At 43.3% G+C, this 413,627-nt stretch overlaps 6 protein-coding genes and 1 long non-coding RNA gene across 22 annotated transcripts in view; 3 read left to right on the forward strand and 4 right to left on the reverse strand.

The window, feature by feature from the left end:
• The first annotated feature begins 39,303 nt into the window (after nt 1-39,303).
• Nucleotides 39,304-48,244, forward strand: CREG1 (cellular repressor of E1A stimulated genes 1). The gene is made up of 4 exons (XM_027613585.2): nt 39,304-39,706; nt 43,244-43,363; nt 44,620-44,807; nt 46,955-48,244. The coding sequence occupies exons 1-4, from the start codon at nt 39,353-39,355 to the stop codon at nt 46,956-46,958; spliced, it is 666 nt and encodes a 221-aa protein (XP_027469386.1). The 5' UTR covers nt 39,304-39,352; the 3' UTR covers nt 46,959-48,244.
• Nucleotides 48,245-61,731: 13,487 nt separating this feature from the next.
• On the forward strand, nt 61,732-133,482 carry CD247 (CD247 molecule). Of its 2 annotated transcripts, none has more exons than XM_027614234.1 (8): nt 61,732-61,903; nt 126,041-126,144; nt 127,095-127,151; nt 127,647-127,727; nt 129,037-129,072; nt 129,870-129,926; nt 130,911-130,952; nt 132,170-133,482. In XM_027614234.1, the coding sequence occupies exons 1-8, from the start codon at nt 61,795-61,797 to the stop codon at nt 132,233-132,235; spliced, it is 552 nt and encodes a 183-aa protein (XP_027470035.1). In that variant the 5' UTR covers nt 61,732-61,794; the 3' UTR covers nt 132,236-133,482. The 2 variants fall into 2 exon arrangements, with proteins under 2 accessions (XP_027470035.1, XP_027470036.1); XM_027614235.1 differs by having other exon boundaries at nt 129,040-129,072.
• LOC113933743 (eukaryotic translation initiation factor 4E-binding protein 1-like) lies at nt 78,588-79,368 on the reverse strand. Its single transcript, XM_035722603.1, has one exon. It carries the CDS (start codon nt 79,366-79,368, stop codon nt 79,012-79,014), a length of 357 nt encoding a protein of 118 aa, XP_035578496.1. The 3' UTR covers nt 78,588-79,011.
• Nucleotides 116,650-133,422, reverse strand: LOC113933741. 6 transcript variants are annotated; one of them, XR_003523447.1, is made up of 8 exons: nt 133,223-133,422; nt 129,989-130,118; nt 124,550-124,609; nt 123,796-123,868; nt 120,865-120,959; nt 120,689-120,744; nt 120,060-120,192; nt 116,650-116,952 (listed from the first exon to the last, which is right to left on the reverse strand). XR_003523447.1 is itself a non-coding variant. In XM_027614229.1 (7 exons), the coding sequence occupies exons 1-7, from the start codon at nt 133,385-133,387 to the stop codon at nt 116,820-116,822; spliced, it is 750 nt and encodes a 249-aa protein (XP_027470030.1). In that variant the 5' UTR covers nt 133,388-133,422; the 3' UTR covers nt 116,650-116,819. The 6 variants fall into 6 exon arrangements, 5 of the variants coding, with proteins under 5 accessions (XP_027470030.1, XP_027470033.1, XP_027470034.1 ...); XM_027614229.1 differs by lacking the exon at nt 120,865-120,959; XM_027614230.2 differs by lacking the exons at nt 116,650-116,952; nt 120,865-120,959 and adding an exon at nt 119,136-119,349.
• Nucleotides 133,483-147,577: 14,095 nt separating the features above from the next.
• On the reverse strand, nt 147,578-310,087 carry POU2F1 (POU class 2 homeobox 1). Of its 10 annotated transcripts, none has more exons than XM_027610567.2 (19): nt 309,997-310,087; nt 286,607-286,632; nt 233,227-233,327; nt 231,364-231,579; nt 215,873-215,938; nt 189,489-189,589; nt 185,445-185,498; nt 183,474-183,593; nt 180,983-181,171; nt 179,188-179,314; nt 177,998-178,092; nt 171,911-172,084; nt 166,810-166,951; nt 165,716-165,861; nt 164,318-164,497; nt 162,380-162,485; nt 151,260-151,602; nt 150,505-150,593; nt 147,578-148,158 (listed from the first exon to the last, which is right to left on the reverse strand). In XM_027610567.2, the coding sequence occupies exons 5-19, from the start codon at nt 215,928-215,930 to the stop codon at nt 147,848-147,850; spliced, it is 2,235 nt and encodes a 744-aa protein (XP_027466368.1). In that variant the 5' UTR covers nt 215,931-215,938; nt 231,364-231,579; nt 233,227-233,327; nt 286,607-286,632; nt 309,997-310,087; the 3' UTR covers nt 147,578-147,847. The 10 variants fall into 10 exon arrangements, with proteins under 10 accessions (XP_027466368.1, XP_027466369.1, XP_027466367.1 ...); XM_027610568.2 differs by lacking the exons at nt 231,364-231,579; nt 309,997-310,087 and adding exons at nt 234,913-235,052; nt 288,472-288,660; XM_027610566.2 differs by lacking the exon at nt 231,364-231,579.
• A 48,906-nt stretch (nt 310,088-358,993) lies between these two features.
• LOC113933624 lies at nt 358,994-364,039 on the forward strand. The gene is made up of 3 exons (XR_003523407.1): nt 358,994-359,306; nt 360,081-360,364; nt 363,568-364,039. It is a non-coding gene; the product is annotated as an uncharacterized LOC113933624 (long non-coding RNA).
• Nucleotides 364,040-395,347: 31,308 nt separating this feature from the next.
• STYXL2 (serine/threonine/tyrosine interacting like 2) overlaps nt 395,348-413,627 on the reverse strand; it is a 30,356-nt gene continuing 12,076 nt past the window's right edge. The window contains exons 3-6 of the mRNA XM_027612333.2: nt 409,375-409,469; nt 405,755-405,986; nt 404,038-404,255; nt 395,348-398,489 (exon numbers count right to left, since the gene is read on the reverse strand). Of these exons, the coding sequence (XP_027468134.2) occupies nt 395,809-398,489; nt 404,038-404,255; nt 405,755-405,986; nt 409,375-409,469 (3,226 nt within the window). The 3' untranslated portion in view covers nt 395,348-395,808. The remainder of the gene's footprint in view (nt 398,490-404,037; nt 404,256-405,754; nt 405,987-409,374; nt 409,470-413,627) is intronic.

Consider the following 413,627-nt stretch of genomic DNA (forward strand, 5'->3'; position numbering starts at 1 on the left):
ACCGACTGAGCCACCCAGGAGTCCCAAAGTAGGAAGTTTTCTGCACACTACATGCTCATTTTTCAACCCCAGCAAAGTGCACATTTGCAAAAATTTACTAAAAACCTGTGTCCCCACCTGTTAGTTTCTCTTTTCCTCTTGGGGTATCCATTTGTTAGGACAGAAACCTGGGAGTCATTCTTGATTCTTCCTTCATCTTTACCAACCAGGTGCTGCCATTCCAGCTCTGAAACACCCTACCATCGGTCCCCCCGCCGACCACCAAGGGCGTCTAGATAAGATGTCCTGGTTCGTCTCCGCGTATCTCCCAATTGTTGTGCTTGCACTCAGCCTGACCCACCATCTCCCCCCACAGTTCCCACTCTACAGACAGCAGTCTTTCTCCAACGTGGACCTCGCACCCTTTCCTGACAAGGCCCTGCTGACCTCAGTCAGTGGCCTCTTCTCAACAGAGAACACCCAATCCTCCACACTCCAGGCGTCCTGAACTGCTTCCAAGTCTCTGAAAGAGCTCTGTTCTCTGCTTGAAACAGTTTCTTCCTTTGCCCAAAGTGAACTCTGATCCATCCCTCAGTTCTGGGTTAGGCTTGCCCCAGGGAGAGGGTCCTGACCGTGCTGCCCCTCCCCCACTCCCCGACCTCCCCCGGCCCCCAGGGACACGCTTCCCACTCGTACCTCCTGCCTGGACTCTTCTTGTCTTTACAAGGGTTGCTTTCTAATTGCCTGTTTACTTTCTTTATCCTCTTGCAGAACTTGAAGCTTAATGAAGGCACATTCCATTCTGCCTTGGTCAGAATTCTATGATCAATGCCGGGTTCAACTTTGGTGAGTAAATACAGGTTGGATGAATGAGTGGACACTGACTCCATGCAAAAGAAGTAGATAATCCACACTGTGATCCACTTCTTGAACATCCACCTAAAAATGTGATAAGAACATGAAGAGGAGTAACATAGAGGGTAGCACAGAGGTTTATAAAGACCAGCATTGAAACCAGACTTCCTGGGTCCTACTGTGTGACCTTGATCAAGTTACTTAACCATCTCACCCCTCTGTTTCTCCTTCTGTAAAGTAATAGAATTTACCACATAGAGCTGTAAGGATTAAGTGAGTTAATACATGTGAAAGGCTTAAAATAGTTGCCAGTGAATAGTGAGATGAGTGGTGGTTGGTTCTTGACATAGCAGTAATGGGAGCAGGATCTGTACTGTGTCATGAAGGAATGATTATGACCAGGGGCAGGTTCCTTCCCAACATGAGTCCATCCATGTCCATCTCCCAATTCCAAGCTATCCGCTTACGATTTCCACCCACTTCTTATAAAGTTCTCTGCTTGGCTGCAGCCTTACCTTGGAGGACAGATGCATCTTTGTCACATTTCTCCTTGTTCGTACTTTATTCAACAGTTCTTGAATATTCTATGTTCAGATTCAGTTCTGCATTTTTTTGCTTGCACGTGCCAAAAAACAGGGGGCGGGGGGAGGAAGGGGCTTCATATCTCAATTGTGAAGAAATTTCACTATCTTGAGCGGTGTTTTTTCATTTTGGAAACTAGTTTTAAGTTACCCTCATTTAAATAATGCCATACATTTCATGCATAGGAACTATGGGGTTTTTCTGGAATAGTCAAGCATTTGACCTATTTTTCTGAATGTAACCACTTATCAACTTGTTTACTTGCCTCATCTCATCGGATAACCTCACAACTGTTAAGTGCCAAAGGCTTTCCTGCGATTTTACAGTTTTGGAGTATGTCATTATTACATTTCCTTTACTCGTGTCTCTTCATTCACTTTTTCTGCTTCCCCACCTGTGATAGTACTTGAGACTTTCTTTTAAAAGATCTTATTTTTAAGCAATCTCTACACCCAACGTGGGGCTCAAACTCACAACCCTGAGGTCAAGAGTCGCATGCTCTGAGGGAGCCAGCCAAGTGCCCCGTATTTGAGACTTCTAAAGATTTTTTTCATCTTGGTGGACCCAATACCATTCGGCCCTGGGGAGGCCCACACCGGGTCCCGACCTTATAAGAGTGTCATTTATCTGAGAAGGCAGTAAACAGTAGACCCTTGAACATTTGAATCATACTTTGAACTAAATACTAAATATCCTGAAGCAGTGTTAACCTTGGCTGCTGCTGGGTCCCGAGGAAAGCCTGGGGGCAAGAGAAGAGGAAGCTGGCCTAGGCGAGCTTGGTGGAGATGGGGATGTTGGGGGCTCTGGGTGGAAGAACCACGTGAGCAAAGAAGGGCTCCAGGAGCCTGAGGGCGGCGGAGGGGGACATGAGGGATCGTCAGATTCCAGCTTGGACAGTGCACAGCTTTGCAAGCGTCTGCTGCACCAGGGCACACATTAGCCCTTTGAGTAGGCATTACGTTAAATCCACCCTGGGCTCGTTATAGGGGGCTTTATCAACTCTGGGAGTGCTTTATGCTTGGTATTTGCTTCTGAAAAATAAGTGATTATTGACCTTGAGCAGAATTGCTTCTGTTTTGTCGTTTCTTTTTGCACTATGATGGGCATTTTAGGCAACGACAAAGAGAAAGACATGGGGTGAGTAGGGAAAGAGAGAGAGAGACAGGACGACCACGCACCTGCAGCGACTGAGGGCAGAGGGGCCACTCCAAGGACTGGGGACCCCAGGCCCCTAGCACATGTGTGCTTCCTAAAGGGCGAAGCTACTTCACCGTTCTCTTTCCTCATTTGAGGTTGAGTCTCATCAGTCACCGGAGGACGTAGGAAGGAACTCCTAATGGAAATGACCATAAATCTCAAATGAAAATGGGGTGGGCACTAAATCCGATCTCACACAGCTTAGCTGGCAATGGGCAAAGGAGCCAACAGCCCCTGATGGGAGTCACACAGGGAGATGAATGCATCTCTGCTGCCCAAAGGGGGATGGTGTGGGTGGCAGTGATCGGGAGCAGGGTGGGGGTGGGGTGGAGAAGGAATTTGCATCTTGTGGCTTAATCAGATCTGAAACCTAACATCCTGTTTTCTGTAGGTTGGGCCCAGCAGTAGCTGAAAGCCTCCTCTGACCATGGCCAGCCTCAGGAAGTGAGTGTCAACAGCCTTGCAGATGGGAACCCAACTCCCGAGTGACCATGCCTGCCAATTGTCCCCCCTGCACCCTGACCAGGCCCCCTGCCCTCCCTCTACCACAATTCTAGAACTCCAGACCTCACCCCTCCTCTTCGGAGACTTATCAACAGGAAGTTAAGTCAGCTGGAACACTCTGTTCCCTTGACATTTTTGTTTTAATTCTGCAGCTGTGTTTAAGGCTTCATGAATTCTCTCTCTGGCTCTGTCTCTTGGGTCTGCCTGTTTGTCTGCTTGGTGCTTTTTCTCTGACACCCATGCACCAAGTCATGGTTACCATAAGGCTGGTGGACCGGAATGGGACAGGATTGATAAGAAGGAAGTGGGGTGGTAAGAAAGCACTTTAGGGACCGTAATAGTAGCAGTTGATGAGCTGAGGAAGGTGACTATTTGCTCAGGGATCATTACTCAGGAGAAACTGTAAATGCTGAGGAGGAATTCCTAAATCATTAACAATGTGCCCTGCCCATATCTCCTTCCTCACCCCCTCATGGTGCTTATGTCTCCCTCAGATCACCATGTGGGCATGTCTTCTTTCCTCAACATTCTAGAGTGTCTACTTGGCAGATGCCTTACTCACACTTATTCTCACTCAGGAAGCTTCTCTCCCTTCTTTTATTGCTAGGCAGCTTATCACTTAAGAAACCACAACACAGCTTACACATGCACCTTGATCCCACTTGGTTCTCTTAATCTCTGGTAGCTGCAATTCACTGGTCCTTCCTTGCTGAATGTCTAAATTATGTTCACAGAACACTGTTCTAAGACTCATCAGGCATTCTTTTCTTTTTTTTTCTGTCCGGTTTTCTTTGCCTTCTACTGCCTCTCATTCAAGTCTAGAGAGAAAAGAGCAAGGAAGGTGGTTATCGGTGATTATTCTTTCTCCAGGTTCTGCCTCAACAGACCCAAGAAGAGTGTCCCCCATCCATGATTGTAGCTGGCCCATTAAACACGCATGTAAACTCCCAGGGTTTTATTTATTTATTTATTTATTTATTTATTTATTTTTTTATTTTTTTAAAGATTTTATTTGCTTACTTGACAAAGAGAGAGAGAGAGAGAGAACACAAGTTGGGGGAGGAGCAGAGGGAGAGGGAGAGGGAGAAGCAGACTCGCCAATGAGCAGGGAGCCGGATGAGATTCCGTAATGGGGCTGGATCCCAGGACCCTGGGATCATGACCTAAGCCGAAGGTAGATGCTTAACCGACTGAGCCACCCAGGCACCCCTGCCAGGGTTGGTTTTAAAGGAGTACCTGAGGCAAATGATTTACAGTCATATAGACTGGGGATGCTTTGTCAATCATTAAAACTTAACATAGCTCATAAGACAGGTATGGTCCCTTATGTCTCTGGAAACCACATCTAGAGAATCCATACACAGATCTGTTGTCAGTTCTGCATTTCTATACACTAACAATGAACAATCCAAGAAGGAAATTAAGACAACAGTCCCATTTACAATGGCATAAAAAAAATACTTAGGAGTAAACTTAACCAAGGAAGTGGTAGACCTATACACTGAAAACTACAGAACATTGCTAAAAGAAACTAAAGAAGACACAAATAAATGGAAAGACATTATGTGTATGTCCATTGGAAGATTTAATATTGCTAATATGTCCATACTACCCAAAGCTACCTACAGATTCAATACACTTCCTTTTAAAATCCCAATGGCATTTTTTTCAGAAATGGAAAAAAAATCCTACAATTCATATGGAATCTCAAATTGCCTGAATTGCCAAAAAAAAAAAAAAAATCTTGAAAAACAAGAACAAAGTTGGAGGCTCACACTTCCTGCCTTCAAAACATGTAACAGGGGCGCCTGGGTGGCCAGTCAGTTAAGCGTCTGCCTTCGGCTCAGGTCATGATCCCAGGGTGTTGAGATCAAACCTCACGTCGGGCTGGCTCCCTGCTCCACGGAAAGCCTGCTTCTCCCTCTCCCACTCCCCCTGCTTGTATTCCCTCTCTCGCTGTGTCTCTCTCTGTCAAATAAATAAATAAAAAATCTTAAAATAAAAAAAGTAATTTTTAAAAACAGGAAAAGAGGGGCGCCTGGGTGAACAGTCATTTAAGTGTCCCACTCTTGATTTCGGCTCAGGTGGTGATCTCAGGGTCGTGAGATCGAGCCTTCCATTGGGCTCCGTGCTGAGTGTGGAGTCTGCTTAGGATTGTCTCTCTCCCCCTCCCTCCACCCCTCCCTGCTCTCTCTCTCTCTCTCTGTCACAAATAAATACATAAATTTCTTTAATAAATAAAAATAGGAAAAGAAAGAAAAAAAACTTTGAAGTGTTTGGAATTGCCAAGAGAGACCTAAATGATGGTGTAATTTAAGATAATTTTAAGGTCTAAAAACACCTAAGTTCCTGACTCTGACAGCAAGTCTCTTCTGAGGAAAATGCTGCCTTGAATGTTCTATAGTCCCGGGGTCAGGGAAAGTGTTCGAGTTCTACCCCAGACTTCCATCCTGCTTTTTCCCTTTTGCAAAATGCATCAGCCCTGTTTACCCAGCTGTTTGCCCCAGTAGCAATTAAAGAACCCATTCTTTTTTCTATTTTGTTTTTCTTCTGAAAACATTCATGGCAAATTCCTGATCATCACCAGTTCAATACACCAAGCCAAATGAAGATGTCATGTACAAAATAATGAGCATGCGGCCAGCAAAGAAGAAATGATTTGTTGTCCAGGACCTCCTTCTGGGACAGTGAGGGGTTGGGGGGGCCTTGGGGGTTGGGTGGCAGAGTTCTCTAAATAGTGCCGGACATACAGTAAGAAGACTTGGGCTCTAAGTCTAGCTATTTCCCTGACTAGTTAGGTATCCGGGGGCAAATCATGTGACCCCGTCTCTTGTTATCAGTTCCACATTTGAGAATCGGGGGTGGCGAGCCTGCAGGCTGTCGCGTGGATTAAGATCGTGTGCACACAGCGGTTGGTGCAGCTTCTGTTGCTCAATACGGGGTGATTCTAATTAAGAGGAGGAGGAAGAAGCAACATGGCCAAGTTTCTTCTTTTTTTCATCTTCTACCTTTGTAATAGTACTCTTCTCTCTTCCTGTCCTCCCAGTGCCTTGAGGGTCCCCAGACTCCTGCCGTAGTCAGGACCACCCCCCCACCCCGTACCTCTCAAGTGCTCCATGGGATCGCTGAGATCCAGAGTCAGCGGTGTGACCAGTGCCCCCCAGATGCCCTCTGCCACGTGCAGAGAGCACTGAGGTGCTGCGGAGCTGACACTGGGATTAATGACGGAGACCCAAAGCAGATTTGAAGTGTTTGGAATTTCCAAGAGAGACCTAAGTGATGTGTAATTTAAGATAATTTTAAGGTCTGAAAACACCTAAGTTCCTGACTCTGACAGCAAGTCTCTTCTGAGGAAAATGCTGCCTTGAATGTTCTTGAAAAATCAAAAGCAGATTTTTCCAGACTGCTGAATGAGGTCAGCAGAAGCAAACCAGAGGATACATAAAAGCGTGCACTCTAGGGAGGGAAAAGCAAAGTCCTGGACGGCTGGGATGGTGGAGGAGAATGGGGTTGGTTTTGGACATGCTAAGGACCTTGGACCTCGGTGGGAGAAGGGGCAACCCCGGGAGAGGCTGCTTTGCAGGGGTCAGAATTGCATTTTGGGATGAGGATTCTGGCCACAGATGGAATCGGAGGCAATATGTTTGCAGACAGCGCAACAAATCAGGGCATCCTGGCCACGTCAGCTGAGACATGATAAAGACCTAACCTGGAACGGAGGGGAGGGTTTGAAAGACTTTACAAATGTCTTAGTGATTAGCTAGGACTGCCATGCAGGGGTAAGCTGGAGTTGCTGAGAATAACTAAAACTTTCAGAGGAGGATTGCCAGATTTATGGAACAAAAACACAGGGCAGAGGTCCAGATGATTCTGAATTTCAGATCATCAACAAATAATTTTTTAGTATCAATGTGCAATGTGCAATAGTTCATCTAACGTTCAAATTGTACCGGGGGGTCCTGGATTTTCTCTGGTAACTCGATTTCAGAATCATTTCCATGAAATGCAAGTCTGATTTGCTTAAACCACTGTTATCTTAATTCGATTTCCCAGGTAGATAATCCTCCTGGAAAGAGACTGCCCTTGTTAGTTAGAAAGAGTGTTTGGGGGGCGCCTGGGTGGCTCAGTCGGTTAAGTGTCTGACTTTGGCTCAGGTCATGATCCCACGATCCTGGGATCGAGTCCCTCATGGAGTCCGCCCCCATCGAGCCCCCCCATAAGGCTCCATACTCAGCGGGGAGTCTGCTTCTCCCTCTCTCTCTAACCTCCACCCCCGCTCATGCTCTCTCTCTATCTCAAATAAATAAAATCTTTTAAAACAAAACAAACAAGGGGCGCCTGGGTGGCTCAGTCGTTGGGCGTCTGCCTTCGGCTCAGGTCGTGATCCCAGGGTCCTAGGATCGAGCCCCGCATCGGGCTCCCTTCTTGGTGGGAAGCCTGCTTCTCCCTCCCCCACTGCCCCCTGCTTGTGTTCCCTCTCTCGCTGTGTCTCTCTCTGCCAAATAAATAAATAAAATCTTAAAAACAAAACAAACAAAAAACATGTTTGGGTCAACTGAGCGACCCTAGTTTTTTTTCCTTTTCAGCTGGAGAATGAGCCTAGTGAAGAGCGCTTTTCCAGCACCATCTTTATTTTAGCAGCATGGCCCACCTGTGCCATCATTTGCTCAGTGTATTTTTAGATCTATGTTAAATTTGCTCAATTTTAAATCAGTGTTGTCCTAAGTAATCGTATCCACGAAATCCTCACTTTAGTGTGCTATTTTTTTCTGTTCTAATTAAACACATGACAATAAAATAAATTTTTTTTTAATCCTCATACTACAGAAAATTTGCATACACACTTTGGGAAATTCTTGTAGAGTAGGGAGAGCTGGGAGGGGGCTGGGCTGGTCCGATTCAGACCGTATGGACCCGGAGCCTCAGTCACTATCCAGACGAGGAGGAAGATGTCCCGGTGTGCTTGCAGACCCGCCCTAGACTGTCTAAATTAGGAGAAGACGGACAAGCCCCTGATAAGAAATGGGCAAGTGGGACTGCAGCTCACCATCCAGGGTTCTCCTGGCCCCACTGCTCAAGAAGAGCCACGTGAGGACAGGTGAGCACCAAGAACTTGGCTTCAAATTAGTTGGGTTGAGGCATGAACTCCCCGGGGGAGCAATCCCTCTCCCCAGGGACTGTAAACTGATATCCCAGAAGACTGGCTGTGGAATTTGGACATAGATTCCGATCTACCTGCATGCACAATGTCTAATTGTTCCTGATTTGTTCCGAAAGCTTCTCCTGATACTTGGTAGCAGCTCAGGTCAGTGGCAGTCCCTGGGCTGTCCAACAGAGAGGTTTGCCCAGGTTTCTTGGTGGAGACTGGAGCCATTGGAATTGGGGCGCCCTGAACTCAAACCAACCGGCCATTCTTGCCCAGGCACCTCTGACCCCAAATGTCATGCCAAGAGCCCAGCGGCTCTGCTCATGATTTCAGCACCTCAGCCAAATAATGGCCGTCATTGTTGTGTTTCCCAAATGCCACAAGGCTCTCTTCTCTCCAGGTTTCACTGATCCACGCTGATTGTAAAAAGACCCCTGGATTGTGTCAGCAGTCCTCTGAGCTCTCTCTCTGGTTATCAAAGTCCAGACCCCTTGGTGTGGGCTGATGGATGCCTGGTGTGCTTTCCCAAGGGGGGCTAGTGAGACAAAAGACAGTAGGGGTGGGGGGGAGGTGGGTTAGAGTAGACGTGAGGCTGCTGAAACAAACAGACCAAAATACAATAACTTACACTAAGTTATTTCTCTCTCACGTCAATTTCAGGTGAGTAGTTCAGAGGTGGGACACTCCAAAATGGCTTCCTCAGCTCCTGCCATCACATTCCGTATCCCTGCCATCAGGAAGGAGGAGGGCACAGGCTGTTGTTTTAAGGGGCTGGCCTGGAGGAGTGCACATATCACTTCTACTTATATTTCACATTGGCCCAAACGTAATTTACCTGGACAACTGTAGCTGCAAGGGAAACTGGGAAATGTAGTCTTTAGCTGAGTTGCCAGTGTGCAGTAAGAACTTCTATTGCTGTAGAAAAAGAGAATAGACTGGGCAGAACAGATAACCACTACCGACCGCAACAACTCTGGGAAGCTCTTGCATGAATTGAGAGGCCATTTATGTTTTAAGAAGTCTGGATTTAGAGTCGGATTATCTGGCCTAGAGCCACATCTCTGCCTCTCAGAGTTGGCAAGTTTTGCAACGTCTCTGGATCTCAGTTTCCCCCTCTGTACAATTAGGTAATGATAACTAGTCTGCCCACCTCACTGGGATGTTGGGAGGCTCAAACACACGAATGTCTCTGAGAACCTAGAGTAGGGGACACGGTCACCTGAAAAGCCGAACACTACTTACTGCCCTGGGATACCCCGAGGTGGCTTTTTGTTGTTGCTTTTAAGTTGTGAGCACTTGGTGCTGGCTGTCCTGCTTGGTTTAGGGTGAAAACAGCCGAAACCACGTATCTGAAATTTCCTGGAATTGCATTTCCCCTCACAGGGGGATACTACTCTATGTCCTATGGCATGTCACCTCATCCGATTAGCCTGGCCTCGCTCTGGCCACGCACCTCTCCCCAGGCTTCTGGGCTCCTATCTTCGTCTTGAGGGACAGTAGTTGGCAACCTGCCCCGCTGGTTCTTTCTGAGCTCTGATCACATGTGGCCGATGAAGGCCCAGGAAGTTACTTCTTGCAGAGTGGATCTGGGTGGAGAGCCCCTGAACAGGACTGGGGCGGGGGAGGAAACCAATGAGCGGCCCCCAGCTTTGCCACTCTGAGCGGTTCCCCCTACCCCACGGGCAGCAAACCACAGAAAGCAGCCTTGGCATGTTTTTGCAGCCCTCACTGAGCTTGTATGATGGTCTACAATGTGTGTTAGCGATAGCAGAATCTATCTTATTGATTGGTCTCTGAGCCCCTGAAGGAAGGAAGGAAGGATGGGAGGAAGGAAATGTTTCTCAGCATCTTTTATGTCACAGGCACATAAACAACTTGCCAGCTTTGGTCCCTCACCCAACCTCACTGCCAGGGGGGCTTATGACTCCTTGTTGATAGAGGAGGGGTCGGAGGTTGGACTACCTTTGTCAGGACTACACAGCATTAGTAGAGGAGTCGAGATTTGAACCCAAGGCCTATGACAACAAGTCTGGCTCTCTTTCTATAATGCCATAATTATTTTTATTACAGTTGAGTGTGAAAGGGTAGCAATCACCTGGTCAGTCCTTGGATCCTCCTCTGGGCACTACTAGCATGATTTCATATCTACCACAAGGACCCAAAAGAGTCAGAATAAATGGCATTTTTGGGGCACCTGGGTGGCTCAGTTGTTAAGCGTTCTGCCTTCAGCTCAGGTCGTGGTCCCGGGGTCCTGGGATCGAGCCCCGCATTGGGCTCCCTGCTCCGCGGGAAGCCTGCTTCTCCCTCTCCCACTCCCCCTGCTTGTGTTCCTTCTCTCTCTGTCAAATAAATAAATAAAATCTTTAAAAAAATGGCATTTTCACCATTTCATCTCTGACAGTGCACAACACAGTATTTGACATGTGAAACAGGTCATTATAGTATTTATTGGACATACTTAAGTTGTTGGGTTGATATTTTTAAAAGAATCATCACTGCATTCCAAGAGTTGAAGGTAAAAGCACCTTGCAAAGCCTTCATGGGACTAGGGTCTTTGTGTAGATACAACAAGCAAGTGAAATCAAGGAAAGGGGTTTTCCGGACACAACTGTTCATGCCCAGATTCTTGGCAGGCCCTGAGCAGGAGTTCACCAATGGTCCACTATGTCTGGTATCTGAGTCACACTCTTGAATCCGTGGCAAAAGCAGATGGCAACTTCTGGCAGGCATCCTCCAGAGCAGAGAATTTCCCATGATGTTTGTGCATGGCAGCCATCCATCCTGGATTTTCTGGCATGGTCCTGTTTTATGTCTTTTGTTCAGAAGTCCTGAGAAAGGCACGTGCCCAGTGGGGTAGTAATGAGTCCTGCTCTTGAATTTGGAAAATATGGTTACAGCGGGCACGTGGAAGGTGCCTTTTATTGCTTCCTGCTATAGATCAAAAGTAGAGGGGTTGGACTGCCCAGGACAGCCTGCTTTACCCAGGCAAAGGGAGGGACCCCAGGGCTCATGAGTCATTCTGTTATTCTGTTGAGGTCAGGAAGCTGGGGGCAGCTTCCCCTAGAGAAAGCCAACTGGGGCTGGAGCAGGGTTGCATCCTGAGGATTGGGTCCTGGAAAGGCTACAGAAAGTTGTAACAGGAAAGAAAAGAAGCAGAGGCAGAAACTGCTCTTTGGATCTCATTGCACAAAGGAAGGAGGTAACCCAAGGGCTCCTTGTGACACAGGAAGAAGCACATTTGGGGAAGTGAGAGCTCTTTCTGCAGATCCCTCACATTAGAGGCCAACCATGGGTGGCCCCAGAGCAAGCATGAGGTTCTTTCGTGGTTCTGGCTCTTTCCACTCCCGGGTGGGGTCACCGCTGGGTAAGGGTACCTCTCACAAGCACTGTCAAACCAAGCCAAGAGCCTATTTGGTTTCTAGGATCAGTCCATTAAGATCGCCCCCCCTCCCCTCCCCCCCCCGCCAGTCCCCATTCCTCCCACCCTCAGCCCCCAGCCTGTTTGGTGGCTCCCTGAGGGTTAAGCTTTGTGCTGGGACTCAGGAGACCTGGGGTCTTATCTAGATTCACTCATCAGCTCTGAAACCTCGGGTGCATCACTTTTCCCCTCTGACCCCTGTTTTCTTGCCAGTCAAATGAGAAGCAGCAAAGACTGACAGAGCTGTAGAGTGCTTACCACTCACTTACTAGACTGGTTGCTTCTCTCTGAGGTGACTCAGCCAGCTGACTCTACATGGGGAAAGCTTGAAAGCGTTAGCTTTCTTCCAAATCTTTTCGATTCTACACCATTCATTCATTTGTTCACTTAAACATGTATTGAGCACCACTGTATGTCAGCACTGCTAAGTACCACCTCATGTTAGCTTCTCATTACTGAGTCCCTCTAATGTGTCATGTGCTGTCTTGCCCACTTTAGATAGATCCTCCATCCCATTTAATCCCCACCCCCACAGCTCTAGGAGATGATACTTCCCTTTTTAGGCTAAGAAGAGTTGAAGCAACTTGCTCCATATATCTTTGATTCTAGGTCAGACCCCAGAAGTGGTGTTTTAATACACTAATTCTGTGGCTGCAGACACATGACACACAGTTAGTTGGTTTCTGATCTGAAGGAGGTTCCAGCCAGCAGCCCTGTGGTAGAAGGCCAGCCCTGGACATTAGAACATGTCCCACCCATTCCAGAAAATCTGGTGACCCTAGAACACACAGCCAACTCCTTTTCTCTCACTGCTCCCAGCCCCAATTTCCCAGACCCAGGGTCCCACAAGACTGTAAACTGTAGAAACAGCGCCCTCGTGCGTCAGAAAAACAACATACATTTGAACTACGAAGCCCTTTAGTTTTTACATTTTTTTTTTTCTTTTTCTTTCTTTCCTTCTGTGTCTTCGAAACATTCTGGGGAGAAATGATGACAAATCGCTAAAGCTGCAGAACTTGACCCAGAGGCAAATGACTACTAAGTGCTAGGACCAGCAGGAGAGCCCAAAGGGAAGTGATCTTGGAATACTCCCTTGCTGAGTAACTTGATGTCCCGTGCTAGCCTGGAAAATCGAAACTTCTGTTGTTCCAATCTGAGAATGATCCTTACTTCTTTACATGTTCCCTTTCTTTCTGTATACTTGCTTTTCCATTTCTTTTCTCTTTTTCTTGTTTTCCATTCATTTACTTTTTTCCCCTTCCCCTCTGCACTCTCCCTAACTACTCTTAGAAACAGCTATATTTCCCTATAAATCATAGCATTTTTGTCTTTCCCTTTTACGTTATTCAAAAAAAATGGTCTCTTCCTTTTTGAATGTGTGTTTTGGTGGAGAGGGTATGCAACGAGGGAAACACTGATATAACAGAGAAAATCAGACTTGGAGCGAAAAGGTCTGTATTTGCCTCCATCTACCCATCACTTTCTGCTCTTTCCACAGAGGATTAGCAGTCACTTATTAAAACACATGCCATACAAATGACACAATGTATAAGTTGGGAGGTAGGATGTAGGAGAACATGTAATAATATAAAAGGTCAGGGTGAGAGCGGCACAAAGTAATGCATATTTTTGCTCAAAGTGGGTCACAAGATATTTCATTGTGGAATCTCTCAGAAACCAAGGCAAGGAGGAACAAGTAATTAGTAATTGGATTTATCATATTCATTAGGTGAAAACAAACAATTATTCTTTGGAAGCACTGTGCTTTCTGATGTTGGCTTGGGACAAATTCTCCCCATGGGTTCTCAGGAGGGTAAGGCTGCTGCCCTGCCTTAGCTACAGTAACACATTTCCTCTAGTTGTTTCTCTTTTTTTTTCTTTCTTTCAAGATTTTATTTATTTGACAGAGAGAGTGAGAGAGCACAAGCAGGGCGAGCAGCAGAACGAGAGGCAGAAGCAGGCTCCCGGCTGAGAAAGAAGCCTGATGCAGGGCTCGATCTCAGGACCCTGGGATCATGACCTGAGCAGAAGGCAGACGCTTAACCATCTGAGCCACCCAGGCACCCCTCCTCTAGTTGTTTCTTACAATGTTCAAAGTAAGGCTGATAGTGTAACTCCAGCAAATAGTTCAGTAAAAACAAAACCAAACAGGGTGGGGGGGGGGCACACAATATAATCCAGGCAAGCAATTCTCTGCTACTCTGATACATTTCAAGGATAAAATTCAGAATAGCTACAAGAATGATTGGACTGCATTTTCTTTTTTTTTTTTTAAAGATTTTATTTATTTATTTGACAGAGAGACACAGCGAGAGCAGGAACACAAGCAGGGGGAGTGGGAGAGGGAGAAGCCGACTTCCCGCTGAGCAGGGAGCCGGATGCGGGACTTGATCCCAGGACCCTGGGATCATGACCTGAGCTGAAGGCAGACGCCCAACGACTGAGCCACCCAGGCGCCCTGGACTGCATTTTCTTAGGAAATCTACCACCACCCATCTTATTTCTCCTGACTGGGATTTTATAAAACTGAACAAGACAGAATGTGAGTTTGTAATCCCTCAAAAGAATCTGTGTTATTGATAAAAAGAAGATTGTTGTGTTTTTAATAACTAAAAGGGAGAAGAGAATTTAGGATTGCATCCAGACACACACAACTGACAGAACATCTGGCTTATTTTATGTTTTTTGGCTTGCTGGGCTGGGAAAAGAAATTTCTTTTTCATTCAAAAGTAAATATGTTATATATATATATATATATATATATATATATATATATATATATATACAGAGATATTATATAGATGTGTAATATCTAAACTAGATTATTGCCAGTACCTCCCACACTGCCCGTGTGATTTCTTCTCGGCCTCCCGCCTCCTCACGAGAGGTCATGTTATCCTAAATTTTGTGTTTTAAATTCCTTTGGCTTTTTAAAGATTTATTTATTTATTTATTTGAGAGAGAGGGAGAGAAAACACAGCAGGGGGAAGGACAGAGGGAGAGAGAGAAGCAGACACCCCACTGAGCAGGGATCCCAAATCAGGGCTCGATCCAGGATGATCCCAGGACCCTGGAATCATGACCTGAGCTGAAGGCAGACGCTTAACCAACTGAGCCACCCAGGTGCCCCTATTATTTCTCTTATTCTTAATTGAGCTAACAGGTAACAGTTCAAAAGAATAATACTAAGAATTCATTTGCTTCTGCATGTTAATATATATGCATATAACATATATACATGCTGATGCATACTTGCAGATAAGTGAAGTAAGCGAGGGAGGGAGGAATGAGGATTATTTGCATACTCTTCCCTGTACAATCCGGCAATCACAATCCTTGGTATTCACCCAAAGGAGATGAAGACTTATGTCCACACATAAACCTGCACACAGACGTTTATAGCAGCTTTATTGATGATTGCCAAAACTTGGAAGTAGTCAAAATGTTCTTCAGTGGGTAAATGAACAAATCAACAGTGGCCCATCCACATAATGGAATATTGTCCAGTGCTAAAAATGAATGAGTTATAAAGCCTTGAAAAGACATTGGAGGAACTTTAAATGCAAATTACTAAGTGAAAGAAGCCCGTCTAAAAAAAAGCTACGTACTGTACGACCCAAACTACATGATATTGTGAGAAAGACAAGACCGTAGAGACGGTAGAGAGATGAGTGGTTGCCAGGGGTTGGGGGGTGGGGACAAGGGAGGAATGAGAGCAGGTGGAGCCCAGAGGATTCTGAGGTAGTGGAAATACTCTGTATAGTACCATAAGGATGGAGAACATGTCATTATACATCTGTCCAAACCCACAGCACGTCCAACACCAAGAGTGAACCCTAACGTTAACTATGGACTTTAGGGGATTACGACGTGTTAGGATAGTTCGTCGGTTGTAACAAATGTGGCACTCTGGTGGGGGATGTTGAGATGGGAGAGGCTCTGCTGTGTGGGGTGGGGGGTATATGGGAAATCTCTGTTCCCCTCAGTTTTGCTGTGAACTTAAAACTGCTCTAAAAAAAGTTTGGTTTTTTTTTTTGTTTTTTTTTTTTGAAAGGCAGACTGCCACACGCAGCACCTCATTTGGATGTGTCTGGAGTCTTGGAAGCGTGACTACCCTACATTCTCCTACAAAGGGGCCTTGAGAGCTTGTTTGGAGGTTCTAGCAGGGGACAATGGCTACTTGTATACCCTTGACCGAAGAATGATCCTCCTCTATTGGGGAAAGTCATCCTATTCGACCAGGCATGCAGCTCTAGGAGGGATGCACATGGAGCAGGGAGGGAGGAAGGGGGCACCCGCCCAGCCAGCCAGATCAGCCTAACCAACCCTGGTGACCAATGCAGTGACAGATGTCACAGTCAGATCACCCTCACATCCAACACAGTGGATCATTAGGAGACTGGGAGCAGCCACAACAATAAAGAGTTAAAATTTCCATTTCAGTTTTCAGACCTGAACCAGTTTTAAGACCTCGAACCCATTCAATGAGGAGAGGCTGACACCCTCGGAAGATGGCTTTGTAACACCATGGCAAGTGTAAATGGTAATGATGCCCCCAGTAGTCCCCCCTCCCGCCCCCCCACCACCGCCGCCAAAAGTAAGAGCTATTTAGTTGGGTAACTTTGCACCGAGAAAAGGGCAGTACCAAATATTTTAGGGACACAGGGTCCAAGTTTTGATATGATACCTGGAAACCTAAAGCATTACTTTGTCCCTTTGTTATAGTAGGGGCAGGTGGGGGCCAGGTAATCAGTCATCCTGGCCTCAGTCCAGCTCATAGCTGCTCCCTTGGGGTCCACGGGCTCTCCCAGGGGACATTTTCCCTGTCTCCAGATGTATAATTTGAAATGGACAAACTTGAGGGTCGGCAGAAACCCTGTAGTGGCCTGCATAGTGAGGTATCATAGTGGGGAAGGCCCCATGCAATGCCCTGGATGCGTTCCCTTACTCCATCCAAGATACTAGGGGCAAATAGTGGTGATGCACGCCATCTTTAAAAACATCAGCGATGTGGGGTGGTTGTCCCCAACATGTCTCCGTTTAATTGATCACTCTGGCCTGACATGGGCCCTGAGGATGACAGTGGGCTGTGGCAAGGTGTACCAAGTCATATCCTCAACTATGGCTGTTGCGTCATATGCTCTCTTTGCTAGAGTGAATGACACTCATCTGCACATGATATGTGGCCATTGGTTTAGATGTGCATCCCTTTCTAGCCCTGTCAGAAAGAGGAATCTGAAACTGTTCTTATTCATGTGGGAGTCAAAAGCATACATTCTTGCTCCTCTAGAACCTTCCCTCCTTCTCTAATAATGGAGTAGAGGGACCTGGACTTTTGGGCCATGCGACATGGTCAGCACATTGGTCCATCTTATTGCTCTCATTGTGTTATTCAGACTCTATGACCAAACAACGGCTAATGCATTGGGAGAATTGTTCAGACCTATGAGTCGTACTTTCTGAGGCTAGCCCAGTGTGGGGGTGGGGAGCGGTTATGGCCTGGTGGTGGTGGAAAGACTCCCCACCTGTTTTTGCTGGCATGGGTGGAGTCAGTTTTTTCTATGGTATTTGGTTGGAGTCAAGTGATTACTGTCTAAAAGTTTCTGCCATTCTAGAATGATCTATTCATGGTCTTTGGCTAAAGAGAACAGACTTTTTGGGGGGCTTTTCTTCCCCATCTATGCCCATTTGTGCTTCCAGGTTGCCAGTTCCTTTAGCTGCCAGTCTGGTACATATGAGACAGAAGAAAATCGAGAACCCACCACTGTGTCCTTCCTCAGGTCCCATGGCCTCTAGCGGGACAGCCACCTTTTCTCCACCTTACAGAGTCTTAGGTTTTTTTAAATGTATATATAATTTCCAGAGTTTTCATTTGTACTTAATGGGAGGAATAGGGAAAAGGAATATTCCACCTGCTGGAAAGTGGAAGTCCAGAAGCGTTTGACCCACAGAAATGAGACCTCCCACCACATAACATTGGACCAAGGGATCCACTTTACAGCAGGGGAGATGTGGAAGTGGGCCCATGACCCTGGTATTCACTGGTTCTTCACAGAACAGAACGTGCAGAAAATGCCATCCTGAGAGAGCCATGGAATGCCCTCTCGAAGGCACAGCTGAGGTGCTGGGCTGGGGTTGTTACCAGGTGAGGACGAGTGTCATCCTCCTGGACAGAGTGTGCATTCCCTCTCATCAGTCATTATACGGTACAGTGTCCCCAGCAAACATGGGGTAAAAATAAGGGAGGTCCTACCTATCATTGCTCCGGGTGGCCCACTTTGGAAATGTGTGCGTCCTGCTCCATAATGCTGGGCTCTGCAGGTCTAGAGGTCTTGGCTCCCGGAGGGGAAATGTGTCCACCCCATCACCTTGGGGTTCTCATGCTGAGAGACCAGGAGGAAGAGCCCTGATCATTAGAAGGAGGGGAATCTGCTATCACACTGCGGATAGAGAAGAACTCCTCATCGTCAACCACTCCATGGAGGGGTGGGGTGAAAGCAGAGTCACTAATTTGGAGAGTGGATATTTGATTTCTTCACTCTCTTGACTTCCATTACCCTGTAGGGTTGGCCCAGTTTCTGTTGTCCTAACTCATCTTGACACCCAGTCTTACCACTGTGGCCCAAAGAGTCTGTGTGATGCAGTCTCTAGGCCCCCACACCTCTGGAGATGTTGCCTGTGATGGCAGTATACTTCCCTTCTGCTGCCTCAGCCATCGAGGCCTTTTGTGGTCAAGCTCTCCTGTCTGCAGAAAGCAGGCTGGGGGGCGTAGGGTGGAGTTGCTAGGAAGATTTACCACCCCTCATTCCTCATTTCTGCCCTGGAGGGCTTTCTCTATGTCTCTCCGTCTTCTTAAAAGATAACAGACACTTGTCCCAGATTGGGCATGGAAGCTCTGGGCAATTTTGTCTCTAGTCCAAGGGACTGGTTGGCCAGGGAACACATTTAGTTTTAATTTTCACTCCCCAGTGCAGCATTTACCAGTTTCCAAATTGGCTCAACTTGGCCAGTTTCAAGCTGCTGCAACATCACTAAACTCAGAGATGGAGGAGATATGCTGTATTAGCTCTTGAGAGCTGGTACAAGCTGGCTCCAGAGCACCCCCAACCTGTTCCTACCTTCAGACTTCTTTCTGGAAACTGTCTCGTTTCTCCCAATTTACTCCCCCCAGAGTTTATCAACAGATCTGGCTTGAGAAGTAAGCTTGGCACAAAGAATGGATGAAAGAAGTATGCTTGGCACAAAGGATGGATGAAAGAAGTATGCTTGGCACAAAGGACGGATGAATGGATGAAAGAATGAATGAAATCATTGCTGCTTGCTCTACTATTCTTGTGTGCCCAGCACGAGGCAAATAGGACTCACTGGGGAAAAACGAGCTGGTTTGAAAGGCTCTCTGCACATAGAAAGGGCACCACACTTGAAGTCAGAAAGTCATAGGTTTAGGACCTGGCTCTGTCACGTAGTATCTATTTCACTGAGGCCAAGACCCTTCATGGCTCTGAACTTCATTTGGATCATCTGCAAAATGAGGCTGAAAACACCCTGCTTATCACACAGGGCTGTTGTGAGGATGGAACGAGATAATGTACAGTAAGAACTCTAAAGTGCCATTTGATTGGTATCCCTGCACAGCAGAATCAGGAATTTAAAAACACCTATGAGTCGGTTGGTAAGAAGATTCATCAGAAAGTAAAGCTTAGTAAACGTAGCTAGAAATGCAGGGTAGTGAGGCTAGGCATGGGGTCAGACAGATGTGGGTTTGAAAACAGTCTCGACCACTTATTTGCTCTGTGACCTGAGGAAATCTCATCAAAAAGGGGGATATAATAATACCTACTTGGTAGGGTTGTTACAGGAATTAGAATTAGTACATCAGTCAAAATAGGCTAATTATGCTCAGTAGCAAAGAGCGTTCCAGTCTCTGGGAGTTCCAACGACAAAGGTTGATTGTTATTTCCCACTAGTAATACATGTTCACTGTGTTCCCTGGTGGGGGAGGGTCTGCTCTGCATGGTTTCAGGCTGGGTGGGGGGGAATACTGTCAGCTGCCTCAGCAGAGGGAGAGAGGGCCTTCCACCAGCACGGAAGTGACATCATTTCTACTTAGATCTTATATGCTATTGGCCAGAAGTGGGCATGTGGCCCCACTAACCCCAAGCTGGTTGGGGTCTACAGTCCTCCTTGAAACACGGCCTGAAACATTGAGAGACAATGTCCACAATGATGTTGGCATGGAATGCTCACCCAAAGATTCCTTGTCTCCCCTCCCTAGAAATTGAGGAATAAGATGAATTCAACTAACGGGCTTGAAATTTATTTGATCAACACACACTGAGTAACTACTTAAAGCTTCCCTTTGCAGTTTTATAAGTGTAGGAGACAGAGGAAAAAAAAAAAACTACTAGTTTAAAAATGGGCCCCAGAGTCACTTTAGAAAAAGAAGTGTATTTTATTCAACAAAAATGCCCAGAAAACCATTTTGTTGTGGAAAAATAGCCCCCAAGCAGTGTGGCCGGGCTACAACATCAAGCTAAATTACTGTACATATTAAAGAGACAAGAATTTATAGTTTCTTGAAGTAGACTGGGATGCTTTCTAGAAAAGAGATTCAAATATTCAATTTAAAACCATCTGCTGTGGTACACAGCAGTCTAGCTCCACCCTCAAACCTTCAACAAAACCGTGCCACACTCTGGGTAAGTAGTGTTCATTGAGGGTGGGGGGTGGATTAAGAAAAACCCTTTGTCCAGTTAATTCAGGACAAAAAGAAGAGAAAGCTTCTGGAGATATCAAGAGTTTAGCAGAAAACTATTATGAGAAACAACCCTCCCCCCCTCCCCAAGAATCCTCAGTTATTCTGCGGAGAAATGCAATGAATTCCCCAACCCAGTATATGAGATATTTTGATTTAAATATTAAAGGGAAAAGTGGTCCTACTAAGCCAAAGAAGATGGGGGTTCTCCAGGCTGCTGCTAATAGATATTTAAGAATAGGGGCGCCTGGGGGGCTCAGTCAGTTAAGCATCTGCCTTCGGCTCGGATCATGATCCCAGGGTCCTGGGATCAAGCCCCGCATCAGGCTCCTTGCTCAGCAGAGAGCCGGCTTCTCCCTCTCCCACTTCCCCTGCTGTGTTACCTTTCTCACTCTGTCAGATAAATAAATAAATAAAACCTTAAAAATAAATAAATAAATAAACAAACAAACAAATAAATAAATAAATAAAAAGAGAAGAGTAGAGGCCTCCAGGGGTGCTAGGTGTCTTTAAGAATGTCATGAGTCAACATTGAAAAAGTCATAGTTGAAGGAGATTTCTTCGAGAAATGTCAGCCTCTTATTAAGAAAGACCCAGCACGTAAAGTAGTGAAACGAGTCCCCTGCAGTCTCTCTAAGTTGGAGCAGGTTGGGCATGTTTCCAGTTGGGCCCTCAGCTCTCTTGGGAATTCTTCAATAACCCACGGCCCCTTCAGGACTTCGGAGCCGGCGAGGTGAAAGGGCATTTCTTTACCTCTACACGTCATGTAATTGCCTCCTGTCAAACAAAAAATTAAGTTTCTTGAAATCCAAGTGGAACTTGGGGGCATGAAAAGATTTGGTGTGATGCAGGTGGGTGGGATGGCTTGTTTGTAGAACCCAGAACTCGGTTCTGTGAAGAGGGTACCGGGAAATACAGACTTGAGGAACTCTTCCTGAGGTATTTTTGTTGGTGGTGCTGGTGATGTTTTGAGAGGGGACTCACTTGAAATTGTTGTTAACATTTCAATTTTTAAAAATGTTTGCCTGAGTTTACACATGAAGTACTGAGAGAATTTACTGAGAGTTAAAGCAGGTTGGTTGTTGGTGGAAGACTCACCCCATAGACACCCTCTAGGGGGAAATGGCTACCTTTGCCTCCCCATCAGAACTTCAAGGCCTGGCCAGAGATTCAACCTCCTTAAGCACTTTTCTTTTTACTTTCAATAAGGAGTCATTTAGATTTCTTATTTCTTCTAAATAATCCTTAAAAAAAAAAAAAAACCCAACTTAAGTTATTGTCAATGGCTAAAGGAAAATTTTCTTCTACTCACACTTCTTTTTTTTAATAATTTTTTATTGTTATGTTAATCACCATACATTACATCATTAGTTTTTGATGTAGTGTTCCATGATTCATTGTTTGTGCATAACACCCAGTGCTCCATGCAGAACGTGCCCTCTTTAATACCCATCACCAGACTAACCCATCCCCCCACGCCCCTCCCCTCTAGAACCCTCAGTTTGTTTCCCAGAGTCCATAGTCTCTCATGGTTCGTCTCCCCCTCTGCCTTACTCCCCTTCATTCTTCTCCTAGCTTCTTCTTCTTTTTTTTTTTCTTAACATATATTGCATTATTTGTTTCAGAAGTACAGATCCGTGATTCATCAGTCTTGTACAATTCACAGTGCTCACCATAGCACATACCCTCCCCAATGTCTATCACCCAGCCACCCCATCCCTCCCACCCCCCACCACTCCAGCAACCCTCAGTTTGTTTCCTGAGATTAAGAATTCCTCATATCAGTGAGGTCATATGATACATGTCTTTCTCTGATTGACTTATTTCACTCAGCATAACACCCTCCAGTTCCATCCACGTCGTTGCAAATGGCAAGATCTCATTCCTTTTGATAGCTGCATAGTATTCCATTGTGTATATATACCACATCTTCTTTATCCATTCATCTGTCGATGGACATCTTGGCTCTTTCCACAGTTTGGCGATTGTGGACATTGCTGCTATAAACATTGGGGTGCACGTACCCCTTCGGATCCCTACATTTGTATCTTTGGGGTAAATACCCAGTAGTGCAATTGCTGGATTGTTTGGTAGCTCTAATTTCAACTGTTTGAGGAACCTCCATACCGTTTTCCAGAGTGGTTGCACCAGCTTGCATTCCCACCCACAGTGTAGGAGGGTTCCCCTTTCTCCACATCCCCGCCAACATCTGTCGTTTCCTGACTTGTTAATTTTAGCCATTCTGACGGGTGTGAGGTGGTATCTCATTGAGGTTTTGATTTGGATTTCCCTGATGCCGAGCGATGTTGAGCACTTTTTCATGTGTCTGTTGGCCATTTGGATGTCTTCTTTGGAAAAATGTCTGTTCATGTCTTCTGCCCATTTCTGGATTGGATTATTTGTTCTTTGGGTGTTCAGTTTGATAAGTTCTTTATAGATTTTGGATACTAGCCCTTTATCTGATATGTCATTTGCAAATATTTTCTCCCATTCTGTCGGTTGTCTTTTGGTTTTGTGGACTATTTCTTTTGCTGTGCAAAAGCTTTTTATCTTGATGAAGTCCCAATAGTTCATTTTTGCCCTGGTTTCCCTTGCCTTTGGCGATGTTTCTAGGAAGAAGTTGCTGTGGCTGAGGTCGAAGAGGTTGCCGCCTGTGTTCTCCTTTAGGATTTTGATGGACTCCTGTCTCACGTTTAGGTCTTTCAACCATTTGGAGTCTGTTTTTGTGTGTGGTGTAAGGAAATGGTCCAGTTTCATTCTTCTGCATGTGGCTGTCCAATTTTCCCAACACCGTTTGTTGAAGAGACTGTCTTTTTGCCATTGGACATTCTTTCCTGCTTTGTCAAAATTAGTTGACAATAGAGTTGAGGGTCCATTTCTGGGCTCTCTATTCTGTTCCATTGATCTATGTGTCTGTTTTTGTGCCAGTACCATACTGTGTTGATGATGACAGCTTTGTAATGGAGCTGGAAGTCCGAAATTGTGATGCTGCCAGCTTTGCTTTTCTTTTTCAATATTCCTCTGGCTATTCGGGGTCTCTTCTGGTTCCATACAAATTTTAGGATTATTTGTTCCATTTCTTTGAAAAAAGTGGATGGTATTTTGATGGGGATTGCCTTGAATGTGTAGATTGCTCTAGGTAGCATTGACATCTTCACAATGTTTGTTCTTCCAATCCATGAGCATGGAACGTTTTTCCATTTCTTTGTCTCTTCTTCAATTTCTTTCATGAGTATTTTATAGTTTTCTGAGTACAGATCCTTTGCCTCTTTGGTTAAATTTATTCCTAGGTATCTTATGGTTTTGGGTGCAATTGTAAATGGGATCGACTCCTTGATTTGTCTCTCTTCTGTCTTGTTGTTGGTGTACAGGAATGCCACTGATTTCTGTGCATTGATTTTATATCCTGCTACTTGACTGAATTCCTGTATGAGTTCTAGCAGTTTTGGGGTGGAGTCTTTTGGGTTTTCCACATAAAGTATCATATCATCTGCAAACAGTGAGAGTTTGACTTCCTCTTTGCCGATTTGGACGCCTTTGATTTCTTTTTGTTGTCTGATCGCTGTGGCTAGGACTTCTAATTCTATGTTGAATAGCAGTGGTGAGAGTGGACATCCCTGCCGCGTTCCTGACCTTAGGGGAAAAGCTCTCAGCTTTTCCCCATTGAGAATGATATTCGCTGTAGGTTTTTCATAGATGGCTTTTATGATATTGAGGTATGTACCCTCTATCCCCATACTCTGAAGAGTTTTGATCAAGAAAGGATGCTGTACTTTGTCAAATGCTTTTTCTGCATCTATTGAGAGAGGATCATATGATTCTTGTTCTTTCTTTTGTTAATGTATTGCATCACGTTGATTGATTTGCGGATGTTGAACCAGCCTTGCAGCCCAGGGATAAATCCCACTTGGTCATGGTAAATAATCCTTTTAATGTACTGTTGGATCCTATTGGCTAGTATTTTGGTGAGAATTTTTGCATCCATGTTCATCAAGGATATTGGTCTGTAAGTCTCCTTTTTGATGGGGTCTTTGTCTGGTTTGGGGATCAAGGTAATGCTGGCCTCATAAAATGAGTTTGGAAGTTTTCCTTCCATTTCTATTTTTTGGAACAGTTTCAGGAGAATAGGGTATTAATTCTTCTTTAAATGTCTGATAGAATTCCCCTGGGAAGCCATCTGGCCCCGGGCTTTTGTTTCTTGGGAGATTTTTGATGACTGCTTCAATCTCCTTAGTGGTTATAGGTCTGTTCAGGTTTTCTATTTCTTCCTGGTTCAATTTTGGTAGTTGATACATCTCTAGGAATGCACCCATTTCTTCCAGGTTATCTAATTTGCTGGCATAGAGTTGCTCATAATATGTTCTTGTAATTGTTTGTATTTCTTTGGTGTTGGTTGTGATCTCTCCTCTTTCATTCATGATTTTGTTGATTTGGGTCCTTTCTCTTTTCTTTTTGATAAGTCTGGCCAGGGGTTTATCAATCTGTGAATTCTTTCAAAGAACCAGCTCCTAGTTTCGTTGATCTGTTCTACTGTTCTTTTGGTTTCTAGTTCATTGATTTCTGCTCTGATCCTTATGATTTCTCTTCTCCTGCTGGGTTTAGGCTTTATTTGCTGTTTTTTCTCTAGCTCCTTTAGGTGTAGGGTTAGGTTGTGTATTTGAGACCTTTCTTGTTTCTTGAGAAAGGCTTGTATTGCTATATACTTTCCTCTCAGGACTGCCTTTCTGTATCCCAAAGATTTTGAAGAGTTGTGTTTTCATTTTCATTGGTTTCCATGAATTTTTTTTAATTCTTCTTTAATTTCCTGGTTGACCCATTCATTCTTTATAGGATGCTCTTTAGCCTCCATGTATTTGAGTTCTTTCCGACTTTCCTCTTGTGATTGAGTTCTAGTTTCAAAGCATTGTGGTCTGAAAATATGCAGGGAATAATCCCAATCTTTTGGTACCGGTTGAGACCTGATTTGTGACCTAGGATGTGATCAATTCTGGAGAATGTTCCATGGGCACTAGAGAAGAATGTGTATTCCGTTGCTTTGGGATGGAATGTTCTGAATATGTCTGTAAAGTCCATTTGGTCCAGTGTTTCATTTAAAGTCTTTATTTCCTTGTTGATCTTTTGCTTAGATGATCTGTCCATTTCAGTTAGGGGGCATGTTAAAGTCCCCCACTATTATTGTATTGTTGTCAATGTGTTTCTTTGCTTTTGTTATTAATTGCCTTATATAATTGGCTGCTCCCATGTTAGGGGCATAGATATTTACAATTGTTAGATCTTCCTGTTGGATAGACCCTTTAAGTAGGATATAGTGTCCTTCTTCATCTCTTATTACAGTCTTTGTTTTAAAGTCTAATTTGTCTGATATAAGGATTGCCACCCCAGCTTTCTTTTGGTGTCCATTAGCATGGTAAGTGGTTTTCCACCCCCTCACTTTCAATCTGGGGGTGTCTGTGGGTCTAAAATGAGTCTCTTGCAGACAGCATATCTATGGGTCTTGTTTTTGAATCCAATCTGATAGCCTGTGTCTTTTGATTGGGGCATTTAGCCCATTTACATTCAGGGAAACTATTGAAAGGTATGAATTTAGTGCCATTGTATTGCCTGTAAGGTGACTGTTACTGTATATTGTCTGTGCTCCTTTCTGATCTCTGCTGCTTTTAGGCTCTCTTTTTGCGTAGAGGACTTCTTTCAATATTTCTTGTAGGGCTGGTTTTGTGTTTGCAAATTCCTTTAGTTTATGTTTGTCCTGGAAGCTTTTTATCTCTCCTTCTATTTTCAATGATAGCCTAGCTGGATATAGTATCTTGGCTGCATATTTTTCTCATTTAGTGCTCTGAAGATATCATGCCAGTCCTTTCTGGCCTTCCAGGTCTCTGTGGATAGGTCTGTTGCCAATCTAATGTTTCTACCATTGTAGGTTACAGATCTCTTCTCCCGAGCTGCTTTCAGGATTTTCTTTTTGTCTCTGAGACTCGTAAGTTTTACTATTAGATGTTGGGGTGTTGACCTATTTTTATTGATTTTGAGAGGGGTTCTCTGTGCCTCCTGGATTTTGATGCCTGTTTCCTTCCCCACATTAGGGAAGTTCTCTGCTATAATTTGCTCCAATATACCTTCTGCCCCTCTCTCTCTTCTTCTTCTGGGATCCCAATTATTCTAATGTTGTTTCGTCTTATCGTATCGCTTATCTCTCGAATTCTGCCCTCGTGATCCTGTAGTTGTTTATCTCTCTTTTTCTCAGCTTCTCTATTTTCCATCATTTGGTCTTCTATATCGCTGATTCTTTCTTCTGCCTCATTTATCCTAACAGTTAGTGCCCCCATTTTTGATTGCACCTCATTAATAGCCTTTTTGATTTTGACTTGGTTAGATTTTAGTTCTTTTATTTCTCCAGAAAGGGTTTCTCTAATAACTTCCACACTTTTTTCAAGCCCAGCTAGTATCTTTAAAGTCATGATTCTGAACTCTAGGTCCAACATTGTACTAATGTCAGTATTGAGTAGGTCCTGGCAGACGGTACTACCTCTTGTTCTTTTTGCTGAGGTGATTTTTTTCATCTTGTCATTTTGTCCAGAGGAGAACAGATGAATGAGAGAACAGAATGCTAACAGGTTAACACTGTCTCCAGCAAATATACTCTATACAAATCAGAAAAGACCTGAAACCAGGGGACAAGAAAGGGAGAGAAAGAAGAGAAAAAAAAAAAAAAGGAAAAAGGAAAAGATAAAAACAAAAACAGAACAAAACAAAACAAAAAACAGCATATGGTCAAATATGATCAGGCTAGTGCATAGATCAGTGCCACACACTAGCTTTTGGGCATATTTTGGTCTGTTAGAAGAAAGTGCCTGCTAAAATTTTAAAGGAAGAAAGACTTATATATGTACAAAATAAGGGTTGATACAATGAAGGGATGGCAGATGACTGTAAAGATGAAAATTATAAAAGATTTTATAAAAGGAATTGATAAGATAAGAAGTTGTTTTTAAAAAGAAAGAAGAAGATTTAAAAGGAAAAAGAAAAAAGAAAAAAAAAGGGAGAGAATGTGATCAGGCAGAAGAATAGAACAAAGCCATACACTAGTGATTTAGGGTATATTTTGATCTGTTAGAAGAAATTGTATCTCAAAATTTTAAAGAGAGGACAACTTATATATATATATATATATATATATATATATATATATATATATATGCCAAAAATAAGGGTAACTACTATGAAGGGATAAAAATATGACTCTAAAAATGAAAAATAAAAAATGTTTTTTTAAAAAAGGGATTGATAAGATGTTGTTTGAAAAAGGGAAAAAGAAAAATTAAAAAAAAAAAAACAGTTAAAAAATTAACTTGAAAAACTAATGAATTATGGTAAAAAAGCCATGAATTCTATGTGCAGTATTCCCCTAGCGCTGGAGTTCTCCCGTTCTCCTTGATCGGTAAACTTGGCCTTGGCTTGCTGGCTGTTTGTGCTGATCTTCTGGGGGAAGGGCCTGTTGCCGTGGTTTCCAAAGGTCTTTGCCGGAGGCAGAATTGCCCCGCCCTTGTCGGTCCTGGCTAAGCAAGCGGGCTCGGGTTTGCTCTCAGGAGCTTTTGTTCCCTGCAAGCTCTCGGTACAGCTTTGGAGGACCAGGGTGAAAATGATGGCCTCCCACTCTCTGCCTGGAGGAGCTGAGAACTCGGGGCCCCGCTCCTCAGTGCGCCCCGAGAGAAAAGCAGTCAGTCACTCCTGTGTCCCCGGTCTCCGGCCACACTCCGTGCTCACCCGGCCTGTGATCGAGCGTTTTCTATGTCTGGCACCCGACCCCGTGTGGAGTCTCCAAACCCAGCAGATCCCTGCAGTGCGCTTCCGCGCCGCTCCTCCCGGGGGAGAAAGGAGAGTCTCTCCGGCTCTGCCGCTTGTTGGGTCCCTGCTGGAGAAGCAGTGGCCCGACTGGGCCGCGGATCACAGTTTATGGCCACCCCGAGCTGAGAGCCCGCGCCTCGGCTCCGTCTCTGCAGCCGGCTTCCCCGCTCCGATACCTGGGAGCTCTGCTGCACTCAGGCACCCCCCGGTCTTTCTGTGACCCCGAGGGTCCTGAGACCACACTGTCCCGGGAGGGTTCCACCCCCCCGCTTAGCCACTGGAGCGACGTCCCTCAGCGGAGCCGACTTCTAAAAGTTCTGATTTTGTGCTCCGCGGCTCTAGCACTTGCCAGAAGTGGCTGACGGAGGCCCCCTCCCCCACCGTCTATCCTCCCGAATATCGCCCTGGATTCACTTCTCCGCACGTCCTACCTTCCAGTAAGTGGTCACTTCTCTGTTCAGAGAGTTGTTGCTAATCTCCTCTTCGATCTCCTGTTGAGTTCATAGGTGTTCAGAATGGTTTGATCCCTATTCAGCTGAATTCCTGAGACCAGACGAAATCCAGGTCTCCTACTCCTCCGCCATCTTGCTCTAGAGCACTCACAACACTTCTGATTGCAAGTGTGTGGGGGGTTTTCCCACATCAACCAATTCTCCAACTCTCCAGGCCCCGACTGGGCATCCTGCAATTCAATCCTGACACCAACTCTGCAGAGTTAGTGTAGGCCCCACAAGTTAGGGGCTCCGTCCCATAAGGTTGCCCCCCACTTCAGACACTAATCACAAGTAGTGGGTCTTCCCCAGGATACCCACACTTCTCTCCAATGTGGCTACAAGTCAGTGGTTACCATGACCCTCTCCTCAAGCTCAATAATTTGCTATTGCAGCTCACAGAACTAAAGGAAATACTTAGGTTTACTGGTTTATTATAAAAGATATAGGGATGCCTGGGTGGCTCAGTCAGTTAAGTGTCTGCCTTTGGCTCAGGTCATGATTCCAGGGTCCTGGGATCAAGCCCCACGTTGGGCTCCCTGCTCTGTGGAGAGTCTTTCTCCCTCTCCCTCTGCTCCTCCACCTGTTTGCGCTCTCTCTTTCTCAAATAAATAAATAAAATCTTAAAAAATGATATAATAAAGGATAGAGATGAATAACCAGGTGAAAGGTACATAGAGTGAGGTCCAGGAGGGTCACAAGCACACACACTTCTGTCCCCATGGGGTTTTGGGTGCTTCTAGCTTATGGATGCTTCTACCATCCTGGAAGCTCTCCAAACCCAGTTTAGGGTTTTTACGGAGGTTTCATCACATAGGCCTCATTGATTACATCATTGGCCTTGGGTCATTAACTCCATCTCCTGCCCGACTCCCCTCTCCAGAGGTCAGTGGGTGGAGTCCGGTCTACAATCAAATATTATAACAAAAGATGCCCTCATCACTCAGGAACTTACAAGGGTTTTAGAAGGTCTGTGCCAGGAACTTGGGGCAGAAACCAAATATATATTTCTCATTTATGTCACAGGGGTCAAGAAAGTCTGACAGGGAGAAAATAAAGTGAAGAGGAAAATAATCACAGGCTTCCTACTCAACCCTCGGAGACGCAAGGACCATGGAAACGGCAGAGCGGACTTTCTCCCTGGTCATCCCGGACCTCGGGACGAGAGGCGGGGCCTCTGTCTCCAGCCCAGACAAGGATGTCAGGTCCTCAGGGACAGCAGCTCTGGGAACAGCACCTAACTGAGGCTGTCCCGACACCCCTTCCAATCAGCTACTCTGGTACCTGGGAATGACTTGCAGAAAATGGGTTGTCTGTGGTCTGCACACGAAATGCTAGGCCTTGGATGGGGTCCTTAACCCCTACGGCCCTCAGTTTCCTCCGCTATAAAATGCGGCTGATAAAAAGAAACCCTCAACCGAGAAATCTGGGGGCAGGTGTGTCCCAGAATTCAGTTTTTCAGATCTGAGAATGGTAACAAGGGGCCTCTAAGTGTCTGTATTTTGTATTATACAACGCCTCAGAGCAGGGTCTGCCACAGTCCCCCCTCAGCAAATACCCTGTGAGAGCCCCTGAAGGACTGAGAATGTCCACGGAAGCCCTCTCGCTCCTCGTCCTCCTCAGCGGGTCCTTCCAGACCTCAGCCCCCGACTGCTCCTCCTCACCCCTCCCGATGAAATCCAAATTCTTCCATCCTGGCTGCAGATGAGCAGGAAGAATTCCTCCCCCCTCCAAGACCCACGTTTAACCACCTGTTCCCAGGTGCGAAGGACTGATCCTCCTGCTAACTCCCTGTTACACAGTCCCTCCCTCCTTCCCCAAGGCAGAACACTCCGTTAGGGGCCTCTCAGGCCTGGCGTTCTAGAATAAAGGCTTATGCTTTTGGTGCTCTAGTTGCTTCTCTTCCACAACATTTGGAATTTTATAGTGAAACACAAGCACGTGCATAGGAAGCGGAGTGGACACAAACTAAGAAACCTCCCCCAGGTTAAGGTTTGCTGCCAAATGACTTACAAAAACTTGCTGTTTTCAGAGCTTTTTGGATTTTGGAAATAGGATATGAGCTTTGAGGACCTGTATTGTATATCAACACATGTGGAGATTAAATGAGATAGTCCAGGGAAGTGTTTAGAAGAGTGCTGGGCACATGGAGCTTAGTAAATATTTGCCACGTGGATCATACTGAGAGGGTTATGGAACTAAGGAACTGTCACTATGGGAGCTCAGACCCACAGGTGTGCAGAGTGATCACAGTTTGGAGCAACACCGTGGGAGAAGGCATCCTCTCATCCCTGCACCCTGAGAAACTATGGGGAGAGGGCATGTTCCAGCCACACCTGCACTCCTGCCCCTGGCTGCCCGTTTGCAATAGACGGCCTACGGTCCTCGACAGCTCAGACCAAAGCTCTGAATGCAGACCGTCCATAGGGGGCTCTGCTTTCCCAGTAGTTAAATTATTTATTTTTGCACAAGGCAATAGTAACAGGATCAGCTCCATAGCCTGAAGAGTGTCCAGAATTCTTGGGCTTTTCACGTTAAGGGTGGGAGGACAGATGGACACAAAGATGGATGTTGTGTGTTCCTGTGATAGGCATTAGGATGTGGGTTTTTTTCTTTAAAATTTTTTATTGTTATGTTAATCACCATACATTATATCATTAGTTTTTGATGTAGTGTTCCATGATTCATTGTTTGTGCATAACACACAGTGCTCCATGCAGAATGTGCCCTCTATAATACCCACCACCAGGCTAACCCATCCCCCCACCACCCTCCCCTCTAGAACCCTCGGTTTGTTTTTCAGAGTCCATAGTCTCTCATGGTTTGTCTCCCCCTCCGACTTAATCCCCTTCATTCTTCCCCTCCTGCTATCTTCTTCTTCTTTTTTTTTCTTAACATATATTGCATTATTTGTTTCAGAGGTACAGATCTGTGATTCAACAGTCTTGCACAATTCACAGCGCTCCCCATAGCACATACCCTCCCCAATGTCTATCACCCAGCCACCCCGTCCCTCCCACCCCCCACCACTCCAGCAACCCTCAGTTTGTTTGCTGACATTAAGAATTCCTCATATCAGTGAGGTCATATGATACATGTCTTTCTCTGATTGACTTATTTCACTCAGCATAACACCCTCCAGTTCCATCCACATTGTTGCAAATGGCAAGATCTCATTCCTTTTGATGGCTGCATAATATTCCATTGTGTATATATACCACATCTTCTTTATCCATTCATCTGTCGATGGATATCTTGGCTCTTTCCACAGTTCGGCTATTGTGGACATGGCTGCTATAAACATTGGGGTGAATGTACCCCTTTGGATCCCTACATTTGTATCTTTGGGGTAAATACCCAGTAGTGCAGTTGCTGGATCGTATGGGAGCTCTACTTTCAACTTTTTGAGGAACCTCCATACTATTTTCCAGAGAGGCTGCACCAGCTTGTATTCCCACCAACAGTGTAGGAGGGTACCCCTTTCTCCGCATCCCCGCCAACATCTGTCGTTTCCTGACTTGTTAATTTTAGCCATTCTGACGGGTGTGAGGTGGTATCTCATGGAGGTTTTGATTTGGATTTCCCTGATGCTGAGCGATGTTGAGCACTTTTTCATGTGTCTGTTGGCCATTTGGATGTCTTCTTTGGAAACCTGTCTGTTCATGTCTTCTGCCCATTTCTTGATTGGATCATTTGTTCTTTGGGTGTTGAGTTTGATAAGTTCTTTATAGATTTTGGATACTAGCCCTTTATCTGATATGTCATTTGCAAATATCTTCCCCCATTCTGTCGGTTGTCTTTTGGTTTTGTGGACTGTTTCTTTTGCTGTGCAAAAGCTTTTCATCTTGATGAAATCCCAATAGTTTATTTTTGCCCTTGCTTCCCTTGCCTTTGGTGATGTTTCTAGGAAGAAGTTGCTGCGGCTGAGGTCAAAGAGGTTGCCGCCTGTGTTCTCCTTTAGGATTTTGATGGACTCCTGTCTCACATTTAGGTCTTTCAACCATTTGGAGTCTATTTTTGTGTGTGGTGTAAGGAAATGGTCCAGTTTCATTCTTCTGCATATGGCTGTCCAATTTTCCCAACACCATTTGTTGAAGAGACTGTTCTTTTTCCATTGGACATTCTTTCCTGCTTTGTCAAAATTAGTTGACAATAGAGTTGAAGGTCCATTTCTGGGCTCTCTATTCTGTTCCATTGATCTATGTGTCTGTTTTTGTGCCAGTACCATACTGTCTAAGATGTGATCTTAAATCGTACTCTAAGCTGTACACACTACAGACGTATACCCAGCTAACAATATTTTAAATATTGCCCATGATTTAATCACCCATTTATTCATTCATCCAGCCATCGATGCCTGAGCACCTGCTATAGACCAGGCATTGTCTGTGCCCAGGGGGATTCGGAACTGAACAACACAGATAAGGTCCTTGCTATGGTCTGAATATTTATGTCCCCCCCCCCCCAAATTCACATCTTGGAATCCTAACACCTGAAGTGATGGTGTTAGAAGGCAGGGCATTTGGGAGGTGATTAGGTCAGGATTCGTGCTTTTATAAAAGAGATCCCCAGAGCACCCTTGTCCCTTGCACCACATGAGGATACCATAAGTCTTTGACCCAGAGGAAGGCCCTTACCCGACCATCCTGGCACCCTCATCTTGGACATCCAGGCTCCAGAACTGTGAGCAATAAACTTCTGTTGGTTTTGAGCCACCCAGGCTGCAATATTTTGTTACAGCAGCCGGGACAGACTAAGTTAGTCCTCTTCTCACGGAGTTTCCATTTTTATTTTTTATTATTTATTTATTTATTTATTTATTTTTAAGATTTTATTTATTTATTTGAGAGAGAGAGAATGAGACATAGAGAGCACGAGAGGGAAGAGGGTCAGAGGGAGAAGCAGACTCCCTGCTGAGCAGGGAGCCCGATGTGGGACTCGATCCCGGGACTCCAGGATCATGACCTGAGCCGAAGGCAGTCACTTAACCAACTGAGCCACCCAGGCACCCGGAGTTTCCATTTTTAGCGAAGGGGGTGGACAAACATAATTATTCGCTATGGTGAGTGCTAGGAAGAAAATAAAGCCGGGTCACAGAGCCAGAGTGACTGCAAGTGACTGCTCTGGAAGGGGGGGCCAGGGAGAATCTCTCTTCATGAAGTTATCCTTAAGGGTTGAGGAGGCTGAGAAGGAGCTGGCTCTCGAGGAGCTCAGAGAAGTGAGCTCCTGGAGTTAGGAAGACAGGTGGAAGGGCCCTGAGGAGGCAAGGTCTGAGGTGTTGGGGAATGACGAGGAGACATGTGGCTGGCGTGGGGGGTGAGCAGAGGAGCTGTGCTTTGGGAGGTCTGCAGGGAGCAGCCCAGGTAGGGCTTGCAGGCACGCAAAGGATGACGGACATTCAGTGTAACAACTAGCCAGTGCGGGCTGTGAGGAAAGAAATAATATGCTCTGATTATAATTACTTAAGGAGCATGAGAATTGTGTTGTTGTTGTTGTTGTGTTTTTAAAGTAATCTCTACCACTGTGGGACTCAAACTTCTAACCCTGAGATCAAGAGTCACAAGTTCTGTCGACTGAGCCAGCCAGGTGCCTGAGAATTGTTTTTTTATAGTGTGTTCTGGTCTATGATTTTTCACACATCCTTAATGGCATCTATAAGGCAAAGGCTTTACATTTTCTTTTTTTTTTATTATTTACCTTTTTTTTTGAGAGAGAGAGAGAGAGGGTGCACACACGCATGAGTGGTGGGAGGTAGGGGCAGAGGGACAGGGAGAGAGAGAATATTCAGCAGGCTCCACACTCAGTGCAGAGCCCAACACAGGGCTCGATTTTACCACCCTGAGATCAAGACCTGAGCTGAAATCAAGAGTCAGATGGTTAACCAACTGAGCCACCCAGGCATCTCTATAAGGCGAAGGCTTTAAAGGACTTGTAATTCATTCTAGTTACTGTAGCTGGTGTTCTAGTAGTCGCCCAGTTACTAACAGTACCTTCTGTCACAATTTAACCTCCAAAATCAAATCATCCCTGCCAATCTCAAAACCTGTGATTGTTCAAAATAAAAGACATGACCTAATAAATATAGCTTTTTCTATGGTGCAAATGCCCCTTACATTAAAAATAGAAATATTTATCAAACACTGGTTTAGTAATGATGCGTGCGAAAACCTCAAGTACCTCCTGTATGAGCCACGTAATGTCCTGACAATTCAACTCTGTCTGTCACTACTTAGCTCTCATTTTCCTTCTTCCTTTTGGGAAAAACGATTAATAGCCCCACCTTCCCTACCTTCCCCACACCTCTCCACGCCACTCATCCATTTTCTTGATAAGTGAAGATCTTGCCACCGAGCCTAAGACTCTTGGAGGATGTAGAGAAGCAACACAGGGATTCAGTCCAGTGGTTGCGCTTGAAGACCTTGACCAAAGCCAGCTTCTCGTTCACCTCAAACATCGTCTCTAGCTAGCTAGCTCATGGTTTTCCCTTTTGTCCGATGACAGCTTCACCTATAGAAGTAGCTTCTGTTTGTCCGGTAGACACCCATGCCTGGGTCACGTTAACAATAACACGCTGGAGGAGGTCCTCACCTCCACTCATGACGGCGGGACCTGCATCTCCTCCAAGCCTTCCCATCACCGAGGAGTCTCATAGGGGCTCACAAATGAGCTCACCCTCCGCTGCTGAGGCCACCACTACCCACAGAGGCATGAGGGCCCTTCCTCTGTTGTCGGAGCCCTTAGTCGAACCACTTCTGGGGACGCCGTGGAGCCAGATGCTGCAGATCTGTGCCAGGCGCCGTCAGGGCGGGGGCTCCACAGTGGCCAAACATTAGTGCCACCATAGGCACTTTCAGTGTATGTGGTTGAGGGTATTTTAGTCTCTCCTTCCCCTTTCCGCAATGTTCCATTTCTAGACTAAGGCATGAGACCGGGGGAGGGTACAGAGTGGGGCTAGAGGATGAACGCATGTTGCGGATGCTTTTCTGAGGTCATCCTGGCTGTATTCGTAACTGAACACCACCGTCATGTGACTGCAACAACCCTGTGTGCTTCTCCGGCCCACTCACGTTCTGTGTCAGTCCCCTCCCCTCCAGTGATAGGGTGTCGCTCTGAGAGTCTAGCGAAGTCATAGAAAGACTCTGGCTTCCATCTTGCTGGCTCTCTCTCTTTCTCTCTCTCGCTCAACCACTTGCTTCAAACCGGCTGCTGGGATGTGAGCTGCCCTATGGAGAGGCCATGGGGCAAGGAGTGGGGGGAGGCTTGCAACCAGCAGCCAGCAAGAAACCGAGGCCCTCAATCCAGAACGCACCAGGGACTGCATCCTACCAGTGAGTGAGCTTAGCTGTGGACCTGGTCCCAGCAGAGTGTGGAGGTGACTCCAGTCCCTGGCACCAATATGCCCATCGCCCACCGTTGGTTCTTCACACTCCCTTCATCTTACGACTGCTTTTCCCAACACACAATGTCTTGCCTGCGTACGTTCTACCTCCTCAGTGTAGAACTCTCCCTTTCCTCCTCTCCCCCAACTTTCTCATCGTCTGCCAAGCTTCTATTCATCCTTCAAGTTTCACCTCAAGAATTACCTCTGATATGAAGCCTTCCTGGGCTCCTTCCTCCGTATTCCCTTGGCCCCTGGAGGAGTCATCCACGCAGCACTAGGGTAGGGACCCAGACACATGACCAGGGCAGCACTGTGTGAGAGGGGGAACACGCAGTGGGGGTTCCTGACCAGGGTCAAACCCAGAGAAGAGAACTAATTCCTGGTGGGCCCGTGGGGGATGGAGAGCAGCTCAGCCTGTTCAAATAAAGACAGAAAGTCCAGATGAGACCAGCATGATCTGGATGGTGGATCCAGCTCCTCCTAGCTAAGGGTTTTCCCCAATACTCCCATGAGGAGGGTTTGCTAATTAAGAGATGAAGCACCTGATGTTACTCTCGAGCATCTCCATTTAGTCAACCTCACTTCCTGCTGTTGATTTTAGAAGGCTTTATGTACAAAGAATTCCAACGGATATTATTAATTCAGTCAGGCAGCCATTCAGTAAATATTTATTGAGTGCCTACTCTGTGGGTTGGGAATACAGGGGTGGATAAGATAAACAACATTCCTGCTCCCCTGGAGTTTGGGTTCTAGCAGGGGAGACCATTAAACAAGTAACTATATAAATAAATACAGTTCCTACAGAGTGTGATAATTGCTATGAAAGAAATGAACAGTGTTGCCCACTGGAGAGTAAGTGAAGAAGGCCTCTCAGAAACAGTGGTCAAGGAGACACCTCTGGGGAGTGCACCTGAGTGGAGATCCGGATGACAGTGAGGTAGCCATGCCCATAGTTGAGGAAGAGCATGCAGGGCACAGGGAATAGTGAGTGCAAAGACAGACACCGAGGAGGGGGTTTGTAGACCTCATTCTCAAGCTCAAGTGCATGGAGCCAACTTCCAGGCACCTGTTTTGCAATGGAGCTACACCAGGACCTATTGTTATTTTGTATGCCAGCAACAGGTGGTATAGCAATAAACAAAAGATATTTTTTGTCCTCTTGCAAAAAGCGTCATTGTGAAACTTACTAAAGGCCCATATTTTGCATGTTAATAGATTATAGAGCCAACAGAGGTGTCAGATATCATCTAATCTAACTTCTCATTTCAGGTGAGAAAACTGAGCCCCAACAAGGAGAAATGGAAGTCCTATGGTCCAAGGCTTGACGGTGGCAGGGCTGAGATTAGAACTCCAAATGTGAAATTATGTACACTCTTTCCTTAACAGGTTAAGGCAGTTACTCAAATTATTTGTATTTCTTTTGAAAATTATAAACCTGATTTTCCTCCTCTCAAATTTCTCCCTCTTTAGTTTTCCACCTAGCTTGAAGCTCCTCCAAATTCAGTTGTTAAAAAGGAAACCAACTTCGAATAAGGGTTGCTCACACTCCTCTTACCTGAATGTGAAAGCAAGGAGTGTAACATCCTTTGGCTACCAGAGGGAACTGAAAACACCTATTCAGAGTAAATAGTTTTCTTTCTGTACACAAGTTCTCACCAAGTAGCCTGAGAATCTTCTCGGCTGAATATTGCTGAGTTTGAGACAGAAAGCAGAGGCAGCACTTTGGCTCACACACCTGTTGCCTGCACCTGCTCACATGATTGACCCACAGCAGCTGAGTGAAATTACTTCATCTCTATTGAACTCAGCCACAGAGGGCCAGGTAGCTGCCAGAGCCGGATTTTCAAAGCTGACAAACGCCTGCCCTAGCACCACCACTCAGCATTTATAACAATTAATGTGGGGATATGAGGCTCGGCCAAAAAGAGTAAGATTCTCTTAAAGGAGATGTGACCAGAGCTTACAGGTATAAGAGGGGCATGGGGGGATGGGTTCGCCTGGTGATGGGTATTAAAGAGGGCACGTTCTGCATGCAGCACTGAGTGTTATACGCAAACAATGAATCATGGAACACTACATCAAAAACTAATGATGTGATATATGGTGATTAACATAACATAAAAAAAGAATGTAGGTCAGGTGGTCTGAGGTCATTTACCAATTCCGGTAATATTATAATGAGAAGTTACACCTGAAAGAATGGGTCCGGATGGGAGTGAGGTAGCCATGCCCACAGCTGAGGGAAGAGCATGTGGGGCACAGGGAACAGTGCCCAAAATGCTCCTCCTGGAAGAAGATTCTAAGCAGGAGCGAAAAGAAATGCTATTTACACGGTGTGAGAGGGTCACTAAGGATGAGAAATGTGTGAAACCACGGACTCCTCCGATGACTTAACAGGTCCCAAACTGGTTTCAGTAAGTTCAAATTTGTGCATGGAATACTGAGGGTAGACTAGCAGTCCCTTAGTGTCTCTGGGTAAGAGACTCCTGGCCCAGGAGCAGCTTATAAAGTCTTAAACTTTGGGGCTTCTCTCCTTTACCACCGAGACCCCTGATGCTCTTTGGTGCGGATAGTGAAGCAAACAGAAAAGGGGAGCATATACAGAAATTGCAGCATTTCTTTCACACGCCAACTATCCGTATCCAAAGGTATTTTAAAAAGGTGTGCGTGTGAACACGCCAGTCTTCTCCAAACAGGATGACACAGGCAAGTTTCCTAATTTCTCTAAGCCTCCGTTTTCCCATCTGCCAAACAAAGCAAACTTCACATTTAGGACAATTTCACCGTCCTGAAAGATCTCCACGGGGAAGGGCGCCTGGGGCTCAGCCGGGTAAGCGTCTGATTTCGGCTGAGGTCATGATCTTGGGGTGCTGGGATGGAGCCCGACCCCAGTATCTCCGCTTAGCGGGGAATTGGCTTCTTCCTCTCCCTCTGCTCTTCCCCCATGCACTCTCGCTCTCTCTCTCAAATAAATAAAATATTAAAAATAAATAAATAAAAAAAGCGGCTGGGTGACTGCAGGGAGGTGGATAAACAAGTCGGGCCCCAGTAAGTTGCCCCGCCCCCTCCGCCCCCCGGACTCCGATTGGCCCCCCGAGGGGGCGTGACCAGCCCGCGCCGCGGTGGGCGGGGCCGGGAGCGCCGGGCTAACCCTCGACCCCAGTCGGTAGCGGGGCCGCGGACTCTCTCTGGAGTCACAGTCATGGCCAGCCGATCCCGCGCGTCCGCGCGCGCGCTGCTCGCCTCCCTGCTGGCGCCCGCGCTGGTGGCGCTGCTGGTGGCGCCGGCGCGGGGCCGGGGTGGCCGGGATCACGGGGACTGGGCCGCCGCCGCGCTGGTGCCACCGCTGCCGCCCCGCGAGGACGCGGCGCGCGTGGCCCGCTTCGTGACGCACGTCTGCGACTGGGGCGCACTGGCCACCCTGTCCACTGACCAGGCGGTGCGCGGCTGGGCGTTTGCCGACGTCCTGTCGCTCAGCGACGGGCCCCCGGGCGCGGGCAGCGGCGTGCCCTACTTCTACCTGAGCCCGCTGCAGCAGTCGGTGGGCAACCTGCAGGTGAGCCGGAGGCCGCAGGGCCAGCCTTGGACTGTCGCCGAAATTCTGCCGGGGAAGGAGGGCGGGGCAGCTCGGGGGAAGAATTTGCGCGCGGCCCTGAGCCCTGCCTCTTACCTCCCGCGCTGGCTTTGCAGCATTCCAACTGTTGGGCAACTAAATGCAGGAATTTCTCGCCCACCCGCAGCTGGGGTGAATTCTCTGGCAGCACCTGCGGGGGGGGGGGGGGGGGGCGGGGACGACTTCACACCCGTGAGTCGTCCTGGGGCACACCGTGGCGCTGTTAAAAGTCTTACAGGGCGTACCCTTCCTTCTGAATTAAGAATTTTCCTTTCAGCAGCAAGAGGCTAATACACTACATTGTGAGTGATTAAGGCAGGGTTGAGGCCCCCGGTGCACATTACCTTCCCTGGTTAAGAAGCAGAACTGATGTGAGGTCTATGTGGTCACCCTTTGCCCGGCTTTTGTGGCAGGGCCGGGCTTAGAACCCTCTGGTGGATCCGTGCTGTCCCAAGTGGTGTCACAACTCTACAGCGTGAGGGGGCTAGAGCCATACAGAGTCCGGGAATGGGCTGCGGATGAAGAACTTGAAGCTTAGGTTGAGTGACTTGCCCAAAGCCAGTAGCCCAACTATGGCAGGTCCGTCTGCCTTCAAAATACAGGTCACAGGATGGCGGCACATGACCTGAATATGTCCCACAGACCAGTTTTCTTTGGCCCACACAGAGGTCTGTTTGGTTTTATAATAAATTTGAATTACAGTAGTCTCCCGCCCCCCCACCCCCTTCCGTGGTTTCACTTTGTGGTTTCATCTACCTGAAGTCAACTGTATTTCAGAAGCACATGATTCTCCTTCTGAGATATTGTCAGATAATAGTAGCCTAGCACCAGGTCACAAAGCCTACCCCCCCTTCACCTCGTTCCCTAGGCATTTGATCATCTCTCAGCATTATCATTAGATGAGTGAGTACGGGACAATAAGATATTTTGAGAGAGAGTGAGCATATTCACCTAACTTTTATTACAGTATATTGTTATAATTGTCCTATTTTATTACTAGTTATTGTTGCCAATCTCTTCCTATGACGGATTTATAAATTAAACGTTATCACAAGTGTGTGTGTGTATAGGAAAAGCATAGTCTATATAAGGTTTCAGCCACCCACAGAGGGTCCTGGATTGTATTCCTTGTGGGTGGGGAGGGAGGGGCTAGGGTAGTTACCAACATTCGAAAATTGAGATTTCAATTACAAATCTAAGTTGTTTTTTTTTTTTTTTAGGATTTTCTTTATTTATTTGACAGAGACACAGTGAGAGAGGGAACACAAGCAGGGGGAGTGGAAGAGGGAGAAGCAGGCTTCCCACGGAGCAGGGAGCCCGATGCGGGGCTCGATTCCAGGACACTTGGGATCATGACCTGAGCTGAAGGCAGACACATAACAACTGAGCCACCCAGGCGCCCCACAAATCTAAGTTTTTAGTTTCTTGGAAGATCTGTGCCCCTGGAGACCTGAATTCTCTGAATAAAAAACAGAAACCGCTGCTCTTTTTAAGATACACACACCTCCGTTCACCCCTTCCTTATTCCCAGCCCACCCCATTCTCAGGTATTTGCCCAAAGCAAGCTCATTCTACTCAGTCAGCGATGCTCAACCCTGGCTACAAACACAGTCATCTGGGAAGACTTTTAAAAATACGGTACCTGGGTATTTTATTGAAAACACATTTTATTAAAAAAAAAAAAAAAAAACCAAAAACACACAACTCCCCAATCCCTCCCTGATGCTTCTAATGAGCGAGGGGGATTGAGAACCACTGCTATCCATAATTATATTTAAAGTCTCGCTGATAATGGTCATCTGCTTTGTAGGAAGGAGGAAAACTAAGACTCAGAAGGGACTCCCCTGTGCCGAGCCACTAACGGCTGCCAGGTAGAACTCCAGCCCAGGTCTTTGACCTGTCTAGAGAGACGGAGTAAGGAGCCTCTCCTGGATTTCAGGTTTCTGTGATGGCAGTGAAAAGGTGTGGCCACGGCAGAATTAGTCTGACTTTGATTCCGCCAGTTAACCAGTCAGGTTGGTTTCTACCTCCTCCTTCTGACCTCTGTCTTCCCCCTGTCACCCTACTCGCCATATTTCCAGGAACAAAATACCACACAGCATTGCCCTCTGCCCAAAAACCTTTAACAGCATCTGGCTGCCTAGAGCTGCATAAGATTCACTTGGGATGTTTGTTGAAGTACAAATACCAGGGCTGGGAACGGAGCCCAGAAACCAGCATTTTAACAAGTTCTCCATGCAGGTGGTTCTTGGAAAGCACAGACTCCAGCCTGCAGAGCACAGTCGTGACTCCTTAGCTTGGCGTTGAGCCACCCTCACTCCCCCACCCCCTGCCATCTCTCCCACATCCCCCCCGCCACACACCACAAAACCTCTCTTTCAAGCAGATTGGGTTTCTCATAACTCAAAATCATGTGCCACGTCTCCCTAGTTCTGTTTTTGGAATTCCCATTACCTTTAATACATCATCCCACTTCTGTCCTGATTTTGAATATTTTATAAGGCTCTCTATAGTGTCCATATTACTCCAGGCTATGTTGACATCTCCTTATACTAAACTTCAAATACTCTTCACTGTACCATCCACTTGACAATTAGTTATATACTGTCTTCTGATCTCTTCTGTGTCATCTTGCATTATTTAATGTCTGACTTTTCAACCGGATTATAAAGTCACAGAGAAAGGAGAACCCCTCCCCCCTTTTTGTCTCCTCTGGCCTCTTGTCTAAGAGTGTACAGACAGTGAGTGTTTGTCTAAATGATTTCAAGGAGCTCTCTTTATACTCATTGTTTTGATAGGTCACCATGAGATGGCAGAATTTTCCACACAAGCCACTTGAAGTTTAAAGCACTAAATGCAACATGTGAATTTTGCTGTGATCTCTCAACAGTGCCTTTCATGAAGCTGATTTCTGAATAAGAAGGAAGAATTTTGCTTGCTTCACTTGTTGAGTCTAAGCATTCTTCTCTTATTGCTAAAACAGGAATGAACAACTTCTCCAATTTTGAGATCACAAGACAATTTCTGCTAGCATAAGATAACCAAAAAACATGATTCAGCAACTTTCTTGCTTAAATTGTACGATTAGCTAGGTGAACAACTGTGTATTTTTGCACACTAGTTCCATATTAGAGTCTAACCCTTTAGATCTTTCGGTGAAGGCTCTAGACCAGCCTTGTATTTGGGCAATACTATAATAGTAATTTCTCTGGTGAATATGAAACAGATTAAGAGTTTAAGAAAAAAGAGTGAATCAGTTAATCTTAAATATGGGAACTTAGCCCCTGCTTTTCCAGAGGAAAGGTCAAGATCAAACTCTACTCAACTAGTAATTTTCTCAAGTGGTAGGTGGTATTTTACAATTCATTGTTTCCTGGAAGAACGCTCAGCTCTAGGGACAGTGTGTATGTGACTTATGAGGTTTATTACCTCTCCAGAGACAGTATCTCACGCGTGAGGATCTTTATTTTCTCTCTACAGGAGAATCCACATGCTACGCTGACCATGTCTTTGGCACAGACTAACTTCTGCAGGAAGCAGGGATTTGATCCCCAAAGTCCACTCTGTGCTCACATAATACTGTCAGGAACTGTTACCAAGGTGAGTAGTTAACCAGAACAGAGACAGGTTTTAGAAGAGCATCAGCTCTTAGCAATGAAAGAAAAGATACCTTGTTTTTTTTTTTTTAAGATTTTATTTATTTGGGAGAGAGAGAGCACAAGCAGGGGGAGTGGCAGGCAGAGGGACAGGGAGAAGCAGGTTCCCCTCTGAGCAGAGAGCCTGCTGCGGGACTCGATCCCAGGACCCTGAGATTATGGCCTGAGCCAAAGGCAGACGCTTAACTGACTGAGCCACCCAGGTGCCCCAAGAAGAGATATCTTAAGAATAAAATGAAAATGATTTATGATTGAGATACAGAGTGAGAATACATTCTAATCTGTACTTTCATGAAAACAAAAGGCTTAAATTGGTTGACTTCGTATAGGTGTTTGATAAGATATTTATGCGGAAAATGAACGAGTTTTTGAAGCTGAATAGATGTAACAGCTGCTCAGCTCCTCTGTAAGGAACATCTGTTCAACCAAAACCCTCTGCCGTTGGCCATGTTGTGCACTGCACAGTGTTTCCCCTGTGTGGGCTCCTTGTCTCCATATTTTAACAGTGGCTTAGGGCAGAGAGCAGACCACAGAAGCTGAAAGAGGGGTGCCTGTTACTAAATACCAGACATGAATTTAGACAGTGGGGTGAGCGCTGCAAGGCAGAGGGCAAGGTGTCCGAGCACTGATCCGATGGCCTTGCCAGCGGATGTGCTTCTTGACCTTGTCCATCATGATTACCTCAGACAAGTCTGATTAATGGTCTGGAAGTTCTGTGTGGACGCATCTCTGTGGCTGCATTTCACCAGCAGGAGAAGGGGGGAGGGGCGGCAAATGCTCTTGAGTTCCACTGTGCTTCTTCCCGAGACCTTTATCCTCTGTGGATTTGCATCTCCGTGTTGAACACATGCTTGTTCCGGGATACGTGTGCCGATGTGACACGGCGTGAGCATCCTAGCATGTTATCATATGCCCTGTGCCGGTTACTCTGATAGCTCGGAATGCCTGTCGGGCAATGGAAGTCAGTACTCGGGATGGTTTCCCACGTCCGTATCTGTACCACCAGCATCTGAATTCTCGGATGTTTTCCGCTTTTCTGCATGCTTCCTTCATTTCCTCTTGATTCCTTAAGCTTAAGATCAGGGTTTGTAACTAAATAGACCCTTCAGGATTTGTAGAATGCTAGAACCCCACATCCTTAGCAGGCGAGAACACAGGGTGTGGTTGCTAGGAGTCATTTACGTCACATATGCCCTTCAGGTGAACCAAACGGAAATGGGCTTTGCCAAGCATTCCCTATTTGTCCGGCATCCTGAGATGAAAACCTGGCCGTCCAGCCATAATTGGTTCTTTGCCAAGTTGAACATAACTAACATCTGGGTCCTGGACTACTTTGGTGGACCAAAAATAGTGACACCTGAAGAATATTATAATGTCACATTTCATCAGTAAGTATTTACACATCTTTCTTCTTTCTAATACTGCAACTTTGATTAGCAGTCCTTGATCTTTTAAAGCAAGGGGGGTCTTAACCGTTTCATGTACCATGAACCGACCCTTTTAGCAAGCTGGTAAAGCCTATGACTCTCCTTCAGAATAGTAGTTTTAGGTGTATAAAATACATAGGAAATACAACGGAAACAACTCTATTGAAATACATTTATAAAAAATATTTTTTAAATGTATGGTGTAATAATATGTTGGCTTTTTAATGAACACATTAAATAAGATTTAATAGTGAGTCTATAACATTACTTTCTGAGTAGTGAGCACTGGATATTTTACGGCATTTTCAACAACTCTAACGTGATGTGAGAGTATCTGTGATTTCTTTATTTCTGTTGGTGACAGTCACAGATACGCTATCACCACTTGGGTTTGTTGCACATTCATCATTGAAGGAAATGATAAATTTTAGTTAGAGCTTAATGAAAACGAAAACGTCTATTTTCCATCCAAGTTCACAAGCCCCCGAGCTCTGTCTACAGGCTTGAACTAAGGCGATGCTCTGGGGCCCTGGCTGACCTGTGATGGCCTTTCCCCATGAGAATGAGACTTGGGTGCTTCTAGACCGTGAATGGTCCACATCTGAGTCTGCGCGCGTGGCCCTGTGCCCATCAGCCCCAGTGCTGTGAGTGCTGGGGGTGCTGTAGGGCACCCACCAGGAAGTGGACACTTGGGGTGGGGGGAGGTTGACACCTGAGGGCACCCAGGAGAGAACGAAGAAGAAAATAGCCTGAAGATGGGAAAAGGACAGGAAAGAAGGGTGTGATCAGATCCTTTGAAATTAGGTCAGGGTTCCAATGAAGGGATACAGAAGTCTGGGCTTTTCCCTGGGGACAAGGTCGGTGGCCTAGCTGCCGTCCTCCAGGCCACCTCCAGTGGGAGGTGAGCGTTTGCTGCTGGCTCAGTGCCGTGCCGACTGCCTTACACATTGAATTCTCCCCGCAAGACATGATCATGGGTGATGAGGCTAAGTTAGGCCTGTAGACCGTAGCTCACTTGGGGGCTTATATTCTCAGCCTTTCTGCATTCCACATAGTTCCACACTGAACTATTGAGTTCCCATCACCATTGTAAAGTTCTTCACAGCAAAGCTCAGGTTTTATTTATTTATTCGTTTGTTTAATCCCAAACAGGGCCTAGGACAGCGCATGGCTCAGAGCAGGTGCTTAGTAAATACTGGCTACTTGTCAGGCTGATAATTTGAGACAAAGGTTCTCAGCTTCTTTGTTTGAATGAGGAACCCAGCAGTCATGGTGTTTCTTTTGCTTCTGAGCACACAGGAGAAGAGTGAGGCCAGTGATTCTCTTCTGGACTGACAAAGCCACCTTACTTTATAGGAATACGGAGGCAACAATTACAACATTATGACCTGGCAATGAATTATCCAGGAGGATGGCCAGTAAGATGACAGGCCCACAATGCAAGGTTAAAGTTTACTTTTACAAGATGTGACAATCTCTGAAATACAGTTATTTTTGTATAAATGACATGCCCAAGGGCAATACTTGCTTTAATAACAGAAATGTGCTTGCCTATAAGTGTCCATGTTGAATAAGTGAGTAAACTAGATAAATTTGAGGTTCCCGTTTTATTATGCAGACTCGTGAGCCTTTTCTGCAGCTCAGAGATAAGAGGGAGCATTTCCCTGTCCTTCTGAGAGGAGGACCAAAGTCTAGACCAGGGTGTGACCCCTTCTGAGGCAGGACACCGGAATCCTAGGGAGAGGCAATCTTAAAGCTGACCTTTCAGAACTCATCTGACTATTGTCCATTTCAGACAAATTGCGCTGTTCATCAGCTCTGCGTCCCAGAGGACTCTACCAGAGCGTGTGGGCATCATACTCACAGGGGAGGGGTGCTGGCTAAAATGAAGTCTCCAAGGCCGGACCCTAAACCTGTTGCTACCAGAATTCAGGAATGTGCACAAACTCAGGCAATTCTTCAGTACTCTCAAGTGGCTGAAATTCATTCAAAATCCTAAACTTCTGGATCAGGAGCTGCTTGAATCATTCCCTAGAATGATGACCTTATAAGATTTGTCAACTCCGTTTAATGAAATAATTCTTCTTCCTCTCTTTTCCCCTCTCTAGGTGAAGCAGAATATGGCATCTTTAACACCACCCTGGAGGCTGCTTAGGATGGCTCATGCAGGCCCGAAGGGCTTAATATTTCTCTGTAGAACATTTCCCAGATCGGCTTGTTGGCTTTGCTTGCTTGCTTGTTTACAAAATAGAGTCGCACTATTCCTGGATTTCTTGGAAGATTTGGTTGCTAGAATTTTTTTTCCCTCCAAATTTGAAGCCATTTTCATAGAGGGATATCTTTCATTATGAGCAAGAAGTTTTGCTCCATCTGTTCCAAATAGTTTTCCAGCGGTGCTCCTTGAAGAGGAGCCAGATTTAGATGTAAGAACATGGGTCCTTACCTCCTGGAAGCCACCGTGCTGGGGGAGGGTCTCGGTCCCCGCGCCTGTGCCCGACCTGCCTGAGCTGCCCGAGCCCGGCAGCGGGGCTGGCCTATGTGCCCGCGCACCCGCACATGCATGGTCGTGCCAGACCCTGGTGAGATGCTCATGGCACTTCCTCCGCGTGGTCCGTTCGTGCCTGACGGTCTCGGGTAGTTGTTGATCCAACGTAGGGCAAAACTATTTCTTATAAAGGACTTTTTTTTTTTTTTTCACTTTTCCCAAATCTAAAGTGATGATTACCTGGAACAGAAGAAGTTCATAAACCTTTCCTGAATTTGATTTCCCCATCAAAGTGGACAGAACACTGTATAATCTGTGTCCTGCACTCAAAACACACACCGACATACATGTACACATTATTTTATTTTATGTTTTGCCCCCAAATGGACTTGCAAAACAAAAAAGGATGCAGGGAATTTTGTGTAAGTCGTTTCTGGTGTTCTTTCGTGAGTAAAGTTTACCGGACATAGACCAGCATAAGCCCTGCTCCAAACCCGCTGCCCCCAGCCACTCTCTAGCTTTCTAAATAATGCTGCTCTCAGCAGTGGCCTCAGCTACTCTTAAGTCTTTAATGGCTCCCATGCTGTTACTACCTAAGTTGGGTCATGAGGGAAAAGGTGGCATTAAAAAAAATCGCATTTCTTCAGAAAAGAAGAAAGGTTTCGTTTTACTATCTATATACATGATTTCAGGAGATGGTGGAAGATCCCTCGTAAAGAGGGGTGTCAGGAACCAAGCTGCTGAATCCTTAAATGGCTAAGAAAGGAAGATGAATACGAGTTATGTTTTAAAGTTACAAAATGAACTTACCTAAAATCCAGCAAAGAGCTGCCTTCTAAGAAACACAATTTATATTGAATTTGGTAAAATAGGTTTTCCACTCAAAATAATTAAAAGCATTATTTTCATGAAATGTGTTGGATTTATTTTCTTAAACATAGATGTTAATATTTATTACACTTTCATTGCGCGCTGTCGAAACCCTTTTGCATTTTTATTTTAGCATGCTGTTAAATCAACCACTGGCTGGCTTCCTTTAGGGCCCGGGGTGCCGAGGTACCTTGTGAAAAAATGAGATTGAGGGTGTGTATCTGTTTTTCTCCCTTTACTCACTGATTGTGAGTTTTATCTTCATCATTTGATACCATATCAAAACATATGTATATTCAGGTAGGATCCAGTTATCATTTGGAAAGTCACCTACTTTTTCATAGCAGGTGCTGGGGATTCGTTAACAGTCGAATGAGATTATGTCTCTGTTATGTTCTGGCTGGCCACCAGAGAGCGCCGTAGACCACTTCTTATGGAGATGCTGGTGTCTTGTACGCAGGGCTGCTCAAGTCCCTAAGAATGACACGGTGGGCCAGGTTAGGGGTGGATGGCCTTGATGAGATGACACTGGGGAAAAGGCAGCCCAGGAGGGGCAAGAGGAAAACCAGAGGCCCGGTCTTGTGCTGCTGCTGCTAGGCTTCCACGGATTTACCGCTTCCTCCATGTCATTTCCTTCAGAGCCCCTTGTAGCCCACCTGTAGCAAAAGACGGTCGGAGCCTTAGCGTTTCCCAGATAGGGGATGAGTGTCTGGCTTTGGCACAGAGAACAAGGCAGGCCCTGATCAAGAAAAGAAAATTAAAAATAGAAAGGGAGAGCCTGAAACTACTGAGCCCAGATGGCTGTGTTTGGCAGATATTTAATTGGCTTTGGGTCTGTGCTTAGCAGGTCAAGGCTGTTTGTCTTTACCAGGCCATTGCCAATAATTAGCGTTTTTATTCTGTCTTCTAGTTCAGGTCAGATTCCTTGGAGGCATGGAGTGGGGTGGAGAAAAATCCTTTGTGAAATGAGGCAGGCTTCAATGAAATCAATGCATAAATAACCGGACCTGAGGTTGTTAATGTCACATTTCTCTTCTTAGTGATATTCAGACTGAAGGTCACAAAGTAATGGAAGAGCAGAGCCTGCTTTCCTATCATGGGGCATGTTTTCAGTTTTAGTAATGAAAAAAATTAGCATTCTACTGTTGTGCAAAGCTGGTAGGTCAATATTTTTTAGAGGAATTCCAAACTCACGTCAGAGCCAAATGCTCTAAAATATTCATCTGAGAAGACCATTATAGCTTAAGTCCTTTTGGAATCAAAGGAGGTATAAATCAACCAACAAAACTTTTATCTTTTTCTTAGTTTTTTCCTTAGTATTTATTGTAAGATATGTATCTGTATGGATAATTTTTTAAAGTTTAACAATCCATAATCTCACCAGTCAGCATGGCTGCTAATGTTTTGATGTGTTGGCTTCCAATTTTTGTGCCGGTGAAATTTTTCAATCGAATCAAGATCAGGCTGTATATGGATCGTGTATTACACTTCTTTCACTTAATCGTAGGCTTGTTATGTTCCCAGAAACCACTCTTGAGGATGGCTTAGACTGGCTGCAGAATATTTCATCAGATCCGTCTCCTCCTGCTCCCCAATAATGGGCTGTATTAGCGCTCAGTTGCTAGTGACAGGAAGCCCAGTCAAAGTAGTTTAAGCAAAAAGAGGAGTTCATTGATCTTAAAATATTCCTTTAGAGCTGTCTTCATCTCCTGGCTCCTCTTTCCACTGTGTTGGTTTTAATTGCAGCCAATTTAATCTTTACAGCAAAGCGGGCCCATCTTTCCCGGCGAGAGAGCTATTCCGGAATAATCGCTGTGCCCGGGAACGGGCCGCCCTCATTGGCTGAGCTGGGTCACGTATCCTTCCCTGCGACTGGGGGTTTAGCTCCTCGCCCCTCCGAACCACAGGAGCTAGGAGAACTCTGAAGCAGGGCTTCCGAAAGAAAAGGAAAAGTTAGGCTAACTAAAGGGACACGGGACAGACAAAAGCTAAGGGCTGTTTTCACTTTCTCCAGTTTTTGTACATTTAAGTGACTTCCAATTCCACCCTGCTCTAAGAAAAAGCTCTTTATGCATAGAGCATATTCCATATCTCTGTTTATTTCCTTCAATTCCCAGCAGTGGAATTAGCGAGACAAAAGCTGTCAGTACTTGTTCCAAATTGCTGCTAAGAGTTTACGTCAATTAGTCCTGCAAATAGCATAGGATAGTTCACGCCCAGGGTGCTGAATTTAACAGGTAAAGATAGAATTGTTTTAACTGACAACTCTTAGGTCACTGTTAACATTGAACATTTAAAAAACTCAAATATTAGCTGCTTTTCTTTCCTTTGCTTCAAATATCAATTGGCAACCCATGGGTTGAGTGTTCTCAAAAATAAAAGTTACGATTGTCATAGGACTTAATTTTACAAAATAAGTTCATACACCGTGTTTTATCTCATCCTCGCAACAAGCCCAAGAGGAAGATGGGACACACATTATTTTCCTTCCTTCAGGGAGGGAATTGGAGTCCCCAGATGGTTAGCGTGGGGACGTTCACACTGTCACATGTCAGACTGGGTCCTTTAATCTAGCTCTAAGAATCCAGTGACCCCTCAGCCGCTGGTTCATAGGGGTCCTTTGAAGAATTGTCTTGCCACTCGTATTAAAGGTGTGTGGTAGAGAAATGGCACAGGTCGGGGCGCCTGGGTGGCACGGTCGGTTAAGCGTTGGACTCTTGGTTTCAGCTCAGGTTGTGATCTCAGAGTCGTGACATTGACCTGTGTTGGATTCTGTGTTCAGCACAGAATCTGCTTGAGACTCTTTACCTCTCCCTTTACCCTTCCCCCCACCCCACATGCTCTTTCTCTCTCTGTCTCTCTCTCTCAAATAAATATATCTTAAAAAAAAAAAAGAAAGAAAGAAGAAATGGCAAAGATCACACGTAAAAAAAGTCCAGATCTCTTGGGGCAGGCAATGTCAAGCACAGGAAAGGGTATACGCTCTGAAGCCCAAGGGCTATGTAAGCTCGAATCCCAGCTCAAGCACTTAGCCAAGTGGCCTTAGGCAAGTGCTCTGCTAGAGGTCCCCTCTGTAAGTCTGGTGATAGTAGGCTGGGTGGGGACTACTGGCATTAGTTAATCCCTGTCATGGTGTGGGAGAGCCTGAGGCCACCCATTAGCTGGTCACACTGTGGAGGAGCAGAGAACTAGCCATTTTCTTGGTGATAACCCTGCAAGAAGGTCACACCTGTCATGCGTCAGTCACTGGTCTCCACTGGGCATTGGGGGAGACCCTCCCTCCCCCTGTGCTGGGTGTGTGCCATGTCCAAACGTAGGGGACGTGGGAAGCTCTGGGGTCCTGTGGTGAAACCTGGTGAGAGGTCAGGCCCAGCAGGCTCGCAGCCAGAAGACCCCGGGGACCACAGTTTGACGTGACAGTGGTTAGAGGTCCCTGTGGAGCTGCCTTGAACTGCCCAGGGAAGGTCGCCCAGAGCAGGAAAATCCTGTTCAGCCCTCCCATGCCAGGGCCAGACCCGCTGCCCTGCTGGAGTTCCGGGGCCCTGTTTGTCTATTTTAACTACCTTACCTTTCTCCTAAGCTGGTGACTGTCTTACAGAACTGTAAAGGTCTAGTTTAGGGACCCACCTGTCCCCGCCCTGTAGTCCCCAGAAGTGGGCTCCCTTCAGAGGAGGACATGGGCCTGGATTGGGGTGGGGGTGGGGAGTCCGGCCGGGGCCAGGAGGGGCTGAGAGGGTACTTCCAAGCCATGAGCAGCCTCCATCCCATGCAAGCTCAGTTGGTCCTTCCCCTTTGCAAATGATCAAAATGCAGTCTGCTTGAGGTCAGAGCCACTCCAGTGCCATAGGATGGGGTAGAGCCCTGCAAACCGATGGTAAATTGTGAAGATCTAATTGGCTTTGTTGAATGATTCATGAATCAGGCAGCGTCTCATCCAGCAAGTAGAGGGGAGCTCCCAGGACCTTTACAAAATGGGAAGCTTGTACAGGCTGAAGGGGGCGGAGACAAGAGACAAGGAAAGAGTGGATTACATCATCTTGCTCTGGGGGAGAAAAGGGGCTATGTGGCAGATTACCTCATTGGTGCTGACCAGAAAATTCCAGACTGACCAGTTAAGACTACGTTCCTGGAGAAGGTTGAAACTATAATTAGGTTAGATATTAAGCCTTGGTCTGGTGATGTGGGTTTAGCACAAGTGACTCCATTTTGGGCCTGTGGTTTCTTTTAACACCCTCATAGGGAAGGCTGGACACAAGGCAGTCACGCGGCTGGTCCTAAAGTCAGAATGGTGCAGAGGGTAGATCACAGCAGGCAGGGCTAAAAGGGGAGGGACATGGGCGAGGTAGGAACAATTATCTGTAAATATAATTTCAAGCTAGAAGATAGTATGTGGGGGCCTTTTTTTTTTAAGACAAGAAGAAAGTGCTTTATTTTTTTAATGCTTCGATTATAAATACAAACAAAGACAATCACCTCTTATCTAACAAATATTTACTGAACTTCAAGTGTGTACAAGGTACTGTACTGGGTCTCATGAGACTAGGCAACCCTCAAGAGCTGCTTTTCTGATGGAGGAATCCACAATATTGCTGTTTATTTCTCAGGATGTTTTTTAGTCTCAAATCATACAAAAATCCACCTTGAAGTTCAACCCCTTTATCTTACAGCTAAGGACACCAAGCCTGAGAGAGGTAAAGTAATTTGGTCAAGGCCAAACAGCAAGTTAAGGACAAAGCTGGGACCAGCTCCTCGGTTTCTGCCTTCCCATAGAGGCAGTGCTCGGTGGCCCCACACTGAGGGGAAGACCATTTGGTAGAGTCAGGATGGGATAAGCCACAGTAGAGGTGAGGAACTTGTTAAGAATATCCACTGCTAGCACATAATCATGAACTGGGCTCTCAGATGCCCTGATGTCTCACGTCATTTGCCCATTGCAGATGATGATTCTGTGTTTGCTCAGATGTCCAGGAATGGACTTGGTAGGTGTTCTGTGGCTAAACTCATCAACTCCACCAACCCGGGAACAGGAACCACCCATGTGTAACGCACACGAGGCAGATGCATTGAGTTCTGACCTGGTGCTCAAGAACTTCGAAGATCAAAACAAGGAAACACAGGGAGCCCTGCTCTAAGGTGGGGGGCCTCCCTCGTTCTGGAGGACTTGTCCATATCACCCCACCATCAGCAACTCTCCTTCTCGCTCCCTCTGTCATTCCTAGAAGGACTTTGCACACAGCATCTGCCCTCAAACATTTAACAACCCCCAGGAGTCCTTTCCCTAGGCAACGATGGGGACGGTCACGTCCCCTGAATGATTCTTCTATCTACCTTCTATTCCGGGCACATAACATAGATCATTTTATTCATTCCTCCAACCATCTACTGTTGACCAGCCAGCTAGTCAGTGGGTGGGCTGGAATTGGAACCTGGGGCTGGTGATTCTACAGCTCATGTTCTTCCACTTCTGGGGACTGGCACCCAGAGAACCCAAGCTGTAGTCTTGATTCGGCCGCTTACTGGCCTTGTGACCTTGAGCAAATGACCTCATTTTTCTGAGTCTCAGTTTCCTTCACTATAAAATGGAAACTGTATACCAATATTGACTACCTTACTGAGTCATTGTGAAGATTAAATATGACATATATGTGAAAGTGACCCATGAATGTAGGCATCCCCATGAAAGCAGAAAAAGTTCTGTTTGTAGTGGAGGCTCTTTGTCAACAGCTATATGCAGCCAGTTAGAATTATCTCCTCCCATGATAGCACCTCTTCAATTTGACCCATATCCCAGCTTGTTTCTGCCATCCCTTGCCACCTTTGAAGATCTTTTATATCCTCGTGTGGTCTTCCCATCATTTCTTTCTTTCTTGTGTGTTTGGACATTAGGCATGGTTTTCCTCCCTCATGTCTCATTAAAGAAACTAAATTTTGTAACTTAATTTTCTTCAGGACGAATGATTTGGGGGGTGGAAAAGGGCCCATTAGGTAAAACCCAGGCAAAATTGCAAATTTGCAAGCACGTCTTCAGTGGCCATGAATTTTCAGCATCTGTGATGGTCAAGGCCATTTCAGTTGCAAGGTACAGAATCAAAGTCCTATAGCTCAAGAAAAAGTTACTGGCTTATGAAATGGAAAAGCCTGTGGGCAGGCCTTTAGGTATGGCATGATCCAGGTTGTCAATGAATGCAGTAAGTGTTCTGTTTTTACACATCTCTTGTTTTGCTCTCCTCTGGGTTGGCTTCATTCCCAGGCAAGCTTCCTCCATCTGATAAGAAAGATACCAGGCATACCTAATCCTCACAGAGGAAGAAAGAAGGAGCATCTTCTTCTTTGGGAGACAGCATCATGAGATGGCCCCCAGAATTTCCACACTTTGATGTACATGCCCTGTAGAATCACCTTGATTATGGGAAGGACCCATGAATATGATGAAATATCACTCGATTATGTTATGTTATCGTGGGTGGGCCTAACCTAATCAGGTAAACCCTTTAAAAGCAGAGTTTTCTCCAGCTGGTTGCAGAAGTCAGAGATCTGCTCTGGTTGGCCTAGGAGAAGGCAAACCTCCATGTTGTGAACTGTCTATGGGGCCACATTCAAGTAACTACAGGTGTTCTCTAGGATCTGAAATCATTCTTGGCCAATAATTAGCAAGAAAATTAGGACCTCAGTTCTATATTTGTAAGGGAATAAATTTTTCCAACAACCACTGACTTTAGAACAGGTTCCTGAGCCTCAGATGAGAACTGCCACCCCAGCTAACCTATCTTGATTTCAGCCTCATAGGAACTGGAGCAGAGAATCTAGTCATGCTGTGCCTGGATTTCTGACCAACTTTACTCTGAGATAAGAAATTTGTGCTGTGTTCAGTCACCAAGTTTGTGACAATCTGTTATGCAGCAATCACCCCTCCTCTGAGATGGCAAAGCTTAGGGCCCAGATCTCTTGGCCACTGTGATTTCTCCTGTGGGGGAAAGTGAGAGCACGTGAGTAAGCACTCAGCTTCCCCAGCTGTGTGGGATGCTGCTACAGAGGCTCACTTCTCTCTCCTTCCATCCAGAGCACTGAATCATGAGATACACGACTGGGGGGCAGGAAGAGACTGAGAAAGTGGCAGATAGAACACTCGGAGGGCATTAAAGGGATGTGGATCCTGCTAACTGCATTGTGGACTCCCTCAAGTAGCCCGCCCATGACCACTGGGGATACCTTGCCTGTAGATCCCCCCAACTGGCTCCCAGGCACCACAGTGCTATGCATGCTTCCCTACATACATGGCTCCCTGTGTACGCTCCTGATGGCAGCCGCGAGGGCACGTGTTGGCAGGTGTCCAGTGAGCATGCACAGAAAGCCAACCTGAATCTGTGGACCAGGGAGAGACCAGAAACTTGGGCTTTAGCACCACCCTTGGGAAAGCAAAAGGGATGCTGTCAGCACTTGGCCCGGGGCGTTATAAGATTGAGAGAAGACACACAAGTTTCTGAATTCTGCCACAGAGGGTGCAAGGAGTGAGGAACAGACACATCCATAGAAGGTTTGAGAAAGTCTCAGAATCCCTAGCAGGGCTGATGGAAGATACTTTACCCTATAGGCAGTTAGTAAAGACTGGAGGAGGTCACTGCTACTTCAAATGTGAAGACAGCAACACAAAACTCCAAGGAATGTGAAAACCAATGAAACACGATGCCACCAAAGGATTACACTAATCTTCCAGTAACTGATTCCCAAGATTTGGAGATTTGTGTTTTTCCTAATAAAGAATTCAAAATAGATATTTTAAGGAAGCTACAAGAAAACACAGAAAGCAGGCGCCTGGGTGGCTCAGTCGCTTAAGCGCTTAAGCATGTGCCTTCGGTTCAGGTGATGATCCTGGAGTCCCAAGATCGAGTCCCACAACCAGCTCCCTGCTCAGTGGGGAGTCTGCTTCTGTCCCTCCCTCTGCCTCTTCCCTTCCCCCTGCTCATGCTCTCTTGCTTGCTCACTCTTTCAAATAAATAACTAAATAAAATCTTTTAAAAAAATGAAAACACAGATGATACAGTGAAATCAGGAAAATGATAAATGAACAAAATGAGAAGTTTAACAAAGAGAAATTTAAGAAACAAACAAATTCTGGAGCTGAGGAATACAACGAATGGAAAATACAGTAAAGAACATCAACAGCAAAATAGATCAAGCAGAAAAGAGAATCTGTGTGTTGGAAGACAGGAACTTTGAAATTACCCAGTCAGAGAACAAAGAAAAAAAACAAAAAAGGTGGAGAAAGCCTATGCGATCTATGGAATACCAACAAAAATAAATAAATAAGTAAATAAATAAATAAATAAAATAAAAATAAAAATAAAATTGTGAATTATTGGAGTCCCAGAAGAAGAGAGGGAGAGGGGGGCAGAAAGCTTCCTTAAAGAAATAGTAGCCAAGAACTTTCCAAATCTGGAGAGGGATTTGGATATCCAAGTCTATGAAGCTCATAGGTCACAAAACAAACTCAAAGAAATCTTCTCTGAGACACATTACAATAAAACTGTTAAAAATAAAAGACAGAGAATCTCAAGAACAACAAGAGAAAAGAAGCTTGTAACTTATAGAGGATAAACATAAGTTTATCAGCAGAGACCTCATGGGCAGGGAGAGAGTAGGATGATATATTCAAAATGCTGAGAGAAAAAACTGCCAACCAACAATACTCTATCCAGCAAAGTTAACTTTCAGAAATGAAGGAGAAATAAAGATTTCCCCAAACAAAAGCTAAGGGAGTTCATCACCAGGAGACCTCCCTTACAAGAGATGCTAAAAGGAGTCCTCCAAGTTGAATGAAAGGCTGCTAATTAGTAATGTGAAACATATGAAAATATACAGCACACTAGTTAAGGTAAATGTATAGTCAAATTCGGAATACCCTAATACCGTATTATGGTGCTATGTTAACCACTTAATTCTAGTATAAGAGTTAAAGGACAAGAGTAGTAAAAATAACTATAGCTATAATAATTTTTAATATACAACATAAAAATAGGTAAATTGTGACATCAAAAACATAAAAGGGGAGAGCACAAGGGTAGAGTTTTTGTATATGATTGAAGTTGTTACTAATGTAAATTAGACTGTTATAGCTAAAAGATGTTTTAAGTAAATGTCATGGTAAACACAAAGCCAAAATCTAGAGTAGATTCACAGAAGGTAAGGAGAAGGGAATCAAAGCTTACCACTACAGAAAACCATCAGTTCACAAAAGGAAGGAAGCAAGAGAGAGAGGAAAGAACAAGGAAAAAACACAACAGCCAATAAACAATTAATAAGATGACATTAGTAAGTCCTTACTTATCGATAATTACTCTAAATGTAAATGGATTTAATTCTTCAGTCAGAAAACAGAGTGGCCGGATGAATAAAAAACAAACAAACAAACAAACAAAAAACAAGACCCAACTCTATGCTGCTTATAACAGACTCACTTCAGTTTTAAGGGCATATACAGGCTTAATGTGAAGGGATGGAAAAAGATGTTCCATGTAAGTCAAAACCCAAAGAGAGCCAGGGTAGTTACACTTATATCGGACAAAATAGACTTTATGTCAAAAACTGTAACAAATGCAAAGAAGATCATTATATAATGATCTTCATTATACATACATCCAACAGCAGAGCACCTGACTATATTAAGCAAATACTAACAGATCTGAAGGGAGAAATAGGCAACAAGACAGTAAGAGTAATCGTCAATACCCCACTTTCAACAATGGACAGATCATCCAGACAGAAAATCCATAAGGAAATGTTGGACTTGAACCACACTTTTGACCAAATGATCCTGTCAGACATATGCAGAACAGTCCATCCAGCAGCAGAACACACATTCCTCTCAAGTGCATGCAGAACGTTCTCCGGGATAGATCTTATGATAGGTTACAAAACAAGTCTTAGCAAACTTAAGGTCAAAATCATACCAAGTGTCTTTTCTGACCACAGTGGTATAAAACGAGACATCAAGTAGAAGAAGAAAACTGGAAAATTCACAAATATGTGGAAACTTAACAACATACTCCTGGACTACCAATGGGTCCTAGAAAAAAAATTATCAATGTCTTGGAAGAAACAAAAATGGAAACACAATATAACAAAACTTAAGGGATGCCGCAAAAGCAGTTCTAAGGGGAAAGTTTATAGTAATAAATACCCCACATTAAGAAACGAGAAAGATGTCAATAAACAACCTAATTTTACACTTCAAGAAAGCAGAAGAAGAACAAACTAAGCCCAAAGCAGTTGGAAGAAAATAATAAAGGTCAGAGAAGAAATAAATAGAGACCAGATAAATAAGAAGAAAGACCAATGGAACTGATAGCTATATTTTAACAAAAACACAATGACAAACCTTTAACTAGACCTACCAAGAAAAAAAGAGAGAAGAATCAAATAAATACAATCAGAAATGAGATTGAATCAGTAATCAAAAGTCTCCCAACAAAGAAAAGCCCAGAAGCAAATGTTCTCACTGGGGAATTCTACCAAACGTTTAAAGAATTGTCACCAGTCCTCAAACTCTTCCAAAAAATTGGAGAGGAGGGAACTCTCCCTAACTCATTTTACAAGGCCAGCATTACTCTGACACCAAAGGCAAAAAAAAATGATATTACAAGAAAAGAAAACCATAGGTCAATATCCCTGATAAATATAGACACAAAAATTTTCTTTCTTTTTTTAAGGAAGTTGTTTTAATTCCAGTGTAGTTAACGTACAGTGTTATTTTAGTTTCAGGTGTCACAAAACATTTTCAATAAAAATATTAACAAACCAAATTCAACAGCACTTCAAAGAATAGTGCACAATGATCAAGTGGGGTTTCTCCTTGGCATGCAAGGATGGTTTGACACATGCAAATCCATAAATACGATACACCACATTAATAGAATGAAAGAAAAAGTCATAAAATCATTTCAATAGATGCAGAAAAAGCTTTCAACAAAATGCAGCATTCTTTTTCATGATAAAATCTCCGAATGAATCGGGTATAAAATATAAGAAACACAAACCATGAGAAAAAAATTGATAAATTGGATATCATCAAAATTAAAACATTTTCATTAAAAAATACCATTAAGAAAATGAAAAAGGAAGCCATAGATGATGAGAAATTACTTGCAAGCACAGAATTAATATTGTTTGTTTTAGCATTATTTTTGTTTTGAGATATAATTCACATACCATAAAATTCACCATTTTAATGTGTAATCTCAATGGTATTTGCTATATTCACTGTGTTGTACACTATCACCACCATCTAATGCTAGAATGTTTCTGTCAACCCAAAAAGAAACTTCTTGCCTATATGCAGTTAGTCTGAATTTCCTCTCTTCCCCATCTCCTGGCAACCACTAAGCTACTTTCTGTCTATAATATGTGTTCTTTTGTTTGGCTTCTCTCACTTAACACAATGTTTTCAAGGTCCCTCCATGTTGAAATAGGTAACAATACTTCATCTCTTTTTATGCCTGAATCACATTCCATTTTGGGGATATACAACATTTGTTTACCATTCCTCAGTTGGCTTGTTTCCAATTTAGGGCTATGATGAATAATGTTGCAATGAATATTAAGATACACAACTTTGTGTGGACATCTGTTATCAATTCTCTTGGGTATATGCCTAGAGGTAGAATTGCTGTATCATATGATAACTCTGTTTAACTTTGTGAGGAACTGTCAAACTGTTTTCTTTTTCCTCTTTTTTTTTTTTTTTTTTTTTAAGTAGGCTCTACACCCAGCACGGAGCCCAACATGGGGCTTGAACTCACGACCTTGAGATCAAGACCTGAGCCAATATCAAGAGTCAGATGCTCAACCAACTGAGCCCCCAGGCGCCCCTCAAACTGTTTTCCAAAAGGGCTTCATCATTTTATATTTTCACCAGCAGTGTATGAGGGTTCCAATTTCTCTACATCCTCACCAACACGAATTGTTTATCTTTTTTATTTTAGTCACCCTAGTGGGTGTGATGTAGTATCTCACTATAGTTTTTTTTTTCTTTCTTTTTTCCCTTTACCCATCCCCCCACTCACCTCCTCTCTGGCAACCACCAGTTTGTTCTCTGTATCAAAGACTCCGTTTGTCTCTTTTTCTTTTTGTTTGTTCATTTGTTTTGTTTCTTAAATTCCACATATGAGTGAAATCATCTGGTATTTATCTTTCTCTGTCTGACTTATTTCCCTTAGCATAATACCCTCCAGGTCCATCCATGTTGTTGCAAATGGTAAGATCTCATTTTTTTATGGCTGAGTAATATTCTATTATATACATCTTCTTTATCCATTCACGTATGGATGGACACTTGGGTTGCTCCCATATCTTGGCTATTGTAAATAATGCTGCAGTAAACGTAGGGATGCATATTTCTTTTTGAAATAGCGTTTTAGTTTTCTTTGGGTAAATGCTCAGTAGTGGAATTACTGAATCACACGGTAATTCTATTTATAATTTTTTGAGGGACCTCCATACTGTTTTCCACAGTGGCTGCATCAGTTTACATTCCCACCAACAGTGCACAGGATTACTTTTTCTTCACATCCTTGCCAACACTTGTTTCTTGAGTTTTTAATTTTAGCCATTCTGACAGGTGTTTGGTGATATCTCACTAAGGTTTTAATTTGCAACTTCCTGATGATTAGTGATATTGAGCTTCTTTTCATGTGCTTATGGCCATTAGTATATCTTCTTTGGAGAAATATCTATTTTGATTTTGGCTAATTTTTAGGACAATGGTTTTCTTATTGTTGAGTTGTATTTATGTGTTGGTGTTTTTAGTGGGATGGATTGATTCTTTTACAGAGAACTGTGGTCCTCTTAAGATTATCAAAGACTATATGCTTTTCCATATACCTAGGTCCTTTCTGCATTCTTCAGTAACGTTTTAAAGTTTATTTCATATAGATCTTACACTTCTTATTATGTTTATTTCTAGTTATTTATCTTTTTATTATTGTAAATTACTCCAATGGTTCAATATTGACAACCAAAAAAGGCATTTGAAAAACTATGTGGTTCAAATTCAGGCCAAGTTTTGATCTGCAGCCTCAGATCTACCCCAGCAATTTGCTTTACAGGGAAGGACGCAGATGCCTAGAGATGTTGAGTGACTTTGTCAAGACCACACAGCGCGTAGGTAGCAGGGATAAGCACTAAAGCCCAGATATTCTGTCTCTGTGTTTATTCTGACTCTGGATCCAGAGCTCTGCCATCTTACCAACCTCCATAAAATACGGCAAATGTTCTCACATGCATTGTGAACTCCTATTTGCTTAGGGACTGACTTCACCAATCAAGATAGGAATTAGATAAAAATTTGACAAAAGTTAGGGGAAAAAAGGAGAGTAAAACAATGGTTAAATGAGAGAAAAAGCAAAAATTTAGACACACACACACCTCAAACCCTCAAACCTCCAGAGCTTCCTGCCTATGAACCGAAAGGGGGAGTGTGAGTTTCTTGGCCTGGGTGGCAGGTGTGAGCCTTCTTAAAGGCCCCATAGTCTTCCACTTCCTGAGGAGGCAGCAGCAGAACAAAGCCAGAAGACTCCCTTGCTCTTCTGTGTCCCAGCCATGGCTGCCACAGCCTCGGCATCCTGGCACCATCCTGGGGGAAAGGACAAGATGGCGTGGAAGGTGCTGGTTATGGTGGCCTTGCTGCAGGCACAGCTCCCTGTTACAGGTAAGGCCGGACATCTCGGTGGCAAGGAGCTTCTAGAAACTCTTTGTGCGTGTGTGTGTTGGGTGGGTTGGGGGGGAATGGTGGAGGGCTAGTGAGGAACTGGTGTGTCTTTTGAATCCTGTTCTCCCTAAATCGAGGGGCGGCTGAGCAGGGAGGATCGGGCTCGATGCCGGCATCGGTCCCTCACAGCCGAGCTGGGCATCGAGTCAGAGCCAGCAGTCTGAACACACACCTGCCCCAAGGCCAGGTTTTTCCGGTGATAAAAGGAGAGAGAAAAGTCCACAGCGCGGAAGGATGGGGAGGAAGGAGGCAGAAGAGCCATGGAGGCAGGCCCAGTGTGGAGAAAAGGAGAGGGAGCATTTAACAGACGCTGGATGAGATGAAAAAATGTCAGCCAGGCCATCTTTCTCGTCTCGGCATCTTCTTTTACCCCCTTGCTGGCTCCATCCCTCAGCCCCCTTCCTTCTTCCTTTTCCAACAAAAAACTTCTCTTGTTGGTCAACCAGGGTCACAGCACTTGGATGGGGCAGGGACTAAGCAGTGGGGTCAACGAAGGAGGGAAGGGGTCTTCTTCGGGGTCCATGTCACAACACAGCTCTGTCATGGCTGCCCCCTCACCCCACGGCCCAGGGCGGCCCTGTGACACACCCACCGCAGGCTTAGTGACTCACCCACCACCCCTCACTGCAAGGGGCTCTCCATCTGAGGCCAAAAAGCTAGAGATGCTGACAGACTTAGGGACAGATGAGAGGATGTGACCTGTTAATCACCACCAACCAACCAGCAAGAGAACTTACTCCTCACCTCGTTTGGTTCATGGGAGCTTGGCTTTTCTAGAATTCTTTCACTCCCACCATGTTTTCTAGGCCAGGTAATGAGGAGAACATGTGAAAAGAAGACAAAACAGACTGTCTCGGGGGATTGGGGCCACGGCATTTTTACAAGGAATGGGACCAGCCGTATTTGAGTCTGAAGAAACAGGGAGGGTGGTCACAGGCAAACGACCTTCCCCCACCTCACAGGTTGCTTCAGCGTGGGAGAGCGTTTAGCGACAATGGTGGGAGGGCAGGAGAGGCCCCTGGCGCTTCTGCTCCTGACAGGGAACATGGCACAGCCTCAGCTTGGTGCCTCAGGGGTTCTAAGTAATCGTGGGGTTTTCTGTAAGATTGCAGCTTTCTTCTCAGAAAAGCCTTTGTTGGGTATAAGTCACATGGCGCTGTGGGGTGAGGGCTCCAGAGCAAGCCCCAGGCAGCCCATCCTGTGTGCAGGAGACAAGAGGATCACAGAAGTCTGTGAATTCCCTGATTTCAGGGGTACAGCTGACGGCAACAGCCTCAGACCGTGGGCTTCAGGCCACAGAGATAATTCTGCTGCGCAGAGTTTCCTCACCAGGCCGTTTTTGTTGGCCTTGGGGCCAAGGTAGCAGCAAAGTAGGGTTAGAGGAGAAAAAGAGAAGTTGCTTGGGGGGTGGTGGCGGCCGAGAGCGGCAAACCAAACCCCACCCGGCAGACTAGACGGGGGCCATGCCCATTTCCGCAAATGGCGGCACAGGAGGAAAAAGTTAGATTGGCTGGATTTTTCATCTTTCCATGCCTCTCGCTTTGTGGGGGTGGAGATGGACATTTCAGCTACTCTTAGAGTAGGCTTCTGGGTGAAAGTTCTTCCAAGTGTCTCGCCCAGTTGAGGGGAGCGAGGGGAGACTTGGGCCTTTAGCCCTGAGGGCTGCAAATGGCTCCACGTTGCCTTTACAACTTCGCTGGGCAGAAAGGCTGCTGACAGAATTTGAATTGAGGTCGTCTCTCTTTTCTCGCTCAGTCACCCATCTCCAAACGTTTTTTAAAAATCCACTTTTTAGTAAGATTTTTCCATTTGCCTTTTACGGAAATGCCCAGATCATGAGGATCAAAGCAAATAATGACCTAGTCCGTCTACATGAGGAGGTGCCCCTGGGTGCCCAGGCGGTCACCGGCGTCCGCGGCTGGAAGCGACAAAGGCGGTGTGCTTAACGGCACAGGCACACTGTTGCCTGCAGAGTTGTCAACTGCTCAGTCCTTATAATGCCCTACCCTACGGTGGCCAAGAACGCACCCTGTGGTTGGCGTGGCCATCGTCTCAAGGACATGCAGCTATGACACAAAATCTTGGGGAGTGCAGGCTCCCATGCTCTACTTTTAGGGAGGCAGCTGGATGTGGCGGCAAAAGTCAGGTCAAACACGGAATCCCAGTGCTGCCACTTTCCAAGCTGTGCAACCTTAGACAAGTTGCTTAACCTCTCTGGGCCTTAGTTTTCTCCCCTCTAAAGTAAGGGTAACTTTCCTTGCAGGGCTGTAAAGATGAGAAATGAATGTAATGTGCTTGATACATAGCAGACAGCCAGAACATGGAAGTAGTATTAATTATTACTATTATTACATTATGGTCTGTTTTCTTGTTCTTGATAACTAGCAACAGGAAATGGAAAGCCATGGTTAGAATTCTTAATTTGCTCTCAACTGTGTGGTAAACAGCACTGGCCATTCTCTCCATTGGTCGAAATCCAACTCATCTTCCTTCCGAGTTCTGAGCATACCCATTCTAGCACAGGAACATAGTGGTGATCCGGCAGAGCGGTGGGCCCATTCGTGAGCAAGGATCGAAGCTTTGACAGGCCACAAGATGAGGGTTAGAACGGCCATTTTTATTTTCTAAGACAACTTACTCTGTAGGGGCTGTTCCCCCAAAGGGAGAACATGCTCCAAAATATATAATATAAATAGTTAGGGGGAGGAAATGTGAGACAAAATCCAGCAGGTCGTCCCTGGTCAGGATGGCCACCCGGATTTTGAAGCTGAACGCTTGGTGTGCGTGCCCAGTGACGGGATAGCTAAATGTAAAACTTCCCGAACACCAGATCGTTGCTTAAACCGCTCGGAGCTGGATGTGAGGGGAGCTTCTAAGTGATGCAGAGCAAGAGGACAAGGTTTGCCTCATTGGCATTGTCACCTGTCTCTGCTCATCCAGACGAGTGACTAACATTTTCTCCCTTGGCATTTCTCACACTTGCTGGCTTAGAGACCACAGCCGTGGCTGTGTGGGATGTCCCCCCGTCCTGGGAAGCTCTTGCTTCGGTGAATGACCACTGCTGTGTGTATTTAAGATTCTTTTTCTGTTTGCCTTTGTCTTTACAAAATTAAACTTAATGTTTACTGGATCTACGCTTTTACTTTCCAGAGTCCCCAGACATCGTGTCTCGTGTTTTATTTAGAAGGGTTAAGGCACTAACTCGGGAACTGTTTTGCATTAGAACTGTCCAAACGTGCACTTCGGGAATCCTTTTTCTCCTGAGCCGTCTTTACCTGTGGTCAGTTAATGGATCAAGTAAACAGTAGGGATCGGTCAACATAGACTTCTTCTCTGCTTGGGCCAACGTTAGTTCTTATTAACACTGAGCTGATGGTAGATTTAATCAATTTGAGCAAACATTCAGTCAATTTGGTTAAAAAATCATCACACCAGTCACTTGACACATTAGTTGAAACAAACCGTTTTGTCCTGTGGTACTGAGCCGTTCCTTCCAGCTTAAACAAAATGAGTCTATGTTCCCTGCGGGAGGGGGAGCCTCAGTCTTGCTCGGAGAGGTGTGCGGTGCTTAACCCACTGCTGGGAGCAGAGTCCACACACAATACATGCTTGTTGAATGAATTCAAAAGTGGATGAATGAAAGAAATCTAGATGTTTCCATGTGATTAACTTTAATGGTTTATTGGGTAGAGAATACATTGGCATGGCATTATTTGGACGTTTCTTCTAGAGAACTTAGCGTTTAAATCTAAACCAAACAAAAAAACAGACGTTAAGCTGGTGGAGGGGACAGGGCAGTGTGAGTGAGCAAAATGATTCAAAATGAGTTGTGAGGATGGTTTAAGATAAAATCTGCTGTTATTAAAATTTTTGATATAAAATTTCCGATATTTGTTTGTTTTGGACCTATGAACAAGATAATTTCATATGCTTCAAATAATATTATATCTCAAAAATAAATCGATAGGCGAAAAACGTTCATTTTTCTGACTTGGCTTAAACCCTGGGGAAAGAGCAGAAAATAAACAAGGCTATCAACTGTTGGAGAATGTTGACCAATAAACTTTTAAAAAACTAATTAATGAGAGATACCAGGAGAAAAATAATTTTGTGGATTATGGCAAAAATCACAGTATCCAATTACCTCAAAATATGGAAAGAAGAAAAAAGCAGGTTTCCTAACCAGTGTAGTCTGATTTGGTCTAGGTTGCTAACTAAATGTTCCAAGTAGCTCTTGCTGTTTTTCCCTTTCTTAATTTGAGGTATTTTAATAAAAATATCATAAACTCATTTGAGGAAATTATACATCGTTTAAATCCATAATCTCACAAGCTAGCCCAATAACTTTTCATTTTGACTTCTTTGTGTTCCACTCCAATATTTTTTATAAGTGTATACATATCTTTATGTAGTTGCCATCATAAAAGCATTTCCGTGTGCTGTTTTCTCTTAGTAATCCATCGTGAGCATTTTTTTTAAAGATTTTATTTATTTATTTGACAGAGAGATAGCACAGATAGGCAGAGTGGCAGGCAGAGGGAGAGGGAGAAGCAAGCTTTCCGCTGAGCAGGGAGCCCAATGCGGGGCTCGATCCCAGGGCCCTGGGATCATGACCTGAGCTGAAGGTAGACTCTTAACTGACTGAGCCACTCAGGCACCCCATCATGAGCATTTTTTATGCCTAGCCTTCACGATTTTTTTTTTAAAGATTTTATTTACTCATTTGAGACACAGAGATACAGAGAGAGAGAGAGCATGAGCAGGGGGAGAGGCAGAGGCAGAGGGAGAAGCAGGCTTCCCACCGAGAAGGGAGCCCGATGTGGGGCTCGATCCCAGGACCCTGGGATCATGACCTGAGCCGAAGGCAGACGCTTATCCATCTGAGCCACCCAGGCGCCCCACGATTGTTTTTAATTACTATGTAAATTTCCATAGTTTATGCATTGTATTTTCCTACTCCTTTATTGTTGGACATTTGGGCTGTTTCTAATTTTTGTTATTATAGCTAATCCTGCAAGAAAATCTTTACATTCGTAGCTTTTAAAATTTCTTTTGAATTCCTTCCTTGGGCTAATTTCTCCAGGATTGACAATGAAAGGAATCGGTTAAAGTAGAAGAACATTTCGCAGGATACTTTAGGCTTCTGTTGAAAACAATTGTCAAGGAAAGAGAATTTTTTCCTAACTCTCTGACCGTCTGCAATTGTTTCGGTCTTCTCTAGAGCAGCAACATGGGGAGGGAAAGAGAGGAACATAGAACTGGAAAGATCTGAATTCAAGTGGCAGTTCCTTCCCCAGGCTTTCACTGACGGGAGCTGCCGGCCCTCAGAGCCCGTTCTTCCTCTGTAAGATGGTGGCAGTGATGTCTACCTCCTGCAGAGGATGGTGGAGCAGAAATGCCACCCAGAAGTGCTGCACGCAGAAGGTGCTCGAAAAGCAGTAGCCAATACCGTGGGGGCCTGAGTCTCCCAACCTGCAAAAGAGACAAAACGTCATTTTCCCAACGCGATAGCTGGGAACACTGGTACTGATATCTTCCTTTTCCTTTGTTGCTAAATAGCCATGCAAACTTGGGCACACAGCCCTCTCTGGGCTTTGGTTTCTCATCTGTGAGATGAGAAAGGAGAGAGCTGAACATCCCTTTCACCTACAAAATGAATTGCATGTGTTCTTGAAATTATGAAGTTTTTAAGAACATTTACTTATCAGCCCCCACCTTCTTGGTATTGGCTCACAGAATTAGGAAACTAAACTTCATGATTCCCTGCAGCTCCAAATACTTTTTTTTTTTTTTTTTTAATCTGGACCGCCACCTTGTCACAGTATTTTTAACTCTCTAGCGGGAGCCTCTGTTGTGAAAAATCCAAGGACAAAGTCCAACATTTTCTGGCTTGTCCCTTATGCTTGTCCATTGACTGCAGATTTATCGGGGGCCACCCAAGGACTTTGTTGGTAAGGACTGACTTGAAGAGAAAGCAGATTGCTGTCTAAAGCAGCCAAATTTGCAGTGGGGGAAATGTTAGGAGCGTCCACTGTCCACTTTGCTTGCCTGTTATGATTTGTGCTACGCAGCAACTAATTTTCAGGCTCAAGGGGAAAAAAATAAATAGAAAGCATTAGAACAAGGACAGGCAGGATCCTTGCCCCGTCCAGACCATCGGTCTCTTAATGTAGTCAGACCTTTGTATTTATAAAGTGCCTTCCTACGCCTTCACTTACTTGATCCTCATCACCATCCTATGGCAGGTGGCAGATAAAAGAGTAGGATTCTCTTTTCATAAACAAAGAAAATGAGGCTCAGAAGTTTGATGGCTTGCCTAAGAGTGGAACCAGGCCCCAAACAGTTTCTCTGATCCCTTGTTCAGGCTATGCATTCTCGAACATTCTATGCAGCCCTCTCCCACGTCCTCGCTCGTCAACTTGCAATGTCATGTGCCCTGTAACTAAGCGCTGAGGCAGACTTCTGAAGGTATTGCCTTCAGTAAGCACTTATTCCTATTTCCCTCTCAATTTTTGAAGAAATAGTTATTTTGATGCTGACTATCCTCATGTAATATGGATTTTTCGGCTGAGTTTGAAATATTTGGTTGTTAATATGGAATTACGTTTTTCTCTGGCATGTTACTATAATTCTAAACTCACATTTTCCCACAAATCTGGGAAAATCCATCTTATCCGTTTTACTCTTAATAGATATATCTATTTTGGAGCTTGTCTCGGGAGGGATGGCCACCCGTGTGCAATCAACCCGTTTCCGTGTGTGCCCGGTCTCCGCCACTGCCCTCCCTGTGTATGAAAATCAAATGGGTAAAGCAAAATTACATTAAATCATATTTGAGAGGTTTTGATTCTAAGTAATAGCCTGTAATTGATCTGTCTGATAAAAATATATCTTCATACAAGGTATGAAGTGTGTGTGAGGTTTTCTTTGTACGTGTGAGGTTTTCTAAAGGAACAGAGCCCCATTATACAGAGACTAAGTTGAGATTTTTTTTTTTAATGAAATCCTCAAGGAGTGGGAGGATGGCCTTTGAATGACAAATGTCTGTAATCAGTTTTCAATTATTTTTGTTGGATCTTAGCCTTGAGTCCACTTGCATCTGCTTGATCTGAGCTCAGGAAGGGCAAACCCTTTTGCTGTTGACTGGTGCAAAACAAACCAAGATAAGAAATCCGAAGCAGAGCAAAATATGTGAAGCATTAAAGAACCAAATATGTGACTATCTGTTACCTTCCCAAAGTTGCCTGGGAGGAGTGCTGGGGAAAGGAGCACTCAGGAGCTTCTGTAGGACATGTATAGGGCGCTGGGCTAAGAGTGGGTTGCCTTTGCAAATCTTAGGGTTGGGGAGGACAGCCCAGAATGTAAGCCTCCACCACCGTGTAGGATATGACAAATTGCTCCTTCTCTCTGTTGCTGTAGATTCTAGAAGCTCAGCTGTGCGCTTCTGTGTTTCCCCAGGTCCCCTCCACGGGATACTGTACTGGTTCTAAGACATAATGTGCATGACGGCCCTGAGTTAGAAACTGCCCTTTCATCATGCGGGCTGAGAGGGACGGTGGAGAATTGGAGAGAAGAGGTGTTATAGGGGAAAGAATAGAAAAGACAACCTGGGGGTGGAGGTTGCAACCTGTTGCAATAGGAGGCAGAATCACCAGAGCAAGCTGCTCCAGGGAGAAGGCAGCTGAGCCAAGTGAAGCCACCTGTGCCCAAGCCCGGTCCTACGGGTGATGGCCCAGGGTGGGTGCTGGCAAAAATCCGTGCCCGTGTGTGTTGACCCAAGAGCTCGGGGGCGGGGTGGGGAGAGGAGAAGTGCAGGGGTCTGTGCCCTAGGGTGCATGCTCGGGTGGGAGACGCTATTTGTGTATGTGTCCTGGTGTGTTCCAGTGTGTGTGTGTGTGTGCATGCTTTGGCGCCCAGCGTTCACACACTGCTGCGCCTAGTGCATGCATGTGCTCGTCTGTATGCTGATGGACAGGTCTTGTGTCTGCAGATACGTGTTTTTGTTCGGCAGCAATCAGTGATTTTGTGTGTATGGCATGTACATTTAAGGAGGTCGGCGGCAGCAGGACAGCTCTGAAGAAGGAAGGGCAAACGTTGGTTGAACTCACAGCTAGCCATCTGGGGAGGTGAATGATAGGGCTGAGATGTCACTGAGCACATTCTATGGATTCTGTGCAGAAGGGAGACAAGAAAACTTCTGTTCAAAGTAGAATCTCCAGGATCCTGGAGAGGTGGGGGTGGCCCCTTTATAGACGCAGAATCTCCAGGTCCCCCAACTTCCCTCAGGACTTTCCCATCTCCCAAGTAAGCCTGCTGTCTTTCCTTCATTCTTTCTTCCTCCCAGCTCTCTCTACTGAGAATGCGGACTATCTCACGGCCGCCTGTAGAAATCCTGTCTGCCCCCTTACAATCCAGCCCAGATGTGTGTGGCTCTCCTGGGCCCACTGTTAACATTGTTATCTGCATTAAGGTGACAAAAGAAGGTGGAAAATCTGTTGTTCTTAGAACTCAGAATTAAAAACCCAACACAAATAGTTCCCTACAGTGAGCCTTTCTCATAGTGGAAGCCCAGCACACAAATAGTTTCAGGAACACTTACCCATCAGCAGAAAATGTTGCCAGCTTCCCCAAATTCTCACCAATTCTTTCCACAGTGGCCATCTTATGAATTCTGACGAAAACAGTCAAAATGCATGTGACGCCTTTTCTTTGTTTCTGCCCTGAGAACAGAATGGCAAGCAGTCCAGTAAGGTGGTTTCTAGTGACCTACTTTGGCCATCAAGAGTTGGTTTTGTCAGACTGATAGTTATTTTTATTTTTATTTATTTTTATTTTAAAGATTTTATTTATTTATTTGAGAGACAGAGAGAATGAGAGAGAAAGCACATGAGATGGGGGGAGGGTCAGAGGGAGAAGCAGACTCCCTGCTGAGCAGGGAGCCCGATGCGGGACTCGATCCAGGGACTCCAGGATCATGACCTGAGCCGAAGGCAGTCGCTTAACCAACTGAGCCACCCAGTCGCCCTGATAGTTATTTTTAATATCCAACTATTCAAACCATCTGGGCAGCTTCTGGACATATCAGTGAGTAAATATTAACCAAGCACCTCTCATACACCCCAAGTCAAATAAAAATCCTGCAGACGGTTGGCCAAGCAGCCCGTTGACCAGACCAGTATCTTGAAGATGCATGTTGAGTGATTGAGAGCCTATGAGTAAAAGAAAGCTTCCCTGGTCCTGTAGGTCATGTTCTCAGGTTTTATGAAAAAGTCTTAATTTGCCTACAGGCTTGTTGCTTTATGGTCTGGCCTAATTTTCATCATTTTGTGAGCCTGTGCTAATTTCCATGCTGAGTTTAGTAGCAAAGGCGGTGTGTATCTGGAGCTACCACCCAGGACTGTTTTGAGTTAGGCCAGAGAGCTTCAGAAATTCCCCCTTTGATTTCATCAGATTAGAGAGAAATCTTTGTCTTTTCTCCCACTTAAATATCAACGCTTCAAAGCTCAGACCTATATAAAATACACAAATGCTTTCTGGACAAAATGAATCTTGTCCGTTTTCTTTGGATTTTAGTAGGAACAATAAAGATTGAGCTACAAAAGGTTGGCAAAGAGGATTATTCTTTTTCTTTCTATTAAGTGTAGAGGCTTCAAAAGAACAGCTCAGAAAGTCAAATAATTGTATCGGCTGCAGCTCACCCAACCATCTCCCTGCTGACCTGGTCTGTGAAATCCCCTTTAAAAACTTGGCCAGCTCTCACCTGCCCACGGCAAATGCTGTATTGTTAAATGTCCCCATACATAATTCCACAAGGGAGGCTGCTATAAAGCAAATTCCTTCCGTTTCAACAGAGCACCTTGTCAAGGATAGCTCTTTGGGGTGAGGGGAGGAGTGCCTCTAATTTTCAAAGCTTTGTAATCTCATCTTGGGGAGGGAGCTACTTGAAAACCAGAAATGGGTTGTGAATAAAGTTATAATCACAAACTCCTGCAATCTAAAGGGACCAGCGGGGAGGATGTGGAAGGGGAGATTTAGAGAACAGTTTTTTTATCTTCATGGCTATTTCTTGATTTCATTGGTTTGGAAAAAACACATCCGTTAGCTTCTAGCTACGGCTCTAAACACAAGGTCTCAGACTTGGAGCTGATCTAATCCCTGGTTTGTTTTCAGACCTTAGCTTCCTCAGAAAATTCCTGTCAGCCATTTTGAAGAGCATAAAATGGCTCCTCTGGGCCAAAGGATAAAGAGAGGGTTTGGCTATTTAGGCATTTTTCATTTGGGGGTTGAACATTTTCTAGCAGCATTTAAGCCAGGAGTGATTTCAATTTAAAAAAAGAAGAAGAAATCTAACTTCCATATTGGCTAGTCATCTCAAATGCAGTACAGAGTGAGCACCCAAGGAAGCCAGGACTGTGCTCTAGGGCATCCTCTCTATGGTCCCGGATGCTCCTCCCGCAGGCTTCCTTCAAACCCCCGGTCTTTCTCCATCAAGTCTGACCCTGTGTCATCATCTATCTCTCCTACCACCTCCATTCCCTCTCTTGAAGGTTTAAAAAATCAGAGAGAATACACAAGTCACGTGTAATAGGATTTTGAATTATGCAAGTTCAAAATAATGCAATACAAAAAATTAATGTTTCCATTTGCGTGCGCTATTAAAAATAATGTGACTCTGATTTAATAATCATTCCTACGAGAAATTAATTTTGCAAAGTCGCCGGGAATGCACCTCTCACTTTGCGGAACTCCCTTGTTATCAGAAGTGGCTTGTGGTCGTCCCCTGGTTAGGTCAGGGTGGGAGCCGCGATGCTGCCAGTGAATTTTACCTTCAGCGACTGGAAGAGGACATGGAGTCTCTCTGGGAAGATTTTCTATGATCAAAGTGGGGGTGGCCTGATGTGGCCGAATCACAGGGTATTTGAACTGGGGAGGTTAGATATCTTCAAGATCCACTTCCAGATTTTACCAGGGAGGAATGCTTGCCCAAGAAACCAATAAACCAGTTGAATGTCACATAGGCAGCAAGTGACAGGGTCAGTACTTGAACCAAGGACTTTTGGATTCTTGCTCGGGCTTTGAGTCCTCTGGGCCAGCAGGTTGCCCAGCTGTAAGGAAATGGTGCTTCCTGAGCTGGCCACTTGGGTCTGAGGGGCCTAGAAATAGGCATGGCACGTTGGAATAGCAACCACAAGGGAGCTCAGGTAGCTGGGTGCTGTTAGCTCAGCCTGCCCGTGAGGTCCCGATGATGGATGGCAAACTGGCTGCCTCCGTGAGCCGGAAATATACTTGGGAGAGTGTTGGTTGAATTGTTTACTAATGTAAGGATTTATTTTCTATTTTTCAATTTTATTTTTATTATTTTTAAGATCTTATTTATTTATTTGAGAGAGGGACAGAGATGGTGACAGAGAGAGCACGAGCAGGGAGGAGAGGGAGAAGCAGGCTCCCGCCGAGCAGGGAGCCCGACGCGGGGCTCGACCCCACGACCCTGAGATCATGACCTGAGCCGAAGGCAGACGCTTAACCGACTGAGCTACCCAGGTGCGCCAGGATTTCTTTTCTTATTTAGCCATTTTCATTTGTATAATTTTTCACTTGTTGAATTTGCATAGAATGAACATACATGTTTAATTTTCTTAAAGAGAGACATGCCCAGATTTTCCTTTCAGTTGTTCACCTCCCTAGTGTGGGCAGGAGTGATTCCTAGGACTTGGAAGGATTTCCCTCCCAGGGTTTTCTGTGATGCCATCTCACCTGGGATCCGCAGCCTCCTGCCTGTCACCCCATTCAGGAGGGAAAGGCAAATGCCTTCGTGTGGGTAATCAATGGCATCTCCAGCTTATCTACTGAGATTGTCCAGGACCATGGTGACCACAAGGACAGGGACCCAGTGATCGAAGATTCTGGCAGCCGAACTTGCCTCTGATCGTGATAGGGCATCTGTTAGGTGCATCTAGTTGGGGAGAGAAGATTAAAGCGAAAGAGTAATTCAAGTAAATACTCAAGTAATTTTCCTATTAGTGAAGAGAGTGTGTTTTAACAATATATTTCATTGTTGGAGACATTATCAGCGATAGAGAGAAAATTCAGAGCATAGCCATGCCTTAATTCATCCTGAATGTATTTGAGCAGCACGAGGACATGTCAGATGCCGCATGTGATAAGTCCCAGCTGCTGCGCTCCTAGAACTCACACATTTCAGGGGCTCAGGGCTGGGTCTGACTGGTTTAGTAAAGTGACACGAGCTGCAGGGACAGCTAACCCTTGTGGAGAGGAACTTGCTTCGTGTGTCGTTCACATGTGTTAGGTCATCTAATCTTGTGGCCCTTTTACTGGTGTCCTCGTTTTGTAGGTGGGGAACTGAAGCCGTGGTGTGTGGCTAGCACATACACGGGCTGTGCTTTGGGCCCAGGCAGCCTGCCCCTGCCACGAACCATGTTGCTTCTGGGTGGGGGATAAACCTGACAATTCTCATGAACTTCAGGGCGGGGGGGCGGGACCGGAGGTTTGTTTGCCACGTGGAGAGGGCAGTTGCAAAGGACAGACCTGGTTGGACAGAACACAGTGTCCCCACCCGAGGAAACCAGCAAACTCACCAGTGAGTGCTCTCAGTCCCCCCCCACTGCAATCCCCGGGACCCTCACTCTGCACCCTCGGGGTGGGTCCTGGGGCGGAGAGCCTGCGGCGTCTCCCAAGTTCTCTCTATGATGGCTCAATTTACTTGCTTTGCACACTGATTGCCATTCACCATGATGTGGCTCAGCGAGGAAAGAGAGGCATGTGAACACCCAAGAAAGGCACAGGGGGCTTCGCCATCAGCATCATTAAGGGAAGGATACTCCCAGCCTAAGACATAAACATTCATTTCCAAGCGCGGTGGCTATCAAGCCCCTGCCGAAACGGGTGGCACAGATGCAGATTATGGGGTTGCTGAGCCAGCTCTGTCCCCTCCCCACCTCCGGAAAATGGAATAAGTATGTCAGAAGGGAGGGTGCCTCCCATCTCGGGAGCTCCGGGGTTGCCCTTTAGAAAAACATCGCCAGCACATTCTGCAATCTCGAAATGAATCTGAATGGTAATTCGAGCATCGGGGTTTGTTCTGGATTTTAGACAGTTCTGCCTGCTCCCGGACCTCCTCTTCCCTGCTCCAGCTCTAAGGTGTCAGCGCCACGGCCGCGGGGGTCTCAACTAGCCGAGGGACTTGCTGGTAGTGGGGCGGGGGGCGGGCGGGGTGGGGGAAGCGGCGAGAACAAACAGTTGTGTTTCCAGGTCACAGCTGCCAGGGGGCCTCCGCTGTGAGGCAGGGTGGTCCTGGTTTTGTTCTGAGTCAAGAAATGCTTTGAACCTCTTCTCCTTGGGAAGAGTCCCTAGGAACAGGCCATTTCGCTCTGTAGCTTTCTTCAGTCTATGAGCATTTGAGAAAGTGGGTGAAGGTCCAGCCCTGACTTGCAAGGAAAGGCTATGAGAATGTGTTTTAGTCAAGAATAAGTTTTCATTCTAGTGAGACCTGTTTGTTTACGGCACAGGTTTATAGGCCGGGACTGGGGATGACCTTGATTTTCTCTGCTGTTGCAAGAAGAGTGACTGAGAGTGTGTGTGCACATGTGAGAGAATGAGGGGGTCAGGGGTGGGCAGTTAGGAGTCAGGGAAGGTACAGGAAGATGTAGTAAAAGGATATTCATGAGAGAGAAATATACTCTCATGATTCCTTTCCTCTTTTTGTTAGCAACCATTTCTCATTTTGTTACAATGTGTAACAAGGTCTTCCCTCATATGGGGGGGAACTGTTTCTCAGACTCTCCTCCCTTCTTCTTGGCCTTGCTTAGATCCACCTCTGCTTTGAAGCCTTTGCAGCCCACCCTAGACCGCAGTCACCCTGTCCTTCCTCAGCCTCCCGAGGCACTCACCGTCTGCCTACTCCACGGATGGTGAGGAGCATGGGTTCTGACGTCGCATTGCTGGGCTCAAACTCTACCTTCAGTGATTTTTAGCAGTATGTCTTTGGGACGCCTAAAGGCTCTCTGGATCTGGCACTCGTCATCTCTGTGATGTGGGTAATAATATTTACCTCAGAGGGGTTTTGTGAGGAACAACCCCTGTAATGCATGAAAAGTGCTGGGCTTGGTGCCCAGGACCTAAGTGCTTGATAAACGCCAGCTTATAAGATCATCGCCCTGTGTTATCCTTGATTGCTGACTCATGTCATCATCTGACTCTTGTGTTATTAATTAACTTCTCATGTAGATACGCTTTGCTTTTCCAACGGAAAGATTCTTGAGGCAGGGATTCTGACGTTTGTTCCTCTGTGTTCCCTATATGCCTAAAGTATTTACCATTGGGCTCCCCCAGATGAAACCCAGTGGTTAGGCGGTGGTTAGCAAACTTTTTCTCCAGAGGACCAGATAGTAAACATTTTAGGCTTTACAGGCCATATGGTCTTTTCCGCGACTACTCCACTCTGCTGGTGTAGCACGAAAGCGCCCAGTCTGTAAACCAAGGAGCTTGGTGACGTTCTAAGAAAACTATTTACAAAACATGCAGCCACTCAGTTCTGGCCACAGGCCATACTTCGCCAATCCTTGTTAAGAGCAATGATCAGAAGTCAGATGTTTGGGTGCAAACCTACCTTCACTACTTCTTTTTTTTTTTTTTAAGATTTTATTTATTTATCAGAGTGAGAGAGACAGAGGCAGGCAGAGGGAGAAGCAGGCTCCTTGCTCAGCGAGGAGCCTGATGTTGGACTCGATCCCAGGACGCTGGGATCATGACCTGAGCCGAAGGCAGACATTTAACCGACTGAGCCACCCAGGCGTCCAACCTTCACTACTCCTTATGCCCAGTTTTCCACCTCTGGGGTCGAAAGGAGACCCCATCAAGAAGGGTGTGCCCACCTCTGCATGTGCCCCTCCCCTAGCACCAGGGAGACACCTGAGGTGGCCTCCTTAGGCAGCCACACAACTGAAGTGGGTGGCCGGCTTCAGGGAGCAGCAAGCACAGGTGCCAAGCTAAAAACAAAAATGGCACACGTCTTCAAGGCCGATGCCCTCTGACTGAGGTGAAATGGAAAACCCGGAGTGATTCGGCCGGTCCGAGTAATAAAAGCGATTGTTATTCTTCTCTGGTTTGCTCTGTTCACCGAGAGTTTAGTCATAGAAGTTTCTATTCTCAGGAACTCACAGCAAGCACATCACGAATGATAGTCATTCATTCTCAAAATAATTCTCCTCTGCATAACAAGACTTTACAGGCAAGAAAGGGGAGCAATTATGAGAAACCATGTGTGTCAGAATCACTACAGGTGCTTCGAGATCATCAGAGGAAAGTTCACTATGACCACGTACCGGCCACTTCTCTAATTCACAGCAGAAGCTGGGTTGTAAGGAAAGGGTGACATGTGCTTTTTTAAATTTTTTAATAACCCTTGAAATTGTGTTGATTTTGAAAGTGAAAATCCAGCATCCTGTCAGTTAAGGAAAGACAAAAGCAGACAAAAATTAAAGAGCTTGGCTCAAAGTGGGAAGACTTACTGTAGGACAAGAAAACATAGGGTGATGTCAAGACTTGTCACTTGGACTAAGTCAACCAGAGAAAGACAAGTATCGTCTGATCTCACTGATACGTGGGATTTGAGAAACGGTGAGCAGAGGTTCATAGGGGAAGGGAGGGAAAATGAAACAAGACGAAACCAGAGAGGGAGACAAACCATAAGAGACTCTTAATCTCAGGAGACAAACTGAGGGTTGCTGGAGTGGAGGGGGGGGGTGGGAGGCATGGGGTGGCTGGGTGATGGACACTGGGGAGGCTATGTGCTATGGTGAGCGCTGTGAATTGTGTAAGACTGATGAATCACAGACCTGTACCCCTGAAACAAATAATACATTATATGTTAATAAAAAGGAAAAAAAAAAGACTTCATCACTTGGAAACCAGAAAGCTGTGTCATAAATATTGTCTGCCTGATCATCCTAGCCTTCTTGTTGTAATAGGAGGTACTGTCCTCTCAGAAGCAGTAATCCCCTTTGGGACATGATTAAAATAAGTTGAATTCAATGTTTCATTTCATGCTATACAGATTATCTCTCCAGTGTAGCATAAGAAATAGGAGAATCACCCAAGAGGAACTAACATAGGCAGTGATCATGTGAGAAAATCGGGTACAGAGAATCCACCCGCTCCATGAAGGAGAAGCCTTCTGTGTGTGCGTGATCATCATCATGCAAACGATTAAATCATACTTTGTAGTTTTGTCAAGTGCTTTTATGTAAATTACTTTGTGAAAAATCCACAGTGCTCTTGTGCAAAGACATCTCTCAAGCAGAGCCCCTCCTACTGGTAGAGAAGCTAAAGCTTAAAGAAGGTGATTTGTTCAAGATCAGTTATTGGTAGATTAAGAATCTGAAATCCATTCTTCTGGATCCAAACCCAAGCTCTCCTCCTACGAGTTGCACGTGGGTGGGTGATGTACATACCTGTGGCCCAGATGGGTGGTGTGCAGGGGGGCGAGTAACCTTATAGAGAAGAACACATGCTACTAAAATTTGCACATGAACTTCCATTATTACACATATTTTTCATTTTCTGTTTCTTTTCCTCCTAGAGGTTAAATTTTCCATTTTTTTTTTTCTTGGCCCTAGGGCAAAGGTGGCTTTTATTTCCTCTCTTGGGGAAGAAGGGGGAGGGGAGTTTTCCCACACACACCAACCTAAGGAAGGGGTGGGTGCGCCCCCAGAGGATGGGGCTGGAAGAGCTGAAGGGCTCCTCCACATCCAATCCTGGCCCTGGGTTGCAGGGTGTGCTCATGAGAGTCACTCCCGTTAGGGTGGCAGCTTCTGCATGAATGAAGGCACATGGAGGTATCCGCTGGTGTTCACAAAGAGGAAGGGGGAGAAGGTGCCCTGAGTGAGGGAGCGGAGAGTCAGGATGGCCAACCCCATGCTCAACGCCTGCCCAGGATGAGGACTCGCAAAAGGCCTGACTGGTGTGACTTGTCTCCCGAGAAGGGCCGGGGGCGGGGCCCAGAGGCACTGCTCGATTCAATGGCTGGTCCTTTAAATGTCCATCTCAAACTGTGACTCTTCACCACCGGCCGGCTTATCTTCTGGGCTGTTGCGCAGGTGGTTCTGGCTGGGCTCTGTGGGGGGCTCCTCACTGGTGGGGCTGGTGACTCCGGGAATGGTGGGCAGGTCCCGCGGAGGTGTTTTGGTCACAGGTGAGTTCCGACACTCCATCAAGAACTTCCGGTCATAGATGATCCTGGTACCTCCCGGGGTGGTGCTGAAGAGCGTGCCGCCGGGGGTGGTGCTGTAGTCCCCGAGTGGAAGCTGCACGCCATCGCCGAGGATCACCCGGCGAGTGGCGGGGATGGCCTGGCTTGGGGTCTGGCTACAGCTGCTGCCCCCCGACATGGTCTCCCGCGCGCTGAGCCTGCAGCCGGCAAATTTTCCATTCTTGATTTTAACCCAAAGAAACACTAAGTAAGATGGACCACTCTTGAGTAAGACAAACTGGATAAAACACACAATGCCCACTGACTAGTCTAATAGGATATGGACACCCTTGATCACAGCTAACACCACAGACAAATTCCCAGGAATAAAACAGCTGCTCTTTCTGATATTGAATTAATCTCCAGTGGCATCAAATCCCTTTGGATTGAGTGCTTGCCGCAGGGTTTCTCGACTTCTGCGCTATGACATTTGGGGTCAGATGAGTCTTTGCTGTTGGGGGGGGGGGGCTGTCCTGTGCATGGTAGGATCTTTAACAGAATCCCGGATCTCTACCCACTAGATCCCCATAGCACCTCCAAGTTGTGACAACCCAAAATACCTTCAGACATTGCCAATATCCCAGGGGGCAAAATCTCCCCCTGGTTGAGACCCAGTGACTGAAGTCATAATTTTTATTTGTAATCACGCAGTGATGGGTTAGGCTATGATGGGCAATCCAATCTGACTTCGTTTTGGCCATTAAATTGACCAGCATAGGTGGTTAGCGATTAATCCATTGCTAATCACTTTCCCACCATTAGTTGAAATGATGGCTTCAGGGATGCCCTGTGAGCATGGCTTTTGGAATGGCCATGGGGGACAGCCATAAGGCATGGAAAGTGGTCACTTGACGTTGGGTGTCCACAGTTGGTAAGTGACTCCTTCATCTTCCACCTGCGTTTCCGTCTAGATGGTGGGATCGAGGGAGGTCAGTTTCAGTAGGAAGAGGGAAGAGGAGAGATTTTTGAGGCAACCAGCCCCAAACTGAAATTCTGGCTTTAGCACTACCTAGCTATGTGACTTTAGGCGAGTGATTCTACCTCTCTGAAACTATCTTGTCTTTTATAAAATGAAGATAACTCTACCTACCTTGAAGAGTGGCTGGGAGAATTGGAGATAATGTGTGTAAAGGGCCCAGATTGAGCTAGGCACGTAGGAGCAGTGTAATAAATGTTTTCTGTTATTATAAATTAAAAAAAAAGAAGGCCTGAACAGAAAAGTCCTCAAGGCCCTCTGCACCTGGCCTCACCCCAATGTCCCTGCTCCCCTGAACCTTGGGGGACCTGAACATTCCAAAATGGAGGATTGGGAAGACACGGACTCATGTAGGAAGATGCCAAAGCATCGTTAGCTTAGCAGCTAATCGGTCTTGTGGCGTAACCAACCAAGGTTAGGAGCCACAGAGTGATCAAAGTGTGAACAGATGGGTGGATGAGAAGGCAGCTCTTTGGCAAGGGCTGGAGGAGAGGCTAGAGGACAGGAGGGATGGCAGTGAGCTGCACAGGCCAGGACACCCAAGGCTAAGGGTCTGGGACCTGTCACCCATCTGCAACGGGGTCTCTACTAGGCACCGAGCAGAAAGGGCCGGGGCTTCAGTAGACTATTGGCCAGGACAGTCCTGGGTAAAATGGTGAAGAAGGCTTTTCTGGCACCACCTCTCTTCCCCTTCTGCATCATAGAACCTCTGCTTGGGAAAGGATTTCCTAGGTCCCAATCAATATCTCACTGAGAAAGGAGGTGGCCGTCCTGAAGCCGGGGGCTGAGCCAGCAAGATGCTGCAGGTGAAGTCAGCTCATGGATGGAGGTGGGCACCCCTTAAACTGGGATTTCTGAGTGTGTTGAGAGTTTGTGATTCTAGATCTGCAACCCAGGACTGGCCCTCAGCCCAGTGCTCCTGCTATGCCGGGCTCCCTCACTCCGCCCCCGTGTCTTATTTTAATTCTAAATTCCAAGATAACAGGTATTTAAAGAGATCAGGATTGTTTCCAAAACAAATACCAGCAACACTTACAATCTTCTTGTCCTTATTTATTTCATGCTGCTCCTAAAAGTAGCAATTAACCACTAAGAAGGTTTCCCCTGCCCTAGAAGCCTAAAGAAAATGAGAAATAAGCAAAACATGACCTGGAAATCAGCCATGCCCCTGCTTATTCCTATTTAAAATTGGATGGATTTAATTTTTGCTTTTAGAACCTAAAACACACACACTTGAAAAGAAAATATTTTTCGTAGTTCAATGTTTACAAGGTCAAAGCACACTTACTGTGGAAAGCTTGGGAAATATGGAAAAGGACAAAGAAAAAACAAAAATCATTTTTTACAAATTTGCCACCAAGACTCATTAGTATGTTGGTGACTATCCTTCGAGGTTTGAATACGTGCACTTAGTTTTGTAACTGTGTTTCTCATTGAGCAATACATCATGGCCATCTTTTGCTGCTATTAAATATTTCTCTCCATCAATGTTAGGGTCTACAGAGTGTCACATTTTATTCTGCCACCTCCTATTGTCGGACAGTTGGATGGCTTCCCATTTTGACACATTGTGAGCAGTGCCGCTGTGGACACTCCTGTGCATTTATTGGTGTCCACGGTTGGGGTTATCTTGGCAGTGGAAATGTTAGGTCTTCTCTCACTGCCAATGCCCCTGCTCCCTGGGGCCCACCTCCGGTGCCTTCATGGGCCCAAACTTTACGTGCCCCATCTTCTTCGGGAAGCTTCCTGAATTCCATCTGATGGAGGTCTCGTGTGAGACATGGTACATACCATACCCCTCCTGGTTGCTCCCAAAGCATGGAGCTGATGACCATTTGTGGTCATGATGGTCAAGGCCAAGAATTGTGTCATCCCTCCCAGGCATTTATGATGGTGGCTGAGGACCGCTGTGGACACAGTGCTCTCGTGCAAAGACATCTCTCAGGAAATGCAAAGAGGTCCTTTAGAAACAGTCCCCCATATCTCAACCTTCCAACCAGCTCGGTCCCTGTTTAGACTCTTCTCTTGCCTGAGAGTATCTCCGGTTGTGCTTTCTCTTCCTGCCATGCTGTGTCCACCTCTCAGCCCCACTCAGGAAGCCCTGCGCGTCGCTGGTCTGGTTAATTTCTCTCTTAGCCCAGCACCCCCGAGCTCCAGCTGCCTCCTCCCAGACCCCTTCTTCCTACCCCGCCCTACTCCATGGAGAGAGGCAGACCCTGCCCAGGATGGAGCAGGCTTCGGGATTCTGTGGTGAGCTATTGCTTTTGAGCAGCTTCTTGGCCAAGCAGACCCCCGTGCTGACCACAGGACGAGGGCTCAGGGTGGGGGTTGGGGTGGCGCGCAGGGTTCCCGTGGTCCTGCTGCAGCACATGCAGACCCAGCGAGGCGCAGCGCTCGCAGAGTGGGAGGTGACTTCGAGGCCAACAAGTCCAAGCTCTTTTCCCAACAGAGCTATCACTCAACAGAGCCTTGGGTGGGTGGGAATCCAGATGGTCGGGAACACTTAATGTGATGAACGACTCACTACCTTCCTACTTTCTGCCTTATTCCATAACTCTTGCCATGCAAGACAAAAGCAAAACCCACCATTAGCGCAATCTTATGTTTTAACACCTTCCCTCTAGCAGCTGGGCTGGAATTTACTGAGGGGGAATGAGGACAGAAGTCTCACTTAAACAGGGTTATTTGTTCAACAAATGTTTATTGAGCTCCTGTATGCCAAACATAGAGCTAGGTGCTGAGGATACACCAGGCAGCAAACTCTCCTCCCTCCCATGGGTCCATATCACAACTGTCCCCACTTCAGTCATTGAATGAGCCCTTAGCCAGTGTTGAGATCCAGGCTGGGCACACCCCATCCGTTATTACATCATTCCTCTCAAAAACCTGTGAAGTAAAAGTCCCTGATCTCCCCATTGTACAGATGGAGAGACTTAGGTTCGGAGAGCCCACACAGCTAGGAACTAGCCAACCTGGATCTAACAGGGGACTATCCCACTCCAAGCCTGCAATCCTAACCCCTATGGCGTGGTTGGAAACTTTTTCTCACACTGGACTTTGCAAGTCTCCCTAAAACAGCATGAGAAGTCCACTGAGATCCTTCAGGTGGCCGCCTGGGCCCCAGTCCTTCTCTCCTCCTGTGTCTGACTGGAGGGTACCACACACTATTCAGGGACCCAAGAACCAAGTGGGTGAGAAGGGAGTTCCAGCCCCACTGGGGCAAGCTGTTCACCCTCTCTGACCCTAGACTTCTTTGCTCTAGGATAAGGCCCTGGAATAGGTCTCTAACCCTCCTTCTAGCTCTAGAATCTGATAACTAGAAGATCTGATGTGATCATTGCCTTGTCCCACACATTTGATTTTTTGATGAGACCATCACACTCAACACCCATTGCTTTAATAAACATTTCTCTGTACTTGGCCTCCTAGGGTATACAAAATGCAGGGCAAACCTCCTGTCCTCCGAGGAACACATGATTCATGATCTTATCTGGCCCTTGTAACAATCCAGTGATGTGGGTGATGTAGAGCCACAGTGCAAGATAAAACTAGGGCAACGCAACAGTGAGAACACCACACCACTGAAGAGTGCTTTTCCCAGCTCTACCTCCCACCTGTTTGCTCCTCTGACCCTCACAGCAGACCTGAGAAATGAACAGGTGAGGAAGGTTTTCCCATGTCACAGGTGGGTGAACTGCAGCCCGGTGTGCTGCATGATTTCTCCACTGTATTTCTCTTTCAGCCAATCCAACAGTCTCTAGAATATTCCAAGTACCTGGCCATTGCCCATGTAGAAGGAGAACATCTGATCCTTTTGGAAAAGATGAAACCAAGCCCTAATTTTTTGGCACAGGCTTTGCTGCACGGGTCTCCAGGGATTCTGGCTTGATGACCGGCATACACAAGAAACATATTCAGCAAACGGTTCTTTAGAAAGCATGTTTTACTCAGCACTCCCACCCCTTCCATCCTCCACAAGTTGCCCCTGACCCAGTGATATCTCCCTGCTTGTCCTGCTCCCCTAATAACTCCGGGGAGACTCAGCCCAGCTCACCCTATGATAGCCCTAAAACCACGTCCTCATTTTGCAGCACCTACAGGCTCCCGGAGCTGAGCCCCAGAAAGAATGTCCAGGGTCCCCGAGGCTGTACCTGCAGACACAGATGTCTGTGTCTCCAACAAAAGTAAGAGCACAACAGGTGTTCTAGGTCTGTGGTAGGGTTTACAGATTCTAGGCCGGACCGGGATAAATGCTTAGTAAATACATCCTGGATGAGTTAATGATTCCAGACAAGTAAACCCAGCAGACAGCCATCTATGGAGAAGGCCTCTAGAACAGAGTCTTGGCATTAGGCGGCCAGCTTCCACGTGTGGGCTCTGCCACTACCCAGCTGGGCGACCTTAAGCCTTTCACTTGATGTCTCTGATCCTATTTTCTTCTGCATGCTGTGGAAGGTTTGGACAGAGGTAATGAGTGAGTTTCCTTGCAGCACCAGAATTCGGCTACTCTGGAAAAGGCAGGCAGGAAATAAAGCTACATTCCTGTCATGACCTAGCTTGAGCCTGGCTGCCTTCTGTCCTTCTCCATCAAACTTCTCCCCCATTCCCTGCTGACACCATTATCATCAGACTTACTGCCTTAAGGGAAAATATGGGAAAAAGAATCAGTGGAAGAGAATAAGAAAAGGAGGGAAGAGAATTTGCAAAAAATACAGCAACACGATGAGGAGTCTGAGCTCCGAAGGCAGACCGTCCCATTCAAATCTCTGCTCTGCCGCGCTCTAGCTGTGTGACCTTGGACAGCTTACCTAACCTCTCTAAGCCTTAGCATCTCCATCTGTAAAGTGGGCACAAGAACACCTATCTCGAATTGGTACTGTCATACAACCCACAGTGCCCTTGACCCTGAGAGAGGGCTCAACTAAGTCACAGCTGTTTCGTGTATGCGCAGGCTTGCTCTGTGGGGAGACACGGACAGAAAGGAGAAAAAAACAAAGTATGACCAGGGAGGGTGGAGGAGGAGGTAGGAAATGTTCGTGGGTGACAGTGGAATCATTTTCACCCGCCCAGGAGTGGAACGATATGTATGGACTCCCGAACATCCCCCCAGTGCCTTCCTCTGTACCCCCGGCAGACTCTCGGGCACCCCGGGAATGAAGCCTTCTATAACTGTGGGGCACCCTCCTCCAGGCTGACACCCCCCCTGGGCATCCCACCCACCGGAGGGGTCCCTTTGACATGGATCTGAGTGGTTTCTCACCTCCTACTAGGGGAATCTGTTCAAGAAAGAGCTTTGGGGGAGCAGGGTGTCCCCCACCTGGGGCTAACCCTGGCTGGGGAGGTTGTTTGTGTTTTGAAACTGAAGACAACAGCCTATGCCGTAGAGGAAAATTCCCCTCCTTGCTAGGTATGAGGCTTCACAGACCTCACCAACATGTTGTTTTCTCTCTCTTCTTTTTTTTTTCTCTTTGTGCACACATAAGCTTCTGAATTTTTTAAGCTATTGCTTACTTTTATCTTTTATCTCCGAAAGCAGGGGAAAATGTGGGACCCACAAAAGTCAGTGATGGCCAACTGGGGAATAATAAAAGTCACAGATAGAGGTAAGGTCTCCGCTTTACCTGGTGCTGCAAGGGTCAAACCTTTCCCTCCGCGAGCAGCCTGCTTCAACTCCTAACCTTGCTCACCTGTCTTGTCTGTCCTCTCCCCTGGCAAATGCAGATCGTGAGCTTGGCGGGATACTGACAAGACAGACTTTGTGCCTAACACAGTTGTAATAGCAAACTATAATTTTAATGTCCCCCCGGCCAATGTTTTTATTGTGGTAAAAATGCACATAGAATTTACCACCTTGATCAGGTTCAAGTGTATGCTTCGTGGCATTAAGCACATTTATATTATGCAACCGCCGCCACCATCCTGCTACAGAGCTCTTTTCATCTTGCAAAACTGAAACTCTGGACTCGTGAAACTCCCCCAGCCCCTGACCACCGTTCCACTTTCTGTCTCGATGAATTTAACTCCTCCTGGTACCTCTGCGAGTGGAAATATAAAATACGGGTCCTTTCGTATCTGGCTGATTTCACTTGGCGGAATGTCCTCCGGGATCATCCACGCCGTCGCCTGGGTCACAATTCCTTCCCTTTGTGGCTGAGCCATGTGCCCCTGCGCGGAGTGGGGGGTGAGGGGAGCTGTGTGCTCAGCCATGTCTTCAGTGCTAGCGTGAATCATGCTCTTGGAAACATGGGTGTGCAACGATCTGTTCTCGACTCTGTTCCCGATGCTCCTGGGTGAGTCCCCGGAGGTGGCATTGCCGGATCCCGTGGCGGACTATTTTTAAACCCCCGGGGAAGCCCCATGCTGCGTCCCGGTTTCCCGCCAACAGTGTGCCAGGGCTCCGCTTTCTCCACGTCCTCGCCAGTGCCTGGCCTTGTCTGTTTCTTGATAATAACCCCTGTGATGGAGGGGAAGTGGTCGAGAAATTCTGTTCAAAAGGAGGAAACGACCACCCTAGGATCTCAGAAGTTATAGAGGATAACATACACTATTTTAGATGTGACAAAGGAATTTCACAAAGTAACGATTGGAACACACACATCAGAATATAATAATGGCTCCCGTAAGCCCCTTCAGAGATGTCGAAAGGAGGAAAGGGAGGAGAGGGGGCTATAGGAAGAGTGGGAGGAAAAGCTGAGGGGAAGAGGCTCTGAGGGGGCGTCGGGAATTTTGAGGCCACTGGCCCTCTGATGCTCGCCAACCCTCCCCCTCCCCCCGCAGGTCCGCTGTGTGTGTGTATTTGCTGGAGGGACGTTGATGGCTTCCTACAGTGTATCTCTGCGCTGGGAGGGACACAGAAATGGGCAAGCCACTTTCCTTACCTGGGCCCGGAGGTCCGGCTGACCTGGTAGCTGACCCAGCTCTGCCTCATCCCTGGGCCTGGCTGTCCGAAACCTCCGATAGCTTAGCACAGTTGCAGGGCGAGCTGGGCATTCAGTCTCGTGTTTTGTGCACTTCGAAGGAGCAAGTGCATCCCGATTCTTTCCTTGGGGTGGGGGGGAAGCTGGGGGCCGAGAGGGGCCGCCCTGGGCTTCCAGCAAACAAAGCCGGGCTCCTGCAAGGCTGGGCTTGGGCCCTTTGTAAAGCAACGGGCAGGAACCCCAAGGCCTCCCTCCCGGGGGCCCGTCAGGGCACGTTTCACAGGTCTCAGGAGAGAGGGCCCAAGTCCCTGTCCCGTGTCGCTCTGCGTCTCTGCGGTGTCGTTCCGGCAAACACGGCCTCTGGGGGAACAGCCGCGGTTTGCTTCCCTTCCCTGTGCAGGCTCACACTTCCGTGGAATTCCACAACCGAACCAAATGAACGGAAGGAAAGTGAACAGAGTCGACAGGGCATCTCCCACAAGTAGCAGCAGGAATGTCATCTACTTGCAGGCAGGCAGGGAAGGTGTCATCAACCCTCTTTCCAGGCACAGAAGCCCGTGATAACATGGCAGCCCATTTGATACGTATTTTTCTTAAGATTTTATTTATTTATTTGAGAGAGAGAGAGAGAATGAGAGATAGAGGGCACGAGAAGGAAGAGGGTCAGAGGGAGAAGCAGACTCCCCACCGAGCAGGGAGCCCGATGCGGGACTCGATCCCGGGACTCCAGGACCATGACCTGAGCCGAAGGCAGTCGCTTAACCAACTGAGCCACCCAGGCGCCCTTGATACGTATTTTCAAAGGAGGTGAAGTGGGAGAGCTTTTCTTTTTGTTACTGGCGAGCTCATTTAACATCGTGGATATCTGAAACTGGCTTCCAGGAACACAAGATCCGTCCCTATAAACACAGAGGTATGGGGGGACAATCCTTCTAGGAACTTCCTTCAGGTCTTCCATTTGTATTCCACAGTGACACATGCTTCTTGGGAAAATCCTGCCCTGGGTTTTTATTAGTCTTTGTAGGTTGCCAGGTATTGAAACCTCCCAAATCCATTATGTGCTCCTTGGCCCTGCCTTTCCAGTTGCCTCTCCCCAACGTGGCGGGCGAAGCAGTTGCCCTTGGCCCAAAGACGGCCGTTCCTGCGGGAGACACTCAGGACCCATTGTCTTCTCACCTTCCTGAGTTTTTATTGAGAGCCCCTTGAACTTTAAGAATGTGGCATAAAAACATGCATGCACAGGCAGAGAGGGAAATATTTATTTGCTCCATCAGATAGGGGTTTTCCCCCCTAATTTTAAAGAAAGTTTTAATTTTATGTCATCTTAGCAATAAAATTATTTTTCAGATTTTGTTGGAATATATAATAACGTGGCCATATTTCTGGTTTCCACTTTACAAAGCTTTCTCATCTTCTCCTCTCCTTTGTGCCTAATCCTAAACCCTTTGAAAGAGTGATTGTCACTCCCATCTGGCAGATGGGGAAACTGAGGCTTGGGGAGGCTGAGTGAGTTCCTCAAGGGAACGTGGCTAGAAAGTAATACTGTGGGATACTGTGGGACCAGGACCCCCATCTTCTAACTCCCAGCCCAGTGCTCACTCTAGTCACAAAAACACGCTGCCTTGTCACAAAAAAGACACTCGATACGGCGTTGTTGGGAGAATGGTGGGTCGGACCCTCAGCAGGGAGATCGGGGACCAGTTCGGTCAGTACGGGAAAGTATGGGTATCAGTCTGAGTGAGCGCTGGACAAAGGCACGAGGCTGAGGCTGCCAGTGGGTCCTGGCAGTGCCCCCCCGCCCCCGCGGCCCCGAAGTGCAGGCCCAGGAAAACCCACTTGGAGGAGCGGCTTGGCCATGCCTAGGCCTGACATCCGCAGAGATGTCTGTTTCTACTTTGAACAAAGGTGTAGGCCCTGCATTAGTGGTCCGAGTCTTTCACAGGGTAGGAGGGGGCGAGTCTGTGCTGACCCTCTCGGCAGGCAGCAGGTCCCACAAGCCAGAGAGAGAGGATGTGGTAGCAGAGACTGGCCTCTGTAGCGTGGGAACAGTTGCATGCCCTCGGCGGTGAGGCTGCTGGGCTGCACGCTCTGCCGCGAGTGGAGTGGGGTTCAGGGTGGGGCGGGGCTGGGGGCTGTGGGGGTCCGGGCCCTCGTCCCAGGTCTGCCACTGACCCCTTGCCTTCCACTCCGATTTTTCAGTTTACAAGGTATTTTCACAGCAGTGATCTCTGTTGTTCCCGCCGGCGGCCCCTTGAGCTGGTGCCTCCTTGTCGTGCTCCGACGCTCAGAGAGGGTCAGGGACTTGCCTGTGGGTCCACAGCTCTTCTGCCTCCAAGGCCAGGGCACCTGCCACCTCCCTGAGCTGTCTCTCACCAGCCGCGGTGTCCTGCGTCCCTTCTGAATTTGATTTCTCATATGAAAAATGAGGGGGTTGGTGCAAGAACCAAATCAGTTTCTTGATTTTGCTGTGATGAAAACATGTTTTCTTTCCACTGACTTTTCCACGTTGCTCGTTTCTTTGGCCTGACAATACCTCTTCTCTCGCCGCCTCTTAGGAGAGCAGAGCTCTGAGCTGGAGGGTGTGTCCTTGAAGGGGTCCGAGGGGCAGTGTGGACAGGGAGGGAAGGGGAGGGAGTTTTCTGGAAGGTGGCCAACAACAAATTGCACCCCTCCCCCCCCCTCAGCCCCCAGGTCACTTTTTTTTTGGTTAATGACCTGGTTGTTTGACCTTCTGGCAAGCACCACGGCTTCTTTCCCCATCCCCACCCTATGGCCGTTCTGGTCCAGAGGGAAGCAGAGGGTAAAATCCATATTGTTCTCCATGGGGAATAGTTAAGATGAGCCAAACCCACCTAAAGGGTGTTGGGGACTTGGGGCTGGAGAAGGCCTTGAAAAGAGGGTTTCCCCCGCCCCCGCCCCAGGGTCACCTGCCAAGGAAACCCTGCCTGGCAGGCCGCTCCTTCCCTGTGCCAAGGGCCGGCAGCTGGGGTGCAGGTCCCAGGGGGCCCCGTGGGGATGCGGGAGAGGCAGGTGTGCACACAGATCCCTTCCTTGAGCCTCCAGAGTGCTCGCCTGGACTGCGACTCAGCAGCACCTGCACTGTGGATCATCCTGCTGGCTGTAGGCTGCCACCCTGCAAGGTCAGGTGCGGGGGGCCCACCCTCACAGTGCCGCCAGCCGGGGGTCTGCCCAGGCGAGCGGTGTCCTGGCCCCACCCGGCCCCTGGCTGGCCTCATGTTCCCCTAGCGGCAAAGGCAGGGGCTCCCTGTAGGACCAGCGCTCAGGATGCTCTGGCCAGAGGGCTCCAGACCGCCCCCCACCCACTGGGACCTCCACCAGAGCCACTGGGCCCCTGGAGGTCAAGGAGCAAGGAACAGGGGGCTGTGGGGAGCCAGGAGGCCGGTAGGCTGTCCCCATGACTGAGGTGGAGCCGCAGGACACTCCGTGACCCATGGCAGCTGGGGAGCAAGGGGAGAAAACAGGCAGGGCGTGGTGGGCGGGAGCATCGGTCTGGCCATCGGAGGTAGAGGAATCCGTCTCCCGAAGGCCAGGTTGCTCCCAGAGAAATAAGGAGAAGACAAAAGGGGGCCACTGGCCTCTGTACTGGAGCACAAGGAATGACACCGAGCAGAGCCGCGGCCGCTGGAGGGGGGCGCCCCAGGGTAGCCCCACCTCGGACGTCACAAACTCTGCCCCGATGCATGGCTGCCACTCGGCAGAGCCGGTACCGAAGGTCCTCTGCTCGGGCCCCGCCTCATACATATGGCAGGACCGCGGGCCGCGTGCTGGGGGCACTCTGGGGGGCCTCCACCTGGGGAGCCCCCCTGCTGTCCCTGGAGCCAGCCCAGGGGGCGAACCGTGTCTTGAGTCCCTCGGGAAGAGGCTGAGGCCGAGGTGATTTCGGTGCCGGAGGAGAGACGGGGAACAGCTCTTCTTCTGGGACCTGGTTCACGCCCCGAATTCAGAGCCGAGGGACACTGCTGTCAAGTGCGGTGCAGATGTGACATACTTACATTATCACTGTCACAGTCGCCGTCCTGATGGGGCGCATCATGCCCCGCCCCCAAGCTGGCGTCCAGAAGCCGCTGTTGTGCTGCAGGTGATGGGGGCCTTCGTCCCAGAACAGCTCCTTTACCTACTCACTGTGCGACCTTGGGCAGGTAACTTAACCTCTCGGAGCCCCTGCCTCTTATCTGTACGATGGGGAGACTCTGCCCCATCTCCCTGAGCAGTCTCTGAGGATTAAAGGAGATAAACATCTATAACCAGTGCTGGGAACACATTTCCCTGGTGGGGAAAAACTAGCATGAATGTTTTAAAGGGCACGAGGATACCCAAGGTTGGTGAAAAAGCAGAGTAGGAGCCAGAGGGTGGCCGTTTTTAGGGTCTGAGCACCAAATCCCTGAGAGGGGCTTGATTTTCTCCGCTGGGCACTATAATTTATAAGCTAAAGGTATTAGAAGGTTAGCTGCTCGGTGGGCACAGCTGTGGGGCTCCTGGATCAGATTAGGCGGCTCAGGAAGGGCCCAAACCAGGAGCCGAACAAGGGCTGGCCCAGACCTCTCCCTCCCTCCATTTTAGTTCCTCACCCCCCTTGAAGCAAACTTGGCCTCCATCCCAATGGACTGTGGCAGCATGTTCAGGATAAACTCTCCGCCCTCCATGCCCCCACTCAGGGTGGGGCAGCTCAAGGCTCTCTTCCAAGGGAAGAGACACGAGGCCCTGGGGACATGAGTCCAGAAGGATTTCTGAGAGTCACTGCAGCCCGCCGCAGGGCTCAGAGACCCGGGGCCCAGGCCTTCCTGGCAGCCGGGTTTCCCGCATCATCTGGGGCCAGCCACGTGCTCCTCAAGGTCAGCACCTGGCCCGGCTGCTAGAAGGGTGAGAGATGGGAGAGGGATACAGGCAGAGGGAGGGAAGGGGGTTGTTCTTGAGAGACACTGGGAGAGGAGGAAGGCTCTCTCAACCCCAGCCCCTCCGAGGCGAGATGAGATTCAAAACAAACCCTCCAGGACCGCAGAGTCTGAGCTTGACTATCGTGCGGCCTCTTGGCTGTCAGTGGGCAGGTTCCGCACACCTTCTTTCTTTATCATTAGTGTCTGCAGGAATTCAAACATTCTGTGAGCACTAGGGAGATGAAAGGACCCAAAGGTGAGAAGGACAGGTGCTTTTGACCCCTTCATCCTAGAATGGTGGGGGCCAGGGCTGTCCCTAGCTGGGCAGGGAGGGGGCTGAAGCAGCTGTGGGACTTTCCACCAGACTGAGGGATTCCTGCTGAGAGAGTTTCAGAGGGTGGAGTCTCCTTCAAAGAGTTGTTCAGTAGGTGATGAGCAGGTCCCCAGGAAGTCTTGGTTAGGTGGCAGGGAAGGGAGGGGGCCGGTTGCTTAGGCAGGGATCACACCCAGCCAACGGTACAGACAGGCACCTCTGCAGAAGGCCTGAAACCAACCTCCCCGGAGGCCTGGGGTCCTTCTCAGCTCCAGCCGCACCTGCCCTGGCCCCCGGCAACATGGGCCAGCAGGAATTCCTGACCGTCTCACGGGACTAAATAAAGCGAGGGTCCGGTGATCCCCTCTGCTTTTCCAGGAGACAGTTGGGCCCCATTTGGAACATGGCTCCACCTGGAAATTACATATCAATCAACTCAACAAACTATTTCTTAAGCCTCTGGGGCTCCACACTAGATCGAATCAGTAACTTAGCGCATCTATCTTCAAGAATCTTCTGGCTTCGAAAAGAAATAAGACATCTACCCGAAAGGATCAGAGCAGTAATTCGGAATCGTTCCTTCAACCTCCGCCCCACATGGATGGCACCAAAATGTGTGTTCCCCGTGTGCTTACGAAATTCCACCCTTACCCTACTTCCAAATTTCTCCCCCATCAAGAAAGCTTTCGGGGGCACCTAGGTGGCTCAGATGGTTAAGCGTCTGCCTTCGGCTCAGGTCATGATCTCAGGGTCCTGGGATCGAGCCCCTCATCGGGCTCCCTGCTCCTTGGGGAGCCTGCTTCTCCCTCTGCCTCCCTCTCTCTCTCTCTCTCTCTCTCTCTCTCGCTCTCTCTCTCTGTGTGTGTCTCTCATGAATAAATAAATAAAATTTTAAAAAGAAAAAAAAAGAAAGCTTTTGGGAAGCAAATGAGGGAACAGGATTTTAGCATAGGTATAGCTTTTATTTATTTTAAATTTTTTAATAGAGTAAGTTATTTTCAAGTTTTTGTATTCTATTATGAATAAAAATTTGCTTGCAATACTTCCTATTGGGATGTGCTTGAGAACCGACACACACGACCCTGAGTCTCAGGCGAGATTGTAATTGTGCTCTATGTCAGCCTGACCTGTTGCCTTAAAGGGTCACATGGATCTTACATGTGAAAACAAATTGTTAGAGTCACATGGTGAAAATTCCCCAGGAGGCGTGATAAAAGCCAAGAAATCATAGCCAATTACAAATTAAACGAATTATTTATAACCAAATAATGTCTAAATCAAGACTATAAAAATATTATATTTTTTATAGTAAAAAGGCTATATATTTTATGTGGAATGTGCATGCACCTTCCCGTTTGATTTAAAGTAGGGTGGCTCAAAGAGGTAAAAGGTCTAAAAAGGTCCTATTTAAGCCATCCTTTAAAATAGATCTCTATTTTCTTTAAAATCACCTGAAAGGGTACCCAGAATCGCCCTTGTTTACCTGCCACAGAAACTACAGTCTGGGGTGTAGGAGGCTCTACACTGAACTCTGGGAGCGGGGAGAGATCTCACAGTGGTTCCGTGGCTGGTTGAGCTGGACGAGCCCGCGGGGGAGAGGGGTGATCTCTGGGAGGGGAGGTGGTGCCAGGAGCACATACGGCTGCCATACTTTTCTCTGCATGTTAGACACCAGTGTCCCCTCTTTCTCCAGCTAGATGAGTACTATTCTGTTGACTTTGTACCCCACTTACCAAGCTCTTCCCTTTTTCATGAGTCCACCGGGAACTTTCTGGTCCCTCTCCATTGGGCACGCGTTGAGGAACTCTAGCCTGGTCGGAGGAGAGCAGGACTCAGGGGCAGGACTGTGTTTTAACTGCAGAACTACCCTTTAACCTTCAGATCTGGGTCTGCCCGACTGGGTCCTGGCCTCTGCTGAGACTGGGGTGCCAGACCCAGGGGCAGTGGCCATTGAGTGACAAGGGGATTTTGGATTCTGGGGACCCCTTCAGCATGGAGCTGGATGTTTTGGCTGGGGACATGGGAGATAAAAGAGAAGTAGAAAATGTGGCTCCACAGTCAAGAAGCTCACCCCCAAATGGGAGAGGCAAGACTCAGGGTCAGGAAGCAGTAGAGAACACGGCCGTGATAGTTTGGTGTAGGAAAGGAGATGCTCTGTGCACCTGGAGGGGAAGCAGTGACCTTGGCTGATGGGTGGAGCCTGGATGCACAGGAGGGAGGGGGGCCCCAGGTGGGGCACTGGGGGCAGTCGAGGCACGGGCCGGGCAGATGTGAGAGAGGCCCCACGGACGCAGACCTGGCCAAGCGGGAGAGACGTGGACAGGGAATGTAAGTGGAAAGTTGTGTGACCAGAGTGTGAGGGGCTGAAGCTGCATGGTGAGCGAGGGTTTGCCCTGTGACGCAAAAACAAACCGGAACTCCCAGGCGGTTTGTTTGAAGGTGGGGGACATGGCCACCGTCAGGCTGCAGTGTGCGGTGGCTGGTGCAGGACGTGTCATGTGATGTCATTGCCACCATCTTGTGGTCACAGAAGCATGGTCATGGTAACTAGATCAGCAGGCCTCTGGGGGCCCTTGAGCTAATGCAGACTGATCTTCCTCTGGATTTCTGTTTAGTTTTTAGTCCAGTTAATGCCCCCCTCTGTTTTCAAGTCATGCACATTTAATTTAGAAAATTTTAGGACTATAGAAAAGAGGAAAGACACCAACAAGCCATTCCCACCATCCGTCTCTTCTGAGCAGCTGCTGGGGTCGCCTGTCCCCTCGCAGTCTTTATGCTTATGCGCTGGCCTCTTTACGGGGTTGGGATTAAACTAAGTAACCCAACTGTCCCTGAACCATGTGGGCTTGAATATTTTTAGTGACGGGGTAGTTTAGTGACCAGGATCTTACCACCTTTTTTTCTTTTTTTAAAGATTTTATTTATTTATTTGAGAGAGAGAGAATGAGAGATAGAGAGCATGAGAGGGAAGAGGGTCAGAGGGGGAAGCAGACTCCCCGCCGAGCAGGGAGCCCGATGCGGGACTCGATCCTGGGACTCCAGGATCATGACCCGAGCCGAAGGCAGTCGCCCAACCAACTGAGCCACCCAGGCGCCCCAGGATCTTACCACCTTTTAAAGCATATTATTATCCTTTTCTAAAATAGAGCACTAAAAGTGGGGCTTTTTTTCATTCGTGAAGTAGGATGTGGTTACTCAGAAGGTAGGCAATATTCAAAAATATAAAAACTTAAATCATCCATAACCCTCTTGTCCACAAATCACCTAATCTTTTGTGGTACTTTCTTCTAATATTCTTCCAAAACTGTGTACTTTAAAAACAAAACTGGAGGGGCACCTGGGTGACTCAGTTGGTTAAGCGTCTGCCTTCGGCTCAGGTCATGATCCCAGGGCCCTGGGATCGAGCCCCACATCGGGGGCTCACTCTCAGTGGGGAGTCTGCTTCTCCCTCTCCCACTCCCCCTGCTTGTGTTCCCTCTCTCGCTGTCTCTCTGTCAAATAAATAAATAAAAGCTTTAAAAAGAGAAAACAAAACAAAGCTGGAATCATACGACACACACTTTTGATCATGCTGTCTTCATTTATCCTATGATAGAAGCTTCCCTTTTCTGACAGCTGTGGACATTATACTAACCTAACACTGGTTACTTAGTACAAGTCGGGCCATTTGAAGCATTTCACATACACCAACTCATGTTCCAACAGCCCTTGGCGAGAAGAACTATTTTCTTATTCCCATTTCATAGACAAGATGACTAAGGCACAGAAGGTGCAGTTTGAAGCTAGACATTTGAACCCCAGAGCCTGCGTTGCTATCTACCATACTCCCCAGCCGGTTCTTCGTGAAGCTTCTCCTGATCTCCAGTATACACACGCACTCACACACATGCACACGGGCACACACTCGGCTTTCTTCATGAGACAGGCTTTCAAATCCTGGAAGCATCTCTGAGGCCCGAGTCTTGCCTTTTCCAGGCTTACCAGTCTCATCTCAGCTGTTGCACGTGGCTGGGAGGCCCTTTTCCTTGCTGGCCTTCACTCAGGCAGGCCTGGGTCTTCTGTGTTCCTTTTATGGGGCAGCTAGAAACAAAAGCACAGCTGTGGGGATTCTTGCCCAAGGAAGGTTGCAAGCAGCCTCTCCACCTGTGTGTGCTGGACACCAGATTCCATCAGTGTAGCCAGAAGTGCATTGGCTTTTACGAATAACAGCTGGACCGCAATGAGCAAAGAGTGCTTTTCCCAAGTCCCTTGCTCCCTCACTGCTCCATGGCCTGGCTCGTCCAGCCTTTGGACGCTTTGCCTGGTTCTACAAAGCACAGTCCAGAAGAAGGGAAGGTAAGAGTTTCCGGGGGCCTTTGCGTGGAGAACTTTCATGACATCTTGTTGGGGATCAAAATGGCAGCAGCTTGCCTGCCTGGGTCATTCAGGCGGGAGGGGAGACCCAGAATCGGGCCGTTCTCCAGATGGCTTCCAAGTTTTGCACCTGGTCTTTTAACCAAGAAGTCATCAGCAGGCACAAGAGCCAATCTGGACGAGTCTGAGTGGGTGGGAGCGGCCAGTAAGGAAGACCTGCAGGGGAACTGGTGGAACCACACAGACAGCACATCCACTGGGGGCCTCTCGCTCCCCCGGGTCCAGCTTTGTTTGCCCATCCTCGGCACTGATCACTTCAGGTTGGGGTCAGGGCAGGCTCCAGGTAAGATTGCCAAGGTCACGGGCTTTTATCCTCAATACGTGGCCTGACTGGTCCTCTTTCTCAGGGTCCTGATACAGGAGGGAGAGGAATCTGGTAAACAGTGTCGTATTAAGGCGCTCGTGGTGCTCCCTGCATCACCCTCGCAGGGTGATTTCTATTTTAACAGAGACTTCTTAGATACCCATATGCCTCCGTCTAAAGCTATTTCCAGAGGGGGAGTTCCCTGTTGTCCCTCCACTTCCCACGGGCCAACGGGGTGGCCGACGCTCTTCTCCGTCTCCGCACAATAAGGGCAAAGACTGCAACCGACGGGGCACCTTTTCCACCCATGCCTGCTCGTCCCCACGGGGAGGCGAGGCCAGTGACGGGCGCGCCTCCCAGGGGCTGATGAGAATGAACTACGTGAGCGGATGCCCCTGACGCCCTTTAGAATCCAACCAGAACGCAGTCAGCCCTGAGCACTGGGGGCCCTTGTTGGCCCTGTGAATTTTATTTCTGGCTGGAGAGCCGGTTCCCATGCGCTATGCCATTTTATCCTCGTGACAACCCTGTGAATTCCGTGTTATTGCTCCCATTCCATAGATAAAAGAAGGGGATTGAGAGAGCAAGTGATCGTTCTCCGAGAGGATTGGGTCCTTTGCTCGGCAGGGCAGGGGCGTAGGGAGAGCCTGCAGGGGAGGGACCGGCGGGGCCTGGGGCCCCCGGGGGCGCAGGAGAAGCCCAGGCCGTGCAGCCCACCCTTGGCAGGCTCACCAGAACCCCCGAGAAAGTGTTGGCAGCTTGGGACTGTCGCAGTGACCAGTGAAGCTTCACTTCTAAGCAACTCTGACTTCTGAAGGGGAAACGGGGTGGCTCTTTCCATTTTAAATACGTATAAAAGCAAAGAAAATAATAAAACGAATAGCGCGTACATATTTCAGTATGTATCTCTAAAAGATGGGACTTTTTTTTTTTAACATAACCGCAATGCCATCATCCTACTTACACAATGTATGATGATTCCTTAATATCATCAAACATCTACTCTGTGTTTAAACTTCTCCCACCATCTCCTTTTTTTAAAAACTTTTCCGTTTGTTTGAATTAGGAGCCCACTGGCTTACATGTTGCTTAGTCTCTTTTGTAGTTCGAGTTTCCTCCCCTCCCTCCCACCCCTTTATTTCCTTGAGCTGTACTTGTTGAGGAAGCCAGTTTGTTTGTCCCAGAGAATTTCCCACAATCTGAACTGCCCTGGTTGCATCCCCGTGGTGTCCCGCGCCCTGTTCCTCGGCCTGTGGTACATTTATAAACTGGAAGATTCCAGTCTGATGATGGAGTGAGACTACTTCAAGGCGGTTTGGTGTGTTTTCATCAGGAAGCTCAGGATGTCCCGAGGTCTTTCTTTGGGAGATGCTAGAACCATGGATGATCACTGCCCAGAGTGGCTATTTCAGCAGGGGTTAGCTCTTCTTTCATTTATTTGGTGGGATATTTCCATAAAGACAAACTTCCCTTTGTCAACTATTTGGCGATCCTGATAAATACCCGGGATAAATGCTTGATTCCTTCCCCTTATTTACAATGATTTGCTACTGTTAGATGAAATGACAGATATAATGCTTGTGGTTTGATTCCACATAATCCTGGGAAGGGGGAGGGTAGGCATCTAGAAGAAGAGCTTCGGGCTGATGCCTATTGAGCTGAGAGTAACAGGTGCACAGAGGTTCCTTCTACTATTCTACTTTTACGCATGTTTGGTACAGTTTATAACAAAAAGGAGTTTTTTTTTTTTTTCAGTAAAAAAGTAAGTAATGGTTGAGTTCCCTGGCATCCTCCAAAGGTGAGCAATAAATGTGTTGGCTGGTTTTAGCATCATGACGTCCGCACGTACTTCAACCTACTTAAGTGTTTTGATCCGTTGCAGTTGTCCTCTTAGTGACATTTAACTGATTCTGTCATTGGCTAATGGAACTGTCTTCAAGTTGGCTCCTCTAAGTTCCTTTTGACATCAGTCCAGTGGTCTTTGATCGGGTCCTTGCTTACAATATGACAAGAGTCCTATGTGTGTCGTACGTTTCCCTCACGGACCTGGGACATTTTTCCAAGGTAGGGATGCTGTCTCTCGCTAAGGGTCTTTCTTGTGCCTGGGCGCTGTTACCGAAAAAGATCTCTTTGAGGCTCCAGTTAGACTCTATGGCCAGGAGCAGAATTTTCCTCCCCACACGCCAAGCAAGTGTGCCTCTGTCACCCTCTACTCCTCTACCGCTACCCTCCCACCCCCACCCAAGCAGGTGTCTCAAGACGTTGAGGGCGCTGGGAGGTGGGTGGAGGGGAAAGGAGATTAAAATCTGACTTTAAAGGCTCAGGCAGTAACTTGCTTGAGGCTGGCTCCCCCTCCCCAGCGCAGCTCCACCCCCAGACTCAGAACCAGGGAGAAGGAAAGGAGGGCAGTGAGAATATTCGCTATCTCCATCTATCTATATTTAGGCAGATTTATCTTGCAAGCCAAATCAGAGAGAAACACTCAAGGGGGAGGTAGTGGGGTACCTTGGGTTCGTGTAGCTTTATTTCATTTGCTGGGGGGTGGGGGTAGAGGGGTTTGCACAGTAGGCAGAGCTGCCCCCCCCGCCCGAGACAAGTGTAAGACAAAAAAGGCACAGAAGACCAAAGGCATCAGCTCTGTGAGCACCAGCAAGCCAGAGGAAGAGTGTATTGGTTAGCTTCCAAGGACCCAGCTAGACTCTGTGGGACAGCGTGACGAGGAGGCTGGTGAGGAGGAAAACCACCCAGTAATGGAGCGAGGGGCTGCTACACAAAGCAAGGAGTCCCCCTTCACAGTGGACTGGAAGATCTCTAGTCAGGAATGTTTGGGGAGGGGGTTCCACTGTGGCCACTGGGCACAGGCTCACAGAGAGAGCATGAATTTGCACGTGGCAAAGAAGAGGCCCAGGGCTCACAGTTGGACGCCCCAACTGTGTGAACTTGGTCTGCTCAGTTCCTTCCTTATTTTTTTCTTACCATGGGGATCATAATCACACCTCATCCTCAAGGCTGCTGTGGAGGGTGAGGGAGTCGGTGAGCTGGGAAGGCCCATGAATCACTGGGTGTGAGTACGACTAAGTGAGCCTCACTTCTCTTCCCTGACCCTGTGAGCACGGGGACTCTGCACCCAATTAAGAAACAACCACAGCTGTTTTCAAAACAGCGTCCAGGCTGAAGCAGCCCTCAGATGGACGTTGGATGCTGGAAAGGCCCAGAGGGAGATGGCGAGCATCTTGGGAGAGGGAGAAGCCAAGATGGCCTCTGCACAATGGATGCAGACTTTGGGGACAGCTGGTCATGTCAGGGTCTAGAATCACCCAGAGGCCCTAATAGTGAGGCTGAATATGGATCTACTGCTTTTCAAGGAAAGGTCTTAGACTAGGTCTCTCTAAGACTATACGTGTGTGTGTGTGTGTGTGTGTGTGTGTGTGTGTGTGTGTGTGTGTGTGTGTGTGTGAACTTAGACAAAGCAAACAGTGGCAGCCTGAGGAGTTGATACCTGACATCCTTCCAGGCCCAAGCACACCAACCCAGGTTTCCCCCGCTATCTCAAAAGCTTCCACGAAAACTTTCGTAAGCCAGAAGGGCATAAAGCAAAAAAGCAATTACCATTAATGTGTGCGGAAACATTTTTGGGCATTCCCGGATTCAAAAACTAACCTCTCTTTGGTCTTTCTGATACCTTAGGGTGCATCTTGCTGATGAAAGCACAAGATAAATTGAGATAAAACACAGATACTCACAGACACAGGATGCCCAGGGTGTAGACCAGGCAAAAAGGCTCCCTCTCTGGGACTTGAAGTCACTAGCCCACGGGACCACCAAGCCAGACAAATACGGGGGCTTGATCAGACACGAGATAGGCAGCCACGTGATACATACAGCATTGCCTACAGATGCCTCTGTCCCTTTGAGTTTTATTTCTTTAAAGAAACTGTGATAAGTTAAATAAGCTGCAAAGGGACCCGAGTTTCGTGTTGGCAAAATCCTAACAGAAGTATCATGACACCATCCCTAACATGGCTGTAAGAAAGGGATCTCACCTCTGTTGTCATTGTCCCCTTGAAAAACCCACAACTGTGCCTTCTTAATTTTGCTGCGTTTAAATAGAAAAAGTCACTTTTGCTGGACTTGCTTTCCCCTTGTGCACACACTGTGTGTGTGAGTGTGGACAAACACGTTTAACAATAGATATAATTTGCCAACCTGGCTGCCGCCAAAGACACCGCTTAATTTTTTATTGTGAATGCTTTTCGGAACATCACTGGAAACAGTACCTTCAAGAAAATATAAGTGAATATGCATTTGATCTCAAAATGAGGAAATATTTTCTAAGCATATAAGTAAAAGCAAAATATTTGACTACTTAAATTTCAATTTCTATGCGTCAAAGACACCAGGTGAAAGGTAGATGACAAAGTGGGAAGATACTCACAATACATATGATATGAAAAGGGTGAATATCTCTAGTAACGCGCTTTTAGAAATCACTTCTTAAGAAGGCACATCCAAAAAAATAGTAACCACCACACAATTCATAAAATAAGAAACAGACACGGTGAAGAAAGTGCACACAAAAAATGTTCAACATCACTAGTAATCAGAGACATGCAGATTTTTAAATTAGATCCTGTTTTATGTTTACTGGGTAGGTCATTTTGGTTTTTATTTAATGATAATACACAGCATTGACAAGTACAAATGAATTGGAGTCTCTCAAAAATTGCTGAGTGTAAGCTGGCACTGTCTTCCTGGAAAATAATTCAGCCCTAAGCTGAAAGAGGCTCAAAAATATTTATTCCCTTCGGTTACACATTTCCATGTGTCTTCATTTATTTCTTAAGAAATAATCAGAGGGATAAAAGTATGTTCAAGGATATTCATTGCAACACCATAATACTCAAAAATCAATAAGAACGCATACTTCTCACAATATGGGGGGTTGCGAAGTAATTATACATAACAATACCTAAAAACAGTCAAAAACTAGGTAGTCCTAAGTAAGAAATAAACAACAAAAACCCTACGGATACAGCCCCAGTCTTGAAAAAAAATATTAGAATAAACATCGGAAGAAAATACAGCAAAATGTTAGCAGAGATTACGTTTGAGTGTGGGGGTTGTGGGTAATTTTAACTTTCTTATTCATGCTTTTCTATAATTTCCAATATTTCTATAATTAACATTTTTACTCCTGTAATCAGCAAGGTAATAGAGAATATAAAATTATTTCCTCCAGTTTTGAATTGAGAAATCAAATTCATCCTCATGTTACCTGGTGACCCCCGAAAGAGTGGACTTGGACAGGAAGTAGGACAAGCAAAGCTACATTGTCCACCAGACGTCGGGCGCGTGGCCAAGTCTGGATTTCAGGGGAGCCATAGAGCTGCTGGGGTAACTGTTGGGGTCAACAGCACAGGCAGGTATTTCAAAGTCCCAGGAATGAATGGATGAGGTCACAAAAACAGAGTTTAAGATCAGAAAAGAGATCCAAAGCCTTGGAGGGACACGAGGGTCCCTCCAAGACATCTGGGAGAGACAGAGAGGCATTAATTAGCAGGGGAGACGGGCCCAGGGACCCGTCTTCGGGGCTTAGTGACAGGTCTGCAATGACTGAAGGAACAAGCGAAACGAACCCATGGGACGGATTTCTTCTCAAACCTCACATCATTTGCCTGCACATTTTCCTTTATGTCTCTTCTTTCAGACCCGATTCTCGAAAAAAAAAAAAAAAGGGAGAGGGGGTATGCAATGTTCTTGAGAATAAAATTATGGCTGGATAACAAAACTGTCAGGTGAAAAAATGCTGATTCTGGGGCACCTGGCTGGCTCAGTCCGTACGTAGAACATGGGACATCTGATCTTGGGGTTGCGAGTTTGAGCCCCATGTTGGGTGTAGAGTCTACTTAAATAAATAAATAAATAAATAAAATCTTTAAAAATGCTGATTCAATGTTTGTGACCATTTTAGCGTGTAAGTGTATCCAAATCAACAATAAGCACTTCCATGTACTGGGAGGTAATCAGTACTGGAGGGTGGTGCGGACCTTTCTCCAGTGAATCCCATGATCCAAAGTGCAGTTGGATCTTACAGCTGAAAACCGCATGGGGCTCCAGCCTCCAGGTGAACACATCAGTCCTGGGGGCCTCTGCTTTAGGTCCAGCACGTTAAATGGGCTCAGTCCCACATAGGGGTAAATCTCACTTGCAAAGTTTTCACAAGATTTATTGTGAAACCAGATCAAATTTTTCTGTTTTAGGAACTTCTGTTTTTGAGTGAAGTTTGCTTATATTCCATGCTTGGGAGTGTAGCTTCTTCCTTCCAATGCTTGGAAGGAAAGACAACATTGTATTTCCCTATCCCCTTCACCCACGACCCGTCAGCCAGCTGGAGGACTTCTGTCTAAGGAGTGGCCGGTTCACTGGGAACAGAGGTGTTGGCCCCTGTAGATGTGTTGGTTACAATTTAGCAGAAGGCAGGTCTGACAGTGGCAGTGGGAAGAGAAAAACGAGGTTCCCTAGGCTGAGTTTCCAATCTTGGGAGTAAGGTGGCCAGGGTAGAAAGACAGGTCCCTCCCCAGGACTGGGCCGGGGGATGTGGGCTCAGAGTGTAAGTCGCAGGGCTGAACTGCAGGCAGGCGGCCCATGGAGTCCCGTGGGGCCCCCAGAGGCAGACTTGGAGAAGCCTTCACACTAAACTGATTGATGTCCTCTCCGTGTCTAGGAGGTGTTTTGGCTCCGTGTCAGAGCCCCCATCAGACAGGCCTGTGCTATGAGAGGTTTGAAAAATGGCTCGGATGAAAAAATTGACTCTGTTCAGTAATAAATTATAATGATGCTTTGTATTTATAGAGCATCCTTCAACCGAGGGAGCTCTAAGTTCTTTATGGATATTAACTCACCATTCTCACAATAGAGAAAAGATAATTTTGTCAATTCAATATTTGTGTATCCTTTTTTTTTTCTTTTACTGGGGGAGAACGCTGCTCTTACAGGGGTGTTTTCTTATATTAATTTGGAAGCAATAAATCTTCCTTTCTTTTTTTTTCCACTAGAAATCTCTTATTCAATATCACATAAGAAATTAAAAATGAACAGTGATGTCTAAAACGTGTGTGAATGTGCACTTATATGTCTATGTGGATATAGTATCTATATAAATATTTAATTTTTATGGTCTAAGCCTTCTGCCTCAGTTTTCATGAGCTAGAATTTATTAGCTACTGAACAGTGAGGCTATTATTATTTGCTTTTGCACCTAAATGATTTAAAAGTCAATTATGAATTGGCTACGGGGATTGGAGAACTGTGGCGTGTAATATGGCTCGGCAATTTCGATTTGTTACCAAATGTCTGGAATGAGGAAGTGTCCAGGGTGGGAAATAGCCCACAGACATACCATACAGATATTAAACCAACCAGACAGAGACCCTAGGTCACCGGCGTGTGAGCGAGTCTACTGGCGCTCATCTGAGTGGGCTGGGGGTGGGGGCAGACAGTGCTGGGGGATGGACCGGCAGCCACATAAATCTGAGAACAAAGCAGAACCCCAGGCCTGGCCGGAACAATGAGTGAAAACTAAGCAAGCCCAAGGAGAACGAGTCACAACAAGCAGCCCCCAGCACTGAGGTCTGTGCTCTACACCCCTAGCAACAATTAGAGCAAGCACCAACCTCCTCCAGGGTTCCCCCGGGAGGGAGCGTAAACCTTTACTGCCTTTCCTATTTATCGGCAAAGTGCCGTGTTCTGAGTCACCGAGGCAGAGAAGCAGGCTGGATGCCTGTAATAACCCAATACAACACAATTATTTCTCGAACAGAAAAGTCCCCTCTAGAATTCGAGTCTCTGAACATTCCAAATGGGAGAGGGGAGTTTTCAGGTGCTTAAAACAAAACAAAACAAAACAAAAAAGGTAGAAAATAGCCAGGCACAATTCATGCCCTGGGGCCCTCCACTGGGGACTTTGTGACTCTTTGTTTGTACCAGGGGCCGCTGAAAATCAAATTATTTTGACCTAGGAATTAGCCAGGAGCAAATAGTGAATCTTCATTAACAAGCCTGGAGTCCACAATAAATGTTTAAAACTGAGAGCACACCACAGTAAGCATTCATAATAAATCTTTGGATGCCTCCCGGTTCAGGCCTGGAAGCTAAAAAGAATGAAGTACTTTTGGAACAAGAAACAGGACTTCCAATGCCTTTTTCCATTAACTAGCTAATCAGGGTGCTCCAACCTGTCAGGCTCATGCTCCCTGGTTATCACTCACCTGGCTTCTTAACAGTCCCTTCCTCTGAACACTGAAACTGATGCATGGCGTACATTATATACATTCTCATATACATATACGCATATATATGTACATGGATGATATACCTGTGTACCTATGTGTACATTTACACGTATAAACACACTCTCTTCCTCATATATGAAATTGAATTAGGATTTATTTTCGACATTCGAGTGACTCTTAAAACTGAGGGGGAAAGTTGGGGTTAAAAGGTCAGGGCAGGGAAATAATTATTCTTTAGATTAAGTGTCAATTTCCCCAAAAAACACTAGTGTAAGTTTCCCCAAAAACATTAGTCCCCAATTATAATATTTCCCCCAAAGTGTAAAACATTAGTCCCCAATTATAATAATTTTAAAAACCCCAACCAACGTGGTACAATATAAAGATGGACTCAAATGTAATACACAAAACCACCTGGCCCCAGTAGTCCAAAGACAAACTGATTTTTTTTTCCCCCTAAAGGAGGTCAGAGTTAACCTGGCAGGTGGCCAGACAAGTGTGCAAGGGAGAGGGTGCTTCTCGTTAACTAGTCTGACGTGAGGTACTCCTGAGCATGGGGATTGGTTCCCATCATGAGGTCTGCACTGAGCTGCCAACTCCAAAGCAGCACCAAACCCCCAGTGAAGTGAATTAAGTTTGAGTCTCAGGCTAGGTGATGCCAGAATACATCTAACATGTTGTCAGCAGGCAAAGCCAGAAGAGCAGAGCTCCAGCGAGGAATTTCTATGCAGTAAATATCACTGAAATTCCTCTCAAAGTTGGAGCTGGTGTCAAAGTCCAAAAAGGCAATGTTCCCCGGCAGTTGCTATTTGGGAGTGTGTTTGTGCCGGGCCACGTACCATCTGAGCGCTCATGTGAGCAAAGAAGCAAGCTAGTGAGTTACTACCACCCGGCTGACTGCTCCAAGATGCTTTAACTGTAGCCAGAGAAACACGGGAGGGGGCACGGCCGGTCATCAGTGATCTCCAAATGACGAGACGCTCAGAATTTTCTGGCAGCCTGGGCTAGATAAGTAATTCCTGCTGTGAAATAAATAAAGTCCCTGAAATACTTCAGGGAAACCAGTGCTTTGATGCTCTGGGCAAAGACAGGTGGGGAACCTACCTGCTGCTTTCAGGCTCCCTGCCCTCCGCATGGGGCGCGGCTGGCGGCCCCAGGGAGGTCGCCAGGTGGGGCGGCGGCGCGGGATCTGCCAGAACTCTGAATGTGAGGCTTGTAAACAGGTCTGCGGAAGGGAAGGAAGGAGACAGGAAAGGAAGGAGGAAAAGGGAGGGAGGGCGGAAGAGGATAGAGGGAGCGGGAGACTGAGGCTGGGAGGAGAGAAGACAAAGGCAGGAGACAGTGAAATCAGCAAAAAAGGAGAGAAACAGAAGATGGGGAGAGAGGGAGAGGGATGGAGGAGAGAGGGAAGGAGTAAAGAGAGATGACTGCTGGGAAGCTTAGAGGAACGGGCACCTTTTTTTTTTTTTTTTTTTTTTTTTTTACAGAACACACACTGCAGATAAACAGTGCGGTCTTGAAGCCTTTTTGGTAACTGCACTTCTCTTGCTCTTTCTCTTTGCTTTTTGTACATTAACTTGGCAATTTTTGCTCATTAACTTGACAATTTTTGCCTTTCAAACAGAGACGGCTGAAGTTTCAGGTTAGCCCTGTCACTGTTTCCAGGTGTCTCGGAGCTAGAAAGACCACAGGCAGAATTCTCCCCATTTCCCCACCTTCCTGCACTCATCTGGCTTGTGCGGCTTTCTATTTCAGAAAGGGGGTGGGGGGCTGAGAAAACGAGCTCCAGGTCCTGGGGCCCTCTCCCTGCTTCAGGAGCTGCACCTGAGCCCAAAGCAGGAGGCAGCCTCAGGGAGTTTGCTAAGGGGACAATTTTGGAGCCACTCCTGGGGGATGCGACCCCTAGGGATGCTCAGAACCGAAACCCCATTCCTCCTCCCCAGAAGAAAAACAGGGGTGTTTAGGAACCCAACATACAACTCCCGGCCGGGAGGCATCCTCTGTATTTGGAGCTAAGTGTTTATAAAAAGCCAGCCAGAAATGCAGGCTGGGGAAACCAATCAGCTGCCTTCAATACATCACAAACAGGGATGCAGAAACTGGGGCTCCATGTTGGGCTTCACTGCAATCCCCGGGGTGATTTTGTTCCAGAAGAGTGGCATCTGCTTGGGGGGAGATTATAAGCTTATTATTCCCGTTCGTAATTTAAGCTTATCAAAGGAAGGGAACTTAAAAACAGTTTTATTATCGCCCAAAGAGAAGGCAATTGCTGCCTTCCACGATGGGCACATTCTGGAGAAAAACAGTGTTCAGGCAAACACATGACACTCAAGTCTCTTTTTGAGGCAGTTATTAAACTGTGTCTTGTTAGCCAGAGTCACGATTTCTGGGGTGTTTTGTTGACTCACGGAACAAGGAGGCCATCTCCCGGGTTGTGTGCTTCTTAAGCCAGCGAGCAAAACGTTAAAGACAAAGCTTTTCTTCACCATTTCCCTGACCACCCCCCCGCTTTACAGTTGTAGGACCTAGTATTTCCAGAAAAAGAAAACTTAATTTAGCTGAAATGAATCGCTGGTGTTAATTCAGGCAAAAGGTTGGCATTCTCCTTAGTTTAATAATCTTAGGAAATAAACTGACGTAGATTCAGATCGAATTCCAACGATTCATTTTCCATGAGGTCTGTTTTTTTAAGTTTAAAAGTTCGATTTTGTTAAAAAAAAATGATGACTTTGAATTTGCTGTTCAACTAATAAATTAGCACAAATTTAGTTCCAGTCCCCACTAAATTGGAGGCTGACGTGCAGGATCAAGAGGAAAGAGATGCAAGTTAGAAACCCAGATTCGACATATCCCAGCAGACTCCCTCCATGAAAACGACTTTCATTTTTGTGCGTGTGAATTAGTGCATGTGCGTTACCCTCCCTTTTGCCCTTCTCCTTTGAAAACAAGAAATGATGACTTTTTCAGGTCTCTGCTTCCAGACAGGGAGGGCTTCGGGTATTTGAAGTCAGGTGGGAGGCAGGAGTGAGCACTACTAATTGGATGCATCCTGGCGCGCTACTATAAAGGGCGGCCCATGTCACCGCGGGTTTCCGAGTTCGCTGTCTGTACCTGGCTTGTCTGGGGAGTAAGAAAGGCTCGCTGGCCCGGGTCATAGGTCCTGTCCAGACTGGACTGCAATTCCCTCTACTCGAGTGGACAGTGTGACCTTGATGCTAAATAGCGCCTCCTGCTCAGTGGGCCCACAGCGGAGTTGCACACAAGGGCCTCTTCCTCCGTCCGGTTTGGGACGGGTCCCGGGAACACTGGCCCGTGTGGCCAGAGCAAACCCAAACCCCAGCTTGGTCCTCGCCCTGGGACGTGAGCGGGGACTGTCAGGCCCTGAGTGGGACCAGGAGGCAGATGTGCTCCCATTGGCTTCCTGGGCTCCCCACCAGCTCAGCCCTGCTCGGCTGGCCACGGCGGCTGCATCCCAGGGGGCTTACGCTAAGTGTCCCGCTACCTAGCTCCCGCTGGTGTTTAAGTGAAGAATGCCCAGTAATTTATTTTATTTATTTATTTATGTATTTATTTATTGCCCAGTAATTTAGATGTTCATTGACTTAAATTGTGGCTAAGGATGAAGAGAGGGGTGGTTAAGATAGGCATCAAAAATGGACTTTGACTATTTTCTCTTATTTCAAAATTTTATATTCTTAAATGTATTGGAGGACTTGGACAACAGGGAAAGGCATAAAAAAGGTTTCAATCACCCGCAATTTCCCAAACCAGAGATGAAACCGGTTAACGCTTCTGCTGTATTTCCTTCCAGTCGCTTCTCTATAGGCACGTCGGACTCTGTACCTCTACATCTAGATGTAGAGTTAGACAGGAATGACTACAGGGTGCTGCAGGTGCGACCGTCAGCCCTGCTCTCTGGTGGTCCCGGGGAGACGTCCTAAGGACCAAACTGTGGGGTAACTGAGAGAGCAAGGGGGGGTGACAGGCCCAAGGCTCACCCCCCCATCCTATATCCCCCCTCCCAGAAGGGGGAAGGCCCGGGCTGGGTTTGGAGGCCCCAGGGAGAGAGGTGGCAGCCCAGTCGGCTGTCAGCCCACCTTCGCCCACGTCCCCCAGCACCTCCCAGCTGCAGGGGCGGCAGCCTTTGTGGGGCCTTTGATCCATGCAAACGAAGTACGTCACAGGCGGGTGCTAGGGGGCGTGGGCTGCTGGGCACACCGAGGGTTGCCAAACTGACAAACACACTCCAGGAAAGCCTTCCCACTCTCGCAGGGCTTCTGTCGTTCAGCCAGCAGCCCGCCGTCTCACAAAAGACCTGCAGGGGAGACTCGGAAAAATAGGCAGCCCTTCTCCGGGCTGGCCCCTCAGCTCAGACTCAGAGGAGCTCAGAAACAGCTTGCCCCAGGCTGCAAGACCTGTCAGCAGCCTGGCTGGGTGAGAAAGTGGTCTTGCTCCGGCATCTGCCTGCACACAGGGGCTGATTCCTCAACATCGAAGACAGAAAGCTCTTAGTCTTAAACTTATTTCTTCTTGGCAAACTTTTGGAGGGATTAAGGAGAGAGAGCTGAAAACACAGGGGTGAGGGAGGCAGCCCACTCTGGGCTCAGCCTTACAGTAAGGGTTCGAGTAAAACCTACCAGACTTTATCGTTTATTCATTCATCAAACCCTTATGATTACCTACCTCTTGCTGGCCCAAGCTAGGGATTGGAGAGTCAAAGAAGAATGAAATCTATTCCAGATGTTGTGGAGTTTACTTTTTAATGGGGACAGACCTATCATTGAATAATTAGTGAAACATGTGTCAAGGGCTACAGTGACTGAAAAGTCAGAACTATTGGCATATTAAATAGTACTTATCTTTAAACAGAACATTAATTACATTTTCAAGCAATTATGCTCAGTATGGTTTTCTTCAACCCCCTAGACACCTTATCAGGAAGTTCTTTTAAATTTAAAGCAATGAGTCCAGTCGTTAATGTGAAAAAGGACAAGAAATACACTACCGCCTGGAAACACAGAGAAAGTTCTGTATTTCTTGTACCTTTTTTTTTTTTCAAACAAGGTTAAGAATTTTGGATCCCTTTCCTTAGAGGGACTTCATCCGAACAGGTAACTGAAGGTTGGAGGAAAACATATCGAATGTATTATTTGAAAATGTAACTAATATTCTGTTTAACAGTAAATTTAACCCATGAATAATAGAATAGAAGCAGGTACCCACTGAAGGGAGATCAGTTCTGCCCGAAACAAGCACAGAAGTTTTCCCAAGGGGGGTAACATCTGAGCTGGGCCTTGAACGATGAGTAAAATTTTGCGGAGCTGGAGAGTCCAGTGGAAGGATGAGTGAAGCACAGGTGACCTGGAAGTGGGGGGCCGGCTCTTCCAGGAGGCTGGCCTGCTCTGTGTTCAGGTGTCAGCAGGACGTTGCCCCGCGTGGCAGGGGGCCTGCTCACCTGGGGTCCACCCACGAGAAAATGCCTTCCCACCTTCCTCCCTCCAGGGCTCAGGGCTCAGGAGCGGCAACATCTCCATCTCACACGCTCGCAGACGGACAGGGGGGACGGCAGAGAGCCTGTTTGGGAACCTGACACTTTGTCATGGCTCCTCATTATGAAATCTTAAGTAGTTGTCTTCCTGATGACTAGCTTGAGCACTGATTATAGCTGCAAGGAACCACAGAGATCGTTAAATTAGTGCTCTCATTTTGGAGGCAAGGAAACCAGAGGGAAGTAACTTCCCTAAGGACACACACATGTTGGGTGATAGCATTAGCCAAGGTGCCCAGAAAAATGGGCTCTCAGGCCTCTTCCAACTCATAGGTTCTTTGATGTGTAAGGGGCAAAATTCATTCATTTTACTGCATTGATGACCACTACTCAATCAGTTCACCGGTCAGCGTCTCATTTACCCAAGCAATTCCGTAATTACTGAGTCCGGTGATGCCTACCACTGGGCTTCCCACAGCAGCAGAAACAAAAGAGCTAGAAGCCATGGTCTTTGACCTTGAGCAACCTGCAATCTAGCTGAGTAGGAAAGGACCCGTTAGATGCAATAAAGTGCTCTTCGCACTAAAAATAATTGTTGCAGCCAAAGTTGGTGTGGGCTGGAGCTCTGGTGGAAGGAAGCCAGGGGGGATGGTGATGGTTGAGAAAGGCTTGGAGGGGCTCATCGGAGGGGCAGAGAAAGGCAGCCCCGGGATGGAGCGCCGTGGGCAACATTTGGGAAAACTCAAGCGTGCTCACTTGCAGGCCAGGCTGTGCTGGCGCCCATGCTCCGGCACTTCTCACCTTCCGGGCTTGGTGGCTGATTTTGTCCCTTCTCCATCCAGCATAAACCAGTGAAGGATGTACAGGGGCCAGATGCCGGCTCCATTTTGGCTGCAACATTTCTTTGTTCTTTCCTTCTTCGCTGGTCATTCTGGACTGTTTGGAAATTGGACTTGTTCTCTGTGACTAGCCCTGCGAGGGGGCTCAAGCATGCAGTGGGGTGCCCAGTCACCCCCATCCCATTTACACAGCCCTGAGGAAAAGTCAAGAGTCCCTGAATGACCCAGAGCAGCTTATGGCTCCCAGCCAGGGGCACAGAACACGTCTGAGATGGCGCTGGTGCAGCGGGAGCCGCCCAGCCCAGCCCCCCGGGGCCTGCCCAGGCCAGCATCTCACACCAGCCCACCGCCGTCTCCCAAGACCCAGGTCGCTGCGAGGTCTTCCTGGCGGGCCCCCAGCAAGCTGGTCCACAGCAAACGCCTGGATGTGAAGAAGGCAGGGCAGACGGAGCAAGAGAAATCCCAGGACTGTCCTCCTTAGTGTATTTCACACTCTTAGGTACCGCGTGATGTCCACACGAGATTACACATGGGCGCCAGTAAATGTGGGGGATGAACACAAGATGGATGGGCCATGTGAAAGCCGTCGTTCCCTCAGGGGTCCCTCCGATGAGAGAGGAAGTGTGTGAGTGTTGGTCGGTGGTTCGGTGTCTACCACAGAGTGGTCTCGGGCTGCCCTCCCTCGGAGAGCAGCCTGTGGGGCGGATACATTCGCAGAATCTTCCACAGCCAGCCAACCCAGAGAGCAGGGGTCCCCAAAGCATGGTGTACATGAGAACACGGGGGGAGCGTGTTAAAACACAGATCCCAGAGACTCTGATTCAGCGGCTTCGGGGTGATTCTGACGCAGGCCCCAGACCAAACTGGGGAGCACGGCAGAGGACTCTGCTACAAGCCAAGAGGAGTAAAGCAGCCCTTCTTTGCCCAGGAACTAGCTCAACTGACTTTTCCTGTCTTCCTAAGTCAAAATTCTCTGCATCTGTACTTTTCATAAATACCTTGTCACGGGACCTGGGCAGCTCAAGTCAGAGAAAAGCGGAAAAAGCCAGCATTCACTAACTGCTCGGGCCCGGGCCACCCCAGCGTGGCTCCTCACAGCAGCCGTGGCGCGGGAGACAACAGCGCCCAGCACGCGGGCAGCCCCCGCGAGTATTGACTGTTCTCGAGTGTTCTCGGTGCTCCGCGAGCAGCGGCCTGTCGTGGGGGGGGGGGGGGCGGGGGGCGATCCCATCCCCAGCTCGGCACCTGCTGGGCCGGCCTGCCCCCAAAGCCCGGAAACTGAATGCTCGCGGGGCTCCAAAAGGAAAGCCGCTGTCGATTCTGAGCGTGGCAGCTTGACGACATCTGGAGTCCCCCTGTATGAGAGCAGAGAGACCCCCGGGCTTCCTCGCCGTTCTGAGCCGGGGGAGGCGTGTTGCCGGCAGAGGCCCAGCCCCGGCCGGTTGCCGCGCGTGTCTCGCGCCTTCAGATCAGGCACAAGGGCGGGCACGTGTGAGCATTTGCTGGGTGAGCCCGAGCGGGGCCTTCTCCCAGTCGCCGTCCCCGCCCCCCAGGGGAGACCCCCGCAGCGCTCTCTCCGACGCCTGGGAACCAGCCCCCCGACCCCAGCCCCCACCGCCCGAGAGCTCCCGGGGCCCCGGGCGACTTCTTAGCGCAGAGGGCTGGGGCGGTGCGGTTCGGGGGGAAAGGGACCGCGAGTGGGGGCGGGCGCCTGAGCGTGTGAGCAGCTTAGATGGGAGATCACGGGTGATAACCCAGGCCCTGGATGGCAGCTCAACAGGAAACCTCGAGGAGGAGCGGCTGCGGGCAGGAGGGGCGGGGCTGCTCCCTGTAACCGCACCGAGAGCCTGGGGGGGGGGGGGGGACGCGCCGCGGGGGAGCCCGCCCCGGCCGCGTGCGGAGCAAGGGCCCCCGCGCCCTTTCCCTGGTCCCAGGTTTTCTCCCCCTCTTGGCCAAGGCTGTCATTGAGGAATTTGGTCGGTGACTTCGGGGCTGGGGCCCGGCGCACCGGGGCTTTGGGTGTGGCTGCAGGGAAGCACCTGAGCGCGCCTGGGGGGAGCCTTTGACGGGCCCGAGCAGGAGTGGCCCCCGCTCAGACCGCGGCTGTTGGGGCTGGGCAGCGAGTGTGAACGCGGCCACCTCTGGAGAAGCCTCCGGAGCCCCTCGTTCTTTTCCTTCCCCTTTCCACGAGGGAGCCCAGCACCCACCGCAGGGCGGCGAGCACCGCCTGGGAGGGCCAGGCTCGCCTCTTTAAAATCCCAGGGAGTTGTTTACTCTGGCCCAAGAGGTATTGGTGTCTGGTTTAGAATCAAAGTGGCATTTTCTCCCCACCCCGAACTCTGAGAAGCTTGGTGCAGTGGGAAGCTGCTCCCCGGGGCTGCCTCCTGCGCGGGCGCCCAGCCGGCCACAGGATCCTGCGGAGTGAGGGGCGCAAGGACCCAAGAGGGGGACAAGGTACGGTCCGGGCTCAGGAAGCCCCTGGCTGAAGGCGGCATCAGGCAAGCAGGTTTCTGCTCCGGGTGCTAGGGGAGCCCTGAGGACCCCACCTTCAGGGGCCTGGGGCCTGTACAGCCCCCCCCCCCCCCCCCCCCCCGCCCCATGGCCTTCCTTCAGTTGGCCAGGCAGCTCAGCTGCGGTTGGTCCAGAAACCGGCTTGGTCTCTGGGGGGCCCAGCTCCCCGAGGGCCGTGGCCCTGGGTGGGCAAGGCCGTGGCCAGAGCTATTTTCATCTCACTTGACCTGCCAGACTGGGCTGGTGCTCGTGTGGGTGACGGGGAAGGAAGGGATTTGGCCTCTCATTCCTGCAACTCTGGGTCATAATAGCATCAGGAATAATCATGCTGTTTGCCAGCCGTAATTGTTTTCATGTTCATACAGAAATGGAACCATATTCCCCCAACACCATTATAGTGATAATTTCTATATATTGGAGATACTTGCAAAACCCCAGTAAATCACCAGAAATGCACTGAGCCGCAGCCTAGTTGAAGGTGCTTTGCTGGGTGGATGAGTCCCCATGCCTCAAGTGTACAAAAATATAATTTTACCATTTTAACCATTTTTAAGTGTACAATTCAGTGGCATAAAGTTGTTGTGCAATCATTATTACCACTATCCATTTCCAGAACTTTTTCATCATCCCAAACAAAATCTCTGACCAGATAGAGATTTCTGTATTATTATATGTACACAGCCTATATATATCTTTTTCTCTTTTCCTTTTTTTAAAGATTTTATTTATTTATTTCAGAGAGAGAGAGAGAGAGAGAGCGCGAGAGAGGGAACACAAGCAGGGGGAGTGGGAGAGGGAGAAGCAGGCTCCCCGCTGAGCAGGGAGTCTGATGGGGGGCTTGAACCCAGGACCCTGGGATCATGACCTGAGCTGAAGGCAGACGCTTAACAACTGAGCCACCCAGGCGCCCCTTTGTTTTTGGTTTTTTAAACTGCTAAGCATGAATATGCCAACATTTACTAATTAAGTGCATAGCTGGTGGATGTTTGTTGTTTCCTTTTTTTCTTTTTTTGCTCCCGCAGATAATTAGGTAATAAACATCCGTGTCTCTGTGTGTGTGTGTGTGTGTGTGTGTGTGTGTGTGTGTGTGTGTGTGTGTTTACATGTGCGTACTATGAAGGTTTATCTGCAGAATAAATTAAAGTCTCAGAGAAATGGCAAAATCATGCCTGGAATTTTGACATGAGGGGGTTTGATAGAGTGGATTTCTTTTAAGTAGTGCTAATGTTCAAGAGCATAATGTGGGTTCTGTGTGCTGTGTGAGGAAGAACAAAGGCCTGGCAAGACCTGGCCTCTTATCCAGGCTCTGCTACATATATACCTCAGGACCTCCCTGACCTTCAGTGTCTTTATCTGCAAAGTGGAATAAATAAGATCTGCCCAGATCAACCAGTCACCTTGGCTCAGGGCCCACCCTAGGTCATCATTTTAACTGAATTACCTCTGTGAAGTCCTCTTTCTAAATACGGTCGCATCCTGAGGCACTGAAGGTTAGGACTTCAACATATGAATTTTTTTTGGGGGGGGGGAAACAATTCAGCCCATCTCAAAGAGCCTGGTGATGAATATGTGTTACTGAATGATGAAAGAGCACAAGAATGAAGGGATTTGCATCTGTTCAGTAGAAATAAACCACGTTCTGTGGGCAAACCATAGCTCGGTTTATGGGGCAAGGGCAGGAAGAGATAAAGATTGCTATATTCAGGTGAACACAGACTGTGGATGGTTTTTACAGGGCAGTCGGCATCCTGGCGGCAGAGCCTGGATTTTAGGCCTGTCCTGCAGGCGTGCCTGGGTAAAGGCAACCATGAACTGGATTTATTCCAATTGGCTAATTTTTTCTTTTAAATTTTATTCACATTCTCAAAACTACAAAAATAATGTGTGTTTGTTGTAAAAAGAGAAAACCCTGCAATTGCTCGCCATCTCATTCGGAGTAAAATCCACTGACTGAGAAGGTTCTAACTAATTCCCCCCACCCTCCTACCCTCTGACCTCATCTGCTAGCACTCTCCCTCTTTCCTGCCACCCTGGCCACATCTACCTCCTTGCTGTTCAGAGACACCAGGCCTGGAGCCACCACAGGACCTTTGCACCTTCTCGTCCTCTGCTGGGGCGGTGGAGGGGGGTGCTTCCTTCACATATCTTCACAGCTGAGGCCTTCTGATTCTCCGTGAACAACGGGGTCCTTCTCTCTGTCCTTTTGTACTTTTAGGAGTGGGTAACCAGCAGCGAGACTGAGGGTCTTTTTATATGCTCTCAGCAGTTTGTTTTTCTGCCTCTAAGGATTACCTGTTTATATCTTTTGCTGAATTTTCTCTTGGATTAGTTATCTTAGCTTTCATTTTTCAAAATTTTATTGATTGAATTCTAAACCTGTAGAAAGCTTTAGGAGTGAAACTGTTCATCACAGAGTTATTTACACTGATGAAAAATTGGAAACAGCCTTCAATGCAGAAATGGTAAATAAGTAGTGGAAGAATTGTTATGCAACAGTTAAAAAGGAAATTCAGTAAACCTATGAAATAGCAGGAAATGTGAAATATAAATATGTGCAATAACATGAAAATATAATGTTAAATTATAATACTAACAGGAAAAAAATAGAGGTTTTTTCAGGGAAAAATTTTTTATGTAGAATAATTATAATTTATAAATAACAAACACCTTGGAAGGCAATCTGCCATCAGGTGAAGAGTGGCTGTGTTTGAATGTGGTATTATGGGTGATTCCGATTATCTTGTACTTTCTTGCACTTTCACAATGAGTTGATTTACTTGAAAATAAAAACAAAAGTGATCGTAGGTAAATTTTAAAAACTATTGCATGAATCATAACAAATGTCATGGAAGTAGTAATACCAGCAGGGAAATATTCTCCCAGAATCCTGTTACTTCTAAGAAATCAAACAACTCCCTTTCTTCCCCTTTGCCTTGGAATCCTAGCCTATGGGATTATAAAATCTGTCGGTAGTTAGGACCGGATATTTAGCTTCACAGTGAAACATGAGTATTTGAAATTCAACATTTGAGGGGGAGGGGGGCTGAGGAGGCTGTGCCAAATTAAAGTGAGTAGCAAGAAATTATGTGGTTCCAATATATTATGTAAACTCATTCTGCAGGTCAAGGCTGTCTCCAGGTGGGTCAGCCTCCACAGGATTGGCCGGCGTAGCCTCACATATGGTAGCGGGCCATCTGTCCCTGTTAATCCTGTAGGCCTCTCAGCATCCTGCCCCCTCAAAGAAAGAAGGCCAAGTGTGGGGTCAGAGACACACCTGCTAATGGGGTGTGACCCTCAGAGAAGGAAGGACTCCATCCCCAGCCTTGAAAGGAACCCCTCTGCCCCAGCCCTGAGGACCAGGAGGTGGCTCAAGGTCAGTAAGTGGTCCAAGTGGTGGCTAGGATTCTGGACCAGATGGTGTCTGGACTACAGCTCTAGAGAGGCCTGAGCTCAACCCTGGCTCTATACCTTTGGCATGGTGTGAACCTCTCTGAGCCTCGGTTTCCCCAGCTGCAAAGTCACTGTCACTGTAAGGACTGAATGAGAAAACTCACATCTGCTTCTACTGGTGGTTATTATCATTACCCAATGTGTCTGTCTTTCCTGCTGCAGTGAAAGCTAGTTGTTTCATGAAAGGGAGCAAACCCCCTTGCAGGGGAGGTCTGGGTGCCCCTGGTGCTGTGGTCCATGAGCTGGGCATTAGCCCCCGCGCAGACACCCCAAAACTGTTACCACTGCCTTCCTGAACACACATGACTTCCTGTTTTCTAAACTCTCAGCCTGCAATGTCATCGTCAGTCCGGTCTGAGTCTGGGGGTGGGGCTGGGCCGCCGAAGCCCTGAGGGCTCAAGGTTAGGGCTGCAAAAGGCAGTCAGGCGGCTGGGAATCAGGCTGGTCCTACCTGAACTGAGGTCTTTGTGATGAATATGGATGTCGTGAGCGCCTATGTACTGAGAGCTTACCCTGTGAGAGAGCTATGGAATGCTTCCACAGAGGGTTAAGTGCCAGAGCCAAGGCTCCTACTCAAGTCCTCTACCTCCGAAGGATTGGCTCTTGCTGTGATGCCTAAGTCTTTCCTATTAAGGGGGAGACCAGCTGGATACGGGTGAGATTTTTAAAGGCTGCCTTATAGGAGTAGGAGAATCTGTGTTCTTTGTGCTTCTGAAGGCAGAACTAAGACCAAAGCTGTTTTGTTTTTTGGATTGTTTTTTTTTTTAAAGATTTATTTATTTATTTGACAGAGAGAGAGAGACAGACACAGAGAGCACAAGCAGGGGGAGCAGCAGAGGGAGAGGGAGAAGCAGGCTCTCCACTGAGCAGGGAGCCTGATGCGGGGCTCGATCCCAGGACCCGGGGATCACGACCTGAGCCAAAGGTAGACACTTAACCGCTGAGCCACCCAGGTGCCCCCACAGCTGTTTTTTTAACAACGCTGAAAATGAGAACTCTCCACCAGTGATTGATGAGTGGTGAGCTCCCTGTCACCCAGGGTATTCAAGCAGAGGCTGAAGGTATCAGAGAAGAAATGCCTACAGAAGGTGGGAGGCTCTCTGGAGAACATGAACTCCAGAAGCACCAGGATAAAGTGGAAAGACAAGGGGATTAGTGTCAGATGCGCTTGGGAACTTTCCTGCTGAGTGACCCTTCTGAGCTTCAGTTCCCTTGTCTGCAAAATAGAATCGGTAGTAATTCTGCCCATGTCATAAAGAGTTGTTTTGAGGGGGCGCCTGAGTGGCTTCAGTCAGTTAAGCGTCTGCCTTCGGCTCAGGTCATGATGCCAGGGTCCTGGGATTCAAGCCCCACATCGGGCTCCCTGGTCAGCGGGGAGCCTGCTTCTCCCTCTCCCTCTGCCTCCCCGCCTGCCTACTTGTGATCTCTCTCTCTCTTTGTCAAATAAATAAATAAAATCTCAAAAAAAAAGTTGTTTTGAGGATTTAATCAGATAATGCAAGGGCGAAGAGTACTCTGTACGCTGGGTCAGATGTGAGTTATGTTGTTACCCTTTCCTGAAGCCGGGAGGTACTTCACGAATCTTCATTAACTGATTTTATCCTCATACACTTGAAAGGTGGGTATCTCCATGTTGAGCTGGGGAGCCGATCAGGTTCCGTCCCCCCACCTTGGCAAGAGTGAGGGGCGGGGAGCCCTGGTCCACTCCTGCTGCTGCTTCGACCTAAGAGGCCATTGTGGTGGCAGAGAAGGCCACCTGAGACCTCAGCTCAGTGCCTGCCACCTGCCAGTGCAGGGCACCCCCCCCCCCCCGCGCCCCGTTCTTGCGGGCATCTGCATAACTACCCGCTGGAGTCAGTCTCATTAAAGCCCTTTTGCAGATGAGGGAACTGAAATTCAGAGAGGTTAACAAAGCAGTCCCTGAACACAGAGCCAGGAGGAGGCATATTCAGAACTCGAATCTTAGTCTTTCTGGCTCTAAGGCCTATGTCTTTCTCTTCTCACGTGGCCTCGTGAGGAGGGGAAATAAGCAAGTGAAACTAAAATGTATCACTTGTGCTTTCCAGGGCTTGCTCCGGAGAGGACACCAGACATGAAAAGCCCATAAGCTGCCGGGACTACCTGTTAAAACCCGGCAAACAGTAAGGGCTGTGAGTTCAGGGCTACGTGAACACTCTGTGCCCTGCACCCACAGGTGAGGGGCCCCCGGAGGCAGGAGGCCCAGGAACGCCCCCCAGGGCTGCCCCTAGCCTGCGGCTGTCCTCAAGCCAGTTACTTTTCTCCTCTGGTCTCGGTTTATACCTGAGTTGTGTTGGACCCAATAATGGATAGAGCCTTGCCTACCTTCTGGACTCTCATAGAATCAAGCTCAATCAGGCACAGGAAGTAATTTTAAAAAGTACAAGTTGGGGTTCAAGTGCAAGGGATCCTTACCAGTTGGTAAGGATCGTGTGCGGGGGGCAGGGGCTGGCTCGAGGGGGGCCGACCACTGGTGTATGTTCGCAGCTTCCTCGTGGCTGGACCAGGTGGATGAGACCTGCTTTCCCTGTTCTCAGAAGCTTGTGGTCTGGCCAAGAGACAAACAGTACAATTCAAACACACCTCATTCAAAGAAATTAGACTCTGTAAACAAGTGCCTCCCCCAGGCTGCCCTCTGGGCTCCCCCCCAAATATTCCTGTGAATGGTCAGTGCCAGGAAACTTCCTGAACTCAGGGCTTTTGTAGAGACAACAGGGTGTATAGGGACGACTGGGCTTATTCTCACTAATGAGACTTGTAACCTTTTTCGATGCAGTGAGCTATAGGGGTAGAGACTCTGTGATCCATCTCCGGTTGCCATGGAGTCTCCTCTGGGCATCTCATGTGGCCTGTTCCAGGTACCCCACTACTTGGCAGGCAGGCAGGCTCTGGCTTATTATGCATCATGGAAAAACCAGGTGGCAACATGGGGGTGGGGGGGGGCTTCAGAGCAGGAAGCTGCTCCCTGAGCTCCCAGTGAAGCAGTGGGGGCCTGGCGGGGGGTAGGGGCTTGGGGCCAGGGCTCAGGTACATTGTCCACTCACCGCACGTGGCTCGCGGGCAGACAGTGGGTGTGCGGGGGCCCGGGTCACCGAGGTGCCTGTTGGGGAGGTGCTTTTCGTTACACTGGGCGTGAGCACTAGACACCACCCTACCGAAGGCCATTCATCCAGGTGGATCATGATCCACTGGGACTGAGGGGTCTGCTGAGCTTCCTCACCCCGCCAGGACTCCGTGACGACCAAGGCCCCTGGGCAGGTTTTCCCTCCAGGAGAGATCAAGCAGGTTTCTGACGAGGATGATATGAAGACCCCTCTGAAGAGAAGGAGAACTCCCATGGATGATGACCGACACCGCTCCACATGTTGGCCGCCCACCACAGGTCCTCTCCATGAGTCCCAGGGTCTCATTTGTGGGACGGGAGGCCAAGTCCAGCCGTGTGCTGAGCTCCACTGAGAAGATTTTTCGAGGAGGAGGGGCCGCTGGGATTCTCTGCCTTCTCCCTCCCTTGCCGGGAGATGCGGCTTTCTTCTGGGATGGTAGCCCACTGGCCCATTTGATCAGTGCCTGTCTGGCACTTCCCGGTGTGATGCAGGGGCCGGGAAGGGGCCAGAGCCCAGGTTCCCACTTCAGCCAGGCCCTGGCCGTCCTGAGCTATGTCGTGTTTGTGATGGGGCTTGCCATAAGCACGCCGGGCAGTGTCCTCATGGCTGTGGACAAGGCCAGGCTGCAGGCCAGGCTCCCCCATTTGTTCCCCAGTGTTCTAATCTTGTATCCAGGACTGGGAGTACGTGAGTGAGCAAGGCCAGTTCTTCCGAGGCTTTAGCTTGCTTTTCTGCCAGGTGTCATCGGGGTGGTGTTTTGCCCTGGGATAACTGGAATCACCTAAAATACTGCTGCCCACCATCAGCCCGGCCCCCATGCGTAAGGCCTGATCGTCTGGGAGCTTGCCTGACGTAACACCTCTCTGTGCTCCAGCCCACCTGGACTTCAGTTTCCATATTTGCCGGACGTCCATCCAGATGCAAGGGTGTGGCGCGGCCGGTCCCCTGTTAGACCTGGGTGAGGTAGGGTAGGGTGGGGATGGAAATCGGGGCCAAATCCCATAAATTTCCAGATTTGCTGAGTGTGCCTTGGGCAGGGGCCCAGAGAATGGCCTGGGGAGGTCCAGGTTGGATGAAAAAATGCTCAGGGGGTCAGATCCTACCCCAGCGCTCCTGCTTTGCAAATAGGACCTGTCCCCTTCCGCCTGGCGACTGTCACATCTAGGCCTGCGCTGGGAGGCTATTGTTAGGTTGCTTTGTTCTCCTCAGCACAACTTCTCTGATATGAAGGCAGCATTTTCTAAATGGGAAATCATGTGACTGCTCAGAATACATCCCCCTCATCAAATGCCCGTTGGTTTAATGGGGAGGCCAGGATCTGGTTAGCTGTGCAGCTGTGAATACCCAGAGGTTAGACACATCAGTGTCTCTCGTCCTACCCAGTTGAAAAGGTCTTGATACAATTTGACCTTTTCTTCCTCAAAAAAAATGTGTTGGTGATTTTGGGGGAAAAAACAATTACGGTGACAACAGCTGACCCGGAGCACTTATGACACGCCGGGTCGGGCACCTGCAACAGATAATCCTCACGGCCACCTAGTGAGATACAGAGTAGTGTGTCCAGTTTACAGATGAGGGAACCAAGGCTTAAGGCAGTTGAGTAGCACACAGTTGAGAAGTTCACAGAAATTACAGTGTCTAAGGACTGAGGCCTTACTTTCGTTCTGCACGTCCGTCTGGCTGTGATATTCGTCTTTGTTGTAGGGGACATGTGTGCAAGGCTGCACGTGTATGCTCTTGCCACACTGAGTCTCCACCCCGGCCATGCCCTGGCCCAGGCTCCAGCCCAGACCTAGTCAGTGAGAAGCCGGGAGGCAGAGGGGCCGGGCAGCCAGGACTGAGAGGCTGAGGGAGACCCTCAGTGTTTCTGGACACTTGCTCAGACCCTGGGTTCTCTTGGGTGCTATGGACTGGGGCTGAGGACTGGAACTCAGAGAAAACAGCTGCAGTTATATAGGAAAACAGCCACCATCCAGCGTGTTAAATACCCACCTCCCTTTGGGACTGAAGGTGATGGCGATACGAGAAGGTGTGCAAGTGGCTTGGGGAAGGATGCAAGCAGGTCTCTGCCTTGGGGATGAGGGTGCAAGAAAGAAGCTGGAACCAGGGAGCGAGTGTCTCTGCCTCATGCCTTTGAGTTGGCATCCTGGAAAAGTATCTGCTGTTCGAGGGAAGCCTCTGGACCCAGGGTAAGCTGTAGCCTTAGCCCCATGAGGGCAGGGACTCAGAAGACCTTACCCGCCTATTCGACATCACTGTTCTTATGGAAGAAATTTACAAAAACATCTACCAATACATTTTTTTCACTTTATTTTCACTACATCCTTAAAGTAGATCTGATTACCAACCATTTTACAGATGAAGAAACTGAGGCCTAGAGAGGTGAGGTGACTTGTCCGACACAGATACTTAGTGGCAAGGGAAGGACTAGAATCCACCTGACACCCAATCCAGGGCTCCTTCTATGTCAGCCTTCCCTGGCATTGAGCAGATGCCCAAGAAATAGTTATCAATCAGTTACCTAATTGAATTAGACCCTGGGTCCCCTCGTGGAACTTTCCGTGCTATCACCGACTTCCTCAGACCCCTCGCTCTCAGCACAAGCCCAGCTGGACCGGGTGGAGGGAGGATCCCTACCCCGGGAAACGTGTTGCGGTTAATATCCTATCCTTGGCCAAAGCACACACAACATACTTGTCATGGGCCATAAAATCATGCTGCTCTTTAAAAAGAAAGAAAGAAAACCTGTCCTTGTTACTTATCTCTGGGGGAGGCGACCAATTCCCCTCCCCCCCGTGCTGGCTCTGCACAACAGGAAGAAATATTTCTTCTCATTTGTTCTAAATTTACTGTCCAGTAATTTTTCTGTCCTCATTTTATGTGACAGGCAGCTGAGCGATTTTCTCCCAGCCCCTTTCCTGAATTTCAACCACCCCAATAAATCGCTGCTGACACCTCCTCTCCAGTCCTAAAAGAAAAAAATCACCCCAGCGTTGGTGGCCTTTGTTGGGGGATGGCTTACCTCCTAGAGGGCTTTGGACCCTTACCTGTGGTCAGTGCAGGGCTTGTGGCTTTGCCTCAGGGCCAGAGGGCAGGCCAACTTTGGCCCCAGCATCTTCCCTGAAAACCACACAATATCTAATGAACGTCTCCCCTGCACCCCTGTGCTCTGCTGTTGAAGGTGAAGGGAAAAGGCAAAAAATGCAGCCATTGGTCTCTAGCGCTTAGAGCCTAGGAGGAGGGGACTCTCAGAACCTGATGAGTTATGTGTTTGGGGGGGTGTTTTGTTGGGGGGCGGAGAATCAGCCATTGAATTCCCAGGGGCAAAGGTCGGGGGATAGGAGTCTCATGCTGAGTGGAGGGAATGTGCTAGCAATTGCAGGCTGGGAGAGGAGCAAGCTCAGGAAAGTTCTGGGGCGCTCAAGGAGGAGCAGGAGAGGAGGTGTGGGGAAGGCATCAGGGAGCTGGGCCTGGGCTGGTGGGTCAGGCCAGAGCCCAGCTTGATGAGGAGTTTGGATTTGCTCTGAGTGACGGGGTCATCAGCAGTTTCTGAGCAGGGCCTGTGGGAAGCTTACAAAGAGATCAGCCGCCCGGGGCCTAAGGGGTCCTGGATCAGGCTGGTAGTCAAAGGTTTGAGATTGGGATTCAGGGCCGTTAGAGTCGGAACCCCGGGGCAGCCTGGAATCACCTGCTTCCATAGTGCAGGGGAGACACCCAAACACCGCTCCTGGACAAGGGTGGGCAGAGCCGGGCCCAGGGCAGGAGAGCGAAGCGAGGGGGGACTCACTGCCTGGCACCAACCTGGGGCAGCTTCTTGCTTGCTGCTGGCTAAGCTGAAGTTCTCTGTGTTTCTATGTGGGGCTGTTGGGAAGATCAGATAAGTTATTGCATTAAAGGGGTGTCTGGCACATAGTAAACACCGAAGAAATGTTAGTTCTCATCCTATTGAATGGAAGAGGCAGCTGAAAGAGGGTGAATACCTTGCCCCAGGTCAACCCACTGGTAAGGCTGACAGGGCACAAGCGCCTGGCATCCACTCCCACAGCCCCGATAGAGGGCTGCAGGCGGCCACCAGGGGGCACTCTGGCCTTGGGAGAAGCACTGTGGGCCACGCGCGGCATTTCCGCGCAGGGGTGGAGGCAGGGGCTAGGCCCGTTATGCAGGCTGAGTTGCTGCACGCATACCTAGTAGGGAGTAGTCTAAAATCCATGTCTTCTCACTTGCAGTGCAGTGAGCTCTCATATAAAAATGTTTTTATTTAACCAGAATATTTACCATACCTCCTTGCCCAATCCCGTTGTACGAAAATGCCAGTGCTGGCTAAATGTGCACTAGTTTGACAGAGGGTAATATGGCAGTGAGGACTAGGGGTTCACCTGCAACTTGGGGTGGAACAGGCTAGACAGAGTTCTGAGCCACATTTCGTAGGATGCATCAGACTTTACCAGATGACAGGGTTGCAGGGGGAGAATATGTAGAGGGAACAGTGCATGCAAAGGCACAGAGGCAGAGTCTGGAAGAGCAAGGTGTGTCCCGGGAATTATAAGTGTGGGGGGGAAGGGAAGGAAGGGGGACAGGGACAGATGAAGCTGAGGCCACAGAGCTGGGACCGGTGAGTAGGGAGATTGCCAGGTTCCAGCTGGGAGGGGGCTGCCCAACTGTACCTTTGTCTATTGCTCGTGAGACCCCTTGGGGCGGGGAGGGAAGCCCAGCCCCACGCCCCACTGCCCTGAGTGGGAGACGCTGCTCAGCGCCTGGCACTGAGGAAACTGGGAGTCAGGGAGGGAGAGTTAACCCAAATTCTCACAGTCCCAATTACTGATCTCATTCAAACCTCAATCCTGTTCTCTCCCTGTGAGGAGGCCTTAGGGAGCTACATGCCCTAATTCAGGTGGTGCCATTCATCCAGACACGGGTATTTTATTACAGAGACTTCCAGAATGCGTGGTTCATATGGGAGTTCACGCACAGCTGGGCTCAGTGGGCCTGAGGCAGCAGTCCTGTGCCCACTGGACAGCTTCACCTTCCCACCTAGTTTCTGCTTCCTTCCGGTCTTCCTAGGATCTGTGGCCCCACCAGGTGTCATGTCAGGCTGTTGGGGGAGGGCAGGTTTTTCCCAGAGCTGGTCCAAGGGTATGGGGAGGGAAGTTGTGGTCAGATGGGGTGTGGGGAATGGATCCAGCCCCCCTTGTCATGATTTCCTGGACCAGTCAGTCATGCGGCCACCCTGGGATGGTGGGGATATGTTCTGTCACCCTGGGCCTGGCTGATCGGTCTCATCTCCTGGCACAGGCGCACAGAGCTTTGGCCTGCTGGATCCCAAACTGTGCTACCTGCTGGATGGGATCCTCTTCATCTATGGCATCATTCTCACTGCCCTGTTCCTGAGAGCAAAGGTGGGTGCCATGGGCCTTGGGGAGAAGGCGCGGGCTCCCCTACTTGGTGGATGTTCAGAAGGGCCTTAATCTTGGAAAGTCTCAAGCATGGGTGGTGCCTGGAGCCTGGTGTCCATGGCAGAGCAGGGGCCAGCCAAACATGCACCTTGGGTGGCGGGGTGGTGTCTGACGGAGCCCTGCAGAGTGGGAGGGTGTGATGCTGGGTGTCCTCCTGAGGAGCCATACAGATGAGCAAACATCGCAGCATCCCAGGGCAGGGCTACCGCTGGCCGGAAAGGAGCTTAAGCTTCAGGCAACTAAGAGCGGGAGGTGGGGGACCTGTGGTGTCTTCCCAGGCTCTGCTGTCCCGCTGCTGATTGAGGCAGAACCAGCCTGTCTCCGGGAACTTCAGGGTCCCTATCAGTGCACGTGAGGGTGGGCCCAGAGCACGGGTTTTCAGCTGGTGCCTCACAGAGTCTGGATTTCTTGCAAGGGCTGGGGCCGGGGGCGGTCGCCGTGCCAGCAGAGGGTGGAAGGCGGCTTGGTCCTTGTTATCACTGCAGTCCTCCCACCTATTGCTCTTTTGGATGGTAGGCTTTGGCACAAAGATTTCATTTGTAAAACAGTCTTACTTACTGATTTCCTTTTTAAAAGTTTGAACAGAGCTGTCCTAGATGATCTCTCAGGTGGTTTCCAATGCTGTGCCCCTGTACGATCCTGCCGTTTCTCTCGGCTCCGGCGGAGAGAAGAGCGCCAAGAGCGAGGCTGTGTGCGCCTCGGGCAGGTCCTCCAGGACACTAAGCTAGTGCGACGCAGTGACGCACGAGGCCACGACAGGAGCTGGGACCTTGTGCAGCCACCGTCCCCCTCGGAGTGGCCGCCCGGGTTGGGGGGCCGGGGCAGGGGGGGCCGCATGGGCCCAGCGCACAGGCGGGGGAGCGGGGCTCTAACCGCCCCACCCTCTCTTCCAGTTCTGCAGGAGCGCGGCCGCCCCCCAAGACCAGCAGGACCCCAACCAGCTCTACAACGTAAGTCTGCCCTCCTGCAGCCCGCCAAGGGGCCGACGGCAGGGTCCCGGCTGCAGGCCGGACTGCGGCCCGTTGTCGAACGTCCCCAGGGCTTCGTTTTCTGGCACGCACATGGGGCCTGTGATTGTCCCCGCCGCGCAGGGACGCTGCGAGCGTGCCCTGGCCGGTGAGCCCCTCCCACCCGCACTTGGCAGGGGCCCCGCTGCGGGTGGGAGGGGGGTCAGTCGGCCTGCAGGGCAGCAGGGAAGAGATTTCACTCTCCCTGTGCAATGGGACTTGGGCCGAATCTATTTACACACACACACACACACACACAGACACGAGTCATGGTAATGCATGTTCTCTGAGATGCTTTACCGACATGGACCAGTTTTCACTCTAACCCCAGTCCCTGCCCCTTTCCTTGAGAGCCACCACCCAGAGGGGGCTCCCAGTCCAGCTGGTGCAGTCCTCCTGTCCTCCCAGCCCTCTCTGACGCTTTCCTGTCTGTTTTAGGAGCTCAATCTAAGAGGAAGAGAGGAGTATGAGGTTTTGGATAAGAGACGAGGCCTGGACCCTGAGATGGGAGGAAAACAGGTAGGGTATCCGTCTCTCTGCCGGTGTGTGGGAGTGTGGACGTGCTCAGCAGGACAGCCAGGAGACGGCTCCTCAGAGCCAGCCACTCCACCAGCACACTCCGTCCTGACATGCAAGGCACCCGGGGCCTGAGGACAGTCGGGAGTCCCCATTCCTTCCACCCCCTTCTCTTCCTTCCCCCTGGGCTCCATTCTGCATTGCAAGGGACCCCCAGACATGAATGTGGCACTCTGGCCCTCCTGACTAAGCTCCACTCACTTCCCCTTAAACTGCTTGGCCACCCTGAGATGCACACGCAATGGGGCTGTCTGCTCCCCAAAAGGACATATCTGGTGAAGAGGTCCGTATAGGAAGGGCCCAAGGCCATTGGATAAGGAATTCTGGGTCCCAGGTACCCCTTGGAGCATGGTCTGGCTCCGGGCTCCTAGTGGCTCTGTTCTCTCGGCTGTAAACTCCGCAGCCTGGGGGCGGGGGGGGGGGGGGGGGGGGGGAGAGGAGGCTGGAGGAGGCCAGGGCAGGGTTCTCTCATAAAGAAGGTTCAGGGGCGCCTGGCTGGCTCAGACAGTCAAGCATCTGACTTTGGTTCAGGTCATGATCTCGGGCTCCCCAGTCAGCGGGGAGTCTGCCTGTCCCTCTCCCTCTGCTCCTACCCCCAGCTTGTGCTCTCTCCATCTCTCTCAAATAAATAAACAAAATCTTAAAAAAAAAAATAGGGTAGGGTCCAGCCCAAAGGCCCAGGCTGCCCAGGTTTTAGGGCAGTGCTTCCTGACAGTGCCCAGTGGCCCTTGATGTTTCTGGTCACACCTGCCCCCACAGCCCCCCTCCACACTGAGCCCTGTGCTGGGCACATTTCCTTGGCCCCTCGCCCTCCAGCCTCAGCTCTCCTCTCCTCTTCTTACTCGGACTAGGAGGGGTGAAGAGGGGTGGGGACGGAGGGGTCACTAGGGCTTGCTAGGCAGTGGCTGGCCCTGCTCTAAGTGAGGGTACTCGGTACCTTTTGTTTTCGGCCAGAAATGCCACGTGACACGTGTGGCACTGTATCTGCCAGGGGACATGGACCAGCTATCAGCAGATACCCCCAAGGCCTGCCCCGGGCAAGGCTGGGCTGAGGAGGCCCTGCGGGGGTGAGGCCAGTGTGCCAGGGAGCGTGCCCGTGTGCACTAAGAAGTAGGAGCCACAGTAGAGCTGTGAGGAGGGGGGCAGAGGGGTGGCCCAGGGTGTGAGGAGGGGGGCGGCGGGGAGGGTGCTACAACTCTCCTGGCCTGGAGCCCTGTTTCGCCACCTCTCACTTGCCCCTCGTGTTTCCCAGCAGAGGAAGAGGAATCCTCCGGAAGTCGTGTACAACGTGAGTACGGGAGGGGGCTTGGGAAGCTGGAGCTGGGCTCGGGGTGAAGGCATTGCTCCTTGCCCCGCGTCTTTGCCTGACTTGACTTTCACCTTCCTGCGCCACTTGGCTCACGGTCTTGCTGCCTGCAGCGGCGGCCTGCTGGCTGGCTGTTCGGAGGACAGCCCCTTCGCTTGCCTTCCCCCCTCCTCGGTCCCCGGGGCCGCTGTTGGCGTTCCCTGTAGACGGCGCTGGGGGACAGCAAGGTCAGGGGAGAATAGGGTGGCAAGCCCCTGGGAGGTCAGCCTCACCGCCTGGGGGCGGATCTGGTTTTGGTTTTCAGACTGTTGATCTGGGGCGGCCCTGAAGGGGACCATTGCAGGTGGTAACCTCCTGTGAGGAGAGCCACCTCTTCTTCCTTCCTGCAATTGGCTGATCCACAGCCCATGGCATTGGCCCTATAAAGAGACAAGTTGCTCAAATAAGTGGTTCTGGGGACCGCAGGTGAGCCCTTGCATTGTCCACATTCATGTGCTTCGGCTAAGAATTCCACATTTTATCTTCCAACCTAACTTGAGCTTCTCAGCTCAGTGCACAGGGCTGGCAGCTCAGAGAATGTTCCAAGGGGCTGAGGAGAAGGGTAAGGCTGGAGCTGGTTGTGGGCAGAGATGCTTGTGTGAATAAGGACTGGAGCTCTGACTGTGGGAGCTCCCTGCCAGCTAGGAAGTCGAGAGGCTTCCTCCTTCCTCTTGTGTGGAAGCCCACAGTTTTCTGCATTAATTAGTAAACCCCGTGTCCCACGCCCTCTGCTTTTCCAGGCGCTGCAGAAAGACAAGATGGCGGAGGCCTACAGTGAGATTGGGATAAAAGGCGAGGTGAGTGCTGATTCCCAAGGATTGGGTCAGGGTGGGGATGCTCCCAGGGAGGCCCTCCTCACCTTCTAGATGTGCCTGCTGTATAGGCCTCTGTCCCGTCCATTTGCAGCCGTTCCTTGCATCACTGACAGAGGGCCCTGTGGTAGCTGCCAGGGGCAAACGGTAACCCAGCTCTTCCCCACTTGACAGCACCTAAGACAGTGAGGAAAGGTGATGTTCTTTTAGGAACCAAGTCTAGATTCTAAGACACATTAAGCTTTGTAAAAAGCAAGTCGAATCTGTCACCATCAGTAATTACTAAGTGCTTACTGTGTGCCATGCTGTGTCAGGACTCTGGGGCAAAATGGAAATGCAGGGCCCCTTGTTTCTAAAAGATTAAGAATTTCCAAATGGTGAGAGCAGAGCATTGACCCCTCCTGGGCAGGGGCTGCGTAGGTCACGTGTCCCCAAAGCAGGCCTGGTCAGTGCTTTACTGGGTAGGTAGTCTCACGTCATCCCCACAATAACCCAGTGAGAAATATGTGCCCTGCAAGGCACAGGAGGTGAAGTGACTTGCCCAAGGTCGCCTAGCTAGTAAACAGGGGAGCCCAGATGTGCGTGGACTCTGTAGCCAGAGCTGCTACCACTATGTGGTTGCCATTTCCGGTGAGCATTGAGGAGTAGCCAGGAAGTCCGGGAGCAACAGGGAGGCCCATTTATTCCAAGCAGCAGGCAACATGGCCAGCTCCCATGCAGCCCAGATTCTAGGACTCTGGTGTCTCTGAGCATATGAGCGGGGCAGAGCAATCCTGGGCCGCATCGAAGCCAGTCCTCACTTCTCTGCAGAGTGAGGTCTGACCAGTGGCCTGAGGACCCTTCTTTCGCAGGGGCAAGGGTGCGGGCTGGGAGACGGTCACCTCCGACTCTCTGGGGGCCCCTAGAGTAAGGGCCTTGAGCAGGAGCCGCTGCTGAATGTCTCTCTGCCCTTTTGCCTCCTTCCCACAGAACCAGCGTCGGCGAGGGAAGGGGCACGATGGCCTTTACCAGGTAAGAGATGAGGTGGTGCCTCTGGTCTGTGCTGCAGGACTTCCCTCCCTGCGTGGTGCCATCTAATCGGGATCAAGTCTAGACTCCCCCATTTTGCTTGCTTGGTGGCACCCAGATCTTGCCATCAGCTGGGCAGGGCTAAAAGCCCAGGCCTCAAATGAGGTCCCAGTGCCACCTCTGCCAGGAAGGCCTTGGGGCATGCCTGGGATTCAGCCATCCAAGCACGTTCCTTGGCTCCAACCAGGAGACCATGGGAGACCCCAGGCACTGGCCACAGATAAGCAGCCACTGCCCAGAGGGCTGATGTAGGCAAAGGACACCACACAAGCAATTTCCTGCCTCTTCCTCCACAGCTCTGGGCCCTTGCAAGAAGCCTTGCTCTGCCCTGTATCCTCAGAACTAATAAGATGGGTGGCTGGGTGGGAAAATTGAAGGGAAAAAAAATCAAAAGAAACAATAACTTTAAAAAGGATATGCTGTTATAGTCAGTCACGTGCCTGGTGTATGCAAATAAGTGTGAGAAATTATGCAAACCAAGGATACCCAGCCTACTTCTCTAAAATATAATCCCCAGCGGGTTCTTATTTGGCTACTTCTGGCTCCCCTGGGCTCTTCACAGCTTGCTTGACTGACTCCAATGTGTCAGGCTGCCCAGCTTGCCCGAGTTCAGAATGATGTCAAAAGGGCCCCCAGAATGTTCCTGTGTGTGGCTGCTTTGATCTGTCTTCTGGATCAGGGAGAGATGTTCCAGTGGGACTGGGACCAGCTTGCCTGCTCCCCGACAAAGAACATACCTGTAGTAGGGTGACCTGGGAAGGAGGCTGGGGAAGGAGGGCTGAGGTCAGGGAGCCACCATCTCCCTGTGACAAGTCCTGGCTTCCTGGAGGCCCAGGTATCAGGGACAGCAAACTCTCTGGAGCAAACCTGATCCCAGCTCAGTGTTCAGGGATGAGGGTGCTCCCCTTCCTCTTGGGTCCAAACGGAAGTTTTTCTAGGCCCACGCACAGCAGGGCTCAGTATTTGGGAAGAATTTAGCTGGAAAGGAATTGCTCCAAGGCCACCTCCGGCAGGGCAGAGAGTGCATCTCTCCTGCAGCCCTCTGGGGTCCAGGCCCCCACCTGCGGCGTGAGGGGCTCGTTCCACTTGTTGACCTCTAGGTAGGCTCGTGCCCACACGGAGTTCCTGACCCACTTTTCTTTTCTGATTTGCTTTCACAGGGGCTCAGCACTGCCACCAAGGACACCTATGATGCCCTCCACATGCAGACCCTGCCTCCTCGCTAACAGCCCCAGGCATTTCACCACCCATTTCACGGGCCAGACCTGCCCAGATTGTTAAAGACAAAGGATAAAGCATTTATAACCCAGTTCACTCCTATTTCTCCACCACCAAAGTATTCCCTCTTATGAATTGGATGCTTTGCATTTTAACATTTGGTCATACCCAACTCCAAACCAACATCCCCGGACTCTGGAGGGGAGGGGGGCTCTGCCAGGGTTATGGCCCTGTCCTCGAGGAGTCCTTTGTGAGTGTCACCCGTTCTCGGGGCTTCTGGGGGTCTTGTGGTTCCTCGGAGACTGTGGACAGGCCCCTCTCCTGGAGGCCCGGGGCTCTTACTTGGGAGACGGGTACATACAACTCTCACAGCCGTGTTCTGTCCGTGTTTTGTCAAGTCCCCAGAGAAATCCCAAATGTTAGCACATATCCACTAGTCTTCATTGTTCCGTCAGTATTTCAGTGTCTTTGCTCCTGCTGTAAATTTGGCTTCTGTTGTCAACCTGCGCCCTCTTTTCAAGGTCACTTGTCACTGGGGCAAAGGGGTTTGTTGTGCCTCCCCGTGCAAGGTCTGGGCGGGTGGGGGTGGGGAGAGCCGTGCAAGTCTGTGACAGCCCCAGCCAGGGGCGGCTGCAGCAGGGGAGCAGGGGAAGGGTGATGGAGGCTCAGCTAGAGCACGGGGCGGGGTGCGGGGCAGACAGGAAGGGGCCCTCCTTCAATCGAGCGTACATTCCCCTTCATAGAACTTAGCGTTTGTGGGCTGGGCACTCTGGGGAGCGGACGATGAACAAGCCTGTGCTTGTCCTCACAGAGCTCACACTCTCGCAGGGGACGCGAGTTGTGAACAGACAGCCCTCAAAGCACGTAGTAAGGGCCGTTGCAGAGTGCGAACAGTGGGGGTTGAGGGAAGGGGGCAAGAGCACACTCTTTCCAGGCACTTGTTCACCTCACACTCCCTGTGAAGGCCTCCCCAGGAGGCACGGCCCCTCGCAGACCTGCAGAGACCCGAGGGCTGTGGCGGGCCAGGGTCGCCTTGGAGGGCGTCCGGGATCGCCTCGGCTGGCTTCTGGGGTCGCCTCGGCTGACTTCCGGGGTCGCCTCGGCTGACTTCCGGGGTCACCTCGGCCGACTTCCGGGAACAGTACTGTGTAAGGTGTCATGTGTGACCGTCTCTGCTCCGCTTGGTTTTAATTTATACTGGTTTGTTAAAGTCTTACTTACTCTCCTGCATAATAAACGCTTTGGTGAAACAGCTTTTACTGTGAGCTTTATTTCGGCAGTCCGGCAGGTAATGGTGATTCAGTTGGGGGCGACCCATCTGGTGCCCTTGCCATGGGCCGAAACCGCTGACTCCCAGAGGGCACGATGGTTCCTTGGGCCATGCAGGTGGGCACAGGTGCATCCAGGGGCCGGGAGTGCTGCCGTCCGGGCTGGCGGCCAGGCCTCGGGGCCAAGCGGGCATCAGGCTGGGCCAGGCCAGGGAGGGACCTGCGGGAAGGGCCCGGGGGAGGGGGCAGCCGGAGTGCAGGGCTCCCAGCCCCGTGGCCAGCTTGGGGAGGACGGGCACGCGGCAGAGGAGGGCCACGGAGCAGCCCCTGGCAGCAGAGGGTGTCTGGGAGTTGCGACAGGCTGCTGATGCCACGGCACAAACCCTCAGGCTGCAGGGTTTGGGGAGGGCTGGAGCGTGAGAGGTCTCTTTAGGTCAGGGTGTCTGTAAATGTGGTGGCCGTAAAAAAGGCCCCAACTCGTCAAGCTCCCAATTAATATGGGGCCGACTTGGAGCATCTGGGATTCCAGCAGGAGTGACTCGAATCTCTGCGAGGCGTACATGTAGCTCCTCTCGAAGAGAAGGTGTTCGATTGGAAACCTGGCCTCATCGGGGGAATGCAATGCCATTCAACAAATATTTACCCCGCACCTACCTATTTCTGTGCCCAGCATTTTGCAAGCTACCAGGGAGGGCAGAGAAGAGCCACCACAGCGTTCGGGACTTAAAATTTTGCCATTGGATTCCGGCCGCACCATGGAAAAAGCACCGCAGGTCGCATCATGACCCACAAGGCGGCAGGCGGGAGGGGGAGCCGCCAGGGAACGGGTGCAGACAGAGTCCAGCAAGGGGCTGGGAAGCAGGGCAGGTTTCATGCGAGGAAGGCCTCTGATGCCTGCCGGCCCTAATTAGGCAACCTGGTCACCAGGCAATGGAATGGGAAAATGACAGCAAGCGGCTTTAGCTGCCTTCATTCCAAGACAACAGATGTCCCCTTTTGGGTTGCTACTCCTTTGGCTTCTACTCACTGGGTTTTTTAAAACCTGAGGTTGGGTTCATCTGTTAGTCAAAGTGAGTGAGCCTCATACTTCAGACCTAGTCAAGGTCTACTGAGTTACCCACAGGCTGCGTGACCCGTATGGCTGGCTTTCAAATAAGAGTTGGACCCAGTTCCGTCAAGAATCTGACCCAAAAGGCAGGGAGGAAAGCTAGCAACGAGCTGTGGGTGCTGCAGCTAACCTAGGTGGGGGAGTGAGGACACTTACTGGATCACAGGCAAGACAGCCACACAGAGCAGCCAGCTGGGGGAACGAAGCAGGGGCGGAGGGGAGGCGGCCCTAGGGCCGCCCAGTCCCTGCCCTTCCTCGGGTCTGGCAGTCCTCCCTCGGGTCTGGCAGTCCTCCCTTCAAAGCACAACTGGATTCCTTCCATCCCAGGAAATTACTGATTGTAGAAGATGTGCATCAACTTACTTTTAAGTACAAACAAACAAACAAACAAAAAACCACTCTTAATAGAAACATCCATCGTAAGATGCAGCCCTATTTCGTAAAAGTTAAAATATGAAGATGTGTTTTAGGACCAAGGAAGTATGGCATTTCACTTGCATTGAGGAACCAAAACATTTTATGTGTGTACGTAAATTAAAATGGAAGCTTCCAAAGTATGTTTCAAAACTGTCAGGACTTTGACGTCACTAAAGTCAATGTGGATCATTCTGATCAATTTTTCTTCTTCCTGGAATAGAACTCAGGGCTCCTGGTTTACAAACAGAATAGTCACTGAAGCCCAGGTGTGGCAGGTACAAAAAGGGCAGATGATCCATTCAGGCTAAGAGAATAGCTCCAAAGGGGACTCAGGGCCTGGGCGTTCGGTTACGGCCGTTTAGCTGTAAATCTTGTTCTGTCCATGAATAACTCATGCATTTTGGTGGCCTGGCCCTGGATATTTCTGTGAACCTATGAGGTCTAACTACAGATTTATGTCCTACAACTTCAAGCCCTAGTTTTTGGAGAAGAAAAGGCAACAATAAGAGATGTTATTCATATCACCTCGTAGGTGATTCAGCTTGGCAGATGCCAATAGGAATTGGGTTAGAAAAGGACTGCAGGATAATGATCTAATCAGTACTTTATCCCTGTTCTTTAGGGCTGACAAATGGGTTTTGCTTTCTCAAGTCTTTCCCATGCTAGTGAGCGTGCCACTGTCTCTACCAGAGGATTTCTATTAAAAATAAGCCCCCAAACTTACACGCAAGCTATAAATACAAGAAGGGGTGGATGGTAATGGAGGAGGAGCTCTTGGAGGCAGTAGCAGGGGAGAGAAGAGCCGGTATTGCCTTCCCACTCTGGGCCCTGTAGGGGACGGCCAGCGCCTTGGAGACAACAGCTGTCTCCTCCTTTGCGGGGCACAGGTTCAGCGCAGTTAAGACAGGAATGCCTCCGAAAGCTCTTCAACAAGCTGAAGTTTGCTCTCTGTGGAGAATTCACTTTAAGATTCAAATGTTCAGACAACAGGTTGCATTATGACATGAAATGTGAACTAGTCTAAGCCGTAGGGAGCTAAGCTAAGCCAAGATGTGTTCTCTCCGACAGGAGAACCAGACACCAAGTCCAGGACTAGTCTCTTTCAGAGAACTCCAGAGAGTGGGTGTTCAGGATGTGGCAGGGAAGGCTGGAGGGGCACAGGAGCGTAAACAGTAAATGTGGAAAAGTCAAGTTCAATGCCAGGTCTGCCGTCAAAGACACAAGTGAAATGGGAGCTCTGGAGAGTTCTCTTGCAGGACTAGTCAAGGGCCCGTGTGTCTGGTCACACAAAGCCCAGGGGGTGTGAAGGAGACTACTGCTACTTGAATCAGGGCCCCCCCAAGCCCTGAGGGTCTGGGGAGGGAGAGGTGTGCTGGTCACAGCGGCCCCCAGAGGCACAGGATGAAACGCACAGTAGGACCCAGGGTGGGCATGGGCTAGGAACCGAGATGATCAGGGGGCCTGGGGCTCCTGGGAGCTCCTGCTGGAAAAGACAAACTGGAAGGCTTCCGTGACCCCCTGTGCGGGAAGCATCCAGAACACCAACACAACAATTTCAAGGAAACTCCAACAATGTGAAAACACTTGGAAAATGGTTTAATGATGTTTTACAACAGAAACGAACTGTACAGTTACAGTAAGTTTAATATATATATAAAAATTACAGCAGACAAATGCATCTACACAAAATCTACCATTTCGTTCTGATTCACTGTCACCTACCCAATCTCCCAAGCCTACAGCCCCTGCAGGAGGCCCCAGGAGGGGGAATCATATAAAGGGCACTTTTAAAGAGACAGCACCGCTCATATTCCCCACCGCCTCCCTCAGGCCTCTGGGAGGCACATCAGCTAATTCCCCAAAATGTAAAGTTGCTTGTGTTTTGGGTTTTTGAAATCAAGAAAACGTGTGTTTCCCAGGGGACCAGATAACAAGGTCCCCCAAACTCCAAGTTATCAGCAGATTCTTATAAAACACCCCTATCAGAGGGGAAATGGCTAAGCAGGCGCTCTGGGGCAGGCTATACAACAGCCACCCAGACTGCAAAGTGATCTAAGGAGAAACGTAAAAGGACGCCCAACCAACTACTTAGAAACTGTCACTGCCTCGTTAAAGCTGCTGGACGATTTTGGAAAGAATCATTTACACCACATCTTAAGTTTCCACAAAAGAGAACTCAAACTCACATTTTAAACTTAAGTACATAAAACAAAAAGTTTCAGGAGGCCAAGGGGCCAATACCCCTTATGACTCTCCCTTGACAACAGTGGAAAAACACCCCTGAATCAATATTTAAAAAAAAAAAAAGGAAGAAAAGAAAAAGGGGGAGGAGGAGTTAAGATATTTAAAGACAGAGAGAGAGAGAGAGAGAAAAGTCTTTAGGAAAACAAGATCACTGTCTCTTTAAAACAAAACAAAATCCTCGTTGGGAACAGTAATCAGCAAATATGCAAACCAAATTGAACCTGGTGGAAGTTTATTACTGAATATTATGTACACTCAGAACTTTTTCATTTTCTTTTTTATTATGAACACCTAGGCAGTGAAAACTGTTATGTTAATACATACATAGACACACCCAAAACATACAAAAATACTATTATTTCAAACTACTAAGAATAGGACAGTTCAGTTATTTTCATGCTATGACTTTAAGAGCATTACACTGAAACAAACAAGAAGTTAAACGACATTTTTTTTTTAATATCCCAGAAATATACCAAAATATACATCTAAGCTTTGGAATTACTGAGGTTAGACTAATGCAAGTGCTGGGTAATCGTACTTAATACACAAGTCTAAGGTTCTGCAGGAAAGAAATCATCTTTGGTATCTGCATCAGGCTAATATTATTAACATTTGGATTTTGCTTTGGGATAGAGCTTGTATGACCCTAGAACCAAATACCCCCCTCCCCCAATCAACTGAGATTAAAAAGATCCATGTAAAAAGTTCCTTCATTTGCAACCCCCCCACCCCCACCCCCAAGTTAAAAAGTCACAGGCATCTACCTAGCACAAAGGTTGTGAGATACAATGCATAGTTGCACAGTGGTGCTGCCAAAGGAAACGAACTACAGCAAGGAGAAATGAAAAGCGTGGTAACCCTTCTACATGTTTTCTCACAAACAGGGCAGCCACTTCCAAGCAGTTCCAGTCAAGGAAAAGAGAAAAGGCTCAGAAGGGCACCTTGGCGTGTACTCACTGTCATGACCCCAGAGGTCCAAGCACCCAGCAGAGCAGCCAGGCCTGCACCAGTGTCTTCAACTTCCCCCCACTCTGTGGGTCCAGCGGTCCAGCGGCAGCCCCCAGCCCCCCAGTCCCTGTGCTAAGCCCCCGCGGTACCGTGGTTTGCCGTCCGGTAGATAAGCACGGTGACGGCATTTTGTCTACTGGAAAATTTGAAATGCCAATTTGTTCCACGGCACATTCACAAGTTGGCCAGAGCCAAAGCTACTAAGGATGCACCTCTGCGAACCCCAAAACATGGAAAAAAGAGCCTCCTGCCCTTCCCGTGGGTCAGAGGCCCCCACCCCCACCCCTAGCCTCACTCCTCTAAATGCCAGGACGCCACAGACTGGATTGATGCTGAAGACTTCCCTTTTCTTTGGTTTTTTTGTTTGTTTTGAGTTTATACAATCATCAAGGAATCTTTGGTTTTGGCTGGAAATTTAAAAAACAAAACAAAACAAAACAAAGAAACCACCCTCCCCTGGCTTATAGCAGCAGTATTAAGACCTGGCAAAGCTTTCTTTCAACATTGGGGGTGGGAATCGAAGGTTGGGAACTACATTCAAAGAAAAGGTGAAAGGGCTGGGGATGCAGCTTCTAGAGAGCCCACTGGATACAAGATTGTCAAATAATAATAATATTAATAACAATAAAAACTTAAATATTTGGATTTTTTTTTTTTTTTTTTGGTCATGTCAAAGGAAAAAAAGTGAAATGTGTATGCAGCAGTCAGCTTAAAGGAGCCTTTGGTGTCTTTTTCCCTTCCACCCAAAGTCCTGAAAATAAGCAGAACCCTGAGGCCTCGGAGAGGAAGGGGACGGCCTCCACCCCACCAGGGAAATCTGACCTGTGGGGCGGGGTGGGGGCGTGGAGAGAGGGCCAGCCCCTGAAGGCAGGGTGACGGGGAAAGCCGATGTTAAGAGACCTGTGAAGACCCCTTGCAACAAAAAGAAATAGAAGATTGCAATTTGCCCTCGGTTTGCAGTAGCTTTTCAGCAGCGACATTCAGAGGCTGGAGGAGGTCCCACCCTAGGCTACAGGTCCCGTGATGCTATAGGCCAGAGTTCAACATTACTTAGAGGGAGGGCAGACCTGGCAACTCTGTAGGCTTTAGCGAAGTTAAAGCAAGTTACTCAATCATGAGTTCGAAATGAGGTATATGACAGCTGCGGGACTTGAGGTGGGCCGCAGCCCCACACCTGCTCACCTAGCCTTAGCCACTACCAGAGAGGAAGGACCCGGAACTACGGTCCCATGCGGGAGGCGACCTTTGTTCCCTTGGGAGAGGGAGACCCCTCCCCTCCTGGGGACTGAGTACTGCACATGCGCTCCCTCAGGCAGAGGCGAGGAGCTGGAAGAAGTCCCCCGTGCCTCTGCCTCTGCCTCAGGGGCAGCCCACCACGGATGCTGCAGAGAACCAACCTGTAGTATGACCACCAAGTCTTCTGCTCCTTCCGGCCCCCCCAGGCCCCCCCCCCCAAGCTGGCGGTTTCCAATACACCCAGGCTGGGATCAGTCCACTCAACTGTTAGGGAAGTCCGGGCCTCCTCCTGCAGACCTGGGCAAGCCCGGAGCCAGAGACGCGGCCCCCCACGCCCCTGCAACACGGCCTTTCCTGACAGAACCGCCTGCACGTTAGCCTCTGACAGTGCATCTCCTTTCCTGCTGTACGGTCAGTCTCCAAGACCCTGGCAGGGCTCGGGGGAAGCACCTTTCCCCTACTGGGCTCTGTCCTTTCTCACTATTTCACTCGAAGGAGATTCCAATGTGAAAAGAAGTGTCTGGATGTGCCCTGTTTTCACACAGCACTCTCTCCGGCTGCCCGCCTGCGGACTTTGGGGTCTAATGTTGGAGCTCAGTGCTGCTGCCAGGTTAGGAAAGAAGGCTGAAAAGCTGCTTTCGTAAGGTTGTGGCTGACTTAAAACAAGGATGAACCAGTAAACTGAGAAGACACGGGGGAACTTTGCAGCAGACCTCAATTTTTTTTTACAGTCAATTACTTCTGGGGTCTGAACTTGCTGACAGCGTCCTGGGTTTGAACCAGAAGGTGGTGCCAGGTGACAAAGCCCTGTGCAGAGTGGGCAGATGCAGGGACACCTTCCCTCCCCAGCCTGGGGAGGCTCACTTCCACACTCCAAGTGGTGTTCCCTCACGCACACCTTGTTTTCCGTAACGTCTGTGAGTGCTCTTATCTTCACTATCCCTATCACCTACTTACAAACCTATCTAGCGCTTTGAAAAGTCACACAAGATTAATACCACTTTTACGTAACGTCAGAATAATTAGATTATTAGTAAAGCTTTCATGAAGTTCTGTAATCTGATCATTTCTTGACAGAGTATCAAGAGAGCAATAAATGACCCATCTTTCTGTGTCCCACCAATACAACAAACTTCTGAACTCCCTAGAACTCATGTATAAAACCATTTTGGAAAGATACAGCTCCAAGGGAGAGTAAAGGAAAGTCTTTTGGTTTTCCATGTAATCCTGCTCTTGAAAATGCTTATCCCTTACAAGTGACAGAACAGAGATAGCACGTCTAGGTATCATCTGAACTCAAACAAGCTGTACTGGTTCTATTTATAAGTGTTAGATAAAGGGAAATGAAGAAAAAAACTCTACCCCCCATCTTTTGCCCTCCCCCCAGTTTGCCAGCAATTCTAAGAACATCACGGCCGCGCTGAGCAACTCTATCCTTCTTTACAGAGCCAGCAGAGTGAAACTAAATCAATCTCTTTTCCAAAGCCAGGATAACCAACAAGACTTCCTTCAAAAAGGGGGTAAGGGAGGAGAGAAAGGGGAGAGGAAAAGGAAAGAGACATAGGTACAGCTTTTTCCAAATTTCAGCCTTTAACTCCTATTCTCTCTGCCTATTTTGAAAACCTAAGAATAAACAGTGACATAGCAGTGTCTTTGGTATCCAAACCAAATCCCACTCAAGTTCTGTGAGATAGATGGTTTATTTAAAAAATAACCTTTTTGGAGATATAGTCTTTATCTGAACGTGGGGAGCCAAGACAGTCTGTCTGGGCAGAAAGGGCTCTTCAATTTCTCCTACACCGGCATCATTTCTCATTCACATTCCCACCAAGAACAACACTCTCCTCAATCTCAGCAACCTACCAATCCCTAAAGGTCACACCTTAGCACACGTGTGAAGCAAGCAGGTTGGCTTTCAACTGCTTGGTTTGGTTTTACTTCTGTTTGCATTTTTTGGTCTACACAGAATTAGCCTTGGTATGAAAAAAGGAAGTAGGGTTTTAAAATGTTGGGCTACAAGCACAACATTCAATAACATGACAGAGGGTGACAAAAAGAAACTGTTTTACTTTAATTTCCCTCGATTAAGATGCATCATGCACTCATCTTTCCTCTCCAAATTAAATGGCGCATGTCTACTTCTGCCTCTATCTCTCAACCACACACCCAGATGTCCACACATTCATCCTTTGTCTAAGCTCTCGCTACATAGAGAGGTAATGAATCCTTAGGAGAGGATGGCAGGGTCTGGGGCAAGGGCGACCATAGGAAGGGATGTAAATGTCTCAGGGGACCCTGAACCTCCAGGACAACCCATGTGTGACCTGCAAGCCACCACCACACACTGCAATGCAGGTCTAACCACAGAGAGGCCAATGAATCCCAAACCCATCCCAGGGATAATTAAGTTTCCTTTGGCAAGACAGATATAAGGAAAAACAAACACACATGAGCAACATTTTCCTTCTAACATAATCAACTTCTCCTCTCCCCACCCCAACCCTCCCTAACCCTATAAATTGTAACCTATAAACAGGATCCCAAATACATACAGCATCGATCATGTTTATCAATCATAATAAACATCAGTTCAACTAAATGCTACAGCTAGGATTATTTCCACTATTTATAAAGTTTTCTTCTTTTTATTTATTTGGTTTTCAGATTAAAACCAGGTCTGCAACAATGCTAAGCTATACTGAGGTATTTTATGAAGGTGCCAGAAGCTAGCTGTTACCCACCAGCATTACCCTCACAGATTAAGGTATCACCATTCAAAAGGAAAAGGAAAAGAAGGAAGAGGGAAAGGAGCTCCAGGTCACAGAATCAAAGTAAGATTCACCCAAGTTACTGCTTTTAGAAAGAGCCAAGAGTAGAAAAGCCAAAACAAGGAACTAAGTGCTTCACGGATAAGGACGATCCAAAGAAAGCAACAGCTTAAAAACCATATGGAAATCTGGGTGTAAACTGGACAAATCTGAGAAAAAACCTATTTCCCTGCCCTCCTAATGAAATCCTTTCAAAGATCTTCCTGGAAATCTCAGGGGTGTCCCATTTAATCTCTTTGGATTAAGAAAAGACCGAGGCAGAAGAGGATTAGTATGAGCTCTTAAATGATAAAAGCAGTCTGGTTATCCTATTCCTGTCCAGGCTCACATTTGCTGTGTCCGCCATGATGCAAACCTACACAATAGCGGATCTTAAGTCATTTTTCTTAAAGAATGGCAAAAGATTCTTTTTCCTTCTCAAAAATGAAGGTAAATGCTAAGAAAGATTTACCATTTTATAGTGTCGTCATCAAATATGTTTTAAGATGGAAAATGACTTCAAAATGGCCAGGGCTATGACTACGTGAACATGTCACACATGACAAGCTTCTCTCTCTCTCTCTCTCTCTCTCACACACACACACACACAAATGCACTCACAATGGTGATGATCAAAGTCATCCATCAATTCTTGTCCATTGGAATCACTTTAAATTTCAGGACTTTGGTCATTTTCTCCGTTAGCACTGATGGTCTCTTAACATTTTCAGCTCCAATAATCATGGTTTGAGGAATAAATAAACTTTAAATTCATCGATTTAAATGCTGATTTAATGAGAAAGTATTTGGCCAAAATCTCATACTGAATCATTGTGGCTCTTCTTTAACTGAGGTTACCAAGCTGCGGACTGACGTGTGGGGTGCCCCTTAGGAGTCTGAGCCCCAAGTGTACTGCCAGCAGGAGGCTGAGGGGTGCACCTCACCGTCCAGGTCACCGCCAGCCCTGGTGCTGGGGACTTCTCCCCACCAGCCCTCCTCCCTTTTCTTCCTCTCTCAACGGATTTATTTTTTTTCTTGGCGAAGAAAGTTTTGTGAGGATGACAAGGGACGGGAACAACTTTAGACTGTGAACTACAAAGAGTTTCCTCTGTAAGCCAAATGTTTGTTATACACTAATTGCGATATTTACTCTCGAGGGTTAGAACTTTAAAAATCTGCAATGATTTCCTGTATCTGCAAATGTACCCAGCTTTCCCAGCAATTTAAATAGAAAATTTAACGTTAAAGATTGGACTGACCTTAAATATTGCGCCAAGCAATGTCTGTGCTTCTGGATAATCTAGACTAGGTTTCCCCCACCTTCCCATTTACACGAGAGAGAACAGACAAAATAATATAAAAAAGAGGTATAATTGTGCTTTTTTCCCCCAACAATGAATGAATTATGTAGAACAAAATGGCATGATAATCTCACTAAAAATCTTTTAATTATAACCTTATTTTCCCTTTAAAACAAAAAAAAGGATTGTTAATTTCTAATAACGCCACCATGAAGCACAGATAGGTATGGTCCTACACAAAATGAAAGTGGGATTCCTTTGGTTCCGTTTCTTAAGTAATAAGATGAGTAAATTGGGATGGTATTGGTCTTTATCAAATAAATAAAAGGAAGTATGTACTGTGTCAGGTAATGGAGATGAACATTTTTTTTAATTCTAAAAAGCTGCCTATATAATTTCAGAAACATTTAAACTAATATAGCACGCAACTTATTTCTTAAATTAGGAACAATTACTACTGTTCCTATGAGAAGCCCTTTTCTAGGTCTTTCTGCTCTGTCCTTCAGATTCACACAGGGTATAAAATAAAGTTCATGACCAAACTGCACTGCTTGTGATAAGCAGAATTCAATTACATTCACCACTCCCTAGGGAGGGCCCATTACCATGGGCAAATATAGTATCACCATAAATGCATTCAGAATTAGTCTTTGGTTTAATATGTATTCACCAAATTCAGGGGGATGAAATAAAATCTGCATAATCATTGGGGGGGAAAGAATGTACAATGAATTATGATGACCTATGTGGCCCATCCGCTTAGAAACGCAGAAACTCTACCAAACACCGCTTTTTGATCAAATGGCCCCCTTAATTTCTAGACTCTCCCATATAAGGGGGTTAAAAGTTAAGTCTGAGCACCTCAGCTTAGGAAACTCACTCAATTCAAAAAGCATTTCTTGAGATGATAAAAAAATATAAAGTAAAAAAAGGACTAAAAGTTGGGTCATGAAGCAGTAGGATCAGCAGACTATCTAGGGGTGGTGATGGGGAGGTGATTTTAAGCTAAACACCCATCAGCAAAGTGTTTTAGTGTTTCATGTGTACATGTACAAATGTACCTTTCATTTTACAGTTTGTCTTTAAATAAGAAAAAAATGAGAAAAATTTTTAAAAGTTACCTTTGTCTAAGGATTTATTTCTTTTAAACACATATTTTTATGCTGGTTTAAGGTTTATCCTCATAAAGTGATCCACACACACAAAAAGGCAGAATCCCCTTATCCCAGATTGACTAGAGAATACAGACAGGGCAGGGAATAGAAGACCATCATACTGACATTTAAAGCTTAATATCTTTTAAAATATTGAATTCTGTCGGTGAATCTGATTTGGGAGAGGGAGCATCTTCTGAACCACACAGGAAAACAAATCAACAAGCACAGCCTTTCCTTGCCCTTCCTTTTGATCCACTGGGTTTGAGTCCCTGAGGACTCTATACTTCCTTTGGTAGCAATTTTGGGAAATTAATGCTATAACCTCTAATCCAGGATGGTGGGTCTCAGCATTTCCCTCCCTGAATCCTTCCTCCTAACTTACCACTCCCAGGGGAGGGACTCGTTCCAATGGGCAGCCAGAGTATTACTGATGGCCCTAAAACCATTTGCACACACTAAAGTTAGAGATGTCAAGTCAGGATAAAAGATTAAACTTAACTACATTAGAGAAATAGCCATATGGAGAGGAGAGAAACTCATAACTGACACTACCATTCTATTTACACACCCAACTACATAAACTAGTTAAAATCAAGGTAATGTCCGCCCAGAGGATATTACAATTTACCAACATAAACGATTAAAACAAGCAGCAACTTTTATATAAAATTAATAAAGACAAATGAAAAAAAGAAATTGTCAGTAGCATCTATCTCCTCAATGTGTCTGAAATGCACGTTATAAACTAGTCCATTAGTACAGCAGCTTGCTAAAAATTGACTTTGGTTCAAGCTTAGTTAAAACAACAACAACAACAACAACATAAAAAAAACACACCACACATAAAAAAGGTGGATGGACATTTGTTAGTTTCCCTGCTTGCAGTTCACTGATTTTGGAGGGATTTTAGAGAAGGTGAACGGTGAGAAGAGGAAATTTAGGTTGATAATTAAATACAACGTGAAATAAAACAGGAAGACAGAAGCAACAAAAGAAAAACTAACAAAGGGACTAAAAATGTTTCTGGCCTTTTAATATGAAGGTGCCTGTCTCCCACCTGGATGATCACAAAGAAACATACACAGTGTCTGTATCACTGCCTTTCCCAACACTGTGAAGAGACAAATACAGATTCCCAGCTCCCTTCCGGGACACAAGCAGAGCAATCAGAATGAAAATGACCTGTACACCCTCTCTCAGACCCCAGCTCGAAAGGGGGGGGGGGGCAAGTGCAGTCTTGGGCCTCCAGAGACATAAGCAAGCACCCACAGACACCAAATGGGAACCTTGACCTCCAAGACGAAGGGGAGCTCAGATGAGCCACACTGCAGAGATCCAGTCTTCTGGGAAATGTTCTGGTACAGATATTGTAATCATACTATGCTGACAGAAAGGGGAACTGAATTTCCAAGTTACCCTCCTTCCTCTTCATCTACTTCCATAAACTCTTCCTTTCCATGGGCTCATTTACATAGTCTAGAAACACCCTGAAAACAATTCCAGAAGCTAATCACTTTCTACATTGTATAGCGAGACGGGTATTGCCATTGTGACCTACCTAGCTGGAGCATCACTAACAAACCAAGGAGACACTTGAGGTGTGTGCAAAGTTCCTGCTCAAAGTCCTTCAAAGGTTTTCTCAAGACCCCATGCCCAGCTAGTAAGTGCATTCTCCAGTCAGGGAAGCAAGGAGCGTCTCAGGGTTAGAGGAGTTTACGCGCCGTCCAGTGAAAAGGAAGCCTGTGGCCAGAGGAAAAGGTGGTAGCCTCAGACTCTTCTCATCACACCTCTTTGGGAATACAGAATCGATGGCAATAGTCTAGTGGAGTTCCTTCAGAAAACAAAAGAAGGGCGGAGTTTCCCAATTTCCGTAAGTCAATTCGCTCTTTGCCAAGTAAATGAAAGGAAGTTTGGATGAAAAACTTCCACAAAATGGAAACAAACAAACAAACACACCAACAGTAGGAGCATTTTTCAGGAGATAAGAAATCAGGAGAACCACCAAGTCAGGTGTCTGCAGTAGTCTTTTGCTCTTCGGGCCCAGATCCTGCCCTGCCGCGCGCACGGCCGTCCCCATGGGAAGTCGCAGAGGCAGCACCGGGGCACCGCAGGGTCTGGGCCTCAGGGTCATTCAATGATCTGGGGTGAGAGCTACAGTTCAGCAGGAATTCCTTCCTACACAAAAGTGCTCCAAAGGCACCACCTGATGGGGGGAGGGGGCGTGTGTGGGGTGGGAGTGTTTGCACACACTGCCTTCAGCTTCTGCACCAAGCCTCTTGCATAAGTGGCAAAAGAAAATAATTTTCTAGCACCTCTGTAAGAGTCATCAAGGATAAGGAAACCAGCAAGAACATTCCCCGCAGTTAAGAACGTTAAGTCTCCCCTTACCCCCAAACCCTCCCTCCCCACAGTGTGGGAGCTCACTGAAATAGGATCCAGGAGCAAGAGATAAACATGTCCAAACTATATATATATATATATATATATATAAAAAACAATAACAACAACAATAATAACAGAGATACAGTAATACAGGCCTGCCTAAATTGTACCAGTTAAGAAAGGAACCCCCAACACAATTGATACGATTATAAACACCTTGTTATGACTTAATGGCCTGTACAACAGACCCATAAAAATGATTTTTTTTTAAGAAAAAAAGAAATTTAGACAAACAAGAAATCTCCTTCCTATATTGGAATTGGTAACCCACCTTAACTTGTCATCATGACTGCTGGAAATGATAAGTAGTCCTTTCACTTCTTTTTTTGTTTGTTTGTTTTTGACATTTTGTTTCTGCTTTTTTTTTTTTTTTTTAATTTTTGGTTAGAAAGTTCTCCAATCCATGAAGCAATCCTGAAAAGACAGTGTTTTATTACAAAATTAGGCAAATGTTGTCCTGTCTCCATCCTTTTTTTTTCTGGTATGCGTTCTTTTCCTTCTCTCCCTTCTTTCCCCTGCTGTTGAAACATGGCAAGAGGAAGCCAATCACATTTTTCAGTCTCAGCCTGGCTGGCAGCCCGATCATGCCGCGAGTGGAAAAGGCCAGTGGCAGCCCCGTGCAGCCCAGCTCACTGTGCCTTGGAGGCGGTGGTGGTGGTGGAGGCGGCCCCACTGGCAGAGGCCACTGTGAAGAGAGAGTTCTGGATGGACTCAGCGGAGGTGGAGGTGGCGTGAAGGCTGGCTACAGGTCCAGAGTTCCCTGCGGAGGCCGCAGCGGCAGAGACCAAGCTCACTGGGTTGCTGGTGAGCAGAGAGAGGTTCTGAGGGTTCAGGAACAGGGGGGCAGTCACGATGTTGGGGGCTCCTCCTGCATTGGCAAAGACCAGGTTCCCAGTTGCATCCAGTGACGTTATTGGAAGAGAGCCACCAGAGGCAAGAGCTACAGACAAAACGTCCCACAGACAGGCAGAAAGGAGAATGTTAAAACCATCCTAGAGAAGCCAAGTAGCACATCAAATGTACTGTTTTCCTACAACCCAGGTGGAAAAAGTGCAGCCCTTAACTGACTTATCTTAATCCCAGCGCTCGCCTGTCACCAATTGAAGTGTACTGATAATTTTGGAAGAGCCTGAACAGCTGTATTCTAATGAAGTTAACGAGCACAAGCACTACAGGTGGGGGAAGCCACGCTGCATCCTGGGGCCTCAACTTCCCAGAGAACTTCATCCTCCCAGGAGTATTTACTAAGTCCGATCAGTTTGTTTTTAATGAAGATTGCTGATTTTACACATTCATTCAAAAGGCAAACTAGGTACAGTGACTGGGACACTAAAATACAGTTAGCTTTTTGGGCACCTGGGTGGCTCAGCTGGTTAGGCGGCTGCCTTTGGCTCGGGTCATGGTCCCGGGGTCCTGGGATTGAGTCCCGCGTCAGGCTCCCTGCTTGGCGGGGAGCCTGCTTCTCCCTCTCCCTGCCTCTCTGCCTACTTGTTCTCTCTCTCTCTGTGTCAAATAAATAAATAAAATCTTTAAAAAGAAAATCTCATGTCCACCAGTTTACTAAACAATATTATTAAAAAAAATACAGTTAGCTTTTTGCCAACTAACTGGCATTATTCATAAATTTGAGCACTTTTTTAAAAGTAGGATGTACAAGATGAAAACCAGCTTTCAAAATGGCTTCAGTTCTAAAATCATTATATATTACCAAATAAAGTGTAAGGTGTGGTTACTATGTCACTTGCTGAAGCATCACATTTGATTCCTACAACTTACACAGAGGAGGAGGGAGAGGGGGGAGGGGAGGAGGGGGGAGGAGGAGGAAGGGGAGGAGGGGAGGGGGGAGGGAGGGGAGGAGGGGAGGGGGGAGGGGGGGGGAGGGAGGAAGACAGCAGGCAGCCCAAGGGGCTCACTAAGGTTGGGACTTGCTCTCCTGAGTGAGTCTCTCCGTGACGCCGTCTGTCGAAGCTCCACAGAAGCTATCGGTGAACTTGTAAATAATCAGGCACTCTCACTGAGTACCTTCTTCTGTTCTCTGACAACCCCTCCAAGCTCCTCCCACCCATATAACCATATTTTCACATGAAGATTTGAGGGGTTTTCTAATGGCATTAAAAATGTGGTTAATTTCTTACATAATATATAAAGAAAGTGAGGGGGACTGAAGGGAAGGTCTCTGACTTCGGATCTGGTCATACAAAGAGCACAGATCAGCGAGACTTGGTGCAGCTTGACGTTTTCTGAGATTCTAGACTTCCTGTCATGGAATAGTTGTAGAGCTTCCCAGACAATACTCGTTCTAATGTCAGCTGTGCCCTGGGAAGGCATCTGCCTTTGTAGCCTCACTACAGCCCAGAGGTACACCCTCACACAAGAGAAAAAGTGATTTATCACAAATCTTATGCCAAAAAGAAATCCCTGTATCACAAAAGGTTTACAGCCCTACCATCAATTAGATTTATAACTCATTTCTCTATAGTATACTGTAGAGATTATCATTCATGAAACACTCATCTTAATTGAGGTTGGCTAATAGCTTATTTTTGGCTCCAGGAACTCTCATATAAGTACAAACCATTTAAATTTTAAGAAAAAAAGTTCTTTGATGAATATAGTGATGTCTCAAATTGTCTTCCTGAATCACATAACATAGCATCTTTAGACACAAAGCTTAGAAGCCAAACAAGGCAAACCCTTCCCTACATAGAATGAGTGGATTTAGACTGGATAGCATGCTAAAGACAAAAGAGACCCATCTCGGCTCGGAAAAGAGACAATCCAAGAGAATATATGTTCTATACTGATGGGGATATACAAAGGGCAGAACCTAACAATGACAAGTATTGCTGAAGTCTGCATAATGTGCTTCAAGGTTAACTCATTATGGGACCTTCTCATATATGTGTCTCTTAGGGGTGGGGAGGGGGACTGGCAATTTTTTCTTGGTCAAGTTTACCTGGAGATGGGTCTTGGATGTCTACTTAGGTATATTTATCAGGGGGAAATTCTGCCTCCAAGTCTATTCACATAAGTTAAGTATCAGCATAGAGTCCTGTTTTTTGTTTTTTTTTTACCATACTACACACTAAGCATATTTCCTGTTCTTACAAACGAACACCTATACTGCTTGTAGAAAGCTTTTTCACAAGGACATTTTCTTGGTCCTCCAGTTAGCATTATCAATTCAACTCTCTCTCCCCACCATCTTCACCTCTAGCAAAGCAAACTTCCCTCATTAAAAAGAAAAAAAAAAAAAGAGCTAAGTAAGGGGAAAAATTCTACTGACCTTGAATAGTTGCCAGTGTACTGTTGCTCATGAGAGCTGGGCTGAGGGCACCGCCCAGGGTCCCTGGATTGAGACTGAGTAAGGCACCTCTGCAAGTCCAAAAGAGCAGTCACTTTGTTACAATGTAGGCACATCTGTGAGTTTGACAATATACCCACAAAAGGACAAGAGAAAAGAAAATACAGCTGGGGCAGTATAAGGAAATATTTGTTATTCTCCTTATGAGAATAAGGTTTCTTACTGCTTCCTTGTACAAAGCAAAATAAGGGTATGATCCACACAGAACCTAAAACCTGCACAATCATGCTGACTCTTCTTTGAATTACATCATTCTCTTTTTTTCCAAAACAAAAGAATGCCAGCAAAAGGAATGTATTTACAAAGTAATCCTTGTATGTTTGATAATATAAAACTGGGGATCTAACTACTCTATCTCTTGTCTGTGTCTGAGAATTAGAAAGCAGACAGCTGAGAGAGTTTAAATGGAGAATTCTGGGCTTTCTTCCTGGCCCCACAACTCAGGAAGATCAGCTCTGCGTCTTCATCTGGAAATACTAGTAAGAGACTTAAGTCCAGCTATGACCAAGGCCCCGGGGCTACCACAGAGCTCCCTGTGCCAAACGGATGACGGCTTTAAAGAGATTTTTTTTCGGGGGGAGGGGGGCACTTAAGAGGGTGGTCAAGTGTCCCCGACGAGTAGCTCCAGGGAGGGCTCCTAGCTGTTGCTCAGGTGACGAGGGCGAGAGGCTCCTTACCCAGCTGCGAACTGCGAGGGCGCCATCAGGCCCGGGCTCAGTCCCGCGGCGGCGGCCATAGCAGCGAGACCAGCGTTCGCCGGCAGCTGTGCAGCCCCTTGGAGGGCGGCGGCCGCCGCTGTCTGCAAGCCTGACGCTGTCACCATCACCTGGCTGGTCCCAAGAGGAGAGGACAAAGTGGAGGTGGTCTGTGTTGTGCTGGTCTCACTGGCACCAGATGCCTCGGAGGTGGAGGCTGAGGCAGACGGGGAGGGACTCAGCGAGGGGGAGGTGACGGCTGAGGAAGCTGGCGGCGCCGTGGAAATGACCGTGGCAGTGTTGCTGGACGTGCTGTCTGTGGTGCCTGAAGGGAGAACCAGAGGAGAACGTGACCTTTGGGGGTGGTGCAGGGTGGGGGGGTGTCTACCGGAACCGTGGCTTTCTTCAGCCACACTCTAGACTCAATGGTGACGAAGTCATCTACCATCCAATAACCTCTACATGTGTCCTTTTATTAACCTAGTTTAGTGATCCTATGGAAATGAACATTTTAGAACCCAAACCATAAACCCTGCTTTAAGAGGCAAGCGCAATAAAGCAGCCAGGGAAGAAACAGAGAACACAGTTTTCTATTTCCAGTTTCCTACTCAAAAAATAAAAGAATCACAGAAGCTCTAACTATGGAATACAACTGGTCTGGGGAAGAAACATAAAGCAAAACAATCCTTGCTTCTGAAAAGCATTTTCAATCAGAAATTTTAGTAGTCTCTATAGAAAAATCAAAACAAAACAATGAAGGCAAGAAAAACTAAAAGTTAACATATTTTTCTAAAGTTAACATGTCAATAATAGTTGCAGAAATAGTACAAAATAGTACGAAAATAACTATGGGCCTATGTCTAGATGCCTTTGCATTGAAAAATTTAAGTAGCCATTCTGTAATGAAAATCAGCTCTCAAAAAGCCTATTGTAAACATTTTCTTATTCATGGAAACAATAACAGACAAGGATATCATGAAACTCACAAAAGCATGAAAAGAAATGAAGCTCTAGGAAATTGTTATTTCAGAGACCTTAAAAAAAAAAAACACAAGATGCCTAAACTTCTTTTTGTTGTAAGGAGAACAACAAATGTTTGTTTACAAACAACTAATTGACATTATAAATATCACTGCCAAAAACTAAAACACATTCACTGGAATTATTTAATGTTCGAGATCAATGTTGTCCAACAGAAACATAATAAATACGTGATTTAAAATTTTCTAGTGGTCCTACTGAAAATATTAAAAAGAAATAGGTTAAATTATTTCCACAGGATTATCATTTTAACATGCAATCAGTCTCAAAAAAGTATTTTTTTCATACTGAGTCTTTGAAAATGGTGTATAGTTTACACTTAACAGCACATCTCACTTTGTACTGGCCCAGTTGTATGTACTTAAAAAGCACAGGTGGCTACTGCCTGCCACATGGTGCCCAGCACAGGTCTAGAGGTTAGGCCTGTTGAGTCATGAAGGGAAGCGTGACGAAAAGAATGTAGTGTCTTTGCCCAAAGTAGAAACAACTCATAAGGCAGGCAGAGGACAGAGCACCTGCCATAAAGCAGAATTCAGCTGTCCCCGGGAGCCGTAGTTCTGACGTGATTTACAGAAGGCAGTATGGTACCGGCTCTCCAGTCAGTTCTCAGTCAACGCCTGAGAACACAAACGCAGGCTGCCTGCACCAGCTAGAACTTAATTTACTGAAACTCACTACGTTCTAGGGTATCACCAACCATATATACATATAAAGCAGAACCTAAGTGGTATTTTCTAAGGACAGAGAACTCAAAAAGACAAAAAGCATCTATAAATTTTCAGTATAATACTTCTGTGAGGCATAAAAGACTTGGTACATTACAGAAGAACTAGACCAATCAAAATAAACATTTCAAACCCATAAACACATTGGAACAAAGACCTTACGTAAGAGATAACTTTTTTGGTGATAAAATCTATCACTAAGCTGAAGACGACTCTCTCTTAAAAAATTGTTTCATCTTCCTAAAATCTATTTTCGAGCATTTTGGTCTATACTAAGAACATCTAGAATTCAACTCTCTTCTCATTTTCACTCTAAGGAAGTGTTTCTTTCACATCATGGAGCTGGGAGAACATCAGACATCATCTGTTTCAGTACTGACTCCACTCTTCCTGCCCCCATACTGCTGCACAAAGTGAATCCCATAAACATATCTTTCTTACTGCTAATCAAAAAGGGACCACTTACTCCTTTTTCTCCCTTCTCAAAAACAGATAAAATTCCCTCTTGATTGCTGTTGTCCCTAAGTACAACTACACCTGTGTGGGTATCATTAGTCACGGCTGCACTATTCTTTCAGTTCTAAATCTACCGGATCACTCTGTATCTCTGAGCCCCTGATGCTGTGCTGAGTCCTGTGTTGGATAGATTCACTCTTCCACTTTGACACCTGTAAGAACTGTCTCTCGTTCTATCTAGAAAGGCAAACGTCTTTTATTTCTCTTGTATTGCTAAGAAATTTCAATGTACTTTCAATCTTTTCTTGCCTAATTTCTCACCTTATCTACCCTGATTTTATCTATGGGCACTACTTCCCTTTCAAAGTTCTGAAACTGTCCATTTCCATAAGACCCCTTATCTTGAGGTCAAAGACTTATTTAAAATAGGCTTTTTTTCACTCTCCACCGCCACTGCTTTCGGACAGACCATTCAGTGTCACTCTCTTAAAACCCCCTATATATACAAAGAAAGTCCCAGTAATCCTCAGCAGTAAAGTAAACCTGGGTTAGGATATGACTCCAGAAACCACTCCCAGGTGTTTTTTCTGGTTGTCATCCTTCAACCACATTCCAGGTGTTTTTCAATAGACTATGTCATGTGAGCACTAGCAATTTTCAAATAAATTCTCCTAGCTAGTGAATCATATTTTATTTTATTTTTAAAGGTTTTATTTATTGGGGCGCCTGGGTGGCTCAGTCGTTAAGTGTCTGCCTTCGGCTCAGGTCATGATCCCAGGGTCCTGGGATCGAGCCCCACGTTGGGCTCCCTGCTCAGCAGGAAGCCTGCTTCTCCCTCTCCCACTCCCCCTGCTTGTGTTCCCTCTCTCACTGTCTCTCTGTCAAATAAATAAATACAATCTTTAAAAAAAATAAAATAAAGTAAGGTTTTATTTATTTGAGAGAGAGTGCGAGCAAGCGCACAAGCAGGAGGAGTAGCAGGCAGAGGGAGAGAGAGAAGACGACTCCCTGCTGAGCAGGGAGCCTGACGTGGGCCTGGATCCCAGGACGCTGGGATCATGACCTGAGCTGAAGGCAGAAAAGACGCCTAACTGACTGAGCTACCCAGGGACCCTAGTGAATCACATTTTTTTTTTTTAAGATTTTTTATTTATTTGACAGAGAGAGAGACACAGCGAGAGAGGAAACACAAGCAGGGGGAGCAGGAGAGGGAGAAGCAGGCTCTCCGCCGAGCAGGGAGCTCGATGTGGGGCTCGATCCCAGGACCCTGGGATCATGACCTGAGCCGAAGGCAGACGCTTAACGACTGAGCCACCCAGGCGCCCCTATTTTTACTATTTAATTGTAAGAGTTATTTATATGCTCTAGACACAGTTCCTTTATCAGATATATGATTTACAATGTTTTCTCCAAGTCTGTGGGTGTCTTTTCATTTTCTTGTCTCCCAAAGTACAAAAGATTCTGCTTTTGATAAATTCCAATTTATCATTTTTTTTCTTCTATAGATTGTGTTTGGTGTTGTATCTACAAACTCTTGGCCTAACCCGAGATCATAAAGATTTTCTATGTTTTCTAAACATTTTATTTCTTACATTTAGGCCCTTGATCCCATCCTAGGTTTTGTGCATGGTATCAGGAAAGGCTCTAAATTCATCTTCATGAATATGAACATCCAATTGTCTCAGAACCATTTGGTGAAGAGTATCTTTTTGCTACTGAATTGCTTTGGTACCTCTGTCAAAAGTCAACAGAGTGTAAGTTTAAAGGTGTGTTTCTGGACTCTTGACTCTGTTCCATTAACTACTGTCTGTCCTCATGCTGGCAGCACACTTTTTACCACCTAGCTTTACACCATGCTCTGAAATCAGGGTATCTAAGCCCTCCACCTTCATTCTTTTTCAAAACTGTTTTGGCTATTCTGGGTCCCTTCCATATATATTTTAGAATGAGTTTATCATGATAATTACTGCAAAAAATTTGGTAGAATTTTTACTATAATTGTACTGAATCTATAGATCAATTCAGAGAATACTGTCATCTTAAAAATACGGAGTCTTCTAAACCATGAACATGGACTATCTCCATTTATTCAGACTTTCTTTAATTTCTCTCAGCAAACTGCAGTTTTCACTGTTTAAGTCTTGCACTTCTTTTCTTTGATTTATTTCCGAGTACTTTATTCTTTTTGAAGCTATTGTGAATAAAATTATTTTTGTAATTTCATTTTTGGACTGCTCACTAATAGTATATACGCAATTGATTTTATATGTTGACCTTGTATCCTGCAACAACACTAAATTCATTTATTAGTCCTAGTAGTTTTGTTGCTATGCAGATTCCTTGGGATTTTTATATATACAGAATAATGCAAATAAGGAGTTTAACTTCTCCCCTTTCAAATTGGATGTTTTTCATTTTTCCCCTTTAACTGGCTATAACCTCTAGTACAATGTTAATTCGTCTACAAGAGCTTGCTTTGTTCCCAATTTTAGGGGGAAAGCATTCAGTCTTTCACCATGAAGTATGCCATTAGCTGTAGGTTTTTAACAGATGCTCTTTATTCTTTATCTGGTGAGGAAGTTCTCTTCTTTTCTAGGTTTTTATTATGAATGGGTGTTGATTTTGTCAAATGCTTTTCCTGTATCTACTGAGATGATCCTGTGGTTCTGGTCCTTTCTTCTATTGCTGTGGTGTATTACATTACCCGATGTTCAGTTATTATTAAACCAACCTTACATTCCTGGGATAAGTCCCCCTTGGTGGTGATGTATAATCTTTTCTGTATGTTACTGGATTTGATTTGCTAAAATTTACTGAGTGTTTTTGTGTGTATCTTCATAAGGGATATGGGCCTATAATTTTTTTTGTATGTGTGTGGTATCTTTGTCTGGCTTTAGTATCAAGGTAATATGGGCTTCATACAACGAGCTGTCCTTTACCTTCTGGAAGAGAGAGCTGAAGATTAACTTTATTTCCTCTTTAAGTATCTGATATAATTCACTGCTAAAGCCATCTGGGCCTAAGCTTTTCTTTTTGGAAAAGCTTTACATTAATGATTCATTTATTTTGCTTGCTTTAAGTCTATTTAAGTTTTCTTTTTTTGAGTGAGTTTGGATAATCTGTGTCTTTCTCAGAATTTATCCATTTCATCTAAATTGCCTTATTTTTTTGGGTATAAAGTTGTTCATAATACTCCAGTATGCCACATAATGCGCCAATTCCATTCTTAAATATATACCCAAAAGAACTGAAAACGTGTCCACATAAAAACCTACACACAAATGCTCACAGCAGTAATATTCAAAACGGCCAAAAACTGAAAGCAACTCAAATGTCCATGATGAACAAAATGTGTTTTAAATATCATACAACCATAAATAAGGAATGAAGTACTGATATATTCTGCAAGATGGATAAACCTTGGGAAATGTTATACTAAATGAAAGAAGCCAGACACAGAAGATCATATAATTTATTATTCTATCTGTATGAAATGTCCAAAACAAGCATATCCATAGAGACAGAGTAGACCAGCCAGGAGTAGGGTGAGGAATCAATGGGGAGGGATTGCTAATGGGTATGGGGTTGCATATGGTTCATTATGAAACAATGTTTTGGGGAAAAAGATTGGGGCAGAGCATGTTTAGTTGAGATTATTAAAGGCTGTTGAATTTTTGTCTTTGAGACACATCAGAACACATATCTTTCTGGAGTAGTATAGTCATGATCATTCTTATATCTATTCTGGGAAAGCTTACCAGGGAGCTATAATGTGCCAAGCACTGTGCTAAATACTGGAAAATAAAAGCAACTGTGTCAATAAGACAAGATTTCTCTTAGAAGATGGTAAACTGAGGATATGGTTTTTTCCTCTTCATTTCTAAAATCCTATTCCAAATGATGGTAAAGAAAAAAGGAAGTAAGAGCTCTGGGGACAGATACCAGAGGACTTGAGATTTTGACAGACTTGCAGAAATGAGAAACAGGCTGAAATTTGGTGGTAGGGAAACCAACTTGAGTCCAGAAGGGCACAGTAGACAACTATGACAGAAGTGAGAATTACTCACCTCAACAGAGCCCTGAGGAGATTCCAAGCTTAGAGTTGTCATTGAAAGAGAATTACAACAGAAGGGAATGACATTATTCTGAAGAGAACTTTCTGTACAGTTCTGACTTTTGAAACCAATGTTTGATGATACGCTATTATCTCATATATTTAAAAAAAAAATCACAAGGATGAGAGGAAGAACACTAATACTGAATACAAGTAAAACAAACTGAATTTCAAATGAATAATGTAACTACACTGAAGAGGATAGAGAAATAACTAATCCAAACAACTTCTGAACACAGAATTTGGACTTTATGCCTTCAGGTTAAAGACAAGAACTCTAAACATATATGGAACTCAAATAGGTAGACCTTTTCTGTTTAGAGGCATGGGTTAGCAATTTTGAAACCACTTTGTTTTTACTATAGGATTGAGCAATTAAGTAATGATATTGTTGATAATAGGAGCCAGGTTGCTCACTGTCACTGTGAAGGGAGTTAACATATGGAAAAAGGTATGGGTAGAAAAGAATAAACTATAGGGTGCTGGGCTGGAATTGGAGATATCAGTATGAACTCACTGATATTAAATAAAAGAAGATAAAGAAAAATGCATATAGATATGCAATAACAATAAATTTACATGTGTCTATCCAAACACACATACTAATGTATTATGTATATTTCTATCGAGATGTTCTAGCATCAGTGACAACAGTATCAATAAATGCATCTAGATCTTGGTGTCTACATACCTTTCCTCACTAAAAAGAACTAGGGATCCTTGAAGAAATGGCTGATTCCAGGCCTGGAGCAGAGAAAATTTAAGATGAGGTTGAACATCTTGTGCCAAAAAATAAGGAAGCACTCAAAGAATGTTAGGGACATGTCGAAAAAGCACAGGAGCCACCACCAAGGGGCTCCCACTGGCAAAATGAAGAACAATTTGAACATTAAAATAAAAAGTAATAGTAGGATTCTAACTTACTAAATATAGAAAGAATGTCTGAGTCCATACTAATATAGACAGATAAACAGGGGAAAAGGAAAAGTGCATCCTTACAGTTGAAAGGCAACTAATAAAAGTAGAAGAAATGAAAGAATTATTTGAGAATCATAGTAATAGATCCATACAAAAATCATCAATGGACACTAGTGGGCAAAGGTTTGGAAAAAAAAAAAAACGACCCAGGATATCTGTATAGTCTCAAATTCCCCATTTACTGAAGAGTAAAATAATAACTACGCAATGAAAAACCCTGACATATACCACCTTAATAAAATTATCAAAGTTAATTCCACCAGTAGTGGGACTAATCAATAGCATGTGTGTCCATATCATGCACAAAGGAGGACTCAACGCACTTCTGTGGTCTTCTTGCCCAAAGTGCATAATCCGAATCTAATCATGAGTAAACATCAGACAACACATCTACAAAATAAATAGCTATATTCCTCAGAAAATCAATGTCCTAAAATACAAAGCAAGACTCATATTGTCCCCAATTTAAGAAGACTAAAGAGACACAGTAACTGAATGCAATGCATGATTTAAGATTTTCTTTTGCTATAAGAGACATTATTGGCACATCTGGGAAAATATGAATGTGAATTTTTACTAGATATTAGGACTGAGTCAATGTTAATTTCCTGATTTTCGATAACTGTATTCTGGCTATATGTGGTAATTTCTTGTTCTTTAGAAAATACACAATGATGTAGGGATAAAGTAGCATGTCCACAACTTGCTCTTAAAACTGTTCAGAAAAACATCACATATACAGAAAGGGAAACAGAAAGAGAAAAAGGAGAGAAAAAGCAAATACATAAGATTTTCTCATTTGGAGAATCTAAGGGAAGAGATGTGGGATTTCTCTGAACTATTCTTATAAATTTTCTGTAAATCTGAAATTACATAAAAATAAAGAATTAAAAAAATAAGTATGTACAAAGGTCCTCATTACAGTATTATTTATAATAGTGAAAACTTCATTCCTTTAATAATTAGTTACTGAGTATCTTACATTCTAGGAGGTGTGCTAGACATGAAAGATACAATATTGAACAAGCAAGACCAGTTATGTGGTTCAGAGACTGAGGGGTTTCTTGGGATGTAAGATTTGCAGGACTCAAACTGAAAAAGCTTGTCATTCTAGGTAAAACTGAGCCATGACGGGCGCCTGGGTGGCTCAGTTGGTTAAGCGACTGCCTTCGGCTCAGGTCATGATCCTGGAGTCCCGGGATCAGGTCCCACATTGGGCTCCCTGCTCAGCAGGGAGTCTGCTTCTCCCTCTGACTCTCCTCCCTCTCATGCTGTCTCTCATTCTCTCTCAAATAAATAAATAAAATCTTTAAAAAAAAAAAAAAAACTGAGCCATGATGGCACTATATGGAAATGTTTACAAAATTCTGATACAACCATTCAATACAATAAGGGCAAATCAAAAGTAGAAATGTGAAAACTATAACACGGGATGACACTTATAAAATAAGAAGTAAAAAAAAAAGTGGGACACACTAAACACTATTAGAATTGTACTATATATAAAAGATCTAAAGGCAAAATAAAAATAGCTCATTGTGATTACTTTTCTTATTTGAGTTTCTGATAATGTTCAATTTTTTTAAGAACCGAAGAAAAAATTCATTTCAAAAAAGTTACCAACACTTCAAGTTTTATTTTTTATTTATTGTTTTTAAGTAGGCTCCACAGGAGGCTTGAACTCACAACTCTGAGATCAAGACCTGAGCTGAGGGGCGCCTGGGTGGCTCAGTCATTAAGCGTCTGCCTTCAGCTCAGGTCATGATCCCAGGGTCCTGGGATCGAGCCCTGCGTCGGGCTCCCTGCTTGGTGGGAAGCCTGCTTCTCCCTCTCCCACTCCCCCTGCTTGTGTTCTTGCTCTTGCTATCTCTCTGTCAAATAAATAAAATCTTTAAAACAAACAAACAAAAAAACCCCCTGAGCTGAGATTAAGAGTCAATTGCTTAACCGTCTGACCCACCAAAGCACCCCGGTTACCAACATTTTAGAAAACAGTTATAATTAAATGCACATAAATGGGCTGAGCAACTGAGTTCAGGAAAATGTCACTTGTCAATTAGGACCATCAAAAACTGAAAATTTTTAGCTAGTTTTGAGTATGTGTATCTCCTAAAAATTACCTTCTGTTTCAGATTTTTGCCATTTTTAGAAAATCTGCAAAGCTACCCATTCTATTAAGTTCTATTTGAACTATAAGGAATTGTTCTGCAAAAGATGGTTATCTTTAGGCCTAATATAATATGACTTATAATTTGTTGGGAAGGAAAAGTTTAGTTTATAATTTAACAGATGATGGCAGGCAGGGAGGACGGTGAGTTCCTTAAAGGCTGGATTTTCACCTTCTAGTGCCCAAAACAACAGCAACCAATCACCAACAGTTTGCGTACTATGCTGAAGTGCTAAATACTATATACTCTCAAACATGGGGGTTCTTAACTTACGATCTCTATTCCTAAGGCATCCAAAAATGTCCCCAGTGAGGTAGAGACGGATGGGAGTTGTCCTTTATGAACCTCCTTATATTTTACTAAAAACTGTGGGTATGTCTGTTTTGTGAAGGGAAAATTTAAAGCTTTCATCAAATTTTCCAGGAGTTCTAAAACCCAAAAAGGTTGAAAAGCACTATTCTAGGAGTGCCTAGGTGGCTCAGTTGGTTAAGCACCTGACTCTTGATCTCAGCCCAGGTCTTGATCTCAGGGTAGTGAGTTCAAGCCTACACTGGGCTCCACTTTAAGCCAACAAAAAAAAAAAAAAAAAAAAAAAAAAGAGTGCTACTCTAAATAATTCAACAAAATCATGAGATTTCCTAACAACTTAGAAATTTAAGAACTATATAAAGCCATTCAGTTAGATCACAGAATCAAAGAAGTGTTATACAAACTGAAAACATGAGAGGACAATCAAATTCCTCAACTTTAGGTTAAATTCAAGCTTGACTGTGAAATATCATAAATCCATTTGCGGGTTTACTAGCACATAATCAACCTGGTGAATAATTACAGAATGCCTTATTCATCATATATCACTAAAAAGTTTCTGATGACAACACTGAGTTATTTTAAATGTGCTATTGGGAAATGTGCTAGTTTAAAGGAGGCCAAAGGAAAAAAAAATTGTTCATTTTATAGTGAATGTGTCAGGCACCAGACACTAAGATTGCAAAAAGAATATTCAGACCTTTTGAGAAGTGCAAAGTCTACTGGAAAGACAAAAGTATACAAATATAATCGTTTATAATACAGGCAGGTGGAAATGAACAGTATCCTGGGAAAGCTAAAGAGTATTTCTAGAAAGAACTGATGCCTGTGCTGGAGTCGTTTCATTGCTATCGGAAAGAAGTGCAGTGGGGATATTTACAAAGGCATGGATGGACTCTTCCTGTGTGCTGAGGATGGAAGGGAGAAAAGACTAGTGGGAGGTTAGATCCAGATTAATAACCTTCTAGGAACTGATGATGAATCTGGATGCCTTCCTGAATACAAAAAGCTGTAGCCACTGAAGGTTTGGAAGGAGTTACTTGAAAGGTAAGTCTGGGAACAATGCAGAAGGTAAGAGTTAGGTGGGAAAGAACAAAACAGGTAAGAAAACCTTTATGTGAAAGTATTCTTTCTGACCAAGTTAATTATGCCTGTTTTCTGGAGTTCAGGTTTTCATATATGACTTTGCAAGAAAAGCAATACATATTTCTAGTTTAGAGCCTTCGTTTGCAATTTAATTCACAATTCTCAGAGAGACGTGTCATGGGCCTACCATCTGCAGGCCAGCTGCGAGGCCCAGCGGCCGCTTACCCGTAACAGAGAGGTTGGTCACCGCAGCGCTGCTCAGCGGGAGGACCGGACTGACCGTGAGGGTCGTGGCCGCACTGCTCGTCACAAGGCTTGGCGTGGGTGCCACCTAGAGGTCAGAAATGAAAATACGTGAAAGCATTTTTAAAAAAATTCAAATCAATACTGAAGATGTATTTTCCCTATAAAAATTTTTAAATTCCAGATACAACAGAATTAAAGGGGCCTAAGAGGAACTAATTTTATAATCATCTTTTGATCTTGAAATTGAGAAAATAGACATACGTTCAAAGGCTGCTATCAGAAGATGGTTTTTCTCTGATAGGAGAAATGGCTTTGCCCAGGTTTTAAAAAGAAATAATAAAAAACATTCCTAAATTTCAATGCTGTTGAGTAAGATAGACTCCAAGTAAGTAAGGAATATTATACTATTATCAACGTAATCTACACAAGAAAACTATTCAATAGGATCAGAGAATCAGGGATTCTTGGATTGCTTTTATTTTTGGTCATGTGGGGGACATGACTATCTTGTTTTTGTTTTTAATGAATGATATGGAAAGAATGTGAAACAAAATTTTAAAGAGCTGACAGTTTCTTTTTGAAATAACAAAATACTTCTACAGTTTTGTAAGAAATACTTTTTTTCTCCTTTTAGTACAAATAAATCCAAAACACAAAATAGCCACCTACATAAAACAGAACCGGATCTAATGACTGTCTTTTTCATAACTACTATGTCGTGAACTTCAGGATTAAAGCCCAACCATTCAACAACCACAGCCTTCCCTTAACAACCAGTATGTGCTCTTAACGTGATTTTAGTTTAAAAAGCATCCCAGTATAGAATGATATTAAAATACAATAAAAACAAATTAACAAGGAAAGATCAGAAATACAAGCCCAATAATCTCATCACCTGTGGAATCCTGGTTGGAAATAGAGAGTCACATTTGCCATCATCCTTAAGATCAAGGGAGTACATTACCACTGCATGTCCCCTCAGTCTAGAATACTATTCCAAAGCAATGGGTGGAAGTTACTCAATGAGGTTATTAATGAAAGGTCCCACATAATGTTTGCGAGTGAAGATGTGAGATGGCTGAATTCATACAAGTTCAGAGCTAAAGGTTATCTGGGAATTTACTGTCACTTCCTCATGTAAGTTTAATAAACTGGGCTTTAAAGCCCAACATGAACACAGGGACACCTGGGTGGCTTAGCCAGTTAAGCGTCCGACTCTTGATTTCGGCTCAGGTCATGATCTCAGGGTTGTGAGACTGAGCCCTGCATCGGATCCGTGCTGAGTGGGGAGTCTGCTTGAATTCTCTCCCTCTTCCTCAACCCCCCCAAACAAAACAAAACAAACAAAACAACAACAAAAAACCCAAAAACCCAACATGAATAAAAAGCAACTAAGGATTTTTTTTAGGTGACTGGAATCTAGCAAATCTGCTCCCATAGTTACAGAGTAACCTAATAAACTACATCAAAGAAGAGAATAATGGAGCCACCATGAAACAGGAAAGAATTAAAATTGTTCACTTTAAAAAAGAAAGATCAGTAAGTTCTTAATGACATGAGATTACTTTAATAACATTTATTTTTTTTAAACCATCTTTTTTTTTAGTTTTTATTTATTTATTTGTCAGAGAGAGAGAGAGAGAGAGAACACAAGCAGGGGAGAAGCAGGCTCCCTGCTGAGCAGGGGATCTGATGCGGGACTCAATCATGACCTGAGCCGAAGGCAGATGCTTAACCAACTGAGTCACCCAGGCGTCCCACTTCAGTAACATTTAAAATACAAATTTATACATACTTACTCAACATGAATATATATATACAGTAAATTACAATTATGAAATAAGTCTATTTTATAGATCATTTGTAAAATTATAAAAATTAGTCCTTGAGCTTGCATCCTCCACTTTTTATCCTTACCAGCGAGGTTGGACTGGGGAAAATTGCTTTGATAGGTGAACTGCTGGTCCCACCACTGCTTGGTGGGTTGATTCTTTTTTCTTTCTGGCGGCGATTACAAAACCAAACACGAATCACCTCCTTTTCCATACTGAGCTGATCAGCAATCATGGTGATCTCTTCCGAGGTAGGCTTTTGATTCTAAAGGGGGAAAAAAATCATCTTTTGGAATACCTTTTTATTATTTTAATTAAAAAAATTTTTTGGGGGGGTGCTTAACTTTTTAAACTACTGGCATAAATATACAAATGGGGAGGGATAAATCAGAGAACGAAGTTGGGATATATATGACCATATTGGCCCGCTTTTAACAAAGAACTTCTATAGATAATCATTCTAACGAACATATATTTATTAACTTATTCATATTAACTAAGAATAAGTTATTCTTTTTTTTTAAACAATTTTATTTGTCAGAGAGGGAGAGTACAAGCAGGGGGAGCAGCAGAGGAAGAAGCAGGCTCCCCACTAAGCAAGGAGCCTGATGCGGGACTCGATCCCAGGACCCTGGGATCATGACCTGAGCCGAAGGCAGACGCTTAACCGACTGAGCCACCCAGGCGCCCCAAGAATAAGTTATTCTTGAATATTTATTTTTTTCCTTAAGGGCTATTAATCTCAATGTAACTTTATATATTGGTAGGAATGTAAGAGTTTCTCAGTGCTCCATGCACATGCTTTCCCTAGGACAGTGAGGTAGGCAATAAGCCGATGGGGCAGGAATAGCAGGTGAAGGGACTTCAGCATAAGAAATCAAGTAACTTGTCCAATCACACAGTTAATAAAAGTGGTAGAATGGATAAAGATTCCTGATTCCATGTTCTTTCCACTGTGCTCAAGTCTTTTCTAAATTAGAGAAGTCAAAATTTTACTGGAAGCTCTGACTGTGATCTTCCCGGGGCAATAACAAACAAGAGGCCAAATAGCTGTTAGACCTCCAAAGCCTGTAGTGTTCTAGTCGCAAACGACTATTCTAGGCACACAGACACTAGAATTTAGTCAAACCAAACTATTTGTGTGTCGCCGGATCTACCTCCTGGTTTTTCCTCCCTGGATGCCCTTGCTTGTGCATTTCCTCTGCTTCCAGTGTTTTCCTCCCACTTCTCCCGGCCTGTTCCCATGTCCCCCAGGGCAGGTGCTGCTTGTCACACTGGGGCTCACATGGGTGTGAGCGTGGACTCTCCTGAACCCTGCAATACTCTGGGTCTGTTTCTGAGGTTCAGTAACTGGCTTTGTCTACTGTTCTCCACTATGTTATAAGCATCTGTAAGGACTGAGGCTGGCAAGTCCATCTTTTATCACCTACAGCACCTAATATTACACAATCACATGTACATGAAAAATAAAAACTTGACTAACCTCCAAGAAACTCTTCTCTAAGGCCACACGGATGTTGGTCTCTATGCTGGTGCGTTTCTTCCTCCTACGGTTCAAGCCTTCCATTCCCAGCCCTGGAGAATTCAGGGCACTTGGGCTGGAGAGACCTGAATCAGATGAGAGGTTCTCTGTAAGAAAGAAGAAAACACAGAAATCAAGTTAGTGGATCATGATTCATGCATATGATATATATATTAACGACAACAAAACTGACCAAAATATGTTAAGTTAAAAGCAAGCATGGAAGGATTTTCATAACCTACATTAAAACAGCATTTTTTTACACTACCACATATCTTTTTAAATTCTTTAAAGTTTAAACAAGGTTCAGTCATTTAATAGTCTAATGGCCCTGGTCACGTCATAGACATCTCTGCGTTTCTTTGCATTCTATGTAAAATGAGATGTTCTCACCTGTGGAACTCAGTAAGATTACAGATGCTGAGGCCTCATCCAGAGCTATGGAAGCAGACTGTTCAAGGGTGGGTATGAGAGGTTTGTCTTTTCCAAAGACCTGACTTTTGTTCCCATCTACAATGAGAACCACAGTCTAGGAGATCTCTGTGGTTCCTTACAGCTCTCACAGCCTATGATTCTGTGATTCAAAATCCAAATTTTCCAAAAGGATATCTCAGTACAAAAGACCTAAGTTAAAACTAGCAGCTAAACTTTTTATGTATGAAATATGTGGTCATTTTTAATAACAAAAGCAGAAATATGATCAATAATAAGTTTATGATAATTCATCAAGGAAGAACCTATAAATTTGTTTTTTAAGTATATCTAAATACACAGGACTTCTTATTCTCTTCCTTCAACTATCCCTAACCCTGGCTCAAATACAAGAAATATTCCAAGGCTAAAAATTATTGCTCATTGTGTACATTGTCATTACTAGATTTGGGTGAATTACTCTCTAATTTATGGAGTCATAATTTATATTGATCCTCCCAACATTAGTGAGTTTCAATGTTCTGAAGGACCAATAATGCAATAGGAAACAAAACCCCAAGTGTAAACAACGCTCCGGTAAAACTCCACTGGACAGTGAGGAAGTGTCTTACGTATCCACTCACCTGCATCATTTAGCCACTTCTCCAAAAGTGGCTTTAGCTTGCACATGTTCTTAAAGCTGAGGTTCAAGGCTTCAAAGCGAGAGATGGTAGTTTGGCTGAAGTCATTTCCATATAGTTTACCCATAGCGAGCCCAACATCGCCCTGCACAGTAATACAGAGCAGGAGGGGGAGAGGAAGAGAGAAGAGATTTGTCTCACTAATGTCCAAAGTCTTCACTCTAGGGTGCTGCTCCATAACTGTTTTAAAGACTCAACATTCATTCCATTTATTGGGTCCCACAAAACATCCAGCCTTAAGCTGAGCACAGCATTCAGTGAGAACTGTTAGTTAGGCCTTGATTATGACGAAATTCTTAACTCCCATGTTCTCTCCATTTTGAGTCTCTTCTTGCTACCTCATGTAACAATCATCAAATATTTCTAAGTTTCAAAAGATAGTGCTGATATCCCAACAAGCCCCTTAACTGATGCAACCACAATGATTTAAATAATCCTTAAAAGCAGTTACCTGTATCACCTACAGGGTTAATAGATGTTAAATGTTTAGATAACTTCAGGTAGGTATTTCTGAACCAGCCAAACTTCCTATAAATCACTTTAAAATTTAGAAATAATGCCTCACTCTCCCCGCACCCTCCTCCTGCCCCCCATAAAGTATTTCTGGAAGCAGTGAAAAAAATCAATTTCCACCCTTCGTTTGGATTTCAAAGTTGGTTACAAAAACAGGTATCCTAAAAGACTACTTTTGTAACCATTATAGAGATAGAAATTCACAGTAGAGAGGTTTGACCCACTTAGTTAAACCTTCATGGGCACTGGAAACTTGGTAACCCTATAGCAATAGAACAATGATCCCCTGAATATATTACAAAAGATGTCTTTCTTTATAAGCCTACAACCTTTGAAATGTATACAGTGCTTTTCTTCCAGCTGAATCTCTCTTGTTAAAGCTGAAAAAAGCCCCATCTTAATAGTTATTTTATACAGGTAATAGAAACTCATGGAGTTTAAATGATTCATGCTCTCCCTTCAATTAGCTTAGTGGCAGGACAGAAAGGCAACATTTCTAGTCCCAAGAACTACACAGCCAATGCGACTATGCGACAGCCACCTCCAACAAGTGCAGCAACACTCACTTTGAAGTGGGATTACCCCAGTCCTTTGACTCTCTCCGACCCCACACCCATCTTTAGATGGGGACTACATTTATTAGCGCCTGCGTTAGGTGGTAGTTAAGGAAAGGAAAACACTTTTTTTTTTTTAAGACAGAGAGCACAGCAGGCGGGGCGGCAGAGGGAGAGGGAGAGGGAGGCGCAGGTTCCCTGCTGGGCAGAGAGCCTGAAGCAGAGATGAAGATGTGATGCGGGGCTCGATCCCAGGCCCCCGGGATCACGACCTGAGCCCAAGGCAGACGCTTAACCGACTGAGCCACCCGGGCGCCCCAGGAAAAAACATCTTTAAGAAACTTCCATTTTCTTACTGGTGCGCAACTTCTGATAAAAAGTTTAAAGTTTAACAGAGGTATAGGTTTAAATGTTCAAACTATATGATAAAATGAGGTACAGAGAATATCAGAACTTCAATTGATGTGGCTATTTAAACTTAAATTAATTCAAATCAAATAAATTAAAAACTCCGTTCCTTATTAACACCACTAGCCGTCCTTCAAGTGCTCAGGAGCCACACATGGGTAGCGGCCACTGTACTGCACGCACAGATGCAGAACATCCGCACTGTCACAGAAAGTGTCACTGACAGCTTTGAATACACAATCTCTAAGAAGAACAGGAATAGACGGCTTACTGATTTCCCTCCAATTACAGTAAAACTGAAAAAACCAGGATAGTGTGAACGGTGCATAAATACTACACATTATATTTATATACAAATAAATCTGTAGATACAGGTTTATCTATATCGACATCTCTATACATTTATTAAATCTTACTTCATTCAATCAAAAAATATTCACTAAGTGCCTACTATATTTCAGGCACTAAACATGCTTTGTTTGTCACTTATATTCATGTCTTGGCCACTTTGTCTGGATTATAGCTTTAGAAAGCTGGGCCAACTAAACCTTGCAATTCTTTGAGTATAAGACCTGCTGTAATAGATGAAAATAAATGTCTTCTGACATCGTATCTGCATAATTTGCTAAGAATTTCTCAAAAACTTCTGTAATATCTAGGAAAAGTTAACAATATTGGTAAGTACACAAAAATAACACATCAAAAATCACAGCATTATAAAAATAAACAATGCCTTAAATGGTGGCTAGACATAAAGCCATGCCATCAACTCACTACAGCTATGACAGATCCATGTGAGATTTATAATACAATTTTACTTCATATTTAAAAAATTGTTTTTTAAGATTTATTTATTTATTTGAGAGAGAGCAAGTGAGGAGGGGGGAGGGGGAGTGGAGCAGACGGAGAGAGAATCCTAAGCAGACTCCACACTTGAGTGCAGAGCCCGACACAGGGCCTGATCTCATGACCCTGAGATCATGACCTGAGCCAAAACCAAGAGTTGGGCACTTACCCCACTGTGCCACTCAGGCGCCCCTAAATTATTTAAATGAATAAAAAGCAACAGGCCCCTCAGTTAATATACTAATTCTCATTAATTTGATATATGCTCAGTTTAGTGCTCTTGTTACTACCATGTTAGGTTCTTCCTCACGAAAGTAACTGTTTTAAGCAGTGGCCTCATACATTATCTGAACTATATAGAATATTTCTGGTATGTTTTTCTTTGATAAGATTTTATTTACTTATTTGAGAGAGGGAGAGAGAGGGAGAGAGCAGGAGGAAGGGCAGAGGTAGAGACACAAGCAGACTCCCCACCAAGTGGGAAGCCTGACGCAGGGCTCAATCCTGGACCCTGAGACCATGACCTGAGCTGAAATCAGACACTGAACTGACTGAGCCACCCAAGAGCCCCTGATATTTTTTAAAAGAGCAAAAGGAAAAAAGGAACAAAGATTGGAATTAGGAAATAATGAATGTACCACATGTGATAAAAGTGTTATACTATGGTATGCCTCCCAATTATGTAGTGACAATCTGTAGCAATCTTTTAACCAATTAAGTAATCAGGAAATTACAGTTTAGGGGGTTCCTGGGTGGTTCAGTCGTTAAGCGTCTGCCTTCGGCTCAGGTCATGATCCCAGGGTCCTGGAATCGAGCCCCTTGTCAGGCTCCCTGCTCTGAGGGGAGCCTGCTTCTCCTTCTGCCCCTCCCCTCCCTTCATGCTCTCTCTCGCTTTCTCTCTCTCAAATAAATGAAATCTAAAAAAAAAAAAAAAGAGAGAGAGAGAGAGAGAGAGAGAAATACTGTTTAAAACATCTACTAACATGTACATTTACTCAGAGAACAGGGATTTTTGTTTGTTTAAACACTTCAATGTCTATCTTCTCCTGTGTGTGTATATAAATAAACAGGATACAAAGCAACCTTTGGAAAACTACAACAGGGGAAGGTGACTTAAAAACAAAGGTTGATTTTCCCGTCCTCCACCAGTAATATGTGCTTTAATCCACACAGTTAAATTTTGCAAAATGTTGCCACTGGTATGTCAAAGTCATTCTGAAAAATAAGGAAGAGTCATGCCAAATAATAGGGTAAAACCACAAGGCACTAGACCATAAGGAAGCTCCTTTACATAAAAGAGAAAGTGAGAGAAGGAGAAACAACACTAGCAGTATGTTGGGTCAAATGCCACAGAAAGGCTAAACACTATTTGGGTAGAAGTTAAAGATTTTTAAAAGCCTTAATATCCCTGGCATTTCACTGAGGCAACAGTCTCCTAGGGAACCTCAGAGTATGCTGTGCTAATAGCCTGAAAGCCGAAGAGCTGCTTACTAACCAGCCTTACACTTACTCAAGCTTAACTTACCCTATCATTCCAGTTGTAACTTTAGCTTTTTTAAAAACAAGCCAGATCCTTGAGATGTTTCAAAGTACTGAACTCTTTATGAACTGTAATTTGTTTCTTCACAACTGAAACTCCTCATAAAGATAACTGAATTTTCTCTAAAATTTTACCTACTTAAAAAATCACTTCACGTTCCTAATATGTAATTAGTTTCTTTGAGCAAAAATAAGTTACCAGAGAAATATAAGGAATTAAAGTCTGTTCTTAAGAACACAGAGAAAAGAGGGATATCATCCCTGGTTTTTGATCTACCACAGTAGGGCATTACTTTACTTTCAACTGAAAGTAATTTGGATAGTGTTTAAGTAGCGGCTTAATCTTCAAACAGTAATTATATTCTAAGAAAACATCAGGCTTTTCCTGATTCCATAAAAACACCCAATCCAATCTATACTTCCATAACTACTTCTCATCTAATGATCTCATATCATTTTACACAAATGTTACTCAGTTTAATTCTTTTCCTGCTTTAAAAGTATTATTTGTGACAGGTTAATCAAAGAGTTATCAGTGGTAGTGCTTGGAACAAGAATGCTATATACCCAGATGCCTGTTTAAACCATTAAACTTATTCCACATTAAAAGCCCTCTGCTAGGTGACATTAAAAAAATTAATTTGAATTTTGATTAATTTGGGCTTTTCAGCCTATTTGTTTAATTACTTTCAGTTTGGGCTTATTTTGTGTGTGTGTGTGTCCACTGGCCCCCATCTCTCTCCCAAAAATCTGTTTTTAAACAAGTCTTTCAAACTTTTCCCCCTGCAATCTTTAACTCTTTGAATCTTACAGACAGAGCACTAAGGCCTAGAACCAGATGTTCTACAAATAAAACCCTCACTATAGTTACAGTATCCCCAAAGATAATCTTTTAAACTCTCACTTTTCTTGGTCTAATTATGATTTCAAAGGCCCGTGTTCTGAGAGAAATCTTAAAGATTTTAACCTAACATTAAATCATAAACTTATAATTGAATATATGATTAACAGTCTAAATTTATAAATGCAGAAAATGGCTAAGAACAAGTTGCAGTCTAAAACTAAGTGACAACAAGGCCAAGGAGCCTTCTGCACCTCAGAAGCTTCTCTGGACACGTAAAGCACAGATCTGGACCCAGTCAAGGAGATACATCTAAGTTAAGATACATCTAAGTTCATCCTACCTGAGTGAATCCAAGTTTGATTCGTCTTTGTTTGAAGGTCTTGGCAAACTGCTCAAGCTCCTCAAGGTCACTGGGCTCCTCCAAGCTGGGAGTGTCAATTCGCTTTGGTGTTGACTGGCTCTGTGGAAGTGTCTGAATTGGGGTTGCTGCTATTGTGCGTGTTGGGGTTGCTGGCTGTTACGAGGAACAGAAGGAGAAGAGAACAAGCATGCAAAATGATACATTGGGACCGTGAGCAACTTAAAGAAGTGGCTATATTCATCAAGAATTATGAAGACCATGTAACATTGTGGAAGGTACAACATGATGCTCAGTGAGAAAAGCAGAGTGTGAAATTGTGTGGACTATAATTACGGTTAAGGTTAAAAACATGTAAGTCCATGAAAAAACTTAAATACTCAAAAATGAAACCATTATATCTGGGTTTTCAAATATATATATGCATAAGATACATTTGTTCAGAGCATACATAATGAATTAGACTTTATTTTAAAGAATCTATTTCACAAATATGCCACTTAATCTGTAAGTTTCAAAACAGCAGGGACCATATCTATCTTGTTTATGTGTTTGCACTATATCTCCAACTTATGACACAGTATTATAAAAATAGTAAGATTAAAATGATTTTAAGGGGAAAGTAAATCACCTACAGTTTAAGTAACTTAATAGCTTTTTTTGTGTATTTCTTTCCATAGACCTACATTTCTTTCTTTTATCCTGTTTTTAATTTGTTGCACTAGGTTTATTTAATCTCTAAATGTTTCTCTCACAAGTTATAAGTAATTTTCAAATCTTCAGTAACAAGTCATGCATCTCACCGATCAGAGTAACTTTTATGATACGATTAAGACACTGGAAGGGGCCACAGGGCACAAAATCAAAACAGCAAACTTTGTTTTTACTCAGGTATGATTGACATTTAAAAAAAGCTGCATATATTTAATGTATACCTCTTGATGAATCTGAAGATAAGTATACATTCATGAATATATACTGTCACCATACACAATGCCCTAAACTTATTCACTGCCCCTAAAAGGTTCTTCCCTCCCTTGGATCTACATTCTTAACTTTAACTGTAATTATAGTATATATAATTTTATGCTCTGCTTCATAATTATCATTTTCAAAGGCTGACTGAGGCGATATTATCATAATTAATTTAACAATTTCTTCATTGCTAGACACTTTTTTTCATTTATGTTTTCACTAAGATAGTTAACACCATAATGAAATATCTTGTACATATGGTTCTTTTTCCCACCTTTGTAATTAGTTCTTTGAGCTACATTCAGAAGTGATTTTCTATAACTGGATAAAGGGTACACCATAAATACACATCATGTTGGTTCTCACTATAAAATGCTAGTTTCTTCCACGTGATTATGTTAGTTTTTAAAAATGTTTTGCTAATTAAAGGAGTGTGTGGAACTTCACTATTGCCTTAATTTGAATTTCTCTTATTACTCAAAGTAAAATTTTTCCCATGTGTCAATAATTACCTGTATTTCTTTAACAGTAGATTTATATCCATAGCCAATATATCTATTAATGGTGTCCTTATTCTCATCCTTACTGAGTTCACCAGATGTTACAGATTAAGGCTTTATCTTTGGTATCAGTACAAACAGATTTCCCAATCTGTTTTTTCCTTTTATTCTTCAGTGTATACAGGTTTTAAATTGTCATTTGGGTGAACTATTTTTTTCTTTCTAACATCTTATTGCTTCAAATCTGAGAAAGCTTTCACTTATTTCTAACTCAGATAAAATTCCTTTTAATAGTCTGCTAGCTTCCTCTATATATTTTTAAATATTTATCTAAATCTATCTGAAGTTTATTTAGGGACATGAAGTAGTATAATCTTTTAAAGAAAATTTTAAATTTCCTTATTACACAAACACAAGGCTACTCTGTTTTGCTCACAAGCCGAGTGGAATCTGCCCTTGTGAGTATTTGTTAGTGGAAGGTGCTACACCGCCCACCCCCCCCACCCTACCCCCACCGCCACCTGCAACATCGTTGCTGAGTTGACCCTTCCTGTGAAGTAGCCCAGGTGAGAGCTTACAGGCCAGGGTTACAGATGGAGTCTGTGGCTGTGAGTTTTCTTGTAATTTAAATGCTTCATATACCCCAAACTTCGACCTGGAGGGTAATATGCTCTTTCCAACTGAACCAACCGGCCCAGAAAACTACACAATAGACATGACACAGGCCTACAACTGGAGTAAGCTCCTCTCTATCATCGTGTTTCAATGAAGACAACCAAGTTCATCTCTATTAAATGTTGTTGACACTGAGTAATGTTCAACCTGACCATTTTAGAGGAGCCCAAGCCAGCGCCAACCATGTTAGAATCCTGTGCAGCTGTACGCTTCCCAGTGAAACTGGTTGATAGGGAGAGGTGAATCTCAACTATCACACTGTTACTTCATCTCCAGGCTTGAAGTAACCCCGTTCTCAAATAGTAAAGGACTAAAAATAGCTTGGGTACCTTTCGGTGGGGTGGTTACAGATAAGTTACCCCAACTCCAGAAACCTCAGGCTGGACTGGGCCAGATCTAGAAATGGTAGAGTAGAATTCAGTGAGCAGGAGTCAGGATGAAGCTACACAGCCCTGCCACTGTGTGCACAGCGTGGAGGCCAGGAAGGAATTGCTGGTACAGGCTTTTTTCAAAACTCCAACCTGATTTTTATATGCAGCACAGTCACAATTAAATGCAAATTCAAGCGTACAGTTTGATGTTTTGACAACTGTATATAGTCATAGAACTGCTGCGACAATTAAGACACAGAACATTTCTATCCCCCGGGCCAGTTCCTTTGTGCTCTTTGCCACCAGTCTCCACCCTTAGCCCCCAGCCCCCGGCAAGCACTGATAGGATTTCTGTCCCTGTAGTTTTGTCTTCTAAAACACCATCCACACTGAATCATACAGTATGCTGTCATTTATGTTTGGCTTTTTTTTTTTTTTTTAAAGATTTTTATTTATTTATTGAGAGAGAAAGAGAATGGTAGAGAGAGAGCATGAGAGGGAAGAGGGTCAGAGGGAGAAGCAGACTCCCCACTGAGCAGGGAGCCCAATGCGGGACTCGATCCTGGCACTCCAGGATCATGACCTGAGCCGAAGGCAGTCGCTTAACCAACTGAGCCACCCAGGCACCCCTATGTTTGGCTTCTTTCACTTAACATAATGCTTCCAAAATTTATACATGTTGGCGAATGTTTCAGAAGTATATTTCTTTCTATTGCTGAGTAGTATTCCATCATATGGACATGCCAAAAATTATGTTACCTATTCACTAGCTGTTGGACATTTAGGTTATTTTCAGTTTGGGGTGATGATGAATAAAACTGCTTTGAACATTTATATACAGGTCTCTGTGTGGACATATGCTTTCATTTCTAGGAGCAGAAGTGTTGGGTGATAAGGTACATGCATATTTAACTTTATAAGGAACTGCCAAACTATTTTCCAAGGTGTTTGCACCAACCTGCAACCCCACTAACAATACATAAAAGAACCCAGTTGCTTTACACTTGGTATTGTCATAGTCTTTTTAATTTTGCCCATTCTAGTGGGTGTGTAGTGATATTTCATTTGCAGTTCCCTGATAACTAATGATTTTGAGCATCTTTTTATATGGTTACTGGGCATTTGCATACCTTCTTCTTTGGTGAAGTATTTTCAAATATTTTGCACATATCCCCTTTTTAAATATTATTGAGTTGTGTGAATTTATTATAAATTCTGAAAACAAGTCTTATCAGATATAAATTTGAAGAATATTTTTTCCAGTCTGTGCCTTTTCCTTAATTCTTTTAACAAAAAATTTTTAATTTTTATAAAATTAATCGATTTTTTCTTTTATGATTAGTGCTTTTTGTATCCTATTTAAAAAAAAAAAAGGATTTATTTATTTTAGAGAGAGAACACACACATGAGAGCCAGAGGAGGGGCAGAGGAAGAGGGAAAAGGAAAGAAGCAGACTCCCTGCTGAGCATGAAGCCCAAACTGGGGCTTGACCCACCACCCTGAGATCATGACCTGAGCTGAAATCAAGAGTCAGACGCTCAACCGACTGAGCCACCCAAACACCCCTTTTTGTGTCCTATTTAAGAAATCATTACCTTGGGGCGCCTGGGTGGCTCAGCTGGTCAAGCATCTACCTTCCCCTTGGGTCATGATCCCAGGGTCCTAGGATCGAGCCGGGCATCGGGCTCCCTGCTCAGTGGGCAGTCTGCTTCTCCCTTTCCCCCTGCCCCTCCTCCTGCTCATGTTCTCTCTCTCTCTCTCTCTCTCTCTCTCTCTTAAATAAATAAATAAATAAAATCTTAAAAAAAAAGAGAGAGAGAGAAATCATTTTCTTTCCAGGGACACAAAGATTTTTCCCTAAGTTTTCTTCTAGAAGGTTAGGTCCATAACCCATTTCAAATTAATCCCTGTAAATTGTGTAAAATAAAATCAAGGTTCTTTTTTTGGGGGGGGCATCTATGGATAACCAAAGGCTTTCCTTTTCTCACTGAAATCCTTTGGCATTTTTGTGGAAAATCAGTTGGCCATAGACATGTAGGTCTACTTACCCTTCTGTTTCATTTCTATCCACGTGCCATTATCATGCTATCTTCATTACTATAGCTTTACAACAATTCTTGACATGAGGTAGTCTTTCAACTTTTTTACTTTTCAAAATTGTTTGATTACTCTATGTCCTCTACAATTCCACATGTTAGAAATCGCATGCAAATTTCTATTTAAAAAAGCCTGTTGGGTACTGACTGAAATTGTGTTGAATCCATAGATCAATTTGGAAAAGAATTCACATTTTAACAACATAAGTCTTCTGATTCATGAACATATTATACCTCTCCATTTGTTTAGGTCTTCTTTAACTTTACTCAGCAATATTTTCTAGTTTTCAATGTGTAAGTCTTACAAATGTTTTGTTAAATTTATCTGTAAATATTTTTCCTCTTAATTTCAACTTCCAAGCAATCCTTCTTAATACTGATTGATTACAAGAATCTAATCCTACATTCTTGCTAAACTCACTTATTAATTCCAGCAGCTTTCTGTAGATTCTTTGGGATTTTCTACATAGACAATCATGTCCTCTACCAATTAAGATAGGTTTACATCTTCCTTTCTAATCTACATGTCCTTTATTTCTTTTTCTTGTGTTATTGCACTGCTAGGACCTAGAGTACAAGCCAGATAAGTGGTAACAGTGGACATCCTTGCCTTACTTCTGATCTTAATGGGAAAGTATGACGTAGGGCCCTTTTTTTTTTTTTTTGGTAGATGCTTTAGTAAGGTTTGAAAACTATTCCTAGTTTGCAAGAGCTTTTATCATAAACAGATGTTGAATTTTGTCAAATCTGGCAATGTGTTAATGATAACTTCCAAGATTATAGACAAAGAAAATCTGAAATGGAAGGGGGATTCAGGATCAGTCAGTTCAATCACCTAATTTACAGAAGAAGAAATGAAGGTCCACAGAGGTGAAATGACATGCTCAAAGTCACAGCTGGTTATAAAACAAACTAGATCTAATGCTTAAATCTCAAGATGCCTACACATATGCATTTTTTTATAGTTTAACTCTAGTAGAAATGAGCTAAAGCAACATCTTAGAGGTGAGAGGAAAGAAAACACAAGGATCAGAACTTCTTTGCAATTTCTGAGAAAGCGAAAGGACAATGATGTGTTTTAATTGAGGCACTAGGTTTCTAATGCAAGTGGTAATCTCTACTGCCAACTACGGGGAGGGGTCAGGGAAGAGGAGAGTATGGTCAAACAGCCAGAACTCATTACTCATTTGTCACTAACAAAGTTATTCTTTATAAACATATAAAAAAATAGGAACTCCCTGAAGATTTTCAAAGACTACATCAATTTGGTAGCAACGTTTTATCAAGCTGGTAAGACCTGTTTTGAATCTTTGATCACTTTGTGAAAACTATCTGGATTATTTTTATTAGGGTATTATGCGGTTTTGCTGTGTTTTTATAATTTAACAAAGTCCAAGAATCCCTCAAAACATCAAGGCAAGAGAAAGCAACCCTCAATGGGAGAAAACTGACCTGGGAGGTGAGGGTGATGCTTGGCTGCGACTGTAGGAGGTTGGCTTGGCTTTGCTGAGGTAGTTGCGTTAAAAGATTTTGCGCTTGCAGGAGACCTGTAAAACAAAAACGTGTCATGTCAGAAACACTAAAGATTACTTTGAACATATGGCAAAATAGAGAATAAGAAAGTGAAGTGAAAATTTCCAACTGATCTCTTGATAGTTTTATCAGTCTTAAAACTCTTAATGTTATTTGCCTAAAATTCAATCTTGTTAAATACAAACTGGGCAGAAGACATGGAACATTAAACTAAAACTGATGTATGTATTTGATACCGTGTCTGACAATCTCTCTGATCAGCCAATCCTTTTAGTAAGGAATGGATGAAAATGAAGAAGTACTCTATATAGAAGCAGCTTGAAACTCTAAAAAGAGCTCACCTTCTTAACCCAGAATCCATTAGAAACTGTCCAGTAGGTGTTGGACCAGAGAATTGTCTGGTTCATGAAAGGAGCAGGCTATCTATTAAGTGGAATAGGTATTTACGTAATGAAAGATTTTAGAATGAACCATCAAGCAGAAGAAGGCTAAAGGACAGAAATAATGAGGAATTGGTAGAGATGCACTAGTGTTTCTTGGGATGAAGCCTTGATACCCTGAATCGCTCTACACTGACTCCATTAACCAATCTTACAAACATGATTGAACTTAACTGTTTGATACAGAAGTGACATAATATTTACCACTAAAAGGCCTTGAACTTTTTTTATAACTCAAAAATCTGCGACTTCTAATATAACATCCTATCCCTTCTCAAACTTTAAGAATAAACAAATGATTGTTAGAAGCATATGCTTTTAATGCCCAGCCCACCTTTTTAAATACATTCTCAAGAAAAATTATCAAAATACTAGAAGTAATTTATGTTGAAGGATTTCATTTAGATTGTTGGCCAAACTCTTGGTTCCCCCCTAGTGACTAAACAGATGAAAGGCAGTAAAGGACGACTTCAACATGTGGTATGTGTGACCAAAAAATGTATTTTTCTTAACATGATACTGAGTTTGAAGTTAAGAGTAAATGTAGTAAAAACACTGTGCTGACGGACAGTTCTAGGGCCAGAACGACAACAGTGGATGTAGGAGCCCCCACAGGATAGCCCCATGTACGGTGGGCAGGTGCGGGGCAGGTGCGGGGGAGGCGCTCACCCTGCTGGCCCTGGGGCGTCTGGGAGATGATGAATTGCGCTGGTTGCAGGTTGGTGGTCGGATGCACCAACACAAACTGCTGCAGGTTGAGATTCTGCTGCTGAAGCTGCTGCAGCTGCTGCAGATCCTAAAAACCAGAATTAAACCACAGATTAGAGATCCTGAAATCAAAACTCCCTGAATCATACGGTTCCCAGATGATGAACTGTGGCATCCAAATAAAAAAGGGTCAATATTTTAGTCTTCCATTCTTTGGAACAGGGTGTGCCTGGGTATGTTCCCAAAGAAGAAACAAAGAAGAAACCCGGAGTGGCCATAAGGACTGACAATTTCTGTGGGTAGCTACTGCGTCATGACTTAGGCCAAACCTGATTTCCAATAGTTATTTCAAATTTCCTCAGAACAAATGGTTACAGTTGAGTGTTGTAACATGTAAAGACCAATATGGGTTTTAAAAATCAAACGAGAAAAGAATATGTTGAGTTTTTAAATATTCAATTGATTTTTCTCTTAAGTAAAAATTGAGAGCGCTGTTTGAATTTGCATCAATAAATTAAAATATCTATAACGATTCATTAAATTTAGCACCAGTCTAACTCAACTGAGAAATCAGTGTAAAAATAGATATCCACATAAAAATCCAAGTCATAGCATACTAAACTTGCTTATCTTGGCTTAGCGTTTCATAATTTTCAGTGTGTTTCCATGGCACATTACCTTATGAGAATAATATCAACATAGGGTTCTCAAATCTTACACACTAAAAACATTGTATTTGGTGATGAAGAAAGTGGCCAAAATTAAACATTATCTTGATAAAGCTTGCATATAATGGTCATAAAAATTAGTCTGACATCTTTTTTTTTTTAAGATTTTATTTATTTATTTGACAGAGAGAGACACAGCAAGAGAGGGAACACAAGCAGGGGGAGCAAGAGGGGAGAAGCAGGCTTCCCGTGGAGCAGGGAGCCCGATGTGGGGCTCGATCCCAGGATCTTGGGATCATGACCTGAGCCGAAGGCAGATGCTTAACAACTGAGCCACCCAGGCACCTCAGTCTGACATCTATTCTTTATTCATATAGTTAACTGGCTCTTTTTCAGTGTCTAGTCAAACTCTAGCTACGATGTAAATTGACTTCTGCGCTTCTGAGTCTTCTCTAGGGGGACAGAGATCATCGTCTAGCACTAGACTCGTAAGAATTCTTTGTATGACATACTGATAGGACTACTGGTACTTTTTTCCTCTCCTTGAGATAAAGGATTTCATTTACCTTTCTTCCTTGGTAGTATTGTCTATGTCTCTTAAATAACTTTTTATCATCTGTGGATACTTTGCCCTAAAATGTGAACACTGAAACCAAACAACATTCTAATGCAGTTCTGCACGGAGTTAATCACTCTGTAGCAGAGATGACGTGCCACCTCTCTCACATGAGTGGCAACATTCACTGCAGAGCACATGAAAGAACCCATGCCCGCCACAATTAGCTAATTAAAATAAATACAGTAATCCCCTGCTTCAGAAATATGCCAACTAATTATTCAAGAATTGTCACTTAATATAAAGTCAGTTATTCAAATAATCAGTTATGTGTTTATAATATCAACTCAAATAAGCAAACAAATGTATTATTTCTAGTGCAGTGGTAAGGAAGGCTACCACATACTTCCCCGATCTAGAGCTTCTCAGGTCTTTAAGGGCCCACACTAACAATCAGGAAGTAAATTTTATACTAAAGGAAACCTGCCGTTTTCTGCCTCCCCTTCGTGCCCAAGCCCCAGGAGAGACTCACCTGTGCGATCTGTATGGGCTGAGACAGGGGGATCTGCGTCATGGGCGTGGCGGCGGAGGCTGAGATGGTGGCCCCAGCAGCACTGTGCTGTTGGCTGGCGGAATGCTGCTGCACGGCCGCAGCCAGCAGCTGGGCCTGGGCCTGGGCCTGCTGGAGCAGCAACTGCTGCTGGGCTGGCGTCAAAGTAAGCTGAACAAAAGTACAACAAACAATTGGGAAGATGTGAAGGAGAAGGGCCCCTAATACAAGCCAAGCAGTATAAGACCCTAGCTGCCCAACTTCATGTGGGTAGCATGAGACTAGAACGTTCATCAGCAATCAAGCTACCATTACTAGCAGAACGGTTACATTAAAACGGTGGTCCTCACTCTGGAGTTCATCATTCAAGCTTGTCCAGGGCCCCAGGGTTCAGGCAAAAAAGTAATTAACTAGTAAGCAGGAAAAAAAAGGAAATCAGTGCTGACAGGATATGAAAAGAAATTTACACCCAACAGAACAGCAAGTGATTAGTCAGATGAATGAGGAACAAGGACGCTGGATCTGACCACGGAAAGAACTGATAAGGCCCAGCTGCTTCCCATTAGCATGAATCTCTGCCATATTCCATCATTTCCATTATGTCCGAAGATATGACTAAAGAATATGAGCTCCATTTGTTTCTTTTCCAAGGCTCCCTACAGCCCCTCCCTAACCCAGTCTTTTCTGTTATTGAAAACACTGGGTCTCTGCAACTTTACGTCCCCTTTCCAACACATTATCTCGGTGAAACAGGTGGTGATAGCCACTCTCTTTACATGCACATGAATCCTAATGCCCAGGTTTCAGAGAAGCTCCAGCCACATGAACCTGGAATCCCAAATGGCTCTTACTATTGTAGACACTTATTACCCAAAACAAACCCAAAGAGTAAAACAGGAAATGTATTTAGAGCAGATTTAAACTTGCTTTCATAACGCAACTTATTTCAAACACGAAGTAGTAAGTGTGTTTTGCCTACCTTTTGGTGGCATGATCTGATCAGACAAGAAGGAATCCTAGACTCTCTCTCCCTCTTTTGTTAAGCTTCTCTTTTTTTGGTAATCTCTATACCCCACATGGGGCTTGAACTCACTACCCTGAGATCAAGATTCACATGCTCTTCCAACTGAGCCAGCCAGGTGCCCCACCCTGGAATATATTAAGTGCATTCACTTAGTGGCACAACTCTCCTTCTAAAAGGGTCCAATACAATTCGCGCATTGGAGGCATAAGAATCAAAATCAAACCATTCAAAAACTTAATACCTATCAAGGTATATTTGATTATAAATATTTTATATAATATATAAACATACTAATCTTTATTGAGGGGATTTTTATTTTTACTTATTTTAAATTTTACTTAAATTCTATTAATTAACATATAGTATATTATTAGTTTCAGAGGTAGAGCTCAGTGACTCATCAGTTGCATATAACACCCAGTGCTCATTACATCACGTGCCCTCCTTAATGCCCATCGCCCAGTTACCCCATCCTCCCCCACTGCCCTCCAGCAACCTTCAGTTTGTTTCCGATGATTAAGAGTCTCTTATAGTTTGTTTCTATTGAGGGGATTTCTAAAATAGTTTTGCGACAATTCTTAAAAGAGCCTTTCCACTACCAAGACATACTTAACTAAAATAAAGGAAATAAAAATTTGTGTGGGTTGATGTGATGTGAATTGAACAATTAACAAATAACTCTTCCTTACCACTCTCCTAGCCTTTCTACCCACAAAATAACGTAACAGCAAATGTTTAACACTGGAAAATATTTTTGGTGTCTTAGAGCAAAGAGAGCTGAAAAGTTAAAAGTTAATATATTCATAAAGGCCAATTTATTACCAATAATAGTAAATGACATTGATCAACTGTTACGTGCCACGCACCGTTCGTTCTTTGAGTTTTACAAATATTGTTAATCTTTGTAACGATATTGTGAAATAGCATCTTACATGGATAACATCTCCATTTCACAGAAGGAAAACTGAGGCACAGGGAGATGAAGTAATTAGCCCATACAGCAAACTGCAGAGCCAGAATAGGAGACCAGAGGTTTCGTTTGAGAACATTCCACAGTAACTTAAACAAAATGTTTTTCTTTTGTAGGTACTAGTCCTTTCTTTAACTTCTACTCTGCAGCAGTATCGGAACTCCAAACCAATCTCATTCTAATTTCATCACTGTAATGGTCTCAATCACAGGATGACTCCACTGCATGATGAAGCAGCAGCTAAACTCCAAATAGGAGTTTAAAGAAGTCTTTAGCTTATCTAGAGCATCTGCAAAAGTAAGAAAAGATACCCTGAAAACGAATGACAAAGATAATTCCTTTTTCAGAGCTGCCTACAGTATAGAAAATGCCTTAAAGAAAACAGTGCCAGGCACAGCAAACTGTTCTAACCGAAGCATTGGCCAGTGGCCGCTGTGACACAAAGAAAGCTTACTAGAATTCTCCCAGTGAAGACTCACCCCAGTTATCTGTCCTCCGGCCAGCATGAGCTGGGTCTGGGGGATGGCTGCTTGCACTGAAGGCTGCTGGGAGGGCTGGCTGGGCTGCTGGGAGTCCCCCGATTCTTCATTAGATTTAGACTGAGGTGGGTGGGTGGTGGTGGGAAGGAATAAGAGATTTCAAATAATTGATTAAAAAACCTATACTTATAACTCCATATTTTAAGAATTATTTACAACATGGATTTATCTAGTCATGAGTTTTCTGGTTTCATTCTTTTCCTTTCCTATATCTGTATTTTCCTAATTTTAACACAGTAAGTTTTTAGACTTTTTTTCCTTTAAAAATCACATTTATTATTTGTTGTTTTCTAACTATAAAAGAAATGATCAAATATGGAACACATAAAAGTAGAAAATAAAATAGAAAAATTATCCACAATACAAGTTTTTGGTGCAGACTTTTTGTTCCAATGCCAGCGAAGCTGCAATTACAACTTTTAAGAAGAAAAAATAATTGGGTCCTGCACAAATCAACCGGATTGTTTAGAAACCCCAATCCTCAACTTTGGAAATAAGGAGAAAGGGAAGAGCACATTCTCAATCCATCTCTACATTAGACCCTCCATCCCAACATTCTGAGATGTATTCTGGTGGTCAGCCTGAAACTTCCTTATATATCATCTCACAGACTGGTTACTTGACCTACAGAACTTTTCATCTAATATTTAAAATAACTGTAAATTTAGCATCTCCCATCAAGTAACACACAAATTTAGAGGGAAAATGCTGCAGTCAAGAGGGAAAGAGGACACAGTCCTAAAAGGGACACTAAGGGGAAATTTTATGGTAATTAAAACTGGTTATGCAGAACATTAAAATTCTGCATAGATTTGCATACTTCCCACCACCTGTTTTGGGGACCGCAGCAAGGCTAATTAACATAAAGGCTCTGATTAATTCTGCCAGTCACTGAGAGAGAATTACAGGGCAGGACTGTAAACACGCCGTACTGGAGACACAGTCTGTTTGCCAACATCTCTCTAAGGGATAGAAGTTTACCATGGCAACCAAGGCAATTTTCTGCCTCCTCTCCCTCAGAAAGGAAGGTCACATTTTCTCCTTTTCTCTTCTCTTCTCCCTTCCATGTGTTACTAGGTCCATATTCCACTGGGTTTCATGGAATGCTCAACCCAAGGTCTTTAGTCATTAGCAACACTGAAATCAATCTTCTAGAATAGGGTTTTCTCCTCTTGACTGTTAGTAACCCAAACACTATAACGAAAGGAAGCAGCAGATCGAATGAACTATGGAGTAATGCATAATAACTGAACTTTGCATGTTTTACCATATGGTTTGTATCAGCAAAGTAGCCAGATTTAAATTTTGTTTTTAAAATTTTGTATGAAGCCCATCAATGACTATAACAGGTTTAGTTACAAACCTTAGAATCAGCATTTTAGAGCACAGAGGAACCTTGGCAAGCTTCTAAACGTCCCTACCTAAATAAATGTAAGAGAAAAGGAACCCCAGGAGGTTAAGTGACTTGCTAAAGGTCACACAGCTAGTTAGTGGCAGAGTGAGAATGTAAACCTAAGACCTTTGTATCTCAGTCCAGTGTTCTTTCCTCTACACTATAAAATGACAAATAAAAGACATCTGGAAACAAAAAGGCATTAAGATTTATCTGGCTTTGTGTTTAGGTATGTGTTATCACTGTATAACTTAGAAACAGTTTACTAAACTTACGTATCCACCTCTAAAAGTACACTTTTCTTGTTCACCTTTTGTCATTCACAGTAGAATATGAACTGAATTTTCATTAATGTCAATGATTATCATTATTTGGAACTTAATGACATTAGGTAATAAAAAAAGGTAATTACTTCTAAATATTTCCTCTTATAAAATTATTGCATGCTCATTATAAAAAATCCGAAAAATATGGTAAAAACATGTAAAACTGATCCATAATCCCATGACCCAGCTTACCTGTACATTTAAAGACTGAGCAGCAGCCTGTAAACTTGTTCCAGCGAGCTGGACCTAAAAGTAATCAGGTAAAGTTCTAGTCTGATACTGTTGACATCCATCATTATAAGTTGACATCAACAAGTATTTCAAGAATCTCTACTACGTGCATGTCACTGAGTTAGAGCTGAGAACACAAAAAGGCCTATCTTACAGGGTTAAAACTTTATGGACAAGCTCACAGTTCCTCTACCTCCCACCAGGAAATGCTGTTAACATTTCTTTTCTAAAAATGTTTTCCCACACTAAACTAGCATCATCAGACATGCCATACTATCTTAGGCATTCCTTATATAACATCCTGTTTGTGTTCACTGGACATTTAGATTCTAAAAACTTAATTCACTTTCCATTGTATTAAAGAACACATAAGAACAAGCTACTTATATACATTATTTTTATCATTATAAACAATCAGAATAATTTACTCATTCTAATTTCAAAATTTTCATGTACATATCAGAGTAAAAACCTTACATATATATACACAGTCAAGTTCTTAAAACATCTATAGTCATAATTCAAAACTGCTGGCTGAAATAAAGAATCTGTCTTATAAACCACACATTGAAAGTGTCATAATATTTATTTAATACATTTCATGCATTCAGAAAGCTAAAACCATGATTATAGTAGAATAAGAATCATTATTTGACAACCATGTTAATTATAACTGATTCTGGCAAGTGTCATCAATGGGTGATGCTCTAATGGGTGAAATCTGAGGAATAACATGATAGTTACATATTGTCAACTCTCTCTCCATAGATATTTACTAATTACAAAAGGTAATTAAAAGACACATGTGCCTTCTGGTATGATCCACTAAGAACACAGCATTACTTATGTTGTATTCCTCCCCAAACCCAAACTGAGCAACACTATACAAAATAACTAGTCTGTATTCTTCAAAAATGTCAATATCTTGAAAACAAAGAAAGACTATGTTGAGAGAGAAAGAATATAAACTAGGGTAGAATAAATGGAAGCCTAAATTAGAATGGCAGCAGTCAGCATAAAAAGTAGTTAACATGAGAGGCATTCCAAGGCACTACATAGGATCCTGGCAAATGAATGGATATACATAAAGAAAAAAGTCATGAATTATTCCAGGGTTCAAATCTGAGAGATTGGAAAAATGGTAGTGTCATTGACAGGAAGCCAATAAGTTCCATTTTGGATATATCACACAGCATCAAGGTTTCCTAAAGTTAAATATAAGTGTTGATATGGAGCTCAGGATAGAGTTCAGAGCTAAAGTGAACAGAATGGTGCCCTTTATTTAAAACTAATAGTCCTGTTAGTAGATAAGAGCCCTCAGAAACAAACCTAGACATTTGCAGAGAACATATCTTAGATGCAGTGTAATCAAGGGAGGATTATCTGAAAAGACAGTATGTTTAAAACCCAAAGGCTAGGGGTGCCTGGGTGGCTCAGTCGGTTAGGCGTCTGCCTTTGGCTCAGGTCATGATCTCAGGGTCCTGGGATCGAGCCCCTGCATCGGACTCCCTGCTCAGCAGGAAGCCTGCTTCTCCCTCTCCCCGAATTGTGTTCCCTCTCTCGCTCTGTCTCTGTCAAATAAATAAAATCTTAAAAAAAAATTATAAGACCCAAAGGCTAAAAATTCCACCAAAGAGCCAGAGGAAAGAGTTTTGGGTACAAAGATTTAAAGGAGATAAAGTTTCTATGTGATTTTATTTAAATCATGCTGTTTCTGGGGAGACGTTTGTTGAGGAAGAGGACAGTTACAGGTCTTAAAGTAGCTCCTCATGGATTATTTCTGGAATTTGAAATTTATACTATAGTTGTATAAAAGAATGCTGTTTTTAGGAAAAATGTGATGAAGTATTTAGAAGTAGAAGGTCACAGTGACTGCAACTTACTCTAAAATGATTTAAAAAATATGTATATATATATATTTTTAGAAGATTTTATTTATTTATTTGACAGAGAGAGAGACACAGCGAGAGAGGGAACACAAGCAGGGGGGGTGGGAGAGGGAGAAGCAGGCTTCCCACTGAGCAGGGAGCCTGATGTGGGGCTCGATCCCAGGACCCTGGGACCATGACCTGAGCTGAAGGTCTGAGCTTCAGCTTAACGACTGAGCCACCCAGGCGCCCCTGTATATACATTTTTTTATATGTGTGTTTGTACACCCACATGCACACACACACACACACACACACAGAGCAAAGACAGTAAACAGTAATAGTTGGTGATTCTAAGTGAAGGGCTTTCAATTGAAAACTGTTCTATAGTTATAACTTTTCTATAGATTTGAAAATTTTCAAAATAGAAAGTTGAAAATAAAAAGTGAGAGCATCCTTTTACCACTTCATTTAGCTACCTCCCAACATCCTTCAAAACTTAGCTCAAAAGTCATCCTCTCTATGATAAATGTCTTAGAGATTATACAGGATGAGCTAATTATTTCTACCTCTCTATTCCCATACAACTTTACCATTGACTTATTCAGTAAATAATTACTTAACATCTATTATAATTTGCGCTCTTTGCAAAATGCTAGGATAAAGATAAATAAGAAAAGGTTCCCATTTTCATGGAACTTATGGGGTGACAGATCTAAGGTCATCTACTTTGTATATGTGTACACACATTTATAATTATTTTAAGGAAAAGGTCAGAGTATGAACCTGGTCAATAAGAGGGCTAGAAATAGAAGGTAAGTGTCACATTCATGTTAATTATGTGTCTAATCAGATGGTGAGCAATTCTGAGGGGACTGACATCTTGATGGAGAATTCAGTGATGTCATGATTTCATATCAAATTCACTGATTTAAAGTCCTTTGGTTTAGGGGATATTGAAGATTCAATGATTTTGGTAATCAGCTGGAGGCCTTGGAGCTGAGTAAGAGTTGTACTCTTAGAATTTGGATCCAATAGAGAAAAGACTGCATATTATCTATGTACCTTTGGGGATTTTTTAATACGTTTTGACCATCACAAATTTAAGCCAGATAGGGGCTTAATATGTACCACATACATTGACTAACAAAAATGTTATTCCCCTAAGAAACCAGAAAACTTGTTGGAGGCTGTAAATGTTTTTATTTTTTAATTTTAATTTTGTTTTTTAAAGATTATTTATTTATTTGAGAGAGAGAGAGAGTGCACAGAGTGAGAGGGAGAAGCAAACTCCCTGCTGAGCAGAGAGCCTGATGTGGGGCTCAATCCCAGAACCCTGAGATCATGACCTGAGCTAAAGGCAGATGCTTAACCAACTGAGCCACCCAGGTGCCCCTAACAAATGTTTTTAGAAGAAAATCGACATGAAAATAACATTTTTGGTTTTCTATAATATATTCTTAAATTATTTTAGATGCTAAATCATCTTAATATTTTATCTAGAAGTTTCATATAGAAGTTTCTCTACTTTGAAAAACACAAAGTCACGCACCTGAGCAAAAGTGTGTCACAGCTAGGGCCTCACTCCAGTATAGGAGACGCTAATTGCTGCCTGCATAGTAATCCTTTGAATTTGTGAATAATTGGGCTTTAGAGGACCTTTCTAAAATTGTACCTATTTCATGTGCAGGTGCTTCTTTTATATAAAGTTCAGGTCGTCTAAAGACAGAATTTATGAGCTCAGAAGACATATGAAGACACATTTTATGAAGACATATTCTGAACTCAGAGCCTAACACAGGTCTTGGGCAATGGTGGCTACATCCTTTTGGATGACTCTGTAATCTACTACCTTCAGTGAGCCATCACAGACCCACAGTGACAAAAACAGTAACCCAGTTAAGTGCATTCCATTCATAACAAAGAATTCTTTTTTTCACAAAGCTGTGAGGTCAATAGCTATAGAGTCAATTAAACTAAGAATCCAGACTAACCATTCAAAAGGACACAATCAGATGTGATCAGCACCAGGCTTTAATCATTTTAAAAAGTCCCACATACTGAAATAACTTCCCCAGGCCTTAACATTCCATGCCTCCAGTTTTTACTCTCCCTTATGGTTGAGCAGAGCATCTACCTGATGGAGATGTCCAAGGAAAGCCTGGGCCTGGGCTGTTGAAATTGCTCCTCCAACAGGCACAGGCTGCTTCTGAAAGTCCAGACCATTGGTTTGTGTGCCTAGAAAGCAAGCAAAAGCATGTAACTATTAAAAACAAACTCGACTTCAGTCATGAGCATTTATCAGGTATCTATTTTGTATAAGTACTTTCTTAAGTACCTCCATGGATGAGAGGGATTTAAAAGAAAGCTAAGATACAGTAAAATGTTTTCTCCTCTGAAGGGAGGACTGTAGGGCAAGTAAATGAACACAAAGCTTAAGAAACAAACAAAAATATAAATAATGACTTCTAATCGTAAGACGGTGTTACAGAATTCAGAAGTGATGCAGTGATTGGGGTCAGAAAAGCATGGCACTTTACAAGCATTAAGGAAGAGATTATTATCACTACTACTATGTAAAGAATGGTATAGACAGACTTCCAAGGAGGAACTGAAGCTCTCTTCTGGTCTCCCCCTTCTCAAGATTTCTTCTGCCCATGAAATTCACTAGTGACTTTGCAAGATGATTTATTCTTAACTTATACTTTTAATATATGACAATCTGATGGCAAAAACAACCATTTACATGATAAACAAAATAGTTTTACTAATTTCTTGAATCCTAAAGCATATATCTAATTAGCAAGAGCCCTGCTGTAATTACAATCTTCCAAATGTTATGCCTGTGTGTTTTAACCACTTATGCTGCAATCTGATGCTAGAAATAGGACCAATTTATGGAAAGACATATTATCCTAATATTCAGAAATATTTTTTAAGGATATAATACATTGTTTACAAACTAAAATATCCAGATATTATTTAGAAATTACCAGAATTCCTTGTACTCAATAAAATGTAACAGACTACAGGAACCTGCAAGAACCACTGAGGCGCATGAATGTGGTACTGAACTTCCATTTCCTACCACCCAAACAACCCATCTGCCCATCCTCACTCCTGTGTGTACACACATGGAGCACACCAGTCAGGACAGGATAAACCAGAACCTTAAGGTAGTATTTCTAAATGGCTACTCACTTCTGCCATTATATATCCTAACTAACTTCTAGCAAATGTATCATTTTAATAAGAATAATGAGGTAGATTATATGACTCAAAAGAACTATTTAAGGTTTCCTTGAGATAATTATAGAAGGAGTGTCTATACATTTCACCTGCTTAAAACCTCATAGTGATTGTTCTTTTATGGTTTTTTCCTAGCTTCCCATAAATAGAAAATGAAAGAACTATCTAGACATATACATTTAATGAAATTAAAAGGGTATACAGTTGTGTCAGGTAATGAGAAACTAGTATGAAATAAAATTTAAATTAGGGTCACTTTCATAGGCCACATATAGAAGCTTCATTATTTTAAAGTTACATGTTTTGTCATTAGTTGCTCTCTATTTCTATGTAGAAAATCATTACTTAGGTTGATTTTAAAATTGTGCATCCTTAGAGAATTATGCTCAATATATATTACATAAATCCACAAGGCTATATGAAGATGAGATTTTGAAAAACAGAGACAAGCACTTAGAGATTAACACATCACCAATACAGGAAGTCTTCCAGAACCAAATATTTCACTCTCATGGAGACCATGAAAATTCTACACATTGGTTCCACTTTCAAGTTGCCACAAAAATGATATACCCCTTGTAACTCACAAAACACTATACAACAAGACTGACTGATTTCTATCCCTGGTAGAGAGTCTACTATAGTGGCCTACAGGTAATACTATTTAAGTGCCCTGGCTCTCCCATCTTGGGGAGATGCATAAACGCATAGAACCCAAAGCTAGTAAAGTAAAAGAACATTCTTGGACAACAATTCAGATAAACAGAGATTTAAGATGCAAAAGCAGGTACTTATTTAAGTAAAATTCTGAGGCTCCACGAGGTCAGGGATGGAAGAAAGGATCTATCACATAGAAATCATTCTTGTAAATTATAAAGACCTAAACTGGGCTAAAAGGAAACAAGAGGGGAACAGACAGACAGACAGACAGACACACACACACATATGCACACATCCGACTTGAGTTTGAAGCCAGTACAGGGAGATAAGGTTGCTGTGAGCCAAAACCAAATGTGTGTCAGAGAAAATAGAACATCCAAATAAGGAAATGGGAGAATTAACAGGATGGGAGAGAAGGTGAATGATGTAAGAAGATTAAAGTAACACATACAGAATTTGAGAAACCCCAAAACATGTAAGAAAAGTGATCCAGGGGTGCCTGGGTGGCTCAGTTGGTTAAGCAACTGCCTTCGGCTCAGGTCATGATCCCAGGGTCCTGGGATCGAGCCCCGCATTGGGCTCCCTGCTCGGTGGGAAGCCTGCTTCTCCCTCTCCCACTCCCCCTGCTTGTGTTACCTCTCTTGCCGTCTCTCTCTGTCAGTTAAATAAATAAAATCTAAAAAAAAAAAAAAAGTGATCCCGAAGGCATTTAGAAATAACAAAGGCCAGAGCTAAAGATTCTATAAGGTTGCCACAAGAACAGTGTTACTGAGGTGAACCTCAGAGATCTTGAATCCAACCTCCTTATTTTATTGGTGAAGAAACTGATTAAGGAATCTGAAGTGACTTGTTCAAAATGTCATAGCTAGTTAGTGGAAGAGCCAATACAAGGATGGGGTCCCCTGATTCTGTGTAATTACTCACAGAGAAGTGATAGCTGAAATTGGGAGTAAAAACGTCAATCAATTAAGAGTGGATATAGAGAAAAGAAGCCTGAAAATAAGAGGGCACCCACATTAGGAGATGTAAAGACAAAGAGAACCAGAGAGGAAGCAGTTAGAAAACAGGGAGGGAAAAAAAAAATCCCTCAGGACTAGTGTGCTTCAGAAGCCAGGCAAAAGAAAGCTACAAGGATGGGGTAGTTTACTACTGTCAAGTGGCACAGAATAGGACAAAATACTGGAAAAGAAATTAATCCAAAGAGAATTGATGAAAGGCAGTAATAAAGGAAGGCCAAAACTTAATGAAATAGGAAAAAAAAAACACATAATAGAAACACCAACTTGGTTCTTTCAAAAGAATCATATAGCTTACAATCTTCCAGTAAGATTGAAGAAAAAAATAAAAGAGAAGGAGCAAATAATTTAAGGATAACAGAAAGAAGGACATAATGAAAAAATGTTCTGGATACTAAAAAGAGGATATCATGAACCAATAAAATATATGCCAATAAAATTAAAACTTAGAAATGGATTACTCTCTAGAAAATATCAAGACTGACTCAAGAAGAAATAGAAAATCCCAAGGGTCCTACAGCATTTGAAGAAATTTAATTTGTACGTAAAAATCTTCCCAAAAGGAAAAATGAAAACCTAGAAAATTTTACTCTGTTTGCTTCCAGAAATCCAAGGGACAAGTAATTCCAATCTTACACAACTTTCCCAGAGTATGGGGAAAATGGGGAAACAATTCCTAACTCATTTTATGAGATCAGCATAAACTCACTACCAAAACCTGACAAAGATGAGTATAAAAAAGAAGGAAAACAAATACATGCCAGTTTAACTCACAAATATACATAAAAATATCCTAAATAGTACTAGAAAAAATAATCCTATAAGGTAAAATATTTGGGGTTTTGAGGTTAAAAAAAATCACTGTGATTCACCACATTCATTGAAGGGGAGAAATCATATAATTGACTCAAAGGATGAAGAAAATACTTAGATAAAATTCAATATCCACTTATGATAAAAATTCTAGGCATAGGAACAGAAAGAAACTTCCTTAACTTGATAAAGAGTAACATTAAAAGCATTCCCTTTAAGATTAAGAATAAGATAAGGATGCCAGCTACTGGAAGGCTCAGGCAACAAGAAAAGAAAATACACCAGTTGGGAAAAGAAACAAAACTTTCTTTTCAGATGATGTGATAATGTATATAGAGTATCCTAAGGAATCTAATGATCTATTTCTAGAATAAGAGAGTTTAATAAGGGGATCTAATCAATTTGGACATAAGTAAGATGTTGGAACTGGAATTCAGAATAATGATTAAAAAGATACTAGCTGGGCTTGAAAAGAGCAAAGAAGACACTACAGAATCCCTTTCTGGAGAATTAAAAGAACTAAAATCTAATGAAGTTGAAATAAAAAAGGCTATTAATGAGATGCAGTAAAAAATGGAGGCTCTAACTCCTAGGATAAATGAGGCAGAAGAGAGAATTAGTGATATAGAAGACCAAATGACAGAGAATAAAGAAGCTGAGAAAAAGAGAGATAAACAACTACTGGACCATGAGAGGAGAATTTGAGAGATACCATGGAGTGAAACAGTGTTAGAATAATTGGGATACCAGAAGAGAGAGAGAGAGGCAGAAGGTATACTGGAGCAAATTATAGCAGAGAACTTCCCTAATCTGGGGAAGGAAACTGGCATCAAAATCCAGGAGGCAGAGAGAACCCCCCTCAAAATCAGTAAAAATAGGTCAACAATCCCAACATATAATGGTGAAACTTACAAATCTCAGAGACAAAGAGAAAATCCTGAAAGCAGCTTGGGACAGAGATCTGTAACCTACAAAGGTAGAAACATTAGATTGGTAGCAGACCTATCCATGGAGACCTGGCAGGCCAGAAAGGACTGGCATGATATATTCAGGGCGCTAAGTGAGAAAAATATGCAGCCAAGAATACTTTATCCAGCTAGGATGTCATTCAAAATAGGAGAGATAAGAAGCTTCCAGGACAAACAGAAACTAAAAGAACTTGTGATCACCAAACCAGCCCTATGAGAAATATTAAAAGGATCTTCTAAGCAAAGAGAGAGCCCAAAAGTAACATAGACCAGAAAGGAACAGAGACAGTCACTTTACAAGTAATACAATGGCACTGAATTCATATCTTTCAATAATTACTCTGAATGTAAATGGGCTAAATGCCCCAATCAAAAGACACAGAGTATCAGATTGGATAAAAAAGCAAGACCCATCTATATGCTGTCTGCAAGAGACTCATTTTAGACCCAAAGACACCACCAGATTGAAAGTGAGGGGGTGGAAAACCATTTATCATGCTAATGGACATCAAAAGAAAGCTGGGGAGGCAATTCCTATATCAGAAAATTAGATTTTAAACCAAAGACTGTAATAAGAAACGTATTATAATTAGAAGTTCTAACAATTATAAATACTTATGCCCCTAACACGAGAGCAGCCAATTACATGTCAATTAATAACAAAACTAAAGAAACACATCAATAATAATACAATCAATAGTAGGGGATGTTAACACCACCCCCCTCACTGCAATGGACAGATCACCTAAGCAGAAGGTCAACAAGGAAATAAGGGCTTTGAATGACACACTGGACAAGATGGACTTCACAGATATATTCAAAACATTACATCCTAAAGCAACAGAATACACATTCTTCTCCAGTGCACATGGAACATTCTCCAGAATAGATCACATAATGGGTCACAAATCAGGTCTCAACTGATACCAAAAGACTGGGATCATTACTTGCATATTTTCAGACCACAGTGCTTTGAAACTGGAACTCAATCACAAGAGGAAATTTGGAAAGAACTCATATACATGGAGGCTAAAGAGCGTCCTACTAAAGAAGGAATGGGTAAACCAGGAAATTAAAGAAGAATTAAAAAAATTCATAGAAACAAATGAAAATGACAACTGTTCAAAATCTTTGGGATGTAGCAAAGGCAGTCCTAAGAGGGAAGTATATAGCACTACAAGCCCTTCTCACGAAACAAATAAGGTCTCAAAAACACAAACAAACCTTACGCCTAAAGGAGCTGGAGAAAGAACAGCAAAAAAAGCCTAAACCAAGCAGGAGAAGAGAAGTAATAAAGATTAGAGCAGAAATCAATTAAATAGAAACCAAAAGAACAGTAGAACAGATCAATGAAACTAGAAGCTGGTTCTTTGAAAGAATTAATAAGGGGCGCCTGGGTGGCTCAGTTGTCGTTAAGTGTCTGCCTTCAGCTCAGGTCTTGATCCCAGGGTCCTGGAATCGAGCCCCGCATTGGGCTCCCTGCTCCGCGGGAAGCCTGCTTCTCCCTCTCCCACTCCCCTTGCTTGTGTTCCCTCTCTCACTGTGTCTCTCTCTGTCAAATAAAAAAATAAAATCTTAAAAAAAAAAGAATTAATAAGATTATAAACACCTGGCCAGATTTATCAAAATAAAAGAGAAATGACCCAAATAAATAAAACCATGAATGAAAGAGGAGAGATCACAACCAACACCAAAGAAATACAAAAAATTATAAGAACGTATTATGAGCAACTATAATGCCAACAAATTAGATAGTCTGGAAGAAATGGATGCATTCCTAGAGACGTATAAACTACCAAAACTAAACCAGGAAGAAACAGAAAACCTGAACAGACCCATAACCAGCAAGGAAATTGAAGCAGTAATCAAAATCTCCCAACAAATAAGAGCCCAGGGCCAGATGGCTTCCCAGGGGAATTCTACCAAACATTTAAAGAATTAATATCTATTCTTCTGCAGCTCTTTCAAAAAATAGAAATGGAAGGAAGACTTCCAAACTCTATTATGAGGCCAGCATTACCTTGATCCCAAAACCAGACAAAGACCCCACCAAAAAAGGAGAATTACAGACCAATATCCCTGATGAACATGGATGCCAAAATTCTCACCAAAATAGTAGCCAATAGGATCCAACAGTACATTAAAAGGACTATTCAGGGGCGCCTGGGTGGCTCAGTCGCTTAAGCGTCTGCCTTCAGCTCAGGTCATGATCCCAGGGTCCTGGGATTGAGCCCCGCATCATGCTCTCTGCTCAACGGGGAGCCTGCTTCTACCTCTCCCTCTGCCGCTCCCCCTGCTTGTACTCTCTCTATCTCTCTGTCAAATAAATAAAATCTTAAAAAAAAAAAAAAACTGCTCTCATAAAAAAAAATTCTTTTCAAAAACAAAGGACTATTTACCTCGACCAAGTGGGATGTATTCCTTGGCTGCAAGGTTGGTTCAACATTCGCAAAGCAATCAATGCGATACAATACATAAATAAAAGAAGGGACAAGAACCATATGATCCTCTCAATAGATGCAGAAAAAGCATTTGACAAAGTACAGCATCCTTTCTTGATTAAAACTCCTCACAGTGTAGGGATAGAGGGAACATACCTCAATATCATAAAAGCCATCTACAAACCCCCAAAGCAATTATCATTCTCAGTGGGGAAAAACTCAGAGTTTTTCCCCTAAGGTCAGGAACACAGCAGGGATGTCCACTACCAATCAGCAATCAGACAACAGAAAGAAATAAAAGGCATCCAAATTGTCAAAGAAGAAGTCAAACTCTCACTCTTCACAAATGACATGATAGTCTATGGGGAAAACCCAAAAGACTTCACCCCAGGGAAACCTGGATGGCTTAGTCATTTAGGCATCTGCCTTAGGCTCAGGTCATGATCCCAGGGTCCTAGGATTGAGTCCCGCATCAGGTTCCTTGCTCAGCGGGGAGCCTGCTTCTCCCTCTGCGTGCCCCTCCCCCTGTGTTCTCTCCCCGTCTCTCTCTGACAAATAAATAAATAAGTCTTAAAAAAAAAAAGACTCCACCCCCAAATTGCTAAAACTCATACAGGAATTCAGCAAAGTGGCAGAATTAAAATCAATGCACAGAAATCAGTTGCATTTTGGGCGCCTGGGTGGCTCAGCTGGTTAAGCGACTGCCTTCAGCTCAGGTCATGATCCTTGAGTCCTGGGATCGAGTCTCGCATTGGACTCCCCGCTCAGCGGGGAGTCTGCTTCTCCCTCTGACCCTCCCCCCTCTCATGCTCTCTCTGTCTCATTCTTTCTCTCTCAAATAAATAAAATCTTAAAAAAAAAGAAATCAGTTGCATTTCTATACACGGACAATGAGACAGAAGAAATAGAAATTAAGGAATCAATCCCATTTACAATTACACCAAAAAATATAAGATACCTACGAATAAACCTAACCAAAGAACTAAAGGATCTGAAAACTCTTGAACATTTATGAAAGAAATTGAGGAAGACACAAAGAAATGGAAAAACATTCCAGGCTCATGGACTGGAAGAACAAATATTGTTAAAAGGTCTATGCTACCTAAAGCAATTTACACATTCAATGCAATCTCTATCAAAACACCATCAACATTTTTCACAGAGCTGGAACAAACAATCCTAGAATTTGTATGGAACCAGAAAAGACCCCGAATAGCCACAGGAATGTAGAAAAAGAAAACTAAAACTGGTGGCATCACAATTCTGGACTTCAAGCTCTATTACAAAGCTGTAATCAAGAGAGTATGATACTGGCTTAAAAACAGACACATATATCAATGGAACAGAAGAGAGAACCAAGAAATGGACCCTCAACTCTGGTTAACTAATTTTTGACACAGCAGGAAAGAATATCCAATGGAAAAAGGACAGTCTCTTCAACAAATGGTACTGCGAAAATTGGACAGCCACATGCAGAAGAATGAAACTGCACCATTTCCTTAAACCACACACAAAAATAAGACTCAAAATGGATGAAAAGACCTAAATGTGAGACAGGAATCCATCAAAATCCTAGAGGAGAACACAGGCAGCAACCTCTTTGACCTCGGCCGCAGCAACTTCTTGCTAGACACATCTCCAAAGGCAAGGGAAACAGGAAAAATGAACTATTGGGACTTCATCAAGATAAAGGAAACAGTCGACAAAACCAAAAGATAGCTGACAGAATGGGAAAAGATATTTGCAAATGACATATCAGATAAAGGGTTAGTATCCAAAATCTATAAAGAACTTATCAAACTCAACACCCAAAGAAGAAATGATCCAATCAAGAAATGGGCAGAAGACATAACAGACATTTTTCCAAAGAAGACATCCAAATGGCCAACAGACACATGAAAAAATGCTCAATATCACTCAGCATCAGGGAAATACAAAGCAAAACCACAATGAGATACCACCTTACACCAGCCAGAACGGCTAAAATTAACAAGTCAGGAAACAACAGATGTTGGTGAGGATATGGAGAAAGGGGAACCCTCCTACACTGTTGGTGGGAATATAAGCTGGTCCAGCCACTCTGGAAAACAGTATGGAGGTTCCTCAAAAAGTTGAAAATAGAGCTTCTCTACGACCCAGCAATTGCACTACTGGGTATTTACCCCAAAGATACAAATGTAGTGATCCAAAGGGGCACGTGAACCCCAATGTTTATAGCAGCAATGTCCACAATAGCCAAAGTATGGAAAGAGCCTAGATGTCCATCAACAGATGAATGGATAAAAAAGCTGTGGTATATAAATACAATGGAATATTACGCAGCCATAAGAAATGAAATACTGCCATTTGCAACAACATGAATGGAACTGGAGGGTATTATGTTAAGCGAAATAAGTCAATCAAAGAAAGACAATTATCATATGATCTCACGGATATGTGGAATTTAAGAAACAAAACAGAGGATCATAGGGGAAGAGAGGAAAAAATAAAACAAGACGAAACCAGAGACAGAGACAAACCATAAGAGACTCTCAATCACCGGAAACAAATTGAGGGTTGCTGGAAGGGAGGGGGATAGAGGGATGGGGTAACTGGGTGACAGACATTAAGGGGGGCATGTGAGGTAATGAGCAACTGGTTATCATGTAAGACTGATGAATCACAGACCTGTACCTCTGAAACCAATAATACGTTATATGTTAATAAAAAAAAGAATTTAATAAGGTTACAGCACACAAAGTCTATTTGAAAATTGCTTTTATACACCAAATGAAAATATTTTTTAAAAATTTTATTTTTAACACTTCAAAATAAAATCCTGGGAATAAATCTATGAAACTATAGCAAGTCCTTATCAGTGGAAAACTATAAAACCTTATTTTTAAAAATTATAAAGAAGACATAAATAAATGCTCATTTACAGGAAGACTCAACATTGTAAAGCTATCAATCAGTTCTTTCCAAACTGGACTATGATTCAAAGCAATTCCGTATCAAAATCTCAACAAGTTATTTTCTTTCTCTTTTTCCTTCCTTCTCTTTCTCAGGGTTGGGGTGTGTGTGTGTAATTGACAGATAGATTCTAGAATTATTTATTTTAAAGTTTTTTTTTTTCCCAGTAACCTCTGTACCCAGTGTGGGGCTTGAATTCATGATCCCAAGATCAACAGTCACATGCTCTTCCAACTGAGCCAGCTAGATGCGCCATGATTCTAAAATTTAACTAGAAGGGCAAAGGGTCAAATGCTTTTCCAAAAAAAAAAAAAAAAACCAAGTTGAGGGACCTGTACTATTAAGATATTAAGACTTATCATAGAGCAACAATAGAGTATAATAACAAACAGACCAGGTTAGAGTCTGGAAGCCACACATATCTTTAGACACTTGCAACGTGATAGGTAGTACTGGCACATCAGTAAGGAAAGGATGGAGTTTTCAATAAAAGGATAACTGGGTATCCATTTGGGAAAAAAATGAAATTAGAACAATTCATACCATATAAAAGAAAGAGAGGAAGGACAGAAGGAAAGTTTCAGAAAGATTAAAGGCCTAAATGTAAAGTACAAACTTATTACATTTTCAGAAGTACAAACTAAGAGTACATCATTATAACCTTGGGAAAACGATTTCTTTGCCAAGACCCAAAAAATGAAAAGACATAAGTTTAACTACTTCAAAATTAAAAGCTTTGTTCATCAAAGCGCTACATAAAGAGAACGAAAAGGAGAAAATATTTGTAATACAAACAAACAACAAAGGATCAGTATTCAGAAGACATAGAGAACGCCTATCAATCAATAAAAAAAGTCAAACCAATAGAAAAAAACAAATGAACAGGAATTTCACAAAAGAAGAAACATAAATGGTGCACAAACACTAGAAAAGATGTTCAGCCTCCTTGGAAACTAGGGAAATGCAAATTAAAATCCCAATACAATACCATTTTACAGCCACTAAGTTTTTTAGGCTAAAATTATAAAATTGGTTAATATCAAGTTTTGGCCAGACTGTGAAATTCTTATCTGCTGTTGGTAGTGATATAAACCAGTATAAATGCTTTGGAAAACTTGCTGGCAGTACTGAGTAACACTGGAATAAGTTGAGCAATTACACCACTAAGTAAACTCTGGAGACTTTCATGCATATGCATAAGAGGTAAGTACAAAATTACTTTATAGCAACAAAAGCCTAAAAATAACCCAAATGTCCATCAATAATAGAATGGACAGAAAACTTGTGATATGTTCATATAATGGGATATTATATCCAGTGAAAGTGATTTATAAACATATGCCTAACTTGGATGAATCTCAAAAACAATGTTGAACAAAAGAAACCAGTCAGAATATAGTATGATTCAATTTATATAACGGCAACAGATGAATCTAAGTATTATTTGAGGATAGTAAATATACAGATGAAAAAAATTTGGAAAGAAAAGCAATGTGACCATTAACACTGAATTTAGGATGATTGTTACCTCTGTGGTGGAAGAAGGGATGACCAGGATGGACCTACAGTGGCCTCCTGGGACATGGTAACATTCTGTTTCGCAGAGTGGTAGACACAAGAGTACTTAAACTATACATACATGTTTACATACAGGTTTCTAAGATTATTACATTTACATTAAAACAATAAAACATCCACAATGACAGAATAGTTGCAGTAAAATTTCAAGGACACATCCAAATGGCAAGGAGCAAAGGAAAAAGCAGGTGGCAATGCAGCCAAAGTAGTGAGCAGGCGGGGCTCCTTCCTTTAGGAAGTCTGGCAGTGGTGGGAGGGAGAGGGGGTGGTCGTTGAAAGGTGTACAGACTTCGGGTGGGGTGAGGGTCTGCGGGCTGATAAACCCATGCGTATCTCAAGACTGTGAGGAAAGAGTCTGTGGGAAGGAATACACTGAGGATGTAAGAACAACATGGGGTAGGAACTGGAAAGAAATGAAAAGACACAGAATTAAGAGTGAAAAGTGGAGGATCATAATAATGGAAAAGGTTATTTCCTAAATGCAAATGAAAAGGAGAAGACGGGTGAAAGAAAAACATATAAAGCAGAGGGAGGTGGCGGGCTCAAATCAGATAGTACAATCTTCTCAGTAATCAAAAGGTAGTCATTTTCAGAAAACAAAAATAGCAAGACAGAAAGAAAGCAGAAAAGTTCTGAACAAGGGGGAGCAGTTTGCTCATTTACGCTATTTCTATGGTTATTTCTCCATAAACGAGAATGGAAATCTATACCCTCTGAATGCTAATGTTAAAATGTATAAATGGGACAGGAAACACAACATACTAGGCCGGGAAGGCCAGAGATAGGAGAAGAATGGGGGGAGGAAGGAGGAGACAGAGAAAGCCAAGGTGACACCCTCACAGTAGGATCCAAATGCAGATGCCCTCCACCATCTTCTCTATGTCTCAAAGTCCCAGGTATTGTTCAACATGCAGCCTGGAATCTACCCTCTTTAAGGGCCAATCTAACTGGAAATCTTTCCCAATCTTTCTTTTTTTTTTTTTTTAGGAGGGGAGGAGCAGAGGGAGAGGGAGAGAGGGAATCCTAAGCAGGCTCCAAACCCTAAGCCCAGCTCAGAGCCCAACGCAGGGCTCGATTTCAGGACCCTGAGATCATGACCCGAGCTGTTATCGAGCAGAATGCTCAACCAACTGAGCCACCCAGGCATGCCAATCTTTCCCAAATCTTAATGCCCATACAGCCCAGTTTTTAACTTAGGACACTTAATCCTTACTTAAGACATAACATTAGTATTTTTCAAACAGATCAACCCTTTAAGGCCAGAAATTAAAAACTTATAGTAACATATTTTCGTAATCTCTTCAGGATACAGCTATGTCTAAAGGAAGTCATATTTTAAAAAGGAAAAAAAAATCTCTTTTCTAATGTCAGTGGCCTCAGATTCTTTTGCTAAATGCATGGAAATAGATTTGTTACAGTGGTGCTCAGACCAAGTATCAGAATCACTCACATCACCAAACAGAATTAAATCAGAGTAAAGATTGATTACAGAGGATTGAGATTTCTGGAATCCCTGAAAATATTTGTAAATATTCCCGGATTTCAAAGGAGAATCAAAAATTATTTACTGAGTGGAGACCTAAACCCTGAATATATAAATGGGCAAGGTACCCTTTTTCTTCTCAAATCCTACTTGTAAGGAGAGACTGTCATAGGCAGCTGCTTACCCCCACCCAATTAAGAATGTTGGGGACAAGGGGATTAAATTAAATATACTACACCTGTGCTGAAGCTACTCTATTGTTTCCAATAGTTGATATCATTGGCTCATTAAACTGGTAACTTAATCTAATCTGCAGTGTATGGGATCTCCTCTTATAAATCTGGTCCATCTGCAACTCTATACTACCTTTATTATTTTTAATCTATTTCAATAGTGACTACTTTGGAATACTGACATAGAGATTATTTGGCTGTTTCCTAAATGATTAACTTCTTAACCAACAGGATTGTCCATCTTTACAATTCAAAAGAAATGAACAGTTTTACCTTTATAGGGAATACTTTTTGATAAACCTATTGTTATGGCTTATATACATGAAATTTATGACTGAATCATCTCCCATTTGCACTGAGACTATTCTTTCTGCTTATGTGCATTTTCTGCTTTTATATAATTATTTAGGTATAAACAACAAAAGAGAACGAAGAATATATCATGTAGAAGAAAGATCCTGCTGTAAGAATAAACGCTACATTCAACATTTACTGTGCACTGGAGTGCCAAGTGCTGAGGTTCTATCAAGAAGAAAACGACACAGTCCTTGTTCTTAAGTAGCTCTCAGGCCTATTAACTCACTCGTTAAAGAAAAACTCACCGAGTATCTACGTAGCAGACTCGGTTCTAGATGCACGAGCTAGGACAGGAGAGAAGAGGGATAGAAACCATGTCTTCATAGAGCTTACATTTTAGTGTGGGGAAAGAGACAATAAAAATGAAAAAAATATTGAACATTAGATAGAAGTAAGTGCTATGAAAAAATAGAGAGGAAAAAGGGTTAGGGAGTCTCGTGGGGGTGCAGGGGTAACAACTGTGGTTCCAGTTTCGTTAAGAAGGTACGCACAACACGGCAAGGGCCCAACAGCAAGCAGATAGACACAGGCTGGGACCGGGACACATCAGGGGCCCTTAAGGAGGAAGGGAAAAGGTGATGCTAGGGAAAACTTCTCAGAGGCAACATTTTGGTTGAATCTTAAAGAGGATGAGATGGAATTAACAGGAAATGGCTATTTGAAGAAGGAAAACGTCAAGCATTTCTCTACCAGAAGTAGAAGACATTATAACACAAGTTTAATATCCAGGAATCCAAACGAATAATTTTAGATATTCTATTAGGTCCTTGGTTTACAAAGATAAACAAGTCATACTGCCATAACCAAAAGTTGCTCACTGTTAGCTCTGGGTGCCAGACAAGAACATGAATAATTATAATGTGAAAGACTAGCACTCTATAAAGAAGTTATCTACAGAAAGATGGCAGAAGGTAGAACACAAACACGAATAAAGTACAGTCACCGTCCTCAAACAAAGCAAGGCAGAATACGGTATTTGCTCAAAGAAAGGTACAAAGTGCTGTGAGTTCCAGCATGGCTAAGAAGGAGGGGGAGATTAGGATAGAAAGGTGGGCTGGGGTTACAGAGTGAGGCCTGAACCGCCAAAGTATGAAAAGCGAAAATTCAATGGTTCAGATGTAAGCACAGTTTATTACTAGCCAATGCTCATCTCATTACTACAAGACATTCTGACCATAATACAGATGGAGCTGCACAAAGACACTACTGGAAAAAAAAGTGCGGGGTACATTATTTTAAAAAAATAAATAAAAGTATATTATTCAACCCATTAGGATACCTATTAACAGGGGAAAAAAAAAAGGGGAAATAACAAGTGTTGGCAAGAATGTGGAGAAACTGGAATCCTTCTACCTTGGCTGTGGAAATGTAAAATGGTTCAGCTGCTGTGGAAAAGAGTTTGGTGGTTTTTTAAAAAGTTAAACATAGAATTACTGTATGACCCATCCACTCCACTGCTAGGAATACACCCAAAAGAAGTGAAAACAGGTACTCAAAGAAATCCTTGGACATGAATATTCATAGCAGCACTACTCACAATAGCCAAAAAGTAGAAACAATCCAAATGTCCATCAACAGATGACTGGATAAACAAGTTGTTTTATGTACATACAATGGAATAGTATTCAGCCAGTAAAAGGAATGAAGTATTATACAAACTACAACACAGATGAACCTCGAAAACATTATGCTAAGTGAAGGAAGCCGGACACAAAACAGGTCACATAGCCTATGATTCCATTTATATGAAATATCCAGAATAGGTAAATCTATAGAGTTGCGGGCTGCGGGGAGAGGGAAATGGAGGGCAACTACTTAATGAGTCAAGGTTTCCTTTTGGGATGATGGAAACACGTCAGAACTAGACAGAGGCAGTGGCTACACAAACTGTGAATGTACTAAATGTCACTGAGCTGTTCACCTTAAATGCTTAATTTTATGTTAAATACATTCACTTCAGTTAAACAAAAACAAAAAGCGATCTGCAGCTCAGAACAAATCTGACTGCCCTCTGGGTTTGCCTGCCTGTAATACCCAGCCTCACTGGTCTGACTGGCTACTTAAACTATGCCATAGACCCAAGTAATGTGAGGCCACCCTGGTGGAATTTGTCGGTTTGTCAGTAAATTTAAGGCAGTCAAAGTGAAATTTACCAATAATAATAGCCTGAACTTCAGATGCCCTACAAGGAAATAGTAACAATGTCTGTGCCTGCTACTATATCGCCCTAACGAGCAAGCACAAATTCTAAACAAGGTTTACAGAAAGTCATGTAACTGTGCGACATAACTAACATCAATAACAGCTAAAAGATCTTCAAGAAAAACTTAGCTTATGTTCATTTGTGTGTGTGTGTGTTTGGGGGGTGGGTGGTTTCTTCCTCATGAGTCATCATAAAAACGGGAAGAATCTGGGATAATGGAAATCCGGAAAGAAAACCACTTAAGTCTATAGAAAAGTTCTATGCTACTACAAAAGCAAGAAGCATAATCAGAAATGATGCTACAGATCATCTACAGGATGGATGACTATTACATATCTACTAAAAATGTCCACTGCTATTATACTGTATATTCTTCATTTCCTAAGTAATGGTATATGTTTTATTTTTTTAATTGTTTTTATAGACTACCTTATAGATGACTGCACGTCAGTGATGCACAAGATTTCCATAAATGGTTAGTTTGTCAAATTGTTACAAAGTCTATCTGGATGAAAGGTATTACTGAAACAGACTTTATTCTTAATTGTAGAAAAATGAATGACTTATGACCTACCAACTATTCAGACCGTCTTTTTCAAACAACTTAAACATGTCACCTAACGGGAATACTTTGAGGGCCAAGAAAACCAGAAATAAAGTCCTTATTCTAAAATTGTAATAGCATGCTAATAGTTTTGTTGACAAAGAAAAATTTACCAAACATTTACTCTACTCCATCTTTCTCCTACCCCCTCACCTAGTCAAATGTTCCTTACTCATTTTCAACCTGCAAGTTAGCGAAACGGTGGTAGTTTCCTGCCTTCTTTAGAAACACAAAGTGCCTGAGAAGCTGCAGTGAAAGTCCTGGTCCTCGGATTTTATCTGATATCAAGGTTCCCAGCTTGAATTAGGACCCTGTGCTCTCAATCCTTCTTGTATTTTTTATTTATCTGGATGAACTATCTACTCCCAGACTATTTTGCATTTGCAAATGCATTTTCATTCTGTTCCCTGGTTTCCTTTTCCCAACATCACAAGGACATCCTCTGTTCCTAACCCTAATCTAGAGTGCTTTCTTACCTTCCCTTCTACCTACAAACTTATCTGTAGTGTTATCTGCATCTATCTTTAACTCCTTCACTCTCCCATTTCTCTACCTTAAAATGGAGGGGAGGGGACCTTCTTCTATTCTAAGCTACTTCATTTACCAGTGTTCAGAAACCTAACGCTTCCCTTCTTGGGAACTCTTGATTCCTCAATCATCCATCCTTTTTGTACCACTCCCGCCTACTGGTTCCTCTCCTTCACATACAAAATATACTTGACCTCCTCTCTCCTATTCTTTCCTTTCCTTTATTTAAAATATAATCACTATCATCATCGTCATATTCAGAATAATTACTGAGCACTTACTGAGTCATACATCTACATCTACTTGCTTTCATGTATATATCACTTTTATGTAACGATTTATTATTATTTATCTCCCATTTTGCAGCTAAGGATAACTGTGGCACAGAAAGGAGTAATATGCCCAAAGTAACATAACTGGTAAGTGAAGGAAAGGGATCTGAATCCAGGTGGTTTGGTTCCAGGGCCTGAGCTCTTAACCACTATGCTATACAGCCTCTCACAGTTTCTGTTATGAGAGCTGCCTACGTATACCATTCCCCTTCCTCAATCATTCACTTCTCTATCCGCAGCAATTTCTTTCTCTACCACTTACCTAAAACCATTTAAAAGCCCCCTAGTAACTACTAACTGTCAAATATAGAGGTCACAGTTTAAGCTTCCTATGTCTTGACCTCTCTGCAGGACCCGACTACCCTGGACACTAACTCCACGAACGTCGCTGATTCACTTCTCATCTCCATGGTTGCTCTTTAGTCTACTCAAGCACTGTCCAGTGGAAATTTCTGTAGTGCTGGATCGATCACATGTATGTGCTACCCAGTATGGTGGCCTCTAACCACACGTGGCTACGAAGCACTACAAGTGTGGCCAGCACGATGGAATCTGTAATTTAACTTGAATGTTAACAGCCAATGCAGCCTGTGGCCAACCTCCCAGATGGTGCAGGGCTCCTCCATGGACCCTCTTCCTCTGCCAGCCCGTCAGTGCTGTGGAAGAGGTCTGTCCTTGGTTCTCTTCCCGGCTTCTTCCACTCTCTTCCCAGCGGCACCTCCCTGCTAAGTACTTCCACTCCTATATAAGCAGCCAGGCTTCTGTCCTCATGAACACAGCTCCGTCTTCAATTGCTCACTTCTTCACCTGCAAGGCACCACGAGGCACCTCCAATGCAGCATTTTCAGAACTTCGTGGATCACTCGTTGTTGAGTCTACTTGCAGCTCAGGCAGTCCCTGGTCAGAGAACGGCACTCCATCTATCCCGGTCCCAAGCCAAATACAGGCACTCAGTTTAGATTACTCTCTTCCCTTGTTTGTTTACTCCCTTCTCAATCTCCTCTCCTCTCCCCACAAATGCTCATTAAATCTGACCCCCTGGTTTCCACTGCCACTGCTCTAAGCCAGAGTACCATATAATGGATCTAACTGAAAGAGTAATGAGGTTAGTTCTTTTGCTTCAAGTAAAATGTAAAGTTTAACACAGCTAGAAAATTCTTTTATACTTGTTGGGGAAAAAAAAACCACAAAAAATTAACATGACAGGAAACAAAACTGCCCTCTAAGGGAGAAAGGAGAAAATTATAGATAATCTCACAATCTGTACTTAATAAGTGGCCTTTCAGCAATAAATCTTCTTTTATTAATGTTCCAAATTTCTATTGGTAATGAAAAAAATGAAATAAGATACTTTTAAAATTCTGTATTTGTTATTGGGCTACTCCTGGCAAAAGGATCACTCACTCCTTCATTCATTTAATAAAAATATAATCTTAATTCAAATGAAGAATAGCAGGTATAGTCACTGGTGCCCTGGTCTTTCAGGATCTTTTCTCTTTCTCTTGGAGAAAATGATGTCTGCTCAAGCTTTCTTACTAATATAATTTGCTAAAATCAGCCACAGCACTAATAAATCTCACAGGACAAATACCCTTGGTTGCTAGAAACTTCTGATAAAATATTTTTGGAATGCAATTTCATAGATGCACATTGGGTTGCATTAATAAATTTATTTGGTCTTTTCAACTGCGAAAAGATCTTAACATCATCCTGGGGAAAAAAGTCATCAGAATGAAAAATCATGAATATGGGGAGGAGCTTTAGCACTATCATAATTCAGGTGAAAAAAAGACTTATAGCTAATTGACCACAAACCAATGAATCAATAAGTGAGTCACAGTTGCTTTGAAATAAGTTTTAATATTTCAAAACAATTAAATATTATCAGAAAAAACATTTTGTATTTTAAAAATTTAATTCTAATATCATTTTTATCTTAATTATAAAAAATAATTACAATAAGCCAATGGTTAAGTTTTCAAAAATAACAATAAGCTAATGGTGATGGTAACGGTTGCACTGAAGTCTGATTCTGAGGATGACAGAACGACAAAGGATCGAGAAATCATAGGGCCTGATGGAAGAGGTGGAAGGGATCAGAGAACGTTAGGGCAGATGTCTTTCTCCCATCTTAGCTTAACTGCTTCTTCATGCTGAGCATAAACGTGGCCTCAGTCACACTGAAATCCTGTCAGGCCCTCAGTCCAACTGCAGCTCCACCTTCTACAAAGACTTCCCGCACCCTCCCAGCTAGAAACAAGTTCCCCCACACTGAAGTCTCACGGACCTCTGTATACTTTTTATGAATCTTCTATTATATTTCCAACATATTTTCTCTGTAAGGTAAGTTTCCTGAGAACAAAATCAGTATTTGATTCAACTTTAGTGATCGATCTTAGTAGAGTATCTTGCACATGGAAAACAAGACATTAAGGAACATTGTCAAATATTTGTCAAAGGACAAGAGAACAGCTCTGTTCACTTTTATAGATATGTGTGTGACCTTTGAAAAGCGACCAAACGTCTCTGAGCCTCAATTCCCTGATCCATAAAAAGAGAAAAATAGTGCCTCATAGGGTTGTCACAAGGATTAACTGAGATAGTCTATACAAAGTGCTTAACACACCTAGTAAATACTTAATGATAGCCACTATTATTACAGTCTAATTATTACTCTATAATAAATTATTTCATAATGAATCAGCATTTGAAAATAAATGTCAAGTAAATGGAGAAGACTTAAAATACTGCAATGACTTCCAGAAGAGCTTTCATTTTGTAAACGCTAGGGAAAGTCATTTCGATCTGTGACCTCCGAAGGGGCAGAATTCCAGACTACACAGAGAGCAGGGCTGTAGGGCAACAGAAGAAGATGCACCAAGAACTACGACTCCCTGTCAGTGCATGAGCCCAGGCACAGGGTGGACGACCCTTTGTCAGAAGTACTGATGAAAGAAGTCTGCCCTTTGATTAAAAGTGAGCAAGACTTTAAAATTTGTCCAATATTTCTAACATAAAAAAAATGCTTTGGTTGTTCCTACTGATGTTTATAAAACTTTTTTACTCTTCCAATTGTTATCTGCAATACAGCTGATGAGATTTAATTTAGGATAAAGTAGTGTAGTAGGCAAAACAATGGCCAAAGATGTCTATATCCCAACCCCCAGAAGCTGTGAATAGTTACTTCACACAGCAAAAGGATTCTGCAGATCTGATTACATTAAGAAGCTCAAGATAGGGAGATTATGCTCCAGTATCTGTGTGGACCCACTGTAATCACAATGGTTCCTATAAGAGGAAGAGGGAGGCAAGGAGAGTCAAAGAAGATGGGACGATGGAAGCCGGAGTCAGACAGACAGAATGACAGCCCTGAAGACACCTCACTTCTGGCTTTGAAGATACAGGAAGAGGCCATAAACCAAGGAATGCAGGTGATCTATGGAAGCTAGAAAAGAGAAGGAAATGGATTCTCCAGAGAGGCTCCTGAAGGAATGCAAGCCTTACAACATCCTAATTTTAGAACGTCTAACCTCCAGAACTGTAAAGATAATAAATTTGTGTTGATTTACCCAGCGATTTCACTACTAGTTATTTTCATAGAAGCCCAAAGAACTGAGAACAGTGACTCTAAGATACTTGTGCACCAGGCTCACTGTAGTTATAGCTAAAAGGTGAAAACAACCCAGCTGTCCATCAACAGATGAATGGATAAATAAAATGTGGTATATACATACACTGGAATATGATTCAGTTATACATGCTATAACATAGATGAACCTTGAAAATATGCTAAATGATATAAGTCAGACACAAAAGAAAAAATATTGTATGATTCTCCTTACATAAAGTATCTACAACAGGCAAATTCACAGAGACAGAACATAGATCAGAGGTTACCGAGGGCTGGGAGGAGGAGGAAATGGAGTTACTGCTTCCCCTTGGGGCAATATCCTTGGCAGCATCCTTGCCCAAAAAACTGTAAGAAATAATCATTACTATTCTATTATCCAGATGGATAACTTTGTTGGAAGGAAATTATTTTGGAAAAATAATCCAATCTTCCATTTCTTCACTTGTGATCTTGGACTTTTCAAGCTAGGCTATGAAACGGTCACATACCCTATTGGCTAGATGAGCTACGTATTTGTTTTCTTTAAACTGAGCCAGACCCTCAAAAAAAGCTTATTCATCTTATTTATGTATTTATTTATATCTGTTCCTTAAAGGTGGCTAAGTCAAAACTCATTCACTCGACTCAAGCTCCCAAATCCATTTCATTCAATCTTTGAAGCAGTGTAAGATAATGAAAAGTAATGAAAAGACTCATGGTCTTTACAATCACAAATTACTATCCAGTTCTGAATAATTAGTTCCCTTATCTGTAAAACAGGTATAACACTACTTACCTTATGGGAGTATTTTAACAATTATGATATAAAGCATACCTAATAAAGCTACTAGACATGCATACCTAGTAACATTTCAACACATTTTAACTGCTGTTATTATTATCCTTGTTTTCCTCCTAAATGATAACTACTTTAATGATAAATGAAAAAAATAAAATCTAATATGAATTATTCCTCATTTTCCTTTTTATTTCCACCTCAATTTTGTCATTCTTCAACCCTACCTTCTCCCCAGTTGTAGAAAAAGGGGTACATCTTCCTTTTTTTTTAAAGATTTTATTTATTTGAGACAGGGTGCATGCCTGTGCATGAGTGGGGGAGGGCGTAGGAAGAGGGAGAGGGAGACAACAGAACCCCCCCTACCCCCCCTCACTGAGCAGAGAGCCCATCGCAGGGCTATACAGGGCTCTGTGACTGCAGGGCTCCATCCCAGGACCCAGAGATCATGACCTGAGCCAAAGTCAGACACTTAACAGACTAAGCCACCCAGGCTGACTCTTGGTTTCGGCTCTGGTTGTGATCTCAGGTCCTGGGATCGAGCCCTGCATCAGGCTCTGTGCTCAGTGGGAAGTCGGCTTTGGGGTTTTCTATCTCTTGCTCCCCCCCGACTCCCCGCTTGCTCGCTCTCTTCCTCTAAAATAAACCAATCAATCTTTTTTTTTTAAAAGAAGGATATAGCTGGAGTCATCATAATGCCTGACTTCAAACTATATTACAAAGCTATAATAATCTAAACAGTACGGTATTGGTATAAACACAGACACACAGATCAATGGAACAGCACAGAGTCCAGAAATAAACCCGTGCACATATGGTCAATTTATGACAAAATATATAAAGAACTCACACAATTCAAAAACGAACAAAACCAATCTGATAAAAAATGGGCCATTTTCCCAAAGACGACGCACAGATGGCTAACAGGCACATGAAAAGATACTCAACTGCATTAACCATCAGGGAAATGCAAATGAAAACCACAATGAGATATCACCTCACATCTGTCAGAATGGCTATTATCAAAAAGACAAGAAGTAACAGGTATCAGTGAGGATGTGCAGAAAAGGGAACCTTAGTACGTTGTTGGCGGGAATGCAAACTGGTACAGCCACAACGGAAAACAGTGTGGAGGATCCTCAAAAAACTAAAAACAGAACTACCAGCAATTCCCCATCTGGGTATTTATCCAAAAAACAAAACAAAACAAAAACACTAATTAGAAAAAATATATGCATGTGCAGGTCCACTGTAGCATTATTCACAATAGCTAAGAGATGAGACAACCAAAGCGTCCATCCATGGATGAATGGATGAAGAAGATGTGGTGTGTGTACACGATGGAATGCTACTCGGCCGTAACAGAGAATGAAGTCTTGCCATTTATGATTAACATGGATGGATCTTGAAGCTATGCTGAGTAAAATAAGTCAGAGAATGACAAATACCATATGATCTCACTCTATGTGGAATCTAAAAAGCAAAACAAACAAAACAAAACTCATAAATGCAGAGAACAGACTGGTGGTTGCCAGAAGGGAAGGGTGACTGGGGGGGTGGGCAAAAAGGGAAAAGGGGGTCAGGGGGTACAAATTTCCGGTCATAAAATAGTAAGTCATGGGGATGCAATTAAAGCATGATAACCATATTCAAAAATACTGTATTGCATATTATGTAACTTTATATGGCAACAGGGGAAACTAGGCTTAGTGGTCATCATTTTATAGTATATACAAATATTCAATCATCATGTTGTCTACCTGAAACTAATATAATGTTATATGTCAATTATATCTCAAGAAAAAAATACTCAAATTTCCTCAAAGAAACATCACTATGATATTTTTCTATACCTCCTCTTGAATTACCATAATCTACCCTGAATCTCTTACCTGTATATCTGTTTTCTCAATGGACTGCTAACTCTTCAAAGACTGAGGGAATCTCATTTATTTGCACTAGCATCTTGTAATAACACCACATACAATATTTTACATATGACAGGCACTTAAGGAATAAATAAATTGACAAACCTAAACTATTGATTTTCTGTGAACACATAAGGGCTATCTGACAAAACTGCATCATCAGATTTATCTGCTTAACTCAAATAGATCGCTCTAGCAGGAGAAAGGCAAAGAAGAAGCATATCAAACACAATCTTAAATAATTTTACAGTATTACTCCCCATAAAATGTCATGAATCAAAGTTATTTTTCCAGAAATATTTAAAAATTTTAGTAATCTATACAAAAGTATTCCAAATCCAAGAAAAGGTGAGACTTTAGTTTTTAAACAACGCTAAGGGTTCTTTCTACTGAAAACTTTTATGTGTTATTCAACTAGCAGAAATTAAGAACCCTTTACAATTAAACAATCTGCAGGTCTGTTTTATTTTTAAATAAAAACCAATTTGTAAGCATGTAATTGTCTGAACAAACTGTAATTCTCTATCTGATATACTGAGCATTGTAATTTAATAGGCAAACTGGAACTCGAAGTTATTTTTATATTCCTAAACTAACAAACTGACATCAGTGGGGGATGCTAAGAACATAGTGATAGGCCCTTAACATTTCAGAAACTGACATTCAAGGTTTTAGTTATCCTCAAGTGCATTGTAAAGGTCTGTAACATGGAAGCAATTTGTAATTTTACAAAGGCAACAAATGCCTTTAAAAGTATTAAAGTTTAGAGACATTAAAAAGTAAAAATCTACATTGATACTGCTTAGTTCTATGAGTCCACCATGCACTGCGAATTAAAACAAGTCAAGAAATTCACAAGACTGTTTTAGCAAGTGGTTCAGCTACAATTTCTCTTATATATAGCTTTGAAAATAGTTTTAGACCTGAAATTAAGTATTGCTTAAATTTTCCGTTTTATTTTATTGCAATTCATGGGAGAAATCGTATGCAGGATATAAACCCTCATTCTGCCTTTATTTCCTGGCTGGTTTTGTGCCTTGATTTCCTATTCCTTGAAATAATAATACCTAACTTACAGGGTTGTCATTAAGAACTCAAACTGAAATCAGGTAATGGGTACAGTGCTTAAGATTTTTAAAAACATGTCATCGGGGGATTATTAAATGTAGGTGCTCAATAAATGGTAGCTACTGAAACGTCTATTATTAGGGGTTTCTCAAGGAGTCTGGTGTAGAGACAGTTTCAGTGTTCGCTCAATCATCTGTTTCTCTTCCCTGAGAAATACATGCCTCTCCTTTGAAATGGTTCCTAGGGCACAAGCGTCCTGCACATTCTCCCCAAACGTCTGACGGGACTTACTGCCCTGTTTCTCTTTGCAAACAAGTCCCACACCTAAGCTAGATGGCCAAAGCACTGGCAGATGGACCAGTGCTACAAAATAATGCAAGACAGGGCCCAGACAGGGGACAGAGAAACAACAAAAATGAGACTGCAGCTGACAATCCAGACAGAAGAGAATGATGCCTTTCTCCTCCCCAGGAGGTACTAGAGCAGTCTACCTGGCTAGCCTCAGAGTGTTCTGAGTGACCTGTTCAGTACAACAGGATGCCCCATAGCTCAGTTTCACATAAAGAGACAGGTACACTTTAGAGATTAAAAGATTAACAAATATCTCCAGGTAGAGAACAATTTCAAATGGAAAGATAGGTAGGCAGGAACTGCTACATTGGTTCAACTCCTCTACTTAAAATAAAAAGATGTTGTGGCCAGTAGAGGTGAAAAACAAAGATTGTTTCCAGGAGTGACTCTCATTCTTACCATCTTCCATTTTTAGCCAATTTTAAAATGATGGGTCACAGACACAACCCTCTCTGCAAGTCAAAGACCTAGTTTACTTTAGAAACCATTACTTTCTGGGTATCCGTGCCCATAATTCCCTTCTTACACAGTTGAGTATTTTAATTTATGCCTCTTCCCCAGAAACTGGGGAAGTCCCTGCACCATCTCTGGCAGATGATAAAGACACATGGTTAAATGTCCTCTGAGCAATGTAATGAATTATGAGTATGGGTTGTAGAGACATTCTATCCTTTATGGATTTACCTTTCTCTCATGAGGCCTCAGTTTTCTCATTTATATGATATTAATTTTCTCCTGATAGTTAAATCAAGTATAAGTTTTAAAAAATTACCAAATAAAAGAACATATTAGAAATAGGTGTGTGTTTTTAACTATCTCCTGACACCATCATAACTTCAATACAACTTATACTGAATGGGGGCGGGGGGTGGATAACATTTACTATTTTGGTTAACACCTGTAACAAGGGCGTTTTACTGAATGGTTAACTGTATAGCGGGGTACTGTGCTTAATCCATTTCCTTTAATACTCACAATGACCTATGAAATATATTACCCCCATTTTATAGGTGAATAAAGTCTCAAAAGATTGGGGAAACTGCCTAAAGTCCAAAGCTAGTAACAAATTCCTAATTCATACCCAGAACAACCTGACCCTAAAGGACTATTCTCTCAACTACTTTAGAGTTTCTCTGATAAACAGCAACAAAAAGATGAAGTAGTCTGCAGAAGAAACTAAATCATCTTAAACAAATACAATACCAGTTCCTGCAAGCACTAAATTATATTTGACAACTCAACACTCCAATTGGTCCTTATGTGCCAAACAGAAGTCACAGCTGAATGGAAAGTTCCTTCCGTTAGCCCGATTAGAGCTAGTTAAAAAGCTAGCCTGGGAATCATCTCTTACCTGTGTTGCCATCCGCACTCTCCATAGATGGTTTACTGGTTTCTGACGGATTGTTCATTCTTGAGTCTGCAATGAATGAGAGGTGAATGAGGTTTTTTAAAAATTGGGGATGTGGTTAGGGAGGCAAAATTGTGGAAAAGGCAAGGCTTAAGAATACTGACCAATGTTATAGTTCTACAGTTCAAAGACAGTGTCAACCCTAAAACATTGGAAATTGTAATAAAAGTTTATCTGAAAGAAATTCGGGATTCCCTTAACCCTGAAGTGATCCACACATAAACTGTCTTTCCAAAGAATTTTAACATTCTTCTCACAAAGATAACTGAACTCTAACCTGAAAAAAATTAGAGTCTAACACGTAAATGGAGTAAATATAATATGAAGCATAAAATACTTTAAAGAAACAAAGCTGGGGCCAAGCACCTTACAAAGTAAAACATGTTACTCTCAAATAAAGTTTCTTTTTTTCATAAGCAAAGGTACTGGGTTAGTTCTAACCAAAACAATTCACTGGTAATCTTCCTAAAAGACTGGACAGTAACTCAACCTAACAGAATAAAAAGAAAGCATGTCTAAGAAAAAATCTCCTTATTTATTACTCTCTGCCCAAACTATGTGTCAAAGTGAGAATATGTCAAATTCATACCTCAATCATAAACCAGTACACAAGTTGCACCACAAGGCATAACAGATATGTCTAATCATTTCCAAATTGAACCAGAACCACACCCACCTAACATACTACCTATCTGATACCCCACTAAGAACCTCCAGACGTGGGTTTATCTCCTTAAGGGTTATCTCTTTAACGAAAGTTTTCATTGTAAAAAGTTTTCATCAAGCAGTATCAGGTATCCCAGAAGATATACAAGAGACAAGAACAAGTCTGGTTTTTCTTCCACCTTTATAATAGGGTAAAACCTAAATTTACATTTAATACATACTTCATTCTACTTCTACTGTAACCCCAAACTTAGCATATTTGTAATCAAGTTTACTATCAAGCAAGTTTCCCACTTTTCCCCCACTGGATTAAGAACCATTTAACTATAATTATTAGTTGAGAATAAGTAAACTGTATTATATTTGATTTTTCACCGAAGAGTACATTTTGTCACGTGCTTCAATGTTTAACTAGGAAGCCAAAACAATCATCAGTCCCAACCGTGGTGTCCATAGTTGCTTTATCCAAATGCACAAGTGATGAGAGAGAATCAAGAGTCCTCCTCCCATAAATTTCATTTCCAACCTGGAAGCTGTGTAATAGCTTTTTTAACACAGGTTTTGAAACAGATGCTTGTCTTATGGTCTTAAGCAGTTTTATCATATCTTTGGTTTGTTCTTCAGATGTTCGAAGGATTCAAATTTGTTTTTCTGTGGTCATAAATGAGAGTAGTTCTACAACTTCCTTGCGTCTACTGTACAGAAAAATTAAAATGTCACTGAAAGCGTACTAAGGTTTGAAAGGAACAGGTGTACAACAACTTAGAGAAAATCAGCTTTCTGAATGACTTAACCAAAATCTTACGAAAGTCCACAAAGATCACAACAAATGTTAATATACCATTAAACATACATTCTGCTCACTGCTTCCTTTAGAATGTTAAAAGTGGGAAAAATATGAACCACTTCTTAATATTCATAAAAAGGGTAACATATCTTTTATACAAAGAAGTAGGAATAATTCTTAACAAGTCATGAGCCTGTGCTTGTGCAACTCATATCCTAGTTTCCACACATCTAAATTAAAAATTATGTCACAGATATTGTGTGAATCTTCTAAACATTTTCTATTAAATTGTTGAGCTTTGGAGACATTTAACAAAATTACTTCACACATACATACACATGTAAATAAAACAAAATTCTAACTGTACAACAACGTGAAGACCATTCAAATGAGTTACTGTTAATTACAAATAAGAGATCAATTTCTAATTCTAAAATATAATGCTAAAAATACTTAAAAGGGTGTTTTTCTTTCCTGAGTTCCCAACATAGCAGATGTAAAAGAGTAAATACAAGTAAGTTCTCTTTTGATATCTGAAGTTCTTCTCTCTGGGCACACTGAACTTACTGTATGTGAGTCTAATACACAGTCTACAAACTGTTCTTGGATTGAATTCTTGACACCAGTTTGTTGTTTTAATTGTGGTTTTTATAGTGCCATACAAATATTACTAACTGCCTTGAGTTTAGGTCATTCCTTCTAACAATGTGAACATTTTCAGAACTATCATTTAATTTTATCCTTAGCAACTGTGAAGGAAAGGGGGGTGGTCAAGCCTCAAATTTTCAAGCAAGAAAAATGACATATAGGAAGAAAAAATCACTTGCAAAGGTTTTCAACCTAAAGTATCAAAGTCCTGGAGTTTATATCATCTGACTCTCCAGGTGACCAGAGTAACCTAAAGAGGTTTCAAGAATTTTGCATACAAACAGACAAATCTCAACACAAAATAGAGCCACCATGAGTCACAGTGTGTCTCAGTCTATTTTAGATCTCAGTTACCAAAGACAGTTTATATAATCAAGCCTCACACCCCTCTCTCCTAAAAGGTTTGTTGTTCTATAGAGAGAACTCTAAAAATAGGCTTTCCAGCACTTAAAATTGTTTTCTGAAGAACAGAAGTTGATTTTTTTTTAAATAAAAAAGGCTAATATCGGCCAAAATTTGGGAAAAGTTGATAGTTTCTCCAATCTGGAAACTGATCAGTAACCACTGCAATTACCCTCGGCATTAATATTTATGGGAGCCATTCTGCAGTATGGCTCCAACCTTATTTTTCACTATGCACTTTTGGTTTTTATATAAGACATTCACATTAGGTATGCAAAACATTTTGATTAATATGTACAACATTATTTAGGTACACTTTATACCTTGTTTCGGATTTAGAGTGTTTTTAGAACTACATGAAATGCGCCCAATAGGTATTTCCAAAAAGCAAAAATGTACTCTAAGTTGAATTCCAAAATGCACATTATTTACTGAACATGTCCTCGGAACCAGAAGAGCTAGTGGTAGGGAGGGACCTACTGCAAATTCAAGTATGCTCGTGCCTTGCAAATGCTTTCCTCCTTCTCTGCTCAATCCACCTCTCCCCCCTCCTTCCTCCCCGAGTTGGTTGCATATGCGATTAAGCATTTATGCATAGTCAACCCCACACACGCCATTTCCATATTAAAGCTTCTAAGAAAGAACTGCGCTGGTACCCACCTAGAACATAGTCACTGCAGTCCAGCATTGCTGTGAAATCTTCTAGAGGTTCAGACAATCCAGAGCAAGGAAGAGACAGGTAGCAGTTTGGGGTGGGGGAAAGAAGGTACTACTAGTTCTAACAAATCTGTGCTATGTTCTTAAGAGAACAAGGTGGGAGGTGGAAAGTGGATTAGGGGGAGAAGCAAAATACAACTTCAGTTACACCATAGCAATCTTCAACGGAATAAGGAAACTTCAGTTGCTCAGAGGAGTTTTAGCCTCTCCTACCAAGCCAGGACTGACATTGTCAAGGCAACTGAAGCATGAAAAGTTCCCCTTTTTGTAATAAAATAGAAACAAAGATTGCAGCTGGCAGTTTCCATAATGAAGCTTAATCAGTATGCGTGTGATTAGGGCCTTATGCAAATCTCTCCTCGTTAGCACAGCAGCCAGCACTTTGAAGTCCACGAACAATTCATTTACAGAACACACTGAAAGCACGCCCTGCATAATTTAAATCATTACATAAATATTTATCAGCCCATTTGCATATTAATTGGCAGTGCATGAAGGGAAAAATTATCTCCTGAGTGCCAGCATAATAATTAGGAGGATAAAATGAGATTTCTTCCAATGGCCTGGCTTCTCGGACCTAACTTGAGATAGTACCGGGGGAGAAGGGAGAAGACAGGAGACAGAGTTCTGTTAAAATGGCACTGAAATGACACGTACAAATTAGAAACAACTCTACAGACTTAAGCACCTTTAATCTTATTCCTGCTGGCAACAATGACTTCAGTAATAAGAGGATTTGCAAAAAGCTTTCTACACAATCCAAATAATCCCAAGGAAACAATTAGCAAGGTAGAAGCAGAACACAGGGCTGTCAAGATGGTGCTAGCCTACTGATAGGGAATTTTCCAAATATTAACATACACTATCTGGGGAAAGTCCTACTTTAAAACAAGGCAACAATATAAACCCAGAAGCAGTGCAAGAGCTATAAAATTACTTTCAAGAGTATGGAAATTCATCATCTATAAATCTTTTCATACTACTAAATTAACTAAACAGATTAGTTGAATGCCATATATTATCCAGTATCCTTACCCCATCAAAATCAATCTAAAGTAGGAGACAGTTTGTTATTTACAATATCAATCATCAGGGGCGCCTGGGTGGCTCAGTTGTTAAGCATCTGCCTTCAGCTCAGGTCATGATCCCAGGGTCCTGGGATCGAGCCCCACATCGGGCTCCCTGCTCGGCGGGAAGCCTGCTCCTCCCTCTCCCACTCCCCCTGCTGTGCTCCCTCTCTTGCTGTCTCTCTCTGTTAAATAAATAAAATCTTTAAAAAAAAAAATCAATCATCAAAAAAATGGGTCATATAAAAATTATGGACTTAATATTTTCAAGTAAATTTCAGCTAATGTATATGAAAAAATACATGTAGTCTTTACTAAAGAATATATCTATTCAATTTAAAGTAAATTTACAAGGTAAAACATCAGTCCAAAGCTTTTTAGGCATTATGATAGGACATTCCACTGTAATCACCATAGACAACTCAGGAGAAGACGTATAAAAATCCCACACAGTGGGTTTTACTACCTTCTTTGTAAAAAAAAAAAAAAGGAAAAAAGGAAACAGGCACAGTGAGCTAACGCACTTTACTCAATGTGACACTAATAATTTGGAGTCAGGATTTAAAATCAGATTTTGCTGATACCAAAATCTGAGCTCTTACCTATTATTACACATTGTGGCCCAGTTGTACACTTATGGAAGTAGTTAGGCATGGGGGGTTTAAATAAGGCAGCAGATTAAAACAGCTTGTTTTCAGTGTAGTGAGGACACTAATAATTGGTGACAAAGATTTTGTGTTTAAAAGTCAAGTATGTACAGATACACAGAAGGGTGCACTAGAATCAAGGGGAGTTCTCCAGGGTATTATCCCATTAATAACTTTTTATTTAGAACTAGTCTTCAAGCATGCCAAGTGTCTGATTATTAAAAAATATGTATTTTTTAAAAAGATTTTTATTCATTTATTTGTCAGAGGAAGAGAGCAAGCGAGCACAAGAAGGGGAAGCGGCAGGCAGAGGGAGAAGCAGGCTCCCTGCTGAGCAAGGAGCCCAACGTGGGACTGGATCCCAGGACCCCGGGATCATGACTTGAGGCGACAGCAGGTGCTCAACCGACTGAGCCACCCACGTGTCCCCAAAATATGTATGTACTTTTTTCCAACATTAAGGTTGAAATTAAACTCAACATGCATATGTGGAAATAGAAGACAAAACTTCTATAACGGACCTTTAAAAAGATTTCTTTGCAAGTCAATAAATTAGGTAGGAACAGAACCAAAAACCTTTCTTAAGTTTTACATAAGCTCTCTATTTATATTGCTAGTTTTTCCGCTGTTCAGAATCACAAAATCCATATGAGGAGAGAGTTTAGGGGAGAAATTTTACGCTGCCACTCTGTACCGGTGAGACCAAGTTCCTTCCCTTTTTGAACCCTAATTTTCTCACCTGTAAGATGGTAATATCTTTCTCTCGAGGCTGCTGGGAGGATCAATGTGCCTGTGCCTCTCCAACTCGACCATAGCGTGCAGCCTAAGGCAGCTATGCCAGGGGAGGTACCACGACATGGGATAAACAAGCTACCTCTTTCAAGAGCACCAATTTTATTCACAACACTTGTAGTAAAACAATCAAGACTATATTATATGACAAAATACACAATTCAATTGAGTTCTGAATGCCTTGGACTATACAAGTTGTACTTGGTGAGAAAATATTAGAAGCAATGATGACTGTGACTGGTATATAGTGGATATCAATATATGTTTCTTTCCCTCCTCTTTTGCCTTCATAAAATTTTACATTTACTGCCTGTACTTATTATAGACAATCTCTGCAACTCACCGTCTACTTTTTATGCTGTATGCAGTGGACACCTCTAAACTACCTTTCTTAGACCAATCTGGCCTTTCACAAATAGCTAAGTATGACTTGAAGGGGCAGCCAGGCAATCACAGCCCACTAAGAAGTGTTTGCTGGAAGGTACCCTTTCAGGGGCAGGACCTTGGTAGTGTAATAACCACCCTCCTCAAGCCAAGAGAGTCCCACAGGGCCTCTGCACAGCAGGGGGCCTATAGCTCACCAACTCACATAGGCTGCTATCCAGAGAGGGACCCCTGTCCTCTCTACTGCAAAAGTCATTCATTATCTTCCCTCCAGGAACAGGAAGAGGAGCAAAAGAAGGCAGTGCTGAGATGCAGCTATCCAGAGTGACAGGAAGCCTCACCCATGCAGCGGACTTTATTACCATACTTGATTACAAGTTTTCTTGTCCTTCCTTGGCCCCCTCGATGTAGGTACTCTGCACATTCTAAAAGACAGGTTTAAATACTGGACGGCTGTCTAGGCCTCTACAGATGGATTGTGGGAGGCTGACTGCCATCTATCTCTCCCCTGTACTCCCCCAACCATGGCAAAGTTAGATCCAAAAGAAGGGAGCAGAGCTTAAGCGTTCACTTTATTTGGCCCTCTGTCTGAAATATCAGATTAAAATGTAACCTAAAAAGAATACCCTTTTAGAAAAAGAAAATAATTTCTGGAAAGTTTTGTAGGGCTGTCAGTCATTCACACTTTGGCATAAATTAATCCAATTCAACTGCTTTCCTTTAACACCTCATTGAGGAGTTGATTAGTGTAGTAGTAATAATTGTTCCCATTGGAAAAAGGCCAGGAAATACTTTTTTTTTTTAAGATTTTATTTATTTATTTGACAGAGAGAGACACAGCGAGAGAGGGAACACAAGCAGGGAGAGTGGGAGAGGGAGAAGCAGGCTTCCCACTGAGCAGGGAGCCTGATATGGGGCTTGATCCCAGGATCCTGAGATCATGACCTGAGCCGAAGGCAGACACTTAACGACTGAACCACCCTGGCACCCCAAGGCCAGTAAATACGCTTATAAAATAAATGCTGTTTAGTTGACCTGTACTCGGGGGACGGGGGGAAGGGTTCATAGAAAGCAGAAAGTAGGAAATAGTAGTGTATGGAAGTATAAAAAGGAGCTGAAAGGCAAAGTTAAAAATCACACATTTAAAAATTATGCTTATTTTAGTAATTTCTACACCCAGTGTGGGGCTTGAACTCATGATCCTGAGATCAAGAGTTGCATGCCCCTCCAACTGAGCTAGCCAGGCACCTCCGAACTTTTCCTTTAAAAAGGGGAAGAAATGCTCTTCCAGGATCTAGATTTCATGGCTAACACTCTCTGTATTAGAGTAATCTTTCACTCGTGATTGTATGGGCTAGTCTAGGTCTCATTAGAAAGGCAACTGAGGACAATAACAACTCAATTACAAACTAGATTTGTAAAACACATCTTTTGTGTATGAGCAAACTGAGGTAGGCCTGTACTCTACCTACCTAAATTATCAAATTCCATCCTGGTCACATGCCAGATGCACAGCCATCTGTACATGCTCCCCTTGGACTACCTGTATAGCTGGTCCATAGGTAGTCCAGTGGGCGGGAAGGTACAGCTCAGCAACTGTTCCCCATACCTCCTGTCTGCCTCTTGGTAGGATTTCTCATCTCCTAGCTCCACTGCTTTCACTCCTAGGCAATCTCAATTGCACACCAGTATCCTTTTCAATCTTCACCTCTTTTCAAAATCTACCACGACTTTAGTCTCCTTACCAGCTTCTTTATAGAAAACAATGACACTGCTTTGGCAGATTCTCAGTAATAAAAATGCTTTATTAGCTCAAGAATTATAAATTGTTACCTTACAAAAAAACTCATCCCCAAACTCATCACCCACAGTCTAAAATAATGCACTAATGCTCAAATATGAAAGAATATTCCAGGATCTGGAAATGTCTTAGATCCAGAATCAAGTGATGGGTATTAGCACTGCCACTATTCTTATGCACTGAATATCACAGGATATGTGAATGATGCCCCCTAAGGCTGCAATATGGGATTTCAGTGCTTAAGAAGAATAGATCTAAGAAAACAGAATGTCTGCTATTTACGAAAAATCTTAGGTGGGCAAACACCCAAGACAGAATCTATTTTATCATTCTGGCAAATAAGCACTGCCAAATAACAAGAGATCTGAGGGATAATTTTATTTCCTAAAAACCAAAGTGAGGCCTAGAGAATGGCTCTTAGGTCACACTACTGAGTGGCAGAGAAAGCGGGGGCGGGGGGAGACATAACAAGGAGGCGTGAGAGGAAAATCAGTAAAGTAAAATATGCTGAAACTCTTACCCATGACACGGAGATTTGTAGTTGGTTGATCAATTAAAAAGGTCAACTTAAAATAAATATCATAAAACCATTATATATATAACTTAAACATTTCATGTTAACAGAAAGTATGTAACTATGCATTTATTTACCAATCTTTTGATGGTGCACGAAAGCCTTTGCTTTAATATTTGAATCCACTAATTTGAGTTTCCTCTTCTGGGTAAATCATATCCTTAATACTTACTCTAATATTTCCAGTTTCAATTTCTTAAGCTTTGTTTTTCAAGCCTTTCACATTTTACATATATATTAAGAATATAAAAAACTCAAGAAGAATTTCATGAAACAATGCTCCTTCCTAGATGTAATACAATCTATTTTTTTTTAATTGCTGATTTCAACCTACTAAATTGACTTCATGACCCACAGACTGAAAAACTGCTTTGAAAGTAAGACAAGAACTCGGGGCGCCTGGTGGCTCAGTCAGTTAAGCAGCCGACTCTTGGTTTCATCTCAGGTAATGATCTCAGGGTCCTGGTATTGAGTCCTGCATTGTTCTCCACACTCAGTTGAGAGTCTGCTTGAGGATTCTCTCTCCCTCTCCCTTTGCTCCTCCACCCCCTTGCGTATACACTTTCTCTCTCTTGAAAATAAATAAATAAATCTTTAAAAGAAAAGGGCAAGAACTTAAAAGACACATCAAGCACTCTGAGTACAGAATCTTTTTCTTTCTTTTTTAAAGAATAATTTATCCCTAATATTTTACAGCTCTTTTTTCACATCTAATTCAGCAGTATTTTTAGTAATTATCCTTCATCTACTCTTTTCAAAACATTCAACTTAAGTTTTCACAGAAACGTCATCTCCTCCTGTTCTTTTCCTTACTTTATATAATGATTTAAATGGTATAACTAAAATAAGAAGTACAACCTGATGGTACAGGCTTGGGAGCACAAACAAGGAATGATCCTGTTGACCATCCCGGTCTCCTAGTAGCTGCAGACACACACAGACTGAAGAGTGCATTCAGCACACTGCGGGGCATCAGACAGTGTGTTTTAAGCAGTTAACCTTACGAGTCCTAGAGAGCAGCTAGTATGAAGTGAAGTGGCTGGTACTTCTGCTCTTTTCCTTAACTTCTGCCAACATACATTACTACAGCTGTACAGAGCTCACCGACTGCTCAATCTAACACTATGGCATCCTTTAGTATACATATCATTATAGAATTCAATCCTGAATTTCTTAGTTGTAAAGTTTAAATTTCACATAGCTCTACTAAAGTTTTACCACCAAACTACATGTCCCTAGTCTATCTTATCATCCTGTTTCTTTACTTCTATAACTGTCTTTTCTTTGTTCTAGTTTAAAGAGTTCTGCAAAGTCACTGATTTCATGCACGAGCACATTCAACAAATATTTACTAGGTGCTGCCAGGCAGTGGGATAGGAACTGGGGACACAATGCTGAGCTACAGAATGCTTACAACTGAATAGAAAGAAATATTAAACAATCATCCAAACACAATCATCAAGTATGAAAATTCCATGGCGTAAAAGAACAAGGTGACTACACAGCTTTAACACAAGCCTGTAATTTGTCTTGACATCTTTGGCTAATATTAGAGTTCTCCTACTCTAACAACTGCAATGTGACTTTTTCTGATTCCACTTCTTAAACCCATGAAATACAGGCTTTTATTTTATTATGTTTTATTTGAAACCACATGCTGCTTTAATGATTCCCATCCGTCCCTTTGAACCATTAGGTTTCATCTATGTTATTGGTGATTTGTGTCCTCTCTTTCTAGGTCTCTCTTACTCTCAGGTTTCATAAATTTGTGTGAAAATACAAGGGTAACAAGTATCCTAGAGTCTACCTAAATTTAAAGACACATTCCTCCACTCAACTAATTAAAATGTTCTTCTGACTAATCAGACATTACCAATACGTTTTAATAATATTAAGGGTATAGTAGCAGTCATTTCATAAACATTTACTGACTGTCAATCTGTCTACAATATCTTTCCTCCCTGGATCAACTAATGAAAAGTCTACCTATCTATCTTATAAAGACAGGTTCAAAAGTTATGACCTCAGATCTTCCTTTATTCCCCTCCTTGTCAGGCAACTATTTGTTTCTCTGAAATCCTATAACAATGACAGTAATCTCTCTCTTTTGTTTGAAATAGTTAGAAATTCATAAGAATTTGTAAAGGCTTCACCCAGTTTCCCCACTGGTTACATCTTACAATATGCTATCAAATCCAGGCAAATGACATTGGTATAAAGGGTATGTATAGTTCTATGTCATTTTACTGTGACATGTTTAGGTAGATCACATAACCACCACTGCAATCATAAGACAGAACTATTTCATCACAAAGAATTCCCTCCTGCTACCCCATTATAGGTGTAACCATTCCTCCCCTTCTGGCTATTCTGAATCCTTGATGACCACTAATCTGCCATCATTTTTATAATTTTGTCATTTTGAAAATATTATACAAATGGAATCATATAGTATATGACCATTTCAGGTTGGCATATTTTATTCAACATAATACCCTTAAGATCTAATCAAGTTGTTCTGTGTATCAACAGTTCATTTCTTTTTACTGCTGAAAAGAGGGGTGCCTGGGTGGCTCAGTTGGTTGAGTGACTACCTTCGGCTCAGGTCATGATCCCCAAGTCCTGGGATCTAGTCCCACACCGAGCCTGCTTCTCCCTCTGACCCTCTCCCCGCTCCTGCTGTTTCTCTCTCTGATAAATAAATAAAATCTTTTTTTAAAAAAAAGAATATTCCATAGTATGGATGTACCATAATTTGTTTAACCATTCACCTATTGAGAGACTTTCAGTTGTTTCCAGGTTGGAGTTATTACCAAAAAGGGTGCTGCAAACATTCGTATCTGGGATGTACAATGGATCACAAGCTCCACACTGGGAGAAAATACTTGCAAAGGACATGTCTGGTAAATGACTCTCATCTATAATATGTAAAGCATATTCGTGTATATATTTTTATGTGAACAAATTTTTATTTCTCTGGGATAAATGTACAGAAGTGATATTGCTGGGTCACATGGTAAGTATATATTTAAAGAATTTCCAAATATTTTCCAGAATGGCTGTACCATTTTTAGATTCCCACAATGTATGAGAGATCCAGTTTCTCTAAATCTATACCAGCATTTGATATTGTTATTACTTTTCATTGTAGCTGTTCTAATAGGTGTGTAGTGACATCTCACAATGGTGTCAATCTGCATTTCCCTAATGGCTAGTAATACATTATCTTCATATGCTTAACTTACCATTTGTATATCCTTTTCAGTGACATGTCTATTTCATTCTCTTGGATTTTTCTAAAAACCCAAAAATCTCCCTTTTCTAATGGACTGTTTAGATTTTTAGGATTATAAATAATGCTGCAATAAATATAGGGATTCATGTATCTTTTTGAATTAGTGTTTTTGTTTTCTTTGGGTAAATACATAGTAATGGTATTACTAGATAATATGGTAATTATATTTTTAATTTTTGAGGAACCTCCATACTGATTTCTGCAGTGGCTGCACCAATTTACATTCCCACCAAGAGTGTATGAGGGTTCCTTTTTCTCCACAGGGCTGAGTTTTGAGAGCTCTTTATATACTAACTATAACAGCCCTTTATCAGATATGTGCTTTGGAAATATTTTCTCCCACTGTGGAGCTTGCCTTTTCCTCCTCTTAATGCACACAGCAAAATATTTTAATTTTGAGGAAAGTCTAATTTATCAATCTTTTTCTTCTGTAGGCTATGTTTCTGGTATTATGTTTTTGGTGTTTTTTTTTTAAGATTTTTATTTTTAAGTCATCTCTACTCCCAAAATGGGGTTTGAACTTACAACCCCAAGATCAAGAGTCACATGCTCTACTGGCTAAAGCAGCCAATTGCCCCTCTGGTGTCATGTTTAAGACTAGGCTCCAAGTCCTATGTCCTAAAGGTTTTCTTCTATGTTTTTTCCTAGTGTGAAGATTAAAGGTTTTTTGTTTTTGTTTTTAATCATTTGTCAAAAAGATTTTCCTTCCTCTGTTTGCTCCAACTGTTTCTGTACCTTAGTCACAAATTAGTCAGTTATACCTGCACAGACCTATTTTTGGGTTTTGTATTCTGTTCCAAAGATTAATGTGTCAGTTTCTCCACCAATATCCTCAGGCTTGACTGCTACAACTATATAATAAGTCTTGAAATTAGAGAAACTGATTTTTTCTACTTTCTTCTTTTTCAAAATTTTGCTATCCTAATTCCTTTGCATTCCCATATTAATTTTAGGATAATCTTATCTATTAAAAATCATAGGGGGATTCTCACAGGAATTGCATTAAACCTGTGTATCAATTTGGGGAGAAGTGATCTTTCCTATGTTGAGTCTTCTAACACACAAACACAGTATTATCTCTCCATTGCTCTGTATATTCCTTGATTTCTCCCACCAGCATTTTGTAGTCTTTGGTACACAAGTCCTAAATATATTCTGTTGATTTAAAACTACATCTTTCATTTCTTTAGCCATTCTTTTAGGGTAGGTCTACTGGAGACGAATGCTTTGTTTTCCTTCATCTAAGAATGTCTTGATTTCCCCTTCATTCCTGAAGGATGTTTTTGGTGAATACAGAAGTTGGTATTTTTAGCTCTTTCTCAATACTTGAAAAATATTATGCCACTGCCTCTTGGCCTCCATGGTTTCTGAGGAGAAATCCACTATCACTGGAACTGTTTTTCTCCATAGGGAAAGATGTCATTTCTCTCTGTTTTCAGGATTTTTCCTTTGTCTTTGAGTTTACCAACATTTTATTTTTATTTCTTTGGGTTTACATTGTTTGGAACTTGTTCAGATTCTGGAATCCGTAGGTTTGTGTCTTCTGAGAAGTTTCGGAAGTTTTCAGCCAGTCTTTCTGCAAGGACTTTTCAGCCCAGCCCCCTTTCTCCTCTCCTCCTCTGTGGTCTTTCTGTCATAGTCCCACAGGTCCCTGTGGCTCTGTTCATTTATTGTTCTATTTTCTCCTTCTTGTTCAGATTGGGTAATTTCTACTGTTCTGTGTTCCAGTTCACTCTGTCCCCTCTATTCTGCTGTGAGCCCATCCAGTGAGTTTTTATTTCAGTTACTGTTGTTTTCACTTCTAAAACTTCCATTTAGTTCTTTATATTTTCTATATCTTTATGGAGGCTTTTTGTTTCTAGGCTGAGACTTTATATTTTATTTTTCCTTTCCTGCCTTTTACTGTTTTGGTGAAGAAATTAGTAGTGGAAGCGCTTTAAGAATTATGGGAATATGTGGAAAAGACACAGAAGTTTGAAAGGCCCCCACTGACCAAATTTTGGGCAGTATGAACAAAATAAATAAAAATAATAAATTGTAACCATTACTGGGGTGCCTGGGTGGCTCAGTCGGTTAAGTGTCTGACTTCAGCTCAGGTCATCTCAGGGTCCTGGGATCAAGCCTCATGTCACACTCCTCGTGCTAGCACTCTCTCTCATTTTTTTTTGTTTTTCATTTCTATGTTGTTTTTCTTTAAAGATTTTACTTATTTATTTGACAGAGAGAGACACAGAGAGAGAGGGAACACAAGCAGGGGGAGTGGGAGAGGGAGAAGCAGGCTCCCCGCTGAGCAGGGAGCCCAATGCGGGGCTTGATCCCAGGACCCCGAGATCATGACCCAAGATGCCCAACGACTGAGCCACCCGGGCGCCCCTCATTTCTATGTTTAACTGACTTTTAATCCACAGGCCCCAAAATCACCTTTGCTGTACATGATAAGAACAGAAACTTAGTAATGTTACAATTATCTGAACATGGCTGATTTCTAAATTTTTCCTCATGCTTTAATCCTTAAATAACACTTAAGAAGTATAATTTTTCTCTTTTGAAATCCTTTTTGAAATAACACTTTATTGAGTTATAACTGACATACAAAAAGCTGTACATATTTAATGTATACCACTTGATAAGTTTAGAGGTAAGTAAACTCCTCTGAGTACAAACAAAGCCATAAACTTGTCCGTCACCTCCAAAAGTTTCCTCCCCTCCTTTTTCTTCATTAAAAACTTTTGTGTGAGGCAAGAGCACTTAACCTAAGATCTACCCTCTATGCAAATTTTTAAGGATTACAGTATTGTTAACTCTAGTTTTCTGAAAATTTAAAACTTGACCCCCCCTCCACCAAAACCAAAACAAAACAAAACCCCCAGAAAACTGATGCCCTTCTGGTCACATAAGCACTAAACCAGCAATCCCAGGTAGTTGTGATTCAGAGCACTGGAAAAAACCAAGGAAGAGCATTTGGTGCTGCCAAAAGCAGATGATGAAAGAATATGGCGGATTACCAAACTGATCATGCAAACAAAAGCCAGGCCCAATTCTGTACCTAGTACTTCTCTTTGCTCGACTTCCTGTAGTTCTTACACTTCTACTCAAAATGTGCCTAGCAGATGCCCAACAGAGTAGGAACTCACTACACATTAGCTGCCCCAGCCCCGCCTCACCTCCTTCCCTTCTACTCAGATGAGGAGTAGCTGCAGGTAATATAAAGGTAGGTAAGTGACTTTGTAATCTTCACAAAATGTCATAGTATCAATAAGTTTCATATCATCTTTGCAAGCTCCAGTTAGTTAGAAAGAATTTAACTAAAAACATAGTAAAATTTGTCAATGTATCTCACCTTTTACAGAGTCCTAACATATGCTGCCCAAAATAGAAAGATACCAGGCAATCTAATGTACAATTCTCATTTTGAATGGTACAGATTAAAATGCACATAAATTACATTTCTTTGCTGTAAGTTCTCCACATTACCAGAAATAAAAGTTACCTGACATGAGCTGCTAATAAAATATATTTTTAGTATTTCATTGCCTACATTCTATGCATTCCCACCCTCTTTTGGCCAGGCAAGTGATGGTGGTAAATCAGTGGAAGATTCGTGGGGAAAGGTGAGTTTCAGGGGATAAGTCAGGTTTCAAGGCAAAGATACACCTGGTCTGGGCAAACTCGGGTAACTCTGGGTACTTTACTAAAGAAGAAGGAATTTTCGGGGCGCCTGGATGGCTCAGTTGTTACGCGTCTGCCTTCAGCTCGGGTCATGATCCCAGGGTCCTGGTATCGAGCCCTGCATCGGGCTCCCTGTTCCGCGCGGAGAGCCTGCTTCTCCCTCTCTCACTCCCCTTGCTTGTGTTCCCTCTCTCGCTGTCTCTGTCCAATAAATAAATAAATAAATAAATAAACAAATAAATAAATCTTAAAAAAAAAAAAGGAATTTTCTTTGTACTTTCATCATTACAGTTTCATTTAAGTTTTTATTTATCCCAAGCCAGTCAGACACTTGAAATGTATTAATTTTTGAATGATACTCCTTGCTGTAACATTGATTTCTTTCATTAAGATTTAACTAATTTTAAAACGTCTGTCTTAAAAATACTTTAGAAAAATAATCATTGCTTGTTGATCAGCTACAGTAAGTAAAAACACGGAGACAAATGTTCTCACAGGAAATATATCTTTAGACTTGCTCTAGTTAGTTTAGTTTAAGCATATGTTTAGAATATACAAATATTTTATAAACACCTTTCTTTTTTTTATTTTTATTTTATATTTTGGCCAACAGACACATGAAAAAAAAACACCTTTCTTTTTTAGAGGGGGTATAAGACCTATACCTTTAAATCACATTATAAAAAGAGCTAATATGATTCCTATAGTTAAAATCGTTACAGAGGAAGACATGGTTTCTCTGCATTACCTCAATATGTATCTAAAATGCTCAGATTTTTGGATGAGTGAATTATGAAGGGAAATTATTCCATAATCAGTAACAGTTAACATGTGATAGGATGGATTTATGATTAAGTTTTAATTCCAAAAATCAACAGGCTTCACAGCTTACTAATGCACTTTGAAATCAGAGAGAACTGGGTTTTAAACTCCACTTCTAACATCCTAAACTATTAGCACTCTCTTTGAAAGCCTGTTTCCTCTTCTGCAAAACAGGTCCAAAATACGCCCAAGGGTTCACCTCAGGCTTAAATGAAGTATATCGGTACCTGGTAGCTAATTAATGGCTGTTAATACTGTTGTTAATAAAGTATTTTATGTGGCATATATAAATCCATTTTGTCTTCTCTGTTCCTACAATTAACATTTTAAATTATACCAAAGACCGATATGAAATGTCATTATGGTTTGTTTACTCTCTTAGGCTGTTAATTCTTATTTAAGGTACTTAAAAAATAAGAATCTTTAAAAGGCACTAGAGTAGGAATCAAAATATGTAGCCTCTGATCTAAATTCTGACCTCAACTCTACACTGGCTAGCTGAACTTTCTTAAGCAAGTTACTTGATCTCTCTAATCTTCACTTAGGTTATCTGTAAAATGGAAAAATGTAGGTAATATTCTGATTACTAGATTAATTCTGTAAAACTATTATTTACAAAGTACTATTAAACTGCCACATAGGGATTATTGCTAATGATATATTATCCAAATAAAGAGAATACTTAATAATATATGTATGTACCTTATTTGCATTAACTTCACAACTTTTTCCAAAAACAAACAGACAAAAAAAAAAAAAAAAGACAAAACAAAACAAACCACACCCAACAGAACCTAAACTAGTACTAGGGCCAATCCTAAACTATTTTCTGTTGCTGGCTAGGGCACAGGCATTCTAAGCATCACTCCATCATATCAATAAATATCAAACAAATTTCAGAGTTAATATCATATATATATAAGTCATTTTTATAGTCATTCCACAGAATCAAAGGCAATCATCATAAACACCTGGATTTATCAGAGGCTACTAAATTAATAGCTTTTATGAGCAGAAAATATTTACCAGGTATAGAAAGACTGCATTCTTTCTTTGAATTGATTCATTGAAAACTGAGAGTAGTTTGGTAATTAAAAAGGCAGGAAAGCTCTTCTTACTTTTCCAGTCTATGAATACAAAAAGAGAAAAAGGCAAGACTGAGTAAGCTGTATAAAATAACCTAACACTTTATGGGGGAACAATCATACACAGTGGGGAACCCTGGACTACCCATCAAGGTGTGTTTAGCTGCCTAAACATAAACTGATTAGAGGCAGGCACCACTCTTGTGCCTATTTCCTCATCTACAAAATAGGGATGTTAGCACCTGCCCTCACTTCGGAACATGGAGGTAAATTAGAAAATTCTTGGAACATGTATTATAAGGTGCTACTCTTCCATAAAGCTGAATAAAATAGCTTACTTTTTTTTCTTTAAAGAGTATATTTCACTAATAATAAAAAAAAAAACCCAAATCTAATATGTCACCTCCTTCCAAATTTACAAGTACCTACTTCACCTGGCTTTATATATACACATATCCACATACCATAGATACATATACATATGCATACACATATACACACATATATGTTCATAGGTGACAGATCAATATATATTACTTTCACTGTAAAATATTCTGAAAAAAGGTACAGGATTACATTTTGTCTCTAGAAAACAAGAAATACTTGGCATACACAAGCATGGAAATTCACCATCACTGGTTGACCAGCACACTCTTTGCCAGAAAATGTTAGCATCCTGACCAGCAGAAAGTTCGAGCAGCCTTAGCCGAGGAAGAGGAGTTGGTCCATGCACTGAATCTTATTTGCCATATACCTGTACTATGTAGCTATGTTTGAATTAGCATAACTAATTAGCACTAGTATAAACTAGTACAACTGACTGAGGGGTATAACTTACTAATGAAAAGCACCTAAGTTTTATGTAACTGAGCTCTCTGTAACTCTGTGCTCATGTCCATGTAATTTTTTTCCTATACATTCAGTGATGGTCCTAACCATTTATGAAGCTCTGAGACAAGGCTTAAGTTCAGTGGTGCCAACAAAATCAAATATGTAAATAGTTCACAAACTGCCTTCTTTTGTGAGAGAAGGGGTTTACAGTAGCTCATAACACTTGAAAGTAGAGATCAACACAAAATTCTGCCATAATTCTGCAACGGTGGTCAAAAACTAAGACATTTTATTACAGTATACAACTGGAAAGAAACTAAATTCTTTCTTCTTGAAAAGGAGTCTGACCTACATGTACTCCAAATTCTTTAAGAGAATTTTAAAATCATAAAGTTAGGATATTTAATTAAGGATATAAATTAGGATATTTAAAAGGATATCCCTAAAACAAAAACAAAACACAATGAGACAAATAAATACACAAAACAAATATAAACCTTAGCATACCCACCAAAGTCCTCCAGAAACATGAACTATAATACCCACCCAACTCTTCCTCTTTAGACCAATATGATGGTTACAAACGACAAGCTCTTTCTGGCTGTTCACTGTCACATCTACAGACCTTTTATTCTTCTGAAATTTCCCCAACTTAAATTGGATGCAGATAAGCCAGGTGTGGTCCTTACAGCAGTAATCCTACTAGCCCCTACTGAGTTTCCATAGAAACATGAACAGCTGGCAAGAGCAAAGGCGTTGTACTGGCCTCAGACCCACTTAAAATTTCAATACTCACCGAGTGCAACAATTATGCTATCTTAGGAAAGAACAAATAGAAAAAAAAATCCTGTCTTTGGGATCATCAAGCAAAATAATGCGAACTATTTTCGTCTAGTCCAAAAGTGGCTTTCAGCCCAGCAGCAATAATCTGTGCGTCTGTGAAAAGTTAAGAGATGTCAATTACCAAAAGGTAACTACTCTTTTACTAAAGAAAGAGAGTATTCCCTGTGGGTCACTAATGTAATAGCCAACGACCAGAGAGAGAAAAACAGTAAAGTCTAATCTAAACAGTAGTAAATACCATGTATCTCTTTCTTAAATAAATTCAGTATGACTGTGCCCTGCTTTTATTAAATGTAAATGTTTTCACAACAGTGATTCTCAAAGGGCAGTACCTGGATCAGCATCATCAGTATCATCTGGGAAATTATTAGAAATGTAAATTCTCAGGCCCCACCCCAGACCTACTGAATCAGAAACTTTGGGGGTTGGAGGCCCAGCAATTGGTTTTTTCACAAACCCTCCAGAAGATTCTGCTGCACAGTAAAGCTCAAGAACCACTGATTTACAGTGTCAAACCTCAGAGAAGACTGATATATGAAATAGAAAATGCAGTGCTTTATCCCACTCCTTGAAACTAAGTGAGGCATAGTACTAAAATGTAAAGGAGAACTCACTGGCTCCTGAATTGAGACTGCTGGCTACTAACTCATTGCCTAAAAAATATGCAGAGATTAGCAGTGGTTCATCATGTCTCTTTCCTACACCTGCCAAGCACAAGAAAAAAAAAATTACAGTGTCTGCTCATGATTACTCAAGGAGGGGAGGGTCCTTGCACATAAGATACTCAATCCACTACCATTCATAGCCCATTACCAATCACAACCCGTTTCTAATCATTGAGATCTTCAGACATAGGGTAAAGAATAATAATTTTTCCAAGATAACAAACATGTAAGTAGGGGTAAGTCTGAAGTGTCTACTTGTAAGAACTTAAAGTAATAGTTTACTTCTTGTAAGAACTTAAAAAAAAAAAAGCATACAAGAATGCAGTTCTTCCTTAGTATCTAACTCATTAGACACTTCAGGTACTACAAAATACACTTTTCATTTTCCCTTTAACTTCAGTACACCATTTATAATTCCTTCCCTATTTCCTTTAAGATAATGGGCAGCACGTAAATCAAATATGAAATATGCTGTTAGAACTAATGAAATAAGGCCAAATGAATAGCTTTCTGTAGCTCATAATTAAAATAAAGACAAAATAAATTTAAGTAGAAGACTGATTCGCAGGCTCCTCATTCTCTATTTGCTAAATGTTGGTGCTGCCTGGGTCTGTCCTCAGTCCACTCTCACTACACCAGTGATGGCCAAAGTATTGTATTGTCTTTGTGCTACTAGTGGGCCAGAACTGATCTCACTTAAAAAAAATTTTTTTTTTTAAATTTTCATTATTGAAGTATAGCTGACATACAATGTTATGTTTCAGTGTACAACACAGCGATGGACGATCCTATACATTACACAATGCTCACCATGAGAAGTGCGGTTCCCATCCACCACCATACAACGTTATTATGCTATTATTGGCTATAATCCTTATGCTGTACTTTTCGTCCCCATGATTTATTTATTTCATAACTGAAGTTTGTACCTCTCAATGCCTTTCACCTATTTTGCCCATCCCCACATCTCCCTCCCCTCTGGCAACCACCAATTCGTTCTGTGTATTTATGAATGTTTGTTCCTTTGTTTCGTTTGTTTAAGATTTCACATATAAGTGAAATCATACGGTATTTGTCTTTCTCTGATTTATTTCACTTAGCATAATACCATCCATGTTGTCACAAAGGGCAAGATTTCTTTTAATGGCTGAATAATATTCCTCTGTGTGTGTGTGTGTATGTGTGTGTGCATGTTTGTGTGTGTGTGTAATCACATCTTCTCTAACCATTCATTATGAGCAGATAAAGATGGGACACTTTAGGGTTACACGTTAATCTTGGCCACTGTAAATAATGCTGCAACAAAGAGGTGCATATATCTTTTCTAATTAGTGTTTTCAGTTTCTCTGGGTAAATACCTAGTTGTGGAATTACTGAATCATACAGTATTTCTATTTTTAATTTTTTGAGGAACCTCACCACTGTTTTTCACAGCGGTTGCTAATTCCATTCATTTTGAGGTTTCACTTTGGACTACATTAATAGTACATGCTGGTTCCCACTCCAACTCTCCCCATTTGGAGAAGGGCAATGCTGTTTAGCAAATGACCTCAGCTCAAGGGAAAGATCTGAATGATCAATCCCATCCCCTTAGCTACTGACTTGTTCAGGAATAGACCGTAATCCAGAGCATTACTCAATTCTAGCCGAAATCAAGGACAGAGCTCCTGGACCTTTCTGGGACAGTTATTCTCACTTTTAATAGAAAGTAAGTGGCTACTTTCCCTTCTCTAGGTTATAACAAGGAAGCCTATTTCCCTGGCCGCTGCTAGCAGTTGTTTTGCAACCACCAGGGCAAGAACCTAAGGGCAAAGCAACACAGAGAGCCTTCAGTCCTGCTGTCCTTGCAGCTTCAGGTCTCTCCTGTGAGCCAAGCCAATTCCCTAGTGTGGAAGCCAGATTCAGTTTCCACTATCTGAAGTTAAAAGTAACCTACAAATAACATATACATAAGTTATTAAGAGTTACTAATTTGGTGCTCGTCGATTATAATTAGATTAGTTATCAGAGTCTGCTAAGAAATGTGGTTGCCACCTATGTCAGAGGTAACTCTGCAAACCTCCTAATGTACATGCATATAACGTACAAGTTGGAATTTCCAAAATTTGGTCTTGTTCATTGTGCATGATCAATATTAAGTTACAGGTTTTCAGTCTCAATTATTCTTTCCTATTTAGTACATCAATTTAGTTATATATTTGCATGTTTGTGTCAACATTTCTAACTTATACTTCAAAAAAATAGCCTTCATGATAGAAGTCAGTAATGTTCAAAGAGTTTCCATATTTCACAGTAAAGTGCTTTGCATATAAACAGGAGTATGTTAGATGAGTTATATGCATGATTCCACTTTTATCTGTACCTACAGGCACATATATATGTACAGATTTATACCAAATGGTTAATATTTAGCATATACATCTCTGTTTTTTGGTTTCAACTGATACACAGTTTTTGTAATATTGCTTTATTATTAAACATGTTTTAAGGTATTTACTTTTTTAAAGCATTTGATGATACTGGTTTTAAATATAAAGATTTGTTATAATATGAAAAAGTTCTGTAATTAAGAGGAAACAAACAAATACAAAGGAAGATTTTCCAGATACAAAGCTCAGGTTGCCCAGGAATAATATAAAACTGCATTTTTTTTAACCATCTCTACATATGGCCCAAATTTAGATCCCATTTTACCTAAATGCAAAAAAGCTAATTGGATGAACTTTCAAAATGCTGTCCCTGCTCTGAACCTCATACAATAGTAGGGTAAATTCTTTGTCAACTCATGACTCAACTGTACAAGTAAACAAATTTTTTACTTGTACAATTTTGAGACAAAATAAAAATGTTAATGGTTTTTTAATACTATGACAGCCACTGCAGACCCTTTCTACACTCTCTTTAGTAGAAAGCAGTACCTCTAGAACATACCTCTAGTATAGGTTCTACTTATTTCACAGTTGAGCCATTCATCAGAAAACTACAACAAAAAATTAACAATGACCCTTAAGGGGTTCAAGTGGTAGACAGAAAGGGCTTCTGGTCAACGTGGTAGAGAGAAAGACCTTCTACAAACCATGCACATTACATTGGTTATGACAACCACCAAGCAACTGGTTCCACAGAATGCCATTAAAAAAACATTGTATTATAATTTTGGCCCCTGAGGTAATGTTTATACTCCACAAAAATGATGGCAGGAATTTCTAAAGCCCTAGATGAAAATCCTAAAGGCATTAACCTAATGGCAGATGATTCCATAACCCTGTTTACTCAGTGCTCCCTCCAGACAGTAAAGCCAAAATACGTTAGAATTGCCAATAACTTTCAAAGTGGAAAGATAAAAATTCCAAATAATGAGGAATGGTTAACAATTATTAGCAAAAGGATCAATAAATAGGGAACATTTTAGCTAAATTAGATCAAGAACCTGTCTTGAGTTAGGATTTAGTCCATATTGTCATTCCTCCTTCTCATATAATATTGTTACAGAAGAGACTAAAAAGATAGAAAAAAGCATAATCTACCATGAGAAGCCTCACTAGCTCTGTCTCTCCAGTTCAGAAGCACCGAGAAGAGATAATTATAAGGTAACAAATATTTGTGAGTGCATTTTCTAACATGAATTGGAAAGAAAACAAGTTAGGACAGGGTGACAGGCGTGCCAGATTGGAGGAGCCCCATGCCAGTGGCCCTTCCCCAGGGCAGCCAGACTTCAGTCTACCCACCACAAAGGAAGAAACCAGAGCACCTACAGTAATGTCACTCAAATAATTGTCTACTATCTCACGCTATTGGGGAGACAAAATGAGGCTATTAAAATTCTCTGTTCTGGGGCATCTGGCTGGCTCAGTCGGTACAGCGTGTGACTACTGTTCTTGGGGTTGTGTGTTCGAGCCCCATGTTGGGTTACAGAGATTGCTTAAAAATAAAATCTTAAACAAAAATTCTCTATTCTAAACTTGAATATGCTATTAAAGATTAGATTTTCACTTTAGAAAACTTCAACAATATGCTAACATGCTATGAAAGAGAATGTTATGCTTAATTTGAAAGAGAGAAACCTAGCACCTCCTCCCACCCTTACAAAATAAGACCTTAAAAAAAATGTACTGTACTGTAGACCAGCCTGTACTTAGAAACCATCAACTATTCAGACATCTTTTTTTTTTTAAACTATCCAGACATTTTACCATACTGGCTGGGCCCCTTCTTACAAACACATTACTTGTTTGTTGTAAACTAATCTCAATACTAAGAAAAATTAGATAGTAGGATGAAGAGTATAGGCCATTAAAGAAAATAAAAGTGACAGTTAATCATAACATAGCACAGTGTGTAGTCATACCACCATTGAACCTTTTTCAGCGTTTCCTTACCATTTAACAAAAATAGTTTAAGCACCACTGTCCTGTATCATTAGATTTAGAATCAAATCTAACATAAAAGGCAACCTTTATCTCTCCTGGCTCTTGCACATAGCAAAGGATAATAATCATAGGGTTTTAGAGCACGAGAAATGTTAGCAACAATCAATTTAATCCCTTCACTGTACAAACAAGGAAATTATGTGCAAGGTTGCATGATTTATTTCAGAATACTCTGTGAGTGATGGCACAGCTTAAATTCAGATCCATTTTCTAATTCTTAGTCCATATGAGTGTTCTTCACACTGGCCATCTCCCCTTCAGAAATGCTTAAATTTTCCAACAATATTATAAAGGCACTTTTTAAAAAGTGATCAATGTCTATCTTTTTAAGTATACTGATTATTGGTAATTATTCTCCAAAGATTAACTTCAGAATAAATGTCCATTCATTCATTCATTCAAGCACTCAAATAATTTTAAGAGATTATTATGTGTAAGGCCCTGTACTCTGCTCCATGGGACCAGAGATCAGAACTTTATAATTAGAGTAATAGCTAAAAAAGTTTTTTACTTTTTCACAAAAGGGTACAAATATATGCATATTTCAACATAAAAGAGAAAACGTAGTTTTCCTGTGATTTTAAGGGTTTCTTATTTATGTAGAATAACTAAATAGCTAGATATTTATGAAATAAAGTTTATTCTAAAGAAAATAGACTAAATGCTTAAATTCTATAGCATAATTTGAGGTTTTGGGTACTGCCTTTAAAGTTTCTTCCATGTGTAAGAGACTATGATCATTTGTCATTCTCTCTTGTGTCCCTATGTAAAAAAAACTAGATGTATACTTCAACTAAGTTTAGCAAATATTTTAATGTTTTTATATTACAGTGGGGTCACTAAAAATTGCCCAAATGAGAACAGACAGACCACATGCAGGCAAATAAATCAAACATTTCCAACCAAATGTTACTGAGTTCACTGGCTGAAAACAGAACAGAGTAAAAATTACAGCAACAACACTTGTGTCAGTAAAAGATATGAATTTAAGTTATGACAATCTAGTGTGATTTTCATACCATTATAAAATCAATTTCTACACAATGTAAGGTCATTTTTTTTTAAAGATTTTATTTATTTATTTGACAGAGAGAGACACAGTGAGAGAGGGAACACAGGCAGGGGGAGTGGGAGAGGGAGAAGCAGGCTTCTGCTGAGCAGGGAGCCTGATGCGGGGCTCGATCCCAGGACCCTGGGATCATGACCTGAGCCGAAAGCAGACGCTTAACGACTGATCCATCTGGGTGCTCCTATGTTCTTTTGATAATTTTAAAACTCATCTACTTGTCCCACTAGAAGGCAAGCTTCCTGAGCACAGGCACCTTATTCATCTTGTTCACTACAGCACCCTTAGTGCAGGAGAGAACCTGACAGGTGCTCAAAAATATTTATTAAATAAATAAATGGTGCCTAGAAAGTCTAATAAATAGATTAAGGATATCAACTTAAGTCCACAAAACTCCTTAAAAGAAACTAATTCAAAAATACAGAAAAATCTGTGCTGAGAGAATTCATCTATTGATTTTGGCCCTCCTAACAAAATCCTACTATACTACTGATAGCGTATCTGAATTTCAACAGTTAGAAAAAATTTGGTGCCGCCAATACTTTTTAAAAGTCAGGACCATAAGGGGACGCCTGGCTGGCTCAGTTGGTTAAGCAACTGCCTTCGGCTCAGGTCATGATCCTGGAGTCCCGGGATCGAGTCCCGCATCGGGCTCCCTGCTCAGCAGGGAGTCTGCTTCTCCCTCGGACCTTCCCTCCTCTCATGCTCTATCTCATTCTCTCTCTCAAATAAATAAATAAAATCTTAAAAAATAAATACTTTGTCTTAAAAAAAATAAAATAAAAATAAAGTCAGGACCATAAGGGAGAAAGAGTAGTTTCTGGTTGTGATGTTCTTGGCCAGTTAAAGAGTATCAAGTTCTATTTTATTTGTTATGTTTAATGATTTCCCTGGATTAGCATGGGTTCTCAGAAACAATAAATTTGGAACTGTCTTCTAAAGAATGGATGTAAAATCTGAAAACATTTTGAGTAGAAATTCCAGATTCAAATATAAATCAAGAGTGACATTTAGGATCTTGGTAAACACAGGGTAAAGTCAGCTGATACCTAAATTAAAATTTGCTCTGCACCTAATTAACAGAAATCTTTCAAGAAATTCAGCCATTCCAAATCACATCCAAGAGACTGAATGCGCCTCCTAACTTCGTAAAATAAGACTAATCATGTTGGGAGTTCTGTTGAAATCCCAGCTTCTCTTAAAAAATTCTGAATTAAGAAGTCAATTCCTCTCTTTGCCATGGAGGAACAAGAGAGCACACTATTTCAGGAAAACTGATGGACCAATTATCTGTCAATCAAGCATCTACTATGTACCAAGGTCTTAAAACAGTTGTGTAAAGTTACCAGCATCTTTGCGTACCATTCATTCCCTCTTGAATCTCGGTCTTTCCATCTGAGTTCAATTTCCTTCTTTAAGTACATCATCTAAAAGTTCCTTTAGTGAAGGTATGATGGGAGTGAATTCAGTTTTTATTTGTTCAAAAATGTCAATTCATCTTTATTCTCAAATAAAAGTTTAGCTGGGTAAAAATTTTAAGGTTGATAGTTATTTTCTCTCAGCATTTTATAATTTCCATTGCTGCTATTGAGTACTGTGAAATCTGGCTCTTAATGAGCAATGATCTATTCTTCCTGTCGCCTATTAAAGATTCTCTCTTTATATTTGATCTTCTGCAGTTTCACTATAATTTATCTAGGGATAGAATTTTTATCTATCCAACTTAGGGTTTCATTGTGCTTCCTAAAGCTGAGAATTCATGCCTTTCATCAATTCTAGAGAATTCTCAGCCAGTATGTAGTATTTGAGTTGATAATAGCTGAGAACTACTTCTATTCTCTCTGAACTCCAAAATTAGATTCATTTTAAACCTTCTCATCCTATCCTCCAGATCTCTTACCTTCCCATTCCTGTCTTTCATCGGTAACTACTAGTACTACATCTGGTTAATCTCCTGAGCTCTATCATTAATTCACTCTTTAAAAAAAGTTTGTAATCCACCATTAACTTGTCCACTGAGTTTCTAAATTTCAGTTAGTTTTTTCCTTTCTAGAAATTGTTTCTTTGCCAAATCTGCATTGTCATTTTTCACTTTGTTTCTTGCCCAGGTTTGCAATCCCTTTTTATTATTAAAACATTTGTAAATTAATTTGAATGATAATAAATCTGATTAATTCCAATAATCTGAGGTCCTTGGAGATGGGGAGAGTCTACCTCTATTGTTGGTTCTTTTGTTGGCTTGTTCCTTCCTAGGTTCTATAATTTGGGGATACAGGCTCTGGAGGAGGAGTCTGAGAAGGCTGGATTGAAAGTACGTTCCTTCAAAAAGACCATATATTTGCCTCTACCCCACTGAGGCACTTCTACCCCAAGATCACTTTTATTTCTTATTCCTGGGTTTCCCAGACCACACAGGTGGCATAAATTCAGACTTGGAATTTGTATTTTAAAAAGAGCTCTGGTATGAATTCTCAGGAAGACATCTCCCTAGATCTAAAGTTAAAAAATACTTCATTGCTATAGTTTGCCAGTGGGTGGATTTTTTCCTAGCCTACCCCTTTGCTATGGGTATAGGTATTCAAGACTTACAACTTCATGAAGTGATCTCTGCTCCATTTCACCACCCTGAAGGGTCTAGTCTTCAGATATTCAAACAGAAGGCTCTCAAATGTGGCTTGGGCAGAGGCCCCTGTATTAGCTAGATGATCATACCCTCTCTTCTTCACTGGCCCTGGGGAAATCCCCTATATCCTTAATCTTGCAAGAAAACGTTAAAGGGATATATCACAGGCATTTGCAGGAATTTTGCAGAATACTTCAGAATAACCTAGTGTAGTGCCAGAAGTCTCTGAGAGTTTTAATTGCTAAAACAAGCAATTTCAATCTTTACAAGCGAGCTTTAAGTGAGTTTTGTCTGCTCCTCTGCATTTCCACAGCCCAGAGCACACTGCCAGGGCTCTTCTTTACCCCACCTGCCGTGTGGTTGACCATCTCCTCCCTGCCCAGGGCTCTTCTTTACCCCACCTGCCGTGTGGTTGACCATCTCCTCCCTGCCCTGGTTTCAACAGACACTCCGAGTATTCAGCAACCAAAGGGAACACGTGAAAAATGACAATACCTCAGCAATTTTTGCTTTGGCTACAGGAAAGTACGAATAAGCAGAGTGTTTCTTTATCTTCACTATAACTTTGGAAATAAGGATCAAGGGCAGTGACATGATTCGCACTTGCTCTCTGCAGTTTTTTGAGAATGAAGGACTACAAAGGTTTTGACAAATGCTCTAAACACGACAGCAGGAATGGAAATTACTGGTTGATTCTGGGCCACGTATGACAGTAATCTAGAGAAGAGATGATGGTGGCTTAAGCTCAGATAGTAGCAAAAGGGACAGATTCTATACATGGCTTAGAGGTAGATCCAAATCCAGGTGTCGGATTTGATGAGGGATGAGAAAGGTATCGCCTCTGTAAGGCTACAGAGAATGAACTAGAAAAAAGAGATGAAAGTAACGAAAAGGGAACATATTTCAAGTTAATATTAAGGGAGAACTATTTAAAAATCAGAACATTTATTTAAAAATGGAATCAATCTCAGTATATCACTTCCAGTTAAAGTTTTCTCTGTATTGCATTTGATGGGCACGAGGAGGTCCAACTGAAGCAGTGCATCGAGGATTCTACTATCTGGCCACAATCTTTTCCAACCTTTCCTTTCACTATCCTTTTACCTTCCCCTAATCTCTTATTAAATGGAATTACTCAGATTCATGATTTTCTGTGGCTGCCCTATATCCTTTCCTTTGTTCCTCTACTCCTGTAGTCAGAAACCCCTCTAAATATTTGGATTCTACCCATCTTTCAAGAGCTGGCTAGCCCCACTGCCAGGTCTTCAGTGAAGCCTGCCCTGAACAATCTCCTTGAGAAGATTATCTGTGCCTTATTCAACTCTGCAGCTTCCTGAAAATCTACCAACAGTGTCCTGTCTGAAGAAGAAACTTAGTGGCTGAGAAATTAACACTTGACAAGGATACTAGAGAAGGAATTAAGTTCTTATAAGGGAGGCTTGGGCTTGAACTCTGATAGCCCCTCTAATTCTAAGGTTTTGTGATTCTATAAAAACTCTAGTAAAATAGTCTTAAGATATACCTGAAGCACTGTTTGTTTTTTAATTCAGTAAATATTTATCATCCACTATTCATGTACCAGATACTGTGGTAGGTAGGCTTAAATGTGATCCCATTTAATCCTAACAAAACTCTATGAAGCCTTATTCTCTTCTTTCTTTTACAGATGAGGAAATCTGTGCAGACTGTCCTAATACAAATGCTATCCAAAAGTGCCAGAATCAAGGCACAAACTTGACCTTCCAATTTCAAGCTTACTGCTCTTATACTAGCATCACAGCTGACAAATGATTTAGAGTATCATTTAATTTCCACATCTAAATAAGTAAGAAAAAATACAGTGAAAATATCATAGACAGGACTGAACCCAGTATAGATAGCAAACAGCCACAAGTTATTCTTTTATACTTGCAACATAATTTGTGTTTCAGCAAAGCAAATCAATTCATCTACTCAGCAGGTTCAATTCAACACATATTTATTGTGGAAAGCATTAACAGAATTCTAAAAGAAAAAGTCTAAGAAAAATATTAAAACAGAGAATATACCATTGTAAGTATTAAAGCTCATGGTAGCACGGAGGAAAATTTTATAGCTTAACAGTGAAGATGAAACAACATCCAGTTATTCCCTATTTTAGGTTAAAAAAGAAAAATCCCTTTTAAGAGAAAAACGTAACCTAATATTGACATAAAGTCTTTTCCACAAAGCAGTGTTCTAGACCAGGGTTTTTCCTCCAAATCAGAATACGGAGGTGAGAACTACATATATTAAAATGCATCAATCTTAGTTCCATCAAAGAACATCCATTAAGCTAGGACAGCAGGAGATGCAGTGCAGTCTACCAGAGAGCAAAAAGTGTGGAAGCCAAAGCACTGGGCTTCTAGCTCTCACTATACTACTACCTACCTTGTGATTTAAAGCAATTGACCAATCTGTGAAATACATTTTGGTACTTTCAGATTAGAAATATGCAAATGGTTGCCAATTAACTTAAAAAATTAATTTTAAAAATCAATATTTATTATAATTGGACATTAGCTTTAAGACATACATGATTTAGAGCAAATAGAAAGTTGAATCATTAAGGAAATAAAATGGAAAAGAACTTGTTTCAATGCCATAAATAGAAAATAAGATAGAGGGTAAACTGCTTTGGCCAAAGTCCCTAAGAATGGTGAAAATAAATATTAAAGAATCTGGCTTAAATTTACTATTACTCAGCCTGCTCTATTTCTACAAATCTATACAAGCAAAATACATGAAGCCAGTTAAACTCAAAGTCAGTATGTACTCTTTGTTTACTAGCATGGATGCTCAGGAATGCCTCATGGAAAACACAGACTACTTGTAACTTTTCATCCTTACAACCTATAGGAGCTAGCAAATTCTTGTCTTTTATCCCATGTTGATACCTAGGCATTTGAACAGCATTCTTGTATCCAACTTTTCAAACACAATAGAAAAATGCAGGACCTGAAAATGTCTCTACAATCAAAGAACAGACAGTCTAATCCCATGTTACCAAATAAGAAAGCAACTATTTTGGACTCTCCACTGACTTTCCTTTTTTGGGCGGGTGGGGCGCAGAGGGTGAGAGAGAGAATCTTCAGCAGGCTCCAAGCCCAGCTCAGAGCCCAACGCACGGGCTCAATCTCACCACCCTGATATCATGACCTGAGCTGAAATCAATAGTTGTACACTTAACCAACTGAGCCGCCCACCCAGGCGCCCCTCTCCATTGACTTTCATATTTTCACAATATTGCTGCCATTTCTTCTCACAAATACCCACAATTCTGATCTTTATAACCTACTCATATACCTATCTAGCCAACCATCCCATGTAAGCATCACTATTTCTGGCATACAGCTCAGACATCAGCAAACGTTTTCTGTGAATAAATATATCAGAGGTAGTAAATATTTTAGGCTTTGTGGGCCCGTGATCTCTGTTTATATACTTTTATCTGTTTTGTTTTCTTTTTCCCCTAAATAACCCTTTTAAAATGTAAAAACCATTCTTATACCTCAAGGGCCTTACAAAAACAGGCCACAGTTTGGACTTGGCCAACTATCCCTGACTTAGTGGATGCCCAATAAGTATTTTTTAATAAAACTTAAGCTGAGTACAATTTAGTCCCTTCCTCAAAAAAGCTCACAATGCAGTGGAAAAGGGAACATGTAAACTAGTGATTCAGTGCCAGTAACATCTGCTACGAATGAGGTATGCGAAGGTTAACAACAGATTAGTGCTCAGTTAAGTGTTAACGTGTGCCAGGTACGCTATTCCACATGTTTGACATATGAACTACTTTACTCTCACAAGAACAAGCCTAAAAGGTAAGTTCTATTATTACTCCTATTTTACACGAGAAAACGGAATGATACAGATATTTAGTAAATTGCCCAAGGAGACCTAATCAGCAAACAGCAGGGCTGTTTTGAACCTGGATGGTCTGCCTCTGGAGCAAACCCTACATTTAGCCTCTCTACTAGGATGCTAAAGGGGCAGAGAAGAGATGCAACATCTGAATCCAAGAACAAAGTTGGAGCAGGCTTCCTTAAGAAGTAGAAACAACTGAAGCAAAGAATACTGGGGTAGACAAGCACAGAAAAAGCAGAACATTTCGACTACACTCCAACTAAAAATAAAGGAAAAAAGAAAATGTCAAACACAGGAAGGGAAAGAGGAGTGACAGGCATGACAAGTCCAGGAAATGGCAAATCTATGAGATGGTCAGAGTGAAGGGTGACCAGGTGTCAGGAGACGAGGGCAGGAAGGTGGCCAAGGACAATATCATCAAGTTCCTCACACTGAACTTTCAGCTCAACTTAAAGTTTAAATCTTGTCCTTAAAGCTGTATGGGTTTTAAGCAAGAGTAATATAATAATAATTTTAAAAGCCCATTTTTTGATAGTTTACTTGGTAGCTGTATGAATACAGGTTATAGGGGCTAAATCTGAAAACTGAACCAACACATGAACCCAAGGCAAGAATGGAAGCTAGAACTAAGGTAGCAGCCAAGAGAATGAATAAGAAACAGGTATGAACAATGGTAAGACAGAAGGTTTGGTACTATCCTAATAGGATAGTTAAGTGAAGGAGATGAGCAGAGTGATTGCCAGTTTCAAGCTGGAGCCCTGAGTAGGTAGGTGGTGGTGCTACAGAGGAAAAGGAGCACAAGAAGGGAAAATGTGGGAGTGAAGGGGAAAAGAAGGAGTTTGAATGTTCAAGTTGATGTGCCTATGGCAGAGTTTTAGCAAACAGTTGAATTTACGAGTCTGGAATAAAGAGCACCCCTATGTTTACTACAGCATTATTTACAATAGCCAAATTATGGAAGCAACTAAAACGAAGTGTCCATCCATAGATGAATGGATAAAGATGTGATATATACATATATATGCGCGCGCGCGCACACACACACACACACACACACACACACACACACACACACACACACTGGAATACTACTCAGCCATAAAAAAGAATGGAATCTTGCCATTCGCAACAACACAGAGGGATCTAGAGGGTATCATGCTAAATGAAATAAGGCAGCCAGAGAAAGACAAATACTATATGATTTTGCTCATATGTGGAATAAGAAACGAAACAAATGAAGAAAAAAAAGACAAACAATATAAAACTGGTGAATTATTGAACTGTACATCTGAAACTAGTGATGTACTATATGTTGGCTAATTGAATTTTTTAAAAAAGACAAAAAAAAACAGACTCTTGGGGCACCTGGGTGGCTCAGTTGGTTAAGCGGCTGCCTTTGGCTCAGGTCATGATCCCAGGGTCCTGGGATTGAGCCCCACATCGGGCTCCCTGCTCAGCAGGAAGCCTGCTTTCTCCCTCTCCCACTGCCCCTGCTTATGTTCCCTCTCTCGCTGTGTCTCTCTCTGTCAAATAAATAAATAAAATCTTTAAAAACAACAAAAAAACAGACTCTTAAATATAGAGAGCAAACTGGTGGTTCCCAGAGGGGAGGTGGGGGGGGGGTGAAACAGGTGAAGGGGCTTAAGAATAATAGTACACTTACGATGAGCACTGAATAATATATAGATTTGTTGAATTACTATATTGCACACCTGAAACTAAGATAACACTGTATGTTAACTATACTGTGATTAAAAAAAAAAAAAAAGTATGCAGAACACTTAGCCAGCATCTGGCATTATGGAAATTTCAGTAAGTTACTAGCTGTTAAAAAACAAACAAACCAAAATATTTGAAATCAAGGGAGAAGACAGAGCAGGACATATAAATTTGAGAGTTAAATTGCAGATGGTATCTGCAGCCAGGAACATACCCAGGGAATGAGAGTAGGAAGAAGAGAGAAAAGGTTTGGTTGTGAGTCCTGGGCACTCTAACATTTAGGGGTCAGGAAGATTGAGGAAGATTCAAGCAATGGAAACAATTTGAAGCTACAAACTGGCATTCTTTTTTTTTTTTTAATTTTTTATTGTTATGTTAATCACCATATATTACATCATTAGTTTTTGGTGCAGTGTTCCATGATTCATTGTTTGTTCATAACACCCAGTGCTCCATGCAGAACGTGCCCTCCTCAATACCCATCACCAGGCTAACCCATCCCCCTACCCCCCTCCCCTCTAGAACCCTCAGTTTGTTTTTCAGAGTCCATCATCTCTCATGGTTCGTCTCCCCCTCTGACATACTCCCCTTTTCTTCCTCTTCTATTATCTTCTTTTCTTTTTTCTTAAAATATGTTGCGTTATTTGTTTCAGAAGTACAGATCTGTGATTCAACAGTCTTGCACAATTCACAGCGCTCACCGTAGCACATACCCTCCCCAATATCTATCACCCAGCCACCCCATCCCTCCCACCCCCGACCACTCCAGTAACACTCAGTTACAAACTGGCATTCTTGAGCCTGGTTTATAAGAGTCCTATCTAAAGACATGTACTGATAAATGGGGTTCTGAACCTGTCAGGCTGGAGACTAAATCTTGAACTTTGACATAAAAGCTATGATAACAAAACCCATCTTGTGAGGCCTTTTCCAGGGATCCCCCACCACAGAGGCCAATTTGTTTCCATTTGAGTTTCTGCCCTTGACTCACTGAATCCCTGTATCAACTCTGGATGTAACTTTTATTATACTCATTTTATAGGTGAAGAAATTGGGATGGGGGGGTGCTCAGAAAAGCAAGATAATTTGCTTGATGTCACATGGGAAATTAATGGAAAAACTGGGATTAGATCCCCGATATGTTTAATCTAAATTTATTACTGTCTTCCAATGGGAATAAAGTGATCCACTGAAAAAAAAAAAAGATAATATTGACAGCAGGGTGGTCACTTTAGGGATGTGTTTGTATGCATCATGGTGAATTAGATTAACCTGAGCTGAATCTGTGTTCCTATCTGTTTTATAGAGGAAGGGGTGGGGATAGGATTATAAATGTAGGTTTCTATTACCAGGTGGCCTTTATTACACTTTGTGCTAGAACTTTGTTTCTCAACCCCAGCGCTACTGACATTTTGGCAAGTCTTTCCTATGGGAACTACCATGTGCATTGTAGGATGTTTAACTGCACCCCAGACCTCTAACCACTAGATGCCAGTGGTGCCCTTCTCCCCCCAGCTTGGGGCAATGAAATAAAAAATGTCCTCCAGTCAAACGTCTCCGGAGAGACAATGTGCCCACGTTTGAGAACACTGATCTAGACCCATACAAACGGACTGAAGGTCCTCTTCTGTGCTTCCCTTTCCAGCTCTGAACTCTCCTCTTAAACTAATCCCGATTCCTGGAATGCTCTTCCACATTCAGCAGGCCAATCTTTTGTTATTCAAACAACCCTTAAAACCCCCTTTTAATAAATCTCAAGCACCATAATTATATCCCAGGATTCTAAAAACATGAATATTTACATTCCCCTGGAAGGCATTCTCCACTGGATCTGATCTTCAGTTTGCCAGTAAATTTGTTTAAGGACATGCTGATAAATCGTGGGGGTGCTTTTTATTTTTCATTTGTCCAATATCTAGTTCTCCAAATCCTTACGAAGTTCTAGTGTTCTTCAAATTAATAGCTACCATTTATTGAGCCCTTACTCTGGTTCAATAACGGTTCTAAACACTTTGCATACATTATCCTCCAAAGAGCCGAGTTTTTAGACGAGGCAGCCGAGACACAGAGGAAGGGAGCCCAAGACTCAAATGCAGATAGTCTGACTCTAGAAGCCCATTTCTCAAACCCTACTCTACCCTGTGTCCCAAATGTTGATTTAAAAAAAAAAAAAAACCTCTGCATCTCTTTATTCCACCTATTCAAGATTTTATAACCTGTGATCATATACAATCTCAAGGTTTTATTTGTGTTGTATTTCTTGTTCTTTTGTTTTCCCATAGCAGCATAAGAAAAACAATTAGTGAGACACAGTTCGCACAGACCTGTCTGACAAAGGCAACAAAGAACATTTTTGTGAGCCCAGCACAAGGCCTAGAACACAGTCGTTCCTCAATAACTGCTTGAATGAATGCCTAAACATCCTAAATTTTTATAATAATCCAGACTGAAGTGTTGCCAATTATTGTTTCTGGTCCTTAATCATCCCTCTTCTGGACCTTACTTCTTTGCCAAAGCAATGTGTCCAAATCTATATATAACATACAGAGATCATTTTGGTGTAAGAGTAGAAAAAGATTTTGTGTGTTTCCAATAACCTTTCTTTTGGAATTCAGAACTAGTCTTTTGGTCACAGTACATCAATCTGCTATTTGCAATAATAATAAACAATAACTTTTCAATTTTCTTCCCTAGCAATAGCTTGAAAACCATAATCCTACAAGTGTTAACTAGAATATTTTCCCCAAACACATTATTTTAAACTTGCACACCATAAGCTCTTTTGCCACTATTCCTTATTCAGACAATTGCAATCTTAGGCATTTTGCTACTGGGAGAGTATTCCCAAATACTTTATGTACATTTTAAGTAAGACTAGTCTATAAATGGACCTCTGGACAACTGTATAACTTACATTTCTTCATCTAAACCAGACCCAAATGAAAACTAAACACTCCACCCTCCTCCTATGGGGATGCAATCTTAAAGCATTTAAGGCACTTAGCTTGGTGGGATGGGGGCAGAGGGACACTATTTATATGAATGCCTTTGATAATATGATTTGCATTAGTGTTACCTGGCACTTTAAAAGCACTTAATAGATGTGAGTCCCAAGAGTTCCTACTTTATTACTACAACACTTAGCATAGTAGCAAGCACATATGGACACTTAATAAATGTCTTTAGCATGAGGACTGCTTGATATCTAAGAAGCTGGTAATCTAGCACAGTTAATTTCAGGGAAGGAGTTAGAAGAAAGATCATCCTTTTTATGCTTAGCTGGGGCTGAAAATAAAGGTTAAGACTGGAAAGAACATGCAAAGGAAACCATCTCAATGAAAAGGGAAGGAAAGTCAAACATTCACAAAAGTCTAAATTAAAATAATTTTAAAGAAAAGCAAAACTGGTTTATAACACACTTTGATACTCACCTTCAAGAAAAAGAAAGGGTCATGTAAAAACCTAATGTCAACTATCTTTGTAAAGCTAACTATCATAGTACTACTATTCATACTGTAGAGGCCAAAAGCAAGCTGCCCAAGATGGCGCACTTTGGCATGAACATTATTTCAAGTTAAAAGTAATCCAAACCCAGCAGATTCAGGAAAAGCTCTTTACCTGCCCCTCAAAACTGTCTGTTTTACCAACATGAAAGCTATTAACAAAGATTCTTCTTTGCAATCTGAGCAATAGGGCAACACCTTTGTTTCCTAAACATCTCCTCACCTTCCTATTAATGTATTTTCTCCCCTTTGTGCCCTCAGGCCCCTACTCCTCTCCCTAGCTCCAATAAGCCTCATTGTCTTTGGAATTTCATGTCTATGTGGATTCCCCATACATATGCTATTAAATTTTATTTTCTCCTGTTAATCTATCTCATGTCAACTTGATTCTTAGTCCAGCTACAAGGACCTGGATGGGCAGAAGAAATTCTTCCTCCCCAACAATACCTTTAAGTGATTTTGGCGGATACTGGCACAGAATAAATGACTGCAGAAATTGTTTTGTTGAGAGCCTAACAACATGTTCACTAATGGGAAGTGTTCAGGGTTATTTTTCCACATTCTCCAAATGAATAGACCAGCTATAAAATCTCAAAAACAAAACAAAACAAACAAAAATCAAGCTCAAATGTCAAACACCTTTGCTACCTATCATGTCCACTTTTATTTTCACAAGACCAACCAAGGAAGTTTTATTTCTAACATCACAAATTTATACTATATTTTTAAATACAAATCATTTTATTAAGTCCAAATTCTTAGCCTATGTTTCCAATCATAATTCCAACTAATCACCACCTTTTTCTCACTCTACACAAGTGAAGGGGTTCAGAAAGAGCCTCCCCAAAATGTGTCACTTTGACATGTGGATTATCTTGAGCTGAAGATGAAAAGCCCTAAAGATTCAGAAAGAGTTTTGTTTGTTTACCTCCCCTGTAACTGCCTCTAAGGTACAGGGCATGGTCCAGGAAGAGAGCTACCACTAGGGACAACCACAAAGAGCATGGGCTAGGCATGGTAAGCTGGGGGGTGTTTGTGGGGCTTGTTCGTTCAGCTTCGTCTCTGTGTCCCATGGTATCCGACGACAAACATTTGTTTACCAAACATTTGCTCTTCTCATCTTCCTGCAAAACTGTCTTCCTATGCTTTGAGGCCCCAGACCCCTACCCCCATCTCCCTAGGCCAGGATGCATATAAGGCTCCACTGCCTTTTTGGAGCCTCTCTCCTGTTAATCTGTCTTATGTAAATTTAATTAATAGTCAAAAGAACCTAGAAAGGTAGAGGAAACCTGTTAATCTGTCTTATGTAAATTTAAGTAATAGTCAAAAGAACCTAGAAAGGTAGAGGAAAAATTTTTCCTCCCCTACACAAGAAACCTGCTTGCTAAGCCTTCTACTTGATCCCGTTCATCGCTGCCCAACTGCAACCAATATTGGTTTGTTCCCTTTGGAGCATTTACGCTGTAGTTCCTTCTACCAAGAATTGCATTTCTGCCCCAACTCTGAATCATATCTCTTCTCATCTTTTAAGTATTCCTCAAGCTCTTATAACTAATTTATCAAGTATTTCAATAGTTATCTGAGTTGCAAGGGTAGGTCACAGGTTATTCCCTTAACTCTGGTATATATCTTCTATCATGGCTGGGAAGACATCTACAAGAAAAAGAAAGGGTTCAGCATAAACCTACATTTGAAAACTTGTAACAGCTCTTGGTCTGCATCTTGGAGCACAAGGCAGTTGTATTATATTTGTAAAACAAGGGACTGAATTTCTTCATTATGTTAAATCTTTTTTTTCTTTCCCCAATTATGTTTGCTAAGTCTCATCCATTAATGGCATTTGTTACATATTGCCAACCTCTACCAAATACCTGGGCAGTATTCTACATATAATGTGTGATCATTGAATACTGTCAGGCTTATGCTGTAAGGGTTGAGTACCATCATGATCAGGGGAAAGAGAAAAACTTGGGGACACAAACCTTATTCCAACAGTATTTGAATACCTTTAACATGCATAATTATGTATAAAGAACACTTATTTAACTAATCAGTCAAGTGAAAAAACAGCTTTCAAGTGAACATTTTATTTATAAAGTGCATTGTTTAAAGAATCACACTCAAAGACCCAAATAGATAACCATGTGAAACAGAGGTCTTGAAAACCAAATCTAAGTTTAAAATTATTTTAAATTCCATTATCACAGAAAGATAAATGAAGGGGAAATATCTGATTAAAGTCTGCAAAGTGTCTGGCATAATATAGGCCCTCAAATGTTTGCCAAATTAAAGCAAAATCCCTAAGGTGGCATATCTTCTTTTAGGAAGCACATCAGGACAGGTAAAATGGAGTTCCCAGACAATCTGAATAGATTCAAGTCCAGCTCAGAAATTGGCTGATTTTACTAGATCGGTAGTTTCTACCTTGCGGTTGAATGATAAACATAATATTATCCTTAACTTTGAGGCCTAAAAAGATTATGCTGTGCCCTAAGATTTCTTGAAAGTAAAATTTATGGACCAGGGATGGATACCTTAAATCTATAGAAAAGACAGACTTTAGTCATTTAACCACTATTTATTTATTAAAGATTTTATTTATTTGTTTGACAGAGAGAGCACAAGCAGGGGGAGCAGCAGAGGGAGAAGGAGACGCAGCTCGCTTCCCCCGATGCGGGACTTGATCCCAGGACGCCGGCCAGGATCATGACCTGAGCCGAAGGCAGATGCTCAACCGACTGAGCCACCCAGGCGCCCCATTTAACCACTATTTATTAATTACCTACCAGGTGCCAGGTGCTGGAGATACTGGGAGTTCAGCAATGAATAAAACAGACAAGGTTCCATCCCTCTTGGGAGTTTTCAGTCTCATCACAGACATAAATGATAAATTATGATAAATGCTATAAAAGGAAAACATATATATCAAGAAGCAGTTTTTCTATGGAAACTCTCTTTGTGTTGAGATCTGAAGAATGGAATGGAATTGACTGGGCAAAAGGGGATGTGGAAGGTCAGAGCATGGGACCTACCTGGTGGCTAAAGTACTAAGAGGGAGGGCAGTAGGCAAGGAGGGAAGGCTGGAGAAGCAGACATGTGATATGTCAGGCTTTATCCTAAGAGCAGTGGGAAATAATTTTCAGCAGGAGAATGATATGACTGGGTTTGTATTTTCAAGCGATCATCCCAGCTTCAGGGTAGAGAATCAGTTAAAGGAAGACTGGGGGGACTGGTATTATACTGCAAGACAGAGAAGCTGCTGCTCTTTAGAAGGGGGACGCAGAGACCATGGCCGGACAAATGGGCAGATTTGGGAATTACTAAAGAATATAAAATACACAAACTTTGCTATAATAAGGACTTTACATGTGAGCATGAGGGGCTATTGGGAATGACTCCTAGGTCTTTGACGTGGTGTTGGTGTTAAGAAACCATTACTGGTGGGAGCATGGTCTCTCCTCACCAAGCTACTCCGAGACAAGAGCATCCTCCACCCCCAACCACGGCCTCTGATGTATGTACACAGATGCATTTATTCAACAAGTGTTCTGAGCACCTACTAAGCTCTGTTCAACTGTTGAGGTGCTGGGGATAGCACAGAGAACATGCCAATACCTGTGCCCTCACAGAGCATACATTCCAGTAGGGGAAACCATGACTTTTAAAAAATACACATAAACATAAATGTTAAGGAGAAAAATTAATTAAAAAGGAAATGAAGCTATTAAATAATGAGACTGGATTTCTTGTGTGGTTTAATCAGTCCTATTTCTTTATCACAGACATATCAAGTGAAGTTATCAAACAGTAAAATGAAACTCCTAATAATTTATAGGAAACAAACAAACCAAGACAATCACTGCAAGAATAACAAAATAAAATAAAAATTAAACCATTCCTCTATACTCCTCACAAAAATACTGTAACTCCTCTGTTACACAAATTGATAATGCTCCTTACTGCTACCTACCTTACTCCCCTGCTGCAATATGTACAAGTACTTCCAAAAGGAAAAAAAAAATAAAAAGAAAGAAAGAAAACACTATTGGTCTCATCACAGTGCTTCTACCATCTATAATTATTACATTCATTTGACTAAAGTTAATTTAACCCTGGAATTCAGCAGCAGTAAATCTGAGGGCTAAAAACAGCATGTTCTAAATGAGTATCTTCAAAAAGACAAGAAAAAAGGCTAAAAACAAGAAAGGACTGCAAAGGAAAGTGGGAGGAGTGCCAATATTCTTAGATGGAGATGTTGGCATTAATGAAAAGTGACAAGAATTCTTACAAAAACTGATTTGTAAAAAAAGACTAACTTTACCAAAATTCATGGTTTATACACACAACTGAACTTATTAACAAATAAGAACCAAATTACTTTAACTCCCCAATCTTTTTGACGGCACAGTTGAGTCTATAGAGAGTTAATCCTAATTACCAAATGTATTAACTATGTTAAAACTCAAGGTAGTAAGTAAATATTAAAAAGTTTTCTCATGCAGAGCATACCACCAAATACATATAGCAAACTCTTTAAAAAGCAAGTCCAATAAAATAACATGAATAGGTAACTTATTTAAAATCAAATCTGCCTCTTCAATACTGCCACATCTCCTATACAAATTTACCAAAAAAGGTATTATTTCAGGCAATAGTTAGGACTAGAAGGACAAGAAAAAAAAAAATTAGGGAAAGGATTGATCTAAAATAATCAAACTGGGGCGCCTGGGTGGCTCAGTCTGTTAAGCGTCTGCCTTCGGCTCAGGTCATGATCCTGGGGTCCTGGGATCCAGCCCCATGTCAAGTCCCATAATAGGCTCCCTGCTCAGCGGGGAGTCTGCTTCTCCCACTCCCTCTGCTGCTACCCCTGCTTGTGCACACCCTCTGTCAAATAAATAAATCTTTAAAAAAAAAATCAAATAAAATAATCAAACTGAGTACTATTAATAGTTCTATAAGCCATATGGATTTTTGACAGCTTCATTCTCTATCCAGGCACATTATTATAAAACTCCTTAAACTTTACCTAAAAGGGGCTGGGGGAACGACTAGGAGACAAAAGCACTGGATTAACTGCAAAATATTACCTGCTAGAGATTACAGCTCTAATAAATGAGGAAAAAGATGCACAATAACTTAAAAGTATTTTTTAAAATCCTGCATAGTGTAATACAACATGAACCAAAAGAAGTAAAAAAGAAAATATCAACCTTGTCACTGTTTAGATATGATTAGAAAAAGAAATCTAGTTGGGGGAAAACTTAATTTGCAGCTGGTGGTCATTCAGAATAAATCAGGAGTTTTGATCTACAATTACTACCTTTGTTTTGTTTTGTTTTGTTTTAACAGAGAGATTAGTCATAAACAATGTGCTTATGGTTCAGGCTCAATTATTTAAGAGAAGAAATACAAGAAAATTAAATAACTTCTTTTTAACTACGACTTTTATAATTTTGTTAAACCCAATAATTTATTTCACTGTGACATTTCAAAATCTCTAATTTTATTCTCCTACGCATGTGAAGCTGATAGGAGGGAGGAAGGCAGAAGGATCAGAGAAAATGGACTACAAGTTCAAATTCTTGTCTGCACTACTCCCTCTACCCAGGCAAATCAGTAGATCATAATATGGGTCACCCTAGCTTTTCCTATAGAAGCCCAGGAGAGCTCCCAGTTACTTCCCCAACAAGGGCCATCCTCCTAGCAGGTATAATAGGGGAAGCACAGAAGCTACTGGTCCAGAGGACAAGAGAAAGGAAAATCAATGCTTTATTTTATTTTTAATTTTATTATTTTTAAAATTTTATTTTATTTTATTTTAAGTAAACTCTACCCCGGACACTGGGCCCTGAGATCAAGAGTCACCAGCTCTACAGATTGAGCCAGCCAGGCCCCAGAAAAATCAACTGTTTAATGAATAAGTCTACAGTGCAATTCTTTAAATGCATTTTAAAATGCCTGATTTACAAATTTTGGAAGGCCTAATGCTTTCAAGAAAGATTAATTGCTCATTTCAATGTAGTTGGCTCAAATGGGGCAAAATTCGTGTACGTAAATCTAAGATCTCAAACTTTCATAAACAACAGTGTCAAAAACAACAGGCCCAAAATGGCATCACTTAGGCCAAGTCACCAAGTTGAGGCTCAAAACCTAATCTGACTGCAGTTTCAACCTCCCCCAGAAATGTACTCGTAACTGGTCAGTCAGGAATTTTCTGATCAGTGCTGGTGAGGTAATCTGGCACAAGGGTCCTCCTCCCCAACCCCCAAAGGAAAATGTAGTCTACATGATAAGACAACCTGCTCCTTCCCCTAAGGAAAAGTGACCTTGCCTGGAACAATCCCTTCCTTTTGTTAATAACTTTCTTGCCCCATCCTCCTTCCCATAAAAACCTTCCATTTTTGTACAACTACTGAGAGTTCCCCTACATGGGATGCTATCTAATTCATGAATCCTTTAATAGAGCTTTAAAATTTCCTTGGCTGAATTTTCTTTTGTAACAGCAGGTTTAAACAGCTCTCCTGGTGTTCAAACAATGGAATCTCCCATGCTCCAAAGAAGAGAGAACAACAAAACTCTCAGCAGACTTTAGAAGTTTAGACTGAGTTCTCAATATGGCTTGATCTTCTGAAATCTTAGTGAGTAGGGAACATACTTAATGAACCTGAGTAAGAACACCCTCCCAAATAAGGAGTATTATCAAGCCCCCCCACCCCCCCCGCAAGAGTTGTATTTACTATTTTGGCATTCTGCAGAATTAACAAAACAACGCACTAAAAAAAGCACTGATTCTTGATGAATACATACAAGAACATAGAAAACAAACACAAATGGCAAACATATACCTAACCTCAGCAAAAAGTCTACACTCTTCACTCTAACATTCTGCAGGCAATCCTTTGTTATAGCAAACATGTTCTGGAAAGGGCCAGGAAGCAAACATATTAGTCTTTATGAGCCAGTCTCTTCGCAGTTACCCACCTGTGTCACTGTAGCCCAAGTGGTGCAGCCACGAATACTACCCAGGTGATACTAAATGTACGGGTGTGGTTGTGCCCCAATGAAACTTTATTTATGGATCCAGAAATGTCCATTTCATATAATGTTCATGTGTCATAAAATATTAGGCCTTATTTTTTTCCATTTAAAAATGCAAAAAATGTAAAACTCATTCTTAGCCAGAGGACCATTTTATGCCATCCCTGTGTTATTTTTATCAATATTTGCAGAAATAAAAATTTACAAATGTCTATAAAAATATTTTCTTTCTTGATATTTCTTTAATTTCTTTTCTCCATTCCCAGTTCCAAGCCTTCCACAGTAACTTTCTAAAGTCCTAGCTCATCAGATTCCTTCCCTCCTTGCACATCCCTCTCCCCAGGGTACAGCTTGCCAGTCCCTTGGATGTTTTTATTTATTTTTTTTTTAAAGATTTTATTTATTTATTTGAGAGGGAGAGAAGGAGAGATAGAGAGCATGAGAGGGAAGAGGGTCAGAGGGAGAAGCAGACTCCCCGCTGAGCAGAGAGCCCGATGCGGGACTCAATCCCGGGACTCCAGGATCATGACCTGAGCTGAAGGCAGTCGCTTAACCAACTGAGCCACCCAGGCGCCCCCTTGGATGTTTTTAAATCAAAATCTACCCTTATCAGGGGGAAGAAAAAAAAAGTCACTCATCGCAATTTTTTATAAATCCTACTTCCTTGAATTACTGTAAAGCTCCAAATCTTTTCATGCTCAATCTTTCAATAAATATAGATTTGACCAATCTTATTATGCCCTGTCTCTTTCAGCCATCATTTAAGTCTGGTTCTATACAATGAGACCCCTGTGAGGTTGTGGCAGCTTGGCTGCATTCTTTAGAAGGCAGGTTTTAGTCACAAATATATTTAATGTTTAAAATCTTGCCAGTAACTCTTCAAATGGCATCTCAAGAAAAGAGATGATCTACTACTTTAAAATGCTCTGTCTCCACTTTCCTGGTTAAGTATTCTTTTCTATTTTTAAAATTATTTACTTTATTATTTTTCTAATCACTATTATTATCGTTAGAATAACATCATTATTAGGGCAATGTTTCATAATACGTTAAAAACCTGCATCTCTTTACATTTAAAGCCGCAAAGTCCTAAAATCTTAAATTACTTAAAGAATTGAAACATTATAAGTATACATCAAAGTATAATATTTGAAATAAGTTAAAACCAATACTAACTTGGAAAGGTACAATCATAAACTGGAAAGTGTCAAGAAATGATCAGTTTCCTAAGTGTCTCTCTATGTGGAAAGGGTGTAAATGTGTAGTCCCTGATGCAGATCTTTCAGATTAGCATAAATATTCAGGCATTAGTGAAAAGCCATGTGCTAGGGCAGAACTGTGTTCTTGAAAGGTGACGGGCAGGAGCTGAAGCATTCAATAAAGAATGAGATTTCACTCTCCACCTCTCCCCATTCATAAATAACAAGTGTTTAAATGCACCTATATTAAAACGGTTCCCAGTGAATTCAGCGTAACATTAACAGCAAAAATGCCACAGTTCAGCAATCTGTGTTTGCCTGTGAAGTGATTTCTCCTGAAGACAGATGCCACCCCAAGGAACAAAAGCAGAAAAACAATCCATCCTATGACCAGAGGCAAAAGCAAGAAAAGATTAGAACTGCAAGTCTCTCTCTCTCTCCTGAGACTCCCTGGCTACATCTTTAGAACATCCTGCACAGACAACAGAAATGGTAATTTCCTACACGGTACAAAGCAAGAAGCTCTTTCCCTTTTATTCTGCTGTCAACTATATAAACCAGAGGATTTCTTGCAAACTACTGTACCCCCAAAACAAGAAACCAAGGGATACAGTTCCTGAAAAGCAATATCCAGGGTCCATTAAAGGTCAAAACATTTCCTCAAGTAGTTAACACATTTAATTTTTGTTTTTTTTTTACTTCAAGTGCATTAGGTTTTAGTATTTTAAAAGAAATCCTTAGGACCAAAAAAAAGGGGGGGAGGGTTAATTGTACTATGTATTTTTATTTGAATGCATGTGGGGAAAGAAACAAATACTAAAAATTTCCTCATGAAATTTTCAAAATAAAATGGCACTATCACCCCTACAAAGGAATTATTTCTTTAATATTCTTTTTACTCCACTGAATGACTTCTATAATCCTAAAAGACAACACCCTCAACTATATGTTGTCACAAGTTGCCCGCCATTAGTTCAACATCAGATAAAACACAGTGTCAGAAGTTCTAACCTTGCTCTTCACTATATTGCAATTTTTAATTCAAAAATACAAAAAATGGGAAATACTATTCTTTCTTTCCCCATCGTCGTTCTCCCTCTTCCATCTCTTTTTGTCAGCCCCCTAAACCCTACCACATAGCACTTACTATCAAATTTCTTTGAAAGAATAAAAATAAATCAAACCATAGTCTAAAACTCTAAACATCCGATACTTCATCTTTGCAGTGAATTAAGGCCATTCCTAAAGACCTGCTAACCTGATAATGTTTTTCTCAATGATTAACAGTAGGCAAGTATCTAGAATCATATACTTCTTGCAAAAGCAACTGACCTTTGCTAGCAACATTAAAACAACCTGTTCATAAGGAGGCTAAATTTCAAGTATGTAGAACATGAAATTTCAATAATTTTCTCTGAAATTTTAAGTTTCTTCTACATAGGTTACCCCTTTTGTTATTTTCTATTTAAAGCTTTTTAAAAATCATTATTTCTCAGTTCCCTCCCAATGAAAAGTACTGTTAAGACAACAAACCTACAGTGAAGCCATCTACATGACACCAAAGAGCAAATATCCAAAAAGGAGGAGGAGCAGATTAGCAAGAACTTCTCATTATTTCAAGAACTGTTCTCAGCAATTAAATTTATTCTCACTTGTGTTTTGTTATATAGACAAAGAAAGCAAAAACTAACTCACCAATCTACAGGGAGTGTAAATCAAAATTATTATCTTAAAAATACAGGATATTAAAGGCACAGAGTGGAAGAATAATAGCAGTAAAATCTTTGGTTCCTTCCACCTGCCCTGGATTCTTGGATTGCAGCTTCTCTATCAGCTAATTTTCTCTCCGTGTGGGGTTTTACTTGGTGTGCATTGCTCTCCACTTCCATTTCTACCCCTGTAGTTTTTTAAAGGAGATAAAGCAACTGTATAAGAATGCCTAAAGACATCAAAGCCCGAAAGCTTCACTGGTTGTGTGTGGCATAGGAGGAAGAGGAGGAAAACGTGAGGTAATGAGGATCTACTGTATTTACCTTATGTGCAGGGCATGTGGACAACAATAGAAACCATGTAGGGGGCACGTTTGGTCAAAAAAGAACATGGCAGCCTAATGGGAGGCCTTTGTTCTTCAAAAGGGTCTCCTTTCCCCCTTTTGTGTTTCACCTAATTCATGGCATCTGAGCTGCTCTTGAACTTGACAGACTGAGAGAAAGAGAGGGAGAAGAGCGCGGGGGAGTTGGACACACAAAGAGAAGAGAAAGGGGGAACTTCAAAAGGAATTCATTTGAAAAAATTAGTTCTCTTGCCAATTTTGATGAAGTTTTGGAACTGTAAAGGAGTTAGAGAATATCATTCAGGGTTGAAATAAATTTAATTTTCCCAGAGATTGTAACGAAAATAACCTAGATAAATAAGGAACAAAGTGAATTATGTCCTTAGAACCTGTTACAATTTTTTTTCTGCTACACCACAGTTCTTGAAATAACAGTAATAAAATTGTTGATTTTCAACAATTACAAGAAAGACAGCATTCTACAAGCAGAACCAGTAATTAAATAATTTTCCAGTTTAGGGGAATTTTACTTGAGTAATAAACAGTACCAAAAACACTGCAAAACCACCAGCACCACCTGCAGGATAAACACAGATGAGCATTCTACAACATTTCAAAACCTAAGATTTTTTTTAAAAAACAAAACAGTCACATTAATCTTTGACACTTTTTTTTTTTTTTTTGAGAGAGAGAGAGAACACGAGCGGGGAACAACGGAGGGAGAGGAAGAAGCAGGCTCCCTCCTGAGCAGGCAGTCTGACCCAGGGCTTCATTCCAGGGCCCCGGGATCATGACCCAAGCTGAAGGCAGACGCTTAACCGACTGAGCCACCCACGTGCCCCTGACACTTTCACTTTAAAGTTAAGAACTAAAAAAATTTTTAAAAGCCAGTGAATAACTTCAGATGGAGAACAAATGGTTCAGATGGAACCTTTGGCCAATTTTAGGTATTCATGAATATAAATACAGGACTCAAAGATCCTTAGCTATACAAAAGGTTGCTTCAAAACAGTAAGAGATCACGGCTTTAAAACTGGTTTATTTGGGGCGCCTGGGTGGCTCAGTCAGCTGGGCATCCGACTCTTGGTTTCGGCTCAGGTCATGGTCTTGGGGTTGTGAGACGGAGCCCCACATCGGGCTCTGAGCTCAGCAGGGAGTCTGCTATCCTTTCCCTCTGCTTCTCCCCTCGCACTCTCGCTCTCTCTCAAATAAGTAAATAAAATCTTTTTAAAAAATAGATTTATTTTTTTCTGATTGTAAAACACTATACTCATCATACAACAATCAGTTAAGTCTGAACTACTGGAAGCCACCCTACTCCCACTAGTAGATCTAGTATTTTTTCTTCCAGGTCTTTCTCCCATGTATACCTTACATATATAATTTTGTATTGTATGCCATACATACTAGTTTGGAATTGCTGTTTTTACACACCTCTGCCCCAATTTAATAATTTTGTACCTCCTTTCATGTCAGTCCCCATATCAAAATTTTTTGGTAGTGTATAGTAGTAATCCAATGGAAGGACATACTAAGGATTAATGACCAATGTGCTGTTACTATATATTTTGGCTGTTTCTATTTCTTCTAATTTAGAAGCAAAGTTTTAAGAAATAGCACTATAAAAGTGTTCCTCTGCTTACTGGTCTGAATGTTTCAATAAATTAATGGCTAGAAGGTAGAATTCCTAAGTGAAAGGATACAAACATTTTAAAAATTAATAGTATGACCAAACTGCTGTCCAAAAGTCTTGCCAAGTTGTCTTCCTAATATGATGTGAGAATGTCTGTTTCCCATGATCCTAGACAGCAATCTTTTTAGTATTTGACATTCTAATAAACAGAGCTTTTGTTTTGAATCATTTTAGAACTTTCACACATAACTACTCTTCTTCAAATTGAGAATATATACGTTTATTTCAATATCTACTGATGAAAATATTCTGTTAGAAGAAACATTACTTTTAAACTATATTGAGGGGTGTCTGGGTGGCTCAGTCGGTTAAGCATCTGTCTTTGGCTCAGGTCATGATCCCGGAGGGCAGGTCGGGTTCCCTGCTCATCGGGGAGTCTGCTTCTTCCTCTGCCCCTCATCCCACTCTCTCTCAAATAAATAAATAAAAATAAACTATCATTAGAACCGATTATTTTATAGTCATATTTCAATTTCATCTTACAATAAAATTACTACACAACCTCATTATTCATCAAAGTATGTTCAGAAAGCACTGGATATTTCCAAATTCACCCTCAGAAGAAAATGTGGTACCAATAAGGAGATTTAAAGAATTTCCTCGAAAGCAACTGTAAAAAATGCAGGATCACATAAACAAATATATAACCTTTTCAAGGGAACTATTTTGAAGATGTAGCTTTCAACTGGATTTAAGTACACGCGCATGCGTGTCAGTTATAGTACATTCGCTTAAAAGTTAAGAACAACCATTCTAATTATACCCTGCATGGACAAGAAGTTGTACCAGCCTATGGATGTAACAGACTAACTGTAGGTTTGGCACTGACATAAAAAGTGAAGTTTTAATCTCCCAGGCAGGATTTCTCAACCTCGGCACTACCACCGTTCTGGACCAGATAAATCTGTTGGGGGAGGAGGGCTAATCTGCGCGTTGTAGGTGTTTAGCAACATACCTGGCCTCCAATGACTAGTGCCATTAGCACCACCCTACAAGTTATGACGACCAAAAATGTCTCCAAACATTGTCAAATGCTCCCCTGAGGGCAAAATCATCCCCATTTGAGAACCACTACCCTAGGCTATCTAAAACAACTATCACATGCTAATTTTACTTCTGTATGCATGGTCTCACACGTTCAATTATTTATTTTTTTTAAAAGATTTTATTTATTTGACAGAGAGAGACACAGCGAGAGAGGGAACACAAGCAGGGGGGAGTGGGAGAGGGAGAAGCAGGCTTCCCACTGAGCAGGGAGCCGGAGGCGATGCGAGGCTCGATCCCAGGACTCTGGGATCATGACTTGGAGCCGAGGGCAGACACTTAACGACTGAGCCACCCAGGTGCCCCTCACATGTTCAATTTTAAAATTAACAAATACGTTAAGCACTTGAAATATTTATCAAATTCTTATTAATCTTCACACCACATTCTACAGTGACCAGTGAATATGACAGCACCAGAGGACACAGACTTTAAAAAAAAGACAAAGACTCATCTGGTTACTAACCTATTACTAGCTAACAATTATGTTTCATGTGGTTTAATGGAAAGAATACTAAATTTGTTAAGTGAACTATGAACTGTGAACTATCCAGATATATATCTTGAATCCAATGCATATCCAAAATATATCTTGAATCCATCATTTCTCTGCATCTTTCACAACCTTCATCTCAGCCAACATCATCTCTCATCCAAAGAGCCTTTAATTGTTCTCTCAGCTTCTACTCAGCTTTTACTCTAGACTCTTCCAACCCATTCTCCTTCCTTCCTTCCTTCCTTCCATTCATTCATTCAACTAATATTTACTGAATGTCTGCTATATGCCAGGCACTCCGTGCACGGAGAATACCTCAGTGCACAAAATTTTCTTACAAAATCTTCTACCTAGGGAAACTTAAAATTCTAATATAAAATATGTGAAAGGCAGTAAATGTTTTGAAGAAAGAGGAGGTAGGGAAGGATGGGCAGGGGTGGCATCTGGTTTTACATATAGTGGCCAGGGATAGATTCACCAGTTGTATGAAGACCTGAAGAAGGTTAGGAAGTGAACCATGTGGATATGGGGGAAGGTATCCTAGGCAAAGAGAAGAGCAAGTACAAAGGCCCTGAGGTGGGCGCATTCCTCTGCCTTTTACTGTGCATGAAGTGGGATACCACTAGAAGACCTGGAGCAGAGGAGAACCGTGCTCTAATATTTTAAAGGAAAACACTGGCGACTATGTCAAGAATAGGCTGTAGGGCTACAAGGGCAGAAGCAGAGACCAGTTACTTTATACGAGATTTAGACCAGAATGGGGTAGTGAAGGTTAAAAATGGTTGGATTTCGGGGCGCCTGGGTGGCTCAGTCGTTAAAGCATCTGCCTTCCGCTCAGGTCATGATCCCAGGGTCCTGGGATCGAGCCCTGCATCAGGCTCCCTGCTCTGCGGGAAGCCTGCTTCTCCCTCCCTCACTCCCCCTGCTTGTGTTCCTGCTCTCGCTGTGTCTCTCTCTGTCAAATAAATAAATAAAATCTTAAAAAAAAATGGTTGAATTTGGGATGTATTATTAATCGCAAATTAGTATTTTTAAAACATAAATGGGGCTGTGCCATTCCTCAACTCAAAAGCCCTTCAACTGCCCTTTCTTCCCACTGCACTTCATGTAAATGAAAAATCCTTAATATGGCCTAAACAGCTCTGTAAGATCTGGTCTCTGCCTAACTTTCTAGCTTCATCTCACTTCTCGGTAATCAAAATCCATTCTGGCCATACTGACCTTTCAGGTTCTCTACTACCCCAAATTCTTTTCCATGGGGCAGGGCTTCTTGCATACTGTTCTCTCAGCCTGAAATGCCCTTCCCACTCATGGCCTTGTTTGCATGATCCCCGGGGCTCTCACATTTCAATTCTCAGCTTAGTAAATTCACTTCCTTGAAGAGATCTTCCCCAACATGTCACTCTGAATTAGCTTTACCCCTTTCCCCCATTATATTCTCTCCAAGTACCCCAAAGGGCTTTTCCTTTATAGGGCCCACCCTGGTTAGTAATGATAACACTGGTTTAATTATACTTAATGGTTAATGTTTGTCTCTCAAGACTGGGCTATGGAGAGCAGAGACCACTTCTGTTTCATTTACCATCACATTCTCAAGGTGTGACACAACACCTCATACCTAGCAAGTACAAAAAATAATTTTTGAACAAATGATAGCGCTTTCATCCCAGCTCTGCCAGATATAATCTAATCACTTAAGTTCTCAGGGCCTCAACATACTTTTCCCCTTTTTTAATCTTATGACTATAAGAAAGTCATAGAAACTAGAGTAAATGAGGCAAAGAAATAGGAAATCACAAAAGTTTTAAGAACAGTTTTTCTGAAGTGGTCAGGGAGTGGGAGAGAGACAAGGGAGGGCCTTGACTGTTGGGTTATTAAGTTCAGACTTTATTCAGTGGCCAAATGAAGGGGTGTTGAAGGCTTTTTGAGCTTTACCACGCTACAAGCAGAACAGTATATTTGGAAGATTAAGCTCTCTGTGGTGTATAACTAACTGAAGAAGAATCTGAATGCAAAAATTTAATTAGAATCTAAATGCAACAAGTACTTCTGCTCTTTCTGCCATCTTGGAGCCTGTGGAGGCCTGTTGGGAATAGAGCTTCTAAAATGACAAATATGTCTGAAAGGCTATGGTCCAAGGCCATTTTTGCTGGTGATAAGTGGGGTCTCCAGAACAAGAGGGAACACGCAGCTCTTCTTAAAATTGAAGGTGTTTATGCTCGAGATGAAACTGAATTCTATCTAAGGCAAGAGACGTGCTTATGTGTACAAAGCAAAGCACAACACAAGTGACTGTTGGTGGCAAACTGAACAAAACCAGAATAATCTGGGGAAATGGAACGCGTGCTCATGGAAAGAGTGGCATGGTCCCTGCCAAATTCCGAAGCAACCTCCCTGCTAAAGCCATTGGCCACAGGGTCCCTGTGATGCTGTACCCCTCAAGGATTTAAACTGACCGAAAAGTAAATAAAGGTGTAGATTTGTTCTCTTGTATTTTCGTTAAAACAAAACAAATGCAACAACTACTTCTGACAGTGGGGAAGCCCCGAAAGAAATGCCAGTCATTAAAAAAAATTTTTTTTTAATTAGAATCCATAGTTTTAAAAGGTAGTTGAATATAAGAACACAAATATATATTTCTCCTTACATATTAAGATTCCTAGCATTATTATTTAATGACTAAATTAAGCTTACGTTTAATTATATTTTATACAGAAAACAAAAAGGGACCAACAATGGAAAATACTTTCATTTTCCCGTTCATTCATTACTTACAATGCAACCAGATTAATCTTCCAAAAGCATGGCTCATATCCTATTACTCAAAAAACTTTAGTGGCTCCCCACTGTCTACTGAAATAAGTCCAAACACCTTGGCCTGGTATTTAAGACCCTATACAAACTGGCCCCAACTTATTTGCTTTTACTCCCCTATAGCCTAGCCAAATTGAACTACTTTTGCTCCAACACAGCCAGCTGCTTCTGCCTCTACCAGATCTTGGTTTACATTGTTCCATCTTTCCAAAACGCAATTCTACCTCCCACTCCTAATCCACCTGTCAAAATCCTACCTTCCTATTTAAGGACCCAGCTCACGTGCTACTGCCAGTCTCTCTCCAGCCCCCCTCAAGTACGACATGACTTCTCCTTCTACAGACACCCATAGCCCCAGTGCTTTGTAACTTACTACATTCTTATATTGAATGACTTTTTCCTTGTATGTTTGATCTTCCTGATTAAATCATAAATAATTTCTAGCCCCTTCCTTTTGTGAAAGAAAGATGGGTACTTATGTACACAAAATTAACAACTGTATTTACAAGTTGTAAACTGTTCTAAGAGCCTATTCCTTTTGAGGGCAGGAACTGTTTCTGATTTATCTTTTGTTTCTTGCAATTCTTTGAACGAAGCGTGTACTTAAATATCTTTGTTGAATAAAACTTAAAAATTTTAAGTTGAATATAAATTTGCCCTTTCTCACTCAGGTCTTATTCACTGAGCCACATTAAAAGAAAGAACAGGGGCACCTGGGTGACTCAGTCATTTAAGCATCCGACTCTTGATTTCAGCTCAGGTCATATCTCAGGGTTGTGAGATCAAGCTTGTGTTGGGCTGCGAGGGATTCTCTCTCTCCCTGTTCCTCGGGCCCTCCCCCACGCCCTGTCTCTAAACACATACACACACACACACAATTATTAAGCACCTGCAGTGTAGTTAGCTACTGTGCTAAGAGACAGTGCAGACGATTACAAATAACTATAAAATACCAGCCCTGTCCTAAGAAGCTTATTACAGTATTGTTAGGAACATAAGACAATTTCCTCAGCAATCAGAAAAATAATAAAAGTGCTATCAAACAATTAAATTCTAAACTATGAATTTCCAAAGAGCTGGAATGGATAACAGGTGCCATGGGAGTCTAGGATGGAGGGACCGCAGGCTGGCTAGCCCCGACGAAGAATGCTTCTGAGAGGCTTAGCTAGACAGGCAAGGAGAGGCAAGACTACCCAAAACGATGTGTTCCCTCGGGTTGCTCCAACAGTCATATCCTCCCACATTTTGGTTTAAAAAATAATAATAACCCATGCAGAGCACCGGGTCTCTGACCTAAAACTGTACATGCTCACTGGTCCCATTCACTTCACACAGAAGTCCTCTACTAGCCCTCAGATGTAAAATTCAGAAATTTGAAAACACATTTTCCAAAACAGAAAAAAATAATGTTCTACATTTTCCTCACATGCAATGTGAAGGGAAAGAAGGAAAGCTCAAAGAGGGCCATTTTAGGAAGCCAAATTAAAATTTTTTTTAAAGAATCATAAAAACGTTCTTTATTTTAGAGCTAACAATTACATTTTGAGAGTTTGTTCCATGAAAATAATAAAAAGTTATCTGTAAAAGTGTTCAATATATATATTTTTTAATTAATTAATTTTTTTTTTATGTAGTGTTCCATGGTTCATTGTTTGCGTATAACACCCAGTGCTCCATTCAATAAGTGCCCTCCTTAATACCCATCACCAGGCTAGGCCATCCCCCCAGCCCCCTCCCCTCTAGAAGCCAAATTAAAATTTAAAAACAAACTACAATAAATTTTATGGCCCCAGTCTGACTCATTCTAAAAAGTACCTCCTTAAACATCAGTAATTAGTTGACTTGAAGTCACTGTTCAAATGTTTCAGATTAGAAGAGTCACTTTTAAACGCATTCAAATGAGAGAGAGCTAGTGGTTTAAAGTTCAGACCCTCAGGCCAGCTGGACTGGGTTCATAATCTCAGCTAACCAGGCTTCCTCTGTGCCTCAGTTCATTCATCTCTAAAATGAGAACAAAAAACAGCTAACTCATTGTATGGTTATGAGACCAAATAAACTAATGCATTAAAGCACTAAGTATAGTAATCTAGCACATAGTAAACAACCAAAAGACCTACCTACTATTATTATTATCCAAAGGAATTAAGGACACTAACTCACTAACTCAGTCAGGACTACATAGGCAATAATACATTTTAACAGTCCCCCCTTATCCCTGGTGGATACTTTCCACCACTTCCACCAGATGCCTGAAACCTCAAGTAGTACAGAATCCCGGCATGTTTTTTTTTTTACATACATACATAACTATGATAAAGTTTAAGAACTAGGCACAGTAACAGCTTAACAATAACTAATAGCAAAATATAACAATTATAACAACATACTGCAATAAAAGTTATATGAATGTACTCTCTCAAAGTATCTTACTGTACTATACTCACCCTTCTGTGATGAGGCCATATGATAAAATGCCTACGTGATGAGATAAAGTTAGGGGAATGACGTAGGCACTGTGATGTAGCATTAGGCTACTACAGACCTTCTGACAAGAGTCAGAAGGCGGATCATCTGCTTGGGGACCATGGCTGACTGTGGGTGACTGAAACCACGCAAAGCAAAACCACAAATGAGGGCAGATTACCATAGTAAACAAAAAGTATCAGCTTCAAAAGTGAAAGCTAGGTATTTCTACTGTGTAGGGGCCCAGGGTAGGCTGCCCCAAAATGCGCCCCTTTGGCATAAAGATTATTTCGAGTTAAAAGTAATAAAAACCCAGCAGATGCAGGAAAGACTCTGCCTTCTCCATAACTGCCTAGATTTACATTGGAAAGGAGAGCCTGCAACAGGAAGAGAAGCATTAACAGAGGCCCCCTTTACCCAAGGAACTCATTCATCTGCGTAACAGAACAATCTCGATTTTCCCAACAAATCCATTCACCTTTTTGCTAAGGAGTTTTCTCAGGCCCCTCCCTTTTTCCTTAGCTCCTAGAAACTTCCTGTTGCCTCACTGCCTTCAGAATTTCCTATCTCTGTGGATTCCCCATACGTACATCTATTAAATTTGATTTTCTACTGTTAATCTGTCTCATGTCAATTTGATTCTAAGTCTAGCTTAAAGGACCCAGAGGGAGGTCTTCCTCCCTGACATTATATATGAAATTCACATTAAAGGAAATGCAGAACCTATGTACACATAGAAACTCAATGTATGACAGAACTGACATTGCATAAAAGCAGAGGAGAGGAAAAAAAATTCAACAAATAGCATTGGAAGAACTGTAAATCCATATAAATGCCCTGACCTCACACCATACACAAAAATAAATTCCAAGTTGATTTATGACCAAAACGTGAAAAAACAAACTTTATAACTTCAAGAAAAGATAAGATTTTGAACATGGAGAACGAAAGAAATGTTTTTTTAATAAGGCATAAAAAAGGCTGAAAATCCAACAGTATTAAAATTAAAACCTTTTTGTTAATCACAAGTCCACTGAAGAAATGCAAAGGCAGGGGCGCCTGGGTGGCAGTCAGTTAAGCTTCTGACTCTAGTTTTCTACTCAGGTCAAGATCTCAGGGTCATGGGACTGAGCCCCACTTCTGGCTCTGCACTGTGTGCTCTGCGCAGAGTCTGCTTGTCCCTCTCCCTCCCTCTCTGCTCCTCTCCTCTCCTTCTCTCTCAAATAAATCAATAAAATCTTTTCAAAAAATAAATAAAAATAAATAAAAATTTAAAAATTTTTAAAAATGCAAAGACAAACCACAGACTGGGGAAGGATGTTATAACACATAAAACCAACAAAGGATTGGAATCCAAAAAATTCCTACAAATCATGAAAGACAAAACAATCCAATTAAAAATGGGTAAGATACGTTAATTCGCAATTCACAGAAGAGACACAATGACCAATAAGCATATGAAAAGGTGCTTATCTCATTAATAATAAAGAAAATACAAATTAAACCCTCTATGCCATTTCACAGCCACTGGGACTGCCAAAAATGAAAACTTCTTGGCAAAGATGTGGAACAGGGAGAACTACACTACCAGTAGGAATGTAAATTGATCCAGTCACTCTGGCAATATCTAGTCAAACTAAAAATGGGCATACTCTACAACACAACAATTTCACTTCCAGTTTACATATGAACATACACATTTGCACATGCATACTCTCTCTCACACACATACACACATTAGTGAAACTCTTGCAGCACATGTACCCAGCAGCATTGCTTCTAAGTGCCAAGAACTGAAAACAGTAGACATGTGCATTAATAAAAGAATGTGCCAGTTCCTAGCCTCAGCCTCCAGGCCTTGCACACTTCCTTCTCCTTTCCTATTACCCTGCTCAGTTGCCTGGTGAACAACATTGGGCTAACCTTCTGCAGGATAAAACATGTGAAGCAGAAACAAGCTGTCTCCACCAAAGCACCCTGACCTATCCAAACCTGCGCCAGCCCCAGTGGCTAGCCACACACACATGAGCAAGCCTAGTCATGATGGGCAAGTCACCCAGCTGACCCACAGTCTCATGAGCAATATTGAAGGGTTGTTATTTTAAGTCAGTAAGCTTGGGGGTTTGCTACAAAGTGACAGATAACAGATACATAAAGGGATTAAAGTGATACATATTAATTTGAATAAATTTGATAAATAATATTACATGTAAAAAGCTGCACAAAATATCTTATCATATATATGTTTTATTTTTTTGTTTTATTTATTTATTCATGAGAGTCAGAGAGAGAGAGAGAGAGAGGCAGAGGGAGAAGTAGGCTCCCCGCCCAGCAGGGAGCCCGACACGGGACTCGATCCCAGGACCCTGGGATCATGACCTGAGCCGAAGGCAGCTTAACCATCTGATCCACCCAGGTGCCCATATATATATGTATGTTTTAAAAGCATTGTTTAGAGTTATACTATATATGTATGAAGAATGATGGTTACCTGCAGGTTTGGAGAAAGGAAGATGCCACTGGGGAGAGGTACACAGGGGCTTCAAGCTTCCCATAGAGACCCTCCCTAAAATCACAATCCTCCCAATACACTCTGTCCTATATTCCCTACTCTGCTTTATTTTTCTACTTAGCACTTAAAATCAGCTAATTCCATAAAAACAGGGATTCGTACTGTGTTTGTAGCTCCCAGAATAATGATTGGAGCCTTTTAATTTAAGGCTCCCAGGTAACTAAAATGCCCACCCTAGACCGAGAATCACCACCTTGGTAAGAGTTAGTGCCATGGTAAAAGTTAAGGACAGGAGTTGGCAAACTATAGACTGCAGGCAAAATCTGGCCTGCTACCTGTTTTATATGGTCCACAGGCTAAGAATAGTTTTTACAGAAGAACATTTCAACTGATTTGATAACAGGGAACACTAACTTTGAACCCCAATTAAGTGAAATGTTATCCCCCCACCCAAATAATCCTATTATTCTCATTAACAGACCTACATCAGGGATGCCTGGTCATGATCCCAGGCTCTTGGGGTTGAGTCCAGCATCTGCTCCTCGCTCACTGGGGAGCCTGCTTCTCCCTCTCCCACTCCCCCTGCTTGTGCACTCTCTCTGTGACAAATAAATAATATCTTAAAAAAAAAATAGACCTATGTCACAAAAATTTTTACTCAATTACTGTGTTTTGAATTTCAGTAACTAGAAATGCACGGAAACTTGTTTTTTCTCTTGTTATTGGAGTATCTACATCAAAAAAAAGTATCTATATCATATTTTTGAAATGCCTCAAAATGAGCTTAAAAGATTCAGCATTTGGCCCTTGACAGAAGAAGTTTGCCAGCCTCCAAGTAAGAGCAACAACCATTTAGAATCCTGTGTACATTGAGGCAAGTTCTTAAACTTCTGGTGTGTTCGTTTCCTTATCTGTTATCTACTTCAAAGAGTTGTTAGAAATAATAATAGAAGTAAAATATACAGAACACACCTGACCACTTAGGAAAGGCTCAATAAACAGAGGATATTATTATTAGTGAGGAAAAAAACAAAAAGTAAACAAAGAAAATGCAATTATATAATGATTTGCAATTTACAGTAAATGTTATGAAGGAAATAAAGGATAGAGACAGATAATAACCAGGATGCCAAAAAGTGCCTAAGGATCCCATTCAGAAAAGGAATAAATACGAAGGAAATATGATGGGGAGGAGTTGCTGATTCTTGTCCCCTTAAGTCACTGCCCCCAAAAGATGGAGATGTACCCAAGGCATGAGAAATAGCAAAAAATGAGGTAAATTTTGGGGCACCTGGGTAGCTCAGACGGGGAAGCGTCTGTCTTCGGCTGTTCATAATCCCAGAGTCCCACGACAGAGCCCCGCACTGAGATCCCTGCTCATTGGGGATTCTGCTTCTCCCTCTAAACCTCCCCCCTCTCGTGCTTTCTCTCTCTTTCTCTCTCAAAAAAGAAAATAAAATCTTTAAAAGAAATGAGGTAAATTTTATCTGTGGTTACTTTTGGAGCTACAATACGACTGGGGGCAGCAGAGCATACTGGTTAAAAGTGGGGCATGAGAATCAACATGCCGATGTTCAAATCTCAGTTCTAAGATTTATAGCTTAGCTTTAGGTGGGTAAGGTATTTAATCTAAATTTCAGGATTTCTCTTCTGTAAAATGATGGTTAAAAACACCATCTGCATTCTAAGACTCCTGTGTATTGAATAAGATAACAGAGTTAAGCACAGTGATCAATAAATGATGGCATTATTACAACCAGTTGCCAAAGTCTTGTCTAAATGGATCCCTTAATATTTCCTACAAAGCCAATCATTTATAGTCTATATTTTCCATTTTCTCCAATACTCTTCTGTCTCAAAAAGTGTTTAATAAGGCTTTTATTTTATTTCTCAGCAAATTTCTTTAGATTTGAAGCTACTATATATATTCTTAGCCCTATATATTTCTAACGCTTCCAACCAAAAAATCGATATTGGGGCTCAAAAGAAAGATATTTTTCTAGGGGAAAGAATTATAGTAACTGACATTGGACCGAACTGCCATCTACTTCTCATCAGTTGGACATAGGTATATATGTTACTGTAGTGTTCTTCCTCGTTTTTATTTTCCATAGAACAAATAAAATAGAGTCCCTGCCTCAAAAGAGGTTGTTTTTAAGTTATCTTTCTGCTGCTCATATGAGCATTTGCTGGTTTTCCTGTTTAAATCAAAGAAAAAGTAGTGCCAATGTCAGATTTTAAAGTGAGAGACCATTTGATGCCCAAAATGAGACATGATACCTCAGCACTACCTATTCTTGTACAAAACAATAAATGGCTCCCTGCAGGACACAGTCTACAGCTCACCTACCCAACTTAATAACAATCTTATCACCAAAAGTACCTTGAGCAATAGATAGCATCAAGAAGTGGCTCTGTTATAAATTTAGGAACAAAATTAAAGGTCCTAGGGAGACATTTTCCACAAGCAATCCAGACAGTGAAAAGGCACTGCCACATTCAAACTGGATTTTACTGCTTTATAAGTATCTCTCTCCCTGAAGCAACTCAAAATTATGACTGCCTCAAAATAAAGATTTGTGTAGCTATAACCAGTGTATCCAGACCCTAATATATCAATAGATATGCACTGAGGCTCTTCAGAGCAGGAAAATCATTGTACTGCTATATCCCAAAGAGTTTTTCAAATACCATCACCAAAAGGAAAAAAAAAAAGTCATCTCTCCCTTTATCCACAGGCAGCTCATCAAAAGACCATCATTTTTTTTTAACTCTTCTGTTAGCATAAGTAAGATAATATGGTATAAAAATCACTGAGCTGGAAGTCCAAGATCTGAATTCTAGTCTCAGCTATTACTTGTCAGATGCTTGATCTTTAACAAGTCACTTAATTTCAGTTGTTTTCAACTTAGGAACTCAAAGTTATTTGGTGTGAATATGTTCAAAAATTTTTCAGCTAAAAATTCCTGCTATTTCCACCATTTATTCTCCTGTCTCAAAAACAACAACAAATCATTATCATTTCTCTATCAGTTAAGGATCCTATCAATTTCAAGGCACAGGAAACCTAGCACAAACAGATGAGTAAAAAAAGGAGGGGTATCCCAAGTAACTGGAACAGCCAGAAGCAGACCGTTATTACCGACCCTCAAGCAGTATCTTCAAGACCTGATTTCTCCCTCTCCCTCTCTCTCTTTCCCTCCCCCTCCCCCAATTTGTCTCTCTTCTTATTTGGACTTTATTCTTGGGCGTCACATGGTAGCAACGAACTACAGCCCTCTTGCCTTTCATCAGCCTGGGTTTAGGTTCAGCAAGGATACTTCCTCCCATTTTGCTCCAGCAAAAAACAGAAGCTGCGGTTGACTTCACTTGAGAAACCATCCACCTGAACTGATCACTTGCCTGGGAGAACACAATCCTAAATGCCAGAGCAGAGTTGGCACCACCCATCAGGGAGGGACTAAAAGTGGGAAGGAGTAAGACCCTCCACACAAAACAGATGTTCTTTACACCTTCTCCTACCCAAGGTAAATCCCTCCACTGAGGCTCCATTGCCGTTTCTCTCCCCCCTCCCATTGGCTATATCCCCACCCCATTATCTTCTTCCAAAACGTAATGAGCCCTTTAAACCTTCCCCTTGATATCTGGCACATCATCCATACTCTCCATCTAAGTGAGAAATCACTTTCTTTTCCTCATCTCCTAAATCTAATCAGCCACAAATTGTCAAAGATTCCACCTCCTTAGCTTCTTTTCTCCAATCCTCTTCCTTCCCAGCTGCTTACAACCCCCTTCCCTTAACACAGGCCTCTCTCCCATCACTATGGCCCAATTGCTGTGACTGTACCTAACCCATCACCCCACCTCCAGTCTCCACTGCCCCAATATCCATGCTCCATACTGTCACCTGTATCTTTCCAAAGTTCAAGTCTAAGTCTTATTCTCCCTTCTTTATACTTTGTTTGGGGTTTCTTTTTTTTTTTTAATACTTTTTAATGTCTCCTTGTTTCTGGCAGTATAAAAACTATCTTATTTTTTTTACCATCTTCACCTTATAGTTTAATCATGCCAATTACTGCAATTTCCAAAATTTAATCAGTTGTTTCTTACCAGCCCTTCTGCTCACATTGCTCTCCAGACTGGAATTTGCCTGGGCTACTCTGTGGCTTCAAGGCATTCCCCCTACTCTAAAACACCTGGGAGAACAAGATTCAGCTAAGGTGTTTCTACTTTTTTGAAACCTTTCCTGAGGTACCTGCTCTTCTTTCTTTGTGCCCTCACTATACCCAATACAGCACCTATAACAACTTATTGCACTCACCTATTTGCAGGTAAATATAGTTCTCAAAAGCAAATATGCCTTAGGATCATCTGAAAAGCTCTAAAAAACAGAGGCCTGAATCTACACCACACTAAACATACCAAACCAGAATTAGAGCCCAGGCTTGTATACTTACGAAAAAGCTTCAAGTGAAGCAGTTAATGTTACGTGCCCCCATCTCTCCAGGCAAAAACCACTTACACATGATAATCTACTGAGGAAAACACTTCCTATTAAATATATCCAGTTCTTCAAATTGTTCCTGACAGTAGGGAAACAATAAATGTTATGGAATGTTATAGAATGTAAGTCTTACACACTGCTGTGAATTACAGTTACCAAAAATCACCCAATGGAAGAAAATTACCATATCATTTTCAGGCATCCAACTAAATAAAAATTTTTATACAAATTTTTATACACTGGGTGAGGGGGAGGGGGAAAGAGAGAGATGAAGAAATTACCTGAACCACCTTTTTCTCTGATAATCAAGAACAGAATGTTATCCTGTACGCTCAATTGCTGAAACCAAGGACCAATGTTTCTGACTTTAGCTCCAAGGTCCTCTATGATTAGGAGTACTTGCTGCTTTTTAAAGATGAATAAAATTAATACTGTCTTCTGAATTAGCTTTCTATGCAGCAAGAATCAAGATACATGTGGAACACAGCTCTACTATGAATTACAACTAGGCAATACCCAAAGAACCAGAATTACCCCCTATGTCAAATCCCATTTAAAAAATATTTTCTGCCTACTTTCAGGGCCAAACACTAGTTTAGGGTATATTAGTAAGGAGAGTGGCTGCCCTCAGGAAGCTGAGACTCAGGTACACTGCCGCTAAAGAACATTAGCAGTGGTGCTCAAAGAGAATGGAGACTACTAAAAGTTTTATCTGTATTCCATCATAACCTTTAAGTTAGATTAATATTCTTATAAAAAAATTTTGTAAAGATTTTATTTATTTATTTGACAGAGAGAGAGACAGCGAGAGAGGGAACACAAGCAGGGGGAGTGGGAGAGGGAGAAGCAGGCCTTCCGTGGAGCAGGAAGCCCGATGTGGGGCTTGATCCCAGGACCCTAGGACCATGACCTGAGCCGAAGGCAGACGCTTAACAGCTGAGCCACCCAGGTGCCCCTCTTATAAAATGTTTTTAAAGAACACTAAGGCATTTTCCTGGTTTGAGGTGGATTATCCAAAGTTTTCCTCTTGAAAAAAAAAAAGTTGCCTTATTTTTTTTTCTAGTTGCATCATAAAAGCAGAGAGCAAATAGGAAAAAATGAAATAGTAACAGCAAAGACATTAAAATTTCCTTCAGCCAATATGTTTTATTCTTTTCCAGAAACATTGAGACAAACAAACCTAGCACCAAGTTAAAAAAAAAAAAAATCCAGGAGGAAATGTATTTCCTTAAAATAAAAAATCCTTAATATAGGGGTGCCTAGGTGGCTCAGTCTGTTAAGCAACAGACTCTTGATTTTGGCTCAGGTCATGATCTCAGGATTAAGGCCCACATCTGGCTCCGCTCTCAGTGCAGAGTCTGCTTGCCCCCTTCTTCTGCTCCCCCTGCTCACACTCGCTCATACCCACATGCGCTCTCTCTCTCTCTCTAAAATAAATAAATAAAATCTTTAAAAAAAATCCTTAATATAGTTCCAAGTTTCACTCTGGGGTAAAAAAAAACCTAGAAAAATAAAGGATGAAACATGTTAGTGGGGGAAAAAATGACACCTTGTTGTACAGAGAGTAAATTCTCAGAGGCTAAAAGTTGTGTCTCTGACCCTCAAATACAAACTCTTGGGCTGATGAGAGATAAAAGCATAATTCAAACCATTAAAAGTAAGTACTATAGGTTCCCTTTTGAAGTGAAACTCTTGGCCTCATAAGTGAACTTGTCCCTTGATGATCAAGTTTGTCCAAGTTTCAGACATATTTCATTAGCAAACTCATCATAACGGGCTCTTTGGGCCAGTCCATTTAAAAATATGCATTGTAATGAAAACCGTACTGCAATAAAACAAGGCCATTTTTTAAAAACCCGAAGGCCCAACTAGATTATGTAAATTTGAATTAAATACATACATAAATCAGTCAATACCCAAAGCTCCTGGCAAAATGCCAGCCAGCAGTCTTTGGCATAAGAAATATTAGAAATGCCATCCTAGAGGGATATGTGCTTTTTTTTTTCTAGCGTCAACACATATCAGAATGAAAACTATAAACTAGTCATCCACGTTAACGTGACGCTGCTGTGAGCAAGAAAACTATCAAATGCAGTTACACTCTGAATTTTTTTAACCTTTTCTATTGGCCAGAAATACTATTCATTTGGCCACTTGTGGCTCAGTTATGAACATTCTTGCATTTGGAGTTTGCAAAAAAAGTAAAAAACCAAACCTAATAAAAGCTGTAACTTCATTACTACACAATTATACAGAACACAGATAATTATCTGGTTTGTGCTCTCAAATTATCAACAATGGAGATTATTATGGGGCTAGTTCCCCTTCATGGTGAGAAAAAATTAACACTGAAAACAGATTTGGGAATCTTAGGTCCCCCTACAAAATTTCGTGTTAGCAATTCCTGCATGGGCTTCTTCAATATGGAAAACTATACAGGAATTAAGTTTGGATAGCACTTTGGAAAAGCACACTTGAATTCCTCAAGTCTTTCAGGGAGGAACTCGTGCGGACTGCTGTTTTGCAGGTATATTCTACAAAGAAACTGCAAACATCTGTGCTTCTCCTCATTTGCAAAGACATTAACACATGAAACCTGAACTACTGGTTCTAAATATAGTCTCTCCAGAGGTGTCTGTTCAGATAATCCTAATAGCAAATAGGATGGCCTTTATTTGTAGAAGCATCTAGAGGGATCTTGTTATGACATAAAAAGATAAGAAAGCACATTTAAAAACGTGGAGAAAACTGCCAACCCTTAGAAAAGAAATACATTTTGACTTAAATAATCAATGTATCAAGAAGAAACAGGAAAAGTTTAATATTACTTAGGTCATATCTATTTTCTCACACTTGTCTCTTAATGACAAAATACAGAAAAGTATTTTACATTATACATCATGAAGCTTGTCATACCATATATTCAGTGATGACAAAAAATGGTATGATGTCTTCACTCACTTTGCAAAGCCTATTATGTCAAGCAGGAAACACCCTATAGTCAGAACAACAAGCTCAGGCTGTCAAACCAGGAGAATTTCTAAGTATGACCTTTTAATGGAAAAATGCAATTTTCCTAGTACCTGATATGGAGAGAACATGAAAGAAAATCAAAATTAAAATTTCCCACTAGCATTAATTAAAATTCTCTAAATTCTGTTTCTCTCCATACTCAGGAAAATATTGATAAATATTGTCTCTAATTTTCTGAGGTACAAATGAATTCAAGATTAGTTTTAAAGCTAAAAACCTCATAGTCTGCTCATGAGATTTTCTTATAATACCTCTCTCTGTTTCACACACACACATCAATCTCACTATTATCTGAAACTGTTGTTGGTTAAATCTTTACTGATCTCCTGAGGAACACAATTCTGAAACTACTAAAATAACACAGTAACTTGTTTTTATAGAATCCTAGCAAAATAAAGTCTGTGTATTCATTTTTAATCTAATCTAAACCTAAGTAGGAAAGGTAACAAAATTTGAAGAAATAAAATAACTTACAATAAAAGTAGACAGGGTGTTAAGATATATTTTTAAAATAATGCTCTAGTACACCAGAAAACTGAAGTATGTAATATATTCCAGGCACTTAGAGTTCCTCTGTGAGATTACTAGAAACCATTTTTTAGAGTCGGTTTGATGCATTCTGTTGATTTAAATAAAAAAAGGGGGGGCTTCCAGAGTCCACTAAAAGTACAGTTACGCCCAAAGCTCATAGAAAACCAACAGAGTGTACACAACCTTTGTTGCTTATGTACATCAATGTTTAATCCCAAAGTACTATCCTTTCGGGGGGAGGCTAACAATAAACTAATTCTCTCAAACATAGGATTACATTTTTTCCTGATGTTCCTGTGGTGACATCCTCAAAAATAAAAGTACTATTAAGCATCATTTTCCATTTTTACTAAATTTAAACACCGTAATTCAAATTTTGATAAGAATCTACATACAAGAACAACAAAAAGAAAACAATATTTCCCCAGCCGTGATTACTGCTTTCTTTCTACCTGATCCAGGTGAACATTCCCCAAACCTATCAGCATAATTCAAACACTCTGAACTAAAGATGAGTGTCCATCCACATCTTCATCTCATATCCTTTTCTCTTCTTTGATTTTTGGAAAGAAAATGCCAGAACAGATGCCCAGAATGACAGATAAGGTCAAAATACTGCTAACATGAGTAGTTACGCTAGGAAATATACCAAAAAGAAGGCACAACAATCTGATCAAACAAATAATGTTCCTTGTCACTGAAGCCTTTGCATTATTCTATGCAAACAAAAATAAAATGTCAATTACAAAAGTAAACACATCCCCATTAATAAAATGAGTATCTTCCATCTAACAGCTAGCAAGGGGCAGAGATAATAAAGAGCATTTTTGCAAATTCTGCATTCATTCTTTCATGGCTCATCACAGTGCTCACTGCACACACAAGGCCCCTCCACACCCTAGGGAATCAGTATCCTGTCACTCACACCTATGGCCAAATCTTGAACCCCATCACCACCCAGAACTCTTCTTCCTCTAACACCTTAAACTCTCTCAATGCAACCCCACTCCTCCTGGATCTGTCACTCCCTCAATCCCATTAAAGACCTACTATTCTCCAACTCAACAAGTCAGTTAGGCAGACCTCCTGCCCCCCACGTTCCCTGAGACCATTAATTTGCTCCTTTCTTCACTTCCATCTCAATTCCATGGAGACCACAAGGTCCATTAATGACTTTCTTGTCAATATTTTCCACTCCTTTGCTTCCTTGTCCTTCTGCTGTACATTCCAACAAAGCTCCCAGTCCTGGCAGATTCCATCTGACTGCCTTCTCCACTTATACACTTTGGGCTTCCAAGCACTATTAGCAAAATTAAAAATAGAAGGCACAGCCCTACAGGCTGGTCCTCCACAATCCAGTAAGTGTCCTCATGAATCTTTCTTTAGAACCCATATTTCAATGGGTGGAGGAGGGAATTAAAGGCATATAGCAGATGAAGAGAGTTTATGAGTTTATGAGTTTACATTATATTCAAAGAAGCTTGGAGAAAAGGAAAGAAAAGAAGGAAAAGGCTGCTATGCAAGGGAGCCGAAATAAAGTTGGATCACGCTGAGGTTTAAGAGGGCTGGTAACTGGGGCAAGTTTGGAGGCAAGGAGAAGATAAAGATGTCCAACATTCCTCCAGAAGCAGAAAGAAATGGATAGGATCCATTGCTTCACGCTTTACGAAAATAATATATTTGCTTCAGAAATACAAGTTAATTAAAAGGGGTTTATCTCCAATGCAACCCATAGTTTAACTTCTTGCATAGTAAAAGCCCAAACTCTGAAATCAGACAGCCTGGGTTTGATTTCCAGCTCTTCAATTCCTAGCCATGTTATTTCCTAGACAAGTTATTGCATCTTTCTGTGCCTCAGTTTCCTCATCTGTAAAATGGGGATATTTATAATACCTATGTAACAGGGTGGTGTGAAAATGAAACAAGTTAATACACAGAACATACTTGGAATGGTGACTGGCACATAATAAGCAGCATATGGAATGTTAGCTATTCTTCTAGCTAAAAACTTAAAATACTATTTAGATATTCTTGTGCCCAGTGCACTACAGAGAATGTAGTGGACTTCCCTGACCCCCATATCTCCAACCTAATTTCTATTAGCCTTCTGGGTCTTCTTTGATGCATCTCCCCTGGCTCTTCCTCTCCCTCCTCCCTGCTAAACAACTGGGTTAAGTGAATCTCTATTTGTCCAGAGCACACTGGGTTTACTTTCTCACAGTATCTATCAGGGTATTATAATTTCCATTGATACATCTGTCTTCCCCCTCCCCCAAACTGAATTGTGAGTTCTTCCAGGATGGGAGCCGCCTTTTCTAATTAAAGTTCAGGGGGTTTAAGAGTAAGTGATGTATGTAAATCAGTATAACATTGTATTCAATGGGTAACAATGAATTAAAATAAATAAATTTATTAAAATAAATGAATAAATCAGCTATTCTAGTCTTAGAGGATTGTTTTCCGCAAGAGAGCAAACAAGTTCATCTACTAACTTAATGTCTATCATTTATAAAATGTGCTACAGTTAAAACTCTTAAGTTAAGAAGATATAACTACCCCAAGTCCTTAAAGAGCATTGCACTCCAAAGAATTACCACACACAAATTTCCGCAATATTTCTAAATTCAGAATATACAAGCACATTACTCAAACAACTTACACACATATTACTCAAACAACTAAGTCTTTCCAAAATAAATCTGATAATGGTTTAAAAGAAGTAAAACTGTTACATACTTTGGAAAGCAAAATATACAACTTCCAACCACACAACCTTTCATAAACCATAGTGCATTCTAATACCAGAAATTGATACTTCACCCTCACTGGTGATCAGAAACTGACAAGTGTCCATTGTTCTCTCTCTGCATAAACCTCAAAAAAACCCCTGAAGGCAGAAAAATTTAAACATTCAAAATATGAATGGTTTGTATGCTGTAATTATTGCACCTGCACTTTTTGTTTAAGCTAACTTTTTAAGCACATCTTTTCAACATATGTATGTAAAACATGTATCAAAGCCAAGCTATTTTTCCTTTTCTTGTCCAATAAGTCATAAAGATTTATTATACTTACATTACTGACCAACAACAGAATTCCTAACCACAAGTTAACTGTATGGTAGAGTATGTATCCTAGATTATCATATTAGGGGTAGGAAAAAAGAGAACTTACAAAATCCCATGTTCCCAGCTACTAAGAAAACAGAAGCCTCATAAGTACTATATAGCTCAAAACTGAAAGTCAATTGGGGATGTAGTATTTTCAGAAAATTTGAAACAATACACAAAAGAGGGAAAGAGGAAGAGATCTGAAAGAGGGAAAAGTTGGGAAGAGAAAATGAAATTTTCATATCCATTCTTTTTTGGATGGCAAGATTTAGCATAGCTTTGGTCATTCATTTTCTTTCTACCCCAATGCAGGGCATCTTAAGACATTCTGAAGATAGACAGAACCTTCTTCATCATGGCCCCATTTACCAGATAAGGAAATTTTTGCCCATAGAGATTAAGACCACGGAAGTAACAGTGGCAAAATGGGTAGTGGAAACTTTTCCAAAATTTGGACAAGAAACCAAGCATTCTGGCTTCTCAGGTCCTACAAGGATAATGCAATGTTAGTTAGATTCTATTTTTCCATCTGTCAATCAAGTACCCTGAGTACCTGCATTCTTTCCTCCTACTAATGACATGAAGTTTCAATGACTACGATAAAATTGTGCTTTGTGTTCTCACAGCAGCTATGATAAATTTCAGAGATGTTTTGGCTTTTATAACATTTGCTATTCTTCCTGTTATGTTTGTGTCATTTCCTTAAAGATGCTGCTGGGAAACGGCTATGTAATAAATATGTAATATTAGGATCCCTGCAAGGTGCGGTACCCCACTCTGGAGGTCAGTAGCTGCTGTTGCCTCAGGCCACCCTGCAGCTGCCCCTGCTGAGCCAAGGCCACCAGGCTGCAGAACATGGCTATTCCCCAGCCAGGCCCCCCACTCCTGTCCTGGCCCGGCCCACCTATATGGGGATTTTTTCTCAATAAATATCTGTACAGTACTGTAAATGTGTTTTCTCTTCCTTATGATTTTAACATTTTTCTTTTCTCTCCAGGTGCCCTGGAATAAATCTTTAAAAAAAAAAATGAAAAATAAAATCTACTTTGCAAAGAATAAAAGTTATATAACACTAAACATGGTGTTGACTTTATTGTCTTATTTGATATCAGAAAATTTTGCCTTCTACAGTTTACTGCTTATCTATTGACAACATTTTAAAATCAAAGGATCCTTTTTAAATATGGATAATCATTTGCTTTGTACGTTTGTAACTTTGTATGACACATTAAAAATTACAGCACTTGTTTACACTTGCGTTTTTACCATGAGGTTCCAAGTCATCAAAAGATCTGAAAATAATAAGAAAGAGCTTATATAAATTACAAGTTCTGGGGCAGGAAAAATTTTTGGATTCCAATTTCCAGGCAACGTGCTTAGCAATTTATGTACATTATTACCACATTTAGTCCTAAACATAACTATGTAAGGAAGGATTTTTACAGGTAAATTCTCAGAGCCTAGTTTCTTTCTTTCTTTTTTTTTTTTTAAGTGCCTAAAATAATGTCTGACACATAGTAAGCATTGAAATATTTGCTGAAGGAAGAAAGGTACTGGTCAGGTATTCAAACATCAATTTGTCAGATTCCTGGGCTAGTATTCTTAATTACCATGCAATAATGCCCCAAGTTAAAAAATAAAGCAGAGATGAAAGCAGCAGCAGGCAAACGTAAGTTATATAGAAGCACTAAAGAATAAGAGATCCTTTCTCAACTCAGAGACAATTCCTCAAAATTCAACACAAATAAAGAAAGAATTCATTTTGGGATACTAAGGAACGAGAGAGAAAGAGAGAGATTATGTTTGCACATTAATAAATATGACTGATAGACCATTTTCTTAATTGATTATTCATGTAGAGATATTTATCCTATCAAAAGCAGATATCATAAATATATTACTATATCTAAAGTTTCAATTCACAGCAAAACAATTAGTACAAACTCATGAAGGTTCTTCATTTTTTCTTACTATGATAATAAAAACAAGTAACAATTCCAAATATGAAAAGTTGGGTCCACATACATCAGTTACGTTGTGGTTCCTGATTTGGAGTAATTTTACATAAAGGGTACGTAAGTAAAAGTTAAGCTATGGGAAAAAAGCATCCATTTGTTTTTCTCATCTATCTCAGGACAAAATCCAGTCAATTCTATAGCTCAGACCATCTTTTGAGATAGACTCAAGCATTTACTGTTTTGACATGTCACCAGTGTAAGAAAGTTCTGTGATTTGGGTTCTTACACCATGAACTTTTCATTCTGTTTTTCAAATACCAGTTTTAACAGTCTTTCAGAATTATCAAGGGCAAACAGCTCTTCCAAGAGGTCCAGACATAAAGCTTGGCACACACATACGTTTTAAAGATGTCCATGTCCTACTGTTTCTCTTCTATCACTGTTTTAGTGCTGAAAGTTGCATTCGTGGCATTTACTTTGTCACTAGATAAGCTGAACAACTCAGAATTGATACCTCAATGCCCCAAACAAAAAGTATTAAAGCTGGTGCTTCTTACTTCATCCACAATTAATGTCCACAATACTTTATACAAGTGCAAAGGAGTAAGCAGCGCTTAAATGCATAATTATTCCTAAAAAACACTCAACAGACAACTTCATTTCCAAATCTTTGAAAAAAGCAATTGACAATAACAGATTTTCTGCTGTTAATATCTTCCCTAACCAATCAAATAAGGAAGTCAACTAAAGTTAGCTGGAACCTGGAAGCAATACTCTTATTAAATTATTTTAAATTTAAGTTCATCAATTCCTCATTAACACTGGAAAATTACATAACTTCCCTGTGCTTCAGTTTCCACATCTATAAAACACAGATAACATTAAGTACATCATAGTGCTGAGGTGAGGATCAAATGAGGCAAAAAACAAAAACAGTGACTGGCACATGAGCTAAAAACAAACCTGATACATTATTTTATATAACACAGAACCATTTCATCTTAAGCTAATACCGCCAACTGAAATTGTTCATTAATTTTTCAGCTCAAGCAACAAAACTTGCTGCTAACTTATCTACTTATAGCAAATTTTGCTTTAAAATTCTTAGAACAGCATCACTGCATCTGCTCAATTAACTTTGCTGATATTACTATGTTTACAACCCAGCAGTACCTAGAAGCAAGGAGATTTCTGACTCCTCTTTAAAGGAGTTATTTCACCTGGCACTAGAAAAAAGCTTCTGTAGACCATTTGGAGTCCTGCCTGGAGAAGACAAGTAGGTCACAACAGAAGAGATGCTGTGCTAAGGTTACTGCTTTATACTGGCCGGTGAGAACGAGGAGAGAAGGAGGGCTGCTGGTTAACTCCCATCTCCTGGTGACAAGTTCATTACAAAACAAGGGGTCCCCTAACTCAAAAGTTCCAGAGTGGAGTTCTGAATCAGAATGCAAATTCCCATAAACATAATGTTGAAAAACTCGGGTAGGGCTTCAAACCACCACAAAAACAGTACCTTCATCAGGACACTGGAAGCATTTATTAAAGATGTCTGTGCAGCAGCACAAGAAAAAGTGAGTTAAAACAACAGATGACTTTCAATTATCTGTGAGACACTTTTCTTGGAACAAATTAACAATTACTGCACAAGCTCAGGCAAGGCATAAACCCAAGTCACTTATCTGTTGTCCCACATAAGTCCGAAATGGCAGGAATCCCTTCACTACTTAACTACTGCCTGATTTTAAATATTTTTCTCCTCCTTTAAAGCAATAAAGTTACCAAGTATATAAAACCACTCATAAATTACCTCTACATAATTGCCAGAATTCATTTCAACTCTATTCTTTCCCCTACCTTGTTAATTTCCCCACTACCCCACCCAAAGCACACATCTTGCAATTTCTTCATCCTTTCATTTTTTTATCTTTCTGACTTGAAGAGTCATTTTTTATCTTTCTGTCTTTGCAGCTGAGAATCAGGACTGAAACATTTATACTCCTAAGTGAACTGGCTATTCATACATTTTGTCCATTTTTCTCTTGAGGTATTTGTCATTTATTTTGGATGTCTAAGACCATTTAATACATTAAGAAAAAAAATTAACTCTAGGGGCACCTGGCTGGCTCAGTCGTTAAGCGTCTGCCTTCGGCTCAGGTCGTGATATCAGGGTCCTGGGATTGAGCCCTGCATTGGGCTCCCCGCTCAGTGGGAAGCCTGCTTCTCCCTCCCCCACTCCCCCTGCTTGTGTTCCCTCTCTCGCTGTATCTCTCTCTGTCAAATAAATAAATAAAATCTTCTAAAAAAAAAGAAAAAATTAACTCTATCATATAGGCTACTAATATTTTCTCCACACATTATATACATATCTGTGGATTCTTTTGGCAGGTAGAACCTTACATATTTTACACAATTAAATCTATCAAATCTTTTTATGAGTTGTGTGTCATGTCAAAAAGGCTTTCCATTCCCAAAACTAAACTAAAATTATCCCTAATTTTGTCCTAGTACTTTTCTGAGTTTTTCTTTAAACATTTAAATCTTTAATCTCTCCAGAACTCATTTTTGTGTATGGCATAAGGAATGACCCTGACACACAAATTCTTTTTTCAAACAGACAGCCAACTGCCCTGATGCCACCCTGTCCCTCTACCTAATGTCAATTTCAATCATTCCAGGCTCCTAAACTCTGGTTTAATGCTGAGAGGAAACTTCCATGTCTGCATTAAAGTGATCACTTTTCAAAGCATATTGTTGTTCAAGCAGCTATGTAATCTGCTTCTAGCATTCCCAGCACCTGCTGGAATGAAAATAAAAGGAAAAGGTGGGATGGGAGTATCAAATTTGGCTACAATGCCAAAATACAAGCCACCAGAGCAGTTTATGAGGCATGTGTACACCTGTCATATGCATTAAAATTACCCCCTGAACTGCTGCCTATGGGCAGCACTTTTAGCTATGTTCTTTTACTGTGGCAAAGCAGTAAAAACTATGCAACATAAACATACTTATTAGAACTGAGAGCTAACTATGCCTTAACAGCTTGGCCAACAAGGACAACATGAGGAGTTGAACACGTAATCCAAATATCAAGTATCAACCTTTTCCCTTATTTATAACACCTTTTAAGTAGACTATTTAACCAAGTTTTCTCTGTCAGTGGCAAGCAATGTTTTTAGAGGACAGTGCCTGGATTGACAATAGGAAAAGGAAGCCTAGAAAAGAAAAATTTTTAGGATGTGCCCAGCACCGTTCAGGGCAAAATATACCTTAGCCAGCAGAAAAGGTATGTCCTGACCATTAGCATAATTAATTAATTTCCTTGGCCTTGACCAAGGAAGAGTCATTAAGCAACTCTTCTGATTATAATTTGGCTTCTCCTAAAGCAAGATTACACACTGTTGAATGGCCAACAATTCTAGTCCACCACGCAAGTATATTTCTCATGATAGGTTAACACCAGCAAGCATTGTTTCTATTTCTGTCTGATCCTGTATTTGGTTAGAAGGAGGCCTGCCAATAAGCCTGCCAATGTGGTAACACCCCTTTGAGGGGCCACCTGAACAGCCGACTAGTCTTCCTGAACAAGACCGCCTTCTCTCTCTACACCTTCAATAATAAGTACGAACAAACAGAATTTCAAACCCAGTGCAGCCCGATATTTATTCTGAAAAAACTTCTTACTGCCAGTACTCCTGTACTAATGTGAATAGAGATACACTTCCTTCCTCAACATAAAGTTCAGAAAAGGAATATCTATAGAAGATTGACTAAAGGATACGCACTACCTCTATCCTTCTAATTATTCCAAAATCTCTTCCTCTTTTAGCTCAGACTCTGTTCTGAATTATCCTCACCTCTCCACCACATAAATGCCTTTATTTGAGGTCCTCTGATTATGTTTGGCCTATAGAGGGACATTACGAAATTTGCTGGTGCATCCATAGTAGGCTACAATGAGGCCACTGACCATTCCACAACATGGGGTCCTGTTTATAGGGCCTCAGAGGAGAAATTTCCTTCTAATCTTAGTGTCAAGGAACTGCGCTCTTCTTAAAACAAAAGTGTGTTTGCTTTTAAATGTTATGGGCATAAATGGACTAGTTTTTTTTTTGGCACCATCTAATATGAAGTTTAGAGAAATATTTATGCTCCACTGAAAGCAAATATTAGATTTTTATATTAGGCCTTTCATTTTATTTTACATCTTTATTCTGCATTTCTTGCTAGTTTATGAATCTTTAAAAAACACCTTAAATTTGGGGGGAGGGGACAAAATGAAACAAATGGAGAGTCTGCATTAATGCATCATAAGAACAACTGTCTTTTTAAATTTAAGGGGTCAGTTAAAAAGTCACATGAGAAGTCAAGGGGGAGGAAGGATTTGGAAAATAGGATGTATGGATTGAAAAAATAAAATCCAGCCAACTCTCAATTAACTGGGGAAAGAGGGAAGGGAAATTAAGAAGGGGTACAGAGAAAAGATGAGGGAATATCCCAAATTATTTATTTATTTATATAAATTAGACAAATGAAATGAGACAAATTAAAAAATGACTGTGTAAACTTAACCAAACTTACTGCATAATTAAGGTTATATACCATTCTTAGAAATGTTTATTATTCCACAGGTATCACTCAACACTGTAAAAATGTTAAAGTTGACAAAGAAAACATAAAAACTGTTTGATAAAAATGTCCAAAAGGGTACTACCTAGAAAAACAGATTGTTACCATGAGCTGTGTCTTATCTGAGCCCTTCCCCGCCTCCGCCCACCCCGCAAATACTAGGAAAAACCCTATGCTTTGCAACAATCTGAGACTACTGACCACTCAGCTTTCTAACTAACCCAGCGCGATCTAGATAGATATTTAAACTCCACAACAAGCATGATCATGTTTCTGCTGGGTAACCTCTCCTTCAAGGTTGCTGTCATCATTCCTAGCCACCAAGAGACTTTACAATGCTGTCACGGCTCTATGTCAACTCTGGTTCACACATAACACTATTGAGCCATCTCTATTCAGAAGTTAAATTCTATTCCTTATTGTCAGCTTCTTTATATTTCTTGTTCCCCATGCCTCAGAGAACCCCATGTTTGCTTGAAGGTTAGACCCCAGTTCAATCCAGCACTGGAAAGATTTTAGGTTGAGTTCCATCAAGTATATCAAGTCTAAATAAACTCCTAGACTGCCCAAACAGCATTATCCTTCCAGTCCTCCTTTACCCTTCCCCTCCCAAATATTTGAGCAAAAAATTAAACTGTCTTAAGAGCACACAGAGTAAAAATTTATGCTCACTCTACTACTCTCCCTGTGCTAAAAGGAACATATTGTACAAGGATGAGGTATGATTCTGCTCTCCAAGATCACAGTGCCAGAGCTGACCAGTCCCTACCCAGACTACAAACTGTCCCCTCTCTCTGACTGCACAGCTAATAGATGGCTAGAAAAAGAAAGCATCTGACTACCAAGATGATAAATACAGCCAGCATTTATTGATTACCATACAGGGTCAATGAGAGATCACTTAGAATACGTAGATGTTTCTGCCAATCGTTTTTTATTCTTTCAAAAATGCACTATTTCCTTTAAACAATGGTTAGTCTGCATACAAGCTCGTTCCAGATTAGTAAGACTTGGCTGTCACTGAAGCTCTGCTAAGTGGAAGGGAAATTAGCTACAGATCCAGGGAAAGAGAGCAAATGTGTTAACAGCCACAGAGAAGAGAACCTTGGCACATGGGATACTCCATAAAGGCAAGCACTATGGCGGTTACCAACACAAACTCAGAAGAGTGCCTTGTAAACGCTAAGCATTCAGAAAATATATGCTATGCATAAACTTGTTAAACAAAATAAATTATTCTGTAGAATACTACAAAGAGGCTAAATAACTAGCCCATTGGCCCACAACCAGTAAATGGCAAAGCCAAGATTCCAACCCAGATCTGTCCAGTTCCAGAGACAGAGCTCTTTTCACTTCCCTATGTGCTTCTTATGGTGGGAGATCAATATACCAAGGTTCACTGAGAGTAGTCGAAGGCACAGGATAAACATGCTAGATCTCCTTAGAAAGTAAATTTTACTCAAAGTTGTATAATTTTAAATATTTGGTATCTAAAACAAACACCAATGTGTTACGAAAAAGAAGACTTCATAATTACTAATTTTAGATTACATGGGCCATGACATTTTTTCATTTTGTGATAACCCCAGGCTCTCTTAAGGATACAAGTTCATTCTCCTCTTCCACTAGAAGTACACTAATAGAAGAAAATGTGAAAATCAAAACACCACTCCATCAACACTTGTTGACCCTCCCTGGCTGGCAGCGGCCATCCGCTGAAACGAAGCCATGGGCACTCCCAAATGCACAGGAGGTTTGGCTCTGCGGGCCGGGAGGGGGGGGGAGTCCGGGGGGGGGGGGCGGGTAGGCGGCCCGCTGCTCCGCGCTCCCGACCCCGCCCACCCGGCCAGACCGGGTCGCACGGGCGGTTCCGGGGCACCGCGGCCGCAGACGCCCAGTTCCTAAGGCACCACCCACGGCAGGCCTGGCCAGCGCGGTGTAAACCAGCCCGTCTGCTCGAAGCCTTCGGGGTTGCCCAGGAGCAAGCTGGACCCCGCTACACGGGTCTGAGAGTCCCCAGGTCTTACAGGGTTGGTGAGGATTCCACATACAAAATCTCAGAGGTTATCCTTCACTGGTCCACGCCGTAAAGCTCTCAGAAGAAATCCTGCCCCACCCCCCCACCCCCGTGCATCACCAAACCAGTCCCCCAGGACCGGGAGATGCCAGGGCTGACACGTGCAAAGGCAGCGGAAAGGGCCACAGGTTTCTCCGCACTGTACAGCCTGGGGAAGATCAGCTCCACCTTAATATAGGTAACGTCGGTAAAATTCTTACCTAATAAAGCAGTCATATCTGCTTAAGTGTTCTTTGTTAAAACTAGCTGTCTACGTTGTCAAAATTATGAAAGTTAAACTGCAATAATGCTTGAAGACTGTTAAGTGATGGTGTTGTTTCTAAGATGATACTTTTGTCTTTGCTTTATCTTATTAGGGAGTTTATATAGGTCAGTGTTTAAAATGCTGTTTGGTGGGGCGCCCAGTTGGCTCAGTGGTTAAGCGTCTGCCTTCGGCTCAGGTCATGATCCCGGGGTCCTGGGACTAAGCCCCGCATCGGGCTTCCTGCTCCGCGGGAGGCCTGCTTCTCCCTCTCCCACTCCCCATGCTTGCGTTCCTTCTCTCGCTGTGTCTCTCTCTGTCAAATAAATAAAATCTTTAAAAAAAAATAAAATGCTGTTTGGTGTAACAGATGTAAAATTAATTTTGTAAAAGCAAAAAACAAACACATCCCTGTTAGGCACCAAATACATAGGAAGCATGAGTTAAATGTCAGGGACAAAATGCAGTCCTTAACCTCACAGAGCTTAGGTTATTCTGGAAAAGAGAAACAAGTTCACCAGTAATTAAAAGTGCTACCATAGATGGCTGAATAGGATGTACAGAAACAGAGAAAAGGTCTCTAACTCTGACTCGGACTTGGAAATGGGGAAGGGAGTAGGGAAGTTGAAGAGTTCCCAGTAGGTGACCCAATCTCTTCTCTCATCCCTAAACTACTTCTCAAAAGATGGGTAAGAATTAATTAGATGGAAGAATGGGGAGGTACTCATGGAAAGAGAATATTTAAATTATAAATTTTCAGGAAAACCACAAGTATTCTGAAAGGCTGGAACCAGGGCAATACAGCAAGGAAAAAAAAATCAGTTTTACATTTGAAAAATATACAGAAAAATAAAAAAAATTTAAAGAGATGCCCGACTTACAGTAAAATATGAAAATGAAAATATGTTAATACTTTTCATCTATCAACATAGCAAAAATTTAAAAGAGCTTGTGGGGAAACTGGTACTATTAAATGCTGCAGATAAAATATATATTGTAGGTAAAAATATACAATGACAACATAGCTAAAATTTTAATTTTATTATTTATTTTTATTTACTTATTTGACAGAGAGAGACAATGAGAGAGGGAACACAAGCAGGCGGAGTGGGAGAGGGAGAGGCAGGCTCCCCGCTGAGTAGAGAGCCTGATGCAGGGCTCGATCCCAGGACCCTGGGATCATGACCTGAGCCGAAGGCAGACGCTTAACAACTGAGCCACCCAGGCGTCCCCATAGCTAAAATTTTTAAAGCCATGATTTTTTTATCCTACAATTCTTATTCCTAAGAATTTATTTTTAAAAAAGAAAACATTATAGGGACGCCTGGCTGGCTCAGTGGGTGGAGCATGCACCTCAATCGGGGTTGTGAGTTTGAGCCCCATGTTGGGTAAAATCTTTAAAAAAAAAACACCATTATAGATGGATGCTTATATCTATGGGGAAAAAATCTAACATATCAAAAGGATCAAGTAAATTAGTTGGTCCACCTATACAATAAAATACTGCGTAACCACTGAAAAGGATGAGGGGAGATGTGGAAGAATACTCATGAACAACTGTTAGATAAAAAAGGCAGGTTATGGTGCGTCTGGGTGGCTCAGTCAGCTGACCGTCTGACTTTTGATTTAGGTTCAGATCGTGATCTCAGGATCCTGGGATGAAGCCCCACATGTCAGGGCTCCCTACTCAGTGGGGAGTCTGCTTCTCTCTCTTCCTCTCCCGTCCCCCCCCCCCCCCCCGCACTCTTTCTCTCTCAAATGAATAAATAAAACCTCTTAAAAAAAAAAAAGGCAGGTTATATTAGTTTTGAAGAACTGAAACCTGAAGCCATGTCAGTATTTTCTAGTTTTATAAGACAAGGTAAAAATTGCCCCTTTGCTGACTTCACTGCGCCTCTCCGTTTAACCTAAGAATCACCCTTGATCAGCTATGGCCACCCTGAGTCATAATTCAACAATTAATTTGTCATTTGTTATTTATGCCCCTAGAAGTTATTCAACTAAATAAATAAAGTTGAGACATCTTAAAAAAAAGGGGGGGGAGAAAGAAAGTTAGCCTTGAAATTACCCAAAGTTACACCTAGCAAAAAAAAAAAAAAACTGTTTATTTTACTGGCCTGAAAAAATCCTAAATAGGGAGCCTTGCAAAAATTTAAGAAAAGAGGAGGGGGGGAGGTTACGTAACAGATGTACACTACGATTCCTTTTTAAAATTATGTGCACCGACATGAGGGGTCAGGCACATTCAGGGTGATGCACTATGCACCAATGGGTATGTGTCTGCACATACTCACGAGCACATTCCGGAAAGGGGCTCAATAATTGAACCAACATCATACTGGTCCTTATAGCAGTACATTACTGATAAGACAAGATTCCAGCACCATGAGCTGGCAATGGCTCTGACACTATAGCCTAAGTTCCTGAATTCACAACATGATTTCTTACAGCAATACTCATTAAATTATTAATTTGTCTTCCCAGGCTATAGTGATGTTTACAATGTCTATCATAATATCAAAGGATTTTCACCAATTCCTTTCTAACTGATTGGTATGTAAGTATATATATATTAGTCTTCCTAAACAGCATTCTCGGCTGACTGCATGAGAAAGCACCAGGGGAGTGGGGGTGGGGGAGAGTGGCTCTCAGCAAGGCAGTGTAAAGAAAAATATTTCAGATACAAACAGCATAACAATTAAACAGGGTGACACTGGACAAGACTAAACAGGGTATATATGGTTGAGAACACCAATATTATTAAATGACTAACTTATCAGAAACAATGATCAACCACCATGTTTCCTCAACTGAAAGCTACACCCCTGGTTTAGTAACAGCTTGGCAAGGGGTAAAGGGAATGGTAAACAAATGCATGGTATTTCCCTGTACATCAATTTTAAGTCACAACTCATTAAACGTTAAAATATTTTATTTATATTTTCTTCCAAGATTTTATTTAAATTCAAGTTAGTTAACATATAGTGTAGTATTTTCAGGAGTAGAATTTAGTGATTCATCACTTACATATAATACCCAGTGCTCATTATAACAAGTGCCCTCCTTTATGCCCATCACCCATTTAGCCCATCCCCACTAACCACCTCCCCTCCAGCAACCCTCAGTTTGTTCTCTAAAGTCAAGAGTTTCTTATGATTTGCCTCCCTCTCTGTAAAATATTTTAAAGACATGTTAATCAAAATAATATGCAACAGTGTAAGTCCTAATTTCCTAAGTAGCAAACTGGGTCATGAAAAAATATAAAATAAACAATTCCCCAAATAAAAATTATCTGAATGTTAACATCTGCAAATAGCTTCAGTTTTAAATTCTTAACAGAAATCCAAATTGTTCAGAATTTATGGGTTACCGGATTCAGCAGTCTGTACAGTTTCAAAATATTTTTTTAAAGATTTTATTTATTATTTTAGAGAAAAAGAGAGAGCAGGGGGAGGAGTAGAGAGATGGACAAGCTGACTCTGCACTGAGCACAGAGCTGGATGCTTAACTGACTGAGCCACCCAGGCACCCTGCAAAATATTTTTAATAATCAACATCTGGAGATACCTGAAAGCTAAGTTAACAATAGATGTAGTAATCAGGTGTCCATCTCTCCAAATAGCAAGCTAGAGATGAATATAAAATTGGCTCTAGACCATACAATTTGGGCTTGGAAACGGTGTAAGTGCACTAAGGATAAACAGTTGGTACATACTTCATCATCCAAGTGACTCGAAACAGAATTTACTGGTTAAGAGCATGATAATTCTCTTAATTGCCTACTGCCACAATCAAAACAGGTCAGAGACCTAGATGCGCCACTTACCCTCTTTAAACTACAGTTTTCTCACGTGAAAGATGAGGATGACAACTACACACACCTCATGGGCCATGGTGAAGATTAATGCAAAAATGCATATAAAGCATTTTGTAACTGGCACAAAGACTTAATAAATGTTATTATGGTCACTGGAAATTAATACACTTGGTGGAGGGTATGAAATCTCTTCCACAGATTTTGCCTGTGTATTTGGCCATTAAAAAGGACAAGGATCATATAAAAATAGCCTTATAATAAAATCATCTTCAGCTCTTCAGCTAAATCTTACTCTTCCTAGACTAGACAGACCAAACTTGAGTTCCTTGAAAGTGCTGTGTTTTCACTAGTTTCAAGAGTAATGTATATATACTGTGCCCTTTGCTTAGAACATTTGCAATCCTACTTCCTACTTGGCCTTGGACTGATTAACTTTCATTCATCCTTCATGTCTCAGTGTAAACATCACTTCCTTAGGGAACCCTTCCCAAATCCTCTTGTCCAGATTAGGTGTTTCCATAAGATATCTTATGCTTCTGGCTGTATCTTACTCAGAGTACTCTGGATTTCCCATATTTTATTCAATTAAGTAGGAACAGTGTTATTTAATGTATGACTTGCCCAACAGATTATAAACTTTGAAGGCAAAAACTGTATCCATCTTACTGGCTATTCTATTTCCAGTATTGGGTAAATGGCAAGGAATAAAAGACGCTCTATAAATATTTACTGAATTAAGTGAATGCAGAAGGACCAGTCAGGTTGGTTAATTATAATCCAATTCATGCTCACATTGAGAACTATTACAGTTCCTGATAAGCTTACTATCCTTGTTCATTCACATTCTAATAAGACGTTTCAAGTTTAAAATCTAAATACCACCTTTCTGGACTACCTCTCTCATGTGAGCTCTATTGCTAAGATAGGATCAAGTCTATCATGCTCTATATTCTTTTTTTGTTTGGGGTTTTTTGTTTGTTTTTTTAATTTAAATTCAATTAGCCAACTTACTGTACATCACTAGTTTCAGATGTAGTGTTCAATAATTTATCAGTCTATGTATTTTTTAAAGATTTTATTTGAGAGAGAGAGTAAGCAAGAGAGAGCACAAGCCAGGGGAGAGGCAGGGGAGAAGCAGACTCCCTGCTGAGCAGGGAGCCCGATGCAAGGCTCGATCCCAGGACCCTGGGATTATGACAAGGCAGATGCTTAACCAACTGAGCCACCAAAGCACGCCATCAGTCTATATACGTAATATATATATTAAAATGGTATCTAGATGAAAGCCAAGCTATTCAAAGTATCTGTGTTTACTGGTCTTCACCCAAAAGATAGTACTGAAGAATTCCATAGCTTAAAAAGAAAAAAAAAGTATGAAAACAATCCATAATTTATCCATGAGAATCTTACGGGCCAGAAAAGTTAGACATCAGAAAGCTACACGTGCTACAAACAGAATAAGGACCTAGGTGTTTTTTGTTTTAAATTTTGGTATTGAAAGAAGACTTCAACTTCCTCCATTTTTTTTTTAAAGATTTTATTTATTTGAGAGAGCGAGAGCGCACGCAATCAGGGGGCAGAGGCAGAGGGAGAAGGAGAAGCCCCCGCTGACGTGGGGTTTGATCCCAGGACCCCAGGATCATGCCCTGAGCCCAAGGCAGCCGCTTAACCAACTGAGCCACCCAGGAACCCCGAACCTAGGTTTCCTAGTTCTGTTTCTCTTTCCACTATAGAGCCTTTTTGGTACATTGAGAACCGCTGGTTCAAAACAGTCTAATAGTCTTGGAATGCAACCATCCTAATTTAAATTATCCTAATCATTCAGTGCTACTGAATCATTTGTAAAGCTTTTTTAAACTAGGTATGGCCAGATCTCTACTGTATTAAAAACCCTGGAGTAAGGCCTGAGCCTTTGCATGTTGAGAAAGTTCCAAGGGTGATTCTTATCCCAGCAAAGACTGAGAACTCCTAATTTAATCAATCAAGCATTATCTGCTAAATGTCTACTCTGTCCCTAGCAATGTGTTCTTGCTCTCAAAGCTCTTAGAGGAGACAAGATTTACTTATATAACTCAATTAGAGAAGAAAGTAAGACTGTGTATAATGAAGTGCTGAATTAGCTAAATGAACACAAATTAAGTGCTAAACTCAGAGAAACTAGGACAGTAGCAAAGGCTTGAGAGATCAGCTATTTTTGGAGACAGAATAACAGATAGGTCCTTTATGATAAACAAGGACAAGAGATTTCAAACAGTGTGCTCAGCAGGAGTCCTCAAGGATCCTGTGGAAGTGCCTTAAGGGCCACAATGGAAAACAGAGGGAGGATGCTTGCTTTTCCTGCCCCTGACAACTATTTCAATCAGAAGAGCTCCACTCTTACCTTTTATACAATAAGCTTCTGCCTAAAATTCATTTTAAAAAGAATTAAAAAAAAAAAAAAAAAGAACTCCAATGACTTTTAAAAGTGTGAAAACTCGGGGCGCCTGGCTGGCTCAGTCGTTAAGCGGCTGCCTTCGGCTCAGGTCATGATCCCAGGGTCCTGGGATCAAGTCCCACATCCGGCTCCCTGCTCAGCGGTAAGTCTGCTTCTCCCTCTCCCACTCCCCCTGCTTGTGTTCCTGCTCTCGCTGTGTCTGTCAAATAAAGAAATAAAATCTTTAAAATAAATAAATAAAAGTGTGAAAACTCTCTTATTTACAAATATGAAGGGGGAAAAAAATCAGTGAAGTAACTTGTCTCAAAGTCCCAAAGCTAATTAGTGATCTAGAACCCACAACTCACTATACCACATCACACTGATATTACAAAGGAGGGGACAGTTTGAGCAGACATTCTCGTGGAGCATCCCAAATGCCAGCCTGACCAAAACAGTGGGTTTTATTTATTTATTTATTTATTATTTGACAGAGTGAGTGAGTGAGTATGTAAGCAGGGGGAGCGACAGGCAGAGGGAGAGGGAGAAGCAGGCTCTCCCTGATAAGGGGTTCGTCCTGGGATCATGACCTGAGCCGAAGGCAGATGCTTAACCCACTGAGCCACGCAGGCACCCTGGTGGGTTTACCAGACTGGGATGGGGACTGTGGAGCAGGAGCATAGGGGGTGAGGAGGGAGGATGAAAAAGAGCCGAAACAAGCATGAGACTAAAATACAGCCACCCTCCCAGAACAGCTTTTCAACACAAAGTTTCAGGTAGATTTTTAAAAATATTTAATTAAATCTGCTAAAAGAAACTGTGTTTGTGGTGGGCCTATATAAGCGGACTTCCTGGGTGGAACTGTTGAGTCATGCTCTGTAAGGAAGTAGCATAAGATAAGAATGCATAGGCAGGGATGGGGGCTAGATAACCGAAGTTTATGTTTGCTACAATGCAACACCTCCACCTCCAAACTTTCAGAAGAGTAGCAGGGGAGTGTATTCCTTCTCCCAGGGTGTTGGCTGCACAAGGAAGCGTACAACCTGCAGTAAGGTGCCCCACAGAATCAATCTAAAGCTAAAGCTTCTCCTTCTCTACAGCAACACAAGTAATAAAATCACTGATTTTACTCTTGTGCTCCTGTAAGAAAAACTCTTACAGTACTTTAAAAATGCTTCTGCTATCAATTTGTTACTCCCCACAGCATCGCTCTAACACTGGTATTATCACCATCTTATTGTTGAGAGAAACAACCACAGAAGTCAGTGGCAAAGTCAAAATGAGAGGTCTAGATTTACAATGCTCAGACTCAGTGCTCAGTCCACACACATAGTGGCATGAGCACAAATCTCAATCCTAGTATTTGTATGTTTATTACACATTTAGTTCAGTAAAACTGTTCTGATCTTCACAATGAATTTGTAACCTAATAATATCCACCCAATCATGTCTCAAATGACATTTCCAAAATTGAATTCATTGCCTATTCTCCAAATGGCTCCCTCTTCCAACCTCCCTACCTCTGTTCCTTTGGCACTGCTCTTGGTAATCTAAGTTCAAAACCTTAGCATCCCTCTTGACTCTAACTAGCTGCTAAACACTTAAAATTAAGGGCTTTTATCATGGCTAGTCCAGAACAAAAAAAATTCAATGGCTTCCTACTGCCTAGCAGAAGAAATCCAAACTCCTACACGACCAAAGCTGAGTATTCAGAGCACTCCAGAACAGTCCCAAACTACCTTCCACCACTCCCCACTGTACAGCCTAAGGAACAACTAACCTGGAAGTCCTGCTGTTCCCCAAACACTGTGCTTACTGAGCACATGACCTTGTGAAAGTTACTTAATCTAGGCTTTATTTTACTCAACTATAAAATGGGCGTAATAATACTTGTCTGAAAGGACCAACTGAGGTAATGAAAATGAGAGTGCTGCTATAAACTTTAAAGTACTATAAAAATACAGACATTATCATTATGTCATGGTGATGGTAATTTTATTTTATTTACACCTGCCTTGCTCCAGAAAGGACATAAAGGCAGCCTACATGAAACACAAAATAACAAGAGTTTAAAGACAGAAGCAATAAAAGAAATATAAAACAAAAGTTAAGGACACAAAATGGAACTGGGCATGAGGAGGCTAAGAAAAACGCATACCATAATTACCCATCTCACCTTTCAGGTTAATAACTCGGTCTAAACGCTGCAGCTGATTAAAAGGAAACTAAGTCAATTAGACAATCCAGTGTCCAAAAGACTAAAAACAAAACCATTGGTCAGAAATAAAATAGTTCCTAATATAAAGACCTGGCAAGAATTTCTTCTAAAGGTCCTTATTCTGTTTGATTAACTGGACAACATCCTCAACATATGTATTGTGGATTCTCTATTTTATAATATCATTATTAGACTGAAAGCCTGTTGAGGCCAGGTAACTGTCCTGTTTGTATCTCTAACAGTGTGTAGAGCAATTAGTCAACAAACCACATGCCTCAATTTTTATATACTGGTTTCCATGGATGGTCTCTGCTTCCTATTTCCAACCACCTTGCACACCACCATATTAATCCTAAAATATCACTTTTATCACAGGATTCCTTACTTCAAAAACTTCCAAAAGCCTCCCTGCACATAGAAAAAATGCCTCATTCTTTATCTACAATCCTGAACGTTTCCCCAGCAATGTGCTTCCCTGTCTTCCCATTCCTCCAAATTCTTTTTGCCTTTCTTAAGCTCAGCTTTAAGACTCATCTTCTACTTAAAGTCTTCTCCGACTGGCAGTAATGTAGTATAGAGGGAGAGATTGGGGGTGTAGGGAGGAGGAGTCTAGAAAGTCCGAAGTCTTGTGTTCTGATGCCTAACTCAAGAGTTAAGACTGAAGGCAAGACACTACACCACCGTGAGAGCATTTCCTCATCTATAAAGGCTTTAGGATAGATAGTATCTACACTACCTTCCAGCCATAACGGCTCTAGGATGCTTTGGTTCCTACAAATTTGGACACACCCTGATCTCTACTCTGAACATTTTTATCTGCTACATATTTTAATATATAATTACATACACTGTTTTTTAATTTTCCCTGCTAAGAAAACATACCAACTCCTCCACAACAGAGTCTTATATTTCCCTTGTTATCCCCAAAGACAACTGGCATAAGACTGGGTACACAGCAGATATATTTTGTAAGCAATTAAATAACTGTTTTTAAAAGATTGATTATAATATACTGTCTTGCTGCAGTATGAATCAGCAAAAAAAAAGCCTTTTTTTCATTAAGCAGACCATTAAAATAAGTGTACTAAAACAAGAAAATAGGTAACTCACTTTTCTCTAAAAAAGTATATTCAGTCCATAAGTTACAAAGCCAGTCAGCACAACTCCATTATTTGTGACCACATTAAACAAAAAACATAATGTTCATTTCCCAGCCATTCCTGTTTATATCTTCTATTGCAAAGAGAAAGCTGACTAGTCCAAAAAAAAACTACCATAATTTTTATTTTACTGGTTTAACTTTATATACTACAGTTATGATTCCAACATAAAAACTAATAAAGTTACAGAGAATTATGAAATAAATCATGTGACAAATTAAACTGTACTTGCAATGACTTTCAGCATTGCAGACTAAGTAAAGCTACTACCAATACTCTTATTGAGCTTAGTTTTGTGCTTTTCACATTGTCTTTTTTTTTTTTAATTAATATTATGTATCCTTTTCTGGATGAATATCGTTTCCTGGACCGTACTTAAAAAAAAAATCTGATAAATCTAAAGGTTTACTGATTCTTCTTTTGCTCATTAATAGCCTTGTCAGCAAAATCCAGGCAACAGTGAAAACTTAAGTATTTGCTTAATTGGAAAACAAAAAACAAAGAAGCTGTATCAGCCAGGGAGCACAAACAAGACAACCCTATCAAATGCTCAGTAACACCCTCTAGTAAAAACACACACGCACACTATGTAAAGAGCTTCTTTAAATCAGAGTATCTGAAACTTAAGATAATTCTCATATTCCAAATTCTAAATATATTGTAAATGGATCAGAAAGTCAGGCGATGGCTCCACTCATGCTATTTTGTCCCACTGTTATTACTGCTGAAAGAGTGTATAAGGGCTCACAGCCAGTTTAGAACGTAGAAATATTGCAGTACAAAATAAAACAGATTTATTCCTAAAAAGAAATATAGGACGGAGGCTGGGAAGATGGCGGAGCAGGAGCATCCTAAGCTTGCCTCTTTCCATGGATACAATTAGATAACACATCAGTGTAAATAACCTAAGAAGAAATATAAATCCACAAAATTATTATCTTTATTCACAAAATGTCAATAATGTGCAAAAATGTTGAGCAGAAGATGGGTAAGGAAACTGCTTTTCTCTATGATCTGTAATCATTACCTCTTTCAACTCTGATTCCCCTCAAAAAGATATTTATCTTATTTAAGCAATACAATAAAAGAATTAAGCAAAATCCCTGCCCAAAGAGTTTCCTAAAAGAGAGAGGAGGGGGAGGACGGAAGAATTCATTCAGAAGGGATACAGACACTCAAGTAAGACAGAAGTATAATAACCAAATCCGGACTCTAACACCTAGCATTGGATTTCCTTGAAGAAATAAGTAATAAGCATGTTCGCTCAGGCATTTAACATTAAAAGACAAACAGAAACAAGAACATAAATGACCCAAAAGGAGCATGTTTTGTCTGTGACTTGTTCCGTTCAGGAAACAACAATTATTTAAATAGTTCTAAACATAATCACTTCCATTGGGAAAACACATCCTGCTTAAAACTGCACTTTCATAGTAAGTATTTAGTAATCACAAAAACTGTGTAATTGAACAAATACTGTTGTATAAAAGGAAGTTAATGACAGCCATATACCATTATTTTAAAAGAAAATTATTTTTAATAGTGCTTGAAAGACTTATATGCAAAGACTAGAGCTGTGGATTTTCAACAAAAAACAAAACAAAAAAAAACCATTAATAAGGCAATCACCACTACATAATATTATAGTCTTCCTAGTACAAAGGAAACACATTCATGAAAGTGAGTGACCGATTTTAAAAACAACTTAAACACACACAGACACTCACAATTAAATCCAAGATCAAATAATTCAGATTCAAGAAACTTCAAATATTTCATTTTTAATGCAAAATACATATGAAAGATAACATTCAAATTTCTAGTTCTATCATGTTAGAAGCACTGGCCTAAGATATTCAAGGCTCCTTTACATATCTTTGGTGGCCTGGTAAGAGCAATTTAACATTCTGAGCCCTAGACTTATTCCAAAATCCAATGACCAGATGAATAACAGATTAACAATTACTTCAATCTAGGCAGCAATAAAACACATTTATTTCTTCTGCTTTATGCTGCCTACTGATGCAGAGAATAGTAAATTAAAAATATGGCAGAATACTATACAATTTAAACCTGAGTAATAGTTTGCTTTTTCTTGACTACCGGGATTTTTGACAATGACAAAATGAAAGGAATTAGAAATTAGTTGGGGAAAGATGTTAAAAGTTACTTTACAATGATAGCTTGGCAGCAGAATGGTCCTTTCAGATATTAAAAACATTTGGTCAGCTGTCACATGAATTTTCAAGACCTAAACTCAAAAGTACCATTATAATTAATAGGTGGGGCAAGTTAAGAAGGAAGTGACAATGGATCTTCTGAAAACTTGTGAGAAACCGCCTGACAGATGCCTAAGGAGACAGGCAGATTATAAACTTACTAAGGCTTAAAAGTAATCTAAAATTCTGTATCAAGCTTGGAAGACTTAGGGATAAAGCACAGTATCCTACAACATTCCCAGAGCATTTTAATCAGCACTTTTAAGATAAACTGGGAAAAACTACGATGAAAAATGTCTAAAAGGAGTCTTCTGTCAGAAATCATAGGTGGAATCATTACCTCACAACATAATTCTAAAAATCACTAATCAAAAACAAAGTAAATACACAAATCTGTCCAAAAAGAAGTTCGATTTATTTTTAAAAAACTGTTTGCAAAACACATGCTTTCTTATGAGCATCTACCTTATTTTAAACACTATAATTTCAACCTAAAAGAATATATAGCCTTCATTCTCTTCAACTTCACTTTACTCATTGAAATAGGTTCTAAGGCAAATGATCTCTCCCCTTCTTTAGCCTGGCAGCTTCTTACTTGAGTTTGGGAGGTCACAAAGGACCTCTCTAAAATAAGCATTTATATTGATCCCTTCCATGATTATACTTATTTAAAACCCATAATCTTTTTCTGAGAATTTGAGGAAATGAATTTTTACAATAGCATGGAATGCCAACCAAAATATAAGGCTAGTTAACAATACTCATCCTTTTCTCTATTACAAAAATTCTAACAGTGGAATTTTGTTTATAAAATGCAGTGTACATTTTATCATCTTGGATAAAATATCTACAGCCTCGGTAGTGGTTAAATTGCAGCTATAAAGGAAATCGTCCCGAGATAAATGGTTTCCCTATGAGAAGGTTTCACTGCTACACTTCACCTCAGGACAATAAATCAAATTAACTGCACCTTGTCCTCTGTCCAATGACATCATCAGTTTGACCACATCTTGGGAATCGGGTGCAAAAACATATGCTATTTAAGGCATGAAATCTTATTACTGCTTTGTGTCCATTCGACCTCATGCTTCAGGTCTCCAAAGCAGTCATTCACCTGAACATTCACATGAAAGCTACACATTTTTTTCCTGCTGCATTCAGGGCCTGCCTACTGGAGGTGAAAGAGGAAAAATGATGAGAACTGGTAATGTGAAACTGGCTTGCTGTTAGCCCATCAAATCTACAATTTTGTTACAAATTAAACTGAAGACTAATGTCTCCCAAAATATGTACCTAGCAACTGACCATAAAGTGCCTTTTAATTTCAGCGGTTTAACACATCCCTGCTAAATAACACTTCTCTGGTACTTTACTAGCAGGGGTAAAAAACAAACAAAAAAAAACACCAATGAGAAACAACACTATGTTTTTAAAAAACACACTAAAACTATATAAAATAAAAAGGAAAGAAAAGTTTACCAAGGGAAAGACCAAAAAACAAAAATTACTGTTTCTTCTAAATAATAAAAGTTAGCCTAACTTTCATAGACCAACTGTCCTAATTCTACATAAAACATAAAATCAATTCTGACAACTTCAAGAGAGGTGGGTGTGCTGGGAGGAGAATAAGTTCCAAGATCAGGGTAGACATAATGCTTATGTTTATTCTTCTATGTTCCCTCATTTAACCATGACACAAACACTCAAAGAAAACACAACCCCATTTTCTGTCTTTAGGAGCGCTACCGGTAAAATAAGCAAACCTTGACAGGTATAGCACAAAATTAATATCAGCCCTATTTTAAATCAGAATGAAGAAGCTGAAAAGGAAATGCAGCACTGAGACATTCTGAAAGTGCTGTTAATTGGAATTTCTAAAACACTTACTCTACAACTCCTAGGAAAGAAAAAAAAAAACCTACTGGTTTTACAAATACTGCAGACCTTTACAAAGCCTGAAAGCGTTTAACTTGGAGGTAGAAGCCAAGGGGCAGGGGAGAACTATCACTAAAGTAAAGTGATTTATTTGTATTAAATCAAAATAGGTTTCATTCGCCTCTGAAAATGAGAAAAATTTTTTTCCTTAGGCCTAATATTACTGCAAACTATAAGAAAGTCTTTTTAAGGGAAAACAAAACACGACAGAGTTGAAGCTTAGCTAGGAGCTGCTTTAATGCTGGTTAAGGCCCCAGGAGGGTTTGTTTTGCCCGCGGAGGACGGGTATGTGTATGGAAGTTGGTGGGGGAAAGTCATTTTGGTTATTAGTAAATAAATCAAGCGGCAGAGAATGAGGCCTAGGCAACTGCTAGAGGAGCCAAGGCCTAGCTCTCCCCCTGCTCTTCCCAGCACAGCCTGGGTTTGATCTCAGAGCCCCGTGGATTGCCAAGGAAAAAAAAAAAAAGAATCATATCGAACCACAAAAGCACATGGGGCGAATGTAAAATATAAACACGGCGTTGGGCTGTGAGTGGCTGTTATTAAAGGTCTGAATTACTAAACATGAGAGGCGGGGAAAGCCAGGCGGCCATTTCAATAATATAAACCTCCCCGAATTAGACATTATTCAAATGAGAGAGGTTCGGCTAAGCAGAGAGTAAAGAGGACCCAGCACCCAGCAAGAAACCACCACCACAGAACCGGGGAGGGGGATCCCCGCCCTTACCTAACTCCCAACAGGAGAAGGGAAATCTAGAATATTATAAACTTGTCAGGCCGGCCGCTTCTGGGGCAGGGGCAAGAGGGCAGCCCTCTACACCCTAGTTCTTGAGAGGCCTCCGGGTGCTTCTGGGGCCTGGGAGCCAGAGGCCCCCGAGGGCCCCCGGCCGCGTCCGTCCGGGTCGCGCGCAGAGGCGGGGGCGCGGGGAGGGGCAGGGCGGCGAGGAAGATCAGACCACGCCAGGCACCTCCAACCCAACTCCCCGGAGAAAAGTACGACCCACGAGGGAGAGGGGTCTTTTCCAGGACCTACAGGGACTGCTGACCGATGGTCCAGAGCACATGGGGCTGCCCCAGAGGACATCCCCCTCCGAGGGGAACTTTCCACGAGGGCCGCCTTTCAACCCTGTCCGCCCCGGAGGGGGCGAAGCGGACCCCTGCGCGGGCTCCCCAACCCCGCCGCCCCGAGGCCACCTCACAGCGCCCACGACCGCTCACCCCTACCCACCTAGAGCGCAGGCCTGGCTCAGGTCAGGCCGCCACACGGGGGACAGGCGGGGCGCGGCCGAGGTGCCCGGGGCCGTGACCCCCGGGCTCAGCCCCGCTCCGACCCCCGTGCGGCTGCGGGGCGCGGGCGCCGGCAGGACGCTCTCCCCGGGCGCCCCCCTCCCCCGCCCGGGCCCTGTCCTGGGGCGGGGGGGGGGGCACGTCTGGCTGTCCGGCCGCCGGGGTCCGCTCCGGCCCCGCCGCCTCCCCGGCATTGTGCTCTCCACCACCTCCATCCCCCTCCACGCCCCCCCCAACCCCGCGCCCGCCCGGCCGGGTCGCCCGCCCGCGCCCCGCCGGCCCGGCGGCTATGAATATGTAAAATGTCTTTATTGTCCTCTCCCTGTGCCCCGGCCCCGCGGCCCCGCCGCGGACCCGCTCGGGTTCGGGCACCGCGGCGAGGAGGCGGCGGCGGCCGGCGGAGGAGGAGGGCCGGTGCCGGCGGGCGGGCGGGCGAGCAGCGGCGGCGGGGTGGGCCGGGGGCAGGAGGAGGGCGGTGGATCGCAGCCCCCTTTACCCCTTGTCTTCCCCCTCCGCCTGGCCGCTCCGAGCCTCTTTCCCCCTCCGCTCGGCGCCCGGCGGGGGCTCCGTGCTCCCCGGCCCCCCATCTCCCCGCCGTTAATTATAATAATCCTGAGTACTAATAAATTATGCTAAGTCGCGGGGGGGGCAGCGGGAGCCGGGGTTGAGTATGAATATGAATATGTAAAATGCTGTAATGATTACCTGCTGCTGCTGCCGCCGCGGCTGAACTCTCATCTTGACTCGCTGCTCCTCCGTCCGCCATTTTGAATATTTTAACCAAAATCGCCCGGTCGATAAACCCTCCCTCGCTCCGGCTCCCCTCCCCCCTCCCGCCCTCCGTGCCTCCTCCCTCCTCTCCGCCCCCTCCCGCTCCTTCTTCTCCCCGGGCGCGCGCCAGGGGGCGCGCGAGGCCGACCCCTTGGAGAAGCCCCACCCCTTCGGGCGCTCTGCGCACGCGCCTCCTGGCCGCTGTGGCTCTTCAGTAGCTAAAGCGCCCTCAACCTGCCAGTCACCCCTTCCCTGCATTTTTTTCTCTCGGCTCTGCACATGCGCAACTTTCTCCACGCGCCTGAAATGCAGGCGGCGCATGCGTTACCTCCCCTGGGCTTCTTCTTGAAGCGTAACCCGTGTAGTACGTTAAGTGCTCGCCCCTTCTTACAATCCTCCCTCTCTTCCCGCCTCACTGCCCTGCCAGCTTTACTCCGACGTCCCCCCAGTGGACAGTGGCATTTTAAAGGAAGGGCAGGGGACACGGCGGCCAAGAGCGTGGAAACGCGTAGAGTTCTCGTGGGCGGACCAGTCCCCGCGTCTCCTCCGCTGAGCACTTTTTAAGGCTTTCCGCGCTGTGGAACCGCTGACAACAAAGGAGGGGCAGCTCCCCTGCTAGGTAATTTCCGGCCCGGTGGGCAGGTAGGGGCGGAAACGCCCGCCGAGAAGAGCAGGGCTGGAGGCACCTGCTGAGCTCTGCGCGGGCGTCCCGCTTTAAATTTGAATCCTAACTAGTCCACGCCCCCAACTCTGCAAATGCTGGAGACCCGGCCCGGCTAACGTGAGGGGGAGTGTCTTGTGCTGGTTTTAATTAGCCCCAAATCTCTTCTGCTCTACTTGTTTCTAATACCCGGCCGCCTTCTCCGGAGCTGGGCGTTTAAGTTGCTAATTTCCGCCCCTACCCTCCCTGGGGTTTTCTTGCTCCTGGATTGCCGCTCACCCGATCGAAACGAAGAGCCGATTCCCTCGTCCATGGATAGGCACGCTCCCCTTCTTTGGCTTAGGAACATACTTAAAAGCGACTGGAAACTGATGACCTAATAAATAAAAACATCGAAATCACCAGTAGTTTCATCCAGAATTTTACTTTGCTGTGTTTCTCAGAGCAAATATAATAGTAGGCGTTTCTATTGTAAATATCTTTATTTCAGTCGTGTTCTAAGGTTTCTTTAATGGTAAATTTCTCTGAACAAGACCCAGTTCTAATTACTTTACGAATTCTTAAAAAAAAAACTAAAATTTTTCCAGTTTTTTTTTTTTAAGAGTGAAAAGAAAAGCCTATCTCATAAGCAAAGTTAGAAAAAAAGAAAGGAGGCGCCTGGGTGGCAGAGTGGGTAGAGTATGTGACGCCGGTTTCAGCGTCCTGAGTTCAAACCCCACCTCGTGTGTAGAGCTTACCTAAATATATTTCTTTAATAAAAAAGAAAGTCAATCCTAGATAGTCTGTCTTGAAAAGAGAAATGACTGTAAAGTTTAAATTGAGAATTGCAGATTCTACATTGAAGAAAAACGGATCTCTAAGAGAGTCAGCGGTTATTCTAACGGCTAAAGTTTTAATCACGGGTCTTAGCCTCCTCATTGAATTCCTTACCCTGTGCAAGTACAGTTGAAGCTATTGTCAGTGACAGCCAATGAATTTGGGGTGGGATTGATTTATTCATGGTAATTAAGCCTTAGGGTGTGTGCAGGACTGTTCAAACCAAATAATTGGGCCACCATATAATCTAATTATTTCAAGCCACACCACCCTCCATTAAGGAAATGCAAATTTCAATCATGTTACATTTAATCCGGAAATATAGCCTAAGTTAGATTCACCGGCATTACCATGGAGGAAGTTTCAAAATCATCAACCTATTTGAAACACAGCTAATTACCTGCCCCTGCTCTGAGGACAAGGAATTTGAAATTACCTCCACTAAGAAAAGGAACCTGAATACTTTTACTTAAATTCCTATCTTCTATTTAATCTTTGTTTTGCTCTTTAGTTCAAAAAGTAAATTAATATGACTTTCAGAAAGTAATTGGAGCTAATGCATGTGCTATTCATTCTTTATCTCATTTCCATAAAAAAATTTTCATGGAATGAATTTTTATTTAAGGAAGAATAGCTCTGCGAGGCAAAAAATAGTTTAAAATAGTCTGTATCAATGATTCATTTTCCTCTTAATGAAAATATTTATGCCTGGGCATAGTAGGTATTCATAAATATTTGCTGAATAAAAAATAATGAATAATACAGTTATATTTGTTAGGATTATTTTAAAAATTGATAAAGTCATTTATTCAACAAATATTTATGAACATCTGCATTCTGCCAGAAACTTTACTAGGTGATAAAAATACAAAAATGTATAAAACACTGCTTTGACCTCAGCAAACTCCGTGTATCAATTCTTTTTTTTAATCCTCACAACTCTGGGAGGTAGAAAGTGTTTATCCCAGTTTTCCAGCATGAGGAAATTGAGACATAGAGATGTTGCATAACTTGCCTGTATTAGGGTTCTCCAGAGGAATGAAACCAGTAGGAGATATATATGTGATTTTCATTTTGCAGTTGATACTTGAACAAGGCAGGGTTTAGGATTGCTGACCCCCCACGCAGGCGAAAGCCCAAGTATAGCTTTTAATCCCTCAAAAATGTAACAGACTACCATTGACTGGGGAAGCCTTACCAATAACATAAATAGTCCAGCAGTCGATTAACACTTTTTTTTTGTATGTTATATGTATATGTATTATAAATAAATATAAAATAACACATTTTGTATATGTATGTTATATATTGTATTACTGTATTCTTATAATAAAGTAAGCTAGAGAAAAGAAAATGCCATTAAAATCATAAGGAAGAAAAAATACATTCACAGTAGTATATGGTAAAAAATCCATGTATAAGTGGACCTGCACACTTCCAACCCATGTTATTCAAGGAGCAACTGTATATATGAAAGAGATTTGTTATGAGGAATTCGCTTATACAGTTTTGGAGGTTGAGAAGTCACTTTGTGTTCCTTCCACCATTATCCTGTACCTTTAATATCCATTCCCACACATGGTCCCTAGATTTCTGTCTGTATAAATTAGAAAACACATCGTTCTTTTGGAGTGTAGCGTCCGTCCTCATGAGTCAGGTGATGAGCAGCTCAGGTCTCATGGTAATTTGATGGCCCATGGTTAAGCATTAGGTCCTTACTAAGGTCTAGTAGCAGGCCAAGAGCTATTTCTCAAAAGGAGAAGAGTTATCCATAGAGGATGTCAGGCTTTGTTCTAAAATCCTAAGAGTCTGAGCTGCAAGTCACCTGTTGGGACCTGCCAGACTCCTAGTAGCATCCTTACCTGCCACTGACACTTTGAGCACCGTTGGATCTGCTGGATCCTATGGCCCAAATGGCAGAGAAGCTTGTGCAGCACTCTGGACATATTGCAGAGTCTTCTTATTCAACAGCTTTTTGAGTCACTTGGGGTATGGTTTGGAATAATACACCCAAATGGAATATGTTGCCTCCAAAATCCAAAGAGGCCCCCTCAGCATTGTGTCTCTTTTTTGGTTGTAAGAGAGGCCAGATGTAACAACTTATCCATTACCTTAGAAGGGATATGTTGACATGCTCACACCACGGGACCCCTAAAAATTTCACTGAGATAGAAGGCCCCTGAATTTGTGCCAGATTTTTTTCCCATCTTCTGACACACCAAGGTCTTACCAGTAAGTCTAAAGTGGTTACTACCTCTTGCTCGCTGGGTCCAATCAGCATGATATCATCAGTGTAATGGATCAGTGTGATAGCCTGTGGAAGGGAAAGGAGATCAAGATTCCTATGAATTAAATTATGACGTAGAGCTGGAAAGTTGATACACCTCTGAGGTGGGACAGGGAAGGTGTTATGCTGGCCTTGCCAGCTGAAAGCAAACTGCTTCTGGTGGTTCTCACTGACAGGGATGGAGAAAAAGGCATTTGCCAGCCCAAGAGTTGCATATCGGTTTCCAGGGGATGTGTTAATTTGCTCAAGCAGCGAAACCACGTCTGGTACAGCAGCTGCAAGTGGAATCACCACCTAGTTCAGCTTGACAATAATCCACTGTCATTCTCCAAGATCTATCTGTCTTCTGTACAAGCCACATAGGAGAGTTAAATGGGGATGTGGTGGGAACGACCACCCCTGCATCTTCAGATCTTTGACGGTGGCCCTGATCTCTGCAATCCCTCCAATATGCAGTGTTGCTTTGGGTGTATTATTTTCCTCGATGGAGGCAGATCTAGTGGCTTCCACGTGGCCTTTCCCACTCTAATAGCCCTCAGTCCACAGGGCAGGGAACCAATGTGGGGATACTGCCAGGTGTTTCACTTTTTCAGGATGGGGAAAATTGAGGCATAGAGATGTGAAGTAACTTGCCTAAAGCCACACCACTATTAAACAGGAGAGCTGCGAGTCATATACAGGTAAGGAGCTTACTCTTAACTGTGATAGTCTGCTGCTGGCTTTGGATCAGGCAAAATCCTGCAGGTTCATATATTTCAGTGTTGGAAGAGACTATATTAACAAATAATGTCCTTGTATGTAATCTCATCATAATAAAAATATATAAAAACATGTTCACACAAAAACATACATAAATGGCAGCTCTATTACAATCGCCAAAAACTAGAAACAATCCAAATGTCCTTCCACAGGTGAATGAATAAACAAACAGGGGTACGTTCATGCTGTGGAATACTATTCAGCAATAAAAAGGAATGAACTACTGACATGTACAACAACTTCAATGAATCTCAAAGGCATTATGCTGAGTGAAAGAAGGCAGTCCCAAAGGAATCCTACTATTGTGATTCCATTTATACGACCTTCTTGAAATCACAAAACTACAGTGATGGAAAATAGATCAGTGGTTGCCAGGAGGTAATGGTGGGAGAAGGTGCAACTATAAGGGATAGGCACATGAGAGGACTTTCTGCGTAATGGAATTGGTCTGTATCCTGATTGTGCTGGTGGTAACAAAAATCTATACATGGGGTTTTATTCATATGTATACACACACAAGGTATAGAAGTAGTCAAGGGTATGATAGTAAGTCTGCCAAAGTGTTACTCTTACTGGATGTTCCTTATTAACAGTAGTGATGTGTGAATGGGAAGATGTCAGTCCATCTTGCTAAGTGCACCACATAAGCCTCTGCAGCTAGGTGTGACCATGTGACTAAATTTTGGCTACTGAGTTTAAGGAATTGCTGGATAGGATCTCTGGAAGAGCTCTTACAAGAAGCAAGTTCCTTCTTCTTTTCTCCATTTTTTCCCCTCCTGTTGTCTGGAACATAGATGCCAAGATCGAAATTGCTCCAGGGTTTTTGGGCTGTAGAGTGATGTTGTTCTCAAGAGATCAGGCCATGTGAGGAGCAAGAAGCAAGTCCGATCCTCTTCACGGGCTGAAGAGAAGCCTAGACCTGGGCCTGGCACGCCTTCCTTGTACTGAAGTTAAGTCTTGGTGCTGCTATGTTAGTTTTGTTAAAAACTGAAGAATCCAGGCTCTGGGGGATGTGTTTTAATGATTGTAATTATGCTAGGTGACTAAATTAAAAATTGTCACTTTTTTTATGAACAGCTCCAACATTTTGCTGTTCATAAAGATTATCATTCTAATAGAGCAAATTAATGCCTTTAGTGACCTGGGGGTGAGTTTCATAACTAATTGATCTTATAGCAGAGGCTTCCATGCCCCTTAAAGTGGGATGAAAACCAACCCTCTACCTCCTCTTTAGCCAGAAAGGCTCTGCTTTACCTATATTGGAGTTTACGACAAGGTTTCATTTGAAAACATGGTATTGCTGCTTTTGGTTATATACACATATGAAATTTACTGCTTCGTTGCTTAAAGATGCATGTGCTATGGATACTTCATTGAAGTAAAGCAAGCTTAGCAACAGTAACTTTTAAAAGTTCTCAAAATAAAATGATCTATGGCCATTGTATATGAAGCACCAGGAGCTTAAGCTCCATTTCCTCCATGTCTTACTTCATACCCAGGAGTTTTGCCAGGGAAGATTTTGATCTTGCTTCTGATACCTCCATGGTCTTCTACCTTGAACAGGTGGAGAGGGCTTCTATTAAATGAATGAATATATTCCGATCACATATATTAACGTTCATAAAAGGATGTCAAACTTACTGGCCGAAGCTGACTGCTGCAATTTATGTTTCTACTCTTAATGTATAACGTAGAGTATTTGTACTCCTCAGAGAACGTACACTGAAGTTTTTAACAAGTCAATACTTATCAAAAAGCTCAATATCATTGATGGAAAACTATCTGATGGATACATAGCCCATTTTCCCCCTCTGGTTCAGGGTCAGCAAATTCGTGATGCTACTCTTACTACCATTCCTTCCAAGCCTCTTTCCAACTTTAATCCATAGGCCTTTCTTATGCTGAGCCTAGACTCTTACTCAAACACAATTCTGCCCAACCAGGGCTTCGGGCAGTCATTGGCATCTCATCAGCACTGGCATGCAAGATGAAATCCATTTGTAATTCCAACCCTAGACTAGATACTCTTAAAAGCTGAACTGTCAGAAAGCTGTGCCCTTGAAATACATCATTTTGTCCCCTTGTAGTCTTCTTTCCTAGAATTATGCTTTGGACTTATGTCATCAGCCTACATTAAAATCATAAGAAGAAAAAAAAACTCTGAGAAATGTATCATATTTACTGTAGGAGTGTTTTTGGAGTGTCTGTCTTCTTTCTGGGTATTCTTTCTTAATATGTGAAGGGCAGAGGTTAAGTAACTTGCCCAAATTCATACAGTAAGAGACAGAGCTAGGAGTTGAACCAAAGATTGCCTGATCCCTTGTCCTCTCTGCCTTTCCTCTCTAGGCCCCCACATTTGCTCTCTGCCTTGGCGACCATCTGCTTCCCCATCCTGACATTCAGCCGACATCTAGACATTCAGCCCTTTGCTTTGTTTCCATGAGTTTGGGTGCCTATTTTTTTTTCTGCATTCATGGATTCCATTTCTGCCCTTCCTGTTTTTTCCTGCCTCTTCCTATCCCTTCTCAAAAGCTTTTCAAGATAAACTCATCCTGCATTTACTCATCAACTCATTATAGTCTGACATCTGCTCCAATCATTTTCCTGAAATTACTTTATTGGAAGTCACTGATGACCTCCTAACTGCCAAATCTGATAACATCTTCACTCCTCATCCTGCCCCATCTCTCTGCAATTTGACAATGGTGATTGTTCCTTGTTTCTTACAACCATCTCTCTAACTCTGGCTTCAGGGACAAATTGCTCTCCAATTTCTCCTCTTATCTCTCTAAACATGTCTTGGTTTTCCTCATTGGACCCTCTTTTTCTTCGCATCTAATATAGGTACTCTCCAAGGATTTGCCCTTGTCCCTCCCCTCATTACTGCAAGCCTGGTTCATGTCATTATCTAGCCCCACAATTTCCGCTGTTCTCTGAAACTCTCTGAAGACAACCCCCAAATCTACACCTTCCGTCCCACTTTCCCCGCCAATGTCAGACTATGTTTGTTACATTTGTCTCTCTCACTAGAGTATAAACTATTCAAGGGGTGGTCCGTCTTGTCGTCATTATTTTTTGTCATCTTTTTATGCTTAAGGTTATAGCTCAGGGGCTGGACATAGTCTATTTTTAAAAAATTTTTTAAAGATTTTATTTATTTATTTGACAGAGAGAGACACAGCGAGAGAGGGAACACAAGCAGGGGGAGTGGGGGAGGGAGAAGCAGGCCCCTGCGGAGCACGGAGCCCGATGTGGGGCTCGATTCCAGGACCCCTGGATCATGCATGACCTGAGCCGAAGGCAGACGCTTAACGACTGAGCCACCCAGGCCCCCCAAAAATTTTTTTAAAGATTTTATTTATTTATTTGACAGAGAGAGACACAGTGAGAGAGGGAACACAAGCAGGGGGAGTGGGAGAGGGAGAAGCAGGCTTCCCGCGGAGCAGGGAGCCCGATGTGGGGCTCGATGCCAGGACCCTGGGATCATGACCTGAGCCGAAGGCAGACGCTTAACTACTGAGCCACCCAAGTGCCCCAACCCATATTTTCTATGAGATGAGTATACATTTAATTCGACCTTTTTATCTTTCAAGTCTATATTTATAACTCTGTATTTTATCTACCCTAAGATGCACATTTTTTCACATTTTAATATCTTTGAAATCAAGATGCATCTTACAAAGGATGTGTAACAAAACATTGCATCATAGTTTAATTGGCAGCATTTTTTAATGGTACATAAAATAATGGCATATCTTACAATCGATGGCATTTTAAATTCTATGAAATATGGTTTTTACATTTAAACTTATGGTTTAAAAACTCCATTCTAATATGGTTCATCATCCAAGAAATATTTAATTATTCTGAGTATACTAGACTTTCTATGGCAGGAAAAGAAGTATTTTAAAGGAATTCTCAATCATAAGGGTTAAAACAAGAAGAAAAAGATCTCCATGGCCATAGAAGGTTCACACATACAAGCATCTCCTCTGCTATAGATATCCAGCAATGATAGATAAAATACAAAAACTGAAAACCAAAAAGAAATGCATTCAAAGGCAGTTATCATTTCCGTGAATCAGGAAGGGCACAGAAATACCAACCAGGAGTGAGTCTGTGGCCGTGCCTGGAGTTTTAGTGTCGCAGAGAGGAAGAACCAGAACACACACACACACACACACACACACACACACACACATAACTTTTGCATCTGGTGGGGCTTTGTTATAATTTTATCTTACATAAATCATCTTATACAGATACATCTTACAAAAATCACAATTCAAAACTACAGCATTTTGTGATACAGAGAATTCCCATGTTTGCCCCAGTCCCCACTTCTCCTTCTCTTTAGGAAACCATTTATATTAATTTGTTGCTTATCCTTATCCATCTCTTCTTACAACTATTTAAATTCTTATTTCTCTCCTTCTCTTTCACAAAAGATAGCATACCATCTCTACTGTTCCGTACCTTGCTTTTTTTCACTTACCTGTATCATCCCTGTCAGGATATGGAGATTTTACTCATCTTTTTTATAACCGTGTGTACTTCATCGTGTGTGTGAACTGTGGTTTACTCAACCAGTCCTCCTCTCTTTCTTTTCTTTTTTTTTTAAAGATTTTATTTATTTATTTGACAGAGAGAGACACAGCGAGAGAGGGAACACAAGCAGGGGGAGTGGGAGAGGGAGAAGCAGGCTTCCCACTGAGCAGGGAGCCCGATGCGGGGCTCGATCCCAGGACCCTGGGACCATGACCTGAGCCGAAGGCAGACGCTTAACGACTGAGGCACCCAGGCGCCCCTCCTCCTCTCTTTCTGGACAAGCTATTTACAAAGTTCCCTACTACTCACAAATCACAACGAGCAACCTTCTACCTGTGTCATTTCACACTCCCACACACCTTTGTGAATGGAGGCTGAATAGAATTGCTTCCTGCCTGCTGCCTGAGGCTATGGCTTTTTAGGATGTTGAGGATTCGCCAAATAGGAAGACCAAGACACAACCTGGCAACCCGGAAGTAAACAGATCTGCTCCCTGGATTTCTCTAATGTTGCAGGTGCCCCTAACCACCATCAGAAGACCCAGGTGTGGACTAGAGACCTGGCAGGTAGGGTATGTATGGTAACCACAAAACTATTAAACAGCAAAAGAGAGAGGGAAAGAGACTTCATAACAATCTGTACATATGTATGTGTACAGATATATATATTTCAAAAGCAAAATACAGGGGCGCCTGAGTGGCTCAGTCGTTAAGCATCTGCCTTTGGCTCAGGTCATGATCCCAGCATCCTGGGATTGAGCCCCACATCGGGCTCCCTACTCCGCGGGAAGCCCGCTTCTCCCTCTCCCACTCCCCCTGCTTGTTTTCCCTCTCTCGCTGTCTCTCTTTCTGTCAAATAAATAAATAAAATCTTTAAAAAAAAGTCAAAATACATGTGTGTATGCATTAATATATATTACATATAAAATTGGGTCTGTACCTCAGACCTTGACCAGAATCAACTCTCAATGGTTCAAAGATTTAAATGTAAAAAATAAAAATAAAAATTCTAGAAGAAAACATGAATGAAGTCTTTTATAAGAAAGCTATTTAGCAATATTGTTATCACAAAAACTGGAATTCAAGGCAAAAGGAATAAATATACGTGATAAGAGAAGGCTAATCCATTAAGAAGCTATAACAATTATGAATTTGTATGCAACTAGTGACCTACCTTGAAATATATAAAATAAAAACTAAATGACAAAGCCTGACAAGATCATAAGCATAGAAGATTTTTAATACAAAAGGAGTTTCTCCCTATTACTACTTAACCAGAAATGTAAAGTAACCATGATGCCAATTCCCCTCTCATTACAATCAAGTGATTTGGACCCTTCAGACTGAGCCCAGACTGCATACCATTCATGTTTAGCCGTGTCTGGACATATCTAGCAGAGTGAGATGGATCGGCAGACACCTGTTTGCTTAAAGGTCTAAGGAAACGTCTGGGAGAAAAACTATCCTCAATGACTCTGGTACTGATGGCTTGACTATACATCCAAGTCCATCTTGGTCTTCCAAGGGGAAAGGCAACAAGATTTGATTAAACTTCTGGCTTCAGACTCCCATGAGCACTCATCTGCAGATTCCTGTGGAGAGGTAGCTCTGGAAGCAGAGGGGATATTAAATATACTTACACACAGTTTGGTTCAAGCACTGACCAAACAGAACAGACAAGCAACCCATCAGAGCAGATACCAGCCCTGCCCCATGCCTTACTAGGGCATACCTAATGAATTTCAGCCTTTTCTATAAAGACGATTTTATGACACTTTCTATAGGACATTGAGACACAAGGAGCTCTGGTGCTCCTCTGATCAAGTTTAACGCAGGAGAGAGTGAGAATTCTGCCCAACTCTGGCAAATTAAAAACCGCAGTGTGGAAATGGACTAGCAGGCACCAACCAAAAACAATAGCAGTACTTGGAGAGGGAAGCTTAAGTAAACAAAAGGGTATAAAATGGGGGATACCATGGGTAACTGATCAGACGTATTTTCTAAAAGATTTTATTTATTTATTTGAAAGAGAGGGAGAGAGCACAAGCAGGGGGGAGAGGTGGAGGGACAGGCAGACTCCCCTCTGAGCAGGGAGCCTGGCGCAGGGCTCCATCCCAGGACCCTGGGATCACGACCTGAGCCAAAACCAAGAGTCAGATGCTTAACCGACTGAGCCACCCAGGCGCCCCCTGATCAGATGTATTAAAGGAGAAAATACAGTGAGAAGGTGAGTGAGTTCTGGCATCAGCTAGATCTGAGATCCATCCCATTCTGCCTCTCCCCTCACCATTTGACCGCAAGCAGAAGACTTGAATGCCCTGGGGCTCATAGTGCTCTCTCAGTGCTGCTGTCACTGCAGGTGGTAGTAGGAGCTGGGGACAGACCCACAGGCTCCCAGAAATCCCCTCGGAGATCAGACCTGCATGGCTTGGCGGGGCAAGGCCGGTGACACCAGAGCCACACATGATGCTCAGCATCTTGAGCGTAAGCAGGAATAGGGAGAGAGCAAATGGGGATTTTTTTTTTGAGCTATTTCTCTTTTATTTTATTTCAGTTCCATAGATATCATCTCCAGAGATAAAAACTACAATTCCTTCCCTCGAGAAAATTTTAGGTTATAGAGCATTCACCAGTGTGGGTTAAGTACACACTTTGTAGTATGCGTAGATCAAGCAATCTCGAAGTAGATACATCTGACTCCTAACTCAAACAAGAATTGGGGGCAGGGAGTCATTCGGAACCAGTGGGAGGAAGGGGAGGGAGGCGACAACCACTAGCTTCCTGGCTGGGTGGCTGGAGGCCCCTACAAAGATAATCCATACAAGAGGGGAGCTGGGTTTGGAGGTGAGGACCAGTAAGTACACCAATGGTGTAAGACAAGTTTCCCCAACCGAGGGGATGTAGGGTGGAGGAAAGTGCTAAATGTATGCTATCTCATTCAAATGTTATCCATCCTTGTGAAGGAAAGATCATTTCCACTGCATGATGCTCAGAGGGACTGAGGTTGAGAGAAATTTAGAAACTTGCCCAAAGTCACACAGGCATTGAGATTTGAACCCAGGACCACCTTATATCAGCTTTTCTTATTAAGCCAGGCTGCCCCAACTCAGAAGAGAGAAAAACCTAGTATTTCTCATTGCCAGATAGTTCTGATTGCTATTTACTTTCTCATCTATTTCATATTATGATAATGTTTTCCTGGAATTGGATGATACAATACTAGAAATTGAAGATGTTTATTCGCTACAAAGATTACATATGCAGGCTTCCTGTCATAATCAAGGGAAGTTGCTCACATCATTTATGATTTCCAGTCTTCTCTGTATATGATAATGCCTATTTTAAAAAATCTGTTTTTACTAAGCCTGCTGATCTTCAAAAGAAAAACAGGCAGAGGCAGGACAGTGATACGCCCTTTTGATATTTATCAAGTCTGGAGTCTATCTTAAATTAGTTTGCTGGGAAGCATTGCATGTGATGAATGGTATAGTATTTAAATGATGCTGTGGATGTTCTCCCTTGTAATAAGACAAATTACTCTAACAAAACTCTTTTGCTTCATTTCTTCATACAAAATTCATGTTTGAATTTCATCTAGGCCCCAAAATTTTAAATTTCCATAACAAGTTTTATGCATTATTAAATTTTATACACCACTGCATTATGTTTTTGGAAGTGATTGTACAATCTAATTAATTCCGAATATTAACTACAATTTCCATAAAATGAAGAGGATAATGTTGCTCAGGGTAAGATGGTGGGTTACCATCATCTGTTACCATCTCCCCAGGATCTCAATTATATGTACACTAAAACCACTTCCCTTATCTGGTAACTTCAATTTGGGGCAATACAAACAAGACCAAAAGTTAAATCAAAATGCCTCCAAATAGACAAAATGACTATCTTAACGACTTGCACTTCATTCTTAGGCAAACCTTTCCGACCCTGTGTCAGAAGGCAATATTTTTTTTTTTGCTTTTTTAAGAGACAATGTTTATAAGAGTCATGTGACTTCTAGATCCAAAGCAGATTAAATATCAGATTAAAAGGATGATGAGTTTAAAGTAGATTCCTAGACACTGTCTCCTCAAGAGAAGCAAGAAGTATCTATTGACAGCCGATAACCACGCAAGAGGGAAAAACTAACAGAGTGGACACAAGAACTCAGAAAGTAGAGCAGACCAAGCCCGATTTATCTTAGGAGAGCAGAGCCCTACATATGTCAGAGCCCGACGGCCTTGCCATACCATGGCACAAAAAGTCATCAGTGCTCATGATGACTTGGGAGATACAAGGGAAGGGTTAAATTCATCCTTTTTCTCTGTTTAAGAAAATACCGAAGTGTAGTACATTTTGGCAGTCTTTCCATCAGAAAGATTAAAATGGTATAATCTTAGGGGGGCTATTCCAATTGTTTGGAAAATTGACTTACTTGGAATATCACATTTCCTATAACATAAAATAAGTGAAGGTCTTACTATATAATATAAATTAAATCCTCTTTCCTCTGTTTAAAAAATAGATAGACCAGGGGTGCCTGGGTGGCTCAGTTGGTTGAGTGTCTGCCTTGGCTGGGGGCAAGATCCCGGGGGTCCTGGGATCAAACTTAATCAAGTCGTGGGGTTCCCTGATCCTCGGGGAGTCTGCTCCCTCTGCCTCTACCCCTCCCCCACTCATGCACACACACTCGCTCTCTCTCCTCTCAAATAAATAAATACAAATCTTAAAAAAAAATAAACCATGCAAACCACATTGATATCATACACCCCAGATGTCTCAAGACCCTACTGGCCTGTGGGTACAAATGAAGTCAGATTATCATTGATTATCCCAAAGTTCCCGTTTGCAGCACCAAGCCCATCACTGCAGAACATCAGCACACCCCATGGAAGTTGTCCTTCCATGTTTCTCTCTGGACAGAGCCACCCTGCTGTCCCTGCCAGCAGAAAGTGCCCTCCCTGGGCTGCCACAGGTGCTGGGTGTTTGGCTCACGTGGAGAGAGGGCATCTCACTCCACCACTGTTTTGCAATCTTGTGCCTCAAATCCCATGAAGTACCGTAAGAAAACTGTTCCTTTGGTTTTGGGTAATCCTTTCTCTCCCTTGAGGTCAGCCTGGGGAACAGGCACCATTCTTAACTCCTTTTGCCCTGTCTTCTTTAGGTATTTACCACGACCCTCCCTTTCAAAATCCTCGCTCCAACACGCATAGCTAGGAATACAGATTCCTGGGGCTGCCAGCTATGGGTTCAACAGCTCCATTCAACTAGAAGCTGGGCCTGGGGCTCGGGTAGAGTGTCATGCCCCATAATGTGTTTGGAGTCCTTAAATTCTTTTCTTTTTTTAAAGATTTATTTATTTGAGAGAGAGAGAGAGTGTGCAGTGAGCATGTGTGCGCATGATGGGGGAAGGGGCAAAGGGAGAGGGAGAAAGAATCTTCAAGCAGATTCCCTGCTGAGCATAGAGCCCACTTGAGGGGCTTGATCCTAGGACTCTGAGATCATGACCTGAACTGAAATCAAGAGTCCGCTGCCCAACCGACTAAGCCACCCAGGTGCTCCTGAAATTCTTAAATTCTTAATAAAAAAAGAAGAAGCCATTATATCAAGTTCTAACCTTTTTTTTTTTTGTAATCATGGAAACTCTCCCTTAAAACCCAATCTTAACTCAGAAACTCAGCTCCCTTGTGCTGCTCTCCCCCCGCCTCCCCCTTGTCCCAGGAACTGCTACATTTCACAGCCCAGACAGTGGCATCTTTAGGCTGAAGACAGTATCAGTAAAATCTGACTATGCCTCTTCCCCCATGATTATCTCATGCCCTAATTGGATGTTGAATTCATCCCTCACTATTTCACTATTCATCATCTCACTAAAATATCTTTTAATCACTACTAAAAAAATAAAGTGTTGCATTCTTCTCTAAAAGAGCACGTCCTTGGGGCGCCTGGGTGGCTCAGTCGTTAAGCGTCTGCCTTCGGCTCGGGTCATGGTCCCGGGATCCTGGGATCGAGCCCCACATCGGGCTCCCCGCTCTGCGGGAAGCCTGCTTCTCCCTCCCCCACTCCCCCTGCTTGTGTTCCCTCTCTCTCTGTCAAATAAATTTAAAAAATCTTTAAAAAAAATAAATAAAAGAGCACGTCCTTGGGCTCTGGCCAGCCCCCATTTTATCTCCACCTAACAGGACTCAGTGCTAGTTCAGGAGCACATGCAACACAGGAACAAAGACTCTTGGACATGGTTCTGCGAGGGCAGCTATACAGTTGACATGCTCCCTGCAGGATGAGAAGCTTACTGTACATGTGGAGAAGCCACCCTGTGCAAGGACCTCTCTCTAAAAACCCCTATGTTGACTTCTTTTGTTTCAGAACTTGACAAAGACAACCAAATGGATTAACTGAGAATCGCAAAACTCTCATCCTGGCATAAACAGTATAGTTTTCTAAACAACTTAAAAAAATATAGATACTGATTAAAAATAATGTTCAATAATTACTGGAAAATAGTTCTTTTGTTAACTCTTTGGTCATTCCTCATGATGGGACTAAAAGGAGAATCTTTATCCTGAATCTGCCTGGGTCCTCCTTACAGTCTGAAAGGCCCACGTTTGATATCTTGGAGAACATGCAGTAGTTTCTCACCGTGGTGTTAATTTTGCGTGCATCTCCCTCATGACTTACAGAGCTGAGTAACTTCTAGTATGTTCATTAGCTATTTTGTGAAATGCCTTTTCAAGGTTTTTTTCTCGTTTTAGTATTGTATTGTCTTACTGATTTGTAGGATTGCAGGATATACTGACCCTCTGTTGGCTAGAGGTATCGTAAATATCTCCTCCCATCCAGATGTTTGCCTTTTCACTCTCTCAGTGATATATTTTGATGAACAGAGGTTCTTAGGTTTAGTGCAGTCCACTTTGCCAATCTTTTCATTTATGGATTAGTTACGGTGACCAACCATTCCAGTATGTCTGGAACTAATGGGTTGCCCAGACATGAGATGTCTACGCTAAAAGGAGGACAGTCCCAGGTAAGCCACAATGGTTGGTCACCCTAGGCTAGGTGGTTCTTGTTGCTGTTTGGGGGGACAGGTCCTGTCATGTCACAAATAGATTTTCCAATGTTATCTTCCAGAAGCTTTATGGTTGTATCTTTCACATTTCCATCAAATATCCACGTGGAATTTACTTTTTGTGTATGGTGTGAGGTAGAGGACAACATTCATTTTTTTCCCCTTATGGATAGATACCAACCACTCAGCACTGTTTATGGAAATGACCAACTTTTCTCCATTGCTTTGCAGTGTTGACTTTGTCGTAAGTCACATATCATGAACCAGTTGTGCAGCTTGGTTTCTGGACTTCATTGTGTTCCTTTCATCTATTTATCTCTCTCTGTGCCATTTTATTTATTTAGCTGTGTAATAAGTCATGATATCTAATAGCATAAAAGTACCCTGACTTTCTTCTTTTTCTTTAAGATTGGCTTGGCTGTTCTTGGTCGTTTGCATTTCCATATACATTCTAGAACTAGATTGTTGATTTCCTGAAAAAAAATGTGTTGGGATTTTGATTGAAGGATTTTGATTAAATCTCTAGATTACTTTTGGGAGATATAACATCTTTATTTTTTATTTTTTATTCTTTTTAAAGATTTTATTTATTTATTTGACAGAGAGAGACACAGCGAGAGAGGGAACACAAGCAGGGGGAGTGGGAGAGGGAGAAGCAGGCTTCCTGCAGAGCAGGGAGCCCGGTGCGGGGCTCGATCCCAGGACGTCGGGACCATGACCTGAGCCGAAGGCAGCCGCTTAACCGACTGAGCCACCCAGACGCCCCGATATGACATCTTTAGGAATCTCAATATTCCACTTCATGAACATGTTATATATATGTGGGTATATATTTAGGTCTTTTATTTCTCTCCTCAATGTTTGGTAACTTTCCTGAATAAACTTTTTTTAAAAATTTTTATAAGATTTTATTTATTTATTTGAGATAGAGCGAGAGCAAGCAAGAGAGAGCGAGCACAAGTGGAGGGGAGAGGGGCAGAGGGAGAGGTAGAAGCAGGCTTCCCGCTGAGCAGGAAGCCCAATGCGGGGCTCGATCCCAGGACCCTGAGATCGTGACCTGAGCCAAAGGCAGACACTTAACTGACTGAGCCACCCAGGTGCCCCCTGAATAAACTTTTAAATAAACATATTCAGGGGCCCCATTCTAAACCTAATGAATTAGAACTTCTATGACCTCGATAGTTTGGTGCATATTCTCCAGATTTGACTCAATGCTTAAACAAATATAAATGGGTATTTTTGTCTGCAAAGGTTCTGGTGCTTTGACATCTAAATATAATTACCTTACTCCCATTTTTGCTAATTGCAATGCCTATCTTTCCACTTCCCTCAATATAATATTGCAGTTTTTGGAAGTAAATGGTCTCACGGTCACTTTTGGCCCTGAGTCCATCTGGCTGACCTCTAGATCTCACTTCTATTCCCCTGCCAGGCTTTCCTCTTTTCCTGCCTTCACAACAACCCAAATAATCCATGGGCTCCCTAGTGGAGGTTACTCCCTTTTCCGATTCTTTCCTTAATCTTTAGGAAACCCCACATACTGAATAGATACTTCTGGACCTTAGGAGTCTTCATCAGTTGCTGATCCACAACAGATCATTGCTTTGGGGAAGATGAAGTCTTGCTACCAAAATGGGCTGCCACAAAAGCAAGATTTGTGAATCAAGCCACTCGAAACAGATTTTTAACTAAATTACATATTAGTCATTTTAGCCTGCTTTATACAGTTTGTGCCCTCAAAAAATTTCTTCCCCATGTAATTAAATGGCTCTGCTCTGCAAATATGAAGAAAAATATGTACTGATAATAAACTTGGCAAAGGGGAAGCAGAAGGATGAGGGATAGTGGAGGCAGAGGAAAAATGCACAGTTTACAGTTTCAACGAAATTCTAATCTTTGGGGTGGAAACAGCGGAAGTGTCCAGATTCTGAGCATCAGAAGCCTTCTATGTGAGGAGATTGGAACTTGGACACAGATCACTCTGAGAAGTGGCACAGACATCCTCCCAGAGGGATTTGCATGATTCTCATCCACATGATCAAGCACTGTGCGCATAGAAAATGACAGTGTCAAACCTCTTCGGAGTTAGAAGTACATTATCTGAGTCAGCATCTTTCCCTTATGGAATGACATCCACACATGACTCGCAGCTTTTGAGTTATCATCCCCTTGAAAATTTCTAATTGTTTTAAATAAAAGAAGTTGCAACATCTCGTTTGGTAAAAGACGCAAATCTCACAGAGGGAGGGCTTGCGCCCCAGCTCTTACGTTTGTTTGAAAGGAAGATGGTGATCTAAATTTGGGTGCTTATCTCTTGCACTAAAAAAATATTATCTCTGACTGAAAGTGTTTTCTGACTCTTAAGTTTATCAATCTTTTGCTAAAATAGAAAGTGAGTAAAAATTCCTGGAGTGTTCATCATAAACCAGCTTTTCAGCCTCAGGAACTAATATTTATAGGGCACAACTTATGAATCACGTTTTTGCTTTTTAATTTACACATGCTAACTCACTTAAACTTGGCAACAACCCTAAGAGGAAGTTACAAAGCCCACTTCATAGATGAGGAAATGAGGCTCAGAGAGGCTGAGTGACAACGCAGAGCTCACACATTAAAAGGCTTCAAATCCAAGTCAGCGTGTCTCCCTGAGAGCTGCTCAGGCAGTCCAAGGCTGTCCTTGCTCTGTATTTTGAAACTGCCTTCGTAGTATAATAATAATAACACCTTAGATTCCAAGTCTGCTTGAGATTCTCTCTCCTTGTCCCTCTGCCCCCCCCACTTGTGCTCTCTCTCAAATAAATGAATAAATCTTAAAAAAAATGCAGTTTCCTTCAGTCTATTGTCATTGCTATTAGACGATATTATACATGAATTCATGTAAATACTCTGAAGTTTAGTTTTCAAATGAACTGGAATTTATTATAAAGTCTTGAGCTCAATAATGTTGAATCTTGAACAAAATCAGATGTTTTCTCCAGCAACATGCCAAAAAAAAAAAATTGCCACAACTTCTGACTAGTGATGTAGGAACAGCCTCAGGCACGTAAGTAGCTGTGGAGCCTACATACTGCGGTGGGGCTAATGATGGGCTGGGCTACCTTCGCTGTGTGCTTTAGACCTAACTGATAACATCTGGAAAGCCCAAGAAGCTCAAAGCCTCTTTCAAAGGCCAAGAACATTCTGATAGCCCCAGGGTAGCATCAACATGGCTCTAAGCTGACACACCAGTTAAGCATGAGCAATCTTCTAATTTAGAGTCTCCTTCTGGTCTGGGACAGAAGCGCATCCAGCTTCTTAAAGAATTTTACTAGTAGGGCGCCTGGGTGGCTCAGTCAGTTAAGCGACTGACTCTTGGTTTCGGCTCAGGTCATGATCTCAGGGTCGTACTCAGCGCAGGGTCCGCTTGAGATTCTCTCCCTCTCCCTCCCCCTCTGCCTCTCCCCCTGCTCACTCATGCTCTCTCTCTCTCTCTCTCTCTCTCTAAAATAAAGAGATAAATAAAAATCTTTTAAAAAAGGAATTTTACTGGTGCCGTGTTTATGCGACTTAGGATAGAAAGGCAAGAGGTTAGTAACTAGACATCTGCAAGCAGTGACACACAGATGACTTCTGGGAAATAATGACAAAGTCTCCCAGGTGGTTACGGTTTATTCGGAGTAAGAGCGGTGCAACCCGTAAAACCATCGACCACACTAGGACTTGTGAAGAATAGCTATCCGGCGAAGAGCCTGGACTGCCCCCTGTGTAGGTCACCGGTTCCAACACCGTGGCCACACACTCTCCTTTGTCAGCAGGGTTATCTCTGAATACAAAAGACAAGGAGGTCCATATTACGTAGTCAGCTGTGGCCATCAAAAGCCAAACAGCTTTTTTCTTCCAGCTGGAGCAACCTGCCTGACGACACAATGCCCAAGACCCAGGGCAGTCGAGTGGCAGAATACCCCACCCCTATACTTAGCCCCAGCCACCTCTGAGAGCAGCTGGGGATTTCTTAGAGCTTTACACACTGCCTTTGTGGGCTGTTTCCAAGGTGACAAAGTGTTCTGTCCTTTGCTGTAAATAAAGACAGGAGCAAAGAGATCCAACCCTTTGCCTCCTCCTCTATTAGCTTCTGTCACGTTCAGTTGCATGCTTCTCATGAGGGCATGTGTGTATGAACGAAAGCCCTGCTCCCCAGAGTTAGGGCTTCCCTGGAGGTGTCATCTCTTCGCTTGTTTGTTTATTTGTTTGTTTGTTTGCTTGATGTGCATGGGGAACTTTGCTGTCAGTCAGGAGCCTGGTGGCTGGCGTTCTCGGGCCTCTGATTCTCACTCTTACCCCTCACTCCACAATGTTTTCTCATCGGGGGAGAAGTAAATTCAAATGCTGTTGAAGATTGTATTGTAGGTTCCCAATTAGTCACTGAACCCCCCCTGTAGAAAGGATTATGTTTTCCCAAACCACGGACACAGGCTTAGCACGTGACATGCTTTGACCAAATGCACTCTCAGAAGTGACGTATGCCATGACTGAGCAGAGGTTTTTAAGAGGCATTTTGTGGTTCTGCCATTTTTCTGATCTTTTGCCCCTCTACCTTGAGGACAGTACATCCTGGGCAGGTGCTGTTTCTTCAGACCCCAGAAGGAAGGAGACACACAGAGCACAGCACAACCAACTGTAGCTGACACATACTAAGGGTGACAAAGAAAAACTTTGTGGTTGTGAGCCACTGAGATTTCGGGGAGTGTTTGTTACCACAGCATAACTCAGCGCAGAGTCTGCTCCCCCCACAAAAGGGGACTAATTAAATGCTGGTAAGAGACCAAGGAAGGAAAGCAAATGGGCTGGGTGGGGACTGCCTCAAAGGGAAACTCCCATTCTGCTCTGAGGGGCATGGTAGTGATTCAGCTTCAAGGGATGTTTGCCTTCCAGGAACACAGACCTATTGCTACCAGACTTTCCAATTTTTAAGAGCATACCAAGAATTCCACTGTTGATGTGACTTCTACCAGTTTTTCAATATTCAAACTACATTCAGGCCAAATAATACATATGCCACAGCCCCAAATCAGACATCAGACTCCAGTTAATAAACTGTTCTATGCTAACCTTGTACTGGAGCAAAACTGGGCTGTTCATTGCTCTTCAGCACCCCTCCCATGCCCTCCTCCCTGCCAGGCCCTCCCCTTCTCCCACCCCTCAATTCCTAATTCCCCTCTTTCAAGGCCTTTGTCAAGTTCTCCTTCCTCTATTTCCCCAACCAGACTATCCAGCCCTGAACTTACTATATCTATATAGACTCTATGGACTTATGGTCTATATTATAGTAAGCATTTTGCGTGTTTCTCCAATTTTTTTTTAATCTTCTTATACACATGTTCTGCTCTTTGAGAGTCTACAAGCCATAGCTTATACTTTTGGCATCCTTAGTGCCTCACAGACACAATAGGTACAAAATTAATATTTTTACATGGTAGCTTGTTGGTTCAGATGAACACCCACATTCAATTATCTGATTCTGAGGTTCTTGAAAACAAAGGATGAAGCCCAGAAGGAACCAGATTCTAGACACTCAATTGCCTGTTTATCTCATACTGAAGGGTATAGCTCATTAACAAACAAAAAGTCAGTGTTGAATTCTGCACACACAAACCTTGTTAACCAGTGCTTCTTCAGGAAAATACTCTTCTTCAGGAAAATACTCATACATCTTCATTCATGTAACAACTATTGCTTCTACAGGAAGTATTTATGGTGGTTTGGTTCTCAAGAAGTTCCTAAAAGATTTATTTGGCAGAGAGACACCGCGAGAGAGGGAACACAGCAGGGAGAGTGGGAGAGGGAGAAGCAGGCTTCCCACCGAACAGGGAGCCCGATGTGGGGCTCGATCCCAGGACCCTGGGATCATGACCTGAGCTGAAGACAGTCGCTTAACGACTGAGCCACCCAGGTGCCCCAAGACTCAGTATTCATCTAACACTTTTTCCCCAGGAGCTCATTTTGTAGACACGATCTTATTCATTCTCCAGAGATAGGTCAGACTTATGTGTTATCACGATTTCTCTTTCCAAGATGAGGAAACTGAGCTTTACCTCAGCCTCATATATTAAATTTAGAAGTAAGGGAAGAATTTGTGGCTCCTAGGTCATTGTTGAGTCCACATTTAATCCTCAAACTTCGATATGTCCTAAACAGTCTCTTGCTGCTAAATTTGCATAACACGTGGCAAGATTTTATAAAGAGAAGATTGACTGACGATCAAGAGAAGTTAAGATAAATGAATTTGTTAGGATGCCTGGCTAGCTCCGTCTGTGGAACATGCGACTCTTGATCTCAGGGATGTGAGTTTGAGTCCCACGTTCGGTGTAGAGGTTACTTAAAAAAATAAAATAAAATCTTCAAAAAAATGAAAAAAAAAATACCAGTGCTTCTTTGTAGATTAAGTCCTGTCTGCGGCAAAATATACAATTAAGGATATAATATCAGGGTTAATCCAATTCAGATGGGATTGAGTTCAGTTTTATGTTGACCATCCTTCTAAGACCCCAATTATAACTTGTTTTATGCCTCAGCAACCAAAATAAGTTATGACATTCAGTTGAGTTCTTAGAGAGGGACATTTAATTTGTCAAGCTTCTGGGACATTCTTTCCAGCACTATTTGGAAGATCCCATTGTATGCCATGGTCACTGCCATGCTTTTGGTGAGCCTCAATATGTCTGTTGAATGAACAAATGAATTAATGAAACGCTTTAATATTGCGGGTCTTATTTCTCCAGCATAGAAAGATTAAATTCCCACCACTCTCTCCTATTCTCTCATAATCCAAATTGGTTTAACCCCTATAATTTTCACTGCTTTTAAAGTAACTCGGTACTAATTGTCCTCCTAATTTCCCTGAGAACCTAACTTAACACTAGGAGAATCTAGCTCTTTAATCAGCAAGTTCTTAAAATAAGTGTTTTCTTATATTTTAGAAGTGAGTTGTTCAGTGAGTATGTGAAAAAGGGCCAAATAACACCCTATGGTATTAAACCAATTACCAGAAGATGTAAGACCAGATCTGTGCTAGGAAAATAATATCAGTCAAAACAAATCACTTGGAAGTGAATCACTTCCCTTTGGCAACTGAAATTAATTGAAACAACTCCCCCCCCCAAGCCTCCCCCTCCATCCCTATGGTGTTGTCTGACATTTCTTTCAAATGCCAATGAGCACCTCACTTTGTCAAATTAAATAAGTTCAAGCTGCTGGTATTATGCAACTTTAAAAGCCATATGTCTAGGATGTTCCAGGACATTGATTTCATGTAATTTTAATCTTTTTAATAAAGGCAATTTGTTAAGTATATAACTAAACATGGAATCATTTTATATAATTGTGAGACTTCATATGATTAAATTCACAAAAAGGAAAACATTCTCTATTACCATTCAATTCATTCTCTAATACCAACATTTACTGACTGCTCGAAGACATGCCAGTTCCTAAGTTAGGGAACCTAGATGTAAATATGACATTATCCCTGCCCTCAAGGCTCTTACAAAGTAAACAATAAATTACAATTGGGTGATTCATATAACAATCAAAAGATGTTGCAACCACAGAGGAACATATAACTTCATTTAGTCTGGAGGGCAGGGGAGGCTTCCCAGAAAAGGTGACTTCTTGGTTGGGCTTTTTTTTTTTTTTAAGATTTTATTTATTTATTTGACAGAGAGAGAGAGACAGTGAGAGAGGGAACACAAGCAGGGGGAGCGGGAGAGGGAGAAGCAGGCTTCCCAAGGAGCAGGGAGCCTGATGCGGGGCTCCATCCCAGGACGCTGGGATTATCACCTGAGCCAAAGGCAGACGCTTAACGACTGAGCCACCCAGGTGCCACTTGGTTGGGTTTTGAAGGTAGATCAGGGGCTGGCCCTCTAGTAATCAAAGCAGAGGAATAGCCTGTATGTGTCCTGATTTTTTTTTAATGGAAATTAGGATCATTCCATAGAGATAACAGAACGCAACAGCCTAAAAGGGAGCTATTGGCTTAATGATATTTATTGTACCTCAGAAAAGTCTTTGGAATTTCAATTTTTGCTTAAAATATTCTCTTGGTAGCCTCAGTTGGGAAGAAACTTTATTGGGTAAAGTTTTGTTTGTTTAAAAACTATGTAGAAGGGGTGACTGGGTGGCTTAGTTGGTTAAGCTTCTGCCTTGGGCTCAGGTCATGATCACAGTTCAGCAGGGAGTCTGCTTCTCCCTCTGCCCCTCACCCTGCTCTTGTGCACTCTCTCTCTCTCTCTCAAATAAATTAATAAAATCTTAAAATAACTAACTAAATAAAAACTACCTAAAAGTCGTTTCTTGGAGCTTTGTTCGTTGGCTATGAACAAGAAGGATCACTATTTTCTTATCTTAAAAGAAAATATATATCCTGGAAAATAATCACTTTTCTTAAATTTCACTATGGTTAACATGCAGTGTTATATTAGTTTCAGGTGTATAATATAGTGATTCAACACTTCCATACAACACCCTGTGCTCATCAGGACAAGTACACGCCTTAATCTCCATCACCTATTTCATCCCTCCCTTCTGGTAACCATCAGTTTGTTCTCTAGAGTTGAGTCTGTTTCTTGGTTTGTCTCTCTCTCTTTATTTTTTTCTTTGCTCGTTTGCTTTGTTTCTCAAATTCCATATATGAGTGAAATCATATGGTATTTGTCTTTCTCTGACTGACTTATTTTGCTAACCTTTATACTCTGTAGCTCCATCCATGTCACAGCAAATGGCAAGATTTCATTTTTTTTATGGCTGGATAGTATTCCATTGTGTGTATTTACCACTTCTTTGTATCCAATTCGTCTATCAGTGGACACTTGGGCTGCTTCCATAATTTGGCTACGGTAAATAATGCTGCTATAAACATAGGGGTGCATGTATCCCTTTGAATTAAATAATGACTTCTTTAAGTAGGTTCCACACCTAGCGTACAGCCCAATGCGGCTCTTGAACTCATGACCCCAAGATCAAGGCCTGAGCTGAGACCAAGAGTTGGACCTTGACCAACTGAGCCACCCAGGCGCCCCTTAAATAATCACTTTTAAACATCCAAAGGAGAAGACATCTCTCTAAGCATCTTCAGTTGCTCATTGACCATGCATCCCTGGGTGCCTGCCGTGGACAAGACACTCATTGGGCGCGGTGTCTTATGCCAAATTGTACGAGAACTTTTTCTGTCCTTGAGGAACTTGTCATCCAGGAGAGAGGGAGGATCCCCTTGGGGGCGATGATCTGGATTTCTGCGCTTGGAGGTGGAGACTTTTCAAAGTTCAAAAGCTGACTAGAGAAACACCCCTAGGCAGCTTTTTGGAGCTCTCAGAAGAGCATGATAAGCCTCTCAGCTCTGTTCTCCCTGACGTGAGGGGGAGGGAAAGGCAGCCCCAGCGCCCGGCGGGTGCACTTTCACACTATAGGGAGGATGATGAATCTTTCCCTGCCTCACTGTGAAAGCCTCCTAAAAAGCTGCCCTAATACAACTCTGGCTACAAAGGAACTCCAGAAAGAACAGCCAAATGACTCGCCATATTTCCTTCTTCTACCGATTCCATCTCCTGGCAGCCCAAACCGTCCCTCAACACATTACCCTCCCTGCTGCTCAGCTCTCCACCACACCTCTTTGCCGGGATATTTTCAGAATCTGAACGTTAGGCAAGCTTAGGCTACTTCCGTGCCACCCAATGAATGCCCTGAATGTCCCCTTAAAAACCTTTTAAGTATATCAAAGTAATATATGTATACATATATACTCGAGTACTATAACTTCTAGAATTTATGAATGCACCCATGCGCCCAATCTCTCTCCCCATTCTACTGCCTGCTCCTTAGGGGCAACCATATAAAAATCTTTTAGCTATTTCTTCTGTTTTTTACTCTCATATTTCTAAATATCCTTATATTGCTAATTTTTTCAAAATTTTCTGTTTTGGACATTGCTTATTCACTTCCAATTATAGATTTATTTTCCTATACCACCCCCCCACCACCATACACATACTTCCTCACTTTCCTCTACTGAAAGAGCTATGTTACTATTATTTTTATTAAATCAACATTTAAAATTATTCTAAACAATATAAAGATCAGATGTGACATTTTCTTGCTTGGCAGATATAGGTCCCAGTCGAACCACTGAGTCTTCTTTGATTCTCTTTACTGTCAGGGAGTACTTCTTTCCCCCTGAAGGAAATAATTATCTTATTTTTTATTTGCTTAGGTTTCCATGTAATAATTATGAATTCATTTCCAAACTTTCTGGGAGTAGGATACTCTTCTCAGTATGGTCAACATAAATTTATCAATTTTATGTTTATGTTTTTCTTGATACTATCTCTCCAGGGCCCTCCCTGTCCTGCCTGACCTGAACTGGGTGCCCCGTGAAGCCTGCTGATCTTGAACTTCTCTTTGCGAGCAGCCCAAGAATCCCCTTCACTGTGCACCTTGGTGGTATCCCCGCCTTCCTGGAGCCCACATTTTCCTTTTCCTTGACTTATCCCCTCACTCTTTTGAAACAAATCCAGCAGTAGCTTCTGGAGAAAGGTTGCACAGACATACTTTATTTTATTCTATTTTTTTGAGTTCTTAAACGATCTCAATCCTATTTTCTACTTAATTACATATTTAGCTGGGACCAGAAACCCAGGTTGGAAATGTTCTGTCAGAATTTTAAAGATGTTACTCCAATGCCTTCTACCTTCCAATACCTGGTCCTTTGAACCTTTCTTTTCTTTTCTTTTCTTTTCCCCCAGAAACTTTTCAAATCTTCTCTTTCTCCCTATAGTATGGAAAGTTTGCTATTATTATTACTTTATTGATAATTTCCTCTCCTTTGTCTCTTCTTCTCTCCTTTTCTGGATTTTTTTGTGTACCTTGCAGATTAATCTAAATTGTGATTTTTCCCCCCTATTTTCTAGTTGTTTGTCTTTTTTGCTCCATTCTCTGGAATATTTTCTCAACCCTTCTATTGGACTTTTAATTTTTGATATTACATACAGTGGCTTCACTATGAAAGAGCTCTTTCTCATTTTCTAAATGTTCTTTTTTCATAGCATCATATTCTTAATAGAAGCAATATCTTTTTATCTGTTGACACATATTACTTACACCTTTTGTGAATTTGCCTCTGCTCCCTGCATTTTCTGTTTTCTAAGATCCTTTTTCTTTTTCTTTTTTTGAAGATTTTATTTATTTATTTGAGAGAGAGAGTGAGAGTGAGAGAGAGAGAGAGAGAGAGACAGAGCAGGAGTGGGATGAGAGAAGCAGACTCCCCGCTGAGCCGATGTAGGACTCGATCCCAGAGCGCTGAGATCGTGACCTGAGCCAAAGGCAGACACCCAACCATCTGAGCCACCCAGGCGCCCCTAAGATCCTTTTTCTGTTTCTCTAGTTGTTCTGTCTGTAAAGTTATAGGATTTCCTCACATGTCTAGTAGTCAATTCATATTTAAGAATGCGGCACTACAAATCTGACTGAAAGTTCTATGGGCACGGGCAGAGATTGTCAACTAATGAGCTAACCATGGGGAACTGCTCTTCTTTAGGAGACCCCAAGTGTCAGCATCTATGGGTCTTTTTGCTTGGGATGGTAAATTTCCCCAGAGGGGAATCTTCTGGGGATCTTCTTCTGGGAGCAGTGGGTAGTTCCAAGACATATGTTTAGCTGAGAACATTCTGGAATTCAAGCAAAAAATCTGAGGGTTCTTACCATTCAATAGGCTATCCTTCAGTATGGTGTCTCCCTCCCACCTCTAGCAGTGCTAGATGTCCCTAAGCTCAGAGATACTCTGCTTCTACTTCTAGGCAGTAACCACTTCTCTGCTGTTGGGGTGAGGAAAAGCTACTTCACAGCTGCTTAGGCTAAGGGGAAGAGACCTGGTGGTTTAACTGCTGCTTACGTAGACTTTTTGCCAATACTCTAGTTGAGAGTTTCATCCCATATATAAGTCTTTGTTTAAAAAAAAAAAGATTTTATTTAATTTTTAATTTTTTAAAGATTTTATTTATTTATTAGAGAGAGAGAGAGAGAGAGAGCACACGTTTGCAAATAGAGGGAGGGGGAGGGGCAGAGGGGGGATCCTAGGGGCTGGATCCCAGGACCCTGAGATCATGACCTGAGCCAAAGTCAGATGCTTAACGGACTAAGCCACCCAGGTGCCCCGAGATTTTATTTTTTAAGTAACGCCTACACCCAATGTGGGTCTTGAACTCACAACCCCAAGATCAAGAGTCACATGCTCTTCCAACTGAGCCAGGCAAGTGCTTCCCACATTAAAGCCTTTAGAACTACTTCTCATCTTGATTTCCTTTATTCTGTCACTAGAATGAATATGCTGTTTTAACAGAGCCTCTCTTCTGCTAATTCAGAAACCACTCATTCACTCATTGTCCTCCTTCCAAGTTTGTTGACATCTCTGAACTATGGTCACCGTCTTTCCCAATTTCTTTTTGTTTGTTTACACCTTTTTATTTCTGTACTGTTATTTTAGTTAGGTTTTAGGGGGAAAAGAGATGAAAAAGTGTGTTCAAACACTCATTTTTAAGTAGAAGTCTCTAATATTCTATTTTAAATAACAAAAGGTTTAAGTAACGACAAGAAAAATTTTTTAAAAGATTTATTTATTTATTTATTTGAGAGAGAGAGAGAGAGCATGGGGGGGAGGGTCAGAGGGAGAAGCAGACTCCCTGCTGAGCAGGGAGCCCAATGCGGGACTCAGTCCTGGGACTCCAGGATCCTGACCTGAGCCAAAGGCAGTCGCTTAACCGACTGAGCCACCCAGGCACCACGACAAGAAAAATTTAAATAAACAACCAAAACCACTTCAGAGCCAAAAATGCTGCTGTGGAAGTTGAACAAATTGGCTGGCAGGCCCCACTACCACGTGAGAGTTCAGCATCCTCCTGTTTGCAGAGCGCAAGAGTTTGAGTTCCACATAGGAAAGGTTGCATGTGGAGTATGCTAGCTGTATGAAAGCCACCACAAAGCAGGGTCCCATTGAACAAATCATGCCCGAGTCATTTGAGTTATTTCCATGCCTGAGTGATGCGTTGTACAGATAAAGGACAAGAAGCAGATATACACTGAAGACTGGAATTCTACTGAGTTTTTCTTATGGCCAAACCAAGAAGATGTGGCCATTATACTTAACATTTTATATGCAGGAACCCTTAATAATAGTTTTCTTACTTTTGAAAAATGACATTCTTGTATTTCAAAAAATCTACAGATATTAAAAAAGGAAAACATAAAACACTATTTCACTGCCCAGAAAAGTTCTAGACGTTTTTCATGTAAGTAAATATAAATACAATCATTTTTAGTAGTTGAATGGTATACCATTGTATTCTATACTATAATTTACTTAACGAACCTATAGCCAGGTTATTTCCAAGTTTTGGGATATTATAAACAAAATTGTAATGGATAATTTGGGGCATATGCACTATTGCTCAAGGATTTCTATAAAACAGCAAACATGCTATAGGATATCAATTGAGAAAATGCTAATGACCAAAATCTCATGTGAATTTGTCACAATTTTAAATGAATTTGTGATTTAGTGTTCATAACAGCCTTCAGGTACATTTTTTTTTAAAGATTTTATTTATTTATTTGAGAGAGAGAGAGATTGAGAGACAGAGAGCATGAGAGGGGAGAGGGTCAGAGGGAGAAGCAGACCCCCCGCTGAGCGGGGAGCCCCATGTGGGACTCGATCCCAGGACTCCAGGATCATGACCTGAGCCGAAGGCAGTCGCTTAACCAACTGAGCTACCCAGGCGCCCCTCAGGTACATTTTAAAAGCAGAAATACACATATGCATGAAACATTACTTACAAACATCTACAAACAATGAGAGACACACAGAAACCTAGGGATAACTCCTTGCCCATGCACCCTTCTCCCCAGACCCCCCAAATTCATGACCCACTGGTTTGGAATTAGTGGGTTGAGTGTGTTAGATGGTACCCAGTTGGTTTGAAGACAAGAAAGTGTATAGTGTTAAGGACTGTCTTGCAGAACTTAATTCTAGGCATCTAATATCTTCATCAACAATTTAAATGATGGATTTTTTCGTATGTTCATGACTTTTTCAGAGGACAAGTTGAACAGGGTTGTTTGTGAAGGTTTGACCAGAAGGCAACAGTACCTTCCAAAAATAGGGAGGAAAATGTTGATGGAACAGAGAAGCATCCTCCCCCTTATAGAAAGCACACATGGCATAAGAGAAAGGCCCAGTGGTTTTAGTGGGCCCCAAGCTGGAGGAGGGCTGTTCTTTTTGAGATAATCATGGTAACAGGATCTAGTAACAAGAGAACTACATTCAAGGCCAAGGTGTAATCCATCCAGTATATTTCCAGTGGCCCAACAGGCACTAGTGGCATGAATTTCTACCAGTATATCTGACTCTCTGAAACAAATGCAGAGTCAACATAAATTAAAACTAATCATTTTATATATTTTCATATGCACAATTCCTTCAGTGATGGCTTTGAGTAGAATGGGTTTTATCGATTGATTCTCATACCACCCTACAGATTGTGCAAATCAGTATTTGAAATACTCTCTTTTTGTGTATGTTTGGTTGGTCGGTTGGTTGGTTGGTTGATCCCCCCCCCCCCGCCCCGATTCACGAAAGCAACTAGCTATGGATGTCTGCTTCTCCCTAACTCCCTGGATGCTGGCTGTGCCAATGTTTGTGAAGATCCTTTGATCAAAGCTCATACTTAAGTGATGCAGAGACAATGCTGAATTGCCAAATTGCCCCAGTCTATGGATTTTACTGCAAAGTTATATTAAATCAACAGGTAGCCAAACCAGCAGGCCTCTACCAGCCTGCCTAATTTTGGGGTGAGAGCTTTAGTCAAATTTCAAATTCTTCCCCTCCCGGGGAAGGTCGGTGTCTTTAGCCTTTCCAGGGGCTGAGTGGATGCAGACTACTGATGGAAGCAGCTGGTGCACCAGTCATGCTGCCCTTTCAGCTCAAGCTAAGAGGAGAGACTCTGGCCACCAGACAGGGAGGCTGGGGTCGCGTACGGCGAAGGGCTGCATCCCTGCAGGTCTGATCCTGGGCAACACGTAAAGGAAGGAATTCACTGTAGCCCCTGCTCTGCAGATTATTCCCTCCAGGACCTTGGTTGTGCCCTCCAGCACTCTGGGCCTCAGTTTTACTTTCTGTCTGTGAAAATGAGAATGTCCTTCTCAGGATAACTTTTCTTGAGGATGAAATTAAATAATATCACGCTATCAAGCCAGCGTCCATTGATCTATTGAGCACTTATTCCATGTTTACACGTCCTTCTCTGCTAATTCTAACATCCGTGCCCGTTCTGCGTTGGACTGGTCAACGGCAAGTGATGAATGATTCTCAATCGGGATCACGTTTTCCTGCCTCTTTGCCAGGCTTCGATTGGACGCCAGGCATTGTGAATTATATATTGTTGTGTGCTAGATATTTCTGTATTGCTATAAATCTTCCTGAACATTGTTCTGGGATGCGGTTACTTGGAAACGGTTGGATCTTTTTGAGTCTTGCCTTCATGATTTGTTAGGTGGACCCAGAACAGGGCCCACTCTAGTGCTAAATATTCCCCATGCTGAGATAAGACTTTCCTGAGTACACTACCCAATGCGCCATGAATTATAAGTTTTTGTCAGTATGGCTGAAAAGAACAGAATTCGGGCGCAATTCCTGGCCCTGTTTTGGCACCAGGCACGGTTCTCTCCAAGCCCTTTGGATGTCTCCTTCCCCACAGCCAGCGTCCTGACCAGGGTCCCCGCTCTGCAATCTCCAGGGTTCTCTGTCCTCTCTCATATTCTGTGCTCCACTCTGGGCTGCTTTGGCTCTCAGCTCTGTCTCCTCAACTCAGTGAGATCACGGGGCACAGCCTCAGTTTCCCCTCCTGTGGGGCGTCAGGAAACTGTCTCAAAGCAGGAGTCGATGGTAATTGTAGGGCTCATTAAGTTTATTTCCCATTTCTCCAGGCTCACCGCCCTTTGTCACCTGATACTCAGTGACTCAAAACTGTTGTTTCAACTGTTTCGTGTCTTTTTGTTGTTATTTCAGGCAGGAGGATGAAACCCAGTGTCTGTTACTCCATCCTAGCTGGGGCAGAAGCAGAACTTCACGTTTGAAGTCACGGAAACTTGGGTTAAACTGCTGACTTTGTTCCTTAAGACTTGTGGGACCTCCGTCCAGCTACACAAACGGCCCGAGCCTCGGCGGGTTTTCTGTCTAAGGGGGGGAAATGAGCTTCCTCAATTCAGTGCCGCAGGACGGAATGAGAAAATGCGTCCAGCACATAGTATGGGTTGAAAACCCAGAAGTTGTGCAGCTGGGAAGTATGGGAGAACAAGTGTTGAGGAGAGAATAAGAGAGGGAAGGAAGAGGAGCCGGGGGGCAAGGGTGTGGGTACGGGACACGGGGAAGCCAGTGGCCAGGCCGGAGATGGAGAATGGGGGAGCCAGGTGGCCTAACAGAGAAGCAGCAGGGCAAAGGGAAGGAGTTCCAGAGCCACACAGCTTCTGTGGTTTGGGCCCTGCACAGAGCTGCCCAGCCCAGGGGTGAGTAAGGCTTAAAATCCAACCTGAGCTCAGCAATCTAGGCTGTCTTCCCAGAGGAAGAAGCCTTTTCCTTCTCACAGGGGCTCCTTCTGCACCAGGCTGGGGCCTGTCGGGTGGCAGCTGCCCAGAGGAGGGCATTTTCCTAATCTGCACAAAGGTGCCACTGGATACTGTCCAGAGACTTTTCAGCTTCGAGTACAAATCTCTCTTCCCTGGGAACTTTGGACAGTAAAAAGCAAGATGTCTTTGATTCATTCATTCATGCACTTGTCTGTTCATTCAACAAATATTGGACCCAGCACTACCATGGGCCAGGCAGTGTGCTGGGGCTGGGGATCAAATGATAAACAGCGTCTAGCGATGGACCCTGAAAAACAAACTGAGGGTTCTAGAGGGGAGGAGGTGGGGGGATGGGTTAGCCTGGTGATGGGTATTAAAGAGGGCACGTTCTGCGTGGAGCACTGGGTGTTATGCACAAACAATGAATCATGCAACACTACATCAAAAACTAATGATGTAATGTATGGTGATTAACATAACAATAAAAAAATTAAAAAAAACTGTCGAAACTGTGGAACTGATATATGTATACATATAATGAAATAAAAATTAAAATTATGTAAACAGGGTCTAGTCTCTGCCTTCCAGGGGAGAGTCTGTCACCCACTGGGGGCTGTGGCAGCTGTGGGCTGGGGCGGGGGCAGGACAGAGACTCCCTGGGCTGTGGAGCCCGCCCCAGGAGGCTGGTGGGCCGGCCAGCTCACACCCACCGAAGGGAAGGATGACCACTGTGCTCCCAGTGACTCTCTCTCTCTCTCTCTCCTATCAAACCTGGAGGACAGGGATGTTAGGTTTGGGGGTGGTAGGGCCAGTCTGCTGAGCCGGAGGAAGTGGTCTGTGCCCCAGAGTCAGAATGTAGGGTTCTCAGTGCTTGGCACCAACTCTGAGTTCCAGGCAACATCAGGTACATTCTCCCCCTGGGTACAATGTTTAACTGCCACACAGTTTGTTGAATAGATAAAATAATGGTTTGATAGAACATGCAAAAGTCACACTAGGATGGAGAAGAAAGTAAATGTTGCAGTTAGCCAGTTTCCTTCCCTGGAAGCAACCATCACCTATTTCTTGCATGTCTTTCCAGAGATTCTGTATGCAGAAGGAAGCAAACATATGCATATATAAATGCAGATGTTTTTTATTTTCTTTTTGAAAATATTTTATTTATTTGTCAGAGAGAGAAGGAGAGAGAGAGCACAAACAGGGGGAGCGGCAGAGGGAGAAGTAGGCTCCCCACCGAGCAAGGAGCCCGATGCAGGGCTCGATCCCAGGACCCCAGGATCGCGACCTGAGCCAAAGGCAGACGCTCAACGGACTGAGCCACCCGGGCATCCCGCAGATGCTTTTTTAACACAAATGCTGGGTATAGGTTCCAGCCAGCTCACACATAAACAATACAAGAAAGAAGAACATGGTAAGTTCATTCCCTTAAGTCTTGGGTCACTGGTTTTAAGCCTTAGAGGGTCCTGTTTGCCCTGCTCCCCCCCCCCCCCCCCCGCCCCAGCTTGCTGCTGCTGTCATGTCCCTGCTCAGAACCTTTGGGTTTGACTCTGGGCCCCTGCGACCCAGACTCCGGTTCTCAGTGTCCCATGAGCCCTGGATTACCAGCGTTCCCGGATGTGCGGGAGAGTTCACCACAAGCGAGGCAAAGCCCTCCCCACGTCCACCCCTGACTGCCCTCTCCTATTTGTTGTAATGAAAGTGAAACCTGACGCCTGAAAACGCCAACGACCCTCATTGGCCAGGCGCCCAGGGCTCCCGTGAGCTGCACGTGCTCCGTCGTGGATCCTGCCGCGTCCTTTGAAAGCACCCCAGGGCTGACATCTGAGCCCGCGCTTTCTATACCCCGGGACAAACCACAGCAGGCCAGCCTCGGGCACATTGTCCATTCCTACTCACTGAAAGCCTTATATCCTCTAAAATTTAGGTAGAACAGAATTGATTCCTTCAAGAGGAAACGCAACACGCAGGCTCGTGGACCATTTAGACATTCTCGGACAGTTCGTGTAACAAAGCGTTCGCCTGCAAGTAAACATTTTACAAATTACAAAGTCGCCGCTTGATTTTTCACAATGAAAGGAGGAGAAATTGTTTTTGGAGAGATTTATTTATTTATAATTTATTTTTAAGGTTTTAATTTGAATTCCAGTTAGGTAACACACAGTGTATTAGTTTCAGGTGTGCAAAGATATGTTCAACACCTCCATACAACACCTGGTGCTAATCACAAGTGTACTTAATCCCATCACCTATTTATTTTTTTATTTTTTTAAAAGATTTTATTTATTTATTCATGAGAGACAGAGAGAGAGAGAGAGAGAGAGAGAGAGGCAGAGGGAGAAGCAGGCTCCCAAGGAGCAGGGAGCCCGATGTGGGACTCGATCCCAGGACCCTGGGATCATGACCTGAGCCGAAGGCAGACGCTTAACCATCTGAGCCACCCAGGCGCCCTTTTTTTTTTTTTTAAAGATTTTATTTATTTATTCATGAGAGACAGAGAGAGAGAGAGAGAGAGAGGCAGAGGGAGAAGCAGGCTCCCAAGGAGCAGGGAGTCCGATGTATTTTTTTAAATTCCAGTTAACATACAGTGTATTTTCAGAGAGATTTAAGATCCAGTCTGTGCTAATTTAGCTTGTGTCAAGTGAGCACCGTTAGAGAGAAATGCTTGCTGGAAAAGCTTGAAAATGTGTTTGGTCTATGTCATTTGTTTTCGATTTTTCTGTTTGTCCTTATTCCTTCTACTTATCTCCCTTCCTCTGCTTCTTCAGTTATTTTATGGAATTTGAGAAAATATCTGAGGCCTTTGAAAAGATCTTGGAGTTTTTCTGTTTTGTTTTGTTTTTTAAAGTAAACTGCTCATCAGTACCCCCTGGGATGCTTTTTTTTTTTTTTAATGCAGACTCTTTAGCACTATCTCTGGAAAGTTTATTTCAATAGGTCTAAGATGTGGCCAGGGAGCCTGTACTGTTAAAAGCTTTCCAAATAATTCCAAGGGCATTCCCAGCTGAGAACCACAGCTCAGTGTATGACAGGGGCTCAGCTCATTGATTTCCTCATTCACGTTGTGTATAGGGCATGTCTATGGATCAGGCACTATTCTAGGTGTGTGGAATTATTATTTTTTTAAGATTTTATTTATTTATTTGAGAGACAGAGATAGAGATAGTGAGCGAGAGCTTTCAGAGCTCCCTTAAGAGGGAGAAGCAGGCTCCCCAATGAGCAGGGAGCCCGATGCGGGGCTCGATCCCAGGACTCCGGGATCATGACCTGAGCCGAAGACAGACGCTTAACCGACTGAGCCACCCAGGTGCCCCTAGGTGTGTGGAATTAATCAGAAAACCAAGTAGAAAAAATGCCTGCCCTTTGGAGCTTATTCTATAGCATTTATTAAAACAACTTCACCCAGAGTTCTGCACTGTCCACCAACTCAGCTGCACCCATAAATTCTGTTACCCCTCTTGCAAATGCCTGTGCTCTGGTCATAAGGGAAGTGAGATAAAATCTGGAAGATAAATGCACGAATCCTGTATACAAAAATCATTAATGGGGCACCTGGGTGGCTCAGTTGGTGAAGCATCTGACTCTTGATTTTGGCTCAGGTCATGATCTCAGGGTTGTGAGATCGAGCTCCGCATCGGGCTCCCCGCTGAGCAGGGAGCCTGCTTAAGATTCTCTGCCTCTCTCTGTCCTTCCCCCGGCCCCCAACAAGAAAAAAAAAAAAAATCACTAATCATTTTTCCTCCGACCCCATCCTGTCTTCTTACAAAACTTGCTCTCAACTTTTTCTCAGAACTGATGCTCCTGCAGGTACTGCTGAGTGGGGCCTGAGTCGCATGACTCCTGTGGCCAAGCTGCTTGGACCAGGGGCAGGAAAGCCGTCATGGCTGCGTCAGTCTAACTCTTCTTCTGGGCCTTTAGAATACACACTTAGAAAAGTCACAGGGGTTGCAAATTCAAATGCCTGTTAGGGTCAAATGGGTAACGTAATGAATGAGGCCGGCCAGGTATAAGGAAACCAACCGCACAGCTTCGAAGCACAATTTCACCTGACCTGTGATCTTGGGGTCAGGGACCCTGCTCTGAATTGAATGTGTCCCCCCAAATTCTCATGTTGAAACTCCAATCTGCAGCGTGATAGTATTTGAAGAGGAGATCTTTGGGAAGTAATTCGGTCGTGAGGGGCGGAGTCCTCGTGAATGGATTAATGCCCTCGTAAGAAGGAACAGGAGAGAACTTGCTTCTTCTCTCCTGTCCCCTCACCACCTGAGGAAACGAGGAAGAAGGCTCTCAGCAGAACTCAACCAGGCTGGCACCCTCATCTCAGACTTTCCAGAACATCTCCAGAATTGTGAGAAGTCAGTGTGCGGTGTGGAAGCCACCAATCTTCTGCATTCTTGCGACGGCTGCCAGCACTGAGGAGGACAGGTGAGGGACCGAGCGAGAGTTGGGAGGCGGGAGGGCCCGTGCTCCATGCAAAGGGCTGGCTGTTAATCAGCTCCAGCCAGATGCTGCCACGCGTGAGCCCCGGTTGCCAGGTGTTCTGATGTTTACAGAAGTCCCCAGTTCAGGTTTTTATATGAAATCCCACAGTTTAACAATGTTGAATTTACCTTACATTAAAGAAGTTGTGTTGTCCCTGACAAACCCAGGGGCTGGCCATATCTGCGAGAGAGCACCAGTTTGCACCGTGTGCTTGCTCTGGTCAGCATGTGGGAAGTGTGGTGAACGGGGCCCGTGGCTGCATCCAGAGTAGAGAGAGCCTGAAAGGTGACAATGGCAAAAACAGGCTTTTTTTTTTTTTTTTTTAATGCGGTAGAAGGACACACTGGTTCCTGACAGCCTTCTAGTTTTTATTCCAGTCCATTGCTTCTCAACCTGGGGTTCTGTACGGTCCTATTTCTTTATAATAAACCACCTTTTTATCCACACAAGTTGCAGCTGTCTGTTATCTTTTCCCAAAGGGCAGTATTATTACTAAGTGTTAGTGTAACTAATAGTGACTCTTCTACGTGTCCGTTGGTGTGGTATATGTCAGGCACATCCTGAGTCATTGAACTAAACTGATGTTCAGCTAGTGATTGCCAAACCTGGCTGTGCATCAGTATCACCTGGGAGCTTTTGGAAAAATACACATCCTTCTTGTAAGCAAATCCTGATGCATAGCAAGGCAATCACAGAGACACCCAGTCCGCAGCAAGGAAAGACTTGGTTTGGGAGGCAGCTAAACGAGGAAACGGGAAGACAACCTCAAATCTGCCTCTCGGCAGGAGAGTCAGGCAAACTTAAAGGCAAAGGAAAGAAGTCCGGGTAAAAAGTTGGAGCTGTGCTCATTAGCTTGTTAGTCCCATTGACCCTTTGGTTTCACTCTGATCCCACGCCAGACCTACAGAATCAGTCACCAGAGGGAGAGCTTGGAGACTGTATTATAAGCTCTCTGGGTGACTTGGAGGCAGCCAGTCCAACTCTGGTCTGGGAACCAGAGTTTGGGGGTACCACCATGAGACCACCATCAGGTGTGGACCACACCTGACCTGAGTGGGCTGCAGGTGCTTAGTTATTTAAAAAGGATCTCAAGGAGACGCCGGCTTCCAAGTTATCTTATGTTGTAATTGAAAAGTTTTGCTTCTTGCCCCTTTATCCTTTCTTGAATTGGAGAGCAAGTTGAGAGCAGGAGATCCTGGAGCCGCTTGGTGTTAAATCCCCTGTGGGAATTACACTCTACTCAAAATTCAGGACCTAGATCCCCGATAATGTTGAATTACTATATTTTCCAATATATTCTGTTTTGAAACTTGATGGCAATTGTTAATAGTCAAGAAGCATTTACTGAGCACCCAGGAAAGACCGAGCTTTAGTATTGTAATAAAGATTACAGAACTCAATATTATAATAACTGTAGAAATCACGATCTTGGTTTTGTTAAATGGAGCTGCACTGAATGTAAAGAGGACATGTCTGGAAGATAAGGTCAAGGGCAATATTATTCTAAGATCTGAGATGGAAACTTATCTCAGAACTGAGGTCTCTTTGGTGCTGTGATTCTGGTCCTTGACCCCATCCCGACCCCTGACTTCCTGACATGATACATGAGCATTGTACTTACCATGGTCTTCAAGGCCTGCAACCTCCTGGTTCCACTGCTCTGTTCTTCTTGTGTTTGCTTTGCTTTTTCTTGCCCTGGACCCTGAGAGCCCTGCCTCGTTGCTTTTGGCCAGCACACGGGAGTCTGACGTGAGCCTGTGTCTAGCTCCGTAGGCTCTACCTCAAGGCTTTGCTATAATTTCCCACTGTTCTGTGCAGACCTAGCTGATGTTAACACACCTTCCCAAAGCCTTGGCTTACAAGAAGAGACTTAAGAGTCATCACACCAGTGATCTCTGACCTTCTTCATCCCACTGAGGACTTTTGGTTTTACATTTCCAAGGTTCTCCTGAAAAGTGGTCCCTAAGCCCAGTGAAGAAAATTGAGCAGGATTAGGTTGTGCTGTTGGAAGAGGCAAGAACTTCGAGACGCAGTAGCAGGAAAAAGATCGTTCCCTGGGTTAGTGATGTGTTAGAGAGAAAGAGAGACTTAGTCTATGAGCCACCATGGTAGATGGTATTTCAGCTTGCTAAATATTCAGTTCCCTCCATAAGGGGGCTATGCATTGTCATTTCACTGATGTCAGGCTTGACCTCAAGACAACCTTTGGCAAAAGAAATGTGAGTGAGGTAGCCATACGTCCCCTAGTGATCCCCACCTTCTGGTGTCCATGGCCTTGTGGAATTCCCTTCTACACTGAGTCAGGGCTGGCCCTTGTGATCAACAGAATATGGCAAAATGCATGATTTCAAAGATGAGGCTAGAAAAGGCATGGCAGCTTCTGCCTTTCTCTGTAGGATCACTTGGTCCAGAAAAGGTCGTTCACTGTACTGGGAGGACCCAAAAGCAGCCCCAGGAGGAGATGCATGTGGAGAAGACTCAGGCCCACGTGGGAGTGCGCCATCTTGGAAGACAGTCCTCCAGCTCTAGACAAGCCTTTGGATGATGCAGCCTCAGCTGGACTCTCACTAAGAGACATCGAGAGAACCACACTGCCCAAACTCCTGACCCGCAGAAACCGAGATAATAAATGGCTATTGTTTTAAGCCACTGTTTTTTGGAGTGATTTGTTATGAGCAATAGGTAGTTAATACAAGTATGAGTAATGTGGGTTGTTTCACACAGTCTGGAAACATTCAAAGCCAGCTTGCATTTGCCATGATCTCTGTTCTCTCTATCATGACCCCAGCTATGTTCCACAAGAAGGTTGCTTCATCAATTCAGGTCCTAGAGTAAAAGCAGCATAGAGCTCAACACGGCTGATCCAAGATGCATGTGACGCTCGAGCAAGAAATAAATCTTTGTGGTTGTCAGCCTTGAGATTTTAGAGTTGTTTATTATCACAGCACAATCCAGCCTGTCCTGGCTGATACAGCTACAGATTGTCCATATTCCAAGTTAAATTCAAACTGTTTTCCACAGCTATAGATTCATGGAGGATTACTGGGGATAGAAAAGAGATCTGATGTATTTTTGGGATAGTAAACGCAGGGAAGAGAGCTAGAGCTCCTACAGTCCTGCCCCAGTGTGTGCAAACACACAGATCGTGAAGCACTGAGCAGCCTCACCGTCAGCCAGCCCATGGTCCTGCACGTGGCTGCTCACGGGATCAGATGAGAACAGGTGGTTTTGTGCCCAGAGGTTCTGCCTTCAAACTCGGGCCGGGAGCTGGCTGCCAAAGGCCATCCGTCCTCGGTTGCGGAAGTGGGAAAATGAAGGACAGGTGCTTTCCGAACTGCGCGTGGGCGTTCTCCAGGAGTGCTAATAACTCTTCAGCACTGCCACGTGACAGTTCGTGGGTGCGTTCGCAAAAGTCCAGATTTTATTGACTTTACTGCTAATTATATCCTCGTAAGCAAGGAACCAGCTGGAGGAAGCAGGGAGAAGAGTTCAAACTCTACAAGGTTGTGTGTGAGTTTTCCCAGCTTTGACTTCAGTGCTTCCGTAATCTCCCCAGAGAGTAGCCGGGGAGCGCGGAATGTGTGTGGGTTTCCGAACTGAGAGATACCAAATAGGGGGCAAGCCTCTAACATCTGAAGACTACTACAGTGATGGTCTCAAGCTGACTTGTGCGGTGCCCCAGGCATCCCGGATCCGGGCTCCCAGTGTTCTGGAACCTTAAGGAAAGGCCAGACAGTATTGCTCTGAGGGGCGGAGACAGCATCAGTAAGCCATTCATTCACCCACCGATCCAATGAATCCAGTTCCTGTGGTTTCTTCTCCCAGTTCCTAGGCCTGCCCAAGCCGGGTGAGGAGAGAGATTGCATGTGCCCCTTGTCATGACTGTCCGTCCTGCTTTCCCTGCCACCCAGCCCTTGCCCCCAAGCCATGCATTTTCACTGACCGCCAGCCCTCTGGCGAGATCACACTTAGCAACCCCTCTGGCTGGAGGGCCAGTGTTAACCCCCTGAGCCGCACTCCTTGCACATCACACCCTTGCTTTCTGTTTCGTCTCTTTCCTCCTCTTCTTCCCTCTTCACTCCCCTTAACCAGCAGAGGATTGGAGACAGACAAAAACAAGAATGTTTAAGCTCGTCACCTCTGGCCTATGTCTTCCATCTCCTAAGCTAAATTCCAAGAGGGTAATTGCATTAGTTATCCCCAAGCCCGGCCTCCCTCCTCCTCCCTTCGTGGAGCTGGAGCCCAGTTTGCAAAAAGCTCTGCACCTTAATTTCCAATCTGTGCCCTCTCTGGGACCTTGTCCCTTTCTAGAGACCAGCCATCCTAGTCCAAGTTGAAGTTCAAAAGGCTTTCGGAATATAATCCTTCTTGCCACACCCTCCAGTTTGCAGCCAATTAATAGCACAGAAACCTCGCCGCTGCTCCCAGGAGGGAAGGAGGAGGGGGAATTAAGGAGAGGCTGGTGGGAGGCCACACTAAGAATGGGGCCAGCCCTGGGCTAAGATGGGGTGGAACGTGCAAAGGGATTCCTGGAAGCTGGGGCTGGACGGGAAAGGGTGAACAACCCCGCTGAATCGCAGCCCTGGAGATAAAAAACTAACCAGAAGGTTCATCAGTTTTCCCTACAAATTTGGCCTTTTCTCCAGAGTAGCCATGATTCTCTGTTCTGTGGACAGGGCACCAGTGATTTTCCTCGGACTCTTCAGTGTACCTTCTTATCTATGGCTGGCGCCTAAATACTCATTGGGGTATTTGAAATAGACCCCACCCGCCCCTGAGGAGCTTCTGTCTCATTAAACAAACACCTTTGAACCTCCACTTTGCATTTTATCCCATGCACCCATATGTGCCCCACGAGCCACAATCCCTTTTGAGGAGGGATATGTTTTTGCTGTGGGGCTTATGGCCAGAAATAAGAAATTTACTTGGTATGTGTAAACTTGTTATTTAAATATAGATGATAGATAATAGATAGATAGATAATTTTTTTAAATGAAGTTATAGGAAATTCACTCTTTCTGTCATTAGCTCTCTATTCTGGGCTGATGGCTCTCAAAAATTTATTTTCATCAGAAAAGGTATTTTTTTGTATATAACAACCCATTTGCTCTTCTAACATTTGCTGAGTACCTGCTGTGTGCCAGGGATGATTCTAGGTGCAGGGACAGAGGGAAGGGGGACACAGCCCTGTCCTCCAGGAGCCTAGGTGGGAGGGGAAACAGACTTCTTTTTTTAAGATTTTATTTATTTATTTGACAGAGAGAGAGACAGCGAGAGCGGGAACACAAGCAGGGGGAGTGGGAGAGGGAGAAGCAGGCTTCCCGCGGAGCAGGGAGCCCGATGCGGGGCTCGATCCCAGGACCCTGGGATCATGACCTGAGCCAAAGGCAGATGCTTAACCAGCTGAGCCACCCAGGCGCCCCGGGAAGCAGACTTCTTAACAGAAAAGTTATGTTTGTGCCAAAATACGGCAGGTGCTATAATAGAGGCATCAATAGATTGCTATGGAAGGACAGAGACATAGCACCTAATGTCAGGATAGTCAAGGAAGTTTCCACCAAGGAGTTGACATTTATGCTAAGTTGAGTAAGTAGGATATTCTGACACCCAGTGGCCTGTTGCCATCCAATCCTGGCGCTAACTTCCCAGTGCTGGCTCAGTCCCCACAAGACCGCCCCCACTTCATATGCCAGCTACAAGTTCAGGGGGTCCCCAGGCCACCTGCCCTTCTGGCTGATTGTCTATAAATTTAAGGGTTCTCACGACCACTGTAGGTCTGATAATTTGCTAGAACAACTGACAGAACTCAGGAAAGAGCTATATTATGAGTACGGTTTTATTCTAAAAAATACATACAGATCAGGACCAGCCAAATGAAGAGACATATAGGGTGAGGTCTGGGAGGGCCCTGGGTCCTCTTCTCATGCTCCCAGCACATCAAAGTGTTCACCAGTCAGGAAGCTCCGCTCAGCTTCGGCGTCCAGAGACGTACTTGATTAAATCATTGGCCCCATGATTAAACATAACCACCAGTCCTCCTTCCTTCCCTGGACCAGAGCTAGCTCAAAGACCCCACTAAAGACCCTCTAATCATGCGGTCGGTCTTCCTGGTGACCCACTCCCATTCTGAAGCTGTCTAGGGGCCCACAATGAGTCACCTTGTTAACTTAAGGATAGCACAGTGACCTATGGGGCTCATGAATGACAAAGGTACTTCCATCACTCAGGAAATCCGAAGGATGTTAGAAGCTCCATGCTGGGAACCTAGGGGGAAGAAAATCACACAGCTTCTTTATAACATAACAAATTTTTTATACCAACTAAGATGCTCTGGGTAGGAAACTCTATCAAATGATTAAGAGTTGCTGCAAGTGTAGATTTTTGGCCTACACTGACCAAAAAACGAAGCTGAAGGTTTCCCATGGTCCCTATACACAGGGTAGCAGGGGGGCTTAGCCAGGATTAAAGATAGCACGAGGCACCTCTGTTTCTTTTCTCCCTTTTCCTCAGCCTTGCATCTCCCTCCACTTCTACCTGCCGTTCTTTTCATCAGTCCCTTCAACCTTTCCTGCCTCAATGGCTAAAAGTTATGGCACAAAAGCCCCAAAGTCCCCTGGCAACAGCATCACAACGGAGAGTCCTTTCTAGCTGCACTCCTCCCCAAGGCCGCGAGTCAGACGTCAGCCCCCCGAGCCTGCTGATGTGTCTCACACCAGCAGCCAGAGGTGAAATCGGGTGGCAGTCCCGTTAGCTTGCATTTTACATTCTTCCAAGTGGTCACAACTCAGAAACAAAAATCTGGAGCTTTTTACAGAGACTTTAGAAAGAAGAGAAAAAACAGCATCCCCTAGGATCTCTGTGCTGTGAGCTCTCTCTCTCATCGTGCTCTTCCCTTTGTCACTGGGTTCTCCCCGTCCTCTTCTGGGGGGTGGTAAGGAATCATCATTGTCCTTGCCTTGCAGACATAAGGTTTGTGCCAAAGGATGGCCATGAAAGAAAGGATTCCTTTAATGGCCCATGCACATCCATGAATTTTCTCTCTCTTTCTGTTGGGGCTTTGGGGTGCTATTAGGAAAAAATTATGAAAAGGAGGGTAAGGTTCAAACTATAAGCAAATAAAACAAATTCTCTCCAGGAGATAAAGATTCTCCATCAAAATTCCTATTCTTCCTAGAGACACTGTGAGATTGGGTGGGGAAGGAGGAAGGTTTTGTTTTATTTTCTTAAGGAGTCCCTAGACCTTTCATTTGTCCATTGACCAAATACTTATAGAACACCAACTGTGTGCAAGACACTATTCTAGATGCTTGGAATACAGCAAGAAATGAAATGGAAAACTTCCCTGTGTGGACAGTCTCTTTAATAAATGATGTTGGGAAAAGTGGACAGCCACATGCAAACAAATGAAACTGGGCCACTGTCTTACACTGTACACAAAAATTAACTCAAAATGGATTGCAGACTTGAATGCAAGACCCAAAACCATAAAACTCCTAGATGAAAAGAGGCAGTAAGTTCCTTGACATCAGTTTGCAATTTTTGAATCTGACACCAAAAATAAAGGCAACAAAAGCAAAAATAAACAAGTGGGACTATATCAAACTAAAAAGCTTCTGCACAGTAAAGGAAATCATCAACAAAACTATAAAGCAACCTATTGAGAAGATATTTACATATCAAATATCTATTAATGGGTTGATACCCCAAAAATATAAAGAACCCATACCATTCAATAGCAAAAACCCAAATAATCTGACTTAAAAATGGGCAGAAGATCTGAATGGGCATTTTTCCAAAGAAGACCTACAGCTAGCCTGAGGGGTACGTGAAAAGGTGCTCAATATCACTCATCATCAGAGAAATGCAAATCTAAACCACAGTGAGATATCCCTTCACATCTATTAGAATGGCTATTATCAAAAAGACAAGAAATAGCAAGTGTTGGTGAGGATGTGCCGAAAAGGGAACACTTGTGCACTGTTGGTAGGAATGCAAACTGGTGCAGCCACTGGGGAAAACAGTATAGAGGTTCCTCAAAAAGTTAAAAAATAGGGCACGTGGGTGGCTCGGTCGGTTAAGCATCTGCCTTTGGCTAAGGTCATGATCCCAGGGTCCTTTGTTTGAGCCCCTCTGTTGGGCTTCCTGCTCAGTGGGGAGTCTGCTTCTCCCTCTCCCTCTGCCCCCCCCACTTGTGCGTGCGTGTGTGCGTGTGTGTGCGCGCGCGCGCGCTCTCTCTCTCAGATAAATAAATAGGATCTTAAAAAAAAAGTTAAAAATAGAACTACCATATGATCCAGCATTTCCCCTTTTGGGTATTTAACCAAAGAAAACAAGAACATTAACTTGAGAAGATATCTGCACCCCCATGTTTATTGCAGCATTATTTACAATAGCCAAGATGTGGAAGCAACCAAAGTATCAGTTGATGGTTGAATAGATAAAGAAGTTGTGATATATATATAACATATATACTTTTTATATATTATATAATATATTATTTTATATATAATGGAATATTATTCAGCCATAGAAAGAATGAAATCCCGGTATATGTGACAACTTGGCTGGACCTTGAGAGGACTATGTAAGTGAAATAAATCAGCCAAAGAAAGACAAATACCTAGGATCTCACTTATATGTGGAATCTAAGAACAAACAGAAAACCTGAACTCACAGATACAGAGAACAGATTGGTGGTTGTCAGAGGTTGGGGCGGGGGTGGGGGGCATGGAATGGATGAAGAGGTCAAAAGGTACAAATGTATTCATAAAATAAATAAGTTATAGGAATGTAATGTACATGATGACTATAGTTAATAATACTATATTGCTATTTGAATGTTGCCAATAGAGTAGATCTTAAAAGTTTTCATCTCAAGAAAAAAATTTTTTTGTAACAATATATGATGATGGATATTAACTAGACTTGTGGGGATCATTTCGCAATGTATACAAATAACAAATCATTATGTTGTACTACTGAAATTAATACAATGTTATATGCCAATTACACTTCAGTTTTAAAAAAAGAGAAAGAAGAAAATGGCAGACAATATGCTTCAGTAATTTGCAAGAAATACATATGTCCTAGAAGTGCTGAGTTAATCACTGGCAAATTAAAAAAGAAATAACACAAAGTGTTTCAGGTGTTTGTATTAGTTAAGTGAAATAATCCTGTACAAGTGTTGCTTCTTGTAGGATATTGCTCTTATTTCTGTAGTAGTTAGTTTTGGAAATGCTCAGGCCTCCTTGTTTTTTAAAGCTGAAATAAAAATTTATAGTAATTACAAAAAAAAAAAAAAGGAAAAACTCCTGCGCTGGTGAAGTTTACATTCCTTTGAGGGAAGAAAAACAAACCAAAAAACATAATATGGCAGGTGATGGTAATTGTTATGAAGAAAAACAGACCCTGTTAAACGATTAGAGAGTGATGACAAGGAGTGGATTACAGGGAGATCAAGACAGCCTCCCTGTGAGGTGCCATTTGAAGTGAGTTGAGAAAGTGACAACATTGAGGAAAGGGAGTTCCTGGTGGAGGCAACAAGTGCAAAGGCCCTGAGGTAGGCCCTACAACAATGCTAGAGAGTCAGTACTACTGTCATCTACCCCTTTTTTTTTTAATTCTTTGCTTCTCCAATTTCCTCACCCTATTCCCCCTCCCCTTTTTCCAATCTCTCCCACAACTTCTCCTCTTCCCTTCCCTTCCCTGATTTTCTCCTTCTTCACTTAACATCAGCCACATCTAGCACTACCTTGGAATAAGCCCAATCTTGTCCAGGAAATGCTGAAATTTTTAAAAGGTTGGGGAGAAGAACAGAAAGAGAAAAATCCGTCTCGCCGAGTGACACTCAGTCAGCATGTAGCCACCATGTGCCCACAACATGCTCCAGAAAAAGCCCTTCCCTGGCTCTGGGCCGCCTGCAGAGCCATCTTCAGCTCTTCAAACATGCGGCTGCCTTCTGTCAACTGTCAACAAGGTCTCCTGGCGGCCCCGAGGAGTCTGGGAAGCAGGGCAGGGCTTGGAGAGGAAGGGACTGCAGAGAACACATTTCTCTGTCAGCAGCCAAACTGAAAACTCACCAGGGTCTGCCGCGACAGATTTCCTGGCCCAGGAACTGAAATCAGAATGCTTAACTGCTCAGCTACTTCTGTGATTGAGGAAACATAACTTGTCTCACTTGTATACAGTTTCAGAAAATGCATTACATTCTATAAAAGAAAGAAAAATATCTCTTAACCATGGCCTAACAGGGGCGCCTGGTGGCTCAGTCGTTAAGCGTCTGCCTTCGGCTCAGGTCATGATCCCAGGGTCCTGGGATCGAGCCCCGCATAGGGCTCCCCGCCCCGCGGGAAGCCTGCCTCTCCCTCTCCCACTCCCACTGCCCCTGCTTGTGTTCTCTCTCTGTCAAATAAATAAATAAAATCTTAAAAAAAGACAACAAAAACAATGGTATAACTTCCAAATCCTCTTCTCTTTAAACTTATGCCAGAAGACACACCAGGATTAGTTCAAGAGAAACTCCCATTCGCATGTGCAAAGATCAATGCTGCGGAGAAACACCCCGTTTCATTTGCTTCCTCTTCTCTGTCCTCCTAGCTCGGCCCCTCCTGGTCGCATCTTCACTCCACCAAAGCCACCCCATCCCGGGTCACTCCCGCTGCGAATCTCACTAGCATCCCCTCGGGGTCGGCTGCGCTTTGTGTCTCCGCCGAACCCTCCTCACGTTTTAGGGTGACAACCCCTTTCTCCGTGCCCCCCCCCCCCCACTAGCCTGCAGGCCCCCGTGTGTCAGCCTTCTGGTCTCTCTCATCCCTTGAGGCTCCAGTGCGCCGTGCAGGTATATGCACGTACAAATGGTACGTGACCGGCTGCGGGGCTGAGCAGGCCTCACTCCTGAGGGAGATTTGTAGCCTTGCCTGGGTTTTAGCTCTGAAATTCTCACGCCAACGGTAGTAGATTTTCTTGAGCACTTCTTGACCTCGAAGACTGCTAGGTGCTAGCGCCTGCCTCCATCGTCATCCCCTCCTCGGCTTTGTGTCTTGTCTGATGTACACGAAGTTTGCGTTTGTAGAGCACTTGATACAAAGCCCGACTCTTGGGTTAACGGTCAGTGGTAAGGGGTTCACTCCCAGCATGTGCGGAAGCATCTGCCAGAGTTGGGATGGTGCCTGGAAGTCCTGGATGATTCATAGATCACAGGGAAAAAAAAGGAAGGGATGAAGGAAGAAGATGAAAGGAGATGATTTAAAAAGGAAAGCTGGAAAATGGCTTCATTTCTTCTTTCACTCATTCATAGGTTAGTTGAATAAAACACTTCCTGGGCGCCTGGGTGGCTCAGTTGGTTAAGCGACTGCCTTCGGCTCAGGTCATGATCCTGGAGTCCCGGGATCGAGTCCCGCATCGGGCTCCCCGCTCAGCGGGGAGTCTGCTTCTCCCTCTGACCCTCCCCCCTCTCATGTGCTCTCTCTCTCTCATTCTCGCTCTCTCAATAAATAAATAAAATCTTTAAAAAAAAAATAAAAAATAAAACACTTCCTGAACAGAGATGCGAACTCTTCATTGAGCCCCCGTGATCCCAGGCAGTGCCCTGGATCTGAGGCCTGTAAGAGGGAACATGGCGGATGTGGTGGTAGGCCTCAGTGTCTGTGGCCCAGCTCCCCTCGCGAGCCTGGGGGATCTGCCTGGCCCAGGTCACACAGCTGGAATACCGGTTACCATGGAGACCCCAGGGCGAAGAGGAGGGACGTCCACTCTGGTATCATCCAGCAGCTTCCAACCTTCTTTCATCCTGGCCCAAGCTGTGGCCCTTCTTCCAGTTGCCAATACCACCCACATGGGGCCTCCGGTGGAGGGAAAAGGAGCAGCTGACCCCCGGGGGGGTGGCGGGGGGAGAGCTTCAGGCTGAAGGTGATGTTCGCAGCGGAGGAGGAGGAAGTGAGCCCTGCCCCACGGCTGGCCAAGCAGAACTGCCACGAAGAAAATTATGAGGTGAATTAAACTTTAATTTGATTTTTATTTGGTTCCAGCAACCAATAAAGGGACAGCAGTTTTCCCAAGTCCTGTCAACGGTTGGAGGAATGTTTTGAGAACATCTGTTTTATTAACGGCAGCAACAATAAAAGCCAATCCCATATTTGTAGAGGAGCCGCCTTCCGAGGCCCCCTGAGCACTTTCACTGATCTTGTCTGTGGCCTTGCCCCAGCAGCCGCAGAGAAACTGTATTTACTTGTAATTAAGCTTAACTACGGAGCTTTCTTGCAGCCCTCCCCACTGCTACCTCCTCCACCCCGGGGAACCAGGAAAAGGCGGGGGGGGGGGGGGGGGGGGGGGGGGAGTGGGCAGTTGGAGAAGGAGAGTGGGAGAGAGGGAGCGGGAAAGAGCCAGGAGCCAGCTCTCATTCCTTCATCAGCCTTTATTCGACACTTGCTGGGGACTCAGCACCCAGCAGCCTAGCACCGCGTGCTGAGTTTTCAGGGTTTAGGAAAATATAGAGCGATGCGTAGCCCCCGGGAAAACGTGGGAAAGCGTTTCTGGTTTGCATAAAATTCCATTTACCTGAAAGAATAGAAAAGCGCAGAAATTTCTTATGTTTCCCCCAAGCCTTTTCTCTCTTTTCCCCCCTTCCTCTTGCTGAAATGCCTAAACTGTTTAAAAAATAGACAGCATTTATTCTAATTACTTGACAGAAAGTATGTATTACAACAATTTCCAAACTGACTGTAGATTAGGCACTGGAAGTGATTGATGTGCTTTTACTTGTAGGGGCCAAATGGGATACACGAGAAATACTGGATATCCATGCAGTGGAATATTGTTTGACCAGTAAAAGGAATACAATACATGCTTCATCGTGAATGACCCTCGGGAACACTATGCTAAGTGAGAGAAGCCAGTCACGAATGAGAATACATTAACTGCCTGAGATAGGAAATGAAGTGTTTGGTGATGGGATAAATCTTCAAAACGCTGCACTGGATGAGCAAAGTGATGGAATGCGTATGCACAGAGTGGGGGTACACGTCTTCCTACACCTGGGGCCGAAAGGGGTACGTGGGGTTGGGTTGGAATGATGGGCAGGGATGAGCGGAAGGGTCTTAGATGGGTCTGTGATGGTAATAATGTATCACAATGTATCTTTACCTTCTAAGGTTATTAAAATATTGCAGAAAAGATTCTTAGAAAAGAAGCTGGGGAGATTAACTCTCGAAAGAACAATATAAGGCAAAATATAACCAAGAATAATGTGTTGTTCAAGTTACAAGTCAGATGGAAAATTCAGTCACTTTAAAAAAATTTAAAATTATTTTTTCTGTTAAAGAGCAATATATAAATTAAAAATATCAATAAATGTATTTATTTCTATTGTTTTTTTTCCCCCTAGCCTTTTTTGGTTGTTTTTAAAGTTATCCTCACAGTCCAACCCCGTATTATAATATACATTTTTCAGTTCAAGTTATAGGAAGGATTTATTCATGTTATCACAAATTCTTAATAAACATCACATTAATCAGGCAACTTTCTTAGTATGTGTATTGTTAGAAGGGAACAGATTCAAAATGACTGGTAATAAAAAAAATCATCTACACAAAAAGAGAGGCAAACTTTGATTAATCTGGATACTTAGAGAATTAATTCTCATTTATAGAATAAGTCTCTACCTTAAGAATTATGCAGTGTTCTAACCAGGGAAACAGGAAATGCAATTAAAAAGCTAAACAGCACAAAGGTATCAATATCAGCTTTTCTTCACCAGTCTCTTGGCAACGATTTAAAAAAAAAAAAAAACTGTTCTCAGGATGACGGCAGATACAGAATGGAACAAAGAAGTCAATTGGATTGTTGAATGAGGTTGTTTTAAAGTCACAGCTGAAACAATAGTCTTGAAAGGCAAGGTACCAGAGAGTGGAAAGGTTCTTTTTTAAATTCCAAAAGCTGGCTTTGAACATCAAAAGCCAAACGGGAAGGAAGCTGGGCATAACATTTATCCACAAACCACAGAATAGGTAGGAGTGCGTGACAGAGTAGGCTGCCTCCTGAGAATTGTTTATTACTCAGATAAAGAGCTCAAAACAGAATGTAAATCAACTTTATCACTATGAACACTATTTAGTTCAGTTGGCACTTTTTTTTTGGTAGCCAGACTTCCTTGATGAAGGGAAGAGTGTGTTGATTCACATGCTAGCAGAGCGTCCTTCTGTTGCAAACCAGCACTTTGAGGAGCAGGATGGAAGAGACAGTTTTCCATTCCACAGCAGGAGGTGAGAGAGAACTGGTTAAGGAGAACAAGAGAAGACACCACTGTGGTGCTTCCCTGTGGGAACGTTTGGAGTCCTGACCACCATCTCTGCACCCCTCTCCTTGGGCTTCATCCCAGCAACTGGGTGTTGGCCAAAATTGACAGACACCTCTGATAGGTTGGCGCCTGAGATGAGTAGGCACTCCTGCCTTGCTCCTCAAGGGGTAGCCTTGGGAGGTGGTGAGGCTCTTAGAGAAAGACATCTTCCACCAGCACCCGCGATGTGGAATGTGCCAGAGCGGTGGCCACTACCTCACGGCATCTTAAAGACCTTGAGGTCCGTGGGGGGAGGAGAAATGTTGTAAGAGGGTTAATAGATACCAGAGGCCCCTGGTTGGGATGAGGAGGGGCCGGAGTGGTGAATCAGTGCCAGCCATCTACTGCGAAGGTTGAGAGGAAAGTCACAGGGCCAAGATGGCCTGCAGAATGGAAGGCAGCTGTGGGGAAAGGTGTCCCCCTGTGCCTCTCCTCAGTAGGGGCACTTACCTACTCTTCTTATTCCCTCCATTACCCAAAATTTAGATGTGCTCTCCCCATTCCCCACTGGACAAGGAGGGGAGCAGAACTTTGAGTTTACCAAGTATTCTTCCCTTACAAAATGGCTGATCATCACACTGAAAGTGAGCAGAGTGGGTAAGACTAGACGTTCTACATTGGTAAAAGTGAGGGCTTGATCATAAAGTTCAGTTAAGAGGAAACAGAGGTACATTTCTGTACTTTCTAGGCTGTTTCAGTCAGAGGCGGCTAGATTATGCTGCAATATCAAATAACCCCCAAATTCCAGGCACATCTACCTTGGGTCAGTGAGGGCTTGGCTCAACGTTGTTCTCACTTCAGGACCTATGCTGATGGAGCTGGAACTGGGCCATTTGCCCGGCACAGAGCTCTGGGAGGTCCCAGTCCGGTGGTGACACACACCACGTCTAGTACTTCCACTCACAACTTATTGGCCTGAAAGGGTCACAGGCCCTTGTGCAACCAGGTGAGGGTCAGGAAGTCTGTGTCCAAAAGGTGGAGGTCTGAGAATATTTGGTGAACATCACTAATAACTACCCCTTTAGGTGTAAAATCCTTATGCACTGCATGATTTAGGGCTCAAATACAAAAACAAACAAAAAAAGCCCCCAAAACAAAAAACCCAAAATAAGATAAACACAGCATAGCTGTTTAGAGCATAGAACCTGGGGTTGAATTTTGCCTCTGCTACTTGCAAATGGTGGTAGGATCTTGTCTAAGTGACTTAAACCTCTGTGACCCTTAGGGTTTCCCTCAGGAGTGAATATTGTATAAATTTTATATATTATAAAAATTTTATATATTATATAAAATTATTATATAAAATAACTTCCTGGCACGTAGAAGTGACACAACAAAGAGCTATTATTTTTATCTTTTTTGTTATCATTTTGCTTCTTTCTTTGTAATCCCAATTAAGTAAGGGTTCTAGTTAGCTGGATTTCAGCCAGTTGAAGTGTTTTTTTCTTTTCTTTACTTTTTTTTTTAGGTTCACTGTCTTTTAAAAATATAGTCAGATACTCACGGATATTTGCAGCCATAGCCTTTGGGTCACTCTGACTGATGACTGATGAATCCCCATCCTGGAATGACTGTCTGCCATTGGGTAGAACCAGTGGTCAGGGACTTGGAGTTTTGTGGGCTTCATGGTTGGTCGTAATTGGGAACGACTGGCTGCCCTCACCAGACCTGACAAATGCGAAACTAAGTAGAAACAAAGCGAGAGAGAGAGAGAGAGAAGCAAAGGAAACATAGCCATGCATTGCTACTGTGTTCACCTTAAACCAATATCAACACGGTCCACAGTTAACCCTGGGAGGGTTTCCACCAGCAAATGGTCTTGCCACTTCTTTAGAATGAACCCAGAGAGTCTGCGTGCTATATATATATATATTTGTATACATTTTAAAAAAAGATTTTATTTTATTTATTTGACAGAGAGAGAGCGCGCGCACAAGCAGGGGGAGCAGAAGGAGAGGGAGAAGCAGGCTCCCCGCTGAGCAGGGAATCCAAGGTGAGACTGGATCCCAGGACCCCAGGATTGTGACCGGAGCCGGAGGCAGATGCTTAACGCCTGAGCCACCCTGGTGCCCCTACATTTTGATATTGAGTATGAAAAGTTCCCCAACAGAAACATGGAAATAGCAGTACTGTCCATTTCCAGTTCCCACCTGCGTGTGCCGGGGTGTCAGCCAGGGCTACGGAACAGGGAGAAAGAGAAGAACTTCCCCTATGGCAGCAGTGGTCCACCTGCTCGGACCACTTCCCTCTCCCACGCCCCCTGCAGCCCGCCACACAGGTGGAGGAGACACAGGCCCCAACTCACGCGTCGCTGTATACCCTCCCTCCTTTCACCCCACCCTTCTCTTCTCAAGGAAGAGGCCCAGGTTTGGGCAGCAATAAAAGGAACACTTCTGGAAGGCACATTTCTCCCAGAGTCTCTGTTGCGTGTGTGTGTGTGTGTGTGTGTGTGTGTGTGTGTGTCTGTGTGTCTGTGTGTCTGTGTGTCTGTGTGTTTGTAGAACAAGCCCTGTGTATTCTTTTTAATCACTGGGGAACCAGGTATGGTAGCTGAAAGCAAAATGCTAGACACTGACTAAGAGTAACCATAAAGGTGAATAGGTTTGGCCTGAGGCAGAATGATGTTTCTCGTAGAGATATCCACTGCTAACCCTGATTATGTTGCAAACTAAGCTCAGACAGAGACTGAGGACACTCCCTTCCTGTTTGTAGTGTCACCGGGTCATCCATCCCCCCAAAACACCAGGAATAAGACAAAACAAACGTCCAGAAACAATTTTTTCTATAGACCAATCCTCAGTACACATTCTGCCAAGAGAATAAAAATGTCCTTCAAGGAAGGACAGCCTCAGAAATTGCATTCTCTTTCAAAATTAATTTTAAAACCCCGTGGCAGGGATGGGGAGAAAATCCTTTAGCATACCTTATAAAGCACAGGATAAGGTCAGCCATAAATAGCGGAGTCCCTCTCCTAACTTGGTTTGAAAGAAGAGTGAGACTGAGCGGAAAACACATGGAATAAAAGATTTCACAGGAAAGGGAATGCCGAAATTAATTAGAGGTACCTGCCGAATGAGAATTTAGATCTCCCGGAGGACACAGATGTCCTCCCTGAATCCTGTCTGGAAATGATGTTGGAAAGGTGGGATTCCAGGCTGCTCGGAGGCCCTCTGCTTTCTCGGAGCAACTGAGCAGAACCAGGGAAAATTCTTCAGATTTACAAGGTGAAGCCTGGAGTGAGCAACTATTAATCAGGAAACCAGTATCTGGGTTGACCAGCAGCCTTGGAAATCACCTGGATCAAGAGGAAAATGTGTGGACATGTGTGCATTTGTATGTGTGCATGTGATCATTCACAGATACGTGACGAAGGAGAGGGTTGAAAAGTCCTTGATACCAGAAATGGAACCTGGGCAGGCCCAGGCAGGACCCAACCCCACTGAGGTCCCATTCCAAAGGTGCAGGAAAAGGAGGGTAGCGTGGGAAAATCTTTACCTGGCCTGCCCACTCAGGGTAATAGGATCTCGGATGCAACTGTTGGTTGGGTCCAGTTAGGTCGGGTATCTTTCGACGCCACCCAAAGCGTTTTGCTTGCTTGTGACTTTCTGGAGGCAGCAAGATGATTCGTTGAGAGTGACTGTGCCCACACTCTTGGGATTTCTGGTGGTAGTGTGCACACTGCACTCTAAGCATCGAACTGAACAAATGAATGTATTCTTTTATTACAATGATGGTTTGAAATGCTATCTTTTTTTTTTTTTTTATGATTCTAAAAGTGACCCATGTTCTCCAGTGCAGTTTTGGAGGCAATCCTCCCTTCCATCTCTCTCCAGATTGGTAGGACAGATCAGGGGTAGCCAAGGGCCCACCTTTACTCTGGCGCTGATGATGCCTGTCTTCTTGGGTTGGGTGACTGTGCATCACTTCCTGATCCTCTGATGCACGGAGCTTGTTTACCTTCCAGTTCTGCATAGTGGGGGTCACTCTCTCTTCCAGCCTACGATGAGCCTTAGTGGAGTCCCTACGGAGGTTTGTGACAACTCTTTGGAGACATGGGCAACACTGCAAAGCCCTGTGCCCACTGCGATGGAAAGAAGAGGGAGATACTACTCCTCACTCACCCTTTCATGCAGGATGCGTCAAGTAAAGCCCAGGTCTGGCACCTGGAGGACCTGGTGGAGGTCACTCCAGCCGGAGAAGCAGTGGGCAGAGGCCCCCCAGCGAGGGCTGCCCTTTGGTGCCCACCTGGCTGTGAACATCGTGAGGAGCTCCCTAGGTAGTGGGAGCAAAGCAGAGCAGGGCAGTGGCAGGGGTTGCCGAGGGGTCTCTCATCGGCACACGAGAACTCTGTGGGAACCCCCTAAAGGAACGGGTGCGGCAGAGGAGGGGTGCAAGATGCAAGGCCCACAATAGCAGACTGAAGAGAAATACTGTTTATTTCTGCTCATGTGACCCTGTCTTAGCCTCCAGGCCCATGTGGCTTTGGATGCAGACGATCATGTCAGGGCTTTTATATAAAATCTATAATAAAAATATTTTTTCTCTCTGTAATTATTTTAGGTGCCCTTTTTAAATGTAGAGTCTTCCTCAACCATGTTTTCATTGAATATAGAAATGCAAAATAAAGCTGCAGAGCCACCTGGGTGAATCCAGAACAGACCTAGGTCCAGCCATGACTCACAGACACTGTGAGAAATTAATCTTACCAAGGTCCTGGGGGTGATCAGACTCCGTGGCTTTGACCCACACTTTACAGAGCTCATAAAATACAGATGGCAAAACAAAGATGCCCTTTTATTAATGCACATTTAGATCAATGTCCACGAAGGTGACTAGGTACTCCTGACCCTTGAACTACAAATTCTCTCCCTGAGGGGAACTACCGGGGAAGCTCATTTATAATCAGAAGCATTCCAGGGGAGCGCGGAGTCAGAGAAGGGTAGGGTATGAGATTCACCTGTTCCTGGCAGGGCCCAGGCTAGCCCGAGGCGGCTGTCTCCCCAGCGGGGATCCATGTGCAGGTCAGAAGGCCAATGGGACATCATCATGAATCTGCTGGAATGAGAGGGAGTTCCCCTTCCAACTCTCCTTCTGCCTATCACATCACTTCTTAAGGGAAGCAAACCAACTTTCCAAAAGCCAATATACTGGTTTGCTAAAAGTCAGGTACTGAATCCTCAATTTGCCGAATGAGCAACTTACTAAATTACTGATTCACCAAAACCCTGCTTCTGTTCCCTATTTCCAGAGCTTGTCACAGATGGCTTGTAAGACGTCACTTCACTTGTCTTGGAGGCCTCGTTTCCAGTGTCTGTTTGGTGTGGCCCCTGGGAGCTGCTTCACCCAGCAACCCCACTAACGGTTTGTCAGGTTGGCCCGGTTGAGTGCTGGTTTTGTGTTTTCTAATGTTCAATCTCTACTGTGCAGCATTCTATATGTTAACAGGCGAGCTCACTCTTCAGTACAGCCTCATGCCTTCTCTAGTTTTGAGGCCTCCCGCATCACCTGGATTTTATAGGCCACACACCTAAAATGATATAGAGAACTCCTTACATGAGAAGGATTTTGCTAGTCTCCGCATTTGTTATGGATAAGCAAAATTAACAAGCAGACAAAAATCTTTGTTCAAAAGACTGATAAAGTCAGCAAAAATAGGGAAGGGCAAGTTGGTATAAAACTGTTTAAAGGGCAAACCATTTTTTCACATACATGACATTAAAGTGAAAGGAGTCTGAAATTTGAAACATGCACAAAATATCTGATTGAGCTTATTCACAAGGCCATGATTAAGGATAATAGGAAAGACAACGGGCTAAATGTACTTGCAGAGAGAAACCTATCTTATTATTTATCAAATCCTTGACACTGGAATATGTGCACACTGCATGAAACTTGAAGTATACAAGATCCTCTCAATACTTAGTGACATAGACCCACAGGGCCAAAATCACTAGCATCTGGCCAGCCTCAGGGCCACAGCTGTAGCAAACTGACTTGTACTGAAATCGCCCGGTCTAGCTGTTCTAGAGGTTACCAGATTTGGCAGTTTGGGGTAAATTAATCATTCAGCAAATTAATTTTCAACATGTTGGCTTTTGATGAATTGGTCACCAAGTGACTTATCTTTTGGTGAATTGATGTTTGATCAATTGATTTTCGTCAAATTTACCTAAAGTTCTTTGAATTTATTACCACCACCGTTTAGGTTCGCATTAAATCTCTAGTCTTAGGCACTTCTAGCTCTTGAAGATGACTTTTCGCAAATCCCCGATTGAACCCTGCTGTGTTGATTTTGTAGTTTAGTCTGAGGAAAAGCAGAGTTTTCGTTTCTGGGGAAACAATGTCACTAACACGCATGCCTGTGCTGTTTATCAGTATTTGGGTCTCTGGTTCCAGGATGCTGCTGAATTTTCACACATACACAGCGTTAGGGCATGCGATCTTCTTGTAAATAGTTTCCTGGGGTCTCCCCAGACATTGATTCTCAATGAGGGTCACACCACTGGGAGTATTTTGGAAATTTATGGGGGCAGTTTTGTTTGTCACAATGACCGGAGGGTACCACTCGATGTAGGAAAGACATCAGGGTTTGAAGCCGACGGCCAGGAAAGAGTTCTTGAGACGTCTTTGGTGCAAAAAGGTGATTTTATTAAAGCCCGTGGACAGGACCCGTGGGCAGAAAGAGCTCTACTGGGGTCGTGAGGAGTGGCCCATTATATACTTTCAAGTTGGGAGGGGATTAGGGAGAGCATAAGTCTCTAAGGAATTTTGGAAGCAAGGTTTCCAGGACCTTGAGGGGGCTAGCTATTGTTAGGGAAACATCATTTATTACTGTCTCAAAAAACCTGAGTCATGAGACCCTTCAGATGTATATCAGTGGGTCATATGCTTGGGGGCTGGTTGCCAACACGTATCTTGGGGGGCTTAGAGATAAAGGAAATTTCTAAAGGAATTTTTATACGTTAAAGTAGACTTACAGGATCCTGGGGTGGGGGGGGTGTGGGAGTGGGTCGGGCTAGGATTGCCTTTTGGCCCTTAGCAAAGTATTAACATCGAGGCAGTTGAGTTCCTAGAGGAATGTCCCTCTGCCTGTTTCAAGGACTTGTCGATGGGCTGTAGGTAGTAAGGAAATTTAATAATTTTTCTTCTGCCTTTGATTCCCTTATCATCACTGACAGCTTAGGGAAGGGGTCAAGGATGCTGAGCTTCCTGAAATGCGTAAGGTCATCCTCCAAAACAGCACCTGTTCTGGGTCTCATATGACTTTGGGAAATCGCACTAGACATTTGTGTAGTTGAAATTCCTACCGATAATTATCTAAGCCTAGAATATAACTGTGAATCAAAGGGAGATGATATTAGGTTTTGTTTAGAACTTTGCCAAAAGTTGCTCACAATTTTGGAAATGCGTGTTTCCAACAGCAATACTTCTCATGACACTAGATCACCAATTTAACCACAACTATATCAATCTGTTTTTGTAGCTCTTGTGCTCACGATGATTTTCAGTAAAGGTGCAAGCATCTGGCTCTTTGCTATGTCTTCTGGTGTAGTCGTGTGCTAGGATCACATTTTAAAACATACTTTATTTCTGATTACTCTCCTTTTATTTTTACCTTATATTATAGGAAGGACATCATACTGATTTAAAAAAAAATATATGTGTAGGTCGATTGTATTACCTAAGAATTTCATTTGCAGAGAGTAAAAGGGATATGAGGAAAGATTTCCTATAAAAGGGAAACATGGTTTCCCAGAAGGCTGTCCTCAACTTTCTTTCTCCCTGCACTGCTCCATTGTCAGGCCCTGGCACTCCACTTTCTGAACCTCTAATTGTGCTCTGAGGGCAGAAGGAGATTTGTAGTCAGCCTAGGCTTTGAGGCAGGAAAGAACAACCTCCAAGACGAACTGACCTCACCAGAGTCCTCAGGGGCTCCCAGGTCAGTGACTGCCTGTGTTGCAGCATGAAGCATCTTCACCCCCACCCCCCACTCGCCAACACTCCTCGTCCCAGCTCCCCGGCTAGAGGTGCTGGAGCTTTCGCCGTGAAAGCACTTCTCTCCCACTGGTAAAGCCTCAGAGGAGGGATGGCATGCTTTAAGAGAATGCCAAAAGCCTGGCTGAGCCCAGGGTATCTCTACATTGGACTTTCAGTTAAAAACCACAGTATCTCTCAAAGATTCCTGCCTCTTTAGGAACGTGTCCCCTGCGAAGAGTAAACGACTAATGCCTGGGCGTTATTACCTGAGATTATTAGGTTAGCCAGGCTGGATGCAAGCAAGAGAGGGCCAGGCCTCTGCAGAAACCGGGCCCTGGTGTGGGAAGCAAGAACGGGTCAGGCCCCTGGGTCTGGTCAAGGAACCCAGTGGGTGTGGGCCCTGCAGGGGTCACCTGGAGGGGGCGGCTGGCGCAGACGTTAGCAAGACTAGTCTCAAGACAGGCCACCGACAGGGAAGACGAGGGACAATGTCCCACAGGAACATTGCCGGAGAAGCTGGCATCCTGCCGCATAAAGATGGGCCTTGCAATAAGGACGGCAGGTAGGAAATACAACCAATAGTCATCTCTGTTGGTGGAATCCGCGGTGATTTTTACTCTCTTCCTTTCCCTCTTCTGTATTTCATAGAAAACAGTGAATAAGCAGCGCCCCGGCTGGCGTTTGGCTCCCACAGTCATACTGCTTGGGTGTGAGTCCCCGAGCTGCCGCTCAGGATCCGTGATCGGACACAGGTGACGACTTGCCCGCAGTCTGCTGCCTCACATGCAGCGTGGGCACGTGATAGAACGGACCCCGAGGAGCAGGGAGAGGGACTGAGTGAATTAGCACACGGTGTCACCATGCTCCACAGCTGAAATAGTGCCAGGGGCTGTAAATTTGGAAGAGCGGGTTTCTCCAGGGTTGATCTGGACCAGCCGTGCCTCGAGGGGAGCCTTCCGAGGTGGTCATCGCCTGTGTCCCCTGGGGCCTGGCTCCCCCACTTTAGGGAGACACAGGGATCCTGGTCAGGTGCTTCCCTGCCCAGAATAAGCAAAGAACTGGACTAGCCCAGCACAGAGAGCCCAGGCGGTGGTGGCAGAAGCAGAGCAGGATTGAGAGAGCCCCTGGCCTGGAGAGGGGTCATCCAGGCGAGAAGTGACCGCCCTGGTGACCAGGGCTGCCTTGCCCAGGGAGGTTGGTCATCGGTGTCTTCACTTCCCCTTCAGCACCGCCCCCCGCCACTTCCAACCTTATGTCTTGTAAAGTAATGATATCGTGGGCCAGAGCCAGAGTATTCTTACCTTCCATTAAGTGCCAGCGCAAATCTTAACTATACATTGCCTGAATTTATTTTTAAATACCATTCGCCACTTTAACTTTGGTTAATTCCAGCAACTTTTAACTTGGGTGATTTTTTTCCTTTCTCCATTAACCAACCAATATTTACCTAGCGCGGGTTACGTATTGGACAACAATCAAGTCCTCTGACCGGCCAGTATGGGCTCTCGTGGCTACTACAAGCGCGCCAAATGTTGATTTGGGGCAGCTAGAAAGGAGACTCGCTGCCCATTGGAAAAGTCAGCAGTGTCTGTGGGGCTGATTCCTGAAGCTTGGGACCCTGCGTGTACCCTGGGCTCCCGGGGCTTGGTGAAGATGGCCATGCTGGGATGGGTGGATGGCAGCTTGGATTGGCATGACCAATACAGAGGTGCCTCCTGCCTTAGTTGTCTAGAACCCTCCTACCTTCCTGAGCTAATTCTGTTTTATCTTCAGACTTCTCATAGAGCCTTCTCTCTACCACTTTCCCTTAACTGAAGGCTGATCCCAATTCAAGGACTTGTTTCTTTCACTGTTCATCTAAGTAGAATCTTCTTATTATCTCATACTCTTGACATCGCAGGACCTAGAAATTCACATTTGTAGTTCACTGGGAGTACAGAAGTCTTTAGGAGCTTGTTTCCTATTAACCAAATTTACCGGAGATTGGTGTATAAATCTGTAGTACCAATTTTTTTTCCTTTGCAAAGGGAGATACACCTAACCAGCATGACTTAGGCATCCTGCTTGGCATATAGGGTATTAGGAATTGTGTTCCACTGTTAGCAACAGAGCTCTGGGATAATGGTGGTTTAAGGAAGATAGAAGTTTATTTTTCTCTCATGTAAATGAAGTTTAGATGTGGGCAGTGAAGGGCTGATATGCTGGCTCTGTAAAGTCATCAATGCTCCTGACTAGCTAGAAGCCCAGGGTATAGGTCCCAGAAGTTTGCACCCAGAATGGGGATCTTGTCATCCTGTTGTCCTTTGTGGGCGCTCTACCTGCCTTTTTAGTACTCTGAACTCTGCCTTGACGTACAGTTTTTACTTAGCATTAGATCAAATTTTCTTTGGCTCTTATCCACATTGCCAATTTCTGCTTCAATTTCAGAATGTTTTAAACTTAATGCCTTCTAGGCCCGCCTCTTAGGTATTGAACGGAGGTGAATTGGGAACTAGGCAACCCCACATAAACACACACTGATAATTATTACAGAGAACAGCTTACTCCTATACCACTATTCCACAGCAACTTCCCACGGCTAAGTGAATAAAGGCATCCTCCTGGGGTCTAGGGTGCAGCTTAATTAACCTACTGCAAACAAGGGTAATGTCTTTTAGTAATTTGTTTTGTCTTAAAAATGGATACAAATTCTACATTTTACTCCTAGGCATTGCTGAATTTATATTAATATATTTTTTAAAGATTTATTTATTTATTTGAGAGAGAGAGGCAGCACATGCACGAGAGCGGCGGTTGGGGGGGGGGGAGAGGGAGAGAGAGAGACAGAGAGAGAGAAGCACACTCCTCACTGAGCGCGGAGCCCAGTGTGGGGCTTGTGGGGCTCAATCTCACAACCCTGAGATCATGACCTGAGCCAAAACCAAGAGTCAGATACTTAAGTGATTAAGCCAGCCAGGAGCCCCAACATTAATATTTTTAATTCAATAATCATCTAGTAATATTGATATCCCAGGATGTTGGAAAGAATGACTTTTCCATAATATTTATGTACTTCCAGGATATGCATGATCCAATTTGAGCTTTCTCTCCTTTTTTTTTTTTAAGGTTTATTTATTTATTTGAGAGAGAAAGAGAGAACATGCACTAGCAGGGGGAGGGGCAGAAGGAGAAGGAGAAGGAGAGAAGCAAACTCCTCGCTGAGCACAGAGCCCCATGCTGGGCTCCAACTGAAGACCCTGAGACCATGACCTGAGCTGAAATCAAGATTCCAGTGCTTAACCAATTGAGCCACCCAGGTGTCCCCCAATTTGAGCTTTCTCTGGTTACCTTTTGGTATTGAGTTATGATTACCTCGACTAGGTTAGGACACTTCTCAATATTTCTTGCAGGAACATAGTCACTTCTGGTGGTGGTAAACCCTTTCACTGTGTTTTATTTATTTATTAAATTATATTGTATAGTGGTAATTTATTCTTATTTACAAAAATAGATATTCTATTTAAGGACAGTCTTGTTTATTTTTGTACCCTACATACTTTATTCCTGTGGAGTGACTGGCAGAATTTTTCTGTGAAGAGCCAAATTACAAACACTTTGGCTTTGTGGGCCATACAGTCTGTTTCAAAACTACTCAGGTCTGTGGGCGCCTGGGTGGCTCAGTTGGTTAAGTGTCTGACTTTTGGTTTTGGCTCACATCATGATCTCATGGGTCATGGGATCGAGCCCCCATGGGGTTCCATGCTCAGCAGGGAGTCTGCTCGAGGATTCTCTCCCTTTGCCTTTCCCTCCACTTGTGCATGTGCATACTCTCAAGCACTCTCTCAAATAAACAAATAAATCTTAAAAAAAAAACAACCCAAACTACTCAGCTCTGTAGTTGTAGTATGAAAGCAGCCATAGACCATGAATAAATGGGCTGGGTATGGATATGTTTCAAGAAACTTTTATTTGCAAAAACAGGCAGTAGGTGGGATTTGGACCTCGTTTACTGATTCCTGCTCTATACCATAAAGAAATTGAATATTGACAAAAATCGGCTCACATATTCAGCCACAAAAATTAAAAAAAATAAATACCTAAATGATTGGAGATTCCTATATGCTCTTTTAAGTAATTCCTGGATCAAAGAAAAAAATCAAAATTATAATTGCAAAATATTCAGAAAATCATGGTAATAAAAATAACAAATAGCAAAACTTATGAGGAACAGCCAAAGCTATATTCAGAATAAACTCTGTGGCCTTTAAGAAATTTAATATAAATATAGGTAAATATAATTTACATTAAATATATCATATGTTTATTTAAAAATAGATGTAAATAGGGGTGCCTGGGTGGCTCAGTGAGTTGAGTGTCCAACTCTCAATTTCTGCTCAGGTTATGATCTCAGGATCATGAGATCAGCCCGGCATAGGGCTCCATGCGTGGCAGGGAGTGTACTTGAGATTCTTTCCCTCAGCCCCTCCCATGCTCATGTTCTCTCTCTCTCAAATAAGTAAATAAATCTTAAAAATAAATGTAAATAAAAAATAAGTGCATTAAGGGTTCTATTCAAGACGTTACCAAAAGTACAGTAGAACAAACCCAAGGAAAGTGGGGATACAGAATTAATAAAGATAAGAACATTCACTAATTAGAAAACAAATAGTAAAAATACAGTTTCTTTTGACAAAATACAAAGAGGTAGATAATTTACTATCTAAAACAAAAATGAATAGACAAATATAAAACATTAGGGAATGAGAAAGCATATAGTCATAAACACAGCAGAAATGTTTAAGATTTGTGAGTATGCTTCATATAATACATTTGAAAATTTGCATTAAACACTTTTCTAGGAAAATATAGACAATGAAAATTTCCTCAAAAAGACGTAAAAAATAATAAGCCAAAGCCCATGGAAGAACCACTTTCAATGCTGTATAGAGTAACTAGATGGAAGATCACCACAGAAACAGAAAACTTAACACTATAAGCCCACAGACCTAATGCTCATCTACAGAACTCTATAGCCCACAAAAGGCACAGGATCCACATTCTTCTCAAGAGCACTTTGCCCAGTTAGACCATATGCTAGCTCACAAAACAAGAGTCAGCAAATTTAAAAAGGTCAAAGTCATACAAAGTATGCTCTCTGACGAAATGAACTTAGACATCAGTAACAGATGGGCATAGGAAGAAATTAAATAACACACTCTTCAGTAAGTAATCCATGGGTCAAAGACAAAATCACAAGGGAAATTAGAAAATACTTTGAGATGAATGAAAATGAAAACACAATATACCAAAATTTATGGGATGCAGCTAAAGCAGTGCTTAGAGGAAAATTTATAACTGTAAACACGTATATTTTAAAAAAGAGTGACTTCAAATCAATAATCTTACCTTTTACCATAAGAAACTAGAAAAGAAGAAGAGCAAAGTAAATACAAAGCAAGTAGAGGAAGTAAATAAGTATTGGTAGAGCAGAAACAATTAAAATAAAATAGAAAAATATGAATCAATAAAAAGTTCGTTGTTTGAAAAGACTGACTCGAGTAACAAATCTTTTTTTTAAAGATTTTATTTATTTATTTGACAGAGATAGAGAGAGCCAAGCAGGGGAAGCGGCAGGCAGAGGGAGAAGCAGACTCCCTGCTGAGCAAGGATTCCCAATGCAGGACTTGATCCCAGGCCCCTGGGATCATGACTTGAGCAGAAGGCAGATGCTTAACTGACTGAGCCACCCAGGTGCCCCTTGAGTAACAAATCTTTAGCTAGACTAAGCAAGAAGAAAAAGAGAGAAGACAGAACTTACTAAAGACAAAGATGAAGAGGGGGATGTCATTACCAACCTTACAAAGATAAAAAGGATTATAAGGGAATAGTATGAACATCTGTGCATATAAATATACAGTTACATACACAAACCATTTGTATGAATCACTGAACAGGAAAGGATTTTCAAAGCAGAAACCATCAAGAGAAAGACCGAAATTTTTGACTATCTGAAAACATAAAATGTCTGCATATCCGAAAAATAACATTAATAAAACTACAAGAAAATCAACGGAGGAAATGATTTGCAATATATAGGACGGAGTCCAAGTGTATTATAACTACCGAGTATATGTAAATTAGTCACAAGGTCAATACCCAAAGTGAAAAGGGGACAGCGGCTGCAAATGAAGCAACTTATAAATTACAAAACACCAACAGTCAGGAAACAGAAAAAAGTCAAATTCAGCAGCAATATTTTTAAAAAGCAAAACAATGAAGTGGCATTTTATTGTGTGATTTGGGGCAAGCTACTTATACTTTCTATACTTCATTAAAATCTAATTTTAATTTTTATCAAAGTAATACATGCGTGTTGCTTTACACGTACATCATTTCTAGAGTTAAATAAAAACTACAAAGGTAATCACAAAAAGCAGCCGACTCCGGGGCCTGCTCTCCTCACTGCTGATTTCTGCCTTCTGTGGGCAACCATCTTCAGCTCTTTCATCTAGCAAGTACGACCTGCGGCCCCGGGGCACGGGATGAGTAAAGGCATAAATGGCCTTTGCTTGAGAAGGCTGAGACTGAAGCTGTGTCCTGAATGAAAAGCCCGATTTCTTAAGGCAAGGAGAGGATGAGGGCAACTCAGAGAAGACGGTGCATCTGCAGGAGGGTTTGGAGGAGGGGAGCGGTGGGGGCGTGGCCAAGGAGGGGTGGAGCATCCTGGGGATGACGGCGTAGAGAAGGTGTGGCCAGGGTGGCTGACACGTGAGCATCCGCAGATGCAAGACGGGATCGGGGACGGTGCGGTTTTAGTTCCCAGTTTCTTTGAGAGGAGTACACAGTGGGCCGGAACTAGAAGGTTAGTCTCGCTTGGGCTGACGGAGGACCCGAGAATGGCAGCCTCGCAACAGATCTAGGAAACCCCGTCACGGTGCCTAGCACACAGCAAGCATTTCATAACCTCAACCGTCATTACCATCGCATTATTATATTGGCAAACATAAGTGTATTTGCTAATATCCAGCACAGGTTGGAGTTTGGAGAACTAGATGCTGCTGATACTGAATTTATGCAAACTTCCCAGAAGGCAGTTGGCCCTATGTTACAAAGGGCTTTTTGGTTTTGGTTTTTGAGTATGTATGCACTGAGGTAAGAACTTCATAGGATTTTATTGTTTTTATTAAGATTTATTTATTTATTTCAGAGAGAGAGAGAGAGCATGAGCCAGGGTAGTGGCAAAGGGAGAGGGAGAGAGAGGGAATCTCAAGCAGACTCCCCACTGAGCATGGAGCGGGATGTGAGGCCTGATCTCACCACCCTGAGGTCCTAACCTGAGCCAAAGCCAAGAGTCATTTGCTGAACCGACTGAGCCACCCAGGCGCCCAGGAGTTTATTCTGAAGAAATACTGGGCAGATACACAACCATGTGTGTATAAGGTGATTCATCTCATTGAATTTAATAGGGAAAACTAGAAAAAATAATTGTTCAGTAATAAAGATCTGTAAAATGAATAAGGCAGCTCCAAGACAGAATACTGTGAAGTTGTTAAAAATCGCATTTTAGGGAAATATCTTGAATGGAAACATATTAAGTGAAAACTAAGTTTAAAAATGTATAATATGATCTCAAATATATAAAAAATATGTATTTATATACACGTAAAAGTATCAACAGTGAGGGGCACCTGAGTGGCTCAGTCAGTTAGGCGTCTGCCTTCTGCTCAGGTCATGATCCCAGGGTCCTGGGATCGAGCCCTGCGTTGGGCTACTTGCTCAGCAGGGAGCCTGCTTCTCCCTCTGCCTGCTGCTCCCCCTGCTTGTGCATGCTCTCTCTCTCTGTCAAATAAATAAATAAAATCTTTAAAAAATATATCAACAGTGAACTATGATTACAGACAGGTTTTCTCTTCTTTGTGTGTTTCTCTGTGTGTGTTCCACATTTGCTTCAGTGAAATTTTCCTTTCTATTTGTAAGTTGTTGTTTTTAATTTTTTTTTGGCAGCGGGGGGGAAAACTCAAGAATGTTACTGGGAAAAGTGTAAAGATTTACATCACCCAAGTTCATGCTTCATTATCTACTTTTTGAATATTCTCTAATTGATTCTCTAATTCATCAATGGGCGTTGGGTTTGTCTTTTCCAACCTGGAAATTGGAGTGTTACAGGAAACTGTTTTGGCATGGAGGGGTTTCTTATCCTCAATGTTTCTGTTAGACCAGAGCCATGAAACCCCCCTGTAAGCCTCAACTACTCCCAATGACAGCAGAAATCTGCAGAAGTTACTAATCTTACCAACCCTTTAGCTGCAGGTCCCTGTGATTCGTGATGGAATTACTGTACGCAACAGGCATAGATCTCTTTTACTGGCAGAGGTGCCTCCGCAGCAGAACAGCATCAGCAGGGCTAATTTACCTTCTCTCCTTCAAAAGTCCCTAGAACACCGAGTAATTGTAAATGTAATTAAGTAAGCCGATAGTGGCATCACCAACCGAGGCCATTCTCACTTTACACAAACATTCTCAAGCAACAGGTATTAGTGATGTTTGTGGCATGCACCAACAAATCTGGAGATACCTACAGCAAGCTAAAAGCCGAACAAGAAAATTGTTCCAGAAAATAACAGATGCTCTCAGAAAAACCCCAGACATGATCAGGATGTCCAGCTGGGGAGACATCAATATTATAGACCACTCAATTAAAAATTATGTGCTCAGGGTTGATTTATGATATTAGTCTCTGATTTGGGGGTCTGGGAATGGTAGATAAAATGATGTAGGAGTATCAGAAGTCTGCGGACTTTCAAGATCCCATGTCATACCTGCAGAGCATTTTGCAGTTGGGAGGCGAAGTAAGGTATGAGAGAGGGTGTTGGCTCCAGAGTCAGGCAGAAATGTGTTTTAAGGTCAGTCCCACCAGTCTAGGTGTGTGACACTGAGCAGGTAATTAAACGTCTCTGTACACATTTCCTCACCTGTAAAGGAGGTAGAGAAATGCCTGTCTCAGAGGATTGTTGTGAATATGAAATAAAAGAATGCATAGTGCCCGTGGACATTCTACCAGTGGTGGCACTGAACATTACTGGTAATATTAAGGGACCAGTGCACAGTATCACATAAAGCAGCAAAGCAGACTTTGATAAACAAACAAACCCAAATGATTGGGTGGCTGAGGCATCCAGTTCCTTACTGGGGAAAATAAGAGAACACATTTGTTTAAGACTAATCATGGGGTTAAACCAACCAATCTTGAGTTCAACTCTTCCATATGCAAAATGTGGCAAAAATATATCACTATTCCAGAAAAGGCTTGGAAGGGGGAGAAGTGTTGTCTAGGAATTTAAAGGTATTCTTGAGAAAAATCAGAATTTCATTTAAAATTTTAAAAACCAACCCAAGCAAACTGATAATTTTCTAGAAAGTTCCTAATGGCTAGAGGGTGGGCATTGAAGTAAAAAAATATGAAAAATCATCTTGCTGATCCATAACACTAAAAGAAAAGTTTGCTGTGCAGTAGTTACATTTTAATTATTAACTAATTATTTTTTAAGTAAAATAATCGAAATGCTGTCACATATTGCTTTGGATCTAGAACTAAAATCAATCAAAGCACAGTGAAGAAATTTGGGATCTAGGCTCAAAGTTATATGGTGGATTCCCTACTCTGTCTTTCCCAGTTGATTGACCTTGAGTAATTTCTTTAACTCCTGAACCTATTTTTCCATCTGCAAAATGGTGATTAAAATGCCTTTTTCTGGTCATTGTTAGATCACTGAGATGATGTAGAGTCACAAAAGCTGAGATATGCCAACTCTGGCTTACAGGAAGGTCTTGGTGAGTCCTGGAAACCTGGGTGGCATATGACTCTCAATGACAAGTTGAGAGATTTTGTGGAGAAATCAGGGGTTGGGGGTAGCTTGGGCTACCACCATGCAGCTAAGATGTAGAGGGGAGATTTTCTGATAGTTGACTTAAAGCTTCAGACTTGAAGAAACATAATTTTATTTAACAAGAAAAAAGATGGAAGTATAATGTCTGAAGCCATTTTATTCTATAATTTTGATTGTTTCTTAGCTTTATCATAATGAAATAAACACAGCATGATAGTCTTCTTACATAGATGGATGGATGCACAAGTTAATGAAATGACATTTTATGGGCTAAAGGGAAGGAAAATTTGAATGCTGTCCATGGAATTAAATTGTTCTGCTCACTCGTTTTTCATAGTAAATACTGTTGGCTTTGCCAGGCAAGTGGCGACAATGAAGGTACTGTAGGGATCTGATGGCCAAACTAGCACAGCAGTGTGGCATTCATCTGGAGAGAACTCAGTCTTATTGCCGAGACTTCACTGAGGGTCAGGCCTGCAAGGCCAGAGTTCAGAGGGCCTAGTTCATACTGTTTATTATTGTGGTGGTGGTGGTGAAAATATTTCATGATAGTAAATGCAATTTTTAAAAAACCATCCAGTATATAATCAGAGGAGAAACAATATTTTTGTGTCAAGTAAACATTATGACCTAAAACTCCACAATTGTCATAATCAAATAATTGATTGGCTTAGGGGTGCCTGGTTGGTGAAGTCTTGATTTTGGCTCAGGTCATGATCTCAGGGTCTTGGGATCAAGCCCCGAGTCTGGCTCCACACTCAGTGGGGAGTCTGCTTCAGGATTCTCTTTCTCCCTCTGGCCCTCCCCCCACTTGCTCTCTCTCTAAATAAATAAATGAATCTTAAAAAAAAAAAAAAACTTTGATTGGCTTGGCTGAACTGCTGACACACAGACTAAAAAAAGAGAAAATTTTGGCGGAGGTCAAAGAGGTTGCTGCCTGTGTTCTCCTATAGGATTTTCATGTTTTCCTGTCTCACATTTAGGTCTTTCATCCATTTTGAATTTATTTTTGTGTATGAAGTAAGAAAGTGGTCCAGTTTTATTCTTCTGCATGTAGCTGTCCAGTTTTCCTAACACCATTTGTTGAAGAAACTGTCTTTTTTTCCAATGAATATTCTTTCCTTCTTTGTCGAAGATTAGTGGACCAGGTAGTTGTGGGTCCATTTCTGGGCTCTCTATTCTCTTCCATTGATCTATGTGTCTGTTTTGTGCCAGTACTATACTGTCTTGATGACAATAGCTTTGCCTTAGCAACTTCTTACTAGACACATCTCCCAGAGGTGAGGGAAACGAAAGCAAAAATGAACTGTTGGGACTTCATCAAGATAAAAAGCTTCTGCACAGAGAAGGAAACAATCAACAAAAGTAAAAGGCAGCCTACAGAATGGGAGAAGATATTTGCAAATGACATATCTGATAAAGGGTTAGTATCCAAAATCTATATCAAAATCAAACCCCCCAAAAAATCCAGTTAAGAAATGGGCAGAAGACACCGAATAGACATTTTTCTAAAGAAGACATGCAACTGGCTAACAGACACATGAAAGATGCTCAACATCAATTATCATCAGGGAAATACAAACCAAAACCATGATGAGATACTGCCTTACCTGTCAAAATGGTTAAAATTAACAACACAAGAAACAATAAGTGTTGGCAAGGATGCAGAGAAAGAGGAACCCTTTTGCACTATTGATGGGAATGCAAACTGATGAGGCCATTGTGGAAAACAGTATGGAGGTTCCTCAAAAAGTTGAAAATAGAACTACCCTATGATCCAACAATTGCCCTACTAGGTATTTACCTAAAGGATACTAAAATACAGATACATATCTTCTTTTTGTTTAAATTTTTTTATTCTTATGTTAATCACCATATATCACATCATTAGTTTTTGATGTAGTGTTCCATGATTCATTGTTTGTGCATAACACCCAGTGCTCCATGCAGAATGTGCCCTCTTTAATACCCATCACCAGGCTAACCCATCCCCCTACCCTCCTCCCCTCTAAAACCCTCAGTTTGTTTTTCAGAGTCCATCGTCTCTCATGGTTTGTCTCCCCCCCTGACTTACTCCCCTTCATTCTTCCCCTCCTGCTATCTTCTTCTTTTTCATTTTTCTTAACATATGTTGCATTATTTGTTTCAGAAGTATGGATCTGTGATTCAACAGTCTTGCACAATTCACAGCACTCACCATAGTACATACCCTACCCAATGTCTATCACCCAGCCACCCCATCCCTCCCACCCCCCCACCACTCCAGCAACCCTCAGTTTGTTTCCTGAGATTAAGAATTCCTCATATCAGTGAGGTCATATGATACATGTCTTTCTCCGATTGACTTACTTCACTCAGCATAACACCCTCCAGTTCCATCCACGTCGTTGCAAATGGCAAGATCTCATTCCTTTTGATGGCTGCATAATATTCCATTGTGTATATATACCACCTCTTCTTTATCCATTCATCTGTCGATGGACATCTGGGCTCTTTCCACAGTTTGGCGATTGTGGACATTGCTGCTATAAACATTGGGGTGCACGTACCCCTTCGGATCCCTACATTTGTATCTTTGGGGTAAATACCCAGTAGTGCAATTGCTGGATCGTATGGTAGCTCTATTTTCAACTGTTTGAGGTCCCTCCATACTGTTTTCCAGAGTGGTTGCACCAGCTTGCATTCCCATCAACAGTGTAGGTGGGTTCCCCTTCCTCCGCATCCCCGCCAACATCTGTCGTTTCCTGACATGTTAATTTTCTCCATTCTGACTGGTGTGAGGTGGTACCTCATTGAGGTTTTGAATTGGATTTCCCTGATGCCGAGTGATGTGGAGCACTTTTTCATGTGTCTGTTGGCCATTTGGATGTCTTCTTTGGAAAAATGTCTGTTCATGTCTTCTGCCCATTTCTTGACTGGATTATTTGTTCTTTGGGTGTTGAGTTTGAGAAGTTCTTTATAGATTTTGGATACAAGCCCTTTATCTGATATGTCATTTGCAAATATTTTCTCCCATTCTGTCGGTTGTCTTTTGGTTTTGTGGACTGTTTCTTTTGCTGTGCAAAACCTTTTTATCTTGATGAAATCCCAATAGTTCATTTTTGCCCTTGCTTCCCTTGCCTTTGGCAATGTTTCTAGGAAGAAGTTGCTGCGGCTGAGGTCGAAGAGGTTGCTACCTGTGTTCTCCTTTAGGATTTTGATGGACTCCTCTCTCACGTTTAGGTCTTTCAACCATTTGGAGTCTGTTTTTGTGTGTGGTGTAAGGAAATGGTCCAGTTTCATTCTTCTGCATGTGGCTGTCCAATTTTCCCAACACCATTTGTTGAAGAGACTGTCTTTTTGCCATTGGACATTCTTTCCTGCTTTGTCAAAGATAAGTTGACCATAGAGTTGAGGGTCCATTTCTGGGCTCTCGATTCTGTTCCATTGATCGATGTGTCTGTTTTTGTGCCAGTACCATACTGTCTTGATGATGACAGCTTTGTAATAGAGCTGGAAGTCCGGAATTGTGATGCCGCCAGCTTTGCTTTTCTTTTTCAAGATTCCTCTGACTATTCGGGGTCTCTTCTGGTTCCATACAAATTTTAGGATTATTTGTTCCATTTCTTTGAAAAAAGTGGATGGTATTTTGATGGGGATTGCCTTGAATGTGTAGATTGCTCTAGGTAGCATTGACATCTTCACAATGTTGCTTCTCCCAATCCATGAGCATGGAACGTTTTTCCATTTCTTTGTGTCTTCTTCAATTTCTTTCATGAGTATTTTATAGTTTTCTGAGTACAGATCCTTTGCCTCTTTGGTTAAATTTATTCCTAGGTATCTTATGGTTTTGAGTGCAATTGTAAATGGGATCGACTCCTTGATTTGTCTCTCTTCTGTCTTGTTGTTGGTGTATAGGAATGCCACTGATTTCTGTGCATTGATTTTATATCCTGCTACTTGACTGAATTCCTGTATGAGTTCTAGCAGTTTTGGGGTGGAGTCTTTTGGGTTTTCCACATACAGTATCATATCATCTGCAAAGAGTGAGAGTTTGACTTCCTCTTTGCTGATTTAGATGCCTTTGATTTCTTTTTGTTGTCTGATTGCTGTGGCTAGGACTTCTAATACTATGTTGAATAGCAGTAGTGATAGTGGACATCCCTGCCGCATTCCTGACCTCAGGGGAAAAGCTCTCAGCTTTTCCCCATTGAGAATGATATTCACTGTAAGTTTTTCATAGATGGCTTTTATGATATTGAGGTATGTACCCTCTATCCCTATACTCTGAAGAGTTTTGATCAAGAAAGGATGCTGTACTTTGTCAAATGCTTTTTCTGCATCTGTTGAGAGGATCATATGTTTCTTGTTCTTTCTTTTGTGAATGTATTGTATCACGTTGATTGATTTGCGGATGTTGAACCAGCCTTGCAGCCCAGGGATAAATCTCACTTGGTCATGGTGAATAATCCTTTTAATGTACTGTTGGATCCTATTGGCTAGTATTTTGGTGAGAATTTTTGCATCCATGTTCATCAAGGATATTGGTCTGTAAGTCTCCTTTTTGATGGGGTCTTTGTCTGGTTTTGGGATCAAGGTAATGCTGGCCTCATAAAATGAGTTTGGAACTTTCCCTTCCATTTCTGTTTTTTGGAGCAGTTTCAGGAGAATAGGTATTAATTCTTCTTTAAATGTCTGATAGAATTCCCCTGGGAAGCCATCTGGCCCCAGGCTTTTGTTTCTTGGGAGATTTTTGATGACTGCTTCAATTTCCTTAGTGGCTATAGGTCTGTTCAGGTTTTCTATTTCTTCCTGGTTCAATTTTGGTAGTTGATACATCTCTAGGAATGCACCCATTTCTTCCGGGTTATCTAATTTGCTGGCATAGAGTTGCTCATAATATGTTCTTGTAATTGTTTGTATTTCTTTGGTGTTGGTTGTGATCTCTCCTCTTTCATTCATGATTTTGTTGATTTGGTCATTTCTCTTTTCTTTTTGATAAGTCTGGCCAGGGGTTTATCAATCTTGTGAATTCTTTCAAAGAACCAGCTCCTAGTTTCGTTGATCTGTTCTACTGTTCTTTTGGTTTCTAGTTCATTGATTTCTGCTCTGATCTTTATGATTTCTCTTCTCCTGCTGGGTTTAGGCTTTCGTTGCTGTTCTTTCTCCAGCTCCTTTAGGTGTAGGGTTAGGTTGTGTATTTGAGATCTTTCTTGCTTCTTGAGAAAGGCTTGTATTGCTATATACTTTCCTCTCAGGACTGCCTTTGCAGTATCCCAAAGATTTTGAAGAGTTGTGTTTTCATTTTCATTGGTTTCCATGAATTTTTTTAATTCTTCTTCAATTTCCTGGTTGACCCATTCATTCTTTAGTAGGATGCTCTTTAGCCTCCATGTCTTTGAGTTCTTTCCAACTTTCCTCTTGTGACTGAGTTCTAGTTTCAAAGCACTGTGGTCTGAAAATATGCAGGGAATAACCCCAATCTTTTGGTACCGGTTGAGACCTGATTTGTGACCTAGGATGTGCTCAATTCTGGAGAATGTTCCATGGGCACTAGAGAAGAATGTGTATTCCGTTGCTTTGGGATGGAATGTTCTGAATATGTCTGTGAAGTCCATTTGGTCCAGTGTGTCATTTAAAGTCTTTATTTCCTTGTTGATCTTTTGCTTAGATGATTCAGTCAGGGGGATGTTAAAGTCCCCCACTATTATTGTATTGTTGTCAATGTGTTTCTTCGCTTTTGTTATTAATTGCCTTATATAATTGGCTGCTCCCATGTTAGGGGCATAGATATTTACAATTGTTAGATCTTCTTGTTGGATAGACCCTTTAAGTAGGATATAGTGTCCTTCTTCATCTCTTATTACAGTCTTTGTTTTAAAATCTAATTTGTCTGATATAAGGATTCCACCCCAGCTTTCTTTTGGTGTCCATTAGCATGGTAAATGGTTTTCCACCCCCTCACTTTCAATGTGGGGGTGTCTTTGGGTCTAAAATGAGTCTCTTGCAGACAGCATATCGATGGGTCTTGTTTTTGAATCCAATCTGATAGCCTGTGTCTTTTGATTGGGGCATTGAGCCCATTTACATTCAGGGTAACTATTGAAAGTTATGAATTTAGTGCCATTGTGTTGCCTGTAAGGTGACTGTGACTGTATATTGTCTGTGTTCCTTTCTGATCTATGCTGCTTTTAGGCTCTCTCTTTGCTTAGAGGACCCCTTTCAATATTTCTTGGAGGGCTGGTTTCGTGTTTGCAAATTCCTTTAGTTTTTGTTTGTCCTGGAAGCTTTTGATCTCTCCTTCTATTTTCAATGACAGCCTAGCTGGATATATATTCTTGGTTGCATATTTTTCTCGTTTAGTGCTCTGAAGATATCTTGCCAGTCCTTTCTGGCCTGCCAGGTCTCTGTGGATAGGTCTGTTGCCAATCTAATCTTTCTACCATTATAGGTTACATATCTCTTCTCCTGAGCTGCTTTCAGGATTTTCTCTTTGTCTCTGAGACTCGTAAGTTTTACTATTAGATGTCGGGGTGTTGACCTATTATTATTGATTTTGAGAGGCGTTCTCCGTGCCTCCTGGACTTTGATGCCTGTTTCCTTCCTCACATTAGGGAAGTTCTCTGCTATTATTTGCTCCAGTATACCTTCTGCCCCTCTCTCTCTTTCTTCTTCTTCTGGGATCCCAATTATTCTAATGTTGTTTCGTCTTATCGTATCGCTTATCTCTCGAATTCTGCCCTTGTGATCCTGTAGTTGTTTCTCTCTCTTTTTCTCAGCCTCTTTATTTTCCATCATTTGGTCTTCTAGATCGCTGATTCTCTCTTCTGCCTCATTTATCCTAGCAGTTAGTGCCCCCATTTTTGATTGCACCTCATCAACAGCCTTTTTGATTTCGACTTGGTTAGATTTTATTTCTTTTATTTCTCCAGAAAGGGTTTCTCTAATAACTTCCACGCTTTTTTCAAGCCCAGCTAGTATCTTTAAAGTCATGATTCTGAACTCTAGGTCCGACATCGTACTAATGTCCATATTGAGTAGGTCCCTGGCAGACGGTACTACCTCTTGTTCTTTTTGCTGAGGTGATATTTTTCGTCTTGTCATTTTGTCCAGAGGAGAATAGATGAATGAAAGAACAAAATGCTAACAGGTTAACAACGTCCCCAGCAAATATACTGTATACATATCAGAAAAGACCTGAAACCAGGGGAAAAGAAAGGGAAAGAAAGAAAAAAGAAAGAGAAAAAAAAAGAAAAAAAGATAAAAACAAAAACAGAACAATACAAAAAAAGCAGAATATGATCAAATATGATCAGGCTAGTGCATAGATCAGTGCCACACACTAGATTTTGGGCGTATTTTGGTCTGTTAGAAAAAAGTGCCTCCTAAAATTTTAAAGGAAGAAAGACATATGTACAAAATAAGGGTCGATACAATGAAGGGATGCAAGATGACTGTAAAGATGAAAATTATAAAAGATTTTATAAAAGGAATTGATAAGTAAGTTGTTTGAAAAAAGAAAGAAGAAGATTTAAAAAAAAAAGAAAAAAGGGAGAGAATGTGATCAGGCAGGAGACTAGAACAAAGCCATACACTAGTGATTTAGGGTATATTTTGATCTGTTAGAAGCAACTGTATCTCAAAATTTTAAAGCGAGAACAACTTATATATATATGCCAAAAATAAGGGTAACTACTATGAAGGGATAAAATATTACTCTAAAAATGAAAAATAAAAAATGTTTTTTTTAAAAAAAGGGATTGATAAGCTGTTGGTTTAAAAAGGGAAAAAGAAAAATTAAAAAAAAAACAGTTAAAAAAATTAACTTTGATGAACTAATGAATCATGGTAAAAAAAAAAGCCATGAATTCTATGTGCAGTATTCCCCTAGCGCTGGAGTTCTCCCATTCTCCTTGATCGGTAAACTTGGTCTTGGCTTGCTGGCTGTTCGTACTGATCTTCTGGGGGAGGGGCCTGTTGCCGTGGTTTCCAAATGTCTTTGCCGGAGGCTGAATTGCCCCGCCCTTGTCGGTCCGGGCTAAGCAAGCTGCTCAGGTTTGCTCTCAGGAGCTTTTGTTCCCTGCAAGCTCTCGGTACAGCTTTGGGGGACCAGGGTGAAAATGGTGGCCTCCCAATCTCCACTCGGAGGAGCTGAGAACTCGGGGCCCCGCTCCTCAGTGCGCCCCCCAGAGAAAAGCAGTCAGTCACTCCCGTCTCCCTGGTCTCCCGCCACACTCCGTGCTCACCCGGCCTGTGACCGAGCGTTTGTGTCTCTGGCACCCGACCCCGTGTGGAGTCTCCAAACCCAGCAGATCCTTGCAGTGCGTTCCTGCGCGGCTCCTCCCAGGGGAGGAAGGGGAGTCTCCCCGCCTCTGCCGCTTGTTGGGTCCCTGCTGGAGGAGCAGTGGCCCGCCTGGGCCACGGATCACAGTTTATGGCAACCCCGAGCTGAGAGCCTGCACCTCGGCTCCGTCTCTGCAGCCGGCTTCCCCGCTCCGATACCTGCGAGCTCTGCCGCACTCAGGCACCCCCGCACTTTCTGTGACCCCGAGGGTCCTGAGACCACACTGACCCGGGAAGATTCCACCCCCCGCTTAGCCACTGGAGCGAGCGACGTCCCTCAGGGGAGCCGACTTCTAAAAGTTCCGATTTTGTGCTCCGCGGCTCTAGCACTTGCCAGAAGCAGCCGAAGGAGGCCCCCTCCCCCGCCGTCTATCCTCCCGTTTATCACCTCGGATTCACTTCTCTGCACGTCCTACCTTCCAGTAAGTGGTCGCTTCTCTGTTCAGAGAGTTGTTGCTACTCTCCTCTTCGATCTCCTGTTGAGTTCATAGGTGTTCAGAATGGTTTGATCCCTATTCAGCTGAATTCCTGAGACCAGATGAAATCTAGGTCTCCTACTCCTCCGCCATCTTGCTCTGCCCCCCATAAAAATACAGATTCAAAGGGGTACATGCACCCCAATGTTTATAGCAGCATTGTCCACAATAGCCAAACTATGGAGAGAATCCCCAGTGTCCGTCGATGGATGAATGGATAAAGAAGATGTGGTATATAGATGCAATGGAATATTATTCAGCCATCAAAAAGAAAGAAATCTTGCCATTTGCAATGACATGGATGCAGCTAGAGTGTATTATACTAAGTCAGTCAGAGAAAGACAAATACCATATGATTTCACTCATATGTGGAATTTAAGACACAAAACAGACAAATATATGAAAAGGGGTTAAAAAAAAGAGAGAGAGGGGGAAACAAACAATAAGAGACTGTTAACGATAGAGAACAAACTGAAGGCTGATGGAGGGATGTGAGTGGGCGATAGGCCAGGTGGGTGGTGGCGATTAAGGAGGGCACTTGTTAGGATGAGCACTGGGTGTTATGTGTAAGTGATGAACCACTGAATTGTACTCCTGAAACCAATATATTGCACTGTATTTGAACTAGAATTTAAATAAAAAATTTTTCCAAAAAGAAAATTTCTTGGAGTGGAGGGCTGGCATGTTTCAAGTGAACTGTGTTGTCTTGTGATTCCCTGCAGCATGCACTGAGATGTATATCTTATGAAACTTACAGTGATAGAGAGGAGAAAGGAAGGAAAGGGTCTTTCTTGATTTGCAAAATGCCCTCATGCTGCCCTTGTTATTCCTCTGACATCATTTATGGGCTCCTGTACCTTTTGATATCCCTCAGAGAAACTTACTTTCTCAGGGTCTGTTTCATTTCAAAGAGACCAGCTAATCCACGCCACTGAGTTACCCTTAATTCACAGACACTTTAACTGCAGCTAGGCCTTAATTCAAAGGAATGAGTCTAATGCTGGTATTTTAAGCCAAAATTGCCTCTGGGCTCCCAAGTGCCGTTCTTTGTCAGAGAACCCACCAGACTGCATTCACAGTCTTCAGAGAAAGACACTGTGTTTCATTTTTCTTTGCATTTCCAGCACCCAGAACAATTCTTGTCCTCTAGTGAGTACTCCCTAAATGCTGGTTGAATGAAAGTAGGAAAAAATGGATGAAACCAGCGAAGATCTTTTACGGCAGGTCCCAACTGTTGTTGAACAATATATTATAATACAGGTCAACTGAATGGGTCTAGTAGTAGACCTGTTTGTCTAAATGTTGGCTGTAGGTGAAGTTCTCTTTGCTATCAAGCAGGGGGCATTTTCCTTCTGTTTGAGACACTGTGGGGATGAGTGATTTGCTCTTTCTCTCCGTTTCCATCTCTGTCTCTCTCTGTCTCTGTCACGCACACACGTACACGTGTGCTTGGGCCCTCCAGCTCTCTGCCATCTCCCCCCACAGCCTTTGTGATAAATCAAGAGCTGCATAACTACCTGAGCTTCGCAGCTTTAAAAAGAGAAAGCTGTCTGAAATATGCGCAAATATTGTGGACTCCCTGGGATGAAAGCTTCTCTCCCAGGAGTCGGGAGGAGAGAGCGTGCTGAAAACTGAACCCCTTTGAACATCCCATCCTTTAGGTGAGGCTCCCATTTAAGAGCAGTCCCTGGGGGCTCCGTGCTTGTCATCTTCCCGACACTTTTTTGCACTGGGCTGTTTATTAGTGAGACGGCTAACACAAAGGATGGAGGGAGGCGGACGGGAGCACCGGCTTTGTTCGCAGACTGCATCTTCTGGATGGATGCAGCCCTGCAGTCACATTTCAGATTTGTCTGCAATTTCGGTTTTAATCCCTCCCTTGGCATAAATCTCTCTTAAAGGCAAATTGGTTGTGGTAGAAATCATGGTTTTAAAATCAGTCATACCCAGGTTCAAATTTTTGTTCCGCTACTTACATTGTGATTCGGGGCATATCACTTGGCCCTTTCACATCTGACTTTTCGCATCTGTGAAAGGGGGATGTTAACAGGGATTTTTGCAGAGCTGTATTGGTGGGCAGGGCTAAATGGGACCAGGCCGAGAAGTGGTCAGCTGCCTGTCTAAATGCAATTCCAAAAGAAGAGTGGGGGGGGGGTGTCTGTCTTTGGGGCCACCAGGGCCAGGAACAGGAACTGTCTTCCTGTTTGAGGGCTTGTTTGCATTGTCTTCTTGTTCCAGTAACTTTAATAAGGCGATGATCCATTTAAGCCAACTCTTCTTAAAGTCCTGCAAAGGGCAGTGAGTCATGCCTGCCATCTGCCCTTTTGCCTGCTGCAGGGGCCTTTGTTGTTCTGTGTTCCTCTGAGGAATGCCTACTTCTCCCACAACAGCTCTTAGCAGCCTCCTGTGAGTGAGGTCCAAGCAGGCTGGCTGTGGCTGGCCCAGAGCTGGGCTGGGACCTGTCATAACTCTGACGGCTTCTGGATTGGCTTTGCTTTCCCCTCCCTGCTCTCTGCACCAGCTTCCACTCCGCCTCAGACAGTGTGGACACTGGTCAAGACTGGCCTCCTTTGGGGTGACTGCAGTGTCACTGTGACTTGGAGAGAAATGCTTTCTGCCGTCGGTGTCAGTGTCCGGCCTCGAGTATCTGGGACATTCTCTCTCCCATCACCCCCTGACTGTCTGGCTCACTCATCAGGGGGAGAAGAAAGGAAAGAGATCACTCTGACACTAAACAGAAACAGACTTCTTTGCATCCTAAAAATGATCCATGCTGAATCATTAAGTAACTAGCTGAGCAATAATTCTATGCTTTTAAGACAAGACTGCTTTAAAAACTTCCAATCCAGTAGTGGTTGTAAAAGATGCTTACTGAGCATTTATTATGGACCAGGCATTGCCCTAAGCACCTTACAGACATCACCTACTCTGTGCAGTGTGTAGTCTCTGAAATCAGATCTCAGTTTGCATTTTGGCTTCGACTTGGAATTGCCATATGGCCTCGGGTCGTTCATGGTTTCACCCCACTAAGCCCCAGTGTCTCCGTCAGTTTCTTCGAAGGGGATGTCTTTCCTCAGGGTCCTAACCGGGCTGACTCCTTCTCATTGTTTAGGTTTCAGCTCCTCAGAAAAATGTTCTCCTTATCACCCTATGGCCACCGCACTCCCTACCCACCATTGTTTCCACTGTGTTACTGGGCTGGTTTCTCTTCAGCCACAACACAAGGTTGTTAAGAAGACCTTTTATCCTAGGTTTGGCTTCTAGGTGTGGAGCTACATCAGTGAACTGCAGGCACCCCCATGGGACTTGCATTTTATTATTTTATTTTATTTTTTTAGTGAGCTCTATGTCCTACTGGGGCTCGAACCCACGACCCCAGGATCAAGAGTCCCATGCTCCATTGACTGAGCCAGCCAGGCACCCCAGGTCTTGCATTTTAGTAGGTAGAGACAGACAGATAGGCAGGTGGATGATAAATAAACAAATAATACTCTAAATGTTCAAAATTCTTTGTTTACCGCCTATCTCCCTTAATAAAATTAGTAGCTCCTTGAGGGCAAGTTCTCATCTCTCTTTATTTCTCCTGAATCTCCAGTGCCTCTCACTGTGTTAAGCACACCATATGCTTCAAAAAATGAAGTAAAAAAGTAAAAGGTAAGATTTTGAAGAGAAGTAGATAATCCATGCTAAATCTCTTAGCGTTGTGCCTGGAGCATGGTAAACACTTAATAAAGTGTTGGCTGTTTTTCCATTGGATTCCAAAGCTGTTTTTTTTTTAAAGATTTATTTATTTGAGAGAGCGAGAATGAGAGAGAGAGAGTACATGAGAGGGGAGAGGGTCAGAAGGAGAAGCAGGCTCCTGACTGAGCAGGGAGCCCGATGCGGGACTCGATCCCGGGACTCCGGGATCATGACCTGAGCTGAAGGCAGTCGCTTAACCAACTGAGCCACCCAAAGCTGTATTTTTAACCACTTTACCACATTGTGTCTATAATAATTATAACAGTAATCACATTGTTATTATAGAATTACACGTAACAATGTATAACTTACTAAATTCTGCGTATGCCATCACCTGTCTAGATATATTAAAATAGCATCTTATTTAATTATAACCCCACATTAATCCTAAAAGACATTCTTGTCCTTATGTACCAAATTCCTGTAATAAAAAGCAGACTGGGGTAAGCATCAAAGTCAAGTGCAAGCAAAACGCTGTGCGATTTCAGAGGAGGAAGAGACTCGTGTGGCCGGGGAAGCTGGAGGAGGGTTAGCAGCGGAGGAGAAACTTGGAAGGTGGTGGGGCCACAGCAGGGAGGGGGGAGCGCCTGATGGGGCGCCCGAGGCAGAGAGGACAGCCTAAGAAGGAGCACGAGAAGAGGGTGTGGACCGGCGTGCTGCTCACACACGGCGGGAGGTGTGGCTCGTGAGGGGAGCAACGATAGGGCTGGACATGAAGGAGAAGGGGGCCCTCGAAGGCTAAGGGAAGGAATTTAAGCTTCATTCCATAGGCGGTAGGGATCACTGAAGTTTTTAAGCAGAGGAGTAGAAAGAACCAGAATTAGGAACCTTGGGAAGATTAGTTTGGTTCTAGACTGGATAGCAAAGAGGTGAGGCCAAAACTGGTTAGGAAGGCAGCTTGCGACGGCCAGGTGGTGGGCGGGGGGCCTGGTTTGGGGAGCCGTGAGGGGACTAGAACGAAGGGGGCAAATGTGATGGGCAGCCTTTCCTGGCCCAGCTACAGACAAGAGGGACCGGGAGGGGACACACGTGGCCGTGAGGTCTGAACCTTCCGTGAACAACGCTCTTCGGATGGATCTGGCACACTACTGAGCCTAGACGCCTCCTTTGTTGTTGGTTACTAATTCTCCCTAGCCACACCAGGTGTAAAGGTTTCAGAGAGTCCAGAGAAATGCATATACCTTTTCTGGTAACATTCCTAACACCAAAGGCAGAGTCTTCCTAACCCAGCATCAACAGTATGTCACAGTATAACTGGCGCACTGGCCCCAAATTTTGCCTTTGCTGTTACAGTCTTCCGTTGGCCCTTTCAACCCCACGCCCAGGCCTTCCTACCCTCCTCTGTGCTCATGAGGCTGATCAGGCGCACCGCATGCACCAACTCCCTGGCCTCTGGGTTTTGGTTTGTGGGGAGACGGGCAGGAGACTGGGGCCCGAAGTCCTCTGGCTCCTTCCCCGTGGGGTCCGACCAGGCTGGCTCCCTGGACCAAAGGCATCAGCTCTCGTGAGACAGCCTCCCCACACAGCCAGCCCTCTCTGTCTCTAGGGTTCTGGTAACAGCTCCGTGCGCTTGCCTCTTTGGCCCAGGGATGTGACCTCTGGCCCTGGGGTGCACACTATCCCTCTACACTCGCCCACAGCTTTGTAAATGACTCCTTTATGGACCTCCCCTTCGAACTACCCTAATCTGAGTGTGCCCTCTCGTTCTGGTACGCTTCCCATATTCCTTGTTTCTTCACAGCCTCCAAGTTTTCATTTACCCTCCAGGGCCTCACCTTTGAGGCAAATTCTGTTCTCTCGTTCTCACCCCCCACCTCAGAGTTCTGTGCAGGATTTCCCCTCTTGTGGGGCCCCCTTCTGCACACTATTCTCCCCTTATTGTGGGGGTTTTCTCCTAGTGAGCTCTACACAACTCAGCACTAGACGAAGGATGCAGAGTCAGATCTGTCTTCTCTTTTTCTTTCCTGTAAAACAAAATTACTGGCTCTATTAGCTGGTTTTGTGTAGCTAAAACCCTGTTCCAATCATTAATTAATTCTTAAGAGTGGATCGACCTTATGGTCAGTGCATAGTGTTCTCAGTCATTTAGAACAACATTACTGGGGAGGCTTTAACAGACATGGCCTTACCATTTAAACGTAACCATCTCTGTGCTGGTTATTCTCTGCCCCTTCAGATCTGCTTTCTGCTCTTCTCCAGCACTCCAGGACTGTGAAGAAACCAGAGAGGGGCAGGGTCAAGCCCTGGAGAGAGGCCTTTGCTTGCTATGTCTCCAAGGAGAGCTCTTTCAGGATCCTGTATTCAGAGAGGTGTCTGTCCGAGAATTTGGGATTCTGAATTCAGCTTATTCCTGGAGTTCAGACATTATTTTGGGAAAGCACGTCAATAGAAATTTTATGTGATTTTTGATGAGCTTGAAGGGATTTTAGAGTGTTAGGATCACAACTATGACTTCTGAATTGGACCAAATCTAGGATGATAGGTTGCACTCCAGCCTTCCAGACTCTGACATTCAAAGGTATGTGTTGTGTCTGTAAAGGTCCCAGTAGATGACATGCCCCAGTTGGAAACGGATGAGAGTTTAACGCAGGAACTGTGCGCAGAGGCATGGGCAGGGTTAAGGGAACAAGAAGGAAGAGTAAAGCGCCCAGATACTAGCAATGTGAGAAACTGATAGCACCCGAGGGCTGAAGGAACAACGTGAAGGAGCTGTTTGCAGAGCCTGGCAAGAGCCACAACTGTGGGCCAAGGGCCACTGACAACCTGGCACAGGAGTACAGGGGACAAATACCCTTGACCTCTCCCTCTTTCTAGATTGTGATCTCATGCTAGTAACTTTCATGCCAAACCTAACTGGAATCCAGCAAGAAGGGGAGCCCTGTACTGGAGTCTCACCCATGGTACCATCCTCCAAGGAATGAAAAGCAAGGGTGACGGCAAGCTTTCATAAAACCACATCTCCATCTCCTTGTATTGGGCTTCTTTTCTTCTCCCCTATTCCCCACCCCATAGTTTGCTTTTGTTTCTCTGCTGTTCGGGGACCTCCTCTCTGCCTACGTCTCACCACCCTCAGCACAATAAAACCTGATCTCCCTCTAATTCCCTGTTAACTCTCATGGGTCTTCCTCGGGTCTTCCCACTACACTGTGTCATAGGCGAAATATTTGATCACTGTTTTAATGTGATGACAGTGGTATTGTCTGGAGACATAGCATTTATGGAACAAGGTGAGGCTGACTCATGATCACCCATCTGTGTCTTTTAAGGTGGGTTCAAAGAGCTAAAAGTGACCAGAATGAAGGAGAAATGTTAGACAACATGCCATTTTAATGGAGATCCCAAACATTTAAAAAAACACCCAGAACTCAGCTTTGCCAGGAGAGGTGAGACTTGGCACAGGATAAATTTCCTGGGTCTCATAAAACCTCCACCAACAGAACCATGTCCTGCATTCCGTCTTCCTGGACGTGAGCTGGAATCTCTGACAAGCTAGGGTGGCACGGCGAGCTCACCTCTCCCGTCAGTGCCGAACGCTATTGGGTACAGAAGTGAAGAGTCAAAGCCTAAGAGGACATCGGGCAACAGAAAATGAGGTCAGTTGGCTTAGCATTCAGACCTCACCCTGACGGCTCTCCTGGAGGCTTTGCCCCTCATGATGATCCGCTCCACACCCCTGTGCCTTGATGGGCGGTGGCCAGGTGTGCCCCGAGCCCTGTGCTAAGCTGTGTGGCTTCTTCCCATGTTCTCGGTCTCTCCCAGGTCCGCCTTGCCCCAGCTCAATCCTCCCTCCTTCTCTGCAGCTTCGTCCTGATCTCTTCCTGCTGGCGTCTCCAGGCCGAAATGATGGCTTCATCGTCCATCTCTTCCTCCTCCTCCCTGTCAGTGCTTCTCCAATACTGGGACCGCCGCCCTGAAGCAAACCTCCCTTCTTCCCGGTTTTCCATCCTCTCTCTTTCTCCCTCCTCCTCGGACCTCATGAAGCTCTGGGTGAACTTCCTCTTGGCTCCAAATTCGGAAAAGTCCGAGTTGGACGACTCTTCCACATCTTCCCAGTCCCTGGGCCTGGCCCAATTCGGCCGCCGCGCCTCCGGGGACTCTTCCCCGTCGGAGGGCTCGGGGGTCCGGCGGAAGAAGTACGGCTCTGGGCTCTCCTCTCGGGAGCTTGAGGTCTCACTGAACGTTGACCTGGAGAATCTGTGCACCGCTCTGCCCTCCCTGGTAGAGGAGGAAGAGACCCGCGAAGTGCTCCTTACAGAGTTGCCATTGGCCTCCTGGTAGGAGGAAGTGTCCTGTTCCTCCGACTGCGATTTGGAGAACCTGTAGCTGGAGGACTTGGACTCGGTCTCCCGGAGCAGGGAAGATCTGGTGTACTTCCCCCTGGCGCTTGCAGACCAATCACTTGGGGGAGGAGGCCTGTCCTCTGTCCCGAGGCCGCTGAGCCACTTGGTAATGCTGCCCTGCATCTCTCTGCCGGCCCTCTGGGAACTGGCGCAGCGATCAGACGCAGCCAGGGAGGAGGACGTGTCCGTTTCTGGCTTCTGGGAATTACCGCGGGAGGAATACCGGAAGCTCCCTATGGCACTGTCGGTGTCCTCATCCCTGTCACCCACGCCATCACCCTCCTCTTCCTTGACCTTCTTCTTCTTGAAAAGGGAGCTCCGCTTGTTGTCGGAGGCCAGCTTCTCCATCTTGTACTCGGACATCTTGTCCCTCAGGTCCATCTGCATCGCCCTCTCCTTCCGGCCGAGCTCCTTCAGGTCAACGCTGTCAGCGAAGAGACTGTAGAGCGGCTTGCTGGTCCCCCCGCCCGGCGCGGGGCTGCCGCGTCCACTGAGCAGGGGGGCCCGGGCCGCCTCAGTGCTCGCAGCGGGCGGCGAGCGGGACAGCAGGAGCATTTCGTTTCGCTTCTGGGCGAGGGTTTCGCTGACCACGTTGGCGATCCAGTTCTGAATGCTGGCGACGGAGACCGTGTCCCCAGGCCCCACGGGCAGGTCAGGCAGCGCGGTGCCGGCGGTCGGGGCCCAGCACCCCCCTGCGTGGCTTCCAGCCTGAGACCGGCGGGAGCCGTGGCTCTGGGCGCTGAGGACCGAGGCCGCGTCCTCGGCGCTGACCGAGGGGGCTGCCGCCCAGACGGCGGACCGGGGGATGCTCGGGCTGGCGGCCGAGCCGTCTGCCTCCCAGCTTCCCACGGACTGGCTCTCCTCCAGCGTCTGCCTGCTCCTCTCCAGCAGCTCCAGCCTCCGCTGCCTCTTCTTGGCCGAGGCCGAGTCCTCTCCCTTGCCGAGCGCCGCCACCTCCTGCTTGCTGTCGCCGCCCACCTTCTTCTGGTGCCCCAGCTTCCAGGCCCGGTAGGCCGTCAGGTCCACGTCGGAGCCCTTGGGCTCCCTCTCCGCCTCCTCGGCGGCTCGCTCACTGCTGCTGTCCTCTGCCCCCAAGTCTTTCTTGTGAAACCCAAACTGGACTCGCTTGATCTTCCACCTCTCCAGGGCAGTGAGCTTGTCCTGGGTCCTGCTGCAGAAGTTACAGGAAGAGCAGGCCTCCGAAGACACGCTCTCCTCGTCCTCCGCTCGCACGCTGCTCGCCCCCTCCGAGCTTGTGGCCGCCGCCTCCGTCGTGCTCCGAGAGCGGTAGCGACGGGAGGCTTCCTTCTCAATCTCCAGCAGCCTCTGGGTCCACATGTCCCACGTGCCGTCCGTGGACATTGAGTCGGAGCGGCCCGTCGCCCCGCAGCCCTGGCCGCTTGTCTCCAGCGGCGGCTGCGGGCCCCGGAGGTCGCGGCCGCTGACGCTCTCCGGGGGCCGGCTCTCGCTCAGCGTGTGCCGCGGGCTTCGCCTCCCGAACCAGCCGGCGTCGCCGGCCTCCCGCTCGGCCTCCGCCCCCTCCCACCTCCGAAGCCCTCCCGCCTGCAGCCGCTCGTTCCGGCTCTGCCACTCCTGGATCCTCCGGTCCACGGCCCGGTCCTCGGGCTCCTCCCTACCCTGGCCAGAGGCTGGCCGCCCGCCATTTCCCCCCGGGGGGCCCTTGCTTGGGGGGAGGCCCTGCCCCCTCCTCCACTCCTCATACAGCTTCTCCTCCTCGTCTTCGTCGATGAGGGTGAGGGACTTGGACGCCTGGCTGGCCTTCCCCCAGGAGGAGCCGCTCAGGAGGCTGGCGGTGTCGCTCTCCTCCTGCACGGTGAGGCCGTGCACTCTGGCCCCGTCGTTGCTCTCCATGTCCCCGCCCTCCTCAGCCTCATCTGTCCTCCCTTCTTGGCTGTAGGCTTCCTCTCTCTCCTCCATCAGCTTCTCGTTGAGCTCCCGGAGCTGCTTCAGGAAGCCGTCGTTGGGATAGATGGCCCGCTTCCTGCGCACAGTCATCAGGGCCTCCAGCACGGCCATGTCGTGGAAGATCATCAGGTAGGCCACCACCAGCACGGCCGACCGGCTGAGGCCCATTTCGCTGCTGACCAGGACCTTCCCTGAAAGAAAGCACAGGACAATAATGTATCCACAGTGGCTGCCTTATAAAAGTTCTTGTTAAAGTGCTGTTAAAAGGTACTGTTTAGATGTGCTGCATTTACTGTATTTGCCTCTGGAGTCCATCTGCGCTCAGGTCCCGTGAGGGACGAGCATCACTGCCCCCAGAGAGGGCGGACAGGTGCCCTGCCCTGCTGCAAGCATCCGCGTTGCCTGAACGCCGGCAGGGGGGAGGAGGGGGGGGCGGGAAAGGGAGCCAACATGTGTCCCCACTTTTGAAACACTCAAGTGCATTTCTACTTTCTTCCTGCCAAACTGAATATCGGAGGGAGGAGAAATGAAAGAATGGGGGAAAGGGGGACAGAGAAGAAAAGAAGTGAGGCTAAGATGAATGAATCACGGGACTGTCGGTGTGGGAGAACACCACAGGCATGGTCAAAACTTGAGAATTCCCTTTACAACATCCTCGATGTGGATCATCCACCATCCAGGAGAGAGACTGGGTGCTTCCTGTGATGGGGAGCTCAGTATCACGCATGTGTCCCTGCGCGCGCGCGCACGCGCACACACCGCCCCCTTCACTCCATATTTAGATCAATCTACTCTTTTGAAACTTCCTTCACATATTAGAGCAAAGTATAACTCTCTGTAATGAGCATCCCGAGCTCCTCCTCTGACATTCTGACATTCTGGGGTCAATAACGAACATCTGTATGAACCAGGCCTTTTATACAAAAACATGTAAGAAGATCACTATCATATTCTTCATTGATTTTTTTTCCCTTTTCCTGGCTATTCTGGGTCTCCCAATCATTATTCTGACGTCTTCTCACGTCGCATTCCTTTACTAGCCAAACTTGCAAATCAAACTTTATATTCTTTTTTTTTTTCCTTAGGAGTCTGTGTCAGGATGGAGCAAGTATATTTCAGGTTTGGACTGATCCACACAGAGGCCTCTCGCCACTCTCATTCTGGGCACGGAGCCTTCCCTGATGCCATTTAAGCTTGCAATGTGGATGGATATGTCCTAAAATGAACTCAGGTTATCTTTTATATCAACTGAAACCTGTAAAGGTTTTTCAAAAAACTGCTATTCAGTCATGCGTCACTTTTTTTTTTTTTTGGTAGCATTTTTAAAACATAAGGATAAGGTTACAAATTCCTATTAATGTTTTTGGTAAATATAACCTGTTCTTATAGCCTAATAGAAACTTTTACCAAGTCTTGACTCCAGCATTCAATAAATCGGTTATCCCCTGGCCTCATCTTCTGCTTTGAATCCTTCATAAACCTGACAAACAAGCCTTCTATGCCTTCATTCTGATGGCTGTTTACAACACAGCCCAGAACCACAGAGACGTCCTTCCAGGCTGCCATCAATCTATCTGCCAACAGTCTTTGGGGATGTTTGTTAAATCTTTTAAGAGTCCTAGCTAACAATATGGGATGGGCAGGGGGTGACTTTTATCAGTACCTCTTGCATCAGTGAAGACCATGTCTGTCACCCAGAAGGTCGGAGACCAAGGCAAGACTAGAAGGGATCTGAGGCCCAATAATGCTGATAGGCATTGCTGCCAACAGCCAGCAATCACTAGAGGGAGGTAAGCAGGCAGAATAAACCTGCTGCAGGTGCATATACAGATTTACTGTCTCATCTCCTCCCACCTCCAGTTCTGGGCTCAGCTGTCCCTCACCAAGGACCCCCCCCCCTTTAACTGGCTGACCAGGCCACCACTTACTACTGTCAACATCAAAGTCTCCCTTCCTTCCCTTGGAGGTGGAGTTACCCGGCCAGCTCACTTCAGGACACGTCAGGCACAACTAGCCAAGCTACCTCGTGAGGACATGGCAGCAAATGCTCCTTAGACTCAATCTGGCAGACACAAGGTTGGGGGTGCCATGCTTTTCCCTGCTGTGTTCCCTGCACCCTGGGATTCCTCTGTGGAGCCTCAGGGGCGGCCTGAGGACAAGGGGGAGGCGGGGGGGTCAGACCCTGGGTGACAGGACTGTCCTCTGTCAGGCACAAGGCCACACTGATACTCTGCAGATCGTGCTCTGCATGACTCTGGGGCGGGGGGCACCTTGCACATCCATGTCAGAGTAGATTTGTAGATTTGTTTGGTTATGATGAAAAATTTCCAGCAGTAAAATGGCTTGAGGAAGGCGGTCTTTTTCTAATTTGCCGTCACCATTTTGATTAGCAGCAAAGCTGATTGTGGGAGGGAGGGTCCCTCTAGATGTGGTCCCTCTGTTCTAAGAGCTTGAAGGGTATGGCTAGCGGAGAGAGCACTGGACTTGAGTAAGAAAGGTCTCTTTCCATTCTCAGTATGCCTCTACACAGCTGGCTTTGGGGTTGTATTCTCCCAATACATGATTCTCATTTTCTGCAGAGCATTCCCTCTTTCCATTTTCGAGAAAAACAAGAAGTACTTGCCTAGAAGCCACCCTCCCCACCTTGCCACCACGGATAGAATTCAGGGTAGACAAAGGACCAGAGTCTGCCAAGCAAATTTTCCCTCTTGGAGATTTGGAAATGGGACTGAGGCAGGGGCTTAACCAGTCTATGTTCAGGCCTGTGGAGGGCCACGCTATTTGAGGTAGAAAGAAAAAGAGAAGATGCAAACCAAGAGTCCAGAGATTGCACGGTCCTTGTTCAGATGATCCTGGAGCCACATTCCCGTCTTTGGACGTTTTCTTGTTTTGTTATAATTAATGCCTTGACATGGTTTCTACTTAGTAGCAACTAAAAGAACCTTGCTTATTACACAGTGGCAAAGTCAGGAAACCTTTCCTGGGTCTCGATTTTCCCAACTGTAAAATGTAAATAACACCCTCCATTGTGGTTATTGTGATTATTACATAACCCACCCCGCCGAGGTGTTAGTTTTGCCTTTCTGCTCCTTAAGAACTGAGTCCACAGCATCCTGGGGGTAGAGGAAATCACAGAAACTAAGGCTTTAGGGATGGTGACAACCCTCTGGCCTGCAGTAGGAACCACCCCAGGGGCAACCCCAGGAAGGAGAAGGTCCTTTCCCTGCCTGGCAGGGGTGCGGGGTGCGGGAAGGGAAGGCAGGCTGAATGCTACCGACCGCCAGCAGCCGGAGGAGAGACGCAGGTGGGCGGGGCGCGAGCCCCTGCTGGTGATGGGGCTCCACCGGGGTCTCCCCCTTGCCTGCGCCAGGCAGCCCTGCGCACCGCTTCCGGCCACAGGGCAGCCCACCCGGGCCTCGCAGGAGTGTGACCTCCCTTCTCGAAGCCCCGAGGAGACCCTTCCCAGCCCCGGGGGCGCAGCTCGGGTTCGCGCAGCCCGTCGCCCCCGCCGCCTCCCTCCCCGCGCCGGGCAGCTTCTCCTGCCGCGTGGCCCTTGCTGTCGCCGCACTTCTGGGGACAGTCACCGTCCTGCGGGCCGGGTCCGCCCTCCCGGGGCCGCGTCTACACGGGCTCCACCGCGCCGCCTGCGCTGCAGAAGCAGCCCGAGAAATTCCCTCCCCGCGGGCGTTTGCAGACATGCTCAAGTCACGTTGGGTCAGAAGGAATATATTTTTTAAAGCAGAGTTTTTTTTTTTTTCCCGGCATAAAAATGTGTCAAACCATATGTATTGTTTTGTATTCAGTTTTGTTCACTTAATCCGTTATAAACATCCCCTCATAGTAGCAAATATAAGGCTCCATTTTCATTTTTAAGGATAGCCGAGTTTTCTAGACTATGCCCATATCAAAACTGACTTAACCAATCCACACTTCGTGTTTCTAATCATAGTTTACATAATCCCATGAGTAACAGCTTTGTAAGCACATCTTATGCATGTGTATCTCACCTCCTTAGGGTGAGTCACTAGTAGAACTGCCCCCTGAAATGTCAAGTACTTCTTTTCTTTTCTTTATTTATTTCAGAGAGAGAGACAGCAAGAGCAGGAGCACAAGCAGGGGGAGCAGGAGAGGGAGAAGCAGTCTCCCCGCTGAGCAGGGAGCCCGATGCGGGGCTCGATCCTAGGATCCTGGGATCATGACCTGAGCCGAAGGCAGACGCTTAACGACTGAGCCATCCAGGCGCCCCTGTCAAGTACTTCTTAAGGTTCTAAGGGCTGTTGTTTGTTTTAAGCATTGAAAAGGGGAGAAAACTATTTCATATATATACATACATATGTAATATATATACGTACATAAAATTTATAAATTTATAAATTTCATTTTAATAAAAATCTCTATAAAAACATTCTATGTATAGATATATGTACATATATTTATAAATATACATATATACATACACATATATATTTACCAGGTGCTGTGCTAAGTAAGCTTTTATATGCATTTTATTTATTTATTTTTTTTTTTAATTTTTTTTTTTTTAAAGATTTTATTTATTTATTTGAGAGAGAGAGAGAAAGAAACAGCATGAGAGGGGAAAGGGTCAGAGGGAGAAGCAGGCTCCCCGCTGAGCCGGGAGCCCGATGTGGGACTCGATCCCAGGACTCCGGGATCATGACCTGAGTCGAAGGCAGTCGCTTAACCAACTGAGCCACCCAGGCGCCCCTTTTATATGCATTTTAAAATGTTAGTCCTCACAGCGAAGTTAGGAGGATCTCATCTCTTTAACTTTGTTGTATTTACAAGGAAACTGAGGTTCTCCTGGAGAAAGAAACAGCCTGAGGTCCCATGGAATAGAAAGAGCAAAGCAAAGCCCGGACTGAAGGCCGAGGTTTCTGACTGGCATCCTGAACTCCCAGCGCCCCTGGGGCATGCCTGGGCTGCCGCCTGTCCCTACTGAGGTGTCCCATCAACTCTGTAGCGGAGTCTCGGGTCATCTTGGGTCAACTTGGACGACAGCCACAGCCTCAGCCCTTCTCCCCTAGCTCCCACTCCCACTCCCCCACCAGAGCAGAGAGAGAGTTTTCTAAAGTGTAGAACAGATCAAGGCACTGTTCAGCTCCCTCACTTTGGCCTAAAATCTCCTGCATGAAGGGGCCCCTGCCACTCTAACCCTTACCCACCATGCTGACCCGCACTAGGACCTGCATCGGGACCCCTGACCCTGAACAAGCCAAGCTTATTCTAATTTAGGAGCTTTGTGCGCTCACTTTCCCTGGCCAGGAATGCTCTTCCGCCGATTTTTCCATGGCTGGTTCCTTCTTGTCACTCAGCTTAAATGTCCTCTTCTTAGAGAGGACCTGTCAACCGCCCTCCCCAAGGAGCTAGCCAGTCACTCCAACACATCATCCTCCTTAGTCTCTGCCTCACTCTTGTCACTATCTGACGTTTTTCTTTGTAATTTTCTCTGCCCTCACTCTAGTGTGACATTTGAAGGTCAGGGGCTTCTTCTGTGTCTTTTACCACAAGCACCTAGAACAGTGCCTGGCATGTGTTAGGCCCTCAGTAATTACTGATAAGATGAATGATCATCCTTTGCTTTCCCCTCCTCTTAGAATGAGACAACAACCTTCTTAAGACAGATAATCCGGAGGTTTTCATGACATCCCCCACGTTGCTTCTCCCCCTGTGAAATTCTAGCAGCCTAGGGCAGGTGGGACCCCCCACCCCCCGCCTCACCTCTATAGGTTAGCAGGGCTTCATCAAGGAATTCAGCAGCCTTCCGGAAATGCTGGGAGATGTCCACCTCGGGAAAGTCATCCACTTCCATACCCAAGTACTGAATCTCCAGGCCAGTGTAGAATTCAGGCCCAGTGTAGACACCAGTGCCATGAGCAGCATTCAGGATGTGAGTAATTCCCAGCCTCTTCAGCCTCCCCTTGTTCACAGCTACACTCCTGGGGGGAGAGAAGCAGAGACAATTTTTGCCAGAGTCCAAGCTAGAAAGGTGCATTACCCCTGAGACCGGGAGGCTGCTTCGGCTGGGTCAGGGAGGCCGGAGCTGGGTGAGTACCTCCTTCTCTGCTCTCTGGAGTCCGGGGCTCACTGCAAATGTGGTTCTAAAAAGGGGCCAGAACAAGTAGGGACAGGGAGCTGGACAGGGAAGGGTAGAATGAAGAGGAGAACAAGACTGATTTGTCAGGAAATCTTTGGTCTAGAGATCTCTGGTTTAAAATGCCTTGCCTTGGGAATGGACCTTCGTTAGGACACAAAAGTAGCAGACAATAATAATAATAAAATTAGGCGTGCTTCACATTGATATGGCCTGCCATATTTTCCAAAGTCCTTTTACATGCATTCTTTAACTTTATCCCTAATCATAAACTCAAGAGGTAGACAGGGCAACTATTTTTATTCCCATTCGAAAATTATAAAAATGAACCTGAGAGGTTTTATGACTTCCCAAGCCTGAAAGAAAAAAAAGACTGAACAAGGACAGGTGTTTTTGGTTTCTAGTTCAGAGCTCTTTTTGCTGCAGCAAAGTAAGAGGAGTTTCATTCAAAGAGGTCCTGAAGACCTTAGGTTACCAAAGACGGAGCAGAAGCTGGGGTATCTGCAGGTGTCTGGGGTCCCTGGTGAGCACGATGGGAATGTTTCTGGGTCTACAGAGCTTAGCTAGAGACCACTTAGGACTTGGTGCCCAGCTCCGAGAACCAGGTTCTGGGCAACTCATTACTCCTGGTGGAGTGGGAGCCCCACCCATCCAAAGTGATCTTTCCAACTGCCTGCTGCCATGGGGGCCCCAAATTCCCTGCTTTGCTTCTGCATATATGAGTAATTACATAGGGAGAATATCTCATTAAGTCGCCCATGGAGCAGCAAAAATTAATTTCACAACTTAGCCTATTGGTGCCAATTATACACGGACAAGATCCTGAAAGAATAGGACCTGAGTGAATGGTTTCGTGTTTTGTTTTGAAAACCACTCACCGACTTTTTAAAAATAACATTTTTTTTCTGATTATGAAAACAATAAATGTTTACTCTAGGAAATCTGTACAGTTCAAAAGAAACCTAAAGAAGAAAATAAAAACATCACCTGTAGAACCATCTACTAGAGAATATCGTCACCGTTTTATCACATTGTGTCTAATTGTTGTCTATGCAGAAGTGCATACACACACATCAGTACATTGTTCAATTAGCATTATATTATATATATATATGTACATATAGTTTGTAACCTATTTACCCTCTTATTCTATTGTACAAGTTTTCATTGGTTGGTAATACATATAAAAATCAGTATCATCACTGGCTCCAAATGTCCCATCAGATAACCTCAATTTGCTGGATGGAGCTCTTGGGGACTTTGCTCAAAGTGGGGGGAGTTTCATCTCTCTCAGGCACCGAGAGGGTAGGACAGAGGGTCATGACCTGCCACAGTCAGACTCACTTCTCTGCTATGAAGACATTGGGCCAGACCTCATCCACCTCATTCCAGGGGGTCTCCTGGCGGTCTTGGACCAAGGCCCGCTGTAAATCCAGGACGCAGGGGGTATTGTATAGGCTGGTGTCATCCATCTTCTCCCTAACACGGTTGTACAGGTCCTCCACCAGCAGCTGCTCGGCCGACTCCAGTATGCCTGGACATTCTGCCTCTGCTCTGATCCCCCGTGTCTTGAATTCTAGAGAAGACAAGCAGCACTCCCATTAGAGAGTTAGAATACCACGGCCCTCCCTGTTCCTCAGAAGAATTTAAGGCATTTGAGGTCAGATGCTGCTAGGACTCTGGGCATGGGCTGAAATACCAGGAAGGACTTAATGAAGGTCCAGGGGGGCCCTGCCTTGGCCTGGATCCTTGAGGTCAGAACCAGCAGCCATATAGGTAGATAGGTGAAGGCACACAGGTTTCCCTTACTCCCTCCTGTATTTTCCTAAAGTTGGCTGATAATTTCTTAGACCAAGGTCCTTAAGTACCTGGCGTATGTCTGATTCACACCTACAGCTCCCACAGTGCTCCACATAAACTGGAAGCATTTATCAAATGAATCAATGGCATTCTTTCAAAACATAATTCACTTTATTAGTTTGACTCCTTTCATGTGGAATGCAGATAACTTGAGACAAGTAAAACTTTCAGAATTTTGCCAGATCACTTTCTCATACACATTTAATTTACTTGTTTATTTCATTTGTTGTCGGCTTCTCCCCACTGGAGTATGAGCACCTCTGAGTCTCAGCCCCTCCACTTTCTGGCAGGCGGCAAAGATTTGCCGTGAACTCCCCTGCTAGTCCCAAAACAGCATTCCGGGCCTTTCTGCCAACAGTTTAGAAAAGCTCAGATTCCAAATGAATTCAAGGGATGCCTGGGTGGCTCAGTCAGTTAAGCATCTGCCTTCCACTCAGGTCATGATCCCAAGGTCCTGGGATCGAGTCCAGCATCGGGCTCCTTGCTCAGCCGGGAGCCTGCTTCTCCCTCTGCCTGTCACTCCCCCTGCTTGGGCTCTCTCTCTGAAAAATAAATAAAATCTTAAAAAACAAAACCAAACCAAATGAATTCAAAATCTATTCACCCATATCTCCAGTGAAACTTTATCTCCTCCTAATATTTCTGTTCCCAATGTTCACATTTGGGGGAAAAGTAAGGTATTTCTTTCTCTGAGAAGGTATACAAGAATAGTGGCTCCTACCACTTAGGAGCCAAAAATACTGAATAGAGAGAAGGGAAAAAGTAAACAAGGAGTATGGCCTGTGTTGGCCATAACCTTGCACGGGCACCATCTCTTTCCCTGATGGGTGGAAAGCACAGCCACATTTGGCAAATAGACTCGGCCCAGCTCTTCCCAGGACGAACAGGTGTCTGTGAGCCTGGCTTGCTGCTCAAGCTCTGCGGGTCCTGGGAGTTCTGGGTTCTGGGTTCTACCCAGGACTGAGCACTCCGGTTTCCTGTTCCCCTACAGCTCTTCTCTCTCTTTCCCCTTTTCTGAACCACCTGATGGGCCCCCATATCCCTGCATCAGATCTCCGCCCTAAATGTTCTCTGATCTCCGTTTCAAAAGCAGAAAGAAGAAAAGCCTTGCAGTCCCAGAGCTCTATTTTGTTTAAAAATAGATGAAGCGTTCCTCTTCTCTCTACCACTCAGTCTTCTCCCCTGGCTCTCCTGGGATCTTACCTAGCAAATGCAAAAGCCCCTCTCCCTCCCTCTCTCCCCTAACTGAGACATCTCTCCTTTACTACATGTAAAAGATAAAATGCTCTGATGCCTCATTAAAATATACAGCACTGTCTTCCTCAGCGATTTATATGGCTGGTTGTTGTCTTGACTTTCCCCTTTCCAGTTTAAAAACAAATGTTCCAGCCCCTCATTTCTACTGGCAGCTCCTGTAGGAGATCTCTGGAGGTCTTGAGGTCTCTGGCCCACCCCTCAGCCTGTTTCAACTCTACCTCCCTCCCTGCATCAATTCCTCCCATTTATTTCTACTACCTAAGGTTTCTTCAGAAGAGAGCCAAGCCTATACATTTCTCCTCTAAGCTCTTTCAGATGTGTGGCATATGCAGACTTTCATAAAAATGAAGAGTTCTTCAACACACGTTTTTATCCCTCTGATCACTAGTGAGGAGAGCAATGTTTTGAAATATCACCTGATCCATCTTCCTTTCTCTGTCATATATTTTTTCTTCCCCCACCACCTGTCAGCCACTAAGACTAAGGAAACTTAGGCTTAATGCCTCAGACAAGGGGAGAGTAGATAAAAATCTAGGGGGGAAAAAAAAAGGCATTGCTTAGCTTTAGATTTCAATCTACATGTGCAATGTCCTGTAGACATATCCATAGCATTCTATAGGCTTGAAAGTGAAGTTTTCAAAGAGAGGAAATGGCTTTCTCACAGCCCCTAAAGCTGGTTGTTCACTTATCAAGAACCCAAGCATGGAGAGAGGTCCAGAGAGTAAAGCACAGAGCAGGGATGTTGCAGGCTGCAAGGCGAGGGAAGTTCCCAAACACAGAGGAGGAGAAAAGAACGTCCAGAGCTAAGGTGGTGCTGGGATCAATTTAGAGAGATCTAGACTGGGTGAAGTCACTTAGGCCTGGCTTGGAGTGAGGGAAGAGAGACCCCAGGTAGGAAGGGAAAAGAAAATAGAAAAAAATTTGAGAGCTCCTTGAGAAGATGGGGCCTCCGAGGATGCACAAGCACCAGCAATGGAATTTCTGGCTCCTCATAAGGTGGACAGGAGATCTAGGTGTCTTCAGGGACCCTGTGGGAACCCAAACGGCCTGGGGACTGAGAAAGACCTGAGATTACATGGAGAAGGAGCAGCATGTGTGGTTCTCACAGCTAAAGGCCAGGGAAGGGGTCATGGCCACCAGCAGGGGATGCCACATGAAGCCCAAGGCCCAGCAGGTCCCTGTGTCATTAACAGTGCTGCTATATCCAACCCCACCCCACAGGAGTGACAGAGACACCCAGGGCAAAGGGAGGAGAAAAGAAATTTGCCCAAAATTGATTTAAAAAAAAAATCCATCCAATCACAATGAATATCCTTGAATGAAATACATAGTATGTTTTCTGCTCCAACACTTAACAGTGTGCATATTAACCTACCTCCCCATTCTACCTTTCCCTACCTCCTCCTCATAGATAATTCAGATTGAAAACCATCTTCAAACACTAGTGGAAATGCAGATCTAAATCTAGATATCCCTTTGAACAGAACTCTCTGGGTGCTTCTGGTCATTTCTTGGGCTTTCAGGTCTGTGTCTCTAGTATAAGCCACCCCAGGATCGCTGAGATTAACTGAAAAACTGAATGGGAGGCCATAGGAGCAGATTGGAACTGCCTCTCCAGTGGTTGACTCAAGAGAATTATTCACACTGGTACATAATAATTTCAACCTCTGTCTCATGAAGGTTGACGATGAGTTGTGTTGGCAGAATTGCCTTCTTTGGATCTTCTCCTCTTAATGTGATGGGCAGCATCTGAGAAGCACGCTGACCTCTTCCAATGGGCCCTTTCCAAGGGTCCCCAGATGAGTTATGGACTCTCCCTGCTCCCCCCCACCTTCCAATGGCATTACCTTCATTGATGATCTGTTTAGCCGCAACAGCTGAAGAGAGGTGTATGGGCTCCATGAAAATGCTTTCTGTTTCTGCATCTGAGACCATCGAGTACCTAAGAGAAGAGAATATCTGTGTGAGAGGACTCTGGGCAGCATCTGATTGGGAGGCATCCTTTTTATACAAGAAACCTGGACCTGATTTTAGGCACAGTGGGCGACGAGAGATAAAGGGAATGCCTTCCTCAGTTTAGGGAACCTGAGAATGCCCAACACTGTGACTCATTTGCCACTTGTTTTCAGACCAGAGTTGACACTTATGGGAACTGATGTTTAATGACATGGTAGGCGAGGCTATGGAGGGAAAAGCATGTCTGTGGTTGGGGAGAACTCACCCTGATGTGATTTCACTTTCTCTATTGGGTTCCCACACTTGGATGTACTGCTGATCATTTTTTCCCTCTTGCCCCTGTTATCAATACTATAGGACGTCCCTAACTATGCTGTTCCTGAGGTTCTGCTGGATTGGTGAGCTGGGTAGGCTGCCACCATGCCCTCCATGCCCCGTATCTTTGCCCTGTTGGAAAGAGAATGGGCTCAGAATGATGGGCTGGCACAGGGACACGTGGAGGTGCTCAAATGCACAGTCCTGATTCTGAACACAAAAAATCAAGGTTCAGCCTGAGCCCAGGATGCAATCAAGTAACTTAGGTAAATTTCAAGGCAATTTTCCAGAAATAATTCAGCAGAGACGTCCAAAGGGATACGAGGGACATGGTGAATCAGGGTAGAAACAAGGGGTAGCACTACAGTATCACGGTGGGTGCCACCCCGCCCCGCCCCACCTAGTGGGTTCATCTCTTTTCCCTGTGTTGGGGTGAGTTTGGGTAGTTTTTTTTGCTTAGTCTTTCCTTTAGGTCTAAAGAAATTAAAGAAAAAGTGAGAGGACTTAATGGATACCATGTTTTTTCCCCATCACAAAAGTTCCCGTACGCTACCCCTTTATGGTCAACCCCTCCCTTAACCTCATCCCCTGCCAATCACTGATCTGTTTTCTGTCCCTACAGTGTGGCTTTTTCCAGAATGTCATACAAATTAAATCATATCACAGTCTTTTGGATCTGGCTTATTTCACTTAGCAAAATGCATCTACAGGTCATCTATTGTATTGCATTAATCAATAATTTGTTGCTGAATAATATTCCATTTTTTAGGCACTTCAGGCTGTTGTTGCCAGTGCTGTCACACTGCTTTGAGTCACAACTGGGTATTCCCGGGGAAAAAAGGATACTCACATTTCTGGTTTGGTTGTACTTTGAATTCTGTCTTCCTCAATCTGCCTGTTACTATTTACTTTTCAGAGTCTTCAAACAGTTGCTGTATCCTTCTGTTCAGGTTTTATAAAGGCAATCCATGGGAGAGTGATAGGTGTGTTTGCCATCTTACCCAGGATGAGAACCTCTGTTTTACTGTCTTTTTGCTTTTAAATGTCTGACGTCCATGTGTTTCCTGATCCTCATAACTGACTTATTTTATCTTTATGAAAACCCATAGGATCCTTTGGTTTGCCGTATTTAGAAACTTCCCAGTGATGTTCATTGGTTTATTTTCACCCATTGCATTTGGAATGGATACCATTTTTGAGTGCCTTCTATGAATTTAATCCTGACAAAATTCCACCAGGTATTATTATTCCTGCTTTAAGATAAGGAGACTGGCCCAGGTAAGCTACCGAAATTCCCCAAGGCAGGAAATGAGACAGAACTAGGATGCAAACATAGGGCAATCCTTTCCGAAGTCCAATCTTCTCTCCACCACAATACACCATTTAGATTAGACCGAGGAGACTAGTCCATTGGTGGATCCCCCAGCCCAACATAGACTTCGACACAGAAAAGTACTTCAAAAATACTTGTTGAAAGCGCAGATGGATGAAGAGATGGATGGATGGACTGGGTTGAGTTGTGCTGAGTCCAGCTAACTGAACGGAGCTAACTTGAGTGAAGATAAGTTTAGTTGAATTGATTAGCAGAACAATTTTCTCATAGTAGAAATACACATGAGCATCCTCCCTTGGGGGAATGGTGTGCTCAGGGCTAGCAAGGCTATGGAGAAAGAAATATCTTTGCCAAAAGGAAGGAGTAGCCTATGACTCTACCCAGGATGTGGCTACCTTGCCAATGCAGCATAAGGGACAGCACAATGCAGATTTATTGTTGGTAGTTCCTGAGGGATTTCTAAGATCAGTTGTATTGGATTCCCATTCTAGCACCAAGTACTCCTCTAGTACTCTAAGTACTCAAGAAGATGCATTTTTAAGTAAGTATCATGGTGGGGGTGGAGGTGGATTAAGGGTGAAGTGTGCGGGATATTCATCCTTGCATGCCGGAACTGGAGAGGTCTCATTATTTGGTGAAAGTAGTAAAGAGTGGAACACCTGGTGGGCGTGGGCATGAGCTCTGTAAAGGCACACATTAGGTCATTTTATTTACCCCTATATCGCCAGCCCATGGAGGGTGATCAGGCAGATTGAGATCAGATGGACTGGATGGTGGGTGGACAGATGGGGAGGTGGATGAACAGACAGATGGATGGATAAATGGATGAAATTTGCCAGGTACTGGGCAAGGTGTCCACATACCACCTTGGGGAGCAAACCCAGTGGTCTCCAGGGCCCTGCCATCTCTGGCCTCTTTCTCCTCTCCAGCCTCAGCTTGCACTGGCTCCCCTCTGGCTCACTCCTTTCTAGGATGCTAAACTTCTTTTGGCTTCCCATCCTCACCAAGCTTCCTTCTGCCCTGGGACTTTGCAGAAGCCCATTTCCCCTGCCTGGATGCTCAGTCTTTCCCACTGCATCTATCTTTCAGATCTCAGTTCAATCATCACTTCTCCCCAATCTCTGCCTCTCATTACCATATGCCTTTCCTTTATGGTGCTTCTAGCAGATGCAATTTTCCTTTTATTTAGGAAATCATTTGATAAATACCCGTCTCCTGTACTAAACCATACCCTGTATGAGGCAGGGACCATGGCTGGTGCTTTGAAGACTTGAGTTCCCCAGGCGCCTGGGTGGCTCAGTTGTTAAGCATCTGCCTTCGGCTCAGGTCATGATCCGAGGGTCCTGGGATAAAGCCTCGCGTCGGGCTCCCTGCTCCGCGGGAAGCCTGCTTCTCCCTCTCCCTCTCCCCCTACTTGTGTTCCCTCTCTCGCTGTGTCTTTCTCTGTCAAATAAATAAATAAAATCTTAAAAAAAAAAAAGACTGTTGTGTTCTCCGCACCGAGTACAATGTACAGAGTAAATGCTTAATAGGGATTTTCTGATTCACTGACTGACTGAACTGGTCCTCAGTATAGTACCATATTTAAGGTGATATAGCAGTTCCAACAATTAGCAACAGGTATTTATCAAGTATTTGCTACTTGCTCATCATTTTACTGGGGTACCAGTAGCGAGCCCAGAAGCAAAACCAGGGTCCAAACTCTATTCTGTTCATGCTCACTCTCAGCCCTTGTGAGGCCAAGTTGGATACAATCTCGGAGGCCGGTGTTGGACCCTTAGCAATTTTTTCTTAGGGTAGATTAAAGGTGGCCCCGGATCTGTGATACTCCTCACACTTGCCTTGAAGCTGGCTGGTCTCTGTGACTGCTTTCACCAACAGAATATGGTAAAAGGGACACTGGGGCAGTCTGAGCCTCAGTCTGGCTCTCGTGGCTCTCTCTTTGGGAGCCCTGAGCTGTCCTGTAAGAAGTCCTAACTACCTCCGGACGCCTGGGTGGCTCAGTCGTTAAGCGACTGTCTTTGGCTCAGGTCATGATCCCAGGGTCCTGGGATCGAGCCCCGCATCGGGCTCCCTGTTCTGCCGGAAACCTGCTTCTCCCTCTCCCACTGCCCCTGCTTGTGTTCCCTCTCTTGCTGTGTCTCTCTCTGTCAAAAAATAAATAAAAATCTTAAAAAAAAAAAAAAGTCCTACTACCTCAAGACCACGAAGCCGAAAAAGCCATCGGTCAACAGTTCCTGCCGAGCTCCCAGCCCATAGCCGGCCGCGTAGATGCGTCTCTTAGACGTGGTTCCTCCCCCTGTCAAACCACTCCAGCTGACACCACACAGACGAGCTGCCCAGTGGACTCCTGTCCAGACTCCTAACCCGCCACAAGGGGAGCAAACTAAAATCACTGCCTTAGGTCATTAGGTTTCCGGGTAAATTTGTTATGCAGCAACAGGTAACAGGCACTAAGGGCTAAGAAGTGAGATTTGAGCAAATGCTAAGGCACTC

This window comes from Zalophus californianus, chromosome 10, assembly GCF_009762305.2.
Source record: "Zalophus californianus isolate mZalCal1 chromosome 10, mZalCal1.pri.v2, whole genome shotgun sequence".
NCBI classification, from domain to species: Eukaryota; Metazoa; Chordata; class Mammalia; order Carnivora; family Otariidae; genus Zalophus; species Zalophus californianus.

Coding starts and splice junctions, on each gene's coding strand:
- CREG1 (XM_027613585.2), top strand. CDS start 39,353: ATGGCCAGCCGATCCCGCGCGTCCGCGCGCGCGCTGCTCGCCTCCCTG. Junction 39,707..43,243: donor AGTCGGTGGGCAACCTGCAG/GTGAGCCGGAGG, acceptor TTCTCTCTACAG/GAGAATCCACATGCTACGCT. Junction 43,364..44,619: donor TGTCAGGAACTGTTACCAAG/GTGAGTAGTTAA, acceptor TATGCCCTTCAG/GTGAACCAAACGGAAATGGG.
- CD247 (XM_027614234.1), top strand. CDS start 61,795: ATGGCTGCCACAGCCTCGGCATCCTGGCACCATCCTGGGGGAAAGGAC. Junction 127,728..129,036: donor CTGAGATGGGAGGAAAACAG/GTAGGGTATCCG, acceptor CGTGTTTCCCAG/CAGAGGAAGAGGAATCCTCC. Junction 130,953..132,169: donor GGCACGATGGCCTTTACCAG/GTAAGAGATGAG, acceptor TTGCTTTCACAG/GGGCTCAGCACTGCCACCAA.
- LOC113933743 (XM_035722603.1), bottom strand. CDS start 79,368: ATGTCGGGGGGCAGCAGCTGTAGCCAGACCCCAAGCCAGGCCATCCCC.
- LOC113933741 (XM_027614229.1), bottom strand. CDS start 133,387: ATGACACCTTACACAGTACTGTTCCCGGAAGTCGGCCGAGGTGACCCC. Junction 130,119..133,222: donor CAGCCCTCGGGTCTCTGCAG/GTCTGCGAGGGG, acceptor TCACTGTCTTAG/GTGCTGTCAAGTGGGGAAGA. Junction 120,745..123,795: donor AAGCCCTGCACTGACCACAG/GTAAGGGTCCAA, acceptor CCTCCCCAACAG/GCACCTCGGTGACCCGGGCC.
- POU2F1 (XM_027610576.2), bottom strand. CDS start 231,471: ATGACCCGAGCTGAAGGCAGACGCGTAACAACTGAGCCATCCAGGCGC. Junction 165,862..166,809: donor GAAGTGGCTAAATGATGCAG/GTGAGTGGATAC, acceptor TCTTTCTTACAG/AGAACCTCTCATCTGATTCA. Junction 164,498..165,715: donor TAGAGAAGAGTTTCTTGGAG/GTTAGTCAAGTT, acceptor TTCCCCCTTTAG/AATCAAAAGCCTACCTCGGA.